This window comes from Schistocerca serialis, chromosome 7 (assembly GCF_023864345.2).
Source record: "Schistocerca serialis cubense isolate TAMUIC-IGC-003099 chromosome 7, iqSchSeri2.2, whole genome shotgun sequence".
Classification (NCBI taxonomy): domain Eukaryota; kingdom Metazoa; phylum Arthropoda; class Insecta; order Orthoptera; family Acrididae; genus Schistocerca; species Schistocerca serialis.
The window spans coordinates 293,340,741-293,896,691 of record NC_064644.1 but is presented as its reverse complement, the minus strand read 5'-3'; the positions used below and the strand labels follow the sequence as shown (position 1 = coordinate 293,896,691).

At 43.2% G+C, this 555,951-nt stretch overlaps 1 protein-coding gene across 4 annotated transcripts; it reads right to left on the bottom strand.

Moving 5' to 3' along the window:
* Positions 1 to 69,983: 69,983 nt before the first annotated feature.
* On the bottom strand, positions 69,984 to 335,924 carry LOC126412381 (dihydropyrimidinase-like). 4 transcript variants are annotated; one of them, XM_050081951.1, is made up of 15 exons: positions 335,789 to 335,924; positions 204,967 to 205,121; positions 172,084 to 172,185; positions 132,161 to 132,255; positions 131,993 to 132,066; positions 128,791 to 128,901; positions 128,511 to 128,638; positions 119,524 to 119,703; positions 100,369 to 100,482; positions 89,598 to 89,812; positions 88,683 to 88,908; positions 80,033 to 80,143; positions 79,484 to 79,636; positions 76,947 to 77,145; positions 69,984 to 70,888 (listed from the first exon to the last, which is right to left on the bottom strand). In XM_050081951.1, exons 2-15 carry the CDS (start codon positions 205,108 to 205,110, stop codon positions 70,806 to 70,808), a joined length of 1,935 nt encoding a protein of 644 aa, XP_049937908.1. In that variant the 5' UTR covers positions 205,111 to 205,121; positions 335,789 to 335,924; the 3' UTR covers positions 69,984 to 70,805. The 4 variants fall into 4 exon arrangements, with proteins under 4 accessions (XP_049937908.1, XP_049937909.1, XP_049937910.1 ...); XM_050081952.1 differs by lacking the exon at positions 172,084 to 172,185; XM_050081953.1 differs by lacking the exons at positions 172,084 to 172,185; positions 204,967 to 205,121; positions 335,789 to 335,924 and adding an exon at positions 139,743 to 139,933.
* Positions 335,925 to 555,951: the final 220,027 nt, after the last annotated feature.

Here is a 555,951-nt window from a genome sequence, read left to right as displayed (position 1 = left end):
GGTTCCTTTGAAAGGGCACGGCCGACTTCCTTCCCCGTCCTTGCCTACTCCGATGACCCCAATGGCCTCGCTGTCTGGTCTCCTTCCCCAAACCACTCAACCAACCAAGTGAGACGTCTATGTTCAGTCTTCAACAGTGCGACACATCTAGCCAACATTTGGAGCCGTGGCGGTTTCTGTGAGGATGCACGCGCAATCCCACTGGCGCCACTTGTGTGTGTGTTCCATCGACTCTGGCTCTCGTCGTATCATCCTTGCTTGGTTAAGTGTTCCCTCTAGGGCTGTGTGGGAGTGAGTGCTGTGTGGGAAACGAAGCTGGACGGGTATGCCTGAGTCCTCCGCGTGCTGGCGATTGCAGCGAGTTGAAATGGTCGACCGTTGGGCTGTGAGGGGGCCGCGTTTTCCTGCAGTACTGACCGTTGCTACGGGCGAGCTTGGCGGCCAAGGAGCGACTTTCGTTGCATGTAAAGTGGTTAAGAAGCGCCTGAGTCAACTGTGGTGTGCTAAATACGCCGAGATGTACTGGACAACTTTTTAGCAGCTACGAGCAGGGGGCCACTATTATTCGTGTACCTGGAGTCCTGAAGCTATTGGCCTCCTTGGCATTTATTTGAAATTACGTATGAAGACTGTTCAGTAAGTACAGACTGTTAATTCTTCCCCGGCCTGAGCTGGCCAGGAATCCTGTTCTTCTATGCCTTTCAGTGATCCCTTCTGGGTCTGTGTTTGTAAATCTGGAGGTTTCTGTAAGCAGCAAGCTAGTGTTTTGTCATTTTAATCTGGTAATTGAAATCATTGTTTGTTATCATTGGGTACTACTGATTATAATTTTTGTTTGTTGTAGATCTTATAGCCCTTACTGTGGTGAGTTTTTGGATTTGACTTGTAATTAAAGTTTTTTGGTCTCATCCTCAAGCTATGCAGCTGTGGGTCATGTGTGTGTGCTCGTTTGTATTTGCACACTCTCTTACTCTGCGTTGAGGAGCTCTTCGGATTATAGGTGTACACTATAACCGGCCATCTACCATTTGGTGCGTATCCAAATTACAGTGTCTATTAGTCCCTAAGAGGTCCCTGTAGATGTATACCTTCACTTATTTCACCCTGTTTGAATTATTATGTAATTATTTTTTAAAATGAGTTTGTACGTTCTTTCCTACCATTGCTAGGAAGATTAAGTTGCAATGTTTATGAACGAGGCGCTCCTATATTGAAGTTTTAACATTTGGTTTGCCTGTAAATAATCTTTAATTGGCCGTTTAAGTATTGCTGTGTATGTTAATTTCTATCAAATTTATTTGCTGTTTGTTGTTTGGTATATGCTGGCAGCTTTGTATCGGCAGTGTGTGACGCGTTGCTGTTCTGCTGGTCCGGAGCAAGGACGTGTTTTCCTTCTGCTTCGGAGGCTTTCCCGTCATCGCATGTGATCTAGGTGTTAGCAGGTCACACGCGTTTCTGCGGATCTCCCGTTCTAGCCTCAAATTGAGTAGTTTATTGTCATTCTTTTACTGTCATGCTGCGGCGGGGGTGTCGCCGGGTTATGAACTAATTTACTCAATGTTTCTTTTATTGTAAGGTTCTTGAAGGCGGGTGATGATACCCTTTGGGCAAACTGCACTGAGTTTCTTGATTTATTAAAAAAAAAGGAGGTTTTAGTTGTCATTATCATGTGATCTTTCGGTGTGGCCATGCGGTTCTAGGCGCTTCAGTCTGGAACCGCGTGACCGCTACGGTCGCAGGTTCGAATCCTGCCTCGCACATGGATGTGTTTGATGTCCTTAGTTTAGTTAGGTTTAAGTAGTTCTAAGTTCTAAGGGACTGATGACCACAGATGTTAAGTCCCATAGTGCTCAGAGCCATTTGAACCATGTGATCTTTGTTACCTTAATGTATATCCACCTCAGTGTGTTAATCGTTTTTTCTCTGTGTCTAACAGTATCCCCATAAACACGTCACACAGTTTACTACCTGATGTTTTCTGCATGGTCGTAACTACAACGCGTAGTGGCGTAGTAGAGGTACTCAGTCAACCTTGCATCACACATAAAACTAATACGCAAATTTTACCACTCATGAATTGCTAAAGTTTCTGAATTAGTTTTTTGCCTCAAGAGCTTTATTTTCTTAAATACTTGTGACGTTTTATCAGTACTTATGAACGGTGTGGCGTCACAGTTTGGCCATATCATTGTCCAGAATGCTTAAAGGATGAGTAAATGCTTATCATAAGGGATTTGTTTTGTCAGGCGATTTGTTTTGTCAGGATTCCGAATATGTACCTCCCAAACAGAACACTTTGGTTCACCTGAAGGCACCAGCGGCTAAATCTTAAATATGTAACGTTACACTTCTACGCAGCCTCTTGGAAGAATTTGATTATTAAGCTGTAGGATCATTTACTTCGTACTTTGAAAAAAAAATAAAAAAATATATTTTGTTTTAGTTTAAACACAACACTCCGAAATTTTTGAAGAATACTTTTGTGATCTCCTACATCATTTTTTCCCCTTTTCATTGATGAAGATATTGTTAAAGATTACGAATAATTTGTAGTAACGGTACAAATACGGAAAAGAAGAGGTTCTCTATGGCACTGAAGATGTTTTATGTCGCTAAAACTATATGAATGTGGTATGAGCAAAAGCGCTTCTAGTAGAATGCCCGAGGCACGTGACTAGAATTTACATAGCCTTACCTGACTCTCGTGAAGGCTGCAGGGCGTGATAAGAAAACCGGCTAACGCTGTCAATAAAGATTTGCATATTCGTTAGACTAGATGAAGAGGCAGCAGTATCTGTTGAAAGGGTACAGTACCGCCCGACATTGAAAATAGGTACAACATTCTTCGTTATTCTTGTCAGTACAACATATTTTTTCTAATAATAACTCAATTTCAATTAATACAGCGAAGCCGGATACCAGTGTGGGAAAGAAGGACAATTAATTTATTTAATTGATCACATGTGCACTCCCACAAAATAAATCCCTACATCCAATTTGGTGAGATCTGCGAAATGAATGAATGTATGGTCGTCTGAAACTGCAGATAGTGAATGAGAATATATGATCATCTTTGAGACGATATTGTGGTCACCTTTGGTGGAACCAAAGAGATGAAATTTACCTGAGCTTTGAGCGCCTGAAATGTGGCCGACCAATGGGTAGCATGGTCTTCCCCCACCTCGACGGAGGTGCGAGATGACCTGAAGAACGGTCATGTTTCAGCACTCTGCCGCTGGATAGGGTGTTAGTAAGACCTGTCTTAGGTGTGCTCCGTAAAGACAAAAGAGTGGAGAGATGGTATGCATGTGAAATACTTAAGAGTAGTTTAGAATAATAATTTCTCTATTTCAGGAACTTTTGTGGGGAGAATTAAATGTCAGGCAGGTAATATTAATGGGATTGTAGTAATCTTCGGAAGTGACCAACGGTCACAATGAAACCACCTGTAGCAATAAGTTGAAATACTTCCGAGTGCTTAAGTTAAGCTGAATTACTAGCATATGTACTATAAGTTGGAAATATTTAAGAAATGGCGTGTGCACGACTTGAAATTAGAGACGAGTACTTCCACGTGGTCAGTACTGTGTGAGTCTCAATCTGTGTATGAGACAAAGGATAAAGAGAAGTACTCGTCCATGGTATCAATTGAGGACTCGCGTGTGTGACGAATATGCCCTTAATATTACTTTGCGTGTTATGTTTCCGTGTAACGCTTGATTCAAACTACAATACTCTAAGAGAGAAGCAAGGTGAGTCAACCGTCTATCCAGCAACGCCACTTGGCTTGTATTGCACAGGAAGACGTGCATATATCCTCCAGAGTTCGTAGTAGGAAAGAAAAGTTACGAAGTGGGGCAGTGTCGTGTGAAACTGGGATGAATACTAATTGAAGTGGGAAAGCTGAAACTGATGTGATTATAATGTTGTGACTATTCCTTGTGTTGTATTCCATGTTGCAGTGTGGTGTATGTCATGTAATTTAAGTATGTGTGGTTTGCATGGGAGAGTAACAAGGTAGTTTCAGAGGCAGTGGGTTATGCATGTTCCTTTTGTACCGCTCGGTCTGGAGGAAAGTTTCGTGATGATGGTTGTGAGAGTCGAAGTGTGAGATATAAAAAAAAACGATCCACCATCCTATCCAGAAAGTGCATTGTAGCATTAAGTAATTACGAGACCATAAGATAGAGAATCACCAATGTAAAGCAATGCCCACTGGGCGGAATTTCTCATGTGTTATTGTTGTAGGTTATAGAATTTGTGTGTTTAGGTTATAGAATTTATCGGAATAAATAAGACAGTGAAAAGAAAATGATTGGTGGCCTTTTCCTTCGAATTGTATGTTGTCATGATATCCAGAATTTATAATGTGTGCGCCGTTCATATTCAGTGCGATGGCCATGTGTTGATCAAAGCCGTTAAATAAGAAAGAAAATGTGGTATTGCCAGTGCGTAGTGAACAGTTAGAGTTCTGTAAATTACTAATAGTTAGATGTGCGTTTCCGTTGCGTAATATTCATGCAGGAGAATAATTTGTAACTTAATTGTGAGTACTAGAGTTCATGTTACCCGACAAATAAGAATGAATCCACTCGCTTGGCAGACCACTCATCTTGCAGGCCTGACTGCTTGATGCCACAGTATGAGCAAGGCATGTGGGTGCCTCTCACTGTCTCAATGTGGAACTGTCACAGTTAGCTCTAGAAGTATATAGAAGAACTGTGGCTAAAGTTTAGAGGAATAACTGACAAAGCAGTATGAGATGCGAGTAAGGCTCTGAAAAGGAACTTCTAAAGAAAAACATAGCACAGGAATATAGACAGACAGATGCAGTATGAAACGCATCTGGCTGTCAAACGGGAAATGCATGGCCCGTTCAGCTACCGTAGCAGATTGGTTGGTTTGGGGTGTAAAGGGACCAGACTACATGGTCATCAGTCTCTTTTTCCTCATGCAAACAAGTTTCAAGGTAAACCAATTCCCACAGGGAGTTGGGGAAGGTAAAAGGGCGTAGAACTAACGGGGAACCACATCGAAAGGGAGAAACGTACACTAAATGGAAAAGTAGTGGAAGGTATTAAAGTGGTATAGCGGATGGCCTGAGCTGGCAGATCGAAAGAATAAAAGAGGATGAGTCAGCCACTTTGCAACACGCTAAAATCTCTAGCATAAAAGACAAGGCGAGATGAACACACTTAGGGACAGGGCGAACTCCTGAGAGGCACCCACATGCATTGCTCATACTGTGGCATCAAGCAGTCAGGCCTGCAAGATGAGTGGTCTGCCAAGCGAGTGGATTCATTCTTATTTCTCGATCGAGTAACATCAATGACTGATTATGAGCTCTAGTACCCACAATTAAGCTACAAATTATTCTCCTATTTGAATATTACGGAACGGAAACGGATAACGCACATCTGACTATTAGTAATTTACACACTCTGTTCACTACGCACTGGCTATACCACATTTTCTTTCTCACCCAACGGCTTTGATCAACACGTGGCCATCGCACTGAATATGAATGGCGCACACATTACAAATTCTGGATATCATGACTACACACTATTCGAAGAACAAGGTCACCAATCTTTTTCCTTTCACTATCTTTTTATGCCGATAAATTCTATTATGATTCAAAGATAACCTAAACACACAATTACATTTTATACAACAATTACACATGAGAAACTCCGCCCAGTGGGCATGGCTTTAAATTGGTGATTCTCTATCTTATGGTCTCGTAATTATCTAACGATACAGTGCACTTTCTGAATAGGATGGTGGATCTTTTGCTATATCTCACAATTCGACTCTCGCACCCATCATCACAAAAATTTACTCCAGACCGAGCGGTACAAAAAGGAACATGCATAACCCACTGCCTCTGAACCTATCTTGCTATTCTCCCATGCAAACCACACATACTTAAATTACATGAAATACATCACACTGGCAACATAGAATACAATCACAAAGAATAGTCACTACGTTAGAATCACTTCACTTTCAGCTTTCCCACTTCAATTAGTAGTCATTCCAGTTTCACACATAACTGCCCTACTTCGTAACTTTTCTTTCCTACTACGAACTCTTGAGGATATGTGGACATCTTCCTGTGCAATGCAAGTCAAGTGGCGTTGCTGGATAGACGGCTGACTCACCTTGCTTCTCTCTCAGAGTATTAAAGTTTGAATCTAGCGTCACACGGAAACATAACACACAAAGTAATATTAAGATCACATTCATCACACACGCGAGTCCTCATCTGATACCTTGGACAAGTACTTCTCTTTATCCTTTGTCTCATACACATATTGAAACTCACACAGTACTCACCACGTGGAAGTGCTCGTCTCTAATTTCAAGTCCTGCACACGCCATTTCTTAAATATTTCCAACTTATAGTACACACGCCAGTAATTCAGCTTAACTTTAGCACTCGGAAGCATTTCAACTTAGTACTAGCACTCGCAAGTATTTCAACTTATTGCTACACGTGGTTTCAATGTGGCCGTTGGTCATTTCCGAAGATTACTACGATCCCCTTAATATTACCTGCCTGTCATTTAATTCTCCCCACAAAAGTTCCTGAAATAGAGAGATAATTATTCCAAACTACTCTTAAGTATTTCACATGCATACCATCTCTCCACTCTTTTGTCTTTACGGAGCACACCTAAGACAGGTCTTAACAACACAAGATACAGCATCAGAGTGCTGAAACATAGCCGTTCTTCAGGTTATCTCGCACCTCCGCTGAGGTGGGGGAGCACCATGCTACCGTATTGGTCAGCCACATTTCAGGCGCTCAAAGCTCAGGTAAATTTCATCTCTTTGGTTCCACCAAAGGTGACCAAAGGACCGTCTCAAAGATGATCATATATTGCACATTCACTATCTGCGGTTAGCAGATGACCATACATTCATTCATTTCACGGATCTCACCAAATTGGAAGTAGGGATTTATTTTGTGGGAGTGCACATGAGATCAATTAAATAAATAAATTGTCCTTCTTTCCTACATTGGTATCCGGCTTCAGTGTATTAATTGAAATTGAGTTATTATTACAAAAAATATGTTGTTCTGACAAGAATAACGAAGAATGTTGTACCAATTTCAATGTCGGGCGGTACTGTACCCTTTCACACAAAGGCAAACAAATGGCAAATAAAGGGTGAGGAAGAGTTAAATGGAGGGAGGGTGGAGTCTTGGGAGAGAAGGCCAGATGCCCACACTTATATTGTGTGATAAAAACCCCTCTCATGAATAAAACGCAAAACTAAATCAGACATTGAGCCATTGTCACCCAACATTGTAGGTTAAAAGTCCGCCGCAGAGCTGCTAAAATTGGGCAGTCCAACAAGATGTAGACGGCAATCATATGGGAGTCACAGTGACACGAGGTGGGTGATCCGACGGGGGAGGTGACCATGTGTTAGCCAAATATGGCCGATGCGGAGCCGCCAAAGGACAACAGAGTCCCTGCAAGTAGCTCGCATGGACCGCAGCAGAATCTTATTGACATGGGCTCACAAACACACAACAAATAAAAATGTTCTGCTCAAATATAAAGACTGACAGTGACACCAAAGTTAGTATTCAGATATTCATTGATGTTACGGAAACTGAAGTTGAGGGAAGCGAAGCAAAATCAGAAATGCTGAACTATGTTTCTAGAAATTACTTTCAAAGGGAGTGCTGCCTCAGTTTAATTCTCGTATCACTCCAAGTAAATGTGACATTTATATTAGTGTCAGTGGCTTCCAGAGAAAGCTGAAATCGCTAAGCTGAGTAAATCTGAAAGCTAAATTGATGACCCTTCCCTTACAGCTGCATGCAGTACTGGCTCTGGCCATGCAGCTTGAGGCTGTTGCCATTCGGTATCACTGTAGGGGGGCTGAAGTTGGGGATCCAAGGGGCGTCCAGCACGTCCTTGGTGTTCCTCAATTGGTCCATTGCTATGGCCACCCCAGTTACTGGCCGCAATAAAGTCGACCCCTCACTCTTGTGATCGTTCCAAGAAGTAGCAGTTGGTGAAAGACCTTCTGGGAGGCCGATCAGATGACCTCCACAGCTCGTCTGATGAACAGGTTTCGGGCGCTACCTGTGGCTAACAAAGACCCTGAATCAGGTACAGTCGATCACCCTATTCCAGAGGAAGCCTCTCGGCCCACAAGGCCTGGGCATTCACAGAGGGTGAGTTCACTGGTAGTTGGGAGCTCCAACATTAGGCGCGTAATAAGGCCCCTTAGGGATATGGCAGCCATGGAGGGGAATCAGTCCAGGGAGCACTCTGTGTGCATACCGGGAGGAGTCATTCCAGACGTGGAACTGGTGCTTCTGGATGCCATGAAGAGCAAATGGTGGCTCATGTCAGTACCAACAACATGTGTCACTTTGTATCAGTAAAGATTCTGTCTGGTTTTGGGTGGCTAGCTGAAGTGGTAATCCATAGCACCATCAGCAGGACCGACTGTGGACCTGAGCCAAAAGGAAGGTCTGAAACAAACGCCAAGACCATTCTACGAACTTGTAGGCTGGAGATTCTTCGCCTTGCCCCATAAAGTGGTGGGTTTCCAGATTCCACTTAATAGGTCAGGGGCCTACTACACACAGGAAGCGACTACACAGGTAGTGCGAGCTGTTTGGAGGGGACTGGTCGGTTTTTTAGGTGAGAGTGTCTAAAAAGATGCAGTGCAAACAGAGGATGAAGGTAAACCTAGCAACAGCTGGTGCTGTAGATGTAAATTATCGTGGCTACGTTAGGAACGAACCAGAACTCCATGCGCTAATAGAAAGCATTCAAACTCAAACCGTGACAGGTACAGAAAGCTGGCTAAAGCCGAAAATAAGTTCGGTCGAAATTTTGACAAAGGACATAACCGTGTGCAGAATGGATAGATTGGTTCAAATGGCTCTGAGCACTATGCGACTTAACTTCTGAGGTCATCAGTCGCCTAGAACTTAGAACTAATTAAACCTAACTAACCTAAGGACATCACACACATCCATGCCCGAGGCAGGATTCGAACCTGCGACCGTAGCGGTCGCTCGGCTCCAGACTGTAGCGCCTAGAACCGCACGGCCACTCCGGCCGGCCAATGGATAGATTGAATACAGTGGATAGTGGAGTGTTTATTGCTGTCAGACGTAGTTCACAATGTAGAGAAATTGAAGTAAATAGTTCCTGTGAGTCAGTAAGGGTAGACTTCTAATTGACAACCAGAATGAAGTTTCTGGACATCTTCCACATCAACTGCTCTGCATAGACTGAGCGATTTTCCCACCAATTTTTTTGTGGGGGGAGGGAAAAGTTCGGGGGGAGGGAGGGGAGGAGAGGTGATGGTGAAGGATGTAAGTGAGTAGCCTTTACTTGTGTGTGTGTCATCGTAAATACAAACCCGGAAATGTGAACTGACAACTTAAATGTGCTACTGAGCCCAAAGCCACACCACCTACATTAAACTGAAGAGAATACTGTGTGCATGAAAACCGATCTTATTCGTAAGAAAATAAATACTCATACCAATAACTTCACGCTCAGTAGACTTGGTCAGTGCGAACTGTTTGAAAAAGAAGGTAACTGTATAAGAAAACTGTAGTAATATCTACCTGAAACACACGAAATGGCCCTGGTAAAATAAACTGACAGATCCCACATTGGGCAAACGAAACGAAACAATCACGTATTATGAATTTCACCTGCAAAATGAAGTACTAGCAGAAACAAGACTCCGCAACAGCTAAAAAAATATTGCTTAAAACTAACTACAGTTGATCCAGGGAAATTGAATTCACAATCTTGATACAGAATGTCAATGAAACACATCCTCAACTTTTAAATTCTGAAATTTCAGTTAGGAAGGAACTTATCAAAAAAATTATAGACTCTAATATGAAAATTCATTTAATCTAAGAACTTCCATGGTATAGTAAATTAACTCAAAAAATCATTCAATAGAATAATTATCAAAAACTTGACTGTGATGAGGGTGAAGTGGACCAACAATACAAGTCTACAAAAATAAAAATAAACTTTTTTCCTCGTCAGATAATACCTTGTTCTTCATTTCGAAACTTTTTTTATGTCAATATGCTATCCAACCAGTGTTCAGAGTCATCATTCTTTATCGTAAAAAATCTGCAACTCACATAGTTCCATGCATTACGCTGTACACTCAGTGCACACCTGGCTGTTGCGCACTGCAGCTATCCACTACTGACTGTCAAAGATTCTATGACTCCACAATGCTGTCACCACGGACAGAGATACTATTACCTAACAACTGTTTCTCTGAACACAATTCTTCAAATATATCATTTTCCTTTGTAAGGTGTCAGGCAAATCCAACACCTTCCATGAAAACCCTGACATGATAAGCAAATCCGGCAGTATGTCACATAGCTCCGAATAAATCCTGACATTAAATTAACCAAAGTAATACGAGTAACGAGTGAGCAAATGGAATACCACAGACTAACACAAGAATGCCTAAATGCATGTCATACCTTCCCATCGTGAGACAGACGCAGTTCGTAGGGGAGAAACGAGAACAGAAGCCGAGAGCAGAACCGTGTTAAGCTAGAAGGCCCTACGATGAGGGATGGACACCCACGTCGCCAGCTAACCGACAGGACCACCCCCAGCCCATCTTAAAAGCTAGAGCCCTCCAGAAGAACAGTATAGATCTTACGATAACGCTAAAAGGGCCACACCAGCCGCAAGTTTTAGCGTGAGACTTTTTCGCGTCTCTGTTACGTTGCAAACGTTAAAAACATTGCCCCACCACGAAAAGTAACCAACAGGACCACCCCACAGCCCATGTTAAAAGATAGAGCCCTCCAGAAGAACAGTATAGATCTTACGATAACACTAAAAGCGCCACACCAGCTGCAAGTTTTAGTGTGAGACTTTTTCGCGTCTCTGTTACGTTGCAAACGTTAAAAACATTGCCCCACCACGAAAAGTATAACGTTTCTCATTGGATAGACAGAATTTTTGTAGGCAGAGCTTAAGGTTAACATTGAGACCCTGACTGGTCAGATGAAAACACAGCCAGATAGTTTTTTTTAAACTAACTTCGGTAAATTGTAGTAAGGAGAAGTTAGAAAAGAGTTGCTTCCGAGAGGGCGAGCTGTATGGAGCTGCGCCGGCCGCCGCCCCCTCACGAACACCGACAAGGTAATGAACACATGCGATGCCGCATTTTTTAGTGCATAAGGTTTCACTCAGAACTGCAGAAGTCTCATCTGTTACATCCCCTTTTTACGTAATACTAGTGTCGATCGTCAATTGAAGCTCATGGTATTCACATTTGCTACGTAAGTTAAAATCTGAAACGTGATGATTTTTCTGTTATATAATTATTGAGAAGCCACATCAGCCACCGTAATTTACGACAAGTTAGATAAGTAATTAAATATAACTGAGGGTCACTGTAGACCATTTTGATAGTTTTCTCTTTTGTGAAACTTAATTTAAACCTAGATTATAGATGTGATATGGCATAGGTCATCCTTCGATCCATTGTAGAACTTGGAAACCCATTCAGGGAATATTCGTTCACATTTTTGTTGAACGCAGTTGGTTTTTATCATCCTGTATTAAAACATTTCCTTTTACCAATAGTGCAATTTATAAACAATGTTTTGTGAGTAGAATAAAATTTCCAATGGTAAACTTAACTGCTTTTTCGACGTTATTTTACCAGCTAGCTAAAAATAGGAAAGCCTTGAACCCCTTCCACTAAATTTAGTTAGTATTAAGATTCTTTTACAGCGAGTGCAGTGGAGCTGACGCTGAAATCATTAATCATTTGGCTATATCATCGCTAGTCTCACTGAAGTCTTCTGAACTCTACATGTCATGTGTGGTCTGGCGTCTCCTTACCAGCAACAGGTCCCAGGTTCAAACTAGTCAATTCCCTAAAAAACACGCTCAGAGCGTCGTTGCGCGAAAGTGGTAGGGAGACACGACATACGACAAACAGACACCACGCAGAATGTTAGAGAATGGCGACCATGCCAGGATGGTAAAATACCATGACTGAAGGTCGTCCACATGCCTAACTAGGTCAGAAAAATATCCTGTTGAAAAATTTTCATAATAAAATTTTTTTTGAACTGCATAAATAGTTGATAACAGTAGCTGCAGCGATAGATAGTAATAAAGTATTCAATGGAAAGTGAGACATTCTAGCAGAGACAATAGCATAATTAAGTTATGAATTTTAATATTGTTAGAATTAAGTTTTCTCTCCAATGCAAGCGCACAGGTGGCGGATACATCGTTGACAAGTTGGTTCTGACCCAACAAGTAAGTGAATGGATTGTCAAGTCGTGTGTGCAAAAAGTTTATGAAACGCGTGAGATCGTATGAGTGCATGTTGACGCGAAGTAGGGTGCGTGAATTGCTTTTAAAACAGAAAATAAGGGATTCGGAAAGATTAGCAGTGGCAGATCGAGACCTTGACCGAATTGAGCTAGAGACCCAACATGAAGATGGACGGAGAATAGAGGACAGTACAACAGACGATGCAGTATCGCGAGAAATAGGACATATAACGCACCATAACGAGGTTAATGTACGCCAAGGCACAGAAAACCTAGGTCAGCATACGACAGAGGAGCAGGAAAGTAGAGAGACAGCCGATGAAGATTCTGACTTGCGTCTTGAATACGTAGAACCCATAGTACAAGTAATCAGAGCTCCCTCACCACAGAGTACAAGGAATTCGAACAGAAACGTGTCACCGCACAGTTCAATGCAATCGGTTGCAAACCAACACTTGGGCGAAAACACAGAGCGTAGGACGTCGGAAGGAACGCAATAGGACCCACCAATCTGGCAGAATTATTACAATTAATGACGGAAACCATGACAAGACAAAATAAAGAAATTGCGAACCAAATTAAAATTCAAAATGCAGAAACGACGAAACAAATTGCAGAAACCACGAGACAAATGCGTGAGATTAAAGAACAAAACAAAAAAAATTCAGTTACACCTAAGTCATATTGAAGACGAGGCAAAAGAATCTCGAGAAGTGATAGGAACACTTCCTTAATAACAGGTCACAATCAATTGAGAACAGACATTGACAAGGTACAAGCGGACGTACAAACATTGCATAATGACATTCAGGACGAGATAAAAACATTACGTAACAACACCCAGGGAGAAGTCAAGAAACAAGAGAAACAGATAAACGTAATTACTAGACAAGCAGCAGATACAGCGCGTGAAATTGTTGAAAAAAATGTGTTACGCAAACGTATCACAAAAGCAGCGCTGAAAATATATGATAACCGCATAGTCAAAATAGAAGCGCAAACAAAGCGACAATTTCAGAAATTGCGAACAGAGTTGTTGCAAACCATTGAAGAGCTGCACCGCAACAAACACGTTTCGAAACATTAGTAGGTCGCGGAGGCAATGACGTCGAAGCATTTAAAGGTATTCTAAGGGAACTAGAGTTCATATTTTCGGAAGATGACGCAAGAAAAAGACGAAGCGCACGTGAAAATGAAAGCAAAAAGCAGTGGAATCCACAAGACAGAGTACGAAGAAACAATAATTACGAACCACGTGATAACTTCGCACCAAGAAACGACAATAGATTTCCACAAAGAACCGGTTATGGATTTAGAAGAGAATATGGCAATAAGGATAATTCACCCAGAAACGGCAACAACTATTACAGAGGGAATAACAACAACCGGAACGGGTATTGGAGCGCCAAGAGACCGACAAATTATCAACAAAGAAACCAATATCAACAAGCGGAGCAAGAAAAGAGTATACGGATAGAAGAGGTGGAGGTAAGACCACCAAACCCTGAAAAACGTTCGAATTGACAGCTAAGCTCCCATGCCAAAGAGAATGACGCACCGACCCAGGACAATTGCAGCACCTTGAACAGAGACGTAAAAATCTTATCATGAGAAGAGAAGAAGGAAGAAACAAATCCGCAGGGACCAGATGAAAACGAAGACAGGAAAATAATATCGTGTTGGGACGAAATTAATTGGGAGAATACTGACGAGAAAGATGAATTACCAGAGGCATGCACAACGAATGTAGGAGGTAAGGACGAAGTAATGAGTATTGCAGAGCTATTTGATATGGAAATCAGGGAAAGCGAATTCAATGAGGATAATGCGCAGTCGACAGAAGTTGAAAATAAGTTACGAGTGGGCACACAACCCAACGTATATAATGAAGGAAGTTATGAAGCGATAATTAGAGCATTTATATGCGATTATGTGGAAGTAGCGACGAAGAAGGAGAAGATAGACGAGGATGAGGAAAAAGTAGAGGATGTTGAAGAAAGCGTAAATGAAGGAAGAAATAGGGAAGAGGAAATAAAAGAGAGAGAAGTAGCAGTCGAAGCTTGTCCTACAGAAAGTTCGAATTCACAAGTGAAATTCCTGAAAAAACTCATGTATTCAGTGGAGGATTCGTTGATGCAAGAAGAAGAAGAACAGAACGAACCCTTTCAAATTCAACCAATTGTGAAGGCCATGGTAAAGCATATCCCAGTCAATAATGTAATTTATAGCGGAAGTGAACTGACTGCGATCTCAGAAAATTTATTCATGCAGTGTAATGCCAATGAGGAATTGCCAGTTCTGAAAACACGTAAGATTAAAGTAAGAGCTCCTATTAGAAACAATGCTGCGGAAGTTACGAGACAAACAAGATTAACTCTGTTGTGTCAAGGTCAAAAGATCGAAGCCAACTTCGTGATTATACCTTAACTAACTGTAGATTTGATTATAGGTGCAGATTTTTTAAATGAGAGACGAGCGATAATAGATATGGGGAAAGGTAGTGTAACATTCGGGAATGTCACACTTCCCTTTGAGCAACAGCTAAAGTTAGAAGAAATACCAGTTATAAACAAACAATTAAGAATGATGCGAGATAAAGAGGATGAAGAATTAGAATGGTATGCACAAAAGGGGGAATCGCCTCAACTCATGTTAGAAGTCCATAAAGAAATCGACGAAAAATTGCAAGAAGTTCAAGGTATTTCAGAACACAGTGAAAGAGAATTAGAGGGTATTTTACGAGATAAAGCAGAGGTATTTTTACCTAAGACTGGCAGTATTAAACACTTTCAGTACAAGTTTGAAGATTAATTTTATTACTGGTAAATAATCAGCCCAATATTTCAAGATTATGTTGCAGATAAGATCGTCAGGAGAGAGAAGAATGAAGATAGAGGAAGGTGGGAAAAAGAAAGTAGTTTCAAAAACAAAAATAACACCAATAGTACCATAGATTAAGGTGAAGGGATGAAGTGTAGATAGTCTAACAGCATGAAATACTAAAATGCTATACACCACGACACTACCCAAAAACAAAAAACGAATTTGAGGTTTCTTGTAGAAGTTAAGACTCAAAATATCTTAGAATTGTAACATGGAAAGGGTGCCGAAATTTATAAAGCTTTCTAAGGAGGCATAAAAAAATGTAGGTACTAGACATATGTTAGATGATTATAAGTAAAACTTTTTGTAAGAACCATTGTAAAAACTCCAGCAAAGACCAGATGCAACGACCCACAAGTTGCAACGCGGGAAGTATCAAGAAAGAAACGGACCTAATTAGCAAGACATGATTCCTACAAGGCAGAAGCGTTGAGAGAAGGGAAAGGACAGTGGAACCACAGAATGGTGGAACCCTGCAGAGACACGACAGGAACGCCGGAAGGGTATCGGAACGCCCCAACTCAGCAGAGCGAGCGAAAAGCGGCCCGACGAGAAGACCGCTTGGGCAAGCCACCATTGGCAAAAAAATATGTGTAAAAGTCACAATACAGCTATTAAACAGCACGCTGATACACGAAACTGAGGAAAACTTCCACAAAGTAAAAATGACACGCCCAAACAATTTATCAAACTGTTACTACGAAGAGAACTTCAAAGCGACTAGTTATCAATAAATATTTCCATATCCTGCCCAGAGAAGAACCAAGAATCAAGTAAGCAGCAGAGAAAAAGCAGGAAGAACAGAAGTTGAAAATTCTCAAGATTGAGACCAAGAAAGAAGATGGGTGAAGAATAGATGACATACCTTCCCAAATCCCTATCCTATTGTAAACTAGTCATCTGCGAAGTATTACTACAAAAAACGACCGCTTTCAGCGACACATAATGATGACTTTCACGCATACAAAGCCACTAAACCACGAGATTCTGCACTCACAGTTCCATTCCATTATGGGACCTCCACAACAGCAACACACACTTGCAAAGCCAACAAGGAACGACGAACGAAGCTGTACATCAAATGCTTGCCCACATCCATCTTGCTCAAGTCCATCACCTTGTGCGAAAAACATTCGCCAACCTCATGCTTAAACATTCATAGGATTGTGTGAATGTGTGAAATCAAATTATGTGATGTAGGAATTGTGCAAAAGAAACATGTGAAAAACTAAATAAGTTAAGCACACCAGACAGCTAATAAACTACAAAATAACAGTCATTGACTATGGACTTAAGCAAAAAATAGACTATCGATAAAAATAAGTCATTAGTTCTGAAATGGACAGTATATAAAGAACAAAAGTAAGGCATAATAAACACTAAATGCCACTTAATTTCTCCTCATAAAAATAAAAGAATAACTATATTTTACTTATTTTCTCATTATAAAAACAAAGAATAAAAAATTATCTTGTTGGATATTTTCCCTTTTCTTAACATTTGTACCATTTGTTAGGATAATATCTCAATACTTGTGTATGTATATTTCTTTATCAAAGCAATTCTTGGAAATAATTCTTATTTGTTAGTGTAACAATGTTGAAATGAGTGTCTAGAAACAAAAACATTTTACTTGCACATGATATTTAGAAAATGTGTTAGGAACAGATTTTACTTCATTACTACATTTATAAAAAAAAATTCTAAGAAAATCCATGTGAAATACTCCTCACTTTCGATAACAAACTTCTTAAAAAAAAACTTCACACCTAAATAAAGAAAGAAAATAATTAAAAATTAATAATAATAATAATAACATAAAAATATTCTTCTCTTGTCAATATAAACATATTTTTGAGAATAATGTGGAAGAATATAAAAATATAAATTAGTAATACAAACTAGCATAGAACCAAAATAACGTGGCTGAACAGTGGGCAACAAAATTTAGATAAAGGAATAATTTTTGACTGACTTAGACAACGATTCAATCATTGCCTAACTTCAGTGCAAAAATTAAGTTCGAAGGGTGGTGATATGTAAGGTGTCAGGCAAATCCAACACCTTCCATGAAAACCCTGACATGATAAGCAAATCCGGCAGTATGCCACATAGCTCCGAATAAATCCTGACATTAAATTAACCAAAGTAATACGAGTAACGAGTGAGCAAATGGAATACCACAGACTAACACAAGAATGCTTAAATGCATGTCATACCTTCCCACCGTGAGACAGACGCAGTTCCAAGGGGAGAAACGAGAACAGAAGCCGAGAGCAGAACCGTGTTACGCTAGAAGGCCCTACGATATGGGACGGACACCCACGTCGCCAGCTAACCGACAGGACCACCCCCCAGCCCATGTTAAAAGCTAGAGCCCTCCAGAAGAACAGTACAGATCTTACGATAACGCTAAAAGGGCCACACCAGCCGCAAGTTTTAGCGTGAGACTTTTTCGCGTCTCTGTTACGTTGCAAACGTTAGAAACATTGCCCCACCACGAAAAGTATAACGTTTCTCATTGGATAGACAGAATTTTTGTAGGCGGAGCTTAAGGTTAACATTGAGATCCTGATTGGTCAGATAGTTTTTTTTTAACCAACTTCGGTAAATTGTAGTAAGGAGAAGTTAGAAAAGAGTTGCTTCCGAGAGGGCGAGCTGTATGGAGCTGCGCCGGCCGCCGCCCCTGACGAACACTGACAAGGTAATGCACGCACACGATGCCGCATTTTTGAGCGCATAAGGCTTCACTCAGAACTGCAGAAGTCTCATCTGTTACATCCCCTTTTTACGTAATACTAGTGTCGATCGTCAATTGAAGCTCATGGTATTCACATTTGCTACGTAAGTTAAAATCTGAAACGCGATGATTTTTCTGTTATATAATTATTGAGCAGCCACATCAGCCACCGTAATTTACGACAAGTTACATAAGTAATTAAAGATAATTGAGGGTCACTGTAGACCATTTTGATAGTTTTCTCTTTTGTGAAACTTAATTTAAACCTAGATTATAGATGTGATATGGCATAGGTCATCCTTCGATCCATTGTAGAACTTGGAAACCCATTCAGGGAATATTCGTTCACATTTTTGTTGAACGCAGTTGGTTTTCATCATCCTGTATTAAAACATTTCCTTTTACCAATAGTGCAATTTATAAACAATAGTAAACTTTACTGCTTTTTCGACGTTATTTTACCAGCTAGCTAAAAATAGGAAAGCCTTGAACCCCTTCCACTAAATTTAGTTAGTATTAAGATTCTTTTACAGCGAGTGCAGTGGAGCTGACGCTGAAATCATTAAGTATTTGGTTATATCATCGCTAGTCTCACTGAAGTCTTCTGAACTCTACATGTCATGTGTGGTCTGGCGTCTCCTTACCAGCAACAGGTCCCAGGTTCAAACTAGTCAATTCCCTAAAAAACACGCTCAGAGCGTCGTTGCGCGAAAGTGGTAGGGAGACACGACATAGAACAAACAGCCACCACGCAGAATGTTAGACCTTTACAAACATTATACATCCAATAACATAATCAAAAAATAGCTACCTTACAGGGGATTTCCCAGGATGCAAAGGGGTTAAACAATTGATCAATGTAATTAACTATTCAATGAATTTGATATCAGAAGTGTGCTTTTATAAGCCTGGGGGAGGGGGAGGGTTGGCGATTTCCCAGAGAGATGGCGGTGGAGGAGGTGGAAGAGGAGGGGTGAGGGTTTCTCTGAAGATGGAATTTAAGTGTGCTTACATCCGCTGCAGAACCGTTTTGCGAAGAGTATTTCGCTATTTGCAGAGCTGCAGCACAGTCGAAAATAATGAACCATTGGTTGACATCCAGACTTCGTGACTGGTAATATGCATGCATATGTGTACGTGTGTAGCACTGTCAGTGATGGGTGGTTGCGGTTCACACGCATAACTTGCTAACTGTTCAGTTATAAATAACGCTACCAGGAAGATGCACTCTGTATGTAGAGAAAGAGAAGGAAAACTCTCGTGGCCCAAGATGCTACCTGCTGTGCGCACACAGTCTAATAACGACTAACTTATTACTGGGGTAACAAAAATAAATACGCAAAAGCTACAGCTGCAGATGTCCCGAGAGGATTTTGGGTACATATCAGAGTTTGAAGGTATAAACAGAAATAACGAAGTACATCCGGTAAGCAATAAGAGTATATACTTATGGGGAAAAAAATCTGAGCAGCAGCAGAAATCAACTGTTTTCTGTGTCCGCTCCCTGTTACAGATCCCTACACGACGGAGTGGAAGTCAAATGAGTATGTAGAACTGTTCCCAGACTTTGAGTTCCCATCAAGTGCTGCACTACATTTGTCTGGCGACAAGCTCTGTGATGGGTCAGAGCAGTACATCGAATTGTTTCCGGATTTCGAGTCTCCAATACATCCGTCATCTGCACCACTCTTTGAGCATCATACAGGTACAAAGCAACTGTTACTATAATTCTCATGGTCGTCCTATCGAAATGATGTGGATCATACGGAAGAGGGGAAGTCTTAGGATGTATGAGACAGGCGAAATACCCTCAGACTTCAAGAAGAATATAATAATTCCAATCCCAAAGAAAATAGATTTTGACAGATGTGAAAATTACCGAAAAATCGGTTTAATAAGCCACAGCTGCAAAATACTAACGCGAATTCTTTACAGACGAATGGAAAAACTGGTAGAACCTGACCTCGGGGAAGATCAGTTTGGATTCCGCAGAAATATCTGAACACGTGAAGCAATACTGACCCTACTACTTATCTTAGAAGCTAGGTGAAGGAAAGGCAAACCTACGTTTCTAGCATTTGTAGACTTAGAGAAAGCTTTTGACAATGTTGACTGGAATACTCTCTTTCAAATTCTAAGGGTGGCAGGGGAAAAATACAAGGAGCGAAAGGCTATTTACAATTTGTACAGAAACCAGATGGCAGTTATAAGAGTCGAGGGGCATGAAAGGGAAGCAGTGGTTGGGAAGGGAGTAAGACAGGGTTGTAGCCTCTCCCGATGTTGTTCAATCTGTATATTGAGCAAACAGTAAAGGAAACAAAAGAAAAATTCGGAGTAGGTATTAAAATCCATGGAGAAGAAATAAAAACTTTGAGGTTCGCCGATGACATTGTAATTCTGTCAGAGACAGCAAAGGACTTGGAAGAGCAGTTGAACGGAATGGACAGTGTCTTGAAAGGAGGTTATAAGATGAACATCAACAAAAGCAAAACGAGGATGATGGAATGTAGTCGAATTAACTCGGGTGATGCTGAGGAAATTAGATTAGGAAATGAGACACTTAAAGTAGTAAAGGAGTTTTGATATTTGGGGAGCAAAATAACTGATGGTGGTCGAAGTAGAGAGGATATAAAATGTAGACTGGCAATGGCAAGGAAAGCGTTTCTGAAGAAGAGAAATTTGTTAACATCGAGTATAGACTTAAGTGTCAGGAAGTCGTTTCTGAAAGTATTTGTGTGGAGTGTAGCCAAGTATGGAAGTGAAACATGGACGATATATAGTTTGGACAAGAAGAGAATAGAAGCTTTCGAAATGTGGTGCTACAGAAGAATGCTGAAGATTAGGGGTAGATCACATAACTAATGAGGAAGTATTGAATAGGATTGGGGAGAAGAGAAGTTTGTGGCACAACTTGACCAGAAGAAGGGATCGGTTGGTAGGACATGTTCTGAGGCATCAAGGGATCACCAATTTAGTATTGGAGGGCAGCGTGGAGGGTAAAAATCGTAGAGGGTGACCAAGAGATGAATACACTAAGCAGATTCAGAAGGATGGAGGTTGCAGTAGGTACTGGGAGATGAAGAAGCTTACACAGGATAGAGTAGCATGGAGAGCTGCATCAAACCAGTCTCAGGACTGAAGACCACAACAACAACAACATTTTTGGTAAGCACACAAGGGTATACACAGATCATCATGCGTTGACATTTCTTCTGTCATGTAAATTATTACACCCCAGATTAGCCAGGTGGCCGATTTCCCTTCAAGGATACTCGTTTGAAATAATTCACATTAAAGGTACAGATAATGTCATAGCAGACACACTATCACGACTTCTACAAGGATTTAGTAAGGATACAACAGGACCAGAGAACCTCCATGATTACAGAATTTTGATAATGCAGAATAGCAATTATACTGAGTATTACAAAGACTTGTGTGCAAACATGGAAACACTAAAGATGGCAGACCCTCACTGGTCAAAAATTAGGAAAGTTATCACAGATCAGCCTCAGCACACACTGTGTAGTAGATATAAACTAGATAGAGGAGTATTATTTTACAGAAGACACATTTTGAGTAAAAACTGGTACGTTTGTATTCCCCAGGAATATGAAAGATATCTTATTTGGCATACACATTTTCTCTTTGGTCATTATGGATCTAAGAAATGTTTTGCTAAATTAAGCTCACACTGTTACTTCACGAACATGAGGAGAAAAGTACATAACATACTCAAAACTTGTACCATACGTCAGAAAGCAAAAGCAAGTAACCAGTCACACAGAACAGAACTACATTCAATACTGCCTACCAAACCATTGGAAATAATTAGTACTGACATATCTGGGCCTCATCCTACAAGCTCTGGAGGAGCAAAATATATACTTTTATTTTACGATGTTTTTAGCAAACATGTAAAATTATTTGCTCTGAAATCTGCAACAGCAAATGCCATTATCAGGAGATTTAAGAACGATTACATACCACATGTAGGAAAACCTGTTAAAATCCTATCAGACAATGCCACATACTATACAGGATTTCGTTGGAGGAAATTTTTATCCGAGAACAACATACAACCCATATTCATTAGTAAATTTGCACCACAAGGTAACCCAGCAGAAAGAGTATTTAGGGAACTCAATCGGTTTATCAGGACTTACATACCAAATAAGCAAACCAAATGGGTAAGCCTATTGAACTCATTTGAGGAGGTGCACAATAATCTAAACATATATGACACTACCTATACACCTATGGAAATCATGTTTACCATAGCAGAAAGAAATGAATGGAGTAATCCAATACCGAAGCTGAATCACGAAGAAATCCCCCTAGAAGACAAGCTAAGAGAAGTCTACATTACATTGGAAAGGGAAAGTAATATAAGAAAAGGACACGACAGTAAACAAACTAAGAAAATACTAAACTACAAGCAAGATGAACTTGTACTTTTGCGTACTCACCACAAATCCTCAGCTCTGATGCATAGGAATGCTAAATGGAGACTTGTCTACGACGGTCGATACATAATCCACGGGATACCGCATCCAGGTGCGTACTTACTAAAGAACGGGAGAAATGACAAGATTATAGGATTATATCCGCATAAAGACATTAAAAAGTACAACACAGAATAACTACATGTAAATAGTAGTTTTAAGGGAATGCACTGAACAATGACAGGCAGAGGATACTAATACTAATTAAGTAATATTTATGTACCTGACTGAAGAAAGAAGACATGATCGCAGACCGCTGATGCTGAATATTATAGTCATTAAGATAGAAGGTAAGTGATATTATTTGTTATTAAGTATATATGATTGTGCAAGGCACATCTATTAAAGAAGTTTGCAGTACGATGTGTAGATTGTGACACCGATTCACACGCACGCCTGCAGAACAAATAGAAATTCTTGAGCCCAGCGATTTGAGACAAAAACACACGACACTAAGTGACGCGAACACTGTGGCCAATTAATTGCATGGTTACCTTACGTTATGATTTACTGAATAAATTTCCTTTTCGTTACGCGGTAACACTTGTGTTTAATAAGCGCCTAGGGTCCAGTGCTCTAGTTATCACGTATTTTGTCTTATGTTCTCTATTTTCAGGTGAATTTAAACTTGTAAATATTTGTTGAATTTTTATTTGCAAACAATTCTTTCCATACCTTGTTGACAAAGGATACTTATTTCATTATGTTATTTAGTTGTGAAAACTAGATCACAACAGAAGGAGAAATGTGAATAATATTGTACATGTCTAACATGAAACCTTCACATGGATGAGTGAGAATTATAGTTGTAATTGTATTCTTAATTTTATTTCCATGTCAATGTATTGATGTATACCTGTAAATAAGGACAAAAGTGTAGAAAAGGACCAGAATATATAAATGTCCACAAATTGAAACTTTTGTCAAACAGAATGTGATCAGTGTGTTTACGTGTGAAGTTATTCGCGTGTATGAACAAGTGCGTTGTTAGGTCTTGTGTGTGAATGCGAACAGTGACAACGACGTGATACGGTGAAATTTGCAGTCCAAACGACTCTGAACAAAGACATTATGCCAATTATGTTTGACGACGAGCGCAAGCTGTCGCGAACAATTATCGTCGGAGTGCGCCCGCACTCACTAACAACATGAGAAACTAAGTATGTAATGCCATGCAAGCGACCGGAGAAGCAACTTATGGAACGCTTCAAAATGCTAATAATTCAACGTATGACGAACACTAACCTTAGAACATTCGATAACCAAATCAGCAAACTGTGACGTCGGAAGTGATTTCCATGCCTTCCCCGGGACTAAACACTTGTGGCACACCTGAAGTTACGTACTTCAGTTCTTACGTACGACCGGATCTGTGAACAACGACAAAATAGTCAATCAAACGACAAAAATGAACCCTTTCCTCCATTAAAAGCGAGGAAAAGGTGCACTGTAATGAACTTTAATGGACAATATAAACCTGTATCACATCTGGAATAACACTGACAAATGGACTTTGACCGCTGACGTCAATTGACGGCACGAGAACCTAACGGATGCCAGAAATGAATAAATTATAAACTATACTAGTACAATGAACATTGAAAACCAATGGAAAATATTTTCTTTTCAAAGTGATGAAGTACTTACCTGCAAGGAACTTTGGTATGCAGTCATATGAAAGTTATCACGACGAGATACACCCGAGAATGTAAGCGCGGCAACAGACTGAAACCGCCAACCAGTGTTGCCAACTCTAAAAAACCCGTGTCGCTAGGTTCAATATCAAAAGTCGCTAAAACTGGTTTTACTAGGGGTGTGCTGAAAATTTCGTGCTGTGAATGGTGCAATAAGCCAGGGGGGGGGGGGTGGTAATAAAATATTAATAAAAATTCTTTCTCATATGTAATTGCTATATTATCTTAATTAAATGACGCATCGCTTGCAACAACATACATATAAAATACGTTAACGTTTAATTAAACATGTTATCATAATTGACACAACACCCAAATTGTTGTTTCAATCACATTAGTCAAATATACTAGAAATATACAACTATATTTGTAACAAAAGAAAGCAAGAACTCCAAATAGGTTACAAAATATATACATACCGGTATGTGTGCTATTCATCGTCGTCACTCAGAAGATCGAATGACTCTTCTGTTTCATGCTCTGACAGAACTGTAGTTCATGTAGAGGGTTGAACATCGCTCAAAAGATGATGTTGCAGTTCGACTGGTTTTGTCGCAAAAGAATAACTTTTGTTCGTTCCAATAAGCTCCAATACGTCTGACGGTATGTCAAAAGATGCACAATCTTTATTTTGTTTCTTCAGCTGGTCTCTCAATATGATCAAGCATTAATTGTCTTTAACGATAATCTGTTACGTTGTTTAGTTTTTATAATGTTCATAGACCTGAATATTCTTTCCACTTCTGCATTTGAATGCGGTCGGCATAGAACAGTCATTACTAGCTGTGAAATCAAAGAAAAGGGATTCTCCCCTGCGGCATTTTTATACTGCACAACCTCACTCAAAAATCGAACAGTGTTAGTAGTGTTATTCCACATAATGAAGTTGATATTATGCCATTCTTGCAGCATACCGTCTATGAAATCGCCACTAAAACCCAATTCTTTGGCTTCATCCGCTACAGCATTGTTTTTATTCACTTTTAGTGTTTCTTCAACATTCAGCATTGACTTTTTTTCAGGATCGTAACGTTACTTGGCAGTCTTTGTTGAATTTCTTTTATGAGTTTCAGACTAAACTGAATGCATCTCTTCTTCAAATAAACTTTGTTTTCTTCAGACAAACTTGATTCAGACAATTTCTGTTCAAACATAAAGCCAAGGCTCGGGTTTGCGTACATACATTCGCTTGAAACTGGTGTTGTCAACAAATCAACAGTTGAAAAAACTATGTTTTGTCCGAGTGACTGCATGAGAAATAAAAGTGTATCTAGTAATTTAGTGGGGTCATTGTCTTCTCCTTCAAAAGCTTTTATTGCTATTTGTACGTCTTTTAAAGCATGTTTAAGGTAAATCATGTAAAGATTTGAGTCGTCACAATACTTCTTGTACAAAAGATCGGCAGTGTAACAATTGTCTTGAACCATGGCAAGTGATAAATGTAGCCTTAGTTCTTCCCACTGCTCCAGAATTCTTCGTATTACTGGTTCAATTGAACGCCAACATGTTGCGCAGACCTTCAAAATTTTTAGTGGCTGTTTTCCACAATTTATTGTCTCATAAACCTTTTTATATTCCTCTTGTCTTTTGGGTGAAATGGAGAACCAATTGTAGGTTTCCCGTACAAGAAACTATGTTTCTAGGTATGGTATTCACTGAGGCGTGCGAAACTGCAAGCTGAAGAGTGACAAATGCAACGGATCAATACCAAATGCTTCCAACCGTATTCTCTCTTGAGTTGTTCGGAAAGCCCATTGTTTATTCCAACCACTGCAGAAGCATTATCTGTGCCAATTCCTACCATATTAGCGACTGGAAGTTTGAGATCTTTCAAAGAATTCACAAGAACAGCAACCAGATTTCTTGCATCTGCAGTTTCTACTACAGCGAGTTGGAGAAATGCTGATCTAATGGTTTGGTTGTTTACAATATAGTACCGTGTAACGATACCTAGAATTTTATATATTGATACATCTGTGGATTCATCTATTAGTACACTGTATTTTTGGTTACCTATATCTTCAACCAATAATTGTGTAAAATAGGGAGCCAAAACTTAAGTTATACTGTTAGTGCACTTTGTACGATGTAATTGCATGTTTTTAGCGCCCTCAACACCAGAAAACACCTTCTTGCACAGTATTCCTAAATGATCTACAGCTAAAATAGAACGATTTTCAGCAATAAATAAAGAAAGGCCGCCTTCCGCCCTGCTTGCTATTCTAACTGTAGTTTTCGGAACAATTTTCACAGGTAAGGTGGTTTGTATTTCTTTTTAAATCAATTTTTTTATGCATAATAGTTTTCGAATGCTTTCTAATATCACACAATTTAGCGTAAAACTCTGTTGCTCATACTTGACATCTTGCCTTGGATATGTCTCCAACGACTGGTTTCAGCCATCCATTGAATTCAGGTTCTGCTTCCCACGCATCCCGATATTTTTGAGCGTACTGCTTCTTCTTCTGCGGTAAATCCATTATGTAAGCCACCACAACATAGGTTTCACCAATTTATAATCACTGAAAATACATTAAAACTCAGGCGAACTAGAGGTCAAGAAACAATCTACTCACTCGGTAACTCGATATCAGTCCTATTGTTCATTGTTTAAAACGTAATAATGTCTAAGATACCCCCACCGAATTATTCTTGCGTTACCACTGTGCATGTGGTAATAATTTGACTGCGAGTTAACATTTCGAAAAATTGAGTTCGCTGGACAGAAATGTATTTTATTGTACTCAATATTACGTATGTTTTTCGTCAATTTGAAAAATAAAGGGAGTTCAAAAGTTGAAGAATTATAGATCGATACGCTATCGACGATAACAGGCTAATGGGTAATTAATAATGAATTGTTCTATAGTCAAGGTTTTCTTATTCTGTAGGCAATTCCCACATTCGGGTTTACTAAATGCTGAACAATGCTACATGATCTGCTAAGAACTTAATTTAACTTAGTAAATCTAAAACAAAGTCAGTGTAGTACCCATTCTATCGTTAAAATCTTAGTTTTGTTAATGAAAGTACTGGCCCAAAATAGTTTTGATTTGTGCTTAAAAAGTCGTCAGTACTCCAAAAGTCGCAAGATTAGTCGCTAAATAATTTTTGTCGCAAAAAAGTTTTTTTTTGTCGCTAAGACGAGGGCAAAAGTCGCCATTTCTAGCGACAAAGTCGCTAAATTGGCAACACTGCCGCCAACTATGCGAGACGGAGTATCTAGCAACGATCGCGGCGCGGCAGCAACCTACAGTTAAGCGCAAGCGCGCGGATTACAATAACAGACTATGGTCACCAAAGGGACATAATCCGGCAACTTAAATACCGGCTAAGAACTTGATTTGTCAAAATTTAAATAAATGCAATCATAATGTATCTGTATATGTTGTTATGTTTAAGGAATTGTATGAGTATTTATTATTTTTTTTTATTTTTGCCATCCCACTTAGGAAAGTTGCTTGTCTAAAGATGTGATCTTTTGCCTCGCAACTTTGGAGGCGGTTTAAAGGCACATTTTTAGCCATAGCATGTAAATCTATTTTTTCTTAATCAGAGAAGCCTGTTTAATAAAGCATGAAAGGCAATGCAAGTTATCTTGTGCGTGGTTGCATGTGATAGCTGGTGAGACACAGAAAGGATGTCTAGTCTTTTGTTAATCACTTCTTTTCTTCTCTGTTCTGGAATGGAGTCGAGGGAGAGCCTGGCGCGTTAGACTGGCCGCTCTAATTTAAACTCTTTAATTTTATAAAAAAGTCACTGCGTACTGCAGGGCGCATACTCACGCATACTAGTAATTATATAAGGAAATTTCCACTGCGCACGGACGAGATACCGACGTGCGGATGATCAACATATCACCAGTGATTAATATTGTAGTCCCAATGTAAGTAGCATAGTGCACTTCAGTAATTACAGTTATGATTAACGCTATTGTGATTTCATTATTTGTTTAATCCATGATCCTAAAATTTCAACATTATATGTAAACTGTATTTTCAGTATTTATCTCATTTTAGCTCAGAAATAACGTGGCTCACGAACCTCCTCCTTACGGCGACGAAATTCTCAAAGCATATGTCCGATGCCACCTTATCATGGTTTAAATATATTCACTGACTTTTAAATATTTCCATCCATCTCAATTCAGTTCAACAAAAATTATAAAAAAACTTAAATAATATACATAATCATATTTACATACATATATATATATTTTATTTAATTATTTACAAGGTCACCCACATAAAACAGTCAATCCTAATTGTCTTATAGTATAACCCTAGTTGTCGCTGTATGTGATAGATGTCACCTCCAAGCATACATTACGCCGCATCTAGGAAAACAAACTGGTTCCATTAATCCAGTTTCATAGTGTAGTTTCATGGCGCAGAATAGTATATGTATCACACATGTGCTGCGTGTAAGTTAATAATGTCATACCGTATTCCACAAAAAATGGCCGCGAATGATGACACAACAGGGGAATTTAATGGCACATTCCGCGATTTGTGTGCGACAGAGTTCCAAATCATGACGAACGGACTGTGCCCCTGACAATATTGTGAAGAGGAATGGTTCCCCCCTCCATCGCCTGTTTTAATATAGCATTATTGTCGGGCCCGTAATAGCATGTTATAGCTATAGAATGTAGACAAACAACAGGAACATTGTTGAAGACCACACAGCGACTGTTCTGTAAATTATTCGTTAATTGACGCCACATAGAATCTATTGGCACTGAGTAGATCGGAGCACATTCTAAATACTGTTAGATGGTGTTTAATAGAGTCAGTCTTGTAAAGGATCAAAGTACGTGATCCGTCCCGTTCCCACCTACAAGACTGTATTGTACCATTTATTTGTATTTCGAATGAAGTTTTATTCTATCCCAAAGCAAGCGAGCTCCAAGTAAAGCTCTGGTAGTAACAAAATAACAAAGCTTTGCAGGGTATAGAACTGATGGAAAACCGAATAGCAACGGTAAATCTGAAACGATCCACAACAGCCTGCTGTCATATTCCAGTGGTGAGCCATCATGCATACAGAAAAAGAATGCCAATCTATGTGTGGTGTTCCGCAGTTTCCATACTGGAGTAACAAGTGCCTAAGCACGGTAAGAGTGTTATGTATACGAAATAACAGAAAACCAGAAATGCAGGGCCTCGAAGTCATATAAGGGCTTGCTTCTTTTACATCTACCTAGTTTCAGCTACTTTTCAAGGCCCTTCAACTACTCAAGTGCCACACACGTAGAGCATCGTAAACGGAAGGCTATTAAATAATTTTGCCAGGGTAGCGAATGAGAAAGCATAATTTATTCTCAAACTTTGTCTTGTACATTCACACACACAAAACATCTCTATCTTTATTTTTATTTGGCGTAGTTTTAATAACATTTTGCTTAATCTTTAACTTATACTTTAAATCTTTAATGGACTCTTCCAACTCTCTCTCCAGCCAGTAATTTGACAGGCACAAAGATAGTATGTCCTCGAATTCTAATACATATTTTGTTCTTTCCTGTAAACTATCTCTTTTTATGGCCCTAACAGTTACCTCTGTTCCTTCCAGCTGTTCCTCTAGGCAACAGCATTTGGGGATTTTAATTTTCCCTCTTATTTCCTGCATAACACTATTGTTATAACACTCACTTTCATGGGTGTACGCTACTAACTCTTCGGCTGCACATTACTGTGGAATGTCCTTATACAACTTCTGCGAAAGAGTGGTTGTAATTTCGTTGGTTTTAAGCTCTGCAAACGGTTGTTCTGTTGTTAAATACACAATATCCAGCCCAGCACATTTGGATACAATGTAACCACCCTTTTTTAAGCAGCTCCAGACGGGGATGGGGCTCTATAAACAGATTTTTTTCTTTTATCCTTTAATGTAGTAAACAGTCCATCATTTTCGACCATCACTCCAACATATGGCCACTTACTGTGCTATAACATTATATGCTGGTGTTTTATATTCCCCACTCATCATCGCTTTCTGACTGGAAAAATTAGACGAAACCTGTATATGTGGGGGAGGGAGTAATAAAATTAATTTCACGCTTATCTGCATGATTACTGTATGATTAAATGATGATGGCGTCCTCTTGGGTAAAATATTCCGGAGGTAAAATAGTCCCCCATTCGCATATCCGGGCGGGGACTACTCAAGAGGACGTCGTTAGCAGGAGAAAGAACACTGGCGTTCTACGGATCGGAGCGTGGAATGTCAGATCCCTTAATCGGGCAGGTAGGTTAGAAAATTTAGAAAGGGAAATGGACAGGTTAAAGTTAGATATAGTGGGGATTAGTGAAGTTCGGTGGCAGGAAGAACAAGACTTCTGGTCAGGTGAATACAGGATTATAAATACAAAATCAAATAGGGTAATGCAGGAATAGGTTTAATAATGAATAAAAAATAGGAGTGCGGGTAAGCTACTACAAACAGCATAGTGAACGCATTATTCTGGCCAAGATAGACACGAAGCCCACGCCTACTACAGTAGTACAAGTTTATATGCCAACTAGCTCTGCAGATGATGAAGAAATTGTTGAAATGTATGATGAGATAAAAGGAATTATTCAGGTAGTGAAGGGAGACGAAAATTTAATAGTCATAGGTGACTGGAATTCGAGTGTAGGAAAAGGAAGAGAAGGAAACGTAGTAGGTGAATATGGACTGGGGCTAAGAAATGAAAGAGGAAGCCGCCTGGTAGAATTTTGCACAGAGCATAACTTAATCATAGCTAACACTTGGTTCAAGAATCATGAAAGAAGGTTGTATACATGGAAGAACCCTGGAGATACTATAAGGTTTCAGATAGACTATATAATGGCAAGACAGAGATTTAGGAACCAGATTTTAAATTGTATGACATTTACAGGGGCAGATATGGACTCTCACCACAATCTATTGGTTATGAACTGTAGATTAAAACTGAAGAAACTGCAAAAAGGTGGGAATTTAAGGAGATGGGACCTGGATAAACTGACTAAACCAGAGGTTGTACAGAGTTTCAGGGAGAGCATAAGGGAACAATTGACAGGAATGGGGGAAAGAAATACAGTAGAAGAAGAATGGGTAGCTTTGAGGAATGAAATAGTGAAGGCAGCAGAGGATCAAGTAGGTAAAAAGACGAGGGCTAGTAGAAATCCTTGGGTAACAGAAGATATACTTAATTTAATTGTTGAAAGGAGAAAATACAAAAATGCAGTAAGTGAAGCAGGCAAAAAGGAATACAAACGTCTCAAAAATGAGATCGACAGGAAGTGCAAAATGGCTAAGCAGGGATGGCTAGAGGATAAATGTAAGGATGTAGAGGCTTATCTCACGAGAGGTAACATAGATACTGCCTACAGGAAAATTAAAGAAACCCTTGAAGAAAGGAGAACCACTTGCATGAATATCAAGAGCTCAGATGGAAACCCAGTTCTAAACAAAGAAGGGAAAGCAGAAAGGTGGAATGAGTATATAGAGGGTCTATACAGGGGCGATGTTCTTGAGGACAATATTATGGAATTGGAAGAGAAGGTAGAGGAAGATGAAATGGGAGATATGATACTGCGTGAAGAGTTTGACAGAGCACTGAAAGACCTAAGTCGAAACAAGGCCCCGGAAGTAGACAACATTCCATTAGAACCACTGACAGCCTTGGGAGAGCCAGTCCTGACAAAACTCTACCATCTGGTGAGCAAGATGTATGGGACAGGCGAAATACCCTCAGACTTCAAGAAGAATATAATAATTCCAATCCCAAAGAAAGCAGGTGTTGACAGATGTGAAAATTACCGAACTATAAGTTTCATAAGTCACAACTGCAAAATACTAACACGAATTCTTTACAGACGAATGGAAAAACTGGTAGAAGCCGACCTCGGGGAAGATCAGTTTGGACCGTAGAAACGTTGGTTGGAACACGTGAGGCAATACTGACCCTACGACTTATCTTAGAAGAAAGATTAAGGAATGGCAAACCTACATTTCTAGCATTTGTAGACTTAGAGAAAGCTTTTGACAGTGTTGAATGGAATAATCTCTTTCAAATTCTGAAGGTGGCAGGGGTAAAATACAGGGAGCGAAAGGCTATTTACAAGTTGTACAGAAAGCAGATGGCAGTTATAAGAATAGAGGGACATGAAAGGGAAGCAGTGGTTGGGAAGGGAGTGAGACAGGGTTGTAGCCTCTCCCCGATACTATTCAATCTGTATATTGAGCAAGCAGTAAAGGAAACAAAAGAAAAGTTCGGAGTAGGTATTAAAATCCATGGAGAAGAAATAAAAACTTTGAAGTTCGTCGATGACATTGTAATTCTGTCAGAGACAGCAAAGGACTTGGAAGAGCAGTTGAACGGAATGGACAGTGTCTTGAAAGGAGGTTATAAGATGAACATCAACAAAAGTAAAACGAGGATAATGGAATGTAGTCGAATTAAGTCGGGTGATGCTGAGGAAATTAGATTAGGAAATGAGACACTTAAAGTAGTAAATGAGTTTTGCTATTTGGGGAGCAAAATAACTGATGATGGTCGAAGTAGAGAGGATATAAAACGTAGACTGGTAATGGCAAGGAAAGCGTTTTTGAAGAAGAGAAATTCGTTAACATCGAGTATTGATTTAAGTCTTAGGAAGTCGTTTCTGAAAGTATTTGTACGGAGTGTAGCCATGTATGGAAGTGAAACATGGACGATAAATAGTTTGGACAAGAAGAGAATAGAAGCTTTCGAAATATGGTGCTACAGAAGGATGCTGAAGACTAGATGGGTAGATCACATAACTAATTAGGAGGTATTGAATAGAATTGGGGAGAAGAGTAGTTTGTGGCATAACTTCACTAGAAGAAGGGATCGGGTGGTAAGACATGTTCTGAGGCATAAAGGGATCACCAATTTAGTACTGGAGGGCAGCGTGGAGGGTAAAAATCGTAGAGGGAGACCAAGAGATGAATACACTAAGCAGATTCAGAAGGATGTAGGTTGCAGTAGGTACTGGGAGATGAAGAAGCTTGCACAGGATAGAGTAGCATGGAGAGCTGCATCAAACCAGTCTCAGGACGGAAGCCCACAACAACAACAAGTTATCTGCAAGACACGTACCGGGTACTCGAAATAATCTCGACTAACAGTCACAATCAAATAATTAAATTTTCATCAAACAACCAATCAGAAAAAGTAGGTGTTTCACAGGGTAGAATCATAGGACTCATGTTTCCTTATGTAACATGAGGGTTCCTGCAAGTAATGCGCACATTACACTGTTGAAGACGGAAGTATGATAATAAGGGATGTAGATGACGCATTGTCAAATATAGCCCGCGGAGTTCTGGGGTGTGCACGAACCTTCTTTTACTTAGGTTCTATGACTGTAAATCTTCCAAAACTCAATTTCAGGAAAACTAAGTCTCTGCAAAAAATCGCTGTCTATATAAATAACTACCAAAAAGATGTGGTAGATAACACTAAATTCTTGGGTTTGCATCAAGATGAAAAATTAGATTATTCTATATTTAATAAATACTCTGAATTCAGTTTACTTTGCTTTACACTTAATCCCAAACATAAGAAGCATAGATTTTGCCAAACTAGCAGATTTTTCATGTTTCCATTTAATAGTTACATAGGTCACTTTGTAAGGAGCATGATAAAACAAATCTCAGAACAGTTTTCACCTTACAGAAACAGGTTCTATGAATAATCATAAATAGTTCGAGATTAACATCCTCAAAACAATTATTTTTTCAACTAAGCGTACACTAATGAGCAAAAACATTACCAAAACCTCCTTAAGAGCATGCTGGCCCACCTTTGTAGCGTAATACAGCGGCTATTCTGAGTGGCTGGAATTCGACAAGTCCTTACAATTTTCCGTAGGTATGTCGCAGCAGAGGTCTACACGCAGTAACTTTCACGTAGTCGACGGCTGCCATGGTGCCTCCAATTACTAACGCAGGTCCCAGGTCACAAGGAAGCCAAGGTGAAGTCCCGCAAAGTAAACACTGGCGCTACCAAAATGTGTTCGTAGCACGGAGTATGTTTCGAGTGGCCGTTCGCCTCGATGTTGGTATATCAGGATAATTATCAACGTGATGTAACAAGGAACGTGATGCATCTTACCAGGCTACACGTTTCCATTGATGAACGGTCCAGTCTCGATCATCCTGCGCAAACAGTATTCGTACCTGTTGGATCAACATGAGAACACTTAGAGGAGTGGGCATGCAGGACGCACGGCATCGCATCAAAAATCCAAACACGAGTACTGTGTGACAACAGTGACACCCACATTGCAAGCAACTCCGTTGCATGGTTACCTGCTTATACACTATGTAATCAAAAGTATCCGGACACCCACAAAAACATACGTTTTTCATATTAGATACATTTTGCTGCCACCTAATGCCAGGTACTCCGTATCAGTGACCTCAGTAGTCATTAGACATCGTGAGAGAGCAGAATGGAACGGTCTGCGGAACTCATGGACTTCGAACGTGTCACTTGTGTCCTTCGTCTATAAGCGAAGTTTCCACACTCCCAAACATCCCTAGGTCTACTGTTTCCGATGTGATAGTGAAGTGGAAACGTGAAGGGACACATACAGCACAAAAGCGCACAGGCAAACCTCATCTGTTGACTGACAGAGACGACCGACAGTTGAAGAGGGTTGTAATGTGTAATAGGCAGACATCTATCCAGACCATCACACAGGCATTGCAAACTGCATCAGGATCCACTGCAAGTACTGTGATAGTTAGGCGGGCGGTGAGAAAACTTGTATTTCATGGTCGAGTGGCTGCTCATAAGCCACACATCACACAGGTAAAAGCCAAAAGACGGCTCGCTTGGTGTAAGGATCGTAAACATTGGACGATTGAACAGTGGAAAAACGTTGTGTGAAGTGACGAATCACGGTACACAATGTGGCGATCCGATGGCGGGATGTGGATATGGCGAATGGCCGGTGGACGTCATCTGCCAGCGTGTGTAGTGCCAACAGTAAAATTCAGAGGCGGTGGTGTTATGGTGTGGTCTTGTTTTTCATGGAGGGGGCTTGCACCCCTTGTTGTTTTGCGTTCCTCTCTCACGCCTCAGGCCTACATTGATGTTTTAAGAATCTTATTGCTTCCCACTGATGAAGATCAATTCGGGGATGGCGATTGCATCTTTCAACACGATCGAGCACCTGTTCACAATACACGGCCTGTGGCGGAGTGGTTACACGACAATAACATCCCTGTAATGGACTGGCCTGCACAGAGTCCTGACCGGAAACCTGTAGCACACCTTTGGGATGTTTTAGAAGACCGACTTCGTGCCAGGCCTCTTCGACTGACATCAACACCTCTCCTCAGTGCAGCACCCCGTGAAGAATGGGCTGCCATTCCCCAAGAAACCTTCCAGCACCTGATTGAACGTATGTCTGCGCGAGTGGAAGCTGTCATCAAGGCTAAGGGCGGGCTAACGCCATACTGAGTTCCAGCATAACCGACGGAGGGCACCGCGAACTTGAAAGTCATTTTCAGTCAGGTGTCAGAATACTTTTTATCACATAGTGTACATTCGACTGGATTCCGCCCTAATGGGATTTCTAGAACCATAATCGTTCGTTTTGATTTACAGAGGCAAAATAAAATTTTTTAGCCAGGAACAGTAAGTTTAGTAACATACTTTGAAGCGTTTTGGATGGCGTAGTTGCTGATGTCGTTGGCTCAACTTGAGAACACTTAGCCACGGTCGTATTTTGGAGTGGCAAATATGTCCATGACTAAATGACCATGCACTACATAGATCGACACAACGATCTATTTATAATAGACGGTATGTAATACGTGTATTAGAATTTCATCTTTATAACGAAAAAGATTATTAGACTGTAAAAACTTTTTGAAATACTTTTTTCAGATTTGAAGATGGCAATTTAACTTACCGTGACTAGTTTTGTATACAATGCAATCTGGGTACGTAATCTTCTCTTGTAAGAAGATTATACGTGGGTGGTTTGAAAAGTTCTCGGAATCACCACGAGAGGTCGGCGCTAGCGCAACGAGTTCTTCGCTGATATTCATTGGACGTTGCCTGTAAACACGTGCCACGTCAGTGCTCTGGGAAGAGAGCTGTGGCGGTGACGTGGCCTGTTGTTGTTCTCGCCTTGTGATTTGCGAATATGGAAAAAAATCGAGATTCGAGAAGTGATTAAGTGCTTCGTAAAGAAAGGTATGAAAGCAAAGGACATTCATGCCGATTTACAGAACACACTGCGAGAGACTGCTGCTTCATATTCAACTGTTGCCAAATGGACAAATGAATTTAAATTTTGTCGAGAGAGCTTAGATGATGATCGGCGCACTGGTCAGCCAACATGTCACTACTCCGGAAATGACTGCAGAGGTGCACAAAATGGTCATGGAGGATCGGCTATTGAAAGTGCGTGCAATTGCTCATGCTTGTCAGATGTCATCTGAAAGGATATATCACAAATGGTTGAAATGGCTCTGAGCACTATGGGACTTAACATCTGAGGTCATCAGTCCCCTATAACTTAATACTAGTTAAACCTAACTAACCTAAGAACATCACACACATCCATGCCCGAGGCAGGATTCGAACCTGCGACCGTAACGGTCGCGCGGTTCCAGACTGAAGCACCTAGAACCGCTCGGTCACACCGGCCGGCGAGTACATCACATTTTAATTGAAGAACTAGAAATCAAAAAATTATCTGCATTATGGGTGCCGCGACTATTGACGCTGGATCAAAAAGATGTGCCGTCACCAAGGCAAAATTACACGAACTAAGGGATGAACTGTTGCCACACCCCACTTGTTCACCTGGTATGACTCCGTCAGACTTCCATGTCTTCCCAAAACTGAAAATTTTTCTTGGTGGACGAAGAATTGATAGCTGCAATCGACAACTATTTTGCAGGCGTGGAGATAACTCATTTTCGAGATGGTGTCAAGGCATCGTTGGACCAATTGCATTAATCTACAAGGAGACGACGTTGAAAAAGAAAAAAGTTGCAGTGATGTAAGCATTGCTTTCTGTTCCGTTCCGAAAACTTTTCAAACCACCCCTGTATTACTCAAATTCAGAGATCGGTGCTCTGCTGACAACGTCAGGTAATCAGAATTTCGTAATTTGTCGTATTTAAATATTATTAGATGTATTAGGCTTAATTTTCCATTTTCTGAGCCAGTGTTCCAGTTGGCTTACGTAATCCTTAGTTTGTTGTTTAGTTTCATCTGTTGTTACTGCGTGACTCCAACAAGTTGTTTCATTGGCGTAGAGCGTATGTGCCACAAGGGAGATGACGGTCCCCAGGGAATACCTTCCTCTGGTGTGAAGGGTTTTTATTCGGCCTCGTTAACTACTGTTCTGGGGTTAGGGAGAAGGGGCCTTTTGGAGAATATTTTTTCACGAAAGTGACTTTTTCCCTCGTACACTTTCATCCCTGCCAGTTTTCGCAACTAATTGTGATACACACTGTACATAAAGCTTGCAATTGGGCGCTCCTGGTACCGGACATGTCCGCTACTGATTGTGATACGTCCTGTACAGAAATCTTACAGTTGTAGCACCTGTGAAGCTTCTCTTAGCTTGGCGCCCCAAGCGGCGGCGTATTTCGCTTGGGCCTTCAACCGGCTCTAAGGGGTATCTAGAATATTCGACAAGAGTGTAACGCGTTGTGGCGCAATGCACATTGTAAGTCATTAGTAATGCGAGGGGGGTATAGCGCCTCGCTATCAATTCAATGCTGCCTGTGTTGTCGACCTGGCTTGTTCTCTTTATCTACAGTGATTGTTTTTGTAAACGCTGTGTTGGTCTTGTTTCGCTTTTTATGATGGCAAGTTTAAGTGAACAACATGGAGCTGTGAAATTTTGTTTTCTACTCGGTAAAAATTCTGCTGAAACTGTTTTAATGTTGAAAATAGCTTACCAAGATGACGCTATGAGAAAAACTCAAATGTACGAGTGGTTTGCTTGATTTAAAAATGGTGACAAGTCGATTGATGATAAACCTCGTTCTGGACGTCCATCATCTACCAAATCCCACCAGGTCAGACTGTCAATCAAACCTTTTATTTTGAAATTTTAAGAAGATTACGCAGCACTGCCTGACGGACGTCAACTCGATGACTCACCGTTTGGATGATTTGCCTGGTATTTATACGCACCAATGTGGTTTCGTTGTGGTGTTCCTCCCAAAACTGTCACTTACGCAGTGTACTGAAGCGTACTTGGTTTCGGAAACTAGCCGGGCAGTGACTTGTTGGCGTGTGGTAGTGCCCAGTTGGTGCCATGACGCTATGCCAGCACATCGTGACAGTGCCCCCTTTTTACGACATCGAGCCCTCTTACTTAGGCTCACGCCTTAAACATTTGTCTCTTCAAAGCTCTAAGCCAGACTATTAAGAAAACTTGTACGAGGTTGGTTCAAAAAGTAACAAGAATTTTTGTTTATCTTAAAGAATCTTTATTTATTCACCAACCTCAACTATCTCATCATTCAGCCTCGGGAATAGAAAGAAGTCACATGGGAGCCTTACGGCGAACGCGTGGCTGAGGCAACATAACTGTTTCTTTTTTTCCCCCCCAAAATGTCACGAACAAGCATTCAGTTGTGAGCGAGGGCATTATAGTGATGCAAATTACAGGAGTCGTTTTGCCGCAGTTCTGGTCGTTTTTTTCGGACTGCTTCACGGAAACGGCGCATAACTCCCAATTAGTATTCCTTATTGCCCGTACGACCATAAGGAAGGAACTCATGACGCACTATCTCACTGTAATCGAAGAAAACAGTGAGAAGAAGCTTCATAGGTGATCGAACGTTCAGAATTTTGTTCAGCCTTGACTCTTCAGGCAGTTTCCGTTGGAACAGTTGGTCCTTGGTTTCGACGTCATAACCATATGTTTCGTCACCTGTTACTTTTTAATCACACCCTGTATAAAGTAGATAGTACTTCTGAACGGCATCTATCTCTACTAGAGACATAATGATATGCAAAATTTGGAGAGGGCTTATGGGCAAACCGTACTCCGTGTAGGGAAGCAGCCTACTCCCGCCTTATAAAATTCACATCAGTCTTTCCATTGTGTGCTAGCTAGCCAGTCCGCTGCAACTAGCTCTGACGTCATAAATGTTGCGCAATACTTCAAAAATTAAGTAAATAACCTGAAACGTTTCTAGCATGTCAGGAGTAATACTAAATCAATATGTGTTGAATATCAGTTCAATAACTTTAACCATTTTCGAAATTTGGACGTTTTTCTGTAAAAATCATTGGCGCAACAGAAAAGAGCTAGAAACTTAAAAATTTATATTTAGATTCCTTTTGCATGATAATTTAGTAGAAACAGTATTCTGGATGGATCTCACAAATTAAAATTTTAGTTGAAATTCATGATTTTTCTGGTTTTTAGGCGAATAAATAAAGCTAGGATGTTTAAATTTAAGTAGAAGGGAGATCCGCTATAATCATAAAGATGTGAGAAGTTTCAACTGAATAACTATAAAACTATAGCGATAGCGTATCTCCAAAGGGCAAGTTCAGAGCTCGTCTACTGCGTGTAGTGTAATTAAATTAACTATCTGGCCCAAAATATTTGACTTAGCCACATCAGACTTTTATTATGATTACTTATCTGTGTGCTGATTGCACATTTAAATTGAGAGTTTCATCGGCCATCAGCAAAGGAAGCAATGATTTATTCGATAATTTAAAGTGGTGCATTACTAGCCCAGCGGCTAGTCGGGAGAGCAGATTTGATCAGGCGTTCCCTTAGCCGTCCGCACCGCGGCTTTATATGTAAGAACGCTGCGCGAGAAGAGGAAGGCCCCAGTTCTCTCCAGACACTGATTAGCGCAAGACCTGGGCCGGGAGTCGCGTCGCGTCGGTATCGTTGATATAAAGAGCCTCGGATGCCGTAATAAGTTACTCGGGATACGCGTAATCATGAAATCGTTTTCGAGTGAAGTGTTAATTCTGGGATGACTTTAATGATCTATCTTCAGTTTGCGCATGTCGTATTTTCACCCGCCGCCCCACATCCGCACCACAGTCTTGTTTGTGCAGAGGACGAAAATTTTGTTCTGCGCATCTGTGTACTCATTGCTCAGTCCATAGATATTCCTAGTCACTGTATTAATAAGGCCTCTGTGGAAACAAAACATCATTCCCTGGTAGCATGAGCAAGAAATTAAATGCAGTGCGGCATCTACCTAATCTCAATAAAGAACATCGCTTAAGAAGGAATATAAATTACTATCTTTCAAATCAAAAGAAGTATAAAACTTAAAGGCCTGCTTTTGATACTTTGCTTTCAACTCACCTAATGTCGTTTCATTGTTTATACAGTACCGTATTACATATATCAAATGCATAATATTTAACTGAGCTTGCACTAGACATCAAACAGATCGTTCAATGATGAACTGTAGAAAACAAATGTCGAATTTGTTTCGACACGTAAATGTTGGCTTCTAAATGAGAATGATGATAGCAGTTTTATAATTACTAACACACCAATTTTTATTATAGTTCCTAAAATATATGAAGCTGTCGTAGCACGTAATGAAAGAATTAATCAATTTATTGCGTTAATTATTGTAAACAACAGCTGCATGAAAGTTTTTCCACTGTTTGTTGCCGGTAAAAGTTAACTTCAGACTAACAATGAAATCATGTCCCATGTATAAACTGAAAAATAACTTTAATGAAACTGCTCAAGAAAAGCCGATCCAGACATTTATGTTTCGTTTATTTATTTTTTTATTTATACATCGTATGACACATCACATCAGCACATACATAAATATAAATACAATAGTAAACAAGAATACAATTGTACATCACATATAAGAGAACACAAGGGACATAAGTAAGACATAACAAACACAGAGAACTGAGATATATGTAGCATGTGAGACTAATTGTTGACTGCACATCGATATCCAGTTCTTGTATTCATTTCATAGCATGAGATGTGATTTCTATGAAGTTCTCAGCTGACCCACCACATTTTTCTTTAGGGCTCACTTGTATGATACAGCCCATAGTTCACTCAGATGCTCTGGAGTCACAACTTGCACTGCCAACAAGACCCCGAAACTTTATTATTAAATTCGCTTGCTGTGCTTTCATTAACGTTTTTGTTTCGCCAATGTACGGAATCTTCTCCCTCAGATACCTAGACTACCTGCTGTTCGCGCTCTACCAAAGATACATAAGGATGAGATGAGTTGGCCAAGAACTTGGTCAATCCCTTCATTCCGTGTGTGGTTTACTGTGAACATCATACTAAGAACTCAGCCGAATAAAAGTCTTTGATTTAGTGAGGGCCGGCCACTGTTGCCGAGCGGTTCTAGGCGTTTCAGTCCGGAACCGCGCTGCTGCTGCGGTCGCAGGTTCGAATCCTGACTCGGGCATGGATGTGTGATGTCCTTAGGTTAGTTAGATTTAAGTAGTTCTAAGTCTAGGGGACTGATGACCTCAGATGTTAAGTCCCATAGTGCTTAGAGCCATTTGAATCATTTGAAATTAGTGAGGATGATATTATAATCAGTTTTGATGTGGTGACTCTGTTTAAGAATGTCCCTAGGAAAGACTCTTGGACCTAGTATCTTAGTTCTCTTACAGTGAGATGACAAAAATGATGTGATACCTCCTAATATCATGTTGGACAGCCTTTCACGCGGCGATGGTGCCCCAGAAATATTCTATGAGATTCAAGTCGGGCAATCTGGGTTGCCAAACCATTCACTTGAATTGTCCGATGTGTTCTTCAAATCAGTTGTGAACAAGTGTGGCCCAGTGACACGACACGTTGCATCTATAAAAATTCCATCACTGTTTGAGAACGTGAAGTCCATGAATGGCTTCAGATGGTCTCCAGGTAGCCGAATATAACCATTTCCAGTCAATGATCGGTTCAGATTGATCAGAGGACCCAGTCCATTCCATAGAAACACAGCATACACCATTATGAAGCGACCACCAGCTTGCACAGTGCCTTGTTGCCAACTTGGGTCCATGGCTTCATGGGGTCTGCGCCACGCTCGAACCTACCCTCAGCTCTTAACAGTTGAAATTGGTACTCTGCTGACCAGGCCCCGTTTTTCCAGTCGTCTACGGTCCAACCAATTGTGGTCACGAACCAAGGAGAAGTGCCGCTGGCGCAACACATTAATGTCATATTTCAAGCACTGTCCTAACGGATAAGTTCGTTGTGCGTTCCACATTGATTTCTGTTGTTATTTCACGGACAGTTGCTTGTCTGTTAGCACCGACAATTCTAAGCAAACGGCGCTGTTACTTGTCGTTAAGTGAAGGTCGTTGGGTACTACGTTGCCTTTGGTGAGAGGCAATGCCTGAAATTTGTTTTTCTCGGCACTGTAGATCTCGGAATATTGAATTCACTAACAATTTCCGAGAGGGAGTGCCTCATATGTCTAGCTCCAACTACCATTCTGCATTCAAAGTCTGTTAACTCACGTCGTGCGTCCGTAATCAAGCCATACACATTTTTACGTGAATAACTTGAGTAAAAATGACAGCTCCGCCAATTCACTATCCTTTTATACCTTGTGTACGTGATACTGCCTCCATCTCTATATGTGCATATCGCTAGCCAATGGCTTTGGTCACCTCAGTGTATTTTTCCGTACAACGGCCAGTATTAATATCAAATGGATTGTGTTACGATGGAAGCCCATTAGCGCTTGTTGTTGCAAACATCTTAATGGAGAATCTTTAGAATATTGCCTTAGACATGCTCCCATTAATTCATAGTTGTTTCCGTTGATAAGTTAGCGCCACTTTCGTCATTTAGCCTCACAGATGAGAAAAACTTGACGAGTTTTGGAACATCTCAACTGCATTAACATTAACATCCAATGCCTTATGGAAGAAGAAAAAGACGACGCATTGCTTTACCTCGGTGTCCTCATCCATCTCCAGCAAAACGGATTCCTTGATCCGGAAAAGTCCGCTGTAGCTACGCATGTTTTGGAAAGCGGTCACCAGTTCAAATTGGGCGAAACCTCTGTAATGACTCGCACTAACGGCTCCTGGAATTGTGTAATTAAAGATGGCATCAAAATAAAAATCGTGGATAACACCTTTAGCAGAGTCGGCGGCCTGCAGGTCAGAGCAGTGTGTGACCCAGCAGTTGTGAGGTTGCGGCGGGCACAGCAAATGTGGGACAGCACATGGCCATACAATTATATGGCGATGCCATCGCTATCTGTGATGTCATACCCTGCAGCTGCAGTATATAAGGGCGTCCCAGCAGCCCGTCAGCAATCACTGCAACTGATAAATGCCAGGGAGTGCTTGCTCGAAAGCTCATGACATGTTAACCACTTGATGCAGCCGGGAAACTGAAAACATTTTGTACAACATCATACCAAACTACCAAGTGTAGTTCCAAAAGCATCACTCCACTATCAACCTCATAGTGCTGATGAGATCTCAACGAAGTTGATGTGCATCCACACAATTCTTAGAGATAGGAAGGGAGTTTTCGATGTGTGACATGAGGGACTGTATGAGGGAGTACCAAAAAAACGGAATTATTTTTTAAAAACTATTCATTTTCAAATTGTTTAGAAAACAACCTTATCCCCTTCAAAATACTATCGATTATAACTAAAACAGTTGTCCCACCAGTGCTTCCATTGTCTGAAACATTTTTCCTGGTCATCTTTAGAAATTGCTGACGGCTTCTCCTTCGTTTTCCTTGACTTCTTCAATGTTGTCAAATTGTTGTTCTTTCATGCCACTTTTCATATTTGGAAAGAAGAAAAAGTTGCACGGAGCCAGGACACGCAAGTACGGTGTTGCGACAGTGGAAGCATGACATTTTTAGCCAGAAACTTACAAAGATGGCTGTGTATGCAGTTGCATTGTCGTGGTGGAAAAAGCGGTCTCCTTTTGCTAATAAAGTGCTTACCTTATCTGAACATTGTTTTCCCTCAAAACTAACCAAGGTTAGAGCAAAGTCTACAAAGAAGCCATGGATTACTCAAGGAATAGAGGTAGCTTGTAAAACAAAAAGAAAACTCAAAATATCCACGGATGTACTGCCGGTCTACAGTGTCCAACGGGCACAATATTTCGGCGATCATACATGTCGCCATCATCAGGTGAACTGACGGACTGAGCTCCTGTGAACGTGCCGGCACGGAGATCCAACCGCTATGGCTGCTCAGAGGGAACTGGATTCGGTCGCAGCGGAGGCCGATCTAAATATCCTCCGCCCGCGGCGCTCTCCCTCCACCGTCCGCGCCCCGCGCCACGGTCGCGCGGTGGAACAGATTGCGACGGCGTCTGAGATGACGTCGGTGTGATGGCTCTGTCCGCCGTGGTCGTCACAACTATATGTTTGCTCGATTTACTCTTGATCAACCCAATCGCTGGTTCCCAAGCCTTGGTAAGATTATAGCCACAGTCACGGTTTATGAGGTCGTCATTGGTGCGAATTTCGATGGCCTCTCTAAAAACGCTGTCCCAGTATCTTGTCGTCTGTACCGGAATCCTCGAGCGTTCATACTCCATAGCGTGATTTTCCGACAAACAATGTTCAGCGACCGCCGACTTGCTCGGATACATCAGTCGAGTGTGTCTCTGGTGTTCACGGCATCGATCCTCGACGGTACGCATCGTCTGACCAATATACGACTTGCCACATTGACACGGAATCTGGTAAACGCCGGCCTTCCTCAAACCGAGGTCATCTTTGGCGCTCCCCACCAGTGCACGAGTTTTATTCGGAGGACAAAACACAGTTCCGACCCGGTGTTTCTTCAAAATTCGGGCGATTTTCCCCGACAGTGCGCCTTATATGGAATAAACGCAGTGCCTACCTCCTCCCTCGTGATTTCATCCATCTCCACAGGTTGTGCTGTAGTGGTTGGGCAGAGAGCACGTTGAATCTGCCATTCTGAGTACCCATTTTTTCGAAATACAGTTCTCAGATGTTCCAATTCCTGGGGTAGACCCTCTGCGTCAGAGATAGTGCGCGCCCTATGTACTAGAGTTTTAAGTACCCCATTCCTCTGTGAAGGATGGTGGCAGCTGTCTGCGTGCAAATACAGATCAGTGTGCGTTGTTTTCCGATACACACCATGACCTAGGGTGCCGTCAGCCCTCATTTTGACCAAGACGTCAAGGAAAGGTAATTTACCCTCCGTTTCAGTCTCCATAGTGAATTTGACGTTAGGGTGTATGGAGTTTAGATGTTTAAGGAAGTCAAGGAGTTTATCCATACCATGTGGCCAGATGACGAACGGAAAAAGCAAGTAGGTTTCCATTCGGATGACGACAGGGCTTCCTCCTCGAAGTTCTCCATGTACAAATTCGCTACCACCGGTGAGAGTGGGCGACCCATGGCGACTCCCTCCGTTTGTTCGTAGTATTCTTCATTAAAAAGAAAATACGTGAAAGTCAAAACATGCCTAAAAAGTTCAATGGTCTTCTCGTCAAACTTTTGACTAACCAGTCCTAGTGACTCTCGCTGGGGTACCCTCGTAAACAAGGAAACGACGTCAAAACTCACCATGATATCTGACTCATCTAACCTGAAGCTATCAAGGCGTTTAACAAAATCCACGGAGTTACGGATGTGATGAGGGCATTTACCCACATAAGGACTTAATATTCCCGTCAGATATTTGGCCAACAAATATGTAGGTGCCCTGATATTGCTGACAATGGGGCGTAACGGACCCCCTCTTTGTGAACCTTCGGGAGTCCATATAGTCTAGGCGGTACCGGACCTTGGGGGTAACAATTTCTTAGCGTCACCCTCCGGTAAATCTGCGTCCTTGAGAAGCGACCTCGTCTTGTTCTCCACCTTCTTTATAGGATCAACGCTGATCTTCCGGTAGGAATCGTCATTTAGCAGGCTCTTCATCTTATCAGTGTAGTCCTTGTGGGAGACAACAACTGAAGCATTGCCTTTGTCAGCTGGTAAGACAACAATTTCAGAGCGCTCCCTCAGATCACGAATGGCCGCCCTCACTTTACTGGTGATATTTGACTTCATCGGCTTGGATTTTGTCTACATCTACATCTACCTCTACATGACTGCTCTGCAATTCACATTTAAGTGCTGGGCAGAGGGTTCATCGAAACAAAATCATACTATCTCTCTACCATTTCACTCCCGAACAGCGCGTGGGAAAAATGAACACCTGAACCTTTCTGTTCGCGCTCTGATTTCTCTTATTTTATTTTGAAGATCATTCCTACCTATGTAGGTTGAGCTCAACAAAATATTTTCGCATTCGGAAGAGAAAGTTGGTGACTGAAATTTCGTAAATAGATTTCGCCGCGACGAAAAAGTCTTTGCTTTAATGACTTTCATCCCAACTCGTGTATCATATCTGCCACACTCTCTCCCTTATTACGTGTTAACACAAAACGAGCTGCCCTTTTTTGCACCCTTTCGATGTCCTCCGTCAATCCCACCTGGTAAGGATCCCACACCGCGCAGCAATATTGTAACAGAGGACGAACAAGTGTAGTGTAAGCTGTCTCTTTAGTGGACTTGTTGCATCTTCTAAGTGTCCTGCCAATGAAACGCAACCTTTGGCTCGCCTTCCCCACAATATTATCTATGTGGTCTTTCCAACTGAAGTTGTTCGTAATTTTAACACCCAGGTACTTAGTTGAATTGACAGCCTTGAGAATTGTACTATTTATCGAGTAATCAAATTCCGACGGATTTCTTTTGGAAATCATGTGGATCACCTCACACTTTTCGTTACTTAGTGTCAACTGCCACCTGCCACACCATACGGCAATCTTTTCTAAATCGCTTTGCAACTGATACTGGTCTTCGGATGACCTTACTAGACGGTAAATTACAGCATCATCTGCGAACAACCTAAGAGAACTGCTCAGATTGTCACCCAGGTCATTTATATAGATCAGGAACAGCAGAGGTCCCAGGACGCTTACCTGGGGGAACACCTGATATCACTTCAGTTTTACTCGATGATTTGCCGTCTATTACTACGAACTGCGACCTTCCCGACAGGAAATCACGAATCCAGTCGCACAACTGAGACGATACCCCATAGGCCCGCAGCTTGATTAGAAGTCGCTTGTGAGGGACGGTGTCAAAAGCTTTCCGGAAATCCAGAAATACGGAATCAACCTGAGATCCCCTGTCGATAGCGCCCATTACTTCGTGCGAATAAAGAGCTAGCTGCGTTGCACAAGAACGATGTTTTCTGAAACCATGCTGATTACGTATCAATAGATCGTTCCCTTTGAGGTGATTCATAATGTTTGAATACGGTATATGTTCCAAAACCCTACTGCAAACCGACGTCAATGATATAGGTCTGTAGTTCGATGGATTACTCCTACTACCCTTCTTAAACAATGGTGCGACCTGCGCAATTTTCCAATCTGTAGGTACAGATCTATTGGTGAGCGAGCGGTTGTATATAATTGCTAAGTAGAGAGCTATTTTATCAGCGTAATCTGAAAGGAACCTAATCGGTATACAATCTGGACCTGAAGACTTGCCCGTATCAAGCGATTTGAGTTGCTGCGCAACCCCTAAGGTATGTACTTCTAAGAAACTCATGCTAGCAGCTGTTCGTGTTTCAAATTCTGGAATATTCCATTCGTCTTCCCTGGTGAAGGTATTTCGGAAAACTGCGTTCAATAACTCCGCTTTAGCGGCACAGTCGTCGGTAACAGTACCATCGGCACTGCGCAGCGAAGGTATTGACTGCGTCAACGCACGACAAGTTTCACGAATATTTCCGCAGCTGATTCAGGAGGAAGTCGAGCTGCAGCCTATTCAACAGCACTAACAATTTCTGCGACCGGAGTGAACTTGGGGGTGAGAGCGGAGTTGAGACCTTTCTGCAAAACCGAGACCGCATCATCACTCAACACCATGCCACTCAAATTGATGACAGTCTTGCACGGAACCTGCAATGATGGTTTGCCAAGGAGACGTGAGAACTTTGCTGTTTGACGTCCCGTTGCCTTCTTATGGAGAGCGGAGTTGAGACCTTTCTGCAAAACCGAGACCGCATCATCACTCAACACCATGCCACTCAAATTGATGACAGTCTTGCACGGAACCTGCAGAGATGGTTTGCCAAGGAGACGTGAGAACTTAGCTGTTTGACGTCCCGTTGCCTTCTTATGGGCGGAATCAGCTGCAACCCAGGTGACACCATCAATCCAATCCCATGAAAAAGAAGTGAAATTACTAGCCAGTTGCAAATGTAGTTTGAGTAATTCCTGTGAGATAAACTCAAGGCTTTGAGTTTATCTCACAGGAATTACTCAAATTACAAGGCACGCGTTCGTTCGCCGCCCGCTCGCACGCACGTACGCACGTGGTTGTCACGCGAAGCAACTTGTCGTGTTCCTGTACCTGTTGGTTGTGCAGTGCTTTCTCCAGGAATAAAACACTGCGCACCTAGGGACCGATAGTGAGGGATTTTGCGAGTCAGGGCCCCTTCGCATGGGACAAGCCCGCGCTCACAGAGGCCAAGGCTAGCTTTCCTTCTTCTATGTGTAAATCTCTTCGCCTTTACTGGCACTATGTCTGACACGCGAAAGACGCCCCGCTCGTCTGAGGCTTCGAAGAAGAAGCAAGAACTCGACGCCAAGAGAGACACTGACTTGCATCACACTGGCAATGCAACGTCCAACCAAGCCGAGCAAGATCCAAATGAAAGCTTGAAGCTTCTTACCGACTTGATGCCAACGACTATCATGTGTTCTACGCCAACGGAAGAACTTCCTAGATCTGCCAAGAGGAAAAAGACGGACGAGACAACCCCGAACTCGTCAGTTGGCGAAAACCGACACAAGAAGTCCCGCCCCATCGCCGATGAGGAGGGATTCATTCCAGCCACACGGACGGCTCCTGCCCGAAAGATTACGAGTGCTGCTCCTATATCAACAAACAACTCTTTCGCGGCTATGGACGCCGAACCAACCGACCAAAGTAACACCTTGGCCACCACGGCCCAGACTTCTACAAAAGTACAGAAACCTCCTCCCATCACCATTGAATTCAAGGAGGCGTATAAAATACTATTGCAAACTATTAAGGGCCTTCTTAGCAACCCTTTCCAATTCATAACAGCTGGTAAAGACCTCTATAAGCTTCAAACCGCAACTACTACGGATTTTATGAAAGTCACAGAGGAAATCTCAAAAAGGCAATGGGGATTTTATGCCTATTCGCCTGACAAACCCATCAAAAAAGTCATTCGAGGGTTTCCCTTCAGTTTCTCGTGCGATGATCTGAGGGAAAAACTGGAAGCCATCGGAATTGTCCCCAGGTCAATCTCCAGAGTACAATCGCCTAGAACTCATAAAGACACCCCCCTCTTTATGGTAGTGCTCACCAACACACCAGATAACCGAAAATTACTGACAATGAAGATCATACCCAACACAGACGTCACGATTGAGGAACCTCGGGGAAAACGTGGCCCCACCATCTGCTATCGATGCCAAGGCATAGGCCATGTAGCCAGACACTGTGCAATGCCCTTCAAGTGTGTGAAGTGCGGCCAAGAACACACTTCCAAAGATTGCCCTAAGGACAAAGACACTCCTCCCACATGTGTCCGTTGCAACAAAGCTCATCCTGCTAGTTACCTTGGTTGTGAAGTCATTAAAGCCTATAGGACTAGACAAAAGGCAACCACTCACCAGGGCCTCACTTATGCTGCTATTGCAGCTGCCAGGAGGAACACAAATGTAGCAACAACCAACACCAATAATGCTTCATCCTCTAAGGCCAATGCCTCCACTGCAGGCATACAGAGGATCAACCTACACCACCATAGGCGTACTCAGTTTACTCCCCATCGCCCAGCCCCACCTCCTCCGATCATTGCTGCACCTCAGCAGCACATAATCAGTGCCGGACCGCCAACAACTCAGGCACAACACAACACTTCCCGCCAAGAGTTTAATCTGACCTCAGTCATGGAAGTCATGACGAAAGCTATCACTGATGCTCTTCAGGCTATCATGGCTACTATTCCGCAACAGATTTCTGCTGCAGTTCAAGTTTCCCTACAGGCCATTCCAAAGCCAACCTCCACCACCCAATATGGCTGCTAGATTTGGGCTGACTGTGTGCACATGGAACGCCAATGGAATTCGCAATCAAGTAGGAGAGTTCCGTCAATTCCTCCAAGATGAAAGAATCGACGTGTGCCTGGTCACCGAGACACACTTGAAACCCGACATCCAAAGTACGAGTCGTCAACTACAGCTGTTTCCAGACGGACTGGCCAACTGCTGGTGGAGGAACAGCAGTATATGTAAGAAACTCCTTGATGCATCACCAACTGCCACTCCCAGCATTAGCCACAGTAGAAGCCACATCAGTTGCAGTCCAGACATCAAGAGGCCGCATACAATTCATTGCAGTGTACAGGCCCCCCGTGGCCATCTAGAAGAAGCAGACTTTGAGGTGATACTGTCACAACAAGGAAATTTTTTTCTTGCTGGTGACCTTAATGCCAAAAATACTAACTGGAATAGCCGCATCACTAACATCAGCGGACGTCGTCTCCTGCGTGTTGCAGAAAGAAACCACGCCATCATCGTGGGACCATACGACCCCACTTGCTTTCCGAACAGAGACCAGAGTGACGTGCTGGATATAGCCATCATTAAGGGATTTCCCAATGGTGTTACTGCCACTACCAGAAGGGCCCTTACATCTGACCATGAACCTGTCATTTTTGATGTCGACCTCGTCAGCATCAGTAAACCGCCTAGACATTATCTAGATATTCGTGGAATCAGCTGGGAAATATATCGTCAACTGCTTGAAAGAGACCTTCTGGATACACCAGACCCAGAGACAGCAGGAGCAGAAGCCACTCTATTATACCTAACATCTAAAGCACTAGACGCTGCAACAGAAGCTACACCTCTGAGACGGCCTACATCACCAAAAACTCACCAACTGCCTCCACCTATCATAGTAGCCATCAGGGAAAAAAATCGAGTTTTCAGAGAATGGCAGGCAACGCGCAATCCAGCCACAAAGCGCCTAGTAAATCGACTGCAACGAGAAATTAAGGCAGAAGTAGAAAAACACAGGAATCAAGTCTGGGCAGATAAGGTTTCACTGCTACAATTACAAGACCAATCGGCCTGGAAGATGACGAAGTCTCTACTAAGAAGCAGACAGAAGATACCCCCACTACATGTGGGCAACCATAAAATTAGCGAACCAGATGCCAAAGCAAATGCTTTGGCAGATGTACTCGCAAATAACTTCACACCGATGAATGACCCTGCCGACGCAGACCACATTGGCCTAGTCAACGAGAGACTTCCAAGATTCCTCGCCAATCGAGCCGAAGATGACCATATTCAACCGATCACGACAGCAGAAGTTACAAAACAGCTCGAAGAATGAAACGGAAAGAAGGCTGGAGGACCAGACCTTCTAACAAATGAGCTGTTGAAGCAATTACCACCTACTGCAGTACCATTAATAGCGGCCGCGTTCAATGAGATCCTGGCAACTGGCGACTTCCCCCTCACATGGAAACATGCAGAGGTCGTCGCCATACCAAAGGCAGGAAAGGACCCTCGATTACCTGCTGGTTACAGACCAATCAGTCTTTTACCGGCCATATCGAAACTTTTTGAACGATTACACATAAAGAGACTTCAACAGCATGTGGAAGCAGAGCATCTGATACCAGACGTCTGGTTCGGCTTTCGCCAAGGCCTTTCCACCACCCAGCAGCTACTACGCCTAGTTGAGGAAGCATTCAGCGCCATGGAAAGAAAAGAATTCTTTGGGGCTGTATTTCTGGATGTTTCTCGTGCCTTTGATTGCGTGTGGCACGAGGGACTCCTGTATAAACTCCTAGATATAGGGGTCCCCATGTCACACGCAACACTCCTGAAGAGTTATCTAAAAAACCGGACATTTTATGTCCGCACTCAAGATGGTATATCGTCCACCAGACCAATCAAAGCAGGAGTACCTCAGGGCAGTGTTCTGGGGCCACTGTTATACAACTTGTATACATCCGACCTACCATCGACGGCCAGAACACACCTATCTTTATATGCCGATGATACAGCCATTTACTCCCGAAGTATGAATGGTGCACACCACCAGGCAAGACTGCAACAAGCATGCAATAAGCTGAGTGAATGGGCAATGAAATGGCGACTGTCTTTGAACGCCACAAAGATGCAGGCAATAGCAGTCTGTAGAAGACCACTTCCACCTAACATCCAGCCCATTGAGATAAGGGGCACCCCAGTTCAGTGGTCAAAAACAGCAAAATACTTGGGTGTGACCCTCGATAGGCGATTGACATGGCAACCTCATATAGAAGATATTCGAGAGAAAGCCAGGAAAAGAATGGTACAGCTCTACCCATTATTAAATCCAGTGTCAACACTACCATCAAGACTGGGGGGGCGACCAATCTTAGAATACGCTGCTGTCGTGTGGGGCAATGCTCCTCCAACCCACATACAATGGCTACAAAAAATTCAGAATCGTGCTCTGAAAATAGCACTCCATCTGCCATACCGGTTCCCAACGAATGAACTTCACCAACTCGCAGGGGTACCCTATTTGAAAGACCGATTCAGAACCACTGCAAAAATCTTCTATGAAAACACACAACAGTCAGATAACGAACTTGTACGAGAACTTGGACACAGGGTGCACTACCTGGCCTCCACCAGATGGCCCGATGACTTATGCGAATAACAAGACTACACATCTTGTGTATATATTTTTATATAATTTTAACAATTTTAATAAATGTAACAATTTAATAATTTTAGTTTCAATTTTAATTTTTATTTATTTTAATCTTAAAATTTATTTTGGTTTCAATCATTTTTAATCTTCTTTTATTGTATTTATCATTTATTTATTTATTATTATTATTTTAACAAAAGGTGAATGAATGAGTGTGAGAATGTGTTAACTGTAATATGTATGTGTGAGTACAATGTATATATTGTGTGAATGTGTGAGTGAATGGAAAAAAATATAAAAAAAATTTTAAAAAATGAAAAAAAGAATTAAAAAGAAATGAAAAAATTAAAAAAAAATTACCACACATCTAATGTATTTTTAAATCATTTAAAAGCAGAAAAAAATATGACAACCAAAAAGCTATTGTTTTAATGTCAATTTTTATTATTGAAGGCGTAGCCGCATGGCTTGAATTTCTGTTCTCAGACTGGGCAATCCTTGATGCCCCAATATATTCTGCAGCGCGACCATAACCAGTTCCCTCTGAGCAGCCATAGCGTACGGATCTCTGTGCCAGCACGTTCACAGGAGCTCAGTCCGTCAGTTCACCTGATGATGGCGACATGTACGATCGCTGAAATATTGTGCCCGTTGGACACTGTAGACCGGCAGTACACCTGTGGATATTTTGATTATCAAATATGCCAGGAGAAACTCAAGAATCACAAAAAGTAAACTGTATAAGTCAATCTGAGACAGTTCTGATCTTGATGCTACAGCACATTACAAGAAATACTGCAAATGTATTACAAGGAAAAGATAGTCATATCAGATAACAAAATAATGACAATATGGGATACAGTGAAGGAGGAGACTGGTATAACCAGACATGAAGAGGGGCAAATAGCATTAAGAGTAAATCGTACATTGGTGACGTGTGTAGTGTTGAAGAACTTTTTAACAAACATTTTATAACTGTTACTGAAAAGATGGGGTTGTCAGGTACTGTAGACACTGCTATGGAATGCCTCAGACCAGACATTTCAAGTAACTTCCATAATATGAATTTGACTCACACTACCCCAGCAGAAGTAATGTCCATCATAAAATCTTTAAAATCAAAAACATCTAGTATGATGAAATCTCAATGAAGCTAATTAAAGAATGTGATTCTGAGTTAAGTAAAATATTAAGCTATCTGTGTAACCAGTCATTTATCAGTGGAATATTTCCTGAATGGTTGAAATATGCCAAAGTTAAGCCACTGTTTAAGAAGGTAGATAAAGAAATAGCATCAAATTTCCATCCAATTTCACTTTTGCCAGCATTCTCAAAAATTTTAGAAAATGTAATGCACAATCAGCTTTATAACCATCTTATCACAAATACATACCGTCAAAGTTGGATTTCTAAAGGGTTCTGACATTGAGAAGGCTATCTACACTTACAGTGAAAATGTACTTAATTCATTAGACAAAAATTTGCAGGCAACTGGTATATTTTGTGATCTGTCAAAGGCATTTGACTGTGTAAATCACAATATCCTTTTAAGTAGATTAGAATATTATGGTTTAACAGGAAGTGCTGCAAATTAGTTCAAATCTTATGTCTCTGGCAGGAAACAAAGGGTATTATTAGGAAAGAGACATGTATTAAGCTATCAGGCATCATCCAACTGGGAACTAATTACATCTTACGGCCCTTACTTTTTCTTGCGTATATCAGTGACCTTTCATCAGTAACATTACCAGGTGCCAAGTTTGCTTTGTTTGCCAATGCTACAAACATTGCAATAAATAGCAAATCAAGTGTAGTCTTAGAAAGATCGGCTAATAAAATATTTGTGGACATTAATCACTGGTTCCTAGCCAATTCTTTGTCACTAAACTTTGAAAAAAAAAAAAAAAAAAAACACTCTACATGCAGTTCACAACTTGTAAGGGGTGTCCCACGAGTATATGCCTAAACATACTATGACAAGCAGATAGAAGAAGTGGACAGTGTTAAATTCTTGGGCTTGCAGCTTGATAATAAGTTCAACTGGGAGGAGCACACCACAGAATTGCTAAAGTGCCTTAACAAAGCTCTATTTGCAATGCAAATTGTGTCAGACATAAGGGATATAAAAATGAAAAAGCTCGCATATTATGCTTTCTTTCATTCCATAATGTTAATGGGATTATTTTTTTGGGGTAATTCATTAAACCAAGCTAAAGTTTTCCGGGCACAAAAACATGCAATAAGAATTATATGTGGTGTGAACTCAAGAACATCCTGCAGAAGCCTGTTTAGGGAACTAGGGATACTGACTACTGCTTCCCAATATATGTATTCCTTAATGAAATTTGTCATTAAAAATATATCACTTTTTCAAACCAACAGCTCAATTCATGGAATCAATACTAGAAATAAGAATAATCTTCACAAAAATTTCAAGTCACTTACTCTTGTACTAAAAGGTGTGCATTATTCAGGAACAAACATTTTCAATAACTTTCCAGCAGCAATAAAATGCTTAACAACCAATAAAATTCAGTTTAAGAGAAGCCTAAAGGATTTATTGGTGCTCAACTCCTTCTACTCCACTGATTAATTTCTCAGTAGAACCGACTGATTTGTGGTACAATCTAACTTCTGCACCATTTCAGTGCAGTAATGTGTTAATTGTAAATAAGTATTGTAGTAGTTCTATTATATGTTTATCATCTTATAAATAAATAAAACATTTTTTAAATTTTAAATTCAGTGCATTAATGTGATCTTAGTAAATGAGTGTTTATAAAATGATTCTTTCGTATACTGTTCATTAAAAAAATGACAATCTTCCCACTTGTGACCTAGGGAAGGTACATTAGCTTATTTGCTTCAGTTGTAAATATTTATCATGTATTATTGTTTTTTCTGACATGTTCTGCACCCTGGAGGCCCTCCTCACTATGGATCGATTGGAATGAAAGTAAATCTAACTTAATCTAATCCTGTCTGCCACAAATCAGGCCATTTTTTTGATGGAAAGTGTTGTGCAACCTTCTTACAACTTCCAAATAAATGGTTTGGTTAACAGCCCGAGAAGTAGATAAGAAAGTTCCCTATGTTAACCATATAACAACATACTCTCCTCTTTGTATGCTATCACTTGCTAAAATCTTGTATTGATATCTCGAACAGGAGATATGAGGTATGTTATGAAAACTTCATTCCCGAATGTGTGTGGTCGGAAATAATCGTGCTACATAAATTCTGTTTTCTCAAGGTTGGAGACAGGTAGAGAACACCTCTTTCGTCTAAAGGTGCACAGGTATTTATCAGGATTGATTTCAAGAAGCCTTTCCACCAAATTCCCATGGCACTTGTACATATCCCAAAAAACAGCCATCATCATACCGTTCAGACTATTCAAGTATGTTTGCATGTCATTCAGCCTCAAGAAGCTGCTCAGATGTGAGTACTGCATTAATGAAATGCTATGCAGTACGCCCTTCCGTTTTGCATATTTGTATGATGTGCAAGTGTTTTCAAAATCTCCATCCGAAACATGAGGCTTTCAAAGTATGGCTTGAAGATAAACAAACACAATTGTGCTCTTCAGCAGATGAAAGTGGAATTGGTTACCCCTTCTGGTATTGCACATTTACAGCATAGAGTTGACACGCTTAACTCTGTATCACTTTCATATACCTTACAACAGCCACGCTGTTTTCCAAGAGTGGTAAACTTCTATATGCCATCTACCTTACACAGTAGCCTCACATGGGGCCCTCACTGCCACAGTTTCATGACCAAATTGAAAAGGACAGTACCACATTGCCTCGACTCTGAAAAGTTACTGGCATGCGACATGGTAAAATTAAGTTAACGGGATCCTGTCCTCTTAGTGGACTCCATTCCTTCTGCATCATAGGGAACACTAGTCACGCGGCATAGGGATGGCACTTTACCAGCAAACAAAAGGTACACAGCAACTGCTTCATTTCTTTTCCCAGAAATTGTGAGTTGCAAACTAAGTGGAGTACCTACAACTGGGAGTTGTTAGTTGTGTATGAATCCATTAGACATTTTAGGCTGCATTTAGAGGCATGTCACTTTACAGTTTTCACTGATTAAAAACCTATTTCCTTTCCTTCCATAATGACAAGTGAATCCTTTCCATCAAGACAATGCCATCAGAGTTATTCATTAGTCAATGTACTACTGACATTCTCTATGTAAGAGGGGCTTATAATGCAGTGCCTTCCTGTTTTTCCTTAAGTAAGCTGCTTCTGCAAACATTGACTACAAGTAGCTGGCAATGCCGCATGTCACTACCACGGAATTACAGTAGATTATAAAGAGTCAAAACACAGGACTGCACGTAAAAAGACTTACAATAGACAAATCTCAAATCCTAGTCCAGGGTGAACTTCCAAAAATTGAGTTTACCTTTTCTTTCAACAGATTTTTAGAAAACAAGTTTCTGACTCAGTCAACAGGCACTCTCATTCTGGGGTTATTTGCACAATCCAGATGGTGACCAACAGATATTTATGGCCATATGTTAAGTCTGACTGCAGATTGTGGGTGAAAACTGTTTCAGCACCATTTTCATAAATAGTGTTTTGCACACACCCATATCCTCTTGGTGGGACCTCTCACTCCAGTACAATACTTTAAATACATTTTTTTCACCAGCTGACCATTATACCTGCTAGGTGGAAGCAGTGTCTATTGTAGACATTTCAGCAGAGAAAGTGAGACAGACTTTTCTAACAACATGGATCTCCCCATATCAGATATACCAGTACCATTACTTGTGACCAAGGATGTCTTCAAATTTCATCTGTTGTTAGCATTCCAACATATGGTCCTAGACATCTTCATATACGAGGATCTGCGGATGTGTTCTCATGTCATGTTGCATACAGACTCTGTCAATGCACCTTTGCAAACACCATACAGGGGCCTCTATCCTGTATTAACAAGGAATGAACTCACTGTAAAGATATAGTGAATGGAAAACTGTCTGTGGTGTCCTTAGAACATGTTAAATCAGCCTACCTGCTTCAAGATGACACAGCTTTGGGCTGGTCTCCTGCTGTCACCCGATGTCATCATTGCCTAATGTGGTCGCTGGTGAGACTACACCATCAACACACCAGGATCTGCCACTATAGTAGATTCAACCAGCTCCTGCACTACCTCCAACATGTGCTAAAGCTGGTAGAATTGGACACCACAAACAACCCTCAATACCAGGAGCTCCACTGTATGGGGAATGGAGGAAGTGGAAAGGGGGTGGATTGCTGTGTGGTGATGCAACCAATCTAATGTGAAAAACAGTCACTGAAGAATTGAACTGTGGAATATATTTGTTTTTACTCTCTCCAATTCCTGCCTTTAATGTCTGGCATGCAGTTTATGTATTATATTGTCTCAGGTTACATGTGTCAGCAAACAAGTTATAATCAAGTGTGTTAACTGAGTGTTAGCAAATACTTACTATACTTATGGACTGACATTTTCCATGTATTTCTAGTACGATAAGTGGTTGGTGATCTATTTCTAAGATAGTGTAAATATACAGTTGCATTCAAACCAGGCCATTCCATAAACAGTGCTTTTACTTTTTTGGTAAAAGGTGCAGCATGAACAAATGCACATTTTGTGCACTAAACTTTAAGTTTTATACATGAGTGTTAGACAATGTAAAGTCATTAAGTTAGCTGACTTTATCAGTTTCAAAAGTGAATTATCTCTCAGGTGTTAGGTGTCAGGTTTGTCATGCAGAGACTCTGCTTCTCCCATACTGCAGCAGATGTGCGGCTCCTCCAAATCACTGCATGTATATTTCAAACACTCTTAGAAATGCCACAACCACATCTTCCTATACCCACAACCAAATCAATGACTCAACTTTTCATGGAATATGTAACTACAATTAAAATAAAATGAAACTGAGAAAAAACCAGAACTATATCAGCTCTTTAAAACAAGTGTCACAAGAGCTGTTGGTAGTAGGCAACAGGTTTCAGTTTTCATATTTTTTGCTTACTGCCATCACTTTACATGTAAGGACAGGTGAAAAAAGTAAATGTAAGTTTTTAAAAAGAAACTTTTTGTTGTGAGAACAAGACTTCAAGTAACATTATTTCTCTACATAATGCCCCTCCTCAACAGATATCCACATGATCCATTTGTTGACAACCTTCCCATTTCTGTCCTGGAAGAAGCTGGTGTTATTGTGCACAACCTCAGCCTCATAACGTGATGAGAACTTGACTTTACCCAGGTGTTCCTTCATTGAACTAAAACGGTTAAAATCACTTGAGCTCGTTTTCCAGTAGCTGTGCACCAAGATTTTGAATACAGTGGATTGTTTTGCCAGCTGTATGATGGCAGGCACTATACTGAAGCAAAATCAAATCTTTTGAAAACTTGGCTCTCCACCTTGTTTTGATTTTAGGTTGGGAATGCAATAAATCAGCAGTGGACTTTTCATATCTCAACTTTCCTGCAGCTGCTTGGTGTTTGAACTTTTCTGCTGTAGGTCAAGATGAATGTTTTCACACCATGCTGCACTACTTACTCTGTGTTCATAGTGATGGATCCTCTTCACATCACTGGTCATTATGCGACTCAGAAAATTTTCTCCCCCTTTCAAACATCTAAATGTGCTGACTTTTCTGTTTGTGTTTAGCTGTCAGATGATGTGGTGCCAAACGGGTGTAGGCTTAACAACAGTTTAGAGATTCATGGACAACTGCAGATGCTGAACCATAGGTAAGATTCAACTCATTCATAATATTATCAGTTTTAGCATGACAACCATCACAAACCATTCACTCAGGTATATCAATATTTCTATTAGCTTTTGAATGCTCTCTGTTGCTGGCAAACACATGTCCAATTTAAATCAACACACCAGTTTTTCATTCACTAACACAGCTGCAATACTCAAAAAATCTATGCGGCTTTATTCTTTTCAGATTACAGCATATAAATCATCCATCATTTCTTCCCTGGCACTTAGAAACAATTGGGCACTCTTAATAAAATGCTTTGACATCACTGCAAATAGGTCTAGTCACTGAACCAATGCAACTAATGCACAAGAACAACTGAGATTAAAGCATGTTAACCTATGGTTCAGAAAAAAATTGCCTTTAGTTATTGACTAGTCCACATCATTATTACTGCTCATTATCATACACTTTTTCTTTCTCGTTTCACAGAAAAACACAAAGTTAATTTAGTTGACCCAGCAACTTTCATCCTTACAACAGATATGAATACCTAAATTTGTTCTTTTTAAGGAACTTTTCTGTAAAGGTAACAAATCATGGCTTCAGCCATTGACAGGATTATAAACAAAGCTGAAAACTTTATTAGCATTCAGACAAATGCTTGAGTTTGGGAAGAGATTGGGTAGCAGGTGCACTGGAATGTGAAATGGGCACCAGTACTAGCGAGTTTGTGCAAAGCAAGATAGTGTGCAGGTGTGTGTTGGAAGGGAGTGACAGAACATAGGTAGAGGAGACGGTGGGGCAAATGGTGTGGATGTAGAATTGGTGAAGTTAGGGCAGGGGACAGTGGGCAGAGGGGGCTAGTTCTGCTTGAAGTCAATATCCATTCCTGCATCCTGTTCCTTAAATTCTACATAAACTACAGGACTCCCACATTGGCCCAGGCATGAAAATTCTCCTTTCTGGGTGCCCCACCCCTCCCCCATCCTTTCACGACAACCTTCAAATCTTCTGATTCTGACAATCTGTACTCCTTACAAACCTTATATTAGAGATACAAATCACCATGGTGTAGGCACCCCTTAACCACCTGTGCTCTCTCTGCAAGATACTGTTCTGTGCAATCCCAGCTGCCTACACCATATCTCCCCCAAGCTGAAACTCTTGCCCTCCAACACATGAAAGAGCATGACGACACTTTCGAAAGTTCTTAAATTTACTGATGTCCTCTGTCTGACTTGAAGCACCTCTATTCATCAACACCCATTCTTCCCCCAGTGAATACCTGCACAAACCCCCCCCCCCCCCCCCATAGAGCCCAGATGCTGCCTCACTGACCTCCTCCATCTATCACATCCCTCAACATCTCACAAAACCCATAACATAAACAACCACAAAACACTTATCAACCTGTCCATGAAAAACCTCAATCCTACAGAAGTTTCATTCCTATCCAGAGGCCTTACCTTCAGCCTGACACCCAAGTTCAATGTTGCTGGATCATCAAAAACTGCCACTCTCCTTCTGATTCCTACAGTAGGAACACTCAAACCCTTAGGCCCTGATGTGTCAGCACAGCATGGAATTCAACTTTTACATAACGACACTAGCTCAGCACAATAGGCTGTGCGGTGTTGGGACTGGACCAAGTGACACATCAGGCAATCACCATCGACAGTTGCATTGAACATTTATTTGGCACATTTAAACAAGACAAATAAAACCATCAGCACATTTTTAAAACTACCATTGGGTGGGAGCAAGTTACTACAAAATTTAAACATTCATAAACCACGGCACTTATGGCCTATTACACATTTAGTGAAACGAGTTAAAAATTATTTAATCAAAACTATGATCAACCTGAAGAACAATTTGCTAAAATTTAAAGAGGGAATGTAGCCTTTTGTTACTGCAAGATTGGTATTACCAAAAGTCATTCAGAGTGCAGGCAACAACAAATCAGATACCATGGCACACAACCACGTTACTTAAATGGCAGGCACCCTACAATGTAGGATATAAAATTTCATGTGATCAAGCAACTTTGTGGGATTCAACAAACTATGCCCAGAAGCGGACGCCCGCCCCCTCAGCTGTTTCCAACACAGGTTCGGCATGGACCCCCAAACGGGTGCAGCAATGGTCACGAATAGGCACAAAAAATTTAGAACTAGTGAGTATCTACAACAGACTGACATCTGCCTTAAGTAACTAGGAACACAATAATTCATTACAGCACATCATCTGTAGAATTAATCAACCTATTAATGAACATCAGCTAAGCAGTACAAATCTATTATCTTATGTGTGTAAGGCCAATTATACATTAAGCCGCAAGCAAACTAGATACACGGCCAGCCGGCACACACCGGCAAAGGGGGCGGAAAATACACAACAGCCCAAGCAGGATGCAACCCAGGACCCTGCACCCACTACCAAGACAGATAGCATAAGTCCCAATAAAACGAAATCGAATGCAAGTAACTAGTGTGCAGGCTAACAGTATATCGAGACCGCTGTTGGTGCCACATCCCTGGGCACCAACGTCTACCACACCCACAGCCACTATCAAACACTATCTCTCCCAATGTCCTTCTGACTCCAAACCCACCACCTAAATTCCTTAGACATTGAACTAATTACATTATCATCAATAAAATTCTTCTGGGTTTGAGGCCGCAATGTCATCTATAAACTTCCGACATTTCGATGACTTGCAAGGCGGCTTCCTCAGGGTGTATTGCTAACTGCTGAAATGTCGGAATTTTATAGTTGAAAATGTGGCCTCTAATCCAGAAGAATTTTATTGACTGTGACAACAGCCGCAGAAGCCTACATTTACACAATTACATCATCACCCATAACTAGCTCTCCTTCGAAGGGAAGATGTACAAACTGATATAGCCACGAGTGACTGGCATGCAGTGCACGGCAGACAATGGAGATGTGAAGCTGCCAGGTGGGGGAGCTGCCAGGTGGAGGTCTCACTAACGATGAACAAACAGGACAGATGACAAGTAGGGGACGACAGACACTATGACTGACCAGGACACAACACGAGGCAGTCAAGCAAGCAAGAACTGAGGTGATAAACACGACGAGACAACAACAATGCAACAACACTTCAAACAGTGACTGTATGTATCACAACATACAGAACTGGAATGTAGTACGGCCAAGATGCATATGCAAACTACAGCGAGTACCGAACAGCCACCGTGCAGCCACCTAAATACATGACAGCAGGAAATGCGACTGGCTGCGGACTTCACGTGGTATGGAGAGTGGTGCACTCGCATGGCGAGGCTCTTGGTGCAGGCACATGTTGGAGCACAGATACCCCTGGTGGGTATCCAGGCCCATACCCTCTGGTGCACATTCAACTTCCGCATCTTCCAACAACAGACAAACAGATCTGGGGCACAGCCAGGGCCCCAGCATGGCAACTACCTACGCCAACATGTCTATGCACCATGTAGATGATGATGATGATGATGATGACGATGATGACGATGATGACGATGATGACGGTGGTGGTGGTGGTGAGGCAGTCAACAGCATGGCAACTGAGCTATCACAATGAAAATTATTTAGTAAGATTGTTTAATTATCTGGCCAAACTATCCATTCAGAGTACAATGACCCACCATCCCCAGCATTTTAGGGATGACACCTGACAGTTTACAAAATTTCAAAATATACGTTACACTAGTGTCGGTGTTGGCAAGCATAGTGCATAGACCTAAGGCCAAACCAAGGGGCACCCTGATGTCAGCATATAAAGAGATGTATTCAAAATACGCTAAACTGAAAGTGGCATACCATAAACTTCACACAGTCATGGAACCTCCCACCAAAAGGGGAAAATGTAAGGTAAAGAAGTCCTATGCACAGTCTAGTGAGCAGCATTTCATTCATTTGGTTGGCATCAAGTCTGCCATGACTGCAGGGTCGATTTGAGTGACCACAATTTGCTCCCTTCCAAATCAATTGGTATCCATTTAAATTCCACTGCCATACAGAAGTTCCTGTGAGAGCTATTGATCAGAGACAAATATCCTTGCCTTTATATCTTTTTGTGGTGGTGATTTACATGAGAGGTTAGGGGGAGCATAGACAGTGCCTGGCTCTGTTTCCTCCATGTGGATATCAATATCCTTGACGATAAAATCACGATTGGAAATGGAGAGTTCTCACTGATTTGATGGTTAACTGCCAGTTTTGCTGATTTTGAATGACTTTTTGTTTGGTGTTTTTCCTTACTGATAGGAAAGGCTGGTTGAAGGTTAGAGGAAATGTCTTAGTGGACCCCTGATATGGCTGAGGCTTCAAGTTCTTTGCTGACAAATTCCAAATGGGGCCGGGGTAAAGTACAGCTTTCCCCCCACAGGTGCCACGACTAGTGCATGTACTCATGCTTGATTTTGTGTGGAGGCATCACATTTGGTGATTGACTTCTTAAGGGCTAAAGCAAAAGAAGTTGCAAATGTCAGAGGCAGTATAGCTTTAAAAGCTTTTAGCTTCACCAAGGGGATGCAGCAGTTGACTCCCCTCCTGAAATTTCCTTTCATCATTAGAAACTCGCACTTCCTGTTCCATACTGGGTGGTCCCCACAGCAGTTTACACATTTCAGAGGAAGTGTTGAAGCATCGCTCAATTTGCGAGCTGGGCCTCTATACAGTTTCTACAAGTAGCCATCCCATTACATACCATGGGCATATAACCAAATCTTTAGGATTTAATGCATTGCATAGGGTTGGGAACAAACACTTACACCTTAAGACAGACATAGCCTACAAGAATTTGTTCGGGTAATTCGGATGCGTTGGAGGTCAAAATAAATGTTACAATTTTTTCCAATGTGTCACTTACTCTCCTCACATAATTTTGCACTTCCACAACACCCATGTTTTTCCATTTTCACTTAGTTCCTTAGGGCCCATCTCCATTAAATCAGAGCAGCTAACTCCACCTTTACAGAACATGAGGGTGCTAAGCAACTCAGCCACAACAGGCTTGTCACCTAAGGCCTTGAATGCTTGGTGCGACATTGCAGTTGCAACTATAAGTGCTCCATTATGAAGTCCTTTACCACTTTTGAAGGACCTAGGAATATCCTCCAATCTCTTGTGTATACAGAAAGGACACATCTTTTCTAATGTTCCCTTTGTTCTCTTGATTGCAATGGAAGAGTTATGGTAGACTAGTTCTTTGTTATATAATTCTCTGACAGTACATCCTCTTCCTTCAGAAGCAGAATTGAGTTGAGATCACTCCATAGGAACCCCACAAGCCACTAGGGAAACAAATGTTGATCCATGCTGAGTCCAGCATGCCTGTGCAAGTGTTATACAATTCGGCGGGGCAGGTGCCCCAGAAGTTTCCTGCTAGAGCCTCTTTTACCTGATAAATCTTTCACCCCATCAGCATGTATCACACTTGGAGGCTGAGGGGATTTTTATTGGGGTATGGACCTTCCTCATGGTCCACATGGTGCAGACAAGGCCTCCGGACTCCTAAATAAACAATGTTCCAATACCGCACCTATTGCTGGTCCCCGAAGTAAGCATAGAATTTGTGGTAGAAGGGATTTGGCAGCACTGGTCAGTTCCCAGATTGGGAAACCCAGGGTCACAGTGATTGTACCCAACCACTGCTGGCAGGGCTTCCTGTGGAAAAAAGAAGCCTTCAATTTTCTAAGTTCATCAGGCTCCTCCAAAGTTGTGTGGCACTCTTCATCAGGCTCCTCCAAAAACCTTTCTGGCTTTGGTGGCCCTGGCATCAGCTGTGCTAAAACCAGTGTAGCTCTCAGTGTCACCGAGGCATGCAAATCGTCCTGCCCAGCACTGGAAATGCCTACAATAAAGTGGTGGGGGCCATATAGAGAAAGTCTTCCTAGTGTTGTGCAGCACAATAATTTTATTGTAAACACTCAATTTTTTTTTAATTCTACCAGGCGAGCTCAGAATAGAGAAAGCGAGCTGTAAACAGCGTGCCAATTGAAATGTCAAGACATACTATTGATATTGACGAATATCAGGACGTGAAGCAAGCATTACCAAACAACCTCCAAGGTAGAAACACAACTGTCATAGTAAACAAAGTAGTGTTAAGCAATACATTGTAACTTCAACAAACAACCTCCAAGGTAGAAACACAACTGTCATAGTAAACAAAGTAGTGTTAAGCAATACATTGTAACTTCAGCACCAGAGCACCACAGTAAAGTCAAACGTAGGCAGAAAGACCCAAGCTTGGAGAGACAGACTAATTACTGAATTACTACAGCAAGACAAGTAGCACTGATGAGACGAATAAGTGAGAGCAAACACACATTCATGCACCCAGAGCCATCATGGCTAGGTCCTTTAAATATCGAAGCTGTTGGACCTCGAAGACACTTCCAGTTGTGCTTCCACTGTGTACATATTAACTGAACAAGATTTAATGACAACCTATTGAGTTTCAGTGGAACAACAAGTTGATCAGTGGTAGTCTGACTGCTACATACTTGCTAACTTCAACAAATCATGGATGAGAAGAATGGTGTGAACCAGAGCTGCTCCACTATGGGTCAATGCAGATGATCTGCAAACTCATCTCTGTCCCAACCATGTGTGGTGCATTTGTACAGCCCCCTGGCTGACTTGCGAACATCTACTGCAGTCTTTGTCAATCCATGATTAAGGCATAGCCTTCATAGCAGCCAACATCCTGGACCACAGGTTGCCATACCTGGATGCTTGATGGACTGTCTACGACAGTGCTAAGGTGGGAGCCGGACTGTTATCTCAGAATGCATGGGCAGGTGACACCTTGTTCCCCACTGCTGCCAGTGCAGCACGCGGCAATGATCTATGGGGCAATGTCATGTCTCTTTGACAAGGTGTCAGCACTTCTTCATGATGTGCATTCACCTAGCTGCCACCACAAATACACTTTATAATTCTGTAAACTTAACACAAGGAGTAAATGTTATTATAGATACCACTGTGTCACACACATCTCCTCACATAAACTGGACCACTCACCCTCACCCTCACTCCATGCCTGGCCTCCCACTCACAATGAGACACCACTTCCCCAGGTCAAAACAATAGCTTAAAAAATCTTACCTGGCTCAGGTTCATTGATGAAGTCTTCATCATCTTGACTCAGGGCCAAGACATCTAAATTCTTCCACAGCCTCAACAGCCTTTCTTTCTTTCACTTCACTTGGTCCTCCTCTACCAAATGTGCAATCTTTTTGGACTGACCCCTAACATTCTGATGGCACCATCCATACCTCTGTGCACATAAAATCCCTAGCCATCAACAGTACTTTCATTCTGATAACTATTATCCCTTCCACATCAAAAAAACACTCCCATATAATGTGGCACCTACAGATGGTGTACCTGCAGTGACGAGAATTCCCTTGCCTAGTATGCCTTCACAAATAGGCACTACACACCAAACCCAGTCCACAGACAGATTTCTCATGCCATAGCCTCAAACAACCCTAATCCTCCCAACCACCCCCAAGAACCAGCTGAAAAAGGAGCACCCCCTCATCACCCAGTATCATCCTAGACTGGAACAGTGAACCATATCCTTCACCAGGGATTTGACTATCATAGTGCCAAGAAATGATGAGAATCCTTCCAGCAATCCTTCGCACTTCTCCCAGAGTGGTATTACCCCATCCCAACAATCATGAAGTATCCAAGGCCCTTCCTTACACTGCACCCATCCCCACACAGTGCCACAATAGTCACATCCCTGTGGAAGACCCAGGAGCAAGGCCTGTCTAATACACACACACCCTATCTTACTCCAGTCCCATCACAGGGCCACCTGTGAAACACTCAGCCATACATCTGTTCAACTGCAATTTCTGTGTAGTATTTTATGTGGGTATGACTAGCAATCAGCTGTCCACCTCAGTGAATGGCCACTGATAAGCAATGGCCAAGAGCACAGTTGATCATCCGGTGGTAGTACACAATGCTGGACACAATGTGCTTCATTTCAATGGCTGTTTCACAACCCATTCCATATGGTTCCTTCCCTCAACATCAGTTTCCATGAACTGCACTCATGGGAGTTGTCCTTGCAACACTTCCATTCTTTCCGTTATCCTCCTGGCCTCGATCTCTGCTAGCCCCTGCCCCATACCCATCGCCACCCTAATCTCACTCATCTTTCACCCAAACTCCCCTCCTCTGAAATCTCCCCTCCCTCTGTTCAATAACCCCTCTCCCAATCCACTCCTCTGGGCCATCATCATTGCGTGCTGCAGAAACTCACTGGTACCTGTGTAACATTCTTTTGTCACACACCTGCTACCTCCAGCCCAACCATCAGCTACCCTTTCCTAACCCTCCATCTGAGGTCTTCTTTCCTCCCTTATTAACTATCAGATGCAGCCCCTCACCCCAGTGAAGCTGCAGAACTGCCATTCCAGCAATGTAATATGTTCCTTGCTGGCCATTGTGCATTGTGTGAGAAGGATACACTATATAGCTATGAGATGTCTCCAATTTCACATTTCATTCAAGGATATTACACAAAGTAAAAAATAGCTGGCTGCACATATCCAAGGAAATCTAGAATTCTAGATTTTTACCATAGTGTCCTTTATGAAAGTTGGTGATATTTATATTTTCTTGCATTGCTGTCAAAAATAGGTTATACAGTTTTAAGACTAATGTTTGTTGAGGTTTTCTTTTGAAGCTCGATTGAGAAAAAAGCTTGTAAAAAGGTGTGAAGTTTTCCTTTAAATATTTTTCTTCTTTCAGTTCTATTCTATCCTGATCCAATCAATGCATTCTTTTGTGGACTACCTCAATCACACTAGGCTCAGTGATAAAATAGTTTCTCAAACAAGAGTTATAATTTGTCACATTGTAAATCTGTATCCAGCTAAGAGCTAAATTTCCGTGACCTCAATTATGTATGTATGTTCCACCTTCCAGACAAGTAGGTGTCCTAGTATAGTATATTCAAAGAGTGTAAGAGAGAATATTACCTCATCATAACAGGTGTCAAAAATCCTAAAATTTTGTGTTTTACTTGTGAACAAAAGAAAACACACAATAAATTCATGTACCGTATTTACGCAAATCTAAGCCACACTTTTCTTCTGGTTTTTGTAATCCAAAAAACCGCCTGTGACTTAGAATCGAGTGTAAAGTAAGTGGAAGTTCTGAAAAATGTTGGTAGATGCCGCCATAAGTAACTTCTGCTGTTGAATATACTTTGTGTAGCACTACACAGGTATGCTTTGCAGGCACAAAGATAAATACTGGCTCCAAAATCTCTGCGTCAGTAAATAAATTAAAAGAAAAGGTAGAAGACTGTAAACATTATCCCATGTATTCTTTCGTGTTTGCTGCTATCTCATTTAAATCCGGAACTAGAGTGAGACAACAGCAAATGCGGAAGAATATACATATCATGTCACATTTATATTCAGATATTTTTCGTATGCTGAATAGTGATACAGTCAAAAATGTAGCACAGAAACTGACTAGATATTTAAATCTAAGATGACTAATTTCTGTGCAGAATGTAATGTATTAAAGAGGTGTCTGCAAAGACTTTCAAATGGAGAAAATTTTTTGCTAAACTCTCGTTCAGAACATCATCTATCATACACAGTCTATTATTTGGTTCTTGTTGATCATTATCAAAGACAGCAACAGTGTAAGTAACAACAAATAGCAGTCTCTTGTCATTGTTTCGCTTATGAGACAATTCCTCTTTTTTTTTTTTTATTGCAAGCTGCGGTAGCGCCACAGAAGCAAGCCATGCCGCGAGCAGCGACAGGTCGTAAACACTCATCAGAATTGGACAAACAATACATGACACAGTACAATAATGCATTTTCAGCTTAGAGTGACGTAAACACTTATAACAAAGAGAACGGGACTTATTAGATCAAAGCAAAATACGCTGTCGATTCAAACCAGATGAAGCACGTGAAAAAGGAAGGGTACCATTGTAAATATGGACAGAGTGCCTGACACATAGCAATGGCTACTTGGCAAAGCTTAACTGTTAAGCTTACGACTCAAACCAAACTACTGTAGCTGTATCTTCATCCATTCGACCTCAATTGTGGGTCATGTTACAATGGACCAACTTTGTTTCTATTTGGAGGGGTGGTCTAAATCTTTTCTCTCCCCTTGAATTTTGAGTCTCAAATTTCAGGTGCAGCTTAGATTCGAGTAAATATGATATACGACAGAAAACTCCTAATGAAGTAAGTATGTGCTGAAATTGTGTTAAAAAAGACAGAATGTTGCATTACAACAGCTTTTCCTGTGTCCACTTTCTAGGCAGACAATGTGAGCATGATACTGAAATGAAGACAAATTCACTTATAAGTGGTTGTATTTACTTTGTCACAACAATGTACATGACTTACAAAAATTGTTTAAGTGAAATACATTGTATATGTAGGCAGTGTTAGCATTTGTGAAACATATTACTACATTTCATAAAATGACTCGATTCTCAGCAGTCAGCGATCAAAAATACATTACTAGTTACTCGAAACATTCATCTTTAGCAACACCACAAATGAGTTCACACACGACACAATTAGCACAACTGTTTTTTCTGATTAATATTTTTGCATAACTGGCTGGCTAAATATGCAAGCAGATTGTTTTTGGAGACACATTATAGCAATAAATATTCTTTTGAAATGGTATGATCATGTTGACAAATTTATGATCCTTAAAACAGAATATCTGTAAAATATGGTACTTGTTTTGTGTTACTGGGTATAATACACAGTTTTGAGAGACAACTTTTACTTAAATAATTACTTCATAGCAGATAAATAACTTATTTTAGAGGGCTTTAGGGGATATTGCAGTACTGAAACTGACAACCAAATCAAAATGATAGAACAGTCATTTCAAGCCTTTGAAAGGACCAAAACGATTTACATCTGGCATAATCAATGCAGATGTAAAGTGACTTAGAAAATAATAAAATTAAGTATAAAATGGGAATTCATTTTCAACCTGAGTATTTTGGTAACTTTTATATCCCATTTTCATCATTTGTGGGACATGAAGAAACATAACGCTACAAATCCCTAGCCTCAGAAATATCTTGGGCACATGTTTCCATCCATTAGCTGGCACCCTGTTAAGAAAATCTTGGATCTTAATTGTCCTCCTCATTCTACCAAAAGCCACCAGATGAACCTCCACCAGGTGGGCTTTGAACTCTGATGCACGATTTCTTGGTAGTATTATCCAGTTCCTCTAAAAAACAAAATACAGAGAACAAAATCAGTAAGATTGTATATTTATATGTTAAAGAAATAGTATGTTTATACACTACAAGAAGATAGCAGAAGCAATTGGAGCTTTTTGTTGTTGTTGTCATCATTTAAATTTCTAAATAGAGTGCTACACCAACTTTGGATCGTATGTTAGGCAGCCACCAACAGTAGAACACAAATTCACTTTCTGGAAAATAAATTGTGTGCTCTCTCATTCTGGTTTCTACAGCTGCATTCCTCAGGGGAAAGTTGTATTTTAACCTACAAGAGAAGCACCTTGAGAGAGAAAATATTTGCTGCTTAGTATCTTCTACACTGCTACTGAAGTAATGTCTAGGTTATATCTAAGGGATATGAAATTTTTGAAGAATTTATTACCTCCTCTTTGTACAACTGAGAACCACCTCAGTAACAAAACATGAGGAATATGTAATCTACATCAAGGTATCTAATGCAATTGACAATGTAGAATTAATGATATTAATATAATAGAGGGAAACATTCCACGTGGGAAAAATATGTCTAAAAACAAAGATGATGTGACTTACCAAACCTATCCATTTCCATTTTTACATTTTCTAACCTACCTGCCTGATTAAGGGATCTGACATTCTACACTCAGATCCATAGAATGCCAGTTTTGTTTCTCCTGATAACAATATCCTCCTGGGTAGTACGCACCTGGAGATCAAAATGGGGGACTATTTTACCTCCGGAATATTTTACCCAGAGAATGCCATCATCATTTAATCATACAGTAGAGCCGCATGCCCTCAGGAAAAATTACAGCTGTTGTTTCCCCTTTCTTTGAGCCGTTCGCAGTACCAGCACAGCAAGGCTGTTTTGGTTGATGTTACAAGGCCATATCAGTCAATCATTCAGACTGTTTTCCCCTGCAAGCACTGAAAAAGCTGCTGCCACTCTTCAGGAACCAAGCGTTTGTCTGGCCTTTCAACAGATACACCTGCATTCTGGTTGCACCTATGGTACAACTACTTATATCACTGAGGCACACAAGCCTCCCCACAAACGGTAAGGTCTACGGTTCCTCTTAAGAAAAAAATATTTTGATCTCCAGACATTTGTTAGAAAAGGGGTTTTACTGTGTGATCTTTTGGCCAGTCTTCTTAAGAAAAGATAACCACACACACATTCACACAAGTAAGTCCACCTCAAACACACGAATTACTAACTCCAGCCAGTCCGACTGGTGCATACAGTCTATCCTTTTTGATAATATTGTTTATATTCCAACCTGGACTTTCCACTGTTTTATTTTGACACATTTCATATTCCAGAATTAAATTTCTATTGAAACAGAAACTCTCTTTCTGTGGCCATAAATGTTTCTTAGCATTGTGACAGAATGTGGGTCAGACAGAATATGAAGTTCATCTGAGGTTACATAGAATAAAAATTATGTGGCATTACTTCCAGTTCCATTCTGACATTTTTTTGTACTATATAAGTAAGAGTCAATAGTTCAATCTGTATTAATAATATTTATTCCCATCTGTTATTTTAATATTAAAATTATTTATTCAAGTGACAGAATGGAACATTCATTGTAACAGAACAGGGCTAGTACAAAACAATTCATTTGAACCCTTTTTAAAAAATATATTGGTTTCCAACATGCACAAGTTCACAGATTTTACATTTTAACAAAAATTTACCCACCTATGAAATGTCCCTGATGTAAAAGCAAAGAAATTAAAACCTTTGTCAATGGTCGATCTCAGGCACATCAAGAATTTGAATAATATCAGTCCTCGGTACCCATGCAGTATTATTAGCCTTAAATGTAAGTTTACTTGATTAACTCAAATGTTTACTACCACTTCACCAGCTAACAACCAGTCAGTCACCTTTCAATCAAACATGGATCTCAGATGACGCTACAGTTCAGTATCTAAGATTTCATGTTCACATTTGTTGGCTTTGCCAACTTGCAAAGAAACTGTTACCTTCTGAGCTAATCCACACCTCAACTTGCCCTACACATTAGTCTACATTCCAAAAACGAATATAGACACAGAACAAATATAATCAGTGTTTTGCTCTCTTCCTGTTTGCAAACATATGGCATAGCGCACTGCATAATCTTTACATTATGGGAGGAAGCCAACATCTGGTATACATAGGTTCAGTTGGCACAATTTGTTGTCTGCACTGTTGTTTCCCAAGATCATGTCTTGTTCATTAAAGCCTACTGTTAGAACTTGTCCTATGAAGTGCTTAACTGAATTTATTGTTGCAAATTTCCAAGAGGGCATAACAGGCAAACGCCTTGTACAGGCAGAAAGGAGGAGGAGGAGAAGCTGCAAACTGCACAATGACAAAATAAACCACATGGACATCTTTCTTTTCATCACCTATTTGATTACTGACTTCATTATTGAGAGTGTGCTCAGGATTCACCAATTCCCCTTTATCTGAAACCAAGTGAAACTGAAATGCATTTTTGGCAATAGAATGCTCTTTATAATTTATTGTGTATTGGTATAAGGCTTCCAGACAGTGTACAGGGTGAGCATCAGGTATTTTATGGGTATCGTTAACGGATGCATCAAAGACTCATGCTTTCCAACTTGATCCATAGGAAAAATATATCACTATTGAATTTCCCCCTTTTTTTGGCAACCTCAAAATGGTAAAATGAATTTGTAACCTGATATTTTCCATCCAGAGCCTCATGCCATATCATTAAATTTCACGACCAACTCCAGCAACACTGCCTTTCCCATGAACGTACTGTCATGATAGATTAGGCTAACATCATGTTAACCAGACGTAAAATGAGGAAAAGGCAACCATTCGCTAGTAGCAGATCGAAGTGTGAAGCACAGTAACACATAACCGAAAACAACATTCAAACTAGCTTCCGAGCCCTAGCAGTTTTTCCAGCAACAGTACACACATTCACACACACAACCACACAGACACCCAAATGCACACTCCTATGGCCACAGCAAGGCTAATTATTGATACACTATTATGGAAAGCAGTTGCCTGAGCTGATGGAGGCTGGGAGGGGACATGGAAGGACGAAAGTACGGGGTATCGGGAAAGAGGCAGGACTCTTGACAGATAACTTCGCAGCCACACAACAAGACCAATGAAGTACAGGAGTGAGAGGTGAAGGTGAAGAGGGAGGGAGAAAGGAAGAGGGATTGGAAAAGGGGGGGGGGGGGAGCAGAGGGAGAGAAAGGGGAGAAATGCCTGCACGAAGGGGGGTGAGAGGAAGAGTGATGGGAGGTGGCAGAGCATGACCTGGATGGAGAAGGATGGTATGGGCAGAACAGAGAATGGAAAAGGAAAGATGAGGCAGTGGGAACAGGTTAGCACAGGTTTAGGTTGGGGGGATTGCCAAGAGCAAAGGATGTGCTGGAGAGAGAATTCTCATCTCACAACCCCCTAACATAAACTTCTGCTAACCTCATGCTGGCTTCTTCCTTCTCTCTTCAGTCCACCCATTCCTTCTCTGTCCAGATCATGCACTGTCTTCTACCACCACTCTTCCTCTTCCCACTCCTTCCCCTCCTATGTGGGCATTCTCCATCTCCCCTCTCCCTTCCCCCTTTACCACCTTTTCAACCTCTCTCCCTCTTCATCTCCATCTCTCTCTTCTGCCCCCCCCCCCCCCCCTTAGGTTCCCATCTCTCTCATCCTACATCTCTTTCTGCTGTACCCTCTGTACTGTTTTGGTCTTGTTGTGCAGCCATGTAGTCATCTGTGCAAAGACCTGCCTCTTTCCCGCTATCCCTTAATTGTATCCTTTGCTACCCGTCCCCAACTCCATCAGCTCAGTCAAGTGCTTTCAACATTCGAGTATCAAAAATTAGCCTTACTGTGGCCATGGGTGTGTTTTTCTGGCAGTGGATGTGTTTGTGTGTGTTAATGTGTGCACTATTGCTGGAAAGAGAGTTAGTGCTTGAATGCTAGTGCGAATGTTGTTTTCTGTTTGGTGTTTCTGAGCTCCGCACATCGATCAGCTATAGGTGAGTGGTTGTCTATACCAAAATGTAAAATTTGTGTTATAACTTATAAGTCAGTCAGCAGACATAAATCATTTTGTTAGCATCACTATGTCTCCGTAAGTGAGTCCAAAGTGTGCTCTGAATTCACAAGGGATCAATGATAAAGATTGCAAAAATAAATTGCAATGAACATGTACACTGATAGAAAAACAGTAATGTGGATAACAGCCCAAAGGAACTAGCAAAATTATCTAAGACAACTGCCAGTGAAACTATAAATGAAAATAAACTTAAAATGACAGAATTAATGGATCTCATAACATCAAAAGGGGAACACATTTAGTTTTTTCTAGCCTCATGACAACATAGTATATTCTAGCTACCATTAATGTAAATGGAATATCTCCTAAAACAAAAATATTAAATTTTCAGCACTCTGTTTAAGCATCAGAAAGAGAGGTGGCAACGTTGTAAGGTGTGGTTTTGGCCTGTGTGACAAACATTGCAGGTTATAATGCTGTTGTAAATACAGGAGAAGGACAGAGTACCACAATTTTATACAAAGAAAGAATGCAGTGTGTACTGCAGCATATCCTACATTTGCAGCAAGGCATAGCTATAAAATTTCAAAGTGTTCAATTCACTTCACTAACATTTATGCAATTGCAAGCTCCAGTGCCAAAACTGTAAGGCATAAATTTTATACTTGAGCAATATCTGAGCCTTCAACTGATCTCCATAACCCAATTATACTGGGTGGAGACTTCAGTTGTGCTCTGCATGAAGAAGAGCAGATGCTGAACCATAATATTTTAACAAGAAATTGCAGACATTAACTGCTGAACTACAACCAATAAATACCTGAAGGCTCCAACGCCTCTACACCACCGCTTATATATACGTGATTGCTTCATCAATGAGAAGATTAGATAAAATTTATGCTCAACACATATTCCTCGACAAAATGTATACATATGAAATGTGGCAAGTGAACTTTCCAGATCACTCAGTTTATAATATTGTGTACCCCCAGCCCTGCCCTTGTCATCTAGTACTACTCTGGACTTGAATACCTCTACATGCTACTCTGCCAAGGCTATGACTTTCTGAAGTCAAGCCCTGAAATGAGATCCTCTCTCTCTCTCTCTCTCTCTCTCTCTCTCTCTCTCTCTCTGAGGTCCTGTCCACATGACCCATCCTCACATTCTGTTACCCTCCTGACCTCTGAAACATCCTAGCCAAACCAACACGATCCAGTCTCACATTCTGTTATCCTCCTAACCTCAATAACATCCTAGTTAAATCATACAGCATTCCCAAAATATTAACCTTATTCCAGGGTCCCTACACCGCTGCCATCATGCCCATTGTGAAACATGCTACACACAGCCATCGAAAACCACCTGCGCCAACCTCACCAAAGGTTTCTCCTACAGTATCAAATGCCACTTTCTGAAACCACAATGCTGTTTATCGGCTAACTTGTGTCCACTGCACAGCATTTCATATAGGGCGACAACATTGTTTAAGAGCTGAGAGCATGAATGGCTGCAGAAAAACTATGCATAACTCAGTACCCAGTCACTGAACAAACTCTTGACTCATGGGGGACCTCAGTGTCTGCTGCACCACATACGTAATTTGGATGCTTCCAAAAGTTACTAGTTTCCCTGAACTTTACAGATGGGAACATGCCCTATAACATATCCTCGCATGCTGGATTTACTGTATTTGAGAAGTAGTATCTATTTTTTTCACAGTGTTATTCGACACTACAGGTGAATCTCTCTCAGCCTGGGATCTGAGTGACATTCCTTTGCTTTTTAAGACCCCCCTCCTCCTCCCCCCCTCTCCCCTCCCTCCCCTCACACCAAAGGGACTAATAGTTCCTACAGCTGGGATAAGGTACTATCGACACTACTAAACTTCTCACCACTTTAAGGTACAGTACTGGTCAACAATTCTGTATCTAGGTTGAATTTTCCTTTGATATAATTGTTATGAGCTTGGAAATTTATACATTTTTTATTTATTAATGTGATAATCAGTAGTATTTACCACTTATTGAGAAGGTGGACTCGTGCAAATTCCGCTGCTCTTTCATTGATGGCGTAGTGTGAATAGAAGGAGACACCACAGCCTGTGGGACAGATTTGTGTTTTGAAGTAGATGGTGTCTTCTTATCATCTGGTGTCACTGGAACATTTTCTTTATCTTCTATTCTGTCAACTGGTTGCAGATTTTGTGATGCAGTTTCCTGAAATGTAAATCTTGTGACTACAGAATACTATAACAATGCAAATAACATTTACAGAGTCCAGTAAACCCTAAAATAATATGTACTATAGTAAAATATCTGAGTGTTATCAAACTACATGTAGTGCAATGAGATAATTAACTAACAGTTCATTTCATAAGCCAATTGTTTCAAGGTTAAGAAAGGGACTGCATGCTCATAAGTGTCCACAGATAATTGCAACATCATGTAAACAATGTAAACACTTGTTGCAGTCTGCAGAGATGCATTTTACTTTACCTTTGATTAGAATTGCTTTTACTTGCATTGTCACCCTTCTGAATTTTCTACAGTGTAATCTAAGTATTGGGAGTTACTGAATTAAACGCAACTCCACTGCAGCCGTGTTTGACGCAAGCTGGGAGGCACATAGGTGTCAACATGTAATACCACAAGTGAGCTGGTTTGTGAACCACAACACAGCGAGGCCAAGCTGCATGACCATGGTGATATTGCAGAAAGGACATGCAACTATGAGCCAGCCTACGGAGCATTTCCGCACCACAGACACACATGGGTGTTGATTTGAAAGCATCTGGAAGCAAGAGTATTGGCACAGCAAGTGTGATATTAACCATTATAAATACACTCAGATTTTAGCACAGCTATGTGCAGTCTGGCTGCATTCTCCACGACATCCAAGTCGCACAAGCCTCTATCACACTATGGGCCAGCCAGCTCCACCAGACTGGCTCACGGTAATATGTTACATCCGTGGACTTAAAACAACACAATGGATGAGTTGTCTCCAAGGCTCTGTGGCAGTGCCAAACTTCTGCCTTGGAGGGCAGCAGTTCACAGCCAGGACAGTACTGCCATCAGCCTCCCACACCAGGGTGAGCTGCTAACACAATAGCAGGAGCCACTCACAAAAATTCAGCAGAAGTACACATCGCTGGCACTGCTCACTCAGAGCTGCATAGTGCTATCTCAGGCATGCACTGCCGAGTGAGGTAAATGGTGCCAGCAAAGTGGAAAGTGGGACGTGGATGTTAAATGGCCATCCCCCAATCGTGACCTTCTGATGTCATTGGCACCACTGGTTGTCCACGCGCCTGCAGAGGGCATATCGAGGGGCATCATGGCACTCTGTTGTTGTAACTCAAGATGAAATAAAATGTTTTATCTTGCAGCAGAGTTTTCCTAGCCAGCCCTGGCCCAACACCACCTCCTCCGCAACTTGCCACGCCATCACGTGTACGCCATAGTGGTCCCACTCACCCCAGGTCACTATGCTTCAGGATTCAACTGAATTCCGGAAATGGGAAGTCACTTTTGATTATGTTGCAAGAGTAAGCAAACAGCAAAGAGGGGAAGACATCGCTACTATTGATAAAAATGTTCAGAGCAGGCATTGCGCATTGGTTTGGCAGGAAAAGGAGGGAGCAAGGGAAGGGGGAGGAGGGGAGCTCAAATGGATGCTTATGTATTAAACATAATCAGACTGAAATATACGATTTTTAATTGTTGTTCACAATGACAAAAAGAACTTATGTGTACTTATTGAGTACTGAAGCATGAACAGGCAAACAGATGCTGAATAACTACCTTCCAGAAATTTTTATGCAATTCTTCCTGAAGGATAAAAACAAATAGAAAATAGCAAAGTATATAAACAATACTGTACAGTTTCTTATTCTTTGTCTTGAGTACTCAGATAAATTTAGTTCATGATGGACCTCTTACGTCCATATTCAGACTCATTTTTTCAAACATAGAATGAAACACAAATATCAATTTTTATGTGTGTAAATAAAAATAATCAAATTTTAAAAATTTAACGTAACCAGATAAACAAAAAAATCTGTTCATTAAACAGTGGCAGGAGAATTCAAACATATAAAAGTTAAGAAAACTTGTAAGCTTTTGGAGCTAATGGCTCCATCATCTGGCTGAAGGGCTGAAAGGGAAATGAGGGAGATAAAGAAAAAGGACTGATGAGGATTAGCAAATGGCCACCTCTAACCTCTTACGTTTTCAAATCTCATCCAGTGCAGTCCCCAACAATCAGTCTTTCCTTCTCATCCCGTATGGGGAAGTCTCCACTAATGCATGGTTCTGGGTGATTTTCCAAACTCTCCCCACTTCACTTCATAAACCTTCCCAGTCTTTTTCTTCATCCCTCTTCCCTCCCTCTCAACTCTTCTGCCAGAAGAATGAGACACTGGCTCTGAAAGCTTGCAAATTTCCTTAACCTTTGGAAGTGTGTGTTCTCCCGCCTCCACTTGGTCAGTAGATCTTTTATCTCTGTAGTTTTTATGCATAGTATCACAATTAACAATACTAGAATACTACTCACATCAAGTTGCTTCAAAATGCCGTAAACATAATCAGGATTTACAGAAGTATTAATGAATTTTCCTGTACCCTGTGAAGTGTTAACAGTACTCCCTTCAACACACAATTTCCCGTTCACAATAACATATGCAGCAGCACCATGGCACTCCAATCCCTGTAAAGAAGAATAACATTGGTTAAAAACTATTTAATATCAAAATTTCTACAGCACAAGAAGTAATACAGAACTATAAGCATCAAACATGAATGAACATGAGTCAAGTGCATATATATTTAAACGTGAAGAAAAAATATAGACATCTCAAACTAAACATTAAGTGTCAAGTTTCACAACTACACACAAATTTTGGAGAGCTAAGTAAAATGGCACTATGTTCATTCCTTCCCGTACTGAGCATGTATCATCTGGATAATGACTGTGATACTTTTAGCCTTTTTAACATAGAAATTTTTAATGTAATCCACACTTTTGCTGCTCAGTCATATCTGTTTATTTCTCAGTGTCTCGTGCAAGACATGTGTGAAAGAAAACAATGTTTATCTACCATACCTCAAATATGTTGAAATCAGAAGCCTGATGATGAGTTTTGGAAGATATGACTCTTGTTGCAGCTGGATCCCATACTACAACATCAGCATCAGAACCAACAGCAATGCATCCCTAAGAGACAACAGGAATTTGTTTTAACTACTTCACTTTTTGTTAATACATGGACAATTTGACATTTATGTAGTCCTAAGTGTCAGTAACATCACTTGAAATGTGCAGCTGCACAAAAGTATTTTAAATTACAATACAAAAGTGAAAGCACAGCGATGACATACTTTATTGAGTGGGATACGGTAGTGTCTTTTTTGTACAGAATATAGCTATCAACAAATGACTTAGTAGCAACTAAGAGAATAAGTTCCTCAATATAATGACTTACAGCTTTCTAATTGTAATTTTAGTGTTTATATTGAAAACAAAAATATTTAAAAATAACACATTTCACCACCACCTGTTTGACATCCAGGCCAATATCATGTACACATGGTTCTAGGCTGTGCTCTACTTGCTGCTATAACAGTTCACAGGTATTTCTAAATCTTTGTTGGTTTCCTTGACCAGTTTGTCAGACCTCGTTTCTATTGTGGCTGTGGGTTGATCTCTGAAATTTTTCCATCCAATTATTCTGATGACCAGATTTTCATCCACATGGTTTTATGTGTATGTGGTTGATACAGAGCTTTGGTAAAATGAATATCATTTGACAGTTTTACATGAGTGTTGTTTACAATGTTATTTAAATTATAGGTGTAGCCTAGAACCATGCCTTATAATGTTTATAGGACAGTTATTTAACTAGCCCCCTTTTTTCTTTAAGATAATCTGATGGTGCCTAACCATGATGAAATGCACTATTTTTAAATAAAAATAACTTTGCAACCATGGATGTTTTACTTTCAATATAACTATGGAAACTGGTTGCTGTATCAATCAGCCAACAATGGTACAGAGTGAATATTAATTTTAACTTGCTGTCTTTGTGTGACTGGCAAAAAGAAAGGAAGGAAGATTATAGTTTAATGCTGAGGTTATTAAAAATGAGGCAAAAACTTGAATTGGGAAAGGATAGAGAAGGAAACTGGCCATGTTATTTACTTGCCATAAGCAATTTAGGGAATGCATGGAAAGCTTAAGTCTGGATGCCAAAACAGGGATTTCAACTACTGTTCTCAAAAAAGGAGTCCAGTGTCCAACTAAACCACCACACACTACGTAACCAGCAAAAGACGAATTCCTGTTTCATCAGCCACATTATTGGTTCCATCTTCCACACCATTTATTAATCACTGGCCTAATCTACATTCTCAGGTGCAGCAAAAGAGGATCTCTGCCGTGACTGCTGTCTAGACTCAAACCTAACTGAGAAGTCTTACCGACCATCCAAATTAGTGAGGCTCCTACACTCCTTTTTATATGCAAACAACTGCAGTTAATATTACTTTCAATGTCTCTGATTTTTCTTATTGATGAATTTGATATAATAAACTGATTTATGGGATTCAGACCTTAGCTTCATTTTAACCTCCTTATTTTGTTTTTCTAGTGCTTTGGTCTTTACACTCTACTTGATTACATCATTCCAGAAACTTAGCCTTCACCATGATAATGGCATTGCTGTATTCAAGTTATTGAATTTGAGTCCAGTATCTATTGGCAGTGAATGAGAACCCATCAGATCTGTGAAACTACTTGAGGTTTATAATGGCCTAGTTCATGTCCCACCTGACAAGGGAACCTCCCCATCGCAACCCCCCCCCCCCCCTCAGATTTAGTTATAAGTTGGCACAGTGGATAGGCCTTGAAAAACTGAACACAGATCAGTCGAGAAAACAAAAAGAAGTTGTGTGGAACTGTGAAAAAAATAAGCAAAATATACAAACTGAGTAGTTCATGTGCAAGATAGGCAACATCAAGGATAGTGTGAGCTCAGGAGTGCCATGGTCCCGTGGTTAGCGTGAGCAGCTGCTGAATGAGAGGTCCTTGGTTCAAGTCTTCCCTTGAGTGAAAAGTTTACTTTCTTTATTTTCGCAAAGTTATGATCTGTCCATTCGTTCACTGATGTCTCTGTTCACTGTAGTAAGTTTAGTGTGTGTGTTTTGCGACTGCACCGCAAAACCGTGCGATTAGTAGATGAAAGGACGTGCCTCTCCAATGGGAACCGAAAACATTTGATTGCAATGTCATAGGTCAACCAACTCCTCCACAGGAAAACACATCTGATGTATTCTATACGACACTGGTGACGGCATGTGCGTCACATGACAGGAATATGTTGTCGACCGGGTAAAAAGATTCTTCTGCCTTGCCTGATTTAGGTTTTCTTGTGGATGTGATAATCACTCCCAAAAAAGTGATGAAAACATAAGAGTTTGTCACATAAACTGCAACAAATGAATGCAACAGTTTCACAGTCGCACAATTTTCCTTGTGCTCTGTCAAAACATATGTTTTTAACTTTTTCAAATTTTTCCGTGTGTAGACCGTCAAATCCTGTATATGTTCAAACAAATCTGAACATGTCCTGGAATTTTGGAGAGCGAAGTTGATTATGTGTGAGTGCCTGAACTTTGATAATCGACACACGATCACGTAAACAATACTGCTCTGTGTACCTGTCCAGCTTTGCAAAATCATAGAATCTTTTCACAAAGTATTTCACTTGCCAAAAACCAAACACATCTAACAGTTGCACAAGAGGTGTACATCCTGGAGGAATGGTAATCACGTCTACTCCCACACTAAAATTGTACAATGCCTGATTCTTCTGTCCTGTATAGCTGTCAAGGAGTAAGGCAAGATCTTTGTCTGCTTAAGGAGCAATCACACCTTCATTAAAGTTTTCACTAGTCTTTTCTCCATTTTTCCTGATGCACTGCAATTCACAATGACATTCGGCAGTTGCACAAGTACCCTATTCACCTGTTGCTGAACTTGCAGTCCAAATACACAATTTTTTTCCTGCAAACATAAATAAAATGTAGGCAAAAGAAATCCTGCTTTGTTCAGAGCTTATTGTATGGTATAACTATGTGAAGTGGCATGCAGCTGGTCTACAGCACGTTCTGTGTCGCCTTCTCCAACTAACGATAACATGCGGGTCAATTTCATTTCATAGTTAAAACCAGACTGATAATATATGCGTCTGACGTTAGTTTTTGTAACAAACGTCTTGGAACACACTGAAAGTCTTCCAGTTTATTTGCGTAGTTCTTGCTTACATATTTTGTAATCTTCCTGCTCATAATTTCGTATTTTCTTTTGAACGTGACAAGCCAATGAGATGAAGCCTTGAAGTCCAGACCGATTTGTTTAGCGTAATGCAATCCCCAAATCTGTAGGTCTTTATCATGCACTGCACTTCATTCATTTCTAGCTTTAATAAATTGTCAGTATACATGGTCTTCTAGTTCACTGAACTTCTGGCCAGCCGGAGTGGCCGAGTGGTTCTAGGTGCTACAGTCTGGAACCGCGCAACCGCTACGGTCGGAGGTTCAAATTCTGCCTGGGGCATAGATGTGTGTGATGTCCTAAGGTTAGTTAGGTTTAAGTAGTTCTAAGTTCTAGGGGACTGATGACCTCAGATGTTAAGTCCCATAGTGCTCAGAGCCATTTGAACCATTTTTTGAACTGAACTCCTGTCTTCGGGTTCCACGACTTCTTTGCAACATTTAATTGTGCTTTCTTCCTCCATCCCTTTAAATTTCTTAAATTTATTTGTTACTTCACTCCATAATCTATATTTGCGTCTTTTAATTGGTGTGGACAGTAACCTGTATTGGGGCATTTCCTTCACGTAACCCAAAGAAATACCATCAGATTGAAGTCGCAGTATTTCCTCTTCGTGTTATTCGTACGGATCATCAAGACTCTCATCATCTGGTACATACAGCCCCACAGCAATCAGCAAGGTATTGTCATCACCACACGTACTGTTTATGAACAAATGTAGGAAATAATCATACAAATGTTCGACAATCGTTCGATCCCTTAAGGAACTTTCCGATTCCTTACAGTTCAGGAAATATTCATTGACGTTGTTATTGAAGTCGCGAGCGATATTTGCTGGATTCATATTGCACACGGAATACATCTCACGTACTTAATGCACTCTCGTACAAAGTAACGAACAGTCAGCTGCCAGCCTGGGAGCCTCGTTAGCAGGAATACTCTCTCTCCCGTGCGCTGTAGTCGACTGATGTCGTGTGTTTCGATGTTTGTTTAGGTGTAGCGTCCCCGTACTACGGCGCTGTTACCTCGCATCGGACGAACAGATGGACAGATAATAATTTTCTGAAAATAAAAAAACTAAACTATTCACTCAAGGGAAGACTTGAACCAAGGACCTCTCGTTCCACAGCTGCTCACGCTAACCACGGCGCTCCTGAGCTCACACTATCCTTGATGTTGCCTATCTTGCACATGGACTACTCAGTTTGTATATTTTGCTTATTTTTTTCATAGTTCCACACAACTTCTTCCTGTTTTCTCGATTGATCTGTGTTCAGTTTTTCAATGCCTATCCACCGTGCCAACTTATAACTAAATCTGAGGGGGGTGTGATGGGGAGGTTCCCTCACTACTTCAGGGTTATAATGGCCTAGTTCATGTCCCACCTGAGTAGCACAAAGCACTAACACTCTAAAGTTGCAGTTTCATAAGATACTGATTCCGCTGATACAGGTGAAGAATTAGTTGGATCCATGCATCTTAGAGAAAACTGTTCATCCCCAAACTTTTGGTAAGTATTAAGTGTCTTGCTAAGTCCAAATATTCTGTTCTTGGTGGTGTACAGCATAATAAAAAAATTTGTTTCTCCAGCCATCAGTAATCTTACTTCCATTTCCAAAACCAATCTGAAGTGAGTACACTCCCTATCCTTGTGGAAATCCTTAAATATATGGTCTCTGGAAAGAAAGAAAGAAAGAAAGAAAGAGAAGGAGAGAGAGAGAGAAAGAGAGAGTACTCATATTACTAATTAACAGTTTGTCATACTATATTAGCGCAAGGATGTTTGTAAATCTTGAACAGTATTTTTAGCTGTGAAAAGTTTCAACTTGTCTGATCAATTCCGTGGTGTTGAACAAACAAGCACTTTACCATAAACATGTTCCTGATCTCGGATGGAAAACATTTTGTGCTAAAACTGACTGTGACTAAACAAGTTGGCTATCTACATCAAGAATGAGGGAAACATTATGAAAGTTCGATAAACAACTGGAAACAGAGTATTTGTTGTATAGAAGGCGTTCAAGACATTTTAAGAGACAAGATGAATATGAGGAAAGTACGTGCAAAAATAATGCAAAAAATTAGTCTGATGAACAAAAGAAAGGAGAGATCAGTTTGTTCTGACCTTTTTGAACAGACTAAAAAGAATTGTAGTTTTTTGGTTATTACATTTTGTGAGACATGAATATTTATGTGTTACCCAGAAACCAAGCAGCAATCCATACCCTGGAAATCACTATCCCCCCCCCCCCCCCCCCCTCCCCAGCCGAAGAAAGCATGCACAAGTCATTACAAGCTCAGGCATTTCATTGATATTCTCCAATATTCAGGACATGATTATGGCATAATGATTATCCAATGGACAAAAAAATTAACCAGAACTACAATAATTTTTGGAAACATTATGTCAACGTATGAGAACGATGTGCTCTCAGTTATAAAGGAGTTTACCCTCTTGTGACTATGGGCATTCATGTGTGCCCAGTAGTTAGAGAGCGCAGATGGCTATGGGCACTCATTTACACCCAGCAGGTAGGAAGGACTGACAGCTGTGGGCATTCATGTACACCTGGGTGCAGGAGCAGGTAAACATGCACAATAGAGTAACGACTCGCTGTTGTCCATGTTTCAACACTACCTGCTCTTCTTTGTTATGTCAAAGAGTGCTGGAGCTTTCACCTGCACCTGCTTGCTTTTTGATAATGAGTTACTCTGATAGTACCATTTGATTCCCTAACCTACACGAGATAAATGATTAACATATACAGCCTGAAGGGCATGAATAATCCCAATGAATGGACACATCAGATGTTACAAAAGGAGAACAGTGCTGCAGATAAGTGCAGTTTCTCAGCAACACTCGCAGCTGTGCAGAACGGAAAATGGCACACATGGGAAAGTAAATGTAATCTGATTTCCTAATCTACAAAATACACATGACACAAACATGTATAATGTGCAAGGAGATGAAGTATCCTACAAGACTGATGTATCAGATGTGGTAAAAGGTGACTACCATCATCAGTGTTCTGTTCATACGCAAATTTTCACTTGGTAACTCTCCATGCACTCCTGTCTTTTGCCATCCTCTTCAGGTCCACATAATTTCTGCTTCCCTTGATATTATCCACCAACTTGTGTCTCCTCCTTCCTCTCAATCTCTTACCAGAAACTAGAGCTTCCAAAGTATCTGTTAGCAAGCATTCCTGTCTCAGAGAATGTCCCATTCAGTTCTTCTTCTTTTATCTTATAACCTGGAGCAGCCCTCTCCTCTCGCCAACCCTTTCGAACATTCTCTCATTACTCACTCTTTCCCTCCAGCTTACCCTCTCAATTCTCCTGCGCATCTACATCTCAAATACTTCCAGCATTGTTTCATCTTCTCTTTCTGCAAAGACACACACACACACACACACACACACACACACACACACACACACACCTCTTTTTCCACTTAAGCCTTTCGCAATAATCTCTTCCAGGTATAAGTTAAACAGTAAAGGGAGAGGCAACAAGATCATCTAATACCCCTTCCAATGCTGCTTCCTTCTGACATTTCGTTTTCAATCCTTATCTTACTTTCTGTTGTAAACATAGATTCTGTGCCAGACGTATCTCCCCCCATGTGCCTTCTCCTCTTTTAAGTCTGAACTGTTCCTCTCCAGTCCACCTATAGCCATATAGCCTTCTATTCAGCATTCTAAGCAATGTTTTAGCTGCAGGAGAAATTAGCCTGACAGACCAATGGTCTATATACTTTTTGGTAAAGGCATGTAACATACCAGGGAAGCCTTAAATGACATATGACCATTATCTTCTCCAGTACACTTCTCATTTTCTAGATAAACTGTCACTTTCCCATAACAGATAATGAAGTCGTATCTGTAATTTCATATAAGCATGCTATGATTGTATATACTAGTGATCTGATGAGAGGGATGTTTTGCTGAATACAAATAGTGCTCTTATATGATGTTTCACCAACACCAACACTGAGTCACCATAACAATTTTGATATAGGCCTGCTTCACATTACACATGCATTGATTAAAGTGAACTTCTTAATATTTTACTGATATTTAGATTCAACATGCAATCTCATCAGTTACATCTGCTGAAGAGCTTCCTTTTTTTTTTGGGGGGGGGGGGGGGGGGGGGGAGTGAGTGCATATCATCAGATTTTATGGGTATTTATTTATATTTAGATTTGTTTTTCTGACTGCTGCTGCTGACACTGACATCCTTATAACAGCTGCTGATTTGTTTAATATTTTTTTTGCAAATCCCACAAAAGAGAATAATACTTTGGGTGATAGTGTTTTTTTATCTCTTATATACCAATTAAGCTTCTTTCTTTATCAGTTTATAAGCCACAGTGATGTATTAACTCTGAACTCCCAATCACATACATTCTTTGTAGTCACTGAAAGAAATATAGTATCTTTTGATATGAATGAACTAAAAGAAGACAGATCAGAAGCTAAGCTAATGTGCAACACTTTATTTCCAGAATGAGATTTTCACTCTGCAGCGGAGTGCTAGTGCTAGTTCTGCAGGGTTCGTAGGAGAGCTTCTGTAAAGTTTGGAAGGTAGGAGACGAGATACTGGCGGAAGCAAAGCTGTGAGGATGGGGCGTGAGTCATGCTTGGGTAGCTCAGTTGGTAGAGCACTTGCCCGCGAAAGGCAAAGGTCCCAAGTTCGAGTCTCGGTGCGGCACACAGTTTTAATCTGCCAGGAAGTTTCACACTTTATTTGCATGCATGTCTTGCTATCCACACATCCTTTATGTTATAAGTTGTCTTTCGATATAGCATTATTTCAATTACTAATAAATGAACAAGAAAATATCTCTTATCAGGCCTGGAGGACCATGCAATGCTTACCCTGCAAACAACAATTTTTCATTTTTAAAGTGAGAAACATTGCTGTGTTGCTACTTTATGTTGCTTGTCAGTTTATACTCATATAGGTTAATTTCCTTCCTTTCATGTGACTTCCCAAACCAAATATTTACTCCATGTCTGGTATCTGCAATTGAATTCTGTACATATCTTCCAAGACAATTTAGATCCAATCTACAAGCAAATATACATCATTCCAGATTATTATGTGCCACTGCAGGTGACTGCATATTGTACGCTTCAATAATCTTTATGACCACGGAATCCTAAACAGATTAATTCCATTGTGTGCTAAACTCTAATAAGTAACAGAATGTTAAGCCATTATCTTCCTTCCACCATTTTATAAACAGAGATTTTTAAAAAGAATAATTTAAAAAATATCCCTTACTCACATGCTATATGTATACACTCAAAAGTTTTGAGAAGAACTGATTGAGATTAAGTAGGTGACAGTGTTGTGAATGCACATAACTGTTTCATGAACGCTGTTTCATGGCAAAATAAATTTTGTTACAAACCTTCCTTGGAAATATGTTGAAAATTTTTGCTGCATTGGTGCTGGTAATGGCTACAAAGCATTTTGGATCCATTGCACCACTGTGCACACCTTTCTCCCATACAACTGACATCCTGTCTTCAACACCATTTACGCCAGGTGGAACCTTTGTAAAGTCTTCTATGCCCAGAGACTTCTGCTCTGTGCTAAAAGTGCAGTTACCACTGCTAACAACATGTAGACCATTTCTGAAATGTTCAGAGAATTAGAAACAGACTGAAACCAATCTATCTCAGTGGCTTCACTATGCATAGAATTCCAGCATTTAACATAACGCAAATTATTACTGACAATAAGTGGAAAAGAAGTGAACAAAATATCAGTTTAAAACATTATGAACTTATACATTACTATTGTAAGACAAAGAGTGTAACGATAAACTGGGCAGTAAATTTTTTATTAGATTAGGTCTCATTGTTTCAAGTATGATATATACTTTTACGTAATGTCACTAATTTATAATTGTATATTAGAAAGTAAGTAAAAGTTCTTCTCAAAAGATAAATATTGTAGTTAATGTACATGTAGGATGAACATTAAAAAAGCACACTATCATATAAATTATTGCAAACAAAACTGTTTCTTCTTACAGCTTACACAGAAATTAACAACTGGAGACTAAAGCGCTTGATAAAGAGAAAAGTGTAAACAGAGCTTCTGAGATGGCATTGTTGTTAAGAGATGTGCGATAATAAAGGAAGAAACAGCCAGGGACACACACACACACACACACACACACACACACACACACACAGAGAGAGAGAGAGAGAGAGAGAGAGAGATTGAAACTTTTTATACCTTTAGTTGATAGCTTCTATGTAGACTTTACAATGTTAGCCATTTTAATTGAATGGAAGCCAATAACTAGAATGCTTACTCAGCAAGGTCACTTATCAATGATGACCCTGTTCCCTCTGTCGAGCGAATTGGAGGGTTGGTAATGCAGGATGGGTTGTTTAGCTTCTTGGCATCTTCAATCCCCAGAGAAGAAGCAAGGACTTCCCCAAAGACAACCACACCATTTTTCCTCATAGCCTTGAGCACAGCAGTTGAGGATTTACTTGTCACTTGCAAATACAGTGGAGAGCTCACCTGAAAGGAAAGAAGTAACTTATACAATTGCAAAACTAATTACCTTTTAAATATTTATGTTGGAAAATAAAGAGCGCAATATGATTGCTAGGATTCTTCTTCTTCACTACTGTTTACATACTATGGCTTGTTGTTCTTTATTTGACTGCACTGATATGTCTACGAAATAAGTTACTTTTATTCTGTCAGAACAGAGTTATTTACAATGGAAATTGCTACTGTCTAAAGGTAATTGTAATCTTCAAGCCTTGCCACTACATAATCAGATAACTTTTAGTCAGATTGGCTAATCAAGATTGTTTTTAATTTTATTTTGGATTACTGTGCTACTCAGTTTCTTACTTTATGTCTCATAGAAACACATTGAAATTCTTGGCACAACAATACATAAATGAAATCCGACCTCAGCGAAGAAGGCAGAGTCTATGTGGAAATTATCTTTATAGCTTACACTGTGATTGCAAAAATATTATATCATTGGAAATATATTTTCATTACTAACAGTAAGTACCATGCACTGGGACATCAGTAATATAATTCCAAGATTCTTAATGAAACATTTGCAAAATGTATAGTTTTCTATTTTACATAGTATTCTTACTGCTTGATTATGCTCACTAAATACTGCATTTACTATATTGCCCAGAAGAAATTTCTACAAAATAGGGAGTGAATGTGTACAGTGGAATTTAGGACCTTTGTTTTCAAATCAGTACAATGAGAGATATTTCTAAGAATGGAGCATGCTGAATCGAGCTTCTTGATTAATTTCTATATATGCTTCCTACATGATCTTTTTATGTACGTGGTCCGAAAAGATTTTTACACAGAGCATTTCATTTAGTGCAAGACCATTAATGTGTATCAGTGATACCAGAAGGTTGTTTTTACTTGTTTCAAACTGCATAATCTTCTTCTATGACTTTGAGACTTTAAATTGTTTGCACCAGCTGACCACACAATTAGACCTCAGTACAAGAAGAAGTAGATCATCTTGAGGGTCAGATTTGTGTGCAATGTTGGAATACTGTCCAAGACTTCTTTGCATGAAAGGCGTGAGTCGAGGTCTATGGTTTAGCATGAAATTGTTGCTGAAAATTAACAAAGTTCATTGTATGTAGAGCACTACCACAAGTGAATGTCATGTGGTTAGAAGCAGCAAAAACCTGGAAGTGAACCCCAGACCTTAGGATTAGAAGTCTTACTAATCCATATTTTTGAGTAGTCATAAGAAACTGATCTTCTGGAGATAGTTCCCCCAGTGGCTCTTAAGTACCAAGTGGCAATATAGGTGCTGTAACTGTAAAATAATGAACATGGTGCCACAATGTCTTTGTCCGGCAGACTCAAATCTTATAATAGTAAAGTACATGAAAACAGATGCAAACAGTACTATAGTATAACTAAAATAACTTGATAGTTGACACTTTACGTGTTGGAGCTCGTTTCCTCCAATAAGAGTGCTCGTCATGCTCTAACCATTTGCCATTGCCAAACTGCTACAACAGTTTGTCATTTCACTTCCAGTTTCTTATTCAGCAGTCTTTCTTCATATGTTTGGATCCCGAATCATAGATTCGGCACACTTGTTTTACCACCATGCCAAAAACAACACATGCACAAAATTATGCTAATGAAATACATGTTTCTTACACAGCAATAACCAAAGACTACTCCTGCACAAGTTGCAATTCAGCATCACATATACAGGTATAATAATTACAGAGATTTGCTTATGTTAGATAAGCTCCACATGAGATTGTGTGAAGCCAAATTTTTGAAAGCTACAATTCATCATTGTGACCAGAGCTCCACAATCATAAATAAATGAGCTCAGCCCAGTCTTGTGGCTCAGCACAATGGTTAGCGTATTGATCTGAAGTGTACAAGGTTATAGATTTGAATCTCGTCAGCTGTAGAGAGTTATTTTATGTCCTTTTTTCCCCAACTCTAATCAGAAGAGTCCGATTATTATTTTTATTCAGTTAATTGTTTTAAATGTAACTGAGTTGTAATTCTTTGCCACATCATTTTCATCTTGACTTTATTTGCTGTTATTTTTCTTCCTATTATTCATTTGTTGTTTGTACTCTGCAACCAAATGCCAAAGAGGACTCTTCATCAGTCGATGGTGCTCATTTAACTAGTATGAGGATAGTTTCAGGTAACCAATGATAGCAAGAAATTACAGTTTGCTTTTAGCACTGAAAATGAATTTTTTCTGTTTTGAGCTAGCTCATAGAAGTTAGCTTTAAACGCTGTGAACAAAGTGATCATGATTTTAGTTTTGCTACAGATTGTTGATCACTGTTTTTTAGGTACACAGCATGTCGCAAGGTTGTGGTTAGGTTAGGACACGACTTTAAATTCAGGGCTGCAAAACCGCTCATCTGCCGAGTTCAGTCACTGGTCACTTAAAATCAGCTACTGACAGGACATCTCGCATTTCCGACGTACCTTGCAGCGGATGCTTCCAACATTGCTCTGCATTACACATTAACAGCATTTGTGAAGTGACCTGCAGTCTATGTGGCAACACTGTAGCAGCAGCTGACAAATGTCAACTATCAGGTAATTTTAACTGGACTATAGATAAATGTGTAATCAATGGAATAGGATGAATGATGCTACTAATGCTACTATCCTTAATGAGCGGGTGGTTTATATAGTTTCTTCCTTTGTAGTAAATAAGAGAAATACTGTAGTACTCTACGAATACTCAAAACAATATCTTTTTGCAAAATGATCAACAAGTTAAAGCCCCTGAACAAATGAAAGTGGAAAGACAATATTTTTACTTACCACACAGCTAGATACAGCAAAACTATCACATAAATTTTAGCTTTTGCAACCAAGTCTTGCTCCAAGAATCATCTAGTTAGAAATTATTGGAGAAAACCAGACTATCCAAAAACAAGGATTTCATGGTCACTTGCATGGGCATGTGTTGGTTCTGTGGTGTCACCGCCAGCCACCACACTTGCTAGGTGGTAGCTTTAAATCGGCCGCGGTCCATTAGTACATGTCGGACCCGCGTGTCGCCACTGTCAGTGATCGCAGACCGAGCGCCACCACACGGCAGGTCTCGAGAGACGGACTAGCACTCGCCCCAGTTGTACGGACGACGTTGCTAGCAACTACACTGACGAAGCCTTTCTCTCATTTGCCGAGAGATAGTTAGAATAGCCTTCAGCTAAGTCCATGGCTACGACCTAGCAAGGCGCCATTAGCATTATATTGCATTTATCTAGAGAGAGTCTCACTTGTATCATCAAGAACGCTGTATACAAATGATGGATTAAAGTCAAGTATTCCAGCAGCTACGTACTTTTCTTTATAGCATTCATTACGTATCCTGTTTCAGACCTAACGCCTGCCTGCGTGAGTTAGCGCGTGCATCTTGGCCGCCTCTTTCAATTAGTGTGCGTAGTGTTGGCAAGTCTGCCGACACTACATATTTGTCGACGAGGCTTACAAGAGGATTTCGCATTCGTATTGCTCTAATTTATTTGTGTCATGGCTTCGCCACTATCTCCAGATGTACTGTCCAAATTTTATCGCTTGCAGAATCAGCAGACGCAGGCGTTATTGGATGCCCTTGGACAGCTCGTCCAGGGTCAACGTGCAATGCAAACCGATGCGGCGGCCGCCGCTTCACCACTACCGCAACCACAACATGCTGTTGCACCCCCGTTCCGGCCATTTGACCCGGCAATGGAAACCTGGACGGAGTGGTCACGCCAATTTGGATTCCATCTTGCCGCCTACAGAATTCAAGGTAACAAGCGGCAGCCTCATTTCTTGGCGTGTGTAGGGGTGCAAACGTACCGTGTGATAGTGAAATTGTTTCACCGACGCGACGTAGCAACTCTGTCCTATGAAGAAATTTTGTCTGCATTAGATGCATATTTCAAGGAATCAGTCAATGTAGTTGCAAAACGTTATACGTTCTTTCGTAGAAAACGTACGGCCGGTCAAACTAATCGGGAGTGGGTTGCAACTTTGCAAGGCCTTACTAGGGATTGTGCTTTTGAGTGTGAATGTGGACTTCCTTATTCAGATACAATGGTACGTGATGCAATTGCACAGAACGTTTCTGATGTTCGTATTCGGGAACAGATTTTGAAACTAGTCAATCCCTCCCTTCAACAAGTGATAGACATATTGGATAGGCAAGACACACTTGACTTTGTTCAGGCATCATTTGAAACTTCGCCAGCCGTGTGTCACATTAACCGGCCTGCCGGGCGCGCTGCACGGAACGATAAACAGCCCTCGCGCCCGTCCGCGCAGCTGCCGCCGCGCTCTCAACCAGGTGTGCCGCGTAAGCATGCAAATGCAGTGAAACCATGCCCGCGGTGTGCAACTAGACATTCGCGTGACAATTGCCCGTCACGCCAAGCTATTTGCTTTTACTGTCATAAGAAAGGACATGTTCAAAGTGTTTGCCGGAAAAAGCTCAGATCAGACAATCACAACCATTCCAGGCCCTTTGCTTCGCGCCGGAATCGAACCACGGACACTCAGGCTCGTGGACCTTCGCCCATGGACATTCATGTAGTTAATTCCACTCCGTCCAGTGCCACTTTCTCTAACAGTGACTGTGTTCGTCCCACAAATAGTGTGCGTTGACGTCGCTGGAAATCCCGTCGAGTCGCAAGTGCTTCTGTACCAGTGTCCGTTCAAATTGCACGAGACAGTCGCTCTTGTCGTCGGCAGGACAATAAACTTTTTGTAGACTTGGACCTTGAAGGCAAAGTGATCCCATTCCAGCTCGATACCGGAGCTGCAGTTTCCTTGATCGATCACGACACGTACAACCAACTGGGCAAACCTCCGTTGCATGCCGCAAAGGTTCAGTTAACTAGCTATTCAGGTCAGGATATTCCTGTGTTAGGACAGTGCACCCTTCTTGCAACATACAAGGGACAAACAAAACTTGTGTCATTTTACATTCTTCGTTCTTCTACTGCAGTAAACTTGTTTGGTTTAGATTTATTTCAGTTGCTTAACTTGTCTATAGTCAATCAGGTCCTATCAGTGAATCAGACTGTGCCTTCCGCCAGTGTTTCTCGTCTATGTGAAGAATTTGCAGACATTTTTGCACCGGGCCTTGGTTGCGCTACGAACTATGAAGCACATTTGGAACTGAAAGTGAACGCGCAACCGAAATTTTTCAGAGCGCGCAATGTTCCCCACGCATTGCGTGATGAGGTCGCAAGAACATTACACAATTTAGAATCACAAGGTGTAATTGAACGTGTGCAGGCTTCTCTCTGGACCTCACCCTTAGTAATTTTGCCAAAACCCTCAGGAAAATTGAGACTTTGCGTGGACTTCAAGGCAACAGTGAATCCACAACTAGTGATTGCAACTTTTCCCTTACCCCGCCCGGAAGATCTTTTTGATAAACTGTGCCCGGGTAAATACTTTTCGAAATTGGACCTAGCAGATGCGTACTTGCAAATACCAGTGGACGAAGAATCCCAGCGCGTCTTGGTGGTTAACACACATCTTGGGTTGTATCGCTTCAAAAGACTGCCATTCGGGTGTGCATCTGCCCCTGCATTGTTTCAGCAGTATCTACAAACTGTTTGTGCGTCGGTCCTTACTGCAGCAAACTATCTGGACGATATTGTGATCTCCGGAAAGACAGAAGCCAAACATTTAGCCAACCTCCGCACATTATTTCAGGTCTTGCGACAAAATGGTCTTCGCTTGCGGAAGGACAAATGTGTGTTTTTTGCTCGTGACTTACCGTATCTGGGACATGTCATAAATGCCCAAGGCATACACCCCAGTCCAGAGCACCTCCGTGCCATACAAGACTTGCCTTCGCCGCAGAATTTGAAGCAGCTACAGAGTGTGCTGGGTAAAATAAATTACTATCATCGCTTTCTGCGCAATGCCTCTTCCATTTCAGCTCCACTTCATCGCTTACGCTGTAAAGGTGTTCCGCTCGTCTGGTCGACGGAATGCGAACGCGCCTTTCGCCAGTTGAAATTGGCGTTGCTTTCTAAGACTTGCCTTACGCCATTCGATTCCCAGAAACCCCTTTTGTTGATGGTAGATGCATCGGATTTCGGGATCGGTGCTGTGCTTGCGCACAAAGATGGATCGCATGATCGCCCTATTGCCTTTGCGTCCAAATTGCTCTCATCTGCGCAAAGAAATTATTCACAGATAGAGAAAGAAGCTTTGGCTCTCATGTTTGGTGTTACAAAGTTTCATGATTTCTTGTATGGTCGTCACTTTACCATCATCACAGACCACAAACCTTCGACATCGCTTTTTCATCCGAACAAGCCTGTACCTCCACATACAGCGAAGAAATTCATTCGCTGGTCTGTTTTCCTCTCGCAGTACCGCTATGATATCTTGTATCGGTCCACTGCTAAGCACGGAAACGCTGATGCGTTGTCCCGTTTGCCTGTTGCTGAGATTAGAGCATTCGATTCTTCCGAACTTGCTTGCATGTTCATTGATTCGGAAACCGATGACGTGGTAGAATCGATTCCAATAGATTTTCGTCGTGTAGCTACAGCCACAGCTGCTGACCCTGTCCTTGCTACGGTTTTGCGTTTTGTTGCTACGCAATGGCCCTTGTCAAAGTCACGGATAGAGGATCCGTTGGTTCGCAGATTTTTTGCTCACAAGGAGAGACTTTTTGTTCGACGTGGTGTTTTGTTGTTGCGTTCTGATAATGATCAGTCCAGGGTCGTGGTCCCACGTTCGTTACAGTCATCTGTCTTAAAGCTTCTCCACCAAGGACATTGGGGTATTGTGCGAACGAAACAACTTGCTCGTCAGCATTGTACTTGATTCGGAATCGATGCTGCGATTACGAATATGTGCTATGCTTGCATGGCATGTGCCGAACAACAATCCGCACCGCCGCAGAACTTCTTTGCATGGCCAAAAGCCACTTCCCCTTGGCAATGCTTGCACATCGATTTTGCTGGTCCATTCTGGAATGCTCGATGGTTGGTTGTGGTCGATTCTTTCAGTAATTTTCCTTTTGTTGTCCGGATGTCTTCCACGACGTCATCTGCCACCATCCAACTATTATCCGCTATCTTTTGCATTGAAGGTCTTCCACAGACTATTGTTTCCGACAATGGCCCACAATTCATGTCCGCAGAATTTCAGTCATTCTGCAAGGCCAATGGTATTCAACATCTGATGTCCGCGCCGTTTTCGCCTCAGTCAAACGGTGCCGCTGAACGATTGGTCCGGACTTTCAAGTCACAGATGTTGAAGTTGAAAAAGTCGCAATCTCGGGAGGACGCGTTGTTGCTCTTTTTGTCTTTGTATCGCTCTCAGCCCCGAGATGGTCACTCGCCGGGTGAGTTGCTCCACGGTCGTCCTCATCGAACCTTGATGTCTTTGCTGCATCTGCCGCATCAGGTTCCTGTGCAGCGGCAGACTCCTGCTTTTGCTCCAGGCGACGTTGTATTCTATCGCAACTATAGAGGTTCACGGCGTTGGCTCGCAGGGCGCATTCTTCGCTGCCTCAGCCGCGCGATGTATTTGGTTTTGGGGGCCTCTGGTGAGGTGCGTCGGCATCTCAATCAGCTGCGCCTCTGTCGTCGCCTGGGTTCTGCCGCTCCCCGTCTGCTTTCAGCGACGGTGCCGTCCGGTCAGCACCCTGAGGACCCATCTACTGGCTCGCCTCATCCCCAGGTGTTACCGACGCTGCCTTCCATTTTGCCCCATGGCGACGCGCCGCCGGCGCCACCGCCGCCGCCTGTTCTCCCGCCGACGCCGCCCGCAGTGGACGCATCGCTGCAGCCGCCTGGTGCCTCCCTGGGTCACGCGCCGCCGATCACTTCCCGTGACCAGATGTCCTCCGCCATGGAATTCTTGCCCGCTCCGGACCAGATGTCGTCTTCGCCCGTCGGGTGCCCCTACCAAATGGAGGTCGACCCTTCGGCCCCTCCTGTATCTCTCAGGGCGCATACACCACATGTTGACGTGCACCCTGGACTAGGTTTTCAGGCGTTTCCTAGCTCCCCTCGGACCAAATGGCAGGGTGCGGGTGGCACAGCCTCGCCTGTTGTTAGGCTCCCCACCTCATCGCATACGTCAACATGGGGTCCTCCCCACGGCGGGCGGAAGCCTTATACCACGACCGTTCGCCGATTTGCGAGGGAGGAATGTGGTGTCACCGCCAGCCACCACACTTGCTAGGTGGTAGCTTTAAATCGGCCGCGGTCCATTAGTACATGTCGGACCCACGTGTTGCCACTGTCAGTGATTGCAGACCGAGTGCCACCACACGACACGTCTCGAGAGACGGACTAGCACTCGCCCCAGTTGTACGGACGACTTTGCTAGCGACTACACTGACGAAGCCTTTCTCTCATTTGCCGAGAGATAGTTAGAAGAGCCTTCAGCTAAGTCCATGGCTACGACCTAGCAAGGCGCCATTAGCATTATATTGCATTTATCTAGAGAGAGTCTCACTTGTATCATCAAGAACGCTGTATACAAATGATGGATTAAAGTTAAATATTCCAGCAGCTACGTACTTTTCTTTATAGCATTCATTACGTATCCTGTTTCAGACCTAACGCCCGCCTGCGTGAGTTAGCGCGTGCATCTTGGCCGCCTCTTTCAATTAGTGTGCGTAGTGTTGGCAAGTCTGCCGACACTACAGGTTCAAATGGAATCTTCTTCAACACTTTCTCCTCAATTGGTAGTAAGTACAGGGTGTCCAGAAAAGGGCTCCCTGATTTCAAAATTAAATATCTGGAAAACAAAGATCGATAGAGGAATGCAGTAAACGGTATGGTTATTGTGAAAGCTGTAAGAAGTTTACACAGCAGTTTGAAATAATAGTTACAAAAGCTGCTAACAGATGGCGCTGTATGCTGTACAGCTCATATCAGCATACATAAGTGAAATAATCGTATGAAAACAATCTTTGCAAACAATCACATCACAATGTTTTCAAAATGTTCACCATTGGCACTACAGAGGTGGCGAAAACGAAGAATGAAATTCGCCATCACATTTCGTAGTGTCTCAACCGAAATGGATTCACATGCCACAGAGATCGCCGATTCAAGCTCGTCCAGCGTGGCGGGATTCTTCGGGTAGACCATGTCTTTCACTGTGCCCCATAAAAAAAGTCACAGGGAGTCAAATCCGGCGAATGTGGAGGCCAATCCATGCTTGCACCAGTAAATTTGGGATATTCCAAAGCGATGACTCGATTCCCTTAGTATTCCTCAAGAAAGCGAAACACTTGTTCAGTCCGATGTGGTCGGGCTCCATCTTGCATAAACCATTCAGTACCTGGTCGATCCACTAATGCTTGCTGTGTGGTGACAAATTGTTCCAAAATTGCAACGTAACGTGCACCAGGGCCAATAATGCCTCTGCTGCATACTGCAGCCCACACAGTAACTTTAGGAGACTACAGGGGTTTTGCTTCACACCAATATGGCTTTTCGGAAATCGCCAGTTCTGCTTATTCACGTATCCATTCAGGTGGAAGTGTGCTTCATCTGTAAACCAGATGCAGCCAACATCAAATCCTTCACTATCAATCATTGTGAGTATCTGATTAGTAAAGGCAACCCTTTGTCGCACAGCTCATACGGGTATGGCCTGGTGCGTTTGAATTTTGAATGGAAACATGTGTAGGCTCTTTCTCAGTATTTTCTGTGTGCTGGAACGCTTCAAACCAGTCTCAGATGCAATTCTACGGACGGATGACATTAGATTTCGCTGAATAATTTCAGAAACTGTGGCGATATTTTCAGGTGTAACTGCGGTTTGCTTCTGGCCAACATGCCCCACTAGATCATCAGTTACGCTGCCTGTTCGTTGAAATTTTGCGAAGAGCGTACGAATGGTTTTCGCATCGGGTCCTTTTGGAACATTAAATCGTGCTTGAAAACTTCGCTTTGTTGCCGTAGGACCCTCTTCTAACCTGTGGTACTCTAGCACCAGGAAAACGCGTTCTTCAATGGAGTACATGGTTTTAATCTCTTCCTTCGGTACGCTAACCTCCTTTCACGTTTCAATAGTGGAACTGATCGCTCTGGGCTTCGGATCACTATTTATACTAGGCATTACGTATGGCGATTACAGCGCCATCTGTTAGCAGCTTTTGTAACTATTATTTCAAACTGCTGTATAAACTTCTTACAGCTTTCACAATAAACATACCGTTTACTGCCTTCCTCTATCGATCTTTGTTTTCGAGATATTTAATTCTGAAATCAGGGAGTCCTTTTCTGGACACCCTGTATCAACACTACGTCTGAACTACATAGCATTAATGCAACATTTTGTGTTTGCTCATTTCTGCCTTTATCCAGCAAGTAAAATCATTTCATCCATATTTAATGTAGGGAGGAAAATAAAACTGCTAGCGCACATCAAGAAAGTAATGAAATTGCAAACTTTTACCCAAAGCAATGACCAAACTTAACTGTTGCAGGTAGGAAACCAGATCATATTTTGCACATTAACTGATGGTTTCTGTTCGCTGAAGGGTTCTTTGAAATAGGTGGAATTTGTAACTAATACTAAAAAAAGTCTACCTGACTAGCAATAACACATGCTCTGTAGACAGCTTCTGCTTCAATAGCCTCTGGTCGTGACAAGTAGTGACCCTCAGGACCAGTCATGCCAGATGAGAGGAGACGTTTTGTTTTCTGTAATAGAAGGGAAAAATTTTTCATTCAAGAAATAATGTTGGTAAAATATATGAAAAATCTCTAATATCTCTAATCTCTCTCTCTCTCTCTCTCTCTCTCTCTCTCTCTCTCTCTCTCTCACACACACACACACACACACACACACACACACACACACACACACACACAGTAAAACTTAAAACATGTATAATTTGGAAATCTGCCTAAGCTGTACAAGTGTTTCAGTCCTAATGCATTCAGCAGACTTTTATATGCTACCCCCCCCCCCTTTTTTTTTTTTTTTTTTACAAACCAGAACACGCCTGACGCAGGAAAGGAATGCAAATGTTAAGATTTAATTAATAAGTCAATGTATATGGTGTATAAAAAGAATCATCTGATTTGGCAGGTCTATATTTCTGAAACTAATAAACATACACAATTAATTTTGGTTTTTGATGAACGAGAAACTCAAAAAGGGTTTTTTCCATACGATTTCATAGATGTTCAATATTCCCCCCTTGAGAGGCACAGCATACGCGGTATTCAAATTGTTCCCACAGTGCAATGAGCAGGTCTTGAGTTACAGCTTCCACAACTACTGTTGTGCGATGTCTCAGTTCATTCACTGTTGTTGGTAATATAGCCACATAAACAGAGTCCTTTATAAACCTGCACAAGAAATAATCACAGGTCCGGTGACCTTGGAGGCCAGTAATGTAAGGCTGATCATTTGGTCCAGTGTGACCGATCCATCGCTCAGTAATCCTTTGATTTAAAAATTCCAGCACTTCTAGATGCCGGTGTGGCAGTGCCCAATCCTGTTGGTATATGGATGTAAATTTATTTCTTACTTACTGCGACAGTATAATCGGAAAAAAAAAGCCGCCTACAGTGTCGCAGTAAGTAAAAAACTAAATTTACATCCATATCGACAGATAAGCTATAGTCATGGCGATACATTAAAGTGTGTTCCATCTTTTTGTCATAGAGCCAGCACCCAGCATTATGCTAGCAATAACGACGTAACTTCCTGAAACCATCTGAAGATGAACCTGAAAAGGTTTGAAAACCGGTTCATGAAATAAAACATAATTATTCAAAAAAGTGACTGGTTGCAGTTTTGTATAACTTATTTACATACAAAACACATTAAATTTAGAAGAGTCCCTCTCATGACGTACAACTTCATGTGATTGTTCCATATCCCACATTCTAACATTATGAAGGTTCACCTTTCCATTTAAATCAAATTTTGGCTTGTCACTAAACACTAAGCGTGGAAGAAAACTGTCATCCTCCATTTTGCCAAGAACGAAATTACAGAACTCAACATTTTGTTGTTTCTATCCTTCATGAAGAGCTTACTGTAGCTGAATTTTGTACAATATCATGTGTAATCATCGATGCGAGACACCGCACATGGACATCAGGTGCATGTTGAGCTGCAATGGTGAATGGATTTCTGCAGACTCCTTGTAAATCTATGGCGTATGCATTCGATGTCTGTGTAAGACACTTGGTGATGGTCCGGATATTTGTCTTTATACAAACAATTCATTTCTCAGAATTTTTCATGCCAGTGTCTAATGCTCTGTGCTCTAGGAGGATCCACACCATACCTAGTATGAAAGTGATGCTGCACAATTATTACTGACCCGCACTGCGCAAAATGTAGAAGACCAAATGCTTTCTGTTGTCCCGACACCATTTTAACTAGAACTGAAGTGGCCGCACACTCTTACTACCTAGTGGGAACCATGTAGAACTCTAGAGTTAGCTCTTTCCAACAGAAAGTTGTTCACACATATCTCAAATAACATAATAGTTATGATTTTTTAAAAATCTGATGATTCTTTTTGATACGTCCTATATAATGAGGAAAAGAGCTTGCACAGTACTACTGTATTACAGTATACATTAATTATTCACAACTCTACATGTACTCTACTTTTAACACAAAGACTGTACAGCCCTGACAGTGCTGTTACGTGGTGGAAAACCAAGAAAAAGAAGTTCAGCACAGTGCGGTATAGCAGGTATGGACATTAAACTGCACCGCTGTGTGCAACAACAAACAAGTTATACACAGTGTTGATACATCAAATGAAATAGTGCTTTCATGAGCACTCTGTTTGTTGGTGTTTCTTGTTTTCTGTTATTACTGATGTGCACAGGTGCACACTGGAATACTGTTGCACACCTATGGACATTCTGCTGCAATCTGCACAGTGGAGGGTGTTGCTGCATTAAACAATGATTTTACCTGGCAAGGTCAAGCATTTCAAAGAAATGCACTACCTGAATTTTTTTCTGGTAGTTGTAATTGACTAGTAGCACTTTAAGTGATAACATGTTGTTGAACAAAAAGTATGTCTTGCTAACACTTAATGAAAAGATTAATGTAGTTGAGGTGAGTGAAAGAGACAAACACTCTATGCGTGAAACAATGTTGCGTTTCAAATGTGGTAAAACACAAATTTATGATTCTTTGAAAGCCAAGGATAAGATGCAGCCAAATGAAAAGAAAGATGAAAAAAGCAGGAAATGAAGAAATTAACGAGATGTCTGGTATTGGTTCATAAGTGGATGGACAAAAAACTTACCTTTTTCTGGACCTATGTTGCAGAGTGAGTACCTGAAGTTGCTAAACAGCTTTGAAATACTGAGTTCAAAGCACTCACACGATGGGAGGACAGTTTTAAAGCTAGACACATCATATGGACTGATTAATTGAGAGGGGTTATGGGGCCAAATAGCGAGGTCATCAGTTCCGCGATTCCGAAGTGAGTCACAGAAGAAAGAGGGTCTGCTAAAAGTGGACAGATCCAGTCAGGGGAGCAAATTATAAAATAATGATCATTAAACATATACAGTAAAGGCATAAACGGTGAGACCAAATCTAAAAGCTGAAAAAAAGGGGGGCAGTCATGAGGTCACAGACCGAGAAGACTAAAACAAGTCCCAACCACAACCAACCTGCCCCTGCTCCAAGACTATAAAGTAGAACCTTATATCTGGAAATAAAAACCACTTTCATGGAGGGAACTAAGGACCGGTTCAACCATCTGTGGATTGTCTGCTAATATTAGATTTAAGGAATCGGGAAGACTATACATAACATGAAGAGTCGAGAGAGGACATTCCACCAATACATGAGATATCATCAGTCTGGCTCCACAACCACATTGCGAGTGTGGGTCATTACATAGGAGGAAACAGTGGGTGAGCTGGGTATGACCAATGTGTAAATGGCATAAAGAGTGGACTCCTTCTGAGAGGAGCAGAAGGAAGAGCACCAAACTACAGTAGACTCCTTGATTGTGTGCAGTTTATTACTATGAGCAGTAGTGCTCCAGATGGCATTACACTTTTGGACAAAGAGACATTTGACATAGATCTGTATATCCGCAGCTGGAATCAGGAAAGGAAATAGGGGGTAAGTATCTGCTTCTCTAGCCAAACAGTCAGCCAGTTCATTCCCTGGGATGCCCAAATGACTTGTGACCCAGAGAAAGATGCTTGAACAGGTGGCACACTCAAGGGCAGAGAGAGGGTAATGGATAGCAGAGACCAAGAGGTGACACAAGTAGCATCAGTTGATGGCCTGTAGGCTACTCATGGAGTATGAATAAATTAAAATGCTGTGGAGGGAGGCCTGAGAAACAAAAAGGAGAGCTCTGTGAATGGTTAGAAGCTCTGCTGTGAACACGTTACATGATCCCAGCAATAAGTGGTGTTCTAATCCAGTAGGAAATGTAAAAGCGTATCCCACCTTATCGATTGTCTTAGAACCATCAGTGTGAAAGATGGTGGCACCCTGGAACTCTGCAATGATGGCACATAAAACACACTGGTATACCATAGGAGCGACAGAGACCTTAGGGTCCTAATCTGCGGTCTAGGCACCATCCAAGGAGGGGGGGAGGGGGGGGGGGGGGAGAGGAAAGACACAGGGTGTAGTCCAGTGAGTGGAGATGGAGATCCTGACAGAGGGAAGTGAGACACATGCTAACCAACAATCCCACCTGTGGGCGGGTGTTAGGAGGGAGACATTCCTCATTGGCGAAGAGCACAGTGCACACAGGATGCTCAAGGAATTAAGGAATTGGTGAATGGTGATTGCTTAAGAAACAAGGAGTTGGCTCCGTCGGATGTGTAGAGGGGGAATCCCCGCTTCTGTGAAGAGACTATCAACAGGACTAGTGTGAAAGGCACCAATAACCAGATGCACCCCACAATGATGGAAAGGCTCAAGGAGTTTCAATGTGGAAGGAGCTGGTGAGCCATAAACCTGACTACCATAATGTAGTCTGGACAAGACCAGAGCATGGTAAAGATGAAGAGTGGACTGGTCTGCACCCCAAGATGAATGGGCCACGAGGCAGAGAGCATCAAGTTTCCACATACAAGTAGTCTTTAGGCGGCGAAAGTGGGGCAGCCATGTCAGCTTGTTATCAAAAATAAGGCCCAAGAAACGGGACTGTGCTACAACATCGAGGAGCTGGTTGCCTAAACAAAGTTCTGGATCAGTGTGTACTGTGGGTGGAAGACAAAAACGCATAACCCGCGTTTTAGAAAGAGAAAACTGGAAGCCTTGGGCGGTGGCCCATGCAGAGGCACCTCGGAGCTGGCGCTCAGCAGATGCTACAGAGTGAGAGCTGCACCAGATGCAAAAACCGTAGACTTAAAATGCCAGGGTAACCAGAGGCCCAACAGAGGTCACAAGCACACTGATGGCAATGAAGAAGAGTGTGACACTTAGCACAGAACCCTGTGGGATACCATTCTCCTAAATCTGAGAGGCACTTGTGACGAAGCAAGCAGGGGCATTTTTTCTTCCCCTTCTTGCTTTGTCATCTGCCTCCTTAAAATTCATTTTTTTTAAATTTTTGAATTACTTTCCATTAACATGTTGTTGATGTTGTTATTGTTGTGGTCTTCAGTTCAGAGTCTGGTTTGATGCAGCTCTCCATGCTACTCTATCCTGTGCAAGCTGCTTCATCTCCCAGTACCTACTGCAAACTACATCCTTCTGAATCTGTTTAGTGTATTCGTCTCTCGGCCTCCCTCTAAGATTTTTAGCCTCCACGCTGCCCTCCAATACCAAATTGGTGATTCCTTGATGCCTCAGAATATGCCCTAACAACTGATCACTTCTTCTAGTCAAGTTGTGCCACAAATTTCTCTCCTCTCCAATTCTGTTCAATAACTCCTCATTAGTTATGTGATCTACCCATCTAATCTCCAGCATTCTTCTGTAGCACCACATTTCGAAAGCTTTTATTCTCTTCTTGTCCAAACTAGTTATCGTCCGTGTTTTACATGGCTACACTCCATACAAATACTTTCAGAAACGACTTCCTGACATAGTGGTTCTCTTTTCTCCAAAGGTCTCTCTAATTTTCCTGTAGGCAGTATCTACCTTACCCCTAGTGATATGCACCTCTATATCCTTACATTTGTCCTCTAGCCATCCCTGCTTAGCCATTTTGCACTTCCTGTCGATCTCATTTTTGAGACGTTTGTATTCCTTTTTCCCTGCTTCATTTACTGCATTTTTATATTTTCTCCATTCCTCAATTAAATTCAATATCTCTTCTGTTACCCATGGATTTCTATTAACCCTTGTCCTTTTAGCTACTTGATCCTCTGCTACCTTCACTATTTCATCTTCGAAAGTTACCCATTCTTCTGCCCATGCAAGCGCGCCGGCGCACAGGCGTGGACGGCGAAGAGAGCGGCCTGTGAGGGGAGGGGATTTAAATCGGCCACCTGCCCTCAGGAGCTCAGTTCGTCAACGCACCTGACGATGGCGACATGTCTGATCGCCGAAATATTGTGCCCGTTGGACACTATGAACCGGCAGTATACCCATGGACTGTTCGAGCAACAAATACGCTGGGAGAAACTGAAGAATCACATCATATGTGGAGGATAATTAACATCTGAAGTAATCAGCTCTTTAGTGCAGCAGTGCAGGCAATATGCAGAAAAAAAAACATCTTAAATATTGTTGTTGTTGTTGTGGTCTTCAGTCCTGAGACTGGTTTGATGCAGCTCTCCATGCTACTCTATCCTGTGCAAGCTTTTTCATCTCCCAGTACCTACTGCAACCTACATCCTTCTGAATCTGCTTAGTGTATTCATCTCTTGGTCTCCCTCTACGATTTTTACCCTCCACGCTGCCCTCCAATACTAAATTGGTGATTCCTTGATGCCTCAGAACATGTCCTACCAACCGATCCCTTCTTCTGGTCAAGTTGTGCCACAAACTTCTCTTCTCCCCAATCCTATTCAATACTTCCTCATTAGTTATGTGATCTACCCATCTAATCTTCAGCATTCTTCTGTAGCACCACATTTCGAAAGCTTCTATTCTCTTCTTGTCCAAACTATTTATCGTCCATGTTTCACTTCCATACATGGCTACACTCCATACGAATACTTTCAGAAATGACTTCCTGACACTTAAATCAATACTGGATGTTAACAAATTTCTCTTCTTCAGAAACGCTTTCCTTGCCATTGCCAGCCTACATTTTATATCCTCTCTACTTCGACCATCATCAGTTATTTTGCTCCCCAAATAGCAAAACTCCTTTACTACTTTAAGTGTCTCATTTCCTAATCTAATTCCCTCAGCATCACCCGACTTAATTAGACTACATTCCATTATCCTTATTTTGCTTTTGTTGATGTTCATCTTATATCCTCCTTTCAAGACACTGTCCATTCCATTCAACTGCTCTTCCAAGTCCTTTGCTGTCTCTGACAGAATTACAATGTCATCGGCGAACCTCAAAGTTTTTATTTCTTCTCCATTAATTTTAATACCTACTCCGAATTTTTCTTTTGTTTCCTTTACTGCTTGCTCAATATACAGATTGAACAACATCGGGGACAGACTACAACCCTGTCTTACTCCCTTCCCAACCACTGCTTCCCTTTCATGTCCCTCGACTCTTATAACTGCCATCTGGTTTCTGTACAAATTGTAAATAGCCTTTCGCTCCCTGTATTTTACCCCTGCCACCTTTAGAATTTTAAAGAGAGTATTCCAGTCAACATTGTCAAAAGCTTTCTCTAAGTCTACAAATGCTAGAAACGTAGGTTTGCCTTTCCTTAATCTTTCTTCTAAGATAAGTCGTAAGGTCAGTATTGCCTCACGTGTTCCAGTGTTTCTACGGAATCCAAACTGATCTTCCCCGAGGTTGGCTTCTACTAGTTTTTCCATTCGTCTGTAAAGAATTCGTGTTAGTATTTTGCAGCTGTGACTTATTAAGCTGATAGTTCGGTAATTTTCACATCTGTCAACACCTGCTTGCTTTGGGATTGGAATTATTATATTCTTCTTGAAGTCTGAGGGTATTTCGCCTGTTTCATACATCTTGCTCACCAGATGGTAGAGTTTTGTCAGGACTGGCTCTCCCACGGCTGTCAGTAGTTCCAATGGAATATTGTCTACTCCGGGGGCCTTGTTTCGACTCAGGTCTTTCAGTGCTCTGTCAAACTCTTCACGCAGTATCATATCTCCCATTTCATCTTCATCTACATCCTCTTCCATTTCCATAATATTGTCCTCAAGTACATCGCCCTTGTATAGACCCTCTATATACTCCTTCCACCTTTCTGCTTTCCCTTCTTTGCTTAGAACTGGGTTTCCATCTGAGCTCTTGATATTCATACAAGTCGTTCTCTTATCTCCAAAGGTCTCTTTAATCTTCCTATAGGCGGTATCTATCTTACCCCTAGTGAGATAGGCCTCTACATCCTTACATTTGTCCTCTAGCCATCCCTGCTTAGCCATTTTGCACTTCCTGTCGATCTCATTTTTGAGACGTTTGTATTCCTTTTTGCCTGTTTCACTTACTGCATTTTTATATTTTCTCCTTTCATCAATTAAATTCAGTATTTCTTCTGTTACCCAAGGATTTCTACTAGCCCTCGTCTTTTTACCTACTTGATCCTCTGCTGCCTTCACTACTTCATCCCTCAAAGCTACCCATTCTTCTTCTACTGTATTTATTTCCCCCATCCCTGTCAATTGCTCCCTTATGCTCTCCCTGAATCTCTGTACAACCTCTGGTTCTTTTAGTTTATCCAGGTCCCATCTCCTTAAATTCCCACCTTTTTGCAGTTTCTTCAGTTTTAATCTACAGGTCATAACCAATAGATTGTGGTCAGAGTCCACATCTGCCCCTGGAAATGTCTTACAATTTAAAACCTGGTTCCTAAATCTCTGTCTTACCATTATATAATCTATCTGATACCTTTTAGTATCTCCAGGGTTCTTCCATGTATACAACCTTCTTTCATGATTCTTAAACCAAGTGTTAGTTATGATTATGTTGTGCTCTGTGCAAAATTCGACCAGGCGGCTTCCTCTTTCATTTCTGTCCCCCAATCCATATTCACCTACTATGTTTCCTTCTCTCCCATTTCCTACACTCGAATTCCAGTCACCCATGACTATTAAATTTTCGTCTCCCTTCACAATCTGAATAATTTCTTTTATTTCATCATACATTTCTTCAATTTCTTCGTCATCTGCAGAGCTAGTTGGCATATAAACTTGTACTACTATAGTAGGCGTGGGCTTCGTATCTATCTTGGCCACAATAATGCGTTCACTATGCTGTTTGTAGTAGCTTACCCGCATTCCTATTTTCCTATTCATTATTAAACCTACTCCTGCATTACCCCTATTTGATTTTGTGTTTATAACCCTGTAGTCACCTGACCAGAAGTCTTGTTCCTCCTGCCACCGAACTTCACTAATTCCCACTATATCTAACTTCAACCTATCCATTTCCCTTTTTAAATTTTCTAACCTACCTGCCCGATTAAGGGATCTGACATTCCACGCTCCGATCCGTAGAACGCCAGTTTTCTTTTTCCTGATAACGACATCCTCTTGAGTAGTCCCCGCCCGGAGATCCGAATGGGGGACTATTTTACCTCCGGAATATTTTACCCAAGAGGACGCCATCATCATGTAATCATACAGTAAAGCTGCATGCCCTCGGGAAAAATTACGGCTGTAGTTTCCCCTTGCTTTCAGCCGTTCGCAGTACCAGCACAGCAAGGCCGTTTTGGTTATTGTTACAAGGCCAGATCAGTCAATCATCCAGACTGTTGCCCTTGCAACTACTGAAAAGGCTGCTGCCCCTCTTCAGGAACCACACGTTTGTCTGGCCTCTCAACAGATACCCCTCCGTTGTGGTTGCACCTACGGTACGGCTATCTGTATCGCTGAGGCACGCAAGCCTCCCCACCAACGGCAAGGTCCATGGTTCATGGGGGGGGATCTTAAATATGGGATCTTAATATTCTTGCCGTTGGTGGGGAGGCTTGCGTGCCTCAGTGATACAGATAGCTGTACCGTAGCTGCAACCACAATGGAGGGGTATATGTTGACAGGCCAGACAAACATGTGGTCCCTGAAGAGGGGCAACAGCTTCTTCAGTAGTTGCAGGGGCAACAGTCTGGATGATTGACTGACCTGGCCTTGTAACACTAACCAAAACGGCCTTGCTGTGGTGGTGCTGTAAACAAGGTGAAACTAAAGCCATAATTTTTCCCGAGGGCATGCAACTTTACTGTATGGTTAAATGATGATGCCGTCCATTTGGGTAAAATATTCCGGAGCTTAAATTATCCCCCAGTTTGATCTCCGGGCAGGGGACTACTCAGGAGGACGTTGTTATCAGGAGAAAGAAAACTGGCGTTCTACGGATCGGAGTGTGGAATGTCAAATCCCTTAATAGGGCAGGTAGGTTAGAAAATTTAAAAACGGAAATGGATAGGTTAAAGTTAGATATAGTGGGAATTAGTGAAGTTCAGTGGCAGGAGGAACAGGACTTCTTGTCAGGTGAATACAGGGTTATAAATACAAAATCAAATAGGGGCATTGCAGGAGTAGGTTTAACAATGAATAGGAAAATAGGAATGGGGATAAGCTACTAGAAACAGCATAGTGAACGCATTATTGTGGCCAAGATAGATACGAAGCCCACGCCTACCACAGTAGTACAAGTTTATATGCCAACTAGCTCCGCAGATGACGAAGAGATTGATGAAATGTATGATGAGATAAAACAAATTATTCAGATAGTGAAGGGACATGAAAAGGGATGGCTAGAGGACAAATGTAAGGATGTAGAGGCATATATCACTAGGGGTAAGATAGATACTGCCTACAGGAAAATTAAAGACACCTTTGGAGAAAAGAGAACTACTTGCATGAATATCTAGAGCTCAGATGGAAACCCAGTTGTAAGCAATGAAGGGAAAGCAGAAAGGTGGAAGGAGTATATAGAGGGTCTATACAAGGCCAATGTTCTTGAGGACAATATTATGGAAATGGAAGAGAATGTAGATGAAGATAAAATAAGAGATATGATATTGCGTGAAGAGTTTGACAGAGCACAGAAAGACCTGAGTCAAAACAAGGCCCTGGGAGTAGACAACATTCCATTAGAACTACTGACAGCCTAACAAAACTCTACCTTCTGGTGAGCAAGATGTATGAGACAGGTGAAATACCCTCAGACTACAAGAAGAATATAATAATTCCAATCCCAAAGAAAGCAAGTGTTGACAGATGTGAAAATTACTGAACTATCAGTTTAATAAGCCACAGCTGCAAAATACTAACACAAATTATTTACAGATGAATGGAAAAACTGGTAGAAGCCGACCTTGGGGAAGATCAGTTTGGATTCCGTAGAAATGTTGGAACATGCGAGGCAATACTGACCTTACGACTTATCTTAGAAAATAGATTAAGGAAAGGCAAACCTACTTTTCTAGCATTTGTAGACTTAGAGAAAGCTTTTGACAATGTTGACTGGAATACTCTCTTTCAAATTCTGAAGGTGGCAGGGGTAAAATACAGGGAGCGAAAGGCTATTTACAATTTGTACAGAAACCAGATGGCAGTTATAAGAGTCGAGGGGCATTTAAGGGAAGCAGTGGTTGGGAAGGGATTGAGACAGGGTTGTAGCCTATCCCCGATGTTATTCGATCTGTATATTGAGCAAGCAGTAAAGGAAAATTCAGAGTAGGTATTACAATCCAGGGGGAAGAAATAAAAAATCCTGTCAGAGACAGCAAAGGACCTGGAAGAGCAGCTGAACGGAGTGGACAGTGTCTTGAAAGGAGGATATAAGATGAACATCAACAAAAGCAAAACGAGGATAATGGAATGTAGTCGAATTAAATTGGGTGATGATGTGGGAATTAGATTAGGAAATAAGAAGCTTAAAGTAGTAAATGAGTTTTCCTACTTGGGGAGCAAAATAACTGATGATGGTCAAAGTAGAGAGGATATAAAATGTAGACTGGCAATGGCAAGGAAAACGTTTCTGAAGAAGAGAAATTTGTTAACATAGAGTATAGATTTAAGTGCCAGGAAGTCGTTTCTGAAAGTATTTGTATGGAGTGTAGCCATGTATGGAAGTGAAACATGGACGATAACTAGTTTGGACAACAAGAGAATAGAAGCTTTCGAAATGTGGTGCTACAGAAGAATGCTGGAGATTAGATGGGTAGATCACATAACTAATGAGGAGGTATTGAATAGAATTGGGGAGAAGAGGAGTTTGTGGCACAACTTGACTAGAAGAAGGGATCAGTTGGTAGGGCATATTCTGAGGCATCAAGGGATCACCAATTTGGTATTGGAGGGCAGCGTGGAGGCTAAAAATCTTAGAAGGAGACCAAGAGATGAATATACTAAAAAGATTCAGAAGGATGTAGTTTGCAGTAGGTACTGGGAGATGAAGCAGCTTGCACAGGATAGAGTAGCATAGAGAGCTGCATCAATACAGTCTCTGGACTGAAGGCAGCAGCAACAACAACAACAACAACAACAACAACAATATTGGTTGGTTGGTTGGTTTGAGGATTAAAGGGACCAAACTGCAACAACAATATTAATCGTGGTATAATAGAAGTGTGTGTGTTCAGTACCATCAGTATATGTGAGATAACTATCTGTGTAATGGTACAGTCATTTTCTAACATTAAGGAATTACAACTTTAAACATAGTTGCCTGGAGTAATGTGTGTGGAATGTATTAGCAAGATTTGTATGTATACTGCCCTTCAGGCTAGAATCTCATGCAGTTTGTTGGAATACAGTGAGATAAGTTTTTGTAAGTGAGAATTTTGTCTGATCAGTAATGAGAGTTAAGTTTGCCATAGCATAAGGATCTGTTACTGTGGAGTGTTTTTCAGTAGAGTCAGTTTTGCATTGGATAAGCAGAGCGGTGTTTGTTTATTAGTTGATGAAGCAATAAGGAAATAATAAAATAATGAACAATGCAAGGGTCTCAATGGTTAAGGAACCTGTCTCTGTAGTAGGGATATTTTTTGAGAATCCACTCCACTAGCTAACAATGTAAGAAATGTAAGTAAAATAATGGAGCTGACGGACATGATTAATGCAACAGATAAATCTATACAAAAAAAATGTGTTGTAACTGTATTGATGATCTAATTATGAACAAGGCAACATTGAGTACGGCTTATATTGTGCAATTCATGACACTGCAGTTGGAATTAGAGATTAACAGAAACAGCAATATTTTAGTGAGGTACAAGTCATATACTGCTGTATCATTGGATAAATAGGTTACCCGAAAACTTTTATTTGTGTTCTGAGGAATTATGAGCTTAAAGTGGTAATGCTGGAACAAAGAACAGTAATTTTGCTGATTAAATGATAAATGTGGTGCTAGACTGATGTGAATATTCTGACAGGTCAAATATTTGGTAACATTTAGTGATTTTGTGAGGATTTAATTTTCTGATTGAATGAGAGTACAGCTTAGAGTTCAGTGGAGAAATAGAGCAAAGATTTGGTACAACTTCCATCCCCGTCATTTTTATTTGAGTAGTAATTAATTTATGTGATGGTGACTATTCTTTTTCATGATGTATTGATTAGTAAATCTTTACTACTGTACATCTTGAGTTTTTGCTATTTTGCAAATGGGAAAGAAACAAAAGTCCATGAGAAAATTCAAGATGGCCAACTAACCACCAAGCATATACTGGGCAATAAGCAAGCTGCAGACATTCTCACCAAACCCATGTTACGTATCTGACTTGAATATGTAAAATAATTAATTGAAATATATTAAGTACTGTGTTTAGCAATATAAACATTTAGGGAGAGTGACAGATGATATGTTTATATTAATCTCTATGCATTGTAGCAGACTGCTGTCTTTTGTTGCTGTCCTAAAATATATCCGTCTTGCTACAGCAACCATATTGTGCATGTGCCTTATATTGTGCCCTTCTTCTTGAAGTTTCTGCAGGAGATGTGACACTAAAGTTCTGGGGCAATGTTATTAGAAAGGCAGTTGATCAGGTTGGGTGGAAGCCTTTGTGGCAGACATACCAGCTGTAAGTTTGGGATTGTAACTGATACTGATGGAAGAGCAGAAGCTAGCTCATATGAACCAATAAACAAGGAACTTTGATCCTGACAACTCAATTTGGTGGCAGCTGCCACTCATAGAATCAGACACACAGAACTCCACTGATGGACCAAAAGCACTTGAGAACAAACAGTGTAATGAAGGTCTGTTGCAGGATCATTGAAAGGAAAGGAAGGAAGGAAACAGACAGAACATTTAAAAAGAGAGGAGCAGTGCAAAGGGTGACTTAGCATGCCTGGGAGCACTTGGAGATTAAATTACTACTGCTATTACTGTACGTCCAGTAACATTAATGTGAATACCTGTCAAAAAAGCCTGAATAACCATCTTTAGCAGTGTAGATCACTGTGAGACATGAAGGAAGAATCAGTGAGGTTCTGGAAGGTATGTGGAGCCATGCCAACCCTGGTGCCATGGCCAGCTATGCTAGGTTTCTTGGTTGAGGATCCACAGCGTGTACAGCCCAATCGAAGTTTTCCCACAGACTCTTGACTTGTTTTAAATCTTGGGGGTTTGGTGGCCAGGGGAGTATTGTAAACTCACCCTGGTGCTCTTGAAACCATGCATGTGTATTGCAAGCTTTGTGACATGTTGCATTGTACAGCTGGTAGATGCCACCATGCCAAGGAAAAACAAATTGCACGAAGGGGTGGACATGGTTCCCAAGGACAGATATACACTTATGTTGCTCCATTGTCTCTTCCAGAATGGTAAGATCACCCAAGGAATGCAAAGAAAACATTCCCCAGACCATAACACTCCCTCCTCTGGCCTAGACCCTTCTGACAACTGTTGCAGGATGTTGGCTTTCAGACATTTCACACCTTACATGTCATGATCTCTTGTGAAATTCAAGAATTTGGTGTGAAATTCAGGATTTTGGCCAGTTTAATGGCATTTGCATTATCAACAAGATGAACAGAAACACTCTTCAGTGGTGAAATTTATTCATCAAACTTGGATAGCCACATTCCTTCTCTTGCTCCTTCACTGGCAGCCACATAATCTGACTCAGTTATTGACAACTTGTTGTGCAGTGTTTCCACTTGTTAGCACAGATAACTGCTCCTCCACAAAATCCTGCAGTCACTCCACTAACAGAGTGATAAGTTGCTGGATCACTGGCATAATCAGCATCATTCTTCCATTTGCATGGCTAGCATCAAACTTTATACCCAATGACTCTGAATCTTTTATATAGGTCGCAATCCTTTTTACCAAAAACATGTGATTTTTTTGAGTATTCTCTAAAATTTTTACACATAGCTCACTACAAATGCTATACTGGGCCTTGTACCAATAGCTGAATACAGAAGACACTCAACTGCTTCTCAATATGGAGCATTAATTGGTTCATCATTGGTCAGCTCATGTGGCTGCAGATGTTGCTCGATTGCAGTTGACACACAATTTTCCACTGTCATGTTACACTGCCAAAGAATGTCTCTAGCACAACTTTCTTGATTAATATCTATTGATCCAGTATTAATATTTAAGAAATACCCTACTGGCTCAACAATAATTTTAAACCCATCTTGAATTTCCATCAAGGCAAGGACCTGCCTTAGTTTCCACAAGTGCAAGATTCATTAGGAAATTCTTCAACCATTGGAGATTGTTTTAGTCCATATGAACCTATGAAGTTTGCTCACCCTATCAGTCCCATCACTAAAGCTGCTCCACATCCATCTCTTCTTTTAAGAAGCTATTCAAAAAAAATCAGATTTTACATCAAACTGTGCCAATTGAGATGCTCGCTAGTGGCAACACTCAAAATTGCTCTAATTGTATCATGTCTAACAATAGAACTAAATGTTTCATTATAGTCAATATCTTCTTGTTGACTAAATCCATGAACAACTAGCCTTGGTTCATAGCAATCAATTTTATCATCAGATTTAACCTTAATTTTATAGACTCAACTGTTTGTAATGGGCTTACAATCTAGTGGCATGGGTTCCAATGTCCATCTAGCATTTTTCTCCAATAAAGCCATTTCTTTCTCATTGCTCTATATAAATTCTTAAACTCATTTATTTAAGCCAGCATCAGTCCAGTAAGACATTCTGGATTCTTCAGTTGTTGCCTATTCTTCAATTCTCTTTCACTAGAACTTGCTTCTGCAAGTTCTCTAATCACACTTGCATCATCTTCATGGTGACTCATTGATTCTTCATCGCACATTCCACTTGGGGGGTAATGCCACTGTCCATCCAGTTTTCTTGGGTTCAAAAACAACCTCCTTAGTCCAAGTAATCCATTTGTCTGATTGAATCCACACTCAAAAGCCATCAATGCCATCAGGACAACCAACAAACATGCCTGGTTTTTCTTTTGGATTCCACTTCTTTCACTTTTTCTTCCAAATATGATCAAAAAATTTCCCTCTCCCCCCAAAAGGAAGTTTATCTAGCTGTATCATATTCCCACTGAATATCTTGTAGGGTGTTCTGCCATTCACACAACTTGTGCCAGTTCTATTTAACATGCAAACAGCCATGTTTACTGCTTCTGCCCACCAAAAAGTAAGTAGTCCCTGAGCTAACAACACGGTTGAAGCTAGTTTCACAACAGTTCTGTTTTTATGCTCTGCACTCCATTCTGCTCTGGAGTGTAAGGATTTGTGATGATGAATTGTATACCATTTTATCTCATCAAACCTTAACTTCAATATTATCAGATTCTCATCTGCCATCACAGTGAAATGCTTTTGGTAGCTGATGACAAAAACTACTCACAATGCTCACCATTTCTGCATTCTTCTCTGCAATCTCAAATTTTTGCTTGAGAAAAGCACAGAAAAAGGTTTTCCGGTCTCTAGAGATTTACAATCCACAGGTCAATAGACATCAGCAGGAATCACTTTTCCAGGTCGTGTGGTATGCTCCTGTCATGAGCGACGCTGCTTCCCTTTAACACAAGCCTCACCAAATTCTCCATCAAAGTCTTCAACTTCAACACCACATTGCTTCAAGAACTGCTGGACATGGCATTTGTTCTGATGACCCAAGCATTCATGCCAAACCTGCAGAGATTCCTTTGACACTAGATTTACCTCAGGACTAAAAGGATGAATTTGTTTTGTCACTCGAATCCACATCTTCAGTAAGTTGCCACTGCATATACCACATGCTTTTACAGTGACATTGATTCAGAACTCACATTTGTCTTTCGATAAATGAAATTCTAATCCTTGCCCATAGCAGATGATAAAGAAAAGACATTTCTTCTCTCTTCTGGAGTATACAACACATTTATCCATATGGCCTAACTTTCATTCTCCATCAACAAAAGCTTCAGAACACATAGTCCCCTTCCCTAGTGCATTCATAGTTGAATCATTGCCCATGTATATCTATGATGGTTTTGTGTACTTACTACTTGATGTAAACCACTCAGTTTTCTAACATTTCAGCTTCTTCTTGTTTGTTAATGTTTTGTATTTATTTGATAAAGTAACATTCCTTCCAGTGGTGCTAGTTGCATTTTTCACTTCTTTAATATTTGCTTTGGTAGTGAACAATGGCAACTACTCATCTCATTTCTCCCTCCAACAAGCATGACAACTTTCATCAGATGTTAACACATCCATTAAATGTTTTAGTGTATGTTTATCTTCATATCTCATCCACCATGACTGTTGTAGACTTTAATAACTGTCGGGCAGTGTGTCAAAGTAGTTGTACCATAAATGATGATTCATAAAGTTTCACATCGTGTTTCTGCATTCAAAGAAGCAAGTACTCAAAATGAGTGATTGTCATCATTCCAGCACCTGAGCTCATGTGCACTCTGAAGAGCTCCAACTGAAAACAATGTGCAGTATGCTTTTTTTTCAGTTCAGACATGGAACTTAGCTTGTCCTACATATCTCACACATCTCATACGCATCCAACAATGCCATGAATTTTGCTTTGACAATTCTGATAGTGATCCAACTCTCAGCATGATCAGCTTTGTCCCACATTTTTAGCACAACATTAAATGCTGATGTACTTTCCACTGTCGAAGCTGCCGGTTCTTCTTTGTCACCAGTACTCACTACATATACTCCATCAATAACTTACCATTACTATATGAAATACTAATTTCTTTCGGAACACCAAGTGTTAAATTATGTGAAGTATGATTATTATTCATCTTACTGCACTATTTGAAAACTGAACAGATATGGAAACACCTTAGTGGTTTTACATGCACACAGTGCAAAAATATAGAATTTTCGATATTTAGGAAGTATTGAATAGGACTGGGGAGAAGAGACGTTTGTGGCACAACTTGACCAGAAGAAGGGATCGGTTGGTAGGACATGTTTTGAGGCATCAAGGGATCACCAATTTAGTATTGGAGGGCAGCATGGAGGGTAAAAATCGTAGAGGGAGACCAAGAGATGAATACACTAAGAAGATTCAGAAGGATGTAGGTTGCAGTAGGTACTGGGAGATGAAAAAGCTTGCACAGGATAGAGTAGCATGGAGAGCTGCATCAAACCAGTCTCAGGACTGAAGACCACAACAACAACAACAGGTTCTGCCAAAAACCATCCATCCATCCATCAAGCAAATCAAATTTAATAGATGTGACTTGTTCACATAGGTACTCTGCATTTAACAAAACACACTTAAAGAATGGGTCTTGAGAATGAGATAACTTGTTACCCGTTTGTTATGATAGCAATAGTACTTGGCACCACAAAGCGACACACTTCACTATTTTCAAATCTGTTTATAATTATGCTTGAAGATAAATATAACAAGTTTCAAAAATATTAAAGGATGTATAGTATCTTTGGAATGTGTTTCATGACAGAAAATGTTCAGTTATAAGTCAGGTATCTCATTTCAGGACGCAATAATACAATAGTCACAATACTTTAGGTTGTTTGAGCAAATTTCATAAATGCTGGAAAAATTTGAGTATGACATAAGTTGTGTAAGTGAATTCAGATTCCAAGAATGTGTAACAATCAGTGAGCAGTTAAAACTGCTCACTGGTGCAGGGATTATTTATTGCAGCTAAATGACAAACTTATTTACAATCTGTAAGCAAAGAGAGACATTAAGCAACAGCGTGGAGACATCTGATGATAAATGGCACGTTAGCCAAATTAATTCAAGAGTTTTTCTCTGGACCTTTTGTTGCCAAGAATTGTGTTATGACTGGCTTTTACTCTTAGACATCAGCTGTAGCTGAACATGCTTTGAAGGATGGACATAAAGTTTAATTTGATGACACCTCTATCATGGAGGTTAATAGGTTCTGGGATTGTGAAATAAAAGAAGCTAGAGTGATCAAAATATCTAATAAACCACTCAGTAAATATGGTGATTTGCAGCTCATTACAGTGTGGAACCCAGATATTGTGAATTTAAAGTGGGTGCAGCAGACGCAGGATGGAAACATTGCTTTACATGGTGAAAGACTGATCGCCAGTGACCACACAGCTAGTACCACGGCTACGTATGGGTATAGCCAGCAACCACGTGAATGTCAGTTACCACTTGACGATGTCAGCACTCTATGAGAACTTGTGGGTGTGTAACCACTTGATACTGCTAGCAGAACAAGAAGATTTTTTTAAGGTCTCATTTAATCATTGTCTTACCTGTTCTATAACTGCACCATTCTCAGCATGAACAAGAGGAACTGCTCCTAAATTCTTACATTTATGAAGTGCTTCAAAAATTTCACCATCATCTAGCATGTAAAGATCACGATAGGCCATAAAAAATTTGAAGGAATTGACACCATGGGCTTTGCACAGCTCTTCCATTTCTTCTTTAATCTAGAAAAGCAAAATGTTGCTACAGTCAAATTGCACCATATCATACCATTATCATTAACAATCATCCAAATATATTGCAAGCACAGTTACAACTATGATAACCATATGCTAAACAATTTGAAACTAAGTATACCTGTGTTTACATCAGAAAATGAGCACACACTGATTAGCCACTGGGACAGAAACAACAGGGCCAGGGCTGAAATAAATTATCAACAGGCTTTTAATCTCAATTTATTTATTTTTTTAGTCATAAGCAACAGACATTTTTTTACTTTGTACATTTGTCAGTGCTCGAGCTGTAATTTCTAGTAACTGTTAAGTGATTAGATAGCTAGAAAGTGAATACTGCTCTTTCAATAAAACCGTTATTAGTATTAATTTTTACTTTCATTTGACCAATGGAATTTCTTATGTCAAATTCTACTGGTGTGTTTTCGCCGCTCTTAAATCATCCAGTTAACAATTATATTAGGGTATCTGCTACATGATATATGATTTCACAATCTGTTAAAGCACTACCTTGTGAAAGTAGATTCTTCCTGTTTCATGTCCCAATGATCCACACCCACCTCAGGTAGGTTTACCTTCACATGAACAGTATTATGTTTTTATCCAGAGTATTTGGAGCTGGGTAGGATATTGTCTATCAGTATAGGTGCTGGTAAGGTTATCAGTACATCTTGACAATTCCTGCTTTCCAGAGCAAATGCGGTGTCTACAGATAGTAAGGCTTTTTGACTCAAAATGGATGACAGCTGTCAAAGTGGATATACTGTTGGAGGTTGGTCAGTTGGTATGGACGGACGTATTTATGGAGCCATCTGAGAGGTGAAGTTTGACATCATATAATCACTTCTAACCTGGCCTCATCTTCCTTTCCTGACCCCACCCCCCCCCCCCCCCCCCCCCCCCCCGCAATGTGTCCTTGAATGGTCCTTGAATGGAACACACTGCTATCCATAACCTGAAAAATAATCCAGACCTCCCATAAGCCTAAGGAAAACAACACTCTTAAGGGTAGGCCCCAAGAGAAGTCTCCCCAGCCCTCCAGCTTTGGAGTTTTGCATCCAGGTTGGTGTCCCTTCCATATAAAAAGTGAGCCCAGGCTGATTTAATGGATACAACCATCACAAGGATAAGGTCAAACAATATGGAGCAACAGACATAATTTAGCAACCTGGATTTTCAGAGATTTCTACCCAAAAGAAGCTGAGTTACAGAATGAATTAGATTAGAAGAAAGTAAATTTAGTCGTATTTAAAAAGAGTGTGAGAGAGCAATAGAAGGGGGGGGAGAGAGAGAGAGAGAGAAAGAGAAAGAGAAAGAGAGAGAGAGAGAAAGAGAGAGAGAGAGAGAGAGAGACAGACAGTGGGGGGGAGACAGTACAGTAGTTCTTCAAGATCATACATTACTATACAGTGGAGTGGAATGAAATATAAGAACTCAAGTAGGAATTACCATAATGCCACACCAGAAATGGAGAAAAAAGAATAACATCATACACCTTTTATAATGAGACTTATGCCAGTTCATTTTAAAATATTCTGAAGACATATGACAATAGTAGGGGTTTGTAGCCCAGAAGAAGTTAGAAAAGAAGAGATGGAGGAACTCTATGAGAAATTACAATTTGCCATCAAACAGATTAATAAAACAGATATATCCTCTGTGGAGACTGGTAGGCCCAAGTTGGGAATATTCCTATCAAGGACAGTGTAGGAAATTTCAGTGAAGCCAGAATTAACACTAATAATAAAAATATGGAGTTTTTGTACATTTAATGCCTTGAAGGTAACTGATACATTCTGCAGGAAAAAAGAGATATCCATACGTACACCTGGAGTGATGGAGGTTCCATATTAATCACAAATTATTTGGTAGCTAATATAAATAATTTTACAGTATACAGAGGATGTGATATGTATACAGTGACCATTATCACTGATGGCCAAATACTTCTGAGAACTATATGGTCAAAAAATAAGAAACAAATTAGTATGAGAAAATAAAATGAAGGAAAGTATAGAATTACACTGTTAAAAGAAAAATCAAAGTAGACATCAGCAGATATTTGGTTGAAAATGAAACAAAGAAGGAAAGTGACGAAGAATGGCAGGGTATAAAGAACTGTATGGAAAGAGTATTGGGGGGGGGGGGGGGGGTAAGGGGGGAGAACCCTCTGAAAACAAATGAAAGGTTTAAGACTATGGAATGATAAAATAGCAAAGGTCGTCAGGGATAAGCAAAAAGTGTTTGAAACATACCTGCAGCCAAAAATAGATCAGCTAGGCAACATTATACAGCGGCTAGAAATACTGCAAAGTATCTAACAAGAAGAGCACCTAAAGACAGTTGGGAAAAATTCATAAGCAATGTTGAACACCATGTATATGGGAGACAGTATTAAAGTATCTCAACATTCCAGAAAGAGGCAGTGCATGAATGGATCTGATAATGCATGATGAATAGAGTGGTCATATTAAAAGTATTTGATTTAACCTTGAGGCATACATTTCTACTAACTCTGAGATGAGACTGGAGAACTAATTGACAATACTGACTTACTTACTTTAGGAGAGTTAGTGGCAGTAATAAAAAAAGAATGAAAAATGTCCGCACAGCCATAGGGCATACATACAAAACCAAAAGAATGGTGGTTTTTACTCAAAGTCCACCTCCTTCATCTATTAAACACCTGCTGGCTCTTTCTTCCATATATAAGAAAGAGCAAATAAGTATCATGCAAAGTACAGAGGTGTAAGTATATTAAATTCAACCTATAAACTTTACAATGGTGTATTAAATAACCAGTTAATGCCAATAGCAGTCATTGTTGCAAGAATAGCTGAATGGATTTCAAGAGAGAGAGTTCATATGGACAATGTATTTACTACGAAACAGCTAACAGAGAAAAAGGATACTATTTGTCCACCGATAGGGCATCTGCAGTTCTAGAGAAAGCCTTTAATGAGGTACACAGGCATGAACTTTACAATGTAATGGCTAAACAGAGTTATCCTCAACGCATAGCAGTATTATGAAACGTTCGTATAAAAGCATATGCTTCAGACCCAATTTATGTAATTTTAGTGGGGAAAATATAGCTATTAACTAGGGAGGAAGACAAGGGTATGTAATACCACCCATGCTTTTGAATATTTATATGAGCAATATCTTATGCATATGAATGGCTCAGGCCCGAATTGGAATTAAGTTAGGACGAACCACTTTAAATCTGCTAGTTGTATATGTTGATGACTTGGTGACTGTGCAAGACAATGAAGATAATCTTCAAAGAGCCGTTTATTTACTACATATTACCTGTAAAGAATGTAGTTATAAAATTTCTACCTCAAAAGCAGTAACCATGACATTCAGGGTAGACACCTAATAAGAGAAAAGATTATTTTGGATGATAAAATTTTAGTTCCAGTTCAACATTTTAATTTTTTAGGCTGTGATACCTCATATGACAATGACAGAGATGTAAATACTAAATTAGGAAGATACCAGGCAATATGTGGAAGTGAAACTTCCTCGCAGATTAAAACTGTGTGCTGGACCGAGACTCGAACTCGGGACCTTGGTCTTTCGCAGGCAAGTGCTCTACCATCTGAGCTACCCAAGCACAACTCATGCCCCATCCTCACAGCTTTACTTCCACCAGTACCTTGTCTCCTACCTTCCCAAACTTTACAGAAGCTCTCCTGGTATATTTGAAGAACACAAAGCAGCACGGACTGAAACAGTTGAAGCTGTACATGATGGCAGTGTCAGTTATTCCGTATGGCAGTGAAACATGGACATTAAGACAGAAGGACCACAACCTTATAAAAGAAACAGAAATAAAATTGTTTAGGGCATACTGGGGGACACACATCTTTATCAAATAAGTGAATGATGATATGCACAATCAATTATAAACATTTGCAATACAGGATAAAATGGAGGAATACAGAAATGGGAAGAGTATTTAGAAAGAATGGACAATAAAAGGATCTTCCAAAAGTGGCACTGTCAAAGATCTACTGGCCAAAGAGACCCAGGAAGACTGAGACAAAGGTGGATTGAGCCCAGAACAGGTCAAAGGGTCTAATCCCTGTGAGGATGCTGATTAAAATTATTATTATTATTATTATTATTATTATTATGACCTTATCATCCTTCCAGCACACCAAGGCTTCACCACTGTTGTCATGAATTGTAGTGACTGGCTGAGGGTCTCCGCCAATTTTCTGACACCTCTGCACACAAACCTTAAAACCATATTCCCATCCCAGAAGACCAACATGACCTCAAGCCCTTAGATCTATTCCAAACCCTGACACCTGATTCCAACTTCCTCCTCACAACAGCACCCCTCCCCCCCCCCCCCCCCAACCCCTCCACACTCCCACCTTTTGCCTACTCCCCAACTCCACGAACACAACTTCACAGGTTGCCCTGCTGGTCGAACATTGTGAGTGAGATACCAAATCGCCGATTCCCATTACCTTACGGCCATGGAACGCTATCTTTCTCAATGTCCTCCTGATACCAAACCCACCTCTTCTTTCCTAGTTGTCACAGCCAACCCCATCCTGACCCACAATTATTTCACTTTTGAAGGGCAAAGCTACAAACAAATGATGATGTTTAGGTTTGTGGGGCACTCAATTGCGCGGTCATCAGCACCCGTACAAAGTCCCAATTGTTACACAGTCCAGTTTTTTCACAGTCCACTCTAGCCACTGCCATAAATAATGACGATGATCATGATCATGATCATGATGATGTAGAAGAAATGATGAGGACAACAAAAACACCCAGTCCTCGGGCAGAGAATATCCCCAACCTGGCTGGGAATCGAATCCAGGATCCCGTGCTCCAGAGACAGCAACACTAGCCACTAGACCACGAGCTGCACACTCAACAAACAAATCCATGGTACTGTGGTACTCTCACGACATCATCATATGCCAACTTATTTATGGGCCATCTGGAAGAATCCTTCCTATCCAGCCAAAACCTCAAACCTATTGTCTGGTTCAGACTCCGCGATGACTTTTCATGATGTGGACTCACGACTAAAACAACCTTTGCTCATTCTTCCACAACCTCAACACCTATTCCCAAATCAGATTCACGTGGTTCTTCTCAACTCATCGAGCCACCTTCCTTGATGTCTTTTTCTGCCCCTCAAATGGCTCCATAAATATGTCCCTCGAACAGTATCTCCACTATGACAGCTGTCACCTGTTCCGTGTCAAAAAATCTCTTCCTTACACAGCCTCCCCATCTATAGATGCCACATTTGCAGTGGAAAGTAGGAGTCATCAAATTATACCAATATCCTTATCAGAGCCTTTACAGGAAGACAATATCCTACCCAGCTCATCCATAAACAAGTATCCTGAACCATTTGTTCATCTGTCACCAGTAAACCTGTAGACTAGTCACCAACCAGCACTCCTGTGATCACACGGTATCACCCTGGCCTTGAAATGTTCAACCACATCCTCCACAGGAGCTTTGACTACCCCTGGTCATGTCCTGAGATGAGGTATTCCTAGCCAAAATCCTACCCACATTGCCAAAAGTAGTGTTCTGCTGTCCACCCAACTTACAGAATATCCTTTTCCATCCCTGTTCAAATCGTGCTCCCACTCCAGCACTCACCCAAAGGATCATTTTCTTGTGGTCAGACCACATGCAAGATCTCATACCCCCACCCACTACCTCCTATGGCATTCCCATCAAAGGCATTTCCTACCCAATAGAAGTCAGGCCATGTGTGAAAGCAGCCTTGTTACATATCAGGTAACCCGTAATTACTGTAGAAGTCTATGTGGCCAAGACAAGTAACAAACTGACTTCTCACACGAATGGCCACTGGCAAACTGTGGCAAACTTGACCATCCAGTTGCCGAACATGCTGCATGCCACACCACAAGACAAATGACTTCAACGTCTGCTTAACCACACAGGCTATTTGGATACTCCCTTCCAGCAAAAGTTTCTCTGAAGTGTGAAGATGGGAATTTTTTTCCCATATATCCAGTGTCCTCACAAACCCTCTGGTCTAAACATCTGCTAACCTGTTCCCGATGCCTCACTTCACCTTTTCCCTTCCTTTCTGTCCACACCACTCATTTTCTATCCAAATTGTGCACATCCTTCTCAACCAGCCCCCCTCCCTCTACCCTTCTCTCCTTTACCACCTCCCCTTTTCTCCCCTTCCTCCTCTTACACGTCTTTGCTGCACCCTCTGTACTCTTTTTGTCTCATTGTATGCCGGTGCATTCATCTGTCCAAAGAGCTGCTTCTTTCCTGTTACTCCCTCCTTGTGTCCTTTCCTATCCCACACCCACCTCCAACAATTCAGGCGGCTGCTTTCAATAACTGAGTATCAGTAATCAGTCTTCCTATGGCCACAGGAGTGTTCATTTGGTTGCCTGTGTGTTTGTGTGGGGGAATATGGGTATTTTTACTAAAAAAGAGCTAGCGCTCAAAAGATAGTGTGATATTACGTGTTTCCATGCTCCATGTATTGATACCATAGAGATGAGTGATTGCTTTTCCTTTATTTTATCTATTACATTCCAGAACATCAAGACTTAAGGCATAATAATAATAATCTGTGTGTCTAACATTTATTCAACTTTTAAACAATTCATTTCTTTGCTTTATTGTTGAATTTGACAGCTACAGAATGCAACTAAAAATGAATTGTAGCAAATAATGTATACAGAAATCTGATGAACTAAAGAAGCCAATAAATTACCATAAATAGACTTAACTGTCCGTAAAGAAGCAATTCAAAGTCAACGTACACCTTTCTCATGTTCTTAAAGACATAAGATAAGTTTTCACTCGGATTCTGTCTTCTCACTGCATTAACTTCTGATCAAGATATTACTTATTTCCCTCACAACTCTATACTACTGTTCACTTTATATTGGTCACCAATGTAAGTGGGTTGAAGGAATGGAGGAAGCACACTTCCACCCTCACATGCAACTATAAGAGTTCTATCCGTAGTTGAATAACTGTTGTTGCTGTTTTGATCACGGTACATGAGAGAAAGGACGAGCATTGATAATTGTAAAATCATACAAACATTATACACTGATCAGCCAAAACATATGACCACCCAAGTAATAGCCGATATGTCCACGTTTGGCATGGATAACAGTGGCAACACATTGCGGCATGGAAGCAACGAGGCCTTGGTAGGTCACTGGAGGGAGTTGGCACCACATCTGCACACACAATCACCTAATTCCTGTAAATTACAGGGAGAGGAGCAATGAGCTCTGACACCACATTCAGTCACATGGCAGATGTGTTCAAATATGGTGAATTCGGGGGCGGGAGGGGGGGGGGGGGGCAGCACATCAATTGGAACTTGCCACTGCGTTCCTTGAACCACTCCATCACATTCCTGGCCTTGTGACATAGCATCCTCTTGAAAAATACCATTGCCGTTGGGAAACATGATCGTCACGGTGAGATGTACGTGGTCTGCAGCCAGTATACAATGCTCCTTCACCGACATGGTATATTTTATGAGCTCCACTGGATCCATGGATGCTCATGTGAATGTTTCCCAGAACATATGGAGCTGCCACCAGCTGTCTGTCCCACAGTACAGGTGTCAATGATCTGTACCCTTGGAAGACGACACATTCATGCCGCCCTATCAGCATGATGAAGAAGGTATCTGGATTCATCAGACCATGCAATGCTCTGCCACTGTGCCGATGTCCAGTGCCAATGGTTACATGGCTATTTCAGTCACAGTTGCCAATGTCGTGATGTTAACATTGGCATGTGCATGGGCTGTTGGCTATGAAGGCCCATCATTAGGAGTGTTTGGTGTACAATGTTTTCTGACACACTTATACTTTGCCAGCATCAGAGTCTGCTGTTAGTTCTGCCACTGTTCGCCGCCTGTCCTGTTTTACCAGTCTGTCCAGCCTACGACTTCCGACATCTGTAATGAGGGTAGCCACCCAAATCCATCCCGCCTGGAATGGTTTCACCTTGGTTTCGCCACATGTTGAAGACACTCACCGCAACATTCCTTGCACATCTGACAAGTTGTGCAGTTTCTGAAATGCTCGTACCGAGACTCCGGGTCATAACAATCTAACCTTGGCCAAACTCTGGTAGGTCAGATGCCTTCCCCATTCTATACATGGACAGCATGCTCACTGATAGTACATGCACTGTGCATGTGTCTGGTGTCTGATGTCTGATGCTGTCATTCCTTGCAAGGTGACACTGCTATCACCTAGACAGGTTAATATAGTCAATGGTCATAATGTTCTGGCTGATCACAACATATGGTAAAAACACTAAAAATGGAAACATACATTGCAAGGTAAGCAATCTATATACAGAGATTTAAAAAATACCAATTATAATAGTTTGGCAGTTTTATTGACCTCGAAGGAACGAGAACACACACTTTAAGTAGTCTGGATGCTAAACAGAACTCTGTAATACACTTTGCACTTTCAATGTCATTGTTCAAAACACAAAACAAATCCGCAGACAACGTATGGGCTGCACATGAATACGGGTACTAAATGTCCTCTTACAAAATGTAGTGACAGCACAACATACATAACTGACAAGGGGAAAGACTATGTTACTGCACATAGTATTGTCTGATCAGAAACGATGAAAATGATACCACATATCCCAGAAATATTGATTAGAGGATAAATGCTACTGGCTGGAGCTTGGGATACTGGCTGTGGATGAAATTACATTTATTAAAGTAGATATTTTCCAAGTTAATAATAACAAAATATTACCTTATCTGACCAGCTTGTCACTCCAATATGCAAACTGTAATCACAACACACTTTCTCATCTGCTAGTTTTCTGTACTTCTCATAAATTTCAATAAGTGATTCATCTTTTTGTGGAATAGCAAAGTTAACTGCAAGATAAGCAAAACAACACAGTCAATACATTAGTACACTTATACTTCATCCACAAGGTATAAATACTTCACATTTGACTAACATTATATTTCCTCTGTAATTACTTTATCACTGCTAAACTTGGTATTATTGAAAGAATAGTACTTACTGACAGTGGTTGTTCCTCCTGCTACTGCTGCATTAGTGCCAGTGTAGAAATCATCTACGGATTTATGGCCCTGGATCTCAAATTCAAAACATGTGTGTGGGTCAACTCCACCTTAAAAAGATTATTAGTTTCATAATGAGAAATACGTAAAATAGTGACACAAAATTGAAAGAAATGAATACAATCTGTACTTTCAAACAAGCAACCAAAAAGAATGGTAGAAAATTCTGCCTATATTTCAACTGAAAGGAATTATGAAAAGATCTTGGCCTACCACATAACACTGAATTTCTATTTACTGAATTTTTTTAGTTACAACTTAAATTTTTAAGAAAATGTCAGGAAATGTAAGGGAATAATCATGCAGAAGCATGCAAAACGCTCTCAAGGAAAACTTCCATTTGTGGTCTTTTCTAATTACTGAATGCTTAATGATAGCAGATTGTGAGGCACACATACATTGCCTATGCAACATTAAGTATGGTGCAGTAGAATTAGTTACCACTGCAAGTGGACTGTGCAAGGGAAAATTCTGTGTACATGGTAAATTAAAGGAGGAGATGAAGGTAACAACCCACCATACAGTTGAAATGTTGATAAGCACACAGACAAGACTGAGAAAATTGCTAACTCTCAGACAAATCTTTCTTCAGAGCTAATAGAATACACATACAAATTCACAGATGAAACAACTATCCTCATTCCTCCACAGTCTCAACCCTTTCTCTCCCATATGCTTCAAATGGTTCTCCTCAGTCCAGTGTACCACCCTTCTGGACATTTATCCCCACCTCTCTGATGGCTCCTGACAAATCTCGGTCCATATCTAGCCCACTAACCAGCGACAACACCTGCATCTTGTTTTGTATTATCACAAAATAAGGGAGAGAGTGTCATGGGCAGGATACACAAGCTGGGGTGGCAATTATCAAAACAAAGGCATTACTTGTTAGAGTGAGATCTTTTCATAAAATTTCGATCACGGACCTTCTCGCCCAAATGTCAACATATTTTTTTATGTCCATGTGCACACGGGCAACTGATAATTACAAAATACTAAAAACCAGACAGAAATATTTAAGTGTGTGTTTTTGTCACACGCTGTTTGCGAGTTAAACGGTTGAGAGAAATTCTGATGGTGGTTTCATGAACTCTCTGTCACGCTTTTAACTGTGGACTGCGCAATACTCACGTAAATGTACAATGAACCGAGTGTGAGAAATCGAAAATGTTCGCAACTTGCATAGTTTTCTACATTATAAAATATGCTTACTGTATTATTTTGCTTGATAAATACTTTATTATTATTTATTTTATGGCCTTCATTGGACCACTGTAGTCAAAAATACAAAGTTCTAAACAAGTTGTTACACATGGATACAATTTGGTTCGACAATAACTTAATATATTTAGGTAATATAATTATTAGAGGCTATTCTTATATGAAAGGTGTTTTGCTCTTCTGTCTGCCCAATATTTCTTCATTCTTTCAGATATTTTCTTTCTTTCTTCATCTGAGACAACTCTTCCTGTACTCCTTTTATTGATTTTCATTTGTAGTCTGGTTTGCGGGTCTTGCAGTATTCTGGTTTTCTCTGTCTTGTTTTTTAGGTCATCTACTGTAATTTGAAGTTCTTTTATATCTTCCTTAATTTCTGTGATCCATACTTTAATAGCTTAAACTTTTGATTTCCTTCCCCACTCTCACCTCATCCAGTTGTATTTTGTACATCTTGTATACATGTGTAAATATATTTGAAATGTCAAACAATGGAAAATACAGGATGGAATGTAACAATACAAGAGAAGGAAAGTTGCTACTCACCATATAGCAGAGATGCTGAGCCGTGATAGGCACAATAAAAAGATTCACACAATCATAGCTTTCGGCCATTAAGGCCTTTGTCAGCAGTACACACACAAACACACACACACACACACACACACACACACACACACACACACATCCACATCTGCACTCTCAGAGAGGCAGTGTAGTTTCAGCTCTCTGAGACTGCAGGTGTGTGTGTGTGTGTGTGTGTGTGTGTGTGTGTGTGTGTGTGTGTGTGTGTGTGTGTGTGTTTGTGTGTGTACTGCTGACAAAGGCCTTAATGGCCGAAAGCTATGATTGTGTGAATCTTTTTATTGTGCCTATCGCAGCTCAAACTCTGCACTATATGGTGAGTAGCAACTTTCCTTCTCTCATATTGTTATATTTGAAATGTATCTGACATGTCCTATATCATTATTATTAATCATCAAAGGGCAAAAAAATAAATAAAAATAACACTTCACCATCCTCAAAAAATTGCAGCAGACAATAGATAGTATCAAATGTCATCTTGTTAGGGAAGTAGTTGATTTAATTAGCAACTGTCTTGTCAGTTTATCAGTGGATGCAAATGTCCTGGTCGACAAGTATTTCACCCAGAATAATAATGACTGAAAGACTTCCATGATGAACTGAGACTGCCAAACTGTATCACAGTTCATGGTTGAAGGTAATTTCACTGTCAAGCAGAGAGAGATGCAGAACATCAGTGCTAATTCTTCGTGATTTTCAAGCACTCAAGGAGCACTTATACTGCCTGGGCAATGGATGCAGAGTTTTATGCAAGAGACCCTTGATCATTTCTGCATGTTTATCACAAGCTTTAGGAAGCTTTCACTCCCAAACGGCAACAGGCAAGAGATGGAACAAGCTGAGGAAGGCTCTGTGTAGTTCAAAATGGTGTTTAAATTAGAATAAAATTTATTCTTTTATGGCATAATAGATAATTTCAAGGTTGTACACTACTGCTGGAACACTTGGTTTTGCAGTTCTCTTTTAATATTAAAAGAGGCTAAGATGAAAATAGCCACTGAACTGGGATATTAATGTCTATATGGTTTGAGACAGATTTAGGAGCAAAATGCTGAATTTGAATCCTACTAAAATATCTGATATCACTAGGAACAAAATGTCTAACATCAGTGATGGAATTCACACTATCACTTTGAGCTGTATTAGTCGCTGTCCCAAGAATGGCTAAACACTCCAGTCTCCTGTTCCCCGAGCCTTGTCCAGTATAAAACACAATGAATTGCAGTTGTTGATAAAGTTTATGGAGGTCTTACACACTGTTAAGATGATCATCTTGCACCAGTGAGCTTATTTTTATAAGTCCAAGTTCCACAAATACACTAAGATAGTAGCACTTACCAGGCATCACATATTTGCCCTGAGCATCAATTTCTCTTGTTCCAGCAGGTATTGTCAAGTCACTGCCAACTTGCCTGGAGATTAAAGAACAAAGAGCTTCATAATCTGATGAAACAATGTTACAGTGAAGAGTAAAAATATTTCTAAGAGTTGATTAGGGCAACTTACTTTATCACTCCATCTTCAATATACACATCACCATCAAACATTGTATCTGCATTTACAATTTTCCCATTTCTGATTAGGATCCTGTCCTCTGAAAACTGAAAGACAACAGAAAACACTATAATTATCTCATCTGTGTGAAACACATTCAAAAGCAAGATTGTGTATGACACCACTATCTATCAAGACTGAAAAGAAGTGCTTACAAATGGCAACAGGGGAATTTACACACCACAAATATGCTGGGATTGCAGTTATGAGGGTAGACTGGGATGAATGTTGTGTTGAGTAGGGGAGGGGGGGGGGAGGCAGAGGGAGGTGGGAGGGGTTGAGGAAGAGCAGCTGATGGTCTGGAGGGAGGCAGCAGATGTGTGGGGTAGGAATGTGGGAGGAAGAGCCAGCAGGTACACAGGATAGGAATGCAAGAAGGGGGCACTGGAGATGGTGAGTTCATAATTTGTGCCACCTGGATCCTTTCCCCCTGCACCAGCTTTTCTGAACTATGCAGATGGGAGTTATCCTTGCAACACATCATCCACTCTTGCAATCCTCCTTGCTCAATCTTCACTAATTCACTACACCCACAACCCCCACCCAACAGTATCGCCTTCCTCTGTCCTGTAACCCTCTCCCAATCCACTCCATAACATGATAATGCTATGCACAAACTTACTTGCCACAGTGCACATCTGTTGCATTCCTAGTCCCTCCCACATTCCTATCCCTCACACCTGCTGCCTTCCTCTGAGCCATTCACTACCCTTCCCCATGGCTACTTCTGTAAATCATATAGCAACAGATTATGACAAGGGCTAATCCATTCAAACTGATAATCTAATTACATCTACATCTATACCCCACACACCATCTTGCAGTGTCTGGTGGAGGGTACTTTGTGTACCACTGTTACTTCCCCGTTTTTCCTCTTCCAGTTGCAAATGGTTTGTGGGAAGAATGACTGCTGGTAACCCTTCATTTGGGTTAAAATATCTCTGATTTTATCTTCATGGTCTTTCTGCAAGATAGATGTAGGAGGAAGTAATATATTGATTCTCTCTTCCAGGAATGTATGCTATCGGAACATTAACAGTAAATTACACCATAACGCAGAACATCTCTACTGCAGCGTCTACCACTGGAGTTGGCTAAGTATCTCTGTGATACTTTCATGTTTACTGAATGAACCTTTAATGAAACATGCTGTTCTTTGCATCTTCTCTGTTCCCTCTGGTACAGATTGCAGGCTTAAGAGTAATACTCAAGTACTGGTTGAATGAAGTGTTTTGTAACCTACTTTCTTTGTTGATGAACTACTTTTCCCGAGAATACTTTCAATGAATCTGAGTCTGACAACCGCCTTACTCACAATCAATTTTATGTGATTGTTTCTCTTCAAATAGCTCTGTACCTATTCTCCTAGATTATTTATGGAAATAACTGTCGCCAGTGATAGTTCAGCAATTGTGTAATCATACAATAATGGGTCTCTCTTTCTATGTATATGCAATATTTTACATCCGTGTATGTTGAGGGTCAAATACCACTTTCATACCAATACTCTGCAGATCTTCCTGCATTTCACTACCATTATCCAGCATTGTGACTTCTCTGCACACAACAGTATTATCCCTGAAAAGCCTCATGAAACTTCAGATGTTATCCATTAGGCCACTTATATATATTTCGTGAAAATTAATGGTTCTATAACACTCTCTTTACAGTTTATTTTTCTGGCTGAAGGCTCTTCTCTGTTGAGAATGACATGCTGTGTTCACTGCAGTCACACAATTAGTTTGATATTCACTACACTCTTATTTTATTTATTGCACTGTGGAACTGTGTTGAATGCCTTCCGCAAGTCAAAGAACAAGGCATGTACCTGGCCTTATGTATCTACTGTCTCTTGGCTCTCATGGACCAATACAGAGAGCTGGGTTTAACACAATTGTTTTTGGAATCCACGCTCATTCCTACAGAGGAGATTTTCGGACTCCTGAAATAACATAATTTGTGAACATAAAATATGTTGAAAAATTCTACATCTGACTGATGTCACAGATATTAGCCCATAGTTTTGTGCATCTGACACCCTTTGGCAAAAACAGAACTGACCTGTGCTTTTCTTCAATCATCAGGAGCACTTCACTCCTCCAAAGAACTATGTACATTGCTACTAGAAGAGGGCAAGTTCTTTGGTAACTCTATGTAGAAATGTGTTGATATTCAATCAGATCCAGTGATCTTCCCCAAGTTGAGTGATTTCAGTTGCCTTTCTACACCACAGTCACTTTCAAATTCAATGGATGCTTCATGCGTGGCTCTCCTTACACAAATTTTGACTTCATTAAATGTTTGTTTGGCTTGCAGTGGAGCTCTATTTGCTTTTATAGTAGTTTCTAACATGGCTGTTGAACCACAGTGGGTCTTTTGCAAATCCCACTACTTTGCTCAGCAAATACCTGTCTATTATGTACTGTGCAATGCTCTTGAACTTTGTCCATTGATACGCAACACTGTTATTTCTGGAGATGATGTTTTTATGCTGAAGACTCACGTAATCTGAAATCTGTTTCTTATCACTCTTGCTAAGCAGAAAGATCTTTGTGCCTTTCTGCCTTCCCATTTACAGCCATATTCAGTGATGCTGTAAAAGCTTATGAACACTGATTCCCTGTTCTACACAGAGTCAAAAAGTCTGGTTCTCTTTGCCACCAGCAGGTCTGAGATGTGATCTTCATGAGTCAGTACTCTGATTAGTTGTTCCAGTTAATTTTTAGATAAAACACATTTCACACAATTCTCTGTCTCTACTAACCATCCTACTCACTTGAGCCTCCCAAGTCTATAGCTGGTAAGTTAAAATCTGCACCTAAACCTACAATATAACCAGGAAATCTACATAAAATATTCTCCAAGTTTCCCTTCGATTGTTCTGCTACTACTGCTGCTGAGGCAGTGTAGTTTACCGAAGCATCCGATGACAATGTTTGATCCACATTGTCTTCATCTAAATTATTTTGCATTCTGAACCTGTAAGAACCTCACTAGATATTATTGTATTTTTTATGTCTATAAACATGCCTCCACCACCAAAGTTTAACCTATCTTTGCGATATGCATTACAATTGGTATTTACCATTTTCAGCCAGCTTTCTGTCCCTAGCACTATGTGGCCATTGTTACTGTTTATAAGTGAGATTAATTCTGGGACATTTTCATAGATACTCCTGCAGTTAACCAAAACTGTATTAACATTTTCATTCTCTGATCTGCTTTGACAAATGGTTCTCTGTCTGAACTCAGAAGGCATCTTACGGGGCTTGTGGAAGGATTTCTCTATCATAAAAAACCCACATGTATTCCGCTACCCTAGTAGCTGTTTCGTATGTGTAGTGCATGGCTGACCTGTTAAGAGAACGCTACAAGTCTCCATCTGATAGGTGAGGTCGAGAAATTTGCATCATATACTGCTGCAGGATCATCTGAGCCTTTGGTTTAGATCTTCCACTCTGTTCCACATCAGAGGACCACTATCAGTTCTGGGAACGAAGCTGCAAAAAGATAGTCTTGCTTCCTGCCTACGTGAGAGACTTGCTGTCTTCACCAAATCAGCCACCTGCCTGCAGGAACAGACAATAGCCTCTGAACTCTGGCAGCAGGTATCATTCATGCCTACATGAGTCACAATTTGCAGCTGGGCGCAGCACCCAGGGTGCTCAATTGCTGCTGGCAGCAGGTCCCTGAAGAGGTATTTGCAAGAAGTTTTGTTATCAAATTTACAAAATATTATTATTGCGCAGTTCTGTAAATACTTTTTTCACCTCAGCTGCAATGTCAGAGATTATGCCAAAAGACAGAACAGAGTGAACATATGTTAAGTATGCTAGCAATCTTGTTTGCAACACAATGGGAGAGAGTTCTGTGTGCAAAGAAGGCAGAATTGAGGGTTTTGGCATCAACTCGGTCGATTATACCCAGGAATTTCACAGACAGATCTGTAACTGATGAAATTTCTTTGTTCCTTGAGCTTTTTTATAGGAAATGAAATGAGAAACACAGTTAAGTGTTATGCTATTCACACTAGGAGGAAGTCCATGACTGAAGGGTCAGTGAAAAAAAGGGCTAACCCACAAGACTGTACTTTGTTACTGCATGTGGTGTGTGTGTGTGAATTTCAAGCATAGGAACATAATTACAATAAGAAAAAGCAATTCATGTAGTAACAAGCATTATCTTACTGCGTGGTGTTATTTGTTACCAAAATGTTCCGCACGCAAAACACCTGAAGATAAATAATTAGACAAATCCTTACTAGGTTGTGGGGTTAGCACTTGCTTCTGCCGATCCCTTCAATTATCAATCTACAGAAGTGGCATTCAAATATGGGGTGGGAGGGGGGGGGGGGGGGAGGCATGGGAAGAAAATTAACAGATATTTGTTCTTAATAGAAAGCTGAAAATGCTGATGCATCCAGATACAAGATGCTAAGTACTGAAAATTATGCAGAGAACCTTACTTGCATTGTTTTATATTAAACCTGTATCTGAAAATAAACCAATTCATATACTCATACACCACGTTCCGCAAATGGAATCAAGATGGAGAAACTATAGGGATCTTACTACTTTCACAGAATGTTGTCACCTGCCTGTATAACAGAAAAGTTAAATATGGTTTAATGTGAATACTACTGTTAACCAGAAACTACATCTCAGAGTCAAAATATTCTGATAGATTTTAGGAGTGTCTAATATGTTCGTGTTTGACTTTACTGTTGCTCTAAAGCAGTAATTTCAACACTGTTACATCACAGGTCAAACCAGGCAGGTGGTATCACTAACTTTGGTTGACCCAAATATTATCACACTCTGTAGCTGACTGTTAATTCCACTCTTCTAGTTTGCTCTACATATCTTTGCTAACCAAGATATCTGACTGACATATTTTGCTCATTTTCAATATTTCAGCCAAGAATCTTCCAGCCACTGACAATGTGACTTGGTGACTGACCTCTGTTTATGAAATTATACCTCTTTATTCTTTGAGATAATAAAACAATGTGACTCAAAACCATAAAGGAGAGTGAAACATACATGCATCACAGGGTGGAACAGACCCTGAACAGAAATCCATGTGAGGGCAAATGTCTACATCGAAAATCTGGCAAAGGCTGAAGAGGTTGTCTGTCAATCTTATTTCTACAGCTTGTTTCACCACAGAGAGCTTCCAAAAGTTGTGGTGTCCTCCAATTTAGTTTCTTCTCTCTCAGGATTTTCCATTCAGAATCTTCACTGCCTTCATTCTGCCACCTGCTACGAATTCAATGAAGGACCACCCAAGTAATAATTATTGTGGCCATGCAAATTCTTGAGTAGCTTTGGCTTAGTTTTGCCTTGTCACTAGCAACATTTTCCCTAGGACACATGGGCCTTATATCTAACTACACTGTTGTGCCAACTGCCATCTGTGACACACTGACTGAGCTATCAGTATAGATGTCAATTAAGAAGTAAGGGTATCAGTTCACCGAATGGTAGAAGTGTTAAGTAGCTGAAAGAGTTTGCAGTCTTTTTATGTTCCCTTTGACAACTTAACACCTCTACTATCCTGTGAGTTGTTACCTTTACTCCTCAATTATTTACACTCCACCAGAACTTCCCACAGCATATTAATAAACAGCCATGCTTTCATTCTACAATGTCAGTCACCACCTTACCATGACAAACCTTGAAAGTTCTCAGCTGGGATATCACAACAGGAAATAACGATACACTTGACGCGCGTGCAAAAAATTATAGAATGTCTGACTTTATTTTTCAGAGATTAAATATAATTTTCAGATACCTGACACAGTGAGATATGGAAATGGTTATATCACAATACAAGTTTAACACTTGAGCATGCACAAGATACGACACAGAAAACCACAGTACTTTCCACCTAGCAGGCCAGTCAGCCTACATTTAGCTGTCTGCACAAAACAGTTTCCGTTCCTAAAAAAGGGATTTTTTTGCTTCTTGTTACATGAGTATATGACAGCAACATCTTTAACTAATGAGAAAGCAATATGCAATTAACTTACCTGTGGCATGAAAAATTTTTGTCTGACTTGTAAGCTGTATTCCACTGAGCCCACAGAGAGTGTTATATCTCAACTGTTCTCTATAGTATATAGTGTGAATTATTACAAACAAAATGTAGGTGAGGAACTGTGTGCACACTAAATGACAATCCACAAACAAATTGTTGTTACATTTCTAACAATATTGGTACCTGAGTTTCTTTTTCAGAGGTACAACATATATATTAGATTACTGTCTGGCTAACCAAGAGACAAAAGCAGTACAGCCAATATGTGATAGTCTATTCCAGTTGACAAACAGTGGTTAAAATAAGTGTCACTGGCATCAGTGTGAACCAGGTAACAATATACTGTACCTATATGTTGAAACCTTTACATCTATCCACTCAAAGTAAGAACTATATATAATTATGTGCTAACCTTTAGGTTCCAAAATCCATAGACTGGGAACAATTGTTGCTGAATCTCACATATCAGCTGTGATCTGCTATACATAGTGGGACACCCCCCCCCCTCCCATTTTTAATTAGTTCATGTGTGACATACGTAAATACCGTGTATAAAATACTTGCTGAAGATTGACCACAATCTCATATAGGTTTTTTGAATTTGCGTTGACATTTTTCTTTTACGATGAAAGGTGTTTGAAATACGGCGCGAGCGAAAAACATGAGACTACGACACAAGTAAGTTTGTTACTACAAGCGTTATCTGACATTCACGTTCCTTAGCTTAACAGACTTTCAAACAAATTATCACCTTCCAATTTAACCTAGACCTTATGCCAGATTACAGATCACTCGTGTCATCACAACTAAAATATGGAAGACAATTGAGATCACGAGTTTGTGGCAAAAGAAACATTTCTTTGCAATAAAATTTAATTGAAAATTTTGACCTGACACGATTACACGGTAATGACATGTGAGTTGTGATAAACTCTCTTCTTCAAAATATCACAAAACAATTGTGAAATTGACGATAATATTTTAAACAATGTTGTTATTTTACGACATTAGTAATTTAATCATTACGCCAACTTCTGAATGCTGTTACTGACTACGAATCTGCTAATATGCACGAAACGATCAATAACGTAAAATAAATTGCATGCGAAATTGTTTTCTGAGATTTCAATATTATATGACATATAAACTGTATAGTGACACACTGTTTGTGCCATAACGCTCCACGAAACGTCACAGCGACGTAAACAATATCATATGGGTAAGATTAAGTGAGGAAAAAAAATATTGTTTAAATAGTGCGCCATCGAGTAGCAGAAGCCTCAAAGTACCCATATCTCCAAAGACCAGTAACTCAGTGAGCAGTAAGGTCAGTTGAACTGTACCCAAATGCTGAATTTCTCAGTTCATTAACATATTTATTTGCAAGCGTGTACGTCTAATTCTGTCATATAGACCCATGTTTAACTATGTTAATGCATAAAAATGGCAAGCTACTGACATTTGTTACTGAATTATTGTCAAATGTATGTTTTACCTTTTGATCACTGCAGTTCAGGAGGTTCAAATGAACTTCTGTACTAGACGTTACATTCTTATTTACATCTTCTTGTGTTTCATTCATCATGCTTGATACACTTTGTAGCAACTGCCACTACTGTCAGTTGAGATTTCTTAACTAGAGTACTGGATAACGTATCACACGTTTACGCGACTGTTAGCAGTACTGAACTACTCCTAAGGGAATCACACAGCACTCTAAGCAACACGCGTGATCTTGAGCCCTTACCTGCCTGCTGAACTGCCGCGTCATGGGATTTCCATCTATTTTATTGAACGACTGGTACCTCGCTAGAAAGACCGTAGGGGAGGAACGATAAGAGAATTTTGCTCAAGTCTGCAACGCAAAAATCTCCCATAGTTTTAAGTGTATCGGCGAGATGCGAAGCAGCCAGAGCTATTTTACATTCTCGTCCAATTCTGTAATTGATAAATATCGAAACGAATTGTGGAAGTAAATGTTTACAATAAGATTGTCATGCGGTCTTATATACAGAGGTCTAGAGAGAAGGGGGCGGGACACGAGATACTAAAAACTTGACTTACACAAGAAACTGCAATTTTTGCACTGTTATCAATTAAGAACATCCTTCTCGTGTTCGAGTACGCATTCGAATCGTGAAATGTTTTGCAAGATATTACCCAAGCTCTTCACTAGCTGGTAAATTGTGCAAGTCTTCTGGAACTGCTATACAAGGGATTCCAGAAGGAATATTACATGCAGTATTTCTACAGGCGATTGACTGTATGGACAACGCGGAGAGAATAGTTCATATGTGACAAAAAATGCCCAATTGAACTAATGTATTGATACAAAGCTAACGAATAATTGATCCAGTTTTAATCAAATTCTCATGAATCACACCGTCGACTACAGGTACTTTTAATGTCTTCACGATGTTTTACATACCTTGCAACTCTTCTGAATAACTTCACAATGTTTTATGTACCTTGCAACTCTTCTGAATAACTTTGGTGGACTTCTATCAGCCCAGCACTGTTCGTAATGCGAGTGACTAGAATACAATATTGCAACGCCTGTGTTGAAGAACAATGCAAGGTTCCTTCAGACCTGCATGTACGTATGTCCGGAGGAGCATAATATCGTTCTTCTGAACAACATAGGCACTGTAATATCGTAATTATCCGCCGAAACCGGGCAGCGACTTTCAATTAAAATGTCCTACCCTGTCCGGGAATTGCGTAATGTGTGTACGAATGATGCAGGAATGACGACGTATAAGAGATCTGGAGCTGGCCGTGAGTCGTATACGGATAACCAAAGCCGGGTTCGAGTCGCGGTCCAGCACAAATTTTCATTGTCGTCATTCCATGGTTGTTCATATTTGCAACTGCGAATACATTTCATGACTATAATACGATAAATAATTGGTCTCGTGGCTATGCTCATTCTCTGCAAACTTCGTTTTTGTGTCTGCACTAATACAAGCAATCTGATGAAATAAGGTCTAGTGATCTTGGTGACCGAAATTGGATGCTGTTCCAGCTCTAGTTAATTTCTACCTGCTAAAACATTGTCACTATTATTATTATCGTTATTAGCAGTAGTTGTAGTAGTGTTATTGTAATAGGGGTGAGGGTGGTATCATGGGTGGATGCTGGAAATATAGGCCCCCTCAAAATCTAATAAACAGTCACCCATTCTTGTGGTACGAGTATCATTTATGAGTGATGGTTGTACAGCACTCCGCCATAGCAGAGACATCTACTGGTCACCAGCTAGGTTTTATTCTTTTCAATATCGACCAAAAGCTTCTAACAATATTTCTACGTCTACTACATCTACGACTGTGCAAACAGGCCCAAGCGATTTGCTACATTAGCATTATTGTATTGGCAACTTGAATAAATTCTCGCCGTCAGCGTACAGTGGTCAGTACGTGTACTACTGTAGCATAGCGGACAGCAGCACGAGACCTGTTTAACAGTAGAAACATTAGACTTTCAGTTCAGCATGTGACTTTCGAGTGGTACGGAAATAACACACCTATTTACATCTACAATATAGGGTTTGCGGGAAGTTTCAGCCCTGCTCTTCTGTTTTCAACTCAAAAAATCTGCTGCGGGAAGTCGTATGGAGAACATGATCTGTCGGAAACAACATGCAGAGATTAGTTGGTGACGATTCGAAGACATTTCTGAGGTGAGTGACAAAATGCGTCCTGATCGGTGTGGTGGATTATGAGCTGCTGCAATAGCGAGAAACAGTGAATGCTGTACGCTACGAAGTACTATATTACTCAATTTGAACTGCACATTTAAAGACAACGCCCACAGTATGCTCAGAGGCATGGCAAAGTGATTCTGTCACACGTCAATGCCAAACCACATGTTGCAAACGGAATGAAGGAAACTTTGAAGGGACTTCTATGGGACGTCTTCCCCCACCAGCCACCATCACTAGACATCGTCTGTTCCGATTACCATTCGACCATTTGTTTCGGTTCAAGCAAAATGGCTATTTTGAACAACACGTTTTTTTAACGATCTCACAAACTGATTAAATGAGAGTATCACCTGAAAAGAACCTGAAATTTTTTTTTTTTATCTCGAAATCCACTTGTTATCCGAAAACTCGGAAGCTGCCAAAACACATCACTTTCAGTAAATTATCCTCTACCGCCCCCATTCCGTTAGAACTACTGACAGCCTTGGGAGAGCCAGTCCTGACAAAACTCTACCATCTGGTGAGCAAGATGTATGAGACAGGCGAAATACCCTCAGACTTCAAGAAGAATATGATAATTCCAATCCCAAAGAAAGCAGGTGTTGACAGATGTGAAAATTACTGAACTATCAGTTTAATAAGTCACGGCTGCAAAATACTAATGCAAATTCTTTACAGACGAATGGAAAAACTGGTAGAAGCCGACCTCGGGGAAGATCAGTTTGGATTCCGCAGAAATATTGGAACGCGTGAGGCAATACTGACCCTACGAGCCGGCCGGAGTGGCCGTGCGGCTCTGGGCGCTGCAGTCTGGAGCCGAGCGACCGCTACGGTCGCAGGTTCGAATCCCGCCTCGGGCATGGATGTGTGTGATGTCCTTAGGTTAGTTAGGTTTAATTAGTTCTAAGTTCTAGGCGACTGATGACCTCAGAAGTTAAGTCGCATAGTGCTCAGAACCATTTGAACCATTTTTTGACCCTACGATTTATCTTAGAAGATAGATTAAGGAAAGGCAAACCTACATTTCTAGCATTTGTAGACTTAGAGAAAACTTTTGACAATGTTGACTGGAATACTTTCTTTCAAATTCTGAAGATGGCAGGGTAAAATACAGGGAGCGAAAGGCTATTTACAATTTGTACAGAAACCAGATGGCAGTTATAAGAATCGAGGGGCATTAAAGGAAAGCTGTGTTTGGGAAGGGAGTGAGACAGGGTTGTAGCCTGTCCCCGATGTTATTCAATCTGTATATTGAGCAAGCAGTAAAGGAAACAAAGGAAAAATTCGGAGTAGGTATTAAAATCCATGGAGAAGAAATAAAAACTTCGAGGTTCGCCGATGACATTGTAATTCTGTCAGAGACAGCAAAGGACTTGGAAGAGCAGTTGAATGGAATGGACAGTGTCTTGAAAGGAGGTTATAAGATGAACACCAACAAAAGCAAATCGAGGATAATGGAATTTAGTCAAATTAAGTCGGGTGATGCTGCGGGAATTAGATTAGGAAATGAAACACTTAAAGTAGTAAAGGAGTTTTGCTATTTGGGGAGCAAAATAACTGATGATGGTCAAGCGTAGAGGGGATATAAAATGTAGACTGGCAATGGCAACGAAAGCGTTTCTGCAGAATAGAAATTTGTGAACATCGAGTATAGATTTAAGTGTCAGGAAGTCCTTTCTGAAAGTATTTGCATGGAGTGTAGCCCAGTATGGAAGTGCAACATGGACGATAAATAGTTTGGACAAGAAGAGAATAGAAGCTTTCGAAATGTGGTGCCACAGAAGAATGCTGAAGATTAGATGGGTAGATCACATAACTAATGAGGAGGTATTGAATAGAATTGGGGAGAAGATGAGTTTGTGGCACAACTTGACTAGAAGAAGGGATCGGTTGGTAGGACATGTTCTGAGGCATCAAGGGATCGCCAATTTAGTATCGGAGGGCAGCGTGGAGGGTAAAAATCGTAGAGGGAGAGCAAGAGAAGAATACACTCAGCAGATTCAGAAGGATGTAGGTTGCAGTAGGTACTGGGAGATGAAGAAGCTTGCACAGGATGGAGTAGCATGGAGAACTGCATCAAACCAGTCTCAGGACTGAAGACCACAACAACAACATTTTCTACCGTTCTATAAGAACAAACATTTGTTTTCAGTCCAACAAACAGCGAGAATTGATTGAAGTATCCAATAGTTCATGAAAATCATTAGATGGTGACATGGTACAACATAGAACTACCACGAGGAACAGATGTTAATGTCATTTTGTCAGTCCAACAGAATTTGGGCGGGCTTTATCGTGGAGTAGTACCACTTCACGCTTTCTTCCTGGTCATTGTTCTTGGACTGTGTCTGCAGGACATCGTAGCACACAACACCATCGCTGCCAACCAGATGCATAATACAGGGTGATTCAAAAAGAATACCACAACTTTAAAAATGTGTATTTAATGAAAGAAACATAATATAACCTTCTGTTATACATCATTACAAAGAGTATTTAAAAAGGTTTTTTTTTTCACTCAAAAACAAGTCCAGAGATGTTCAATATGGCCCCCTCCAGACACTCGAGCAATATCAACCCGATACTCCAACTCGTTCCACACTCTCTGTAGCATATCAGGCGTAACAGTTTGGATAGCTGCTGTTATTTCTCGTTTCAAATCATCAATGGTGGCTGGGAGAAGTGGCCGAAACACCATACCCTCATAAGAAAAAATCGCAGGGGGTAAGATCAGGGCTTCTTGGAGGCCAGTGATGAAGTGCTCTGTCACGGGCTGCCTGGCGGCCGATCCATCGCCTCGGGTAGTTGACGTTCAGGTAGTTACGGACAGATAAGTGCCAATGTGGTGGCGCTCCATCCTGCTGAAATATGAATTGTTGTGCTTCTTGTTCGAGCTGAGGGAACAGCCAATTCTCTAACACCTCCAGATACTGTAGTACAGTTACAGTAGCACCTTTGAAGAAAAAGGGACCAAAAACTTTATTGGCTGAAATGGCACAGAAAACGTTCACCTTAGGCGAGTCACGTTCATACTGAGTTTTTTCCCGCAGATTCTCAGTGCCTCATATACAGACATTGTGACGGTTGACTTTCCCGTTAGTGTGGAAAGTTGCTTCATCACTAAACACAATCTTTGAAATGAAAGATTCATCTGTTTCCATTTGAGCAAGGATAAAATCACAGAAATCGATTCTTTTAATCTTATCAGCTGCAGACAGTGCTTGAACCAATTTCAGACGATAATGTTTCATAACTAACCTTTTTCGTAGGACTCTCCATACAGTTGATTGTGGAATTTGCAGCTCTCTGCTAGCTCTGCGAGTCGATTTTCCTGAGCTGCGAACAAATGCTTGCTGGATGCGTGCTACATTTTCATCACTCGTTCTCGGCCGTCCAGAACTTTTCCCTTTGCACAAACACCCATTCTCTGTAAACTGTTGATACCAACGTTTAATACACCACCTATCAGGAGGTTTAACACCATACTTCCTTCGAAATGCACGCTGAACAACTGTCGTCGATTCACTTCTGCCGTACTCAATAACACAAAAAGCTTTCTGCTGAGCGGTCGCCATCTTAGCATCAACTGACGCTGACGCCTAGTCAACAGCGCCTCAAGCGAACAAATGTACAACTAAATGAAACTTTATAGCTTCCTTAATTCGCCGACAGATAGTGCTTAGCTCTGCCTTTTGTCGTTGCAGAGTTTTAAATTCCTAAAGTTGTGGTATTCTTTTTGAATCACCCTGTATTATGTTTTATGGATGCACGCTGGTGTCTGTAGGGGAGTTGCTGCTTTGTTTGGGCTCAATCATTCCTCACTTTTCCTTTCGTTAGCATAAAGACACAGCTTCCCGTCACCAGTAACGGTACAGGATAGGTATGGTAGGTGTTGTTCAGGAGCCAATTGCTGATAAGCAAGCGGAAGATGCAAATATGGACACCCACTGATTTCTGTGATTTTGGCTTAGAGCATGCGGTACCCATACACAATGATTTTTGAACCTTGCGCCATTGCACTAAAATGTCACACGTCGGCTGAATGATCACAGTTCATCAAATTTGTCAGTTCTCGAGCACACTGACGTGGATTATTGCGGATTAACGCGTGTAAACAAACTAGACGAGACTGCGAAAGTCTTCCTGAATGAGGAGAGTCACGAAGGACGTAGCCAAAGGGGGGAGGGGTGTCCAGGGTGCCTCGAAGCTCCCCTCCCTTCCAATCACCTAAATGGAATTACACATGACCTACTTGCCATGTAGTGAAATTGACAGATATTTTTATTTTCAACCTTAACGACGAATAACGGATCGCATTATCGAGAGTGGGCAATGCCAAAGACAGATTCATATGATCTACGAGGGGTGCCAATAAAGTAATGAGACTGATGTGAAAAAAAAAAAAATGTTGCTTACGGTTTTAGTCAAGTTTAGTGTTGTCTCCTTCAAAGTAGTTCCCTATTGATTGCGCACACTTTTTCCAGCGCTTCTGCCATTGATGGTAACATTTCTGGAACTCATCTTCTGTAATATCCTCCAAGACCCTCGTCACAGCTTTTTGGACATCTTGTGTTGTTTGAAAATGGTGTCCCTTGACCGCTGTTTTGACTCTTGGAAATAGAAAAAAGTCGCACGGAGCGATATCTGGTGAATAACGTGGCTATGGTAGTACTGAAATTTGTTTTGAGGCTAAAAATTGCTGTACTGAGAGAGCAGTATGGGATAGTGCATTATTGCGATGCAGAATCCAGTTACCAGCAATGTTGACACGGACACGAAGAACTCTTTTACGAAGTCTTTCTAAAATTTCTTTGTAGTAATGTTGGTTAACTGTTTGTCCAGGAGGCACCCACTCTTTATGAACAATTCCCTTGGAATCAAAGAAGCACACAAGCATGCATTTCACTTTTGACTTTGACATGTGAGCTTTTTTTGGTCTGGGTGATCCGTTTGAGCACCATTGCTAACTTTGGCGTTTTGTCTCTGGATCGTACTGAAAAAACCAACTTTCATCACCAGTGATAACATGGCTCAACAATTCTGGATTGATTTCCGTTTGCTCTAACTGATCGGTTGCCACATTTTCCCGTGTTTCTCGCTGTTGCGACGACAACTTACAGGAAGCTTCAGAAGGCTTTTGGAGAGGAGGTTATCTCAAGAGCTCAAGTTTTTCGTTGGCATAAAATGTTTAGTGAAGGCAGAACGAATGTTGAAGGTGAAGACTGCAGTGGACGACCATCAACCTCACAGATGGATGTCAACTTGGCCAGGGTGCGTGAACTCATACGATCTGATCAAAGGTTATTCATGAAAATGATTGCAGAAGAACTTAACACCAATCGAGAAATGGTTTGTCTAGTAATAACTGAAGACCTTAGTATGAGAAAGATTTGTGCAAAAATGGTCCCCAAAAATCTCACACCACAACAGCGAGAAACACGAAAAAATGTGGCAGCCGATCTGTTAGAGCAGACGAAAATCAATCCAGAATTGTTGAGCCGTGTTATTACTGGTGATGAAAGTTGGTTTTTTCAGTACGATCCAGAGGCAAAACGCCAAAGTTAGCAATGTTGGTCAAAGGGATCACCCAGACCAAAAAAAGCTCGCATGTCAAAGTCAAAAGTGAAATGCACGCTTGTGTGCTTCTTTGATTCCAGGGGAATAGTTCATAAAGAGTGGGTGCCTCCTGGACAAACAGTTAACCAATATTACTACAAAGAAATTTTAGAAAGACTTCGTAAAAAAGTTCTTCGTGTCCGTGCCAACATTGCTGAACTCATGACAGAGCAGTTGCATCGATGTGCCGCTTGGACTAGAAGCAGCTTATAGACCAAGGTCAAAGATATTGTGCCTACCCAAGTCTGCGGGGTTGCCACATCTTACAAAGATGTCTCATTACTTTATTGTCGCACATAGTACACATCCATAGCACTGTGGGCCATCGCCCATCCCTGTTTTAGCCAAGATCAATTGTTGGCCTTGCTTGAGCTCAATAGTTTTGTTATCAGTTCAGTTCTTACCTGCAGTTGAATTTAATGTAGGTGCTACCATTTATTGTTTTTGTGCTCTGTGCAGTTGTGATAGTTTATGTGTGAGCTTGTACCAAAAAAGAAGAGGAAGATCGATTTTGATTCGTCCGCTAGCATTATGTTAAGTTAAAAATAGTTACGCACTGCTGTAATGGCCTAATTACCTATTTATAACAGTCGTTAATTGGAGGCTGGTAGAACTTCGGGGTTGCAATATTTCAGTATTTCACAAGGTAGCGGAGCGGGGAATATCACTACAAATAATTAAATTAAAATCAGTGCATAAAAATGAATTTCTCTGTGTTGCCAAGAAATCGCGGTAATCAACAACCGCCCTATTTGGTAACCTGGGCGGTATTCAGTTATGAAAATCAGTTCCGGTACGGAACGATTGGGAGGGTTTGTGGAGAACGGAAGAGTTATATGAGGATAACACATTCTATAGTTCTTTCGTTTCTAAAAGATTTTTTTCAGTTGGCTGCTTGAATTCGTCCGAGATAACTGCGTCCTGCAGCCCTCCTTCCCCGTTTCGTCCAAAATCCGTTTGTACTCTAGTAACACTGTAACTGAAGCCAGCAATTCCATCTAAAATTAAATCTTAAAATATGTGTGGATCCATGCACTATAAGATGACTAAACATGCACAATTAAAGGAAAAACATGCAGGGTCAGAATTCAGTCTTTTGTTGTGATGAATTTTATTTTATTTTTAAACACTGTGCAACAACCAGTTTTTCCAAATTCTCCACCGATTTGAATTAGCTCTGCGTGTTGAGCCGATGAGGTGACAATCCCTGGATTCGGGAGGCGAGGTGATTTGAATCCATCTGCCAGAAACATTTAATCGCTTTCTGTGGTTTCCTATTTTCAATAGGAAAGTGCCGGGGTTGTGCCCTTACTATAGGCCAGAGCCGAATCCTTCCAAATTCCTTTCTTTTCTGACAGATTACAGTTCCAGATTCAGCAACTCTGCTTAAATGAAACGAGCTGCATCGGAGGTTCAAATGTTCAAATGTGTGTGAAATCTTATGGAACTTAATTGCTAAGGTCATCAGTCCCTAAGCTTACACACTGCTTAACCTAAATTATCCTAAGGACAAACACACACACCCATGCCCGAGGGAGGACTCGAACCTCCGTCGGGACCAGCCGCACAGTCCGTGACTGCAGCGCCTTAGACCGCTCGTGCGTCGGAGGAGAGCCGAGCTTCTCTTCGAAGACTACCGGCACTAAAAGCCATATGGTAAAGGTCTGGGCATTCACAGAGGGTGGATTACTGGTAGTTGGGACCTCCAACGTTAGGCGCGTAATGGGGCCCCTTAGGAACATGGCTGCCAAGGAGGGAAAGGAAGCCAGTGAGCACTCCGTGTGCATACCGGGGAGAGTCATTCTGGATGTGGAAAGGGTGCTTCCGGATACCATGAAGAATAAAGGGTGCAGCCAACTGCAGGTGGAGACTCATGTCGGTACCAATGACGTGTGTCGCTTAGGATCGGAGGAGATTCTCTCTCGTTTCGGGCGGCTAGAGGAAATGCTAAAGACTGCCAGCCTTTCTTCCGAGATTAAGGCGGGACTCACCATCTGCAGCATCGTCGATATAACCGACTGTGGTCCTTTGGTGTAAAGCCGAGTGAAGGGTCTGAATCAGAGGCTCAGGCGGTTCGGCGGCCGAATAGGCTGCAGATCCCTTGACTTTGGCCATCGGGTGGTGGGTTTCCGAGTTCCGCTTGTCCACTACACACAGGAGGCGGCTACACGGCTGTGTGGAAGGGACTGGGCGGTTTTTTTTAGGTTAGAGGGTCTCAGGGAACCACAGAAAGGCCGTCCGTCTAAAAGGGGGCAGGTAAAACACAGTAAAGTAGTTGTAGAAACGATCGGTATTGTTGTGTAAATTGTCGTAGCTCCTTGAAAGCTCAAATACTTGTAGGTACAGAAAGCTGGCTAAAGCCGGAAATAGGTTGAGCCGAAATTTTTTCAAACGATCTAACAGTGTTCGGAAATGATAGATTAAGTACAGTTGGTGGTGGAGTATTTATTGCTGTCAGAAGTAGCTTGCCTTGTCGTGAAATTGAAGTAGATAGTTCCTGCGAAATAGTATGGGTAGAGGATATACCTGACAATCGGACTAAAATATTAATTGGATCGTTTTACCGATGCCCCCCCCCCTCCCCTCACTCAGAAGACGCACTTGCTGAACAGTGCAAATAAAACTTGAGTCCCATTTCAAATAGGTACCCCACTCATACAATTATAGTCGGTGGCGACTTCAATCCACCCTCGAAATGCTGGAAAAATTATACGTTTAAAGCATAAAGGCATAAAACGTCATCAGAAATTGTAGGAAATGCTTTCTCAGAAAATTATTTTGAACAATTAGTTCATGAGCCCACTCGAAGCGTGAATGGTTGAGAAAGCATACCCGACCTTTTAGCAACAAATAATCCTGGACAAATAGTGAGTATTGTGACGAATACAAGGGTTAGCGACCACAAGGCAGTTGCTGCTAGGCTGAATACCGTAACACCTACAACCATCAAAAAGAAACTCAACGTATATATATTTAAAAAAGCTTATAAAAATGCCTTTAGCGCCTTTTTAAGAGACGTTCACTCCTTCGCATCTGATCATGTAAGCGTGGAAAAGTTGTGGAATGATTTCAAAGAGATAGTATGACAGCAATTGAGAGATATACCACATAAATAAATAAGTGATGGTACTGATCCCCCCCATGGTACACAAAACGGGTCAGATCACTGTTGCAGAAGCAGCGAAAAAAGCATGTCAAATTTAAAAGAACGCAAAATCCCCAAGACTGGCAAAGTTTTACAGGAGTTCGAAATATAGCGCGTACTTCAATGCGATATACTTTTAATAATTTCCATAACGAAATTCTGTCTCGAAATCTGGCAGAAAACTCAAAGAGATTCTGGTCATACAAAAAGCACGCCAGTGGCAAGACGCAATCAGTACCGTCATTGCGCGATAACAACGGTGACGTCACTGATGACAGTGCCACTAAAGCAGAGTTATTAAACACCGTTTTCCGAAGCTCCTTCACCAAAGCAGACGAAGTAAATATTCCTGAATCCCAATCAAGAACGACTGCCAAGATGAGAAACATAGAAGTAGATATCCTCGGTGTAAAGAAGCAGCTTAAATCACTTACTCTTAGCAAGGCCTCCGGTCCAGATTGTATACCAGTCAGGTTTCTCTCAGAGTATGCTGGTACAATAGCTTCATATTTAGCAATTATATACAAATTATATACAACCGCTCGCTCACAGAAAGATCCGTACCTAAATACTGAAAAATTGCTCAAGTCACACCAATATCCAAAAAGGGAAGTCCGAGTAATTCGTTGAATTACAGGTCCGTATCACTAACGTCGATTTGCAATAGGGATTTGGAACATATACAGTATTCGAACATTATGAAGTAGCTCGAAGAAAACGATTTATTGACGCATAGTAGAAGCGGACCTCGGGGAGGATCAGTTTGGATTCCGTAGAAATGTTGGAACACGTGAGGCAATACTAACCTTACGACTTATCTTAGAAGAAAGATTAAGAAAAGGCAAACCTACGTTTCTAGCATTTGTAGACTTAGAGAAAGCTTTTGACAACGTTAACTGGAATACTCTCTTTCAAATTCTGAAGGTGGCAGGGGTAAAATACAGGGAGCGAAAGGCTATTTACAATTTGCACAGAAACCAGATGGCAGTTATAAGAGTCGAGGGGCATGAAAGGGAAGCAGTGGTTGGGAAAGGAGTGAGACAGGGTTGTAGCCTCTCCCCGATGTTATTCAATCTGTATATTGAGCAAGCAGTAAAGGAAACAAAAGAAAAATTCGGAGTAGGTATTAAAATTCATGGAGAAGAAGTAAAAACTTAGAGGTTTGCCGATGACATTGTAATTCTGTCAGAGACAGCAAAGGACTTGGAAGAGCAGTTGAACGGAATGGACAGTGTCTTGAAAGGAGGATATAAGATGAACATCAACAAAAGCAAAACGAGGATAATGGAATGTAGTCAAATTAAATCGGGTGATGCTTAGGGGATTAGATTAGGAAATGAGACACTTAAAGTAGTAAAGGAGTTTTGCTATTTAGGGAGTAAAATAACTGATGATGGTCGAAGTAGAGAGGATATAAAATGTAGACTGGCAATGACAAGGAAATCGTTTCTGAAGAAGAGAAATTTGTTAACATCGAGTATAGATTTAAGTGTCAGGAAGTCGTTTCTGAAAGTATTTGTATGGAGTGTAGCCATGTATGGAAGTGAAACATGGACGATAACCAGCTTGGACAAGAAGAGAATAGAAGCTTTCAAAATGTGGTGCTACAGAAGAATGCTGAAGATAAGGTGGGTAGATCACGTAACTAATGAGAAGGTATTGAATAGGATTGGGGAGAAGAGAAGTTTGTGGCACAACTTGACTAGAAGAAGGGATCGGTTGGTAGGACATGTTTTGAGGCATCAAGGGATCACAAATTTAACATTGGAGGGCAGCGTGGAGGGTAAAAGACATAGAGGGAGACCAAGAGATCAATACACTAAGCAGATTCAGAAGGATGTAGGTTGCAGTAGGTACTGGGAGATGAAGAAGCTTGCACAGGATAGAGTAGCATGGAGAGCTGCATCAAACCAGTCTCAGGACTGAAGACCACAACAACAACAACAGTCACTAGCTCTTTATACTCATGAAGTAATGAGTGCTGTCGACAGGGGATGTCAAATTGATTCCATATTTTAGATTTCCAGAAGGCTTTCGATACCGTTCCTTACAAGCGTCTTCTAAACAAACGGCATGCCTATGGAATATCGTTTCAGCTGTGCGAATAGATTCGTGATTTCCTGACAGAAAGGTCACAGTTCGTAGTAGTAGACAGGAAGTCATCGAGTAAAACGGAAGTAATATCCGGCGTTCCCCAAGGAGGTGTTATAGGTAATCTATTGTTCCTGATCTACACTCCTGGAAATTGAAATAAGAACACCGTGAATTCATTGTCCCAGGAAGGGGAAACTTTATTGACACATTCCTGGGGTCAGATACATCACATGATCACACTGACAGAACCACAGGCACATAGACACAGGCAACAGAGCATGCACAATGTCGGCACTAGTACAGTGTATATCCACCTTTCGCAGCAATGGAGGCTGCTATTCTCCCATGGAGACGATCGTAGAGATGCTGGATGTAGTCCTGTGGAACGGCTTGCCATGCCATTTCCACCTGGCGCCTCAGTTGGACCAGCGTTCGTGCTGGACGTGCAGACCGCGTGAGACGACGCTTCATCCAGTCCCAAACATGCTCAATGGGGGACAGATCCGGAGATCTTGCTGGCCAGGGTACTTGACTTACACCTTCTAGAGCCCGTTGGGTGGCACGGGATACATGCGGACGTGCATTGTCCTGTTGGAACAGCAAGTTCCCTTGCCAGTCTAGGAATGGTAGAACGATGGGTTCGATGACGGTTTGGATGTACCGTGCACTATTCAGTGTCCCCTCGACGATCACCACTGGTGTACGGCCAGTGTAGGAGATCGCTCCCCACACCATGATGCCGGGTGTTGGCCCTGTGTGCCTCGGTCGTATGCAGTCCTGATTGTGGCGCTCACCTGCACGGCGCCAAACACGCATACGACCATCATTGGCACCAAGGCAGAAGCGACTCTCATCGCTGAAGACGACACGTCTCCATTCGTCCCTCCATTCACGCCTGTCGCGACACCACTGGAGGCGGGCTGCACGATGTTGGGGCGTGAGCGGAAGACGGCCTAACGGTGTGCGGGACCGTAGCCCAGCTTCATGGAGACGGTTGCGAATGGTCCTCGCCGATACCCCAGGAGCAACAGTGTCCCTAATTTGCTGGGAAGTGGCGGTGCGGTCCCCTACGGCACTGCGTAGGATCCTACGGTCTTGGCGTGCATCCGTGCGTCGCTGCGGTCCGGTCCCAGGTCGACGGGCACGTGCACCTTCCGCCGACCACTGGCGACAACATCGATGTACTGTGGAGACCTCACGCCCCACGTGTTGAGCAATTCGGTGGTACGTCCACCCGGCCTCCCGCATGCCCACTATACGCCCTCGCTCAAAGTCCGTCAACTGCACATACGGTTCACGTCCACGCTGTCGCGGCATGCTACCAGTGTTAAAGACTGCGATGGAGCTCCGTATGCCACGGCAAACTGGCTGACACTGAGGGCGGTGGTGCACAAATGCTGCGCAGCTAGCGCCATTCGACGGCCAACACCGCGGTTCCTGGTGTGTCCGCTGTGCCGTGCGTGTGATCATTGCTTGTACAGCCCTCTCGCAGTGTCCGGAGCAAGTATGGTGGGTCTGACACACCGGTGTCAATGTGTTCTTTTTTCCATTTCCAGGAGTGTATATTAACAACATAGGAGACAATCTGAATAGCCGTTTTAGATTGTTTGAGATGATGCAGTCATTTACCGTCTAGTAAAGTCATCAGATGACCAAAACCAATTGCAAAATGATTTAGATAAGATATCTTACGGTGCGAAAAGTGGCAATTGACCCTGAATAAAGAAAAGTGTGAAGTTACTCACCTGAGTGCTATAAGAAATTCGTTAAATTTCGATTACACGATAAGTCACACAAACCTGAAGGCTGTAAATTCAACTAAATACTTAGGGATTACAATTACAAATAACCTAAATTGGAACGATCACATAGATAATGTGGGTAGAGCAAACAAAAGACTGCGATTCATTGGCAGAACACTTAGAAGGTGCAACAGCTCTACCAAAGAGACTGCTTACACCACGCTTGTCCGCCCTATTCCGGAGTATTGCTGTGCGGTATGGGATCCGCATCAGGTGGGACTGACGGATGACATCGAAAAAGTACAAAGAAGGGCAGCTCGTTTTGTATTATCGTGAAATAGGGGAGGCAGTTCCACAGACATGATACGTGAATTGGAGTGGCAATCATTAAAACAAGGGCGTTTTTCGCTGCGACGGGATCTTCTCATGAAATTTCAATCACCAGTTTTCTCCTCCGATTGCGAAAACATTCTGTTGGCACCCTCCTACATAGGGAGAAATGATCATCACGATAAAATAAGAGAAATAAGGGCTCGCACAGAAAAATTTAACTGCTCGTTTTCCCCACGCGCCGTTCGAGAGTGGAACGGCAGAGAGACAGCTTGAAGGTGGTTCATTGAACCCTCTGCCAGGCACTTTATTGTGAATAGCAGAGTAATGACTTAGATGTAGATGTAGATGTAGATAATAATCCAAATTCTCCTCTTTTAGGCTCTCGTGAATTTGTCTGTCGGGACCTTCTTTCATGTAGAAAATGATCTTTCTTACGTTGCTAGAACTGAGAGACGCATAATTAAATGAGGGAGTTTGGGAAAGCGTTAGGTTGATTAATTCTAGATCCTTTACATTTTCGCTACCAAACGTTGTTCTAGCTTCTCTGTCGAACAGAGATCTTTCTGTCGGTAATAATCACAGTGTCCCAAAAAATTAGCGCTCGTCCACTCCTGATTGCTTCCTCAGCTCAAATCCAGACTGAAAGAAGAGAGTAAAATGACCCTGGAGGGTGAAGGGCACCTGGAGTGTGACTGTCTGTTAGTGGTTTGCCAGCAATCGTAAGCAACGAGATTATACCTCCTCCTTGTTTTTCCGCCAGTTAGATTCAGTACCTGTACCTCCTCATTAGCTATTCGGCCCGTCTGATCTTCGGTATTCTGTTGTAGCACCACATTTTAAAAGCTTCTATTCTCTTCTTGTGTTAATTGCTTATCGTTAACATTGACTTCCATACAGGCTACCCTCCAGACAAAATACGTTCGGAAAAGAGTTCCAGACACTTTAATTGATACCTAGTGTTAACAGACTGCTCTACTTCAGAAGTGCTTTACCAATCTGAATTTTGTATCCTCTTTACTTCAGCCTTCTTCATCAATTTTGCACCACTAGTAGCAGAACTCAACTACTACCTTCAGCGTCATATTTCCTAATCTAATTCCCTCATTATCACCTGATTTAAATCAAGTATATTTCATGATCCTTCTTTTATTTTTGTTGTGATTCAGTTTATAACATCTTTTCAAGATACTGTAAATTCTGTTCGACTGCTCTTCTAAGCCCTTTGCTGTCTCTGAGATAATGTGCTATAGCTGAGTGCACACGCTTAAGTGCAAATTTTGGAATTGTCGAAGTTGTAAAAGTTTGCTCCTATCATAACCCTTAAATCAACTGCATGACATGAAATCTTCTCAAATGTTTGGGGGAATGCTTTTCAAATTATATAATGAAATGATAAGAACCAGTTGCATAAAAAAAAATCTAATGGCTCCGAGCACTATGGGACTTAACATCTAAGGTCATCAGTCCCCTAGAACTCAGAACTACTTAAACCTAGATAACCTAAGGACATCACACACATCCATGCCCGAGGCAGGATTCGAACCTGCGACTGTAGCAGTCGCGCGGTTCCAGACTGTAGCGCCTAGAACCGCTCGGCCACCCCGGTCGGCTGTTGCATAAAAAAATTTTAATTTCTTTACCAGTTTCGGGCACTTAGTGCCCTTCTTCAGAAGTTTATGCCTATCGTATTATTTGGGAGTGTGAATAATAAAGCGCATACAGCAGAATATCATTATCATTTACTTCACAGTGTCCGGCCCCAGTAGCTGAGTGGCCGCCGGCACGGTCAGGGAGCTGGTTGGCCTCTGTAATAAAAAAAACTGAGTGGAAGGATCAACGAACGAACTTTAACGGATGTCATGTGACGTCCGCAACGACCAAACCCAACGATCAACAACGGACAAAAGTAATAATAATAAAAAAAAGTGGGCAACGCGACATAATGTCAATCCTTAGAGCTCGGGTTCGATTCCCGGTTGGGTCGGAGATTTTCTCCGCTCATGGACTTGGTGTTGTGGTGTCCTAATCATCATCATTTCATCCCCATCGACGCGCAGTTCGCCTAAGTGGCGTCAAATCGAAAGACTTGCACCGGCGAACGGTCTACCCGACGGGAGGCCCTAGTCACACGACTACTTCACAATGTCTGCATGAAACTAGTACAAAGAAGATTCTTTGTGATAGTTTTATGTCCGTGAATCTGTGAGTTCGTAAAATCCTTTGGTTGGTCTATTCATCCACGAACTGCTCCAGGACTATTTCTAAGCATTATACGTTCTATTTTTTCTATCTCTGTGACTCCTGATGCCCCGCTTGAAGATATTTCTGATGCGTAGAGTGCATCTGGTAGTACAACTGTATTTTAGTGCCTGATTTTGGCCTGTCTTGAAGTGTTTCTTGTATTGCAGTGTGTCCGTATCAGTTTGTAAGCTTCCTGAAGCTTTTCTGGTTGTTCTATGTTGGTTGCCTTATTTGTTTGATCCTCCTATTTGTATGTATCCCAAGATATTCGATTTTTTCCACTCTGTTAGCCTTTCAGTATTTTGAGTCCATGGCTTGTCTACTGCTGTTCTTTCTGTCCATGTATTGGGTTTTGTAGACTGATCACTGATTGTTATATTGAAACAATTTATATATTTTAATATTATTATTATTAAAACCTCAGGGAGAGCAAATAATATTTCGGAAGGGGAAGGATGGGGGAGGGGGGGGGGAGGTCGAGAGAGAGAGTAACTAAATGTGACGCACACCCCTCCTCTACAACCAAATCCTCGATCAGCGCCTGGCGTAAGTGGGCGCTCGGGCGCTAGAAGCAACAGGCTACGAGGCATGTTGAAGAGTATTCTGAGGGAGCACGAGTGGTTGTGGAGGGAAGCGCAGGTTCTGAGGAGCAGCGGAAGTGTGTTTGGAGCGCCGCAGGCACTTCCTGACACGTGCTATGTCGGCAAACGCGCACGTGTTCCGGACGCGCCGCACGGACACAGCTGCCATCTCGTGGCGGAGGCCCAAGTTTGCACAACGGCCTCCGCCGTCGAGGGGATCGCCAGAAAAAAAGTAGATGGGCTTGCAGGCCGAAAGAGGGGAATTGTCTGCAACGCACAAAAACACTTAGCGACAGGCGATGGGGCCAATTGCTGGCGGACTGCCAGCTGAGTCGCTGCTGCTGACGCTAGATGCAGCTGGCCAGATGTTACATCTAACTGAAACAGCCGCTCTTGCTGTCTTGTGCTAGTCTACGTACCTATTACACTACTAATATCTCTTCGCATACCCCCCGTTAGGTCTGCCGCTACCATTTTCCCCGACTAATGCTCCTTCCCAGGCATAGTCAACTATTCATATACTTTGTAACACCTAGAATAGAAAAAAGGTTACCATGCACATCTCTCATTTCACTTCAAGAAAGACAGCAACCAGCCGATTTTTAAAGTATTTTTATTCATACCAATAAGCGTTCCAGGCTTTCGCCCATCTTCAGTTGACATACTAAGTAATTAAATCTTCAGTTAGTACATCGTTGCCGGCCGCGGTGGCCGTGTGGTTCTAGGCGCTCCAAAATGGTTCAAATGGCTCTGAGCACTATGGGACTCAACTGCTGAGGTCATTAGTCCCCTAGAACTTAGAACTAGTTAAACCTAACTAACCTAAGGACATCACAAACATCCATGCCCGAGGCAGGATTCGAACCTGCGACCGTAGCGGTCTTGCGGTTCCAGACTGCAGCGCCTTTAACCGCACGGCCACTTCGGCCGGCTCTAGGCGCTCCAGTCCGGAGCCGCGCTGCTGCTACGGTCGCATGTTCTAATCCTGCCTCGGGCATGGATGTGTGTGATGTCCTTAGGTTGGTTAGGTTTAAGTAGTTCTAAGTTCTAGGGGACTGATGACCACAGCAGTTGAGTCCCATAGTGCTCAGAGCCATTTGAACCGTTTAGTACATCGTTAAAAACGGCGACTGAAGTTTGAATGTTGGGGCTGCATTTCTATTCTGCTTGTTATTGCTTCAGTTAGCACATCGCTAAAAACGGCGATTGAAGTTTGAATGTTGGGGGTGCGTTTCTATTCTGCTTGTTGTTGCTCTTATGCAACGTGTGAATACTGCATAATTTTGGTGCATGATACGAATGAAGCCGCGCGGGATTAGCCGAGCGGTCTTAGGCGCTGCAGTCACGGACTGTGCGGCTGATCCCGGCGGAGGTTCGAGTCCTCCCTCGAGCATGGGTGGGTGTGTTTGTCCTTAGGATAATTTAGGTTATGTAGCGTGTAAGCTTAGGGACTGATGACCTTAGCAGTTAAGTCCCATAAGATTTCACACACATTTGAATATTTTTTAATGCGAAAGAACCGTGTCTGCGCCACACTTATAAATGTGGAAAATAAGAGCAACAGAATAGAAAGGCAGCGGCAGCATCCTAATTGTAGTCGATATTTACAACGATATGCGAATTGAAGATTTAATTATATATTATGCCGAATGAAAATGGGCGAAAGCCCAAAAAATGTATTAGTATAAATACGAATACATAAAAATGTGGGTGGTCGCTGTGTTTCTCAGTGTAATATGAGCCAAAGCTACAAAGCTCAAGAAATGTATAAATTAATATTAACTGCTTTCATTGCCTACTCTCTTGATATTTAATGTTCTTCTGTTACACTACTGCTTCCTCTGCTGCGGTCTCTCTAGTTCACAGTTCCCTTCCACATGTGTTATGCTTCAGATTGCAGTCCCAGAAACATCGTCTTCAGTAGCCTCTTAGAATCTTTTTGATGAAGGGATCTTTCTTCACTTGTACCAATCCGCTTCTGATGCGTAGTAAAGTTCTGTAGTTCTCAAATAGATATCAGGATAATTATTCGCGTAGTTCATTAAAATTTCTAGAGCCATCTCCTTCACTACATTTACTGCATCAGTGATGGTGGTGCCACACAGCATATCAATGGTTTTCAAATTTTCCTTTTTTCTTTTGCAACTAGAATGTGGAAGTCACACTATGAGCACCCGACGCAATTACATATTTCAGTATACTAAGTTGTATACATAGATCTATATACACACATAGGTACATGTGCACACATTTTGTAAGTTTTGTCTAAGACAAAGGATGACATTGTCCCACAAACTGATTTAAAACTGGTCCAATTCATACGTTTAGTATTATCCATTATGGATTTGAGGGAATGGTTCTTATGTTTTTACAGTAATAACTGATAGTATTGAACTATTTTTTCTGTTCTCCAAACAGCTCAATAACGTGTTTAGAGAGACAATGCTTTCATCATCAGGTTGTAAAACTTACTCTTGAAGTGAAAAAGCTAAAAAAATCTACCAAAAATAACAATTGTGACGTTCGTAAGAAAAAAAATGTTCAAATGTGTGTGAGATCTTATGGAACTTAACTACTAAGGTCATCAGTCCCTAAGCTTACACACTACTTAACCTAAATTATCCTAAGGACAAACATACACACCCATGCCCGAGGGAGGACTCGAACCTCCGCCGGGACCAGCCACACAGCCCAAGACTGAAGCGCCCTAGACTGCTCGGCTAATCCCAGGCGGCGACGTTCGTAAGATAAAACAATAAAATACACATTGAAGTTAGGGTCCTCGACTTATAATAAAATCGCTGATATATGTCCGTGGGTGTTCTATCTCACAGCACACACTACACCAGGCGGCGTCCTATTGCTCTGCTGTGAAGTCCAAAAGTGCCAAGCTGATGATTCTGCATAGGTTTGAGGGTTGTCGCGAACTGATATGTACTTCATGAGCTAAGTCTTACAAAGTGATGATGACAGAACTGTCTCTTGAAACGCTATGTGTAGGACAGAAATACGGTTCAATTCTGCCATTTATTACTGCCACTTCTCTAATTTTTGGACTGTTTTCCTTGCTCATAAGGTGAACGACAGAACTGAAAATTCCCTCCCAAATATTCCCAAATGTAAATCTCTCTGCGTCATCCCTAGCACAATGCGATATTTGGCTGAAAAGAACGTAGGTCTACAACAGCCCGCACTGCTCCCATGTGTAGGAAATTAAAGATTTTTTTTAAAAAAAGTAACTGCCGACCATTCTTGACCCAGGAAATGTACGGAAGGAACTGTAGACGATAATACACTGATGATCCAAAACATTATGACCATATCTGCATCTACATATACGTGGCTACTCTGCAATTCACACTAAAGTGCCTGGCAGAGGGTTCATCGAACCATTTTCATACTACTTGTCTACCATTTCACTCTCGAATGGCGCGTGGGAAAAAGGAACACCTAAATCTTTCGTTCGAGCTCTGATCTCTCTTACTTTATTATGATGATCATTTCTCCCTACGTAGGTGGGTGTCAACAAAATATTTTCGCATTCGAAAGATAAAGTTGGTGATTGTAATTTCGTAAACAGATCTCGCCGCAAAGAAAACCGCCTTTGTTTCAGTGACTGACGCCCCAACTCGCGTATCATATCAGTGACACTCTCACCCCTATTGCGTGGCGCTATAGTCTGGAACCGCGCGACCGCTACGGTCGCAGGTTCGAATCCTGCCTCGGGCATGGGTGTGTGTGATGTCCTTAGGTTAGTAAGGTTTAAGTAGTTCCAAGCTCTAGGGGACTGATGGCCTTAGAAGTTAAGTCCCATAGTGCTCAGAGCCATTTGAACCATTTTTTTGTTCTGCCAACAAACCGCAGTCTTTCTTCCGCCTTCCCCACAATATTATCTATGTGGTCTTTCCAATTTAAGTTGCTCGTAATTGTAATTCCTAGGTACTTAGTCGAATTGACAGCCCTTAGATTTGTACGATTTGTCTTATACCCGAAATTTATCGGCTTTCTTTTAGTACCCATGTGGATGACCTCGCACTTTTCTTTGTTTAGTGCAAATTGCCACTTTTCGCACCATACAGAAATTCTCTCTAGATCATTTTGTAACTGGAATTAATAGTCTGATGATTTTACTAGACGGTAAATTACAGCATTATCTGTAAACAATCTAAGGGGGCTGCTCAGGTTATCACCTAGATAATTTATGTAAATCAGGAACAGCAGCGGGCCTATGACACTACCTTGCGGAACGCCAGATATCACTTCTGTTCTACACATTGTTAATAGCTTGTTTGTCCGTCACTGGAACGAAATACGTCACCGATTCTGCGTATCAGGAATCCGACAGTTTGTTGCTAAGTTTGTGGAGGTTTGCGTACAGGTCACGTAGTTCGAATAAATAACGGGCCGCTGATTTGGGTACGCGGTGATGGCGCCCGGTAGCGACTCAGATGTGTTCCACAGGATTTACAACAGGCGAATTTGGTTGCCGAGACATCAACGGAGTTCACTATAATGTTCCTAAAACCACTGCAGCACGGTTCTGGCTCTGAGATACATACAGTTATATTGCTGAAAGATGACATCGCCGCCTCGGGGAAGACATCAATCATAAAGGGATGCAGGTGGTTCGCAGCGGTCAGCATGTCTTCCATTACTACCACAAAAAAAATGGCTCTGAGCACTATGGGACTTAACATCTGAGGTCAACCGTCGCCTAGAACTTAGAACTACTTAAACCTAAGGTCATTAGACACATCCATGCCCGAGGCAGGATTCGAACCTGCGACCGTAGCGGCCGCGTGGTTCCAGACTGAAGTGCCTAGAACCGCTCGGCCACACCGGCCGGCCATTACTTCCACAGATCCCATTCAAGCGCAGAAGAATGTGTCTCATAGCATAATACTGCTCCCACCTGCGGGCTGCACGTTTCGAGTCGCCGTTCACCTCAATGACGGCGTTTATGGAGACGACCATCGACCTAATGTAGCAAAAATGTTATTCACTCGAAGAGCCGACACGTTTTCATTGATCGTCCGTCGAATCCCGATGGTCCCGTGTCCACTGCAGTCGTAATTGACGATGTCATTCTGTCAGAATATGGACACGTGGGGATGGTCTGCTGCGGAACTCGACGTTCAACAATGTACGACGAACGGTGTGCTCTGAAACACTTGTGCGTGCACCAGCATTGTGCTGTTTTGGCAGGGATGCCACAGTTCACCATCTCTCCTACCTTACAGAGCAGACAAGGCTCCCAACCTCATGTTCTTTGAAGATCGAGGAAGTCCAACCATTTAGCTCCTAGTGGTAGTTTCACTGTCCTCCTACCTCTTTCCACTGATGCTCACGACACTAGAACGTGAACATTCGACCAGCTTCGCCGTTTTCCAGATACCCGTTCACAGGCGTCATGTAATAATAATCTGCCCGTTATCAAAGTCGTTTATCTCAATGGATTTCCCCATTTGCAGCCCATATATTCTCTGGGTTGATACCCCGACCGTATCTGCTCCGCTTACATACTTTTGTTATCGCGTCATATGTCCGCAAAGCCACCAGGCGGCATCCAACGTCTCGGTTGGCAGTGGTCATAATGTTTTGGCTTATCAATGTATATTGATGCGACTCTGCTGCAATGGCTGAGCTGACATATGCTCTCACTGAATTGAAATAGTTACACGATGAAGCATCAATCTGATGTTATTATCAAACTTTGTGGAGATGTTCATCACAGAACGGATATGAAATGTGTTATTATCAAACTTTATGGGGATGTTCATCACATAACGGATATTAAATGATTAAAGTGTCATTCCACTCGAAATTCACGCCCATAATGAACATCAGTGTGAGGTGTGATTCCCACTGGCACAATGCACTCTTGTAACCGCTGCGGCATGGGAGTTAACGGCCTCATCATCTCGAGGAATTTCTTGTCATGCCTGAAACACATGCTGAGTCAGTTCAAGAGGATTTCTGGCTGCAGGTTGTCTGAAAGTACCGGGTGATCATAACGTCAGTATAAATTTGAAAACTGAATAAATCACGGAATAATGTAGATAGAGAGGTACAAATTGACACGCATGCTTGGAATGACATGGGGTTTTATAAGAACCAAAAAAATACAAACGTTCAAAAAATGTCCGACAGATGGCGCTTCATCTGATCAGAATAGCAATAATTAGCATAACAAAGTAAGACAAAGCAAAGATGATGTTCTTTACAAGAAATGTTCAGTATGTCCACCATCATTCCTCAACAATAGCTGTAGTCGAGGAATAATGTTGTGTACAGCACTGTAAAGCATGTTCGGAGTTATGGTGAGGCATTGGCGACAGATGTTGTCTTTCAGCATCCCTAGAGACGTCGGTCGATCACGATGCACTTGCGACTTCAGGTAACCCCAAAGCCAATAATCGCACGGACTGAGGTCTGGGGTCCTGGGAGACCAAGCAAGACGAAAGTGGTGGCTGAGCACACGATCATCACCAAACGACACGCGCAAGAGACCTTTCACGCGTCTAGCAATATGGGGTGGAGCGCCATACTGCATAAACATCGTACGTTCCAGCAGGTGTTTATCAGCCAGGCTGGGGGTGACGTTTTGCTGTCCAGCGCCATCAGTCGGACATTTTGTGAACTTTTTTTGGTTCTAATAAAACCTCATGTCATTCCAAGCATGTGTGTCAACTTTTACCTTTCTATCTACATTATTCCGTGGTTTATTAAGTTTTCAAATTTATACTGACTTTTTGATCACCCGGTATATGGCGTCCTGCTATATCCCAGACAAGCTCTGTAGGTGACAAAGCAGGGGACTCATCAAGCCAGTCAAGGATCTGGACGTTATTCAGGGCGTTTGTAGTGTGAACTGCTGCATGAGGTCTTGCATCATTATGCTGGAACACGCCATTTTTTATCCTGGTAATGAATGGTACAAGAACAAGATTTACAATTTTTGCCACACACTGGGGAGCATTCAGCCTGTTTTCAGCGATTGCCAAATAAGTCCTGTTGTCATATCTGACAGCCAGAGACTACCACCCAACTTTCCAGTTGACTACGGCTCTGGACTATACATGTCTCTGTTGTCTGTGGCTTGTTGTTAGCGCTAAGCGATTCATTACAATTCGAGATCTCAACCAAGCTTCCACTAGTCTGTTCCAGCCGGTTCGCGGTGATACTGCCTGAAACACCTGCCGAGATTTCAACAGTTGTCATCCGCCTGTTTGTCAGAACCAGTGGAACAATTCTAACGATCTTCTAGCGATTAGTCCTTCTGGAAGGGCCTGTGCCAACGTTTCTTATTACTGTTGTCCTGAGTCCGTCTCGTGATCTCTCGTGCTGTAGTCATTCCAATACAGTCAACTAGCTGGGCGATCTGTCAGTATGGTAATCCCGCGTCCCTCGTGCCAATGATCCGGCCTCTCTCAAAGGCCAAAAGATAGAGGTAGTCTGCACTTTTGCGTCCTCTGGTCAAGCTGCGTAATGATCTACAACTGAAGAGTTCCAGTGACGTCAGACAGACTCATAGCCATCTTGCTCTTACATCATTTTTCTACTTTCTTCTGCAGCGCAAATGAGCTCAGGAGGAAATTTTAATCAACATACCCCGCAGGAATGGACATTACTGGAATGCCAGTTTGATAGCGCTCGGCCAAGTTGTTCGTACTCTAACACTTTCCCGATCGGATCCATTAGAAATGGTTTCTGAAAGCACAAGACTGTGAAAACAATCTTTTTTTTTATAAATAACTTCTGTACTATCAGTCACGATTTTCTTTTATTTAAAGTTTACACGACGCGTTTCGGGGAATTATTCCCATTTTCAAGTGCGTTCTCTCTGTGCGCTATACTCTTTTTCCCCGTAATGTTTTTGATGTGTGAGGTTCTACACTGTTCTTTTGCCTGCGCTGCAATATATAAAAACGCGCAATTTTTAGTTGATTGTCGATCTCTGTATATACACTACTGGCCATTAATATTGCTACACCACGAAGATGACGTGCTACAGACGCGAAATTTAACCGACAGGAAGAAGACGCTGTGATATGCAAATGATTATCTTTGCAGAGCATTCACACAACGTGCTCACATGAGGAAAGTTTCCAACCGATTTCTCATACACAAACAGCAGTTGACCGGCGTTGCCTGGTGAAACGTTGTTGTGATGCCTCGTGTAAGGAGGAGAAATGCGTACCATCACGTTTCCGACTTTGATAAAGGTCGGATTGTAGACTATCGCGATTGCAGTTTATCGTATCGCGACATTGTTGCTCGCGTTGGTCGAGATCCAGTGACTGTTAGCAGAGCATGGAATCGGTGGGTTCAGGAACGCCGTACTGGATCCCAACGGCCTCGTATCACTAGCAGTCGAGACGACAGGCATCTTATCCGCATGGCTGTAACGGATCGTGCAGCCACGTCTCGATCCCTGAGTCAACAGATGGGGACGTTTGCAAGACAACAACCATCTGCACGAACAGTTCGACGACGTTTGCAGCAGCATGGACTATCAGCTCAGAGACCATAGCTGCGGTTACCCTTGACGCTGCATCACATAAGGAGCGTCTCAGATGGTGTACTCAACGACCAACCTGGGTGCACAAATGGCGAAACGTCACTTTTTCGGATGAATCCAGGTTCTGTGATGGTGGCATCCGTGTTTGGCGACATCGCGGTGAACGCACATTGGAAGCGTGTATTCGTCATCGCTATACTGGCGTGTCACCTGGCGTGATGGTATGGGGTGCCATTGGTTACACGTCTCGGTCACCTCTTGTTCGCATTGACGGCACTTTGAACAGTGAACGTTACATTTTAGATGTGTTACGACCCGTGGCTCCACCCTTCATTCGATCCCTGCGAAACCCTGCATTTCAGCAGGATAATGCACGACCGCATTTTGCAGGTCCTGTACGGGCCTTTCTGGATACAGAAAATGTTCGAGTGCTGCCCTGGCCAGCACATTCTCCAGATCTCTCACCAACTGAAAACGTCTGGTCAATGGTGGCCGAGCAACTGGCTCGTCACAATACGCCAATCACTACTCTTGATGAACTGTGGTACGTGTTGAAGCTGCGTGGGCAGCTGTACCTGTACACGCCATCCAAGCGCTGTTTGACTCAATGCCCAGGCGTATGAAGGCCGTTATTACGGCCAGAGGTGGTTGTTCTGGGTACTGACTTCTCAGGATCTATGCACCGAAATTGCGTGAAAATGTAATCACATGTCAGTTCTAGTATAATGTATTTGTCCATTGAATACCCGTTTATCATCTGCATTTCTTCTTGGTGTAGCAATTTTAATGGCCAGTAGTGTAGTTAGCGGCGAAATTTGGAACAACTTGCACTTACAGTTTTCTTGTGGCCCATTTGTGCAGATTCTCACACATATTAAATATCACACACAATTTTCTGGGTACAGTGTACATTGTGAATAATAAACTTGCATAAACAGTTATGAAGGTGTTTTTAGTTGGGGTCAACAGAGATAGTTCTATAGATCTTCCACAGAGTGTGATATACGAGGGCTATTCAGAAACTAAGATTCGATCGGTTGCGAAATGGGAACCACAGTAAACTAAAAAATGTTTTATTTCTAACAGTTTGCTACACCTTCCAGCTACGTCTCTACATAGACTTCTACTTAGACATCTGTCGTAGCGTTGTACCAACTTTCCAATATCCCCGTCATAGAAGACAGCCGCCCATACTTTCCATCGCTTCTCTATTCTTGTCTGCAGTTCGCTGTTCTGTGCCAAAATGTGTTCATAGCCAGTGGTCCATGTGAGCAGAGATGAACATCAGAGGGATCAATCACTTCCCACCCAAAACGCTGCAGAGGCATCCTCATTGCACCGGCCACTAATATTTGGCTAGGCTACAGGCATTTTTATGTGCTCATTGTGTGCGCGGAACCGAAAAGAGCGATGGTTAAAAACCATTCAACAGCCAAGATAGCATGAAACATTTTTTAAATTTAAGACAGCCAGTTTTAACAAACTATCCTGTCATCTTCGGGTTTTAAAATGTTGTGTTGTGAAACATGTTCATTTTACGCTTTCGCCCATCTTCGTTTGGCGTAAAATGTAATTAAATCTTTAGTTACCACATCGATGTTGGAGCTGCCTTTCTATTCTGCTTGTTGTTGCTACTATGCAACATGCGGATACTGCTCAGTTTTGATGCCACGCTTATAAATGCGGAAAATAGGAGCAACACAATAGAAAGGCAGCAGCAGCATCCAAATTGCAGTCGATGTTTATAATGATATGCTAATAGAAGATTTAATTATGTATTACGCAGAATGAAAAGGGGCGAAAGCCCAAGACTTGTATTAGGATAAATAAAGACACATAAAAATGTGGGTGGTCGCTGTGTTTCCCAAAGTAATGTGATCCAAAGCTTCAGACCTGAAGGTGACAGCATAGTCTGTTGAAACTGGTTGTCTTAAAGAAAAAAAATATTTTGTGCGATCTTGGCTGTTGAATGGTTTTTAACAATTAAGCAGATCGCCCTTCAGTTCTCTCAAAATGAGAAAATTCAATGAAAAGAGTGACGTGACGCGTTTGACAGGCATACTAGAGACACTGTCCAACACAACTGTGCAGAAATTCATCGGACTTTCACTGTCTTGTCCATTTCGCGACCTATCGGATCTTACTTTCTGAGTAGCCCTCGAACTTTTGTACAGAGGGTATTTATCTTAACGATCTAGATCATAATTTGCTTATACCTGTTTAAATGGTGCATATTTCCATTTGTTACTTTTTTAAGTATAGTGTCGAAGCAATTGTAGAAATTCACTGATTCATTTTCAAGTTTTTATTATTTTATCTTCATATTTTTTGTAATGTGAACATATCTCCAGTTCTTCTAACACATCCATTTTATGGAATATTTAGTCGTTGGAGTACTTTAATATTGTTCTCTATTTTTCCAAAATGGTGTCCTTTATTGTGTATGAATGTGGCTATTGCTGATGTGTGCCTGTCGTTTGTGTAGGCTTTAATATGCTCCGTATACTTGGTGTTCAAATTGCGGTCTGTTTGTCCTAAGTACTTTATATGTTCTTGGAATGTACAATTATTATACAGATTGTTAATATAAATACCCTCTGTATAGAAGTATATCAAACTCTGTGGAAGACCTATATTATTATCTTTGTTAACAACATCTAAAAACATCTGTGTAACCGTTTGTTTATGTAAGTTTGTTTTTCCTGTTGTAGACTGTGCACAGAAAATTGTGTGTGACGTTTAATATGTGTGAGACTGCACAAACAGACCACAAGAAAAGTGTCTGTATAAGTTGTTCCAAATTTCGCCTCTAACTACATATGACTATCGATAAGCAACTAAAAATTGCGCGTTTTTATATATTGCTGTAAAGGCAACATAAGAATGCAGAACCTCACACATCAAAAACATTACGAAAATGTGGCTTGGTACACATAGGAAAACGCACTTGAAAATGGGCATCACTTTCCGAAAAGCGTCGTGTAAAATAGGAATAAAAGAAAATCGTGACTGGAAGCAGAAAAGATTTTTATAAACATATCCAGTGCAACAGTTTCCATTTTCGTAAGTGTTTTAATTAAGCACCTATCTATCTAGAGCGCTAGTTTAGTTTATGATACGTAAGGCCAGATGCACTTAAAAGCCAATTGATAATATTTAGACACTGACATCCAAGCGGAAAAAATCATTAAGCCCAGAAAGCGTATAAGTTAAGCTCTGGAGACAAGCTCTAATGTCTTACAACAACGCATACCTAGGAATTACAAGTGAAGCATTTCTATAACGAGAACCACACACAGACTATATCATCAGCAAAGCGAGAAACAGACTAGGATTAATACGACTAACCACAGGCAAAGTAACTGGGACATGAGGAAATCGCTAGTCCATAGATACTAGAGCACGCAGCGCCAGTATGTATGACGACAGCCACTTGTATGTCACACATATTAACCCATATATGCCGATAACCTTTTTTGTCACGTAATTGAACGATTTTTCACACATACATCTTTTATTAGTGACCACAGACAACAAGTGCAATAATAATTTGTAGTTGCCAGCTCTTAAAGGCGATTTTTTCAGTGGGGCAACAATGACCCCATGGGCACATGAGGTCGTACATTACTATGGAAAGGGAATAATCAAAATAAAAAATGTTTTACGCAAATCAATGTTTATTAATTGAAGTTTGATAATCAGACTTTATTTTTTCAAGTTATGAACTATTATTAATCACAAAACATAATGTAACTGTGCGTTCAACTTTGTTTGCAAAGTTTGTAGTGCAAATGTATGTTGCATTTACAACACAATTTGACACTTTATTTTTACAAAGCTCACATCTTCTTCTGACCTGACGAATGAGAGTAGCTTGTTGAGCTAAATGTTTTCTTACACTAACAGATACAGTCGTCCTCATTTGCTGCTGTGGCCCACGCTGGATTTTAGCCGTACCACATTTCTGGAGGCCCGCCGAATGCTCTATAGTACCCGACTGGCACATGCTTTTTACGAGTCACCACGTTGTCAGGTCGCAGCAGGGTTGTTTTCGAACCATTGGGCATATACTCGTATGGGTTAAGAACAGAATGGCAGATACCCAGAATCGCGGTGAACAGCTACTACTCAGCAGGCTCAAGAACGCCATACGAAATCCCTAAACACAAGCCTCGTAGAATTACCGGCAAAAATATAAGGGGCGTTCAAAAAGAAACGAGGCGGAAGCATATTTACAGAAACCGGTACATGTATGTTAGAAGTATTGACCCGGGCTGTTGAGACACTTGTCCCACTGTGACACAAGGCGGTCAATGGCTGTGTCATAAAATTCCCGGGGCTGCGATGTTAACCAGTTCCGCACGTACAGCTGGACGTCGTCGTCCGAGGTGATTCGTTATGCTGACGTTCTTTTTTGACCAAGATGGCCCCCTTCTGATTCACTTCCTGCAGCACGGGACAACAGTGAATGCCAGCGTTACTCGCAAACCTTGACCACCCTTCGCCAAGCGATCAAATCAAAACGACCAGGCAATCTCACCCGTAGGGTCATTCTGCTCCACGACAATGCAAAGCCTCATACGGCCAACACAGTCGCGGCACTCCTGCAGAAATTCAAATGGGAGGTTCTCGGCCACCCTCCATACAGTCCGGACCTCTCTCCCTGTGATCGCGCCATTTCTGGTTCCCTTAAAAAGGCTCTGAAGTACAAACGCTTCACCTCGGACGATGACGTCCAGCTGTGCATGCGGAACTGGTTAACACCGCAGCCCCGGGAATTTTATGAGACAGCCATTCACCGCCTTGTGTCACAGTAGGACAAGTGTCTCAACAGCCAGAATCAATACTTCTAACATACAGGTACTGGTTTCTGTAATTATGCCTCCGGCTCGTTTCTTTTTGAACGTCTCTTATATGAGACAACAAACGCAGACAGTGAAATCTTAACTCAGAATTTACTAAATGAAACCATAACCACATGCAACTGCCCACATTACGAACATCATTTACCCACGACGTATCATCACACAGGGCATCAATAACAGGACTGATGACAGCAAAATATACACCAACTTACTAGGGCTGAAAAACCATCACTTATTGGAAGAAGAAGTCGACGAATCACACAAGACACAGTAAGTTTTCAATGCCTACAACTTAAAATACCGAAGCTAACAGGATCAACAATCGCGATGACATGAAGGAATTAAAGTCATCTTCTAGTGGGCGTTGACTTGTATCGATGAGCGAAGTTAAAAAAATTTATACCTGGCCAGGATCGAACCTGGGTCTCCTGAACACAACTCAAATACACTGACCACTACACCATCTGGACACACATGTCACTACGCCCGAACGGAGTACTCCACGCCTCCCGTCGAACCCAAATTCTCAACTTGCACCACACATTACTACTCATTAGCCTCATTGCTGGCGGCGTCTAAACGCTTACCGTAGGAATCCAAAGTGTGCATCTGCACTGAATGGGTAATTGGCCACCATTGCCTTAATTATACGTGCGGTGAGGAGTTTAGAGGGGTTCCGCTCACTTGTCTCTTAAATGCCAAGATTGTGAAACACTGCCCTCCTAAATCAGGCAAAATAATTGGGTAATTACAAAAACCTAATAGTTCGTTGTGTAATCAAATAAGCAGTATCCCAACACCACTAACCATATATAATGCCGCATGATTTTGACATGCCTGTCGACACAAGTCTTGCACAAATTTCATTAGAGTGTCCACTGGGAAATGGGAATGGCATTTTCCTTTTCTGAAGTGCGTAAAATGACTAGCGCATCCATAAAGCGTGCTGTTAGTTGTTAGAATGCTGAAGCAAACTGATGTGTGGTACTTACGCCCACAGAACCGTCCTGGACATCCGAGACGCTCGCCACGTCCGACTGCTGAGCGATGGATTCAGTTTCTTGAACGGACTGACCGTCATCTCTGTGTATCACCTGTAACGCCGAAATCCAAGTGAAGAACGATTTAGTCTCCAGCTCTTTACCAGAGAACAAACAAAAGATGAAATAGCCTTTCAGTTGCGAGATAGTATTTACACATGGGACTGTACAAGAGTACTGCTACTCGCTGATATACAAGGCGACTATAACAATTTATAGTAACTGCCTGTAGGTTGCAAATTACAGATCGAATGAAAGAGAAACTATAGGTGAAAGATTTTAAGGATATAATGGAGAGAACGTCCAGTAAAGAAAATTCTTATTGCTACTGGCATGTTACGTAGCGTAACAGTAAGCATGATATCTATTGTCTGTTAAACTGAAACATTCATATGGGTCTGTTCAGAGTAGGGCTCCATACGTGCTGCCTTCCTTTGCTCCTTTCCAAAATCACCAAAACATTGTCCACACCTCGCCTACCGTAGCCAGCCTATCAAACCCTACATTACAGCATTACCCTACTCGCTCTTCTCCCACATGAGCAAAATGTAAACTAAGAAAGAAATTCTTGAAAAATCTGATTTATTTTAGTTATTTTGTAAAATGAAATACCATCCTAACAATATTTTCTGACATATAACAATACTCGAAACAGTTATCATTCTCATGTCACTGCACGAAACAAATAGTGCATACTATTCAAGGTAAATTATCATATCAAAATACAATAAAAATAGTTTTTATTAAAATTTGTATTTAACTGGTAAGACAACCTTATTATATTACGAAAACATAAAAATTAATTAACAGAATAATAATACAAAAGAAAAAATAATAATTTACACAGTACCTGTAATACAAATCAGAAATAAAAAACTAATTTGAAAGAAGTGCATAAGTGTAATGCTGAAATGTAAACTGCTAATGTAAAGCATATGCTTAGTAACGTAGATTTTGTTTCGTAAATGATTTGCTCCTCGTTTCTGTATCTGTAGAATAGTCATTTTCATTAGAAAAATCAATATTTCATTCTCAATCAGTTTTTTATTGATAGTGTTATCAAGCCAGATAACCGTTCTTAACTCATTTCAGACCGTAGTAACTATCAATTCTGGATATTAATTGGAAAAAGGATTTTATTCACTTCGAGTCTAACCTGATAGAAAACGTTCTCATGGGTACGTTCAGTAGGGGAGACTCACAATGCAAGCAAAGTGCTGTTGTCGGATCCTACTAGATCCTTTTAAGGGCTAGTGAGTTTTCCATGACGTAGATTTTTCTGGTGCCATTTTAATTTTGAAAAACTTCGGAAACCCCCTAACGGGCGCAGCACTTACCAAAGGAGTTTTCAGATAACATGATATATTCAATTCCTGGCCTACGGAATAATTTTGCTCATATAGTGCTCTAAAGCAGACGTTTTTCAAACGTTTCGTTCCAGGGGATAAACTGTATCCCGTGCACATTTAATGATTCCTTGTTTTGGACGGTTTATCGACAATGCATATTCACTCGAAGTTGGTGAAATTTTATAACGAGCCTGCTTCTTCAGCCACGATTGAGTGGCTGGGTTCAAATTTCTCCCTGCTTCTCTCTACGCACGGTCCTCATTAAAAATGTTCAAAAACGTTAACTATAGAGGGAAACCTCTAGAAAGTTGTTTTTTCCAGCATGCTTCTCACCTCGGATATGCAGCATCCTCAATTACCGTCATCAATTTCATTAAATGAAGGAGTCAGTTGCACTGAAAACGTATTGATTTAAAAGACCGATTTCGGCCCTTAGGCCATTAGCAAGTTTTCAATTATTTCCGAATGTAAAATGTTAATAATATCGAGAAATTACTAGATTTGATGTTGGACGATCGGCAACTGACGATATCTGAAAGAGCTGACAATATAGGCATGCCAGAATAAGAGGGAATACGATACATTTTGCATTTAAGATGAAAAATTATCTATGAGAAGTCATCTTACGTGGCGAGTGCTGCATCTGTTGGACAACAAAGAAGGAAAAGCGAGAGCGAATTTCTCAGCAATTTTTTGACTGCTGTAGAAATAATATATTTATTTCCTGTACCAACTTCTTATTGTGGATGAGGGTGTCCAGCTTTTTACGCCAGAAACATACGCCACACAAAGTTAATAGGTGTGAGTCAAGGAGCCTGTGGTTGGGGAAGAGATCTATTAATTACCCTGAAAAGGGTAAAACTGTTGCATTATATTAGTCATCTTCCTTGGGTACTGTGAAAAGGGACCATTGCCGGCCGCGGTGGTCTAGCGGTTCTGGCGCTGCAGTCCGGAACCGCGGGACTGCTACGGTCGCAGGTTCGAATCCTGCCTCGGGCATGGGTGTGTGTGATGTCCTTAGGTTAGTTAGGTTTAGGTAGTTCTAAGTTCTAGGGGACTTATGACCTAAGATGTTGAGTCCCATAGTGCTCAGAGCCATTTGAACCATTTTGAAAGGGACCATTGGGATGCGGAAAGCCGTGAAAGTTGTAGATTTTTTTTTAACGTAGAGCACAACAAAATGACAAAGTCACATTAGTCGACACCATAAAAGAACACACAGTTGGCTCTGGAGGGTTGAAGATGCTGTACAACTGTTACCTGGCGGTCATGTGTGTGTGTGTGTGTGTGTGTGTGTGTGTGTGTGTGTGTGTGTGTGTGTGTGCCAGGTGGTTGTATGGAGTTAGCTCAGTAATGTGAATCGACCTGGAGCCGTCACGGAGAGCCGTAAAGGAGCTATCGTGTTTGAATGTGCCCTTGGCTACACAGTGAACTAAACTGCCCGATTTGTTGCTGTATCGACGCGACTTGCCCGGCGTGTCTACAAGGGATGGCGTACCACTCGCTGCCATGCAAAACAGCGTAAGAACAGTGGTCGTAAAATATCCTACAGGGCAGTGCAGTGATCGGAAATGGATTCCGCGCCATGTCTATGACAATCGGCTTCAGACCCTACAGGAACTGCTGCCGTCAACGAATGCCGGTGTACGCTGTGGTGACCGAAGTCATGGAATAGCTCCAATATAGTGTCGAACCTCCTTTTGTCCAGCGTAGTGCAACAACTCGACGTCGCATGGATTCAACAGCTCGTTAGAAGTCTAAGAGCCTTCAACATCGCAGCGCGTAAGCAATCGTTGGTTAATATATTAAAAAACTAAAAACCCGCCTCGATTGCGAAAAAAGAACCTAGTTTCAACCTAGGTTTCGGCGTAGATAACTACACCTTCTTCAAAACAACAATAAAACCCACAAGTGCCTAAGAAGACCTTTGTCAATGATTAAAAGAACACCATAGCTATACATTTATAAACGAAAAAAAGGAAAACACAAACAGTACATATGTACAAAGTCAAAACCATTACTTAACTTGATGGTGTACGCTCCACCTCACACCGGCCTATGTTCGGTGGGCCATGACCCGCCATAAAGTGCAAGAACTTGCAGTTTATGGCGGGTCATGGCCCACCGAACATAGGCCGGTGTACACCATCAAGTTAAGTAGTGGTTTTGACTTTGTACATATGTACTGTTTGTGTTTTCCTTTTTTTTCGTTTATAAATGTATAGCTATGGCGTTCTTTTAATCATTGACATAGGTCTTCTTAGGCACTTGTGGGTTTTATTGTTGTTTTGAAGAAGGTGTAGTTATCTACGCCGAAACCTAGGTTAAAACTAGGTTCTTTTTTCGCAATCGAGGCGGGTTTTTAGTTTTTTAATACGTTAGAAGTCTCTTGCAGAAATATTGAGCCATGCTTCCTCTGCAGCCGTCCATGATTACGAAAGGTGTTGGCGGTGCAGGGTTTTGTGCACGAACTGACCTCTCGATTGTGTCCCATAAATGCTCTACGGGATTCACGTCGGGCGATCTGCGTGGCCAAATCATTCGTCCGAATTGTCCAAAATGTTCTTCAAATCAGTCGCGAACAATTGTGGGCCGGTTAATGGCGCATTGTCATCCAATTCAATCGTTGTTTGGGAACATGAAGTCCATGAATCTTTGCAAAAGGTCTCCAAGTAGCCGAACATAACCATTTCCCACCAATGATCGGTTCTTTGGACCAGAGGACACAGCGCATTCCATGTAAACATAGCCCACATCATTATGGAGCCACCACCAGCTTGCACAGTGCCTTGTTGATAGTTTGGGTCCATGGCTTCGTGTGGTCTGCGCCATACACGAACCTTACCATCAGCTCTTACTAGTTGAAATCGGGACTCATCTGACCGGGCCAAGATTTTCCAGTCGTCTAGGGTCTAACCAGGAGAGCCACTACAAGCGATGTCGTGCTGTTACGAAAGGCACTCGCGTCTTTCGTTTGCTGCCATATCCCCTTGACGCCGCCGGCCGCGGTGGTCTAGCGGTTCTAGGCGCTCAGTCCGGAACCGTGCGACTGCTACAGTCGCAGGTTCGAATCCTGCCTCGGGCATGGATGTGTGTGATGTCCTTAGGTTAGTTAGGTTTAAGTAGTTCTAAGTTCTAAGGGACTGATGACCACAGATGTTAAGTCCCATAGTGCTCAGAGCCATTCAACTCCTTGACGCCAAATTTCACCGCACTGTCCTAAAGGTTATGTTCACCGTACTTACCACCATCCCTTGATTTGTGAGGTTATTTCATGCATTGTTGCTTGTCTGTTAGCACTGACAACTCTGCTTAAACGCCGCTGCTCTCGATCGTTAAAAGAAGGCCGTCGGCCACTCCGTTGTCCGTGGTGAAAGGTAACTCCTAAGATTTGGTATTCTCGGGACTCTCTTGGCATTGTGGATCGCAAAATATGGAATTCCCTAACGATTTCCGAAATGGAATGTACCTTGCTTCTAGCTCCAAGTACCATTCAGCGTTCAGAGTCTGTTAATTCCCATTGTGCGGCCATAAGCACGTCTGAAACCTTTTCAATTGACTGACCTGGGTACAAATGACGCTGCTCCTTTATATTTGTGTACGTTATACTACCGCCATCTGTATATGTGCAAATCGCTATCCCATAACTATCACATAAGTGTGTATTAGTCAATTTTCGAGCTAACGTTGCAAACAGAACTGCAAGCAATGGAGCACTTGAAGCTGCCCGTCTTTTGATGGCCAAATAACACAGGACTGGACAGTAACGGATGGAGGTGTGTAGGGAGGTCAGACGATTTGCGATTTTGCCTCTTTTAAAATGATGGAAGGCATCGAGTGCTCCGAGCCGATTAACCTGTACAGTGTGGATGCTGTAGTTCAGACTGGAGATTGTTCTGCGTTTATTCAGGGCTCCTTTTCTTACCAGGCATTGGGCCCATTCATTCGGATTTCCGCGTACATGAACCAAGTATGTTTATTTCATCATTGGTTCAAATGGCTCTGTGCACTATGGGACTTAACATCTGAGGTCATCAGTCACCTAGAACTTAGAACTACTTAAACCTAACTAACCTAAGGACATCACACACATCCATGCCCGAGGTAGGATTCGAACCTGCGACCGTAGCGGTCGCGCGGTTCCGAACTGAAGCGCCTAGAACCGCTCGGCCACACCGGCCGGCTATTTCATCATTCCCCGTGTCAAGTATTGCCCGTTTAACGGTGTTGCTGCAGCGCGATGCAACGTAGCGCAACCACCATGCGCTTACACAGCGTGTCTCTCCTAAAAGTCCTCAGGCACATTTTCTCTGCTCTTTCGGCAGATATTTGCAATTTCTTTTTTGCAATGTATAGCTGGAGTCAGCCCAAAGAAACACTGCTCGTCACATCTTTTATGTGTCGCCCAGCGTAGACGGAAAGCGTCGATTTGTTTTCCCTTTGCAAACAAAATGATTTTTAAACGGAATTTTCGTGCCTGTTCGATAGAGCGGTCCAAAATTAGTCTACTGCGATATCTGTTTTATCGAATGATAATAAGAGGGAGAGTGAAACAGGAAGAATAACCAGAGCGGTTCTAGGCGCTACAGTCTGGAAGCGCGCGACCGCTACGGTCGCAGGTTCGAATCCTGCCTCGGGCATGGATGTGTGTGATGTCCTTTGGTTACTTCGGTTTAAGTAGTTCTAAGTTCTAGGGGACTGATGACCTCCATAGTGCGCAGTGCCCAGTGAACCGTTTTTGTGAAGAATAACCTGTACTCCAGCAGTGACTATACAATGCTAGGCTTACTGGATGGCGGCAGCAGACAACGCTGGACATGGTTATGCTGTTGCATCGATATAACGAATATCACACGAGACTAATTTGGAACCCCTCTATCCAATGGGAACATTGAATTGCGCTTTAAAAATCGTTTTGATCGTAATAGGAAACAAGCCGACGCTTTCCGGCGACATTGGGGGTTGCATAAAAGACTTGATCATCAGTATCTGTTTGGATTGATTCCAGCCACACATTGCAAAAACCAAAACGCAAATATCCACCGAAACTACAGACAAAATGCACCAGACGACTATTAGGAGAGACACCCAGTATAAGCACCGACATGCAAGCTGGCGATTAGTGTGGCATTCTACGTCGACATCTACATGGTTCCTCTGAGTTCACACTTAAGTGCCTGGCAGAGGCTTCATCGAACCATTTTCATACTACCATTCCACTCTCGAATGGCGCGTGGGAAAAAGGAACACCTAAATCTTTCCGTTCGAGCTCTGGTTTCTCTTATTTTATTATGATGATCATTTCTCCCTGCGTAGGTGGGTGTGAACAAAATATTTTTGCATTCGGAAGAGAAAGTTGGTGATTGAAATTTCGTAAATAGATCTCGCCGCGGTGATTGAAATTTCGTAAATAGTTCTCGTCGCAAAGAAAACCGCCTTTGTTTCAGTGACTGTCACCCCAACTCGCGTATCATATCAGTGACACTCTCACCCCTATTGCGCGATAACACGAAACGAGCTGCCGTTCTTTGCACTTTTTCGATGTCCTCCCACAGTCCCACTTGGTAAGGATCCCTCACCACGTAGCAATATTCCAGCAGAGGATGGACAAGCGTAATGTAGGTTGTCTGCTTAATGGGTTTGTCGCATCTTCTCAGTGTTCTGCCAACAAAGCGCAATCTTTGTTTCGCCTCCCCCACAATATTACCTATGTGGTTTTTCCAATTTAAGTTGCTCGTAATTGTAATTCTTAGGTATTTAGTCGAACTGACAGCCGTTAGATTTGTGCGATTTATCGTATAACCAAAATTTATCGGATTTCTTTTAGTACCCATGTGGATGACCTCGCACTTTTCCTTGTTTAGTGCCAATTGCCACTTTTCGCACCATATAGAAATTCTCTCTAGATCATTTTGTAATTCGAAATGATAGTCTGATGATTTTACTAGACGGAATTACTGCGTCATCTGCAAACAATCATGTCATGTGTGTCAGACGTGCGTATGATAAGTGCGGAATGGTGAACTATGGAGACGTTATTACCAAATGCGTCCAAACGGGACCAAAGTGCTGTTATTCTCTTCTTGGCTGCCGAAGGACGAACATCGGTAGACATCCAAAGGAGAATGAAGAATATATGAGGGTTGGAACTTTAATAGTGGCAACTATTTATTTACAGCTCGTACAATATAGATACGTGTTTCAAAGTTTTATTGACCTTCAAAGTGTACAACCCGTTGCCAGCGATGTGGAAGTCCTAGGATACTCTTAACAGTGCCAGTTGTGTTCTGTCTCTAGCTGTTCATTTTTGGAACACAACCTACGACCAGCTTAGAGACAGAATTGATGACACTTTCTGCAGGACCTGACCACCATTCTGCAGGACAAAGCTCAAGCACGTACAGTGCAAACTGTTACTGATTTGTTTCACCGATGGGGCTGCTAAGTGCTATACCACTTACCGCACTCCCCTGACTTAAGCCCTTGTGAGTTTAACTCGATTTCTAAACTGAAGAAAACACTTCACGGCATTCGCTTCGGAACTGCTACAAATTCGTCGGGCGATAGACCGCGCCGCTTCAACTGTCAACACAACTGGCACTGCTAAGAGTAGCCTACGACTTCCACATCGCTGGCAACGGGTTATACACAATGCTGGTGACTACTTTGAAGGTCAGTAAAACTTTGAAAGACTTATCTATTTTGTACGAGTTGTAAATAAATAGTTGCCGCTATTAAAGTTCCAACCCTCGTATACAGGGTGTTACAAAAAGGTACGGCCATACTTTCAGGAAACATTCCTCACACACAAAGAAAGAAAATATGTTATGTGGACATGTGCCCGGAAACGCTTACTTTCCATGTTAGAGCTCATTTTATTACTTCTCTTCAAATCACATTAATCATGGAATGGAAACACACAGCAACAGAACGTACCAGCGTGATTTCAAACACTTTGTTACAGGAAATGTTCAAAATGTCCTCCGTTAGAGAGAATACATGCATCCACCCTCCGTCACATGGAATCCCTGATGCGCTGATGCAGCCCTGGAGAATGGCGTATTGTATCACAGCCGTCCACAATACGAGCACGAAGAGTCTCTACATTTGGTACCGGGGTTGCGTAGACAAGAGCTTTCAAATGCCCCCATAAACGAAAGTCAAGAGGGTTGAGATCAGGAGAGCGTGGAGGCCATGGAATTGGTCCGCCTCTACCAATCCATCGGTCACCGAATCTGTTGTTGAGAAGCGTACGAACACTTCGACTGAAATGTGCAGGAGCTCCATCGTGCATGAACCACATGTTGTGTCGTACTTGTAAAGGCACATGTTCTAGCAGCACAGGTAGAGCATCCCGTATGACATCATGATAACGTCCTCCATTGAGCGTAGGTGGAAGAACATGGGGCCCAATCAAGACATCACCAACAATGCCCGCCCAAACGTTCACAGAAAATCTGTGTTGATGACGTGATTGTGCAATTGCGTGCGGATTCTCGTCAGCCCACACATGTTTATTGTGAAAATTTACAATTTGATCACGATGGAATGAAGCCTCATCCGTAAATAGAACATTTGAACTGAAATGAGGATTGACACATTGTTGGATGAACCATTCGCAGAAGTGTACCCGTGGAGGCCAATCAGCTGCTGATAGTGCCTGCACACGCTGTACATGGTACGGAAACAACTGGTTCTCCCGTAGCACTCTCCATACAGTGATGTGGTCAACGTTACCTTGTACAGAAGCAACTTCTCTGACGCTGACATTAGGGTTATCGTCAACTGCACGAAGAATTGCCTCGTCCATTGCAGATGTCCTCGTCGTTCTTGGTCTTCCCCAGTCGCGAGTCATAGGCTGGAATGTTCCGTGCTCCCTAAGACGCCGATCAATTGCTTAGAACGTCTTCCTGTCGGGACATCTTCGTTCTGGAAATCTGTCTCGATACAAACGTACTGCGCCACGGCTATTGCCCCGCGCTAATCCATACATCAAATGGGCATCTGCCAACTCCGCATTTGTAAACATTGCACCGACTGCAAAACCACGTTCGTGATGAACACTAGCCTGTTGATGCTACGTACTGATGTGCTTGATGCTAGTACTGTAGAGCAATGAGTCGCATGTCAACACAAGCACCGAAGTCAACATTACCTTCCTTCAATTGGGCCAACTGGCGGTGAATCGAGGAAGTACAGTACATACTGACGAAACTAAAATGAGCTCTAACATGGAAATTAAGCGTTTCCGGACACATGTCCACATAACATCTTTTCTTTCTTTGCGTGTGAGGAATGTTTCCTGAAAGTTTGGCCGTACTTTTTTTGTAACACCCTGTATAGGGGTATCACGTCTGCCGAAAATCACTGTTGATGAATTGTGCGGCAGGTTCCTTGGGGGTCGCGATTCGACACAAAACGCCCTTGGATCTGGAAGGCCAGCCTCATCCAGTACTGACAACAACACTCAAGTGAGAGACACTCGAGCACCTGACCGAGCGATTATCACGCCTTCGTTCCGTTAAAAAAATGTGTAGCGGGTAGTTACGGACTTCCTCACACAGCAGGACACTGTGTTTTACTACATGGGTACCTTCGATCTGGTGCATTGGTCGTACAGTTGTCTCAATACTCACGGTAATTTTGCCTGACTGGCATACCTATTCCGAAGGGTACAGCCTTCAAACGGAAACTTTTTGATCGGTGTTATACTACATATTAAATGCTGAGTATGCTCTTTACAATCTAGTATTCACAGGGCTGCAGGCATACATCGCTGAACACGCTGTTTATGAGCAAGGCACCTTATCACATGTCCACTGGCCCGCTAAATCACCCGGTCTTAATCCTATAGCGAATGTCGGACACTACTTCGCAGCGGCAAATGCAATGTAAAAATCAACGTCCCCACAGTTTGGTAGCTTTGCGTTATCGAATCACGAATGAGTGGTTTCAGCTGTATGTGGCACACCTGAATAACCTGCCTATCAAAGGAGCAATGACAGATTTAACTGTACGCCTGGGCTGCCGGCGGTCGAGTCGGCTGACATTAAGAAGAGTGGGCTGCCCGAAGGGTTGTGGTGAGGCATTTTGCTTTAAGGTCATCTGCCTGGCCTATTCCTGCAAGACGATTTAGCCTCTGTGAGTTTGTGATCAGGCAGGGCTATTCTAACTTTCTGTGACAAGCGATGGTTAGATTTGTCCTTGATGTAATCGGTAGTGTGTTCGTTTGAGGCGAGTGCAGTAATTTGTAGAGGGAACATTTCTTGCTGTTACTAGGCTGATCTCTAATTACTGTGTATTCCGAAGGTTGGTTATGAAATTAGGTTGCCTCTGTGCGAGATACTGTATATTGGTCAGTCTGCAGTAGTATTCAGCACACTACACAAGATTGTTCCTTTCTTTAATTTGTTCCAATGAACTCGCTGTTGCAGTGTTTTGGGAAGGTTTTTACGAAGTGTATTTTTGCTGATTGCGGTTGAGCAGTTTTCATGATCCAAGAACCTGTAGAATTATTCAAGAAATCTGTTGTTTTTGTGTTTTAAGTTTATTTTGGGATACCAAAGGTGTATTTTTTTTTTAAATTGTGAATTTTGATATTTATTTTAAAATTGCGAAATTGCATTTTGACTCTTCTCAGTGTCGAACTGTTAAAGACGTTACGTGATATAATGCAAATTTAAAATGTGGCACATAGCTTTGCCGAATGTTGGTTGCAAAATTTTGAGAATTTGTCAAATAAAAATGTTAATGTAATAGACCACTCGCAGCTCAATGCCGCCCTATCATTCCCTCTAGCGGCACAAAAACAGAGAAGCTTAGAATAAACTATGTAGATAAACAATGTGTTGTAATCTTCAGTTGAAAGTTCCGGGCTGAGAGGCCGTGGTCGATGTATAAAATTTCCACCTAATGTTTCGTCTCCATCTGCGGGAGACACCTTCTGAGGCCGTCCAGCTACTGCCACTGAGGCTCCAGGTACTCTCGCATTTATAGAGCGCATAGAGGGCACCACCATTCGTCACGTGATGCCGACGGTATGCCTATCTTTGGAAGGCGCCACCATTCTCGATTAAGAGTAATCGATTGTCATTCTGCTGGCGCAACGTCGACATCCATATTTTGTCTAACTTGAAAACTTCCTCTTTTCTATTAAAATTGTTATGGTGTTTGTGAATCTCTATGGTGGTGCCATCTATGCGATCTATAAATGCGAAAGTACCTTGAGCCTCAGTGGCAGTAGCCGGACGACCTCAGAAGATGTCTCCCGCAGATGGAGACGAAACGTTAGGTGGAAATTTTATACATCGACCACGGCCTCTCAGCCCGGAAGTTTCAACTGAAGACAACACCGGCCGTGAAAGCCTACATTGTATGATTAATGAGTCGTAATTTTCATGAATTAAGTGTAAGAAAGAGCAGTGACCTGTGGTGAAGGTGTGCCACATTATCCTTTATTATCTGTTTGTAATGTATTTTTGTCAAGACTGTTTGAGTTGCGTGAGTTACGCATCAAGAAGAGGCGCAAGAGGGAGGGACAGCTGTGGCGAGATAACCATCACAGGGCATAAGGTGTCTGGCACATGGGAGCTGATCGGGATGCAGACCTATGTCACACCTGGAGTCTGAAAGGTGAGTTTGGCATAACACTTTATGGCACATGATATGTACCACACTCAGCTGGCCCAAATCCGACGCACCGTGGAGCAAATCAATGCAGATGCTGTATACCTGGAGCCATGTACTGTTCGACCATGTGCTCGATGCCATGAGCTGCATCGGCAGGAAGACACCTTGCAGTCCTGCCAACACTAAGCCATGAGCGCTCATTCAGCTGATTGCCCAACGCCAACAACAAACGTGCCAGACATGTTTCAGCACATCTGGTGGATGACTATGTTTACGTGGGGTCTGAGCACTATACAGACGTTTATTACGTGTTGCTCATGTAACCCATTGAACTCATCTTCATTTGTATCACACACTGAATTGTGATAACTGTGATCAGTAAACACAAAGTACTGTGCACGAGAGGCAATTTACTAGTAACACGGGAAAACTGTAAACAGGGATGAGAACTATTTTTATCTTGAGACAATATTTGTTTGCTAAATGAAAAGCGACAAGGTAATGCAGCTCACTATCAGGCAATAAATAACATTCGAAGTCCTGAGCGAGTGGAAGAACACTATAATCTGCATAAGGTTCCATGAAGTTAATTGCGCTATTGAAAGAGAGAACATTTACTAGATAACATGAACTTGTACGTAGTTAAAATAAGCAAGAGCAGCAGTAATCAAATCATAGACTTGAACAATTATGAATGAAGATACGCTGTAGTCATAAACAATATGACTACCTGTCTGAGTGAACGTAAACCGGTGTGTGGCGAGAAGAAGATAGGAGAAACCTCACGCTGAGATGAGTCTTGCAAGTTCGTCCAACAATTATGCGAAATCAGGACGGCATTGCCAATGAAAACATCCTCGTACCATCAAATCTTAACTTGCAACTCTATTTCGACTTCGTTTCTCTTGTGCTGGGCTACTGATATATTTGCTTGTTAAATTTTTCTTACAGGAATTGATTAAAAATTTTTGATGTGTTGTATGTTTTTCAACTTTGTTTCGCAGGGACTGGCCTGTAGGCCGTAATAATGAACAATAAGCGTATGCTGGAATTCCAATACGTATGAAGAAACTGCCAGTCTGGTGGTGATTTACTGATAATATTGTCAGGAGAGTAACTACATTAATCACTGAATATTAGTTGTGAAATTTCACATTGGTCAATAATACATTATGAAATCTTGAGCTCTGTGTTGACGACATAAACCTTGTTTGATGCTCTAATATAATTCTTACACCATTTTTATGTGCCACCACTTACAGATGTACATTATTTTTGTTGTGCACATGAACACACACACTGAAAATGATTTTTGATAACTTGTATACTTATATATCTGCAGTAATTGTGTTTTGATAGAGATATATATTTCCTGTGTTTTGCTGTACGTACGCATTGTTGAAGGGTGTGAATGATAGTGAATATTCAACAGTATAAAGTAAGGATGAATGTGATTTAATAATTCTGTGCTCAATAAGGAGTTTATCTGTATTAGTCCGTAAGCTGTCAGTGAAAGAATGATAATATTGCCAATACCATTTTTATAAAGTAAATGAGTGTGAATGAAGGATTTAACTAAAGGATAATAACTGTAAAATTTATCTAAAAGCATGATAGGTATTCGTGAGCTGGTGTCGCCTTTGAGCATGATGTTTCATTAAATAAACTTTACCTTTATACCAGAAATTATCGTGAATGTCTGGCGGCTTACAAGTGTGAATTCATTATATGGTATGATGTATCCGTAAGAAACGTTCTTTCCCTTTCCTAACAATCCATGCTTGTCGTGCCATGAAGAGCACGCGAATCCAGTTCCAGATAAACGAAAATTTTCTTGATTTGTCCGCCTGCTTAGCTGAGTGGTAACGTGTTCGCCTTCCATGCAGCGGGACAGGGTTCGATTCCCGGCCGTGTTGGAGATTTTCTTCGCTCATGGACTGGGTGTTGTGTTGTCTTCATCCACATCTCATCATCACCGACGCGCACGTCGTCCAATGTGGCGTTACCTGAAATAATACTTGCACACGGCGGCCGAACTTCCCCGGATGGGTATGTACTAATGTCATGCCATGGCAAGTTGCGTGTAATTACATCTGCACAAATTCTGAAACCGCGGTAGGAGTGATGTTGTACGGCTGTTTTTTGTCAAAACTACTACTTATCGTAATCAAACTCTATTACATTGATTAACTTATCTAATCTAAATCATCCCAGATAGAAGTGGGCGTACGAGTACCTTAAAGTTAACGTCAATGGTAGCCATATCCAGCTACTAAAATTCCACATTAACTTCTTATTCTGGGGGTTTGTTTAAATGACAAGTTGGGAATTATACTGAACACATATTGAACAGAGGATAGCAGTGCAGAGGAGAGAGAGCCAGTGTTGGGTCACTAGGTGGCCGCAGATCTTTTAAAAGACACTTCGCCATTACGGGGTAAGAAGAGGAGCCAGGAAGAAGCCCCTAGGTCCGGGGTATTGCACCGGTCCACCGAACAGATGCCTCTGTGTTTGTGTCTTGAACAACGGAGAGCTGTTGAGTAATGAAAGACTGTCTTTAATGTGGCGTATCCGCCGGCGCTAGGGATGTGAGTCGCGAGCTAACAGCGATACGATGTAAAGTATCGTAATGCACTGTGCCCTGCAGAAAGCCCATGTCATAGGAACTGCTGGACACCGCAGTCCAGAGATAAGATCTGTGAGGTGGATTGAGAAGAGGCCAAAAAATGGTTCAAATGGCTCTGAGCACTATGGGACTTAACTTAGAAGGTCATTAGTCCCCTAGAACTTAGAACTACTTAAACCTAACTAACCTAAGGACATCACACACATCCATGTCCGAGGCAGGATTCGAACCTGCGACCGTAGCGGTCGCGCGGTTCCAGACTGTAGCGCCTAGAACCGTTCGGCCACCCGGCCGGCGAGAAGAGGCCATCCCGCTAGTTCGTGCTTGGAAGACCTGTGTCCACATCCGTCTGACTGATGCCAAGCTAACTGATTTGTTATTGACCGTGCTGAGAAACAGTAAGAGCAGCTACCACTGGCTAATATAAGTAATCTATGGAGTGGGAGAGCAGAACCTGCTTGTGCATATGTAGAGAAGGTCTTACTGGCTGAAAATCAGAAGAGGATGGATAGTGCGAGTTACAGGTTGCCTGTTTCTGGTCTCCAGCAATAAGAACCCCCAGTATTGGTTAATTACAAGAAACTGAGTGTGGGAGGGAGACTGCTGCCTTATTATAATGGATCTGACTGTTTGGTACTCGAAAGAATCGCTATCATGCACAAGTCACTCTCTGACAGAGGCAGAGTAAAGCTCCGTTCTGAGTCTCGATCTTAGTATCTTGCATCGTCTTGCGGGAGTGCTCTGTGGAGGACACCTTCATTGGCTGGTCGTGACAGAGGGACTTCGGTTCGAGGTTCTGATGGAGAGCAGCCTCTGATGCTGGCCAAATAACTTAAAAGCCCACAGCCGCCACCACTGCCATTCTCTGGTACTGGCAACCTCAAACATGGTGAAAAACCGCAGCGTTCGAAACCCAGGTTATGCAAGGATTTCTAGATGGCATTTGAATTTTCACGTTTCTAACTCAAATACGCTTATTAGCAATCCTGAGCTCAACATGCACTCATTGAGGATAGTAGGTGAGTCCGTGAGTCTTTCTGTAGTTCTTCTCTTCATCACTGTGTGACTTCTGTGAACTTGATTGTTTTCCCAAATAATGTGGTGACTCTATAGTAGTCACCCCAGACTTATTATCCGATCTTTGTCAAAGTGTTGATATTTTAATTCCATTGTAAACCGTGTTAATATTTAATGAATTAACCATTCCCCGTCTTAGTGCACTTGTATATAATTTAAAGTCTACAGGAACTTGTAATAAATACGGTTTGTAATGACCATTTTTTCATTCAATAGCTTGGTGAACTGCCTATTTTTATCATCTTGTGCGTTACAGCACCCATGTTTCACGTCTGCTATGGCTACCCTCTGTTTAATAAATTGAATTTATTAAGTTATCCGTTGTGCGACACGTGTAATTTAATTCACGTGATCTATTTATCGGTAAGGTCATGCAGTACAGGTCTTTCTACATCCGTGGGGGTGTGTCGATGACATAGCCGTAACCTCACAACTCCATATCCAAACTGATTAAAAAGCTGCGCCATCTTTTGCGAATCCGGAAGCTCGGAATGAGTCCCTTCCAACCTCAGTTAAGTGGAAGAACAAAACACGTCCATCGTATTATTGATAAAATGCTAAGTTATTATGTGAACAGCCATCACAATGCCTAGGACGTTTATCTGTCCTGTGTCGTATCTGCATACAATTCTAACTAAAGTGCATAACAGTGTTGGGCACTGACTGTATGAAGTGGTATATGTTAGGAATATGCTATCGCCTTTGAAGCGATTAATCAACAAGATGGGAATAATAGGGAGTCAGTGAAGAAGCTGTCGAAAATGGGTAAAGAAAGCGAATACAAAAGCGGTCGAGCGTCAAAAACAAATGAGATGATTTCCGTTAAGCTGTCTGAGTATAAAATCTTTCAGTGAGTTACTCTGGAGGACTCCTACATATCAAAACAAAAAAATCCTTACGCGACATCAAGGGCCATATTAGGTCGTAGAAATGATATCACCCATGAGTATGAAGTTACAATTACAGACAAGAACTTCCATTGTTGTTAATATAGGACGCGTTAAGACTTTTGAGGATATTCTAGACATTTTAGCACAAGTATCAGTGTCGTCACCTGCGGGAAAGTTAAAACTAAAAAGTAAAGGAAGGTAATGGGGACCGACGGGCTGAACGCGCGTAGAGTGCCTCACGCACTCAGATCAAGTCATTAGACATCGATTTATGAGCGATAAGTAAACGGTTTCGTGTCAGATTACGTAGTAATTGTGTCATTGTCTTATTCCAGGGGGTTGTTGTAATTTAATGATTTATATAGCGTTATTTTAAGGGCTTATGTTACGTTGTTTTTAATTTATTTGATAGGTAGATAGTTTGTAAGTGAACGGGAGGATGCTACGTTAATACAGTACTTGATGCAGTAATTAATCATGTACGACCAGCTTTGCGAAAGTGGGAGGGAGAATGATGCGAGTACCTTTTGCTTAGGTGGCATACCACAGACACTGTCTGATTGTATAACACTTTTTCAAATGGTTCAAATGGCTCTAAGCACTATGGGACTTAACATCTGAGATCATCAGTCCCCTAGACTTAGAACTAAATAAACCTAACTAACCTAAGGACATCACACACATCCATGCCCGAGGCAGGATTCGAACCTGCGATCGTAGCAGCAGTGCGGTTCCGCACTGAAGCGCCTAGAACCACTCGGCCACAGCGGCCGGCAGCACTTTTTCAGAGGAGAAGTCGTGGACGCACTGTAGAACCAACGACTCGAAGCAGTAATACTGTTTCCAGTCAGGAGGATGGTTTTTTAACCATTGAGGACAACCTTCAATACATGGGAAGTAAGAAATGAGATACGAAAACAGGATACACGTTCGCCGGACTGCATCTCGAATTTGACAGGAAAGAAATACGAGGGGAAATAGAGGAATAATGTCAGTGGGAACAGGTGCGCCAAGTGATGGAATTAGCACCACGTACGTTGTTGCCACAGAAGAGAACATGGTTGGATGCAGGTGGAAAGTTACTGAAGATGGTGTTTGGTACAGCATATAGTGGCAACATCCAGGATTGTTTTTTTTTTTTTTTGAGTTATCAGTCTTCTGACTGGTTTGATGTAGCCCGCCTATCATCCTGTCCCTTCTCCTTGTAAGTGTTTTCCACATATTCCTTTCCTCTCTGATTCTGCACAGAACCTCCTCACTTCTTACCTTATCAGTCCACCTAATTTTCAACATTCGTCTGTAGCACCACATCTCAAATACTTCGATTCTCTGCTGTTTTGGTTTTCCCACATTCCAGTCTTACTACCACATAATGCTGTGCTCCAAACGCACATTCTCAGAAATTTCTTCATCAAATCAAGGCCTATGTCGGATACTAGTTGACGTCTCTTGGCCAGCTGGTGCTAGTCTACTTTTTATGTCCTCCTTACTCTGTCCACCGTGGGTTAATTTGATACCTAGGTAACAGAATTCCTTACCTTCATCTCCTTCGTTATTCCCAATTCCGATGTTAAGTTTCTCGCTGTTCTCTTTTCTGCTACTTCTCATTTCTATCATCTTTCTTCGTTTTAATCTCAATCCATATTATGTACTCATTAGAAAGTTCACATCATTCAACATATCCTGTAATTCCTATTTACTTTCACTAAGGATAGCAGTGCTATCAGCGAATCTTATCACTGATATTCTTTCACTTTGATTTTTAATCTCACTCTTGAAACTTTATTTAACTTCCATATTGCTTCCTCGCTGTACCGATTGAATAGTAGGGGCGAAAGGCTATAATCCCTGTATTACACCCTTTTTCATCCGCGCATTTCGTTCTTGGTTTCCGACACTTATTGTTCCCCCTTGTGCATAGTGTATATTACCCGTCTTTCCCTATAGCTTACTCCTAAGTTTCTTAGAATTTCGAACATCTTGTTCCATTTTACATTGTCGAATGCTTTTCCCAGGTTTACAAATCTTATGAACGTGTCTTGATTTTTCTTCAGTCTTGCTTCCATTATCAAGCGCCAAGTCAGAACTGTCTCTGCTGACTTTACCTTTTCTACAGGCAAACTGATCTTCATTTAGTACGTCCTCAATTTTCTTTTCCATTCTGCTGTTTATTAGTCTTGTCGCAAATTGGATGCATGAGCTGTTAAACTGATTGCGCGATAATTCTCCCACTTGTCGGCGCTTGCAATCTTCGGAATTGTGCGGATGATGTTTTTCCGAAAGTCTGATGTTATATCGCCAGACTCATACATTCTTCATGCTAACGTGAATAGTCGCTTTGTTGTCACTTTCTCATATGGTATCTACCCATTTTCCCTAATTCGATTTTAAGTCTTCCAGAGCTCTTTTAAATTCTGATTCTAATAGTGGATCCCCTATCTCTTCTATATAGACTCCAGTTTCTTCTTCTAACACATCATCAGACAAGATCTCCCCCTCAAAGAGGTCTTCAATGCCGTCTTTCACCTATCCGCTCTCCCATCTGCATTTAACAATGGAATTCCCATTTTACTGTTAATGTTACCATCCTTGCCTTTAGTTTCAGCGAAGGTTGTTTTGACTTTCCTATATGCCGTGTCAGTCCTTCCGACGATTATTTCTTTTTCGATTTCTTCACATTTTTCATGCAGCCATTTCGTCTTAGCCTCTCTGCACTTCCTATTTATTTCATTCCTCAGCAACTTGTATTTCTGTATTCCTGGATTTCCCTGAACATTTTTGTACTTTCTTCTTTCATCGATCAGTTGAAGTATTTCTTCTGTTATCCATAATTTCTTCGCAGTTACCTTCTATGTACTTATGTTTGTCTTTCCAGCTTCTGTGATTGCCCTTTTTAGAGATGTCCATTCTTCTTCAGCTGTACTGCCTACTGAGCTATTCCTTATTGCTGCATCTATAGCCTTAGAGAACTTCAAGCTTAGCTCATCATCTCTTAGTACTTCTGTATCCCATTCCTTTGCGTCTTGATTCTTCCTGACTAATCTCTTGAACTTCAGCTTACTCTTCATCACTACTACATAGTGATCTGAGTCGATATCTGTTCCTGGTGACGCCTTACAACCCAGTATCTGATTTTGGAATCAGTCTGACCATGATGTAATCTAACTGAAATCTTCCCGTATCGCTCGGTCTTTTCGAACTATACCTCCACCTCTTGTGATTCTTGAACAGAGGATTCACTATTAATAGCTGAAATATGATACAGAAATCAATTAGTCTTTCTCTTATCTTATTCCTAGTGCCAAGCCCATATTCTCTTGTAACTTTTCTTCTACGCCTTCCACTGCAACTGCATTCTAATCCTCTAACACTATTAGATTTTTATGTCCCTTTATGTACTGTATTACCCTTTTAGTATCCTTATATTCTTTTTTATCTCTTCATCTTCAGCTTGCGACGTCGACATGTATACCTGAACTATCGTTGTCGGTATTGGTTTGCTGTTTATTCTGATAAGAACAAACCTGTCACTGAACTGTTCACTGCAACATTCTCTTTGCCCTATCTTTCTATTCATAATGAATCTTACTCCTGTTATACCACTTTCTGCTGCTGTTGATATTACCCTACACTCATCTGACTAGAAATCCTGGTCTTCTTTCAATTTCACTTCAGTGACTCCCTACTATAACTAGATTGATCCTTCGCATTTCCCTTTTCAGATTTTCTAGCTTCCCTACCACGTTCAAGCTTCTGTCATTCCCCACCCCGACTTGAAATACGTACTCTTCCTTTGGTTATTCAATCTTTTTCTCATAATCATCTCCCTATTGGCAGCCCCTTCTCGGAAATCCTAATGGGGGACTGTTCCAGAATCTTCTGCCAGTGGAGATATCATCACGACACTTTTTCAGTTACAGGCCACATGACTTGTGGATACACGTTATGTGTCTTTAATGCAGTGGTTTCCATTGCCTTCTGCATCCTCATACCGTTAATCATTGCTGATACTTCTGCCTTTAGGGCCAGTTTCCGACCACAACGACAAGACTGTGTGCCCTGATGCTCTGTCCGCTCCTCCGCCCTCTTTGACAAGGTCGTTGGCAGAATCAGGGTGACTTCTTTCGCCGGAAGTCTTCAGCCGCCAATGCTGAGTATTAATCAAAATTTAAGAGGGGTGGGTTTCGAACCCGGGACCGAGGACGTTTTGATTACTAATCAAAGACGCTACCCTGTTTTTAATCTCATTTTGTTCATTACTGTGCGTTGCATTTGTTCGGGGCGGACATACTATGACATCAGTTGAAGTTCATCGTACACCCGTTCACTCAGTTTTGTATTACAGAGGACAGCTAATCGTCTGATCGAGCACGCTGAACTATCGTGCCGGCACCCCTAGATCACGCGTGTTGCTACCCGGGAATGAAATGACACTTTTGGGAGTACTGAATAGCAACAAGGCAACTGTGGAGTGCCATACAACGGAGTTGACAAATCTGGGGCAGCATGTATTGAAAAACACTAGGATGGTATGAATGTTAACTGAGGAGTTAACAGGATACACGAAGACGATGAGAATGGGTAATCGGGATTCGGATGTGGTACAGGCTCAACTGAACTTACTGGATGGGAGAGTGGCCGTAGCAAGGTTGCTGCTATCCACGGCTGACAGCCTTTGTGATGCAAGTGTGGAGGTAACACCATCGCAGCAGGCGGTACATCATGTCGCACACGGGCAATTAGATCCTACGTTGCTATCTCCCCGACATTTGCTGGCTGGCCTGCGGAAGCGCAGCAAGAATTATCGGCAGAACAGCAGCAAATAGTAGAACCTGTGGAACAAAGTTTGTCCCTCTTTTATCATATGGTAATATTCGAAATTAATAGCGATAGAGAAAGGCTTCATGCGTTGGTTCGGTTCCCAGTGGCATGTGTGGATGCACATTAGCAGTGTTTCACGATGCACTCCTTCCTGGTGAAATGGGAAACAATGGACAAATTTTTACAAATGAAATCTCATCTCAAAGGAAGGGCCAAGTATGCAATGACGTCAACGGATGAACTCCGGTTGTGCTAAAGAGAGAGGACTGCGATATGCTCAACCAGGATGGATCAGACTGGCAGCGGGCGTGTGAAGTGCAGTAAAGCGGAAGTGGTAGGATGCCAGAGGGATGCTCTGACACCACACCCATACTTTGAGTGTGGGTACGTATTGGGTTTACTCGGTATTTGCTCCATAGATAGTGCTAGTGAACGAACAAGGACGCTCAAGGGAACAACGAGATTGAATTACAATACAGTGGATTATGGTACGACCTGTGATGTAGTGGGGATGACTTTCCTATTCCCAGCTACCATCTCAAGAACATACATAACAAACCTTGCAAAACCTTCGCTGTATTGACCAGGGAAATCATTAGAGGTGTTGACAACCAAAAACCTGACTTATTTAAACTGAACTCTAAAACCACTGGATGAGATTATAGCTTGGATAAGCTTATAGCTTCACAGAAAGGCAGAATTACCACCGAGTAAATGTTCTAGCTTGTACGGCATTATTACGGTAACCAGCGCTATAACATCGTGACCATAAGTATCTCGATTTCTGGTAATGTTGTTGTACTGGTTTTGCTTTGTGTAACTTGCATCTTCCTCAGGCAGAAATCTGCATACGCCAGGGAACTCCCAGTGCGCAGGCTAGGAGTCCATTTGGTCACCCGTAGCAAGGGATGTTAGTTGAGTAAGAATTAGATAAGAAGTTGCCTTATAAACAATAAGAATCGCCAAGAATAAGACAGAACTAAGGGGCATTATTTATTGTTGAAGATTGTTGAGGAATTTGTCAAGGAAAGAGAATTTGGTGATGTAATTGTACTAGGTTGTAAGTGATGATGCCATGGAATCAGGCTACTACGAAGCGGCAAAAAAAGTTCAGTAGGCTAATTACTGAAAGTATCTTTTAAAATTAAGAAACAGCCAAAGAACATTCTGGTTTATGATTGTCAACTTGTGGAATATGTTTCGAGGCGTTGCATAATTGACGTGAGCTGGCTCCAGTGTTCCAGATCTCCTGAAACAGGGAGGTGTGTTCCTTCACAAATACGAGGGTTGTCCAGAAAGTAAGTTCCGATCGGTCGCGAAATGGAAACAACTGGGAACATCGGGTAAAGCTTTGCACAGATGTGTTGGGCAGAGTCTCTAGTATACCCGTCGATCGTGTCGCGTCGCTCTTTTCAGTTCTGAGTGAACAGTCAGCAGGTAAAGATGCGTAGGGAATAGCGTCTCCCGCCAAGTATGAGGGCCTGGTTAGAGATTTCACCTGTGTCATGCTGCCCACATAACAGCTGAGCAGTTCCTTCTTCATGCCAATTCTCGGCCGCACACTGCAGGGGCAATGAAGACGCTCCTGCAGCGTTTCCGATGAGAAGTGTTTGATCACCAACAATACAGTCCGTAATTGGCTCTCCCTGAGCCTCATCTCTGCCCACAAGAACCGCTGGCTATGAAGACAAAATTTTTCCACAGACAACGAGCTACAGATCAGGGCAGATAACTGGCCGAAAGCACAGGCGGCTGCTTTCTATGGCGAGGATATCGGAAAGCTACAACACTCGAAGTTGGAGCGGCGACTATGTAGAGAAGTAGGTGGAAGGTGTACCCAACTGCTGCAAATAAAACGCTTCTGCTTTTCACTGTGGTTTCCATCTCGCGACCGATCGGAACTTACTTTTTGGACAATCCTCGTAATCCACTAGGGACGGCTGAGTAAAATCGAGACATCTCCGACAGCTAACGCAAGAAGCCACGGAAGCGAGTCAGTGCGGGTCAGCCAGGTGAAGTTACATCGGAGCTGACCTGCCGATATGACAAGTACAGTCTCCAAGGTTTCTAGAGAGTTACCACACGCTATAGCCAAACCTAGGGATCAGAGGTGTAACAGCACTGACGCAGCAAAAAGGCGGAATTACTGCAGCGTGGGTGACCTTTCTGCTTCTTGTTTGAGCCATGGTTCTGTTGGAGCGTACTGATAAGAGCAAGTGCTTAAGCATATCAAGCATAGGCCAAGCACATGTACGAGAGGCGCCCAATAAATAATGCAATACCTTTTTTGTCGGCCAAACTCAGTTGAAAAAATGCGGAATTTGCTGTGGGACATCGTCGAATACACCCGCTTCAGCTCCCATTGATTCAGAAGTGCCGATAGGTGGCTGCGCTATACGTAGCCTTCAAAATGGTGCCTGTAATGGTGGTGCGTTCCAAGCAGAGAGCTGTCATGGAGTGTCTTTCAGCGGAAAACCAGTGCATCACAGATATTCATGGGCTCTTGCAGAGTGTCTGTGGAGACCTGGTAGCGAACAACAGCACGGTGAGTTGTTGTGCGAGGCGTGTGTCATCACCGAAACAAGGTCGTGCAACCCTGTCCGACCTCCTGTGTGCTGGCCGGCCGCACACAGCTGTGACTCCTGCAGTGTTGGAACGTGCGGACACTCTCATTCCAGGTGATCGACGGATCACAATCAAACCCCTGCTGCTCAGCTGGGCGTCTTTGCTGGTAGTGCTGACACGCTCATCCACCAGTTGGGATACTCAAAGGTGGATGCTCACTGGGTTCCTCACTGCCTAACATAAGACAACAAACAGCAATGAAGGACCATCTATGCGGAATTGCTTGCACGTTACGAGACTGATCGTCGAAATTTTTGTCGAACATCGTCAGAGGCGATAAAACATGGGTTCTCCACATCGAACCGGAAAGAAAACAACAACGCATGGAGTATATTCAAAGATGCTACTCCAGGCGGGTGTAGAATTAATATGCGCAGCAGAGAATAATAAACGCCAAAATGAAGATTTGGCCTTGTCTGACTACCCCCTGAAGCAGATCTTAGGATCTCTTTATTCTATAAATTACAATCTAAACATGAATGATGAAGGCAACTAGTACTACTAAATCATAAAGTTATTACTGCTTATACATTTATTGTAGATTACAAAAACCTTTATATTGCATAGTTTACATTTACAAAGTAAAATTACTAATCAATTGCCCAACTCTGCACCTTATTATGACTTTGCGGTCTAATATCAATAACGCGACTGACATCATGTACGTACCAAACACTACAATACACTACTATCAAAAATGATCTACGGTGGTGTGGAACCACAGTAGAAACTAACGTGATCACAGCTGTTGAGCTTTTACAGGCCTAACAAGCCGAAGCAATTTGCAATATCACCGTATGTACTGCGTCCAGTGCGTCGAAGTGATGGTTCTCGTACTCGTCTGCGACGAGAGAAGAACTACAGCCACAGATAAACTCTTTCAAACACTAGGACGGCAGAAGGCGTACTCTAATACTGTCTTCTCCTCTCTGTGTTCTACAAACGAGCCACAAGGACGGAGTTCAGGTAACGTCTCAACGTAAGTATAGGCAGAGGAAGTGCTCTCAATTACTGAACGCTGCGTACTCAACGACGACTTCCAACCCAGATGTGAAGTCCAGAATCGTATAGGTTTGCAACAGTACACAGCCTAACTGTTCTAGCTATAAACTCTCCTGAGAGCAAAGACAGCAAGTCCGTCTGTACCAACAAAGGTTATATCGAGCGACCGTCACAAACGGGCGCTCACAACGGAAGACCTCGTCTCTCCACCGCTGGTCTCCCAGCAAGGGTCAGCTCCCCACCATCGTAATTACGAAACGAATCATAATTCCCGAAACCACGGAACATTCTCCCTCTCTATAGATTCTTACGAGCGCCTACCAACCATATTTCAGTCTTTTGTCGTCCAGCGCGGAATGTTTGCGAGGAAATACCTATACTCGTACAATGGTACGCATCTGAGCAAAAATCGTTGGAAATAACCCAGCCTGCGTGGTTCCCGAGGTGCCGCTTCTTCGTTCCTCTCACCTCCGCCCAAGATTTGCAAAGTTCGGCACTATTATCCGGTTATCCTTCCGGCCCTACTACAATAGCGGCCGATAGCGGACGGTCGCCCTTGTATTGTGTCTTCGCTTTCAGGCGTCAGGACGTCCGTCTAGCTACTTCCTGTGTTTAAGCAGGATCAACACACCTGTGTGGGCCTTCCATCCAGGGTTTGAGTTCCGCCTGCCGTTTCATCTCCACTGGCGTTCCAACCTCTGCTAGTATAAGCAATCATACACCGTTCTCATAATAAAGACACTCCGTCACATTTCATGCAATAAGCGTTAACAACAATTTAGAAGGCGTACGTGACAATGTCAGTCTTCTTTATGTATTCATATACAGGGTGTTACAAAAAGGTACGGCCAAACTTTCAGGAAACATTCCTCACACACAAATAAAGAAAAGATGTTATGTGGACATGTGTCCGGAAACTCTTAATTTCCATGTTAGAGCTCATTTTAGTTTCGTCCACTTACGCTCAATGGAGCACGTTATCATGATTTCATACGGGATACTCTACCTGTGCTGCTAGAACATGTGCCTTTACAAGTACGACACAACATGTGGTTCATGCACGATGGAGCTCCTGCACATTTCAGTCGAAGTGTTCGTATGCTTCTCAACAACAGATTCGGTGACCGATGGACTGGTAGAGGCGGACCGATTCCATGGCCTCCACGTTCTCCTGACCTCAACCCTCTTGACTTGCATTTATGGGGGCTCTTGTCTACGCAACCCCGATACCAAATGTAGAGACTCTTCGTGCTTGTATTGTGGACGGCTGTGATACAATACGCCATTCTCCAGGGCTGCATAAGCGCATCAAGGATTCCATGTATCCTCGCTAACGGAGGACATTTTGAACATTTCCTGTAACAAAGTGTTTGAAGTCACGCTGGTACGTTCTGTTGCTGTGTGTTTCCATTCCATGATTAATGCGATTTGAAGAGAAGTAATAAAATGAGCTCTAACATGGAAAGTAAGCGTTTCCGGACACATGTCCACATAACATATTTTCTTTCTTTGTGTGTGAGGAATGTTTCCTGAAAGTTTGGTCGTACCTTTTTGTAACACCCTGTATACGATGTACAGCCTATCAAATGATACCTAATTGTGTTTGTAGATCATGGCAAAGTATGTGGATGGGTGCTTGTAGGTGGGAAATTATAGCCACCTTACAATATCACACCATCAGCCGGTAAAGTCCTGGAGACGGTCTTCTGGGACTCTGAACAGGTTATTCCGTTTGATGTCCCCCCTCATCGTGCAATGATCAACTCTGAAGTGTACTGTGCTGCTCCTAGGAAGTTAAAGAACCGACTTCAGCGTGTTCGTCGCCACAAAAATGCAAACGAACTTCTCCATGACACTACAATGCGTCACACAAACCTGTGCACCCGAGAGGTGTTCACAAAACTTCATTAGACTGTTCTTCCTCATCCACCCTACAGCCCGGATCTCGCACCTTCCGACTTCCATTTGTTTGGTGCAATGAAGGATGCACTCCATGGGAAGTAGTACGTGATGATGGAGAGGTTATTGATGCAACATGACGTCTCCGTCGTCGACCATGCAGGCATACAAGTCCTCCCAATAAGGTGACGAAAGGCAGTCGTATTGAATGGAGATTAAGCTGAAAAATAGGGTTTTGTAGTCAAATAAAAATGTCAGGTGGCTAGGGCTTCCCGTCGTGTAGACCGTTCGCCGGGTGAAAGTCTTTCGATGTGACTCCACTTCGGCGACTTGCGCGTCGATGGGGATGAAATGATGATGATGAGGACAACACAACTCCCAGTCCCTGAGCGGAGAATATCTCCGACCCAGCCCGGAATCGAACCTGGGCCCTTAGGATCGACATTCTGTCGCGCTGACCACTCAGCTACCGGGGGCGGACTTTGTAGTCAAAAGAAATGGAAATAATATGATTTATTGGAACCCTGGATAAAACTAGCTTGCTTTCACAAAAAACTGTTACATTACTTACTGAATGTCCATAGTAAGTACTCCTCATTTCTAGCCAAAGGTATTGCAGTCCACCAGCAACCAGCTCCGACGTGGGACCTACTAACATCTATGAGTCTACATGGATCAACCAGTCTCCTCCTCTGCCCTGCTGATCACCCTCAGACCAATGCTGCTGGCTAAGTGCTCTCCAACAGACGGGGCACCTGGTGGCCTACAGCTTCAGGCCAGAGCGGTGCAGTCGCTCAGCCGCCTTCGCTTGAGCGGGCAAACTTCTCGATGCGTCCCTCAGCTCGTGTGGGCAGACACCGCTGGCGCTGTGAGCCATCTCATCCACGTTTAGGCCACAGCACGATCCTGGCGCCTCAGCGAGTCCCGTCTTGTACAGTTGGACAGTGTCTAGTCTGCATTGTGGGCCACCTCCCACTGTCGTGGTCAGTTGCCGTCATCAACCCACGGCCTTATGACCCTGCTTGCCGTCAGGCAGCTTTCTTATGGCTATATCTCTTCGCAAGCTGCTTATCGTTTATGTACAGGAGACATTGGCCTCTCCGCGTGTCATCACAACTGTTGCAACTGACGAACAATAAATGAATGTGTAAAGAATGATGTTGTCATGCTACCCCCCCCCTCCCCCCTTCCCCCCTCCCCCCCCCCCCCCCCCAGGGTGGTGAACTGTGAATTACTGGCTTCTTGAACCCTGCTAACCCAGTTCCATCAACGCCCATAGGAGGTCACTACGACCTCTGTCACACCTCTTGGTTCTCTGAAAATGGAAATACATTACATTTTTAGATAAAACTCTGTATTCAGTTCTGTACAACAAATAGTTGTCCCAACAAATGCTGTACCACATGAGCAGGAGTCACTAAACGGCGTAGAATGCTCCAAAGTCTTTGGTGTACATACTGACGAAAACTAGAGGTGGAAGAAAAATATGACCGAATTCTCAAACAATGAAATGAATCTACTGTTGCTCTTCATACAATTATTTGTTTTGGAAACAAATGAATCAATATATTTTACATATTTCCACTCAATAATGTCTTATGGACTAATTTTCTACGGTCACTCATCACTTTGAAAGAAATAACTGATTGCATAGAAGCGAGCAGCAAAACTAATATGTGGTGTTTACACGCAGTTATCTTGGAGGTACCTCTTCAATGAGTTGGGCATTTGAAATGCACCTTACAAGATATATGTCAATTAAATTCGTCATAAATAATCCGTCACAATTTGAGAACAATGGCTATGTCTGTACTACAACAATGATAGAAGAATGACCTTTACTACCTATTACTAAAGCTGTCATTAGCTCCGAAAGGAGTTCAGTATGCGTCAGCAAGAATTTTTGATCATTTATCCAATAACATAAAATGATTAACAGGTATCAAAGCATGTTTAAAATCTAATCTGGAATATTTCCTTTTAGACAACCACATCTATTTCATGGACGAATTTTTCTTTAATGAAGGATAGCCTATAATCTTATTCATGCTACAAAACATTAATCTTTCATTTTCTATCCGTATGACACTAGATATACACAAGTGAAGTTTGAAGAATTGGTTATACACTCCTGGAAATTGAAATAAGAACACCGTGAATTCATTGTCCCAGGAAGGGGAAACTTTATTGACACATTCCTGGGGTCAGATACATCACATGATCACACTGACAGAACCACAGGCACATAGACACAGGCAACAGAGCATGCACAATGTCGGCACTAGTACAGTGTATATCCACCTTTCGCAGCAATGCAGGCTGCTATTCTCCCATGGAGACGATCGTAGAGATGCTGGATGTAGTCCTGTGGAACGGCTTGCCATGCCATTTCCACCTGGCGCCTCAGTTGGACCAGCGTTCATGCTGGACGTGCAGACCGCGTGAGACGACGCTTCATCCAGTCCCAAACATGCTCAATGGGGGACAGATCCGGAGATCTTACTGGCCAGGGTAGTTGACTTACACCTTCTAGAGCACGTTGGGTGGCACGGGATACATGCGGACGTGCATTGTCCTGTTCGAACAGCAAGTTCCCTTGCCGGTCTAGGAATGGTAGAACGATGGGTTCGATGACGGTTTGGATGTGCCGTGCACTATTCAGTGTCCCCTCGACGATCACCAGTGGTGTACGGCCAGTGTAGGAGATCGCTCCCCACACCATGATGCCGAGTGTTGGCCCTGTGTGCCTCGGTCGTATGCAGTCCTGATTGTGGCGCTCACCTGCACGGCGCCAAACACGCATACGACCATCATTGGCACCAAGGCAGAAGCGACTCTCATCGCTGAAGACGACACGTCTCCATTCGTCCCTCCATTCACGCCTGTCGCGACACCACTGGAGGCGGGCTGCACGATGTTGGGGCGTGAGCGGAAGACGGCCTAACGGTGTGCGGGACCGTAGCCCAGCTTCATGGAGACGGTTGCGAATGGTCCTCGCCGATACCCCAGGAGCAACAGTGTCCCTACTTTGCTGGGAAGTGGCGGTGCGGTCCCCTACGGCACTGCGTAGGGTCCTGCGGTCTTGGCGTGCATCCGTGCGTCGCTGCGGTCCGGTCCCAGGTCGACGGGCACGTGCACCTTCCGCCGACCACTGGCGACAACATCGATGTACTGTGGAGACCTCACGCCCCACGTGTTGAGCAATTCGGCGGTACGTCCACCCGGCCTCCCGCATGCCCACTATACGCCCTCGCTCAAAGTCCGTCAACTGCACATACGGTTCACGTCCACGCTGTCGCGGCATGCTACCAGTGTTAAAGACTGCGATGGAGCTCCGTATGCCACGGCAAACTGGCTGACACTGACGGCGGCGGTGCACAAATGCTGCGCAGCTAGCGCCATTCGACGGCCAACACCGCGGTTCCTGGTGTGTCCGCTGTGCCGTGCGTGTGATCATTGCTTGTACAGCCCTCTCGCAGTGTCCGGAGCAAGTATGGTGGGTCTGACACACCGGTGTCAATGTGTTCTTTTTTCCATTTCCAGGAGTGTAGATGCAAGCCAGAGGCAAACCGCTCTTGGCTGAAATGTTCGTATGACACTGCAGAAACATGGTTCTGTACTTTTCCATATGAATTTCTAAGTGGCAGATCGGCGGTATCAAGCAGCCGGTGAACAATAATGGAATAAAACTGTTAAACAGCGAGTACTGAAACTCATATGTAGCATTCACATCTAGATCAATCTGTCTGGATGCGTTTAGTTGGCGATGTCGTGTCTAGTGTAAAAGGAATTTATCAGATATCACCAAGTGTTAATAACAGTCCTAAGACTTACCTCAACTGATTAAAATGCAGCGTTAGAATGTGTGTGTATAAAATATGATGACATGGAAATAGGAGAAGTTCAGAGAGTAAAATTCTTGGGATTACAACTTGATAATAAGTTCAGTTGGAAGCAACATACTAACGAACTGCTAAAGTGCCTAAACAAGTCTGTGTTTGCAATGCGTTTGATGTCAGACATAGGAGATAAAAATACAAAAAAATGACACATTTTGTTTATTTTCACTCCATTATGTCACATAGTATCATATTTTGGGGTAACCACAAACCGAGAAAAATTTTTTAAAGTACAGAAGCGTATAATAAGAGTAATGTGTAGTGTAAATCCATAACATCATGTCTAAACCAATACAAAGAATTGGGCATACTAACCACAGCTTCTCAGTATATTTATTCCTTAATGAAGTTGGCTGTAAATAATACATCTCTTTTTCCAACTAACTGCTTAGTACACAGTATCAATACTACAAATAAGAACAATATGCATAAAGATTTAAAATCACTTACTCTTGCCCAGAAGGGAGTCCAGTATTCAGCAACACATATTTTCAATAAGTTACCAGCGACCATTAATAGATTAGTTTCAGACAAGGCACAGTTTAAACATAATTTAAAAGAATTTTTGGTGGTCAACTCCTTCTATTCCATCCATGAAATTCTCAACAAGTGCGGTAGACCATTTTAATGAAAATTTATTATACTTTAATTTTTTACAATACTTGGTTGTAACAGCCAAGTAACTACCTACTGTGTGAATGGTTGTATGGAAAGCAGATGTAAGTCTTAAGTCTGTAAATAATGGAAGTTTAATTTTAAATCTTGTACATAATTTGACTCTTCTTAACTGAGGATCATTCAAATGAATAACTTACTTTGATTTTTGACAATATTTGGTTGTAATAGCCTAGTAACTAGCTACTGTGCGAATGATGGATTTAATGAAAGCAGATGTAAGTATTAAACCTGTAAACATTAGAAGTTTAATTTTAATTCATGTACTTAATTTTACTGTTTATTGATCATTGATCATTGAAATTAATGAAACTCAAATTTTTCGAATTACATTTTTGTAATGTGTTTATCTGACATGTTCCACACTCAGAAGGATCCCACCTTTTGTGGGTCTATGGAATGAATAATTAATCTAATCTAACAAAATTTAAAGAGCTGACACTACAGCAGTGAATCAATTCATTTCAGATGTCTTGATATAAATGATACAGTATCGATACGGAGCAACTGGACTGGACTAGGAATTTACTAACTTTCCTTTCAAGACCAAAAAAACTACAAAATAACGGAGGGACTCCACTAATTGTACAATCAGACAGCAGTGAATTTTGGAACAATTTCTCAAGCACACGTAAAGCAGTCACCAGCTAGATGATTTGTTTGGTGTTTGATGTTTGTGTCTGTGCCACAGATCTAATTTACCGTTATCCATTCAGCTGATCATGAGTGGATCTACAATTTAACGAAGATTGCTAATTAGGATGGTGTTTGTTAATTCTTCACATTCAAAAAATTTAGGAGGAGTGAATCACATATCACCTTCGAGGAAATAGGAAGTATGTGCTTCTTGCAGGGTGCTTAAAAAACGACAGTATTAAAAGTGAAGTTTAGACTGAATTTTACACAATATTGACTTATAAGGTTGGGGAGATGGTCATGGGTAGATTCCGGTTACACGACACGCAGACGGACCGAGTGATGAATTGGTAATTGCAGCATTTCTTCGCAGTGTCAGTGGATGCAAAGTGATCTGAAGGAGACTTTAAGTCCATATATACTCTCTGACACGCACACATCAGACGTTGGAACTGATTTTCAACGGCGTAGAACCGGTATTTTGGCTTTAGCTCATTAATTTACTATACAGTCCATTAATTTACTACATACTATTTGCCAGATTTTTTTTTAAAAATAACGTTTTAGCCTTACTAGTTCGTGAGAACTTTTCATGAACACTGTGCTAACGACATATCAACATTACTGTAACCAGAAACTGAACTACTGTATTTATAAACATGCGCCTTTACGATTGCTTTCATGTGTGTGGAAGTGGCAATGGTTACCTGTTCGGGTTTCGACGGCGACTTCTGCCCCGTTTTGGTGAAAATGTCGACGGAGCCGTCGTCTGGAACGTAACCGAAGAAAGACATGTCGAGCTTCCTGGGTTGTGGTCTGTTCTCTCCTAGTCCGGGAATCCAGCCAGCCATATTTACTCACTCTGAAACACGCAGACAGGGACAAGGAACTGTTAATGGTTGTGTGTTCACTTACATACAAGGTGGTACGGGTACAAGTGCAGATATTTTTATTGGTGACTGACGACGGTGTACTCAACAACATTACATCATTATTTACTTTATTTGCAGTCTAATAACTACAGCTATTAAACATATTATATTTTTAGTTTGGTTAGTACTTCCAAGTACATGTCGCAAGAGCAAGCCATTAGTGCGTATTTCCCTTGGGCAGTACGTCAAGTGCTGAAGTGTGGACGACAAACGGTTAGTCTATACTGACAGGCGCAGTTCACTCAGTGATCAGTTACGATTGTGCAGGAAACATCACGTAGTAAATTATGTGAGGTGTTTGTGGGAAGACTGTTGGAATCATAAAAAGCACGAACACAGTGAAATGGGTGCATATTGAGGTAGTAGCGGCCACAATATCGGCGCGTATGCCCTCAACACCGTGTGCAAACCACCCACAAAAAATGTAAAGTGTGGGCTTAAATTTATGGGGAGAACAGAAATTAAAAAACAAGCCTTATAAAACTGAACAAAAAATTCTTTCCTGTGAAATAAAAACAAAACAATAGCAAAAAAAAAAAAGAAATTAAAAAGGTAGCCTGTTCGAAATTCAACATCTTTGCACATTTATGAAAACAGAATCTTCAGCTATTTAGCAATCAGTAGCGAGTTCGTTCACCCAGTGCATAGTAACAAGCCTGGCTCTTCCTTGACATGCTGTCCAGAAGGTGAATAAGACATTGCTGCTAAAGCCTGTTCCATGTCCAAATGGTCCCAAGCACATCCAATCGCATTCAGTGAGCAGATACAGCAAGCCATTTCAATTGGCTGAGTGCTTGGTTAGTTGACTGGTTTGGGGTTAAGGCACTAAACAGCGAGGTCATCAGTCCCTCAGTCAAGAGGTAGTACAACTGGAGTCATTGACATCAGCAAAAGTGTAAACGGATGATGAAAGTAGTAGATGGTGTAAAATCGCGGAACTGAAGGCAATACTAAAACCATAACTATTAAATAAATTATGGGGAAGTAAAAATACATTGATCGGATCTGTATGTAGCCATAAGCAGATGATGGCTCTCCCACGGGGTATCGAAAGTTGATTCCTGTCTCCTGAAGAAACATGTTCACGAGGTGGATAAGGTGTGTCCATGTATTATTTTCTCGAAAAGACGAATCCATCAACGAAATATTGATTGTAGGGATGGAGAATGGGTTGGAGAGTCTCATCTCAGTTTTAAACTGGCCTCAAATTACCCTCGATAGCGAGAGAAAAGCTTTCGACATCGTTACATGATACCGGCCCTAAATGTGACTGACCCATCTCCGTGCTAAACCTGTGTCACTGCATGCCTGAAACGTGCATTCATGGTGCCGTTGATGGTGCCGCCTCCACACTCTTCTACAATCTGCAGGCTTGAGACAAATGCTACACTCTTCGGCCTAGAGAACCGACTCCATTGATATACACTCCTGGAAATTGAAATAAGAACACCGTGAATTCATTGTCCCAGGAAGGGGAAACTTTATTGACACATTCCTGGGGTCAGATACATCACATGATCACACTGACAGAACCACAGGCACATAGACACAGGCAACAGAGCATGCACAATGTCGGCACTAGTACAGTGTATATCACCCTTTCGCAGCAATGCAGGCTGCTATTCTCCCATGGAGACGATCGTAGAGATGCTGGATGTAGTCCTGTGGAACGGCTTGCCATGCCATTTCCACCTGGCGCCTCAGTTGGACCAGCGTTCGTGCTGGACGTGCAGACCGCGTGAGACGACGCTTCATCCAGTCCCAAACATGCTCAATGGGGGACAGATCCGGAGATCTTGCTGGCCAGGGTAGTTAACTTACACCTTCTAGAGCATGTTGGGTGGCACGGGATACATGCGGACGTGCATTGTCCTGTTGGAACAGCAAGTTCCCTTGCCGGTCTAAGAATGGTAGAACGATGGGTTCGATGACGGTTTGGATGTACCGTGCACTATTCAGTGTCCCCTCGACGATCACCAGTGGTGTACGGCCAGTGTAGGAGATCGCTCCCCACACCATGATGCCGGGTGTTGGCCCTGTGTGCCTCGGTCGTATGCAGTCCTGATTGTGGCGCCCACCTGCACGGCGCCAAACACGCATACGACCATCATTGGCACCAAGGCAGAAGCGACTCTCACCGCTGAAGACGACACGTCTCCATTCGTCCCTCCATTCACGCCTGTCGCGACACCACTGGAGGCGGGCTGCACGATGTTGGGGCGTGAGCGGAAGACGGCCTAACGGTGTGCGGGACCGTAGCCCAGCTTCATGGAGACGGTTGCGAATGGTCCTAGCCGATACCCCAGGAGCAACAGTGTCCCTAATTAGCTGGGAAGTGGCGGTGTGGTCCCCTACGGCACTGCGTAGGATCCTACGGTCTTGGCGTGCATCCGTGCGTCGCTGCGGTCCGGTCCCAGGTCGACGGGCACGTGCACCTTCCGCCGACCACTGGCGACAACATCGATGTACTGTGGAGACCTCACGCCCCACGTGTTGAGCAATTCGGCGGTACGTCCACCCGGCCTCCCGCATGCCCACTATACGCCCTCGCTCAAAGTCCGTCAACTGCACATACGGTTCACGTCCACGCTGTCGCGGCATGCTACCAGTGTTAAAGACTGCGATGGAGCTCCGTATGCCACGGCAAAGTGGCTGACACTGACGGCGGCGGTGCACAAATGCTGCACAGCTAGCGCCATTCGACGGCCAACACCGCGGTTCCTGGTGTGTCCGTTGTGCCGTGCGTGTGATCATTGCTTGTACAACCCTCTCGCAGTGTCCGGAGCAAGTATGGTGGGTCTGACACACCGGTGTCAATGTGTTCTTTTTTCCATTTCCAGGAGTGTAGATTGCACTCCAGGTATTCCCTTGCCCAACTTCTTCACGCACCAATCAAAACACATGTACTACTTGTAGGGTCATATTTCATAATCTAGTACCCTCAGCATGACCTGATTTAATTGGACAAAATTCCATTACTCTTATTTCAATTTCGTTGGCGTGGACCTAATACCCACTTTCAAAGACATTATCGACTGCGTTCAACTGATCTTCCGAGTCGTTTGCCGTCTCTGATAGAATTCCAATGTCATCGGCAAGCTTCGAAATTTACATTTCTCCTCCAAAACGTTAATTCCCTTGTCATGTTTCTCCTTGGTTTCCCTTACATCTTGTTCCATGTACACATTAGATGGCCTCAGGGCTGCCTCATTCAGCACTCAACTACTGCTTCACTTTCATGTCCTAAGGTTCTTATAATTGCAGTCTCCTTTTTGTACAAGTAGTAAACAGAATTTCAAAGTGTGTATTCTGGTTAACACTGTCAAAAGCTTTTCCTAAATGTGCAGATACCATGAACGTAGATCTGCCTTTCTTTACCTATTTTGTACGATCAGTCTTTGGGTCGGTGTTACCTAGGCTGTTCCTACATTTCTCCAGAACCCAAATTGATGTTAATGTCGGTTTCTTCCAATTTTTCCATTCTTCTGTAAATAAGTGTTGAAACCAAGTCATTAAACTGATGGTTTCGTAGTATCCACACCTATCATCTACTGTCTGGTATGGAATAGAAATTATTACACTAATCTTGAAGTCTGAGGATATTTAGCATGTCTCAAACATGCCCCAGGGGGTGTCTGGCTGTCCCGAAGATCTCTTACAATGTGTGTATTCAAAATATCCAATCAAGGGATATCATTGATACTTAAAGAATCACTGTGCGTAGATGTGTGGGTGGGTGGGGGATGGTCGGGTGGGGGGTAGCTGTCATCCTATGCTTTTCGCAGGGTACGCTCTTCTTCAGTCCATTCGATCGTACTGTGGCGCACCAGGGTAAAAATACTGCTCTGCAGCGCTGTTTTGTCGCCGGGCTGCTGCAGACTTGGCCCGCCGTGTTTATTTGTTGCAGAGGAGAGCGGCAGCTCCACAAAGGCAGAAGCGCGCTGTTTGTGTGTTGGTGTTCGCTGTGCCAGATTGTCATCAGTCGCGGCCAACGCAGCCGCCGCCACTGTTTTCCACCAGTCTGAGCTGAAATCCAAATCAAATCAAACGCTTTCGTCGGCATTTCTACGAGGCACGCTATGATTTTGGTTTGTTTGACGACACGTCGGCGTTGACGGCGTTAGAGGAGCTCCTATTCTGCTGGACTGAGGTTGGGATAGTCGTCTAAGACTGGAAGCGTCCAATTGGTAATCGACTGAAGATGTTCAAGTAGCAGAAAATTCAGCTAAATAACTGTCGTGTGGCTCCTTGTATCCTTTTGACTTGGTGCTACTTCAACAGCTTGCGTGTCTATTTTTTGTTTATTTATTCAAACAGCTTTTCAATGGACGTCACGACAGTGGGTGGACTCCATCCTAGCTCTTTCAATCACAGAAAAATCTGAGTTGGGCGTAATGAGTCGCATCCGAGACACCATCTTAGCATTCGGCAACGCTAACAACTGTATCATTGTTATTTCACAGTGTGCAGTCACTTTAATCTGACTGCCTGTCAGAGCCTGAGTAAGCACCTTTCGCAACGTGGACCGCTGCGAGACGTACCGGAAGAGAATCAATGAGGTACTGGCAGCGATGTGGAGCCATGTCGATTCCAGGGCCGTGGCCAACTGCGCTAGGTTCCTCGGTTGAGGATTTATGGCGCGAACAGCCTGATCGAGGTGGTCCCTCGGAGTCTCGATTGGACTCTGGTGGCCAGGGGAGTACGGTAAATTCATACTGCCGCTCTTCAAGCCACGAACGCACATTGCGAGCTGTGTGACACTTTGTATTGTCCTGCTGGTAGATGCCAATGTGTTGAGGAAAAACAAACTGCATAGGGTGAACGTGGTCCTCAAGGATAGATGCATAGTTATATTGATCTACTGTGCCTTCCAGAATGACGAGATCACCCAGGGCGTGCCACGAAAACATGTCCCCGGACCATAAAGGGTGTGGTAGATAAGTAATGAGACTCAGTCTAGAAAAACAAATTTATTGATCCAATTTGTACAAAACGTTAATATTCTTCAAAGTACTCGCCTTGGGCGTCGACACAACGTTGCCAGCGCGATTTCCAAGCTTTATAGGCCCCACTGTAGTCCGTTTGAGTTATCCCGGTTAGTGCCTTCGTGACAGCACATTGGATGTTCGGAATATCGTCGAAACGATGACCCTTCAGGCATCTTTTGACCTTCGGAAATAGGAAGAAATCAGGAGGACTCAAGTCAGGGCTGTATGGTGGCTGTGGCAAAACTTCAACTCCAATTCGGGTCAAGTAGGAGATCACGAGGAACACTGTGTGCGCCGGAGCATTGTCGTGGTGGAGACGCCAGCGTTGAGCAAGGTCCTGTCGCTTCCGTTTGACGGCTCTGTGCAATCGCCGAAGGACTTCTTTGTAGAATTCGGCATTGACAGTCTTCCCCTGAGGGACAAACTCTTTGTGAATTAACCCCCGCTTGTCGAAAAACACAATCAGCATTGTCTTGATGCGGGACTTTGACATTCTTGCTTTCTTCGGCCGCGGGGATACCGGTGTGTGCCACTCCGAGCTCTGGGCTTTTGTCTCCGGGTCGTACTGGAATGCCCACGATTCGTCGCCTGTTACTACGTTGTCTAAAAAGTGTGGATTATTTTCCAAATCATTCAACATCTCACGGCAAACGTCCACTCGTTGTTGCTTTTGTTCGGCGGTGAGCACTCGGGGAACCAATTTTGTGCAAACTTTCCTCATCATCAAATCTTGCGTAACAATTTGGTGAACCGTAAATTTATTCACAGAGACCTCATCGGCGATCATTTTGAGACTTAAACGACGGTCGGAGTCCAGGAGTTTTTTCACTTCGGCCACCGTTTCATCCACACGACTCGTTGAAGGGCGTCCAGATCGTTCCATGTCTTCAACGGATTCCCTCCCGTTTTTAAATTCATTAAACCACCAGACCACTTGAGCTCCTGATAGGGAGTCTTCTTTGTAGGCCTCCGTAATCATAGCAAAAGTTTCCGAAGCAGTTTTGCCCAAGCGAAAGCAAAATTTGATTGCATACCGCTGTTCTATCGAGCGATCCATCTTCAGCGTTTTCACAAGTGTCACGGGCACACAAACAACGTAATACGCGAAGCTCGACCCTCACTGCACCAGAGCTCCGACGCGACTGCGAACCGGTTCTATTGTTAGCTCAGATCCCCCACCACGTGACGTACAGGTGGAGACCGCTCTGCGAGCGACTGGGGCGCCGCGCGGCGGCCAGTCTCATTACTTATCTACCACACCCTGTAACGCTCCCTCCTGATTGCAAGCTCTGTCTTTTCAGATGTTCCACGCCGTAAACGTCAACAGCTATTTGTCATCTGAAAAGGCCACCTGTCGCCACTAAGTGGAATTCCAGACGCAGTACCGGCGTGCAAATTCCAGCCTTCGTCACCGATGAACAGCAGTCAGGATGGGAGCATGAACCAGATGCTTGCTGCGGAAGTGCACACACAGCAATGTTCGATGAACTGTCATTGAGGAGACATTGTTGGTAGCCCATTGGATAAAGTGTCAGCTGCTCAACAGTTGCATGTCCATTCGCCCGTACAAATTTCCGCATCCGTCGTTCACCCCCATCATCTATCGCCTGTCGTGCACCACATTTGCCATTTTCGCATGCCTGGTAAACTTTAACCACAGATGCAAGTGGAACAGTTTACAAACTTAGCTGTTTCGGAAATGCTTCCACACTTGCCCCGAAAGTCATTGATCATACCCATTTGGACGTCACATAAATTGCTCCGTTTCTGTCTTACGACAAGTACTGCACTGTATTCTGTGTGTCCCATACGTGCTCTATACACTCATGCTCATAAATTAAGGATAATTGCAGAATGTGGTGCCACACAACGTGGACGGAAAGTCATCGAGTACAACAGAAGTAATATCTGGCGTTCCCCAAAGAAGTGCTATAGGCCCTCTATTGTTCCTGATCTATATTATCGATGTAGGAGACAAAATCAGCAGCCGTCTTAGATTGTTTGTAGATGACGCTGTCATTTACCGTCTTGTAAAGTCATCAGATGACCAAAACGAATTGCAAAATGATTTAGGTAAGATATCTTAAAGTGGCAGTTGACGCTGAATAAAGAAAAGTGTGACGTTATTCACATGAGTACTAAAAGAAATCCGTTAAATTTCGATTACGCGACAAGTCACACAAATATGAAGGCTGTAAATTCAGCCAAATACTTAGGGATTACAATTACAAACACCCTAAATTGGAACGATAGTCCGGCCGCTGTCGCCGAGCGGTTCTAGGCCCTTCAGTCCGGAACCACGCTGCTGCTACGGTCGCAGGTTCGAATCCTGCCTCAGGCATGGCTGTGTGTGATGACCTCAGATGCTCAGTCCCATAGTGGTTAGAGCCATTTTTTTGGAACAATCACATAGATAATGTTGTGCGTAGAGCCAACCAAAGACTGCGATTCATTGGCAGAACACTTAGTAACTGCAACAGATCTACTAAAGAGACTGCCTTCACCACGCTTGTCCACCCTATTCTGGAGTATTGCTGTGCGGTGTGGGATCCGCTTCAGAAGGGACTAACGGATGACATCGAAAAAGAAGAAGGGGAGCTCGTTTCGTATTATCGTGAAGTAGGGGAAATAATGTAACAGACATGAAACGTGAACTGGAGTGGCAATCATTAAAACAAAGGCGTTTTTCGTTGCAACAGGATCTCCTCATGATATTTTAATCACCAGTTTTCTCCTCCGATTTCGAAAACATTCTGTTGGCATCTACCTTCATAGGGAGAAATTATCATCACGATAAAATAAGATAAATCAGGGCTCGCACAGAAAAACTTAGTGCTCGTTTTTCCCGCGCGGCATTCGAGAGTGGAACGGTGGAGAGACAGCCTGAAGGTGGTTCATTGAACCCTCTGCCAGGCACTTTATTGTGAGAAGCAGCTTAATCACGTAGATGTAGATGTAGACTTCGCAAGCAAATTAATCCTGACTGACGAACTCACCTTTCATCCTTTAGAAAGAGTCAACTGACACAACACATGCACATGGACACGCAGCTGTCGAATACTATTGTGAATGCAGGAACTCGGCGCTACTGTTAATCCAGCCCAAACATCCACGGTAGCAGAAAACTATTTACCTGCTATCATGTCTGATTTACATGCATGAAAAGTAACACTTGTTTGACATCATCATAACAAAAACGAGTCAACATAGTGGTAGATAACATTTATTAAGAGTATGTTGCAAAACTGTAGTACAGTTTAATGCATGGCATTCGATGTTATAAACTACACTCATGCCCATAACTTAAGGATAGTGCTGATACACGGTGAAACAACGTTCTCGTGGGTGGTTTGCTGGTTTAAATCACCTCGGGGTATGACCAAGCGGTGCATTTGACCTGCGGTCGTCGCACGATGGCGCTGGCAGCATTGCACACACGCAGAGGTGTGTTGGTGCATGTCAGAGTACGGTGCAACGAGTAAGTGTGCAGGTATTTCCATACGTGCTAGTGTTGATTGTGTATTGAAAATGGCTCAAAGAACACACATTGATGGCGTTGTGAGGTGTAGAATACTAGGGCGACTGGAGGCTGGTCAAACACAGCAAGTCGTTGCACGGGCCCTCTGTGTGCCACAAAGTGTGATCTCAAGATTATGGCAACGATTCCAGCAGACAGGAAATGTATCCAGGCGCTATAGTACGGGACGTCCACAGTGTACAACACCACATGAAGACCGATATCTCACCATCAGTGCCTGCAGACGGCCACGGAATACTGCAGGTAGCCTTGCTCGGGATCCTGCCGCAGCCACTGGAACAGTTGTCTCCAGACACACAGTCTACAGACGACTGAACAGACATGGTTTATTCGCCCGGAGATCTGCAAGGTGCATTCCACTGACCCCTGGCCACAGAACAGCCCGTCAAGCCTCGTGTCAAGTACACAGTATTTGGGCATTGGAACAGTGGTCCCAGGTTATGTTCACGGACGAGTCCAGGTATAGTCTGAACAGTGATTCTCGCCGGGTTTTCATCTGGCGTGAACCAGGAACCAGATACCAACCCCTTAATGTCCTTGAAAGGGGCCTGTATGGAGGTCGTGGTTTGATGGTGTGGGGTGGGATTATGATTAGTGCACGTTCACCCCTGCATGTCTTTGACAGAGGAACTGTAACAGGTCAGATGTATCGGGACGTCATTTTGCACCAGTATGTCCGCCTTTTCAGGGGTGCAGTGGGTACCGCCTTCCTCCTGATGGATGATAACGCACGGCTCCACCGAGCTGCCATCGTGGAGGAGTACCTCGAAACGGAAGAAATCAGGCGAATGGAGTGGCCTGCCTGTTCTCCAGACCTAAACCCCACCGAGCACGTCTGGGGTGCTCTCGGTCGACGTATCGCTGCACGTCCTCAAACCCCTAGGACACTTCAGGAGCTCCGATAGGCATTAGTGCAAGAATGGGAGGCTATACCCCAGCAGCTGCTTGATCACCTGATCCAGAGTAGGTCGGCCGCAGTGACCGAGCGATTCTAGTCGCTTCAGTCTGGAACCGCGCGACTGCTACGGTGGCAGGTTCGAATCGTGCCTCGGGCATGGATGTGTGTGCTGTCCTTAGGTTGGTTAGGTTTAAGTAGTTCTAAGTTCTAGGGGACTGATGACCTAGGATGTTATGTCCCATAGTGCACAGAGCCATTTGAATTCTTTGATCCAGAGTATGCCAACCCGTTGTGTGCATGGTGATCATATCCCATATTGATGTCGGGGTACATGCGCAGGAAACAGTGGCGTTTTGTAGCACATGTGATTCGGGACGGTTTTCTCAACTTATACCCAATACCGTGGACTTACAGACCTGTGTCGTGTGTACTGCCTATGTGCCTAGGCTATTTGCGCCAGCCAGCCGGTGTGGCCGAGCGGTTCTAGGCGCTTCAGTCTGGAACCGCGCGACCGCTATGGTCGCAGGTTCGAATCCTGCCTCGGGCATGGATGTGTGTGATGTCCTTGGGTTAGTTAGGTTTAAGTAGTTCTAACTTCTAGGGGACTGATGACCTCAGAATTTAAGTCCCATAGTGCTCAGAGCCATTTAAGCCATTTATTAGCGCCAGTTTTGTGTAGTGCCACGTTGTGTGGCACCACATTCTGCAATTATCCTTAAATTATGAGCATGAGTGTAATACAATGATACCTAAATACGTTCGCTGTCTCCTAGTAGTCTATGACACCGTAGGTGTCTCTGATGATAATGTTTGTAGAAACTCTGTTACTGGCCGTAGATCTCTGTAAACACTTACCAATCAGTAACACGTACTCTTGGGATTAGGTTTAAGCTGGTTGCTGGTACTACACTGCCGCGTTGTGTAGCCGTGCGGGCTGAGGCGCTTGCCACGGTTCGCGCGGCTTCCCCCGTCGGAGTTTCGAGTCCTCCCTCGGGCATGGGTGTGTGTGTTGTCCTTATCGTAAGTTAGTTTCAGTTAGATTAAGTAGTGTGTAAGCCTAGGGACCGATGACCTCAGCAGTTTGGTCCGATAGGAACTTACCAAAAAATTTTGGTACTACACTAAACTGACTGCTGGTTCGTAACTATCTGTGTGTTTGTGGCGAATCGTGGTTTTTTTGCCTATCTGCAGAAGGATACTCTTGACTGCCAGTACAATGTGAAAGCAAAGTAGCCCACTCTACCTTCAGATGTAGGACGTACTGGAGAAAGTTTCGTGGAAGCAGGAAGAAGTCTGGGTTTTGTGATCGCCATCTGGAGGCTGCTGCAAGGGCTTGAGAGGTGCCAGGCGTGTGATTGTGCCTGTTTGGTGGCGATCTGTAACGGTATTGTTGTGTACATTTGGCCTGGTGCACAACAAACACGTACAGGAATATACACTGAAGCACCAAAGAAACTGATATAGGCATGCGTATTCAAATACAGAACGGGCAGAATACGGCGCTGCGGTCGGCAACGCCCATATAAGACAACAAGTGTCTGGCGTAGTAGTTACAATGACAGGTTACGAGATTTAAGTGAGTTTGAACGCGGTGTTACAGTCAGCGGACGAGCATCTGGACACAGCATCTCCGAGCTAGCGATGATGAGGGGATTTTCCCGTACGACAATTTCACGACTTCACCGTGAATATCAGGAATCCGGTAAAACATCAGATTTCCGGCATCTCTGCGGCCGGAAAAAGATACTACAAGAACGGAACTAACGACGACTGAAGAGAATCGATCAACGCGACGGAAGTGCAACCCTTTCGCAAATTCCTGCGAATATCATTACTGGGCCATCAGCAAGTGTCAGCGTGTGGACCATTCAACGAAACATCATCGATATGGGATTTCGGAGCCGAAGGCCCACTCATGTACACTTGATGATTGCACGACACAAAGCTTTACGCCTCTCCTGGGCCTCTCAACACCGACATTGCACTGTTGATGACTGGAAACATGTTACCTGGTCGGACGAGTCTCGTTTCAAATTGTATCGAGCGGATGGGCGTGTATGGGTATGGAGACAAGCTCATGTATCCATGGACCTTGTATGTCAGCAGGTGACTTTTCAAGCTGGTGGAGGCTCTGTAGACCTAATGGTGGGGCGTGTGCAGTTTGAGTGATATGGGACCCCTGATACGTCTAGATACGACTCCGACAGGTGACACATATGTAAGCATCCTGTCTGATCACTTGCAGCCATTCATGTGCATTGTTCATTCAGGCGGAATGCGCAGTTCCAAAAGGATAATGCAACACTCCACACTTCCATAATTGCTACAGAGTGGCTCCAGGAACACTCTTCTGAGTTTAAACACTTCCGCTAGCCACCAAACTCCCCCGACATGAACATAATGAGCATATCTGGGATGCCTTGCTTCGTGCTGTTGAGAAGAGATCTCCACCTCCTCGTACCCTTACGGATTTATGGACCGCCCTGCAGGATTCATGGGGTCAATTCCCTCCAGCACTACTTCAGACATTAGTCGAGTCACTGCCACGTCGTTTTGCGGCAGTTCTGTGTACTCGCAGGGACCCTACATGATATTAGGCAGGTGTACCAGTTTCTTTGGCTCTTCAGTGCAGTTCATTTGATTAAAGCACCTATGCCTGGGTTGCAGGTAGGATCCCCTATTTCCTTAGATGCTGAGGTGCTGTTCCATTACAGTTGGAGGGCTTCTTCAATGCTGTTCGAGTTTAGGAGGAATACCAAGTGGGTCGAGGCGTGAAAGAAAATTTGGAGTGTGTGTGTGTGTGTGAATTCCTAAGGGACGAAACTGCTGAGGTCAGCGTTCCTAGACTTACACACTACTTAAATTAACTTAAACTGACTGATGCTAAGAACAACATACAACCCATACACGAGGGAGGACTAGAACCTCCGACGGGAAGGGCCGCGCAATCCGTGATATGGCGCCTCTAACTACGCGGCCACTCCGCGCGGCGGAGTTTGAATTGAGAAGGGAGTGGTGCTGGAATAGTGCATGTGTTGGCATAAACCTACTGTGTCAGGGTAGTGTGGCTAACGCCTCTGCCTAGTGACCAGCAGACCCGTGTTGGAATCCCGGTCTTGGTTCAAATTTTCACTTGTCGCTTCAGCCTGCATATATACATCATAGATGTCTGAGAGTTGAAAAGAGCTCTTGAACCATAGGTTTTGTTTGGATTCCCCGAAAGTTAACGTGTTATGTGCCCTGTACAATACACGGTCTATGGACCCTTCTTATTCACCGAGAGAACTGCCAGTAGTATCACCTATCTCGACATGCTACTGCTTTGGCTCTTGTCACAATCTGAAAATGATAACAGGAATCTCGTCTTTCAACGCGATGGGCCCCTCTACATTTCTACAACTATGTTCTTGAATGATGCGTAGCCACATCGCTGGAAAGGCCAGCTGACCGGCTGGTAGTCGAGTGGGCAACGCGGCCTCCGTGCTGGAGGCGATGCGATTTTTTCTTGTGGGGTTACATTAAGGATAGCGTATATGTTCCACCCTTACCACACTGCCTCGAAGACTTGCGACGAAAGTGCATCGCAGCAGCTGCTCTTACAGTCACTCCTGATTTGCTGGATTGGGTACTGGCAGAATTAAAGTACCGATTACGTAGGTGCCGTGTGACGAATGATGGACATACAGAACATTTCTAAACGCTGTAAAAACCTCTGAAAGTTTCTCTTTCATATAATGTATCACTTCTGATGTTAGTCGTGGTCGTTAATCCATGCAAAAGTAGTTCAAATGGCTCTGAGCACTACGGGACTTAACATCTGAGGTCATCAGTCCGCTAGACTTTAGAACTACTTAAATCTAACTAACCTAAGGACATCACACACATCCATGCCTGGGGTAGGAGTCGAACCTGCGACTGTAGCAGTCGTGCGGTTCCAGACTGAAACGCCTAGAACCGCTCTGCCACCGCGGCCAGCTTAATCCATGCAGATTTTTTAAAATGTTTCATGGACTTTACACACTCCAAGACAAGAAAAGCGACGCACAACGAAGGAATAATCCAAATGAGACAAACAAGTAATTACAGTTTCAGGAAAACTAGATGATTTATTCAGGAGAGAGAGAGAGAAAGAGAGAGAGAGAGAGAGAGAGAGAGAGAGAGAGAGAGAGAGAGAGAGAGCTTCACAAATTGAGCAAGTCAGTAACGTGTTGGTCCACCTCTGGCCCTTATGCAGGCAGTTATTCTGCTTTCTATCGGTTAATAACGTTGTCGGATGTCCTCCTGAGGAATATCAAGTCAAATTCTGTCCAATTGGCGCTCTAGATCGTCAGAATTTCGAGTTAATTGGAGGGCCCTGCTCATAATGCTCCAAACTTTCACAATTGAGGATAGATCCGGCATCCTTGCTGGTAATGATGGGTTTTGGTAAGCATGAAGACAAGAAGTAGAAACTCTTACTGTTTTCGGGCGGGCATCGTCTTGCTGAAACGTCAGCCCAGAGTGGCTTGCCTTGAAGGGCAACAAAACGGGGCGTAGATTATCGTCGAAGTAGCAGCGGATGAGAACCAAAGGAGTTCTGCTATGAAAAGAAATGGCACCCTAGACCATCATTCCTGGTTGTCGGGCTGTATTCTACACCTCATTTTGTTGCCTTTATGGCAAGCCATTCTGGGCTTGGGCCTATATTTCTGCAACGTAATGCTCTCCCGCATACGGTAAGAGTTTCTACTGCTTGTCTTCGTGTTTTCCAAACCTTACCATGGCCGGCAATGTTGCCGGATCTCTCCCCAGTTGAGAACTTTTGGAGCACGATGGGCAGAGCCCTATAACCAGCTCGGGATTTTCACGATCTATCACATCGATTGGAATTTTGCAGGGTATCCCTCAAGAGGGCATCCTACAACTCTATGAATCAGTGAAAAAAAAAAAAAATAGAAGAAGAAAACAAAACTATTTGCATAAGGGCCAGAGGTGGAGCAATGCGTTGTTGATGTGCTCAATTTGTAAAGCTCTTTCTCTAGAATAAACCATCAAATTTTTTCTGAAACTGTAATTATTTGTACATCACATCTACCGATTTCCATTCGATTCGAATAATTCCTTGGTGTTGCGTCTTTTTTTTTTTTTTTTTGTTATTTACTTCTTCATCCCCACCTGGGGATGTATTCACATGTCCATAAACTGTAGAGTTCTGCGTTTAAGGAAACAGTGACGTGGACTTTTTGTTTAACCTGTGACGTGGCGTCGAGCAGAGGCGAGCACGGGCGGTTGAGACCACTTCCCGCGTCTGTCAGCGCGGTACAGGCTGTAAACAAGTCGACGCAGCGCGCTAAATGGGGGAGGGGTGCGGGGGGGGGGGGGGGGCGCCCAGTTCCGCCGTTCCGCTGAAAGGCACTTCGCTTTGTTTACTGAACTTGCTCGAGGTGCCCGCATCTGTTTCCTTTTTCTTTTTAGGCGCTGCTCCTCCTGTATACAAAAGCGAGGCGCCCCGTTTGTATTGCGCCTTCCCACGCAGCTGTCGCAGGACGCTGTAGCTAAAGTGGTCCATTATCCCTGCAGTTTCTCGGTCGGAATATGAAATACGACTGCCGACAGGTGCCCATAAGGGTAACTCAAGTTTATGCCAGCCGTCTAACAGCGTACAATTTTAAGTTGATGGTGTTGGGGCAGCAACCAGCCACAAATTTACCTTCAGTTCAACTTTTTTTGTCCTGTCTTCCTCAGTTGCGTGTAATATTACGGTATATTGATAATTTTTACTTATGGACCGTTGCATTGATACGAGCGTTCAGCTCATAGTGCTGTTGTATGTGGGAAAAAACCCGCAAATTGGCATTCATAAGAAGAAGAACAACACCAAAAATGCAACAGGAGCTTAATATGTAACAAATTGTCCACGCAACCTGCCACTGGTGATGCCTTGCAGAAAATAAAGGCGAAATGCGTATGGCACTAAAACTGTGTTTTATTCAGTTGCTGTCAGACGGTCCATAAGTAAAAATTATCAGTATACCGTAATATTATTTTCAGTTCCTTTATTCAAAGGGTACCGTTACCGGTTTCGAATCGGAATGATTCATCTTCAGACGGTTTACACGCTTTCCTCATAAAATGTGGTGCGTTTTTTACAGATTAATTGTCCTAAAATATAAACAATACATAATTATAAGCACGCCGCACACAGATGGTTGCGTTACAGATTTTAGTTGGATGTGACTTACGTGAAATGTCGGTTTGGAGTGTTTATTTTCATAACATTTGTCCAACAGATGTGGATACATTCCCACTGCATTGTTATTGTTGCACACGTAAATTTTTCACACTGAACACTTTAGATTTGTCACTGAAAAGATTTCTACTACGCCCCACATGTTTTGATACATACAAAGACCTTACAAACATATGAGTCTCAAAGATGCTATGATATATCGTGACATTTGAATATGTCCAATGTTTGGAAATGGATCACATATTCACTTACGCAACTGAAATGCTTTTTACACTAGTACAGAGACATTGATGCTGTTACATTAATTATACACTTGTTCCTCTTTTTTTAGTACTGTATAGGTAAAATAGTACATTATTTAATGACATTTAACATCCTGAGAATTATAGCAACATATAAATTTGCTACTTGATCTGCAGATAGGCGTAGGAATATTATTTGCTTTCTTTGGAGGTTAGAAAATAATTTTTGGAAATTTTTCAGGAAACGGGTGTTAGCTAACTCTATTCATTAAGGATATAGTCTAGGGTGCTGTTTTTGTGTGTGTGTATTTCTATTTCTTCTAATATATTCATAGTGGCTCCTTTTACTGCTAGATGTAAAATTTTTAAGTTGTTCTCAATGTTTCTCACTCAATGGTTTTATGCAGCAATAAGGGCTGCAAATGCAGATTTGTTCAAGTTTCCAAGTCTTAAAGCATCAATGTGTTGTTTTTTGTATCTAATTTCAAAGCTTCTGCCTCTCGGTCCAATGTAAAATTTTGGGCATGTATCAGATTTGAGTTTGTATAATCTTGATTTACAGTAGGGACTCTTGGAGGTATTTACATCATGGACTACTTTTTGTTGTAATTTATTATTTGTGGAAAAGCTGATTGTGATATTTTTCTTTTTAAATAAGTTTGCTATTTGGCATGATAGTGGGCCTATGTATGGGAGAGTAGCATATTTAGGTTTGACTTCTGTGGCACACAGCGTACGAATTGACGACGGGTTATCTCTTCTAGGTCGATGGCGTGTTTCCGGACTATCAACAAGTCTTCGAAGCAGTTCGGCACAGCGCCTTTTCTTTCCTGAGTCACCAATCTCGCGACTGGTTCGATGCCGTTCACCACGAATTCCACTGTTGTGCCAACCTCTTCATCTCAGGGTAGCAACTGCACATTACATCCTTAGTTTTGTTGGATGTATTCCAATCTCTGTCTTCCCTTACAGTATTTACCTCTACACCCTCGCACTCTATTGGCTCCCTGCAAGTTATTCTCTGCTGTCTTAACAAATGGCCCACCATCCTGTCCCTTCTTCTTGCCTGAGTTTTCCATATGTTCCTTCCTTCATCAATTCTGTGGACAATCTCCTCATTCCTTATATTATCAGCATACATAATTTTCAGCATACGTGTATCTTCATAGCACAGTATCTCAAACGCTCCCATTCTTTTCCTTCCCAGTTATCCCACAGTCCACGATTTATTACCATACAATGCTGTATTTCACATTCCCAGAAATTTATGCCTCAGAATAAGACCGATGTTTGATACCAGCAAATTCTCTCGGCCAGAGATACCCTCTCTGACTGTGTCAAGCTGCTTTTTATGCTCTCCTTGTTTCGTCCGTCATGTATTATTTTGCTTGCAAGGCAGCAGAATTCCTTAACTTCTTTTACTTTACTGTCTCCCGTATTGATGCTATCACTAATCTTATTTCTGCTACTCCCTCAATACTTCCGTATTTTTACGGTTTACTCGCAATCTACATTCCGCACTCATTAGACTGTTCGCCGACCGCAGTGCCCGAGCGGTTGTAGGGGCTTCAGTCTGGAACCGCGCGACTGCTACGGTCGCAGGTTCGAATCCTGCCTCGGGCATGGATGTGTGTGATGTCCTTAGGTTAGTTAGGTTTAAGTAGTTCTAAGTTCTAGAGGACTGATGACCTCAGATGTTAAGTCCCATAGTGTTCAGAGCCATTTTTTTCATTAGACTGTTCATTCTATTCAAAATGTTGCGTAATTCTCCCATTTCATTGGCGATAGCAATTTAGTCATCGAATCGTATCATTGATATCCTTTCACCCTGAACTGGAATCCCACTACTGAGCCTTTCTTTTATTTCTGTGACTGATTCTTCGATGTATAGATTGAACAGTGGGGGCGAAAGACTGCTGCCCTGTTTTACACCCATTTTAATGCGAACACTTCGTTATCGGTTTTTCATTTGTGTTGGTGCGTAGTACGTGAATGTAAAATATGCGACTTGATTGAAGACTCCCTGGCAAATGAACTCTGTACGGCGTTCTTCATGGGTAAGCGTAGTCGGAAGCGGAAACACTGTTCTACTTACCTCATGTTACTGCTATTGTTCATGATGTACAGGGAGTCTTAAATTATATAGACGGAAAGTATAATAAACTGAGTATTTTGCGATATGGAACCAGTAGTCAAATATGATACCTTCTATGAGTAATGCGTGACACTTAATTGTGGCTCTACTCGCTACTTTTGGGGACCGTGTCTGTATGGAATAATTATTGATTTGTATTTTGCGCTAGGACATTCACATTGCATGGTTGGCCGCGGGGCATGATGGGTGGTAGTACGAGCATGCGCATTGTTCGGTTTAGCGACGAACCCCACTTTCATTTGGATACGTTGGTCAATAAGCAAAATTGGGGCATTTGGGGGGCTGATAATCCCCATTTCGCTATCGAGTAGTCTCTTCACCGTCAGTGGATGACTGTGTGGTGTGCAATGTCCAGTCGTTGAATAATCGGTGCGATATTCCTTGATGGCAGAGTGACTACCGAAGGTTTTGGAAGATGATTTCATCCTCGTTAAACAAAGTAGCCCCGATTTCGAAAAGATGTGGTTCATGCAAGACGGAGCTCGAACCCATCGAAGCAGGAGAGTGATGTCCTGGAGGAGTACTTTGGGGACCGCATTCTGGCTCTGGGGTACCCAGAGGCCACTGACATGGGCCCCGTTTGGCCGCCATATTCTTGGTATCTGAATACATGCGACTCCCTTTTGTGGGGCTGTATTAAAGCCAAGGTGTACAGCAATAACCCCAAAACCATTGCTGAGCTGAAAACAGCCGTTCAGGAGGTCATCGACAGCATTGATGTTCTGTTGCTTCAGCGGGTCGTGCAGAATTTCGCTAGTCGTCTGCGCCACATCATCGCCAGTGATGGCAGGCATATCAAATGTGTCATAACCTAAATCCGAATATCTGCAGTGACGTTTACACGTTGAATAAAGTGTGCGCACGCCGTAGTATGTAATTAATTTACGTTTTTTCATATAGTTCAATAATTGTCACCCTGAACATATGCTCACTATAGAAGTCAGATTCAAACTGCACTATAAGGATGGCAACCGTTCTTTACAGATGTTGTTCTGTTTTGCCGTGTTGTTGTTCAGAATCAGTGGTAGACATTGGGACTGAAAGCAAACGGTGGATCATAAGTGGGAATCATTGAGGGATCTGGAACTAGCAGTTAGTATGTCTTCTGTATATTTTAAATTGATAGCTACATGTGTAGATGTCAGTATTAATGTCTATAAAGTTAATGGATGTGCCTGTTATTTCCATGCTGCACTGTACGAGATAATAGGGAGCACATTGCTAATCCATAAGTAATTAACCAGTAACCTTAATCCCTCCACAGTATTATGAAACACTGGTTGAGCACAGTCAGGGTTTTTCGCACTCTAAGAAAAGCTATTTTTTCACGCATTTCAGTGTTTATGATTTCATATCTCCTGAAGTATTTGTCGTACAAATGATATAATTTTGCGGGTATATTTAGTGGTATATGCGGATACTGGTTGGAAAATGCGCTGCGAACGTACTAGAAAAGGAGTAATAAATTAAAATGCCATGTCTTATGCTGAAATTTTACTGCAGACTTCCGATAATCGCGGCACTTCGGTTTACTCCGCACTTGTCCGTGACATATCCGTCATTTTGAGGTTCTGATTGTTTGCTAGATGCCTATAGCTTTCAAGAACGCCAATCGCGACCTCCGGCGGAACTACGATATGGCGGGAATTCAAATTTAAATCTGTTGATTTAAGCACCGCACCCTGCACAATAATATCTCATCTAGTACTCACAGTTAAATTAACACAAAAAACATTTTCTGTATAAGGGGTACAACTTTGCTTCCGCCATTTTATCCCCAACATTTGGGGCTTTAATGAAACAAATTGGTTACACGTGTATCATTCAAAGTATTTTCCATCGCTGGACACTACTTTCTCCCATCGTTTGGGAAGTGTACGAACTCCTCTTCGAAAAAATTGTTCATCTTATGAAGTGATCCACGAATCGGTCCAATTGTGACTTTTTCATGAGATCGGAAGTGTTGGTCAGCCAGGCCATGCGCCATTGATCTAAACAGCTGATAGTCAGAGGGAACAATGTCCGGAGAATACGGCGGGTGGGGTAGGACTTCCCAATTTAACGTTTCCGAGTACGTTTTGACCTCTTTTGCAACGTGGGGTCGAGCGTTGTCGTGCTGCAAAATCACTATATCGTGCCTCTCGCTATATTGCGACCGTTTGTCTTTTAATGCTCTCCTCAAACGCATTACTTTTGTTCGATAACAAGCGCCCGTGATTGTTTCACTTGGTTTTAACACCTCACAGTACGCGACGCCGAGCTGGTCCCACCGAATGCAGAGCATGATCTTGGAGCCGTGAATATTCGGTTTGACCGTCGACGTGGAAGCATGGCCGGGATATCCCCATGATTTCTTGCGTTTAGGTTTATCGTAATGAACCCATTTTTCATCCCCGGTCACAATGCGATGCAGAAATCCCTTCCGTTTTTGCCTCTGAAGCAACTGTTCACAAACACACAAACGCCGTTCAACGTCTCTTGATTTCAGCTCACTCGGAATCCAAGTTCCTTCTTTCTGAATCATGCCCATAGCCTTCAGACGTTTTGAAATGGTTTGCTGTGTCACTCCCACTAATCGTGCTAATTCTTCTTGAGTTTGACGCGAGTCTTCACTCAGCAATGTCTCCAATACTGCATCTTCGCAAACATTCTCTCTTCCACCACTATGCCGGTCTACGACATTAAAATCACAGCCGGCCGGAGTGGCCGAGCGGTTCTACGCGCTTCAGTCTGGAACCGCGCGACCGCTACGGTCTCAGGTTAGAATCCTGTGCCTCGGGCATGGATGTGTGTGATGTCCTTGGGTTAGTTAGGTTTAAGTAGTTCTAAGTTCTAGGGGACTGATGACCTCCGATGTTAAGTCCCATAGTGCTCAGAGCCATTTGAACCGTTTGTAAAAATCACCTTTCTTGAAGCGTTGAAACCACTCACGACACGTTCTTTCACTAATAGCGTCCTTACCATACGTACTTGAGAGCATTCGATGAGGCTCAGTCGCTGTTTTCTTCATATTGAATCAAAATGACGAGAATTAGGCTCGTAAACTGACATTTTCAATCAAGAACAACTTTATGATGCAGACACAAATGCGTGATGTTACGTTGACCGAGGTCGAAGCTAACTGCCTGACGTCTGCGATCTGTTTCTTTCGACCGCTACTTACCGTTGTCGCCATCTATCGGCAAACGGTGGAAGTAAAGTTGTACAGCTTATATGTTTTTATTGTTGTTATTAAAGTCCTAGGTATCTACGGCACATTAAAAGAGATGATTATGGGAAACTGTCCTTGAGAGGGTACGGGGGGGGGGGGGGGGGGATAATGACAGAGGCAAACTGTCACCCCCTCTACGTACGCATACTTCCAGATGAAAACTTGGGTCCGCGTGTAGAAAAGATGTGCTCCTCGAAGGCGGAGTTCGCCGACCAGGCCAGACGGACACGTGGAGCCTGATGTGAGTTTACGTCTGGGAGAGACGGCTTTACAGCTGGCAGGCTGCGGCAGGCGAATGGAACACACCACGCCGCGCTATCGACCGGCCGGCTGTGCGAGCCCTCCCGGTTGACCGACAGATAGCTGTTCTGATGCTCACCAGGCGGCCAGCATCCTCGCGTGTAACGTGCTCTCTCTCCCGTCTTTCCTGTGCAGGTTGCTCAGCTGGCCTAAAATTTGCGTTCTTCTGACTTCTCGTTATGCAGTGGGTCTCAGAATGATCAGTATTCAGTGATATGACAGGAATGTTCATTCGAAGCAAAAAAATTCATATGAACATACGCGCTAAACCGACTAGATTTCCAGACAGCACACATTTAATGTATTCTACGTGATGTGTAACATTTTGATAAGTTCAAACATTTTAGAAGAGCAAATAATGGACACCCGTGTGGGGTTTGCTAGTCCACCATCGGGCGCCTCCCCAGGTGGCGAATAGGGGAATGCTCTCTAGATATAGATAGTACCGGGGAAATAAAATACGCAGGGTGGACCAAAACTAGCACGGGCAGCAGAGGATCGATCAGCCGCGGTGAAGGCAACCCTCCTAGGGGTAGAGTACCCCAAAATCAAGACTCTTGGTCCTCCAGGTTGGGGGTTGTGCAGAGGACTACCAACCCACTCATGTAAAACTACGAAATGGTCAGGATCCTCAGCGCCAGCCTCGGAAACAGGACAGGATTTACTGGATTAAAAACTGGTAAAGCTACAAGGAATTCTCTTTTGGATCATGGAATATTAGAAGCCTGTATCGTCCTGGAACTGCCCAAATACTAGCAAGCGAATTAAGAAAATATAGAGTGCAACTGGTAGCTCTCCGAGAAGTAAGATGGCGGGGAACAGGTTCACTGAAAATAGCAGACGGGACAATAATGTATGGAGACTGCGGTCAGCGCCATGAATTTGGAGCCGGTTTCTACATTCATAAATCAACAGATGACTCAGTAAGGGAGTTCAAACATGTTTATGGTTCAAATGGTTCAAATGGCTCTGAGCACCATGCGACTCAACTTCTGAGGTCATCAGTCGCCTAGAACTTAGAACTAATTAAACCTAACTAACCTAAGGACATCACACACATCCATGCCCGAGGCAGGATTCGAACCTGCGACCGCAGCGGTCGCTCGGCTCCAGACTGTAGCGCCCAGAACCGCACGGCCACTCCGGCCGGCCAAACATGTTTATAACCGTATATCATATATCACTATTCAGCTGCAGTTTATCAACAGCAAACAAGACACTTTTTAGTTTCATCAAAATTCTAAGAAAAAGATCACTTAGCAGTAACTTCAAAATCCGCTTATATCAATCGACCATTATACCTGTGATGTTATATGGGTGTGAAACATTAATATTTAGAAAGAAAGATGAAGAAAAACTGTTAATATTCGAAAGAAAAGTACTAAGGAAAATGTTTGGACCTGTATACAACGAAAATAACATGGAATGGAGAATAAGAAGAAATGAAGAATTAAGAGGGCTGTACAAACGCCGTAACATCGTCTAAGTGCTCATGAGGAGAAGGTTGAATTGGGCAGGCCATATAGCAAGAATGACAGAGAATAGACTACCTAGAGTGGCATTCAGCAGAACAATAGATGGAACGAGAGGAAGAGGGAGACCCAGAATCAGATGGCGGGATAACATTCGGGAGGACACAACTAGGATGAACAGCAACAGCAACTGGACAAGCAGCGCATTGGACAGGCAGAAGTGGAAGAGGCTTATAGAGCAGGCGTATGGTCGATAGGGCCCTTGCCACGTTAAAAGTAAAAGTAAGAATAATGGACACAATTACTTGCATTTTTTGGAAAATACGTTTGTTGAACACCTGGAGGATGTACCTTTGGCGACGTGAACTGCAATGTACTTCCAACATGACAGATCCCCTCCAACCGTCAGGAGATACGTGAGGGAACACCTCAACTGTTATCCTAATGTCTGAATTGTTCGTGAAAGTGCAGTTAAAATGGCCTACAAGATCGCCAGACCTTGCGCCATTATATTTTTGTTTATGGGGTTGGATGGAGTCTTGAGGTGTACAAACGAAATTTGAAACGCGAGGTGAACTGCTTGGTCGCATCGTGCAGTAGCAGTCAGACAAGCAACATAAAATGTTTTCCCTCGAGTGCACAAAGACACTGACGGTGGGATATTCGAACATTTATTGTGAACTGTTCAGCAGCTGTAAATGCACTGAAGTTGACGCTCGGGTATTCGAAAATTTATTGTGAACTGTACAACAGGTGTAATGTGACGCGCACGATAATGCTTAGAGGTGAATGTATTAAAAATACACTCATGATCAGAAAAAACAGAACACCTTGAACGACTAGAGAGAGGACGTTCATATTCACAGGACATGTACATTAGTATGTTCAGCATGAATTATTAGCGTTTGAACTATGTCGGCCCGCGGGTCCAAGGTCAACATCGATGTTGTTGTTGTTATGGTCTTCAGTCCTGGGACTGGTTTGATGCAGCTCTCCATGCTACTCTATCCTGTGCAAGCTTTTTCATCTCCCAGTACCTACTGCAACCTACATCCTTCTGAATCTGCTTAGTGTATTCATCTCTTGGTCTCCCTCTACGATTTTTACCCTCCACGCTGCCCTCCAGTACTAAATTGGTGATCCCTTGATGCCTCAGAACATGTCCTACCAACCGATCCCTTCTTCTGGTCAAGTTGTGCCACAAACTTCTCTCCTCCCCAATCCTATTCAATACCTCCTCATTAGTTATGTGATCTACCCATCTAATCTTCAGCATTCTTCTGTAGCACCACATTTCGAAAGCTTCTATTCTCTTCTTGTCCAAACTATTTATCGTCCATGTTTCACTTCCATACACGGCTACACTCCATACGAATACTTTCAGAAATGACTTCCTGACACTTAAATCAATACTGGATGTTAACAAATTTCTCTTCTTCAGAAACGCTTTCCTTGCCACTGCCAGCCTACATTTTATATCCTCTCTACTTCGACCATCATCAGTTACTTTGCTCCCCAAATAGCAAAACTCCTTTACTACTTTAAGTGCCTCATTTCCTAATCTAATTCCCTCAGCATCACCCGACTTAATTAGACTACATTCCATTATCCTTGTTTTGCTTTTGTTGATGTTCATCTTATATCCTCCTTTCAAGACACTGTCCATTCCATTCAACTGCTCTTCCAAGTCCTTTGCTGTCTCTGACAGAGTTACAATGTCATCGGCGAACCTCAAAGTTTTTATTTCTTCTCCATGAATTTTAATGCCTACCCCAAATTTTTCTTTTGTTTCCTTTACTGCTTGCTCAATATACAGATTGAACAACATCGGGGAGAGGCTACAACCCTGTCTTACTCCCTTCCCAACCACTGCTTCCCTTTCATGCCCCTCGACTCTTATAACTGCCATCTGGTTTCTGTACAAATTGTAAATAGCCTTTCGCTCCCTGTATTTTACCCCTGCCACCTTTAGAATTTGAAAGAGAGTATTCCAGTCAACATTGTCAAAAGCTTTCTCTAAGTCTACAAATGCTAGAAACGTAGGTTTGCCTTTCCTTAATCTTTCTTCTAAGATAAGTCGTAAGGTCAGTATTGCCTCACGTGTTCCAGTGTTTCTACGGAATCCAAACTGATCTTCCCCGAGGTTGGCTTCTACTAGTTTTTCCATTCGTCTGTAAAGAATTCGTGTTAGTATTTTGCAGCTGTGACTTATTAAGCTGATAGTTCGGTAATTTTCACATCTGTCAACACCTGCTTTCTTTGGGATTGGAATTATTATATTCTTCTTGAAGTCTGAGGGTATTTCGCCTGTTTCATACATCTTGCTCACCAGATGGTAGAGTTTTGTCAGGACTGGCTCTCCCACGGCCGTCAGTAGTTCCAATGGAATATTGTCTACTCCGGGGGCCTTGTTTCGACTCAGGTCTTTCAGTGCTCTGTCAAACTCTTCACGCAGTATCGTATCTCCCATTTCATCTTCATCTACATCCTCTTCCATTTCCATAATATTGTCCTCAAGTACATCGCCCTTGTATAGACCCTCTATATACTCCTTCCACCTTTCTGCTTTCCCTTCTTTGCTTAGAACTGGGTTTCCATCTGAGCTTTTGATATTCATACAAGTCGTTCTCTTATCTCCAAAGGTCTCTTTAATTTTCCTGTAGGCAGTATCTATCTTACCCCTAGTGAGATAGGCCTCTACATCCTTACATTTGTCCTCTAGCCATCCCTGCTTAGCCATTTTGCACTTCCTGTCGATCTCATTTTTGAGACGTTTGTATTCCTTTTTGCCTGTTTCACTTACTGCATTTTTATATTTTCTCCTTTCATCAATTAAATTCAATATTTCTTCTGTTACCCAAGGATTTCTACTAGCCCTCGTCTTTTTACCTACTTGATCCTCTGCTGCCTTCACTACTTCATCCCTCGATGATATCGCAGCGTAACAGCTCCTACCGGTAAAACGTGCCTACGGCTGTCGTCGCTATAAACCGAATGTAATGGATCAGTGTGACTTCAGCAGATGCGCGGGTTGCCTCCTAGACATATGTACGAACTGACCAACAAATCAATGGCTTTGAAAGATGGCGCATTATTGGTATGATTGAATGTGATGCATCTATCAAGGAAATTGCTGCGCGTGTGGGACGAAGTGTTTTTGCAGTGCAACGGGTGTTTGCAGAATGGTTCACAGAAGGCCGTAGAACACGAGATGGGTCAGGTCACACCACCCAGACAACTCCCCGAGAAGATCGACACCTCATCCGAATGGCATTGCAGGACAGATCTTCATCCTTCTCGGCTCTGGTGCAACAGTGGAACGCGTAACACATCGTACACCATCACAGGTGACAGTCCGTCGCCGTTTATTCCGGTATGGGTTACGTGTGCGTCGTCCACTTCTCCGCCTACCTCTGACGAATGTCCCGAAACATGCTAGACGGCAGTGGTGTATGGGACGACGTCACTGGGGACAGGAATGATATCAGATAGTGTTTTCGGAAGAATCCAGGTTCCGTTTGTTTGAAAATGATGGCCGCATCTTGGTTCGCCGCAGACAGGGGGACGTGGCATCACAGTGACTCCATTCATACAAGACATACAGCATCAACTCAAGGCCTTATGGTGAGGGGTGCTATTGGGTACAAGCACAAATCACAGTTGGTTCGTGTCCACAGCACTGTGACCTGTGTGACCTACGTTAATGACATCCTGCGACCTGTAGCCATACCTTTTCCGTCCAACAACACAGCCTCAATTTTTCAGCAAGACAATGTACGGCCACATGCTGCACGAACACGTGCCTTCTTGGTGTCACAGGATGTCAGACTTTTGCCCTAGCCCAGCAGATCATCAGATTTGCCGCCAATCTAATATGCGTGGGATACGGTAAAATGTCGTGTGAATAGAGCCTCCCGTCGGGTAGGCCGTTCGCCGGGTGCAAGTCTTTCGATTTGACCCCACTTCGGTGACTCGCGCGTCGATGGGGATGAAATGATGATGATTAGGACAACACAACAGCCAGTACCTGAGCGGAGAAAATCTCCGACCCGGCCGGGAGTCGAACCCGGGCCCTTAGGATTGACATTCTCTCGCACTGACCACTTTTTTTTTTTTTTTTAATCGAATTTTGTTCGCTTTTGTTCGTTGCGTCTGCTCGGGGCGGACGTCGTAAGACATCCGTTTAAGCTCGTTGCTGATCGATTAACTCAGTTTTTTTTTATTATAGAGGGTAGCTGACCCTCTGACCGAACACGCTGAGCTACCGTGCCGGCGACCACTCAGCTACCGGGGGCAAACGTGTGATACGGTGAAACGACAGGTGCAGCACTGTGACCCAGTGCCAACCACCACTGATGAACTTTGGAACCAGGTGAATGCAACATGCATTACTATACCGCGACGTAATTCACGCCTTATACGCGTCGATGACGTCACATGTGGAACAAGTTAACAGGGCCCATGGTCTGCTAGGCAACAGGACACATCCTGAACCGAGATGACTGAAATGCTAACCATTTCTGCAGAACATACTAACGTACATGTCCTGTGAATCTGAATGTCTTATCTCTGGTCGTTCAAGGCGTTCAGGGTGTAAGTGTTGTACATGTGTAATGCACAGCAGAATACAGAAAATGAATGACAGTAGGCGTTAAATGTGTTTGATCTTGGAAACCATTCAGAACTAGGCATATGTCGATATGGAGCTTTATTATCTCAAATAATTCCTGTCATATCTCTGAATATTGACCATTCCTCCTGGGGCACCACGTATTCAATCGACATACGGTGCAAAATAAAGCAAACAACATAGGTTGATACGCAGATACGTGTTTCGAGAGTACCGCCTTCATATGGGTACCTATTTTTACGAGGGTTAGTGATTAAGTTTGAATTAGCACCTAAGAAAAGGAAGTTACGTCATTAAAGATTTCTTTGTTTTCTAGAACGTGTCTGCTGGCTTGGTACACATGGAAATCTCATGCCACAGTACAGCAACACGCCACTAGAGGTAACGAAACAAAAATTGCGAAGTCCATGCTGTAAACGATAGAGAATTATCTTGAATAATGTTTATTCAAGAAAGGACATCTCAAATAAACGAACAGTGCTCCTACGACATTCAGTTAAAATACAGACAAGAAATACCCTATCAAACGCAATGAAGTTACGTTGAGGGCGCTAAGAGAGTGGTAGTAAAATCCCCCAACTAAACAGTCAAAAATGTCTCTGAGCACTACGAGACTTAACATCTGAGGTCATCAGTCTCCTAGAACTTAGAACTACTTAAACCTAACTACCTAAGTACATCACACGCATCCATGACCGAGATAGGATTCGAACCTGCGACCGTAGCGGTGGCGCGGTTCCAGACTGAAGCGCCTAGAACCGCTCGGCCACTCCAGCCGGCAACTAAACAGTCATCAAAGATACGCGAAAACTAAGTCCATTTCGTAATCACAATGTACGAAATATTCAGCTGCTCAAAACAGTGTTCAGAGTTCAACGTGATGATTCACAAATTAACACACTCGATGCAAATAACAGTAACTCATACTCTCTCTGTTCTCAATTCCATACATCAAGCGGAATAAGGTAGAGTCCTCCTATGGAGCAGATTCAGACCTCTCGATATATGAAGTCCCTTCAAAAGTATAGTAGCGGTCGTTCACCGCCCAGAAACAATCACCTATATGACTGAATCACGCACGTTACCACATGCAGGTCTGTCTTCTTCGATCACTCGACAGCAAGCGTCCCTTCAAGATCGAACCGAAAAGTGTCCTCAAAAGTTAGTCTGATAGCGGCTGTTCACCGCCCAGAATCAAACCCCTATACGACTGAATCACGCACGTGACCTGTGGCACGTCTGCCTTCCTCAAGAACTCGACATAAAACGTCCAGAATAGCTCCCTTCAGCTCTTCACTCCGGAAGTCCCTGTCTCCACTTGTCTCGAGTAGTGTTCTGCTGCTGTCTGCTTCTACATTGGCTTCTTCTACGTCCCCACCAAAAATACATCGTTCTTAAGCTCTAAGGACACGTTCTGACTCAACATGACCACTTTTCCGCACTAAACCAATATATTAGAACAATATTTAAACAATGAAATGTTATAAACATTCTAACATACTCAAATAATTTACAATAATTATAAATAGAGATTTTGTCCATAAATAAATAAGCCGGTGGTCTTGTGCAGGTGTGCTCACGATAAATGAGAACAGATTGGCGTTACATATTATTTAAACAATTATTTATGCCTTCTTGATAGAGGCGTCTTTCGGTTCTCTTTTCAGTTCTGGTGTTCGTTAACACAAGCAACTGACCAATTTTAAATCAACACAGTTTTTAATAGCACTTGCATCCAACATTTAATTGTTTGTGTAATATAGTTTTGCATTTATTGTTATGTGCCAGTGTTCAATCTACATTATTTTATTATGTTTGTATCCTATATTTTAACACTGTATACTCTCTTTTATGCTGTTTCCAATGTAGTGTGTCATGCCATAAGCTAAATAAATAAATAACTGTTAAATTAGTAAACTGTTCATTCAATAAATACACAATTATGACAAAATGTAAGGTATTCATACTGTGTTCAATTGCTGTGTGAATGTAGAGAATACAATGTTATGACAAACAGTTGCATAATGAAAAAGATGTAAAGGATGTCTTAAATCAATGAATAAAATAGATGCAGATACGTAACTTTCAGCGATGATAGCTGTAGTACAATGCTATAATCTTTGATTTCGTTTGTTGAAATCGCATGAAGTGAATAAAAGTTGTTACTCAGTGTGGCATATTAACCTCTGTAGTTTTAAATATATTGTTGTGTGACTGGGTGCATCACAATTATCTGAGATCTTACTGGATGGACGAATAACTTTCCTACATACTCGCAACGTTACAACGTGCACTGGACTGATTTTAACTCCGGTCCGGTGCTGAATCCTGTCAACGATAACTATGATCACTTGTAGAATGTCAAGTTTGGCTGTTCTTGGCGGCGACAGTGACACAGTTCTGATACTGTCTTGAGGTACTGTTGATGTGTGAATGCTGACAGTGGATCTGAGCGTCGGCTTACATTCGCGTTTGACGGATAGATGTCCGTTTAGGAATTATTTGTGTGCTGCAAGGCGGATTCATTAAATAAGGCTTGCCTTGGGCATCCTCTGGGTGATACCGTTAACTCAATTGCAACTGAAATTTAGGCAGCTCGCGCTCTTCTATGTATGACTGTTCCATTTCTCCTGTAGGACACGGCAGAAACATCATTAACACGTTTTTATTAGGTCGATTTGTTGTCTGCTTTTTCCGGTACAATTTTTGCAATTGATTTTAAACTAGCTTCCCAGTGCGCTAGAGACTTCCTAACCTAACCTAACCTAACCTGAAATTTTCAACATAGCTCAGAAGTCGATGAGAATGCAATATTAACTAGCTTTCGTGTCTGGTTTGCGGTGGAGGGTACTATGTTTACCGCTATCGTTTCCTGATGAGCTAAAGACTTGAAACTTTCAAGGTAGCTCTGAACAGGATGACAATGCGATAGTAACTCGTGTTCTTCTCTGGTGTCTGGCGGGGGTACTTTGTTTACCATTGACATTTCCCGATGAGTTAAGAGATTTGAAGGTTTCAATATATCTCTTGTCTGGTGTGTAGCGGAGAGTACTTTATGTACCACTTGTGTTTCCCCCTTTTCCTATTCCACTTGCGAATGTTTCGCGGTAACAACGGTAGCTGGTAAGTTCCCAGGTGAGCTCGATTCTAATTTTTACCGTCGAGGTCTTCTCGTGAGATAATTGTAGGAGCAAGAAATGTATTGGTTGACTCAAGCGAAGAGAATCTGAAATAATCCTGAAATTTATCACAAGTCTCTCCTGCAATCTCATCGATATGTTTGAAATCGATCGAATAATTTGATACAAGCAAGACTAAAAGCAGAAAATAATTATTCGAATAAAAAAGTTTTTAATATAACACTTCTTTAAAACGGACAAAATTGTATAAAATAATTTCTCCTAGACCCATATAGATTCTTAACCCCGTAGAGATAGCCCTTAAAACTCGTGCTTCTGACTTTTTAATAGTTATGAAAATACTTGTAGAATTTAAAACTAAGAACAGGGAGAGCATGCAGTACATAACTGGTGCATGAATGCTTCACTTCCTTACTGTTATCTGCTGCATTCGTCCCACGCTTTTCGTTTTAATTCGACAAGTAATTTATATAGATATTAAAAATCCACAAGCACAGATTTCTGGGATTATCTATATGGGATTAGGAATCTGAATGGAACTAGAAGAAATTATTTTATCTTTCTAGCACGTTTTGAAAACATGTTATGTCAACATGTACTTAAATACGAGGCGTGTTTTTTAAGTAAGTACCGTTTTGCAATTTAAAAAAAGACGTGCTAAGATATCTCAATAATTTTATTTTTACATGAAAGCCTGTACCTTAATCTACTTTACTACATAATTTCCGTTAATAATGAGGCACTTGTCATAACGTTGTACCAGTTTTTGAATACCCTCCTCATAGAAGTCTGCCGCCTGACTTGTTAACCACTGCATCACCACTGTTTTGACTTCGCCATCGTCCTGAAGACGCTGGCCGCCCAGGTGTTTCTTAAAGTGCAGGAACAGATAATAGTCACTGGGCGCAAGATCGTGGCTGTACCTTTTCAGCTGGCGGACCCCTTCTTCAGTCGAAAATCCATGGCGGACCCCTAGTCAGTCAAGAGCACAGTAACTTAAATTTTCAGAGCGAAACCCATGTGAACTGAAAGCTTCTTAATGCAAGTGCCATGTTCCCAATGACCCCCCCCCCCCCCAAAGTATCAATAGTCTTTGGTTTAGAGATGAATGAAAAAAACTTGAAATTAACGATCCAATTTCAATTCCCACTGTATCCAGACACTTACTAGTGGATTTACTCCCTTTGTTCAGCACACTATAGCCTGATTAAAATTACTTGGTAACTGTAATTTTACACGATGGAGCTGTCTTCCTCCAAGAGCCATCAACGTCACGTCCAAACTGTTCGCTGTTGACAAGCTGTCGCTTATGGTCAGTTCACTTCCGCTATTTGGCGACTGTTGTTTACGGAGCATGCATATTTCGTAACAGTCGTGTGTGTGTGTGTGATTTTTCTTGAAATCCGAAGAAAAATGTTCAAATGTATGTAAAGTCTTCCTTTGATCGTCCTCCATCCTCATTCATTTCAACTGGAAACTTCCCTTGTTGTGAAGGCGATGGAGAAACTGCATCCTTCTTCAATGATCCTGACTTCAGCCACTGATCCATGTTAGAAGTAATAAACTGGTCAAAAATCGACTTATGAAACAGGTAGTGCACTGACTAAGCAAGTTTAACATTTAATGATGCCTTGGGCGGCATACGTGCCAGCGAGCGCTGTGATTGGTCGACAAAGCCCGTTCCGCGCATGCGTAAAAGGTTTCAGCGCATCTAGCGCCGTGAGCCGGGGCACAAACGAACCCCGTACTGTTGCTAAACAGTCGATCAGAGAAGCCGCATTCTCCGGCACTAAACTGTGTATACGTTCTCACTTAGGAACAGCAAAGGCTGCTTGGGGATACGATCTGAAGTAAAAGTACACGTTTTTCACACGAAAAAAAAGTGATGAAGTTGATTTTCACATTTTTATTCAATAATTTTACTCATTATTTTACACGATTTAGTGAAAGGTGGCCGCGGACCCCCTACAAAGAGCCGGCGGACCCCTAAGGGGTCCGCGGACCACAGGTTGGGAAGCCCTGATCTAGAGTTTCCCATCGAAAATATGTGATGAGATCTTCGGTCTGATTCGCCACATACGGACGGGCATTGTCTTGCAGCAAAACGATGCCCTTGCTCAGCTTGCCACGTCTTTTGTTCTGAATTGAACGGCGCAGATGGTGCAATGTCTTACAGTAAGCTGCTGCATTGATTGTCTCATTACGAGGCAGAAATTCCACAAGCAATACTCCTTTTCTGCCCCAAAAAACTGTGCACATGATTTTCCGGGCAGAAATTGTTTGCTTAAACTTCACTTTTCTGGGTGAAACTGACCTCCGTACCACCCCGATCTTGCGCCCAGTGACTACCATCTGTTCCTGCACTTGAAGAAACACCTGGGCGGTCAGCGTCTTCAAGACGATGACGAAGTCAAAACAGTGGTGATTGTAGTGCTACAACGATGAAAATTAATATTACGACGATGTCAAACCTTATTTTCATGATTTAAAGAAGTATTTATGATATTAAAAATGTAATTATAATTTTATTATTTTCATTTTTGTGCTCAGTGTATCAAAGACTTTCTAGTGCACGGAATAAATTAGCATTGTTTGTACTACGAATTATATATGATTGTTAAGGGTTAAGCATGTAATAATTCGATGTAAGACATTTTGTTGAGTCTGAATTTTGTTCTCGTACTGGTCGGTAGAGAAGGAAAAGTTCCTTAATCGACGTGAAGGTATAAAGGCTGTAAAACGGAGAGAGAGAGAAGGTAAATACGAGTTATTCAAAACAAATATCTCTAAAGTGTAACGTCTTGTGATTTCCTATAACTAAAAATTTGCTAGGTCTAATCTGAGCCTGTCCTGAATAACAGCGAAGAACATTTATGTTATCATATATTTTCTTCGTTTGATCACGGATGTGATTCGCATGTTTCTTTTTGTTACGCGACGTGTTATGAATATTTTCATTATACGCGCAAAAGTACACACAGCTTTAATCGAACCTGTGTCTTTCGGAAACGATAACTTTTAATCAATACAATTACGCGAATACCGTCTAACTCGCAACCGTGGTCGCAAAAGTATTTCCTGGACCAAATAATTCTTATAAAACGTGTATTCTCCAATGCGAGCAGCATTGCACTATCGCTGACTCGCAACAATCGAAAGAGTAAAAACAGTGCTTAAATAAAATTGCCACCTTTTAATAATTATTATTATCCCATTAAATAAATAAATAGAAATTCAGTGGCTATCCAATCAATAAACAGAGAGGGCAATTCATGATGCAGTGGTTAACAAGTCAGGCGGCAGACTTCTATGAGGAAGGTATTCAAAAACTGGTACAACGTTATGACAAGTGCCTCAATATTGACGAAAATAAAATTATTGAGATATCTTAGCATGTCTTTTTTTTTAATTTCAAAAGGGTACTTACTTAAAAAAAAAAAAACGCTTCGGACTTTATGACTGCCAACGTAGCCTGTAACGTGAAACCAATTTCTTTGTGGGACAGCAGGAAGGACTGTGAGTTGCTGTGGTGTCGGTTACACGCCGCCACGCCCTCGCCGCCCCCGTGATGAGTCTAGTGATGTTGGTGGGTGGGGGGAGGAAGGAAGGGGGGAGGGGGGGGAGAGGCGCCGGAAGCGTGTGCGTGCGAGGCGGCTGGGCGTGGTCGCAGGAGCGGTGCCGACATAGGGCGGTATCGTGGCTGTCATACTAATTAACGACCAGTCGCGCGTGTGCGGAACACGGCATGCGTGACGCCGTGTGAGGACGTGCGCTCAAGTTCAGGCGTAGAAACTCTTCATGCTTCATGGACGAGAACGAGCGCCACCGATAGGAGTACTACTTCTGACCGTTGCAATCCCTACGCACTCTACGGTATGCGCTACCTAATATGTTTCAAAGTACGGCGATTTTTCCGCTCCTCATACGTTGAGTTCTACTGGTTATAGAAAGGTAGGGTCAAGTGTTTTGGATAGTCTTGAGCTAGATACCATTTGTATACCCAACAGAAGGGTCGTCTTAATGTAACAATCCTATACTAAAGGGTCAATTTTTGAATATTACAAACTTCCTCCAGCTTAGGCAAATGAAGGAAATCGGTTGGTTCTTTCTGCATTAGATGTGGTCTACGGTGCACCTAAAGGTGCTGATGGAGGCACAATGTGGTTCATGGGAGGTTCGCGAAAAACCCCGAAAAAAGTGTTTTTCACAATTTTTTTGCCGTCAGCAGCGGACATCTAAATAACCAACTACAATAAACTGCTCGAATTTTAACGGTGTATTCTCTAGGCATCTGTCTAGAAGCACATCTTCCCGTTTTCAAAAATCTTTATCCGTTATCGAGAAACATCCCAAAAACATGGGTTTTGGGTACAGCGGATTCCAAGACGGCTATGAGCACCAAATGAATGTAAGTGTTACGATATATTTCTAAGATCCCTATTTCGAACACTCTTGATATCTTTGTCGTTTTCGAGGTAGAGAGGTTGAAATTTACCCTTTACACGTAAAGTACACACGTAAAATCCGGATTGAGACGAAAACTTAATTTGTAAAGTTACGTACCACGGAGAAATATTCTGTAAAATGTCTCCGTCAGTGTTCTGGGAACGCCATATTGTAGAAGTTAAGCAGATGCAAAAATTTTTGCGCACATAAAATCGATATGAGGTGTAAAAATATACAGTTTAGCATTATTTCAGTTTCACAAGTAAACTATCGACGAAATTTTACTGATTCATAAAGTTAGTTTCATATGAGTGAAATGCCCTGCTGTAGCGGGGAAAAGAAGGGAACCAATGGAAAAATGCTCCTATCGGGTCACAAAAAAATGCGAATATGCTCCTGTGCAAAAGACGCTACCTTCCTCCACACATTTAAAAATTTTCTCAAAAATTTTGGCATGCAAATAAATTTGCGCTTTTTATTTTAGGAGAGAAGGAGACAGTGGCCGTGGGATAGAGACAGAAAAGTAATACATAGTGGAAGACGACAGTGGCTGTGGTACAGAAAGAGCGAAGGAGGTACTGACAGTTTGACAGAAAGAGAGGAGCACAGTGGCAGCGGAACATAGTTGACGGTGACAGAACGGTGCTGGCAAAAAAGTGACGCAGACAGTGAAAGTGGGCGAGGAATAAAGAGAAGGAGAAAGTAGAAGTGGGTGAGAGCCAGTGACAATGAGAGGCAGACTATATGACGATGACGAGGAAGAGAGGGATAGTGATACTGAGAAGAGACGGTAGCTGTGGGAAGGAATGAATGAGATAGTAGCAGTGGGAGAGAGCAAGAGGGAGACAGTGATGAGAGGAGACATTAGGGTGGTATCGATAGCTAAGATGCCACAACGTAGGTGCGCTCTGCTAGGTTGGCACTACGACACCGACACAGACGACAGCGCCCTCTAGCCGGCGCTGTGCAGCTCTACGAGCGCCGCTCCAGATTCAGCCCATTTGATGCCGAGCGGACGACCAAGAAACATTGTTTCTATTTCATAGTGGGCGAGCCACTACTTTATGTATAGCTTCGCACCTATGTGCTCATCTCAGCCAAAGTTAAGTAAGTGTATCCAGGCGGGATACAAAAATTAGCAGTAGGACAGAACGAAGGAGACTGTGGCTGTGAGACAGAACACAGTGACAGAAAAATACAAGGAGATACCGACAATGAGTTGGGATGAAAGAATGAATGGGAAAAGGCAATTGGGAGTGGGTGGGTATGAAAAACTTACAGCGATGGACTATTGGGTGTGAGCGAATTACAGTTAGGAAAGCTTCTGCGAGTGAGAGGTGAGTTGCATGTTAAAAACGATCGTGAGGGTGTTCGCACGCCGTAAGTTTTGGGAAAATAAGTCAATCAAGTTTCCTGGTTTGTTAATACATTAACGAGAACTGTCGAACGTGCCTACGACGAACGGAGTACCACTTGCGACCATGTCACACATCCTAAGAACGATTCACAAAAAGATCCTAATCGACAGCCGGCCGCGGTGGTCTCGCGGTTCTAGGCACGCAATCCGGAACCGTACGACTGCTACGGTCGCAGGTTCGAATCCTGCCTTGGGCATGGATGTGTGTGGTGTCCTTAGGTTAGTTAGGTTTAAGTAGTTTTAAGTTCTAGGGGACTGATGACCACAGCAGTTGAGTCCCATAGTGCTCAAAGCCATCCTAATCGACAGGGGTTGGAGACAAGTTTCACACGTGGCAGTGACTGTGCTTTGAAACCCGGCAAGAACAGCTGCTGTCAGTGAAGGTAGGTCCATTCCAGTTTTCAGGTGAACAGTGCGGAGCGAGCTGCGTAACAGTGGATATCTGTATACCTCACAGAAGGCTATTCCTCACAGCGACACATAAAGCTGTACATCTTGAACCGGCCACACATCACAGGAACTGTACAACAGCCGACTATAGACAAGTCGTGTGATACGAAGAGTCGAGATTTTGCCTCTTTTCAAAGGGTCGAGCTCACTGAAGGCCCAGTGAGACGTTAAACCCGCAGTTGTGGAGGGTTTAGTTCAGACCGGATGATGTTAAATGATGCTTCGAGAGTATTTCTCTTATAGTCGGTGATCAACAGTTGTCCTTTCTTCCTCATATTTGTGATAAATATGCTATGGACACTCCCACTTTCCAATATGACAAAGGACTGCACTCAATCGTTCCTGGTTTGACGAACACCCACGAACCTTGTGGCACCTCGACTGATCAATAAATTACCCGATTTTAAATCTGACTGAAAATGTCTGGGAGTATTTGGATCAGAGGGTCATACGTAGCAATCAACATCCCCGTATAACTGTACGGGATCTAATCATCAGTAAGTGGCTTAAGCTGGATTATGGCGTGCCTGAATAAATCTGAGGACCCTCCTCCTCGCCGAAATGAGGCCGTTATCAACACCAGACACGGTGCTAGCGCAGTGTCTGCTAGACGTGACTGATTCTTGTTTGGTGTGCTTAGGAGCGCCGGCAATCAGTAAACAGCTGCTGCACGCGAAGACGCGAGGAGAAAACGAAAGAAGCTGGTTTTCTTGAGAAACATTGTCTCATTCTGCACGCGCCTGCGTCCTTTTTCTCACGGCGGATGTTCATCGCATGCCAACAGGTAATTCTTTCACATGGTCTCGTTTCGCATACTGAATAACGAGTGGCAAAAACGCAGAGGAAAAGTACCTCGGGGGAAAAGCGTAGGCTTCCAAGTGACTGGAAGAAGTATGGACCATCCCGTTTTTACAATATTACGTCCGATTGTTGTAGAATATCGCGAGGACTTTTAAGTGAGCATATTGTGACCTTTTTTCGAGACCCAATATCTCTTCTGTGGTAATCAACAAGAACTGCGCAAAGAATGATCTTGAGAAACTCAACTCGCTTTGTTGCCACTTGAAATGTAGTAGGTAGTGATCGGCAGCACCCATGTCGATTTCTTTTTCCCTGACTCCTGGAATGCCTTTGAAACGGTCCCGCACTTTCGCCTACTGAACAATACACGGGCTTACAGATTATCGGACCATTCTACACCTACATCTACATCCATACTCCGCAAGCCACCTGACGGTGTGTGGCGGAGGGTACTTTGAGAACCTCTATCGGTTCTCCCTTCTATTGCAGTCTCGTATTGTTCGTAGAAAGAAAGATTGTCGGTATGCCTCTGTGTGGGCTCTAATCTCTCTGATTTTATCCTCATGGTCTCTTCGCGAGATACACGTAGGAGGGAGCAACATACTGCTTGACTCCTCGGTGAAGGTATACTCTCGAAACTTCAACAAAAGCCCGTACCGAGCTACTGAGCATCTCTCCTGCAGAGCCTTCCACTGGAGTTTATCTACCATCTCCGTAACGCTTTCGCGATTACTCATAGATCCTGTAACGAAGCGGGCTGCTCTCCGTTGGATCTTCTCCAACTCTTCTATCAACCATATCTGGCAGGGATCCCACACTGGTGAGCAGTATTCAAGCAGTGGGCGAACAGATGTACTGTAACCTACTTCCTTTGTTTTTGGATTACATGTCCTTAGGATTCTTCTAATGAATCTGTCTCGCATCTGCTTTACCGACGATCAACTTCATATGGTCATTCCATTTTAAATCACTCCTAATGCCTACTCCCAGGTAATTTATGAAATTAACTGCTTCCAGTTGTTGACCTGCTATATTGTAGCTAAATGATAAAGGATCTTTCTTTCTATGTATTCGCAGCACATTACACTTTTCTACATTGAGATTCAATTGCCATTCTCTGAACCATGCGTCAATTCGTTGCAGATTCTTCTGCATTTTAGTACAATTTCCATTGTTACGACCTCTCGATATACTACAGCATCATCCGCAAAAAGCCTCAGTGAACTTCCGATTTTATCCACAAAGTCATTTATGTATATTGTGAATAGCAACGGTCCTACGACACTCCCCTGCGGCACACCTGAAATCACTCTTACTTCGGAAGACTTTTCTCCATTGAGAATGACATGATGCGTTCTGTTATCTAGGAACTCTTCAATCCAATCACACAATTGGTCTGATAGTAAATATGCTCTTACTTTGTTTATTAAACGACTGTGGGGAACTGTATAGAACGCCTTGCGGAAGTCAAGAAACACGGAATCTTCCTGGGAACCCGTGTCTATGGTCCTCTGAGTCTCGTGGACGAATAGCGCGGGCTGGGTTTCAGGCGATCGTCTTTTTCGAAACCCATGCTAATTCCTACAGAGTAGATTTCTAGTCTCCAGAAAAGTCATTATACTCTTTTGACTGGTCAAGGCTCCCAAGCATTCATGACTCAAATTCCGATTTTAGCGGCCTAAATCGTCAGGTGCGACAGTAACTTGTCGTTTACTAGTGCGAAATAACACTAAAAAAAGTATCTAGAAAAGTTTCGTCCCGTACGTAAACTGACGGAGAAAAGCGCAACACAGAAAAATAATTAATGTAGATAAATGAAATTTCGGAATACATTTCTCTAGGTAACGTGTTTAAAGGATTAAAATTGCAAGATCACAGGTTAACGTAAGCGCGAGATAAGTCATTACAAAAGTGAAATACTGGTACATTAATAACCGGTGTAACCTACAGAATGTTAAACGCAAGCATGCAAAAGTGCATGAATTATGTCGAACAGGTACTGGTTGTCAGTTTGTGGGATGCAGTTTCATGCCCGTTGCATTGGTCGGTCAATACAGGGACGCTAACCTTATCGTCCGATGATGTCCCATGTGTTATCGATTATAGAGAGATCTGGTGATCAAGCAAGCCAAGGTAACAGGTCAACACACCGTAGAGCATGTTGGGTTACAACAGGAGTATGTGGGCGAGTGTTATCCTGTTGGAAAACTCCCCCTGGAATAATACGAGGTGTGGCTAGAAAAAAACCGGACTAGTACTGGTGAAACAATAAAACGAATGCAATAAGGCTGAAAGTCGCGTGGCCTGTCACGTGACTCTCGCTCCGCCTACTGCTCGAGTTTCATCTGCCTCTTGCACTCAGTCTGCCCGTGGCGTCTGTTTTAAGTAGTTGACGTTTTGTCTGTGCGTCGGAAAATGTTGAGTGTACAGAAAGAACAGCGTGTTAACATCAAATTTTGTTTCAAACTAGGAAAATCTGCAAGTGAAACGTTTGTAATGTTACAAAAAGTGTACGGCGATGATTGTTTATCGCGAACACAAGTGTTTGAGTGGTTTAAACGATTTAAAGATGGCCGCGAAGACACCAGTGATGACACTCGCACTGGCAGACCATTGTCAGCAAAAACTGATGCAAACATTGAAAAAATCGGTAAACTTGTTCGACAGGATCGCCGTTTAACAATCAGAGCAGTGTCTGAGTTAACAGGAGTTGACAAGGAAAGTGTTAGGCAGATTCTTCATGAAAGTTTCAACATGAACAAAGTGTGTTCAAAAATGGTTCCAAAGTGTCTCACAATTGAACAGAAGGAACGCCGAAGAATGATTTGTTCTGACATCCTGGAAAACATTGAAAGTGATCCCACCTTCTTACAAAATGTTATTACTTGCGATGAATCGTGGTTTTTTACTTACCATCCCGAAACTAAACGCCAATCGATGCATTGGAAAACTCCTGGTTCTCCACGACAAAAAAAAGCACGAATGTCAAAATCGAAATTCAAGGCAATGATGATTGTTTTTTTTGACATCAAAGGGATTGTGCACATTGATTGGGTACCAGAGGGACAAACAGTGAATCAGCATTACTACATTAGCGTCCTGGCTACCCTACGTGAGCGAGTACGGAGAAAACGGAACGATTTGTGGAGAAAAAAGTCATGGATCCTTCACCAAGACAATGCCCCAGCTCACAGTGCGTTGTCAGTGAAGACGTTTTTGGCAAAACACAAAATTCCCATCTTAGATCATCCACTCTACTCACCTGATTTGGCCCCCTGTGACTTTTTTCTTTTCCCTAAAGTCAAGTCAGTTTTGAAAGGAACTAGATTTGAGACTGTTGAAGCAGTAAAAGAAAAAGCGACGGAAGTAATGTTTGGACTTACCGAAAATGATATGCAGCATTGCTATGAACAGTGGAAAATTCGTATGGAGCGATGTAGAGACCGAGGAGGAGAATACATTGAAGGAGATAACATGAAATTGTAAATAATTGTAAATAAATGTTTTTTCCAGCATCAGTCCGGTTTTTTTCTAGCCGCACCTCGTATTCTTCTCGAGTGTGCAGCCGGATCATAACGTCATCTCGACACAATATTTCAGCGGTCCAACTGGCCGCCATCTCCAGGTGAGAGTGCTGGTACACGATCTCGCCGGAACTGACTTCTCAGCGCAAGCGGCGGCCCCAGTATTGGCCGCAGAACGCCCACAACGCGTGCGCGAGAAGGTGCCTACTTTAACCGTAACAATTATTGGGATACATGTCAACAATAGCCATAAAGAGTAACCGTCAGATAATGGTAAATTTTCTATCATAAGACAGAAATATATGCAAAATTTATCAGTATGAAGATCATAAACCCACAGTAAGAGAGGCCAGTTGCCTTATGACAGCATGCTGAAATGTGCTCAGTTCCCACAATGATATTATTGATAACATCTTCTATTTTGCACTACGAATCAGTCTGGAGGGGAGTACATTCAGTTAATGACTACAGTTATTTAACTTAGGCAAAAATGTCTTCTGTTGTCCGCAGCCAATAATCCACTAGTCCCGAGTTGCAAGTACACTAACACAGTTCCCTCATCACACTTCGTGACATACATGCTGATTCATTCAAGCTTCCAAAACCAAAGACAAACATGTGCCAAAGACAAGCTTTCAAGAAGTTACATTGGTATGAAAATATAAACAGTGACACTGATTTTTGTACAGCATACGGTAGAAATTTATGCGCCATTTCAAAGTATGAATTGTGCTAATAGATTCAGTTACTGTTTTTACTCAAATTCAAGCATCTGGCACCTGGCCTTCAGTGAAAATAAACGTAAGGTTTTGCACATGAACAGATGGAAATATCCATTATTGTTGTTAATACGACTGGCTGTCAAACACTGACAACAGTGACATGCGTAAAATTTGTAGGATAACGATTGCAGGGTGACCTAACATGTAACAGTCACATAAATGAGTTATGTGTTACGGTGTAGCAATGTTTAAGATTTTCATTGGATTTTTGGTGACAGGAGAGATTCGGAGTAAAGCACATTAGTGTAATTACAATGAAATGAACACCCCTAGCTGCATACAGGCGTTGATATAAGTCAACGGGGACAGTTGAAAATGTGTGCCCCGATCGGGATCTCCTGCTTACATAGCAGACGCTCTATCCATCTGAGCCACCGAGGACACAGAGGATAGTGCGACTGCAGGGACTTATCTCTGGCACGCCTCCCGTGAGACCCACGTTCCCATCTTATTGTCCCGCACTATATTCATAATGCCCCCGCCCGTTATACTCATTACTCGCGGCTTTTTGCCGATTCCCGTTAAAGTTCGGGCACTGTTTGTGCATCCGCACAGATGAAGATGGTCAAATGGCCGGTGAGCCTTAACTACATATATAAAGATGGTATTTGTTCTTTCGGACATGTCTACTATGATCGTACCTCTACCAACATACTTAACTACAGGTAAATACTTGTATCATCGGTTTTTCTATAACAAAGTGTGGAACGTCTGGACAAAGTAGCGTTGGCTGTTCGCGACGTCATATTGCGGCGCGACGAAACTCGAGCGCATGTCTGTGATGATGCGCGAGAGAAGTTAACTGTAGGCTTTGGAATACTCCACGGTGTGTGGCGGTGGGTACTGCATGCACCACCATAATTTCCTCGATTCCATGTACGATTTGGGAATGATCTGCTAGAAGACTCGGTAATTCTCTTATGAGACGTAATTTGTCTAATTTTCTAGACACGGCTATTTCGTTAGATGTGGGAGAATGAATGCTTTTCCTGCAGCTTATTCCACCGGAGTTACAAAAAAAATGGCTCTGAGGACTATGGGACTTAACATCTGAGGTTAGCGGTCCCCTAGAACTTAGAACTACTTAAACCTAACTAACCTAAGGACATCACACACATCCATGCCCGAGACAGGATTCGAACCTGCGACCGTAGCGGTCGCGCGGTTCCGCAGTGAAGCGCCTAGAACCGCTCGGTCACTGCGGCCAGCCACTGGAGTTCGATGACCATCTGCGCTTACTAAAGGAACCCGTCACGAAACGTGCTACTCTTCTTTGGGCTTCTCCAGCTCCTCTACTAACCCTAGCTAGTACTGATCGTAGAATGACGAACAGTACTCGAGAGAATTCGTCGGCCGAGACTTTTGTAAGCTACGTTGCTGGGTGCATTACAATTTCTTGGATTTATTCTAATCGATCTCAGTACAGCATCTACATTTCCTGCAGTTAGCTCATTGTGGTTGTTCCATTTTGAATCTCCGCGAACACATAATACCAGATATTTTAGATTTGTGGATTTCTAGGGATTGATCTCTCATCGGATAATAAAACAATAATGCGACTTTCCGCTTAGTTATAAGCAACGAGTTAGTTTGCTTAATATTAACGGTTATCAACTACCGTTAGTCTGTTCTATGCAGGTCTATAATTTTCTGACATTCCAACTTTCTTATACTCAACAGCATTATCTGTGAATAATCTAATACAGATTCCGACGTTATTCACCAGTTAATTCATGTATACACTACCTGATAAAAGAATGTGAACAGCTAATAGTGGACATTAAGGGGACCTGGACGTGAAAATGACTGAAAAATCGAAAAAATGCCATCATCTGAAAGACAAATTTCTCCCGTTTCCAAAAATGTATGGTTTATTAACTTTTAAATTGTTATTATAGTCTTAAACGCTCGGTGATCAAATGTCTGCACAGTGGCTTCAGGCAAGGAATATCACCATAAACATTCCATGCCTGCCATAGTCATGGGGACCTTGCACATAAAAAACCTTGCAGATAAAAAATTATTTAGCAAATGTCTACATGGTCGTACACAAAACCCAAGCGAGAGTTTCAACAGTTGCGTGTGGCAACGAGTACCAAAAACAGTGTTTGTTGGATGAACGGTACTCAAAATGGGTGTGATGGATGCTGTCATCTTTTTCAATGATGGTGTTAATCAGCACGACAAAAATAATGGACAAATTAAGCATCTAGCCAGGAAATAATATATCTGCTCTGACTGCCATAGATCGTTAGCGACTAGTTGAAGCTGAAGGGGCTGTGGAAGCCACCACTAAAGAGTCCAGAGTAAGAAAAAGGCTCCTGAAGAAGTCTACAGAGGATAAAGAAGCAGCTGATCTGATCAGCAAGATTATGCTGCTGGAATGTTCTGAAAGAGGCATACGGTGAGTCAAAAACACAGTGAACATTCTTTTCTCATTTTCTCGAAACTACATTTCAGAAGATTAGGTACATATAACTTCACAATGGTTCTATCCATGTTCACCAAATTTATCTCAAGTGAGGAATAGTATAGTATCTTTGTATTATGCCTAATACAGCGCAGAAATGATCTATGTTTGTCATTCTGCATATAATTTTAGCGGTATTTTTTAGACTGAATAGTAATGTGGTATAATAAGGGTTTTTCTGTTTCCTCAGATATATTCCAAACTACAAAACGAGATGCATAATGTGTTCCTATGAATGTTGATAGCAGCTTGCCACAGTCTGAATGCTATTAGACTGATGATGGACCAGAAAATGGTACCAGAATGGGAACGTGTATTATAAAAACATCTATTAGGGAAAATACTGTAATTCTTAAACTGTAACAGATATTTCAATAAATTTCCTTTTACAGCTTGCGTTAATGTCATTCATTGTCGGTAAAAAACCACAACTTCCTCCGCATTGTAGATCCAGAGTAATGAGAACTGAGAGCGAGGTATAAAAATGCAGCCTGTTCACGTCCAGGTCCCCCTTAATACGTCCCTTCGCCTTATGACGGCTTGAACTTTTGTTGGGGCCACTTTCAATGATGTATCCGGATATCCGTGGAGAAATGGCAGGAAAGGCAACTAACACAAGAGCTGAAAGCAGACAAGGTTCAGTTGTCAGACGCTGGGTCTGGAGCGAAGTCGATGTTTTTCACTCATGCTCATAAATTAAGGATAATGTGGTGCCACACAACGTGGCACTACACAAAACTGGCGCTAATAGCCTAGGCATATAGGGAACACGCACCACACAGATATGTAAGTCCACGGTATTGGTGATAAGTTGAGAAAACCGTCCCGAAACACGTATGCAACAAAACGCCACCGTTCCCTGCGCATGTACCCCGACATCAATATGGGATATCATCACCATGCACACGTACACAGGCTGCACAATGGGTTGGCATACTTTGGATCAGGTGTTCGAGCAGCTGCTGGAGTATAGCCTCCCATTCTTGCACCAGAGCCTGTCGGAGCTCCTGAAGTGTCCTGGAAGTTTCAAGACGTGCAGCGATACGTCGACCGAGAGCATCCCAGACGTGCTCGGTGGGGTTTAGGTTTGGAGAACAGGCAGGCCACTCCATCCGCCTGATATCTTCTGTTTCAAGATACTCCTCAACGATGGCAGCTCGGTGGGGCCGTGCGTTATCCATCAGGAGGAATGTGGGACCCACTGCACTCCTGAACAGGCGGACATACTGGTGCAAAATGAGGTCCCGATACACCTGACGTGTTACAGTTCCTCTGTCAAAGACATGCATGGGTGTACATGCCGCAATCATAATCCCACCCCACACCATCAAACCACGACCTCCAAGTACGTCCCTTTCAAGAACATTAAGGGGTTGGTATCTGGTTCCTGGTTCACGCCAGATGAAAACCCGTTGAGAATTACTGTTCAGACTATACCTGGACTCGTCCGTGAACATAAGCTGGGTCCACTGTTCCAATGACCATGTACTGCGTTCTTGAAACCAGGTTTACGGGCATCCTGTGACCAGGGGTCAGTGGAATGCACCGTGCAGGTCTCCGGGCGAATAAACCATGTCTGTTCAGTCGTCTGTAGACTGTGTGTCTGGAGACAACTGTTCCAGTGGCTGCGGTAAGGTCCAGAGCAAGGCCACCTGCAGTACTCCGTGGCCGTCTGCGGGCACTGATGGTGAGATATTTACATTTACATTTACATTTATACTCCGCAAGCCACCCAACGGTGTGTGGCGGAGGGCACTTTACGTGCCACTGTCATTACCTCCCTTTCCTGTTCCAGTCGCGTATGGTTCGCGGGAAGAACGACTGTCTGAAAGCCTCCGTGCGCGCTCTAATCTCTCTAATTATACATTCGTGATCTCCTCGGGAGGTATAAGTAGGGGGAAGCAATATATTCGATACCTCATCCAGAAACGCACTCTCTCGAAACCTGACGAGCAAGCTACACCGCGATGCAGAGCGCCTCTCTTGCAGAGTCTGCCACTTGAGTTTATTAAACATCTCCAAACACTATCACGGTTACCAAATAACCCTGTGACGAAACGCGCCGCTCTTCTTTGGATCTTCTCTATCTCTTCCGTCAGACCGATCTGGTACGGATCCCACACTGATGAGCAATACTCAAGTATAGGTCGAACGAGTGTTTTGTAAGCCACCTCCTTTGTTGATGGACTACATTTTCTAAGCACTCTCCCAATGAATCTCAACCTGGTACCCGCCTTACCAACAATTAATTTTATATGATCATTCCACTTCAAATCGTTCCGCACGCATACTCCTTGATATTTTACAGAAGTAACTGCTACCAGTGTTTGTTCCGCTATCATATAATCATACAATAAAGGATCCTTCTTTCTATGTATTCGCAATACATTACATTTGTCTATGTTAACGGTCAGTTGCCACTCCCTGCACCAAGTGCCTATCCGCTGCAGATCTTCCTACATTTCGCTACAATTTTCTAATGCTGCAACTTCTCTGTATACTACAGCATCATCCGCGAAAAGCCGCATGGAACTTCCGACACTATCTACTAGGTCATTTATACATATTGTGAAAAGCAATGGTCCCATAACACTCCCCTGTGGCACGCCAGAGGTTACTTTAACGTCTGTAGACGTCTCTCCATTGATAACAACATGCTGTGTTCTGTTTGCTAAAAACTCTTCAATCCAGCCACACAGCTGATCTGATATTCCGTAGGCTCTTACTTTGTTTATCAGGCGACAGTGCGGAACTGTATCGAACGCCTTCCGGAAGTCAAGAAAAATAGCATCTACCTGGGAGCCTGTATCTAATATTTTCTGGGTCTCATGAACAAATAAAGCGAGTTGGGTCTCACACGATCGCTGTTTCCGGAATCCATGTTGATTCCTACAGAGTAGATTCTGGGTTTCCAAAAACGACATGATACTCGAGCAAAAAACATGTTCTAAAATTCTACAACAGATCGACGTCAGAGATATAGGTCTATAGTTTTGCGCATCTGCTCGACGACCCTTCTTGAAGACTGGGACTATCTGTGCTCTTTTCCAATCATTTGGAACCCTCCGTTCCTCTAGAGACTTGCGGTACACGGCTTTTAGAAGGGGGCAAGTTCTTTCGCGTACTCTGTGTCGAATCGAATTGGTATCCCGTCAGGTCCAGTGGACTTTCCTCTATTGAGTGATTCCAGTTGCTTTTCTATTCCTTGGACACTTATTTCGATGTGAGCCATTTTTTCGTTTGTGCGAGGATTTAGAGAAGGAACTGCAGTGCGGTCTTCCTCTGTGAAACAGCTTTGGAAAAAGGTGTTTAGTATTTCAGCTTTACGCGTGTCATCCTCTGTTTCAATGCCATCATCATCCCGTAGTGTCTGGATATGCTGTTTCGAGCCACTTACTGATTTAACGTAAGACCAGAACTTCCTAGGATTTTCTGTCAAGTCAGTACATAGAATTTTACTTTCGAATTCACTGTGGTTTTCTACACTGTGGACGTCCCGTACTGTAGCGCCTGGGCACGTTTCCTGTCTGCTGTAATCGTTGCCATAACCTTGAGATCACACTTTTTGGCACACGGATGGCCCGTGTTTGACCAGCCTACAGTCGCCCTTGTATTCTACCCCTCATGACGTCATCAATGTGTGTTCTTTGAGCCAATTTCAACACACAGTCACCATTTGCACGTCTGAAAACGTCTGCACACTTACTCGTTGCACCTTTCTCTGACATGCACCAACACACCTCTGCGTATGTTGACTGCTGCGAGCGCTACTGTGCGACCACCGCAGGTCAAATGCACCACATGGTCATACCCCAAAGGTGATTTACACCCGCAAACCGCCCACCAGAGCGTTGTTTCACCATGTGTCAGCGTTATCCTTAATTTATGAGCATGAATGTAATTCAGCCCAAAGGTGTTCTACTGGGTTCCGGATGTGGCTCTGACCAGGCCAGATTATTTCAGGAATATTGTCCACAAAGCATTACCTCTCAGATACAGTTTTCTGAAAGATGCATTATCGTGCTGATACAAACAATCACCGTCTCCGAATTGTTCCCCTACCGTAAGTAGCCCACAATGCTGTAAAATGTGTTCATATCCTTCTGTATTTTGCACATTCTCAGCACATCAAATACTATCACACCGTAACACCACCTCATCGGTACCTCACTGTTGGAATAACGACAGAAGACTTTTTCCAGGCATTAGTTAAACGCAAACCCTTCCACCGGAGAGCCACAAGTATAGCGTGATTCATGAGTCTAAATCACTCGTTTACAGTCATCCACTGTACTGTGGTGTCGCTCTTTACACATCGCCTCAAGAATCATTTAACCATTTAACACTGACCATTAAAAATGTGTGGCGTATGAGTAGCTGCTCAACCATTAAACCCTATTCTTTTTATGTCCCCAAGCACAATCATTTCGCTAGCTGCACTTCTGCTATCCCTTTTGACCTGACGAGTAACCCCTCCCGCTGATTTAATGCGTTTTTTAATACAGTCACCCTCCGCAAAACTCGGCGATGCCTGTTCAACACTACATGAAGTCTGCCTGCTGCTAGTTTAGTTGTGATTGTTCCTTCGCGTTTTCACTTTAGTCGTGTCACCAACAGTCGAATTGGGCAGGCTTAGGAGACTGAAATGTCTCTGTTGGTTTTTTTGCTCAGGTGATACTCAATGGCTAGCCCACGCTGCAAGTCACTGAGCTCTAGTGACTGACCCATTCTACTGTTCCTGCTTCTCTGCTGACAACACAATAACCTCGCCTCTTTTAGTGCTGACAGGTCCGCCTCTCAGGACATCTAGTGGTCAATTCCACATTACATAGGGATGTCCAGATACTTTTGACCAGATGGTAAATTGTATACATTAAAGATACTGTGACCACTTCGCGTTGTACATCTGGAACTACTTTAAAATGTACGATTTCTCCTCGTTAAGAATGAGATATCGATTCTTGTTGTTCTTGTGCAGCTGTTGGCATCAAATAGTGTACGTCGTATACGTAGTATGTTACAGATAAACGATGCGTGAATTAATCACAGAAATACAGCAAAAAGCCACTTCTTATACAGCCTCATTTATGCTAAGACGTGTACCAGCTTTCAGCCATCATCAGTTGGTGTGATAAAGGTCGCAAATACTGCGGTTCATGACGGTATCAGTGAAAATAAAAATATTTGTGGTTAGCATGTAATGGCAGAAGGGAAGCTACAAGCGAATCAACAGAAGGCCGTTACAGTGTTCAAAATTCAGTCTACAGACTGTGCTATTGACGAAGATATAAAACTATCATGTCAGTTTTAGTTTAGTGTCAAGAGAAAAGCAGATGATATAGTACAAGTATTTGGCTGCTGTTTTCCGATTAACGACGTGCAACGAAAAGCCTTTTCCGTAACATATTTTACGGACTGCTCAATAATCAAATGGTACCTATCAGTACCTACGTCTAAGATTATTTTTCCTCGGTGATAACCTACGCTGACGAAAAAAAACGAAACACCAAAAAATAATTGATGTAGAGTAACGAAACTTCAGAAATATATTTTTCTAGGTAACATACTCTATGTGATCAAAAGTATCCTGACACCTGGTTGAAAATAACTTACAAGTTCGTCGCGCCCTCCGTCGGTAATGCTGAAATTCAATATGGTGTTGGCCCACCCTTACCTTTGATGACAGCTTCCACTGTCGCAGGCATACATTCGATCAGATACTGCAAGGTTTCTTCGGGAATGGCAACACATTTTTCACGGAATGCTGCACTGAGGGGAGGTATCGATGTCGGTCGGTGAATCCTGGCACGAAGTCCGAGTTCCAAAACATCCCAAAGATGTTCTATAGTATTGAGGCCTCTGTGCAGACCAGTGGATTACAGGGATATTATTGTCGTGTAATCACTCCGCCACAGGCCGTGCATTATGAACAGGTGCTCGATGGTGTTAAAAGATGCAATCGCCATCTCTGAATTGCTCTTCAACAGGGGGAAGCAAGAAGGTGGTTAAAACATCAATGTAGGCCGGCCGCTGTGGCCGACCGGTTCTAGGCGCTTTAGTCCGGAACAGCGCTGCTGCTACAGTCGCAGGTTCGAATCCTGCCTCGGGCATGGATGTGTGTGATGTCCTTAGGTTACTTAGGTTTAAGTAGTTCTAAGTATAGGGAATTGATGACCGCAGATGTTAAGTCCCATAGTGCTTAGAGCCATTTGAATTTTGAAAACATCAGTATAGGGCTGCGCTGTGATAATGCAACCCAAAACAACAAGGGGTGCAAGCCCCCTCCTTGAAAAACACGACCACACCATAACACCACCTCCTCCGAATTTTACTGTTGGCATTACACACGCTGGCAAAAAACGTTCACCGGATACTCGACATACCCACACCCTGCCATTGGATCGCCATATTGTGTACCATGATTCGTCACTTCACACAACATTTTTCCATTGTTCAGCCGTCCAATGTTTAAGCTCATTAAAACAAGCGAGGCATAGTTTGGTATTTACCGGCACGATGTGTGGCTTATGAGCAGCCTCTCGAGCATGAAATCCAATTTTTCTCACCTCCCGCCTAACTGTCGTAGTACTTGCAGTTGGTCCTAATGCAGTTTGGAATTCCTGTGTGATGGTCTGGATAGATGTCCGCCTATTACATATTAAGACCCTCTTCAATTGTGGCGGTCTCTGTCAGTCAACAGGCGAGGTCGGCCTGTACGCTTTTGTGCTGTACGTGTCCCTTCACGTTTCCACTTCACTACCACATCGGAAACAGTGGACCTAGGGATGTTTAGGAGTGCGGAAATATCGCGTACAGACGTGTGACATAATTGACAACCAGTCACCTGTCTACATTCGAAGTCCGTGAGTTCCGCGGGAAGCCGCATTCTGCTCTCTCACGATGTCTAATGACTACTGAGGTCGCTGATACGGAGTACTTAGCAGTAGGTGGCAGCACATTGCACCTAATATGAAAAACGTATGTTTTGGGGGTGTCCGGATACTTTTGACCACATAGTGTATTTAAGTGATTCACACTGGAAGATCACAGGTTAATGTAAGTAGGAGGTACTGCATTGTAAATGTGAAACGGTGGTATATTATTAACCGCCAGAATGTGGAATACAAGCGTGCAAATGTACATGCGGTGTGTTGTACAAGTGCCGATTATCAGGTTGTGGGCTGGGGTTCCGTTGCACTTGGTCGATCAATACAACGACGCGTAATGCTAGTTGTCAAATGGTCAAATGGCTCTGAACACTATGGGACTTAACATCTGAGGTCATCAGTCCCCTAGACTTATAACTACTAACTAACCTAGGGACATCACTCACATCCATGCCCGAGGCAGGATTCGAACCTGCGACCGCAGCAGCAACGCGGTTCAGGACGGAAGCGTCTATAACGGCTTGGCCACAGCGGCCGACTGCTAGTTGTCGATCATGCTGAAGTTGTCGTCTGATTATGCCCTATATGTGCGCGATTAGAGACAGATCTGATGATCGAGCAGGTCAAGGCAATACGTCGGCACTCAGCAGAACATGTTGGGCTATAATAACGGTATGTGGGCGAGCTTTATCCAGTTGGAAAACTACCCGTCGAATGTTGTTCATGAATCGCAACACAACCAGTCGAATCACCACATTGAGGTACAGATTTGCAGTCAGGTTTCGTGGGATAACCAGGAGAGTGCACCGCTACCTTAACCCCAGATGTAAGTCCAGTGTATCTGACACGTTGACAGGTTGGTTGGTGGCCCTCAGCCGGCGTCCTTGTAACCAACACACGGCCATCACTGTCACCGAGGCAGAACCAGCTTTCATTAGCAAACAACAGACCTCTACCCTGCCCTGCAATGAGATCTCGCTTGACTTCAGTGAAGCGGTTTGGGGTCAGTGGAATGCACGCTACAGGGCGTTTGCCTCGGAGCTGAACATGAAGTATCCGATTTGCAACAGTTTGTTGTGTCACTGTGGTGCCAACTGCTGCTGAAATTGCTGCAGCAGATGGAGTATGATGCGCCACAGCCATACGCTGAACGCAAAATCACCAAGATTGGCGATATTTTACTGAAGCTCGAAATTTAGCGCGGACTTCAATGCGAGATGCTTATAACTTTGTCTCGAAACCTGACAGAAAATCCAAAGAGATTCTGGTCATATGTGAAGTATGTTAGCAGCAAAAACAATGAATGCCTTCTCTGCGCGATAGCAATGGAGATACTATCGAAGACAGTGCTGCAAAAGCTGAGTTACTAAACAGGCCTTCCGAAAAGCCTTCACAAAAGAAGACGAAGTAAATATTCCAGAACTGGAATCGAGAACTGCTCCCAATATGAGTAACGTAGAAGTAAATATCCTCGGAGTAATGAAGCAACTTCAGTCACTTAATAAAGGCAAGTCTTCTGGTCCAGACTGTACACCAATTAGGTTCCTTTCGGAGTATGCTGATGCATTAGCACCATACTTAACAATCATATACAACCGTTCGCTCGACGAAACATCCGTACCCAAAAATTGGAAAGTTGCACAGGTCACACCAGTATTCAAGAAAGGTAGTAGGAGTAATCCACTAAATTACAGGCCCATATCGTTAACCTCATGAACCATGGACCTTGCCGTTGGTGGGGAGGCTTGCGTGCCTCAGCGATACAGATAGCCGTACCGTAGGTGCAACCACAACGGAGGGGTATCTGTTGAGAGGCCAGACAAACGTGTGGTTCCTGAAGAGGGGCAGCAGCCTTTTCAGTAGTTGCAGGGGCAACAGTCTGGATGATTGACTGACCTGGCCTTGTAACAATAACCAAAACGGCATTGCCGTGCCGGTACTGCGAACGGCTGAAAGCAAGGGGAAACTACAGCCGTAATTTTTCCCGAGGGCATGCAGCTTTACTGTATGATTACATGATGATGGCGTCCTCTTGGGTAAAATATTCCGGAGGTAAAATAGTCCCCCATTCGGATCTCCGGGCGGGGACTACTCAAGAGGATGTCGTTATCAGGAGAATGAAAACTGGCGTTCTACGGATCGGAGCGTGGAATGTCAGATCCCTTAATCGGGCAGGTAGGTTAGAAAATTTAAAAAGGGAAATGGATATGTTGAAGTTAGATATAGTGGGAATTAGTGAAGTTCGGTGGCAGGAGGAACAAGACTTCTGGTCAGGTGACTACAGGGTTATAAACACAAAATCAAATAGGGGTAATGCAGGAGTACGTTTAATAATGAATAGGAAAATAGGAATGCGGGTAAGCTACTACAAACAGCATAGTGAACGCATTATTGTGGCCAAGATAGATACGAAGCCCACACCTACTACAGTAGTACAAGTTTATATGCCAACTAGCTCTGCAGATGACGAAGAAATTGAAGAAATGTATGATGAAATAAAAGAAATTATTCAGATTGTGAAGGGAGACGAAAATTTAATAGTCATGGGTGACTGGAATTCGAGTGTAGGAAAAGGGAGAGAAGGAAACATAGTAGGTGAATATGGATTGGGGGACAGAAATGAAAGAGGAAGCCGCCTGGTAGAATTTTGCACAGAGCACAACATAATCATAACTAACACTAGGTTTAAGAATCATGAAAGAAGGTTATATACATGGAAGAACCCTGGAGATACTAAAAGGTATCAGATAGATTATATAATGGTAAGACAGAGATTTAGGAACCAGGTTTTAAATTGTAAGACATTTCCAGGGGCAGATGTGGACTCTGACCACAATCTGTTGGTTATGACCTGTAGATTAAAACTGAAGAAACTGCAAAAAGGTGGGAATTTAAGGAGATGGGACCTGGATAAACTAAAAGAACCAGAGGTTGTACAGAGATTCAGGGAGAGCATAAGGGAGCAATTGACAGGAATGGGGGAAATAAATACAGTAGAAGAAGAATGGGTAGCTTTGAGGGATGAAGTAGTGAAGGCAGCAGAGGATCAAGTAGGTAAAAAGACGAGGGCTAGTAGAAATCCTTGGGTAACAGAAGAAATATTGAATTTAATTGATGAAAGGAGAAAATATAAAAATGCAGTAAGTGAAACAGGCAAAAAGGAATACAAACGTCTCAAAAATAAGATTGACAGGAAGTGCAAAATGGCTAAGCAGGGATGGCTAGAGGACAAATGTAAGGATGTAGAGGCCTATCTCACTAGGGGTAAGATAGATACCGCCTACAGGAAAATTAAAGAGACCTTTGGAGATAAGAGAACGACTTGTATGAATATCAAGAGCTCAGATGGAAACCCAGTTCTAAGCAAAGAAGGGAAAGCAGAAAGGTGGAAGGAGTATATAGAGGGTCTATACAAGGGCGATGTACTTGAGGACAATATTATGGAAATAGAAGAGGATGTAGATGAAGATGAAATGGGAGATATGATACTGCGTGAAGAGTTTGACAGAGCACTGAAAGACCTGAGTCGAAACAAAGCCCCCGGAGTAGACAATATTCCATTGGAACTACTGACGGCCGTGGGAGAGCCAGTCCTGACAAAACTCTACCATCTGGTGAGGATGATGTATGAGACAGGCGAAATACCCTCAGACTTCAAGAAGAATATAATAATTCCAATCCCAAAGAAAGCAGGTGTTGACAGATGTGAAAATTACCGAACTATCAGCTTAATAAGTCACAGCTGCAAAATACTAACACGAATTCTTTACAGACGAATGGAAAAACTAGTAGAAGCCAACCTCGGGGAAGATCAGTTTGGATTCCGTAGAAACACTGGAACACGTGAGGCAATACTGACCTTACGACTTATCTTAGAAGAAAGATTAAGGAAAGGCAAACCTACATTTCTAGCATTTGTAGACTTAGAGAAAGCTTTTGACAATGTTGACTGGAATACTCTCTTTCAAATTCTAAAGGTGGCAGGGGTAAAATACAGGGAGCGAAAGGCTATTTACAATTTGTACAGAAACCAGATGGCAGTTATAAGAGTCGAGGGACATGAAAGGGAAGCAGTGGTTGGGAAGGGAGTAAGACAGGGTTGTAGCCTCTCCCCGATGTTGTTCAATCTGTATATTGAGCAAGCAGTAAAGGAAACAAAAGAAAAATTCGGAGTAGGTATTAAAATTCATGGAGAAGAAATAAAAACTTTGAGGTTCGCCGATGACATTGTAATTCTGTCAGAGACAGCAAAGGACTTGGAAGAGCAGTTGAATGGAATGGACAGTGTCTTGAAAGGAGGATATAAGATGAACATCAACAAAAGCAAAACAAGGATAATGGAATGTAGTCGAATTAAGTCGGGTGATGCTGAGGGAATTAGATTAGGAAATGAGACACTTAAAGCAGTAAAGGAGTTTTGCTATTTTGGGAGCAAAATAACTGATGATGGTCGAAGTAGAGAGGATATAAAATGTAGGCTGGCAATGGCAAGGAAAGCGTTTCTGAAGAAGAGAAATTTGTTAACATCCAGTATTGATTTAAGTGTCAGGAAGTCATTTCTGAAAGTATTCGTATGGAGTGTAGCCATGTATGGAAGTGAAACATGAACGATAAATAGTTTGGACAAGAAGAGAATAGAAGCTTTCGAAATGTGGTGCTACAGAAGAATGCTGAAGATTAGATGGGTAGATCACATAACTAATGAGGAAGTATTGAATAGGATTGGGGAGAAGAGAAGTTTGTGGCACAACTTGACCAGAAGAAGGGATCGGTTGGTAGGACATGTTCTGAGGCATCAAGGGATCACCAATTTAGTATTGGAGGGCAGCGTGGAGGGTAAAAATCGTAGAGGGAGACCAAGAGATGAATACACTAAGCAGATTCAGAAGGATGTAGGTTGCAGTAGGTACTGGGAGATGAAAAAGCTTGCACAGGATAGAGTAGCATGGAGAGCTGCATCAAACCAGTCTCAGGACTGAAGATCACAACAACAACAACATCGTTAACGTCGATATTCAGCAGGATTTTGGAACATATATTGTGTTCAAACATTATGAATTACCTGGAAGAAAACTGTCTATTGACCCTCAGTCAGTATGGGTTTAGAAAACATCGTTCCTGTGAAACACAACTAGCTCTTTATTCACACGAAGTGATGAGTGCTATTGGCAAGGGATTTCAGCTAGATTCCGTATTTCTAGATTTCGGGAAGGCTTTTGACACTGTATCACACAATCGGCTCGCAGTGAAATTGCGTGCTTACGGAATATAGTCTCAGTTATGTTACTGGATTTGTGATTTCCTGTCAGAGAGGTCACAGTTCGCAGTAATTGACGAAAAGTCATCGAGTAAAACAGGAGTGATTTCTGGCGTTCCCCATGGTAGTGTTATAAGCCCTTTGCATGACGCTGTCGTTTATCGACTAATAGTCATCAGAAGATCAAAACGAATTGCAAAATGATTTAGAAAAGATATCTGAAAGGTGCGAAAATTGGCAACTGACCCTAAATAACGAAAAGTGTGAGGTCATCCAGGTGAGTTCTAAAAGGAATTCGTTAAACTTCGGTTACACGATAAATCAGTCTAATCTAAAAGCCGTAAATTCAACTAAATACCTAGGTATTACAATTACGAACAACTTAAATTGGAAGGGACACACAGAAAATGTTGTGGGGAAGGCTAACCAAAGACTGCGTTTTATTAGCAGGACATTTAGAAAATGTAACAGATCTACTAAGGAGACTGCCTACACTACGTTTGTCCGTGCTCCTTAAGAATACTGCTGCGTGGTGTCGGGTCCTTACCAGATAGGACTGACGGAGTACATCGAAAAAGTTCAAAGAAAGGCAGCACATTTCGTATTATCGCGAAATATGGGAGAGAGTGTCACAGAAATGATACACGATTTGGGATGGACATCATTAAAAGAAAGGCGTTTTTCGTTGCGTCGGATTCTTCTCACTAAGTTCCAATCACCACCTTTCTCCTCCGAATGCGAAAATATTTTGTTGACATCGACCTACATAGGGAGAAAGGATCACCACTATAAAATAAGGGAAATCAGAGTTCGTACGGAAAGATATAGGTGTTCGTCCTTTCCGCGCGCTATACGAGATTGGAATAATAGAGAATTGTGAAGGTGGTTCGATGAACCCCCTGCCAGGCACTTAAACGTGATTTGCAGAGTAGAGAGATGTCGATGCAGATGTGATTCATCTCGGTAGTGCCACGTGGCTGTCCGCAGCCATGTCTTATTGCGACCGAACACTCCTCTGACCACCGCTGCCAGCAGTCATGTACAGTGGCTAAGTTCCTGCCAAGTGTAGCTGCAATATCACACAAGGAACAACCAGCTTCTCGTAATCCTGTCACACTACCTCGTTCAGACTCAGTGACGTGTGAAATGATAATTAAATCAAGACTCTAAGAAATCGACAGGCGTTGATATACATCAACGGGGACAGTTGAAAATGTGTGCCCCGACTGGGACTCGAATCCGGGATCTCCTGCTTACATGGCAGACGCTCTACCCATCTGAGCCACCGAGGGCACAGAGGATGGTGCGACTGCAGGGATTTATCCCTTGCACGTTCCCCATGAGACCCACATTCCCAACTTAATGTCCACACACTACATTCGTAGTGCCCCTGCCCATTACACTCTACTCGCGGCAGACAATCTTACCGAGTCCTGTAAGAGTTCGGGCAAAGCACGTGCATCCAGCGCAGAAGAAGTAGGTCGATGGCCGGCTAGTCTCAACTATATGAAGATGGTATCTGTTCTATCGCCAGCCGGTGTGGCCGAGCGGTTCTAGGCGCTACGGTCTGAAACCGCGCGACCGCTACGGTCGCAGGTTCGAATCCTGCCTCGGGCATGGATGTGTGTGATGTCCTTAGGTTAGTTAGGTTTAAGTAGTTCTAAGTTCTAGGGGACTGATGAAAAAAAAAATTGTTCAAATGGTTCTGAGCACTATGGGACTTAACTTCTGAGGTCATCAGTCCCCTAGAACTTAGAACTACTTAAACCTAACTAACCTAAGGACATCACACACATCCATGCCCGAGGCAGGATTCGAACCTGCGACCGTAGCGGTCGCGCGGTTCCAAACTGTAGCGCCTAGAACCGCTCGGCCACCCCGGCCGACGGGACTGATGACCTCAGAAGTTAAGTCCCATAGTGCTCAGAGGCATTTGAACCATGTGTTATATCGGACATGCCGAAAGAACAGATACCATCGGTGACCATGCAGCCCTGTTAGAACGAAATGAAAATTAAATCAAGACCTTAAATTGTCGATAGGCGTTGATATACATCAACGCGGACAGTTGAACATGTATGCCCCGACCGGGGCTCGACCCCGGGATCTCATGCTTACATGGCAGTCGTTCTATCCATCTGAACCACCGAGGGCACCGAGGATAGTGCGACTGCAGGGATTTATCCCCTGCACGCTCTCCGTGAGACCCACATTCCCAACTAAATGTCCACACACTACATTCGTAGTGCCCTGCCCATTATCTTCATTATTCGCGGAAGACAATCTTACCGAGCCCCGTAAGAGTTCGGGCAATGCGTGTGCATCTAGCACAGAAGAAGAAGGTCGATAGCCGGCTAGTGTTAACTATATGAAGATGGTGTCTGTTCTTTCGGACATGTCCGAAAGAACAGATTTCGTCTTCATGTCAGTGATGTGTTGGTAATGGCGTTTTTGTCGCCTTAAAGGCATTCGTGACTAACATCAACTTAAAACGTTCAGTCTTAAAGATACTAACACTTATGACCGTTACAGCGTATATTTAAAGCAAATCCGATTTTCACCTTCACAGTGGCGCTACTCTTATGCGAGTGTCGCAGAATTTGAGTAGACGTCATCTTTAAGATGCAGAAGCACGCCTACCAACTTTCGCTTACTCCTCCTCGGTGCAGCGATTTTTTTTCTTTTCGTCAGTGTGTCCTAAGCGTGGCATCTTGAAAGTTCTCAGATGACAGTCGTGTAGCGCGACAGTTTCTCAGTGGGAGCCGAGCCTGTCGCATGTAGCGAATGAAAGAAAGAGCTGAATCAGCGGTGCCACCTGGTGCTGAGACGGAAGCAATTATTTCGGTCCTGGAAGCGCTCCAAGCGACGCCGCGTCAGGGTCGAGGGCAATGTGTCCCGGGCACAGACGGCGCAGGCTTCTGTCTCCGCTTGCACCTGATCTTGCAGTGCCAACACACGCGGAACGGCGGAACCACCACAACGCAAACCAGCGCCCGAAGCTCGGCATCTCTGCGATTCATAGTCACTGACAACCACATCTGCCCTTAGACACGGGGTGAGAACATGATGATACAGCTCTCACCGATCTCGGGGGAAACTGCCTCTCAGATTATGACACTAACTTTCACTGACTACGATTGATGTCACTACAGATGTTTCGGAAAATTATGCAGTTTCAAATGGTTCAAATGGCTCTGGGCACTATGGGACTTAACGTCTGAGGTCGTCAGTCCCCTAGAACTTAGAACTACTTAAACCTAACTAACCTAAGGACATCACACACATCCATGCCCGAGGCAGGATTCGAACCTGAGACCGTAGGGGTCGCGCGGTTCCAAACTGAAGCGCCTAGAACCGCTCGGCCACTTCGGCCGTCTTCGCAGTTTCATTAAAATGCATGTCCAGTCGTTCTGACTTACGATGCACACAGATGATGACTCAGTCCTATTTTTCTGACTCGATGCGTGTTAAGCAGACTTAGTTCTTTTTGCAGGCGTCTCGGGAATTCTAATCAGTCCCACTATACGCACACTAATAAAGAAAATTTTATACAACATATTACAAAATTATTAACTGGTTTTCCACGTCTGTTGTCTCTCTTAATTAAAGAGAACCACGCCAATGATAAATTTAAAGCGTCGACGAAAAATCTCAAGTAAGGAGGAATTATTTTTAAGCTTTTAGATATATATACAGGGTGAAAATTTTTAGTTGACAAACGAGAATAACTCGAAAGATAAGCTTCACACGAGAAAAGGTGTAGAATCCAAAGGTGATTATTTTCGAGGGGTACGTCTGCTAGTGTTAAAATTAGCCCGCCACCTCAGCCCACTGCGGGTAGGGCGGGAGGCAACTTTAAAATTTCAAATGGGAACCCCCATTTTTATTGCAGAATCAGATCCTGCATAAAAATCTACGTACACTTTGTTTTAAACATTTGTTTTGATTCTTGGTGGTTGGCGCTGTAATTCAAGAAAATTCATGTTCTCATTTTTGCGTGGAAAATGGTTACGGAAAAATAAAAAAAAAAATACTTATTTACTTCGTAAAATGAATTGTCAGATCTACTTGAAGACCTGAGCATTGAACTTCGACAAAACATGTGGTTTCAACATGATGGTCGTCTAGCGCATTATTCATTAGTAGCGTGCGATGTACTAGATCGACTTTACCCTAGTCGCCAGATTGGCAGGGCAGATCCTCTGAATTGGCCAGCCTGATCGCCTGACCTTACCTTGCCAAATCTTTTCTTATGGGGTTACCTAAAAGATATTGTTTATCAGGAAACGCCTACCACTCGCGAAAACATGATGCAAAGGATAAGAGATGCTTGCGCTGCAATTACACCAGACATGTTATCAAGATGTGTGCCGGGATTTACAGCACGAATCAATAAATGCATAGAAGTTGGAGGTCATCACTTTGAACATTTGATTTCATAAAACGTTGAGATACAAGGGGTTTACGGACAACAAACAGGCCGAAAGTGAGAGGCGAAGGAACTCACTGGAAACAAGCACCCGAAATTCATTTACTTGCAAGTATTTGCAAATAATCAACAATAAAACGAAACCAATCGTTCCTCTTCAGGACCATCAAATCTTAAACGGGAATACGTTCCTCTTTTGTTAGTAAGTGGGTTAGTCTTTTCCTCAGTTAGTCCTTTACTTTGTTTACTCTGTGAGTTAATGAGTTCACCCGTTAGTAAGTAGGATGTTTGGTTAGTTAGTTAGCTAGTCAGATAATTTGTTTGATGATTAAAAGTTGTGTGGACTCATGACCACTAAACAAACAAAACTTATCAGAATCTGCGGAAAACATTAATATTTGGGTCAACATTTGTAAAACTCTAAGTCCTCTCTCTCAAACCCCATCCTATGGGGAGAGAAGGAGAGTTTTAGTTTTAGCGAATCAAAATTTACGAAGTAAATAAGTATTTTTTCTTTATCCGTAACCATTTTAGACGCAAAAATGAGAACATGGATTTTCTTGAATTACAGGGCCAATCACCAAGAATCAAAACAAGTGTTTAAGACAAAATGTACCTAGTTTTTATGTACAATCTGATTCTGCAATAAAAATGGGGGTTCCCATTTGAAATTTTAAAGTTGCCTCCCACGACACTCTCAGGGGGCTGGGGTGGCGGGCTAATTTTAGCACCAGCAGATGTCTCCCTCGAAAACATCTAACTTTGGATTCTATACCTTTTTTCATGTGAAGCTTATTTTTCGAGTTATTCTGGTTTGACAACTTAAAATTTACACCCTGTATATTAACGAAAATTTGAATAGGGAAAAAACTCATTTTGAAGATTCTTAAACTAGTCAGTTCAACAACTTTTGCTCTTCGCGTCGTTGCAAGTTTTGGAAATAAATAAATCAGCAGATCAACATACTTCTCTTGTTTTCATTCAATAAGGTCACGTGGAAGTTTATTTTGGAGTAATTCATCTTCAACAGTGCACGTTTTCCTTGCACAACAACGAACCACACGAGTAGTGATGTTCACAAACGTTTGCGTTTTCGACGCCACTTTAATCCTGTGGTGAAGTTGTCCACCGCAGTGGAGACCTGTTAATGTCGCTTCTGTGGCTTTTTAGCCATTCCTCAGCCTGCAGATGCACGCAGAGCACAGCACCAGTAGGGAGTGTCCACTGGAGTGGACTGAGTGCATTCGCAGCCTCAGAACTGACTAAAAACGTCACAGAGGCATTAACAGGTCTTTACTGCAGTGGACAACTTCACTACAGGGTTAAGGAATGATGTATTTTAGCTGTTGTACACAATTAAATATTTTCTCTCACGAAATTTCGTGTAAATAATCAACTAGAATCAAAAGGAATAATGACGTTCATAATTACATTACTAGAGGGAAAAGATACTTTAATTAAAAATCATTAATTTAAAGGTCTTTGTGAGTGCAAGTTCAAAACGTATGATTAGTTTCGCATTTTGTTTTAAGTTTATCAGATCGACTTAGCGTAATTGTTCACGTAACGAGGTGCAGTTCAGATGTTTCTTTAAATTGGGAGCAAATAAGAACCTTCTCGACAATGCACTACTATTATTGTGAATTCCTTTGGACGCTATGAAAACGTAATTAAGAAATTTTATGTAAGCTCGTGAATCTCAGGAATATTTGCAACTTATGAATTTCTCACTCGCAGATGTGTAGTAGCGCAGTCTGATCACACACTGCAGATTCAATGAGAAAAAAAAAAAAACATTACAGAATTAAAATATCTGAAAACGATGGCAGAGCTACCTTAAACAGTTATTTACGTAGCATTCAATTCTGAAGCATCGGCTTGCGACTGAGTTGGATTAAATGGTTCAAATGGCTCTGAGCACTATGGGACTTAGCATCTATGGTCATGATTCCCCTAGAACTTAGAACTACTTAAACCGAACTAACCTAAGGACAGCACACAACACCCAGTCATCACAAGGCAGAGAAAATCCCTGACCGGCCGGGAATCGAACCCGGGAACCCGGGCGTGGGAAGCGAGAACGCTACCGCACGACTACGAGCTGCGGACGAGTTGGATTACATATTTAAGATTCGTATAGAGCCTCCTGTCATGAGTTGCTACTACAAACTGTTGACGCAAAACATTAAAGTACACGGGATGCTGTGTGCTGTTCACTTTCATTAATTATCACTACGGAAAATGTATGTCTATTTTTAAAAAAAAGCGGTGTTATCAAAAAGCGGTAGATAATAATGTGCTTAATTTGCACGTCATTTCAAGTAAAACTATAGTTTTTTACGCGTCTCAATGTCTATGACGTCAAATTCCTGAACTATGCGTCGTACTGTGATGTAATTTGCAGGTGCATTCATTGGCATCTGTGAATACTGTCTGCAAAATTTATTGCGAATAGAGATAGCAGAATAGTAAAGAAAACCTAAAACGCCATGGATTGATGCTGAAGTTTTACTGCATAAATAGCGAAAAATGTAGTAAGCGATACATTTTTCCATTTCGTTATTTTGTGAGGAGAGATTTTACGTGTAAATTTTTTTGGAAGTCGCTAAGTGCTACCGGATAAACATAGTCTGGGTAATTTGTGCGCTGTGAGTTATGCTTATATAAACAGTTCCTAACACTTATACTTGACTTATTGTGCTAAACCGTTAACGCGAGACTGTATCTTTTAATGGATAGATTATGAGAGCATTTTAAATGTTTAAATTCGGTCAATAATTGTATGAAATATAAAAACTAAAATGTCCTCTCGAACAGGCCATGAAGGCCCCAAGGTACCGACCGGCAGCCGTGTCATCCTCAACCTACAGGCGTCACTGGATGCGGATACGGAGGGACATGTGGTCAGCACACCGCTCTCCCGGCCGTATGTCAGTTTACGAGACCGGAGCCGCTACTTCTCAATCAAGTAGCGCCTCAGTTTGCCTCACAAAGGTTCAATGGACCCCACTTGCCGACAGCGCTCGGCAGACCGGTTGGTCACGCATCCAAGTGCTAGCCCAGCCCAACAGCGCTTAACTTGTGTGATCTGACGGGAACCGGTGTTACCACTTCGCCAAGGCCGTTGCCTTGTATGAAATACGAAAATCTAATTTTTGGCGTCCCCCAAAGCCGTTAAAGTGCCAACCTGCAACTGGATTTGGTTGACTGGGTGAATATGTGACTGTTTTAGCTCTTTAGTATTGTACAGGTGTGGACAAAAATGTCAAAACACAAGAAACAGAACACCTTACCATGCCTAAGAGAGTGTAAGAAAACCGGTGTCACTCATAACTGCTTCCAGTCGTCTCGGAATGGACAAGTAATTCTGTACAGTTTTCAGGTGAATCTTATAGCATCCTTCCTGAAATACTGTTCCACGTTCAGTTAACAATTTTGGAGATGGATAGCGATCACTCACTCTTCTTTCCAATGTCGACTGTGTCGGCCGGGGGAGGTGCGTCAGTTCATACTCGTGCTCACAAAACCAATGGTGCTGTGTGAACAGGGGCCCTGGCTCAAATGGTTCAAAGGGCTCTAAGCACCATTGCACTTAACATCTGAGGTCATCAGTAGAGTCCTGCATGACCGAGTAAGCGAGCACAAATTACGGGATGGGGCGAGCACACCCTAACTGGATAGGCTGCCCGCACTAATCCTAGTGACCGAGCATAGATGCTGTGACCGAATACGTAGCACGTAACTTCAAACACATTACACGTGTCATCCGTGTGAGACTGAAGCCAGTACGGGCTTCGCATTTGTGGTGTGTCTCTCTCTGTAATCATGCAGCGCTAGGAAGCCAGTCTAGTAAGACGTAAGATTGAAAACAATGTTTACACATTGAAGGAACGGGAAGGTCTAAAAAGCCAAGTGTGGAGTACATTTCTGTTGGTTTTAGACGAAAGCAGTGCGTCTACTGGGTACGTATCGTGCTTAAACTGCTCCACATTATTGTGCTTCCAGTCGGGAACCACTCATTTAAAGAAACACAATTGCAAGAAACCTCACAAAGATACAGCTCCTTCAGGGATACCAGCAATAACAAAAAATAGTATTACAGAAAAGTGTGTCGCAATGTGTGCTAAAGATCTGAGACCTTTTAATGTGGTTTCCGGTGAAGGTTTCAGAGAACTAGGCCAAGAATTAATACATCTAGGTGCGCATTATGGAGAAGTTAACGTGGCAGATGTTATGCCACATCCCTCTACTATAAGCAGACATGTCAACGAACAAGCTGATGCAATACGAAACAGCATAATGCCTTCTGTTATTGCGGAAGGTATTAATGAAACATGTGCTGCGACAGTTGATATGTGGACTGATTCGCATAATCAGGTGCACTATTTGACGCTTACAACACATTACATTAACACAGATTGGTCTCTTGTGAACAATGTTTTATTTACAACAAAATTCCCGGACGTTAAGAAGACGGGGGTAAATACTATGACAGAAATTGAAGAGAGGATGGCTGATTAGCACATTTCCGCGGCCATGTTGCACAGTTTTGTTTTTGTCTCCGACCAGGGTGCCAATGTAATAAAGGCTTTGGAAAATCACGAAAGGATTGCTTGTGCTGCTCATTGTATAAACACAGCACTTAGCCATACTTTCGATGAAGATAACTTCCTGTTAAGTCATGCCCCGAACGTCGCATCAACAATAAATACTGCAAAATGCATTGTAAGGTACATTAAGAAAAGTGGCCTCTGCTCGTCCTTGAAATCATCGTTGAAACAAGAGGTCTGCACACGCTAGAACAGCTTGTACACTATGCTGGAATCCTTTCACACTCAGTATAATGAAGTTGCTGCTTTGCTGACGGAAAAGGACTCCGCATACAGATTGCAAGGATATGATAATGAGCTTGCAGGAACAATTGCGCATTTCCTGAGACCATTTAAAGAGGCCACAGATGAATTAGAAGGCGAAAAAGAACCGACAATCCAGTTAGTTCTTCTTTGGTTTCACAAACTGCAACAAATCTGCACTGTCAGTGACACTGACTGTCAGGTGAATAATTACTGCAGCTAAAAGCACTGTTTCATTATGATACGCGATAGATTTATAATTAACTAGCGTAATTGATGTGTACTAACAGATATGTATTTTTAACAGGAGGTACAAAGGATTAAAAATCGAGCCTTGGCTTTCGTTTGTGAGAAGATTGTGATAACTTCCAGGCATAAAATTGCTACGTTTCTTTGGCCATCTTTCCGTGATCTTAATATGCTTGAAATAATTGAAAAGCAGGAAATCCCTAGCAATGTGCGACAAATGTGTGCTACATACGCAGGTACAACATGCAATCATTAACATAATCGTTTTTAAATAGTTAGTGGATAGTGTATTATAGAGAAACGGGAGTGTTATAATTCGTATATTTCATTAACGTAAAACACCTCGTTTTTACGGGAACGTTTCGATGATTTCCACATCAGTTCTGTATTACTTATCTGTTTTGTTTATTATCATAGATCCTTCAAGTATTGTGTCATCACCACCTAGAAAGAGAGATCGTTTCAAGGAATGGAGGAACATCAGATTATCCGCAGCAGATGAAGTAGATCTCTACATTTTAATGCACCCAGGAGATGATGACATCTTAGTGTGGTGGAGCAAACATGAAACAGATCTGCCAGGCCTGGCTGCAGTTGCAAGACGTATTTTAAGTATCCCAGCAACAAGCGCACCTAGTGAAAGATGCTGTAGTAAAGCCGGCATGTCAATAACAAATCGCCACAGCCAATTAAATCCGGAACGCGTTAGTGATTTACTGCTGATCAATAATAACTATAATTTTGTTTCTGTTGAAAACAAGTGAAAAGTATGACAGGTTACGTCTGTAAATGTTTAATGTCCTTTGTATGTTTTCTTTATGAAGACTACAGGGAAAACACTTATTTAACGTTTCCTACTAATGAAAGGAAAAATATATCTTCTGTTTGGAAATGAGACTCGTCTTCTATCCGCGATTGTATTGAAACATCATTTTACTGAAACTTCCTGGCAGATTAAAACTGTATGCCCGACCGAGACTCGAACTCGGGACCTTTGCCTTTCGCGGCAAGTGCTCTACCATCTGAGCTACCGAAGCACGACTCACGCCCGGTACTCTCAGCTTTACTTCTGCCAGTATCCCGTCTCCTACCTTCCAAACTTTACAGAAGCTCTCCTGCGAACCTTGCAGAAATACCACCACTTTCCAAGTGCTTTATGAATTTAGCTGTGTCACGTACTCGTCCTTTGGAGCGTTACTTTTGTATTAAAAGAGAGAGAGACAGAGATAAATACATTGTGTGTGTGTGTGTGTGTGTGTGTGTGTGAGAGAGAGAGAGAGAGAGAGAGAGAGAGAGGAGAGAGAGAGAGAGAGAGAGAGAGAGACAAAGGCGTTGGACTTGTACAGTACAGTGCAGTGAGCCGGGACGGGGCGGGGTGAGACGAGACGTCAGCGGTGACTGGACATGCTCTCTGTTATCCGAGTGTCCGGAATCCGGACAACAGACATGGGGCGAGTACGTGACCGAGCCGAGTCGTATGGGCCAGGGCACGAGCGGCTCGGTCCCCCCGTCAACAGGCGAGCTACGTCCGGTCAAATATTGAGCGTTGCAGCACTCTACATCAGTCCCCTAGACTTAGAACTAGTTAAACCTAACTAACCCAAGGACATCAGACACATCCATGCCCGACGCAGGATTCGAACCTGCGACCGTAGCAGCAGCGCGGTTCCGGACTGAAGCGCCTAGAACCGCTCGGCCACAGATCCGGCTGGGGCCCTGGCGTCTTGGACCACAGCATCACCACTGGTTAACAAAAACCTTACCAGGGGATGATCTCGATCAGCCAGAATGGTCACATGATCCTTGGCAGTAATGCCACCTTGCATAGTAACCCAGCGTCCCATGGAATACTACGATATGGCTGTCCAAATCATAATCGAATCCCCGCCATGTGTCACTCTTTGGTCCCTCCCGGAGGTTGGAAACAGAGTGAAACAGGACTCATTCGACCAAACGACATTCTTCCATTGCTCCACAGTCCAGATTTAATGACTTCGGCACCACATTTTCACGTTACGTGCGTGTTTGCATCACATAAGAAAGGCAAGTCTTCCGGTATGGTATACCAATCAGGTTCCTCTCAGAGTATGCAGACACAATAGCGCATTTCTTAGCAATCATATACAACCGCTCACTTGACGAAAGGTCTGTTCCTAAAGAGTGGAAAGTAGCACAGGCCACGCCAATATTCAAGAAAGCAAATATGAGTAACTCATTGAATTACAGAATAATATCACTGACCTCAATTTGCAGTAGGATTTTGGAGGATATACTGTACTCGAAGGTAATGAATCACCTTGAAGAACATGACTTATTGATACATAACCAATACGGATTCAGAAAATATCGTTCTTGTGCAACACAGCTAGCTCTTTATTCCCATGAAGTAATAAGTGCTGTCGACAAGGGATCTCAGATCGATTCCATATTGTTGGATTTCCAGAAGGCTTTCGATACCGTTTCTCACAAGCGACTATTAATCAAATTGCGTGCATGTGGAGTACTGTCTCAGTTGTGTGACTGGATTCGTGATTTCCTCTCAGAGAGGTCACATTTCGTAGTGATAGACGGTAAATCATCGAGTAGAACAGAAGTGATATCTGGCGTTCCGCAAGGTAGTGTCATAGGTCCTCTGCTGTTCCGGATTTATATAAATGATCTAGGTGACAATCTGAGCAGCCCACTTAGATTGTTTCCAGATGATGCTGTAATTTACCATTTCGTAAAATTATCAGAAGATCAATTCCAATTACAGAATAATCTAGAGAGAATTTCAGTATTGTGCGAAAAGTGGCAATTAGCACTAAACAAAGAAAAGTGGGAGGTCATCTAAATGGGTACTAAAAGAATTCCGATAAATTATGGGTATATGATAAATCGCACAAATCTAATGGCTGTCAATTCGACTAAATACCTAGAAATTACAATTACGAGCAACTTAAATTGGAAAGACCACATAGATATTATTGTGGGGAAGGCGAAACAAAGACTGCGCTTTGTTGGCAGAACACTGCGACAAACCCACTAAAGAGAAAGCCTACATTACACTTGTCCATGCTCTGCTGGAATACTGCTGTGCGGTGTGGGATCATTACCAGGTAGGATTGACGGAGGACATCGAAAAAGTGCAAAGAAGGGCAGCCCGTTTCGCATCGTGCAATAAAGGTGAGAATGTCACTGATATGATATGCGAGTTGGGGTGGCAGTCACTGAAACAAAGGCGGTTTTTTTTGCGGCGAGATCTATTTACGAAATTTAAATCACCAACTTTCTCTTCCGAATGCGAAAATATTTTGTTGACACCCACCTACGTAGGGAGAAATGATCAACATAATAAAATAAGAGAAATCAGAGCTCGAACGGAAAGATTTAGGTGTTCCTTTTTCCCACGCGCCATTAGAGGGCGGAATGGTAGAGAAGTAGTATAAAAATGGTTCGATGAAGCCTCTGCCAGGCACTTAAATGTTCAAAAAATGGTGCTAATGGCTCTGAGCACTAAGGGACTTAACTGCTGTGGTCATCAGTCCCCTAGAACTTAGAACTACTTAAACCTAACTAACCTAAGGACATCACACACATCCATGCCCGACGCAGGATTCGAACTTAAGTGTGAACTGCAGAGTAGCCATGTAGATGTAGATGTGAAGTAAGTTTGGAATACCGGCTCGCCTTACAATTCCTAGCTTCCGGAGTTCCCATAGTGTTCCTTCGGTGCTGACAGGGTTCTCGAGTGCGATAGTCAGGCAGTGTCTTTTGCAGCTGTCGTCCTTTGTTTTCCATCACTATTCTCTTCAACGACCGTCCTTTACTACGACTGAACACATACTTTCGTCCGTGTTGTGACTTAGTGGATGATGTTTTCCCCTTTCCCTGGATGTGGTATGAATCTTCGAAACGGTGTCTCTTGAAACGCGAGACACTTTGGCTGCCTTGTTTACGGAGGCACCCACCATACGAACATGAACAATTACCTCACGTTCGATTTCATTTAGCTTCGACATAATGCACTCGCAACTACACTGAACACTTTGGTCAACATGATTGACACTTGCAACCTACTCGTATCAAGGGCGCTGCACAGGTGCCGTTCGTGTTCAAATACAACAGTGCAACCTGCAGGCTCGGCTAACATCTTCGTTTACATTCTTCGCGGTGTTTCCATATTTTTGTCCAACCCCTGTAGATCCTGAAGAAAATTGACAGCAGCTTTTTTAAATACACTACGTGATCAAAAGTATCAGGACACCTGGTTGAAAATGACTTATAAGTTCGTGGGGCCCTCCGTCGGTAATGCTGGAATTCAATATGGTGCTGACACACCCTTGGCCTTGATGACAGCTTCCACTCTCGTAGGCATACGTTCAATCAGGCGCTGGAAGGTTTCTTGGGGAATGGCAGCCCATTCTTCATAGAATGCTGCACTGAGGAGAAGTATCGACGTCGGTAGGTTAGGCCTAGCACGAAGTCGGCGTTCCCAAACATCCCGAAGGAGTTCTGTACTATTCAGGTCAGGACTCTGTGCAGAACAGTCCATTACAGGGGTGTTACTGTCGTGTAACCACTCCGTCACAGACAGTGCATTATGAACGGATGCTCGATCGTGTTGAAAGATGCAATCGCCATCCCCGAATTGCTCTTCAACAGTGGGAAGCAAGAATGTGCCTCAATGTAGGCATGTGCTGTGATAGTGCCACGCATAACAACAAGGGGTGCAAGCCCCCTCCATGAAAAGCACGACCACACCATAACACCACCGCCTCCGAATTTTACTGTCTGCACTACATGCGCTGGCAGATGACGTTCACCGGGAATTGACCATATCCACACACTGCCATCGGATCGCCGCATTGCGTACCGTGATTTGTCACTCTGCACTACGTTTTTCCACTGTTCAATCGTCCAATGTTTACGCTCCTTGCACCAAGCTAGGCGTCGTTTGGCATTTACCGGCGTGATGTGTGGCTTATGAGCAGCCGCTCGAGCATGAAATCCAAGTTTTCTCACCTCCCACCTAAATATCATAGTACTTTCAGTGGATCATGATGCACTTTGGAATTCCTGTGTGAGGGTCTGGGTAGATGCCTGCCTATTACACATTACGACCCACTTCAACTGTCGGCTGTCTCTGTCAGTCAACAGACGAGGTCGACCTTTACGCTTTAGTGCTGTAATTGTCCCCTCACGTTTCCACTTCACTATCTCATGGGAAACAATGGACCTAGGGATGTTCAGGAGTGCGGAAATCTCGCGTCCAGACGTATGACACAAGTGACACTCAATCATCTGGCCACGTTCGAAGTCCGTGAGTTCCGCGGACCGCACCATTCTGCTCTCTCACGACGTGTAATGACTACTGGTGTCGCTGATATGGAGTACCTGGCAGCAGGTGGCAGCACAATGCACCTAATATGAAAAACGTATGTTTTTGGAGGTGTCCGGATACTTTTGATCACATACTGTAGTTCCACAGTTACACACCATTGTTATTATTTCACACCCTTCATGGTTATTTCTTTCTTTGAGATTAGTTTCCGGGTCACAGTCCCATCTCAAGTGCTCTCTTATAATCAGCCAAGTTGTCAGGCTGAAATCTGGCTTCGTCTCTCCTCACAGTTAAGAGTAAAACTGCATAGGAATGTGATATACATACCACACTCGATGGATACCACGTTCTTGTGCAGTTGCAGTCCTACTATGATCCGTTATGACATCATGTTCCATTTTGACAGATTACGAGAGTGAACTCTTGAGAATACGGCTACGACCTCGAAACTGGTGGCCGAGAATGATACGTAAATAAATAAATTAGAACCTAAATTATAGCTGCGGAATAAGGAACAACATCCTCTTTGGAAAGTCATGAAAAAAATGTATCCACATGGGTGCTGTGTACGACTTTTTTCCGAGATGCGCTGAATGAATACATTAACGTAAAAAGGATGTTTGTCGTTGGTGTACGTCGCAGGTAAATGGAGCCTCTTAATCACAGTGCTACTCTTAATACAGAAATCTGATTACAGGTGCTGTAATGCACTTGTGGGGCTTCATTAAAGAGGAAACATAAACTGTTTACGAACGCGCCAATCAAATTAGTGCAGGGCTACAACACGAGTGCGTTTAGAGCCTGTGACATTTCACTGGCGGTAACATCGGCTGTCTCAGGCATTCAGCAGGAATTATATGTGGCTGAACATTTGTACACGGTCCTCGCTGAAAAGGTGATACCTGTTTCTAAAATGCTGAAAACTATATAACCGCTTTCTTAAAACAGAAGTACAGTTTTTACCTAAAAAAAAAAATGCGAGTGGAGCATCGCTTTCAAGATCGGAAAAATTTAGTTTAATGGAGAACAATAAAGGAAAAGGTAACATACTGCAAGCCAAATAATTACGGTTCAAGATCATACCTGGAAGAGAGTTTTGTGTATTTAACATAGGAGAAGTTGTTAACCACTGACTGGACCACAGATACACCATAAATTGTGTAAAGAACTGACACACGTTACAGATTGATTCCAATCAGCGTTAGGGAGCCGAACAGCTCACTTCATTCCTGACACGTATTGTAGTCAAGGTATACAGGAAATGTTCAGTCTTCACGAAACAAGGATCATCAGACGTTCCAAGGTACTGGAATATTACTTCTCGATGCGCTTTACTTTTAATGTTTTTCTCACTTTTTTCGCGTTTATTTCGTCCAACACCCTGTCAGTAGTGCCTCTGAATTACCATTCAGGATTCACCTATTCAATAATGCCATACAGCATTACTTTAATAGTGACAATAACTCTTACGAAACGCACATTTATATTGTTTAAACTGAACAATTTCATCATGAATACAGTCATATGGTGTATTAATTTCTAAGACGAAACTATGACAAGAGTATGTCAAAGCGAAATAAAAAGAAATTCATTGTCAACCGATTTAATTCCTACTCTACCAAGAAGAGAAGAGGGTAGTTAAGTCCGTAGTTCGAAGTATGCCACATAGGAGGATAATCGCAACAAATTTGCAGTGTGTGTGGTGATCATTTCCTTGTGCTACGGCTCATCTACCTATAAATATTTTGTTTATTTCCCTAGGTTACCAAGTTCCTCAGGTGCCTGAGAGAAAAGTGATACTGCGCTCAGTTAACAGCTCTCAATAACACGATATGAGTGATAAGAGAAACTTCAGAGTCAGATATAGTTGATATCATAAGGAAAGGAAGCGAAGGAGATTAGAGATTAACGTCCCGTCGACGACAAGATCAGTAACGGCAGAGTGAAAACGCTGTGTTAGACAGGGGCGGAGCAAGCAAAGGCCCGCGGGGCTTTCAAAGAAGTAATCAAGATATTCGCCTCTAGGGATTAAACCTAAGTAGCACCGAGCGAGGTGGTGCAGTGGTTAGCACACTGGACTCGCATTCGGGAGGACGACGGTTCAATCCCGCGTCCGGCCATCCTGATTTAGGTTTTCCGTGATTTCCCTAAATCGCTCCAGGCAAATACCGGGATGGTTCCTTTGAAAGGGCACGGCCGACTTCCTTCCCTGTCCTTTCCTAATCCGATGAGACCGATGACCTCGTAGTTAGGTCTCTTCCCCGAAACAATTCAACTCAACCTAAGTACGAGGTGCATTCAAGTTCTAAGGCCTCCGATTTTTTTTCTCCGGACTGGAAAGAGATAGAGACATGCGCTATGTTTTAAAATGAGGCCGCGTTCATTGTCAATACGTCCCAGAGATGGCAGCACCATACGGCAGATGGAATTTTAGCGCCAGCGGCGAGAATGAGAACTGTTTAAATACTTAAAATGGCGACGTTTTCCTTACTTGAACTGCGTGCAATCATTCGTTTTCTGAATTTGCGTGGTGTGAAACCAATTGAAATTCATCAACAGTTGAAGGAGACGTGTGGTGATGGAGTTATGGATGTGTCGAAAGTGCGTTCGTGGGTGTGACAGTTTAATGAAGGCACAACATCGTGTGAGAACAAACCGAAACAACCTCGGGCTCGCACAAGCCGGTCTGACGACACGATCGAGAAAGTGGAGAGAACTGTTTTGGGGGATCGCCGAATGACTGTTTGAACAGATCGCCTCCAGAGTTGGCATTTCTGTGGGTTCTGTGCACACAATCCTGCATGACGACCTGAAAATGCGAAAAGTGTCATCCAGGTGGTTGCCTGTGTGGCATGTTGCCTAGCAATGTTGACGTGCAACGACAGCATGAATGGGACTTTCTTTTCGTCGGTTGTGACAATGGATGAGACGTGGATGCTATATTTCAATCCAGAAACAAAGCGCCAGTCAGCTCAATGGAAGCACACAGATTCACCGCCACCAAAAAAATTTCGGGTAACCGCCAGTGCTGAAAAAATGATGGTGTCCATGTTCTGGGACAGTAAGGGCGTAATCCTTACCCATTGCGTTCCAGAGGGCACTACGGTAACAGGTGCATCCTACGAAAATGTTTTGAAGAACGAATTCCTTCCTGCACTGCAACAAAAACGTCCGGGAAGGGCTGCGCGTGTGCTGTTTCACCAAGACAACGCAGCTGCACACCGAGCTAACGTTACGCAACAGTTTCTTCATGACAACAACTTTGAAGTGATTCCTCATGCTACCTACTCACCTAACCTGGCTCCTAGTGACTTTTGGCTTTTTCCAACAATGAAAGGCACTCTCCGTGGCCGCACATTCACCAGCCGTGCTGCTATTGCCTCAGCGATTTTCCAGTGGTCAAAACAGACTCCTAAAGAAGCCTTCGCCGCTGCCATGGAATCATGGCGTCAGCGTTGTGAAAAATGTGTACGTCTGCAGGGCGATTACATCGAGAAGTAACGCCAGTTTCATCGATTTCGAGTGAGTAGTTAATTAGAAAAAAAAATCGGAGGCCTTAAAACTTGAATGCACCTCGTAGCAGCCCCTACCCAATGCGAGTCAAGTGTCTTACTACGGCGTCATCACGGTCGGTGGTATGTCTTGAATGTGGACTTTGGACGTGTAGAACTGCGATTCTCTTTCTCTCTCTCTTACACCCTCCCCCCCCCCCCCCCCCCCCACACACACACACCACACACACACTCGATAAGAGAGGGCGGAGGAGTTAGCAAAGATTCTGAAAGCGTGAAGAAATGAATATATGACGTACTGGATTACTTGGAGTATTTACTATTTTTTCAGTGACCCACCCTTGTATAGTGTGTGAAGTGTAGATGTTCACAGCAACTGACTTGCTGCTTCACCACACAGTAAAATGGATTTACAGCAAAGTATTTAACTTTTTCTCTTTTTACATATCCTCAATTTCCAGTGGTTCGACCTATGCAATTTTAGAGAAATAATGTCATCAGATGTTGCACCAGGTGCCAGTCAGTAGTCTTTGCGGATGGAAATGAACACGTATGTATGAGAATGACAGAGAGCGAACACAGTGCAGCGATACACTTTTTCTGAGAAGAATTAAACACAATTTTTGCTTGCTGTATTCCCGAAGTGGTTTACAATGTAACTTTTTATCTTTTCCTATAATACTGTTCGATTAGATCCAGGGAGCTCACTCATTACTGGACGGAACAGACAAAGTAGAGATTGGGGAAATAACCTCAGTCGTCACAATCACTTTATGGACACATCTTGTGACTTTCACGTTTTGTAATGATTTGTGGAAGCGGAAGAGGGCATTTCGCAAAACTGGTCGGACTCAACGTTGAACTCTGGTCTCTAGATACCAGGGACGGCGAGATCGTGCTACTTCCCCTAGGCCGGTGAATACTGAAGATAACTAGCTCAGCCATACAATGGTGACCGGCCACCGTGTCACCCCCTGCAGTATGACGCCATTCGGGCATTGAGTCAGCAACTGGCACTTGTCAGCTTCCCACACCTTGGAATCGCTACTTCATGTATCTCCGCAATTCGCCTCAGGAAACTCAATGCTCCCCGTTCGAGTCCCCATAACAGGGAAACATTCCCGGGAATACCGGGAACTGCTCCGCGTCCTCCCCATGGCAGGCATCACAGTGACTACGGGAGCTACAGGGTCGCACAAATAGTGAAGTACTATGGCATTCATTCACAATGCAGAGACCTTTCCCATTCGCATCGAAACCGAGCTGTCAATGTATTGTGGTTCCTCAGTGCGTTTAACATCAGTAGGATGAGGAATATTACCAAATTATCGAGCAATAAAAAAAAATCTAGTTGTGTTTACTTAGCCTTGTTTCTATGTGCAGTTTTTTTCTAGAATTCTCTGTGTGTTTTCACTAAGGTGACAAAACTCACGGGATACCTCCTGATATCGTGTCGGACCTCTTTTTCTCAGGGATAGTGCAGCAATGACTCTGCAAGTCATTGGAAGTCTAGCGCAGAAATATTGAGCCTTGTGCCTCTACAGCCGTCCATGGATGCGAAAGTGTAGCCGGTGCAAGATTTTGTTCACGAACTGACCTCTCGATTATGTCCCACAAATTTTCGATGGGACTCATGTCGGGCGATCTGGGCGCATTCTCATCCATTAAAAATTCCATCGATGGTTGGGAACATGAAGCCCACGAATGGCTGCAAATGGTTCCAAGTAGCCGAATATAAGCATTTCCAGTCAAAGATCGGTTCGTTTAGAGCGGAGGACCATGTCAAAAAAAGTTCAAATGTGTGTGAAATCTTATGGGACTTAACTGCTAAGGTCATTAGTCCCTAAGCTTACACACTACTTAACCTAAATTATTCTAAGAACAAACACACACACCCATGCCCGAGGGAGGTCTCGAACCTCCGACGGAACAAGCCAGAGGACCATGTCAAAAAAAAAAAAAAATGGTTCAAATGGCTCTGAGCACTATGGGACTTAACAGCTGAGGTCATCAGTCCCCTAGAACTTAGAACTACTTAAACCTAACTAACCTAAGGACATCACACACATCCATGCCCGAGGCAGGATTCGAACCAGCGACTGTAGCGGTCGCGCGGTTCCAGACTGAAGCGCCTAGAACCGCTCGGCCACTTCGGCCGGCAGGACCATGTCCATTCCATGTAAAAACACTACACAGAACTCTATTGTGATCACGAACGACACGTGCAACGCTTTGAGGACACTTCTCAGATACAGTTCGTGGTCAAATACACCAGCGCAGACTGCAGGCTTGGCTAGCATCTCCATCTATGTTAAAGCAAGCATTTCTCACGTGTTTCCATGTTGTTGTCCGCGCCTCTATGTCGATATCCTGGCAGCTAAAGGACGATATGTGTCGAAGCATCTTTCTGTTAGGCTGCCTTTGTTGTTACTAAGAAATCTATGAGTTTGCTTCAGATACATGCCGTGCAGTGCCCACAGCGGTTGTGCTAGCCACGCCCTACACTCTGGCAGCAGTTGCTCTGAGCGGACTCACATTCATCACATACCACGTCACCGATGGCAGGAGATATCTCGCCATAATTTCTTGGCACAAGTAATTTACCGCTGCGATGTAATAGAGAGTGCTTATTTTCTTCGCGAGAATGGAGGTATGAGGGTGGAGCGGAGGGGTTCGTTGAACCCGGAGAGAGCAGCGCATCATGGCGCCACCCCCGCCCCTCACCCCCACCCCCGGCTGAGTGGTGCGGCGGCTGCTGGCGCCGCATTGATCTGTCTGGCCCTCCCACGCACCAACAACGCCGCGCCGACACTCGAGCCGCGCTAGCGCCTATCTGCCGCCTACCCGTGACTCATCTCGCGCTCTGTGACATTTACCAGACATCGCGCCGTCGCCATTTCACGCTCAAGTTCTACATCCCAGTTCACTGACTGTCTTCTAGTTCGGTGAAGTAAGCAACCAATTCGTTCTCACAATCATGTCAGGTCCGCATGCGGCCCCAATCAAATATTCGCACTGCCGGCGATTTTCACCGGTATTTTACACAGAGGTTACAAAATTCATGGGATAGCAATATGCATATTTACGTACGGCGGTAGTATCTCGCATACAAGGTATAAAAGGCCAATGTATTGACGGAGCTGTCAATTTTACTCAGGTAATTCATGTGATAAGGTTTCCGACGTGGTTATGGCCTAAGGACTGCAACTGACAGATTTTCAACGTGGAATGGTAGCCATGGGAAATTCCATTTTGGAAATCGTTAAGGAATTCAATATTCCGAGATTCACAGTGTCCATAGCGTGCGGAGAAACCCACATTTCGGGCATTACCTCTCACCACGGACAACGCAGTGGCCGACGGTCTTTACTTAACAACCGAAAGGAGCGGCGTTTGCGTAGTGTTGTAGGTTCTAGCAGACAAGCAACACTGCGTAAATAGCCGCAGAAATTAATGTGGGACGTACGAAGTTCGTATCAGTTAAGGCGACGCGAATATGGGAATCTGAATGAGTGTGCCCAGTAAATGGTAAGAAAAACAGTACTGAATAAAAACAGAACAACTTCCGGTCTGAACTTCACCCTCCACACCGTGCAGGTTAAACGGCTCGGAGCATTCGACGCCTTATATCATTTTGAAAGAGGCAAAATCGCAAATCTTTTGACCTCACTACACACCTCCACCAGCTACTGTCCAGTTCCTGTGTCGTATGGCCCACTGAAGACGTGCAGCTTTATGTGCCGTTGTTGGAAATGACTTTTTGCAAGGTACTCGTCTCAAAATCTCGGTTGCATGGAGTTCTGTCTCCAACGTTGGCCCGGAAACTGGTTAAAATACAATCAGGTGACAAAAGTCATGGGATAATAATATGCAAAAGTACATATGGCGGTAGTGTCACGTACACAAAGTATAAAGGGGCAGTATCATTTGTACTCCGGTGAGTCGTGTGAAAAGGATTCCGACGTGATTATGGTCTCACGACGTCAATTAACGGACTTTGAAAGTGGAATGGTAGCTGCAGCTAGACGCAAGAGATATTCCGTTTCGGAAATCGTTACAGTATTCCGAGATCCACAGTGTCAAGAGTGTGCCGAGAATATAATTTCACGCATTACATCTCACCACGGACAACCCAGTGGCTGACAGCCTTCACTTAACGCCTAAGAGCAGCGCCGTTTGTGTAGAGTTGTCAGTGCTAAGAGTCAAGCAACACTGCATGAAATAACTGAACAAATTAATGTAGAGCACTCGACGAACGTAACCTGAGCCGTGCTGCAGCTCGTGTTGGTGCTGTTTGTAGGTTTCCGCCCTCTGTTGGACGCCAGACGGTATCATTTAGTTGGCATGGTTGCGGTTGGTTGGTCTTCTTCTCGTGTCGACTGGCGCCACTAGGTTTCGCAAGGGTTACCTGTCCGCTAGTGGTCCGCAGCTCGTGGTCGTGCGGTAGCGTTCTCGCTTCCCACGCCAGGGTTCCCGGGTTCGATTCCCGGCGGGGTCAAGGATTTTCACTGCCTCGTGATGACTGGGTGTTCTGTGGCGTCCTTAGGTTAGTTAGGTTTAAGTAGTTGTAAGTTCTAGGGGACTGATGACCATAGATGTTAAGTCCCATAGTGCTCAGAGCCATTTGACCCATTTGTCCGCTAGTGGCAGCAGCGGCTGTTATCGATATGCAAGTAACTGTTGCCCTATCTCTGGGGCGACGTCGTTGTTTTGTCGTGTCATGTTGTAAGGTGGCGTGGTCTCGTGACCTTCATTTCTTACATATTCCGACATCACCATCGTTTTCTGATCTATCCGTTGCACAACTCGTCAACACACATACACATACAGTGTGAGTGTGCCAGTTCGGTTGGGGACTCAGGAGGAGCCAGGTCCGTGCAGTGCGCGAACACGCCGGGACCGCTGGCGTCACGCATGAACTGCCAGATGGAGGGGCTGTGGTCACGAGGGTGCACGACCTCGTCGTAAACCGGATTCAGCAAGCTTTAAGATGAGCGCATTTCAATTCACGTAGAGAAACCTCCACCATTGCGATATCTCACGATTCTTCAGTGACTCGGGTTCGTGTTGCTGCTCGTAATGTCGCCAAGGTGAAGAGCAGCGAGTGGAGTGCTTAACGGCAGTGTACGTTTCCTCGCCTTGCCACTGCTGTCCGGCGAGGCGTGCAGTTTTGACAGCTTTCTTGATTGTAGGCCGGCTGGTGATTCTTCTACTCTGGTGGTAGTGATTCCTTTCTCATTCTGTGCACTCTAAACACTGTATTCTCGGGACGTAGCGCAGATCGCCGGTTCCGGCTTTGGCGTATTGTTCCAGCGTTGCATTTGGATTACCGGATGTCAGGTAGCTTCAGCAAGATTATCATTAGTCATTCGTTGACTACCACTAGTCTGAGCTACCATCTTGTGAAGTGAATGCAACTCTTGGCTGCCGATCTCATTGCTCGCGAAAGTGTTTGTTGCCGGACCTTCTCAGAGGTCGATTCCTGGAGCACTGTCGGGAACAGTTGCTTGTTTTTTAATTGACTTTTGCTATTGTATTTGCTGTTTTACAACAGGTTTCAATTTTTTTATATTATTACCATTCCTGGCGTGTAAGGCCTTCAGCCGTGATTGTGGTCATTTGCCTTAAGATTCAAATTTGGTATTTGTATTTTAGCAGTAAGCCTTAAAACCTTATTTACTGCCATTCCTGGCGTCTCATGCCTTCTGCTATGTTTGTGGCGACTTACCTTAATATTTCAATAACTGTAAGTTGTAAATTGCAGCGAGTTCTTAAACAATTCTTAAGTACTGCCATTCCTGGCGTGTAAGGCCTTCAGCCGTGATTGTGGTCATTTGTCTTAAGATTCAAATTTGGTATTTGTATTTTAGCAGTAATCCTTTAAAACTTATTTACTGCCATTCCCGGCGTCTGATGCCGTCTGCTGTGTTTGTGGCGATTTGCCTTTAAAATTTCAGTACCTATAATTTGTAAGTTGCAGCGAGTTTTAAACAATTCTTAATTTCTAGTCATTCCTGGCGTGTAAGGCCTTCTGCCCAGATCACAGTGGCTTGCTTTTAAAGCATTATCTGTTGTACCTGTATTTAATAGTGATTTGCTAGATTGTAACTCACTGAAAACACTATTATTTACAATGATGTTTATTCCTTCATTAATAACGTGTGGTATTTTGTTATTTATCGTTGAGTCTGGAATTACTGGTTTAAAAGAAATTGTGTGTAATTGTAAAAGGCAACCAATAGTAACTGATTACGGCCCTGTTCACAATTGTAACTGAATCCTGCCTTCCCTTGCTCACCACAAGTTTCATAAGCTTTAGGACAGTGTGGTGAAATTTGGCGTTAATGGGCTGTGGCGGCCGACGACCGACGCGACTGCCTTTGCGAACAAAGCGACGTCGCCTGCAGCGCCTCTCCTGGGCTCGTGGCCATATCGGTTGGACCCTAGACGACTGGAAATCGGTGGCCTGATCAGACGAGTCCCGATTTCAGTTGATAAGAGCTGATGGTAGGGTTCGAGTGTTGCGCAGACCCCACGAAGCCATACACCCAAATTGTCAATAAGGCACTGTGCTAACTGGTGGTGGCTTCATAACGGTATTTGCTATGTCTGCATGGAATGTAATGGGTCCTCCTTATGTTCGACCAGCTGGAGACTGTTTGCAGCCATTCACGGACTTCATGATACCAAACAACGATGGAATTTTTATGGATGAAAAGGTTGATCGCGATTAATTTGAAGAACATTCTGGACGATTCGAGTGAATGATTTGGTCACCCAGGTCACCCGACATGATTCCCATCGACCAACTGACCTCTCGTAATCGAGAGGTCTGTTGATGTACAGCGTCCTGCACCGGCAATTATGGACGGTTATGGAGGCATCTTTGGTCAATATTTCTGCAAGGAACTTCCAATGACTTGTTGAGCCCGTGCCACGTCGAACTGCTGCACTAAGCCGCGCAAAAGTAGATCCGACACGATACTAGGAGTTATCCCAAGACTTTTGTCTCCTCAGTGTATAATAAAATGCGACTAACGCTGACAGCCGAATCCAAAGACGTCATCTGACGTTAAGAGTTTCCTAAGAGCGAAGTTTTCCTGATCTGTAACTTGCAAAAATACTTACAAAGGCTGTACTGTTTTAAGACTTCTTAATTTTAATTGATATTGGTGAATTCGGCCGTGAGCTAAGTTACCCGCTTACCACATGGGTACAGGGGTGAGTAGAGCGGGTATTGCGCGGTTAGAAGCCGTGAGAGGGGAATGCTTTATTGTTTGTCTCCCAGTACTGACAACTCACGAGCATGCATGGCACGTACCGATCGCTGCCTTGTTGTAAATTTTGACCCGAAAGTAACATGCGTTCAAGAATGCACAATACAGGGTCGGCCATCATCAAGTGCGGTACATATTTGTAGCAAGGAACGTTAAACTTATGAAGAATGTTGTAATACAACACAGTACGTAGAGGAAAACCGGCACCATCATTCATATCCCTTTTGTCATGCTGTTTCATATTCAACACATTTAAATATACGTACAAATATTATTAACTATAGCTAGTCTACGACAACGTTGGAAGCTGAAGAAGTGAACTAAAATTTGTGCTGCAGCTGGGACTCGAACCCAGGTCTTCTTGCTTACTAGGTAGATTTGCTGACCATTACACCATTATGGTCAACTTGGGTGCATGAACTACCCAAGTCGAATACCCTCCCCAACACAAACTCCAGTTCACGTCTCCCTATAGATTTTTAACCACAATGCTGTCGTGGTGTAACGGTCATCATATCTACCTAGTACGCAAGAAGTAGCTGGTTCGAGTCTCGGGCGCAGCGAAAATTTTAATTCACTTCTTCAGCTTCCAACGTTATCGTAGATAAATTAGAGACTTAAATGTCTAAGGGAAAATTTGTAGCTAGTCTGTTGGGGACAAATAACATACTCACTTATGTAGGTTACCATTAATATTAGGACCTGTACACGCTATCGAAGCTCAGTTTGACTCAATGCCCAGGCGTATCAAGGTCGTTATTACGGCCAGAGGCGGTTGTGCTGGGTAGTGATTTCTCAGGATCTAAGCACCCAAATTGCGTGTAAATGTAATCACTTGTCAGTTCTAGTGTAATATATTTGTCCAATGAATACCCGTTTATCATCTGCATTTCTTCTTGGTGTAGCAATTTTAATGGCCAGTAGTGTACATCCGCATCGGAGTCGCGCTACATTGCATATACGCTGCAGAAACGGCCTTTTGATCGTCCTTTATACACCGAAGCGCCAAAGAAACTGGTATAGGCATCCGTATTCAAATACAGAGATATGTAAACAGGCAGAATACGGCGCTGCGGTCGGCAACGCCTGTGTAAGACAACAAGCATCTGGTGCAGTTGTTAGGTCGGTTACTGCCGCTATAATGATAGCGTATCAAGATTTAAGTGAGTCTGAACGTGGTGTTATGATCGGCGCACGAGCGTTGGGACCCAGCATTTCAGAGGTAGCGATGAAGTGGGGATTTTCCCATACGACCGTTTCAAGAGTGTACCGTGAATATCAGGAAACCGGTAAAACATCAATTCTCCGGCATCGCTGCGGTCGGAAAAAGATCCTGCAAGAACGGGACCACTGACGACTGAAGAGAATCCTTCAACATAACAGAAGGGCAGCCCTTCCGCAAATGCTGCAGATTTCAATGCTGGGCCGTCAACAAGCGTCAGCGTGCGAAGCATTCAAGTAAACATCATTGACATGGGTTTTCGGTGCCGAAGGCCCATTCGTGTACCCTCGATGACTGCACGACACAAACCTTTATGCCTCGCCTGGACCCGTCAAGACTGGCAATAGACTGTTGATGACTGGAAACATGTTGCCTCGTCCGACAACCTAGCGAATCTATGGACCCTGCGTGTCAGCAGGGGACTGTTCAAGTTGGTGGATGGTCTTTAATGATGTGGGGCGCGTGCAGTTGGAGTGATATGGGACCCCTGATACGTCTAGATACGACTCTGACAGGTGACACGTACGTCCCCATCATGTATGAACATATGAATCCATTCATGTCCATTGTGCATTCCGACGGACTTGGACAATTCCAGCAAGACAATGCGACACCCCACACGTCCAGAATTGCTACAGAATGCCTCCAGCAACACTCTTCTGAATTTAAACACTTCCGCTGGTCACCAAACTCCCCAGCCATGAACATTATTGGACAATATCTGGGATGCCTTGCAACGTGCTATTCAGAATAGATCTCCACCCCCTCGTACTCTTACATATTTATGGACAGCTCTGCAGAATTCATGGTGTCAGTTCCCTCCAGTACTATTTCAGATATTAGTCGATTCCCTGTCACGTAGTGTTGCGGCACTTCTGTATGCTCGCGGGGGCCCTACACGACATTAGGCATGTGTACCAGTTTCTTTGCATCTTCAGTGTAATTTCAGTACATATGTGGCCCGAGGCGCCGTCCCACAGCTGCAGAATTGGCTCTAGAGGAAATAAATTTGACGACCACTTGGCTAGACTCTGCGAACCACGGATTTCGACTTACTACGGCATACTTGTCGGAGTGGAGAGTCCTTGCAACTAAGAGGGTACAGACGGCGACGAGCACAGGCAACGAATACCTTTACAGACAATGTTGGCGAGACAGACGACACTAGTGATGCTAGCAGATCAGACGGCAACGGCACAGGTGAAGACGGACAAACATAGAATAAGGACTGATTGAGTAGTCACCGGAGTCTCACGAGAAGTGTTCATTAGACAGCAGTATTAGATTGTAAGAGAAATACAAGACTTCACACGCTGCTGTGCACATTGATCTAACCTAGATGACGGATGAGGTCCTCGCTTTCTGGCGGTGGCTTCCCAAGACCGAGAGACTCAGTATCTTTCTGAGTCACTCCCTTCTGGAAAACTCCGGTTGTGGCATTATATAAATGTAAACTCTTTCCTATTTTCCTGTCTTCTTAATACATAAATTGTTAATTTTAGGTATTTCCGTTCCTAGTTTGCGGTTTACAACCATTTATAGATGCAACTTTATTGCTTTGATAAAAGAACAACAAATCAAACTTAATTTTTGTCCATGTACAATTTAATAGTGTTAAAACGCGACCTGTCCTAGTCACAAGGTGGCAGGTCATTTGTAAATATCAGCACACGAAATAAAAACACAAATACTGATCGGGGAGCAATGGAAGGTAACTCTCGTGAAAGGGTTCAGAAAATACTAGTCGGGGAACAATGGAAGGTAAATCTTGTGAAAGGGTTCAGCTGACTATGTTTCCGTTTAAATAATCGAGTCATAGTCATGACACAGGAAACGTTTCGGACAATGTGAAATCGTCAGGAAATCCAAAAACAAGGAAGTTATGTTAGTATATATTATGCCCAAAAATAATAACTTCCGAGAAATAGAAAGAATTAATGATTTCGATATGTTGCAGGTAGGCTATATTTGAGGAGGAAACTCCTTGATAAGGCGGTGCTCCAGTGGTATGACACTCACGTTCGAATCACAGTTATTTTCCTCGTCTTGCATGGTGATAATCTGAATTTTGTACGCAGTAGTTGAGAGTACACTGAAATACCTCTAGGTGTTTCCTCATCTATCCTACTGAAATCAGTGTGCTAAGTGGCTGCGAGGTGCTTGGTTTGCTTAGTTTTGGTGTGCATATTACCAATGTAGTTCTTCTGTGACTTGTGGTTTTGCAATAGATGACCTGAAAGAGCAGCGTGTCGGTAAAAAGTTTTGTTTTAATCTTGGGAAAACTCCAATAGAAACGCACCAAATGTTGAAGTACACTTTTGCAGACAACGCTTTAGATCGGACATGTGACTTACGACTGGTTTAACGGTTTCGAAATCGACTGATGATAGCTACCGTTCGGGTCGTCCGCCAAATGACATCATACCAGAAAATGTTCTCAAAATGGTGGATCGGATTTTGCAATATCGTAGGCATAGCATCCAAGACTTCTGCAACACATTACGAAAAACGTGTGGTATTTGCAAGCATTTCTTTCAAAAGAATTCAGCCTGAGAAGGATTGCGGTGAGTTTGATGCAACTATTGTTTCTTGATGATCAGAAGAAACATAGCGTGGAAGTTTGCACGGAACTAAAACGAGTGTTTCAAGACCATGTAATATTTCTTTCAAAGATTCTCATTTGTGACTTAAGTTGGGATTATGACTATAGCCCTGAAATTAAGCAGCAGTCGTCACAATGGAACAGTTCTCCTTCACCACGACAAAAAATGCTTTAGAAGTCATGAGTAACATCATCAGCAGGTCCTTATTTTGTATATACGAGGGCTATTCGGAAAGTATGGTCCGATCAGTCGCGAAATGGAAACCGTTGCGAAAATCAAAAATGTTTTGTATGCAACAGTTAACTACACCTTCCAATTACTTCTCTATGTAGTCGCCGCTCCAACTTTCCAACAGCTTGTCATAGAAGGCAGGCGCCTGTGCCTTTTGTGAATTCTCTACGCTAGTCCATAGTTCGTCTCCTGCTCCAAAATGTTGTCTACATAGCCAGCGGTTCATGTGAGCAGAGATGAAAAACTCATGGGGAGCCAATTACGGGCTGTATTGTGGATGATCAAACCCTTCCCACCAAAAGCGCTGCAGGATCATCTTCATCGGTCCTGAAGATTGTGGCCGGCTGCAGACATCAGTCGAAACTCTCAGCAAGCCCTCATATTTGGCGCGAGACACTGTTTTCTGGGCACCTTTATGTGCTCACTGTGCGTTCAGAACTGAAAAGAGTGACGTGACGCGATCGACGGGCATACTAGAGACACTACCCAACACATGTGCAATGTTTCATCGGATTTTCATTTGGTTTTCATTTCACACCCGATCGGACCTTGATTTCCGAATAGACCCTGTATACAGGGTGGTCCATTGATATTGACCGGGCCAAATATCTCACGAAATAAGCGTCAAACGAAAAAACTACAAAGAACGAAACTTGTCTAGCTTGAAGGGGGAAACCAGATGGCGCTATGGTTGGCCCGCTAGATGGCGCTGCCATATGTCAAACGGATATCAACTGCGTTTTTTTTTTTTTTATAAATAGGAACCCCCATTTTTAATTACATATTCGTGTAGTACATAAAGAAATATGAATGTTTTAGTTGGACCACTTTTTTCGCTTTGTGATAGATGGCGCTGTAATAGTCACAAAGTTGTAAGTACGTGGTATCACGTAATATTCCGCCAGTGCGGACGGTATTTGCTTCGTGATACATTACCCGTGTTAAAATGGACCGTTTACCAATTGCGGAAAAGGTCGATATCGTGTTGATGTATGGCTGTTGTGATCAAAATACCTAACGGGCGTGTGCTATGTATGCTGCTCGGTATCCTGGACGACATCATCCAAGTGTCAGGACCGTTCGCCGGATAGTTACGTTAATTAAGGAAACAGGAAGTGTTCAGCCACATGTGAAACATCAACCACGACCTGCAACAGATGGTGATGCCCAAGTAGGTGTTTTAGCTGCTGTCGCGGCTTTATCCACACATCAGTAGCAGATAAATAGCGCGAGAATCGGGAATCTCAAAAACGTCGGTGTTGAGAATGCTACATCAACATTGATTGCACCTGTACCATATTTCCTTGCACCAGGAATTGCATGGCGACGACTTTGAACGTCGTGTACAGTTCTTCCATTGGGCACAAGAAAAATTACGGGACGATGACGGATTTTTTGCATGCGTTCTATTTAGCGACGAAGCGTCATTCACCAACAGCGACAACGTAAACCGGCATAATATGCACTATTGGGCACCGGAAAATCCACGATGGCTCCGACAAGTGGAACATCAGCGACTTTGGCCGGTTAATGTATGGTGCGGCATTATAGGAGGAACGATAATTGGCCCCCCATTTTATCGATGGCAGTCTAAATGGTGTAGTGTACGCAGATTTCATACATAATGTTGTACCGATGTTACTACAACATCATGTTTCTTTCACTGCATGACAGTATGGCAGTGTACTTCCAACATGAGGATGGACGTCACATAGCTCGCGTGCGGTTGAAGCGGTATTGAATAGCATATTTCATGACAGGTGGATTGGTCGTCGAAGCACCATACCATGGCCCGCACGTTCACCGGGTCTGAAGTCCCCGGATTTCTTTCTGTGGAGAAAGTTGAAGGATATTTTCTATCGTGATCCACCGACAACGCCTGACAACATGCGTCAGCGCGTTGTCAATGTATGTGCGAACATTACGGAAGGCGAACTACTCGCTGTTGAGAGGAATGTCGTTACACGTATTGCCAAATGCATTGAGGTTGACGGACATCATTTTGAGCATTTATTGCATTAATGTGGTATTTACAGGTAATCACGCTGTAACAGCATGCGTTCTCAGAAATGATAAGTTCACAAAAGTACATGCATCACATTGGAACAACCGAAATAAAATGTTCAAACGTACCTACGTACTGTATTTTAATTTAAAAAACCTACCTGTTATCATCTGTTCGTCTAAAATTGCGAGCCATATGTTTATGACTATTACAGCGCCATCTGTCACAAAGCGAAAAAGTGGTCCAACTAAAACATTCATATTTCTTTACGTACTACACAAATATGTAATAAAAATGGGGGTTCCTATTTTAGAAAACGCAGTTGATATCCGTTTGACCTATGGCAGCGCCATCTAGCGGGCCAACGATAGCACATCTGGTTTTCCCCTTCAAGCTAAACGAGTTTCGTGTTTTGTAGTTTTTTCGTTTGACGCTTATTCCGTGAGATAATTGGCCCGGTCAAGATCAATGGACCACCCTGTATACAGGGTAATTATAACTAAACTTTCGAAGCGCTGTAGAAGTAACATCACTGGTCAGAATGACGTCAAATTGCAACGGAATATTATCGGAGAAGTGGAAGGAACACGTGTGGCAGAAGAAAACAACACAGTGTGAAAATTGATCAATAGATGGCGCTTTATGTATCAGAATACCTAAATGATAACATCTGTCATGCGCACGACCCACTGAAGTTGGTATAAACACGCCGGGTACACGGCTTTTCCTCATTTCGCGTCTGCGACGTTACCCAAAGTCTCAATGCAGGATCGCGATCTTCTTGTAAAGCTGTATTACAGGCATGACGACTGTGCACACGTCGCTCTGCAGAAGTTCCGGACACTGAAGGGTTTGAAGAAAGATGACTGCCGTGGTTCTGGAGAAAATGATTTGGAAATTCGAAAAGACGGGTTCCTTTGGTGTGCAACCTGGTAGAGGGGGGAAACGAATAGATTGACGTCAGTGGAAGCAGACGCCATAGCAATGCAGGAGGAGACGAGTGGTGATATGCAAACGTGTAGTGCACGGAGAATGCCCGAACATTGGGCATACCCATGAGCACCGTACATAAAATCCTACGAAACATCCTTCTTTGTTATCCATTCAAAATTACCCATTTGCACGAATTGCTTCCTGTTGACCTGCCAGTAAGTGAGGTCTTTGCTTTAGAATTTCTTGCTCTCATGGAAGTGGACAATGATTGGCTGTGGAAGATTTTGTGGACATACGAAGCCGACGTCCGTCTGACAGGATATGTCAATACACAAAATTGTCGAATATGGGCAACGGAAAATCCATACGCAAATCAACCAGTACCTCTTCATCCTGAAAAGTTCACTGTGTGGTGCGGGTTTACGGCATCCTTTATTACAGCGCCATAGTGTTTCGAAGAGACAGGTGCTTCCGGTCCGGTTACCTGTACCGTCACTGGCAAGCTCTTTGAGTGTATTTTGCGCAACCACGTCATTCCAGCCTTCCAACAGCGTGGATGTGTGGATGGGATCATTTTCATTCAAGATGGCGCACCTCCGCACATTGCAAATGCAGTTAAGCAGCTGCTGAAGCGCCATTTCGGAAATGATAGAATTATCAGCCGCAATTTCCCTACAGCCTGGCCGTCCCGATCACATGATCTTAATTGGTGTGACTTCTGGCTGTGGGACTATCTGAAAAACGTTGTGTTCAGTACTCCGATTGGAAAACTTAGCTACACTGAAGGCACGCATTGCGCAACACATTCTGAACGTGACACCGGAAACACTTCGATCAGTTGTAAAACATGCTGTTTCTCGATTTCAACTTGTAGAAAACGGTGGACAGCATATTAAGCATGTTCTGCGCCAGTCACACGGAAATTAATAATCCGATTGCGGTTTTTGGTCTCACAAAAATGAAAAACCGATGTGATTGATGCTTTTTATGTGGTTCTTGGCCTCAGGACAGTTAAAAACCGATGTGACTGATGCTTTTTATGCGGTTTTTGGGCTCAGGACAATTAAAAACCGAAGCTAGTGATGCTTTTTATGAGATTTTTCGCCTCAGGACACTTAAAAACCGATTTTTCCCATCCGATGGGATATGGCCCTGTCGTGGTGGATTAGCTGACGTAACAGTATCACAGCTGTACACCCATACACACTGAGTAGTACAGTTTGTTTAACGTCAACGTACAGTTTAGGAATTGTTGTGTGATTCATTTGTCATTTGTAGTCGACTACTACTAAATTATGATGATTACAGCGCCATCTATTGCTACATTTTGTAACTATTTGTTTTGCTTCTGCCATACGTTTTCCCCCTTCTCCGATAATATTCCGTTGCAATTTGACGTCATTCTGATCAGTGGTGTTATTTCTACAGTGGTTTGAAAGTTTAACTTTAATTATAATCTCCCTGTATATTGAGACATTGTTCATAACGAGTTTTAAGGGAATGAGGAGAAAAACTCAACAGAAGGGGCCTACGAATGACTGGGTACTCCACTATTATAATTCACGACTGTACAGGCCTTACGGTAACCAGACTAAAAATCAGATGATAGCCTACGTGACTTCTTTCTCCACCACAAAATGAAAATCAAATTGAAAGGTCGAATTTCTGATACAGTGAAGGAGATCCAAGCGGAATGGCTGAGCGTAATAAGCATCTAAAAAAAATTAAAAAAAAAACACACTTTCAGAATGCTTTTCAAAAGTAGTGGCAGAATCTGTGTATTCATTCCCAATATTTCGGCGACTTTTGGGTACCACTTCGTACTTAACGAGCTATCCGTAACTGTAGTTGTACTTGTATAATTGTAAGCATGTCAGAGTTTAAATGAATTTCGAATGAACATGCTGTACCAAAAGTAATCTCCATAAGGAGCAGAGAAAAGGGCACGCTTACACTGAAAACGGCCGCCGCGTGGTTAACGAGACCTCTACAATGCATTGCGGGCCGGCGTTCTCCCATTTCCACAGGCGCCACGATTAGTAATGAAGCGCCGTGTAGCGAGCACCGTAAAGTGGCGGCATTTACATTGGAGAGGGCCGGCTATGCTCATTCACGTCCCAGGAGGTGTGGCCACGCCTCCCTCACTCTGCCGTCCGTGGCGTGGCGCACCACAGCCTTTTAGCATATCGCCCTTTAAAGCCCCGCGAGCAGCTGCAATATTGTAAACGCGCTCTGTCGCCTGCTGCGTTTACACCGCGGAGCGCAGCTTCCAAGCGGTTGCTACGTTTCTGCGTGGTGAAAGCACTCCCATCATAAAACATCCATCTCGTAAAGTACCGCGTACAGAAATCATTTCAATGGCACAGTTTCTCAACACTTGCATCTACGAAACCACATTCACTGTTACACTGCAGACATGAGGCTGGAGTCCAAGATACACTAATGAACAAAAAACTATGACCGGTTGCTTAGTCCGGCTTTGGAACGCAATACAGTAGTGATTCTGCGTGACATGAATGGACAACCTTTGTAGGTTTCTGGAAGTATGTCGCACCAGATGCCTACGAATAGGTCAGTAATTCCCGTAAATTAAGTGCCTGTGGTTTGTGGACGCGAATCAGGCGCCAGACTGCGTTGCAGAAGTGTTCCATCTGGTCCAGATTAGACGAATTTGGTGATGGCCAAAATGTCAATGTTAGCTCACTCCCATGCTTTTCTGAAATCGCTGTGGCACGACTGAAGCTTTGGGGCAGGGACAGTTGTCCTCCAGGAAAATGCCATTGCCGTCGAAGAAAACATCAAGCATGTAGAGGATCCTGGAGTCTGCAATAATGTACAGAACGTATTGTCCAATGTCCCATGTCGAATGGTGCCTCACTGTCTAATCATCGCCTACCACGACAGCATCGTCTTAGTCAGATCCAGAAGCGCTGGAACCGTATAAATTTAAGCTCAACTGAAAACTGAGATGTTATGGTGTTTATTGTGGTCTTCAGTCTGAAGAGTGGTTTGTTGCGGCTCTCCACGCTACCCGATCCTATGCAGTCTTCTTCATCTCTGAATAACTACTGCAACTTACCTCCTTCTGACGCTCCTTACTGTATTCATCTCTTGGTCTCCATCTATGATTTTCAACCCTCTAATATTAAATTGGTGATCCCTTGATATCTCAGAATGTGTCTTATCAACCAAACTCTTATTTTAGTCAAGTTGTGTCACAAATTTCATTGTCATTCAATTCTATTCACTACTTCCTCATTAGTTACTCCATCTAACCGATCCAATTTTGAGCATTCTTCTATGGCACCTCTATTAAAACGCTCTATTCTTTTCTTGTCTAAACCGTTTCCACGTTTCACTTCCATACATGGCTACACTCCGGACAAATACTTTCAGAAAAGATCTCCTAACACGTAAATCTATATTTGATATCAACAATTTTTTATTTTTCAGGAACACCTATCTTGCATCGCCAGTCTACTTCTTATATTCCCTCTACTTCGGTCATCGTCAGTTATTTTGCTTCCCAAATAGCAAAACTCATCTACTACTTTTATTGTCTCGTTTCCTAATCCAATTCTCTCTGTATCGCCTGATTTAATTCGACTACATTCCATTATCCTTGTTTTGCTTTTGTTGATATTCATCTTATATCCTCCTTTCAAGACGGTGTCCGTTTCATTCAACTGCCTTTACAAGTCCTTTGCTGTCTCTGATGGCGCTGCGGTCGCAGGTTCGAATCCTGCTTCGGGCATGAATGTGTTTGATGTCCTTAGGTTAGTTAGGTTTAAGTAGTTCTAAGTTCTAGGGGACTGATGACGTCAGACGTTAAATCCCATAGTGCTCACAGCCATTTGAACCATTTGCCTCTGATGGGATTACAATGTCATCAGCAAACCTCAACGTTTTTATTTCTTGTCCCTAAATATTAATGTGTTTCCAAATTTTTGTTTTCTTTCCTTTACTGTTTGCTCAATGTAAAGATTAAATAACATCTGGGGTCTGATTCCCTTCCCAACCAGTGCTTCAATTTCATGCCCCCTCGACTTTTGGAACTGCCGTTTGATTTCTGTATAGGTTGTAAAATAGCCTTTTACCCCCTGCAATTTCCCCCTGCTGTCTTCAAAATTTCAAAGAGAGTGTCCCAGTCAATATTGTCAAAATCTTTAGATCTATAGATGCTATAAACATAGGATTGTCTTTCCTTAACCTATCTTCTAAGAGAAGTTCTAGGGTTATTGCCTCACGTGTTCAGGCATTTCCCCGGGATCCAAATTTGATCTTCCTCGAGGTCAGCTTGTACCAGTTTTTCCTTTCTTCTACAAAGAATTTTCGTTAGTATTTTGCAAGCATATATTGTTAAACATGTAGTCCAGTAATATTCACCTGTCAGCACCTGTTGTTTCGGTACTAGAATACTTACATTCTTCTTGAGATCTGAGAGAATTTCGTCTGTGTCATACATCTTACTCATAAGACGGAATAGTTTTGTCACGGTTGGCTCTCCCAAGGCTATCATTAGCCCTGGTGGAATGTCGTCTACTCCAGAGGCCTTGTTTCGGGGTGTGACTATCATTCTGTATTATATCAGGTGGTAAAAGTTACAGGACAGAGCCACAGTGCTTGTAGTGGACGTGGATTGTTCTACATCTACATCTACATCCATACTCCGCAAGCCACCTGACGGTGTGTGGCGGAGGGTACCTTGAGTACCTCTATCGGTTCTCCCATCTATTCCATTCTCGTATTGTTCGTGGAAAGAAGGATTGTCGGTATGCCTCTGTGTGGGCTCTAATCTCTCTGATTTTATCCTCATGGTCTCTTCGCGAGATATACGTAGGAGGGAGCAATATACTGCTTGACTCTTCGGTGAAGGTATGTTCTCGAAACTTTGACAAAAGCCCGTACCGAGCTACTGAGCGTCTCTCCTGCAGAGTCTTCCACTGGAGTTTATCTATCTTCTCCGTAACGCTTTCGCGATTACTAAATGATCCTGTAACGAAGCGTGCTGCTCTCCGTTGGATCTTCTCTATATCTTCTATCAACCCTACCTGGTACGGATCCCACACTGCTGAGCAGTATTCAAGCAGTGGGCGAACAAGCGTACTGTAACCTACTTCCTTTGTTTTCGGATTGCATTTCCTTAGGATTCTTCCAATGAATCTCAGTCTGGCATCTGCTTTACCGACGATCAACATTATATGATCATTCCATTTTAAATCACTCCTAATGCGTACTCCCAGATAATTTATGGTATTAACTGCTTCCAGTTGCTGACCTGCTATTTTGTAGCTAAATGGTAAGGGATCTATCTTTCTGTGTATTCGCAGCACATTACACTTGTCTACATTGAGATTCAATTGCCATTCCCTGCACCATGCGTCAATTCGCTGCAGATCCTCCTGCATTTCAGTACAATTTTCCATTGTTACAACCTCTCGATACACCACAGCATCATCCGCAAAAAGCCTCAGTGAACTTCCGATGTCATCCACAAGGTCATTTGTGTATATTGTGAATAGCAACGGTCCTATGACACTCCCCTGCGGCACACCTGAAATCACTCTTACTTCGGAAGACTTCTCTCCATTGAAAATGACATGCTGCGTCCTGTTATCTAGGAACTCCTCAATCCAATCACACAATTGGTCTGATAGTCCATATGCTCTTACTTTGTTCGTTAAACGACTGTGGGGAACTGTATCGAACGCCTTGCGGAAGTCAAGAAACACGGCATCTACCTGTGAACCCGTATCTATGGCCCTCTGAGTCTCGTGGACGAATAGTGCCAGCTGGGTTTCACATGACCGTCTTTTTCGAAACCCATGCTGATTCCTACAGAGTAGATTTCTAGTCTCCAGAAAAGTCATTATACTCGAACACAATACGTGTTCCAAAATTCTACAACTGATTGACGTTAGAGATATAGGTCTATAGTTCTGCACATCTGCTCGACGTCCCTTCTTGAAAACGGGGATGACCTGTGACTTGTTCCCAAGTTAATTATTTCTAATGGTTCAAAATTTTAATAAAGTTGTCTAATATTTTGTGTGCTTTGTAGTATCCGATCGACCACCTGCAGAAGTAAATGTAGGCCTGCTAGGAACCACCATAGATCCGACGCGTTTGTCTCAAGTGTTTTTCGTCTTGCCCTACAGTTCACACAGTGGCCTCGATTTCTAGCACGTGACCCACGGGAGCTCATGTTGAAAGCTGGAAGTTAATGCTTCTTTGTAAGGTTGACCAATGATTCTGCTGTGGTGTGCGTACACAAACTCGGAGTCTGAGATATTATTATCGCGAGAAGTGGCGAGCGAACAGTTTCTGTACGTTATTGTTACTTGCTTGCGCACTGGAGGGATTTTGTCAGATTAGTGTATGCATACAGTGAGAGTAATATTCGTATCTTTGCTGTTGCCAGAGCCGTGTTTATTGACTTTAGACATTGTGAAATAATTAAAGTCTGTGTAAAGTTTGTCAATGTTTATATTATTTTGCAAATATAGTAAATTAAAGTATTTATTGGTTGCTTTCTTTTTCTTTCTTTTCCACCGTTTAAGCTGGCCGCGGTTGCCGAGCGGCTCTAGGCGCTTCAGTCCGGAACCGCGCGACTGCTACGTCGCAGGTTCGAATCCTGCCTCGGGCATGGATGTGTGTGATGTCCTTAGGTTAGTTAGGTTTAAGTAGTTCTAAGTTCTAAGGGACTGATGACCTCAGATGTTAATTTTTTGCCTTCTAAGAATTGCTTTTGCACTTTTATAGAATTCTATAACGCATTACGAAAATTTCCTGGTTGAGTTACGTTTAATTCGGAAAAAAGCAATGCTGAGAATGTAAATGACGTAATACAAGTAAAACTCCGTGGCGCTATTGTCCAGTAGAACACTGTCGACTAACAGCTGGTTCATCCATTTCCTAATGCGTAACTAGACACCATAATGAAGAGGATAGGTGATCAAAAGACAAATGGCCAGGCTGTTAATGTCCGCTTTCCAAATCATTGCAACAATCTACCCTGCAAGTAGTTCCTCATTTTTGTTTTCCAGTCTCAGTGGAACTCTTTCCAAACCTTCCAGCAATGCAAATTTCTTGGTAGTACTGGCCAAAGACTCATTATTCCCGTGTGGAAGTTGTCACACTCACTATAAAGCCATCAAAACCTAAGAGTAAATAGTGTCTTGAGAAGCACAGCTTTCGCAATGATGGCTAAAGGCGTGACACATGTTTGAGGACTTCGACCTGTGTGAACGAAGCACGTAGAAAATCCAATGACGTCACAGGAAAGCGTGAGGGCTCATGCTTCATATCAGACTTATTCAGCCTTCCCTCCTCCTTGACAATTACATCAACAGGTTCTAGTTTTTTGGATAAGATATAAAAATTTCATCAGTTTCGACAGCAAACCAATACCGACAACGATAGTTCAGGGGTACATGCCGACGTAGCAAGAAGAAGATGAAGAGACAGAAAAAGTTTATCGGGGTATTGAACGGGTAATTCAGTACGTAAAGGGAGATGAACATATAATGGTCATGAGGGTTGGGACGGGGTTGTAATGGAAGGAATAGAAGAAAGGGTCCCGGGGGGAACACGGGCTTGGTACTAGGAATGAGAAAGAAGAAAGGCAAATTGAGTTCTGCAATAAATGTCACATGGTAACAGCCAATAATCTGTTGAAAAAACACAAAAGGAGGACGTATACTTGGAAAAGAACCGGAAACATGGGAAGATCCCAGCTGGTCAGGCAAAGATTTCGAAATCATGTATTGGACTGTAAAGCGTACCCAGGGGCAAAGAATCAGATCACAATTGAGCAATCATGAAGAGTAGGCTGAAGTTTAAGAGAAACATCCGGAAGAATTAGTGTGACAGGAAGTGGGACACTAAAATACTGAGGAACGATGAGACAAGAAGTTGTACATAGAAACATACTGTAGGTGCAAGGAAGGTAACTGTGAAGAAACTGAAGAAATACTTCAGTGCATCGATGAAAGAAGGAAGCACAAAAATGTTCACGGAAAAACAGGAATCCAGCAGTATTATAAATCACTTAGTAATAAGTAAGCAGGAAGTGCAGGAAAGCCAAGGCTAAATGAATGCAGGGAAAAAAAATGTGAAGAAATTGAAAAAGAAATGATCGTCGGAAGGACAGACAATGCATACCGGAAAGTCAAAACAATCTTTGATGAAACTGCAAGCAAGAACGGTAACATTAAGAATGCAATGGGAATTCCACTGCTAAACGCAAAGGAGACAGAGGACAGAGGGGAAAGAGTGCATTGAGGCCTCTGTGAAGGGAAGGATTTGTCTGTTGATTTGTTATAAAAATAAATTGGAGTCAATACGGAAGGCATAGGGTGTCCAGTATTAAAGTCATTATTTAAAAGAGTTCTAGAAGACCTATACCAGATAAGGCAGAAGGGATAGATAACATACATCGGAATTCATAAAAACATTGGGGGAACTGGCAGCCAAATGACTATTCAGTTTGGTGTTTACAATGTATGAGACTGGAGACGTGCCCGCCGGCCGCGGTGGTCTCGCGGTTCTAGGCGCGCAGTGCGGAACCGTGCGACTGCTACGGTCGCAGGTTCGAATCCTGCCTCGGGCATGGATGTGTGTGATGTCCTTAGGTTAGTTAGGTTTAAGTAGTTCTAAGTTCTAGGGGACTGATGACCACAGCTGTTAAGTCCCATAGTGCTCAGAGCCATTTGGAGACGTGCCATCAGACTTTCGGAAAAAATCATCTACACGATTGCGAAGATAACGAGGCCCGATAAGTGGAAGAACTATCGCACAATCAGCTTAACAGCTCATGCATCCAAGCTGCTGACAAGAATAACGTTCAGAAGAGAGGGAAAGAAAATTAAGAATCTGTTACATGGCGATCACTCTGGCTTTGGGAAAGTTAAGGGACCAGAGAGGCAGTTCTGACATAACATTTGATAATGAAAGCAAGACTGAAGAACAATCAAGACACGTTCATAGGATTTGTCGAACTAGAGAATGCATTCCACAATGTAAAATGGGGCAAGATGTTCAAAATTCCTAGAAAAATAGTTGTAAGCTATAGGGAAAGATGAGTAATACACAATATGTACACGGCCCAAGAAGGAAGAATAAGGTTGGATGAACAAGAAAGAAGTGCTCGGATTAAACAGGGTGTAAGACAGGGGTAAATACTTCATTTGTACTGTTTAATCTGTACATCGGAAAGCAATGACGGAAACAAAGGAAAGATTCAAAGGTCTGATTGAAATTCAGGGTGAAAGGACATGAATGAAAAGATTCGCTGTTGGCATTGCTGTCCTCAGTGAAAGTGGAAATGAATTACAGAATCTGTTGAATGAAACGAATAATCTATTGAATACAGAAAATGAATTGAGAGTAAATAGAAGAAGGACGAAAGCAATAAGAAGCTGCAGAAATGAGAGCAGCGGGAAACTTAACATCGTAATTTGTGATCACGAAGTAAACAAAGTTAAGGAATTCTGCTGCCTAGGCAGCAAAATAATCCATGTCAGAGGTAGCAGGGAGGACATAAAAAGCAGACTAGCACTGGCAAAAGGGCATTCCTGACCACAAGAAGTCTACTGGAATCAAACATAGGTCTTAATTTGAGAAAGAAATTTCTGAGAATGTGCGTTTGGAGCACAGCATTGTACGATAGTGTATCGTGAACAGTGGCAAAACCGGAACACAAAGAGATTCAAAGCATTCGAGATGTGAGGCTACAAACAAATGTTGAAAATTAGATGAGCCGGTAAGATAAGAAATGAGGAGGTTCTCCGCAGAATCGGAGAAGAAAGGAACAGGTAGAAAACTCTGACAAGAAGATGGGGCAGGATAGAAAGACAGTGTTAAGACTTCAGGTAGTAACTTCCATTGTAGTAGAGCGAAGTGTAGACAGTAAAAACTTCAGAGGAAGACAGAGATCGGAATATATCCAGCAAATAATTGAGGACGTATGGTGCATGTGCTACTCTTTGATGAAGAGGTTGATGCAGGAAAGGAATTCGTGACTTACTGTTTGCGTCTAGTGTATATATCAAGTTTGTGTTGCGTGTATCTGAGACGGGGCGAGGGAACAACCCGGCATTTTCCTAACTGGATGTGGGAAACCGCATAAAAGCCACATCAAGGCTGCCTGGCTCATCAGCCAGCGAAGCGTATTCGATACGGGGTTGGGTAGCCTCCCCGTCCGTCGGCAGTGGGCGCGTTAGCGATGTCGACTATGCTGGCAGGTCGATATGCTTTTCCTTTTGAGTAAGTAATTCCTGAGACACGAGTCGGGGACTCGCGTTAAAGTCAGAGAGACGCGAGCAGGTGCTGTGCGTGACGTCACGCGCCGTAGGGGCAGCTGCAGCACGCAAGAGCGCGCCCAAAGGAGAGGCGGTCAGTTCAGTTCAGCAGGTGCCCCATTTAACGACACGCACACGTAAACAAAGCAAGGGCTGTGTCCACCTGTCCTCCTCAGTGTCTACGTTACGTTTCTGGTCGAGGGGAATTCATAGACTCCACACATACAGTTTCTCGTCTGCATTTTAAGGGGTGAAACCTCGAAAACTGCTAAGTATAACAAACTGATTCATCGGAAATAAGATTAACGCCCGAGGTAAAGATACTGCAAGTTCGCCAGGCGCGTTCCAGAAAAGGCCTTGACTGAAATGCAAATGTACTAACTAACACTGCCTGACATTCACTTCCAAAAGGAAGTCGTTAAGTTAGAGGCTGACTTCGCCGCTTTGTTGCGTCTAATCTACATCTATACTCTGCAAGCCTTACGGTGTGTGGCGGGGGTACTTCCTGACTACTTTCAATTCCCACTTTTCTTGTTCCAGTTGAGAATGAAACTTGAGAAGAACGACTGATGACAAGCCTCCGTGTTGCACGAATCTTCACGATCCCTACATTAGATATACATAGGAGGAAGCAGTATTTTACTTGATTCTTCTAAGGACGTTCACTTTTAGAATTTTAACAGCGGACCGCACCGTGATCCACAACGAACATTATAGTGACACTTTCGCGCTGAGACACTCCACATTCAAGTATTGGTTGAACAACGCACCGTGCACTATTTACTCCTTGAGGTGATGGGTAAAAAAGAGTAGAGACCTGTTGTTTTGCATTTTTTATGTGTTATGGAGATCATGAAGGCAGCAGCGTAGCCATTGCTTTATTCCATTTGTTTGACTGTATTTAATTTAGTTTGGAAGTTGTTGTCACTTATGGCAACGGACGTCTACATTTTTTTTCAAGGTGACGATTCCATCTTTGTGTCTAGCCTTCGGACGCAGAGATACTGGCTGGACTGCGGCGTCCTGTTAGTTGCCTCTCGTCGCTGCGACATACGTCATGCGCGACACCGGATACGCACACATGGCCTGCACCAGCGGTCCACATCCGCTGCGCTCCGCCAACGTCAGCGGCAATGACCGGGCGCAGTGTTTGACGACCGAGCCGCCCGACGTTCCCATAAAAGTGAGAGTGCGCCAAAGTACTCAGCAATGTCGATATAGCCGGCCGAAGTGGCCGTGCGGTTAAAGGCGCTGCAGTCTGGAACTGCAAGACCGCTACGGTCGCAGGTTCGAATCCTGCCTCGGGCATGGATGTTTGTGATGTCCTTAGGTTAGTTAGGTTTAACTAGTTCTAAGTTCTAGGGGACTAATGACCTCAGCAGTTGAGTCCCATAGTGCTCAGAGCCATTTGAACCAATGTCGATATATTTTCCAAAAACATCGATTATATCGGCGATATTTCTTTCGCCTATATATCGATATCGTAATGGCAATACCGAGTGCTGATATTTTTATTGTATGTTAAATTTTTTTCGCAATTTTCAGTAAATATTTGAAGTTGTTCTTTTGAACTTGTAGTAGAACATAATTTTACATTCACTATGTGAAGGACTTTTTCTACTCTTTGAGCTTTCATCTTTGAGTGTTTGAAGCAAGTATAGGTGCACTAGGGATGGCGGTGTGAATGGAATAACAAGTTTTCGATGTGAAGAAATAGCACAACTGTTGCATTGAAAACAATTTTTAAAGCAACTAGTGTGCTATTTCTCCACATCCGCATTCTTCAAAAATAATTGCTGAAAACGATGAATAAAAGTCCAAATGACAAGATTGGTCTGTATGGCGGGAGGAGACGAGTGAGTTGAAATGCTGTCGCAATCGGCTTTCGGCGCTACTTACAGAAACTGCAACATTTAGCTTCATCACGCAATTTTGACACTACAGCTGCTAGGTCGGTAGCGTCAGCAGAAATGAAAAAAACAGGAAAGTCGACATGATGTGTTCCGGAAAAATCCAGTATGTGACGAAACCGAACGACTGGCCGTCTTACACCTTTTATTGCGCCAGTTACATGAAATTACTATTGGTAGCAAAGTGGTTATCGACAAGCGTGAACGTGCATCGCTTTCCTTTCAGTTCTTGATCTAAAGGGGGCTAGGTAGGCTGCTAGCTTGTTGATGTACATAATATTTAATAATAAATCAGTACTTAAATATACAGTTCTAAAACTGGCAGTTTATTTACAATATGCAGCTGATATTTTTATATGCAGGTAGATCGATATTTTCTCCACCAATATGCCGATACATCGATACTTTCAACGGTATATCTAGAACCTATCATGATATTTTTTAAATATCGATTATGGGATTCTCTATATTTTAACGTATCAACAGTCCTACTCAGCAGTCTGACGTGGTGACAACGGGGAATTTGGTGACCCCATGCACGGCAATATCCCACTGGACTGGATCAATACGGACGTGCGTAACGGGGGTCGATGGACTTAAATTAGTAATAGAATGTTTCTACTATCAGAAGATTCTGACACATCGGTAGCAGAGTCATTCAAAGATGGCCTAAACTTACAGTACGGAAATATCCAAAGTGTATGGTATTAATAGGTGGCAACTTTAACACGCCCAATGTTAACTGGGAAAACTACACATACGTTATCGACGGTTAGAGCAAACAGTCTTACAAATTAATACTGGGAACTTTATCTGATAACTTCCTCCTCTCACAACCAGTCCGACAACCCAGACGCGAAAGGAATATTCTTGACCTCCTAGTTACGCAGAGTCCTGATCGTTTTGAGACTGGCAACAATGAGAGAGCGATTAACGATCATGATGCTATTGCAAGAACAATGGTCACAAAGATATCTAGAAAACATTTGTGTTTAGTCAAACTGATAATCACTATCAGTTCGTTTAAAGAATGAACTGAAAATATTTAGTTCACACCTGGCAAATGCAAAACAAAAATTGAAAGACATTGTAAACCGAAGTCTGAGTAAGTACGCAGTAAATTCGTAACACTGGAATAGTGCAACCTCCGTCATTAACTGTATAATGACCTGTGGTGTGTTTACATTGATGCAGAATTAGATCACCGTAGTCGCATTTAAATCTACATCATACTCTGTGCAAGCCACCTAATGGTGTAAGATGAACAAGACTTCTGGTACCACTAAACTGATCCCCCCTTCTCTGTTCCACTCGTGAATGGTGCGTGTGAAGAATAATTGTCGGTAAGCCTCTGTATTGGCCCCAATTTGTCGAATTTTCTCGTCGTGATCGTCAGGCGAGATGTACGTGGGAGGATACTAATATGTTGTCCGACCCTTCCCGGAAGTGCTCTCTCGAAATTTCGGCATTTTAAACCTGCTCGTGACGCAGAACGCCTCTCTTGTAAGGTCCGTCAATGGAATTTGTTAGGCATCTAGCGCCGACTAAGGATTCTGTGGCTAAACGTGCCGATCTTCGTTCAAGCTTCTCTATTTCTCCTATCACTCTTACCTGGTAAGGATCCTACATCGATAAATCTGTCGAACAAGTGCCTTATAAGCTACTTCCTTCGTGGATGAACTATATTTTCTTAAGATTCTTCCTACAAATGTGAGTAAGACATCTACTTTCCTACTATTTCTTTTATGTGGTCATCCGTTTTAAGGTCGTTGTGGCTAGATACTGTTTCCAAGACTTTTCATCAATAGTGTAATTGTACAGCAGTGGATTTCTTTTCTTATGTATGCGCTGTATTTTACATTTACTTACGTTCAGAATCAACTGCACCATTCATCAGTCCTCTGCAGGCCAGTCTGCAAATCGATACTGTCTTCTGCCGTTCCTACTTTATTATAGACAATCGCATCATCTGCGAACAGTCTTAAAGAGCATCCGACGCTTTCTACTAGATAAAATGGTTCAAAAGGCTCTGAGCACTATGGGACTTAACATCTGAGGTCATCAGTCCCCTAGAACTTAGAACTACTTAAACCTAACTAGCCTAAGGACATCACACACATCCATGCCCGAGGCAGGACTCGAACCTGCGACCGTAGTGGTCGCGCGGATCCAGATTGAAGCGCCTATAACCGCTCGGCCACACCGGCCGGCTCTACTAGATCATTGACATACATTGTAAACAGTAACGGTCCTATCACACTTCTCTGGGTACTCTGGAAATCACCATTGCATCTTTCGATTTTGTTCGCTAAGACCGACTCGTTGATTTCTGTCTGCTTTCTGTCTGCTAGGAAGTCTTGAATCCAGTCGCAGATCTGGTCTGTTATGCGATAAGCTTTTTTTTCGCTAAACGGCAATGCGGAAAGGCGTCATACGTCTTCATGAAATCATGGAACACGGCGTCAACCTGAGCGCCGTCGTCTATAGCGCTATGGAACTCATTGAGGAACAGAATGAGCTGAGTTTGCGGAATCAGTGTTGATTCTTATAGAGGAGATTTTCGTTCCCAAAAACGTCATAATTCTTGAGCATAAAACTTGTTCCATAATTCTACAACAGATTTACGTCAACGATGTAGGCCTATAATTATGTGCATCCGTCCTACGGCCCTTCTTGAAAACGGGAAACACCTGCGCTTTTTTTCTAGTTGCGGGGTATCCGTTGCTCCAGCGATCTATGATACCCAGCTGCTAGAAGGACGGGAGCAAGTTCTTTCGCAACTCATACATATGCTCGTATACCTGGGTGTAGCAACTTCTGAGGATCTGAAGTGCAGTGATCACATAGATTCAATAATAGGTGGAGCAATTGTCGGTCTTCGACTAGAATACTGGGAAAATGCGTTTAGTCTACATAGGAGGCAGATCCATTCCAGAATATTGTTCAAGTGTGCGGGGCTCATAACACATAGTTCTAATAGGAATAACTGAACATATTAAGAAGAGGAGCAAGAATGGTCACAGATTCAATGGGCGAGCGTGACGGAAGTGCTAAAACACCTGAACGTGTAGATGCAGGTCTCCTACGAGTGCGTACTCAGAAAGTTTCAATAACAACCATTCTTCTTCTTCTGCACTCCATGGATTAAGCAGTTTTACTTTTTCTGGCTTCAGAACGTATCTGACCATCGTTTTCTTTGCCATCCCGGATATTTTCTTCCCTTAGGCCTATAGTACACGACTCTTCTTGAAATCTTCTCCATCGGCATTCTGTCAACGTGCTGTCTCCAATCACGACTGTATTTTACAATTGAGTAGGCTGTCCAGTCGTCCTTCGAATAGATGTCAAAAGGGAAGAAGATCGGGGCAGTACCCAACATGGCTTTTTCTGTCGCCATCGACGCGCTATAAAGGGTTAATGACAGAGAGCAGGTGCGTGATTGCTACCACGGAGGTCAGGCGAACTCAGTCACAGCACGCGAACTCTACGTCAGAGACGATAAGGATCTGTAAGGAAACTCAAGCACTGCTCGAGTGCATTCAGCTGTAACGATAAACATTGTCGAAGATGGAACGACAACTGCTTTAACACATATGTTTTTTATTAAATCCTTAGTCATTATCCAGTGGTTTAATTTGAGAGATCGACTATTTTTTCTGGAAGGCTGGTAAATGCAACTTTGATTTATGGTAAAAAAGCCTAATGGACTTCAGAAAGTAATTCTACTCTAACACCATTGCCTGACAAGAGTGCTGCATGACAGAAGATAGTACAGGTTGCCGCTGTCCAGCAGGCACACTTGTGGTACGGTACGTGCTGTGATATTCCTAGCTGTGGTCGCCAGTATTTTATTTTGCCAGAAGCTCGCCTTGATGCAGCTTGATACACGTGACGTAGGATATGGTACAAAACAGGAGTGAGGTACAAGCGACAGATGGTACAGTATGTACCAGTACCGTGGGAGAGTCCGCCAATTGTACTGAACTTGCTTCTGATTGGTCGGAAGGTTCAGGTGCTAGGCGCCAAAATGCCAAACTTCTATTATTAATTACTTATATACTTTTCATCCAGTTTTTAGTATGATAGTCTCTCAGGGTTACCCTACGAGTCTATCGTTTTTGTTTAAATTTCACTAGTTCTGAGAAACATAAGAGTGACGATACTGCAACCGAAGTGCTTCGGTCACCTTCAGGGCGCTTTGGCGCGCCTGGGAGACGAAGTACTTTGGTTGCGCTAGTCACTCTGTTTCGGGCGTTCTAGCGGGCCGGACACGTATCTCAGTGTCGTGCATTATTTAGATGGGAATATGTAATAGTCACTCTGTTTTGGGTGTTCTTCAGAGCTGGACACGCTGTACTCTATATCGGACGTAACTTAGTTGTCAATATGTAATACTCACTCCGCCTAGTGCGTACAAGCGAATCGGACATCTGAATCATATTTCGGTAGTTGGATGGAAAAGTTATCATACAATTAAGAAAGCTATGTCGAGTGTTGTGAAAGACAATGTAAATGTATGAATATTTGAATAAAATCTGACTTTCGGAAAAGCATCATCCACACAATTCCGAAGACGACAAGAGCTGACAAGTGCGAGAATTATCGCACAATCAGCTTAACAGCTCATGCATCGAAGCTGCTTACAAGAATAATATACAGAAGAATGGAAAAGAAAATTGAGAATGCGCTAGGTGACGATCAGTTTGGCTTTAGGAAAAGTAAAGGGACGAGAGAGGCAATTCTGACGTTACGGCTAATAATGGAAGCAAGGCTAAAGAAAAATCAAAACACGTTCATAGGATTTGTCGACCTGGAAAAAGCGTTCGACAATATAAAATGGTGCAAGCTGTTCGAGATTCTGAAAAAAGTAGGGGTAAGCTATAGGGAGAGACGGGTCATATACAATATGTACAACAACCAAGAGGGAATAATAAGAGTGGACGATCAAGAACGAAGTGCTCGTATTAAGAAGGGTGTAAGACAAGGCTGTAGCCTTTCGCCCCTACTCTTCAATCTGTACATCGAGGAAGCAATGACGGAAATAAAAGAAAGGTTCAGGAGTGGCATTAAAATACAAGGTGAAAGGATATCAATGATACGATTCGCTGATGACATTGCTATCCTGAGTGAAAGTGAAGAAGAATTAAATGGTCTGCTGAATGGAATGAACAGTCTAATGAGTACACAGTATGGTTTGAGAGTAAATCGAAGAAAGACGAAGGTAATGAGAAGTAGTAGAAATGAGAACAGCGAGAAACTTAACATCAGGACTGATGGTCACGAAGTCGATGAAGTTAAGGAATTCTGCTACCTAGGCAGTAAAATAACCAATGACGGACGGAGCAAGGAGGACATCAAAAGCAGACTCGCGATGGCAAAAAAGGCATTTCTGGCCAAGAGAAGTCTACTAATATCAAATACCGGTCTTAATTGGAGGAAGAAATTTCTGAGGATGTACGTCTGGAGTACAGCATTGTACGGTAGTGAAACATGGACTGTGGGAAAACCGGAACAGAAGAGAATCGAAGCATTTGAGATGTGGTGCTATAGAGGAATGTTGAAAATTAGGTGGACTGATAAGGTAAGGAATGAGGAGGTTCTACGCAGAATCGGAGAGGAAAGGAATATGTGGAAAACACCGATAAGGAGAAGGGGCAGGATGATAGGACATCTGCTAAGACATGAGGGAATGACTTCCATGGTACTAGAAGGAGCTGTAGAGGGCAAAAACTGTAGAAGAAGACAGAGATTGGAATACGTCAAGCAAATAATTGAGGACGTAGGTTGCAAGAGCTACTCTGAGATGAAGAGGCTCGCACAGGAAAGGAATTCGTGGCGGGCCGCATCAAACCAGTCAGTAGACTGATGACCAAAAAAAAAAAAAAAAAAAAACCAAACAGGATATATTAATGAAAAGTGTCGCATACCATCATTGTCACTACTACAGATCTTGCCCTCTGTGGATACAGAGACTATCCTGGGCAAGTGGTATCCCGTAAAAAGCACAATCACAGGTTCGAATTAACAGCGTAGCAGTCTCCGCCGAAGAAGATGCCACGACAGACGAGCTGTCTTCTGCACTGGGGACACAACTTTAGAAGACGACAGGTTGGTGGAAAGAACAGTCGAGAGACTCTAATTCAGATCTCTCCAGGTTCCAGATCTGTCTTCCAAAGGGACACATAATATATAATACAGTAGGGGCATCACGGTAGGCAAGGAAAATGGCGCTGCAACTGGATATGTACTCCAAATTTGAAGTACGCGGGACAGTACGATTCTTGTGGGAAAAACATCTAAATTGCATACAGATATACCTTGAAAACTTATGACGGTATATGGACCATACGCAGTGACACGTCCACCCATAGTGAAATTTTGCCTATGAAATGGTGCCTACAGTTTGAGAAAAGCCACAAAGAGGTGGGTGTTGCTGATCAGGAATAAAGGAGGATCTTGCACCAAGCGATTTCCATCTTTTCGGCAAACTGAAAGAACATCTGGGGGACAGATTATCCAACGATAAGGACGTTCGCACAGCGCTTTTCGAATGGCTCCATGACCAAGGAGCGGATTTATATCGTCGAGAAACTGAATCTCGGTAGACCTTTCCGATCGTTGTTTACAAAGAGTTGGTGACTACGTCGACAGTTAGAGTCATGAATCTGTGTCAGTTTGAAGTGTAGTGCAGTATTCAATAAAAGTTACTTGGCCTGCCATAATAATACGCAACTTCCCTTTTGAAATGCTCTTGAATCATTATGTTAGCTGTTGTAGCACACGCAGTTTTCATTAACCACCGCTGTATAGAGAATAATGTTATCTGTTGATAGTAGTAATGTAAGTTAATGACCGAGAGAGGTGGACGCAGTGGTTAGCAGAATTGCAGTCGTGTTCAGGACGACGACGGTTCAAAGCTGCATCCGACCATCGTGATTTAGATTTTCTGCGATTGCCCTAAATCGCTCCAAGCAAATTGCGGGATGGTTCATTGAAAGGGCACGACCGATTTCCTTCTCCCTCCTTGCAACACTTCAAGCATGTGCTCCGGCTCTAATAAGCCCAATGCCGGCGGGTCTTTTAACTCTAATCTTCCTTCCTTCCTTTTTAAGTTAAGAACGAATAGAGCTAATGTTAAAATCAAGGGTAACAATTTAAAAGGTAAGAAATAAATAAATACATTTTGAAAATTGTGAACTGTGTTACCGTCTGACCCGGGTATTATAGAGTCAGTAACCATTTTCCACTTAAACACTTTATTGTGTGGCAATAAACAAGATGGACAAACATTAAGTTATTTCTTAATACAGATTTAGTGCATTTCAGTCAGATGACTGCAGATGTAAGCACATGTCCCATCGTTCACGTGCAGCCCGAGATACTCTTCCTAAAATCCCACATCTACAAAAATGTGGTTCTTGAATTATTGAAGGTTACTGATTTTTCACTTGATAAATTCTCGAACGAAAAGGGTACCCCATCTTGTTGGTAGACAATAGTCTTCCAAACATCATCGTGAATGAGCTATGGCTCTAAAAATTGTTCCAGTAGGTGAAGATAGGCCTTACTGCTTACTATTTTCTCAGCAAATATAATAGGTCCACACGCTTTTGATCTTCTAATAACCATCCACACATTTACCTTTGGCGTGTCCTGTTCCCATTTGGTAATACATTTGGCCGTTAATCTGCCAGAATCCTACAGTTACATCTGTTCACACGTCTATATGTGTAAAATACTTCCTTGTCGCCGAAAAGAATGTGCTGCACTAAATTTGTATTCATAACGGCATCCAATAAGTCATGGCATATAGCTTGTCCGATGGCATAGTCCTTACCTTTGAGTATCTTTGTGGACAATTTGAATGTAATAGGAACCTTTGTTCAATCTGAATCGCAGTGTTTTCCACACACAGTGCTGCGTGCCACACCCTTGCTCAGTCTCCTGGTCGATGCTTGAGGGTCTGTGAATAATCGCTTCCTCAGTTTCATCTGCTACGACCGGCGTTCCCGAACGCTGTTCGTTAGCAACACAATCAGTTCGGTGAATTTGTTGACTGTGTCCTTAATGGCATGTCTGTTAGTAATCTGGTTTGTGAAATTTAGGCTTGAAATTGTTCCACGCCTCCTCATACGCCGTTCCACGCAGTCGGTCAGGATGAACAGCTATCCTTTCTTTTACTGTGTACATTCATTTAGATTAACTGCTAAAAGGTGAAATTTTTTCAAAGTTTAGACAGAAATGGTAAAGGGCTTTGAAAGATGTCAAGTCCTTAGGGCTCGACTTTATTTCACTCTAATCATTAGTTTCGTGAAGATACATGCAGTTAGTGTACTTATATCGAGTTCTGAGGAGACTATGATCGATATACACTACTGGCCATTAAAATTGCTATACCACGAAGATGACGTACTTACAGATGCGAAATTTAACCGTCAGGAAGAAGATGCTGTGATATGCAAATGATTAGCTTTTCAGAGCATTGACGTGAGGTTGGCGCCGGTGGCGACAGCTAGAACGTGCTGTCATGAGGAAAGTTTCCAACCGATTTCTCATAGACAAACGGCAGTTGACCGGCGTTGCCTGGTGAAACGTTTTTTTGGTGCCTCGTGGAAGGAGGAGAAATGCGTACCATCACGTTTCCGACTTTGATAAAGGTCGGATTGTAGCCTATCGCGATTGTGGTTTATCGTATCGCGAGATTGCTGCTCGCGTTGGTCGAGATCCAATGACTGTTAGCAGAATATGGAATCGGTGGGTTCAGGAGGGTAATACGGAACGCCGTGCTGGATCACAACGGCCTCGTATCGCTAGCAGTCGAGATGACAGGCATCTTATCCGCATGGCTGTAACGGATCGTGCAGCCACGTCTCGATCCCTGAGTCAATAGATGGGGACGTTTGCAAGACAACAACCATCTGTACGAACAGTTCGACGACGTTTGTAGCAGCAGGGACTATCAGCTCGGAGACCATGGCTGCGGTTACCCTTGACGCTGCATCACAGACAGGAGCGCCTGCGATGGTGTACTCAACTACGAACCTGGGTGAACGAACGGCAAAATGTCATTTTTTTCTGATGAATCCAGGTTCTTTTTACTGCATCATGATGGTCGCATCCGTGTTTGGCGACATCGCGGTGAACGCAAACTGGAAGCGTGTATTCGCCCTGGCCAGCACATTCTCCAGATCTCTCACCAACTGAAAACGTCTGGTTAATGGTGGCCGAGCAACTGGCTCGTCACAATACGCCAGTCACTACTCTTGATGAACTGTGGTATCGTGTTGGAGCTGCATGGGCAGCTGTACCTGTACACGCCATCCAAGCTCTGCTTGACTCAATGCCCAGGCGTATCAAGGCCGTTATTACGGCCAGAGGTGGTTGTTCTGCGTACTGATTTCTCACGATCTATGCACCGAAATTGCGTGAAAATGTAATCACATGTCAGTTCTAGTATAATATATTTGTCCAATGAATACTCGTGTATCATCTGCATTTCTTCTTGGTGTAGCAATTTTAAAGGCCAGTAGCGTAATATTTATTGAGGAGGGTTGACAGGGGCGACGTACTAAGCTCATAAGTAGGTTATTGCTTGGAGTAATTAGAGGTGATGGCACTGTGTTTATGTTTTGGTGGTCTGTTACGGCTGCAGCTAGGCGAAGGAAAGCTCGCTGCGTGTAGATCAACGTGTAGATGGCGAAAGAGGCCGCTTTAGTGCTATCACTTCGTGGAACAAGGAGGGATGTGGATACAGGTATGTCGAGTCGGCATGTGAGCCGCGGTTGCCACTTTCATGCAGTTGAACTCACGCGGTCGAAAAAAGGCCGCGCAGCGAAAGGACCGCTAACATCAGGGAGAGAGATGTTACCGGGCTGCAGTGCTTTGTCCCGGAGGCTCTAGGCCCAGTTTCTACAACTCTTTAGCCTAGTCGGGACGGCCTGGTGCCTTGATAACTGTTCTCGGCTGAGGAGAAAGCATGCATCTGAATCTCCAGGTATCCATCTGATATTTTCTGTGGACCTTCAACCGAGATCCGTACCTGCTAGGACTGCGAAAAACATTTCGCCATGATGGCTGAAATGGACCAGCACGGTAGGACTCCTTTGCCCGTAACAGGGTCGCCGTGACATCTCTCGCATTTTTAGAGCCACGGAGACACCCTTGCCAAGCTGCTCCCTGCACGCACGTAGAAACAGTTTCCAGATTGGGACGCCGACCGTGACGTCAGAGGACGTGCGGTGGGCGCCTATTGCTTGTCAGACGTAGCAATAGGATTGGAGGAGAAGAATTTGCTCGTCTTCTGGAGGAAGAGCAGAGAATTTTGTGATTGGCGAAAGGAAGCGCTGACGCATTGTTATTGGTGGTTTTAGCTTTCTGAGAGTACTCGACGTGGAGTGTTTTTGCTAAATCATAGTGAGGATACAGAGAGGATATGTTGGTCGAAGGCCACAGTACGAATAAGATTCGGGCCTAGGTCATGGAAAGAATTGGATCGAGTGGTCGGCAAGGGCCATTTTAAGTGTTAGATACAGTATTCGGGACTTGGACGCTGAGAACGAGATAGATATCCGCCGTTCGAGAAGACACAGAGGTGCGTTGTTGCCGCATTACTGACTCCAGCTGGTGTGTGGTGAGCATTCCGCAGCTCCGTCGCAGTAGGAACTTTTGACGCGAATTTTCACCATACACGATGAGCGCTTTCCAATGGCAGAAGTCGTCGTCCAGTTTACATTTTGTGGGAGCTTACATTTTTGCAGTCCACAATCACTGTCAGTGAATTGGTTTCAGTCAGATTGCATTAGCTAATGTCGGAGTAATTTTCTACCCATTCCCCACTTTTGTCAGGTTGTCCAGAAAGTAAGTTTCGATCGGTCGCGAAATGGAAACCACAGTGAAAACGAGAAACGTTTTTTTTTGCAACAGTTAGGTTCACCTTCCACCTACTTCTCTACATAGTCGCCGCTCCACTTCGAGTTTTGTTGTAGTGTTGTACCAACTTTCCTATATCCTCGTCATAGAAAGCAGCCGCCTGTGCTTTCGGCCAGTTATCTGCTCTGGTCTGCAGCTCGTTATCTGTGGAAAAATTTTGTCTTCATAGCCAGCGGTTCTTGTGAGCAGAGATGGGACTCAGGGGGAGCCAATTACGGACTGTATTGTGGATGATCAAACACTTCTCACCGGAAACGCTGCAGGAGCGTCTTCATTGCCCCCGCAGTGTGCGGCTGAGAATTGGCATGAAGAAGGAACTGCTCGACAGTTGTATTATGTGGGCAGCATGATACAGGCGAAATCTCTAACCAGGCCCTCATACTTGGCGGGAGACGCTATTTCCTACGTAGCTTTACGTGCTCAGTGTTCACTCAAAACTGAAAAGAGCGACGCGACACGATCGGCGGGCAAACTAGAGACACTGCCCAACACATCTGTGCAAAGATTTACCGGATTTTCCCAGTGGTTTCCATTTCGCGACCGATCGGAACTTACTTTCTGGACAATCCTCGTATACATCACTGCTGGCTGGAGTGGCCGAGCGGTTCTAGGCGCTACAGTCTGGAACCGCGCGACCGCTGCGGTCGCAGGTTCGAATCCTGCCTCGGGCATGGATGTGTGTGATGTCCTTAGGTTAGTTAGATTTAAGTCGTTCTGAGTTCTAGTGGACTGATGACCTCAGAAGTTAAGTCCCATAGTGGTCAGAGCCATTTGAACCACTTTTATACATCATTACGCACAATTAATTTCATTATACAAGCATTTGGATGTAATCAAGTCAGTTCATGTTCAGTGTTATTCTCTGTTGGTGTAATAAACTCATAGTTACTAAAAATCTCATGCGTTATTTCAGAAGATATTTTTACCTTGTTCATTTATTCATTTCATTCATTAATGTGGGACGTGATAGGATGGCGGAATATTACACTATGAAAACTTCAGTTTCCCTGCTAAGGCCTACAGTCAGTCATTTGCGTGTAAACTTCCTGTGACGCGACATTCCACAGTAGGGTAACTGAAGGGTGGTTCCGCGCTGCAGGATTTTCCAAGGCCAAAATTCTGTAGAGGTACCCCACATACCTTCCACCAAAACAGACGCGTTGTAACTTTAGAAACAATCTGTTTTTTTATTATCTGTAATCACAGACACATACAGAAGTGGCGTACGCATTAGCGAAACTCGGTGTAGAAAGAGAACGCCCACTGGGACGTAGTGTGATGTACCTGGGACGCCCCCCGCAAGCGTATTCCGTTTTGCCAGGTCGGCGATCTTCCGTGCCAGGCACACATAGCGCGCGGCTTGCCTGACTAGGCGGAGTATCCCTCCAAAATTAAACGCCGGCTCACTGGTTATGCCCTTGAGGAAACGCCCAAACTGCGGAGCGCGCTGCGAGAAATGTGTTGCCGCCCCTAAGTGAAACTCCGCAGAGAGGACCCAATACTTCCGTCTCAGCTTTTTGCGACGTACCCTATCTGATCAAAAGTATCCAGACGCCTGTTGGTGGACATTAAACTATTAGTGCCCACATTAATGGTGCATAGGACAAGAGCGGACTTTTATTGAGTTTGTGGACAAGAATGAACTTCTGCAATCTCATTGCGCTAGTTTAAGGATTGTTGAAAATCTGTTTTTTTTTCTTTATTGCATATCGATCCTACCCCCGAGAGGGGGGCTGGCAGCGACGTAATATGCTGCTCTACAGCCTACAGAAAAGTTAAAAAACATAATGCGAATATAAACAGACAAGAAAAACAGGCAATAACACGGTGACATTGTAAAAAAAAAAAACCTGTAAAATGGCAAAAAGTTATGGAATTTAAAATATAAAGACACTGCGATGACGATGCGGATGAAGATACACAATAAGTAGACTGGCACAATTAAAAAAAAAAAATCTCTGCGACAGTCTGGTTTATGTTCGCACGAGAAATGCAACTAGCGACAGTATGGTGGTTGTTCGGAACACTGACAGGGGATGCACAACGCTGAATGCTCACGGAAAACAGCACTGTAGAGGCGACACGTCGGCGGATGAGGGGGTGGGGGGGGGGGAAGGGGGCGGACCCGGACCTATGAGGTGGAAAAGGGAGGGGGGAGAGGAAAAGAAAGAAAGGGGAAGCCGATGGAGGGAGGGGACATAGCAAAGGGGGGGGGGCGGCTGGCCGAATGAGAGAATGGGTGGGAAAGGCAGTGGAGGGGAGAGCATTGAACATCTGTTCTTTCACTCTTGTGTTACTACTTCTAAGAAGCAAAAAATGGCTCTGAGCACTATGGGACTTAACTTCTGAGGTCATCAGTCCCCCAGGACTTAGAACTGCTTAAACCTAACTGACCTAAGGACATCACACACACACACACATGCCCGAGGCAGAATTCGAACCTGCGACCGTAGCGGTCGCGCGGTTCCAGACTGTAGCGCCTATAACCGCTCGGCCACATCAACCGCCTCTGAGAAGCAGTCCACTGGTTGGAACAATTGGCAATACAATGTAAACATTTTTTCCTACAGCGAGGACCTCATCACACCATCAGTTTAGAGCAAGTATAACAATTAAAATATTTTATCTTTCAAGTTTGAAAGCTCTAAATACACGTCTAGTCAGGGTAACGTGACCACCACGTATGTTCAATGACTACGTGCAACTCACAGACGGCTGGTAGCAGCACTAGCAGTGGTCCGTATATGAAACGTGTCGGGGAACGCGGAAAACAATGCAGTTGTTGTAATGCGGAAACGGAGCGATTTATCTGACGTCCAATAGGGCACGATCATTGCCCTTCGCGCCAGGAGTGGAAACATTTCCGAAACGAATAAGTCTGTAAGCTGTTCGCTGTCACCATGGTTAAAGTATACCGTGCGTGGCAAAATGGTGCTATGCAAAACCGGGGTTGAGGCAAATGTGGTGCACCACGGGCCAAAGGTAAAAGATAACCTGCAGAATAGCGATGATGTGCTAGACGGCATAGCCTACGCAGACGATCTCCTCCTGCTGGTTGGCGGTCGTAGCCGCGAAGAGTTGGAACCTAAAATTGAAAGTTCCATATCCATTCTAACCACATGGTGTCACGATACCACAATGACGATATCACCTAGCAAGTCCACATACTTGCTACTCAAGGGACAATTAATCAGGAATCCAACGGTAAGAATAGACGGCTCGCCAGTTCTTCGGCTCCGTGAGGCCCTATTCCTAGGCGTAGTCATCGATGAGAAGTGGAGCTATACATCACATACGAGGTGTGGCTAGAAAAAAACCGGACTAGTACTGGTGAAACAATAAAACGAATGCAATAAGGCTGAAAGTCGCGTGGCCTGTCACGTGACTCTCGCTCCGCCTACTGCTCGAGTTTCATCTGCCTCCTGCACTCAGTCTGCCCGTGGCGTCTGTTTTAAGTAGTTGACGTTTTGTCTGTGCGTCGGAAAATGTTGAGTGTAGAGAAAGAACAGCGTGTTCACATCAAATTTTGTTTCAAACTAGGAAAATCTGCAAGTGAAACGTTTGTAATGTTACAACAAGTGTACGGCGATGATTGTTTATCGCGAACACAAGCGTTTGAGTGGTTTAAACGATTTAAAGATGGCCGCGAAGACACCAGTGATGACACTCGCACTGGCAGACCACTGTCAGCAAAAACTGATGCAAACATTGAAAAAATCGGTAAACTTGTTGGACAAGATCGCCGTTTAACAATCAGAGCAGTGTCTGAGTTAACAGGAGTTGACAAGGAAAGTGTTAGGCAGATTCTTCATGAAAGTTTCAACATGAACAAAGTGTGTTCAAAAATGGTTCCAAAGTGTCTCACAATTGAACAGAAGGAACGCCGAAGAATGATTTGTTCTGACATCCTGGAAAACATTGAAAGTGATCCCACCTTCTTACAAAATGTTATTACTTGCGATGAATCGTGGTTTTTTACTTACCATCCCGAAACTAAACGCCAATCGATGCATTGGAAAACTCCTGGTTCTCCACGACAAAAAAAAGCACGAATGTCAAAATCGAAATTCAAGGAAATGGTGATTGTTTTTTTTTTTTTACATCAAAGGGATTGTGCACATTGATTGGGTACCAGAGGGACAAACAGTGAATCAGCATTACTACATTAGCGTCCTGGCTACCCTACGTGAGCGAGTACCGAGAAAACGGAATGATTTGTGGAGAAAAAAGTCATGGATCCTTCACCAAGACAATGCCCCAGCTCACAGTGCGTTGTCAGTGAAGACGTTTTTGGCAAAACACAACATTCCCATCTTAGATCATCCACCCTACTCACCTGATTTGGCCCCCTGTGACTTTTATCTTTTCCCTAAAGTCAAGTCAGCTTTGAAAGGAACTAGATTTGAGACTGTTGAAGCAGTAAAAGAAAAAGCGACGGAAGTAATGTTTGGACTTACCGAAAATGATCTGCAGCATTGCTATGAACAGTGGAAAATTTGTATGGAGCGGTGTAGAGACCGAGGAGGAGAGTACATTGAAGGAGATAACATGAAATTGTAAATAATTGTAAATAAATGTTTTTTCCAGCATCAGTCCGGTTTTTTTCTAGCCGCACCTCGTATTGACACAGTGACGCAGAGAACCCAGGAAACATTAAAAAACTTGATTGGGATTCGACATATGTGATTTCATTTGCCACCTGACCTAATAAAACTGTACCATAACAGCATTTTGACATCAGTTGTAGGATATGGGTCACGAGTCTGGGCTCACAGGCTCACGAGAGTCATGCCCGCCATGGCAGTTAGGAGAGTGCAGCGGAATATTCTGCGTTTTGTAGGGGCATACAGGACAACACCAGGTGGGACGCTACTAGTACTAATGGGGCTTTGTCCCCTGGATGTCAAAATCAAGGAACTGGCTGCATGGTATTGGGTTAAAAAGGAAAAAAGGGATAAAGTAGTTGAATTAATGGGGACACACTTGGGAAGTAAATCTGAAATTAAAGATAGGGGGGGGGGGGGGGAGAAGCTATGGCAGGAGCAATGGGATAATGACGGAACAGGTCGTCGAAGTATTAAAAGAATACTTAAGGAACAGTCAATAATAGATTAAACCAGATTTAAACCCGATCAGACTCTGTGCACCTGTCCCTTTCCGCCGGGACGTGAACTTGGCCAGCCGCTTCACACCTGGGATCCGCCACGTCTACGACTAGGAGGAGGGTGCACACTCAGATCGAATTGGACACACACCGGATTTGACAGTAGGATAAGAATTAGGTTAAGACGTAGGATAAGTTAGGATAACACCATTAGTATGAAACTGCAGCGACTCAAACATCTTGGGCCAGCCCAGTGACAGGGGCATGCCTACTGGGGTTAGCTCGGTGGGCACGGCCAAAAAAGTAGGTTTATAATACGCTGGCACGCATGTAACGCTGCAGGTAGAGTACATTAATTAGTAGAACTAACACCAGTGAGACTTGGAAAGCCCATTGTGGAAGTAAAACGACTAACACTCGTAGTAACTAATTAAAAATGCTGCAGTACTTGTAATCATTAGTACACTCCTGGAAATTGAAATAAGAACACCGTGAATTCATTGTCCCAGGAAGGGGAAACTTTATTGACACATTCCTGGGGTCAGATACATCACATGATCACACTGACAGAACCACAGGCACATAGACACAGGCAACAGAGGATGCACAATGTCGGCACTAGTACAGTGTATATCCACCTTTCGCAGCAATGCAGGCTGCTATTCTCCCATGGAGACGATCGTAGAGATGCTGGACGTAGTCCTGTGGAACGGCTTGCCATGCCATTTCCACCTGGCGCCTCAGTTGGACCAGCGTTCGTGCTGGACGTGCAGACCGCGTGAGACGACGCTTCATCCAGTCCCAAACATGCTCAATGGGGGACAGATCCGGAGATCTTGCTGGCCAGGGTGGTTGACTTACACCTTCTAGAGCACGTTGGGTGGCACGGGATACATGCGGACGTGCATTGTCCTGTTGGAACAGCAAGTTCCCTTGCCGGTCTAGGAATGGTAGAACGATGGGTTCGATGACGGTTTGGATGTACCGTGCACTATTCAGTGTCCCCTCGACGATCACCAGTGGTGTACGGCCAGTGTAGGAGATCGCTCCCCACACGATGATGCCGGGTGTTGGCCCTGTGTGCCTCGGTCGTATGCAGTCCTGATTGTGGCGCTCACCTGCATGGCGCGAAACACGCATACGACCATCATTGGCACCAGGGCAGAAGCGACTCTCATCATTGAAGACGACACGTCTCCATTCGTCCCTCCATTCACGCCTGTCGCGACACCACTGGAGGCGGGCTGCACGATGTTGGGGCGTGAGCGGAAGACGGCCTAACGGTGTGCGGGACCGTAGCCCAGCTTCATGGAGACGGTTGCGAATGGTCCTCGCCGATACCCCAGGAGCAACAGTGTCCCTAATTTGCTGGGAAGTGGCGGTGCGGTCCCGTACGGCACTGCATAGGATCCTACGGTCTTGGCGTGCATCCGTGCGTCGCTGCGGTCTGGTCCCAGGTCGACGGGCACGTGCACCTTCCGCCGACCACTGGCGACAACATCGATGTACTGTGGAGACCTCACGCCCCACGTGTTGAGCAATTCGGCGGTACGTCCACCCGGCCTCCCGCATGCCCACTATACGCCCTCGCTCAAAGTCCGTCAACTGCACATACGGTTTACGTCCACGCTGTCGCGGCATGCTACCAGTGTTAAAGACTGCGATGGAGCTCCGTATGCCACGGCAAACTGGCTGACACTGACGGCGGCGGTGCACAAATGCTGCGCAGCTAGCGCCGTTCGACGGCCAACACCACGGTTCCTGGTGTGTCCGCTGTGCCGTGCGTGTGATCATTGCTTGTACAGCCCTCTCGCAGTGTCCGGAGCAAGTATGGTGGGTCTGACACACCGGTGTCAATGTGTTCTTTTTTCCATTTCCAGGAGTGTATAAATTAGGACACACTAATATATTGGGTGGTGGGTTATCATGTATCATGTTGTTGTTGAAACGAAGGCTAGAGAGATATATTCTGGCGAATTGAAGTGCACCTGTTGAGCAACTGACTGCCTAGACGCGCCACTAGGCTACCGACAGTATCCCCTCAGCGACCGTTCAGCGAAGGTCGCTGGCTATGAGCTTCTGCAGCAGGCAGTTGGTTCATGCATTGCTATTCATCGGCGACGAAGGCTGGAATTTGCACGCCAGTATGGCAACTGGATAATCACTGAGTGGCGAGGTAGGTTTTTCAGATGAATCACATCTTATGCTCCATCAGACCGTTGGCGTGTACGGCCTGAAACGTCTGAAAGCAAAGGATCCAAGATGGAGGAGGGATCGTGACGGCCTGCAGAGTATTTTCGTGGCGTTCCTTGTGTGATTCCGTCATTATGGAAGGCACAGTGGATCAACATAAGTATGGACCAGTACCTGGAGACCATGTCCACACCGACATACTGTTTGTTTTTCCTCGGTACGATGGCATCTACCAGCAGGACAATGCAACGTGTCCCACGGATCGCAGAGTACGAGCCTGATTCGAAGAGCATAGTTTGCCGTACTCCTCTGGCCACCAAACTTCCCGGATTTAAACCCAAATGAGAATCCGTAGGACCACCTCGATCGGGCTCCCCGGCCATGGATTCTCAACTGAGAAACCTAGTGCAGCTGGCATGGCTCCACATCCCTGTTCCAGAACCTCATTGTCTCTCTTTCTACACGCCTCATGGCGGTCCGCGCTGCAGAAGGTGGTTTTGCAGGCTTTTGACAGGTACTCTCCTTAATTTCACTGAACAGTGTACTTCCGTAAAAAACTAACAATCACATAATATTTATTGAAATTTATGTAACGTTATTTGTATCGCAGAGACACGTCAAACATGAAAGTAACGCTAAGCACTAACGAGGGACCGCGCGAGGTAGGCTTGCGGTCTAGGTCGCCTTGACACGGGTCGCGCCGCTGCTCCCGTCGGATGTTCGAGTCCTCCGTCGGGCATGGGTGTGTGTGTTGTCTTTAGCGTAAGTTGTACTGAGTATTGTGCAAGCTTAGGGACCGATGACCTCAGCAGTTTGGTCCCACAGGACTTATCACAAATTTCCGTTTCCATATCCACTAATGAGGGCATTTTAATAATATTTACTTTCATTTTGATAACTTGTTTACAAGTTTTAATTTATTAAATGTTGCTCAAAGGGCAAGATGTTGAGGGCAGTGGAACTGTGGGAGAAAACTGTATCCCGCAAAATTGTCTCATTCCAAAGAAGAAGGAAACAGAGAAAGATGATGGAGGTACTTTTCATTCTGCCATTGAAAACAAGAATGATTTTTTCTGAGTAAATTGCATGACAGTTCGGTGGTTACTGCGTTATCAAATGCAGCTAGTGTTAACCCAGTAACTAATGTTAAGACATAGTCGCAGCTGTCAACGAAACACATCGATATTTCAAAGTTCCTCGACCCATCGTCCTGACAGAACACAACAAGAACATGGTGGAACTCATCGAATTCAGGAAATATTAGGGGGCTCTTTTCTGCTGTTTATTGGATGTCACTGTTCACAGTGTCTGGATATCCTACCGCAAAAGTGGAAATACAGTCTACCTTTAAAATTTTAGAATAGAAATTGTGCAGATACATTTTGACAACGTTGGTAACGCCGCCGAAAAGGCTGAACGAACCTTGCGCTCCAGTATTGTAGCTGATGAACTGTGATTTGACGGAATGACGCATCTGAGTATGAAAATACGAGAGCTCAAAGAAGACGGTGTGTTGGAATAAACTGTAATAAGACATCAGCACGTTCCCTGTGCAAGAAATGTAGTATGGAAGTACGTGCTGAGTGCTTTGCTCTTTGTTACGCAAAGTAATTTTTTCTTTGTTTGCAATCTCTACTCACGTTTAATTTATTTATTTCTGTACAAAAAGATTTAACCATTTCATATAAATGTATGTTTCGGAAATGGAAATTTGTGGCAAGGTCTTATGGGACCAAATTGCTGAGGTCATCGGTCCCTAAGCTTCTGCACTAATTAATCTAACTGAAACTAACTTACAATAAAGACAACACACACATCCATCCCAGGGAGGACTCGAACCTCCGACGGGGGGAGCCTCGCGGACTGTGACAAGGCGCCCCAGACCGCGCGGCTACCCCGCGCGGTTCTTTTCACTAAACGCTTCTTTTTCGCTGTAACAAACAAGGTAAAAGTAATAAATGTAAAAAGATTAACAAAAATTTAATTCGGCCACTAATGGGATAATATGCGATGTATCCACCCCGTTGTGACCTCGAGTCGCAACCTGCAAGTAGGCTTTTCTCCAGCTCGGAGGGTGAAGAAGACAGCCTACATGCCCAGGCGCAACAAGTTGGCCAGCAACTTCTAAAAGCATCGTGCAAAAGGCGCAAACAGCGCGGAACTATGTTTCACGCCACGAATGACGTGAAACAATTAGTACGGAGGTGTGGTATTACTCCGCACTAGGACAGAATTCGCGGTTCGCGGATTAACCGCCAGTGTACGCCAAGGAAAGTTCTTGCGCGGTGTCTTCGAGAGACTGCCAAAGATTTCCAGTTCCTGTCGCCCTACAGTACTAATGATACAGCCTTTCTACATCTGATACACATACGTACTCCGCAAAACATCTTACGTTGATGGGGAAAGGTGCTTCGTGTACCATTGACAGTACTTCCTTTTCCTGTTCCAGTCGCGAATGGTTCGCGGTAGGACTGTTTATATTTTCAAAAATAATCGGAGTCCTACCATCGATATTTAATGATATCGCAATTGGCGTCCGCACGTCGAAAAAGGTATCGATGTAGCGACGGAAAAAATATCGACGTACCGACCTACAAAAAAATCGGTTGTACATTGTAAACATACGAAGTATTGCCGGTTTTAGAACTATATATTTAAGTATTGATTTATTATTCCATATTCTTACATCAACAAGCTAGCTGCCTGCTTATCCCCCTTAGAGGAAGAATTGAAAGGAAAACGATGCACGTTCACGACTGGTGATAACTACTTTGCTAATAGCGGTAATTGCACGTAAGAGGCACAATAAAAGTTGTCCGACGGGCCCATCGTTCGATTTCATCACATATTGGATTTGTTCGGAACACTTTATGTCGACTTCCCTGTTTTTTAATTTCTGCAAACGCAAGCGACCTAACAGTTGTAGTGTCAAAATAGCGTGGAGAAGTTAAACGTTGCAGTTTCGGTCAGCGGCGCCTAGCGCCGATAGCGTCAGCATTTCCTCTCATATATCTCTACTCACCGCAAAGACCAATCTTGTCATTTAGATGGTTGTTCGTCATTTTCAGCAACTCTTTTTGAAGAATGCCGATGAGAAGTAAATAGCACACTGTCACCCCGCCATCCCCCCGTCCCAGTGCAGTCGGACTTCTTTGTGCCACCTATACTTGCTTCACACAGTCAAAGAGAAAGACTGGACGTGATCAAAGCTAAAAAAGTCGGAAGGCTCCTTCACTGTTCTCCTACAACTTCAAAAGAACAGTTTCAAATATTTACCGAAAATTGCGAAAAATGGAAGATAAAATAAAAGTATCGGCACTCGATAATTCCATTTTGGCGTCTATATATAGGGAGCGGAATATCTCCAATATGTATCGATACTTCATGAGTAAAATATCGATATATCGATATTCTTTCGACAACCATAGATTGCGGTAGCAACGAGTGCTGATAAGCCACCGTATGCGCTCATGTCTCTAATTTTACCTTCGTCGTCTATTCGTTAGATAAATGTAGGAGAAAGCAAATATGTTGGTTGACTCTACTTGGAACAGTTTGTATTCTTGAGGGTCCGTAGTGCGAGCGCGATATATGTCTTGCAAAGGCGTTATAAGTAGAGAAATGAAGCTCGCTGCTACGTTTGAAGTACTGTTTGCGAGAGGCCTATTTCGGCTACAGTGCCAATTTCTAGCTGCCGGCGACTGACGCATGGGTTCGTTAATCTTTCATTCTGTTCTTACGTATGTCTATTGACAGTATTGGGCGATTATACAACGGTACTAGCTGTTTTGACGTCCACAAAACATCGATTGGCGTTGATTGTTATGTCTTATAGGCGGCGTATTTATATGATTGTGGCAGCTATACTGCCAAAACTCGATCGATGATGTTGTTGTAGATGAAATTTTTTTAGCTATGGCCTTTTTGTTCTGTTTACTAGTATTTGTTCTTTTTACAGCCTTATTTGACAGAACACCAACGATGTTATACGCTATAATTTTGTTTTAATTTATTAATTTATGAGTTTCTATGTATGAGAGCTATTCGGAAAGTAATATCCAATCGGTCGAGAAATGAAAACCCCAGTGAAAATAAAAAAATATATTATTTGCAACACTTTTCTACACCGTCTGCTACTTTTCTACGTAGTGTAACAACCCATTTATAGAACCCTTAATGAGCAGCCTTTTGTTGCAAAAAGAAATAGAAAAACCAGTCGTCCTGACAGAGATGACAGCTTCTGACAACAAAATTTACACTCTTGACAGTTTTATTAACAATAATGTTATGTAAATACTAATGCTTATCATAAAGAAAGGACTGAATGAAAGACTACCATATAATACGAAACAGAAACTTTAAATAAAGAATTCAAAAAATTATTATTTACGAAGGATAAAGCCCAGACCATAAATTGACCAAAGATAACATTTATCCTAGAAGACAGTTGTAGCCGTATCGAGCTGTAAGTTAGTTGTGACTACGATGTAACTCGGCAATGGGGATGTTAAGTTCACTTCTCTCTTGTACTCTTGCAATAGTAGTACGCATGTTAACCACTACTAGATTGTTTTAAAACCGATATGAAGTTTAAAAGTTTTACGGTTGGAGGTATTGGTGAGAAGTCGGACTGAAGTAAAATCGTCTTTACCGTTTAGACAGATAATGGGATAGTTGATATATGTGACAGAAAAATATCTCGTGTGATTGCTGACTTGTGATGGGACTTAGCATTCGTGATACTTAATAGTCACGAACATCAAACGACATAGAAAGAGACTGGCCGCCGACAGAAACTCAATTGTTAGACTTGAGTATGCAACAGATAAACGCAATCACGAAGAACTTACAATTGCTCCGTGTTGTCAGAAGCTATCGTCAAAGACAGAATTGCTGATGCTAACAGACGCAATTCCCTGAATGAACAATCGGTGTGTGTGGCCAGTGTAGGGACAAATAATTACGAAGAACGATAAGTTTTAATTCAACTTTAATTCGTCGTGTCGCATACATCAATTAATGGACATTTAAAGTGTATTTGTGGAATTAACTGATTCTTCGGATAACATAAAAGTGTAAAGTGCTTTAGTGACAATTTAACTGTAAACAGAAATAAGTTTACACCAAAATACGATGCATTCTGAACATTGCTCAACGGCATGTTATCTCTGAAATTACGTCGTGTAGTTGTTGAATAAGCGACGTAGCGACACCTTCACGACGGAATAACAATTAACAACTCAATATCCTCGCAAAAATCATGATGTGTCATCGGCTTAGGTGATGCACTGATGATTCAAGACATTATATTTTCAACGTTTGAACGTTTTCTCAAACCGGTCATAAGAACTACAGTCAGCAACTTCGCGTAAACTGAAAAGTCTGTCGCGAACACCCAAAGCATTTCAGATCAAGGGAGTCAGCGCGTTATCGAGTGGTGCAGTCTCTATATTTATAAGTGGAGGTGTCAAAACGTTGTCTTCATAGCCAGTAGTTTGTGTGAGCAGAGATGAACGTCAGGGGGAGCCAAGTCGGCCCTGTGGCCTATGACCAAACACTTCCCATTTGAAACGCTGCAGAGGCGTCGTTACCCCTGCAGTGTGCCGCCGAGAATTTTCAAGACGAAGGAAATTAATAACAGGTACGTTATGTGGGGTTGCATGAAATCAGGAGAAACCTCGCAAAGGGCATCAATACTTGGCAGGAGACACTACTGGTCTCCGTATCTTTACGTGCTCACTAAACATGCGTCATGTGACTAGGGCCTCCCGTTGGGTAGACGGTTCGCCGGGTGCAAGTCTTTCGATTTGACGCCACTTCGGCGACTTGCGCGTCGATGGGGATGAAATGATGATGGTTAGGACAACACAACACCCAGTCCCTGAGCAGAGAAAAATCTCCGACCCAGCCGGGAATCGAACCCGGGCCCTTAGGATTGACATTCTGTCGCGGTGACCACTCAGCTACCGGGGGCGGACACGTGCTCACTACGTATTCAGAACTGAAAAGAGTGACACGACGCGATCCACAGGTACGCTAGAGACACTTCACAACACATTTGTGCAAAGCTGCATCTGATTCTCACTGTCGTTCTCATCTTTCCGAACATCTCTCGTATTAGTGATATGATCTCTGCTGTTAATTTTACCTTTGCTTGTAAATTGTTATCTTTTATCTTTATTTAAGATGTTAATCAAATTTTCAATATAGTGTTTGTGTTTACTGACATCTTAAAAGTTTTATTGACCTCAAACCACCGCGATTTGCGACTTCAGTGGTGTCAAGCGAGAGCTCATTGGCTGGCAGGGTGGAAGTCTGTTGTGTTTTCTGATGAAAGCTGGTTCTGCCTCGGTGTCAATGCTACTCGTGTGTTGGCTAGAAGGAGGCAAGTTGAAGGTCGGCAAACAATCTGTTTGCGTGCTGGACACACTGTACCTACACGTGGAGTTACGGTCTCAGGTGCGACTCTTAGTTATACCACGCACACTGATTTCGAAATTACGTCGATCTGGTGATTCAGCCTGTTGTGTTGCCATTCATGAACAGCATTCCAGAGGGTGTTCTCCAGCAGGGCGACGCTCGTCCACATACCGCTGTTGTTATCCAACATGCTCCACAGAGTGTCGACATATTGCCTTGGCCTGCTCCATCGCCAGATTTATCTCCAATCGACCACATATGAGACATCATCGGACGACAACTCCAGTGTCATCCACAACCAATATTAACCGTCCCTGTATTATCAAGTTACCTTCCATTCAGAAGGCTATTGCACACAGCGACTGTTATATTGACTTGTAAATTATAGATTGCAGCGATCAGTTGTCCTTTTAAATTTTATTCTGCAGATCTAGATCTCGGCTAGAAGCTAGCCATTCTCAACGCACTATTATTTTCGCTCAATGCATGTAATGCCTGTTGGTCGGGCTTCATCCACAGTTCATTGAATACTACTCAGCAGTATTCAATGAACTGTGGATTTTCGCTCAATGCATGTAATGCCTGTTGGCCGGGCTTCATCCACAGTTCATTGAATACTACTCAGTTCATTGAATACTACTCAGTAGTATTCAATGAACTGTGGATGAAACCCGACCAACAGGCATTACATGCATTGACCGAAAATAACAGTGCATTGAGAATGGCTAGCTTCTAGCCGAAATCTAGATCTGCACAATAAAATTTAAAAAGGCAACTGATCACTGCAATCTATAATTTACAGGTCCCTGTATTGACCGACCATGTGCAACAGGCATGGAACTGCATCCTACAAACTGACATCCGGCAAGTCAGTGTCTGAGTCCGCGGGTGGCAACTGAAAGGATGAGGAAACACAAGCAGCATTGTAAAGTACAAACTTTGAGAGCAGCACTCCAAGCGAGAAAACAGTCTTGCTGGAGCTTACCCGAGGATGGCGATGAGCGACATCGAATTGGAGTCCCAGCGATGTGGCTGAGAACTCCTCTGGATACAAAAAAATGGATTTTTAAAGGGTTGTAGTGGCTCACTATTTCTCCCTATCTACAGTTGCCCGCCAATCCTGGAGCACTTTATAGGGATTTTCCAATCTGGAGTGGGGTTCTGCACCTGTCTGATGCCTCTGGCCAACGACGTTTATGTCCTTTCCTTTCCACTCTGTACGTGGGGATGTTTCCGGGCTTTACATTAACAGACTCCAAGTTTGGTAGCAACAGCATTCAGCTGACAGCTAAAAGTCACTCCACATTCTGTTACGGCTAGCATCGACAGTGTTCTATTCACTTGGTCTCGCCCTGAAGCCTCTCACATGAGTGGAGACCGCTATTATTACAGCAGTTTTACCCATTGCCCCTCTCACTCTAACCTGTATAATTCCACCGACGTTGCGCTTCTCAGGGCAAGTATCCAGCTTGCTGCGTACGCTAAGACGTGCTTCATCGTGACTGTCTTCTACAGTGACGCCCTGCAAAACCTTCTAGACAGTGAATGTAGTTACCAGTTAATTCTCTGGGACAGCTGCTCAAAGCGTCTGCAATTTGCAACGCTCTAGCTTTACCGATTACTTCCTGTAACATAATCGCTGACACGTTACCTGCTTCTTGCGTTGTATCTCTGATTTTCTATCTTGGAGTGCTCTCGCTGGCTTCCAACAGCTTTAAAGTTAACGGTGTATAACTCAACACGTCGTCAATATATGACACAGCGTGCTGTTAAAACTACAGGCCGAGGAAAAGGCTTCTTCTCGTAGACAGAAGAGATGTATCAGAACTCACGTATCTCTCCGTTTGCATCCCCCTCACCGGTGTGTCTGAACCCTTGGAGGGAGGGAGGGGGGAGTGGGGGGCTCCACCTCCCCTTCCGTAAGGCTCTGCCTAGTGATTCGTGTCCTGACATTCAAACAGCACAAAACAAAAATAGAAGTTCTTAAAGAAACAGCAAGGAGAGCTGGACTCCAAATGACGCTTGAAAAAACAAATTACAACTAGAGAAACAACCTTCCATGTAAAATTGTAAAAGCTAAATGTGCGAAAATTGAGAGAGTTTCTCAGTTCAGATACGGAAACTGGCCTGTAAAAGATTGGTTGCTAAATTCGTTGTCACAAAAAGGAAACACCTCTCAGTCTTACAAGAGACACATACAAAAAAAAAAAAAGTCATCTCAAAATACACCAAAAGGGAAGAGCTTACAGGCTTTCAAGAGACATCTACAACCAAAAAATTCATCTCAAAATACATCAAACTGTGACACAAAAACACCGTCATGAAACCAGAGTGAGGGGCTGAGACATTGACGTTAAATAGAAAGTGAGACACTGAAAAAATCCGAAAGGGAGAATGAGAAGTACCAGGAGAATTTTTGGTCCAAATTGTATTCAAAAAGGAACGTACAGTCTGCGAGCAAATAAAGAAACATGTATCAGAATATGAAAAAGCGGAAGCTAAAAATCTTTGAGCAGAATAAAAGAGTGGAACGAACGACATTAACTAGACAGACTGCGGAATTCTTCTAATCTTGCAGTAAAGCACAAACTGAAACAATAAAATTTGTCAGTGCAGTAAAAGAAGACTTTGAAGGAATCAGGAATACTACACAGGGAAGCCGGCCGGAGTAGCCGAGCGGTTCTAGGCGCTACAGTCAGGAACCGCGCGACCGCTACGGTCGCAGGTTCGAATCTTGCCTCGGGCATGGATGTGTGTGATGTTAGGTTTAAGTAGTTCTAAGTTCTAGGGGACTGATGACCTCAGAAGTTAAGTCCCATAGTGCTCAGAGCCATTTGAACCATTTTGAACCACACAGGGAAAGCTTGGGCAGGAAACTTGACAACAGGGCAGTTCGCCTGGCAGAAAAATGCCGGAGGACCGGAACAAATTGATACTAACGAGCGGAAGAGAGGCCACACTGAGAGAATGAAAGGGATATGAGTAAAAAAAAGCTAAATAAAACTCTGAAAATGATCCACGTTGCATACCGCTTGTGCAGTAGGGCCCAAACGTAAATAATAAATAAAACACTAGTTACACGCAGCAAATCTGAGTGTGTTCAAGTCATCAGAAGTATCTGAAGATGAAAGTTAGCAGCCATAAAATAAAGTCAGTTGAACAAAATGTTCTCGTGTTGCCTTAAAAACAACAACCCGTGCTGTCTTGTCACAATCCGTCCCACTACCGCACAAGTGGTTTTAAGGGCACCTGCTCGTGAACAGGCAGCATTTTTGTCCCATACTTTCAGAGCCGTTACTTTACATCTATAACACTCAGGATGTTGCTGTTTTATGCCAACACTGAGTGGCATTTTTTTTAAGCAGCAATATACATTGTATTTATTTAGCAACACTAATTTAATATCTAAAATATTTTGTTCACACGACGAATTTTGAAGACATATTTAGTTTCCGACACCATTATCTAGGATATCATGCGTATAATATCACTCAGACCGTGCCAGGATTCTCTCATTACCGATATAATTATGTTATGCCTCAAATTATATAGGTTGAAGTATACTACAAATCATCATTGATTGCCGTTCTTAAAGGATACAGTGATTAGGTGAAACAATTTTTTTAATTCCTCAGACATACGTCAAATTATGTGAGACATGCAATGATTCTATGAATGATGAGAGAAACCTGACACAGTTTGAGGACTCATGATGTCCTAATATCATTCAGTCTTGGAGTAGAACACCGATGTCTTAAGTATTACATATGAAGATCTACGCACTCTGGAAGTACGGGATGAGAATTCTATCTCTTCACCAGCAGGTCCCTTTAAAGTAAGACAGGACTTTTTTTCTGGAACAGATCACTCTAAGACAAGTACTTTGCGTGTTCAAGTACTCCTGACTGAGAATTTAAACACGGACTGCCAAATGATGAAAGTGTCACCCTTGAGTCTACAAGAAGGATAATATTAAAGAGAACTACATAACAAGAAACAAAGTTTCAGGTTCGTTTTCCATCCGGCACCGAGCTTTAACATCGGGTAACGTGTAGACTCTGCTGTAGAGCGGGTGACGCGTTCTATTTATATGATGATTCCAAAGATGACGACTAGCGCAATTTTTTCCACGGTTGTGGTTAGTAAGACTGAGTCCAGTAACGCGTTAACCGTGTAGTTTCATCACGCACCGTCCCTTCCTGCTGTTATTTAGAAGCATGCAGTTGGAGAGAACGCGCCGGCTCCGTTGCGGCGCGCGTGACTTACTTCTATTGCGTCTTGTCGTACGAGAAGCTGTGCTCAGCGCGGTCGATGCTAGCGACTGTTGCCAGGAGAGCCGAAGAGGTGCGCCTCAGATGCGAGCGGCGAACGCACTGCAGAAGGCGCTGGGGATACGGCGCGGAGGAGCTTGCGGGGGCAGCCGCCAGGGGCGCGCCGGGCGCAGAGCAACGAGCCATTTCCCGCCGAGGGAAGCCGTCGCCAGGGCAGTGCGAGAAAGCAATTGTTGCTACTTGTCGTAATGGTCGGCTGCTAACTGGTGATCCATGGTATAAGCGTCCTGTGCACGTGACGCAACGCTCGATAACAGGAGGATCGACAAACAGCGAGAGTCACTTTTTGTGACGCGTATTCGGAAAGAAACAGAGATCTTCACCAATATCATCAGGCCGAGGAAGGGGCGTGGATAGGGTCAGCATATTTCGGAATATAAAAAAAGAGGACACTTTCCTCATTTTAAATTTATTACATAAGAAACGAAAAACTGCATTTTACTTCAAATCATAAAATTAGATTTCACCATTGCAAACTTTTTTACAAATCCAGTTGTCACCCCTAACACATTTAACATATTTCTCTTTTTCCAAGTGGAATACCAAGCCGCTGGCGCCAAGACTTGGTAATGAAACATAGGTTCCTGGGCAGGAAACCATATATTGTGCTTTCCATTGTACTCTTCCGGGCGAGCTTAGATATATTTCTCGCAATTTATTCGTAAACGTGTATTTGCTATTAGGCATGATGACAAATTATCAAATTGTCTTAAACAAAAGCGAAACAAAGAACAATCAAAACGCATTCTTCAGCTGTCAAAAAAAATCTTAACTTACAAAATAAACAATTTTTCTGTTTTGAGGTTATATTTAGAAAATCACGAACCTTACACAGTAAGATAATTTGCTGGAAAAGGAGTATGTAATTTAAATTTTCGATTTTACACAGAGTACGCGAAGGAACTTACCCCCCTTCTTGCAGCGGTGTACCGTAGGTCTATATAAGAGCGTAGCGTTCCAATGGATTGGAAAAGGGCACAGGTCATCCCCGTTTTCAAGAAGGGACGTCGAACAGATGTGCAGAATTATAGACCTATATTTCTAACGTCGATCAGTTGCAGAATTTTGCAACGTGTATTATGTTGGAGTATAATGACTTTTCTGAAGACTGGAAATCTACTCTGTAGGAATCAGCATGGGTTTCGAAAAAGACGATCGTGTGAAACCCAGCACGCGCTATTCGTCCGCGAGACTCAGAGGACCATAGACAAAGGTTCCCAGATAGATGCCGTGTTTCTTTACTTCCGCAAGGCGTTCTATACAGTTCTCCACAGTCGTTTAATGAACAAAGTAAGAGCATATTTACTATCAGACCACTTGCGTGATTGGATTGAAGAGTTCCTAGATAACAGAACGCAGCATGCCATTCTCAATGGAGAGAAGTCTTCCGAAGTAAGAGTTATTTCAGGTGTGCCGCAGGGGAGTGTCGTAGGACCGTTGCTATTCACAATATACATAAATGAACTTGTGGATAACATTGGAAGGTCACTGAGGCTTTTTGCGGATGATGCTGTAGTATATCGAGAGGTTGTAACAATGGAAAATTGTACTGAAATGCAGGAGGATCTGCAGCGAATTGACGCATGGTGCAGGGAATGGCAATTGAATCTCAATGTAGACAAGTGTAATGTGCTGCGAATACATAGAAAGAAAGGTCCCTTATCATTTAGCTACAATATAACAGGTCAGCAACTGGAAGCAGTTAATTCCATAAATTATCTGGGATTAGGCATTAGGAGTGATTTAAAATGGAATAATCATATAACGTTGATCGTCGGTAAAGCAGAAGAATCCTAAATAAATGCAGTCCGAAAACAAAGGAAGTAGGTTACAGTACACTTGTTCGCCCGCTGCTTGAATACTGCTCAGCAGTGTGGGATCCGTACCAGATAGAGTTGATAGAAGAGATAGAAAAGATCCAATGGAGAGCAGCACGCTTCGTTACAGGATCATTTAGTAATCGTGAAAGCGTTACGGAGATGATAGATAAATTCCAGTGGAAGACTCTGCAGGAGAGACGCTCAGTAGCTCGGTACGGGCTTTTGTTGAAGTTTCGAGAACATACCTTCACCGAGGAGTTAAGCAGTATATTTCTCCCTCCTACGTATATCTCGCGGATAGACCATGAGGATAAAATCATAGAGATCAGAGCCCACACAGAGGCATACCGAGAATCTTTCTTTCCACGAACAATACGAGACTGGAATAGAAGGGAGAACCGATAGAGGTACTCAAGGTACCCTCCGCCACACATGCGGAGTATGGATGTAGATGTAGATGTAGAAAGAAGATGCAGCTGCTTCAGTATACTAGTCCGCTAAAAACACGTGTATTGCGCAGTAATAAGCTGTTAAGTGAAAACTATCTCAGGTAGGAAGTTAGATATCACAGCTATCTCTAACACACTAAGTAAAAAGATTGAAACATCGAGTGTAAGCAATATAAATCGATACTTTCTGTGTTACTAGCACAACAGATCAATTGTAAGCAAATAGCAAATGATATAATTGAATAACTGAAGTAAAAAAATATATAAATTGTTGACGATACAAGATGAAAACAAAAATCAAAAGATCTTAATTTCAAAAACTAAAAAATACGGTTATTAGCAGAAAATGTATGTGGACGCCACATTAAAGGTCGAAAACCTGAACATATCAGCGTAAATGCAGCTGCAGGGGGGAGGGAGAAAGAGGGGGTGGAGCAAGCCAGGTTCTATCCCTGTGCCCTGGGTTGGTTTTAAGGGGAGAAAGTATGGTGAAACTGATCTAAAAGTCACGTTTTCCATTTATTATCTATTGATAATACCTGATCTCTCCAGAACAGTTTGATGTATTATTTGTGAAACAACTTATACTCGTATTGTAAGTGTACTTTTTATCATTTCAAAGTTAATAGTACAAACGAAATAAAGTCCAATCATTTTGCACTGACTGTCTGTAGCTCTGGAAGTGTTCAATCTAGAAGGCTGTGGTTTTCAAATGTTAATTCCTTGACTTCGTGTCCGTCTTAAGAGACTGGATGCACTGTATTCCACATGCATTCAGTTCTTTGTAAGTGTGAATTGTAATGATAATAAACTATAAATGGTAAAGAGAGACTTACAGATAAAACTATTATGGAACGGCAATAAGATACAACCCATATGACATACAAGAAATGAAAACATTAGACTGGGCTGTATTCTTCCACAAATCATCCACTGACGATACTCCTACACATGATCTATGTCCACTGGGTGCTGATTCACGGAGCAAGTAGTGTAAGGCTCAGGGAGCAGGAAGAGAGGAGCAATTCAGGCAGAAAGACAGCATGTGACCTGCAACGATGGAAGTTATTAAACCAGTGTATAGCGTGTTGCCTCATCCTGATCTGTCCAAACATCTCCATTGTCAAAATCAAAAAACGCTAATAAGTTTTTCAATAATTTCATTGGAACGTACATTCCAAAAAATGTGTATGTGGGAATGAAAACTCAACACCTGGGTTTTTGAGATGCTGTGGTAACTTTTAAGAATGGTAACAAGGGAAGAATTCGGTTATTAGAGCAACTTGGTAGTACTCCAGGAGCCAACACGCTTCAGGACGTCTAGCGAGTGGGCCGATTTACAATCACTGAAGTCGAGTATGCGTCAAGAGAAATGACTAAAGAAACAAGAGCAGGAAAATAAGAATACGTGTAGCGTTGCAGGATAATCAAGAAAAGAAGACAGACAATGCTGATTACGCGTCCAGCTGCATCTAGTAGGTGCCACGCCTTCGTATATTTGTTGATTTCATCTGAAACTGTGAATTTGATTTAATGAAAACTACTTCTTTAAAAATATTTCACTCATTACCCCAGGTACGGTTACAGATATCTTTACCTAATTTTACACGTATCTATGACGGTTTTTTTTTAAATTTACGGTGGAAAAAGAGTTTTTAAAGAAAAAAAACTAAACATAATTTTAAAAATTCAGAACTAATTATTTATTCAATCAGAAAAGGAGTTATACGGTAATACAGAAAATTTTCAGCTCTCTGTCTATCAAAGTTTCTGAGAATATGTTGTTGTTGTTGTGGTCTTCAGTCCTGAGACTGGTTTGATGCAGCTCTCCATGCTACTCTATCCTGCGCAAGCTTCTCGATCTCCCAGTACTTACTGCAACCTACATCCTTCTGAATCTGCTTAGTGTATTCATCTCTTGGTCTCCCTCTACAATTTTTACCCTCCACGCTGCCCTCCAATGCTGAATTTGTGATCCCCTGATGCCTCAGAACTTGTCCTACCAACCGGTTCCCTCTTCTTGTCAAGCTGTGCCACAAACTCCTCTTCTCCCCAATTCTATTCAATACCTCCTCATTAGTTATGTGATCTACCCATCTAATCTTCAGCATTCTTCTGTAGCACCACATTTCGAAAGCTTCTATTCTCTTGTTGTCCAAACTATTTATCGTCCATGTTTCACTTCCATACATACTACACTCCATACAAATACTTTCAGAAACGACTTCTTGACACTTACATCTATACTCGATGTCAGCAAATTTCTCTTCTTCAGAAACGCTTTCCTTGCCATTGCCATTCTACATTTTATATCCTCTCTAATGAGATAATGGGTCATCAATATTACAGATTAAACATTGTAGATATATAACATACGTACTCCCCTTAAGTTTCTCTCCATGAATCATTACGCATTCAGGAAAAAGTACGCGTGTGAGGAACAGCTTTCTTCGTTCACACAACAGCACCCGGAAAATAATAGATACAGACGAACAGGTAGACTCCCTCTTCCTAGATTTTCGAAAAATGTTTAGCCGCCGTACCACATCGTCAACTACTAAGCAAATTCCTTCGTATATATATGAGTGTCTCAATGAATCAGTGACTGACAGAAATCAGTATATTATTGCGCAGTGAATGTTCTACAGAAACGAAAGTAGTTTCGGATTTACCACGAGGAAGCATAACAGGGCCTCTAAGGTTCTCTTCACACACCATGGGATCAAAAGTATCGAGAAACCTACCTATGCCGGCCAGGGTGCCGAGCGGTTTCAGGCGCTACAGTCTGGAACCGCGCGACCGCTACGGTCGCAGGTTCGAATCCTGCCTCGGGCATGGATGTGTGTGATGTCCTTAGGTTAGTTAGGCTTAAGTAGTTCTAAGTTCTAGGGGACTGATGACTTCAGAAGTTAAGTCGCATAGCGCTCAGAGCCATTTGAACCAAACCACCTACCTATTGGTTGTTATTAATATGGGTTTCGTCTTTATCACGCTTGAACTGTGCTGAGGAATCTTTCACTGAGGCGGCATGTCTATGGAGGAATGGTAGCCCATTCTCCCTCACGAGCCGAAACGAGAGAAGCTAGTGATGTTGGACGCTGTGGTCAAGGATCGAAGTCGTCGTTGTAATGCAACTCGCCGGCCGCGGTGGCCGTGCGGTTCTAGGCGCTGCAGTACGGAACCGCGGGACTGCTACGGTCGCAGGTTCGAATCCTGCCTCGGGCATGGATGTGTGTAATGTCCTGAGGTTAGTTAGGTTTAAGTAGTTCTAAGTTCTAGGGGACTGATGACCTAAGATGTTAAGTCCCATAGTGCTCAGAGCCATTTGAACCATTTAATGCAACTCGAAAGTGTTCGATTGGTTCAGGTCGGAACTGTGGGCGGGCCCTTATATTTCAGGAATGATATTGTCCATAAAACACTGTGTCACAGATGTTGCTTCTTGAGAGCGTGCATGGTAATGTCGATACGTACGATTATCGTCCCTGAACTGTTTTTCTACTGAATGCAGTACAGAATGCTGTAAAATGCATTCATACCCTTCCACATTTAGAGTTTTCCTAAGCGAAACAAGGAGACCACATACAAACCACGAAGAACACCACATACCGCATCTCCACCTTCTCCATACGTCACTGTTGGCGCTATAGGGTAAATCCGGGATAGACGGCCATTATTTTTTCAAAAGCCAGTTTCACAGCCTCGTACACAATAACACCTTGAAACTGTCCATAAATTACATTTTCAATCCACGAGAAACGTAAGTCGAACTTCGTTTACAAAGGTATACCGAATTTCATACACCTTGCCCGGGTGTCAGGGTTAGATGGCCGGACATGTAAGGCTAGATTACTATCGGACAAAACACTTTAAAATCAAAGAGAAAATTTTAAAAAAGTTTAACACTTATGTTTATTGAATATCTTGACGTCAAAAGTATGTTATAAAGATATACATTGTAGGTAAATTATAACTTAAAGATAACTTCATTTGTAAAAAAGCATTTTACAATTCTTGAATTTTTTATTAACTCGTTGGAACATACCAGTTTTATATCGAAAATAATGAGAAATCGTCTCAATCATGCAGTTAGTTGGATGTAGAACAATGCATAATTTTTGTTTTCTATGTCAATAGCATTTAGAGGACTTCTTTATATGATCGCCTTGAAGATGCGCTATTACGAATGTACTTATTTGGCATCTACAAAAAAATAGTGATGTCATGAAAATTTAATATATAACACGTTCACGATATGACCAGCAATCTCGATGATGTTTTGGACGCCTTTGCGGAACAGCCGGGAGAGACTGCCATAGCGAGTCATCATATAAGGTGGACGTAAACTCAGAAAAACTTCAGTACAAGTTTGCAGTTAGACCTAAACAATTCTCAAACAGATGTTTCCGTCGCTACTCGCAGTTTAGGTTATGTTTAAATCAAAAGATTGTGATGTTCCACATAACTTCATGGTATAATGAGAGCCAAAATCATGGAAAATACTTACTTTTAGTTGAAATAAAAAGCCATCCGGAGCAACAACAATCACTCATCTTACAAAGTAATTACCAACTGGCCGGCAGCGCTGTACAGGGAATCATCACTCGTTTGCAGTCATCCACTGACAATAAAGAGTCTCTCTTCACTCCACGTCAACTGTCACTTTGCATTGACTACAAAACAATTGCGCCCCATTCTTTTTAACTCCCTACGCACAGTAATTGTCCTAGCTCAGTTGTTGTTAGTAGTTTGGAATATCCGGCTGATTCCTCCCGCTGATTTCATGCAACTTTTTACAACCACCCTCCGCTGTGCTCTACGGTTCCTATCGGTCACTGAACTAGGTCTGCTTGGTTTCGGTTTACTTGCCGTTGTTCCTTCGCATTCCATGTCACAGTCGACCACCAACAGTCGAGTTGGGCAACTTTAGAAGTGCTGGAATGCCCCTGGTGGATTTTTTACTCTGTGATATGCAGTGACTAGTCCGCTTTAGAAGTCACTGACCTCTGTTAACCGACCCATTGCGGTACTGATTCTCTACTGTCAACGCGATACTTCACGCCTCCTTTTATACTGACGGGTCCGCCTCTGGTGACACCTAGTGGCAAAGTCAGCAGTGGCCTCTAGCCACTTTGTGCAGGGGGAAAACGTAAGAGCAGCGGCCAAAAGAAGGGCTCTGCGGCAATACATATAGTTCTTATAAGTGTCACCTAAAAGCTGCAAGTAAAGAAAGAGAAGAAAAAGAAAGTAAAAATAAGGTAAAACAGAAAGCAGCAGAAGAGAAGGGGAGGAAAAAGAAAACTGCAAAGAGCAGGGAACCCAATCCTGTAAGAACTCTTTTTGACCTCAACGATGGAGACACAGAGTGCATGTACTGCGAAGAAAATTTAAAAAAAAATTCAGATGGCTCCAAGCACTATGGGACTTAACATCCAAGGTCATCAGTCCCCTAGACTTAGAACTATTTAAACCTAACAAACCTAAGGACATCACACACATCCATGCCCGAGGCAGGATTCGAACCTGCGACCGTAGCAGGACCGCGGCTAAAAATTTTCAAATTCAGTGTTAGCGGATTAAGTACCAACTGCTCATGAAACCTGCTCTGGAGTTGAGAAATAGAGTTTGACTTTTATTTGTCAAAAGTGTAGTCCGAATCATGTTTCACAAAAAAATATATTTAGTTCTTCGTTAAAACAGCTTTTTATCCCTTATTTTTGAGTTTAAAGCTAAATGGCCACTTTTTCCTCTCACGTCGTTTTGTCACTTTGTGAAAATTGAGTTGTTTACTTAATTTTATCCTGAAATGATTACACTAATCTATATTATACTTAAATAATTGTAGATTATAATCACTGGTTTTCCATAGTTTTTGGACGTGCAGTAGCTTCTTCTGGTATTTGGGCTCTAAACGTCACAGGCACCATCAAGATCCAGCCGCTGTGGCCGAGCGGTTCTAGGCGCTTCAGTCCGGAATCGCGCTGCTGCTACGGTCGCGGGTTCGAATCCTGCCTCGCGCATGTATGTGTGTGCTGTTCTTAGGTTAGTTAGGTTTAAGTAGTTCTAAGTCTAGGAGACTGATGACCTTACATGTTAAATCCCATAGTGTTTAGCCATTTCATTTCACCATCAAGACAAGTCGGCTGAACAGAGCCAACGACTCATTTACCAGAAACGGGAGTTTTTCAACCGGAATACGGGAAGGAGAAATTGTGATGTTCTGTCTGCGAGTTCGGTACCTGACAAGGAAAATGCAGTCCATTTGATGATGGAGGTACCGCGCACCACTGAAGTGACTTTCCGGCAGAATTTCTGAGAGCCGTTCTGGCACAGCTTACAAGAGGATTGTAATACTTTCACGCTGAACACAATGGAAACATAAAAATCACGTCGTTTACTTATATAGTCACTTAGGTCGCAAGGGCCGTGATTTACACAAAATGTCCGTAAGTTATGTTAAAAAAATTAGCCATGTGTCAGTAGGACTCACGCGCTGAGGGTTCCGTAGAAAGTTAATTATGTATATAGACTGTTCATCCTTCCCGGGAATCGAGATTCTTGACGATTTTTGGCTTTTAACGACATTGTTATTGGAAAGATATCTGTCCAGGTAATTGTAACTACATTGTAATTTTAAGACTGAAGTCGGATAACAAATGACAAAAAAACATATTTATTTTCGTATTATATAACTATAGATTAACAATTTTCTGATTTTTTTTTTCCTTTTACTTCTGCTGTAAAGTTTTGCTTCTTGTCAAATTTCAGATTCTAGGTCAACGGGAAGTGCCCTACAGGTTTTGATGAGTGAGTTTGCGATTATAATTAGACGTATCTTTTGACTGCACTGATTTCAAAGCATCGGTTTTCTTACACCGCCAAGGGACTGTAAACCTCAGTATGTGACGTAAATTCCAGCTTGATAGGGCTACCAGTTCCTGAGCAAAAGGATCTTAACAGAGGGACATATAGACTGACAACGAAGTGATACTATAAAGATTCCGTTTTTACCTATGAGGTACAGAACCGTAAAAACTAAGATTAAGACTCAACGTCCCATTGATGATGAGGCCATTCGAGACGTATCACAAATTTAGATTGGGAGAACAGGGAAGGAAATCGAAGTGTAGTTTTTAATGGAGCTATCCTGGCATTTGCCTTAAGCGATTCAGGGAAACCACGGAGAATTTAAATCTGGTGGGCTGCAGTGGGACTGGAAGCAGCATGCTCCTGAATGCGAGACCAGTGTCTTAACCACTGCGCCACCTCACAGTAAAGTACAGAATTGTTAGCACAGAAGTGTTTACCTAAAATTCTTTACTGATTTGAAACCAGAAATTTTTTTTTAAAACTATTAAATCACTCTACGAAAGTGTGCTGAGCGTAACGCCATCCTTTCACAATATGTGTTATTCACCATGAAGTGCGCCAGAGATGGTTTCCATCGTGTTTGGTAAACGCTTAGATGTGAGCTGGTGCATCACATAGAACGTGTCTCTCATTAGCACTTGAGATCTCAGTGTCCTCCATTGGTAGTTGCCGGCTGAATCTAACACGCGCACCACACAGTTTGTTAACGAAAATTGACGCTTGTAAAGTGCTATGTTAGCGAAAATAAAACGTGCATTTGCTCTGTTGTACATAAGCTATCCATGTTGTAGCATACATAAAAACTTCAGTATCCATGAACATCATACAAAGCGAAAAGGGAAGTTCCACATCCAGTAAGAAAGGATAACAGCTGCCCAAACTTCCATTACAAATAATGCGATTTACAGTAGTCTTACAAATAAAGTAAATGTTATTTCATCAATCTCGCTGATAACTGAAACTCTAACAGCATTCTCACTAGAGCACTGCTTCTACTAAGTAGCAGAAATTTCAGAAGATGTAAAACCCAAGAGACTTGAAACAAAGTGCAAAATCTCCTATTGAAGGTAATGCAAAGTCTCTTGCAGACAGTGCAAAAATTCATTTATTTGCTGCAATATACTATTACCTTTTTTGTAGGGCTGTGTGTGTGTGTGTGTGTGTGTGCGTGTGTGTGTGTGTGTGTGTGTGTGTGTGTGGCTGTGTGTGAGTGTCTGATTACCAACACTGAGGTGACAGAAGTCATGGGATAGATTATGTCGGACTTCCTATTGCCAAGAGTAATGCAGCAATTCGGCGTGGCATGGACTCAACACGTCGTTTCAAATCCCCTGCAGAAATATAGAGGCATGCTGTCTCAATAGCCGTCCATTACTGGAAAAGTTTTGCCGGTGCAGGATGTAGTAGTGAACGAAATAACCTCTCGATTATGTCCCATAAATGTTCAACGTGATTCATGTCGGGCGATCTGGGATGCCCAATCATTCACTCGAATTGTCAAGAATGTTCTTCAAACCAGTCACTAACAACTGCGGTCCTGTGGCATGACGCATTCTCATCCATAAAAATTTAATCGATGTTCGGAACATGAAGTCCATGAATGACTGCAGATGGTCTCCAAGTAGCCGAACATAGCCTTTGCCTCTCAGTGATCGGTTCAGTTGGACAAGAGGACCCAATCCATTCAACGTAAACACAGTCCACGCCATTATGGAGCCACCAGCAGCTTGCACTGTGCCTTGTTGACGATGTCGTGCTTTTAGCAAAGGCACTCGCGTCGATCGTCTGCTGCCATAACCCATTAACGCCAAATTTCTCCGCTCTGTCCTAACGGATATGTTCGTCGTACATCCTACTTTGATATGTGAGGTTATTTCACGCAGTATTACTTGTCTGTTAGCACTGACAACTCTACGCAAACGCCGTTGCTCTCGGTCGTTAAGTGAAGGCCGTCGGCAGCTGCGTTGTCCCTGGTGAGACGTAATGCCTGAAATTTGGTGTTCTCGGCACACTCTTGAATCTATGGCTCTTGAAATATTGAATTCCCTAACGATTTCCGAAATCGGATGTTCCATGAGTTTAGCTTCAACTCCATCCCGCCTTCCAAGCCTGTTAATTCTCGTCGTGCGGATATAATCGCGTTGGAAATCCTTCCACAAATGTTATTTGACCAGAAATGATAGCCCCGCCAGTGCACTGACATTTTGTACCTTATGTACGCAATCTGTATTTGCTCATGTCGCTACCCATGACTTTTGTCACCTCAACGTATAAAAATTTTGTTTGTACACAAGATTTTTACGAGTGTCCTGCTCCATCATTTCTTTTAACACTCAAACAATAATGTTGCCCAGCTGATAACCTCGGAAGGTTACATTTTTGAAATTTATCAAAAAATACTTCTATTTGCATACAGAAGCGTTAAATGAGTACTTGCAGCAATATCCACTTTTGCCTTTGAAAATACCAGGAAGTTAATATCTGCGGGGAGAGAGAGAATGCACCACTTTCGGTTTATTGTATTTAACAGTAGTTTCGCATCTACGATAACGAAATAATTTCTAAGTCACCTGCCTCCTCTCTTTCTTCTTCCATGTTCCTTTTGTAAATGTAAATGTGATGTTACAAGCATTGGTTTAACCGTTTCCCAGACCGACTTCGCAGTTTTCCTGCGTTCAATGCAGCTTTCATAACTTATTGCTGCATAATATGCATTAATCGGTACTAAGTATTTAATATAGCTCCAGGGTAATGAGTTCTCAGCCTAAGGCACTTTTCATCATCCTAAATCTCATAGAAGTGCTGTAAAAACGAGTACTTCTGTTGGAACTTGACACTCGATCATGAGGGGCTACCTGAAATGATGAAACAGAAGCTGGGTGGAAGGTGGGATACTGTCGGTGCAAAAATAGTGTTACTGTAAACATAACAAATATTCACATCATTCTCACAAAATCTGTTAATATTCTGCAGTACTAACAGGGACAGAATTTAAAAAAAAACGGTTTAAAATTGTTTGAAAGACAGTTTTTGGAAATGTCACCGGTCATAAAATATTTTTAAAATATAATAAAACGATCTAGATACTAAAAAATATTTTAAAATATTTTAGCATATTTATTTTGTTATATTTTTATAAAACAATGGTGATCTTTCCACGTAACATTTCCAGGTCATACTGGATATGGAAGACATTGCTAATTTCAAACAGTTGACTTCGTAATGTTTTATCTCTGCTGAGTAAACAACATCACGTTTAGAAAAATGAACTGAGATTTCGGCTGCGGCTTGTAAGACAACTGATTAATAGATTTTCACCTTAGAAACAGGAAGGGAGACCACTAAACTTTCACAGAATCAGAATATGTATGATTTATCGAAGTAGTAGATCACAGACAAGAGAAGAGGACATGTATGCAGTTGTTGCAATGAATAAGGATTGACTGTAGCAACTGCATACATACCTTCTTTCTTGTCTGTGATCCTCTGCTTTGGTAGTGAACCACATTTCCGTAAATTTTACGGAAAATATTTCTTTCATCGTACCTATTTTGATTTAAAAAAACAAGAGATAAAATTGCAAAAAATGAATGAATAACCTTATTAAATATTTATTAAGAGACTATTTTTAGTGACTAGCTAAAATTGGGTCTTGGAAAGGTTAAAATACCTCACAGTGTATAGTCACTTGCGGAGTATAGATACAGTAGATGGAGCAGCTCCCTAGAATTCTATACCTCCATGTGCTTTATAATACTTTTGTAAACTGTGCAGCTTTCGTGGAGGCAGAAAAAATTACGTTGCCTTAAGAGAACATGAATACGCGAAACATTATAAATGATCTCACTGGCCAAAGGTAAATCTATGTCCAGTGATAATAAGTGCACAAGAACTACTGCTTATGTTGTCACGAGATATTCTATTTGCTTCTGAGAGCAGAGGCTGAAGAAGGTGACCAATTGTTTCCAACTGTGTTGTTTGAAGGGATCCCAAGTCAACAAGGAGAGTCAACAGAGGGTGTTACGGCGGTGCGGCATCCGGCTAACGCCCTATCCGCTTCTCCCTTCTAAGGACACGTCACTGCTTCCACCCGTTTCTCCTTAGGGGACCGTTTCATTCCCTTGAGCTGCGGTGTATCGGACTACGCCTGCCACGTCGGCAACCCCGTCATCACCACAGCCCAGAGGTTCAGTTTGCGTAGGGGTCCGCTATTCGGGATGACATTTTGTTAAGAAGTCGACATTCATGTTTCCCGCTAACAACCGTCACATAAGCTTGTTTAGAGACACAAATGAGTTTGTTTGCTGCATGAGACTGGAGGCTTCCTCGACGAATTTAACTTATTGGAAATGAAATGAGCGTTTGGCGTCAATGGCCGGGAGGCCCCTTACGGGGCAAGTCCGGCCGCCTTGGTGCAGGTCTTATTACATTCGATGCAACGTTGGGAGACCTGCGCGCTGGATGGGGTTGAAATGATGATGAAGACAACACAACATCCAGTACCTGAGCGGAGAAAATCGCCGACCCAGCCGGGAATCGAACCCGGGCCCCTTAGGACGGCAGTCTGTCACGCTGACCACTCAGCTATCGGGGCGGACATTTAACTTATTAAATCTTCTCGAATTGTTATTGTCATTGGTCGGAAGACTGGTTTGATGTAGCTATTCACGCTAGTCCATCTTGTATCCATCTTTTCAAATGTGAGTAATTACTTTACCTTTATCTATTTGAACTTGCTTACCATATTCAGTCACTTGTCTCCTACAGTTTGTGCTCCATTCAGTTCCACTTCTATTTCCTGATGTCTCATAATGTGTCCTATCTGCTTTCACTTCTTTAATCAAGTAATGACATAAATTTGTTCCTAACCAATTCGATTCTGCACATTTACGTTACTTATTCGAACTACCCATTTAATCTTCAGAATTATTTTCTAGTACCACACTTATACGCTGACCAGCCAGAAAATATGACAACCGACTTAATGTCGATATAAACCCGTCTTGGCGGTAGCAGCGTCACATAGCGAGCAATGACTGCTAGTCTGACAGACTAAAGGTGCATGTAGTATCAGTGAGCGTGCTGTCCGTGTGACGAATGGAGAAGGAGCGTGACCCATCTGAGTTTGACCGAGGTCAGATTGTGACGGCCCGGATGCTAGGCGCGAGCATTTCGGAAACTGCACGACTTGTTGAGTGTTCTAGGCGTTCTTTGGTGAGTGTCTGCAACACGTGGTGAAACGAAGATGAAACTACTTCCAGACGTCGTGGGGTTGGGCGCCCACCTTTCATTACAGATGTCGAAGTTTGTAGGCTGCGCAGAATGGTAAAACAGGACAGGCGGCGAACTGTGGCGGAACTAACATCAGACTTTAATGCAGGGTGGAATACAAGTGCGTCTGAAGACGTAGTGCACCGAACACTCCTAACGATGTGTCTCCGCAGCCGACGACTCATGCATGTGCCAATGTTAAAACCATGACATCGATAACTACGACTGAAATGGGCAAGCGACTATTGGCACTGGGTTTTGGCACAGTGATAGAGTGTTGCATGATCTGATGAATCCCGATACCTTTTTCATCATGGTGACGGGAGCGCGCGAATCCGTCGTCTTCCAGGGGAACAACTCCTTCACATCTGTAATGCGAAACCGAGCAAGCTAGCGGTGGCTCCATTAAGCTCTGGGGAACATTCACGTGGGAATCGACGGGTCCGGTGGAGCTCGTGCAATACACCATGACGGCCAAGCAGTATCGTACACTGGTTGCAGACCACGTACACCCCTTCATGACGGTCATGTTTACCGACGGCAGTGGCATTTTTCAAGCAGGCGTCATGTCATCACACTCGGAGTGGTCTACTGCAGAGCTCCATGTTGAACAATGTACGATGAACACTGTGCTCCGAAACCCTTGTGCGTGCACCAGTAGTGCGCTCTTTCGGCATAGATGCCGCAGATCATCATCTATCCTACTTTAAAAAGCAGGCAAGCCTTCGAAGCCACATTCTGTGAGTAGTCGTGGATCTCCAACCATTTAGTGCCTAGTGGTAGCTACACTGTCCTACCTCTTTCCGTAGATGCTCACGACAGTAGCACGTGAACATTCGACCAGCTTCGCCGTTTAGAGATACTCTCTCACAGGCTCTGTGTAGTAACAATCTCCCTTTTCTCAAAGTCGCTTATCTTAATGGATATCCTCATTTGCAGCCCATATCTTCGCTTTGGTAATCGCCCGTCCGAGTCTGCTCCTACATACTTTCATTACCGGGTCACGTGCCCGCAACACTAGCAGGCGGCATCCAACGTCGTGGTATGCAGTGGTCATAATGTTTTGGCTTATCAGTGTATGTATTGAAAGTCTACCCCTTGTTTGTTAAGCTGATTAATTTTCATGTAAGAAGTATCTCCCTTTAATATAAGCGGATGCAGTGCTCCATGGTTCCCATTTCTACCGCCATGTGTCTAATTTTTTCAATTAGGCCCGATAAATTGAGATATGGGTAATCAAACCCGCTAGAAAAGATAGTATTCTAATTTAAAAATGAAGCAACGGATAACGCAACATCGGTGAATGGCCATGCAACAATACGTCCACACTAGGGACGCTAAGACTTCCTTTTTCTGATAGTATAAACTCAGTTAGTCGCATGAAGTGCATAATGCATACAATGGATATGCCTGGATTGAAAATTCATAGAATATAGTCATTATCTCAGTGGTATGGATGAATGATACTAAATAACGCTAAGAGAGAATTTCAATCATCATTCTGATTTATTTCGATAATATTAAAGAGAACTATTACTCTCTGTGACACAACATTTAAGAAAACTATTACTCTCTGTCACAAAACGTTTAAGGAAAATATCACTCCTTGTGACAAAACATACATGAAATCTATACACTATCTCTTGCATCTCGTCATACCGGAAACATAGTCAACACCTAGTCACCAGTTTCATCTACTAATGATTAAAATGGGTGAAAATGAATGTTACTGAATGGTGGCCTCTTAACACCATTTAGTTATTGTCACACCTATTTAACGCGCGGAGTAGGGAAGAATATTACCTCTGACTCTCTCAAACATTACTTGTGTTACTACACATGCAGTAACATGCGGATAGGTTCATGCTGAAACCGCGTATTATGCAACCGCAATGCAACGTGAGCAAACCAGACTAGGCTTCATGACTCCACATTATTCATACATTATTAACGAATGGCAAATCCAGTGACTACCGTTATGAATGCTGGCAACACGTGGCCAAGTTCGACAACAAAGAAACGAGTAAAATAAACCGTTGAATTATATATCCAGAACGAAACTATGCAACAAATGAAACATTAATGAACCTATCTGCTATTGACCTAAGAACAAGAACCGTTGGTTCATGCCCTCGATCACCTCGCACCTGAGTCCGCTAGTTGAAACACATTAATCTGAAAAATTTCTACTAATAAAATATCGCTGAACGTTTCCCGGTATTAATTCACACCCGAACATGCTTCATAATCAATGTTACCCCAAAAAACCTACATTATGAATAACTTTTCTCACCATCCACGACGAGCGCCGCACTCCTGCGTCCGTCTCGTTCAATCGGCGGCCCCAGAGAGTCCTAACATGGCGCGTTCCAGGACCAACCGCCAACCATTCAAAAAAACTGGTGGTGGGGGTAGGACCTCAGTGATAACCAACCTCACAAACTCTGTCCTGCTCATCCCCACTATCTTTGGAATCACGAACTCCCTGCCGAATCTACTCACGTTGTTATGTTGATGCTAAACTACTCTACTGCTACCATCTTTGACTAACCCGGATTATTATATATTTCATGCATAATTACGTTTATCCATCCACATACATCAAAGGATGAGAGAGGAGGTGTGACACCAACAGAAGAAAAAATATACACGGAAGCATTCTTGAATGCAGAAGTCAATTAGCTAGAGGAAACATTGATAGGACACTCTCGGCGTAAAATGAATTATTAAACATGTCGAAATTAATCAGTCAGTTAAAAAATGGTTCAAATGGCTCTGAGCACTATGCGACTTAACTTCTGAGGTCATCAGTCGCCTAGAACTTAGAACTAATTAAACTTAACTAACCTAAGGACATCACACACATCCATGCCCGAGGCAGGATTCGAACCTGCAACCGTAGCGGTCGCTCGGTTCCAGACTGTAGCGCCTAGAACCGCACGGCCACTCCGGCCGGCATCAGTCAGTTAAATGAAGCGTAAACCTGCGACGGTTCAGTATCACTTACAGCTTAATAGATATTGCCATAGAGTTTGCCTTGGTCTAGCATACTTTTGATTCGCCTGTTTGTCTAAAGAAAGCAGTGCATTGTCACCATAACAGAGATCCTCTGGCTGTAGATGGAATCACTTTCAAGACAGCTGACCGCTTCAGGTACTCAGGGAGTGTTTTTAGAAACAACAGTTCTTTTTAGGAACAGCAATAGAACGGATACAGAAATAGATGCCCGTCTAGCAAAAGCGAACAAAACAGTTTTTGATTTTTATCAATATCTTAAAGAAAAGATCACGTAGTACTAACTTCAAAATCAGCTTGTATCAATCGACTATTATACTAGTAACACTATACAGATGCGAGGTGTTAATATTTAGAAAGAAAGATGAAGAAAATTGGTTATTATTTGAAAGAAAATTACAAAGAAATGTTTTTCGATAGGTATATGATGAAAATAATAAGCAATGGAGGATAAGAAAAATGAAGAATTAAGAGAGCTGTATAGACATCGTAAAATCTTCAGATTTTGAAGAGAAGGTTGAACTGGACAGGCAGCGTTGCAAGAATGATGGAAAATACAGAAGGGTCCAAAAAAATGTATCCACTGTTTAAAAGTCCATAACTTGCAAACTAATTGACGGAGTTGTCTCATTTTTGGTGAAAGTGTAGCCTTATGTCCAACGTAAAGATATCACTGTAGGTGTTCGAAATGGTCACCATTAACATCCACACACAAACGATCTTCCACCAGCACAGTTACCAGTCAGGTGTACCTTCAGAAGCTTCAGACATCCATTTTACCTGCCATCCGAGACTTGTATGGAGACGGAAGAAATTGCTTTCAACAAGATGGTGCCCCAGCCCACTACCAAAATTAACCAGGAAGATGGATAGGTCATAGAGGTGCTGTGGAGTATCCACCAGGTTCCCCAGACCTAACTCCTCTGGACTTTTACCTGCGGGGAACACCACAAGCGACTCTACTCATCTAAAATGAAGACCCTAACTCTTCTTGCAATGCTGATCTCCTATTCATATCCTAACACCTACATCCCAGTTATCAGTTCTTTCCAACACAGACATCTCACACCCAAATCACAGTCCCCACCCACAGTTACGAGGATCCTCCATCACACCACCATCACATTAGCATCATCTTGTCCTGAACATCTTCACTCATTTGAACCTCCTAAATTATTTTATATCACATTTTAAAATTATGTGAGCTGAATAGAGGAAATGTGGCCGCTGCCAGCCTGCCCTCAGTAGGATGAATGTAAATGACAGTTAAATAGGAAGAATAAAGAATCAATCAACCACATTTGTACTGTATCGCGTTCCTGTACTTTCAGTCACATCTCTTTTCAGATTCCTTGTTGTACATATCTTACATCTCGTGTGACTTAATATTACGAGCCATTTCAAAACGTAAGTTACACAACATTATGGTATGTCTTTCGTTGAATGCCTTACTACACTTCCAAGCGACACAAGTACACGACATATTTCTCAACATAGTCACCAAGTCTACGTAAACAACGGTCGGAGCCTTCTACCAATCATTCTGTTCTTCGACGACAGAGATGTGCTCCTTGGTCTCAGTGCCATCCGAGAACGGCTGCGTGAACGTCCTCGTCGGTGGAAATCGCTTTCTCCCTAGATGTTCTTTCAGCTTGCCGAAAAGATTGCCTGTACCTCTTGCCTGTGGCCGATGTCGACGGCTTTCCTTCCAGAGCAACATCACCCACATCTGTGCGGCATTGGTCAAAGTGTTGGTGCAAACTCACTACGGCGGGAAGCGACTTTGCATTTCGTTCAAATGCCGCCAGAATCTGTCTGCAATAAGAACGTTTTCCCCACAAACAACACACTGTCCCGCGTACTCCAACTCTGGAGTACGCTACCAGCTGCAGCGCTAATTCCCTCGCACACTATGATGCGTTTGTGTTATCCGTATCGCAATAGAACTGTGTCCAGCTCCAGTGTCTAGCGTTGCTGCCTCTGGATTCCGATTCCCGGCCGGGTCGGGGATTTTCTCTCCCTGGGGCCTGGGTGTTTGTGTTGTCCTCATCATTTCATCATCATTCGGCAGAGTGGCGAGACTGGACAGTGCAAAGATTGTGAATTTGTGCGAGAGCTCATAACCACGCAGTTGAGCGCCCCACAAACCACATATCATCCTCGTCATCAGAACTGTGTCTGCAGGAAACCAAGAACATGTAGTCTCTTCCAACTACTCGCCAGCCTATTTGCCAATGGTAGCGTGGCTCCGACATGTGCAACTTACTCTGTGAAATCCCCTCTCTGCGTCCATCGCTGTCAACAGTAAGAATAAGTAACATAAATGTAAACTCCGTCCACAGCCCCTAGCGGCCCCATCGGAACCGACCGACCGCCGCGTCATCCTCCGCCAGTGGGTCCTGGAATGCGGTAGGGAGAGTCGTGGGGTCAGCACACCGCTTTCCCCGTCGTTAACCGTTTTCGAGACCTGGAGCTGCTACACTTCAGTTAAGCAGCTCTTCAACTGGCATCACGAGGGTGACTTCACTCCGCCCCAGTCGCTCTACCGCGGAAAAATATATGGCAGTACTGAGAATCGAATCCAGGTCCTACGCGAGGCAGTCAGCTGCGAACAAGAGTAAGTAATAACTTCTAACTTCTTTTTGGATTGTTGTATTCCAGATGCAACATTTGTGCTAAGTTTAAGTTGTTCTGCTCGAACGTGTGCTACCTACCTCCGTACTTCCTTGTAAAATCACACTGAGCCAAACGTTTCTGTCTGCCACAGTCATCGATCTGACAGAACCGAATACAGCTGTGTTTCACGGGAATCTAGTAATTAATTTCGGAGAAATTGCAGTTATTGGAATTAAGGAATTACCTGTTTTGAACATTAAACTACATATTATCTTATAAGAAGGCTCGTGATTTAAGACCCAAATAAAAAATAAACCTAGTCGATAAATGTAGGGAACAGAAGTTTTCCCTGCTGCTTCATTTCCTCTCTGCCTGGGGCGATGTAATATTCCGTTTCTTCTACACTCCTGGAAATGGAAAAAAGAACACATTGAAACCGGTGTGTCAGACCCACCATACTTGCTCCGGACACTGCGAGAGGGCTGTACAAGCAATGATCACACGCACGGCACAGCGGACACACCAGGAACCGCGGTGTTGGCCGTCGAATGGCGCTAGCTGCGCAGCATTTGTGCACCGCCGCCGTCAGTGTCAGCCAGTTTGCCGTGGCATACGGAGCTCCATCGTAGTCTTTAACACTGGTAGCATGCCGCGACAGCGTGGACGTGAACCGTATGTGCAGTTGACGGACTTTGAGCGAGGGCGTATAGTGGGCATGCGGGAGGCCGGGTGGACGTACCGCCGAATTGCTCAACACGTGGGGCGTGAGGTCTCCACAGTACATCGATGTTGTCGCCAGTGGTCGGCGGAGGGTGCACGTGCCCGTCGACCTGGGACCGGACCGCAGCGACGCACGGATGCACGCCAAGACCGTAGGATCCTACGCAGTGCCGTAGGGGACCGCACCGCCACTTCCCAGCATATTAGGGACACTGTTGCTCCTGGGGTATAGGCGAGGACCATTCGCAACCGTCTCCATGAAGCTGGGTTACGGTCCCGCACACCGTTAGGCCGTCTTCCGCTCACGCCCCAAAATCGTGCAGCCCGCCTCCAGTGGTGTCGCGACAGGCGTGAATGGAGGGACGAATGGAGACGTGTCGTCTTCAGCGATGAGAGTCGCTTCTGCCTTGGTGGCAATGATGGTCGTATGCGTGTTTGGCGCCGTGCAGGTGAGCGCCACAATCAGGACTGCATACGACCGAGGCACACAGGGCCAACACCCGGCATCATGGTGTGGGGAGCGATCTCCTACACTGGCCGTACACCACTGGTGATCGTCGAGGGGACAATGAATTCACGGTGTTCTTATTTCAATTTCCAGGAGTGTATTTTCAGGCGTGTAAATAACGATCTTCCACATAAGGCGGTATATCGAAACTACCTATCGCAGTTTGAAACACTGCTTAGGATCTAAGTGGGGGGGGGGGGGGGGGGGGGGGCGTTAATGAAACTTAAAAAAAATGTCAATTTACAATTTATGTTTTACTTACTATTAGAACTCATGGGCAATGAGTACCGAAAGTTTCAGTGATGAAATAGCATCCAAAGTGCCTGAAAAATGGTTAAATGTGTGAACCGATCTTCCTGCCACATCCGGTTTTTGAAGGAACTCTTCAATACCAGTTCGGTGAACAAAGATTTCGTGGATTACTCAATTAAAAAGGAAGTTAATATCGATATCCTTGCAATGGATATTATTATGGTATCAGACTATTCGTTTACGTCAGTGAGAAAGCAGAATTACGATAACGCAAACGTTCACAAATATTATTGAGGTTAACACCTTCTAATCCGGTGTCACGAGAATTCAGCGCTGCAGTGGAAACTAGATATCAGACAATAATTCTGCAGTGTTTACTTCACAGAGGGATTTCTTAAAGACGAAGCTTACAAGTATAATAGTGAATGAGGGATATTAGCCCTGTCGAAGTTTCGACTGAAGATGATGGAAAGCTTTCGGGATTTGGAGGAAGGGTGACATGGCGGGCAAGTACAGAGTTTCTCGCAAGATTTCCGGAAAGTGCCACAGTTTCTTGACGCCGCGGAGGCAAACTTGCCACCAACTTGCGGAACTTTGCGCCCTGCCGTAGGAGAGTAGCCACGTCATCCGCCATCCCGGTAAGCTTCATCAAGAGCGTGGCTGAGGGGTCATTCAGTTGCGGAAATGGTGAGGCTCTTTGCTACCCGCACCGTTGATAACCTCTAACCTAACAACACTACAATTTGCTTGTCATCTTTTTATGTATTTTGTAACCTGTGACTTTGAAACCAATGATTAACTATTCATAATTATGCAATATGTATTTAATAATTTGCTTTACTGAAACTGTGTTGCACATCAATTTTCTTAGCTGTTAATGTTTGTAAGCTATAGGAAAAGATGCATAATACACTATATGCGCAAGAACCAAGAGGGAACAATGGAAATGAAATGAGCGTATGGCGTCATTCGCCGGGAGGCCCCTTACGGGGCAGGTCCGGCAGGTCCTTGGTGCAGGTCTTATTACATTCGATGCCACATTGGGCGACCTGCGCGCCGGATGGGGATGAAATGATGAAATGATGATGAAGACAACACAACACCCAGTCCCTGAGCGGAGAAAATCTCCGACCCAGCCGGTAATCGAACCCGGGCCCGTATGACGGCAATCCATCACGCTGACAACTCAACTATCAAGGCTGACAGAGGGAACAATAAGACTGGAAGACCAAGAACGAAGTGCTCGTATTAGAAAGCGTGTCAGCCAGGGATGTAGTGTTTCGACCCTACTGTTCAATCTGTAGGTCGAAGAAGGAATGGCGTAAAAGTAGTATTACAAGTCAATTTGAAATGTATCGCTTTCCCCCTCGCGGACGCGTAAGATAGAGGTAACATAATAGGCGCCGAAGAGAGAGCGATATCTCTCATTGGCCTCTGAACCAGTCTGCTTCGGAGACACTCAGAATGGCCGTGGCCTTCCTGGCCACAACATGGAAGAGTGCGCTGCTGGATACATGACGGCCGGCCGCTGTGACCGAGCGGTTCTAGGCGCTTCAGTCCGGAACCGCGCTGCTGCTACGGTCGCAGGTTTGAATCCTGCCTCGGGCATGTACGTGTGTGATGTCCTTAGGTTAGTTAGGTTTAAGTAGTTCTAAGTCTAGGGGACTGATGAACTCAGATGTTGAGTCCCATAGTGCTTAGAGCCATTTGAACCATTTTTCTGACAAGGGAACCTCCCCATCTCACCCCCCTCAGATTTAGTTATAAGTTGGCACAGTGGATAGGTCTTGAAAAACTGGACACAGATCAGTCGAGAAAACAGGAAGAAGTTGTGTGGAACTACGAAAAAAATAAGCAAAATATACTAACTGAGAAGCAATATAAGTAACGTTAAGGATGTTATGAGCTCAGGAGCGCCGTCGTCCCGTGGTTAGCGTGAGCAGCTCTGGAGGGAAAGGTCTTTGGTTCAAGTCTTCCATCGGGTGAAAATTTTACTTTCTTTATTCTCGCAAAGTTATGATCCGTCCGTTCGTTCATTGACGTCTCTGTTCACTGTAATAAGTTTAGTGTCTGTGTTTTGCCACCGCACCGCAAAACCGTGCGATTAGTAGACGAAATGACGTGCCTCTCCAGTGGGCACCGAAAACATTTGCTCGCAAGGTCATACATCAACCGATTCCTCCACAGGAAAACACGTCTGATATATTCTATACGGCACTGGTGACGGCATGTGCGTCACCTGACAGGAATATTTTGTCGACCCATTTCTAACTTGTACACTTGGCGAATGGGTAAAAAGATTCTTCTACCTTGCCGATTTAGGTTTTCTTGTGGATGTGATAATCACTCCCAAAAAAGTGATGAAAACATAGGAGTTTGTCACATAAACTGCAACAAATGACTGCAACAGTTTCACAGTCGCACAGTTTTCCCTGTGCTCTGTCAAAACATATGTTTCTAACGTTTTCAAATTTTTCCGTGTGTAGACCGTCAAATCCTGCATGTGTCCAAGCAAATCGGAACATCTCCTGGAATTTTGGAGAGCGAAGTTGATTATGTTTGAGTGCCTTAACTTTGATAATAGTCTGAAAATAAAAAATTTTTCACACGAGGGAGGCTTGAACCTTTCGCTTCGTAGCTGCTCACGCTAACCACGGGACCACGGCGCTTCAGAGCTTACAGCCCCCTTGATGCTGCCTATCTTGCACATGGACTACTCAGTTTGCATATTTTGCTTATTTTTTTCGTAGTTCCAAACAACTTCTTCCTGTTTTCTCGATTGATCTGTGTTCAGTTTTTCAAGGCCTATCCACTGTGCCAACTTGTAATTAAATCTGAGGGGGGTGCGATGGGGAGGTTCCCTTGTGAGTACATTACTAGAGCCCTTCACCTGGCAGTAAGCAAGTTGGAAGGCACGTGTATCCACAGTTCAGTTTTTATCTGACGGACACCATTGAGGACACGGTATGTTTTGAACGCCTCCCACGTTTCAGCAACGTGACTGACGACGTTACCATAAGGTTTAGAGACGGCCACCACAGCGTCCGACGGCACCTCAAATGTGAGTTCGAAAACCCTCAGCGTCCGGAGGCCAAAACCGGCTGTCAGAGTACCTCATCATTACTGTGGCGCCGCACAACGTCGGCCCACAGCTCTTCATTCCCCAGCTTTATGTACCGGGTAGTTATAATTACACTTTCCCTATTTAACATGTTATAACAGGAATAATAATTCCAATCCCAAAGAAAGCAGGTGTTGACAGATGTGAAAATTACCGAACTATCAGTTTAATAAGTCACAGCTGCAAAATACTAACGCGAATTCTTTACAGACGAATGGAAAAACTTGTAGAAGCCGACCTCGGGGAAGATCAGTTTGGATTCCGTAGAAATGTTGGGACACGTGAGGCAATACTGACCTTACGACTTATCTTAGAAGAAAGATTAAGGACAGGCAAACCTACGTTGGAAGAGCATTTGTAGACGTAGAGAAGGCTTTTGACAATGTTGACTGGAATACTCTCTTTCAAATTCTAAAGGTGGCAGGGGTAAAAAACAGGGAAACAAGGAGCGAAAGGCTATTTACAATTTGTACAGAAACCAGATGGCAGTTATAAGAGTCGAGGGGCATGAAAGGGAAGCAGTCGTTGGGAAGGGAGTGAGACAGGATTATAGCCTCTCCCCGATGTTATTCAATCTGTATATTGAGCAAGCAGTAAAGGAAACAAAAGAAAAATTCGGAGTAGGTATTAAAATCCATGGAGAAGAAATAAAACTTTGAGGTTCGCCGATGACATTGTAATTCTGTCAGAGACAGCAAAGGACTTGGAAGAGCAGTTGAACGGTATGGACAGTGTCTTGAAAGGAGGATATAAGGTGAACATCGACAAAAGCAAAACGAGGATAATGGAATGTAGTCGAATTAAGTCGGGAGATGCTGAGGGAATTAGATTAGGAAATGAGACACTTAAAGTAGTAAAGGGGTTTTGCTATTTGGGGAGCAAAATAACTGATGGTGGTCGAAGTCGAGAGGATATAAAACGTAGACTGGCAATGGCAAGGAAAGCGTTTCTGAAGAAGAGAAATTTGTTAACATCGAGTATAGATTTAAGTGTAAGGAAGCCGTTTCTGAAAGTATTTGTATGGAGTGTATGGAAGTGAAACATGGACGATAAATAGTTTGGACAAGAAGAGAATAGAAGCTTTCGAAATGTGGTGCTACAGAAGAATGCTGAAGATTAGATGAGTAGATCACATAACTAATGAGGAGGTATTGAATAGAATTGGGGAGCAGAGGAGTTTGTGGCAAAACTTGACAAGAAGAAGGGACGGGTTGGTAGGACATGTTCTGAGGCATCAAGGGATCACCAATTTAGTATTGGAGGGCAGCGTGGAGTGTAAAAATAGCAGAGGGAGACCAAGAGATGAATACGCTAAGCAGATTCAGAAGGATGTAGGTTGCAGTAAGTACTGGGAGATGAAGAAGCTTGCACAGGATAGAGTAGCATGGAGAGCTGCATCAAACAAGTCTCAGGACTGAAGACCACGACAACAGCACGGAAACTAACTACCGTACGAGGAGCAAACTTGATAGTATTTGTGTCAACGACATGGGGAAGAGAAATAATGCAGAATCAATTCAACTGAAACATTTTTAATGTGCTGCTGCTGTACATCATATTTACATTTACTAATACTACAAAAGGGGCTCAATGTGGGGCCCATCAGTGTCCAGAAGAGTCTGAAAGCGCAGGAGCACGTCCGTAGGTTTGCTGGTTATCTCTGCGCTTCAGATCAGCACATTTGTGAATGTTCCCCTGGTAAACCCTCTGCTTCAGATAGCCCCACAACCGGAAATCGCGGGGAATGAGATCAGGTGATCGTGTCGGCCAAGCATCTGGAAATGATCGGCTGATATTTCGATTGTTTCCAAATGTGTTTCGGAGAAGCAGGTGAACTTCACGAGTGATGTGCGATGGGGCCCAATCTTGCGTGAAAACTGTTGAGTTCAATGCGTCTCTCCTACAGCGCGGGTATGACATGCTGGCGAACCATATTGCAGTAACGCTGACCAGCCTCACTGAACGTCTTTGGTCCTTGAGCGTCAACCTGTTCAAAAAGGAAAGGGCCAATGATGAACGTAGCCGTGAAGTCACACCATACGGTAACACGTTCACCATACAGAGGAACGTCATGCACAGTGACTGGAGATGAAGATATTCGGCAATTCTGTGTTCGCCTCACCCAAAGAGAAAAATGAGCTTCTCCTGTCCATAGGATGGTCCAGGGCCAGCCCTCGTCAACTTCAATCCTTCTGAGAAAGAGGATAGCGAAATCAGCACGTCGTTGTGCGTCCTGTGGTCCAAGCTGTTGTACGATATGGATCTTGTTCGGATACCATTTCAGAATGGTTCGAAGCACCTTCTGTACAGTGGACCACGGGATGTTCAACTGTCGTGACATAGCACGCGCACTGCCTGACGATCGGGAATTGCGCACAGCGTTGTCTGCCATAGCAATACCGATTTCATCAACCACCTGTAGTGCAACCGGTCGTCGACCTCTTCCCGGAGCGACGCCCAACTCTCCATTTGATCTGAACTTCTTCATCATCCTCCGCACAACAGGTGGAGAAAGAAGACCCTTCCCTAATTCTTTCATCGGGCGATATTCTCGAAGTGCAACTGCAGAATTACTGTTATTTTGATAATAGAGCTTCACCAATAATGCCCTGCTCATTTTATCCAAGTTCATGTTGACACGTCAATAACTGCACTTCGACTGGTCAGGTGTGTGAGACTATGAATGACGATGATTGATCACGGCACCTGGTGGCCATAGTTGGAAGTGGACGGTGGCCCTGTGCCGTATAGAAATCATGCACCCTATACTCTGGACATTAATGCTACCGAGTTTGGTACTCGTACGGTAATTAGTCTCCGTGTTATAACGTGTTAAGTAGTGAAAGTTTAATTACAGCCACCCGGTACACAGTAGTACTGAGGGTCGAAAAATAAATTCCGAGAACATCTTGCGGCATTTCATCCCGTATAAACCGTTCCACTTCATACGCCTTTGCTCATTCGTGATCCAAAGGAAATGTTAACATAATCGTTCCTTGGAGGTAGGAAAACGCCATGATGGTTGATGAAACCGGACTCTTTAAGACAAACCGCTACGCGGAAGTAAACAAACGTGCTTTCGCTCGCAAGCAGCGCAACAGACGAGATGCAAACAGGGCCTGCTCGCCTCACCTCTGTGCCCCATCCGTGCACAGTGGTCGCCATAACCGAACGGACAACCCCAACACGCCTCCTGTCAGACCCAAATGCTCAACATACACCTCACATTACTGATGTAGTGACCCTCCTCTTTAGCTTCATTACTCGCGGCATCTTGCCTACCCTGTAAGAGTTCAACCTTTATGCAAATCTGCACTGAAGGAATAATTGACCGTTTTAGCCTTAATTATATATGCGGCGTCTATTCCTTCGCGAATCGGCGAGATTCCACAAGTAATGAAATGAATGAGCAAGGACATTACATCATTAATAAGTTGCGAATTTGGGTCTGCCTGAAGGCGTGCTAGGGTACAGGTTGACCGCTACGCATCTGCCTAGCAAGCATGAGACCTCGGTTCGAATACCTGTGTGACACAAATTTCCAACTTGCCCCACTGATATATATCAGTGCCCACTGGCAGCTAATGTCTTTAATTCCTTTGTGTCCATGATTTAGCGTTCATGGTCTTTTCGTGAGACATATACAGGGAGCGAAAGGCTATTTTCAGTTTGTACAGAATCCAGATGGCGGTTATAAGAGTCGAGGGACATGAAAGGGAAGCAGTGGTTGGGAAGGGTGTGAGACCGGGTTGTAGCATCTCCCCGATGTTATTCAATCTGTATATTGAGCAAGCAGTAAAGGAAACAAAAGAAAAATTCGGAGTAGGTATTAAAATCCACGGAGAAGAAATGAAAACATTGAGGTTCGCCGATGACATTCTAATTCTGTCAGAGACAGCAAAGGACTTGGGAGAGCGGTTGAACGGAATGCACAGTGTCTTGAAAGGAGGATATTAGATGAACATCAACAAAAGCAAAACGAGGATAATGGAATGTAGTCGAATTAAATCGGGCCATGCAGCGGGAATTAGATTAGGAAATGAGACACTTAAAGGAGTGAAGGAGTTTTGCTATTTGGGGAGCAAAATAACTCATTATGGTCGAAGTAGAGAGGATATAAAATGTAGACTGGCAATGGCAAGGAAAGCGTTCCTGAAGAAGAGAAATTTGTTAACATCGAGTATAGATTTAAGTGTCAGGAAGTCGTTCCTGAAAGCATTTGTATGGTGTGTATTGAATAGAATTGGGGAGAAGAGGAGTTTGTGGCACAACCTGACCAGAAGATGGGATCGGTGGGTAGGGCATGTTCTGAGGCATCAAGGGATCACCAATTTAGTATTGGAGGGCACCGTGGAGGGTAAAAATAGTAGAGGGAGACCAAGAGATGAATACACTAAGCAGATTCAGAAGGATGTATGTTGCAGTAGGTACTGGGAGTTGAAGAAGCTTGCACAGGATAGAGTAGAATGGAGAGTTGCATCAAACCAGTCTCAGGACTGAAGACCACAACAACAACGACAACATGTAGGAGGAGGCAATAGTTTGGCAGACTCTTTTAAGAACGTCGATTCTCGGAATCTGAATGGCACATTACATCACAGTGCGCCGTGTCTGTCTTGTAGCGTCGACATTGGAGTTGGATGTTCATCTCCGTGACGCTGTAGTCGCCACTAAACTAACCAGTGGCGAAACGCGCTGCCCTTCATTGGATACTCCCTATTTCTTGTATCAGTCCTACCTGGTGAAAGCCCCCTTCGGAAGAGCAATAGTAAATTGCTGGTTTTCGTCGGTGAACATACACTTACTTCCAGCCATTTAACGGATGTGACTACTTCCACTACAAATGATTCCTATCCAGTGGAGTCTTTGTTTACACCACCTCAAACGTTGCCTAGCATTCACTACAGAAATGTGTGACTTATAAAGATCTGCTTGACCATTCTACCACGTCCAATTTAACTGCCTACGCACCGCTGGTTGCACTTTGGAACTCACGAGTGACGGCTTTCGCTGATTTCGTGTGACTTTTTACAACCATCCTCCGCAATGTTCGATGGTCTCTGTTCGTCATTACATGTCTGCCTGGTCCTGATGTAGCTGTGATTGTTCCTTGGTGTTGTTATTTCATAGTGACATCAACAGTCGACTTGGGCAGCTTTAGAAGGATTTGGATTTGTCATTCAAGTGGTACTCGATGACTATTTCACGTTCGAAGTTGCTGAGCTGTCCTGACCGACCCATTTTGCCGTTACTGCTACTCTACTGACAACATAATATTTTATACTGGCGGAGTTGCCTCTCGTGACATCTAGTGATCAATTCTGCATTATACGAGGGCGTCCGTATACTTTTGATCCGATGTTGTTTAACTTCTGTAAATAGCAGCGGTTACCCGCTTCTGAAACAGGGTACTGCGGTAACAGATACTTTGCTTCGCGGGCATTGGTCCGGAAACGGTTAGTCTCTGTTGGCACTTGTACAAGCATCCTCATGCTGGAGGCCTCAAGGAATGCCCGCAGGGCGCGTGAGGGCGCGTCCGCGGTATATCCGGAGTTCTAAAACGGAGTTTGAGACCGCGGCGACAAATAAAAGAGAGCCGGCGAGCGCGACACGAGCGTCTGGGAGGCGGGATTCCTCATGAATCAGGCGTCGCGTCGCGACACGAATGTGACCTCGGCCACGCCCTCCACGGAGTGCTGGAGATTCCAGAGGAACACCGCTGGACCACCTCCAACACAACAGTCTCCGATCCTTAACGTCTCTAACAGACTTAAGATGTGACATTAGAAGGAGACAACGCACCGAAAAGAAATATTAACCACCTCCTTAAAAGATCATTGCAGGTGGCGCCAAACTGTTGGCATGCAGGCAAGCTACACTTCATCACTGATTAATATGATAACAGAGCTGTGGTATATGTATACCTGTCGGTCGCATGGTACCGGCGTAGTATTATGGGTCGATGTAGAGGCGTGACAGAACAAGATAAACTGGCTATAGTACGTGGACGGGTCCGACACATCCAAAAGTCTGCATCTCTCCTTCAAAATTGGTCAAGCCATCTCTTCATTGATCTCCCTACAGAACTTTCGTCTCGTGGTTTTATATTGTTTTATGGCTTTAGTGATTCTTCCATCTGCCATACGGCCTATACATTCTTTCCATCTTAAATGATATTGTTTTATTATGTGAATTATATTTTGCACACGCCAGGTTAGCCGAGGGCGCTAATGCGCTTCTTCCTGGACTCGGGTAGGCAGGCCGGCTCCCGATCGTATCCGCCCAGAGGACTGAGGGCGAGGGTCGGTGAGCCGGCTAACCTGGATGTGGTTTTTAGGCGGTTTTCCACATCACACTAGGTGAATGCCTGGCTAGTCCCAATGTCCCGCCTCAGTTACACGACTCGCAGACATCTGAAAACGTTCGTACTATTTCATGGCTTGCACTAGATGCTGACAGCTGGGGTACACTAATTCCGTCCCGGGGTGGCGACAGAAAGGGCAACCGACACTAACATCGCCAAATTCATAGTAACAATGTCGTTTCCGAGTTTAAGTGGAGCAAAGACCCACGAAAATGAAGATGATGTAAATTTTGTTTCCCATATTCAGTTCAGCTCAGATGTTGACATTTCTCTTTCTATCCATCAAAGTATATGCAGCCACGTATCTAAGGAAAATCATTTCACGTGGTTCTATTCTCTTTTCATCTTTCTCCTTTTGCATCCATAGAGCAATACTGATATAGCCATTACCTTGTAGAACTCTAGTAGAGTATCTCTGTGGACTTTCTTTCCCAATGTTCTGTGTAAAGTTCCGCAGAAGTAGTTAAATAGGTCTAACTTATTTTGCATTTCATTGTTTGCCCTGTATGTAATACTGCTCTCTAAATATTTAAATGTATTAACTTGCTCTATGATCTGCTCGTCAGTTTCAATTTTAACTTGCATGGGCTTGTGTCCTAGAAATGCCTTTGATTTTGTCTTTGTGACTGAGACTTTCAGGTTCTATTCTCTGACTATTTCACCTAAATTAAAGATAGCTTCTAGTAATTCATTTTCATTCTGACTAACAATTACTTGGTCGTCAGCAAAAGGTAGTGTATTAACATACACATAGTTAATTTTAAAATGTTTATAGTGTTGGGACAGCAACAAGCCACAAATTTACTTCCAATTCCTTTATTCAAAGGGTACATGCGCGTTAACCGTCTGAAGATGAATCATAACGATTAGAAACCGGTAACGGTACCCTTTGAATAAAGGAACCGAAAGTAAATTTGTGGCTGGTTGCTGTCCCAATACCATCAACAGCCACGGTCTCCATCCATGTCATCATATGACAAAATTGCATTTAAAATGTTTTACCGTCTGTAACTAAGTTCTGGTTGCAACGTTGATATAATTATTAAGAAGAGAGGGTGAGAGAGAACATCCTTGTCTAGCTCCTTGGTTTATTTCAGCCATTTTACGTCTACTGCCTGCTATTTTTATTCATGTTTTGATATTCATATATAAACCCTGTACAGTTCTTATAGGAGTTGGTGGAATACCTCTGTTCCTTAACATTTCCCATAGTTTGTTTCTATTTACTTTATCAAACGCCTTTTCGTAGTCAATTAAGACAAGAAAAGTCGGTAAACTGAACTCACGATGTTTTTATATTACTTGTGTCATGGTGAAGACACAGTCTGACAATGATCTGCCTTTTCTAAAACTCTCTTGGGCATTAAATAGCAAAGGTTCAGCGATTGGTGATAGTCGTTTTGTTAAAATTCTAGCATATAGTTTATAACACATGAATTCAGAACGCTAATACGTCTGTAGCTCTGATTTTTTTGTCTGTTTCCTTTTTTATAAACTGGGCATATCTGGTCTACATTCCACTCTTCAGATATATAATCACATCGCCAGGATATATGCATAAAATCGAGTATTGATATTTTTGGCGTATTTGGTGCAGTCTTCATTCCTACCTGGTTCAGACAGAACCAACTGTGTATCTTGCACATCCGTCCAGTGTGTTTTGTAGTACTTTAACCAGTTAGATTCAGGTATTGCGTTTATTTGCAGATTGTCCTTACCTTCTTTGTTTAAATATTTCTTTATTTTGTATGTTTTGTCTTGTATTTCTCTTACATCAGTTTCAATATATGTAATACATTTTTCCCAGCTAAGACTTTTAAATTATCAGACTTTCCTTTTCACTAGAGCTGATTCCCGCCACCACACCGTATATGAAGTTACCCAGTTTGTTGACTGTCCAATGTGTCTACAGGAGGTGGTGTACAATTCACAGCCATGTAAAAAGACTTAAGAAAATTGATCGTAAAGACAAACTAAGCGACATGTACCGGAGACGAGCGTCATGCCTTTTGAATGACACTTTGAAATCCGACAGGAATTGCTGCTGTCAATGAATGCACATACAGGATGTAACAGAAATATACGGCACAAATTGCAGGGCACAGTCCTCACACATAGACAAAGGAATTGTTATATGAACATAGGCCTGGAAGCGCTTTTTTTCCATTTTGTAACTCACTTTTTCCAGCTCATTAATCGTGGAAAACACACACGAACATAACGCACCAGCATTACCACATGCAGCTCTTTCTCACAGGTGATGTTCAATATGCCCTCAGCGGGCATCGATACATGCATCAACGCACCGTCGTAGTGAATCTCGGATGCGCTGATGTATCCCTGGAGTATTACGTATGGTTTGGAAGTCTTCCGTAATACAGGCACGGACACTCTGAACATCTTGTACTGGAGTTATAACATAAGAGCTTTCAAATGCCTCGACAAATAAAAGTCCGGTGGGTTTAGGTCCATATAGCGTAGAGGTCAGGCAACTGGTCCATCTCTACCTACCCATCAGTCACATGCGGCGGGGCGGGTTCGGTCGTCTGCATTCTCTCTTTCACTTATCGATTGTCCACCTACTTCGATATGCTTCTTTATGACGTCCCTTCACTCTGTAGTAGCAGATACGTGCTAGGCAGTGTAAAGCAGCGTTGGTGAAACCACTACCTAATGCGTACCACACAGAGGCCGTGTAACTCGAGTTGTAAGTCAGTCCCTGAAAGTTCATTTTTTAAAAAAATCGGGTGTTCGGAGGATGCAGCCTACTTGCATTTAAAATTAGATTGAATTTGCTTTTTATTCATATGGAAACGCATGAAATGGCTATCAAGTCCGTGTTTAATATGGTAATGCTCTTGTCATTCAAAGTTCACTGTCTGTACAACATAGCTTCACTCGAAAATCAGCCAGATTTTTTTCAAGTCCGACCCGACTAATTTTCACGTTATACCACGTACCGACCCACTATTATTCGCGAGTTAAACATTCGGCCGTTTCAGTTGTCTTCTTCGAAAGAAGAGCTCGCCAAAGTATTCCGTACAGAGCACGAAAATGCCACGCGGAATTGTTACTACGACCAGAAAGTTTACGCGCTCATAACTTTCAAACTATTTAATTTAGACACACCAAACTTTCATTAAAATATTCGTGACTCCAGTCGCTTCATTCACCAGGTATTCGAACCGCAATTAACTCACTATTTCTTCAATTTTCAGAGTATTTTTACGGAGCTATCTAACATGGTGTTATCCGTAGACTAGTTGGCAAGCGACTACCTCGAACTACTCTACTCACTGCCCACTCCACTGTATTCGCTCGGGAACAGCTTAATTCTGATTGGCTGTTGATCTAAACGACCAATCAGAATGTTCCTTCCAGATCATTCTCACGGCAAAACTTGCTTTATCCAGCGAATAATCTGATGGTTATTAACGTCATTAAAACTTCAATTTCTAGTATATGGTTTAATCAAAATAAGCGAAGTACGAATTATTCCTCAAATTGATAAATAAGCTTATTCCGTCTCTAATTTTCATTCTGGCTGTTTTTATACAAAAGCAAGCTACCTGCCGCCGATTTCTTTGCGTGTTTTTGGTATTTGCGTTGTTTAATTAATAAATTTCGGGAGTATTGTAGTATTAGAGAGTTGTAGCATCGCGTTTTAGTACCTGAATAGTGTAAATACGCGTAGTCGTCTGTCTTCTGTTTTTGTTTTGAACGGCCAGTGTCGGTTGGTCACAGCCAGTGTGCTCCCTGCCGCCATTGGATAAGCAGCTGCAGCAGCAAGTCGCATACTCTTAGCTCACTTATTTGTTACATAGTTTAATTCTTAATTTCTTTGCGTGTTTTTGGTATTTGCGTTGTTTAATTCATAAATTTCGGGCGTATTGTAGTATTTGAGAGTTGTAGCATCGCGATTTAGTACCTGAATAGTGTAAAATCGCGTAGTCTCCTTCCGCCGCCGAGCAGTGTGTCAGCAGTGCGCAAGTAGCAGCATTACTGCATTTACTAGGCGATCTTGTATTTTAATAACCGTTTAAATTTTGTGTCGAATTCTTTGTGCTCTCTGTAGATTAGTTCAGACGTTCTTTGCACAACAGTTTTTAGCATGGATAGGGACTGCAACCGCTGTGTTCGGATGCAGGCTGAGTTGGCATCCCTTCGCTCCCAGCTTCAGGCAGAGTTGGCTTCGGTCACACAGCTTGAGGCTGTTGCCAATGGGCATCACTTTTAGGGTCCGGATGAGGGTTTCTCGGGGACGGCCAGCTCGTCCCACGCATCCCCCGATCGGACTACGACTGTGGCTGCCCAGGATACTGCCTACATTGAGGCTGATCCCTCACCTGTGGTAGAGTGGGAGGTCGTCTCAAGGTGTGGCAGGGGGCGAAAGACATTCCGGAGGGCTGAACGGAAGGCCTCTCCAGTTTGTCTGACGAACCAGTTTCAGGCTCTGTCTCAGGCTGATACTGATCTTCGGCCGGACATGGCTGCTTGTCCTGTTCCAGAGGTTGCCCCTCAGTCTGCAAGATCCGGGCAGTCGCAGAGGGTGGGCTTAGTGGTAGTTGGGAGCTCCAACGTCAGGCGCTTAATGGGGCCCCTTAGGCATACGGCAGCAAGAGAGGGGAAGAAAACCAATGTGCACTCCGTGTGCATACCGGGGGGAGTCATTCCAGATGTGGAAAGGGTCCTTTCGGATGCCATGAAGGGTACAGGGTGCACCCATCTGCAGGTTGTCGCTCATGTCGGCACCAATGATGAGTGTCGCTATGGATCGGAGGAAATCCTCTCTGGCTTCCGGCGGCTACCTGATTTGGTGAAGACTGCGAGTCTCGCTAGCGGGATGAAAGCAGAGCTCACCATCTGCAGCATCGTCGACAGGACTGACTGCGGACCTTTGGTACAGAGCCGAATGGAGGGTCTGAATCAGAGGCTGAGACGGTTCTGCGACCGTGTGGGCTGCAGATTCCTCGACTTGCGCCATAGGGTGGGGGGGTTTCGGGTTCCGCTGGATAGGTCAGGAGTCCAGTACACGCAGCAAGCGGCTACACGGGTAGCAGGGGTTGTGTGGCGTGGACTGGGCGGTTTTTTAGGTTAGATGGCCTCGGGCAAGTACAGAAAGGGCAGCAGCCTCAAAGGGTGCGGGGCAAAGTCAGGACATGCGGGGGCCAAGCAGCAATCGGTATTGTAATTGTAAACTGTCGAAGCTGCATTGGTAAAGTACCGGAACTTCAAGCGCTGATAGAAAGCATCGAAGCTGAAATCGTTATCGGTACAGAAAGCTGGCTGAAGCCAGAGATAAATTCTGCCGAAATTTTTACAATGGCACAGACGGTGTTTAGAAAGGACAGATTGCATGCAACGGTGGTGCCGTGTTCGTCGTTGTTAGTAGTAGTTTATCCTTTAGTGAAGTAGAAGTGGATAGTTCCTGTGAATTATTATGGGTGGAGGTTACACTCAACAACCGAGCTAGGTTAATAGTTGGCTCCTTTTACCGACCTCCCGACTTAGCAGCATTAGTGGCAGAACAACTGAGAGAAAATTTGGAATACATTTCACATAAATTTTCTCAGCATGTTATAGTCTTAGGTGGAGATTTCAATTTACCAGATATAGACTGGGACACTCAAATGTTTTGGACAGGTGGTAGGGACAGAGCATCGAGTGACATTATACTGAGTGCACTATCCGAAAATTACCTCGAGCAATTAAACAGAGAACCGACTCGTGGAGATAACATCTTGGACCTACTGATAACAATCAGACCCGAACTTTTCGACTCTGTAAGCGCAGAACAGGGAATCAGTGATCACAAGGCCGTTGCAGCATCCCTGAATATGGAAGTTAATAGGAATATAAAAAAAGGGAGGAAGGTTTATCTGTTTAGCAAGAGTAATAGAAGGCAGATTTCAGACTACCTAACAGATCAAAACGAAAATTTCTGTTCCGACACTGCCAATGTTGAGTGTTTATGGAAAAAGTTCAAGGCAATCGTAAAATGCGTTTTAGACAGGTGCGTGCCGAGTAAAACTGAGGGACGGGAAAAACCCACCGTGGTTCAACAACAAAGTTAGGAAACTACTGTGAAAGCAAAGAGAGCTTCACTCCAAGTGTAAACGAAGCCAAAACCTCTCAGACAAACAGAAGCTAAACGATGTCAAAGTTAGCGTAAGGAGGGCTATACGTGAAGCGTTCAGTGAATTCGAAAGTAAAATTCTATGTACCGACTTGACAGAAAATCCCAGGAAGTTCTGTTCTTACGTTGAATCAGTAAGTGGCTCGAAACAGCATATCCAGACACTCCGGGATGATGATGGCATTGAAACAGAGGATGACACGCGTAAAGCTGAAATACTAAATACCTTTTTCCAAAGCTGTTTCACAGAGGAAGACCGCACTGCAGTTCCTTTTCTAAATCCTCGCACAAACGAAAAAATGGCTGACATCGAAATACGTGTCCAAGGAATAGATAAGCAACTGGAATCACTCAACAGAGGAAAGTCCACTGGACCTGACGGGATACCAATTCGATTCTACACAGAGTACGCGAAAGAACTTGCCACCCTTCTAACAGCCGTGTACCGCAAGTCTCTAGAGGAACGGAAGGTTGCAAATGATTTGAAAAGAGCACAGGTAGTCCCAGTCTTCAAGAAGGGTCGTCGAGCAGATGCGCAAAACTATAGACCTATATCTCTGACGTCGATCTGTTGTAGAATTGTAGAACATGTTTTTTTGCTCGCGTATCATGTCGTTTTTGGAAACCCAGAATCTACTCTGTAGGAATCAACATGGATTCCGGAAACAGCGATCGTTTGAGACCCAACTCGCTTTATTTGTTCATGAGACCCAGAAAATATTAGATGCAGGCTCCCAGGTAGATGCTATTTTCCTTGACTTCCGGAAGGCGTTCGATACAGTTCCGCAGTGTCGCCTGATAAACAAAGTAAGAGCCTACGGAATATCAGACCAGCTGTGTGGCTGGATTGAAGAGTTTTTAGCAAACAGAACACAGCATGTTGTTATCAATGGGGAGACGTCTACAGACGTTAAATTAACCTCTGGCGTGCCACAGGGGAGTGTTATGGGACCATTGCTTTTCACTATATATATATAAATAACCTAGTAAATAGTGTCGGAAGTTCCATGCGGCTTTTCGCGGATGATGCTGTAGTATACAGAGAAGTTGCAGCATTAGAAAATTGTAGCGAAATGCAGGAAGATCTGCAGCGGATAGGCACTTGGTGCAGGGAATGGTAACCGACCCTTAACATAGACAAATGTAATGTATTGCGAATACATAGAAAGAAGGATCCTTTATTGTATGATTATATGATAGCGGAATAAACACTGGTAGCAGTTACTTCTCTAAAATATCTGGGAGTATGCGTGCGGAACGATTTGAAGTGGAATGATCATTTAAAATTAATTGTTGGTAAGGCGGGTGCCAGGTTGAGATTCATTGGGAGAGTCCTTAGAAAATGTAGTCCATCAACAAAGGAGGTGACTTACAAAACACTCGTTCGACCTATATTTGAGTATTGCTCATCAGTGTGGGATCCGTACCAGGTCGGGTTGACGGAGGAGATAGAGAAGATCCAAAGAAGAGCGGCGCGTTTCGTCACAGGGTTATTTGGTAAGCGTGATAGCGTTACGTAGATGTTTAGCAAACTCAAGTGGCAGACTCTGCAAGAGAGGCGCTCTTCATCGCGGTGTAGCTTGCTGTCCAGGTTTCGAGAGGGTGCGTTTCTGGATGAGGTATCGAATATATTGCTTCCCCCTACTTATACCTCCCGAGGAGATCACGAATGTAAAATTAGAGAGATTCGAGCGCGTACGGAGGCTTTCAGACAGTCGTTCTTCCCGCGAACCATACGTGACTGGAACAGAAAAGGGAGGTAATGACCGTGGCACGTAAAGTGCCCTCCGCCACACACCGTTGGGTGGCTTGCGGAGTATAAATGTAGATGTAGATGTAGATGACGCTCACACCGACATACGTCATCTGAATCATGGTTGCACCATAACTTTCCCAAGATCTATTTGTACAAAGCTTTATGAAAAATGACATATTACGTTTTAAAATATGGCCTACACACACTCTCTCAATCATTCTCACGCACTCACACAACAAAATATAATCAATTAATAATTTTGACCGATTTTTGTATTACGTAATGCACAGCGACTATAGTTTTGAAAAGAAAATTCTAGTTAATTGATTCTATGCAGTGATAAATTTGTAATGACTTCCAGTGATAATGGAAGTCAATCCGTATTTATTCCTGACTTGTTTTTTTTTAAAAAAAATAAGCGTCGGTTTTAGAACTTTTAGGTAACTTTCTCTATCTCCGGAATATAAGAAATAAAAATCTGAAATTTTGACGGCATCATTCCATTAATAACAAAATTTGAACAAAATCGGATAATAACTAATATGGATTATTTAGATTCGTAGAGGCTATGAATCTTCGTATTGAATGACTATTACGCCATGCAGTTCTCACGGCAAGCAGCGTCAGCTGCGCTGTGAGCAAAGGGACAAAAAACATAGCCATCTTGCAGCCACCGTACCAAACGGATGCGTGCCTTGCGTCCACCAACGTCATCTCGTAATAACTTGCTACGTTACGCACAGAATCTGTTATTTAGAAGCTGTCAGACATTAATACTAAAATGAGGAGGTGCTCTGTCGTGCATCAAGAACACGTTTTGTCGGATAGCTACAGGCACAATTGCTAGCAGATCAGGTAGAACATCCTCTACGTAGCTGTAATAACTTTGTCCACTGACACTGTTTGGAAGAAAGTGAGGCCCTAACAAACAGTCACCAACAATGCTGGCCCAAACATTGCCAGAAAATCTTTGGTGATGACTTGCTTCAACAATTGCTTGAGGATTGATGTCTGCCCATACACGCTGATTGTGAAAAATTACAATCTTATCTCTCTGATGAGTGCTGTTGACAAGGGATTTCAGATCGATTTCGTATTTCTGAATTTCCGGAAAGCTTTTGACACTGTGCCAGACAGCGGCTCGTAGTGAAATTGCATGCTTACGGAATATCGTCTCAGTTATGTGACTGGATTTGTGATCTCCTGTTAGAGTGGTCACAGTTCGTAGTAAATGACGGAAAGTCATCGAGTGAAACAGAAGTGATTTCTGGCGTTCCCCAAGGTAGTGTTATGCACTCTTTGCTGTTCCTTGTCTGTGTAAACGATTTGGGAGACAATCTGAGCAGCCGTCTTCGGTTGTTTGCAGATGACGCTGTCGTTTATCGACTAATAAAGTCATCAGAAGATCAAAACAAACTTCAAAACGATTTAGAAAAATATCTGAATGGTGCGAAAAGTGGCAGTTGACCGTAAATAACGAAAAGTGTGAAGTCATCCACATGAGTGCTAAAAGGAACTCGTTAAACTTCGGTTACACGATAAATCAGTCTAATCTAAAAGCCGTAAATTCAACTAAATACCGAGGTATTACAATTACGAAAAACTTAAATTCAAAAGAACACATAGAAAATATTGTGGGGAAGGCTAACCAAAGACTGCGTTTTATTGACAGGACACTTAGAAAATGTAACAGACCTACTAAGGAGACTGCCTAAACTACGCTTGTCCGTCCTCTTTTAGAATACTGCTGCGCGGTGTGGGATTCAGATATGACTGACGGAGTACATCGAAAAAGTTCAAAGAAAGGCAGCACGTTTTGTACTATCGCGAAATATGGGAGAGAGTGTCACAGAAATGGTACAGGATTTGGGCTGGACATCATTAAAAGAAAGGCGTTTTTCCTTGCGACGGAATCTTCTCACGAAATTCCAATGACCAACTTTCTCCTCCGAATGCAAAAATATTTTGTTGACATCGACCTACGTAGGGAAGAACGATCACCACGATAAAATAAGGGAAATCAGAGCTCGTACGGAAAGAAATAGGTGTTCATTCTGAAACGTCCCCTTAGAAAAATTATGAATGACTGTGCTGGTAAACCTCTTTCGTTATTTGATTTTCAAATAGCTGAGCAAAACTGAACGTACTCAGACATTTCTCTCTTTACTTATTCTGCTCATCACTAACCTGACACACAATATTTTTAGCGTAACGCAATCTGACTTTCAATAATCCCAACAAAAGAATGGCCCTGACTAACAATAACCTATACCTTTCATGAATCACTTACCTCACAAAAATCTTCGTTACTCGAACTACTGCAATGCAGCGAGTCAATACTGCCAGCTAAATAAAAGATGGTAACTACTGAAGGCACTAGCTATTGATAGGCATAGTTAGCAAATGAAAGATTTTGATAGAGAACAAACAATGTATTTACCTTAATAGTGTTCAAAAGTCATTATATATATATATATATATATATATATATATATATATATATATGAATTCATGACATCCGTCTTTACAAACTTCCTTTTTCTGGCGGACACACGTCCAGGTCGTCCACTTATAGCAACCTCTCAAAACTCTGGCATCTCTCTCTCCACATCCACCACTGCTGGCGGCTCACCTCCAACTGTGCAACGCTATGCGCTGTTCCCATCCAATATTCCAACAATGAGTCCGACCAGCCACAAACTCCACACATCATAGTCAGTGATTTTCATACAGAACTCTACGTGGCTTTACCAACATAAAAACCTAAACATCCAACTTACAATTCTTTCCGCGCGCTATACGAGATTGGAATAGTAGAGAATTGTGAAGGTGGTTCGATGAACCCTCTGCCAGGCACTTAAATGTGATTTGTAGAGTTTCCGTATAGATGTAGATGTAGATACCTTATCTGTGAATAGCACCGACGCAGTAAAATTAGGGTTGACACTTTGTTGAGTAAACCGTTCGCGGAAGATTACTCGTGCAGGAAAGTCAGCTGCTTGCACACGCTATAAATGGCATGGATACAGAGGGTCGTCGTACAACACTAGCCAGACAGTCATACAGTCAACTTCCAGTGTTGCCGCTACATGTCTTGTACTGGCACTAGGGTCGTCGTCAACCACAAGAAGAATTGCCGCCTCCCGTTGTCCTCGTCCTTCTAGACCCCCCCTCCCGCCCCCCCCCCCCCCCCCGGTCGCGAACATCAGGCTTAAATGCCTCAGGTTCCCTATGTCGACGATCAATGGCTTCAAACGTTTTCCTCTCGGGGCGCCTTCGTCGTGAAAATCTCTCCCGGTACGAACGCTGAGCGCGAGAGCCATTGCCGTCAGCTAATCCATACATCAAGTGGTTGTTGCCATCTCTGCGTTTGTGTACACTTCCAATGCACGAAACAAGTCTGTGATTAACTCTACGTCGTAACCCGTGTCCTTGCAACGGTCGTACTGATGGCTGGAACAGTTGTTGTTACCTGTGAACAAGCCATGAATCACGTCGCATGGCAACAGGGACATGTAAAACAAAACACTGACGGTGCACAACGTAACCAGACGTCACCAGCAGCGCATACTCCCCATGATTCTAACGTTCTGTTCTTGTGTGTTTCCCAAGATTAATGAGTTGGAGAAAATGAGTTGTGACGTGGAAACAAATGGTTTCCTAACCAATGTCCATAGAACATAATTTCTTCGTCTACATGCGAGGAATATATCCAGCAATTTGTGCCGTACATGTTTGTCACAACCTGTATACGAGTATCTCAACCAGTTTCCGAGCGAACTGGACGAAGTACATGCACTGCATATTTGGAGTGGGGTACCTCGCAAAAGGCCTTTGCTCACAGCGACACATAAAGCTGCACAGCTTCAGTGAGCGAAACTGAGATAGAAACTCGAAAATAGCTGACTGGACGCTTATAGTGTGGTCCAGCGACTCGAAATTCTTTCTCTTTTCAGACAATGCAAGGTGTCAAGTGCACCAACAACCCAATGAAGCGTTTTACGCGCGACAAATGGGAGCTGTAGTTCAAGGCGGAGGTGGTTCCGTGAAGTTTTCGCGTTTTTAGGGTTCCGTGCCTCAGTCGGTAAAAACGGCACCCTTAATAGAATCGCTTCGTTGTCCGTCTGTCTGTCCGAGTGGTGAAAACTCTTTTTCTCAGGAATGGGTACGGGTATAAGTTGAAATTTATCTCACATGCTGAGGTCCCTTCGCGGTTCAAAAATTGAAGCTTCTAAGTCAATGCAATCGAAAGATAACGGCCATTTATGTCACATATTTTAATGCTCGAAAACTCACTCATTAAAAGCTATAGGGTACTTTCCGTTGGCCTAGAACCACGAAATTTGGCAAAAAGGTAGCTTTCACAGTACGAGCATGGGAAAAAATTCCTAGAACTGTAAATATGTTATTATATCAAATGAAAATTTTTGTTGTTGTTTCTTATCTGACTCTCTGTCTGTTTGCCCCTCTCTTGAAATTCCTTCTTTTAGGAACCGATAGACGTATCAAGTTGGAATATATGTAAACTACTGAGGTCTACGGTCCCTTGGCAGCCTAAAAAAAGTCAAGCATCTAAGTTAAAGCAGTCAAAAGATACGACAGTTTATCAAAACCTATATCGTACTTCCCGTTAGTCTACAATGACGAAATTTGATAAGGAACATGTCACGATAAAACAAAAGCAAAAAATCCGAAGATTGTTAATCTGTAATTGTATCACATGAAAAAAGCTTGTCATTTCTTATCTGACTGTTTGTCCGTCTGCTAAAATTCTTTTTCGTTAGGAAAGCGTAGACGTTTCACGTTGAAATTCATGTAAAATACTAAGGAAGGCCTACGGTACCTTGCCGGTGTAAAACAAAATCGCCGGTGTAAAAATCGTGAAATTTGGTAAAATGGAAGGTTTCACAGAAAAGCCAAAGAAAAAATCCGAAAAATTTTAAATTTATATCACACGAAAAAGAAATTTTTTGTCATTTCTTATTTGACTCTCTGTTTGTCCGTTTGTTTAAAACCCTTCTTTCTTAGGAACGGGCAGACCTATGAAGTCAAAATTTATGTAAGATACTGAGGCCTACCATCCTTTGGCTGTGTAAGAAAGAAAAGCCTCTAACACAATGCGTTCAAGAGATATGTCCATTTATGTCATATTTTGGTACTCACTCATCAATACCTATAAGCATGAAATTTGACAAGAAGTAAGGTTTCACAGTACAAGTAAAGGAAAAAATCCGAAAATTGTTAATTTGTATTATATCATACGAAAATATATATTTCTTTTATCATCTGTTATATGTCGTCAAACATGTGGTAAAAACAGTTGTTCTGCATAAAGGCTGACTGGGTCGCAATGGTAAAAGTCAAACATCAGGCAAAGAATGACTTTACTGCTCATATGACGCTTTTTGGAATTCAACCATCATCAGATATCCAGGAGCGATAGTCAGCGAATGTTTGTTTCACGTACAACTTGAAACGCCATTTCTACGTGCAGTAATAGCTCCTGGATACCTGATGATGGACACATTCCGAAAGACGTCATATGAGCAATAAAGTCATTCCTTGTCTGATGTTTCACGTTTACCGTTGCGACCCGGTCAGTCTAAATGTAGAGCTACGGATTATTGTGATAGCTGTCGCCTGCCTCCTGCATGATTTTATGTCACAGTTATGTTGTTGAAATTAAAACATTCTCGAAAACGATGTCGTACCAGTATCAATGTCAATAACAGACAAAAATGGCCGAGATTGTCGATTCCCGGAATGGATGAGCAGTCTGTATACGTAACTAAATTTACATGAAACCGTCAGTGCGCTGGTCCTACTGACACCTGCTCATTTTTTAATTTTTTTTATATATATTTTTTCAAACCTCGGCTTGGGCCCGCAATTCAGGTTACTGCGAGCATGAACCAGGAAGACCATTTCAACAATTCCGGTGACCAAGTGCTGCCAAATCTTCCAAATCTTCCTGGTGAGTAGACCGGCAACACTCCAAGATGACTGCAGCTATGTTCACAGGTATGCACGCGTTAAGTTTCTACGAACACTCAGGGGAGCTATCGACTGACCCGCCGAATCAACCTATCTTAATTCCACGGACAATTCCTTCGACTATATGGAGCAGTGAGCGAAACATAGGAATCAAATTCTTCGCAAATTGGTTTCTCTACGGCATCTAAATGTCGCTGGGTGGCTTGAGCTGAGCACTCTCAATCTCGCCGAATTTACCGCATCAGCGTGATATCTCCTAGGGCGACTCATGTTTTTCTTGTTTATGCACAATGGCATTTGTTAGTAAACGGGTTGTAGTATTTAACTTTTTAAATCAATAATGCTATAGTGATAAACTAATTTACGTACTGTTGGAATATACTATCCTGCTTGAGAAACTTCTTTATATTGTTTTACACAGGCGAACGAGAAAAATACTGTTTTAATGAAACTGCCTCATTCTTGAGGTTTCTAGTGTGCTGAATTTTAGCACAATAGCGAAAGTGCCATTTTTTAAAATTGAAACCGACAAGAAGAGGCAACAGAATAGTAGCATATCTGTCAACACATCAAGGAATAACTTCCATTGTACTAGAGGGAGTTGTAGAGGGTAAAAACTGTACAGCAAAACAGAGATTGGAACACTTCTAGCAAATACTTGAGAACGTAGGTTGCAAGTGCTACTTTGAGATGAAGAGATTGGTACAGGAGAGGAATTCGTGACAGGCCGCATCAGACCAGTCTGAACAGAAAAAAGAAAAGCCAAAGAAGAAAAATTAAATACTATTCCAATTAGTAATTATATGAAGTTGAAATATTGGTGTCAGGGGTGTCACTGATTAGTGTCGGTCGTAAATACGATGATAAGCTATTTGACTCTTCTTCTTTTTGCACAAGCACCTCGTGGATCTAAAACCATCTCGACTCATTTAGTTGAGCCAAATGAGACATTTTGTACGAGAATTTTATTTTAATGGATTCTTTAACTACACTGCCTCAAAAGCCATTAGCGCGAGCCGCCACAGGTGTCGTCAGATTTTAGTACAGAATTGTTTTCCAGACCATGCTCAGCTATTTCAGATTTCTCTTAGTAGTGTAGGCGATGGTATCTCTCATGCCCCTTCCATCGTTGATTCACAGTGTTCACTGATTGTCCAACGAAAAATTGACGCCACTCTAAGGAGATTATTTTCGAGGAAGACCCATGGAGCGAGGAAACAGCTATAGTTGGCCAACATGTTAACAACTCAGTCACTGAAGTGAAAGAGAGAAGTGGATAGAACTTATGGGAGAACCAGATATGTCCAGAAACGGCCAATTAACACTGTGAGTCTGTGGAAATTAAATAATGATTAGACTAAGGGATCTGTATTTGACAACATTTCTGCAGGTAGTGAATTGTCTAAGAATCTTAGACCGCAACATCGCATTGACTCTTTAACTAAAATATGCAGTTATCCATAAGGAGAACTGAACGATTTTTCTCGACAAATAAAATATTTTGGTCCAGAAACACATGGCTGCCTCCAGCGGTTTTCATGAATTGTCTCAGTAGTTGTCGGATCCGAAAGTTGTGGAGGAAATTTAGTGTAGTTGCCATTCTGAAACCAGACAAGCATGTTGACGACCCAAGGAGTTACAGAGAAATCTCATTCTATGTCATCTCTGCAAGATCCTTGAACGAATAGTCGCTAATACACTTGATTTAAACCGGGCAAGGACTGTTTAGCGTAGGTATTAAATCTAACCCATCACACTGAAGACGGCTTTGTGACAAGAAGGGTGACTAGGGTAGCATACCAGATCAGCCAGAAGATTATGGCCAGGGACCTACTGTTGATATAAATCCGCGAAGGCGATATCAGTGTCACCTTGGGAGGAATGACTGCTAGTCAGACACATGTACGGTACTTGTAGTATCAATGAGCGTGCTATCCGTGTGTAGGATGGGGAAGGCACGCGAGCTACACAATGTGATCAAAACTATCCGGACACCCCCAAAAACATACGTTTTTCATATTAGGTGCATTGTGCTGCCGCCTACTGCCAGTTACTCCATACCAGCGACCTCAGTAGTCATTAGACATCGTGAGAGAGCAGAATGGGGTGCTCCGCGTAACTCATGGACTTGGAACTTGGTCAGGTGATTGGGTGTCACTTCTGTCATATGTCTGTACGCGAGATTTCCACACTCCTAAACATTCCTAGGTCCACTGTTTCCGATGTGATAATGAAGTGGAAACGTGAAGGGACACGTACGGCACAAAAGCGTACAGGTCGACCTCCTCTGTTAACTGACAGAGACCGCCGATATTTGGAGAGGGTTGTAATGTGTAATAGACAGACATCTATTCAGGCCGTCATACAGGAATTCCAGGCTGCATCAGGATCCACTGCAAGTACTATGACAGGCGGGAGGTGAGAAAACTTGGATTTCATGGTCTTGCACGAGTTCCACTGGACCCATGGATTCAAATGCGTGTGAAATCTTATGGGACTTAACTGCTAAGCTCATCAGTCCCTAAGCTTACACACTGCTCATAAGCCATACATCACGCCGGTAAATGCCAAACGACGCCTCGCTTGGTATAAGGAGCGTAAACATTGGATAATTGAACAGTGGAAAAAAGTCGTGTGGAGTGACGAATCACGGTACACAATGTGGCGATCCGATGGCAGGGTGTGAGTATGGTGAATGCCCAGTGAACGTCATCTGCCAGCGTGTATTGTGCCAACAGTAAAATTCGGAGGCGGTGATGTTATGGTGTGGTCGTGTTTTTCATGAATGGGGCGTGCACCCCTTGTTGTTTTGTGTGGCACTGTCACAGCACAGACCTACATTGACGTTTTAAGAACCTTCTTACTTCCCACAGTTGAAGAACAATTCGGGGATGGCGATTGCATCTTTCAACACTATCGAGCACCTGTTCATAATGCACGGCCTATGGCGAAGTGGTTACGCAACAATAACATCCCTGTAATGGACTGGCCTACACAGAGTCCTGACCGGAATCCTATAGCACACCTTTGGGATGATTTGGAACACCGACTTCGTGCCAGGCCTCACCGACCGGCATCGATATCTCTCTTCAGTGCAGCACTCCATGAATAATGGGCTGCCATTCCCCAAGGAAACTTCCAGCACCTGATTGAACGTGTATGCCAGCGAGAGTGGAAGTTGTCATCAAGGCCAAGGGTGGGCCAACACCATACTGAATTCCAGCATTACTGATGGAGGCCCAACGAACTTGTAAGTCATTTTCATCCATGTGTCCGGATACTTTGGATCACATGGTGTATCTGAGTTTGATGGAGGCCAGAATGTGATAGCCTGGAAGCTCGGCACGAACATTTCCGTAACTGCAAGACTCGTCGGGTGTTCGAGGAGTGCTGTGGTGAGTGTCTTCAGCACATGGCGAAACCAAGGTGAAATCGCGTCCAGATGTCGTGTGATTGAGTGGCCATATTTCATTACAGATGTCGGACGTCGTAGGTAGGGCAGACTAGTAAAACGATACAGGCGAAAAACTGTGCCGTAACTAACAACAAACTTTAATGTTTGGCAGAGTACAAGTGTGTCCGAACACGTAGTACGCTGATCACTTCTAACAGTGGGCCACCGCAGCCGACGACCCATGCGTGTGCCAATGTTAACACCACTACATCGGCAACTACAATTGAAAGGGGCACGTGACAATCGGCACTGGACGGTGGGGCAGTAGCAGAGCGTAGCATGGTCTGGTGCATCCCGATACCTTATTCATCCTGCCGACGGGAGGGCGCGAATCCATCGTCTTCGAGGGGCAGCTCCTTGTCACCTGCGCTGCGAGAGGGAGACAAGCTGGCGGCGGCTTCATTATGCTCTGTAGAATTTTTACATGGGAATCCATGGGTCCGCCGCGCGGGATTAGCCGAGCGGTCTCAGGCGCTGCAGTCATGGACTGTGGGGCTGGTCCCGGCGGAGGTTAGAGTCCTCCCTCGGGCATGGGTGTGTGTGTTTGTCCTTAGGATAATTTAGGTTAAGTAGTGTGTAAGCTTAGGGACTGATGACCTTAGCAGTTAAGTACCATAAGATTTCACACGCATTTGGGTCCATGGGTCCAGTGGAACTCGTGCAAGACAGTATGACGGCCAAGGAGTATCGTAGACTGGTTTCAGGCCATATATACCCCTCTATGACGATCATGCTTCACAACGGCAGTGACGTTTTTCAGCAAGACAATGTGCTACGTCACAAGACCTGGAATGGTTCGAGGAAAGTGGCGAGCTCCACTTGATGTTCTGTCCTCCCTCACCCCCCCCCCCCCCCCCCCCCCAGCTCGCCAGACCTGATCATGATGGAGCACATCTGGGATGTGGTAGAACGTGGCGTCAGAGCTCATCGGCCGCCCCCTCCCCGGAATTATTGGGAATTAGGTGACTTGTGTGTGCAGATGTGGTGCCAACTCCCTCCAGCGACCTAACAAGGTCTCATTCGTTCCGTGCCACGATGTGTTGGCAGTGTTATCCGTGCCATTGGTGAACATACCCCCCTATTAGGTAGGTGGTCATAATGTTCTCCCTGATCAGTGCATATTGATCTAACAGCTGCCTATGATGCAATAGACGACCCCTTACTCCTGCACAAAATGTATAGAATAAATAAAGATTACCAGATTACACGAATAATTCAAGATCTCCTTCAAAATAGGTTTCTTCGCAGAATTTCAAGGTCAATACAGTCGATGGAGGGTCCAAAGGAATGGCTTACTACAGGGCAGTGTTTGGCTCCTCTGTTATTTGATATTTATACCAACGATAAACTCCTGCCTAATAACACACGAAGTTTCATCTACGCTGATGGTCTCGCCCTCTGTTACCAGAGTGAAACCTTTCAACAGGTCGAATTAAGTCTCAACGCTGCTTTGGAGTAATTCGATAAATACTACTGTAAAAAGCAGTTAAAACCAAAGCCCAGCAAGAGACAAGTGTGTACATTCCATCTGAGGAAGAGACAGGCCCTCAGGAAATTTCGGACGTCTTAGAGAGGAGTGCAGCCGGGACACAGATTCCAGCCCAGATATCTTGCGTCGTACATTGACTTTCAAGCAGCACTATCTGGATGCATAACAGAAAAATCTGCAACAAACAACATATTACGCAAAATTTCGGGTACATCCTGGGGTGCAAAAAAACAGCAAAAACAGTATGTGGTATCGTCCAAAGGTCGGTTCCTCACATCGATTCCACTAAAGATAGCGATGTCTCGCTGCTTACTGCAAGGACGAATGAGAGACGCTGGCGGAGCCACGCCCTCTCTCGCAGCCGAGGAGAGAAACCTTCAACCCCAGTTCGTGAACAACGTTGAAGGCAACAGCATCGTGTGAGATAGGGCACCAGTGTATACTGTGTCTTACATCAAACATAAACTGTCAACATTATGTCTATATACTCCAAGTGAAGAGTCTTGTAAAATTGTGTGCATCCAGTGATACTTTAATATTCAGAAACAGTTGTAAATATTCAGAAAATGCCTGTGGAAATGGATTATAGAAAATTAAGTAAACATTCATATGTATTTTGTAATAAAGGTAACAAAAATTTTACATGTTCTAATTTCCACTTGTTCTCCTACGGAGCAAGTAAAGAACCCATAGTTGTACTGACGAAGGAATTCTCGTCAGGTGCGCACCTTCGAAGATCGTTGCCTCGAACATCAGAGGCGCACTCGACTTGGGTACCCCACAAGTCGGCGGTTGTAGAGCACTGTTTGTTCGAAAATCACGAAATGGACTACCAACATACCAGGGTCTTGGCACAGACATCTAAATACTGGGACGGCGTCGTTATAGACGCTGTCAAAATTCGTACCAGGGGCGGACTCATCAATCGAGATTGCGGCTACAACCTCAGCAGGGCATGGGAACCGGCATTGAGTCTAATTAAAAAGACGCTCAGCAAAGGAAACGAACGGGCGACCATGGCGGACGAGGCAATTACACCGACGCCACCACAGACGCCGACGCCAGCATCTCACCGACCGCTCACGCGCGGGCGCGGACCGCGGAGAGAACGCCTCGCCAGGGGAGAGGATCTAAGACGGCCGCCCGCCCTCAGGAGCTCAGTTCGTCAGCGCACCTGACGGTGGCGACATCTCTGATCGCCGAAATATTGTCCCCGTTGGACACTATGAACCGGCAGTACACCCGTGGACCGTTCGAGCAGAGTAGGGTTTTCGTGTTCTGCGTCGCCATAAATACGAGTATCATCCTTACCATATCAGTCTCCACCAAAAATTAACTGGTACGGATTGTATGCGTCGCATCGAATTCTGCCGATGGCTCAGATTCAGAGGGATGACACATTTACTGATTTGATTTGACTTACTGACGAGGCTACATTCACGAACCATGGAAATGTTAATTTGCATAACATGCGTTATTGGGTAACCGAAAATCCATGTCGGCTGCGGCAAGTTGCACATCAAAAACCGTAAAGTAAAAACTTCGAGGTTTGCCAGTGGCATTGTAAATTTGTGAAGCACGTCAGAGAATTTGGAAATCATTTGAATGGAACGGATTGTGTTTTTAGAAGAGGTTATAAGATGAATGTCAATAATAGTAAAACAAGGATATGGATGTTTTGTCAAAATAAGTGAGGTGAGGTAAGAGAAATAGATTAGTAAAACACATACTGAAATCATTGGTTAAGTTTTGACGGGAGAAGTAGAGGATATAAAATATATATCGAAGTAAAATTAGGGCTTTTGCCGTGTAGGGATAGGAAGGAAGTTTATCGTTTAGTCGATGACGACGTCATTATAGATGAAGCACGGAGTCGCATGAGGAACGCATTCGGCCATGTCCTTTCCAAGGAATCATCCCTGCATCAGCTTCAAGTGATTTAGGGAAATCACGGAAAACCTAAAGATGCCCGGATAAGGAGTCCAGTGTCTTACGACTGTACCACTTAGTTCGGTTTATTTCCTTGTACGGTGTGTGCCTGAAAGGAAGAGAGCACAGATTTCGAGTTTCCCTTTCTCTGGTCATAAAGGTAGTTCGAGATGACATGTAGGCAAGTTAGCATGAGGAAACCACACCTGTCGCATTGGAAGTGACCGTTTCGGGATTCGCCAATCTTAATTTACGAAAGCTCCGAAAATTGAAATCACTACGACCGAACGGAGAATTAAGTTCCACTCTCCCGCAACGAAAGGAGTGCTCTACACACTGCGCCAGCTCAGCCGGTGGCCCCTTCCGAAATAATATTTAAGCACTGGTTATCCATATTAGTTTACAAAAATAGTTTATATCGAGCGTATAAAAAAAGACATAAACAAGAAAAAATTCCCCGAAAAAGAGTAATATGCTAATATTAGACATAAATCTAAATATTTGAACGTCTTTTCTGGCTGTATTTGTGTGGATTGTAGCGATATATGGATGTGAAACACGGACAATAAACCAGACAGGCAAGAAGACAATAGCCGCGGTTGAAATGCGACAATACGGGCAGACAAATGTTGAAGATAACACTGGAAGACAGGATAATCGATGAAGAGTATCAAATCGAGCCTGTCCCTACATTCATTGTGTTGTTTGCAGTTTTAGCCGGGCAGTTGATGCTACGTGAAAATCACGGGTTCCCACTTCGTCGCTCGGTCCACTCGAAAACTGAGTTTAGACACGCTTTCATGCATTTTGACTTTGATTATTTTTCCGTTTGGGCCACTACTAATATTGAGAGCTTTGGTCTGACTGAGCTATTCGTTGAAAGCGCAGATCTTTAAGTGTTGATCAAAGTTATTCACATTCTCCTTCTACATTCGTAATAATGATTACTGATCTTCATATAAAGCTGGGAGATGCTACACCAGTACTTGGTTACCATGAAACAGAGCCAAAAGACTTCGGTGGCATGAGACCACATAGTCGTTCCAGGCCACATGTAAAGCAGTGGTGGGTCGCATGATAACGCTTAACACCAATGATACTAAATTTGTTTAGATATATATGCACGAATGGATTCATTTGACGCGTCACATCATCGTTATAATTCACCAGAAGTAGCGAACTGTTTAAATTTCAGTGAAGTGACTGCGGATATCATAGAATTCACCTTTTTCTTGCGAAAGAGCTAATTTATCATAGTGCATCTTATGTAATTCTACCAACCTAGATAGGCGATCAGCCTTTATATTTTCCATGCCAGACAAATAAAGCACGTAAATTGTGAGCAGAAAAATGTACTGGAGATAACGAAGTTGCAAAGTCTTCTGTTTCAATGCAAAAGATAATGGATCATGAATTGCATGGAGGGAAAATATTCTTCTTCCGCAAGATATTTTATCGTTAAATAAATACTGAGAAGTTCCCTGTAATTGGTGAATAATTCTTCTGGGCAAGGGAAAACTTCTTTTAAAAGAAACCAATAGGCTTCCGATCTCCATCCTGTTTGTCTTGTAGGGGAGGTCCTGTGGCGAAGTTTGATGCGTCCACCAGCAATCCATTTTCATACCCTACACTTGAGAAAGTTAGTAGTGCAGCTGGGGATCCATTTCCTGCATTTTTCAAACAGTTCTGATGCATCTAGAGTCCAGTTGAATCATGGCACAACTTGACTAGAAAAAGGGATAAACTGATAGGACACAGCATTAGTAATCAAAAGAATTGTTAATTTGGTAATGGAGGGAAATGTGAGGGGGAGGGTATAAAATCGTAAGGGTGAACCAACATTTGAATACAGTTAAAACATTCAACTGAATGTAGGTTGCACTCGCTACGCATAGTTGAAGAGCCTTGGTCAGGATGGACTACATTTACATCTTCATCTACATCTATGCTCCGCAAGCCACCTTGCGTTGTGTGGCGGAGGGTACTTTGTGAACCACTTTCAGTCCCCTGTCGTTTCCCAGTCGCTAACGGTTAGCGGGAAGAACTGTTGCCGGTAAACCTCAATGTGGGATCGAATGTTTCTAATTTTCACTTCATGGTCTTTTCTCGAGATATACGTAGCAGGAAGCAGTATTTTGATTGACTCTTCTAGGATCGAACGTTCTCGGAACTTTAACAGCAAACTACATCGTGATTAAGGGCGCCTATTTTGTAGAGTCTGCCATTGGAGTTGGTTACTCATCTTCACGACGCCTTCGTGCTTACTAAATCAATGTTTAGTTTAATGAACAAAGTAAGAGCATATGGACTATCAGACCAATTGTGATTGGATTGAAGAGTTCCTAGATAACAGAACGCCGCATGTCATTCTCAATGGAGAGAAGTCTTCCGAAGTAAGAGTGATTTCAGGTGTGCCGCGGGGGAGTGTCGTAGGACCGTTGCTATTCACAATATACATAAATGACCTTGTGGATGACATCGAAGTTCACTGAGGCTTTTCGCGGATGATGCTGTGGTATATCGAGAGGTTGTAACAATGGAAAATTGTACTGAAATGCAGGAGGATCTGCAGCGAATTGACGCATGGTGCAGGGAATGGCAATTGAATCTCAGTGTAGACAAGTGTAATGTGCTGCGGATACATAGAAAGAAAGATCCCTTATCATTTAGCTACAATATAGCAGGTCAGCAACTGGAAGCAGTTAATTCCATAAATTATCTGGGAGTACGCATTAGGAGTGATTTAAAATGGAATGATCATATAACGTTGATCGTCGGTAAAGCAGATGCCAGACTGAGATTCAGTGGAAGAATCCTAAGGAAATGCAATCCGAATAAAAGTAAGTAGGTTACAAATACACTTGTTCGCCCACTGCTTGAGTCTGCTCAGCAGTGTGGGATCCGTATCAGATAGGGTTGATAGAAGAGATAGAGAAGATCCAACGGAGAGCAGCGCGCTTCGTTACAGGGTCATTTAGTAATCGCGAAAGCGTTACGGAGATGATAGATAAACTCCAGTGGAAGACTCTGCATGAGAGACGCTCAGTAGCTGGATACGGGCTTTTGTTGAAGTCTCGAGAACATACCTTTACCGAGGAGTCAAGCAGTATATTGCTCCCTCCTACGTATATCTCGCGAAGAGACCATGAGGATAAAATCAGAGAGATTAGAGCCCACACAGAGGCATACCGACAATCCTTCTTTCCACGAACAATACGAGGCTGGAATAGAAGGGAGAAACGATAGAGGTACTCAAAGTACCCTCCGCCACACACCGTCAGGTGGCTTGCGGAGTATGGATGTAGATGTAGATGTAGAAATCAACCAGTAACGAAACGCGAGCGTAAAACATGTGTCAAAATTTTACAATAGACCCGACGTTAGAGATACAGTTTTGTGCGTCTGTTCGACAACCCTTCTTGTAAACGAGACTGACTTACGCTATTTTCCAACTATCAGGAGCACTCCGCTCCTCCAGAGACGTACGGTACACTGCTGCCAGAAGAGGGGCAAGTTCTTTCGCAAGTCTTACATCAACCATTTTGTCGTTCGTGCTAGACTGTAGCCTGGGGATGTGGTTAAATCCTGAACTTGTCATACTTTAGTCAAAGGGAGAATGTTGGAACCTTCTGCTTCGGCCGGGTAACGTGCTTTGGCGATGAAGTGGGGGCATTCAGCTCGCTTGAGGACAAGGAGCCCCGGGATTGCTGGACGCAGAGAATTCAGTCCGTTCTCAGAAATGTTTATCAAGACACCTTGCGACCCCTGGAGTCGCTGCGGATCCATAGCGGAACTCCGAGGCTATTTGGCAAACATAGTCTCCTGGGAGCTGCCAAAGCAGCATATAGCCAAGTTAAATTGTTCTCGGAAGTGATTGCAACAACACTTTGCCACCCCTGGTGTTTTTATCGAACCAAAGCGGCTCTGAGACTGTTTTGAAAACCCAGAATGGAGATGTGTCCGCAGGTACCAAGTGTTAGTTTCCCTTTGACAATAATAGCTGTGGTTCCCAGGCAACAGTTACAGCGAGAAATTCGTCTGTCAGGAGCAAGAGAGGCGGAAGTTTAGCAGGGAACTGAGTGAACAATAACTGCTCTTGTTCTGGTTATTTATGAGTTAGTCAATTAAACGAGGGCAGAGGCCAAGAGGGGTGTACCGGAGTGCAGGAGTGAGGGCAGTGAGTGTTGGCCCTGAGTCGGAGCCACGTTTGTAATTGTGAAGTGGTGACAAATGAAATGATTATATGGCATTGTTGGGCGCGAGGCCCCTTGCGGGTTCGACCGCCAAGTGCAAATCTTATGTCAGTTGGCGCCACATTGCGCGACTCGCGGCCGATGATGAGGACAACACAACACCCAGTCCACGAGCGGAAAAAATCTCCAACCCGTTCGGGAATCGAACCCGGGCCCAGTGCAGGGGAGGCAAGCCCGTTAACAGCCAGCTAAGCAGGCGGACATGGTGAAGCGGTAACAGCGCCGTGGGGAGTTAGAAGCCATCCAGAGGACGAAAGGGCAGTTCGCCAAGGACCGGTCTAGAACGGCGAGGTGCAGCGCCCACTGTCTATGGTAAGGCGCCATTGTATACTTTCTGTAGTTTCATTTACAAGTGGGAACAAGTAATTCTGATCGGTCGAAGACTGGAGAATGGGTAGTTAGTAGGTTTTATTTGTAGGCAGAAAGGACTGGAAGTGTCAAATGGTGTAACAGAGGCAAGATTAAACCTTATTTGTCACCGTTTATTAGACAATATAAAGACAGGGGCTAGACGAAACCTTTCTTGTCAAAATGTAAAAGGATGGAAACGGTTATTAAAGGATGTGAATAAAACCCTTTCACTTTTAATTTATATCTCCAAATACCTTTAATAGTTACTCTCCACATGTAAATGTTATATGTGCTATGTGGCGTAATTTCTTTTTCAGTGTCCACCAAAAACTTTGTGTGGCGTAAGGCTGCGTTTATATATATCGTCTGTGTTTCTGAACTGGTTTACCTACGGTTCAACGATACTTTTGAACGGACGCTGGGTCTTCGCGACTCTCAGATGAACCAGTGATTTGCGTTTAGAATAATTCCCCTTCTCTGACGGGTGAACCATTTGTAGTGAGGATGGCGACCCAAAATAATTAGCGTTTTCGCTGTTAGAAGAGCTGGTATTAAAGTCTGGCAATGGCAGTTAATCCGACTGCAGTAGTACCGGGCTAATCAAAAAGAAGGAACGGATTTCAAACATTTATTGCATCCAAACTACAAAAGATAGAAACATACACTACAGGTCATTAAATTTGCTACACCACGAAGATGACGTGCTACAGACGCGAAATTTAACCGACTGAAAGAAGATGCTGTGATATGCAAATGATTAGCTTTTCAGAGCATTCACACAAGGCTGGCACCGGTGGCGACACCTACAACGCGCTGACATGAGGAAAGTTTCCAACCGATTTCTCATACACAAACAGCAGTTGACCGGCGTTGCCTGGTGAAACGTTGTTGTGATGCCTCGTGTAAGGAAGAGAAATGCGTACCATCACGTTTCCGACTTTGATAAAGGTCGGATTGTAGCCTATCGCGATTGCGGTTTATCGTATCGCGACATTGCTGCTCGCGTTGGTCGAGATCCTATGACTGTTTTGCAGAATATGGCCTCGGTGGGTTCAGGAGGGTAATACGGAACGCCGTGCTGAATCTCAACGGCCTCATATCACTAGCAGTCGAGCTGACAGGCATCTTATCCGCATGGCTGTAACGGATCGTGCCGCCGCGTCTCGATCCCTGAGTCGACAGATGGGGACGTTTGCAATACAACAACCATCTGCACGAACAGTTCGGCGACGTTTGCAGCAGCATGGACTATCAGCTCGGAGACCATGGCTCCGGTTACTCTTGACGCTGCATCACAGACAGGAGCGCCTGCGATGGTGTACTCAACGACAAACCTGGGTGCACGAATGGTAAAACTTCATTTTTTTCGGATGCATGCAGGCTCTGTTTACAGTATCATGATGGTCGCATCCGTGTTTGGCGACATCGCGGTGAACGCACATTGGAAGCGTGTATTCGTCATCGCCATACTGGCGTATCACCTGGCGTTATGGTATGGGGTGCCATTGGTTACACGTCTCGGTCACCTCTTGTTCGCATTGACGACACTTTGAACAGAGGACGTTACATTTCAGATGTGTTACGACCCATGGCTCTATCCTTCATTCGATCCCTGCGAAACTCTACATTTCAGCAGGATAATGCACGACCGCATGTTGCAGGTCCTGTACTGACCTTTCTGGATACAGAAAATGTTCTACTGCTGCCCTGGCCAGCACATTCTCCAGATCTCTCACCAATTGAAAACGCCTGGTCAATGGTGGCCGAGCAACTGGCTCGTCACAATACTCCAGTCACTACTCTTGATGGACTGTGGTATCGTGTTGAAACTGCAGGGGCAGCTGTACCTGTACACGCCATCCAAGCTCTGTTTGACTCAATGCCCAGGCGTTATTACGGCCAGAGGTGGTTGTTCTGGGAATTGATTTCTCAGGATCTATGCACCCAAATTATGAAAAAATGTAATCACATGTCAGTTCTAGTTTAATATATTTGTGCAATGAATACCAGTTTATCATCTGCATTTCTTCTTGGTGTAGCAATTTTAATGGCCAGTAGTGTAATTCCAAAGTTCCTGGAAAGAGAAAAGTTCAAATTTTTATGCATTAAATGTGAGCTCCATGTGTTGCCCGACAAATATCAAAAAGGTGGCTCATTTCCTGCCACACAGGAAAGAGCTGGTCTCTCTCGTTGTCGAATTCACAACTTCAATAATACAATGTCGCAGACTTTCAAGAGTGTTAGACTTAGGGGGATAAAAACGCGGTCTTTTACGTAATCCCACAGATAAAAGTCACAAGGTGTGGGGTCTGGAGACCTGGGAGGTCATCGGTCATGAAGTTCATCTTCTGCTGCTCTCTTTCAGTCCAACGTCCCAGATCTCACACCTTGTGATTTTAAACTGTGTGGTTACGTAAAAGGCCGCGTTTTTATCCCCCCTATGCCTGACATTGCATTGCTGCAGCTGTGAATTCGATAACGAGAGAACAGCTGCTTCTTGTGTGGCAGGAAAATAGCCACCGTTTTGATATTTGTCGTGTAACACATAGTGCTCAAATTGAATGCATAAAATTTGAACTTTTCTCTTTCCAGTAACGTTGGAATTGGGTTTTCTATCTTTTGTAGTTTGAAAACAATAAATATTTGAAATCTGTCTCTTCTTTGTGGGCAACGGCCTTGCCGCCGTGGATACACCGGTTCCCGTGAGATCACCGAAGTTAAGCGCTGTTGGGCCTGTCCGGCACTTGGATGGGTGACCATCCAGCCGCCATGCGCTGTTGCCATTTTTCAGGGTGCACTCAGCCTCGTGATGCCAATTGAGAAGCTACTCCAACGAATAGTAGCGGCTTCGGTCAAGAATACCGTCACAATGGCCAGGAGAGCAGTGTGCTGACCCCACGCCCCCCCTATCCGCATCCTGCTCTGAGGATGACACGGCGGTCGGATGGTCCCGGTAGGCCACTCGTGGTGGAGTGCTTTTTTTTCTTCTTTGTGAAAAGCCCTGAACATTTATGGTAGGGAGCATTATAGTACTATAATGCGTTCGTCTTTTGTGGTACAGTTTTAAAAAAGGCATTTAGTATTTTGGCCTAACCTGTGTCGCGTTCCGTTTCAGTGACATTATGGTCACAGAGTGTCTAGACAGGTGACTTCAATCCGTTTATTGATTTAGCGCAAGACCAAAACTTTTTAGGATTTTCTGTCGAGTGGAGAGGTTCATCAGATCAGTCTTCGAACTGAAGACCACAGCAGTAATGTTGTGTAGTGTAGTCTCAGTCCCAGACGGTGCGTTGCCTGTCGGTGAGCTTAGACTGTCCCCAGTCTCACAGACGCTGTGGTCGTGATCACGACTCGCTTCGCCGAGACTGTGGTCTGGAAGAAGCGCCGCCCGTGACCTTGATCGCGTCGTCACTGACCCGCCGGCGTGTGGGGAGTTGGGGTGCTGTAGGGCAACCTGTGGCGTACCTCTCGGCTACCCAAAGCACAACGCAGGACACCTTACCCTGGTCCACCGCTCTGCTTCAAGGTCTTGAATGTGCGGCTCGGCGCACCGTCGAATACTGCCCGCTTTCTTCTCTCGTACAACGATAACACTTTCGACGATGCCATTATTCACGAATTCTGTCACTGGGATGAAATCAGGCAGACGGTAAGAATGAATGATCGTACACTCGTTGAAGGATTTTTTTATTGTCCCTGCAGGAGACCTCTGGGTTAGTAAGAGTAATGATAACTGGCAGAACAGGAATCGAAGTACCTGGTAAAATAGGAATCTAAGTACCTTGGCGATGTATGAACTGCAAGACAGCAGGCGCTCGCAGGACAATTCCAGGAGCTCTTGTGAGGCAGAACGAACCGTTGCCTCTGCAGCGGCGTACGCGCTGGTCCGAAACTTTCTGACAGCCTCAAACTGTCTGCCGGACTGGGAGTCGAACCCGGAACCTTGATTTCCGTGGCCAACACTCTTATTGAATGAGCTGTTCGGCACGACTTACGGCCCGAGGCTGCAGTATCAGATCTGCCAGTACTCAGACATGACTGAAGCTCTCCTTCGTACTCTGGGGGATTACCATTCATGGAAGAAAAGGACTTCGCGTGGAAATGTGTTCGACACAGCCTAGGGTCTTTTCTCAGTTCTGCAGCTGTATGTGCACTGTTTTGCAAGTTCTTGGCCAATTAACCTCCTCAGTCCTTACGTAGCATATAAGCTACAGCCAACTTTTTTTTTTTTTTTTTTTTTTTTTTTTTTAGCTCAGGGAATAAACTCTCTGTGCCTGACTATAGTTTAAATCATGTGCTTTCTGCGCTTCACCTGCGTGTTCCCATCGGATGGCAACATTTGCTTGAAGAAATCTGTTTATCGCAGTGGCAGCATGACTTAGACAAATAAAGGTCATATGTCTTGAAAATATGCTGTAATACGCTAATATGCCCTAGACTATCGAATATGTGATTGTTGATATCATCACAACAAATCAGTGAATATTTTTTTCGTTGTAGCAGTGGATCTACATCCGACAAGAATCTGCACTCTCACATTCCAGTGGCACTCGGTGTTCAATATCGAGTTTTCAGACTATTGCACATATTTCAGTTACTTTCTAACATAAATGGTATAAACCCGAATCACACCAGTTGTTTAGATGTAGTATTTTAGTAAACAGTTTTTTAATGTTGCTGAGCAACAGTCACACAACAATTTTTAAATGAACACACCGCCATTTGACTGCATTGTTGTATATTTAATTACGGCCCAGGTTTCGGTCTTTTATGCCATTTTCAAGTGATTGCGTTTACTTTAGTAAACGTGTTTTTACTAAATATGACGTGCTCCCATGATTATTTACTAATCATTTTGCAAGATGATGACTTTACATCTGGCTTTTCGTGGGGAGACAATATTTTTCTTAATTTATGGCCAATTTTTAGCTTGATGTCCTGCAATATATGTTAATGACGTAAGCTCAATCACTTGAAAATGGCATAAAAGGCCGAAACCTGGATCGTAATTAAATAAACGACAATGTAGACAAATGGAGTGTGTTCATTTAAAAAATTGTATTTTAGTCTTATTTTGACCAAGAACATCGCATTGACCACAAATATAAACTTTTCATTCCTGAAATCTAATCCCAGGACTGAGGAGGTGTGTTCCAGACAGAGCCGAGAACATTTTTCAACATTATGTATATGAAGATGGTATATGTTCTTTCGGACATGACCGAAAGAACACATAAGAACACATATCATCTTCATATAGTTAAGGCTAACCGGCCATTGACCTTCTTCTTCTGTGCGGATGCACACGCATTGCCCGAACTCTTACGGGACTCGGTAAGATTGCCGCGAGTAATGAGTGTAATGGGCAGGGCACTACGAATGTAGTGTGTGGACATTTAGTTGGGAATGTGGGTCTCACGGGGAGCGTGCAAGGGATAAATCCCTGCAGTCGCATTGTCCTCTGTGCCCTCGGTGGCGCAGATGGATAGAACGTCTGCCATGTAAGCAGGAGATCCCGGGTTCGAATCTCGGTCGGGGCACACATTTTCAACTGTCCCCGTTGATATATATATCGACGCCTGTCAGCAGCGTAGGGTCTTGATTCAATTATAATTTCATTTTTCAACACGTGCGCCATATTATATTGTTCACGTTGCGTATACTTTCACCTGAATCAGCTGTCGCTACTAATTATGATTCACCCTGTATAAAAGATTTTCACTTGGACACCTTATCTCAGCTTGGCACTGCAAGCCACCGTTTGTGTCGCTTGGGTCTTAATGCGGCCACGCCCGGGTTCCCGGGTTCGATTCCCGGCGGGGGCAGGGATTTTCTCTGCCTCGTGATGACTGGGTGTTGTGTGCTGTCCTTAGGTTAGTTAGGTTTAAGTAGTTCTAAGTTCTAGGGGACTGATGACCATAGATGTTAAGTCCCATAGTGCTCAGAGCCATTTGAACCATCTTAATGCGGCCCTGGTTCCAGGAGTGCTACACCTGAGAATTATGCAGGAGGGCTTCTGTGCAGCGAGGACAGTAAGAGAAAAGTCCTGGCGGAAGTAAGGCTGTGAGGATGTCGTGCCTGGACAGTTCCGTCTGTGATATTAAGTTTGCATATTATTTCTGGAAGACGGAAATCTAATTTCTGAAACCGTTTTTCTCTACGCTGTTCACGGGTTAAGCCTGAACCGATTTTTCTATCCCCATCGAATATCGATTTTTCCGAGCGTCAGCGGTTTTACTGGAATAGTATCCGCCGCTTGGAGTGGCCGCGTGGTTTGAGGCGCCATGTCACGGACTGCGCGGCCCCTCCCGTCGGCCTCCCTTGGGCATGGGTTTGTGTGTTGTTCTTAGCATAAGTTAGTTTAAGTAGAATGAAAGTCTAGGGACCGATGACCTCAGCAGTTTGGTCCCTTAGAACTTCACACACATTTGAACATTTGAATAGTATCCGTTACTCAAAAAATGGTTCAAATGGCTCTGAGCACTATGGGACTCAACTGCTGTGGTCATAAGTCCCCTAGAACTTAGAACTACTTAAACCTAACTAACCTAAGGACAGCACACAACACCCAGCCATCACGAGGCAGAGAAAATCCCTGACCCCGCCGGGAATCGAACCCGGGAACCCGGGCGTGGGAAGCGAGAACGCTACCGCACGACCACGAGATGCGGGCGTTAATCAGTTGTTCTAATTTCTTCTATGCAATGAAATGAGGTAACCAGAATTTTCACAATTTTTTTGAAGGGATCCGCATGTATGTCTGCGAAACTCGTAAGGAAGAGGAGAAAGACGTTACTCATGAATACATGTTTAAATATCTAATGCATGCCAATTAATGCATTCGAAACTTTTTTACTGTGTCCACGGGAATCACTTGCATGTTGGAAAAAGTTGTAGGCAATCACTGGCGGAAAATTATCGTACTATGGGTCACAGGTTTATTATGCCTTTACATCGTGTAAAGGTACTTGTCATGGTTATAAGTTTTTATGCATTCTTTATTAGTTTAGGAAGGCATACTCATAGATCGAAACCGGTCTTAAAATAAAAGAAAAATATTTTGTGATCAAAGACTGTTTTGAATTCCACGAATATGTGCTTCTTCTTAGACAGTCAGATTACTGAAGTACAGAAAATATACAGGCTTCCGTTTGAGGGTGTTGCTGCAGCATATGTACGACGCAGCGCGACTCCGATCCCGGTATACAAGCACCGACATGTAGGCACGGGATTAGGGTGGCATTCTTGACCTTCCGATGAGGATGCGGTAAATGCGGAAACGTGAACTACAAATGGTTCAAATGGCTCTGAGCACTATGGGATTTAATATCTGAGGTCATCAGTCCCCTAGACTTAGAACTACTTAAACCTAACTAACCTAAGGACATCATACACATCCATGCGCGACGCAGGATTCGAACCTGCGACCGTAGCAGTAGTGCGGTTCCGGACTGAAGCGCCTAGAACCGCTCGACCACAACGTGAACTACAGCAACATTATTACTAAATGCGTCCAAATAGGACCAACGGGCTGTTATTATTTTCTTTGGCTGCCGAAGGAAAAACACCGGTAGACATACATCGGAAAGTGAAGACTATGTATGAGGCAGCGTCTCTGCCGAAAACGACCGATGTGGAATGGTGGGCCAAAGGGTAGTGCTGCTTCATGATGAAGCACGTCCCCCTATCGCAAATCTTGTGAAGCAGAAGTTACGCCAAATCATATGGGAAACACTCGAGCACCCGTCCTACAATCCTGATCTCTCCTTATGCGATTAAGACACCTTCGGTCCCTGAAAAAAAGACCTTGAAGAGTAGACGATTCCTGTAGGATGAGGATGTGCAGCAGGCAGTTATAGACTTCTTCACGCAGTAGGACACAGTGTTTCACCAAATGGGTGACTTCAACGTGGTGCGTCGATGGGACGCTCGTGGTGATTTTGTCTGATTGTCATACCGATTCTGCACTGTACTACCGTCGAACGGAAGATTTTTTTATCGCCCCTTATATCATCATTCACATATGTATTCCGTGTAATAAAAAAAAATAAGTTTCTCTTTAGTTAAGAAAGGCCTTCAACCCATATCAAATCCCTTCTCTCAAATCAACCAAAATTTTTAATGCACCTACGAACCTGAGACATGGAAACGTGTATCGATTGCGGTAGCGGAATTCGGGCACATAAAAACTCATTTCCAGAAACGTCAATGGAGAGTGGAAATGGAAATGAGCGTTTGGCGTCATTGGCCGGAAGGCCGCCTTGGTTATTACATTCGACGCCACATTGGCCGACCTATGCTCCAGATGGGGATGAAATGATGATGAAGACAACACAATATCCAGTCCCTCAGCGGAGAAAATCCCCGACCCAGTCGGCAATCGAACCCGGACCCCTTAAGGACGGCAGTCCGTCACGCTGACCTTTTTTTTTTCTTCATTTTGTTCGTTGTTGATCGTTGGGTTTGGTCGTTGCGGACGTCACATGACATCCGTTCAAGTTCGTTTGTTGATCCTTCCACTCAGTTTTCTTTATTACAGAGGCCAACCAGCTCTCTGACCGAAAACGCTGAGCTACCGTGCCGGCAGAAATCTATTTATGAAAAACAGATATGGGAGTCCATGAAAACATACAGTTCACATGCCAAATTATCGCTTATAGACCGTTGGTTACTTGCAAAGTTCAGAAATATTGGGATAATGTTTTGTTGCTGTCGCATATGACTAACTCTAGGAATAAGTAAACGTAAATTAATGAAATTTCATTATGTTTTAAGACATACATTTTTAGTTAATGTGTTATTGGAAACAGGATCAAATTGGGCAGTTGAAAATGCAAATGAAGATTTGGAGTTACAGCTTATGTTATTATGGAGAATGTTAATATGCAGACATAAAAGGGTAGCATAAAAACGGAAGAAATAGGTATGGTTTCGATATAGTTGGAATACTGAACTACAAAAATAAAAATTGTGATTCACTAATTTTTTTCAAAATTTTCAATTATTTGTTTCAATGTAGCATCGGACACAATTAGAAGATAATCTCGATCTGGATGGGCATTGTCTGACATTTCCTCAGTTGGTAATAATATACGAGGGCTTTTCGGAAAGTAAGGAACTATAGATCGTGAAATGAAAACCACAATGAAAATCCATGAAGCTTCGCACAAATGTGCTGTCCAGTGTCTTTAGTATGCCCATAGATAGCAACACGTCACTCTTCTCAGTTCTGAGAGCACAGTGAGCGGATAAAGGTGCCCAGAAAATAGTGTCTCGCGCCGGGTATCGGTGCCTTCCGAGAGATTTCGCCTGATTTCATGCAACCCCACATAAAGTAACTGTCATGTATGTATATCTCCGTGACAGTTCTCGGCTGTACACTGCAGGGGCAATGAGGACGATCCTGTAGCGTTTTCGTTGGCAAGCGTTTGATCACCCACCATACAGCCCGGACTTGGCACCCTATGACTTTCGTCTCTTCTCAAATTATCCGCTAGCTATGAAGACAACCTTTTGACTCAGACGACGAGCTGCAGTCCAGTGCAGAAAATTGTCGGAAAGCGCAGGAGGCTGCCGTCTATGACGAGGGTATTGCAAAGTAGATACAACGCTACGTCAGATGTTTAAGTCGGACTATGTAGAGAAGTAACTGGAAGGTGTAGCTAGCTGCTGCAAATAAAACATTCATGATTTTCACTGTGGTTTGCATTTCGCGACCCATCGTTCATTACTTTCCGAACAGCCCTCGTACTAATGTTATTTCCTAGATCCATTTGATACACACGTGAGGGTAATATTTATGTTGCGTAACCCTGTATGTATTTCGCTTCTGCAGCTTCTAATCACCATCACTCATGTTGCTCCTACACCTTATAAGCGATAAATTGCGCCATTCTATAATTAGCGCTGGTTACATTGTGACTTCATGTAGTAACTCAGCGTATCCCACAATCTTGTTGATGACGATGATGTTGCTTTGTGGGGTGCTCAATATCGTGGTCATCAGCGCCCGTATAAGTTCCCAGTCTTTCCATTTCCAGTCTCGCCATGTCCTGAATGATGATGAGAAGATAAAGAGAACACAAACACCCAATCCCCCGGCGGAGAAAATCCCTGACCCGGCCGGGAATCGAACCCGGGACCGCACAACCTTATTGCCTTCATAACTACACCATTCACGCCACCATTAACGACAGAGTAGCACATAATGTGATGATAATCTTTCAAGAGACGGAATTAGAACAAAATACTAACTGCATATTCCTGAATCACAATGAAGTCTTCAGTTTCACACGTTTCTTACCACTAAGGTCTGCTGAAATCAGGAACGTACTTCCACTCTGAATGGTCTAAGTTCTGCGAGGGGTCAAAAAACGTCATTGCTTCAGGAGAAACCGTTGCGTCAATTTCTATCGCGTACCGAGCTTTGGTAATTTGATTAATGCCTTTTACTTCTTCGAATGTAACAATCAAGTTCGGTTTCACTGTTACGGTAATTTATCATATTTACTGAGCAAGGGAAGTAAAGTTTAAGACAACCGACTTGTGTTCGAAACGAAATGCTTTAAATTCCCGTCAGAGCAAAAACTTGTGGACCTTACTGAGAAGAAACAAGTAAGGAGCTGAAAAATTTCAAAGGAGTGGTGATTGGTTAGAGAAGTTTTTGTCTGAATGGAACTGGAGTGCTGCGAAGGTAATGCACGAACTCCAGTTGGGAATACAAAAAAGAGGCGTGACTTCTAAACAGATTAGTGCGCATCCAAGTACGGAAAGACGATCGATTCCCCTGTGCACTGCCCACGGGTGAAGCAGAGATAAACGCCACCTCATCACCATGGCTGCTATGAACCATATAGCGACTGCTGGAATAAAATTTTTTGTGGAGATTACTGTAGCAGATACTGGGACTTGAATGTTGGATACGTTCCAGCTTATTGCAGATTTGGCCTCGAAGGAAGAAACAACGAAAAATTTGACGAAATGACTCTAAATTCGCTGCCCTTTGCCGAGTTCTTTGCACCCTCTTCCCTCCCTAATTTGGCTACAAATACTATATTACTGCCTCTGCCATTGTCAGGTATATTTTCACACGAGACATTGCGCACTTATGGTCCCTACTCTCTCTAGAATTGTTCCTCTTGAGTCCAAAATTCCTGCAGTTCTGCTACTTACAGAATAGCAGACTATATGATCCTCACGGGAAGAAAACCGTAAAGCTGATAGTGCTTTCTTGCCAATAGTCAGCATGAGGATAGTGCAGTGATTAAACGTTACGTTATTTTATCCCTGCCTTTACCAGCAAACGCCTAAACAAAATACAGTACAATAACATTATTTGCTTCGCCCGTGAATTCAAAAGGAAGGTTTCTAATATCAATGGCAACAAAAAATTTGCCATGTGCCAGTAGGAGTGGCGCGCTGAGGGTACCGTACAAACTTAATTATGTATATAAACAGTTCACACATTCCGGGAATAGAGGATATTGGTACTGGCAAGATATCGGTTCCAGGAATTCCAAGACTTCCAAGAATATTTTAATTTCAAATTGGAAGGCGCATAAAACAAATGAGAAAACGAAATTTTTTCGTGTGACGTGATTACTAACTAACAAATTCGAATTTTTCCCTTCACTTGTACTGTGAAACCTTGCTTCTTAATAAATTTCATGACTGTAGGAGAACGGAAAGTACCCCAAAGTTTTTGATGAGTGGTGTTTCAAGTATCAAAATATGTGACATAAATGGCGGTTTCTTTTGATTTCATTGACTTAAGAGACTAAAATTTTTACTCTGCCAAGGGACCATAGACCTTATTATATGACACAAATTTGAACTTGATAAGTTTACTCTTTCCAGAGAAAATAGGTTCTTAACAGTCGGACAGACAAACAGAGGGATGGGCAACAAAGTGATTCTATAAGAGTCCCGTTTTTACAAACTCAGGCACAGAACTTAAAAATAAGGTGGCAGACTTCGGTGAGTTGGTAGGATACTCGGGAAATGTAATGTCTGCAAAGGTCGTTACATACAAAACACTCGTGCGACACACCCTGTTATGTTGGTCAACTGAATGGGGCGTATACCATATATAGAACTGGTAGGGGATATTGAAAACATACAAATAAGCCGCCCCCCCCCCCCCAACGATGAACCATGGACCTTGCCGCTGGTGGGGAGGCTTGCGTGCCTCAACGATACAGATAGCCGTACCGTAGGTGCAACCACAACGGAGGGGTATCTGTTGAGAGGCCAGACAAACGTATGGTTCCTGAAGAGGGACAGCAGCCTTTTCAGTAGTTACAGGGGCAACAGTCTGGATGATTGACTGATCTGGCCTTGTAACACTAACCAAAACGGCCTTGCTGTGCTGGTACTGCGAACGGCTGAAAGCAAGGGGAAACAACAGCCGTAATTTTTCCCGAGGGCATGCAGCTTTACTGTATGAATGGAGAGCTGCATCAAATCAGTCTCTGGACTGAAGACCACAACAACAACAACAAATAAGGGCTCTCCGTATGGTCCTAAGTGTGCGTGTCTTAAGGAGGCCATTGCGGAAATTAGAAGTTTTAATTGCAAGACGTTTGAAGGACAAAACAAAGTATCCCGCGGAACCACTTACAAAATTTGAAGAATCATTATTAAATGAGGCACCTATGAACATACTTTAATTGCTACATACCACACATAAAGATCAAGAAGACAAGGTTAGACTAAATCAGCGCTTTAGAGGCATTAGGGAGTCCTTCTTCCTGCACTCTGTACCCGAATGATGCGGAAGGAAACTCTCATATGAGGTAGAAGGGGCTGTGCCCGGTGCCAAGTATAACAAAGTGGTTCGCACAGACTTTGCAGAGTACGGATGTACATGGAGCAGAAAAGTGCCCACCAATACGAGCTTCAGAGCTATTTGTAGAGTATAGAGGTGACTTTTTGCCTTGAGAAGAAAGGCGGGACGTCGGCCCGTTCGCTAGGTGACAGAGGCGGTGGAGCCCCGCCCAGTGTGAGAGAGCTAGCTGCTGCTGTGGAGAGTGGCCTTGAGCCGCGCTACTCACCCCGCTCTGCCGGAGACTCTCCATCGACTGCGCCCTGCCGCCTTCAGCCGCCGCTCTGCGCATGCGCAGCTCGGGCTCGCATCCCCTGCGGTCCACCCTCCCCCTCCGCAAGCCTCTGCGGCAATTTTACGACCTGACCCAGACGGGGCGCCAGTTCTCCCTCTGCAGATACAGTCTGCCGCGCACTGCTGCACAAAACATTTCACACACTGTGTAGGAAAATTGTCTAGAAAGTAAGAAAAATACGTCGCAACGAGCAAATATTAGTACCGGTTGGGTATAATTAAAGTGCAGCTACTCACAGGGGTCCAGTGCGGGCTATAATTATCGTGTGGCAGCGAAGTTTTGCAGGTGTTCTGATGCGTTAATGCAGAACTTATTTATGCTGGGGAAAAAAATACTCGGAATCTTGGCCACCTGGTGTAAATCTGGCGCTGTGAATGCAAGAAACACATATAGAAATTTTTCCGTGTGTAATTAATTACATCTACATCCATACTACGCAAGCCACCTGACGGTGTGTGGCGGAGGGTACTTTGAGTACCCCTATCGGTTCTTCCTTCTATTCCAGTCTCGTATTGTTCGTGGAAAGAAGGATTGTCGGTATGCCTCTGTGTAGGCTCTAATGTCTCAGATTTTATCCTCATGGTCTCTTCGCGAGATATACGTAGGAGGGAGCAATATACTGCTTGACTCCTCGGTAAAGGTATGTTCTCGAAACTTTAACAAAAGCCCGTACCGAGCTACCGAGCGTCTCTCCTGCAGAGTCTTCCACTGGAGTTTATCTATCATCTCCGTAACGCTTTCGCAATTACTAAATAATCCTATAACGAAGCGCGCTCCTTTCCGTTGGATCTTCTCTATCTCTTCTATCAACCCTATCTGGTACGGATCCCACACTGGTGAGCAATATTCAAGCAGTACTGTAACCTACTTCCTTTGTTTAAGAATTGTATTTCCTTACGATTCTTCTAATGAATCTCAGTCTGGCATCTGCTTTACCGACGATCAACTTTATATGACCATTCCATTCAAAATCACTCCTAATGCGTACTCCCAGATAATTTATGGAATTAACTGCTTCCAGTTGCTGACCTGCTATATTGTAGCTAAATCATAAAGGATCTTTCTTTCTATGTAGGTATGGAACGTGGGCACAAGAGATCAAACAAGTGAGAATGGCTTGATGTTGATTTTATTGTTAACCGCTACTTACACAATTTGTTCAGTGTGAGCACCGAGACGTCGACAAGATGATGTGCAGCGCCAGTTTTGCACCTGGTGGTCAGAATTGTAACTAACGTTTTGCAGCGTAAATCTGTCACACATTAACGCATTAGCATATCTACCAAGTTTCGCTACGACAGGGTAATTACAGCACACACTATACCTCCCTGAGTAGCTCCACTTTAATTATAGCCACCCTGTACAAATACTAGCACAGAACTCTCTCTAAATTTACATCTGCATCTACACTCCGTGAAGTGCATAGCATAGGGTACGTCCCACTGTACCAGTTATTAGCCCTTTCTCCTGTTCCATTTAGTATGGAGCGCAGGAAATACGATTGTTTAAGTTCCTCTGTGCATGTCGTAATCAATCTAATCATTTGGCCGCGCGGGGTAGCCACGCGGTCAGGGGCGCCTTGTCACGGATCATGCGGCTCCTCCCGTCAGAGGTTCGAGTCCTCCCTCGAGCATGGGTGTGTGTGTCGTCCTTAGCGTGAGTTAGTTTAAGTTAGATTACTTAGTGTGTAACCCTAGGGGCTGATGACCTCAGTAGTTTAGTCCCATAGAACTTTCACAAAGTTCCACTGTAATCATTTCACCACAATCCCTATGGGAGCGATATGTAACGGGTTGTAGTATTTTCCTAGAATCAACATTTAAAGCCGGTTCTCGAAATTTTGCTAGTAGACTTACTCAGAATGGTTACCATCAAGATTCAAGAGTTCCAGTTCAGTTCTTTCAGCATATCATTGATACTTTCCCGCAAGTGAAACTAACCTGTGCACATTCGTGGTACCCTTCTCTGTATACGTTCAATATCCCCTGCTAGTATTATCTGGTAAGGGTCCCACACGCTTGAGCAATATTCTAGAATGAGTCGCACATGTGATTTGTAACGAATCTCCTTTGTAGACTCATTGCATTTCCCTTGTATTCTACCATTAAACCGAAGTCTGTTATGTACACTACTGGCCATTAAAATTGCTACACCAAGAAGAAATGCAGATGATAAACTGGTATTCATTGCACAAATATATTATACTAGAACTGACATGTGATTACATTTTCACGCAATTTGGGTGCATAGATCCTGAGATATCAGTACCCAGAACAACCACCCCTGGCCGTAATAACGGCCTTGAGACGCCAGGGCATTAAGTCGAACAGAGCTTGGATAGCGTGTACAGGTACAGCTGCCCATGAAGCTTCAACACGGTACCACAGTTCATCAGGAGTAGTGACTGGCATATTGTGACGAGCCACTTGCTCGGCCACCATTGACCAGACGTTTTCAGTTGGTGAGAGATCTGGAAAATGTGCTGGCCAGAGCAGCAGTCGAACATTTTCTGTATCCGGAAAGGCCCGTACAGGACCTGCAACATGCGGTCGTGCGTTATTTTGCTGAAATGTAGGGTTTCGCAGGGATCGAATGAAGGGTAGAGCCACGGGTCGTAAAACATCTGAAATGTAACGTCCACTGTTCAAAGTGCCGTCAATGCGAACAGGAGGTGACCGAGACGTGTAACCAATGACACCCCATACCATCACGCCGGGTGATACGCCAGTATGGCGATGACGAATACACGCTTCCAATGTGCGTTCTCCGCGATGTCGCCAAACACGGATGCGACCATCATGATGCTGTAAACAGAACTTGGATTCATCCGAAAAAATGACGTTTTGCCATTACTGCACCAAGGTTCGTCGTTGAGTACACCATCGCAGGCACTCCTGCCTGTGATGCAGCGTCAAGGGTAACCACAGCCATAGTCTCCGAGCTGATAGTCTGTGCTGTTGCAAGCGTCGTCGAACTGTTCATGCAGATGGTTGTTGTTTTGCAAACGTCCCCATCTGTTGACCCAGGGATCGAGACGCGGCTGCACGATCCGTTACAGCCATGCGGATAAGATGCCTGTCATCTCGACTGCTAGTGATATGAGGCCGTTGGGATCCAGCACGGCGTTCCGTATTACCCTCCTGAACCCACCGATTCCATATTCTGCTAGCAGTCATTGGATGTCGACCAACGCGAGCAGCCATGTCGCGATACGATAAACCGCAATCGCGATAGGTTACAATCCGACCTTTATCAAAGTCGGAAACGTGACGGTACGCATTTCACCTCCTTACACGAGGCATCACAACAACGTTGCACCAGGCAACGCCGATCAACTGGTGTTTGTGTATGAGAAATCGTTTGGAAGCTTTCCTCATGTCAGCACATTGTAGGCGTCGCCAACGGCGCCAATCTTGTGTGAATGCTCTGAAAAGGTAATCATTTGCATATCACAGCACCTTCTTCCTGTCGGTTAAATTTCTCGTCTGTAGCACGCCATCTTCGTGGTGTGGCAATTTTAATGACCAGTAGTGTAGGTACGGAATGTGGACACAAGAGGTCAAACAAGTGAGAATAGCATAATGTTGATTTTATTATTAACCGCTGCTTACACAATTTGTTCAGTGTGAGCACCGAGACGTCGAGAAAATGGTGTGCAGCGCCAATTTTGCAACTGGTGGTCAGAATTGTAACTAATGTTTTCCAGCGTAAATCTGTCACACATTGACGCATTAGCATGTATACCAAGTTTCGCTGCCATACGGTAATTACAGCACACGCTAGACCTCCCTGAGTAGCTGCACTTTAATTATAACCACCCTGTACAAATATTAGCACTGAACTCTCTCCAAATTTACAATTACATCTACATTCTGTGAAGTGCATAGCAGAGGGTACGTCCCACTGTACCAGTTATTGGTGCTTTCTCCTCTTCCATTTAGTATGGAGCGTAGGAAATATGATTGGTTAAGTTCCTCTGCGCACGTCGTAATCAATCTAATCATTTCGCCGAGCGGTGTAGGGCGCCTTGTCACGGATCGCGCGGCTCCCGACATCAGAGGTTCAAGTCCTCCCTCGGGCATGAGTGTGTGTGTTGTCCTTAGCGTGAGTTAGTTTAAGTTAGATTACATAGCCTAGGGACTGATGACCTCAGTAGTTTGATCCCATAGAACTTACCACAAGGTTCCAAAGTTCCAATCTAATCATTTCACCACAATCCCTATGGGAGCGATATGTAGGGGGTTGTAGTATGTTCCTAGAATCAACATTTAAAGCCGGTTCTCGAAATTTTGCTAGCAGACTTACTCAGGATGGTTACCGTTGACATTAAAGAGTTCCAGTTCAGTTCTTTCAACATACCATAGACACTCTCTCGCAAGCCAAACTAACGTGTGCCCATTCGCGCTGCCCTTTTCTGTATACGTTCAATATCCCCTACTATTCTTATCTGGCAAGGGTCCCACACACTTCTAGAATGGGTCGTACAAGTGATTTTTAACGAATCTCCTTTGTAGACTGATTGCATTTCCCTTGTATTCTACCACTAAACCGTAGTCTGCTATCTACTTTACTTACGACTGAGGCTGTGTGATCATTCCTCTTTATGTCCCTACTAAGCGTTGCACCCAGATACTCGTACGAGTTTAAAGATTCCATCTGTGATTCACTGTTATTTTATTCATAGGATATTACGTTTTCTTCGTTTTGTGAAGTGCGCAGTTTTACATTTTTGAACATTTAAAGCAAGTTGTCAATCATTTCACCACTTTGAAACTTCCTAGCAGATTAAAACTGTGTGTCGCACCGAGACTCGAACTCGAGACCTTTGCCTTTCGCGGGCAAGTGCTCTACCATCTGAGCTACCCAAGCCCGACTCACGCCCCGTCCTCACAGCTTTACCTCTGCCAGTACCTCGTCTCCTACTTTCAAAACTTCACAGAAGCTAAGTCTAGGGGACTGATGACCTCAGATGTTAAGTCCCATAGGGCTTAGAGCCATTTGAACCATTTTTGTCCTTTTTTTTCATAAAATCCCAACTGTCGGTTTTGTCCTCTGTTTTTGTTTTGTACTCAGTTCTCAGTTTATAAACTTTATGTCGTGTCACTTGTTTAAAGATGGCCATTTGGATATTAATTGTCCAGCTACCCTGTATTATTCTACTTCAGTTCATTTTTGTTTCACAGTCAAATCATTAATTACACTTATTGTCTTATTGAATAAATTATGTCTTACCAGCTCTATGCATTTCATTTGGTAGTTGTAAGGGAAACCTTTTTACGTTGATTGCAACGGGTTCTTCCATGATAAGCTTGCGAATACGGCTACGATTAAATCTAGTAGAATAGCAGGTGTTTCTTTACGCACACAGTTGCTTCAGAAAGATGACTGCTAGTTTCATGTGGGCTTCCAGCAGCACTTGATATGGCATGCCAGGGAAAAGAACAGGTTACCTTTCCAGTCCAGGAAGCACTCGCAGAGCCGATGGTTGGCTGCAAAACATCGCTTTCTTCCACTATTAATATCGCCCTCTTGATCATTAATACACAACATGAACAGCAAGGGACGCAACACACTCACCTTGGTTGCACCCGAAGTTACCTGTACACCTGCCGATGACTCTCCATATAAAATAACACATTGCCGTCGTTCCTACCAAGAAATCCTCGAAGAAGTCACTTATTTCGTCTGATATCCCATATGATCGTACCTTTGATAATGAACGTAGATGTGTAATGAGTCAAATGACTTCGGAAATCGAGAAATACTGTATCTACCCCACTTCTTTGATCCGAGGCTTTCAGGATGCCATGTGAGAAAAGTGCGGATAGAGTATCACATGATCTATGTTTTCGGAATCCTTGACGGTTGGCACGGAGGAGCCAAATCCCTTAAAGACACAAGTTAGCGTTTTCCATCTTCGTTCAAAACAGGCGGATAGAAAGTTGAACGCCACATGGAATGGCAGCAATCTGGTATACACAGACGTTATACGATAAATCAGTCTGATCTAAAAGCCGTAAATTCAACTAAATACCTAGGTATTGCAGTTACGAACAACTTAAATTGGTAGGAACACATAGAAAATGTTGTGAGGAAGGCTAACCAAAGACTGCGTTTTATTGGCAGGACACTTAGAAAACGTAACAGATCTAGTAAGGAGACAACCTACACTACGCTTGTCCGTCCTCTTTAAGAATACTGCTGCGTGGTGTGGTACCCTTACCAGATAGGACTGACGGAGTACATCGAAAAAGTCAAAGAAGGGCAGCACGTTTTGTATTATCACGAAATATGGGAGAGAGTGTCACAGAAATGATACAGGATTTGGGCTGGACATCATTAAAAGAAAGGCGTTTTTCGTTGCGACGGGATCTTCTCACGAAATTCCAATCAACAACTTTCTCCTCCGAATGCGAAAATATTTTGTTGACACCGACCTACATAGGAAGAAACGATCACCACAATCAAATAAGGGAAACCAGAGCTAGTGCGGAAAGATATAGGTGTTCGTTCTTTCCGCGTGCTGTACGAGATTGGAATAATAGAGGATTGTGAAGGTGGTTCGATGACCCTCTGCCAGGCACTTAAATGTGATTTGCAGAGTATCCTTGTAGATGTAGATGAAACCAACGTACATGGGAGTCGTGCTGCGCATATCACCGACAAAGAAACATCACATCGAGAAGACTCACCAGAGGTTGTCGCTTGGTACAACCTCGAGAGGAAACAAACGAACAGTAAATGGGGAGCCACACAAATTACAACTGCCCAAGCTCTCTGCTTTTCCACGGCGAAATGGTGCATGCCCCGTATGGTCCAGATCCATTCATACCAAAGAAGTCAATACAAGCCTAAATGACACGTGCAGGTTAACAATAGGATGCATGAAACCCACACCATTTGAGAAGCTACGAAATTCAATCAAAAAGTAATTCGTTCTGCTTTTTTTTTGGTCAAAAATTTCAAATTCAAATACATACGTTGATAACCACAACATTGGGGATTAATTTATGACTTTGCACTATAATTTCTGTCTATTTCCACAGTTTTAGTCCATCTTTTAACAAAATGTTCAAATGTGTGTGAAGTCTTATGGGACTTAACTGCTAAGGTCATCAGTCCCTAAGCTTACACACTACTTAACCTAAATTATCCTAAGGACAAACACACACACCCATGCCCGAGGGAGGACTCGAACCTCCGCCGGGACCAGCCGCACAGTCCATGACTGCAGCGCCTGAGACCGCTCGGCTAATCCCGCCCGGCATCTTTTAACAAGAGCATGTATTCCAGTGTGGTAAAACGCAAGGTCCAGCCGAAGCCATTGACGCACGGACGTTTTCACGTCCTTCTAATCCTCAAAGTGACTTCCACGATGTGCTTCTTTTAGCAGTGCGAACAGATTGAAGTTCGATGGCGCCAGGTCAAGGTGTATAGGGGGATGAGCCAAGACTTTCCATCCAATTTGCTCAACGTCTTCAGTGGCGTGGCGACTGGTGTGTGGTCTTGCATTGACATGAAAGCCTTAGTCCGCCCCGATAGCGCCGGCACGGTAGCTCAGCGTGTTCGGTCAGAGGGTTTAGCTACCCTCTGTAATAAAAAAAAACTGAGTAAACGCATCTAAGAACAACCTGAACAAGTGTCATCGGACGTCCGCCACGTACAAATTCAACGAACAATATCGAACAAAATGAGATTAAAAAAAAAAAAAAGCGTGTTCGGTCAGACGGTTAGCTGCCTTCTGCAATAAAATACTGAGTTAATGGATCAACTACGAACTTACACGGGTGTCTTACGACGTCTGCCCTGCGCAGATGCAACGAACAAAAATGAACAAAATGAGATTAAAAAAAAAAGAAGATAGCTGAGTGGTCAGCGTGACGGATTGCCGTCCTACGGGCCTGGGTTCGATTCCCGGCTGGGTCGGAGATTTTCTCCGCTCAGGGACTGGGTGTTGTGTTGTCTTCATCATCATTTCATCCCCATCCGGCGTGCAGGTCGCCCAATGTGGCGTCGAATGTAATAAGACCTGCACCAAGGCGGCCGTACCTGCCCCGCAAGGGGCCTGTCGGCCAATGACGCCAAACGCTCATTTCCATGAAAGCCTTAGAAAATTCCGGTTGTTGAGTAATCGTCATCACACTCCCTTTACTGAAGGACGCAGCGCGACCCAAATCATCTGCACTCTTCCGAGGGTCACCACGACTGATGTCATCGACTCATTGAATGTTGTGTGGTGTCACTGGCCTGCCGCTCCGCGTTTCATCAGCCAATGGAGTTTGCCCTTCAGCTTTGATACAGCGATGCACCCATCGTCTAGCAGTGGTAATATCCACACTTGCACCACCGAACATATTTTTCAGTCTTTCATGAATGCAAAAGGGCGTTTCACCTTCAACATTCCATAATTATGCCACATAACGCTGTCTAATACGAACATCGATGTTGGCCATTTTGCAAGCGACTGCAGTACTGGGGTCTTTTGACGCAGGAAATTAACAACACTATTCAAGGAGAAAAAAATAGGAGACTTACTTCTTGTCTGACCCTCGTATACAAAACTATCCGGATTCTCAGATCCCGGGTCCCGAAGCACCGAACATCAGCACACAGAAACTTTAAAAAGGCTTTCGATGAGTGCCACCACCTACACGGAGCTTCTAGAAGACCTGGCAGACTTAAACCCGGCAAGAGATTCGTCAGTACTGAACTAAATGAGCTTCCGCAGGTCCACCTTGCCTCACACGAGATGCCATGTGACGATCTATCAAACTGGGTGATTTGTGGAGTATTGAAACGCATTAGAACAGGTGTAGCGCCAGTCAAAACAGATGTAACGAAATGGAGCCTTAAAGACGAAGCAAAAACCAAACGCGACTTTGTTGAAGCCCAAGATATGGAACACTTCTACAGTGTCCCAGCTGCCCCACGAGACGTACACTTGACGACCTAACGCTTGACGAGAAAGAAGCCCTGGACGTAGTGCGATAGAGTGCTCAAAAATTTAAAAGAAATTTTCCGGACCGAGAAAAAGTAAGGTACAAATAAACGGTTCGAGCTATACCCCACACTGCTAAGTACTACCAATGTGGTATTCTGAACCAATGCAAATTGAGTACATAATCAGCTGTCCTGACTGTTACAATTTTCCCGTTAGCAGGTAAAAGAACCTCCAAATCTTCTTTCCGCTGATGTTGAAAACATCGGACTCCTTTTCGTAGAACAGGTATTTCTGTTGCCAAAGTGATTTTAAAGGTAGCCTCGTTACACTAAGGAATGACACACAATTCTATAAATATTATAAAAGTGGTTGTAAGTATGTATGTATCTATGTATGTATGTTCTATATTTCCTCCTGAATCATTGTACGATTTCAACGAAACTTGGTACATGTATCATTTGCTGTGTGGGCAAGAACAATTTACCTCTCGAAGGGATAGGGTGGGGATGAAAAAGCAGGTAGTCCACAACGCTCGAAGACCCATACTTTAGTCATCCAGTATTTGAGAATGAGAGCACTTAGTGACTTACAACAATCTTTACACACAATTTCAGACCTTTACCAAACATTTTCTAGCTGACGACCTCCAACGAAATGATGAAGGGTAAAGAGTTTATGGCTTACTACATTTTCGCTGTTCATGCAGTAAAAGTGCCGCATGGGGCATAATGTTGTAATTTATTACTTCTTTACTAGTATCTGCATTCACGATTCATTTTACGTACGGTATCCACATATACCACTGAACGTACCAGAAAAATTGTATCATTATACAAGATATAGTTCTGGAGCTACGATGTCATAAACATTGAGCTGCATGAAAATGAAACTCCAGGGTGAAATTCGGAGATAAAGCCGAAATATGTGTTCAGATACGCGTGAAATATTTTAAATGGACACGGTGTAACAAAAACATACGGCACAAACTGCAGGATACATTCCTCACACGCAGACGAAGAAATTATGTTATATGAACATGGGTCTGCAAACGCTTTGTTTCCATGCTACAGCTCATTTTCTCCAACTCATTAATCATGGAAAACACACACGAACAGAACGCAGCAGCATACCAGATACAACTCTTTCTCTCAGGAGATGTTCAACATGCCCTGTGTGGGCACTGATACATGCATCAACCAGCCGTCGCAGTGCATCTCGGATGCGCTGATGTATCCCTGGAGTTATTGCGTATAGTTTCGCAGCCTTCCACAGTACGGGCATGGAGACTCTGGACATCTTGCACTGGGGTTCCACACACAAGAGTTTTCAAACGTCCCTACAAATAAAAGTCCAATGGGTTTAGGTCGGGAGAGTGTGGAGGTAATTTAGTAGCCTACGGACATTAGTACTAAAATGAAGAGATGCTCCATCGTGGACGAAGTACATGATTCAGCGCATAGCTAAAGGCACATCTGCTAACAATCAGGTAGATCATTTTCTACGAAACTGAGATAACTTTGCCCGTTGAGCCTGGGTGAAAGAAAGTGAGGCCCTACCACACAGTCACCAACAATGCGGGTCCAAACATTGACAGAAAATCTTTGTTTATGAATTGCTTCAACAGTCGCTTGAGGCCAGACGTCTGCCCATACATGCCGATTGTCAACATTTACAATCTGATCTCGTTGAAATGACTCCTCCTCTGTGAACAGCACCGTTGCAGCAAAATTAAGAGCTGACAGTTCGATAAATAAACTATTCACAGGAGAGTGCCCGTACAGGAAAATCAGCTGCTGACAGCGCCTGCACGCACTGCAAATGGTATGGACACAGCTGGTCCTCGTGTAATACTCGCCAGACAGTCATGTTGTCAATATTCAGTGTTGCAGCTACATGTCTTGTATTGACGCTAGGGTGGTCGTCAACTGCACGAAAAACTGCCGCCTCCCGTTACAGAGTATTCGTCCTTCTAGGCCTCCCTAGGTCGCTTGTATCAGGTTTAAATGCCCTATGTTCTCTAAGTCGCCGATCGATGGCTTCAAACATTTTTCTGACGGGGCATCTTCATTCTGGTAATCTCTTCCGATACAAACTTTTAGCGCGAGCGAGCGCCATTGCCGTCAGCTAATCCATACATCAAATGGGCATCTGCCGTCTCTGCATTTGTGTGCACTGCCATTGCACGAGCCAAGTCTACGATTAACTTTACGTAGTAACCCGTTTGCTTGCAACGGTCGTACTGATCACTGGAACAGTTGATGTTACCCTTGTTGAAGTAGGTCGCATGGCAACAGGGACTTGTAAAACAAAACACTGACGGTGTACAACGTACCCAGACGTAACCAGGAGTGCATGTTCCCCATGATTCTAACTTCCTGTTCGTGTGTGTTTCCCTTGATTAATGAGTTGCAGAAATAAGCTGTAACATGGAAACAAAGCGTTTTCTGATCCACGTTCGTATAACAATTTCTTCGTCTACGTGTGAGGACTGTGTCCTGCAAGTTGTGCTGTACAGTTTCGCTACACCCAGTATGCGAAATACATCTGACTAATGCGTATATGGGCAAAGCCACAGGTAGAAAGCTGATTTTAAACACCTGGAATGATTTCAACCAAATCTGGTTCACACGCTAGATACAGTCTGGAAACATTTTCCTGTCGGGGTGAGAACCGCCGTCCACCTCTAGGAGTAGGCGTGATAAAGTGAGGAAAGAGGGGGGGGGGGCAGGAGATGGATAGAGGGAGAAGGAGCAGATGGACAGAGAGAGTTGGGAGGAGGGGAGGAACAGAGAGAGAGGAGGAGGGAGGAGATGGAGAGGCGGGGGGGGGAGGAGGGGAGATGGTGGATAACGGTGTAGGGACATAGAGGGGATGAAGGAGCAGATGGAAAGAGAGAAGGTGTAGGAGGTGATGGACTAATAGAAGATCACAATAAATACATATCCGGGCAACGCCAAATACTCAGCTAGTAAATATTACGAAAGAAGAATATGAGTTGTATTTAGTGAAACGACGTGAACTGTTGGAAGTAAATATCAAGAGAGAGCGTGGTTGGCCGTTAGAACTACGGTATACACAACAACGGTGGGTAGCGCGACAGTTCCTACCACGACAGCGTCGTTGAATGCGTAATACCGGCATCTTGTGAAGTAAGCTACACTCCTGGAAATGGAAAAAAGAACACATTGACACCGGTGTGTCAGACCCACCATACTTGCTCCGGACACTGCGAGAGGGCTGTACAAGCAATGATCACACGCACGGCACAGCGGACACACCAGGAACCGCGGTGTTGGCCGTCGAATGGCGCTAGCTGCGCAGCATTTGTGCACCGCCGCCGTCAGTGTCAGCCAGATTGCCGTGGCATACGGAGCTCCATCGCAGTCTTTAACACTGGTAGCATGCCGCGACAGCGTGGACGTGAACCGTATGTGCAGTTGACGGACTTTGAGCGAGGGCGTATAGTGGGCATGCGGGAGGCCGGGTGGACGTACCGCCGAATTGCTCAACACGTGGGGCGTGAGGTCTCCACAGTACATCGATGTTGTCGCCAGTGGTCGGCGGAAGGTGCACGTGCCCGTCGACCTGGGACCGGACCGCAGCGACGCACGGATGCACGCCAAGACCGTAAGATCCTACGCAGTGCCGTAGGGGACCGCACCGCCACTTCCCAGCAAATTAGGGACACTGTTGCTCCTGGGGTATCGGCGAGGACCATTCGCAAACGTCTCCATGAAGCTGGGCTACGGTCCCGCACACCGTTAGGCCGTCTTCCGCTCACGCCCCAACATCGAGCAGCCCGCCTCCAGTGGAGTCGCGACAGGCGTGAATGGAGGGACGAATGGAGACGTGTCGTCTTCAGCGATGAGAGTCGCTTCTGCCTTGGTGCCAATGATGGTCGTATGCGTGTTTGGCGCCGTGCAGGTGAGCGCCACAATCAGGACTGCATACGACCGAGGCACACAGGGCCAACACCCGGCATCATGGTGTGGGGAGCGATCTCCTACACTGGCCGTACACCACTGGTGATCGTCGAGGGGACACTGAATAGTGCACGGTACATCCTAACCGTCATCGAATCCATCGCTCTACCATTCCTAGACCGGCAAGGGAACTTGCTGTTCCAACAGGACAATGCACGTTCGCATGTATCCCGTGCCACCCAACGTGCTCTAGAAGGTGTAAGTCAACTACCCTGGCCAGCAAGATCTCCGGATCTGTCCCCCATGGAGCATGTTTGGGACTGGATGAAGCGTCGTCTCACGCGGTCTGCACGTCCAGCACGAACGCTGGTCCAACTGAGGCGCCAGGTGGAAATGGCATGGCAAGCCGTTCCACAGGACTACATCCAGCATCTCTACGATCGTCTCCATGGGAGAATAGCAGCCTACATTGCTGCGAAAGGTGGATATACACTGTACTAGTGCCGACATTGTGCATGCTCTGTTGCCTGTGTCTATGTGCCTGTGGTTCTGTCAGTGTAATCATGTGATGTATCTGACCCCAGGAATGTGTCAATAAAGTTTCCCCTTCCTGGGACAATGAATTCACGGTGTTCTTATTTCAATTTCCAGGAGTGTATGTAATAACTTTACAAAGGCGAGCGAAGTAGCCACTAGCACACACTCACGAAACAACCTATCTGCTATTCATCTTAATCACGTAAGACTACTTCCAAGGTGACGGAAGCCATTTCATGTCAAATAAATACGGCATTAACTTCCACTCTAAGATCTGTTCAAAATGTGTGTGAAATCTTATGGGACTTAACTGCTAAGGTCATCAGTCCCTACGCTTACACACTACTTATCCTAAATTATCCTAAGGACAAACACACACACCCATGCCCGAGGGAGGACTCGAACCTCCGCCGGGACCAGCCGCACAGTCTATGACTTCAGCGCCCAGACCGCTCGGCTAATCCCGCGCGGCGCACTCTAAGGTTTGTAACGATGTCTGAACGGAATCCTTTCGGAAAGCATCTCACCCTGAATTTATCGACTCCCACGCGGGATAGTAGTGTGCCTACTTCAGGAGAACGTAGTTCTGTAGCCAGCTTTACTGGTGATGGCAGTGAAGACGATTCCTGGGGCATGAGCCGGCAGGGTAGCGAGACCGTGCGGCGTTAAGGCTGGGTAACCTGCCGCGATGCCAGGACTATGACGGCGGGAGAAAAGCGTCTACATACAGGATGGCGTGTCTGCAGCCGAAACCTGAATACAGCAGCACAGAACCTTGCTGATGTAAGTCACCTGGTGGTTTTCTTGATTTAGCTGATCGGAGGATATTAAAAATGATTCGCCCCAACCATGGTTCAAATGGCTCTGAGCACTATGGGACTAAACATCTGTGGTCATAAGTCCCCTAGAACTTAGAACTACTTAAACCTAACTAACCTATGGACATCACACACATCCATGCCCGATGCAGGATTCGAACCTGCGACCATATCAGTCGCGCGGTTCCGGACTGAGCGCCTAGAACCGCTAGACCACCGCGGCCGGCCGCCCCAACCATATGATGGCCCTTTACCTGGATACCACGTCAGTGAGTCCACGTTGCTGATGGAAATGTATATTAATGTATAAATTTGCCGACAATATCAATATAACAGGACCGTGATTACTATAATTAGAATCGTAATTAAGTACACTCTACTAATCCGTGAACAGAAACACCATTATTACGTGATTAAACACACTTTCTTAGTATAGGACTGGACTGCACAGTTGCTGGGGCTTCTACAATTTACAACAAAGGTTAGTCTCAGGTTTACAAAGTCACTGCCATATAATCAATATTCCCTGCCAACAGATTATTCTGCTAAATGTGATACCCAGATGTCATTGCTGCACTAGTTTAGATAACCAGCAAAATTCTGCTTTTGTGATGGAGAGTCTTACATACCCCATGTTCCTGATATATTTATATCTGAGTACCCATTGTTGCCTGGGTATGTATTTATTCTAATCTTATATTAGTTAATCTCCTCCCTCTCCCTTTCTCGACTATCTTCTCCTTCATCACTTCTTTTGTCCATCTCCTTCACACCCTCTCTGCCACCTGTTTCACCAACACTCTCTGTCCTCCTGTGTCTTCAGTGATGCGGCTACGTTATGTCTGTAAGTCAGTGATGGACGCACATGTTTATTGTGTATACCTCGTGAGCTGCCAATTCCAGAGTGCATTAGTCCTCAACCCACAGGTTCCATTCCAGGTTTCACAGTGTTGTTGGAGACAGGAGGGGGGGGGGGGGGGGGGAGTATAAGTTACCTCACTTTTAGTGTAGGAGCAAGTTAAGGAACCAGTGTCCTCTACATTGAAAAGGCTATAATCTCCATGCTACTTACTTGGAAGATAATGACTCATTTTTTCTGCAGGACAATGCAGTCCACGTAAAACTGCTGCGACTCAACGTGCTCTTCATGGCACACAACTGCCTTTCCCGACAAGATCAGCAGGTCTCTCGCTAGCTAAACAAGTATGGGACTTACTCATTCTCCAGGGCCTGCAAGAATCATTGCCGAATTGGTAAAAATGGCGCAAGATGGGACAGTCTATTGCAGAATATGATCGTTTGCATGCGAGAAAAATGCCTGCATTACCACCAGAGGATGGTGCATTGTGTACTGATACGACTGTTTGGCATGCTTCACTGTGACGTGTGTTCTTTTCGTCTGAGTTTGTTATTGTATACTTCTACAAAGATGAATTACATGCTACGCCACTTGTTAAAAAAATGGACCATGTCCTTGAAGGTGTCACATTTTTTCCGGGCAGTGTAGAAAGACTTGCAGCAGGCGTCCGAATAACCCCAGATGGGGTATACCGGCCAATAATGTGAAGCTATCATTCCATTTCACTGCCATAAGTCAAAACTTTTAGCACACTCTAACTGTAAAGTGTCAGTTTCAAATATATTGGAAGCTTCAATTAAGAACTTATTTAGTTTTCCAAAAGCATTTCAGGTCGCTTTCACGCTTCTGTCTACCTGTTCTACTGCCCGAATGTAGCAGTAATGACTCCAATTAGTAACTATTTTTCCAATTCCAATTCGAAAAACCTACAAGTAAATGTATGTGGCATTTTCAGCGAATGAAAGGATGCAGGGTGTATAAAAAATGTAAGAAGCTTTGGGGATTTATTCTTGGCATGAAAATAATACAAAACCAATGAGTGTGGGTCCGAAAAACCGTCGTAAGTGAGGTATGAAAGAAATTTCCCGTAGGGACTCCTGATAACGTAATTTATCTAAAATATCGATTTTTACTCATTTTCTTGTTTTCTGTCACTCATGACATTTGTTTCGTTTTGTCTCATAGTCGTTTCTTCTGTTCTAGAGGAAGTTCCATCACAAAATATTACAACGATGTATTCAGTGTCTGAAATGACGGACGTGCATTACGGCTATGGCCGAGCAGATGGAAATGAGAACGCAACAGGGCAACTTTGTGCTGAACGTTACCCTGGAAGGCAGTTACCTTGGCATACATGCAAGAAAGTTTGCACAACTCCACCAATGATTGCGAGAGATTGCCTTATTTGATAGGAGAGTTGCGAATGGTGCTAGACCACGCGATGTACGAACACCTGATCTGTAGGAATGGTTTCTATGTACTGTGTATGAAACTCCATCAATTAGTGCAAGGAGAACTGCGAGAAGGGAAGGCGTTGATTACTTGACGATCTGAAACATTCACCGTGAAAGTCTTCTGTAGTCGTATTACTTTCAACTGGTGCAAAGATTAAAGGAGGCAGGCTTTCAGTCAAGAATGACTTTCTGTCACTGCACGTTAGAACGGTCTGCTGTATTTCTGCTGTTCTTAGCATGTATCTTATTCATTGACGAAGATGAACCAGGGGTTAGTGCAAGATTTCAGTGGTACACTACTCACCTATATCCGGTGAAACGGGGGATGACAGGGTAACGGATACGTATAACGACGCGGAAGGTGTTGTTGATTTCAGACGATAAAGAAGTTCATGTGGTTATGTCGTTAGCGGATTTGGAGAAATGCACTCTAGTGAGTATTAATGTCTGTCCATACAGACCGGTACAAACTGACATGTGGACATATGAGGCTAGTATGTTCCTGGAGAAAACGAATGAGAGGAGATGCGACAACGAAATATTACCCACAGGGTCTTGCTTCCAAAAGGTAAGGATGCATTGTTAGTACTCGGTCTTCTCGTTAGAAAATGTGTTAAAAAATTGCTATGCAAAAGAGAAACCTGGGGGGTTGAGAAAGAAGAGTTGCAGGGGAGCAGTCTTTTCATTGACCGTAGAGCTTGTGAGACGGTCAGGACGGATTTCCACCTTCCGGCTACACACAATGGTACCTAATGGGAATTAAAATTGCTACATCAGAAAGAAATGCAGATGATAAACGGGTATTCATTGGACAAATCAATTTGGGTGCATAGATCCTGAGAAACCAGTACCCAGAACAACCACCTCTGGCCGTAATAACAGTCTTGATACGCCTGGGTGTTGAGTCAGACAGAGCTTGCATGGCGTGTACAGGTACAGCTGCCCATGCAGCTTCAACACGATACCACAGTTCATCAAGAGTAGTGACTGGCGTATTGTGACGAGCCAGTCGCTGGGCCGCCATTGACCAGACGTTTTCAATTGGTGAGAGATCTGGAGAATGTGATGGCCAGGGCAGCAGTCGAACATTTTCTGTATCCAGAAAGGCCCGTACAGGACCTGCAACAAGCGGTCGTGCATTATCCTGCTGAAATGTAGGGTTTCGTAGGGATCGAATGAACGGTAGAGCCACGGGTCGTAACACATCTAAAATGTAACGTCCACTGTTCAAAGTGCCGTCAATGCGAACAAGAGGTGACCGAGACGTGTAACCAATGGTACCCCATACGGTCACGCAAACGTGATGGTACGCATTTCTCCTCCTTATACGAGGCATCACAACAACGTTTCACCAGGCAACGCCAGTCAACTGCTGTTTGTGTATGAGAAGTCGGTTAGAAACTTTCCTCATGTCCGCACGTTGTAGGTTTCGCCACCGGCGCCAACCTTGTGTGAATGCTCTGAAAAGCTAATCATTTGCATATCGCAGCATCTTCTTCCTGTCGGTTAAATTTCACGTCTGTAGCACGTCATCTTCGTGGTGTAGCAATTTTAATGGCCAGTCGTGTACTATCATGACATTGCCGTGGAATACGTCGTATTGGCCAGAACGGTCACTAAGGGGACTGCCCACCCAAAATTTAACTTAACTTAGTGCCACCTTCAACCCTGAACTTATGCATTCATCAGACAAATTTTTCGAATCACACTAGGGGAAAGTTTCAGTGTTGCAGGTGTTACAACACGTTCAAAATTTTTAAGAAAATAATCAACACGAGATTATATCGATACATATTTCAGCTACCAGTTGTGGCGTGTTTCTACTGGGTATTTGCATATTTTATTTCTGTAATAAACGAAGATATACTCAACCTACAGATCTACCGACCCGCCAGTCTCTAGTCTAGCGGTTAGCCAGCGTATGCCGGGGGAACAGTTACTGGAAGGAAAACAATTGTGTATACGTATTCCTGTATAATCATTAGGTTAAGGATTGCGTTGTAATAAAGTTATGAAAACTGCACTTGAAGAATAAACTAATGTCAGTAGTAGCTAAGGGGGAAACTCATGTGGGACAACTCGTCATTAAACGTGGATGTTGCCATCAGTACAGTATTGAGTTTCATGGTTAAGAGTAATTGTAATAAAAGACTCAGCTTGGATGATGCGGAAGGAATCTTTCGAAAGAGGGTAGGCATGCTGCGTCTCGAAGATGTTCAGCAAGTGGATTATACATTTTTTTAAGGTTTTAATCTAGCCGCGGCCAGGGAATAGAAGCCAGTTGGGCCCATGAGCAAATACAGTAGACCACAGGACAGTGACGCTGACAAGACGTCAAACACTCTGGCCGGACAGCTTTACGACACCGCCCGTGGGTGAAGCACATAGAACAGCTGACGCCACAACACAATGTGACAAGAGTGAAGTAAGATCTCGAAACGCGGAGCACTTGTATGATGCAAAAAGCTCACAGGTTGTTTATGTAATTGCTTGGTGTGTAACACAGAAGGGAGCCAGGATAAACTGATGGGATGAAAAATGTGGAATAAATCCACTTGTTCCCCCTACCGAATAAGACTACGTCAGAAGAATAGTAAGAATTGTATAAATAATCGAGCCTATAGGCTCAGGGTATTCAGCCATGCCGCCATTCCGTCTTTGTTCTGAAGCTGAGAGAATGATGGTCTGTTGAATTTCAGAGAAAAACGCAGCTAACATTATGAGGATGATGATCTGCTGGTTGCCTGGCCATTTGTCAACTTATAAAAGTTGAGGTCAGAGGCGTGCTACACGTGTGGCGTAGCAGCTGCTGGACTTGGAAACTTCACGGATGCATGAAGCTGGTGTGGGGCCAGCCTCTGCCCTCTGAGGCTGGCCTCGCACCAGCCACCGCCCTCTGAGGGGTTTCGTCCGACGGACTGCAAGCTGTCTACAGTCTGGCTGGGGAGGCATGCCCTCGCGGACTCCTAGCCACATAGAGTCCATCGGCCACCATAATTCCGACGGCTGGTAGGTGACCCGGACCATTGCTGCTGAGCATCGACACCCAAGTGCACAATATGGAGACCACAGGTAAGCACGTGGGTGCACAGCCAGCCAAACCCTGGAGGCCCTGAGTGGGCTACACCTGCTTCTTTCACTACATGCAGGCCACACAGCTCCGCCATAACAGCCTAGCAGCCACGGACGATCCAGAGCAATAGACGTCACAGACGCCGTCGGCATCGAAGCATTTTACAACCGGCTGCACTGACACACGCGTTGGACTGCCTAAAGAACAGCCGTTGCATGTTCAATGCTGCTGGAAATAATCACTTGTTAATGCTACCACTGTTTTACTGTGCGCCCCGCCAAAAGACAGCCCTGTCGCACACTATTTCTGTCACCCACCCTGATGCGTAGTGGCCCTGTATAGGCTGAAACGCTGCAGGACCTCCACAGTCTTCCTATCTCATATATCTCGCAGCCGGCTTACCTAAAGGCTGATATCCTAAAATCAAAAGGAGCTTTATTTGTGCTTGTCACACAAAGGTTTTCTATGGTTTAGATATAAACTGGGAGCCGTTTTCAGACAGAACAGCTTGTGGTATATCTAAATATTTTAAATAGATACCTACACTCCTGGAAATGGAAAAAAGAACACATTGACACCGGTGTGTCAGACCCACCATACTTGCTCCGGACACTGCGAGACGGCTGTACAAGCAATGATCACACGCACGGCACAGCGGACACACCAGGAACCGCGGTGTTGGCCGTCGAATGGCGCTAGCTGCGCAGCATTTGTGCACCGCCGCCGTCAGTGTCAGCCAGATTGCCGTGGCATACGGAGCTCCATCGCAGTCTTTAACACTGGTAGCATGCCGCGACAGCGTGGACGTGAACCGTATGTGCAGTTGACGGACTTTGAGCGAGGGCGTATAGTGGGTATGCGGGAGGCCGGGTGGACGTACCGCCGAATTGCTCAACACGTGGGGCGTGAGGTCTCCACAGTACATCGATGTTGTCGCCAGTGGTCGGCGGAAGGTGCACGTGCCCGTCGACCTGGGACCGGACCGCAGCGACGCACGGATGCACGCCAAGACCGTAGGATCCTACGCAGTGCCGTAGGGGACCGCACCGCCACTTCCCAGCAAATTAGGGACACTGTTGCTCCTGGGGTATCGGCGAGGACCATTCGCAACCGTCTCCATGAAGCTGGGCTACGGTCCCGCACACCGTTAGGCCGTCTTCCGCTCACGCCCCAACATCGTGCAGCCCGCCTCCAGTGGTGTCGCGACAGGCGTGAATGGAGGGACGAATGGAGACGTGTCGTCTTCAGCGATGGGAGTCGCTTCTGCCTTGGTGCCAATGATGGTCGTATGCGTGTTTGGCGCCGTGCAGGTGAGCGCCACAATCAGGACTGCATATGACCGAGGCACACAGGGCCAACACCCGGCATCATGGTGTGGGGAACGATCTCCTACACTGGCCGTACACCGCTGGTGATCGTCGAGGGGACACTGAATAGTGCACGGTACATCCAAACCGTCATCGAACCCATCGTTCTACCATTCCTAGACCGGCAAGGGAACTTGCTGTTCCAACAGGACAATGCACGTCCGCATGTATCCCGTGGCACCCAACGTGCTCTAGAAGGTGTAAGTCAACTACCCTGGCCAGCAAGATCTCCGGATCTGTCCCCCATTGAGCATGTTTGGGACTGGATGAAGCGTCGTCTCACGCGGTCTGCACGTCCAGCACGAACGCTGGTCCAACTGAGGCGCCAGGTGGAAATGGCATGGCAAGCCGTTCCACAGGACTACATCCAGCATCTCTACGATCGTCTCCATGGGAGAATAGCAGCCTGCATTGCTGCGAAATGTGGATATACACTGTACTAGTGCCGACATTGTGCATGCTCTGTTGCCTGTGTCTATGTGCCTGTGGTTCTGTCAGTGTGATCATGTGATGTATCTGACCCCAGGAATGTGTCAATAAAGTTTCGCCTTCCTGGGACAATGAATTCACGGTGTTCTTATTTCAATTTCCAGGAGTGTATTATTCTACACTGAAGAGCCAAAGAAACTGGAACACCTGTCTAATATCGTGTAGGCCTCCTGCGAGCAATCTCTGAAGTAGTGCTGGAGAGAATTGACACCATGAATCCTGCAGAGCTGTCGATAAATCCGTAAGAGGAAGAGGGGGTGGAGATCTCTTTTGAACAGCACGTTGGAAGGTATGCTCAATAATGTTCATGTCTGGCAGTCTGGTGGCCAGCGGAAGTGTTTAAACTCAGAATAGTGTTCCTGGACCCACTCTGTACTAATTCTGGACGTGTGGGGTGTCGCATTGTCCTACTGGAATTGCTCAAGTCCGTCGGAATGCACAGTGGACATGAATGGATGCAGGTGATCAGACAGAATGCTAATGTACGCTTCACCTGTCAGAGTCGTATCTAGACGTGTCGGGGGCCCCACATGACTCCACCTGCACACGCCTCACACCATTACAGAGCCTCCACCAGATTGAACAGCCCCTGCTAACAGGCAGGGCCATGGCTTCATGAGGTTGTGTCCGTACCCGTACTCGTCCATACGCTCGATACAATTTCAAAAGAGGCTCATCCGACCAGCAACGTGTTTCCAGTCATCAACAGTCCAATGTCGGTGTTGACAGGCCCAATCGAGGCATAAAGCTTTGTTTTGTGCAGTCACCAAGGGTACACGAGTGGTCCTTCGGCTCCGAAATGCCATATCGACGATGTTTCGTTGTGTGGTTCGCACGCTGACACTTGTTGATGACCCAGCATTGATATCTGCTTCAATTTGCGGAAGGGTTGCACTTTTGTCACGTTGAACGAGTCTCTTCAGTCGTCGTTGGTCGCGTTCTTGCGGGATCTTTCTTCGGCCGCAGCGATGTCGGAGATTCGAAGTTTCATTGGACTCCTGATATTCACGGTACAGTCGTAATGGTCTACGGGAAAAACCCCACTTCACCGCTACCTCGGAAATGCTGTGTCCCATTGCACGTGCGCCGACTATAACGCCACTTTCAAACTCACTTACATCTTGATAATCTGTCATTGTAGCAGCAGTAACCGATTTAACAACTGCGCCAGACACTTGTTGTCTTATATAGGCGTTGCCGACTGCAGCGCCTTATTCTGCCTGTTTACATATCTTATATTTGAATACGCATGCCTATAACAGTTTATTTGGCGCTTCAGTGTATTTTATTATAGTGTATCATATCTAATTCCACCAAGCTAGATAGGTGATCAGCCATTACATTTTCTAAGCCAGACAAACGATGCACATCAATTGTAAGCAGAGAAATGTACTGGAATGACGGAGTTGCAAAGGGGAAGCTTTCTCAGTCTTCTTTTTGAATGCACAAGGTAATTTATAATTAATTGTGTAGAGGGAAAATATTCTTCCTTCCGTGAGGTATTTTACCGTTAAATAAATACTGAGAAGTTCCCTGTCGTTGGAGAGTAATTTTTCTGGGTAAGGGAAAACTTCTTTGAAAAGAAACAAACACAACTGAAATCTCCTTTTGTCCTTGATAATGGGCCAAAAATGTCAACAGTTGTATAAGATCTAAATTCTTGTTTCGCAAAACGTTCCGCATCAATCCCCTGCTAACCTTTACTTTCCGACAGCGATCAGAAACATCAAGTTTCGTTTTCACCTTTCTCCCAATATTACAAAAGTATATGTTTTCCTATAGGTTTTGTAAGTATTTTGTTGAACCTCAGTGTCTAGGACTTCACATATCAAAAAAAATGTTTTGCATCACCTCGGTTCCGAGAGTTCCGGAACCTGTACAGAAAATTGGAATAGACATCAACATAAACATCACTTCCGCCCTTTTTGTTGCTCACGAAAACCACACATTGCCCATAATGCTTAGAGCCATTTGAACCACACATTGCATGTTGTACCCTATTCAGCGAGACCTTCATAGGTGGTGGTCCAGATTGCTGTTCACACCGGTACTTCTGATACCCAGTAGCACGTCCTCTTGCATTGATGCATGCCTGTATTCGTTCTGGGATACTATCCACAAGTTCATCAAGGCACTGTTGGGCCAGATTGTCCCACTCCTCAACGGCGATCCGGCGTAGATCCCTCAGCGTGGTTGGTGGATCACGTCGTCCATAAACAGCCCTTTTCAATCTATCCCAGGAATGTTCGATAGGGTTCATGTTGGAGAAAATGCTGGCGACTCTAGTCGAGCGATTTCGTTATCCTGAAGGAAGACATTCACAAGATGTGCACGATGGGGGAGGGGGGGGGGGGGGGGGCGCCAGTTGTCGACCATGAAGACGAATGCCTCGCGAATATGCTGCCGATATGGTTGCACTATCGGTCAGGGGATGGCATTCATGTATCATACTGCCCTTACGGCGCCTTCCATGACCACCAACGGTGTACGTCGGCCCCACGTACCAGGTGTACCGGAATGAAATGAGCGTTAAGATACAAATGTGGCGATAGGGAACATTTGTTGTGAACGAGCTTTAATTTTTTTTTGTTTGGTTGGTATAACATCTGTCAAAGATGTTTAGTATACATCAAGTCATGGAACAAACAACATCATATGTTTTCATCGTGTTAACAATGTCGAATTTTGTACCAGAAAGTGATGATTTGCGGAAAGCATCAATTTTTTGTTTTCATTTGAAAAAAAGTGCTGCAGAGTCGCATCGAATGCTGAATTGCAAGCAATATTGGATGAAGATGATACTTTGAGTCAGAAGCAAATGGCAGCAATGCTAAGTGTTGCACAATAAACAATTTCTGACCGTTTGAAAGCTATGGGAAAGATCCAAAAGTGTGTAAAATGGGTGCCACATGAATTGAATGAAAGACAGATGGAAAACCGAAAAACCATTTGTCAAATTCAAAGACGTGAAAGAAATTCAATTTTGCATCGAATTGTTACTGGCGATGAAAGATGGATTTATTTTAAGAGTCCTGAACATCTCTGAACAGTCAAAGGGACTGTGTCTGTGATACAATATCCACAGCCAACGTCTATCTTCAGGATTTCTGGGAATTGGGATGATCCAAAACTCTTTTTGATGTGTATATTCTGTATACATTTTAAGATGCCAATGCATTGTTCAGATAATGTAACTTCCAGTCATCCAAATCTGCCCTTGGACTTCTGAAACAATTCCTTTATGCACTTTAAAGTATTGTTCGAATATTTCCTGCTTCCTTTATCTAAATAGCACTTAATTAATTTCTAATTTTCATCGTGATTTTAAAGAAAGTTCGTATGTTCTGAAACATCGAATGTCAAATCCTTGTGTAACTTGTTAAAGAAAAGTTCAGTGTTGGACTGGACTCAGGAGTGACAGGATGTATCTGGTGAAATACATCCTGATTTCTACTAATGTCATTACAAATTTTCAGAATCTCTCCCTCATTTTTCCCCCTTTTAAATTTATAATTTTGAATGTTTTTCCATTTTCTGACTAATATTTTTCAGAATTTTCTGCAACAGGTGATCTAGAAAGTGCATAGCTATCACATTGTCTTTTCCTTGAATGTGCTCAATTTCATAATCAGACTGCCGCGAAAACAACCCCAATTTATTATTCTGTTATGATACAGCATGGAAACTTGAATGTAAGTTAGTGCCTTGTGGTCCAAATAAAATGCCCTAGAAGATAATGTTTGAGTTTATTAAATGCAGAATGATTTGCAAGAAGTTCCTTTTCAGCCACTGTACAAGACTTGTCATGTTTCTGTAATACATGGCTCACAAGCACAATTAAGTTACGTCCCACCTCTCCCCCAATTTACTTTCCTTGAAATAAATATGTTTCTAAACCTGTGTTATACAAAATTGTAAGGGCATGACTGCTCAGTATAAAAGTTGACTTCGGCTGAGATCCTTTTGTATTCCATCAGACAGGTCCTGTCACTCTTGAGTCCAGTCCGACACTGAACTTTTCTTTAACAATTTACACAAAGAGTTGACATTCGATGTTTCAGAACATATGAACTTTCTTTAAAAATTTTTGAGGTCAAAAAAATTAATTTAATTTTTGTTGTTGTTGTTGAAGTATGAAAATTAGCAACGGAACTAATTAAGTCTTTATCTGGTATGGTCCTTTTTTCAGAAATATTTCGATTCATTTAACCCAAAATTACACTTTTCCAGTTTCAATGTCGTTATACCCTCAATTTTAACCAGACTTCCCTTAAGAGATCGAAACCTTCTTCCCATGTTTTACCAGTAATCAAAATTCCTTCTACGTATAAAATTAATTTAGAGGAAACTTCGTCACACAAAACAGTGTCCAGTGCTCTAATAAATTCTACCACTGACACATCCATCTCAAAAGAAACAACATAATACTGATAACTTCTACCCTCATACAAAAGGGCGTTACATTTCTAAAAGTAAGTCTACGAGGACTTTGATGGAAGCCTGAAGCTACTTCTAGGTTACTCATAAACTTTATATAATCAAAATTAGGCAGGAACTCGAATATATTTTCAGGGTAATGATGATCTTTTTAGTCATTCATCGTCTGCTGGTTTGATGCCGGCCACAAAGAATTCCTCTCCTGTGCCAACCTTTTCATTTCAGAGAATCACTGGCTACCTAATCCCTCAATTATACCATGGAAGTTAATCTCTGACATTTTAACGTATGTCCTACTATCCTGTCCCTTCTTATAGTCAGTGTTTTCCACATATTCCTTTCTAGTCTCAAACACTTCGACGCTCTTCTGTTTCGGTTTTCCCACAATCCCTGTTACTCTACCACATAAACCTAACGCAGTGCTAAAAACGTACATTCTCAGAAATTTATTCTTCAAATTAAGGCCTATGTTTGATATCACCAATTTTCTCTTCGCCAGGAATACCCTTTTTGCAACTGCGAGCCTGTTTTTTATGCCCTCCACGCTTCGTCCATTGTGGGTTATTTTGCTGTCTAGGTGGCAGAGTTCCTTAACTTCATCTCCTTCGTGATCACCAATTCTGATGTCAAGTTTCTCGCTGTTGTCATTTCTGCTACTTCTCATTACTTTGGCCTTCTTTCGATTTATCTCAGCCCATATTCTATACTCAATTAGACTGTTCATTCCATTCAGCAGATGCTGTAGTTCTTCTTCAATTTCAATCTCATCAGCGAATCTTATCATTGATATCCTTTCACTCTGAATTGCAACCCCACTCTTAAATCTTTCCTTTATTTCCGTCATTGACTCTTTTATGTATAGATTGAATAGTAGGGACGAAAGACTACACTCCTGCCTCACGGTACACTCTCTTTAATCCGACCACTATGTTCTTAATCTTCCAGTCTTATTGTTCCGTCTTGGTTCTTGTACGTCTTGTATATCACCCGTCTTTCACTGTAGCTTACCGCTGTTTCTCTCAGAATTTCGAACATCTTGCCTCACTCTACACGCTTTTTTCCAGAGCGACAGATCCTATGAACGTATCTTGATGTTTCTTCAGTCTTGGTTCGATTATCAACCGCAATGTCCGAACTGCCTCTCTGGTGCCTTTACGTTTCCTAAAGCCAGACTGATCGTCGTGTAACAGTTCCTCGACTTTTTCCCCACTTATCTGCATATTATTCTTGTCAGCAACTTGGATGCAAGAGCTGTTAAGCTGAATGTGCGATAATTCTCGCACTTGCCGGTTCCTGCAGTCTTCGGAATTGTGTGGATGATATTTTTGTGGAAGTCTGATGGTATATCGTCAGTCTCATACATTCTACGCACCAACGCCAATAGTCGTTTTGTTACTAGATTCTCAAATGCTTTTAGAAATTCCGATGAATGTCATTCGTCCCTTCCGATATGTTTGATCCTGAGTCGTCCAAATCTCTGTTAAATTCTGATTCTGGTACTGGATCCCCTATTTGCTCCCTATAGACTCCAGTTTCTTCTTCTATCATGTCATCAGACACGTCCTCCCCTTCATAGAGGTCTTTATACTCTTTCCACCTATCCGCTTTCCATCCTCTGTATTTACCAGTGGCAGTTCCATTGCAGGATGAAAGTTACCACTCTTGCTCTTAATTTCATCGAAGGTGGTTTTGACTTTTCTACGTGCCGAGTCAGTCCTTATGACAATAATTTCTTTTTAGATTTCTTCATATTTTTCTTGCATCCAGTCGCCTTACCTTCCTTGCGCTTCCTATTTCTTTTATTACTAATTGATCTGTATTTCTGCATTCCTGAATGTCCCTGAATATTTTTGTACTCCCCTCTTTGGTCAACCAACTGAATTACTTTTTCTGTTACCCATGGTTTCTTCAGTCACCTTTCGTATGCCTGTGTTATTTATGGTTGCTCTTTTTAGAGATGTCCCCTCTTCTTCAATTGAACTGCCTACTGAACTATTCATTATCACAATATCGACAGCCTCAGAGAACTTCACGCGTATCGCTTCAGTCCTTTGTACTTCCGCATCCCAGTTCTTCACGCACTGATTCTTCCTGACTAGCCTCTTCAGCCCACTCTTCGTCACAACTAAATTGTGATCTGAGTCTATATGTGGTCCTCCGTAGACTTTGAAATCCAGTATCTGATTACTGAACGTGCCTGATTATGATCTAACTGAAATCTTCCTGTACATCCGACCTTTTCCAAGTATACTCCCACCTCAGAGTATTCGCTGATAATAGCTGAACTTTATTGCAGAACGCTTTCAGTCTTTCTCCTTTCTCATTCTTACTACCGAGCCCATATTCTCCCGTAACCCGTTCTTCTGCCCCTTTCCCTTCAACCGCACATACCAATCACCATGACTTTTAGATTTTCGTCACCCTTTACGTATTGAATTATCCTCTCAATATCATTATATACTTTCTCTCTCCTTTCATCATCACTTGAAATGTCGGCATGTATCCCCGAACTATTGCTGTCGGTGTTCGTCTGCTGTCGATTCTGATGAGAAAAAATCACTGAACTGTTCATAGTAACTTACTCTCTGCACTATTTTCCTATTCATAACGCTGATGATATTACTTTATACTCATATGACCAAAAATGCTCGTCTTCTTTCGATTGCACTCCTTTTATCACATTATATCTAGACTGAGACTTTGCGTTTCCCTTTTCAGGTCTTCCGGCTTCCCCACCACGTTCAAACTACTGACATTCCACGTCGCAACTCGTAGACTCGTAGAACGTTATCCTATCATTGGTTATTCACTCTTTTTCTCACGGTCCTCTCCCCCATGGCAGTCCTCTTCCTGAGATGCGAATGAGGAACAGTTCAGAGTGTTTGCCATTGGAGAGATCATCGCCGAGCGGTTCTAGACGCTTCAGTCTGGAACCGCGTGACCGCTACGGTCGCAGGTTCGAATCGTGCCTTGGGCATGGATGTGTGTGATGTCCTTAGTTAGGTTTAAGTAGTTCTAAGTTCTGGAGGACTGATGACCTGAGATGTTAAGTCCCATAGTGCTCAGAGCCATTTGAACCATTTTTGAGAGACCACTTTCTCAATTTACAGGCCGCATGTCCTGCGGATACACGTTATGTGTTTTTAATGCAGTGGTTTCCATTGCCTTCTGCATCCTCATGGCAATGATCATTGCTGTTTATTCCCCCTTTGATGGGCAGTTTCCCACATCAAGGGCAAGAGAGTGCCCTGAACCTCACTGAAAATGTCATTGGAAGAATGAGGGTGACTTCTTATGCCTCAACTCTTCGCCCGTCATTGCCGAAGATTTTTCTTCAAACGTTAAGCAGTGGCTAGTTTCGAACCCCGGGACCCACAATTTTTAATTACTACTCAAAGACGTTACCCCTTCTTTGTAAGAATTTGTTAAGCACGATCCTAACTGCTGAATTTCTTTTTGAATCAGCAACTAATGGTGTGTTGTATTCATTTATAGTTCTATCTATTAGGCTTACGTCTCCATTTTCTGGAGCCTTGACTACGAGGAATTTTGACGAAAACAACGACAATTTTGTGCTCCTGATAGCGCAAGTGGTGACGGAGTGTAACACGGCAATTGCGATTTTTCTTTTTATTTTGTTTTCACAAAATGAAAAGCGGTATTCTCGTGGCCGGCATGCGCTCGGTAGATCCCAGGTGCCAGTCTTGCGCCGCGCGAAGTGGAAGCTTCGACGAGTTGGCTCGCTTGGTTGGCGCACCGGAAAATCCCAGGCGTCGGTCGAACTCGTTGATGTGTCTGCAGCAGGAGCTCTGGTGGCGGTCTCCCCGCTGCAGCTGCTGTGCCCGGAATGATTACAGCTCCACTCAAAAAGGACGTAGAGCTCCTCCACGCCCACACTATAATGGTGACGACCACAAAAAGTTCTACTGTCACCTCTGCAAAGAGTTAGTATAAAAAATTAATAGTCACAAGATGCGGGCCTGTGATGTTGTCCGTACGTCTGCGTGGGATCACCCACTAATGCGGTTCCATCTAGGAGATCTATTATTATTAAAGGCATGTTATATTTCACCAAACTGTGGCCTTACGATTTTAATTCCAAATTTCTCCTGAACTTTCACCTTACTGGCACTTTTATTATTATTAAAAGCATGTTTTTTTTTTTTTTAATTGTGGCCTTAAGATTTAAATTCTAATATTTATTTCTATCATTTTAAGTTAAATTTTAACTTATAAATTGTCGTTTGCATTAAATACTAACCAGTTGATTTGTTGATCCGGTCCTTCCCGTTTTCCTTAACTCACGATTGTCCAGTTCAGTCAGCTTCATTCATTTGTACTGTGTGAATAATTTCGTGAGTCACTGGGATACTACTGTCAACCGTTTCCTCGAATGGGCCGAAATTCGCGTCCTTACAATTTAGTATCAGGCATAGTTCTGTGCCCTGTAGAGTTTCTTTCGTATATAGTATTACTGGCAGGTGGTCGGAGGTCAGGCCGTTTTCAGGTGCAACGTTGAGATTTCGTGCGACGCCCTCAACGAAGGCTATGTCTATCACGTCTGGCCTATGTCGGCAGTTGTTGGACACGAGCGTGAGTACACCCCGCCTGGGTTTAATGTAGTTTCGTCCTTGCATATTCGTATAGTTTTTTGCCGTTGGAGTTTCGTATTTGTAAGTTCCAATCGGGTTGTGTAACGTTGAGATCTCCAACTCGCATTACTATGTTGGTTACGATGCTGATAACGCATGTTATTTGGAGTATTGTATAGCGATACCAGTGCGGTGTAAGTACCGTTGAACTGGATCCTGACAGCCGTGGCCTCTAATCTTTCGAGCTCATGGAGCTCAATGTTTGTGTGTTCTATGTTTTTGTGTATGCTGATTCCTGTCCCGCCTCCTGCCCTGTCGCCTGGTCGGTTGGTACGATAGCCGCAATAGCCTGAAATGCCAAGTTGTTTGTGATGTTTGATTAGTGTCTCGTCCACGAGAGCGATTCGGATGCCCTTTCGCTCCCTGAACGAAGGTAGTTCTGTCCATTTGTGTTAGATCCCGTTCTCGTTTCAGAACAGATCTGTCTCTGTTATGTTGTTTGCACCGGGTGGGGGTGGGGGGGACGGGCGAGGGAGGAGCAGGTGCAAGGTGTATTATCCACTGACAGGTGTAAAACAGAAATGCTTTTGCGACATCCCACTCCGGCAAGGAGCATCTGTATGGCGAAGGCAACTGTCTTATCAAGAAATGCTTCTTTTCCTGAAAAAGTAGTGACTTGTTTGTACGAGGCTGTGAGCTGTTGGAAGTGTATTGTGCGACCATTGGTTCTTGTGTGAGTGCTCTGGTTGGGCAGGATTTTGTGTTGGTTGTATGAGATGCGGTTATGGGCGCCCATGTGATAGGTAGCTGTGGTGAGGTAGAGAGTTACGTGAATTGTAAGTTTGCTATCCGAGCTGTGTTGTTGTGTTTGGTTATCCTGTTGAATGTGTTGTTGTTGTGATGCACTCGTGTTTCCATTTTTTGTTGGCTATGCTGCTCTGCTCCTTCGGCGTCCTTTAAATGCTGGCCGTTAACCCCTCCACCATTCCCGTCCTATTGCTATCCGTGTTGCTGACGCGGTCCCACAATAAGAAAAATTGCCTAAGTATTGTGTTGTTGCAGTCTATAGAACAACCAATTTTTGTGCTACAGTCGGTCATGGCCAATTTGGTGCTCTGGCGTAATTCAGTGACGCGTCTATGATCACGGCACCTCTCCTCTACCGTGTGTGTAGTTACTGTGCATAGAGTTTCCCCAATGAATGCTGTGCCGCACTGGCAAGGGATCTGGTAGACTCCTGGTTTCCGAAGGCCTGCATCACCCTTCACTGGACCTAATAGTATCGATGTCTTAGGGGGTGGACAAAAAGCAAAACATTGTGTCGCACCAAGCTCTTACCGATTTTGTCTGGAAATATTGCCAACAAATGGGATACGTGCTAGAGATTTGTGCTCTTCTTTTTCTTCCTACTATTGTCTGGGTACTGCCTGTCTGAACGCATGCCTTACCTCCTTGCTGCTGTACCCATTTCTCCAGAATATCGTCTCGAAGTGTTTCAGGTCACTTGGAAGGCTGTCTTGGTAGCAGATGGATCGTATCCTACGAACAAGTGTGTGTAAAACACCTTCATACTGGAAGTCGTGGTGACTACTGAAGGCATGCAGACACAGGTCAGTGTATGGTGGTTTCCTGTACACACTGTGACCCAGCTTGCCATCTGGTTTCCGTTTAACTACACTCATGCTCATAAATTAAGGATAATGCTGATGCATGGTGAAACAACGCTCTGGTGGGCGGTTTGTGGCTTTAAATCACCTCGGGATATGACCATGTGGTGCATTTGACCTGCGGTAGTTGCACGGTGGCTCTGGCAGCAGTCCACATACGCACAGGTGTGTTGGTGCATATCAGAGTATGGTGAAGCGAGTAAGTGTGCAGACGTTTTCAGACGTGTTAATGGTGACTGTGTGTTGAAAATGGCTAAAGAACACATATTGATGACGTTATGAGGGGTGGAATACTAGGGCGGCTGGAGTCTGGTCAAACACAGCAGGTCGTAGCACGGGCCCTCCGTGTGCCACAGAGTGTGATCTCAAGATTATGGCAACCATTATAACAGACAGGAAACGTGTCCAGGCGCTACAGTACGGGACGTCCACAGTGTACAACACCACAAGAAGACCGATATCTCACCATCGGTACCCGCAGACGGCCACGGAGTACTGCAGGTAGCCTTGCTCGGGACCTTACCGCAGCCACTGGAACAGTTGTCTCCAGACACACGGTTTACAGAAGACTGAACAGACATGGTTTATTCGCCCGGAGACCTTCAACGTGCATTCCACTGACCTCTGGTCACAGGAGAGCCCGTAAAGCCTGGTGTCAAGAACATAGTACATGGTCATTGGAACAGTGGTCCCAGGTTATGTTCACGGACGAGTCCAGGTATAGTCTGAACAGTGATTCTCGCCGGGTTTCCATCTGGCGTGAACCAGGAACAGATTTGTATGGAGTTCGTGGTTTGATGGTGTGGGGTGGTATTATGATTGGTGCACGTACACTCCTGCATGTCTTTTACAGAGGAACTGTAACAGGTCAGGAGTATCGGGACGTCATTTTGCACCAATATGTCCTGATGGATGATAACGCACGGCCCCACCGAGCTGCCATCGTGGAGGAGTATCTTGAAACAGAAGATATCAGGCGAATGGAGTGGCCTGCCTGTTATCCAGACCTAAACCCCATTGAGCACGTCTGGGAAGCTCTCGGTCGTCATATTGCTGCACGTCTTCAAACCCCTAGGACACTTCAGGAGCTCCGACAGGCACTGGTGCAAGAATGGGAGGCTATACCCCAGCAGCTGCCCGATCACCTGATCCACAGGTGTACGTGTGCATGGTGATCATATCGCATATTGATGTCGGGGTACATGCGCAGGAAACAGTTTCGGGACGGTTTTCTCAACTTATCACCAATACCGTGGACTTACGGATCTGTGTCGTGTGTGTTCCCTATGCGCCTATGCTATTAGCGCCAGTTTTGTGTAGTGACACGTTGTGTGGCACTACATTCTGCAATTATCTTTAGTTTATGAGCAAGAGTGTAGGACGTCAAGAAACGGGAGGTCGCCATCCAGTTCCATATCCATTGGAAACTGTATGTTGGAGAAGCAGCGGATTCAAAGACTGAGAAATTCTCTTAAGCTGTCCCGTCCACGTGAGCAGACGACAAACGTGTCATCAACGTAACGACAGAAACAAGTTGGTTTTTGTTGGGCTTTTTCCAGGGCCTTCTCCTTGAAGTCCTCCATTAACAAATTTGACACAACCGGCGACAGGGGACATCCCAAGACATCGCCATTCCTCTCTTCATAATAATTTCCGTCGAACAAGAAGTACGTTGACAAGCCTTGTCAGGTAGGCGTCGAATTTCCTACATATCAGTTCCATGGAGTCCTTTAGTGGTGCACTGGTGAAGAAGGACACTACATCGAAACTCACCAGCAGGTCACTATCACTAAGTCCAAGTTCCTGTAGATGTTGTACAAAATCAATGGAATTGCGGATGTGATGTTCGCATTTCCCCACAAACGGATTCAGAAGGCAATCAGGCTTCTGGCCAAGCCATATGTTGCTGCTCCTATATTGTTAAATATGAGGCGGAGTGGGATACCCTCTTAGCGGACATTTGGCAGCCCTTGAAGTCTTGGCAATGCAACAGCTTGTGATCGAAGTTTCTTAACTGTTTTCGCATCAAAGGTACTGCGAAGACGTTCGATGGTTGTGCGATTATCTTCTATCTTCATGCTCGCTGTGTTTTCTCATTATAGTCTGGTGGCAGGAGCAATACCATAGCGTTCCCTTTATCAGCTGTAGGAGGAATAACTCAGGAGCGTCACGAATCTCTCTGCCTTTGAAATGTTGTTTTCGGTGGTGCAGCTCCACACTACTCCACAACCGCTAGTCACTTAGGAACCAGTGCGAAGCTCAGTCCTTTGCTGAGCACCGGTATTGCTGTATCGGTGATCGTTCTTCCTGTAAAGTTGATCACAGATGGTGTAGGTGGTTCTTGCGTGTTTTCTGTCGTGCTTTAAGACGGTCATACTTCGAGGTGTCTTTGTTTGTACAAAATTTCGAAAAAACTTTAAGATATCTATTTCAAGATACCTTCAGTTCTCTTTACTACCTATCGGAGTGGGTTGATACTGTCACATGGGCACAAGCGGACAGCGCACAAAGAAAATCACAAGACGGAAACTGCAAACAGATCGCGGGGTTGTGGCACCGACGCAGCCAGACAGCAAATGCACATCGCTGGACCGAACTCAGTCGGAGAGACTTGAGGATTGTGGCACCCGTCTTGTCACTGACAGGCAGCTCTACTGATATGAGGGGGCGTGGTCATAGCATTTCCCATGATGAGAACTGTTTACACCCCAGTAAACACGCACACTATCACGCATACTACTACCGACACAGCCACTCCTGTAGACAGGAGGTCTCAGAGAACTCCTGCACCAGTCCTTTTTGACGCATTGGCCAGGGGGCACCTTGTCAAATCACCAATCTTTTTGTTCGCTGTGTTGTTCAGAAGTCTATACATTTTCTGCTTATATTCCGATCGCAAGAGTAATGCCTTACCGTCCACTTTATCAGTGGGCAAGACGACCAACTCAGGATTGTCACGTAACTCGCGGATTTTGCCCTTCGGTGATGCTGCCCTGATGAGCGCACAACTTGTTCAAGGCGTATTTCTTCGGCCTCATTGGCTGATATAGCGTAGGTAGCCTGGCGTAGGTGGCCTGCCGTAGGTCGCCTAGCATAGGTAGGCTGGCGTAGGTGACCTGTTCCACAATACTCATGAAGTCCAATCGGTACTGATGTAGGTGTCGGGGCGAAGCTGAGTCCTTTCCCAACCACCAACATTGCTGCATCGTTGAACGTTCTTCCTGTAAAGTTGATCACAGTCCGCTCGGGTGCTTTTTGCGTGGTTTTTTGTCGTGCTGCTAGACGGTCATAGTTAGAGGTCTGTTTGATGGTAGTTTCTTCGTGCACTGTTCGCCTGTGTCCATTTGGCATCCCCAGACCACTCCTGTGTAGGAGAGGGTAGAGCTCAAGCTTTCTTGAGACGGACATGCAAAAGTTTTTTCGTGGCGATATCCAGGCAGCAGCGAGTATAGTGGATTTTCTCTCCTACCAGCACCGAGCTGGCTGGTCTTGTGATGCGAATAGCTGCTGCAGTCCTATGTGGAGAGATATCTTGGCGAAACGTGGTGTAAAACAACCATCGGCAGGAATGCGAGTGAGCAGAGCAATCGCTCCTTCTTGTTCCGCAGCTTGTCCAGCATCTTCAGGTGTTGAAGCATATTCTCGCCGTAAAGGTACTTGCAATGCAACCTGATGCTTTTTCGGAGTATTCCTAACTTATGTAATTCTCAGGTATCTTGGTCAGTTTGTAATTACTCCACGATATTTTGGCAAACAGACTCGTGGACGTCTTTACGTGGTTCCTGATAACTGTTGCTACGCTGGTCGCCGGTCGCTTATCTGTCGAGCATTCCTTGCTCTGTATGTGTGCAGGTTAAACATTAATTATCTCTTTGCAAGGGTCAGGTGTGATAGTCATCTGTTTCGGTCTTTATCAGCCCTCCTTCCATCCATCCATCTCTTACGAGGTCTGTCTAGCTCTTTCTTTCCAGTCGGCCAATGATTCACTATTTTTTTATACTCCCTTTTCTGTCGCTCATTCAACAAGCTGCTTCCATTTAATTCTATTCTTTTCTATCTTGTCATTAACTGAAACGCTTTTTAAATATGCTCTTGTTACTTCATTCCTCATTTTATCCACTCTATTATAGCCTCCTACAGATCTCATGAACTTTAACTCCACTGCCTGTATATGTGATTTTTCTAGTTTTGTTACTGGTTAAAAATTAAAAAGTTATTCCTGCTGAACCTCTCGGTGTGGTGTTACGTTTTACAAGACTTGCTGGATTGACCTCAGGTAATATGGAGATGTTTGTCCTCAAGATGCTGCGGAGAAAATTATTTTCGCAGCAAGACTGGCCCTTGGTGACATGGAGGTGATGTCTCCTCAGGCTGCTGAGGAGAAAATTATTCTCGCAGCAGGTCAGGCCAACTTTTTGTCGGACTGTGATATGGTAGGTGGCTCAGTCTCATGATGAGCCGTTTGGGGGACTGATCCGAGTTTTCGTAGAAGGCACATCCACTCTGCTGGATTCTCTAACACAAAAGCGGAATTATAGTATTTTTGTACAGCAGACGAGTGGATCACAGCCTTGGTAGGCGCAGAGAGAGTTCAGCCACACTCTGAGAGCTAGCGACATGTCCCCACAGCACTGCCACGTACTGTAGGGTTGGTCTGAGCAGTGTTGGGTAGAGCGTAATGCCGTTGAGTGGCGGCAACGGCGACAGTGGACTAAGCACGGGGTGCAGGGCTCGGAGACGCCCCACTGGTCTTTTGCTGACGTCAAGTCACCTGTATGTATGGCCCAGGTGAGCCTTTGGTCGTGGATCACCCTAAGGTACTTTGCGGTGTTTGCCCAAGGGATGGCGCCTCCCACGGTATACACAGGAGGTAGATCTGGAGGCAGCTTCAGTCAGGTGAAGACTACTGTCTGGTTGTCGGCGGCGTTGAATTAAATTCATCACTTCGTAGTCCATGCTACCATTGCATAACAACCGAGTTGCAGGCAGCGTCTCGTTGTGTGGATGTTCGTGTCTGTTGGTGGACAGTACTGTATCGTCGGACCAAGGAATCTAGCAGTGATCCCTGAGGTTTCTCTGCAATTGCCTGACAGTCAGTGGATGATCTATCATCTTCCCTCACAATGGAGGTCCTCCCAGCAAAAAGGACTGAAGGAGGACGACATGTGCCATCGGTAACCTCTTCACATAGCGTTTGCACAAGAGAACATTGTGCCACACAAATACTGGAAACGGCGATGAACTCTGCCTCAAGGTGCTCCATTATTTAGAAAGCCCTCACTGCCAATTCCACAAGTCGCCCAGCTGGTGAGAGGTGGAGTGGCCACTCCGAAACCCATACTGTTCGGCTGGTATGAAACTCTCTTGCTTGACATGCAGCGTCAGCCTCCTCCTGGGCAGCTAGGTGTCTCCCTCGCAAGGGTCTTTGTCGGGTTTTGGGATAGCCACCATACCTGCAGAGGAGTAGACACCCAACCAAAATATCTGATTGAAGGTATTGGGAGGGGTTGTATGAATGTTCTCAGACAAAGACCCCACTTTTCTCTTAAGTAAGCAAACCAACCAGTTTCTCTAGCCCATGTTTTGTTTATTTATGACGTAATTAATGAGCAGTTACTGTCATGATAATGGCAATTGCTCGTCAACCAGACAGATACGGTTCTAGTCGACGACATCGGCCACCAGCATGACGCTGTACGCGAATGCGTCAGGCAACACGCTGGCCTTGGCTTCTAGCGCCCTGACGAAGTCATCGCCGACCTACAGCAGTGGAGTGCGCTGTCGGCTTTGCAGGACATTTTTGACGACTCTCCAGGCACTGCCGTCGTCAGGGTTTACATCTGCATTCCTCCAGTAGTTACCACAGCTCCCAGTGCCAAGTCGTTTTACGCACACTTGTTCACAGAGCACGATCCATCTACTACCAAGACAGCCGTCCAACTGAACTGAGGCTCTTAGAGACGACATTCCAGAGGAATGGGCACAATAGAAAGGATATAATGTATGTGTTTAGACAGACTGTATCCAAGCAACATCAGGAGGAAAAAGAAGGCCGCAAGTCACAAGCGTGCGTGCCGTTTGTCACAAAAACTTCCAGAAAAATCGGCAGGGTCTTGGAGCAGCTTAATGTTAAATGTGTATTTCGTCCACCCCCTGAAACGTCGACACTACTAGGTTCAGTGAAGGATAATCTGGGGTTTCACAAACCACGAGTCTGCCAAATCCCATACGAGTGCGGAAAAGCATAAATTGTGGAAACCACATGTATGGTAGAAGAGTGGTGCGATGAACATAAATGCCAGCAGACGGCAGACCGTCAAACCAGCCATGGCTGACCATAGTATAAGAGCTGGCCATGCTGTGGGTTACAACAACACCAAAATATTTTGGAAAAAACGACATTTTGTCAGTGGAGTGAGTGATTGATTATTTTGTAAAAATTTTTGTTTATTTATAGACACAATCACATTCTTATTACCATCCTCAGATTCTAAAACAATACAAAAGAAACTTCATATTAAAACCTAAAAATAAGTGCGATATTTAACCAGGCGTATTAGTAATCTAACTGAATTTGTGCGAAATACATATAGTTCATGTTGTGCGTAACAAGACAGCCACGCCACTCGGAAGTAGCCGAAAGGCACGCGTTAACTCACGCAGGCTAGAGATAGGTCTGAAACAGGATACGTAATGAATGCTATAAAGAAAAGTACGTAGCTGCTGGAATACTTAACGTTAATCCATCCTTGTGGTACATCGCTCTTGACGAGACAAGTGAGACTCTTTAGATACAAGCTATGTAAGGCTAATGGCGCCTTGCTAGGTCGTAGCCATTGACTTAGCTGAAGGCTATTCTAACTATCTGCTCTGCAAATGAGCGAGGCTTCGTCAGTGTGCATCTCTAGCTACGTCGTCCGTACAACTGGGGCGAGTGCTAGTAAGTCTCTCGAGACCTGCCGTGTGGTGGCGCTCGGTCTGCGATCACTAACAGTGGCGACATGCGGGTCCGACATGTACTGATGGACCGCGGCCGATTTAAAGCTACCACCTAGCAAGTGTGGTGTCTCGGTGGTGACACCACAGTTCATACCTAAAGCTGGCATACACTGAACACAGGTTCATGCGTTGTCAAACTAGCTATAAAATGTAAAACACCGGTCTTATATAAAATTTTGTTAGATTTTGTTCACCCTCATTGCGCTAGTTGCGTGCGTCCCCTATAAGATAGTCTTTATTTTTCAAAGCCTAAAATATGACAAATTTACTACTAATATTTAGGTCATATGTATATAAAATTTAAAATTACAGAGCAGATCGTTAAATCAGTGAAGTAACATTCCAGAACAGGGGGAAAACATTGCTATAGATGAAAATTGTAGTAGCACTTGTAGAGTGTATTTCTGACCCCCGAATGCTATTGCCTGTTTATGCCGTTGTCCATTAGTACGGCAGGGACGACACGGGCAGGACGACGAGTGTAGTGCTCTGCTGCAGGTGGCTGGCACGCTCCTCCGCCTTAAAGGTTGTTGACATCTGCTGCGGTCCGCACTAGGCAGTGCAATACTCGACCGCCGGAAGGCTCCATCCTCAGCTGAAGAACGTATGCAGTAAAAATGATCCTCTCAGGTGAACAGATCGTCGTAAATGTTGAAGTATGCGTCTGTTGCGAATTCATTCTGTTCATTGAGAAGTTTGTCAGGTTCTCTGCGTCTCGTAACATAAATCTCCGGGTGTTCTAAAATGTCTAATCGTTTACTTTTTGCAACTTCATGTAGAATTTGAAGCTGTTCGTCGATGTTACCAATATTATGACCCTTCTCTTGCGTATGTAAGCCTAGCGCTGTCTTATTATTGGAATACGTTTGTTCTTTAAACCTTACATCAAAGGACCTGCCTGTCTGTCCGATATTGTACTTATTTTTAGGTTTGAATATAAATTTTCTTTTGTACTGTTTTAGAATCTGAAGATGGTCATTGTATGGCCGAAACCGGTTATGACTGTGTCATAAGAACGATATTGCGTCTATAAATAAACAAAAAAAATGACAACACCAAAATATTTAGGCAGTCTTCCTCCTTGTGAGACTGCATGCCATGCTTAAAGAAGCCATTGAAATCAGGGTCCACAATGGTCGAATTAATAAAGATGACACCCTACCACTGAATTAGTTGTGGAACCCTCCAGTGAGCCTAGAAAAAGAAAAACGGTTTCCGTACTGTGAGGTCTGCACCCAACAGCAACAGCATGGACACTGGAGACCTGAGTTCAGGGCAGAGTGCCACTACCCCAACCGTCGCTGTATTCCACCGTATCGACCGCCCTGATAGCAAAAAAGGTTCAAATGGCTCTGAGCACTATGGGACTTAACATCTGTGGTCATCAGTCCCCTAGAACTTAGAACTACTTAAACCTAACTAACCTAAGGACATCACACACATCCATGCCCGAGGCAGCATTCGAACCTGCGACCGGAGCGGTCACGCGGTTCCAGACTGAAGCGCCTTTAACCGCACGGCCACACCGGCCGGCCCCTGATAGCAGTATGAGCTGACTGCTGGAGGGGGTAAGGATGCCGAGAGATACGAAGTAGGAGTGCCGATTCCAGCTCGAGTAGCAGTACGGTGCAGACTTAATCGCACTGCGCTAGCAACTCTGACTGAGAAACTCTATTTGGTGAGGATCCCAGAAGAGCAAGTTGTCGTGTTGTTTCGAAGCAAATTGTTGTCGCCGAGAAACTTCGGCATGCCAGAGCATCCGACTGGAGATGACCACTATTGCGAGGCGAAGGATATGGCCGATTGTCACCTGCTTGAGACTTCTCTGTCGGTGGCTCCATTCAGCCCCTACTTACTATGGACTCTGATTCTGACTTGGAAACGAGATGGAAACTGCGTTCACAGCCCTGGCCGCGAATCCAAACAGAAGGAAGACTTGCATGACAGCAAATGCCCTCCTCACCTCTTGCCAAAACAGGAAGATGGAAACAGTGAGCAGAATGCGGGATGAAACAGCTGACACAGCCATAAGAGCGAATGCACGTTGTTGTGACCAAACTCAATGGGAGACAAGGTATACCCCGCAGACATGATGATTGCAGTACACTGTCCCCCCACTGGCGGGCACCGCTACCGACATGCTGCGGAGAGGCTACTGATTTGCTAATGATGAGAATTGTGCACACCTCACAAGGGAACCTCCCCATCGCACCCCCCTCAGATTTAGTTATAAGTTGGCACAGTGGATAGGCCTTGAAAAACTGAACACAGATCAATCAAGAAAACAGGAAGAAGTTGTGTGGAACTATGAAAAAAATAAGCAAAATATACAAACTGAGTAGTCTATGTGCAACATATGCAACATCAAGGACACAGTGAGATCCGGAGCGCCGTGGTCCCGTGGTTAGCGTGAGCAGCAGTGGAACGAGAGATCCTTGGTTAAAGTCCCCTCCCTCGAGTGAAAAATTTTATTTCTTTATTTTCGCAGTTATGATCTGTCCGTTCGTTCATTGACGTCTTTGTTCACTGTAATAAGTTTAGTGTCTGTGTTTTGCGACCGCACCGCAAAACCGTGCGATTAGTAGACGAAAGGACGTGCCTCTCCAATGGGAACCGAAAACATTTGATCGCAAGGTCATAAGTCAACCGATTCCTCCACAGGAAAACAAGTCTGATATATTCTATACGACACTGGTGACGGCATGTGCGTCGCATGACAGGAATATGTTGTCGACCCACCTAACTTGTACACTTGTCGAATAGGTAAAAAGATTCTTCTACCTCGCCCGATTTAGGTTTTCTTGTGGATGTGATAATCACTCTCAAAAAAGTGATGAAAACATAAGAGTTTGTCACATAAACTGCAACAAATGACTGCAACAGTCGCACAGTTTTCCCTGTGCTCTGTCAAAACATACGTTTTTAACGTTTTCAACTTTTTCCGTGTGTAGACCGTCAAATCCTGCATATGTCCAAGCAAATCTGAACATGTCCTGGAATTTTGGAGAACGAAGTTGATTGTGTGTATGTATGCCTGAACTTTGATAATTGTCTGAAAATAAAAAATTAAAATTTTCACGCGGGGGAAGATTTGAACCAAGGACCTCTGACTCCACAGCTGCTGAGGAAGTTGTCTCCTTAATGTTACATATGTTGAGCATGGACTACTCAGTTCGTATATTTTGCTTATTTTTTTTGTAGTTCCACACAACTTCTTCCTGTTTTCTCGATTGATCTGTGTTCAGTTTTTCAAGGCCTATCCACTGTGCCAACTTATAACTAAATCTGAGGGGGGTGCGATGGGGAGGTTCCCTTGTCAGTAAGAACCCTACCGCGACGCAGAATCTTGCCAACATGACTGTACCCACTGACAGGATGCCATGGCCCTGACATACAAATGCCACATGCTCCAGACCCTTTGGACCCATCATCCAGGGGAAAAGTAAACCTGTCGTTACAAGATGAGGCCATGGGAGCCATACAAACCTCTCAGAAACGCCCTACCATTATCAGTGAGGACCGTTGCCCCAGGCCGCAACAGGAAAGAAAGGCGCAGGGCGACTCTTTCGTCGTTCACAGGCGAAAGCACATGGGCAAGGCCGAAGTGCTCCACTGGGTGCAACCGAAATTGGCCACGGCTGCGTACTGGCACTCAGATATACCAGAAGCAGCCACAAAGGTCGATGCCATACCGCAACAGAAGAGGAATCTGCCTTCCCCACCGCCTTGCAGCATATGGGGCAGACATCGTTCTGAACGTTCGAGCTCTCAACCAACTCATGAGTCAACTTCCAGTCCTCGTCGGGGCAGTCACAATGATCCTACTGGGCGGCGCCACAAGCAACTAGACGCACCATGGGAAATGTCCGCCCCCGGTAGCTACGTGGTCGCCGTCACGGTAGCTCAGCGTGTTCGGTCAGAGGGTTAGCTGCCATCTGCAATAAAAAAACTGAGTGAATGAATCAATAACGAACTTCAACGGGCGTCAGGTGACGTCCGCCACGAACAATTCAAACGAACAATAACGAACACAATGAGATTTCAAAAAAAAAAAAAAAAAAAAAAAAAAAAAATGGTCAGCGCGACAGAATGTCAATTCTAAGGGCCTGGGTTCGATTCCCGGCTGCGTCGAAAATTTTCTCCGCTCACCATAATTACTGCGCTGCATCAAATTAAGTAAAGCATTATACGAAATTTTAAAGAGTTTGAAGAGGTAAAAATGAATTGCGTAAACTTGTTGTCCACGGTGAGAGATAATGTCTGATATTTGGTTCTCTCGGTGCACTCTTGACACATTGCTGGTATGAAACATAGATAAGATTTCTAAATCCTCATAAACGGTTCCAGATATCGAATCGAAGGTTTTTTTCGCAAATGACAGCATGCAACGAGGCACTTATATTGTACAATAAATACTTGAACTCTTTCTATTCTCCGAGAATAACTTATCCGCAGAATTGAGAGGATTGGCGAAATCCAAACGAGTTAACTCATCCATAGCAGTCCAATGGTTATAAATACTTTGATTTTATCTGTACTTGATCTTCATTATCACCATCAGTATAAGGTTTGATTGCCGGCCCTCCCCCACATACCCCCAAGCATTGTGCCTGTATTCGTCGTTGCAAGAAAGCAAACTGGTATTTCTTGCCATCTCTAAAGTATGTGCTGTGTCAGACCATGAAGACTGCATGCTGAAGGCTGTATGTATCTTTCCATCGCATCCCGGACATGATCTGTGGGTAACAAATCAGGGGACTGGATTGATCAGCCAAGGATCTGCACATTCCTCAAGTGTTTGTAATGTGAACTGTAACCAGGGGCCTTGCATTCACCTGATAGTACCCTCTGGTCGTGAAGGACATGACAATAGTATTTTCTATCCCAACCATACTCACTGAGGTGACAAAAGTCACAGGATAGCGATACAGAGGGGTCCAAAAAATGTATCCCCTGTTTAAAAGTCCATAACTGGCAAACTAATTGACGGAGTTGTCTCATTTTTGGTGAAAGTGTAGCTTAAAGTCCAACGTAAAGATATCACTGTAGGTGTTCGAAATGGTCACCATTAACATCCACACACAAACGGTACTGCCGAACTGCAGCACGAACTACTGACTGCAAGGTGTTCAGTTGGTTATTTGCACATGAATGTACGATGGATTCTCGAAGTTCATCCAATGTGAGTGGCTTTTGTCGTTAAACGACGTCCTTAGTGTTCCCCACAGCTAAAGGTCCAGAGGAGTTAGGTCTGGGGGACGTGGTGGATACTCCACAGCACCTCTACGGCCTGTACATCTTCCTGGTAGATTTTCTTCGAGATACGCCCTAACACGATTTTGGTAGTGGGCTCGGGCACCATCTTGTTGAAAGTAAACTCTTCCGTCTCTATAAAAGTCTCGGATGGCAGGTAAAATGGATGTCTGAAGCTTCCGAAGGTACACCTCACCGATAACTGTGCCGGTGGAAGATGGATAGGCCGTAGAGGTGCTGTGGAATACCCACCACGTTCCCCAGACCTAACTCCTCTGGACGCTTACCTGTGGGGAACACTAAAGGACGTCGTTCATCGACAAAAGCCACACACATTGGATGAACTTCGAGAATCCATCGAACATTCACGTGCAAATATCCAACGGAACACCTTGCAGTCAATAGTTCGTGCTGCAGTTCGGCAGCATCGTTTGTGTGTGGATGTTAATGGTGATCATTTCGAACACCTACAGTGATATCTTTAAGTTGGACTTTCAGCTACACTTTCACCAAAAATGAGACAACTCCGTCAATTAGTTTGCCAGTTATGAACTTTTAAACAGTGGATACATTTTTTTTACCCCTCTGTATATACATATACAGATGGCGGTTGTCTCGCATACACAAGGTATAACGGGGCAGTGCATTCCAAGATCTGTTATTTGTACTCAGGTGATTCATTTTAAAGGTTTTCGACGTGGTTTTGGGAGCACGACGCGAATTGGTAGACTCTGAATGCGGAATGGTAGTTGGAGATAGGCGCTTGAGACATTCCATATCGGAAATCGTTAGTGGATTCAATATTCTAAGACCCACAGTGTCAAGAGTGTATCGAGAGCACCAAATTTCAGGCATTATCCATCACCGTGGACAACGCAGTGGCCGGCGGCCTTCACTTAACGACCGAGAGCAGTGGCGTTTTGCGTAGAATTTCCAGTGCTAACAGACAAGCAACACTGCGTGAAATAAGCGCAGAAATCAATGTTGGACTACAACAAACGTTTCAGTTAGGGCAGTGAGGCGACATTTGGCGTTAATGGGCTGTGGCAGCAGACGACTGACCCGAGTGCCTTTGCTAACAGCAGGACGTCGCCTGTAGCGCCTGTCCAGCGTTCGTAACCATATCACTCGGACCCTAGACTACTGGAAAATCGTGGCATGGTTAAATGAGTTCAGATTTCAGTTGGTAAGAGCTGACGTTAGGGTTCAAATGTGGCGCAGACCCCACGAAGACACGGACCAAAGTTGTCAATAAGGCACTGTGCAAGCTGATGGTGGCTCTGTTTACATGGGATTGACAGGACCCTCTGGTCCAGCTGAGCCGATCATTGACTGGAAATGCTTATGCTCTGCTACTTGGAGACCATTTGCAGCCATTCATGGGCTTCATGTTCCCAAATAACGGTGTCACGTCACCAGGCCACAACTGTTCGCAGTTGCTTTGAAGAACATTCTGGACAATTCGGGCGACTGATATGACCACCCAGATCGCCTGACATCGATGCCATCGAAAATTTATGCCACGTAATCGAGAGGTCAGTTCGTGCACAACACTTTCATAATTATGGACGGCTACAGAGGTAGTAATACTCTATAATTCAGCAGGGGACTTCCAAATAACCTAATTTCAATAGCGAAAATTCAGTGTGCGTGCAACAGTTGTCAGACCAGTCCTCCTATCATATCCAACAACCATGGTTCCAGAAATTACAGAGTTATGGGCCTCGAGAATCGCTGCTGCCAGTGACTTGTCATCATGTTGTCAATGGACACACTGTCATCGCTCTGATCGTCACAAACTGAAGAAAGAGTCATCGCTGAGCACCACAGAATTCCGGTCGATGTCTGATTTGGCTCTGTCTCTACACCGTGAAAGTCTCTATTGTCTGTAATATCGTGTCAGTGGTAAAGAACGCATGGCAACTCGAGATCTTCGAGTAATGTGTCCCCGACGGTTCATGGTCACACTCTATCTGCAACGTCTACCAGGATTTCATCTGCTCCCAACCCTCTATTCGTCAGTGCCGTTCGAGCAATTCTGCGACCTTCTCGTGAAGTATTCTTTCAGAAAGACCTTTGTTTACTCTGCCAGCCAGTTGTTCAGAGTCAATTAGATCACCTTTCGGTCTGCCGTTATTGCACTACATTCAATTGTCTGTGCGACCTATATTATGATGCACCAATGTCCCTTCTGACAATGATTCGATCTTCCAGACCTGAAGTTGACAATACCGTGTCTGGGCACGCCGTCTTGGCACACAGTGTTGTAATCTCCATCTGATCAGTTCCAGTAACGTCAGACATCCACCAATAGGCATCATGTACTCATACCGTTTTTCATCTGTAGGAATGGTTTTTTTCTGTACTGTAAACAAGCTCGCGTAAGGTTAGTAACATGTCTCACCGGTTTATACGAGGGCGAGTCAAATGAAAACCTTAAATTTGTAATAATAAATCGAAATTTCGCGCCGTTATCCTATAAGTTGGTAAGCGTGTTACAAACAGCGTGTAGAATGGCCTGTAGGTGGGAGCATAGTGCAGATTGACACATACCGTCGCAGTATCAGTATAACCATTGCCGCCCCACTTGCGACTTGCACCAAGGAAGAACAGCGTTCTGTTATTCGGCTTTTGCGTAGTGAAGGTGTGAAACCTATTGAAATTCGTCGACGAATGAAGGTTCAGTACGGTGACGCATTTTTGTCACAGCAGCAAGTCTACGAATGGAGTAGGAAGTTCGCAAATGGTGTGACTTCAGTGGAAGATGCTCCTCGTCCAGGTCAGGCATAACGAGTTGTGACTCCACAGAACATTGCAGCAGTTGAACCCATAGTGAAGGATAACCGCCGAGTGACACTGAATGACATTGCAACATGTTTACACATTAGTCATGGGTCAGCACACCACATTGTGCATGATGTGCTCCAGTTTCACAGAGTGTCTGCAAGATGGGTGCCGTGGCAGCTGACTCCTGAAATGAGAGAACGACGTGTTGATGCTTGTTAAGAACTTCTTCGGCGCTTTGAACGAGAAGGTGATGGCTTCCTTGCAAGAATCGTTACTGGGAACGAAACCGGGGTTCACTTCCATCAACCAGAAACGAAGAGAGCGAGCAAGGAATAGCGCCATTCCTCATCACCAAAACCAAAGAAGTTTCGAACAGAACCACCAGCGGGGAAGGTTATGCTGACTCTCTTTTGGGACGAAAAAGGCATCATTTTGGACCATTACATGCCTAGAGGGACCACTGTCACCAGTGCATCATACACAAATCTCCTAAAAAATCATCTGCGGCCTGCAATCAAATGAAAGCGACGTGGATTGCTGTCAGCAGGTGTCCTTTTGCAACATGACAATGCAAGGCCCCACACTGCCCGTGCAACAGTTGCAACAATCACAGACCTGCATTTTGAGTGTCTTCCTCATCCACCATACTCACCAGACCTTGCCCCAAGTGATTTCCATATGTTTGAACCACTCAAAGACGCAATGGGAGGAAAGAAGTTCCGTTCTGATGAAGAGGTACGCCACGCGGTTCATGAGTGGTTGCGCGGACTACCAAATAACTTTTTTCTAAAGGAATTTATGCACTTTGTAAGCGCTGAAGGACTTGCATTGAGCGTGGGGGAAATTATGTTGAAAAGTGATACAGCTTTGTTCCACTTCAGCACAATAAATAATATTTAAAAAAATATTTTAGGTTTTCATTTGACTCACCCTCCTAAATACTGAAACATGAGTTCGGCGACGTCCGCCCCCGGTAGCTGAGTGATGCCGGCACGGTAGCTCAGCGTGTTCGGTCAGAGGGTTAGCAGCCCTCTGTAATAAAAAAACTGAGTTAATTGATCAACAACGAACTTACACGGATGTCTTACGACGTCCGCGCCGAGCAGATGCAACGAACGAAAGCGAACACAACGAGATTTTTTTTTAAAAAAAAAATGGTCAACGCGACAGAATGTAAATCCTAAGGGCCCGTGTTCGATTCCTGGCTGTGTCGGAGATTTTCTCCGCTCAAGGACTGGGTGTTGTGTTGTCCTAATAATCATCATTTCATCCCCACCGAGGCGCAAGTCGCCGAAGCGGCGTCAAATCGAAAGACTTGCACCCGGCAAACTGTCTACCTAACGGAAGGCCCTAGCCACACGACATTTATTTAGTTCGGCGACGTGTCCATGGTGTAACATTTTCCATCTAAGAAAGTGAACGTGGGATTTCCCTGGTACTACTTTGAGATATGTCCGATACTCTTGTACTTCGTGGTGATCGGTGAGCGAGTTAAACAGAGGAGAAATGAGGTTGGTCTGCCGGATCCGGCGTTTGCTCGCCGCTACAGAGAAAATCAATGCGGAGCAGGTCCCCCTTTTGAAGGGATGGAATGCGACGGCCGATAGGCGATGGCTCTGCGTAACGCTGCCGACAACTGGTAGCGCGGGATATAGGAAATGCAACTTATCGGATTCGTGCAGAAGTTTGTAACATTTTTCCTTAAGTTCAATATACACAACAGATACTGACAACAGAGACTTTAGTCATCATTAATACATTCTCCCTCACTATTTACAACAGTCTGCCAATGCAAAGGTAACTTTTCCATTATGGGAGCGTAGAAATCACGTGGTTTTGAGGCGTAGAACTCGCCGAGACGTGTTCGGAGCGCATTTTCATCAGGGAAGGAAGATCCTTGAAGGGTTCTATAGAGAGCGGAAAAGGTGAAAATCTGAGGGCGCAAGATCAGGTTATAAGGGGGGTGTGGAATGACTTCACACTCACACTACCGTAAAGTAATTTTTGTAAGTCTAGAAGAATGCGGTCTGGTGTTATCGTGGAGTAGCACCACTTCACGCAGTCTTCCTGGTTGTTGTTCTTGGATGCGTCTGCAAAACCTCTGTATTACTGACGATACATGTCAGCAGTAATGGTTACACCTCGAGGAAGCAGTTCGAAGTACACTACACCGTCGCTATTCCACCAAATGCTCAACGCTATCTTTTGTGGATGCACGCAGGTCTTTGTACGGGGAGCTGCTGCTTCGTTTGGGCTCAAACATTCCTTTCTTTTTCTTATGTTGACATTTAACGTAAAGACACAGCTTCTCGTCACGAGTAACGATGCTGGATAGGAATGGTCGATGTTATTCACGAGCCAGCTGATGACGGACAAGCAGAGATACACATATGACCATTCGCTGATTTTTGTGATTTTGTCTTAAAGCATGCGGTACCAATAACTCAATTTTTGAGCCTTCCCCATTATATGCAAGTGTCGAACGATGTTGGAATGATTACAGTTCATCACATTTGACAGTTCTCGAGTACAATAAGGTGGATCACTGTAGACCAATGCACTTAAACGATCTTCATCAAACCCTGCAGGTCTTCCTAAAAGTGGAGAGCCACGATCCTCCGTAAACCGAGAAAACCATTCTCTTGCCATGCCCTGCCCAATGGCATTATAGCCATACACGGCACAAATGTTTCTGGCTGCCTCCGCTGCTGCCATCCCTCCACTGAACTCAAACAAAAGAATGTCGGGAATTTTCCGATTTCTCCATTTGGCACTCCATTTTCTAGCGTCCACAGCTCTACCCACTATCTCCAAATGACAAAATGTCAAGGTGTAAACTCGAATAGCAACAGTCTACTACAAATGAAAAATGACAATCGATAAATAAGCTCATAGCAACCGGAATACAAACATGCAAAACAAAAACGCTACGTACTTATGCAGCAACCTAATACAGTCCTAATCCGTGACTGCATGTTGTCTGATTTAAAAAAGCGATAGGTGTAGTTAATAACCCAATTTTAACCCAGGACACTGGTTTGTCTTGGCTTTTCATTACTCAGACAGATATGAGGATGAGGATTTCGACAGGACTTACGCCGACTTACGTAGTTCCTTTCTATCTTAGGCAGAGCATCGTTTTAATGATCGTCTGTGATGAGATGGTACTCCACATGTTTTCTTGTTTGCGTTTGTTGAAATTCTCAGCAACTGTACTGCAATTAAAGAACTCCGCTAAAATTGGTCCAAACAGGTCTCGGAGATCCAGGGGAACCGACCGGCCGCCGTGTCATCCTCAAGCGACAGGTGTCACTGGACGCGGATATGGAGGCGCATGTGGTCAACACAACGCTCTTCCGGCCGTTGTCGGTTTTCGCGGCCGGAGCCGCTACTCCTCGATTGAATAGCTCCTCAACTGGCATCACAACGGCCGGCCGTGTGGCCGAACGGTTCTAGACTCTTTAGTCTGGAACCGCGCGACCGCTACGGTAGCAGGTTCGAATCCTGCCTCGGGCATGGATGTGTGTGATGTCCTTAGGTTAGTTAGGTTTAAGTAGTTCTAAGTTCTAGGGGACTGATGACCTCAGGTGTTAAATCCCATAGTGCTCAAAGCCATTTGAACCATTTAAGCCTGACAAGGGCTGAGCGCACCCCGCTTGTCAACAGTGCTGTGCAGACCCGGACGGTCTCCAATCAAAGTGCTAGCCAACGCTGACAGTGCTTAACTTCGATGATCTGATTGGAACCGGTGTTAACACTGCGGCAAGGGCGTTGGCTGTTTAAGTAAAAGCACAAACAGTTTGGAAACCGCTTCAGTAATGTTTCGAGAAACTTGCGGCAAACAGGCCTCGGACGGGTGGTTGTTTTGTTAGCTGCTTCGGCAATGGCCAACGCATGCGGTAGCCGAGCGGTCTAGGGGCCTTGTCACGGTCCGCGCGGCTTCCCCCGCCGGAGGTTCGAGTCCTCCCTGTGGCATGGGAGTGTGCGTTGTCCTTAGCGTTAGTTAGTTTAAGTTAGATTAAGTAGTGTGTAAGCTTTGGGACCGATGACATCAACAGTTTGGTTCCGTAAGACCTTACCACAAATTTCCAAATCTGGCCAGTGGCCACTGTAAACTAATTGTCCTGTCGCGAATATTACATTCTAATGTTCTTGACAGTGTGAGAAAAAAAGCTAAGTTCTTACTCCTAACGGCATCGAATAGCTGCCCGTGTTGGTTTCTTTAAGCGCAAATGCCCGCCCCCGGTAGCTGAATGGTCAGCGCGACAGAATGTCAATCCTAAGGGCCCGGGTTCGATTCCCGACTGGGTCGGAGATTTTCTTCGCTCAGGGACTGGGTGTTGTGTTGTTCTAATCATCATCATTTCATACCCATCGACGCACAAGTCACCGAAGGGGCGTCAGATCCCGTTCAGTTAACGCATGGAGCGCGGGAAGAATGACTGTTTTAAATTCTTCTGTGCTTGTTGTAATTAAACTAATATTGTCTTAGGATTCCTGTGGGAGCGATGCGTATGGGTTTGTAATACATTCCTAGAGTTATCATTTGATTCTGATTTTTTAAACTTCTTCAGGACAGGTTCTGCCTATCTCCAAGAGTCTGTCAATTCAGTTCTTTCAAAGTCTCTGTGAAACTCTCCCGTGGGTCAAACAAACTATCCTTCTCTGTATACGTTCAATATCCCTTGTTACTCTTCTTTGGTTAGGGTACCACCCATTTGAACAATATTCTAGGAAGTGTCGCACGAGTTATTTGTAAGCTATCCCCTTTGTGGACAACTGCATTTCCTTGGTATATTACCAATAAATCGAATTTTGGTACCTCCCTTATCCACAAATGAACCTATGTGAACGTACCATTCCATGACTCTACAGTGTTAAACCCAGGTATTTGTAAGTGTTTACCAATTTCAGTTGTGACTCAGTGATATTGTATTCATAGGATACTATGTTTTTTCCTTTTTGTCAAAAGCACAATTTTACATTTCTGAACGTTTAAAGTAAGTTCCCGCTCTTTGCACCACTTTGAAATCTTATCAAGGTCTGAATATTTGGGTAGCTTCATTCAGACTATACTTAATTGTATATAACTGCATAATCTGCAAAAAATCTGAGGTAATATTAACATTATCTTCAAGGTCATTAATATACAACAAGAACTGCAAGGGGTCCAATGCACTTAAACCGGAAGTTAGTTCTACATCTGTCGATGACTCTCCATCCAAGATGATATGACGCGCCCTCCCTAGGAAGAAATCCTCTATTCAGTCACAAATTTCGTCTTATACGCCATACAATCGTACTTTTGATAATAGACATGGGTGTGGTAATGTGTCAAAGCGTTTTCGGAAAGCGATAAACACTGCATCTACCTGACGGCCTTCATCCACGACTTCCAGGATGTCGCGTGAGAGAAGTGAGAGTTGGGTTTCACATGATCTGTTTTTGAAATCCATGCTGGTTGGCACATAGGAGGTCTTTCTGCACGAGATATTTTATTATGTTTGAGCCCAAAATATGTCATAAGATTCTACAAGAATTGGATGTCAACGATATTGGACGGTAGTTTTATGGATCACTTCTGCTACCCTATTTGTAGAAAGGTGTGACATGTTCTTTGTTTCAGTTTCTTGTTCGAGGGATCTACGATAGATTATAGTTAACAGAGGGGCTAACTCAGCCACAAATTGGGTATAGAACCTGATAGTGATTCCATCGGGCTTTGACGCTTTGTCCAGTCTCACGATTTCAGCTGTTTCTCAACTACATTGACACTAATATTCATTTCACACACCTTTTCAGTGTTACGATAACTAACTTGGGGCGATACCTCTGGTTTCTCCTTTGTCAAGGAGTTTTAGTTCCTATCTTGTCCATGAATGATTGATGCCACTGACCGCTTTTAAATACGACCATAATTTCTTTCGGTATTGTGAAAGATATTTCTATTTTTGCAGTATCCTGCTACGGTGATCATTGAAGTCCTCACGCATTGCTCTCTCGACTGACAAACGCGTTTCATTCAGTATCTCTCTGACTGCAACCTCATGTTTTATTTTATGCCTATTGTTCTTCTAGATGGGTATGATCATTCCAGCCAAATCACAAGCATGATACAGCTAAACTGGAGAGGGAAGATCAACCAATTAAAGCTTCATTAGGGGACCACTTTCTGGGCAGTTTGAAGAGGTCATAATGCGGTTTTGCGTAAACGCCAATATCACTGCAAAACTCAGTCGCAGTCATCTTAGTCACGACAACCGTTTATGGTAGACAGTTCCTGGCATCAACGGCATGGTACGTACGGAACTTACGTCTTTTCAATTTCCCTTTTCTCGCAACCGTCACTCTCTGCCATAACAATTGAAACAGTAACAGATTTCTTAGCAACAATTTGACACTCCACTCCTTTTCACATTCGCGAGACACCAGCAAAAACACCCTGTAAGTGCGTTAGCGTCATTAGAATAAATTATTGGGGTTAGGAGTGCAGCCTTGTACTATAACAGAGCACATCGGTGTTTATCTGTAAATCTGCTTAATTTCTCTGTTGTTGTCAAAGAAGCACACAAGGTTACATAGATTGTGACATGACAATTTCAGGACAGTTGGCAAGATAACGTATTCCGCCTTGTTTAGCAGAAATAACACTGAACACAACAATATCAGATTTAAACAGAAGGTTCTCTACAAGGTTTTTCTTACTTCCAGACAGTGAAGCACTGTCTGAGTTGATCAACATTACGACAAATCATCGGATTTCGGTTCTAAGTTCGATACTATTTAGAATGACAATCAAGTGTACGGAGGATGCCTACTTTTTGTGACAAGATGAGCAAAAGATTACTCAAGGTTGCTCGAGTTCACAGTGGACGCAAGCTGGTGATCCAACAATTTTACGCCTCTGTGAGCGGCATTTACCTTTAGCTGCGACGTTCTGTTAGTTGCATGCCTGCTCTCGCCCTCTGAAAATCCTATAGAAAGTTCATCAAAATCTTTACTGACTTTATCAGCTGAAACTGTACTACGTTTCTCGTTAGGCGAGAAAACATGCATTCATCCCTATTCTGAAAAATATGGCGATATAACATGCATAGATAGAGCAGCGTATGTACTTCAACGCTCTCTCAGTTCTCACAAGAACAATTAACTACGGGGCTGTTTCGTTTCTCCGCTGTCGGAGCTCAACGACTCTTCATTAGTTTCTAGCTGAATGTCAGCCAAAGTGAAAGCAGTGCTCACACAAAAATTCCTCTTTTGGTGTCATGCTACACGTGATGCGCCCTGTTCTACTTGACGCAGGTTCAGAGGAGAGTCCACGAAGTTTTCAGTAGTGTGTCTTTTGTAACAAACTGTCCCCACCTGTGTCCTTTTGTGCTTCATGTCATGACTTTTGCAGACCAATGGAAGCGTTCCTTCCATTTTGTGGAAACTACCCCTGCCAATCGCAAAGGGCCTACGTTTAAACTGCGTCTAAATATCGCCCCTTTTACTCTTTCAGAGTTTATTTCAGCAAATCGGACATTTTGTGCCCGCTTCTGACGCTTAAAAGTTACTCGCATACATCACGAGTGTACCACAGACCTTTCATGTGATCAACTGCGTCTCTGGCTCTGGCAATTCTCCAACACAGTTTTCTAAAGAATTTCTCCATCGCAGGCAGTGCTGGGCCGCTATCTGCTCCCCTTGCTGTATCGCCCCGTGCGTTCGTTCTCTCTCTTGCTATGGGTCACCAACCCCTGTTAGAAGCCTTTCATTGTACGTAGGCCATAATGGCGCAACTCGCGTCTACCCCCAAAATGACAGGTTTATCGCAGCAGTTTTTTCACATTTTGCTCACTGACATGCAGGATTTGGGTTCGGTGTGTTAATTCCATCGAATCGAGTGTCATCCCTTTGCATTATATATTGTACGTTTTGAACGGCAAATCTGCTCACTACCACTGAAGTATGTCAGGTGACATATCCATCTACTTGTTACGACTTGTAAAATATCATGTAAGGTGCGAAATTAACATTCATTCAAGCTGCCATCTTACATATCCGCCTCCTTCCATGTTCAGTTTTCCGCTGAGTCAATCAACAGTTGAGAAACTGATTGAAGTCAGTGCAAAGTTCTTCTCAACTGCTGAATGTAGCAATTGTTATATTTTATATTGACCAACTATCTATTGTAATATGGCATCGTCAAACAGATGTTCTTTCAGTCTCCTTTTTGTTTTTTTCCACCACAATTGATTTACTATATATCCTACTGATTTGCGCACTAAAGTAATGTTTTTCCAGAATTTAACATGTTTTTACTAGTTTTCTGATTTAATATAAGCATTTAAATAATATGAAGCCTTTTCTTTCTATTCTATGGTTATCTATATTTTAATTTTAAATTTAAAAAATTAGAGATTCTCTATAAATTTGTACCATTCATACATTTTAAATTTGAGACTGACTGTTTCTATTTGACATCAAGACTTACATTAAATGATGATGGAGATGTACTGAAGTTGAGGAAATCTTCTTTTAAAATTATTGTCCCCTTTTTTCAATACTTATGTTTTCTTCTCAACCTTAATTTCTATGTCTGTTAGTTGCTTCTGTGGCAATTATAAATCAAGAAAGTTTCATCTTGTATAATAATTTCTCAATCTGTCTTACACTTAACAGCACTCTTCCCGTTACTTTACAAGCACAATCCCATTCGCAAACATGTTTATATCCCCTGAAAATCTTAAAATAATGCATTATAACTTTACAGGTGAATTAAATTATTCATTGACTTTTACAAAAATATTAAATTCCTAATTCCACTAATTATCTTGTAAATATTAAATCAATATCATAACATTATAAAACCCTTTTTTCTACATAACCTTTACATTAACAGACACATTACATACTGGAATCTTAGTCTCCAAAGAAAATATCAACATTTGGTTTTCTTAACTTAGATACGTTGTCAAAATACGAAATACAAGAAGATATCATTTATCTGTCAAGATTAAAAACTCAAAAGTATTGTTAACAAAAATCAGATCCTTGCACAAAACTCTTCAAAAATTAAATATTTTTAAACAATAGCACTCTGTGTTTGTAATTTTTTTTTTCAGTTTAATCTGATACTAGTCTATCACAGACAGAATTTTCTCATATCTCTTCAGTGTGGATCATCAGAGTTGTTGTCCTGATCTTCATGCACCTTGATGTGTCTCCTCTGAGCAGGGAATGATGGTCAGCAGAGAGAAAGATCGCAGAAGATTTGAGTATATTGTGAATGATTGATTAACTTTGTTCCATTCTGCATGTAGCCAGGGCGAAATTATATTAGTGATCTATTGTTAACAGCATAAAACTTATATTCTTCGTCAATCCTCGACTCTTTGAGCCAATCCATCGTTGGTTAATTCGTCTCCTGTTTTCTATACGAATAGTCATCTCTCAGCTCTCGGTGTGACATTTGAAAGTGTTGCAATGTGCCATAAGGAATATCGGACATTTGTATTCCTGGAGCAGCTAAAATGGATCTTTTTTTTGTAGTAAATGCAATAATGGTCTTGTGTAGGAAGGGATTTAGAAAGGTTTCTTGATTTCTTCTGGTCCAGGCCTTCTTTCTTCCTAATCTTCTGAATTTAATCTTCTTTTCTTGTTGCATCTTGCTATCTTCTCGCTTATGCCTTTGTTCTTCTTTGGATTGGGAATTGGGATTTAAGACCTGCTTAACCTTGTTACTGTATAATCCATTCTTTTGGTATTTTCTTTCAAAACTTTGTGTATCCTTTATTGTACCAGGTTGTTCATCTGGATGGATTGGACAGCCTTCCATCATTCTCTTGTCTACTCCCATGAGTGTTCAGGGAATATTCCAAAGTTGCTGGATTCCTTATGGTATGACGATAGTTTCAGCCATTCTGTATCTTGGGTTACAGAAATGCACCTCTTCTTCTTCTGCTAAATTCAAGCATTCGTTCCTCCTTGATGTAACACGTCTGCCTCCATTCCGGCTTGGTGGACATCAATCATATCCCCTTATGCTGCTCTAAACAGTTCGCGACAGCAATGCTAAGTATCTATCACTTTAGCAAAAGTGTTGTGAAGATCGCATGTGACTTTCACATGAATAAAGATTACATCATGGCATATGTTGACTGTATACAGGGTTCGTCATAGATCCTCATACATTTCCCCAGAGGTGTTATCCTCTTGGACTGTTACTTCCACCAAAGCATTTCCTTTCGTCATCTCGAAAGCTGATGTACCAGGCACCTACACTCATTGTTCCTTCCTCTCATTCCCCTCAAGATTGCTCTGCTCAGTTCTGCTGTCGAGCTGACGGCAATGATGATGCATCGTTCTTGATGACATCATGTATAAAATAACATTGTGCACACTTTTATCCATCTTACATCCCCAAATTTCTCTAATTTACATGTCATGACCACCTATCTTATCGCAACCCTTCCTCCCTTAAGATATATTACAAGCCTTACAAGCACTAAACTAAGAGACTTAACACCAACTCCTTATTATATTCTTCATAACTTTACATCTATTATCCCCATTCTGTATGAACATTTACTTTTCCCCTTTCTTTCGCTATTAGTAGAACAGTAATGGCTTCCACATCTTAATCATGACGAATAGTAAAAGGAAAATTGATGGTGATGAAGGTTAGTGTGTTAGTGTATCTCTTTTTTTTTCTAACTACAGATAAATTATACCATAAAACCTCTGCACCTTGATACTGACTCCAACGTCTTCTTCTCTGCAATCTCTTCTTTTTGGGATAAGCTGTAACAGAACTACAAAATACAATATATATTTATTGTTTCCTTTTTAAAACTTTCTCCACTGTCCCATTCCATTGTTCTAGAGCTTGTACTTTTCTTAGTTATAGTTATCCTTATCTCCTTCTTATAAACAGTAAACTTTTGTATTACTTTCGCCCCCTACCTTACTCTTCTTACTGAAATCATCCCTGTGTTAAGCTCACATCCCTCTGTCTACATCCTACCAAAAATATCATGTTTCCCGCTTTCCTTAATAATTCAATTCTCCCTCTTAGTTCTTATCGTATAACAATCATTTATATCTATTTCCCTCACATCTCCATTTCATATCGAGTTGTGGTAACTTCCACAAATCATAAATACTTCTCATTTTCCCCCAAAATATCTCCTCAACAAAATGTTCACTGTCCGTGATGGAACAAACCACAAATGAATATTTCCTTCTTACATAATTCTTGACACACGTAATTTTTTGGCTTCCTTTCGCCCACAAAAAATCAACTTCTTTCTTCTTTACACTACATGTTAAGAGAGAATTTACTACTATTTCGTCAAATTATCCACATGCTAATCTCTATGTTTCTCCTTGCTTTCTGGTCTTTCCCCTGACAAATTTCCTACGCAGGAGAGTTACTTCAGTTCTTATATTATTGTTCTTCCTTCACAACTATCCCTTTTATATACTGAGAAAGTTAACCAATTTATTTTAATGAGATAATTACAAATTAAAAACTTTTATTTGTATTCATTTTATTGGCTTCCCTAATCTTTGACTTCTACGCTTTGTTCTCATTGGAATTTGGATATTTGATCATATAATTTTTCTTGTGTTAATATTTACTGTTTTACCCTTTATACACTTTCAACTGACTCACATGGTGCAAGCCCAATGATTTTCCTGTTTTTGGGTTAATCAGTTCGACTGCATTATCACGAACCAACTTACTTCCATAGGGCCTTTATATACTGAAAAGAATTTATGGCTTTGATGTTTTTTCTTCCTAGAGAGATGGCTCTTTACTGATTTTATCACCTGAAACTGTCCTATGTTTCTCGTTGGGCGAGAAACCATGCATTCATCCCTAGTCTGGAAAATATTGCGATATACACATGCATAGATAGAGCAGCGTATGTACTTCAACGCTCTCTCAGTTCTCACAAGAACAATTAACTATGTGGCTGTTTCGTTTCTCTGCTATCCGAGCTCAACGACTCTTCAGCTAATTTCTAGCTGAATGTCAGCCAAAGTGAAAGCAGTGCTCACACAAAAATTCCTCTTTTGGTGTCATGTTGAACGTGATGCGCCCTGTTCTACCTAACGCAGGTTCAGAGGAGAGTCCACGAAGTTTTCAGTAGTGTGTCTTTTGTAACAAACTGTCCCCACCTGTGTCCTTTTGTGCTTCATGTCACGGCTTTTTCAGACCAATGGGAGGGTTCCTTTCATTTTATGGAAACTACCTCTGCCAATCGCAAAGGGCCTACCTTTAAACTGTGTAAAAATATCGCCCCTTTTACTCCTTCAGAGTTTATTTCAGCCAACTGGACATTTTGTGCCCACTTCTGCCACGTTAAAGATAGACGTGTGCATCACGAACATACCACAGGCCTTTCATGTGATCAACTGCTTCTCTGGCTTGTTTGTATCCGTCTGGAAATTCCCCAACGCAGTTTCATAAAGAATTTCTCCATCGCAGCGAGTGCTGGCCTGCTACCTGCTCCCCTCGCTGCGTCGCCCTGCACATTCGGTGTCTCTCTTGCTGTGGGTCACCAACCCCTGTTAGAAGCCTTTCGTTGTATGTGGCCTATGATGGCGCAACTCGCATCTGCCCCCAAAATAATGTGTTTCTTCTAGCAGCTTTTTCCACCTTTTGCTCACTGACATACAGGATTTGAGTTCGGTGTGTTAATACCATCAAATCGAGTGTCATCCCTTTGCATTACATACTGTACGTTTTGATAGGCAAATCTGCTCACTACCACTGAAGTATGTTAGGTGTCATATCCATCTACTTGTTATGAAATGTAAAATCTCATGTAAGGTATGAAATTAACATTCATTCAAGCTACCACCTTACAACAATAATGGCAGCTTGACAGGAAGATGGTTCAACATATGTGCCCTATAGATGATGGGCCACCGGTAAATGACAATGTGGACCAATCAATGCCAAATTATATTAAACTTTTTTAGTTGGAGCTTAGTTACATTGTTCAAGGCATCCTACAACAGCCGACAGTCAATCAGTATCTCTTTCTACGCAAGACGTTCCATGACATAGCTTGTTGTTAAATACCCCAAAGTGAATTTGAGTCGAATTTGAAACAACTGTCATTCGAGTTTCCTTCCCACAAACATGAGGATAATCTGATTAGATTTACTCAGGGAAACTTATTCTTCTTTGGAAAAGGAGTACAGTATAACTACAAAATCAACTCCGATTTACTATAAAAGTAATTTAGTGGAAACCATAGCTCACATATTTGTATGTAAGGAAACAATCATCATTTGGAATTCGACCAGTCAAAACGTGAGTCTCATCATGCGGACAGAACGCCATACTGTCGTGTTGACAAATAAAACCGCTTCAGCTGTAAAACACTTTTGTTCTTAGGTAACACTGGTTTCGAAGCACTTACAGCAGCAAAAAAAAAAAAAAAAAAAAAAAAAAAAATGGTTCAAATGGCTCTGAGCACTATGGGACTCAACTGCTGAGGTCATCAGTCCCCTAGAGCTTAGAACTACTTAAACCTAACTAACCTAAGGACAACACACACATCCATTCCCGAGGCAGGATTCGAACCTGCGACTGTAGCGCCAGAACCGCTCGGCCACCAGCGGCCGGCACTTACAGCTGCATCTTGAGGTGCAAACTGGAGTCAACTCATGTATGCATAACATACCCTTTAAGATAAAAAAAAGATAAGGACATACCACAAAAGAATTATCCTAATGGAATTCGGCACGACATCCCTCAGGAGGCCATCCAACAACCCTATCAATCAATGTCAAGCGAATAACTGCCAGCATAAGGGACAGAGATGGACCAGCGCGTTATTGACTTGATCAGTTTGCAATTTGTGAAGGTCTTTCTCCTGAATAAATCAACCGATTTTTTCTGAAATTGTAATCATTGCTTTGTCTGTACATGGTCATCAAATTTACCGATTTACACCCCCTTCGGATAATTCCTCCTTGGTGAGCCATTTTTTTCTTAGAGCGTGTTACTGGAGGACCCAGCGTTCACAGTCAGATCCGTGCAACAGATTACCCACAAAAACGGCGATTGTCCTAAAAGTAATAAGATATGGTGGAGACCGCTCTCGTAAGACAGAACGCCAATATGCAGAGGCGTTGGCGTTCGGTTTTACGGAACGGTCTCGATGACTTGTTATTACTTTATTACGGATACTCTATTGCATGGGAACGCTGGGTCTTCCCGTAATATGTTATGTATTGCATGACTTGTCTCCAGTTTGCACCTGAAGGTGCAGCTCTAATTGCTGTGAAACAGGCAGTGCCTAAGAATAGAAGGATTTTACAACTGAAGTCGTTTTGTATCTCAACATGATTTATCACGGCTGTGGTTGTCCAAAATACAAAGTTTTTGCCCACACTATAAGCATCAACGACATCTTGGGGCCAGACTGGATATTTTTCATCGCAGTTAAATATAACACTTACGTTTGCCTCGCAGGAAATCTGACTATTCTACAGTTACATTCCGGAGAGCAACTGTAGAAAAATACCTAGAACATGTACGGCTACAGCACTGAAACCTCAGGAAGCAAACCTGAGGCAAGCACAAACAACTTTTTCGTTATCACTAAAGTATAGCTTCATCATGAGAACAGGAACATAGAGCAGGTGGTTTGGCAGCCCTTGGTATGAGAACCACTAATAGACACCAGAAAAATTACTGAAACCAGGAAAGGCACTCTCAAGATGTAAATACTGTGCTAGTGAAATTACCAAAGGGCGAGCTAGAATTCATTCTCTTTTATTTGTTAGTTTTAGCATTGTGTAAAAGAGAAGGATTGTTCTAATAAAGTCGATTATGTACTACGTGATCACAATTGTCCGGACACCTATAAGTGGATGTTAATGTGGGGTGTGCACTACCGTTGTCTGTGTGACGCCATTTGGAGATACTTTCAGTGAGTTATCCGAATGTCTGTGGAGGAATGGCGTCCCATTCTTCCTCAAGAGCTGAAACTACAGAAGGTAGTGATGTTGGATGTTGGGGTCTGGAACGAAATCGATTTACTCTCTCGTCTCAGAGCTTTTCCATTGGGTTCAGCTGGGGATTCTGGGCAGACCAGTCCATTTCAGAAGTGTTACTGTCCACAAACCACTATCTCACAGAGGCTGCTTTATGAAATGGTGCACTCACATGCTTCCACTGTACATAGTACACAGTGCTATAAAATGTGTTGATATTCTTCCATATAGCATTTTCATAAGCTCAATTACGGGACCACACCCAAACTGTGAGAAACACCCCCACATCGTCACACCACTTCCTCTGTACTTCACTGTTAGCACTACACGTGATGGCAGGTAACGTTCTCCAGGCATTCACCACAAGCAAAGCCTTCCATCGGACTGCTCCAGGATGAAGCGTCATTCATCACTCCAAATCACTCGTTTCCAGTAATTCACCGTCCAGTGGCGTCGCTTGTTGCACCGCCTCAAGCAGTGATTACAGAATTTTGTGCCTTATGAGGCGCTGTTCGATCATTGTAGCGCATTCTTTTAAGTACCTACGTACAGTAAATGTGCCAACTGGACTGTTGGTAGCCCTTTGGAATTCACGAGTGATTCCTTCCGCTGATTTCATGCGATTTTTTACAGCCCCTCCTGGTTCTTGTTTAGCTGTGGCTGTTCCTTAACGTTTCACATCACTAACACCCTAACCAACAGTCAACTAGGGGACCTGTAGAATGGTTGAAATGTCCCTGATGTATTTGTTACTCAAGTGACATCCAATGACCATTGTACGTTCGAAGTCACTGAGCCCTCCTGACCGATCCATACTCTTGTTATTGCTTTTCTACTGACAACACTATACTCCTCACCTACTTTTCGTAACATCTAATGATTAATTCCGCATAACATATGGGAGCCCGGATACTTCAGATAGAATACATGTTACTCATTCTGATATTTCCAAAGTAAATGTTATTTCACAACTTCTTTAATCATCGTAATAGATAACAATATCATTTTTCCTTGACTTACAAGAAGATTATTTTCCCCAACGTATTTCTGTTCCACTAGCATAGTTTTTCAAACAATGGGTGTGGCAGTGATACCAACGATTTTGAAACCTCCATCAGCGATACAAATTTATTCACAGCGATATAAAAGAAGTACAATATGAATGCTTGCAATTTAAAATGCCCATCATTTGAAAATGACATCACGTAGGCGACCGCCATCTTAGTTCACACACGTCAAGTCTTTTACGGAAGCTAGACATTACAGCTTTCAAGACTCGCATTGTAACTCGATTAACTTCTTCCCGAATTTGATCCTTCAGTTCCTGGATGGTGTGTGATGGGCTACACCGGAAGACGTGGAATTTCATATTACCCCAAATGATGAAATCACACGCTGCAAGTTCAGGGGATCTTGGAGGTCAGGAAATGTCCCAGTTGTTGGAGATAAGATGACCAGGAATGATATTCTGTAGTGCATCAATGGAATGCCGCGATGTATGGCATATGGACCCATCTTGTTGAAAGAACGTGTCTGCTATTACAGGAAGATCAGCAAGCCATCGCACTAGAAAATGGTCTGAGATGTGAACATAAAGTATTATATTCACAATATCAGTATTGCCACGATCATATAAAAAAAAGGTCCCTATGATGATATGCCGTCCTGCGTTACCACTTTCCGGCTGTGAAGTGGCGTTCCGTGAAGCGTTTCAGGATTTTCACGTAAGCAGTATCTAAAATTTAGCCTCAAAGATATCATGATCAGATTGTCGCACAGACCTGCGCTGTCGTTCATCAGCTCCAACAATTCCCGACAAGAGCATAGCCTGTTTGAGAGGTCCCGTGCGTTCCGTTTTTGCACTGTATGGATTCTGAATGGGTGACACTACAGTTCCTTGTGTAATACGAGGTATGTGTGAAAAGTATGAGACTGATTTTGTATCTGCAAAAATTTTTATTTTATTTTTTTCAAACAACAATATTGTCCCCTTCAAAGCAGTTCCCTTCGGCAGCTATGCACTATCGGAGTCGTTGTTTCCAGTCTTGGTAGCAGCGCTGAAAGGCTTCAACTGATAGAGGCTTTATTATGTCGGTCACATTCTTTTGAATGTTCTTCAGTGTCACAAAATGACGTCCTCTTAAGACATTTTTCAGTTTCGGGAAAAGAAAAAGGTTACAAGGACTCCGGCCAGGTAAACAGGGTGGCTGTAAAATAAAAAGAATGTCTTTTGAGGTCGAAAGTTACGTGATGGGAGTGGCCGTGAGACATGGAGCGTTGTTGTGACGACGCAGCATCCAATTGGCTGCAATGTCCGGTCTCAGTCGATTCACTCTTTTCCTGAGACTTTCACGAACATCTTTGCAAAACATCTGGTTGACAGTTTGTCCTGGAGGAGAAACGTCACAAGAGCACGCACACGCTCGACGTTTCCGTCGGGTTTTCAAGCTGAAGGTCTCCCTGAGCGAGGTTTATCTTCAGCGTGTTTCCGGCCTTCCAAAAATGATTTGTCCCAGCGAAAAACTTGTGCTCTTGATAAGGATGTTCCCCATAGACCTGTTTCAACTTTTCATAAGTCACAACGCGGATTCCCCACGTTTAACACAAAACGTGATGGCATAACATTGCTCCAGATTACGCTGCTCTATTGTCGTAACACACAACAAGAATACCAATGATGGCGCTCTCAGAAATCATGTGATGGCTGTTCGGAGCTGAAACTTAGACTGATCACCTGGAAGGGATTAACGCACCACTCTATACAAGTAGAACAACACAGCGTTGCCCGATCGCTCACAGTGTTGTCAGTCTCATTACCCTTCTCACACGCTTCGTATTCGCCGTATACTGCGGTCTGATATGTCAAGTTGCAATGCATGTTTGCATGTAGAACGCCTGGGACTTCGGCTGAAGGCTTTTCCACTCGTGCAACATTCACTTCACACCTGTCTTGCACTTCTACACGTTCTTTCGTAACGTACCACTCGCTTCCTCTAAGTTATGTACCCACACTTTGATAGCATGTACCGACGGGACTGTAGCAGGACACGTGGGATTGCAGTAGACACGAAATACAAGGCTACGTAGCTCTCATTGTTTTTGTAAAACACCATCACGGTAACAACGCGTTATTCGCCGGTCCACGACGTCATCTCATCTGAACTTCGGTATCAGCTTCAACAGCAGATGTTTGTTGTCCATACGTCACCACTCCCGTTTTCCGATTCCCAAAGTAATATGCTATTTTCAGGTTTACCAAATCGCCTATTTCACTGCCACATCTGTTATTAAGCTGTCAAGAAAAGCATTAGCATACGGGAATTCCATTAGTTTTATAGATGATTAGGAAAAACTTTTGGAGAAGAATATTTCTTTGTTTTTCACTGGCGCCAAAGAAGGCGCTAATGGCCGCAGTAAGGTGTGGATGACAGGGTATAACGTCGTCCTAAAAAAAATTCAATAATTGAAAAAAAATGACAAGGTTTCGGGTTCGAGTTCAGGTCAGACACAGTGTTTTTACTCTGCAAGGAAGTTTTACAGTTTTCCTTCCTGTGGCCGGATGAAAAGGCTGGGGTGAACCTGTGGACATCTCGCGCTAGGGCCGCGACGCCCACGTTTCCTGCAGAGCAGACACAGCCACTGGGGTGTCTTGGCAACAGGTCCCGCAGCCACTGCGGGAGAAAGTTCGATTCGCCGGCGTCGCACTAAACCGTACGGCACGTGCAGACACGGGGGTAGGGTCCACGCGGAATTGCGCAGGGGATGCGAGCTACTGGGGGGACAACGACAAGCTGCAGTGGTGCAGAGCAGGACAACAGACAAAAGTCAGGAACCAGCGCGGGTCCAAGTGGCTGGACAACGACATAGCTCCACACAAATAACATATTTTTAGGAGTGTTGTTTATGTTTTTACACATAATAAATTTCATGATCAACAGCTACACCACCAGTAAAAAGTTTGACATCACTACAAAAAAAGCTTGACATCACTACAACACGACAGCCCAATGTAAAGGGAAGAGACACTTCATTCAATCAGAAACACGCGACTACTGCAGGCGCACAGGCGGCGGCTAAGATCGGGTCATATTCGCGTTGACAGCTGAAACCAGCTTGGGAGCACGTGAAGGGCCAGTTTCACATTATGCTTCACAGATGAGGTTGTCTCTGGATTTTCAACGGCTGTGTGACCGGCAAAACCTGTCCTTTGGGCAGCAAAATGGCTTTTCGTATCTCATGGCCGCTTTTCGCAAAATTAAGCTTACCCCAAAACTGATAAATATTGAACCATATGTGTCACTGAAGAGGCAGTAGGCTCATTTGAAGAGGAAAAGATGCACGATTATGCGTGTGAAGACACGCCTTCGATATCCGCATTAGGTTGTAAGTTATTGAAAGTGTTATAAATAATTCCTGAACTGTAACAGTGAATATGTCGGCAATGCATTATGCGATTGCAACAAACGAGGTGTCTGCGGATACATCTTGTAGAACTGTATCGGACTTTGATAGTAGTTTTATTGGCGGGACACTTAGAACATGTAACTGATCTACTAGGGAGACTGCCTACACTACCCTTGTCCGTCCTCTTTTAGAATACTGCTGCGCGGATTGGGATCCTTACCAGATTGAACTGACGATGTATATCGAAAAAGTTCAAAGAAAGGCAGCACGTTTTGTATTATTGCGAAATATGGGAGAGAGTGTCACAGAAATGATACAGGATTTGGGCTGGACGTCGTTAAAAGAAAGGCGTTTTTCGTTGCGACGGAATCTTCTCACGAAATTCCAACCACCAACTTTCTCCTCCGAAAGCGAAAATATTTTGTTGACACCGACCTACATAGGGAGGAACGATGCCGATAAAATAAGGGAAATCAGAGCTCGTACAGAAAGATATAGATGTTCATTCTTTCCGCGCGCTACACGAGATTGGAATAATAGAGAATTGTGAAGATGAACCCTCTGCCAGGCACTTAAATGTGATTTGAAGAGTATCCATGTAGATGTAGATGTAGATGTACCGGAATTATTCACATATTTAAATGAGATGCCCAAAAGTGGATTTCACGCCATTAAAAACAACATTTCTTACCAAACAAATAGAGAAACATAAAAAGTAGCAGCAGTACTGTAGACTTTAGATACATAAGAAATTATTTAACGTATTGATTGGTTGGTTTGGGGCAGGGGACCAGACAGCGAGGTCATCGGTCCCATCGGATTAGGGGAGGATGGGGAAGGAAGTCGGCCGTGCCCTTCCAAAGGAACCATCCCGGCATTTGCCTGAAGCTGTCTAGGGAAATCACGGAAATCCTAAATCAGGTTGGCCGTACGCGGGTTTGAAGCGTCATCCTCCCGAATGCGAGTCCCGTGTGCTAACCACTGCGCCACCATGCTCGGTGTTTAATGTATAATTTAAATTGTTTGTTAATACATAGTCTTACAAATCTCAAAACGGAGGAAAACCATAGAAATTATTGTTTGTAAATAAACTATGGTAGACAAAAGAGAACTGATAAAAGCATAATATATCTCGGAAAATACTCGTGTGATCTGATGTATCGTATGTGTACAAAAGGTTAAAATTAACAATTTCAGCAATTTTCATGTTCACTAGTTTAACTAACTTCAGTTGTGCTTGACCGTGGTTTCTTGGGTGAACGCCGGTATTTTGGAAGGGAGTCTATGTTCGGACGCCGTTGGAGGCGGTCTGACTGTGTTACTCTGTGTTTCGAGAAAGTTTTATCCGGTGAGCGGTGAAATGGCCGCTAGTTCACGTGTGTGAATTATTCAGAGTTCGTACTTTCGGACATAGATATTTTCCGACGTCTGATGAACTTAGTTTCCATGTCGCGCGTGATACAAGCTGCACTTAAAAGGCTTCGGTGTGTAGTCATTGTGGAAATTATAGTTTGAGATACTGTGGAACTAACCGTTTTCTAAAGATAACTCACGCAATTAATCGTGGATTATTCAACCGCCTCCAAGATGTTAAGAAACTTAGCCAGACTCTGAAATTAATTTATTATGAATTGTGACTTTCGTTTTTTCTGTGTTCTCATTGGAAATAAAGTAGAATTTGCGACACTAAAAAACAGTGAGTGCTTACATGATTTTCATAGCAAATCTTGCCTTCATTTGAATTAAATACTTCTGTGGAACGTTGAATACATTGCGACGAATGTGAGTTGGCGCCCCATAGACGAAACGTGGCCAAACTTGTAAGTTGTCGCATTTACGGGGACCCATTGAAGTGTTACTGCTGTATAACGTGTCGGTAAATCTTTTCGTGCAGTAGCACATGGGGGATCTAAGCTGATAGAGAACTTGTGAACAGTTTAGAACTTTGATTTTCCGCGAGTTGATAAGAGATATTGTATTTTATTTCGTCATCCACACCACATGCACATTCACATACAACCCGTACGGTCGCACCACCCACCATAAAAGCTATAATTATACTTTATTTCCATGTACAACTGCATCGTACAAACGAAACAGACACAAAATAAATATTTTCCCTCTCTATCATTAAGTATCATATAACATGGTATAGATTTTAACCTCTTCATAGTATCTACCGTTTGTTCTCAGAACAGTTGCACAAACTCTTGGTATTCTGGAGATTATATATGACGGTAGTATCTGTTCCCGAAAGAACAGTTACCGTGGATGACCACGCAGCTTTGCTAGAAATGAAATGATAATTAAATGGACACCCTAGCTGCAAACAGGCGTTGATGTACTTTTTTTTTTTAAATCTCAATTTGTTCTAGATTGTTCGTTGAATTTGTTCGTGGCAGACGTCCGATGACGCCTGTTCAGGTTGATCGTTGATTCGTTCACTCAGTTTTTTTGTTACAGAGGGTAGCTAAACCCTCTGACCAAACACGCTGAGCTACCGTGCCGGCATACTTCATTGGGGACATGTTGAAAATGTGTGCCCCGACCGGGACTCGAACCCGAGATCTCCTGCTTACATGGCAGACGCTCTATCCATCTCAGCCACAGCGGGCACAGAGGATAGTGCGTCTGCAGGGACGTGGATGACCATGCAGCTTTGCTAGAAATGAAATGATAATTGAATGGACATGCAAAGCTGCATGGTCATCCACGGTAACTGTTCTTTCGGGAACAGATACTACCGTCATGTATAGTTAAAATATGGCTTCTTGTGCGAACGCACACGCTATGCCCGAACTCGTACGGGACTTGGTAGATTAATCTGCCACGAGTAATGAGTATGATGGGCAAACATCTATTAGGCGCACTACGAATAATATGGTGTGGACATGTTGGGAATGTGGATCTCACGGGGAGCGTGCAAGGGATAAGTCCCTGCAGACGCACTCTCCTCTGTGCCCGCGGTGGCTCAGGTAGATGCCGGCACGGTAGCTCAGCGTGTTCGGTCAGAGGGCTAGGTGCCCTCTGTAATAAAAAAACTGAGTTAATGGATCAACAACGAACTGAAACGGGTGTCTTTCGACGTCCGCCCAGAGCAGATACAACGAACAAAAACGAACAAAATGAGATTTAAAAAAAAAAAAAAAGAAAAAAGAGGGTTACGTGCTCTCTGTAATAAAAATACTGAGTTACTCGATTAACAACGAACTTCAATGGATGATTTACGACGTCCGCCCTGAGCAGATGCAACGATCAAAAGCGAACAAAATGAGATTAAAAAAAAAAAAAAATGGATAGAGCGTCTGCCATGCAAGCAGGAGATCTCGGGTTCGAGTCCCGGTCGGGGCACACATTTTCAATATGTCCCCAATGAAGTACATCAACGCCTGTTTGCAGCTAGGGTGTCCATTTAATTATCATTTTATTCTGGAGATAATATTTTGTAGTATTTTTGCAGATATTGCAATCCAACACGTCTCTAAATTATTTCATAGATCGTCAACGCTTGATGACTTTGGTTTTCTGACATCTCTCTCACAGTCACCCATAAGATCTTGGGTATTAATAAACCGCTTCAGCTGCATTGCGTCTTTTGTTATTGTATCACTACCGGTTTCGTGGCACTAAAAGCCACATCAAACAATAAATCCAGAAAGAGTAACAACCCTGAGATATGCGCTGGTATGGTAAATTATTTTAAGATTTTAATTTAAAAAATGAGCGCACACAAAATCCCTCAAAAAGACAAAATGCATTTTTTCCATATGATGTTCTACAATTGAATGTATATTTGATTTCAAATGACCTACTTCTAAAGAAACAGTTAGGCAACGGCAACTCGAGTGTTATTTGAAACAAAACAAACAAAAAAAAAAAGCTCTAAAGCCCCGTCAGATTAGAAAGTCGGTTGAGTGTCCTTCTGAAGACATCTCTAGGTAAATCACTGTGCTACGGAAAGTACAGGTCACACGAATTAAGCTTCAGCCTAGAATTAAATACTAAATTTGCACAATTTCCGGTTTAACAAGTAAAACAGATAATGTTACACGAGGAGAATCAACTGAAAAGCGCGCAGAAAATGTTTGCAGCGGTAATATTTACGATGAAAAAAAATTAGAAAAGTAAACAAAACCTTGAGAGCGTGAATAAAAACATTAATCAGAGGGTCAAAGAGGTTTCTTTTAAGCTCAAATGTTTCAGATCTAAAGTTAATGAAAAATTAGAACGCCAGTTTTGTGTGTGAGGCAAACTGGGGTAAATATTGGCATCTATTTGGTAATAAAATCTAGAAACATTTCTCAAATTGAGATACAGCATAAAAGTCCTGAGAAGATGTAAAAGTGAATTAACGGAGGGTATTAATCGGTTAGCTCATGAAAACAAACAGAGGGCAGATAAACTGACTCATGATGTACAAAAAGTGGAGTAAAGAGTTACCACTATAGAATCTCCTTGTAAAAATAAATGTGAACTGTTGACTGTAAAATCTCTGCTGAAACAGTTAAATGTTCACAGTTTGAGAAACATGAGTGTGCTCGCATGACTGAAGTGAAAGCTGATATAGATCAGCTGACTGGTCACGTTAACACTGTAGAGAGCATAGCAGATCATAGAGAGTTTATTTGCTTGTTGCACCCGCAATGGTGATGACGGTTATCGCTGAAAGAACAGTTTTCCGCTATGTCGTTTTCTTCACGCCATTATAACCTTAATGTTAAAAATGCTCAGAATAACCGGTTTCTGAAATAACCGATTTTCAGTTTTCTATTGTTGTTAAAATGAGAAACACCTATTATAACCGAGGCCAAACAAATACGAAGAATTACGGCTATTCAGAACTAAAATGCCGGCATCGGTTTTAGCCGATCGGTTTTCCCCATCCATAGCCCACAATAGGTACTTAGGTTTACGGAGACAAAAATAACATTTGTTTGTTTTATTTTTTAATTCTATGGACATAAACTTCGATGAGTCGATATTATTACAGCCGTATATTTCGCTTGGATGTTAAAACTGGACTAATTTTCGTTATGAACTAGGAAATACCATGAAATCTTGTGGAGGTGCGATTTATATGCCTTTGTAAAAATGGTTGGTTTGCGTGCGAGGGAATTAACGCGCTCCTGAGATAACAGCCACCAATCGGGCAACCGACGGTGACGCAAGTAGGTTAATTTTTGGAACACGGCCTTGCCTTACTGGCTGTTTTGCTCTTTCTCCGGGACCGGCTGTTTTCAATATTGCAACTAGTATTCGTTATTAACACAATAGCTACTAACACTACCATCAATCCTAGCAACTCTTCCCAATCAAGTTAGTTTATAATAACTTAAAAGAAGTTTCTAGTCATTTTCTAGATATTTTATTGTATTTGACCATGTAAATCACAGTATTTTGCTAAATTGATTTTTTTGTGGATTTAGCGCCATCGCGAAAGACAGGTTCACGCGGTATTGAGCAAACAGTACGCTGGCGGTCGGAGGCGAAAGATAGTTTTCTCACAGGGAAGAATCCGCTAATAAGGGTGTCCTAGTCGTTAATCTTCGACCACTGTCATCTCTCATATATGTGAATCACATAACATAAATATACAACAAACAGATTTGATATTTCTGGAGGTAACTGCATAAATATTGCATTAAGTAAGTTGAAGGTGGATGGGATAAAGGAAAGGAAAAGACTAATCATATCAACAGCTTCGGGACTTTATGCGGAATTTGAGTCGACAAATGAAAATGTGTGCCCGAATGGGACTCAAACCCAGGATCTCCTGCTTGCTAGGTAATTACGTTAACCACTGCGCCACCGGATACAGTGTTTATCGCAAATGCGCGGACTGTCTCGGCACGCTTCCCAACCGACCCACATTCCCAACTAGTGTCACCTATTCGCACTGCTCGTCCACGTTCTCCGTGCTCGCTAATTTTAGATTCCTACTGAAGGTCGAACGTAAATGTGCACACTCACTGAAGGTTGTGGACTGATGGCCAATCGAGGCGAATCGATTACACACACATCAAAAAAAGTTTTGCATCACCCCGGTCCCCAGAACTCTTGAAGATAGACGTTGACTGTGGATATTGTATCACAAATACAGTCCCTTTGACTATTCAGAGATGTCACTAAAGACGGCCAAAGATGTAAACAACCGTGCGTGAGCAGCGCCTATTAGACGGAGGGGGTACGACAGCCGATAAACTCGTCATTTCGCCAAGAAGAAGGTACATGGCTCGTGTTGTCTGTAGTTCAACCATGCCTAGACGGTCAATACCGCAATTCGATCGCGTCGGCATTGTTACTTTGTGCCAGGAAGGGCTCTGAACAAGAGAAGTGTCCAGGCGTCTCAGAGTGAACCCAAGCGATGTTGTTCGGACAGAGAGGTGATACAGAGAGACAGGAACTGTCGATGACGTGTCTCGCTCAGGCCGCCCAAGGGCTACTACTGCAGTGGGTGACCGCTATCTACGGATTATGGCTCGGAGGAACCCTGACAGCGACGCCACCATGTTGAATAATGCTTTTCGTTCAGCCACAGGACGTCGTGTTACGACTCAGACTGTGCGAAATAGGCTGCATGACGGGCAACTTCACTCCCGACGTCCATGGCGAGGTCCATCTTTGCAACCACGACACCATGCAGCGCGGTACAGGTGGGCCCAACAACTTGCCGAATTGACCGCTCAGGATTGGCATCACGTTCTCTTCACCGATCAGTGTCGCATATGCCTTCAACCAGACAATCGTCGGAGACGTTTTTGGAGGCAATCCGGTCAGGCTGAACGCCTTAGACCCACTGTCCAGAGAGTGAAGCAAGGTGGAGGTTCCCTGGTGTTTTTGGGTGGCATTATGTGGGGCCGCGGTACGCCGCTGGTGGTCATGGAAGACGCCGTAACGGCTGTACGATACGTGAATGCCATCTTCCGACCGATACTGCAACCATATCGGCAGCATACTGGCGAGGCATTCGTCTTCATGGATGACAATTCGTGCCCCCATCGTGCACATCTTGTGAATGACTTCCTTCAGGATAACGACATCGCTAGAGTGGCCAGCATGTTCTCCAGACATGTACCCTATCGAACATGCCTGGGATAGATTGAAAAGGCCTGTTTATAGACGACGTGACCTACCAACCACTCTGAAGTATCTGCGCCGAATTGCTGTTGACGAGTGGGAAAATCTGGAGCAACAGTGCCTAGATAAACTTGTGCGTAGTATACCGCAACGAATACAGGCTTGCATCAATGCAAGAGGACGTGCTACCGGCTGTTAGAGGTACCGTTGTGCACAGCAATCTGGACCACCAGCTCTGAAGGTCTCGCTGTATGGTGGTACAACAAGCAATGTGTGGTTTTCATGAGCAATAAAAAGGGCGGAAATGATGTTTATGTCGATCTCTATTCCAATTTTTTCTACAGGTTCCGGAACTCTCGGAAGCGAGGCGATACAAAACTTTTTTGATGTGTGTAAGAATGCGTGGCGCCTGTTCTTTCGGATATATCCAAAGGAACAGACTCCACTCATTATAAATTTTACAATCAGCTTAATTCGAAATTATTCGCTGAATGCGAATTTCATGACATAAGTTGCAATGGGAACTGATGTATTACCCAGTTGTGATATACCAAAATTTGTGTCGCACCATCATTTCCCGCTTATCGCGGACGATCGCTGTAACCATTTCCGCTACCCATGCACGCTCCCTGGCCTGATCCCAGCTTACATATTTCTTATATATGTCTCGCTTTAGGCTCACAATATTAAATGATTCCCGCTCTGGGAGATTTACACTGGCACAAGGAATTGAGACCATTTTTGTCGTCGTATGCCCTTTCTCGGGTTATGATACTTACATGTCTTTTGAGAGAAATGAAGACATCGGCCGCAGGTGGGCATTGAAATAAACTCAACGGTAGCAAGTGAAAGCTTGTGCTAGTCGTGACTCGAAACGGGATTTCCTGCTTTACGCGAGCGGGTGCCTTAACCGCATGGGCCATCGGGATATGCTTCCCATCTGACCGAAATTCTCCATTTGTCACACTCTAGTGGTATCCACTGTCCATTGACAACTTGGCTTGCAGTGTTTGGCTGAGTCCCGAAAGAGTTTGGACGTAGTGTGCATCCACACTGAAATTACTGTGAGCCATCTGCGCTCACGGACATTACTATATATGTGTGAGGTGTCTTCTGTTCCGTTGGACATGTCCGACAGGACAGATACCACTTTGTGATACAGCAGCCAAACACACTCACACACACACAAACATACACACACACACACACACACATTTTAAGTGAGATTTCAAAAAATGGCTCGAAGCACTATGGGACTTAACTTCTGAGGTCATCAGTCCCCTAGACTTATAACTACTTAAACCTAACTAACCTAAGGACATCACACACATCCATGCCCGAGGCAGGGTTCGAACCTGCGACCGTAGCAGCCACGTGGTTCCGGAATGAAGCGTCTAGAACCGCTCGGCCACAGCGGCCGGTTTGAGTGAGATTTCCTTGTGTGTATTTGGAGGAGAAAGGCAGGTTAAACAAAATAACTTTATTCACATAATTGTGTCCTTCTAGTGGTAAAGAATGTAACTAAACAAAAAACAAAATAAAGCATTAATACAACGTAGGCCTTAAAGCCCGTGATCCGACGGAACCAACATAATTCTTCTCTGGGAAAAATCATCACGTATGATTAGACTTCGTGTTATCAATATGAACCGCCAACAAAACGACAATGTGCAGAAATTCACATGAAGGGACAACGCTTTGATGACATAACCGACGTCCAAGCCAGTGAGATGTGCATGTTTATCAAATTTTCCAAGAAGGACTTTTCTGACAATTTCACATGGTTGTATGAAAGTTCTGTGTGTTGTACTCTAGTGAGGGGAGACTGTGATCTCGTTGAACACTTGAAACATCAAAACCATCGCCTTAACTTTTTTCTATTTCTCTTTTAAATCCAGCTACCAGCAATCGCACGTCCAGGGATCCTTCCAACATCCCATTCGAGCCAGCCAAGTCTTCATAAAGAAAGTGTCCAAATGGTTCTGTCCCTTGTTCCAGACTGTTTCGTAAAATTGACATGCACGAAAGGTAAACTTCTAATACCCAGCACAGCCCAACTGTGGGAGAGTCCAAAAAGACACTACCCAGATAATTAGCGAAGTACTGGTCGTGGCACAGATGGCGTCACAGTCGAGTGAATCGTTCCAATAAGACTATCCAAAAATCGAGAATGTGTTTGTCACCATCCTGGTAAAGATACGATATGGTCAAAGTCTTGATCCGCAGCACTACATGCATATTAGTACGTGGATAAAGCGTCATATCCAGGATAAGAAGGGAGGTCGGAGTCACTGCTGTTGGGGTCGTTTGCTGAATGAGGGCAAACATCAGTCTTGTCAACCTCTGCACCTCCATGACAGTCCCACATTCCAAATGGTGTTCATCCATATCAGGTAGATGGCAATGGAGACATAACGGAGGATCTGCCATACATACAGAGTAGAGTATCTGGCGATTCATATTTTGTAATTGTGGCTGATGACCAAATACCAGGCTGCTCTGTTGTCCGAATATAGAAGACCACCAAGCGCTGAACGACAGACCATTGGCCTAGTAACCAAGGGCAGACAGCTTTCAGTCGGATTTCGGGGATGGCCTCATATCATCAGCCAGCGGCAATAAACGGCATGGGTCCTCTGCAGCCACTCACTCGACAGGTCGGTGTTGATGTAATTGAAGTCCACAAAATCTCCTTAATGCGAGATAGCGTCAGGGAAATATACGCCACTGCAGTTGGTGGTTCGCGAGAGGCAGGAGCTGGTTCTTCAGTCAGAGTTCCAATGAAGCTGTGCTAGTGGCTAGTCCACATCTTCATCATTGTGGCGACATATAAAGCAGCTGCTCTACCCTGCACATTGGCCATTCCAAGACTGCCCTCTGTGGTAGGGAAGGTGAGCATGTCGTATCACATTTTGATGATCATTTCCTCATTGGCGAAGCGACCAAAGACTGCCTATAAACGGCTTGCTATCATCTTCAACCAGGACCGTAGCCAGATGGGGTATCCTGGATACCAGATAGACATAACGTAAGCCGTCCACTGGATTATGTTCAAACACTGCAGCAAGTTGTTATGGACATCCAAATGTATGCCTTTCAGCAGACGAGTATAGGCAATTACCGATGAAATTTGCCAACAGCCATGTAATTGAGATGTTATTTTATTTTATTTTGACTACTAGTTTCGGCATTCCACTATGCCATCTTCAGGCCTCATATGCATCCCTCGAAAATAAACTATACTGTCATACAGTGCCATATACTCCTGGATGCATGTATTCAAAAGCGTATCTCCAGCGTGTCATTCGAAGAGTTGATTGCAATCAGGTTTTTGAAGGAAGCAGTGTATGGCACTATCATTTATTTTTGAGAGATGCATATGGGACCTGAAGATGATGAACTGTAATGCCGAAACTGTTAGTCTAAATAAATAAATAAATAAATAACATCTCAATTACATGGTTGTTGGCGAATTTCATTGATAACTACTTGACCAGCCGATGTCCCATGTCCATGATGGATCAACAGAGAGTGTAGGTAAGGCGCTCCGTCCGTCGACTGTCACATATAAAAATGACCCCCAAACATTAGATCACATCCCAAAGTTGGTTTAGGCCAGGCTCCATTCTGGGAAACCACTGCCAATGACCATCGCCCCAGACTTCTCCAAGTTCATCTGGCTTCCAGCTGTGACACCATATTAGGCAATCCAGTCTAACGATCTTTGGACTTCATCTGGCATATGCACTAAAAACACTGGATTGACCACATACACATGGCAGTCAAATCAAATGTCTGGTTTCTCAACATAAGTCCCTGCAGTCGGCATCATAGTCTCTGTAACAGTGGCCCTATGGAAACAACATACACAACCTCAAACAGGGGGCAACCTTGCCTCACAGAGTGAGCAATAGTTGTCATGCCCACTATATGTCCATTGACAGTGTTAATGGAGGACTGAGGGAAGACAAGTTGCTGCAGCACCTTCTCAAAACAGTCGGTCGAAAGCGTGTTCAAAGTCAACCAACCCTTGGCCCCACGCACGCAACACCTCTCTGCCAGTATGATGACATCGTGGCAATCATTGAGCGCCGCATAGATGCTGCGATTAGCGCCGAGACATGTCTGATCTTTAGAGACGACTAAGAGCTGGACTCTTTGAATGTGTGCAACCAGAGTCTTTGTAAGCATCTTGAAATTGCTATTGAGCAGTGTAAGAGGTCAGTAATGATCAACTCTCCTTCCAGCAGATAGCTTGGGGATCGATATAAGGATGCCACAGACAAACACAGGTAGCATTTATTGCATCGTTCATCAGTTCTTGGTACATCATAGACCATCAGGGTATCATAACATCATGGAATGTATGATAAAACTCTATCGGGAGACCATCTGGGTCTGGAATTTGTGCATCGCTCCTTTGCGGAGGACGTCGGAGACGTTCTCCGCCGTTATGGGGTCCATGAGGGTCGCCACTGCATATCCAGCGATGGTCCGAAGCTGCAAGCACAAGACTTCATCTATCTCCGGAGCATCGTGGTCAACTGTGCCATAAAAACGATGATAACGGTCCAAGAAGGCGTTGGCGATATTTCTTTGACCCATCAGGCGCCTGCCATCTGGCATATCCAGCACAGGGATCAACATTCTTCACCATATGCGACGTTCACCGATAATGTGATGCATAACCGTCAGTTCATCCAAATCTGGTCTTGATTACGTGCGTGCACAGGTGTGCCCTCGAGACAGCGTCGTGTAATTGAAGTCATCTTTGCTTGCAATTGCTGAACCTCAGCCTGACGTCTTGAGGATGGCAGTTGCACGGATATCTCCCGTAGCATAAAATATTACATGGTGCAGCATTACCAGCACAAAGCCTGTCGAAGGCAATGCATCATCGCGAACTGCAGAGTAGGTTTTGCGCAAACAAGCCACCGCTGGATCGTGGAAGGAAACGTCTCACAGTTCCTCCATGTCTCCACCATCTTCTGATGACACTACGGTTGCATCTTCCACGAGCTCCCGCTCCCCCTCACACTCTGTCTTGGAAGATATATGGTGCAAGAGGTAGGCATATGATTGGTAATGGCCGTCGGCCTTATCTCAGCATAAAGCATCCCCACCGTACGTCCCTTTGATACAAAGACCTGATAAAGGCAACTTTACAAACGTCTGGTAACATATTTTTTTATTACTCTCTGTCGCCGCGAATATTTTGCCAGATATCTACGAGGTGAAGATTTTGCAGTTCCCTGCACACGGCAAAGTGTAGCACTTCATCCTGCCGTAACAGGACACAACTGAAGTCACCCCCAGGAATGATAAGATCGTAGCTTCCCTTGAATAAGGGCGCGACCTCCTCTAAGTAAAACCTCAAACAGTCTCCCCTCTTGTCCATACCGGAGAGGGCATGCACATTCTCAATCCTGACGCTCTGATATGTGACAGCGAGTCCTCGTGCTGATGGGAAGTAGGTCACACAATCGGTCACACGCCGTCCTTCACAAGAATGCCCATACGGTGAGATCGCCCGTCCACAACGTGTCACGAAACATCTGCAACTTGACCTTCGAACTGATGGTACTGAGGCTTACGGTGCCAATCTGGTACGCATGGCTTGGGGAGGCGGTATTGTTGCTGGCTATCAACAAATGATTCCCTCCTACGTCCATCGGCATTTAACTGTTGTGATGTGAAGCAACTGCAACTGCTTTAGCTATGGCAACAGACGTCACATCTCTGACATTGTCAGCCGATGCAGTCAGGCTTGTGCTGTGACTATCCTTTGGAATTCATGGGGCGACTGAACGTTGCATCACGCCCGCGATGGGAGCTGACACTGAATCCACCTCTTGCCCATCATCCAGAAGCATGGCGCTGTGAGAAATCTTCGACCGCCTTTCCAATCGAACTTCGCCGGGGGACCTGACTATCATACCTTCCTGCTGGGGATGATCGCCACCTTCGAGATTTTCATCCTCCATAGGCATCGTCCTGCAGACATCGGATGGAGCCACTCGTCGTTTCTTCTGTAGCTTCAGAGCCCATTGTTTTCGGTCATGAGTGTCAGTATATTGGGGAAAAAAATAGTCGGTTCTCATCAGGAAGCCTATCGCCGCCAGTTTGTCCTGTGGGGCCACCCCCTGTTTGCATTGCAAGGCCTGTATAAGGGCGTGTGTTCTGGCAGTCTATCCATAGTGCCCTGCCGCTGCACTAGGGGGCTGTTTAGAGTCGTTTGAAGATGACTCTTCTGTCGAAAGTCTATGATCTGATGCAACAGATTGAGGATCCCCCACATTCTTCAATCGGAGCACCGTCAGATCAGATGACACTCTCTTCTTCCCCATCAGCAGCTGTGATGCGAGTTTCATACAGCTTTATCTGAAATGTCCCTCTTGTCCACATCTTGTAGAGGTCTTTGGCTGGCCGTCCAAATTACGTTGGCACAGTATACGCTGATGTTCAAATATGACAGGACATGTTTAATAAAGTCTGTGTGCACCTGGCGCATTCCATTCAGAACTGAATATGCCCATTTTCCTGACATATGGCTTATCACAGTGCCATAGGGTCTCACTCTGTTGGCACCTCAAACGGCAGCTCGAACACACAGTCCAATTTATGGCCAAGAGCTGCATGTTCCACTTTTGCAGGGCCAATGTGTCCATCCAAATGATTGAATTGAAGGTTATTCATCTTATCCTTTCACAAACAACATCATCCACCAGTTTCATGTAGACCACGCTACTCACAATACAGAGGTGATTCCTTGCTAGTTCATGATAATCGATGCGTACGTCGTCTCCAAAAAATTGTTCAGTTTCCATTGCTTTTGGTCCCGCATTTTCGGTAGTAAAACTGAACTTCAAAGTCGCCCTTTCAAAGGAACCATTCCGGCATTTGCCTGGAACGATTTAGGGATAGGAAACCTAAATCTGAATAACTGGACGTGGGTTTGAAGCACCGTCCTCCCGAATGCGAGAAGATGCATAGAAGGAAGTAAACTGCACAGAGACGACTATAAACCACAACGCAATGCATGCACTAAAATCTGCACTGAAATTACTGTGAGCTGTCTATGCTCATAGCCATTACTATATACGAGGTGTGGCTAGAAAAAACCGGACTAGTACTGGTGAAACAATAAAACGAATGCAATAAGGCTGAAAGTCGCGTGGCCTGTCACGTGACTCTCGCTCCGCCTACTGCTCGAGTTTCATCTGCCTCCTGCACTCAGTCTGCCCGTGGCGTCTGTTTTAAGTAGTTGACGTTTTGTCTGTGCGTCGGAAAATGTTGAGTGTACAGAAAGAACAGCGTGTTAACATCAAATTTTGTTTCAAACTAGGAAAATCTGCAAGTGAAACGTTTGTAATGTTACAACAAGTGTACGGCGATGATTGTTTATCGCGAACACAAGTGTTTGAGTGGTTTAAACGATTTAAAGATGGCTGCGAAGACACCAGTGATGACACTCGCACTGGCAGACCATTGTCAGCAAAAACTGATGCAAACATTGAAAAAATCGGTAAACTTGTTCGACAAGATCGCCGTTTAACAATCAGAGCAGTGTCTGAGTTAACTGGAGTTGACAAGGAAAGTGTTAGGCAGATTCTTCATGAAAGTTTCAATATGAACAAAGTGTGTTCAAAAATGGTTCCAAAGTGTCTCACAATTGAACAGAAGGAACGCCGAAGAATGATTTGTTTTGACATCCTGGAAAACATTGAAAGTGATCCCACCTTCTTACAAAATGTTATTACTTGCGATGAATCGTGGTTTTTTACTTACGATCCCGAAACTAAACGCCAATCGATGCATTGGAAAACTCCTGGTTCACCACGACAAAAAAAAGCACGAATGTCAAAATCGAAATTCAAGGCAATGATGATTGTTTTTTTTGACATCAAAGGGATTGTGCACATTGATTGGGTACCAGAGGGACAAACAGTGAATCAGCATTACTACATTAGCGTCCTGGCTACCCTACGTGAGCGAGTACGGAGAAAACGGAACGATTTGTGGAGAAAAAAGTCATGGATCCTTCACCAAGACAATGCCCCAGCTCACAGTGCGTTGTCAGTGAAGACGTTTTTGGCAAAACACAACATTCCCATCTTAGATCATCCACCCTACTCACCTGATTTGGCCCCCTGTGACTTTTTTCTTTTCCCTAAAGTCAAGTCAGCTTTGAAAGGAACTAGATTTGAGACTGTTGAAGCAGTAAAAGAAAAAGCGACGGAAGTAATGTATGGACTTACCGAAAATGATCTGCAGCATTGCTATGAACAGTGAAAAATTCGTATGGAGCGGTGTAGAGACCGAGGAGGAGAGTACATTGAAGGAGATAACATGAAATTGTAAATAATTGTAAATAAATGTTTTTTCCAGCATCAGTCAGGTTTTTTTCTAGCCGCACCTCGTACAAATATGTGGTGTCTGTTCTGTTGGATATATCTGAGAGAACAATACTATTTTGTGATACAGTGACTATGTAAGAGAAACAAAGACATCAGCTACCATTCACACTGAAATAAAGGAAATGATAAGTGAAAATTTGTGCCGGATTGGGATTCCAAACTGGATTTCCTGCTTCACGCACCCTGGCTGTCTCAGCCATCGACACACCCTTTCCATCTGACCTAAATTCTCACATTCTCATACATTGGTAGCACCCACTGTCCATTAACCACTTTGCTCGCAAGTTTGGCTGATCTCACATGAGTTCGGATGACTTCCCTGGGAAGGATCCTGTGCAAATGGTGAACGAAATGAACAGAGTAGAACATTGAATATGAATCATCAATTTGTTAGTCAGACCTGGCCGTCTAGCAGTAAATGGCCTATTTGGAAACTGAGAGGCTAGAGGAAGGAATTCCTGCTAGACCCTGGAGGTTTTCACTCTGTCTCTAATCTAGCCTTCATCTCTGAACGATGTGAGGATTCACTAGTATTCCACGTTAAACGGTATGTCTCCTTTCCCTGATTGGATAACCCGAGTAGCTTAGAGACACGCAAGCCACCAAACAGGCTTCCAGTCCAAGACTTGTACTCGCCCACCGAAACACGCGACATTATTGTACCGACTTGTCCAGTATCCACTGATCACGAGAACTTCTTGACTCAGTTTCAACAAAATGTATATGAAGTCCATGGAAAACATGGCATCAGTGCAGCCTACATCGTTGAGCCAAAACATGGTGAAAGCTTGCTTAATAGCACACTGGTCCACGTTTGGGAATACAGCACCGATTCTGTGTGGTAAGAATTCGATAAGTGCTTGCTAGATCACCGGAGGTATGCGGTACCAGACGTCTACACATAACATGATCGTGAGTTATCGTGCTTTTCAAACCACAGTAGCACCACTTTGGCCTTGGGACACAGATCGTTATCCTGTTGGAAGATACCATCGCAATCGTGGCAGACATCAATCTTAAAGGGGATGCAGCTGGTCTGTGATAGTGCTCAAACAGTCCACAACTGTCGTTATGCATTTTATTGCGACTTCGGGTCCTGTGGAAGGCCGGATGAGCGTCCCTCTTAACATAATACTAAGGAGGACTCTGAAACACTTGCATAATACAGCGCCGGCCGAAGTGGCCGTGCGGTTAAAGGCGCTGCAGTCTGGAACCGCAAGACCGCTACGGTCGCAGGTTCGAATCCTGCCTCGGGCATGGATGTTTGTGATGTCCTTAGGTTAATTAGGTTTAACTAGTTCTAAGTTCTAGGGGACTAATGACCTCAGCAGTTGAGTCCCTTAGTGCTCAGAGCAATTTGAACCATTTGCATAATACTGCCCACACTCGCCCGCGTCCATGGCACTGTGTATGTTTCGAACAGCCATTTGCCTCGATGACAGTGTACGAAGGGCGTTTGAAAAGTCCGTGCAAAAATAAAAACTAGGTACACGTTTGGGGTAAACCTTTTTTATTTTTCGACATAGTCTCCTTTTAGACTCACACACTTCGTCCAACGCTGTTCTAATTTGTTGGTCCCTTCCGAATAATAGGAATCGTCCAAGTCTGCAAAATAGCTATTAGTTGCTGCAATCACTACCTCGTTTGAATAAAATCTTTGTCCCGCCAGCCACTTCTTCAAAACTGGGGAACAAATAGTAGTCCGAGGGAGCCAAGTCTGGAGAATAGGGGGGATGTCAAACGAGTTGGAATCTTATTTCCAATAATTTTGCGACCACAACTGCTGAGGTGTGTGCTGGTGCATTGTCGTGATGGGAAAGGACTTTCTTGTGGTCCAATCGCCGGCGTTTTTCTTGCAGTTCGGTTATCAAACGGTCCAATAACGATGAATAATATGCACCTGTAATAGTTTTACCCTTTTCCAGATAGTCGGTGAGGATTATCCCTTGTGAATCCCACAAGACAGTCGCCACAACCTTTCCGGCCGAAGGAATGGTCTTCGCCTTTTTTGGTAACCCATTGTTTAGATTGTAGTTTGGTCTCAGGAGTATAGTAATGTATCCAAACGACGCTTAAAGTCCTGCGGATTCTTCGTGAACCGCTGCAAACCATCCTTGCAACACTTCACACGATTCCGTTTTCGGTCAAGCGTGAGCAATCGCGGAACCCATCTTGCGGACAGCTTTCTCATGTCCAAATGTTTATGCAAAGCATTATGTACCCGTTCATTCGAGATGCCCACAGCACTAGCAATCTTACGCACCTTAACTCTTCTGTCATCCATCACCATATCATGGATTTTATCAATGATTTCTGGAGTCGTAACCTCCACTGAGCGTCCAGAACGTTCAGCATCACTTGTGCCCATATGGCCACTTAGAAAATTTTGAAACCACTTATAAACTGTTCTCATCAAAGGTGCAGAGTCGCCGTAATGTTTATCAAGCTTCTCTTTAGTCTCCTGAGGCGTTTTGCCTTGCATAAAGTAATGTTTAATCACCACTCGAAATTCTTTCTCATACATTTTTTGACAATCACTCGACTTCCTTGATTCACACGAACGCCCAACACAAAGAAATAGACCAATATTGCTGAAACGTGGTGTGCGTTCTTTCCAAAGATTTTACTAACTAAACATGACCCCGATAGGCGCCGTTGGTGCCATCTCTCGGACTTTGCACGGGCTTTTCCGTTCTTCCGACCAGGAGATATTTCCATTGATTGATAGTCAGCCTAGAAGATCTGGTGCCTACTGCAACCGTAGTGATGATGTCATTGGATGAACATGTGAACAAGTAATCGTCATCCTGCTGCAGAACCTCATGTTTAGCCATCTATACAGTATTACTAAAACGCTATACCAGGACCTAGAACCAGTTCCAACGAAGGGGCAATTTTCCGCATAATTATTGACCCAACTTAAAAATCTAATGTTCTCACAATCTACTCATTAAGAGGTATAATCTTATCTTAGAAGTCTAGCACACTAGGACAAATATTACAGGCAGGAAATGTGTTTCTCATGAGACAGTGTAAGTGACAGCGCGCAAATACACTGACTTCATTCATCCAGTATTTGAGAAAGAGACCACTTAGCGACTTCCAGCAAACTCTACATAAAACTTCAAATCTTTACGAAACTTTTTGTCGCTCACAACCCCCACAAAATGATGAACTGTCCTCGCAGTAAAACTTCAGAGTCAGGCATGGCGTTTTAATTTATTACCTCTTTACTACCGACTCTATTGGCAACACAGTTTGCTGACAGTATCCCGAAATGCCACTCAATGTACCTGAAAATTGTGTCATTGTACAAAACATACTTCACAACAAAGCCCATAAGAAAGGCAGGCTGTCTACGATGGGGAGGGAGTATCTATTTCAAAGGAGTTTAATAATTCTTCACTCTACGTTTAAATGAACGGAAGTTCTCGATAGCACACGATAAATTTATGACCTTTAATGGGTACCTATTCAACTAAATATTTATTTCCCATGGACCCTGCACGGAGCCGAACTTTCCCGAAGTGTCTCGGACAAGCCTGCTAGTATGACGTCACAAGTTCGTTGAAGGGCCTTTTGCCTCGTTGGCCCCGGTTCACGAGAAATGTAATAAACATTGAGTGGTGTGAAGTACTTGCTTTTGCTTAAAATGTAGCGTAGATTTTAAACATTTCCCGATCTTTTCTCCCTTACATGCTTAATGGCAAATACACTCCTGGAAATGGAAAAAAGAACACATTGACACCGGTGTGTCAGACCCACCATACTTGCTCCGGACACTGCGAGAGGGCTGTACAAGCAATGATCACACGCACGGCACAGCGGACACACCAGGAACCGCGGTGTTGGCCGTCGAATGGCGCTAGCTGCGCAGCATTTGTGCACCGCCGCCGTCAGTGTCAGCCAGTTTGCCGTGGCATACGGACTCCATCGCAGTCTTTAACACTGGTAGCATGCCGCGACAGCGTGGACGTGAACCGTATGTGCAGTTGACGGACTTTGAGCGAGGGCGTATAGTGGGCATGCGGGAGGCCGGGTGGACTTACCGCCGAATTGCTCAACACGTGGGGCGTGAGGTCTCCACAGTACATCGATGTTGTCGCCAGTGGTCGGCGGAAGGTGCACGTGCCCGTCGACCTGGGACCGGACCGCAGCGACGCACGGATGCACGCCAAGACCGTAGGATCCTACGCAGTGCCGTAGGGGACCGCACCGCCACTTCCCAGCAAATTAGGGACACTGTTGCTCCTGGGGTATCGGCGAAGACCACTCGCAACTGTCTCCATGAAGCTGGGCTACGGTCCCGCACACCGTTAGGCCGTCTTCCGCTCACGCCCCAACATAGTGCAGCCCGCCTCCAGTGTTGCCGCGACAGGCGTGAATGGAGGGACGAATGGAGACGTGTCGTCTTCAGCGATGAGAGTCGCTTCTGCCTTGGTGCCAATGATGGTCGTATGCGTGTTTGGCGCCGTGCAGGTGAGCGCCACAATCAGGACTGCATACGACCGAGGCACACAGGGCCAACACCCGGCATCATGGTGTGGGGAGCGATCTCCTACACTGGCCGTACACCACTGGTGATCGTCGAGGGGACACTGAATAGTGCACCGTCATCGAACACATCGTTCTACCATTCCTAGACCGGCAAGGGAACTTGCTGTTCCAACAGGACAATGCACGTCCGCATGTATCCCGTGCCACCCAACGTGCTCTAGAAGGTGTAAGTCAACTACCCTGGCCAGCAAAGTCTCCGGATCTGTCCCCCATTGAGCATGTTTGGGACTGGATGAAGCGTCGTCTCACGCGGTCTGCACGTCCAGCACGAACGCTGGTCCAACTGAGGCGCCAGGTGGAAATGGCATGGCAAGCCGTTCCACAGGACTACATCCAGCATCTCTACGATCGTCTCCATTGGAGAATAGCAGCCTGCATTGCTGCGAAAGGTGGATATACACTGTACTAGTGCCGACATTGTGCATGCTCTGTTGCCTGTGTCTATGTGCCTGTGGTTCTGTCAGTGTGATCATGTGATGTATCTGACCCCAGGAATGTGTCAATAAAGTTTCCCCTTCCTGGGACAATGAATTCACGGTGTTCTTATTTGAATTTCCAGGAGTGTATTTAAAACATTAATTCATTTGCAAAGTCATGAGACGTCTGAAGCTGTTTTAATCATGGGAGTTCTATTCTTTAAACAATCGAGATTTTATTGGTACGCTCTGAGCTAGGACTGCTGATAATTTTAAAAATATCGGGTACCCGAAACACCGATGTTTAAAAATATATGATCATCTGTCCTCGTAAAATCGAAAAATGTAGATATACCGAAGAAAGAAATATCGATGTACCGGCCTATAAAAATATTGGCTGCACGTTGTAAACATACAGCCGCTTTCAGATCTGTGTATATTTAAGTACTGATTTATTATTAGATATTCTGTATATCAACAAGCTAGCAGCCTGCCTATTCCTCTTAGAGCAAGAATTGAAAGGAAAACGATGCACGTTAACGCTTGGCGATAACCACTTTGCTAACAATGGTAATTGCATGTAAGTGGCACAATAAAAGGTGTCCGATGGGTCCGTCGTTCGGTTTCGTCACATATCGGATTTGTCCGGAACACTTCATATCTACTTCCCTGACATTTGATTTCTGCAAACCCCAGCGTCCTAGTAGCTGTAGAGTCAAAACTGCTAAGTGAAGTTAACGTTGCAGTTTCTGTTAGTAGCGACGAGCGCCGATTACGTCAGTACTTCCCCACAGTGCTCAGAGCCATTTGAACCATTTTTTTGTAAGTAGGTGAAAGACTGTCTATATGAATGATATTGTTTCTGTGGTTCTTAAATTGTAATACCAGGACATATCTAGTGTCTTTGTAAAAGTTATCTATGGATAAATCAGCTACTACTTCTACTACTACTACCACCGCTTATATACTTTCCTGGCGTATCACGTGCCCATAAAGCCATCAGGCGTCATTCCATCTCGAGGTAGGCAGTGATCATAATGTTTTGGCTCCTCTGCATATATTACCGCACCGAAGAAGACATGCGTAAATGTTACTGCTTTCATTAAAGATTAGAATAGAGGTTTCTACAAGAAGATTTCGAATCACACAAACAATTCTCAACAGTCAAAGAGAAAGCTTTCATATCTCTAAACTAGAAAAACAAATATGGATGGTAGCTCGAAATCTAGATGTGAACTACGTATAGAGCCATTAGTACAAGAACCGCAGAGACAGGCTGGACAGTGAAGGGGGAGGCGTGTTTATAGCGATAAGAAGTGCAATAGTATCGAAGGAAATTGACGGAGATCCGAAATGTGAAATAATTTGGGTGAAGGTCACAGTTAAAGCAGGTTCAAACATGATGATTGGATGTCTCTATAGGCCCCCTGGTTCAGCAGCTGTTATGGCTGAGCACCTGAAGGATAATTTGGAAAATATTTCGAGTAGATTTCCCCACCATGTTATAGTTCTGGGTGGAGATTTTAATTTGCCGGATATAGACTGGGAGACTCAAACGTTCATAACGGGTGGCAGGGACAAAGAATCCAGTGAAATTTTTTTTAAGTGCTTTATCTGAAAACTACCTTGAGCAGTTAAACAGAGAACCGACTCGTGGCGATAATATATTAGACCTTCTGGTGACAAACAGACACGAACTATTTGAAACAGTTAACGCTGAACAGGGAATCAGCTATCATAAAGCGGTTACTGCATCGATGATTTCAGCCGTAAATAGAAATATTAAAAACGGTAGGAAGATTTTTCTCACAAAAAGCAGATTTCAGAGTACCTGACGGCTCAACACAAAAGTTTTGTTTTAAGTACAGACAATGTTGAGGATCAGTGGACAAAGTTCAAAACCATCGTACAATATGCGTTAGATGAGTATGTGCGAAGCAAGATCGTAAGAGATAGAAAAGAGCCACCGTGGTACAACAACCGAGTTAGAAAACTGCTGCGGAAGCAAAGGGAACTTCACAGCAAACATCAACATAGCCAACGCCTTGCAGACAAACAAAAATTACACGAAGCGAAATGTAGTGTGAGGAGGGCTATGTGAGAGGCATTCAATGAATTCGAAAGTAAAGTTCTATGTACTGACTTGGCAGAAAATCCTAAGAAATTTTGGTCTTATGTCAAAGCGGTAGGTGGATCAAAACAAAATGTCCAGACACTCTGTGACCAAAATGGTACTGAAACAGAGGATGACAGACTAAAGGCCAAAATACTAAATGTCTTTTTCCAAAGCTGTTTCACAGAGGAAGACTGCACTGTCGTTCCTTCTCTAGATTGTCGCACAGATGACAAAATGGTAGATATCGAAATAGACGACAGAGGGATAGAGAAACAATTAAAATCGCTCAAAAGAGGAAAGGCCGCTGGACCTGATGGGATACCGGTTCGATTTTACACAGAGTACGCGAAGGAACTTGCCCCCCTTCTTGCAGCGGTGTACCGTAGGTCTCTAGAAGACCGTAGCGTTCCAAAGGATTGGAAAAGGGCACAGGTCATCCCCATTTTCAAGAAGGGACGTCGAACAGATGTGCAGAACTATAGACCTATATCTCTAACGTCGATCAGTTGTAGAATTTTGGAACACGTATTGTGTTAGAGTATAATGACTTTTCTGGAGACTAGAAATCTACTCTGTAGGAATCAGCATGGGTTTCGCAAAAGACGATCGTGTGAAACCCAGCTCGCGCTATTCGTCCACGAAACTCATAGGGCCATAGACACAGGTTCCCAGGTAGATTCCGTGTTCCTTGACTTCCGCAAGGCCTTGACTTCCGCAAGGCGTTCGATACAGTTCCCCACAGTCGTTTAATGAACAAAGTAAGAGCATATGGACTATCAGACCAATTGTGCGATTGGATTGAAGAGTTCCTAGATAACAGAACGCAGCATGTCATTCTCAATGGAGAGAATTCTTCCGAAGTAAGAGTGATTTCAGGTGTGCCGCAGGGAAGTGTCGTAATACCGTTGCTATTCACAATATACATAAATGACCTTGTGGATGACATCGGAAGTTCACTGAGGCTTTTTGCGTATGATGCTGTGGTATGTCGAGAGGTTGTAACAATGGAATATTGTGCTGAAATGCAGGAGGATCTGCAGCGAATTAACGCATGGTGCAGGGAATGGCAATTGAATCTCAATGTAGACAAGTGTAACGTGCTGCGAATACATAGAAAGAAAGATCCTTTATCATTTAGCTACAATATAGTAGGTCAGCAACTGGAAGCATTTAATTCCATAAATTATCTGGGAGTAGGCATTAGGAGTGATTTAAAATGGAATGATCATATAAAGTTGATCGTCGGTAAAGCAGATGCCAGACTGAGATTCATTCGAAGAATCCTAAGGAAATGCAATCCGAAAACAAAGGAAGTAGGTTAAGTACGCTTGTTCGCCCACTGCTTGAATACTGCTCAGCAGTGTGGGATCCGTACCAGATAGGGTTGATAGAAGAGATAGAGAAGATCCAACGGAGAGCAGCACGCTTCGTTACAGGATCATTTAGTAATCGCGAAAGCGTTACGGAAGTGATAGATAAACTCAAGTGGAAGACTCTGAAGGAGAGACGCTCAGTAGCTCTGTACGGGCTTTTGTTGAAGTTTCGAGAACATACCTTTACCGAGGAGTCAAGCAGTATATTGGTCCCTCCTACGTATATCTCGCGAAGAGACCATGAGGATAAAACCAGAGAGATTAGAGCCCACACAGAGGCATACCGACAGTCCTTCTTTCCCGTCAGGTGGCTTGCGGAGTGTGGATGTAGATGTAGATGTAGACGGCTATCAGAAATGTGAAGTACACTGATGATATGTGTGGTATCAGCCAATATCGGTTCGCCGCACTTTCAAATACACACGCCACCAATTACGCCGCCGCGTTTCTTACAGGCGCCACCGCGACAAGATGGCGCTGCCACGAACGATTACGCCGCTGCCAATGAGATGTAAACACCCACTCAACGGACCTCCAGCGGCGGGTATACTTAAGTTCGAACATTCATGCACTGAGTCCTTTTTTCTGTGCGTTCGCCACGTGAATAACATTTACAGACTTTCATAGCGGCCAGGACTCGACGTCCTTTGAACAGACGTTGTATTGAAGAATGACCGATTTATAAATCTTTTGCATCTGTATACGTTTCTTTATTAAAATCTACTGTTAGCAACTGGAGCGGCAAATACATTAACAAAGTTGAGTCTTATTTTTACTATTTGATATTAGATGTAGAATAAATTAACATCTGAATTCTCTCTACATGAACGGCATCTGTTCCTCCCTTCCGTACCCACTAAAGAACTACACAGTTTGCAAAGGAAGACAAACAACTCGTACAGAATTACACAGCACGGTTCACATGTGTTCGGTTAGCACATGTGAATACTGTGTAATGCTGTTCATGTTTTCGGTATACTTCACATTACTGAAACCCCTCCTTGTCCTAAAGGCTCTATACAGGGTGGTCCATTGATAGTGACCGGGCCAAATATCTCACGAAATAAGCATCAAACGAAAAAACTACGAAGAATGAAATTCGTCTAGCTTGAAGGGGGAAACCAGATGGCGCTATGGTTGGCCCACTAGATGGCGCTGCCATAGGTCAAACGGATATCAACTGCGTTTTTTTTAAAACAGGAACCCCATTTTTTATTACATATTCGTGTAGTACGTAAAGAAATGTGAATGTTTTAGTTGGGTAACTTTTTTTGCTTTGTGATAGATGGTGCTGTGATAGTCACAAACGTATAAGTACGTGGTAGCACGTAACATTCCGCCAGTGCGGACGGTATTTGCTTCGTGATACATTACCCGTGTTAAAATGGACCGTTTACCAATTGCGGAAAAGGTCTATATCGTATTGAGGTATGGCTATTGTGATCAAAATGGCCGACGGGCGTGTGCTATGTATGCTGCTCGGTATCCTGGACGACATCATCCCAGTGTCCGGACCGTTCGCCGGATAGTTACGTTATTTAAGGAAACAGGAAATGTTCATCCACATGCGAAACGTCAACCACGACCTGCAACAAATGATGATGGCCAAGTAGGTGCTGATTTCCTACGTAATGTTCTACCGATGTTACTACAAGATGTTTCACTGCATGACAGAACGGCGATGTACTTCCAACATGATGGATGTCCGGCACATAGCTCGCGTGCGATTGAAGCGGCATTGAATAGCATATTTCATGACAGGTGGATTGATCGTCGAAGCACCATACCATGGCCCGCAAGTTCACCGGATCTGACGTCCCCGGATTTCTTTCCGTGGGGAAAGTTGGAGGATATTTGCTACCATGATCCACCGACAACGTCTGACAACATGCGTCAGCGCATTGTCAATGCATGTGCGAACATTACGGAAGGCAAACTACTCGCTGTTGAGAGGAATGTCGTTACACGTATTGCCAAATGCACTGAGGTTGACGAACATTATTTTGAGCATTTATTGCATTAATGTGATATTTACAGGTAATCACGCTGTAACAGCATTCGTTCTCAGAAATGAAAATTTCACAAAGGTACATGTATCACATTGGAACAACCGAAATAAAATGTCAAACGTATCTACGTTCTGTATTTTAATTTAAAAAACCTACCTGTTACAACTGTTCGTCTAAAATTGTGAGCCATATGTTTGTGACTATTACAGCGCCATCTATTACAAAGCGAAAAAAGTGGTCCAACTAAAACATTCATATTTCTTTAGGTTGTTGTTGTTGTGGTCTTCAGTCCTGAGACTGGTTTGATGCAGCTCTCCATGCTACTCTATCCTGCGCAAGCTTCTTCATCTCCCAGTACCTACCGCAACCTACATCCTTCTGAATCTGCTTAGTGTATTGATCTCTTGGTCTCCCTCTACGATTTTTACCCTCCACGCTGCCCTCCAATGCTAAATTTGTGATTCCTTGATGCCTCAAAACATGTCCTATCAACCGATCCCTTCTTCTAGTCAAGTTGAGCCACAAACTTCTCTTCTCCCCAATCCTATTCAATACCTCCTCATTAGTTATGTGATCTACCCACCTTATCTTCAGCATTCTTCTGTAGCACCACATTTCGAAAGCTTCTATTCTCTTCTTGTCCAAACTGGTTATCGTCCATGTTTCACTTCCATACATGGCTACACTCCATACAAATACTTTCAGAAACGACTTCCTGACACTTAAATCTATACTCGATGTTAACAAATTTCTCTTCTTCAGAAACGATTTCCTTGCCATTGCCAGTCTACATTTTATATCCTCTCTACTTCGACCATCATCAGTTATTTTACTCCCTAAATAGCAAAACTCCTTTACTACTTTAAGTGTCTCATTTCCTAATCTAATCCCCTCAGCATCACCCGATTTAATTTGACTACATTCCATTATCCTCGTTTTGCTTTTGTTGATGTTCATCTTATATCCTCCTTTCAAGACACTGTCCATTCCGTTCAACTGCTCTTCCAAGTCATTTGCGGTCTCTGACAGAATTACAATGTCATCGGCGAACCTCAACGTTTTTACTTCTTCTCCATGAATTTTAATACCTACTCCGAATTTTTCTTTTGTTTCCTTTACTGCTTGCTCAATATACAGATTGAATAACATCGGGGAGAGGCTACAACCCTGTCTCACTCCTTTCCCAACCACTGCTTCCCTTTCATGGCCCTCGACTCTTATAACTGCCATCTGGTTTCTGTACAAATTGTAAATAGCCTTTCGCTCCTTGTATTTTACCCCTGCCACCTTCAGAATTTGAAAGAGAGTATTCCAGTTAACGTTGTCAAAAGCTTTCTCTAAGTCTACAAATGCTAGAAACGTAGGTTTGCCTTTTCTTAATCTTTCTTCTAAGATAAGTCGTAAGGTTAGTATTGCCTCACGTGTTCCAGTGTTTCTACGGAATCCAAACTGATCTTCCCCGAGGTCCGCTTCTACCAGTTTTTCCATTCGCCTGTAAAGAATTCGCGTTAGTATTTTGCAGCTGTGACTTATTAAACTGATAGTTCGGTAATTTTCACATCTGTCAACACCTGCTTTCTTTGTGATTGGAATTATTATATTCTTCTTGAAGTCTGAGGGTATTTCGCCTGTCTCATACATGTTGCTCACCAGATGGTAGAGTTTTGTCAGGACTGGCTCTCCCAAGGCCATCAGTAGTTCTAATGGAATGTTGTCTACACCCGGGGCCTTGTTTCGACTCAGGTCTTTCAGTGCTCTGTCAAACTCTTCACGCAGTATCTTATCTCCCATTTCATCTTCATCTACATCCTCTTCCATTTCCATAATATTGTCCTCGAGTACATCACCCTTGTATAAACCCTCTATATACTCCTTCCACCTTTCTGCCTTCCCTTCTTTGCTTAGAACTGGGTTGCCATCTGAGCTCTTGATATTCATACAAGTGGTTCTCTTCTCTCCAAAGGTCTCTTTAATTTTCCTGTAGGCAGTATCTATCTTACCCCTAGTGAGACAAGCCACTACATCCTTACATTTGTCCTCTAGCCATCCCTGCTTAGCCATTTTGCACTTCTTGTCGATCTCATTTTTGAGACGTTTGTATTCCTTTTTGCCTGCTTCATTTACTGCATTTTTATATTTTCTCCTTTCATCAATTAAATTCAATATTTCTTCTGTTACCCAAGGGTTTCTATTAGCCCTCGTCTTTTTACCTACTTGATCCTCTGCTGCCTTCACTACTTCATCCCTCAGAGCTACCCATTCTTCTTCTACTGTATTTCTTTCCCCCATTCCTGTCAATTGTTCCCTTATGCTCTCCCTGAAACTCTCTACAACCTCTGGTTCTTTCAGTTTATCCAGGTCCCATCTCCTTAAATTCCCACCTTTTTGCAGTTTCTTCAGTTTCAATCTGCAGTTCATAACCAGTAGACTGTGGTCAGAAGCCACATCTGCCCCTGGAAATGTCTTACAATTTAAAACCTGGTTCCTAAATCTCTGTCTTACCATTATATAATCTATCTGATACCTTTTAGTATCTCCAGGATTCTTCCAGGTATACAACCTTCTTTTATGATTCTTGAACCAAGTGTTAGCTACGATTAAAGTATGCTCTGTGCAAAATTCTACAAGGCGGCTTCCTCTTTCATTTCTTCCCCCCAGTCCATATTCACCTACTATGTTTCCTTCTCTCCATTTTCTTTAGGTACTACACGAATATGTAATGTAGCGCCATCTAGCGGGCCAACCATAGCGCCATCTGGTTTCCCCCTTCAAGCTAGACAAGTTTCGTTCTTTGTAGTATTTTCGTTTGACGCTTATTTCGTGAGGTATTTGGCCCGGTTACAATCAGTGGACCACCCTGTATACAGTTCGCTCCTAGACTTCCAGCTATCACGTTTTTTTTTTTTTTTTTTTTTTTTTTATAACAGCTGTATATAATTTTATCGTGGTTACATTGATATTCTACTTTATCACTACATACTTATTCATTACTTAATTTTTTGTCTTGTACCAAGTGCTTTTTTACACCGAGACCTCGAACACCGTGTTATGTTAGTGCATAGACCTTGCATTGTACTGGTGATGGTCCAGAATACTGACATTTGTATATGGTATTTTAGGAATGCATTATTTTAGTTGTTTCCGCATGTTACCTACGTACACTGTGACATATTCTTCGTGAATTATTTCTGTATTCTTATCACCTATATCTCGAGTGATCTTTTGTAATCTTATTCAATGGTGACATATTTTCCACGCTGTACTTGCGTCATAACTATTAAATAGGCAGTCACAATACGTACTTTTATAATTTCATAAGAATTTTAATTTTAAAATTCTTTTTTCAATTATTAATGCTTTTTAAAACATTGGGATTTCGTTATTCCAATTACTATAGTTTGGATTACTTGTGTTACATGATTACTTACTGAAATGTATACATTGCATTCGTTTGTCGATTCGTTGGATGTAACTTCTTCCTTATGGTTTACACGTTACGATCGTATTTCAGTATGTTTACTACAGCCGTGCCATCTCCTGGTAGTTTGTAACATCTTTGCTTTGACTTGTGATCCTGTCTCGTTTCATCTGTTGTGAGAACATTAGCATGTGTAATATCCACGATATTTTCTGTGTATCTTGTTTACTACTGACATGCCAATGTATTACTTTCTGAATGTTCCTGGAAAGACGTGTCACGACTTGACCCGATGTACTGTACATATTATGGAGACGTATTGAGATGTACCGGCACGAGATATGTATTTATATTCATTCTCTGAAAATATGTACCGCACCTTATTGTATGTGACCTGATTTTGATTGTAATTATCGATCTACGTACTTTACAAATCCGATGACGGCAACTCAGATTTGGTGAAACGGCTCATCAAAAATAAAATTATAATTAGTGATCTTACTGTTGAAGTTTTTACTTCTTTATTTCATATTAATCTAGATCCCCCCCCATACGTGAATGATTTCAAGTATATATGAAACATCTGCGATGGAAGAATTTAATACAAGTAAGTTTCAAGGAGTGTCTGAAAACCTCCTCCTTTATGACTAAAATAATATATAACCAATGTACTGAAAAGAAAATAGAACACACCAACAATGAAGTCATGGAACCAGTTACTGAGTTTTCGGGATTAGTGCAGTTGCAAACAATAGAAGGACAGGAAAATCAATTAGCAGAAGATCGAGAATGGCCTGGAGTCTTTTGATAATCCAAGTAGTGTTTCCAATTCGAAGATTCCGATGTGACTAAAAAGGAAAGTTTACAATCGACAAACATTACCAGTTTTAATTTAAGGCAGTGAGAGATGAATTTTGAGTATGCAAACGATTCAAAAAGTGAGGGTGTCTCGGCGAGCAATGCAGAGATGCATGATGGGAATTACTGAAAGAGATGCGAGAACAAAACAGATGAATGATGTATGTACATGTGTGAAAGACGTAATTATGACCGTTATGATAATGGAGTGGAGATGATTGAGCAGGAATGGGTGTTGGATAGAAAGGAAGATTATTGCTTGATTTTAGGAAATAAGGAAACACTCGTATGATGATTAAGTAGGAGGTGGGTATATTAGGTTTAAGGTCACACACTATTGAACTTCGGGGCCTCTGTTAAATAACGTGTACTAATATCTTTAAATATACGAGGAAACTTGTACTAAATCTCCATAAGCGTCTGAGTTTAGCCAGCGAGTACATAGAGAATGGTACAAGAGGTGCGGAGATTAAGACAATCCGTTCTTGGACTGTCTTAGTGAGCCGTCTATAGCATCCTTTCTACCTGTTTTGCCGAGAAGTTCCGGAATTTTATGTCCCTCGCAGAAGCAGTATCAGCGTCGTCAGATTCGCTTCTACTTCGCGTGATTCTAAGTAAAGAAGCCGGAAGCTATATTATGTATTTGATGTATTTATTTTCTAAACACCGTAAACTTGTAATATCGACAGAATTAATAACGATTAACTGAAAGCTAACAATTTCCTGAGGGTAGTCTTACGACAGAACTAGATCGGAAGACATCCTACCTGGGAATGAAGATTATGGCGCGCAGTCTGTACCTCGTACTTACACTCGTGATATTGCGTAGGCGTTCGTACATTTTCGTCAACTTAAACATTATTTATTTATTAACATGATCGATTTCTGGCGTTGTAATATTGTTGTGAGGAAGTACTTACGCCCTGTAGGTTTCTCCTTATATCAGTATTGGAAAAAGCGACTTTTGTTAGCAAATATTTGTTAAGCAAGACTACTTGCTTGGCGCTTTAATAAATGTGCTTCCTCTGCGTACTTCGCGGCTGACGTAAGGGGCGTTCTCATTTCTAGCCACAGCGACTCACACCACCGTCGACTGACAAACGCCATATGGTCTACCGGCTACTTTAGCCGGCGTGGGAACTGAAATTTTACTCCCAACTGTGTGCGTTCTGCAGTACCGCTTTGGTCAATGAATGCTGCGTGATATCTACAGGCGCGATACAAAATTGTAAAACTGGAAAATAAGGAAATAAAATGTGGCATCAACAGAATGGGTACGTTACAAGCTTCCAAAAGTAAGTTACACATTATTGTGGCAGGCAAAATAACTTTTACTGAATGCTGCACTGCGCGTCAAAATGACACAAATACCTGTATCACTTATTATCATACAGAGGACAGGCAACATAATGTGAATAGTGTAGTAATAGTGTTGTTGTGTTTGATGGTCAACGATGCAGGTAAGGCACGTGTCACGCTGGACTGTGCGTGTTCAGTACGGGCTAGGCATCAGTGCAAATTGTTTACGAGTAGTGCACACACATCGTATTTGCATTCAGAGACGTGCAATCAAAGACATGCGATAAAAGAGCTAACAGAGCTCCACAGAGGGCAGATTGTAGGGGGCCGATTAGCTGGAGCATCAGTCACCAAGACAACTAATTTATTGAATTTTTCAAGAGTAACTGTTTCAGCAGTCATAACAGTCTACAAAAAACATGGAAAGACGTCAACGTGTAACCGTAATAGTGGGCGCAAATCAAAACTAAATGACAGAGATCGTCGAAGGCTAACACAAAACTACGGCGGCTAAAGTGACCGCAGATCTCAATAGCTATCTTCGAGACCCCGTATCTATCGACACTGTCCGCCGAAAACTCCATAAAGCGAATATTCATGGACGAGCTGCTACACCGAAACCATTAGTGACGACAACCAACGCAAAGAAGCCTAAAACATGGTGTTAGGAGCATAAATCCTGGACGGCTGATCAGTGGAAACACGTCATATGGTTCGACGAGTCAACATTTTCGATATTTACAACATCGCACCGGGTTTACGTCTGGAGAACGCAAAAAGAAGCCTACAATCCTGATTGCTTGATCCCAAATGTTAAGCAGTGAGGTGGAAGTGCGATGGTGTGGGCAGCCTTATCATGCTATTTTGCTAGTCCCATCATTATTCTCAAAGGCTATGTTACAGCCAACTACTATGAGAACAATTTAGGTGATCAGGTGCACCCCATGATTCAAATGTTGTTCCCCAACAATGATGCCATATTTCAGGACGATAATGCACCCATTCACACTGCCAGGACAGTACAATCGTGATATGAGCACTGCAGCGTTTTACCTGGCCAGCAAAGTCCCCGGACTTGATCGTTATCGAACCCTTGTGGGCGGCATTGGAATGCAGATTTCCACCTCCCTCGTCACTACAGGAGTTAGAAGAGATTCTGATCGAAGACTGGCATAATATTCCACTGGAGACTATACAATCATTATATGCCAGTATTCCAAGAAGAATCGCAGCTGTATTGCGGGCAAATAGGGTCCAGTACTTATTAATAAACCATTCCCAAATAAGTGTAGGTATTCACATTATCTACGTTCGCAGGTTCGAATCCTGCCTTGGGCACGGATGTGTATGATGTCCTTCGGTTAGTTAGGTTTAACTAGTTCTAAGTTCTGGGGGACTGATGACCTCAGAAGTTAAGTCCCATAGTGCTCAGAGCCATATTCACATTATTTTGCATATCCGCTGCATCACCTCGTCCCTGTGGACAACGGTCGGAATGTTCTACCAATCGTTCAGTTCCTCGGCGACAAAATTCTGCTGCTTGGTCACGGAGCCAATCCTAGAACCACTGTGTGAACGCTCTGATCTTTGGAAAACTTTCCCCCGACATGTACTTTCAGTTTGCTGAAAAGTTGGAAATCACATGGTGCGGGAACTGGACTTTCCTCTCAGCCTCACAGATGGTTGTGTGGCCTTGGTGAAATTGTTGGCGCCATTTCACCACAACCAGACGTGAAGTGGCATTTGGTCCATATAACACAAAACTTTCACTGTGAATCTGTGTGTAATTTAAGCATTTTGTCGCATGAAACTTACTATTCCGGGTACTTCAACGTTGAAGTACACTCATTTAAAAATATTACTTTAAAAAATTAAAATGTGTACCTTTTTCTCATTATCTTGTCAATAAATGTCTACAATTTTTTCTCTGTTTAATCTCTTTGCATGTAATAAGCTTCTCTCATGTGGTTTTTCTTAAATGTGCCTAATAGGAGAATTGTAATAATTTTTAATTATAATTCTGTAAGTACAATACAAAATTCATGCAAAATTCCAAGACTTTGCCCCATATCTCAGCTTACACCCAGTCAAAATTTAATCTTGAGACAGCATTATTGTGTTTATAGAAATAAGAGTACAAAATTTCATAATTTTAGCTCCCATAGATTCTGAGAAAAAGGTACACAAACTTTAAGAAACGTAATTTTCAGGAAATCCAATTTAGAGGTCAGGCTAACGTTTTTTTCTTATGTCAACTCTTCAGTAGGCTCCAGATTTATAGTCAGGAATCCCTTTCCCTTCAAGGCTACTCTTCTGTTTTCTTGTTTTCTGCGCTCTTTCCTTCACCACGTCTTCAACTGACATTTCAGCTGCAGAGAGGCGCTGTAAATCTATTTTACCCTAGATGTCTTGAGTGAAATTTCCTATCTTAAAGCCCTTTCTCTTCAATACCTTCATCCTCCCTATGCTCCCATCATTGAATACAAGAACTACATCATAAGTTGCAATTATGATAATTGTAGCACATGAAAATGTGGTTTTAGGCATCGTTCCCATGCAACAGATTTGTTAATGTTTGTAAGATACGGAAAAGAGTCACAGATGATATATAAAACCAAAGTCTACAGTATCATAGTCTTCTAGATGTATCCCGTGTAAGTTTGCTTGAAAGTAATCCACGGACTCGTTGTTCTCACAACTATACTCATGCTCATAAATTAAGGGTAATTGCAGAATGTGGTGCCACACAACGTGGCACTACACAAAACTGTCGCTAATAGCATAGGCACTTAGGGAACACACATGACACAGATCTTTAAGTCCAAGGTATTGGTGATAAGTTGAGAAAATCGTCCCGAAACACGTGTGATACAAAACGCCACTGTTTCCTGTGCATGTACCCCGACATCAATATGGGATATGATCACCATGCACACGTACACAGGCCGCACAACGGGTTGGCATTCTCCGTATCAGGTGGTCGAGCAGCTGCTGGGGTATAGCCTCCCGTTCTTGCACCAGTGCCTGTCAGAGCTCCAGAAGTGTCCTAGGGGTTTGAAGACATGCAGCAATACGTCGACCGAGAGCACCCCAGACGTGCTCGATGGGGTTTAGGTCTGGAGAACAGGCAGGCCACTCCATTCGCCTGACATCTTCTGTTTCAAGCTACTCCTCCACGATGGCAGCTCGGTGGGGCCGTGCGTTATCATCTATCAGAACATACTGGTGCAAAATGACGTCCCAATACACCTGACCTGTTACAGTTCCCCTGTCAAAGACATGCAGAGATGTACGTGCACCAATCAAAATCCCATTCCACACCATCAAACCATGACCTCCATACAGGTCCCTTTCAAGGACATTAAGGGGTTCGTATCTGGTTCCTGGTTCACGCCAGATGAAAATCTGACGAGATTCACTGTGCAGACTATACCTGGACTCATCCGCGAACATAACCTGGGACCACTGTTCCAATGACCATGTACTGTGTTCTTGACACCAAGCTTTACGGGCTCTCCTGTGACCGGGGGTCAGTGGAATGTACCTTGCAGGTCTCTGGGCAAATAAACCATGTCTGTTCAGTCGTCTGTAGACTGTATGTCTAGAGACAACTGTTCCAGTGGCTGCAGTAAGGTCCCGAGCAAGGCTACCTGCAGTACTCCATGGCCATCTGTGGGCATTGATAGTGAGATATGTCTTCTTGTGTTGTTGTACACTGTGGACGTCCCGTATTGTAGCGCCTGGACACATTTCCTGTCTACTGGATTCGTTGCCATTATCTTGAGATCACACTTTGTGGCACATGGAGGGCCCGTGCTACGACCTGCTGTGTTTGACCAGCCTCCAGTCGCCCTAGTATTGTACCCCTCATAACGTCATCAATATGTGTTTTTTGAACCATTTTCAACACACAGTCACCATTAGCATGTCTGAAAACGTCTGCACACTTACTCGCTACACCATAGTCTGACATGCACCAACACATGTCTGGGTATGTGGACTGCTGCCAGCGCCACCATGCGGCGACCGCAGCTCAAATGCACCGCATGGTCATACCACGAGGTGATTTAAACTCGCAAAACGCCCACCAGAGCGTTGTTTCACCATGTATCAGCATTATCCTTAATTTATGAGCATGAGTGTACTATTGAAGTGCTGATTCAAAAAGGGGGCGTGGCAGGAAAGTCACATTACACATTTAATTATCTTTCAGTCACTTCCTATGTGATTTCATCACTGATAATTTGGGCCTATTGTCTACAAGTTCTCTAATAAATAAAAAATAACTTGAAATTTAACATTTTAGGTCAATTTCATAAATGTGCATCCTTATGTGATTTACTTTTAAAAGCTTTGTCACCTGTGTTAGGTATGAAAACAGTTTCCATTGCTTGGTATGTATATATGACATACTTCATTCATTAGAACCAGGTATTTAGCTGCGAAAAAATGTTGTCAGTCACTGGATAAAAAAGTGATACTTTAAGCTCTGTGTCAGTCTCTAGCTCTTGCAAAACTCGTCAAAGTGCCACTCTACTGCTTTGGGGCACTTTACACTCAGTGTCCATCTTCCACAGATGTTGGAAGTTTCGTCAAGTAGTTTGCTCTAAGGGATACCCACATGCCAAATATTTATTGGGCCATACTGAGTGCTGCGCAATAATATTGACCATCTGAGAGCGGTGATGACCGTTTGTGCAGTATATTGAAAGAAACTGCAGAACTTTAAAAATACAGGGTATTTATAAATGAATAGCGGGGTTTTAACGCTTTATAATATTTATTATATTAAACTTAACAGTTATAAATGATATGTCAAATGAAAGAGCAACTCAAACAGTTTTACCAAGAGCCTTATAAATGTTCAATGTGGGCACCATTTGTCACACGGCACACATCAAGTCTATAGCCGAGTTCTTCCCAAAAGTTGATAAGTGTGTCTTCAGTGATTGTAGCAACAGTTGCTTTAATCCGGCTTCTTAATTCAGGAAGGTCTGCTGGTAGCGGAGGCACGTACACACGATCCTCAATGAAGCCCCAGAGGAAAAAATCGCATTGCGTTAGGTCAGGTGAACGTGGAGGCTATGCAGGGTAAGCCATGTCATTGGGCCCCTTGCGGCCTATCCAGCGCTTGGGTACAATGAAGTTCAACCAATCGCATACTTCACTATGCCAGTGAGGTGGGGCACCATCTTGCTGGAAAATGAAGTTTTCTGGCTCATCTTCTTCCAACTGAGGGAAGAGCCATTGCTCTAGTGTATCAAGGTACAAAGTGCCAGTTACAGCAGGTTCACCAAAAAAGAAAGACCCATGAACTTTCCGCCAGGATATGGCACAAAAAACTTTAGGGGAATCTCGTTGCATTTGTACCACCTTGTGAGGATTTTCTGAGCCCCAGATGCGCACATTGTGAGTGTTAACATGTCCACTAAGGTGAAAGATCGATTCATCACTGAAGACAACATGAACCAGAAAACGCTTTCTGTCCACCGGTCGCTTTCTTCGCTACTACCACTGTCTAGCGGATTGCGGCGGAAGCATGCGTGCTGTGCATGCGCACTGGTGCCAAACAAAACTGAGTTGCTCTTTCATTTGACATATCATTTATAACTGTAAGTTTAATGTAATAAATGTTATAAAGCGTTAAAACCCTGATGTTCATTTATAAACACCCTGTATTAACGCTCTCAATACATTGCGCAGTATATCGTACCGTCAGAGGTTAATATTGCGTAATAACCTGGAGTTCCTGCCGAGACCCAGAGAAATTCAATTCGCTCCGAACAAGTTCCTGCAAAGAACTGAATAAACCGAACGACAAACGATGCTGGAGGATATACAGTACAATAAAGGCATTGTTCGGTACTTTGAGAAATGAAATTCCTCATTGTTTAGGAAACGGGAAGATACCTCATTGCCCACTGTAGACTGAAGATCATTGCGTCGTATGAACAAGAAGAAATGTTTAATTTACTTGTAGCAGTTTGCAAATAAGGTTAGGTCAGCTGTCCAGTGGAGCATACATGTTTTTCATTTTTTGTGACAGTTGTCTCACTATAGACACATGATCATGTAAGGTTCCAATCAGTAATCTGTAAATAATTATGTTACTTTATTTGCAAAAGTTGTTACTATAGAGAAATACATAGGAAACAGCACATGTAACCGGTATGGTACACGTTTCACGAGTTTAATTTGCAATTAATTCATTGTTCTGGTTTGCGAATCCACGCTGCAGTGAATGAGCCCTGGTCCATTGAAATGTTTACTGGAAGCTTTTCAGACCTACTTCGTCCGTTCTGTATAATTTGTGCTTGTGTTTTGCAAGACGCGGAACTCAATCACTACGAGGGCAAAGTCCTAAAGGACGTATCCTGGGCATAAATATTGCTAAATAATATTGTGGCGTTTTAGGCCTCCCTCTTTCGCACAATATATTGACGCAATAGTATTGCTCAATAAATACCAAACGTGTGAGGACCCCTTGTGATACTCTGTTGCTAGCTATTTCTGAGAGCAACTTAGCGATACATCGCTGTGGAAAGACAGACACGTGACCCGCATCTGGGAGAACCCGGATTCAAACACCCGTCCGTCCACCCATATTGAAGTTCCTCGTGACTTCCCCCAAAATCGCTCAAAGCAAATGCTGGAATGGTTTCTTTGGAAAGGATACGGCCGATTTCTTTATCCATCTATCTTGAACTTGCTTTACGCTCCAAGGCAGACCCCTTCCAAATACAATTCTATTCCTACATTTTTATTTCTGACACCACTGTTCCTAACAACTCATATGCAGTTGTAACATCCATACTGTCAGACTGCTTCGTCTTAGGTGGTGTGTTGATCCTTTCTGCTGTTTTAAACTGAATCTGAAAAGTATAAGATTGTGCTTTAAGGACATATTGCTACTCTTCATTCATCACATCTCCTATCTTACGCACTATATTTTCGGAGATGTAAGAATTTCAATGTCTGTAAGTGTATAAAAGATTTCTTATTTTCCAGCCCAATGCGTTGGATTTGGTGCCTTTACTGTCAACTTGAAAGTACTCACAGAACAAATTTTTAAATATTGCTATTATCTCGCATGCTGTGACCAAACAAATTGTGAATGTTCTCAACTGTTTCGAGCCCACACTGTGGCCGAGTGGTTCTAGGTGCTTCAGTCCGGAACCGCGCTGCTGCTGCGGTCGCAGGTTCGAATCCTGCCTCGGGCATGGACATGTGTGATGTCCTTAGGTTAGTTAGGTTTAAGTAGTTCTAAGTCTAGGGGACTGATGACCTCAGATGTTAAGTCCCATAGTGCTTAGAGCCATTTGAGCTGTTTCGAAATATACAGCTGTTGCTAGATTACTCACATCTAGTCCCTTTCGGCTTATACATTAAATTGACGGATATTCGTATCCTACTGTAGACTGTTCTTACCTGGGTAAAGGAGGTAAATTACTATCTGTACGTCAGAACTATTTCCATAACAATCTTTCATTATTTTAACATAACGAAAGAGTTCTCTTGCCTGACTGATTTTACCAAATTTCCGCTTTTGCTTTCTATTTCAATTTTTCCTGACTTCTTCCTATTTTATTTGTTTTAATTCCAGGCACTTCATTTTTGAAGGCATGCTCCCGTTCATACCATACTAGTTGCTCGATAGTATGCTTAATTGTGCAGCAATTATTTTCCGTGTACTGTCTTAGAATAAACATTTCGCGACGTGTCGCGGTTTTCAACAATACAGGGGCCTCTGCAACTGCCTCAGCCGTTGCTAAGCATAAGTTTGAAAAGAGGCGACTGGCGAGCAACAAGAATGTGTCCGTCTCGTCAGCAAAATCTTGAGAAAACCGTGAAATGCAGTTAGAGCACGGAGCAAATACAGCAGTCGAAAGGTAAGCGATTGACAAACATCAGGGTAATTTCCATGAATGATTGCCTATCGAAGTCGCGGGGTCCAAACGATACATATCGAACATGCGATCCTAAATCGATCATGCGACTCTGGCGACTGGCGTTATGATCTATTATTTGTGATCGTCATTTTTATCTGTTTTCCATCGTTCCCTTAGTTGCTCTAAATGACATACCTTCACGAATTATTTGTGTGTTGGTCGGGAAACCCAGACGATTTTTGTGAGTGTAGTGAGTGGTATGTCTGGTGTTCCTGACGTTTCTTCAGCGGATTCTTTCACATGGAAAAATCTGATTCCATGTTTATCCAGCGCAGAAAATTGTTTGACTTTTTGTCGCAAATATGGAGTACTACCGGACAAGGAAAGGAGGGACTATGTAGACTGTGATGGTACGAAGTACGTAAAACTTCGTAAGAAGAGTTTCGATGCTGAAATACCGTTACAATTTTATTGCGCACAGTGTGGAAAACGAACGAGTATCAGGAAGAATACATGGTTCGTCTCTTCCAAATGATCCATCCAGGCCAGCGTAATTCTTCTATCTTGCTGGATTCGAGACTACATCTTGCAAGCAACAGCATCGGAATCTGACTTATCTGCTAATACTGCGTGCGACTATTTCAGGTTTTGCATGGAAGTGTGTTATGCAATAGTGACGAACGACAGTGTACGGATTAGTGGACCGAGTAAATTTGTTGACGTGGACGAACCTCACATAGCGAGAAGGAAGGACCAGAGAGGATGACCTTCAAAGAGTGAAATCAATCATATTTGGGTATTCAGTGGAATAGAACGAGAGACCCAGAAGTGTTTTCGTTGTCAGAGTACTGTCCAGGACAAGATCACTTTAGTGCGTCTGGTAAAGCACTTCATACTGCCTGGTACTAAAGTCATTTACAGACGGGTTTCAGTACTACAGGACACTCAAAGCAGAAGGATTCGGCCACGAGTTCGTCAACCACTCTGTATAGTTTGTGTCTTCAGATGACCCCAGTGTGCACACGCAGAACATCGAACACCTGCGGAAATCTGTGAAGTCTTCAATTAATAGAGAAGGTCGTAAAGGACAGAGAGACGAACTGTACTTGTTTCAGTACATCTATTTCCACAACTTGCGTTTGCAGGGAAAAGTTAATGCATGTGACACTCTACCCATATTCTTGAGTGATATTGGCAGAGTTTACCCAGGCTATGGCAAAACGGGAACTGTCCCCATACTGTACACATCACATGGACTTTCACATGACGACCACACTGATGACGAGTAGGGTAAGTCGTTTCCTTTGTAATTATAAGCATTTTTGTAAGCTCTTCTTTTGTCATTGCTGTAGTGACCATAAATATAGTCATAACGCCCGCCACCAGGGTCGCATGATCGATTTAGGATCGCATGTTCGATATGTATCGTTTGGATGCTGCGACTTCGATAGGCAATCATTCTTGGAAAATACCAACATCAGAGTTCCAGCAATCCATGTCACCCAGAACACAGGAGTCAAACCAACTGCACATTTTTTGTGGATGCAGACATGTATATTTAATTAATATTGGGATCTTAGGCTCTACAGCTATTATCCAGGATGGCTTGATTTTTGCAAACCAGTCATTCAAACTGTTTATCAAGGTTTGTCTCTAGCAATTTGTGTTGGAGGAGCATGAGCTTTATAAATTTTGTTAAACATACCAATTTAGTATTATAAATGCAACCAAGCAGTGTACAACGCCGTTGCATCGTCCATAACATTCTTATTTTAAATTTTCAGGCAAAATATGTTATATTCAGCCTAAAACAAACCAAAAGGCAAATATACTGGTTGCATTCTAGTGTCTGATTTCACCCATTGGGTTTGACCAGATGCTGTAGAACTTCGGTACCTAGTGATATCGAATGACAGGGGTATGAAGTATTGAGCAGACGCTGGACGTAGTGATATGGAATGATAGCAGTACGGAGTATACACTTTATTGTGTAGGAACTCGATATATACAACAATACATCCGCGAGTCGATTTCTCTGGCCAGCGATGGTAAAGTTCTCACAATGTAATGCCCTGCAGCCAATAGACAAAAAACAAAGAGCTACTGGCATTTTTTTAGACTTATGTAAAGCCTTTGACATACTGGACCACAACATGCTGTTGGAGAAGCTCCAAGTATATGGCATTAGAGGTACTGCATGGTTCACTTCGTACTTGACGAACAGGAAACAAAAATACAAATAAAACATGAATTATAGGAAAACACCAGGACATGCGTCTCAGATGCAGAAGTTCTAAATAAAGGAGACCCTCAGGGAGCCATTCTTTGGCCAATCCTCTTTCTCCTGTATATAAAACAGCTAAATAGATGGTTTGAGGGGAATAAACTTATGATAAACACCAAAAAAACAACATTCCTAAATTTCTGATTAAAAGGTGACAATAAACTCCAACAAAATTTCATCTTCTCCAGAAACAAGAGTTTAGGCTTAATGCTTCAAAATAAATTCAAATGGCACACACTTATAAACAAAATTAATGGAACACTAAATACAATTAGTTACAGTCTGTATGTAAACTTTTTCCTTTTTTTCTATCACTTATTGGACACTAAATGCATAGCTGCTTTTGTAAATTAGCTACTTACATAATATACTACCTTTCATTAAAAACTGGAGTTGTCTGAAAGATAATTTTCTGCTCTTGAAACTTAACAATTGAAACAACTACTATGGCTGCAACATAACGTTAAATAGCTGCCGATATAAAAAGCAAACTTTTTCTCCTCCATCCTCATCTACAAAATTGTCGACTCATTTAACTAATTTTGTAACGCTGATAATTTTTTCAGGACACTAAAATTTAACTTTAGTAGATTCAGTAAATTTTATTAAAAGCGAGATAAAAAAAATCTTGAGAATCAGTTTCACATGAAAGCACGAAGAGTAGCAAAAAATAATCCACAGTTTGAAGACTGCCTATGGTTTTTTTTTTTTTTTTTTTTTTTTTTTTTTTTTTTTTTTTTTTTTTAATGTTGGATGCTGTTAATCACCAACCAACCACACATAATCTTTGTGTTTACATTTTGAAGTGCAGCTTTTATCTTATATTGCTTCAGATTTTGAAATTAGGCAGGGAGAGGACATCAAGTGTTTTTGTGTGTTATATTAATTTGTAATGGTGACTGGATTGTCATCTGCTCTTGCCCATACTATTTAGTAGCCAGTGTAGTGACAGTCTCTGTCATCATATTGGCTACTAAATTGCTTCATTAGAGGACTTTTGGATTCTGCTGACCATGGGTGCAATTGTTGTGCAATCTTAAAAAGTTCCAGGACTTCTTGGCTCTCTGGTTGCTACATGGAGGTATTACTAATTTATAGTTACACACAGTGACCTGAATTGTTGGGCTGTTTTCTGCTGGACCTTAGCTATCTGTTTCTGCCATTTCAGCATGCTATCCTTAATGATTCCAAGGCACTTTGCTGAATTTGTCCAAAGAACTGGACTGATGGGACTTCAGGTGTCTTCTTCCTAATGAATATCATTGCCTTTCACAGTATTAAAAGCCCCCCCTCCCCCCCAACCTCCCCTATGTGTAGCCCGTGATTCTAGCTCATGGCCGATATCTTGTAGTCTTTGCTGCAGTTCTTGCGCTGATATGGTCCTGGTGAAGCTGGCTGTGATATCTGTGTTCATTGTCCTGTGCACTTGTGGTTACTTTAAGGGTTCTGCAGTGTAGCCTAGATGGAATATAGAGTCAGCCCAAGCACAGATCCTTGTGGCACTACAGTTTTGATTCTCCTAATGGTGGATGTAGTTTCTTCTGCTCAGACAGAGAAGATCCTCTCCAACATGGAAAAGGTGAGAAGCAGGATGTACGGTCTTCGCTGCGTGCTTTGGCTGTTGTCGTACTCTGTCTACGAAGGTTTCAGAGTATGCTGATGACCGCTGTGAGCGACAACCATGAGGACAGCTGAATTCCACAGTGAATTCCACAGTGGCACAGACGATGATGCTGCCCACTGGGTAGTGCGATCAGTCTGTCCCGATCCTAGTGCATGTGCAGAATAATACACACAGCTTGCTATTAAACTGCAGGAGGAAAGAAGTCTTAGTTTTTGGTGGCTCACCTGAGGGTAACTGGCCAGTGCCTAGGCGAAGTGTCATGGAGCATAGTAAGTGGCGACTATATGCAAGTGTGAAACTTCTTCAGAATCTAAAGAGGTGCTAAGCATAACAGAACATAATCCTGAAGAAATTGAATAAATGCCCGAGATAGGTAGAAGTTACTATTGTGTTACTGGATGCATAATATGAGAAACTGGAGAGAGATTTTACACAAAAAGGTGAAATGGAAGACCCAGCCATAGACCTCAATGAGTATGGCACTGAAATAGCTCTTTGTTCTTTTACTTCATTTACAGATGTGGAAACATACAAGACAGTAGTTCTGGAAGTGTACTGCCCACAAACAGGAATTTTTTGAACATTGTTAAGCAATTAGAGAGGGTGCTGAATAGAAATAACAGGTAAGTGATAATATGTGGACATTACAGGTATAGATTTCATATAAAGGAACCTAGAGTTACTGAAGTCCAGCTTTGGTTTGATTCCCATCATAGGCATCCTTAACAAGGGGCGGGGGCAAGGCAAGAGGGACTACTACTGTCCCCACCCCCAACCAACATATTTCTAGAATCTGAAGTTTAGAGTTTTTAATTGTTACTTCTAAACCTGAGTGGATAACTGTCAATCCTCAGGGGGTTTTTGTGCCACCCATAAAATTTATTGGTATGCATATCTCAAATCTCACAACTCATTTATATATAAATGGCAATTTTAGAGGCCCCCCCCCCCCTGGCCCCCTCCCCAGGGCAGCACAGTGCAAGAGAAATACTTTTACAAACCTATGAATCCAGTTTTCCTTCACAAGACACAGACAATTATAATGCATGCTGAAATGAAAGGCAGCTAACATCTGCAATTAAAGTATTTTGTGTTAGAATGTTAGAGCTTTATTTTAGATTAGTTTAGATTAATACTTGTTCCATAGATCATGAATACGACACTTCGTAATGATGTGGAACGTGTCAGGTTAATAAGAGATGTCTGTACAAGATATTACATTACACAAAATATTGCATGACACTAATTTTTAAGTTGATGTATTTTTCCCCCATAATTTATATCTAAAAATTCAGCCAATGAGTAGAAGGAGTTGACATCTAGAAATTCTTTTAATTTATTTTTAAATGTTTGTTGGCTATCTGTCAGGCTTTTGATGCTGTTTGGTAGGTGACCAAACACTTTTGTGGCAGCATAATTTACCCCTTTCTGTGCCAAAGTCAGATTTAACCCTGCATAGTGAAGATCATCCTTTCTCCTGGTGTTATAGCTATGCACACTGCTATTACTTTTGAACTGGGTTGGATTATTAACAACAAATTTCATAAGTGAATATACACTCCTGGAAATGGAAAAAAGAACACATTGACACCGGTGTGTCAGACCCACCATTCTTGCTCCGGACACTGCGAGAGGGCTGTACAAGCAATGATCACACGCACGGCACAGCGGACACACCAGGAACCGCGGTGTTGGCCGTCGAATGGCGCTAGCTGCGCAGCATTTGTGCACCGCCGCCGTCAGTGTCAGCCAGTTTGCCGTGGCATACGGAGCTCCATCGCAGTCTTTAACACTGGTAGCATGCCGAGACAGCGTGGACGTGAACCGTATGTGCAGTTGACGGACTTTGAGCGAGGGCGTACAGTGGGCATGCGGGAGGCCGGGTGGACGTACCGCCGAATTGCTCAACACGTGGGGCGTGAGGTCTCCACAGTACATCGATGTTGTCGCCAGTGGTCGGCGGTAGGTGCACGTGCCTGTCGACCTGGGACCGGACCGCAGCGACGCACGGATGCACGCCAAGACCGTAGGATCCTACGCAGTGCCGTAGGGGACCGCACCGCCACTTCCCAGCAAATTAGGGACACTGTTGCTCCTGGGGTATCGGCGAGGACCATTCGCAACCGTCTCCATGAAGCTGGGCAACGGTTCCGCACACCGTTAGGCCGTCTTCCGCTCACGCCCCAACATCGTGCAGCCCGCCTCCAGTGGTGTCGCGACAGGCATGAATGGAGGGACGAATGGAGACATGTCGTCTTCAGCGATGAGAGTCGCTTCTGCCTTGGTGCCAATGATGGTCGTATGCGTGTTTGGCGCCGTGCAGGTGAGCGCCACAATCAGGACTGCATACGACCGAGGCACACAGGGCCAACACCCGGCATCATGGTGTGGGGAGCGATCTCCTACACTGGCCGTACACCACTGGTGATCGTCGCGGGGACACTGAATAGTGCACGGTACATCCAAACCGTCATCGAACCCATCGTTCTACCATTTCTAGACCGGCAAGGGAAATTGCTGTTCCAACAGGACAATGCACGTCCGCATGTATCCCGTGCCACCCAACGTGCTCTAGAAGGTGTAAGTCAACTACCCTGGCCAGCAAGATCTCCGGATCTGTCCCCCATTGAGCATGTTTGGGACTGGATGAAGCGTCGTCTCACGCGGTCTGCACGTCCAGCACGAACGCTGGTCCAACTGAGGCGCCAGGTGGAAATGGCATGGCAAGCCGTTCCACAGGACTACATCCAGCATCTCTACGATCGTCTCCATTGGAGAATAGCAGCCTGCATTGCTGCGAAAGGTGGATATACACTGTACTAGTGCCGACATTGTGCATGCTCTGTTGCCTGTGTCTATGTGCCTGTGGTTCTGTCAGTGTGATCATGTGATGTATCTGACCCCAGGAATGTGTCAATAAAGTTTCCCCTTCCTGGGACAATGAATTCACGGTGTTCTTATTTCAATTTCCAGGAGTGTATATACTGTGAGGTTACTGTGAGGATCCCTATATCCTTAAACAGATGTCTGCAGGGTGACCGTGGGTGGGATCCAGCAATTATTCTGATTACACGTTTCTGAGCAATGAATACTTTTCTACTCAACGATGAATTACCCCAGAATATGATGCTATACGAAAGTAGTGAATGAAAGTAGGCATAGTAAGCTAATTTACTAAGATTCTTATAACCAAAATTTGCAATAACCCTAATAGCATACGTAGCTGAACTCAGATGTTTCAGCAGAACATCAATGTGTTGCTTCCAGTTTAACCTCTCATCAATGGCCACACCTAAAAATTTTGAAAATTCTACCTTAGCTACAGACTTCTGTCCAAAGTCTATATTTATTACTGGAGTTGTGCCATTTACTGTACGGAACTGTTTATACTGTGTTTTATCAAAATTTAAAGAGAGTCCGTTTGCTGAGAACCAGTTAATAATTTTGTGAAAAACATCATTTACAATTAAATCACTTAGTTCTTGGTTTTTGGATGACTGTCTGTGTCATCCATCAGTTCAGTCTGGTATGGATCCCAGACTGACGAGCAATACTGAAGTCCTGTTTTGGTCAAATAAGGGTTTTGCAATCAGTCTGTGAGTGAACAATGCTTCTTGAGAATTGTTCCAAAGAATCTCAGCCTAGTATATGTTTTACGTGCAATTAGTTTTAAGTGCTTGTTCCCTGTGAATCAGCCGGCCGGAGTGACCCTGCGGTTCTAGGCGCTATGGTCGCAGTTTCGAATCCTGCCTCAGGCATGGATGTGTGTGATGTCCTTAGGTTAGTTAGGTTTAATTAGTTCTAAGTTCTGGGTGACTGATGACCTCAGAAGTTAAGTCGCTTACTGCTCAGAGCCATTTGAACCCTGTGACCACTCCACACACGTAGAGGGCGTCTTCTGCATATCTTCCTGCAATTTTCTAGTGTTGCAACTTCTCTGTATACAGTAGTATCATGCATGAAATGCCTCATGGGACTTTGGAAGTTATCCACTTGGTCATTTGCATAATGTGAAAAGTAACTGTCTTACAACAGTGCCTTGTGGTATTCCTGTAGTTAATTTTACATCTGGAGATTTCTCTCTGTTGAGAATGGCATCCTGTATTTTCTCTTGAGTCCAGTTACACAACTAGTCTGATATTCTGTACACTCGTATTTTGTTTTCTTGTGGATAAACAGAGTGAGCTGTGTTTCATGCAGTCATTTGTTTTGGAACCCATGTTGATTCATACAAGGGAACTCTTTGGTCTCCAGAAATGTCATGTTACAAGAGCATACAGTATGTTTAAAAATTCTACAACAGATTGGCACATGAGAGATAAGAGTCTATGATCCTGTGTGTCTGTTCTGTGACCCTTCTTGAAAATGGAAATGACGTACATTGTTTTCCAGTAATTAGCAATGCTTCATTTCTCCAGTGTCGTGTGGCACACTGCTGTGAGGAGAGGGGCAAGATCTCTTGCATACTCAATGTAGAATGACACAGTTATCCTGTAAGGACCAGTAGCCCTTTCGTTGTTGAGTGATTCCGATTGCTTTTTTACCTGGATGTCGCTTATTTCAATATCTGTCATTTTAATGTTTGGGCGACAATATATATTTCTAAGGGAACTAAAATGATGTGACATTAAGGACATTTCCCTTCCACAGGTGAAGTCTTATGTAATAAAAAACATACAGTCACATTAGAATATGATTGATAGGAACAAGACTAAATTCAGAGTGGGGAAACCATTAAATATAGTGCCCTACAATGTTTGATGGTCTACCCCTTCCTTATCTTGATTTACATAAATAATATAACCAGGCATAGAAGAACTCTTCAGAACTTTAATTTTTGCTGTTGACAAATGGATAAATGGTCCAAACAGAGCCATGCAGGAACTGTCACAAGGTTAATGAAAAACTGATACCTCATTCACATGTAACAGCTTAATACATAGTCTTACAAAAACTCATGTTATGAAATTCAGAACAAATAAAAATGACTTGGCACACACTGGATGAAGCTCCAGGTGTAAAGTTCTTCGGTACGTACATCTACATCTACACTTTGCAAGCCACTCTGAAATGCATGGCAGAGGGTACATTCCTTTGTACCAGTTATTAGGATTTCTTCATGTTCATTCATGCTTAGAGTATGGGAAGAACTATTGTTTAAATGCCTCTGTGATTGCTGTAATTAATCTTGTCCTCACAAGCATTTGCTAAAGTCATCAATTAAAGAAGCCAGTTCCTGAAAAAACTTTGTAAATACGCTTTCTGAGGATAGTTTCTATCTATGAGGGTCACTCCAAAAGAAATGCACACTATTTTTGTTTTAAATCCATCTTTTATTCTACATGTTTGAAAGTTTTACAGTGTGTAGATACATCCTTTAGGAACAATATTTTCATTTCTCCACATAATTTCCATCCTTCACAACTGTCTTACGCCATGTTGGAACCAGTGCCTGTATACCTGCATGATAAAATTCTGGACCAACCTGTTGGAGCCACTGTTTGGCAGCATGCACAAGCGAGTCGTCATGCTCAAACCTTGTTCCACAAAGAGAGTTTTTCAGTTTCCCAAAGAGATGATAGTCACATGGAGCCAGGTCAGGACTGTAAGGCAGGTGTTTCAGTGTTGTCCATCTGAGTTTTGTGATCGCTTCCATGGTTTTTTGACTGACATGTGGCCGTGCATTGTCGTGCAACAGCAAAACATCCTGCTTTTGCCGTGTGGTCGAACATGACTCAATCGAGCTTGAAGTTTCTTCAGTGTCGTCACATATGCATCAGAATTTATGGTGGTTCCACTTGGCATGATGTCCACAATCAAGAGTCCTTCGGAATCATAAAACACTGTAGCCATAATTTTTCCAGCGGAAGGTGTGGTTTTGAATTTTTTTTTCCTTGGTGAATTTTCATGATGCCACTCCACTGATTTCCTCTTCATCTCTGGTGAAAAATGTTGGAGCCATGTTTCATCACCTGTCACAATTCTTCCAAGAAATTCATTTCCACCATTCTCATACTGTTCCAAAAGTTTGCTGCATACAGTTTTTCTTGTTTCTTTGTGAGCCACTGTCAGCATCCTGGGAACCCACCTCGCACAAACCTTTTTTAACACCAACACTTTCATTATTCTGTATTCCCAATGTAGTGTGATGATTCGTTCACTGTGATGTGTCAGCAATCACCAATTTGTTAACTCTCTGCACATTGTCTGCAAGGACAATCCTCAATATTGTCGAGCCTGCTTTCATCACATAACCTGCTTGCCCACCGACTAACTGCACTGTGATCGACAGCAGCATCTCCGTGCACTTTTTTCAACCTCTTCTGGATGTTTCCCACTGTGTCGTTTTTGCAGCACAGGAATTCTATGACAGCACGTTGCTGCTGATGAACTTCAAGTGTAGCAGCCATCTTGAAGACATGCTGTGATGGTGGCACTCACGGGAACAGGTTGAACTAAGTTTGAAAGCCGGCCAGTGTGGCTGAGCGGTTCTAGGCACTTCAGTCTGGAACCGCGTTACCACTACGGTCGCAGGTTGGAATCCTGCCTAGGGCATGGATGTTTGTGATGTCCTTAGGTTAGTTAGGTTTAAGTAGTTCTAAGTTCTAGGGGACTGATGACCTCAGATGTTAAGTCCCATAGGGCTCAGAGCCATTTGAACCATTTTTTTTTAAGTTTGAAGACAAGCGGGAAGGATGTATGCACACACTGTAAAACTTTCACACATGCAGAATGAAAACTGTACTTTTACAAAAATAGTTTGCATTTCTTTTGGAGTGACCCTCGTACCTTCAGGAGTCTGCCAGTTCTGTTTCTCCAGCATCTCTGACTCACTTTCCTATGCATCACACAAACCTGTGCCTGTTCTTGCTGCCCTTCTCTGTGTACGTTCCATATCCCCTGTTATTTCTATTTGGTCTGGGTCCCACACAGTTGAGAAGTATTCTATAATGGGTCGTACGAATGACTTGTAAGCAATCTCCTTTGTAAACTGATTGCATTTCCCCAGTATTCTACCAGTAAACCGAAATGTGCTACCTTCTTTGCCCACAACTGAGCCTAATTGATCATTCCACTCCATATCCCTACCAAGTGTTACTCCCTGGTATTTGTATAAGTTTGCCAGTTCCGACAGTGACTCAGTGATACTATAGTCATAGGCTACAAAGTTGTTTTTCATTTTGTAGTGTGCACAATTTTACATTTCTGAACAGTTAAAACAATTTTCCAATCTTTGCAATCGTATCAAGATCTGACTGAATATTTATGCAGCTTCTTTCAGGTAGGGCCTAGTACTTAAATCAGACTAAGAGCAGCCGACCAGTTGCAAAGGATAAAGTAATCTTTACCTAGGTTTCAATAGATATAAATCTATCTTCTTCAGAAGACGGCCTGAGGACAATGAACATCGTAATATCTATTAAGGTATGAAACATGAGTCAAGTTTTTTTTTTTTTTTTTTTTTTTTTTTTTTTTTTTTTTTTTTTTTTTTACTTTATTGTTATTTTAAAACCTGTACAATTCAGGTAGGCTGGCAGCGGCACACTACGCCGCTCTTCAGCCATAGCGTTTTACAAGAGTATAAAACATGGTGAATGACAATGAACAAAGTGACGGGCAAAAGAGAGAGGTCACAGAGACATAAAAAACACGGAGTCGTTCACATGTGATGATAACAACACTGAAAACACGTTGGCACGGCGCACAAAACACTGGTGAGTCCGACGGCACAAGTGAACGTAGGAGTGGGACGACGGACACCAAAAACACTATATGACGTCACACACACGAAGCACAAAAGGCGACGATCTCCGGCGCGCAAATGTTCACTATACGTGTGCGAGTCCGGGGACCTGCCAAGAGAGGAGGAGGAGGAAGGGGAGTGGGAGAGCGAGAGGGGAGAGCAGAGATGCCACGGGCAGGGGAGATAGGGGGAGGGAGGAAGGGGGAGAGGAAGCCCGGGGGAAGAGGGGGAAGGGAGGGGACAGGGAGATGGAAAAAGAAGGGAAGAGAAGAGAAGGGAGGGAGGGTGCCGAAAGGAAAGGACACGGGAAGTGGGGGGTGGGGCAGGGTCAAAGTTGATAGGAGGGGTAGATGGAGGGGACGAGGACATCATCAGGGAGAGGGAGCCGGCGGAAGCCACCTTGGGAGAGGGCATGGAGGGTGGAGAGATGGAGACCGGGTGGGACGTGCGAATACAGGCGTGGCAGCGGGCGGGGGTGGGAGAGGAGTGGGGAAACGAGCGGGTGAGGAGGATCAAGTTTACGTGAGGTGTACAGGATACGTATCCTTTCAAGGAAAAGGAGGAGGTGGGGGAAGGGGATGAGATCATACAGGATCCGCGTGGGGGAGGGGAGACGGATGCGATAGGCAAGGCGGAGAGCATGGCGTTCAAGGATTTGGAGGGATTTATAGAAGGTAGGGGGGGCGGAGATCCACGCTGGATGGGCGTAACAAAGGATAGGGCGGATGAGGGATTTATAGGTGTGGAGGATTGTGGAGGGGTCCAGACCCCACGTGCGGCCGGAAAGGAGCTTGAGGAGACGGAGTCGGGAACGTGCCTTGGCTTGGATCGTCTGGAGATGGGGAGTCCAGGAGAGGCGACGGTCGAGGGTGACGCCAAGGTACTTAAGGGTGGGAGTGAGGGCGATAGGACGGCCATAGATGGTGAGATAGAAATCAAGGAGGCGGAAGGAAGGGGTGGTTTTGCCTACAATGATCGCCTGGGTTTTGGAGGGATTGACCTTGAGCAACCACTGGTTGCACCAAGCGGTGAACCGGTCAAGATGGGATTGGAGAAGGCGTTGGGAGCGTTGCAGGGTGGGGGCAAGGGCGAGGAAGGCGGTGTCATCGGCAAACTGGAGGAGGTGGACGGGGGGCGACGGCGGCGGCATGTCCGCCGTGTACAAAAGGTACAGAAGGGGGGAGAGGACGGAGCCTTGGGGCACACCGGCGGAGGGGAAAAAGGTGTAGGAATCGGTGTTATGGATGGTGACATAGGAAGGACGGCGGGAGAGAAAGGAACCGATCAGACGGACGTAGTTAATGGGAAGGGCAAAGGTTTGGAGCTTGAAGAGGAGACCGGAATGCCAGACGCGGTCATAAGCGCGTTCGAGGTCAAGGGAGAGGAAGATGGCGGAGCGACGGGAATTAAGCTGTTCGGAAAGGAGATGAGTGAGGTGAAGGAGAAGATCGTCGGAAGAGAAGGATGGCCGAAAGCCACACTGGGTGACGGGAAGGAGGCGGTGCTGGCGGAGATGCTGGTGGATGCGGCGGGTGAGGATAGATTCCAGGACCTTGCTGAAGACCGAGGTAAGGCTGATGGGACGGTAGGAGGAGACGGCGGACGGCGGTTTGCCAGGTTTAAGGAACATGAGGATACGGGAGGTTTTCCACAGGTCGGGGTAGTAACCGGTGGACAGGACTACATTGTAGAGCCTGGCCAGGGTGGAGAGGAAAGAGACAGGAGCTTCACGAAGGTGACGGTAGGTGGCACGATCGTGACCAGGAGCGGTGTTTCAATGAGATCCTGTGTAGTGATAGGGGCATTGAGTTCCGTGTGTGTAATGTTGTCCAAGTACTGGAAGCCAGGAGCGAGGGGAGGGGAAGAGGTGTCAGTTCGATCGCGGATATCTGGGAAGAGGGAGTAATCGAACTGCGGATCATCGGGGACGGAAAATACATCGCAGAGGTAGGAGGCAAAGTGATTGGCCTTACTAAGTGAGTCAGGGAAAGGGTGATCATCATGGAGAAGAGGATAATAGGGGGAGGGTTTAGTTCCGGTAAGGCGACATGAGTCAAGTTTTTTTTTTTTTTTTTTTTTTTTTTTTTTTACTTTATTGTTATTTTAAAACCTGTACAATTCAGGTAGGCTGGCAGCGGCACACTACGCCGCTCTTCAGCCATAGCGTTTTACAAGAGTATAAAACATGGTGAATAACAATGAACAAAGTGACGGGCAAAAGAGAGAGGTCACAGAGACATAAAAAAAACACGGAGTCGTTCACATGTGACGATAACAACACGGAAAACACGTCGGCACGGCGCACAAAACACTGGTGAGTCCGACGGCACAAGTGAACGTAGGAGTGGGATGGCGGACACCAAAAACACTATATGACGTCACACACACGAAGCACAAAAGGCGACGATCTCCGGCGCGCGAATGTTCACTATACGTGTGCGAGTCCGGGGACCTGCCAAGAGAGGAGGAGGAGGAAGGGGAGTGGGAGAGCGAGAGGGGAGAGCAGAGATGCCACGGGCAGGGGAGATAGGGGGGAGGGAGGAAGGGGGAGAGGAAGCCCGGGGGAAGAGGGGGAAGGGAGGGGACAGGGAGATGGAAAAAGAAGGGAAGAGAAGAGAAGGGAGGGAGGGTGCCGAAAGGAAAGGACACGGGAAGTGGGGGGTGGGGCAGGGTCAAAGTTGATAGGAGGGGTAGATGGAGGGGACGAGGACATCATCAGGGAGAGGGAGCTGGCGGAAGCCACCTTGGGAGAGGGTATGGAGGGTGGAGAGATGGAGACCGGGTGGGACGTGCGAATACAGGCGCGGCAGCGGGCGGGGGTGGGAGAGGAGCGAGGAAACGAGCGGGTGAGGAGGATCAAGTTTACGTGAGGTGTATAGGATACGTATCCTTTCAAGGAAAAGGAGGAGGTGGGGGAAGGGGATGAGATCATACAGGATCCGTGTGGGGGAGGGGAGACGGATGCGATAGGCAAGGCGGAGAGCATGGCGTTCAAGGATTTGGAGGGATTTATAGAAGGTAGGGGGGGCGGAGATCCAGGCTGGATGGGCGTAACAAAGGATAGGGCGGATGATGGATTTATAGGTGTGGAGGATTGTGGAGGGGTCCAGACCCCACGTGCGGCCGGAAAGGAGCTTGAGGAGACGGAGTCGGGAACGTGCCTTGGCTTGGATTGTCTGGAGATGGGGAGTCCAGGAGAGGCGACGGTCGAGGGTGACGCCAAGGTACTTAAGGGTGGGAGTGAGGGCGATAGGACGGCCATAGACGGTGAGATAGAAATCAAGGAGGCGGAAGGAAGGGGTGGTTTTGCCTACAATGATCGCCTGGGTTTTGGAGGGATTGACCTTGAGCAACCACTGGTTGCACCAAGCGGTGAACCGGTCAAGATGGGATTGGAGAAGGCGTTGGGAGCGTTGCAGGGTGGGGGCAAGGGCGAGGAAGGCGGTGTCATCGGCAAACTGGAGAAGGTGGACGGGGGGCGACGGCGGCGGCATGTCCGCCGTGTACAAAAGGTACAGAAGGGGGGAGAGGACGGAGCCTTGGGGCACACCGGCGGAGGGGAAAAAGGTGTAGGAATCAGTGTTATGGATGGTGACATAGGAAGGACGGCGGGAGAGAAAGGAACCGATCAGACGGACGTAGTTAATGGGAAGGGCAAAGGTTTGGAGCTTGAAGAGGAGACCGGAATGCCAGACGCGGTCATAAGCGCGTTCGAGGCCAAGTGAGAGGAAGATGGCGGAGCGACGGGAATTAAGCTGTTCGGAAAGGATGAGTCAAGAATGAAGTTTAACATATATTAGGAAAATATTGTTTTACAAGATGTGAGAAAGGTTCTTGGTACTTACAGTATTATAACAACATGAAGTGATATGTCCTTATCGTTTAGGCAAACATCTGCATAGTTACATTAATCATATAAAATATAGCCCTGAAAACAGGGTTTGTCAGACAAATAAAATAGGTACATAGAAGTTGCAGAGCGCCTAAGCGACTGAGTAAAATCGGCCAGCGTAGTAGCACAGCGGCCAGGGCAGGTGGCGCTCATGTCGCGAACTATGTGCCGAAAGGCGTACTGAAGTAACATTTGAAACATCAATATTAAATGCGTTCTTAAATAGAGTGATAATAAATAAAATGGCAAGCATTTAACACTCCCGTTATGACATTGTGGGAGGTATAGGAACAATAACGTAGATACATACATCAAAAAGACAGGTGGCGCTTCCGCCGTGAGTTACATGCAGTGGTCTATACAGCCAGAATATAAAAGTTATATTACCATATTAGTGAAGCCCATAGAACATATATAAGTCAAAACATCAAGAACAATCAGTAATGGCTTTTAAGAAAATTACGAGACCTGGTCCACAATCCAGTTACTACGTAATATAGAATAAGAGAAAATCACATGAGGGCCGCTGTAGTGGCAGCCATACATCGTGAGAAGAACACATATGAACGGTAGTAAACTGAAAGATTTGAAAGTGCATTATAGCTTCCTGAGGAAATAGACTACTGAGGTTACTAGCATTAATGTTATATATTAAACAGTACGGGTTTAAAGCCTTCGAAAAATTGTTTACAGGCAAGGTTCAACTGATCATTCAGTATATTGCCGTCTTTGAGCTCCAGATATTTAAAAATAAATAGCTCTTCCCACAGATCTAGTCTCCGTCCTTTGACCTGTCTATGTAGGATAACCGTGTCTTCTAACTGTTTAGGCGTATGGCCGGTTATCAAGAGGTGTTCAGCAAAGGTAGAGTTGCGAATATTTGTTCCTTTTTTACCTAAAAGATTTTCTTTATATCGTGTTTTCACAGCTCTGCCGGTTTGACCAATATAGTAAGAGGGGCAGTTATTACAGGTTAGCTTGTAAATACCTGAATTAGAAAACCAATCGCTGGCAATCTCTACTGACTGTACAAGATTTCTTTTTAAACTGTTATCTGTAGAAAAGGAGACGTTACAGTTATATTTTTTATTTAGAAGACGTTTAATCCTATACGATAAGTTACCCAGGAAAGGGATGGAAAAATATTTTTTTAGTTTCTTTGGTATCTGTGGGGAGAATATTTCTCAAAGTCGAACATTTTTGGGAGATTTTCTTATTGAGCAGGTAATCGATCATATTCTGGTTATACCCATTATTAAACGCAATCGCTTTGATGACATTCAATTCCTTTTTTTGATCCGCAGGTGATAAAGGAGTGGTTACCATCCGGTGAATGGCGGAATGAAAAAATGCCAATTTATGAGCTTTTGGATGGGTTGAGTCAGCAGGAATGACATTATCTGAATATGTTTCCTTGCGGAAGATATTAAAATGGAAGGAATTATCTTCTATAGAAATTGTTAAATCGAGAAAATTAAGTTCACGTTTATCATTTTGAAGTTCTTTTGTGAAGGAAATTTTTTCATGTAAACCGTTGAAAGTGTTAAAGAGATGCTCTAACTCATGATCAGTGCCATCAAAAGCAATGAAAATGTCATCAACATACCGTGCATAATAGCGGATTTTGTGGCGTAATTCTGAACTTGAATTGAAGAACGTTGTTTCCAGGGCGTTAATGAAAACCTCTGCTAGAATACCGGCGAGGGGGCTACCCATTGCTAGACCATCTGGCTGTACATACATTTTCCCGTTAAATGTGAAGTAATTGTATTTTAAAATGACCTTAAGCAAACCAATGAGTTCGGCAATCTGAGTTTCACTTAATTTTTTATGTTTCAGAAGATTCTCTTTTACAAGGTCTATGGTTTCATCAACCGGAACATTTGTGTAAAGGCTGACGATGTCAAAGGACACCAGTCTAGTGTCAGGTGTACAACTTATAGATTGAATATTGTTAATTAATTCCTTACTGTTTTTTACAGAAAAATTATTTTCAAATGTGAAAGCATCTTTAATTTTAAAATGGAGGCGCCTAGCAAGTGTGTGATGTGGATTACCTATACCATTCACTATAGGGCGGATCGGGTGATTTTGTTTATGCAATTTAAACTGACTTCTGAGCACTGGTGGTTTAGGGTTCATATTTATAAGCCCTTTCTTTTGGAACTTATTAAACAAGCTGACGGAATTCGTTAAAGTACGCCGGATTTCATTTTGCAGTTCAGTAGTAGGATCTACAGTAACCTCAGTGATGTCGTTTTCCTCAAAAAACTTTACAGTCTTCTCTATATATTCATTTTTGTAAGCCACGACCACGGTGTTCCCTTTGTCACTCTTAGTGACTAAGGCGTCGTGCTCTCTAAGTTTATGATTAATGCTTTTTATTATACTATATTCACCTGATTGCTTATTAGGAGATAATTTAATTTCTTTTTCTATTATGTTGTTACATTCGTAGGCACATTTGACTTGCTCCGTTTTCTCTAATTTCAGAGATTCTAAACCGATTTTTAGATCTACAATGAGATTACAAATAACTGGATATTTATCGAGTTTAGCAGGCAAGTTATATTTAAGGCCTTTACACAACAAGTCATTTTCGGCCTGCGTAAAAGAGATATTGGTTTTATTTAGTACTCTATCGTAAAATAGGTGCTTAACACTGTTGTCTGCTGTATTATCACTTTTACTTATGGTCCTATTACTAAACTTTAAAAGCTTTCTTTCATGTCTGGCCTTGATTATTTCTTTACGATTAGAGAGCCATTCATTCATACTATTCCACAGGTGGTCAATTTGAAAATTACAAAGATCTTTAAAGGCTTTAGTTAAAAATAGATGTATACAGTAGGCTTCACTATTAAGGACATCTTTTTTCTTGTACAAATTTACTGTGCTCTCGGAAATGACTAAATGCACTAGCTTCTTTTTAATAGAAGGAACTCTGTTACACTGTTTAAAATTTACGTACGCCTTCACATAATCGGGGATAATGTCTTTCTCTAGGCACTGGTGATTAAAGTCAATAGCCATACCTGCTTTCACAATTTTTAATTTGATGTCCATATACCTGGATGCAGCTTTTGATACCTCGGCAGGCAAGAATTTCAGTACTTTAAACATAGCTGCGCTACAGCAACGGTTCCACGTAAATCAGACTAAGAGCAGCCGACCAGTTGCAAAGGATAAAGTAATCTTTACCTAGGTTTCAATAGATATAAATCTATCTTCTTCAGAAGACGGCCTGAGGACAATGAACATCGTAATATCTATTAAGGTAAGAAACATGAGTCAAGAATGAAGTTTAACATATACTAGGAAAATGTTGTATTACAAGATGTGAGAAAGGTTCTTGGTACTTACAGTATTATAACAACATGAAGTGATATGTCCTTATCGTTTAGGCAAACATCTGCATAGTTACATTAATCATATAAAATATAGCCCTGAAAACAGGGTTTGTCAGACAAATAAAATAGGTACATAGAAGTTGCAGAGCGCCTAAGCGACTGAGTAAAATCGGCCAGCGTAGTAGCACAGCGGCCAGGGCAGGTGGCGCTCATGTCGCGAACTATGTGCCGAAAGGCGTACTGAAGTAACATTTGAAACATCAATATTAAATGCGTTCTTAAATAGAGTGATAATAAATAAAATGGCAAGCATTTAACACTCCCGTTATGACATTGTGGGAGGTATAGGAACAATAACGTAGATACATACATCAAAAAGACAGGTGGCGCTTCCGCCATGAGTTACATGCAGTGGTCTATACAGCCAGAATATAAAAGTTATATTACCATATTAGTGAAGCCCATAGAACATATATAAGTCAAAACATCAAGAACAATCAGTAATGGCTTTTTGTGGACCAGGTCTCGTAATTTTCTTAAAAGCCATTACTGATTGTTCTTGATGTTTTGACTTATATATGTTCTATGGGCTTCACTAATATGGTAATATAATTTTTATATTCTGGCTGTATAGACCACTGCATGTAACTCACGGCGGAAGCGCCACCTGTCTTTTTGATGTATGTATCTACGTTATTGTTCCTATACCTCCCACAATGTCATAACGGGAGTGTTAAATGCTTGCCATTTTATTTATTATCACTCTATTTAAGAACGCATTTAATATTGATGTTTCAAATGTTACTTCAGTACGCCTTTCGGCACATAGTTCGCGACATGAGCGCCACCTGCCCTGGCTGCTGTGCTACTACGCTGGCCGATTTTACTCAGTCGCTTAGGCGCTCTGCAACTTCTATGTACCTATTTTATTTGTCTGACAAACCCTGTTTTCAGGGCTATATTTTATATGATTAATGTAACTATGCAGATGTTTGCCTAAACGATAAGGACATATCACTTCATGTTGTTATAATACTGTAAGTACCAAGAACCTTTCTCACATCTTGTAATACAATATTTTCCTAATATATGTTAAACTTCATTCTTGACTCATCATCTCCGGCGGTACACCGCAAGGTTACCGCCCTTCGATAGTGCCTTTTTCGCGCTAATCGAAGTGCTAGGGGTTCCAGGTGCCAGCCAGCCAGCCAGCCAGCCAGCCAGCAGCAGCAGCAGCAGCAGCAGCAGCAGCAGTTCCCGGTCCCGGCCTGCAGCAGTGGTCCCGCAGCCAGCCAGCCAGCCAGCCAGCCAGCCAGCCAGCCAGCCAGCCAGCCAGCCAGCCAGCTGGCCAGCCCTCCGGTGGCAGCAGCAGTCCAGCCAGCAGCAGTCCCGCCAGCAGCAGCAGCAGCAGCAGCAGCAGCCGCCGCCGCCGCCCCGGCCCCGTCCGTGGCAGCAGCGTCCCTGCCTCTCGCCGTCGCCGTCGCCGTCGCCGTCGCCGTCGCCGTCCGTCGTCTCCCAGTGTGTGTCCTGTCCTTTTAGTGCTGTGTTTTTTCTTTCTTCTTCTTGTCGTCATGTCCGCCCCCACCACCACCGTAACTACTACCACCACCGCCATCGTGTATACGTCCCCTTCCGCCGCCTCCACCACTATCACTTGGTGTGCCCAGTCCCACCCCCCTCCTTCCATCCCTCCCCTCCTCTCTATCCCTTCGCCCTCGCTCTTTGTCGCCCCCTCTCCCGCCTCTTCCTCTCGTTCTGATCCTTTCCCCCCACTCCCCCAGCCTGTCACTGCAGCTCCGGCTAGGGTGGTGGCCCGTCGGGCCACTGCCCACGCCCAGCTTTCCCCGTCGCCGTCACCATCACCATCACCACCGCCGCCGCCACCGCCACCGTCATCGTCATCGTCGTCCCCATCACCATCACTGCCACATTCGCCTACACCGTCACAGTCACTATCTCCGGCGCCGACTGCTGCGTCCGTGCCGGGACCTGTCCCTTCCCACCACCTCCCCATCGTTTCCCGTCCCTCCTGTCACCACCCGCCCCTCTGCCGCTGTCAAACGCCCTAGTGGCGCCTCCACTTCCTCTGCTCCTAAAAAGGCTCCACCCCGCCCCCCATCCCTGCCCCACAATGCCATGGACGTCTCCCCACCAGGCCCCGCTCATTCCTCCTCCTCCTCCTCCTCCCCACCCGGTCTCTACAAATATCTCCTGTCCCGTCCCGATCCTTCCTTCCTCGAGGCCCGGAATCTCTCCCTCCTCCTCCGCCAACATTTCCCTGGCGCCCCCATCTCTCTCCTTACTCCCAGACGGGATTCTGTCCTTATCTCCTCCCCCAGCCCAACCCTCCATACTGACATCCTCTCCCGCCTCCCCATCACCCGTTTTGGTCCTCACGCCTCCCTTACCCCTGCTCCCTCCCCATCTCCTACCCGCCAACCCCAACCCCCGCTTCGCCCGCCGACCCTCACCGCCGTGATCACTCGGCTTAGCCCGTCGATCACGGAGGAGGAGGTGCTGGCGGAGTTGAAGGCCCATCCCACCCTGGAGGTGCGGGCAGTCCGCCGCATTTTCAACGCGACCGGCCCCACCCGCCTTATGCGGGTTTTCTCTGAGGACGCCCCCTCCATTGACCGTCTCCTGAAGGAGGGTGCCCTCCTCTTCAATCAGCGATACCAGGTCGACCCCTCCCGTTCCCCCCCTCAATCCCTGCGCTGCCAGAGGTGTCTGCGCTACAATGCACATCCAACAGCAGAGTGCCGCGAGGCCCCCACCTGCCCGCATTGTCGGCAAGCGCACTTCCTCCGGCAGTGCCCCAACCTCCAATCCCCTCCCTCCTGTAATACCTGCAGCCTCCCCCACCCCACCTACTCCCAGAAGTGTAAAGCCCGACCCCCTCCCACCACTCCCGAACTCACCGTCCCTGTCCGTCCCCTGGACGCCCCCACCCCTCCTGGCAATTCCCTTCGTCCCCCCCCCACTGCTGAGGACATCATCAGGTTCCTCACCATTGTCCTCCAAAACGTCCATCCCTTTCAGCGCCCCCACACCTTACAACAGATCTCCCTCGCCGCCCGTTCCATATTCCACCTTAAAATGTACGCCACCTTTTCCAATAACCAGGCCCATTTCACCTTCTCCCGCCTTGACACCCTCGTCTAAGTCCTTCTCATGGCGCGACAGCATCGTATCCTTTTCAACAATATCCGCTCCCTTCCCGCCAACAGGAACCTCTTCCTGCACACCCTTGCTACCCACCGTGTGGATGCCTTCCTCCTCAATGAAACCTTCCTCCAACCCCACCACTCCATCCACACCTCCCCCTATCTCCTCCACCGCTCCGATAATCCCCTCCCAGTTGCGCGTGGCGGAGTTGCCATTGGCCACCACCGCCAGATCCCCGTTCGGCTCCAGCCTCTCCTTCCCGACCCCACCGAACACCTGATCCTTAGTCTCTTCTTCCCCGGCCTTACCATTACCTGTGCCACCATCTATGTCCGCCCCAACGCCCCTCTTCCTTTCGACTTCCTCTCCCACATCGACTGTACCTTCTCCTCCTATGTGATCGCCGCCGACCTCAACATCCATAGTCGCTCCGCTGCCCAGTTACGGCGGTGGCATCGGTTCCTCTCCTCCCTTCAAGGCGACCTCATCCCCATCCCCCAGCACACCCGTCCCGAATCCAACTCCACTCCCGATGTTATCCTCTCCTCCCCCAACCTCCTTGGTCGCATTACGGTGGATGTCCTGGAGCCTATTGGTAGCGACCATCTCCCTGTCCTCCTCACCGTTTCAGACGGCCGTCGCCCCCGCCCCGACCCTCGTCATGACCCTCCCCCTAAGTACATCCATGACTATTCCCGTGCCAACTGGAATGCCTACCGGGATACCCTCTCCACTCAGGTCGATAGCCACCCTCTCGCCTACCGCCGTCCCGATGATGTCACCCATGCCGCCTCCTTTCTCCAGCAGACCTTGTCTGAGGCCGTGGAGGCCCACGTCCCTACTGTTGCCATCCACCCCCACCGTCCTACCTTACCACCACAGGCCGTCCTCCTCCTCCGTGAATCCCGTCGTCTCTACCGTGCCTTCCTCCGCACGCGTGACCCGGACACCCTCCGACGCCACCGGCAACTACAGCGACACATTCGAAATTTGCTCGCGGCCAAGAAACGCCGGGACTGGCGACAGACATGCACCCGTTTAAATGCTACCCTCCCTATCAACTCGTCCAAGCTCTGGACCGCCTTCCGTCGCCTTACCGGAACCAAACCCTCCCCCTACTATCCTCTTCTCCACGATGATCACCCCTTCCCTGACGCCCTTAGTAAGGCCAATCACTTTGCCTCCTACCTGTCCGATGTGTTTTCCATCCCTGATGATCCCCAGTTCGATTACTCCCTCTTCCCAGATATCCGCGATCGAACTGACACCTCTGTCCCTCCCCTCGCTCCTGGTTTCCAGTACTTGGACAACATTCCACACACGGACCTTAATGCCCCCATCACCACACAGGATCTCATCAATACACTCCGCACCAAACGCAACACCGCTCCTGGTCACGATCGTGTTACCTACCGTCACCTTCGTGAAGCTCCTGTCTCTTTTCTCTCCACCCTGGCCAGGCTCTACAATGTAGTCCTGTCCACCGGGTACTACCCCGACCTGTGGAAAACCTCCCGTATCCTCATGTTCCTCAAACCTGGCAAACCGCCGTCCGCCGTCTCCTCCTACCGTCCCATCAGCCTTACCTCGGTCTTCAGCAAGGTCCTGGAATCTATCCTCACCCGCCGCATCCACCAGCATCTCCGCCAGCACCGCCTCCTCCCCGTTACCCAGTGTGGCTTTCGGCCGTCCTTCTCTTCCGACGATCTTCTCCTTCACCTCACCCATCTCCTTTCCGAACAGCTCAATTCCCGTCGCTCCGCAATCTTCCTCTCTCTTGACCTCGAACGCGCATATGACCGCGTATGGCATTCCGGTCTCCTCTTCAAGCTCCACACCTTCGCTCTTCCCATTAACTACGTTCGTCTGATCGGTTCCTTTCTCTCCCGCCGTCCTTCCCATGTCACCATCCATAATACCGATTCCTACACCTTTTTCCCCTCCGCCGGTGTGCCCCAAGGCTCCGTCCTCTCCCCCCTTCTGTACCTTTTGTACACGGCGGATATGCCGCCGCCGTCACCCCCCGTCCACCTTCTCCAGTTTGCCGATGACACCGCCTTCCTTGCCCTTGCCCCCACCCTGCAACGCTCTCAACGCCTTCTCCAATCCCATCTTGACCGGTTCACCGCTTGGTGCAACCAGTGGTTGCTCAAGGTCAATCCTTCCAAAACCCAGGCGATCATTGTAGGCAAAACCACTCCCTCCTTCCGCCTCCTTGATTTCTATCTCACCGTTTATGGCCGTCCCATCGCTCTCACCCCCACCCTTAAGTACCTTGGCGTCACCCTCGACCGTCGCCTCTCCTGGACTCCCCATCTCCAGACAATCCAAGCCAAGGCACGTTCCCGACTCCGTCTCCTCAAACTCCTTTCCGGCCGAACGTGGGGTCTGGACCCCTCCACCATCCTCCACACCTATAAGTCCCTTCTCCGCCCTATCCTCTGTTACGCCCATCCAGCCTGGATCTCCGCCCCCCCTTCCTTTTATAAATCCCTCCAAATCCTTGAACGCCATGCTCTCCGCCTTGCCTATCGCATCCGTCTCCCTTCCCCCACGCGGATCCTGTATGACCTTATCCCCTTCCCCCCCCTCCTCCTCTTCCTCGAAAGGATACGAATCCTATACACTTCCTGTAAACTTGATCCGCCTCACCCGCTCGTCTCCCCGATCCTCTCCCACCCCCGCCCGCTGCCGCGCCTGTACTCCCATGTCCCACCCGGTCTCCATCTCTCCACCCTCCTTACCCTCTCCCAAGGTGGCTTCCGCCAGCTCCCCCTCCCTGATGATGCCCTCCTCCCCTCCATCTACCCCTCCTACCAACTTTGATCCTCCCGCCCTCCTCCTGTGTTTGCTCCTCAGGGCACCCTCCCTCCCCTCTCTCCCTTTTTCCCTCCCTCCTCCTTTTCTCTCCCCTCCTCCCCCGGGCCTCCTCTCCCCTCCCCTGTCCCTCTCCTTCCTGCCCCCGTCTCCTCCGCCATTCGGCGTCCTTTTTCTCCCCTCTCCCCCACCTCACCCCTGTTCCCCTCTTGGCAGGTCCCCGGACTCGCACACGCTACGTGGACTTTCGCGCGCCGGAGATCACCGCCATCAGTGTCTTGTGTGTGCCGTCGTGTTTAGTGTTCAGTGTTCACCGTCACACTCCATCGTTCACCAGTGCCATCGTCTCCTTCAGTGTTAGTGCGTCGTCTCAACAGTTTGCAGTGTGGCTTATCGTCGAGTGTGAACGGCTCCGTGTTTGTTTCTCTGTGTCTCCTGTTTATTGCCCACCATTTTGTAACTTTTATGCTTTTCTCCTGTTTTTGCTGATTGTATCGTCTATGGCTGAAGAGCAGCGTCGTATGCTGCTGCCAGCCTGCCTGCTGTACAGGCTTTAAAATAACAATAAAGTAAAAAAAAAAAAAAAAAAAAACTTGACTCATGTTTCATACCTTAATAGATATTACGATGTTCATTGTCGTCAGGCCGTCTTCTGAAGAAGATAGATTTATATCTATTGAAACCTAGGTAAAGATTACTTTATCCTTTGCAACTGGTCGGCTGCTCTTAGTCTGATTTACGTGGAACCGTTGCTGTAGCGCAGCTATGTTTAAAGTACTGAAATTCTTGCCTGCCGAGGTATCAAAAGCTGCATCCAGGTATATGGACATCAAATTAAAAATTGTGAAAGCAGGTATGGCTATTGACTTTAATCACCAGTGCCTAGAGAAAGACATTATTCCTGATTATGTGAAGGCGTACGTAAATTTTAAACAGTAACAGAGTTCCTTCTATTAAAAAGAAGCTAGTGCATTTAGTCATTTCCGAGAGCACAGTAAATTTGTACAAGAAAAAAGATGTCCTTAATAGTGAAGCCTACTGTATACATCTATTTTTAACTAAAGCCTTTAAAGATCTTTGTAATTTTCAAATTGACCACCTGTGGAATAGTATTAATGAATGGCTCTCTAATCGTAAAGAAATAATCAAGGCCAGACATGAAAGAAAGCTTTTAAAGTTTAGTAATAGGACCATAAGTAAAAGTGATAATACAGCAGACAACAGTGTTAAGCACCTATTTTACGATAGAGTACTAAATAAAACCAATATCTCTTTTACGCAGGCCGAAAATGACTTGTTGTGTAAAGGCCTTAAATATAACTTGCCTGCTAAACTCGATAAATATCCAGTTATTTGTAATCTCATTGTAGATCTAAAAATCGGTTTAGAATCTCTGAAATTAGAGAAAACGGAGCAAGCCAAATGTGCCTACGAATGTAACAACATAATAGAAAAAGAAATTAAATTATCTCCTAATAAGCAATCAGGCGAATATAGTATAATAAAAAGCATTAATCATAAACTTAGAGAGCACGACGCCTTAGTCACTAAGAGTGACAAAGGGAACACCGTGGTCGTGGCTTACAAAAATGAATATATAGAGAAGACTGTAAAGTTTTTTGAGGAAAACGACATCACTGAGGTTACTGTAGATCCTACTACTGAACTGCAAAATGAAATCCGGCGTACTTTAACGAATTCCGTCAGCTTGTTTAATAAGTTCCAAAAGAAAGGGCTTATAAATATGAACCCTAAACCACCAGTGCTCAGAAGTCAGTTTAAATTGCATAAACAAAATCACCCGATCCGCCCTATAGTGAATGGTATAGGTAATCCACATCACACACTTGCTAGGCGCCTCCATTTTAAAATTAAAGATGCTTTCACATTTGAAAATAATTTTTCTGTAAAAAACAGTAAGGAATTAATTAACAATATTCAATCTATAAGTTGTACACCTGACACTAGACTGGTGTCCTTTGACATCGTCAGCCTTTACACAAATGTTCCGGTTGATGAAACCATAGACCTTGTAAAAGAGAATCTTCTGAAACATAAAAAATTAAGTGAAACTCAGATTGCCGAACTCATTGGTTTGCTTAAGGTCATTTTAAAATACAATTACTTCACATTTAACGGGAAAATGTATGTACAGCCAGATGGTCTAGCAATGGGTAGCCCCCTCGCCGGTATTCTAGCAGAGGTTTTCATTAACGCCCTGGAAACAACGTTCTTCAATTCAAGTTCAGAATTACGCCACAAAATCCGCTATTATGCACGGTATGTTGATGACATTTTCATTGCTTTTGATGGCACTGATCATGAGTTAGAGCATCTCTTTAACACTTTCAACGGTTTACATGAAAAAATTTCCTTCACAAAAGAACTTCAAAATGATAAACGTGAACTTAATTTTCTCGATTTAACAATTTCTATAGAAGATAATTCCTTCCATTTTAATATCTTCCGCAAGGAAACATATTCAGATAATGTCATTCCTGCTGACTCAACCCATCCAAAAGCTCATAAATTGGCATTTTTTCATTCCGCCATTCACCGGATGGTAACCACTCCTTTATCACCTGCGGATCAAAAAAAGGAATTGAATGTCATCAAAGCGATTGCGTTTAATAATGGGTATAACCAGAATATGATCGATTACCTGCTCAATAAGAAAATCTCCCAAAAATGTTCGACTTTGAGAAATATTCTCCCCACAGATATCAAAGAAACTAAAAAAATATTTTTCCATCCCTTTCCTGGGTAACTTATCGTATAGGATTAAACGTCTTCTAAATAAAAAATATAACTGTAACGTCTCCTTTTCTACAGATAACAGTTTAAAAAGAAATCTTGTACAGTCAGTAGAGATTGCCAGCGATTGGTTTTCTAATTCAGGTATTTACAAGCTAACCTGTAATAACTGCCCCTCTTACTATATTGGTCAAACCGGCAGAGCTGTGAAAACACAATATAAAGAACATCTTTTAGGTAAAAAAGGAACAAATATTCGCAACTCTACCTTTGCTGAACACCTCTTGATAACCGGCCATACGCCTAAACAGTTAGAAGACACGGTTATCCTACATAGACAGGTCAAAGGACGGAGACTAGATCTGTGGGAAGAGCTATTTATTTTTAAACATCTGGAGCTCAAAGACGGCAATATACTGAATGATCAGTTGAACCTTGCCTGTAAACAATTTTTCGAAGGCTTTAAACCCGTACTGTTTAATATATAACATTAAGGCTAGTAACCTCAGTAGTCTATTTCCTCAGGAAGCTATAATGCACTTTCAAATCTTTCAGTTTACTACCGTTCATATGTGTTCTTCTCACGATGTATGGCTGCCACTACAGCGGCCCTCATGTGATTTTCTCTTATTCTATATTACGTAGTAACTGGATTGTGGACCAGGTCTCGTAATTTTCTTAAAAGCCATTACTGATTGTTCTTGATGTTTTGACTTATATATGTTCTATGGGCTTCACTAATATGGTAATATAACTTTTATATTCTGGCTGTATAGACCACTGCATGTAACTCACGGCGGAAGCGCCACCTGTCTTTTTGATGTATGTATCTACGTTATTGTTCCTATACCTCCCACAATGTCATAACGGGAGTGTTAAATGCTTGCCATTTTATTTATCACTCTATTTAAGAACGCATTTAATATTGATGTTTCAAATGTTACTTCAGTACGCCTTTCGACACATAGTTCGCGACATGAGCGCCACCTGCCCTGGCCGCTGTGCTACTACGCTGGCCGATTTTACTCAGTCGCTTAGGCGCTCTGCAACTTCTATGTACCTATTTTATTTGTCTGACAAACCCTGTTTTCAGGGCTATATTTTATATGATTAATATAACTATGCAGATGTTTGCCTAAACGATAAGGACATATCACTTCATGTTGTTATAATACTGTAAGTACCAAGAACCTTTCTCACATCTTGTAATACAACATTTTCCTAATATATGTTAAACTTCATTCTTGACTCATGTTTCATACCTTAATAGATATTACGATGTTCATTGTCGTCAGGCCGTCTTCTGAAGAAGATAGATTTATATCTATTGAAACCTAGGTAAAGATTACTTTATCCTTTGCAACTGGTCGGCTGCTCTTAGTCTGATTTACGTGGAACCGTTGCTGTAGCGCAGCTATGTTTAAAGGCCTAGTACTTAATTATTTTATAGATAACGTCTGCAGTTACTCTTAATACTGTCTGCAATGTTATTAATATACAATATGAACAGCAAGGGTCCCAATACACTTCCCTGGGGCACATCTGAAGTTACTTCTACATCTGATAATGACTTTCCATCCAAGATAACCTGCTCCCTACCAAAAAATCCCCAGTCCAGTCAAAAATTTCACTTGAAACACCATATGATTATACTTTTGATATTAAATGTAAGTGTGGTACTGAGTCAAATGCTTTTTGGAAATCAAGAAATACTGCATCTACTGACTGCTTTGGTCCAAAGCTTTCATTATATCATGTGAGAAAAGTGGGAGTTGGGTTATGCGTGAGTGGTGGTTTCTGAATCCATGCTGGTTGGCTTGAAAGAGGGCAGTCTGTTCGAGATAGCTCATTATGTTTGAGAACAGAATATGTTCTAAGATTCTACAACAAATCAATGTTGCGGATATTGGACAGTAGTTATTTGGGTCACTTCTACTACACTTCTTACAAATATATGTGACCTGCACTTTCCTCCTATTACTGGACAGAGTTTTTTGTTCAAGGGACCTATGATACATTATACTTAAGAGTGGGGGAACTCAACTGCAAATTTAATATAGAATCTGTTACAGATTCCATTGAGCCCTAGAGCTTTGCTCAATTTTAACAATTTCTGCTGTTTCTCAACATCACTGACACTAACACTTGTGTCACTCATCTTTTCAATGGTACATTGATTAAATTGGGGCAGTTCTCCTGGGTTTCCATTTGTAAAGGAAAATTTGAAAACAGAATAAAGCATTTCAGCTTTTGCTTTGTCACTGTCAATTTCAGTTCCTGTCTTATTTGTGAGTGACTGGGCACTTTGGTGCCACTAACATCCTCTACATATGACCAGAATTTCTTTGGGTTTTATGAAAGATCATTTGACAGTATTCTGCTATGGTAGTCATTGAAGGCTTCATGCATTACTCTCTCTTGACAGCCAAACTTGTTCCATTTAGTGCATCTCTTTCTAAAGTCCTGTGCTTCATTTTACACCTCTTATGCAGTAGTATCTGTTTCCTTAGAAATTTCTTTACAGTGGCTGTATACCATGGAGAGTCCGTCCCATTGTGAACTCTTCTACTGCGTACATGTCTATACAGTGCATGGTCAAGTTCCTCAATATGCTCCTATCCTGTGCTGAAAGTTTCAAGTCCTTCATTTGGATATGACACTACTGCTTTTTTATCTACTTTACTGAATATATCTAGCATCTAGATGGATAATAAACTGAGGTGGTTCCAGCAAGTGGAAAGTTAACTAAAAATCTCAGTTCTGCATTCTTGGCAGGGCAGTGAGGAATCTCCCTGTATGTTGACGTGCAGGCAGGATTGTTATCTTACTTCCTGTATTTACAGTCTAAGGCAATGCAGCTGGTGTCAAAAATGTAGTAATTGTACCATTGATACACTTCATCATCAAAGAAACCTTTGAGCAACAAAATTGAACAGTGTAACATTTTGTGAACATCTTGCATCTCTTCATCTCTTTTTTATAGTCATAAGTCTTCCGACTGGTTTGATGCAGCCCATTACGAATTCCTCTCCTGTGCCAACCTTGTCATCTAAAAGTAGCAATTGCACCCTACATCCATAATTATTTGCTGGATATATTCCAATATTTGTCTTGCTCAAGTTTTTACCCTCTACAGCTTCCTCTAGTGCCATGGAAGTTATCCTCGGATGCCTTAACAGATATCCTATCATTCTGTCCCTTCTTGTTGTCCGTGTTTTCCGTATGTCCCTTTCATTTGTTACCTTATCAGTCAACATAATTTTCAACATTTTCTGTAGCATCCCATCCCAGAGGCTTCAATTTCCTTCTGTTCTGGTTTTCCCACAGTCCGTGTCTCACTACCATACAATACTATGCTCCAAACGTACTGTCTCTGAAATTTCTCCCTCAAGTTAAGACCTATGTTTGATACTAGCAGATGTCTCTTAACCAGGGATGCCTTTTTCATCAATGCTAGTCTATGTTTTACAGCCTCTTTGCTCCATCCGTCATAGGTTATTTTGCTGCCTATGTAGCAGAATTTCTTAATGTAGTCTACTTCAAGATCCCTAATTGTAATGTTAAGTTTCTTGCTCGTTTCGTTTCTGTTTCTCATGACTTTCATCTTTCTTCGATTTTCTCTCAATATATATTCTGTTCTCATTAGACTGTTCATTCCAATCAACACATCCTGCAATCCCCCACTTTCAGTGAGGATACCAATGTCATCAGCAAATCTTATCATTGATGTCCTTTCATTGTGATGTCCCTCTCCAGAACCTTTTTTTTAATTTTATTTTTTATTTTTATTTTTTATTTCAGTCATTGCTTCTTCAATGTTATGATTGAACAGTAGGGACGAAAGACTACATCCATGTCTTACACCCTTTTTAATCTGAGCACTTCATTCTTGGTCTTCTAGTATTATTGTTCCCTCTTGGTTCTTGTACTTATTGTATATTAACTGCCTTTCACTGTAGCTTACCCCAATTTTTCCCAGAATTTCGAACATCTTGCACCATTTTACATTGTTGAATGCTTTCTCCAATTCGACAAATCCTATCAACTTGTCTCGATTTTTCTTTAGTCTTGCTTCCATTATCAACTGCAATGTCAGAACTGCCTCTATGGTGCCTTTATATTTTCTAAAGCTAAACTGATCATCATCTAACACATCCTCAGTTTTCTTTTCCATTCTTCTGTATATTTATTCTTGCCAGCAGTTTAGATGTGTGAGCTGTTAAGCTGATTGTGCAATAATTCTCAATCTTGTTGGCTTTTACTTTCCTTGGAATTCTGTGGATGATGTTTTCCCAAAGTGTTATGGTGTATTGACAGTGTCATGCAACTTAGACACACCACTGTGAATATTCATTTTCTTGGCATTTCCCTCAATGATTTTAGAAATTCCGATGGAATGTTATCTGTTTCTTCTGTCTTATTTGATAATAAGCCTTCCAAGGCTCATTTATATTCTGAATCTAGTACTGGGTCCCCTATCTCTTCACTGTTTCTTCTGGTATGTCATCAGACAAGTAATCCCCACCGTAGAGGCCGTCAATGTACTCTCTCCTCTACATTTAACAGTGGAGTTCCCATTGAACTCTTAATATTACCACTCTTGCTTTTAATTTCACTGAAAGTTGTTTTGACTTTCCTATATGCTGAATCCATCTTTCTGATAATCATTTCTTTTTTGATTTCTTTACATTTTTCATGCAGTCATTTTGCCTTAGCTTCCCTGCACTTCCCATTTATTTCGTTCATAAGTGACTTATATTGCAACTTCTATTTCCTACCTGGAGTTTCCATTGTTTGGCTTGTATTTCCACATCCCTGAATTTCCCTGAACATTTTTGTACTTCCTTCTTTCATCGATCAGCTGAAGTATTTCATCTGTTATCCATGGTTCTTCACAATTGTCTTCCTTGTTCCTACAGTTTCCTTTCCAACTTCTGTGATTGCCCACTTTAGAGATGTCTATTCCTCTTCAACTGTACTGTCTACTGGGCTATTCATTATCACATTGTCTATAGTCTCAGAGAACTTCAATCTTATCTCTTCATTTCTTAGCACTTCGTATCCCACTGTTTTGTGCACGGATTCTTCATGACTAGTCTCTTAAACTTCAACCTACTCTTCATCATTACTAAATTGGATACACCTTCCAATGTCTGATTTTGGAATCTTTGCTTGGCCCTGATGAAATCTAAGTGAAATCTTCCCATATCTCCTGGCTGTTTCCAAGTATACTTCCTCTTCTTATGATTCTTGAACAGAGTATTCATTACTACTATCTGACATTTATTGCAGAATTTGATTAGTCTTTCTCCTCTCTCATTTCTACTACCAAGCCCATATTCTGCTGTAACTCTTTCTTCTACATCTTCCCCTACAACTGCATTCCAGTCCCTCATGACTATTAGCTTTTCGTCTCCCTTAACATACTGAATTACTCATTCAGTATCCTCATATACTTTCTGTGTCTCTTCATCTTTGGCTTGTGATGTCAGCATGTGTACCTGAACTATAATTGTTGGTATTGGTTTGCTGTCAATTCTGATGCGAACAACCCTGTCACTGAACTGTTCACAGTAACTCATTCTCTGTCCTACCTTCCTGTTCATAAGGAGTCCTACACCCATTATACCATTTTCTGCAGCTGTTGATGTTACTCTATAGTCGTCTGACCAGAAATTCTTGTTTTCCTTCCATTTCACTTCACTGATCCCCAGTACATCTAGATTGAGCCTCAGCATTTCCCTTTTCAGATTTTCTAGCTTCCCTACCACATTCAAGCTTCAGACATTCTATATCCTGATTTATAGAGTGTCATCCTTTCATTGGTTATTCAGCCTTTTTCTCATGGGCACCTCTCTCTTGGCAGTCCCCTCTTGGAGATCCGAATGGGTGACTATTCCAGCATCTTTTGCCAATGGAGATGTCATCATGGTACTTTTTCAGTTACAAGCCATGGATACAAATTATGTATCTTTAATGGACTGGTTTCCATTGATTTCTGCATCCTCATGCTGTTGATCATTGCTATTTCTTCTGCCTTCTTCCGCATCCTCATGCCGTTGATCATTGCTAGTTGTTCTGATTTTTAGGGGCAGCTTCTCACCCCTAGGGCAAGAGAGAGCCTTGAACCTCTATCTGCTCCTCTTCAGTCTTTGACAACACCATTGACTTCTTATGCCAGAAATGTTCAGCCAAAATTGCTGATGATTTTTATTCTAAATTTAAGCAGTGTGGGGATCTAGTGATCCTTTCACTTAGGTGCCTCTAAATATACTCTCTAATGGTATTTTTAGGTTAAAAAAAGCTGAATTTAGAGTGGACTCTGACTTTCAGAATCACAGTACCAGAATTGGAGAAAAAAATATCCATATAGACTATGCATCCCTATGACAGATCACTGGTTGGCATTAGGCATGAAACAGAAAATCACCAAATATTTAATAACAAAATAAAAGAGTACCTCATTAGCCGCTCCTTCTACAGTGTCTCATAGTTTTTGGATTTGATTTTGTTCATTCTACGTATCTTCAATGTTTTTATTAAATAGATCTTGACTTTTTCTGTCTATTGGCAACTTATAGCAGATTGTGTGAGGTAAATGCTTTGTGTGAAGTATTACATAAAAACTGCAGATGTGTTGTGTAAGAGAAAGAGAAGTGTTGTTGTTTTCAAAGTTGTTGTTTTTCTCCTAATATTCACATACAGACTAATCTAAAAATAATTCCCACAATTATCAGTGTAAGTGGATTAGCTCTAGTTGAATTTTGTGGTTATTATACTTTGTGGAAATAGCCATCTCTTGATGTTTTGGCCTTTTAATGTGTTAGGTACTCATTCCCGATCTCTGAATGCTGTCCTTCATGATGGGATTTCTTTGTCTTTTCAACTTAAGAGATGGTTTAGCCATTGAACTGTTACTTGTAATTACTTTCACCTGCAAATAATGGTTATCATGAGAATGTACAAATAGTGAAAAGCAAAGCATCAGAATTTGAGAATGCTTCTGGATTCAACTGTGCCATGCCAAAATGCATTACAAAATGTGATTGACTGGGATTTATCATGATTATTCAGATGTGACGAAGAGACCCCACGTTTAAATATCTCTGCAAGGCCACATTTAGAGATTGTGTTTCCAGTACAGTTTTGTCAACATTGAGTAGTTGATCGAGTGACAATTGTTTACATTGCCTTTATGGCCCAGATTTCCATCATCATCCAATTGAAACAGGGGATACAAAATCCATGTCTTGCAGATATGTTTCAACTGGTGACATACACCATATCAGGATAGGACTGAAATATGGTTACAAGTCTTAGTACTGCAGCAATCACTGTTCAGTTGATAGATTCATTAATTTATTTTCAAAAAATCTGTTCACAAATAAAACTCTGTCGAGATGTGAACATCTCAAGGTAAAAATGAACAAAAAATTCCTTACACTGTACTAAAAATAAGCTATCAATGTGCTACTGTTGATTTTTTGTCTTACATATTCTGAATTGTGCATTTCAAAATTAGCAGGGGACTAGCTGTAGCCTTGTTATGTATAGCTAGATGGGCAAACTGTAAACAGATTTGTCACACCAACAAATTTATGCGTTTACGAAGTTTGCTGTTGAAGGGGTGTTCAGTGTAGTCAAAATAGTCAGATTGCTGCTGCCACCATTTGAATGGGAATTTAAAGTCCTCACACCATGAAAAGACACTTGACATCAACATGCATGGTTTGCCCACCTTGGTCTTGATCAGTGGGTTAAAACCAGTCTTTACAACATGGAACCACATGGCCATGAGACAGAAAGACGGTCATGACATGCCACCTGCACCCCACCCTATGAAGGTGTCAGCTCCACACACCCTTTCATTGGTAGCAACAGAGCAGTTCAGACCAGAGACTAGGCTGGCACTCCTTGGTCTACGTAAAGCCCCTTTGACTATCTAACTTCTTAGGCAACTTACCAAATATAATAGTTAGTGTTTCCCGTCATTGGTTGAGAATGTAATTGTGATTTCTGCAATAAAGTAAAGTTGTTAACCCAATACATATTTATCAAAGATTATAGGTATACACAGTGTGCTCCCTGCCGCTGTTGAATAAGCAGCTGCAGCAGCAAGTCGTATACTCCTAGCTCACTCATTTGTTACATAGTTTAATTTTTAATTTCTTTGCATGTTTTTGGTACTTGCATGTTTAATTCATAAATTTCGGGCGTATTATAGTATTTGAGAGTTGTAGCATCGCGTTTTAGTATCTGAATAGTGTGAATTCGCGTAGTCGTCTGTCTTCTGTTTTTGTTTTGAACGGCCAGTGTCGGTTGGTCACAGTCAGTGTGCTCCCTGCTGCAGTTGGATAAGCAGCTGCAGCAGCAAGTCGTATACTCCTAGCTCACTCATTTGTTACATAGTTTAATTTTTAATTTCTTTGCATGTTTTTGGTACTTGCATTGTTTAATTCATAAATTTCTGGCGTATTATAGTATTTGAGAGTTGTAGCATTGCGTTTTAGTACTTGAATAGTGTTAAATCGCGTAGTCTCCTTCCGCCGCCGAGCAGTGTGTCAGCATTGCGCAAGTAGCAGCATTACTGCATTTACTAGGCAATCTTGTATTTTAATAACCATTTAAATTTTGTGGCGATTTGTTTGCGCTCTCTGTAGATTAGTTCAGACGTTCTTTGCACAACAGTTTTTAGCATGGATAGGGACTGCAACTGCTGTGTTTGGATGTAGGCTGAGTTGGCATCCCTTTGCTCCCAGCTTCAGGCAGTGTTGGCTTCGGTCACACAGCTTGAGGCTGTTGCCAATGGGCATCACTGTGGGGGTCCGGATGGGGGTTTGTCGGGGACGGCCCGCTCGTCCCACGCATCCGCCAATCGGACTACGACTGTGGTTGCCCGGGATACTGCCCGCATTGAGGCTGATCCCTCACCTGTGGTAGAGTGGGAGGTCGTCTCAAGGTGTGGCAGGGGGCGAAAGACATTCCGGAGGGCTGAACGGATGGCCTCTCCAGTTTGTCTGACGAACCGGTTTCAGGCTCTGTCTCAGGCTGATACTGATCTTCGGCCTGACATGGCTGCTTGTCCTGTTCCAGAGGTTGCCCCTCAGTCTGCAAGATCCGGGCGGTCGCAGAGAGTGGGCTTACTGGTAGTTGGGAGCTCCAATGTCAGGCACGTAATGGGGCCCCTTAGGGATATGGCAGCAAGAGAGGGGAAGAAAAGCAATGTGCACTCCGTGTGCATACCGGGGGGAGTCATTCCAGATGTGGAAAGGGTCCTTCCGGATGCAATGAAGGGTACAGGGTGCACCCATCTGCAGGTGGTCGCTCATGTCGGCACCAATGATGTGTGTCGCTATGGATCGGAGGAAATCCTCTCTGGCTTCCGGCGGCTATCTGATTTGGTGAAGACTGCCAGTCTTGCTAGCGGTATGAAAGCAGAGCTCCCATCTGCAGCATCGTCAACAGGACTGACTGCGGACCTTTGGTACAGAGCCGAGTGGAGGGTCTCAATTAGAGGCTGAGACAGTTCTGCGGCCGTGTGGGCTGCAGATTCCTCGACTTGCGCCATAGGGTGGTGGGGTTTCGGGTTCTGCTGGATAGGTCAGGAGTCCACTACACGCAACAAGCAGCTACACGGGTAGCAGGGGTTGTGTGGCGTGGGCTGGGCGGTTTTTTAGGTTAGATGGCCTTGGGCAAGTACAGAAAGGGCAACAGCCTCAACGGGTGCGGGGCAAAGTCAGGACATGCGGGGACCAAGCAGCAATCGGTATTGTAATTGTAAACTGTCAAAGCTGCGTTGGTAAAGTACCGGAACTTCAAGCACTGATAGAAAGCACCGAAGCTGAAATCGTTATAGGTACAGAAAGCTGGTTGAAGCCAGAGATAAATTCTGCTGAAATTTTTACAAAGGTACAGACGGTGTTTAGAAAGGATAGATTGCATGCAACCGGTGGTGGAGTGTTCGTCGCTGTTAGTAGTAGTTTATCCTGTAGTGAAGTAGAAGTGGATAGTTCCTGTGAATTATTATGGGTGGAGGTTACACTCAACAACCGAGCTAGGTTAATAATTAATAATTGGCTCCTTTTACCGACCTCCCGACTCAGCAGCATTAGTGGCAGAACAACAGAGAGAAAATTTGGAATACATTTCACATAAATTTTCTCAGCATGTTATAGTCTTAGGTGGAGATTTCAATTTACCAGATATAGACTGGGACACTCAGATGTTTAGGACGAGTGGTAGGGACTGATCATCGAGTGACATTATACTGAGTGCACTATCCGAAAATTACCTTGAGCAAATAAACAGAGAACCGACTCGTGGAGATAACATCTTGGACCTACTGATAACAAACAGACCCGAACTTTTCGACTCTGTATGTGCAGAACAGGGAATCAGTGATCATAAGGCCGTTGCAGCATCCCTGAATATGGAAGTTAATACGAATATAAAAAAAGGGAGGAATGTTTATCTGTTTAGCAAGAGTAATAGAAGGCAGATTTCAGACTACGTAACAGATCAAAACGAAAATTTCTGTTCCGACACTAACAATGTTGAGTGTTTATGGAAAAACTTCAAGACAATCGTAAAATGCGTTTTAGACAGATATGTGCCGAGTAAAACTGTGAGGGACGGGAAAAACCCACTGTGGTACAACAACAAAGTTAGGAAACTACTGCAAAAGCAAAGAGAGCTTCACTCCAAGTTTAAACGCAGCCAAAACCTCTCAGACAAACAGAAGCTAAACGATGTCAAAGTTAGCGTAAGGAGGGCTATGCGTGAAGCGTTCAGTGAATTCGAAAGTATGTACCGACTTGACAGAAAATCCTAGGAAGTTCTGGTCTTACGTTAAAAGAGTAAGTGGCTCGAAACAGCATATCCAGACACTCCGGGATGATGATGGCATTGAAACAGAGGATGACACGCGTAAAGCTGAAATACTAAACACCTTTTTCCAAAGCTGTTTCACAGAGGAAGACCGCACTGCAGTTCCTTCTCTAAATCCTTGCACAAACAAAAAAGTGGCTGACATCGAAATAAGTGTCCAAGGAATAGAAAAGCAACTGGAATCACTCAACAGAGGAAAGTCCACTGGACCTGACGGGATACCAATTCGATTCTACACAGAGTACGCGAAAGAACCTGCCCCCCTTCTGACAGCCGTGTACCGCAAGTCTCTAGAGGAACGGAAGGTTCCAAATGATTGGAAAAGAGCACAGGTAGTCCCAGTCTTCAAGAAGGGTCGTCGAGCAGATGCGCAAAACTATAGACCTATATCTCTGATGTCGATCTGTTGTAGAATTTTAGAACATGTTTTTTGCTCGAGTATCATGACGTTTTTGGAAACCCAGAATCTACTATGTAGGAATCAACATGGATTCTGGAAACAGCGATCGTGTGAGACCCAGCTTGCTTTATTTGTTCATGAGACCCAGAAAATATTAGATACAGGCTCCCAGGTAGATGCTATTTCTCGTGACTTCCGGAAGGCGTTCGATACAGTTCTGCAGTGTCGCCTGATAAACAAAGTAAGAGCCTACGGAATATCAGACCAGCTCTGTGGCTGGATTGAAGAGTTTTTAGCAAACAGAACACAGCATGTTATCAATGGAGAGACATCTACAGACGTTAAAGTAACCTCTGGCGTGCCACAGGGTAGTGTTATGGGACCGTTGCTTTTCACAATATATATAAATGACCTAGTAGATAGTGTCGGAAGTTCCATGCGGCTTTTCGCGGATGATGCTGTAGTATACAGAGAAGCTGCAGCATTAGAAAATCGTAGAGAAATGCAGGAAGATGTGCAGCGGATAGGCACTTGGTGCAGGGAGTGGCAACTGACCCTTAACATAGACAAATGTAATGTATTGCGAATACATAGAAAGAAGGGTCCTTTATTGTATGATTATATGATAGCGGAACAAACACTGGTAGCAGTTACTTCTGTAAAATATCTGGGAGTATGTGTGCGGAACGATTTGAAGTGGAATGATCATATAAAATTAATTGTTGGTAAGGCGGGTACCAGGTTGAGATTCATTGGGAGAGTCCTTAGAAAATGTAGTCCATCAACAAAGGAGGTGGCTTACAAAACATTCGTTCGACCTATGCTTGAGTATTGCTCATCAGTGTGGGATCCATACCCGATCGGGTTGACGGAGGAGGTAGAGAAGATCCAAAGAAGAGTGGCGCGTTTCGTCACAGGGTTATTTGGTAACCGTGATAGCGTTACGGAGATGTTTAACAAACTCAAGTGGCAGACTCTGCAAGAGAGGCGCTCTACATCGCGGTGTAGCTTGCTCGCCAGGTTTCGAGAGGGTGCGTTTCTGGATGAGGTATCGAATATATTGCTTCCCCTTACTTATACCTCCCAAGGAGATCAAGAATGTAAAATTAGAGAGATTAGAGCGCACACGGAGGCTTTCAGACAGTCGTTCTTCCCGCGAACCATACGCGACTGGAACAGGAAAGGGAGGTAATGACAATGGCACGTAAAGTGCCCTCTGCCACACACTGTTGGGTGGCTTGCAGAGTATAAATGTAGATGTAGATGTAGAACAGCATGGAAAAAAAGAAAGAAAAAAACAAAAGCAGCATATGCATATGCCCTTTCTCCTTCGTTCCCTCCTTCTCCTCTGCACACACACCTGTTTGTAAAATAAAATAGGCCTATGTAAATATGTGTCTGCAGGTTTCACTGTGGACTGAATAATTTTCTAGAGCTTTATACAAGTTTTAAAATCATCCAGCATTTCTTAGAATATGTTGAATTTGTGATGGTACCAATGTAATTGTGAAAATGCAAAGTGAAGTTGAGTTACAAAATGGAATTACAATTTTCACTCTATACATCAAAGAATAGTTCTTCACAACAAATCTTGTTGATGGAGACTGAAGAAAACTCAAAACGTATTTGCAAACAACAAAAGAGGCTTCCATTTACCTCCTCTTCAAATTTGTACTACAAAGCAACAGCAACTGTGGATTGTACTAACTTCAGGTAAGTTTAAAGTTGGATACCTGCATAAATTACATCACTCATAAAATTAGTAAATTAAATACTATATGTTATTAAATTAAGATTTTACAACAAAACGTTTTAGAGAACTAGTCTTGCATTTGGGAGGAGAGAGGCTTTATTTTCGCACCTGCCCATCCTGATTCAGTTTTCTCATGGATTCCTTGAATCAATTAAGTCAGAAATTAGAATAATTCTTAGGTAACACACAGGTGATTTCCTTGCTCGTATTTATCCTACCTGAGTGTGTACTCCACCTCAGACGACCCTGTCACTGACAAGTTGTATTAAATTTTCCTTCTACCTTCATTATTATGTTATGATGTACTTTTTTTGTACAAACTTACCAAATAGTATTTGTTTCACAGAGAATCGTAAAGGCTCTGGAAAATACAGCATCTGAAACCTTGTCAAATGCTGCATCAAAAAGCTTCATACTACCAGTAGACTGTGTGTATGTCCTAGAAAGAACACCACATAAAGCAAATTGCAGATGCTGAAAACAGTTTGTTTCCCAGAAACTAAGCTTTCTATCTTACTGAGATACTGTATCATTTTTGTAAACAAGTTAATATATAACTCTTCTCTGGGTTTTCAGCCAAATCTTCAAATTGGCTCAAAATCTACAAGGAAGGGCTGCAGTTATGCTCAATTATTACTAATTTAGGTACACCCACCATCAACTTGGATAAGTACCTAGGGGGTGTACCTCATCCCATTTTTGTCAAACATCAATATCACATCCCTCATTAGTTTGCTTCTTTGATAACAGAAGTTTTATGAAACAACAATTAAATATAAATAAATCACAGAATATAATAAATTGTGACTCCTCTTTAAAGAGAAAGAAGCACTTCTGAAGATGTATACCTCTTGGCCATTAGAATACTTTGGAGACTTACTGAATTTCAAATGTTAACATTGTAGACAATGTAAATTTTCGTAATTGGAAAGCACTTGAATACAAAATGCTCAGTCGGTGCCCACACTTACTGAAGGTTCACTCACAGAAGGCACAATGTGGAACAGTTTTCTTGTGTTGTGATCAATGTCTTTGAGGCAAATGTGATAGGCTGTTCCAATGGCTCTGATGCCATATGATGATCATCTGTGGCTAACAAAAGTGGTAAATGAGGCTGATAGAAGGTTAGGCATGGAGCAGTTTGGAGGCATTGCTTCAGCTTAAGAGAATGCTTGTTTACTATCCATGGATCACTAGAAAGGGATCCTCTTTCTCTGCAGTCGGTTCAATGGATGGGCTATGGTCACAATTTAGGGGATAAATCAGGCATAATACATAAGGCTGCCCCTAAAAACCTGCATATCCTTTTCACTCTTTGGTGATAAAACATTTTCAAAGTTGGCATTTCATAATGCACCAATTATCTGGATGAATTCAGCAGGAAAATTCCGGAAGAATCTGAAAAAAAAATGCAGCAGTAAGAGAGACCACTCACTGAATAGCAGAAGCACTGAGGCTTCAATAACAGGCACACACAAAAGAAAGAGAAAACCTGCTAGCTTTTGGAATCAATCATTTCTCAAGCTAGAGCACACACACACACACACACACACACACACACACACACACACACACACACACACACACACACACACACACACACAGAGAACCGGCTCGTGACGATAACATATTAGACCTTTTGGTGACAAACAGACCCGAAGTATTTGAAACAGTTAATGCAAAACAGGGAATCAGCGATCATAAAGTGGTTACTGCATCGATGATTTCAGCCGTTAATAGAAATATTAAAAAAGGTAGGAAGATTTTTCTGTTCAGCAAAAGTGACAAAAAGCAGATTACAGAGTACCTGACGGCTCAACACAAAAGTTTTCTCTCAAGTACAGATAGTGTTGAGGATCAGTGGACAAAGTTCAAAACCATCGTACAATATGCGTTAGATGAGTATGTACCAAGCAAGATCGTAAGAGATGGAAAAGAACCACCGTGGTACAACAACCGAGTTAGAAAACTGCTGCGGAGACAAAGGGGACTTCACAGCAAACATAAACATAGCCAAAGCCTTGCAGACAAACAAAAATTACGCGAAGCGAAATGTAGTGTGAGGAGGGCTATGCGAGAGGCGTTCAATGAATTCGAAAGTAAAGTTCTATGTACTGACTTGGCAGAAAATCCTAAGAAATTTTGGTCTTATGTCAAAGCGGTAGGTGGATCAAAACAAAATGTCCAGACACTCTGTGACCAAAATGGTACTGAAACAGAGGATGACAGACTAAAGGCCAAAATACTAAATGTCTTTTTCCAAAGCTGTTTCACAGAGGAAGACTGCACTGTAGTTCCTTCTCTAGATTGTCACACAGATGGCAAAATGGTAGATATCGAACAGATAACAGAGGGATAGAGAAACAATTAAAATCGCTCAAAAGAGGAAAGGCCGCTGGACCTGATGGGATACCAGTTCGATTTTACACAGAGTATGCAAAGGAACTTGCCCCCCTTCTTGCAGCGGTGTACCGTAGGTCTCTAGAAGAGTGTAGTGTTCCAAAGGATTGGAAAGGGGCGCAGGTCATCCCCGTTTTCAAGAAGTGATGTTGAACAGATGTGCAGAAGTATAGACCTATATCTCTAACGTCTATCAGTTGTAGAATTTTGGAACACGTATTTTGTTCGAGTATAATGACTTTTCTGGAGACTTGATGGAAACCCAGTTCTAAGCAAGGAAGGGAAAGCAGAAAGGTGGAAGGAGTATATAGAGGGTCTATACAGGGGCGATGTTCTTGAGGACAATATTATGGAAATGGAAGAGGATCTAGATGAAGATGAAATGGGAGATACGATACTGCGTAAAGAGTTTGACAGAGCACTGAAAGACCTGAGTCGAAACAAGGCCCCCGGAGTAGACAACATTCCATTAGAACTACTGACAGCCTTGGGAAAGCCAGTCCTGACAAAACTCTACAATCTGGTGAGCAAGATGTATGAGATAGGCGAAATTCCCTCAGACTTCAAGAAGAATATAATAATTCCAATCCCAAAGAAAGCAGGTGTTGACAGATGTGAAAATTACCGAACTATCAGTTTAATAAGTCACAGCTGCAAAATACTAACGCAAATTCTTTACAGACGAATGGAAAAACTGATAGAAGCAGACCTCGGGGAAGATAAGTTTGGATTCCAAAGAAATGTTGGAACACGTGAGGCAATACTGAGCCTACGACTTATCTTAGAAGAAAGATTAAGAAAAGGCAAACCTACGTTTCTAGCATTTGTAGACTTAGAGAAAGCTTTTGACAACGTTAACTGGAATACTCTCTTTCAAATTCTGAAGTTGACAGGGGTAAAATACAGGGAGCGAAAGGCTATTTACAATTTGTACAGAAACCAGATGGCAGTTATAAGAGTCAAGGCACATGAAAGGGAAGCAGTGGTTGGGAAGGAAGTGAGACAGGGTTGTAGCCTCTCCCTGATGTTATTCAATCTGTATATTGAGCAAGCAATAAAGGAAACAAAAGAAAAGTTTGGAGTAGGTATTAAAATCCATGGAGAAGAAATAAAAACTTTGAGGTTCGCCGATGACGTTGTAATTCTGTCAGAGACAGCTAAGGACTTGGAAGAGCAGTTGAACGGAATGGACAGTGTCTTGAAAGGAGGATGTAAGATGAACATCAACAAAAGCAAAACGAGGATAATGGAATGTAGTCGAATTAAGTCGGGTGATGTTGAGGGAATTAGATTAAGAAATGAGACACTTAAAGTAGTAAATGAGTTTTGGTATTTGGGGAGCAAAATAACTGATGATGGTCGAAGTAGAGAGGATATAGACTGGCAATGGCAAGGAAAGCGTTTCTGAAGAAGAGAAATTTGTTAACATTGAGTATAGATTTAAGTGTCAGGAAGTCGTTTCTGAAAGTATTTGTATGCAGTGTAGCAATGTATGGAAGTGAAACGTGGA

What these genes read in the sequence shown, in the direction of transcription:
- LOC126412381 (XM_050081951.1), bottom strand. Translation starts at nt 205,110, where the DNA reads ATGGCTGGCTGGATTCCCGGACTAGGAGAGAACAGACCACAACCCAGG. An exon ending in TCCAGGACGGTTCTGTGGGC is followed by an intron (nt 132,256 to 172,083) that starts GTAAGTACCACA and finishes GTTGTCTTTCAG; the next exon opens with TTTTCAGAGGACAGGATCCT. An exon ending in TTGATAAGTGACCTTGCTGA is followed by an intron (nt 88,909 to 89,597) that starts GTAAGCATTCTA and finishes TGAACATTTCAG; the next exon opens with AAATGGTCTACATGTTGTTA.